The sequence below is a fragment of the Cydia pomonella genome, chromosome 23 (genome assembly GCF_033807575.1).
Source record: "Cydia pomonella isolate Wapato2018A chromosome 23, ilCydPomo1, whole genome shotgun sequence".
In the NCBI taxonomy this organism is placed as follows: domain Eukaryota; kingdom Metazoa; phylum Arthropoda; class Insecta; order Lepidoptera; family Tortricidae; genus Cydia; species Cydia pomonella.
The window spans coordinates 13577447-14139207 of NC_084725.1; the positions used below are offsets into that span (position 1 = coordinate 13577447).

Here is a 561761-nt window from a genome sequence, read left to right on the forward strand (position 1 = left end):
CCTCGAAATTACTAAGACCGATCCACATACGTTTTTAGTCCGTTTTAGATTTTTTTGAGAGCCTGAGGTAAGCAAGCAATGGGAATATAGTACCTGTCACTTGCGCAACCATAGACAAATGGCGTTGCTGCATAGTTAGCGTAGAGATGTGCCCTCCATACCCTGAAACCTAGCACGCAGCACTATTCTCAGTCTGCTAGTTCTACTTGCACTCACGCAAGAGCCAGCAGTACCTCTACCTTCCATAGCCAGCAGTGGCAGCACCTGTCTGCTAGATCGGCGATCAACAACCAATCATCTGGTATCGCTAAAAGGTTCTCATCTTTGTTCAACTGAAATTCTGAAGCAACTAGACCTAAAAATACGGTGTAGGTATTCCCATTTCCCATATGTTCTCACCCCAAATGACCGCCGCCATAGCCATACACGAGGCGGATTTTTTTTTGTAAAAATGACAACCTTTAGTGTTTGAAGTCTGCATGCACAAAAATCTTAAAAAGTGCTCTTCAATATCAGTGCGTTTTCGAGCCAACTATACAGATGCGAATTATTTTCCTTTCTCACTTATTTATGTCATATTTTTAGCCATCCCTAACACCTTTAGTTCTGTCCAAGAATAAGTACACTTCTATCTTACCATCGGTGTCCTTGTCGCCACGTGATGTGACCCCACTGCAACTATTGAGCAATTATTGTGCCCAATTTATAGCTGGGCTGCGATGTAGCAACTCTTCATTTACATATTGTCATAAAATTAATAAAAAAGCCAGCCAAGTGCGAGTCGGACTCGCTCACGAAGGATTCCGTACCATTATGCAAAAAAACGGCAAAAAATATATCGTTTGTTGTATGAAAGCCCCACTCAAATATTTATTTTATTTTTAGTATTTGTTATAGATAGCGGCAGCAGAAATGCAGCAGTGAAAATTTCAATTGTTTAGCTATCACGCTTCATGAAATACAGCCTGGTAACAGACAGACGGACAGTGGAGTCTTAGTAATAGGGTCCCGTTTTTATCCTTTGGGTACTGAACCCTAACAATAGATGATGACATTAATGATATACTGTTGCTTTTTGAAGACGTGTAGAAAAAATTGTGCCCTTGAGTTTGATAGCTGAACTAGATGCCGCTGTACGGTGGGTTTGTTGTTCAAAAGAAAGCTAAAAGCGTTAATGGAAAAATAAAAGATTTGTTAGACCTGTACCCCAAAAGCATAAAATTGTTGTAGTAATTCACCGAATCGCATTTCACCTTGAATGAAAAAGATATCACTGGATTTTTTTACTTGACGCACTTTTTCCCGTAGCCTTTGACATTAGTATAATTAATTTGTAGTATTTAATTTTTCGTGTAGTATGTTACCGAAGATTTAACTTGATACGTTAATTTGATGCTTGCACTAAAATTAAGTGTTTTTTTTAAACACGTTTTGTACTTGTAGGATTAAGCCTCAAGTGCTATCAAACTCATTAAAATTTTATCTATGTGACGTTGACGTTGCGTTGAATCACGTCGCCAATACAATATCGAGGTGAAATGCGACTAAAGTAATAAACGATTGAGTCACAACGCGATGTTTAAATGTACGGTCGAGGTGAAATGCGACTAAAACTTATAGCCACTAGAAAAGAAAACTATTGAGACACAATGCGAAAATTAAATATGAGATCGAGGTGAAATGCGATTCGGTGAATTACTACAACAATTTTATGCTTTTGGGGTACAGGTCTAACAAATCAAATAAAAGTGCAGTTATCTTTCTCCAAGAGTCCTTCGACATCCGACGTCAGATCTGACAATGTGAGAGACTTGTCGCGGGAAATGTGTCCCCTAATGTATCCCGATATATAACAGAGAACTGTGAGGAATTAATTTAAGAAGCGCGCTGTCTCGGGTTGCCACACGAAAAAATGGAATATCCGGACAAAAGCACGGAAATCACCCTAAAAATCCAAATATTCCCTGGACCCATTAAATCCCTTATACTAAAACATTTCGTTAGCCACTAGAGCCAAAAGCCTGACATATCAGGGGAAATCTAAACGTTTAGCAACCCTACGTCTGTCTCGGTTTATCGCTCATTTCTGATAGGTATGATAAATGAATAAAACAAACATTTTATCAATTTGTTTCTATTATTTTAATCTTATATAACACCTGCGGGTACTTAAGATACAATAGAAAAAGTACAGCCTGGTATAGAATGGTCGACTAAAGCTCAAGAACTTGCATACCTATGATAAATATTGTGTGCAAGTTCTTAAACCGTCTAAATGGGGCTTAAATTAGCTTATGAGGTATTAAATGATACTCTAAAAATAAAATAAAGAAATTACATTCTTCTCAAGTCAGTATGTTTTTTATTTTATTTCGTAGACTAAAATGACAACCACAAATGTCAAACGTAGAAATAATGTGACCAGCTTGAAACACATAGTGCTGATCTTTGATTCCGGTTTGTCGATAAATATTAAATTCGTTTTAGATTGAAAATAAACAATGAATGAAATCTATTCACTACATGACAGGAAGTAAACAATAAATAAAATCTACTCACTACTAATCCACTCAAACATTTAAAAATTGCATTATGAGCTTCGAGGTGACTGTTAATCTTACAATAAAATCGCTTTTAAATATTAAAAATATTGTGTTTAGACCTGGATCCAAACTTTCTAAATGCCTCAAAATGGTGTTACATAGGCATGTAACTCCCAATAGTTTATTTTCGGTTAGTACCGGTTGTAGCACATAACTATTTATCAGACGTAAAAAATCGTCACTTTAGTCTACGGGATAAAAAAATAGACTATAACTGGAATATTAACAATGCGTAAATTAGTCACGAGCTCCCGCCCCAACCTTTGTAGTTGTAATTGACTATCAAATGAACATAAAGCAGACATTGGGTTCTAGAGGGCAAAATTATTGATACTTTTCCCTAATACTAATGTTCTGAACATAACTTAGAGCATTTAACCAACCGGAGTCGCCTTTTAGAGCTTACCCTTCTGTCGAAAACCTCGGCCAATGGTCATACTCACGTCATACTTATTCTATTCACTGACATTGGTGGGAAATACGGAAGGTGGAGATAAGGAATGGAATCTCCATATACCAAAAAGTACTCCATATACCTTGAATACTTGAAAAAAAAATCAAATCATAGCCCGCACTTCACTCCGTCAATAACGCCTAGGTTTTTAGCTACTCTAGCGCTACTCTGGGGAGATTTGGAACTATTATTTATAGCTGACCACTGGACACTTTTGCATAAGTTCTGCCTATGGAGATTGCGTTCCTTAACTCTACCTTCCATAGGTGGGAAAATTTGCTGGCTATGAGGTCTTGGTGGCTGGTTGTTTGGTAATCTTTCCACTTTTCAATTTATTCTAAACTATTCATGTAACTAATGGTGGAATTTTGGAATTAGTGTTAATTTTACCGTACCAACAGCAAGTTCAAAAGCCAACTTGACCAAAGTTTCTTCAAGATCGTGCACTCAATCATATTCACTCATTCGTTAATTCATTACCTTTAGCACTTATGTAGCTGTGTGTGTAATCAAATACCTACCTACTATAATTGTATTACTACTAGCTATCTTGCTCCTCAAGTATATACACTTCTTCGAGCTCCTGTTCTCTCATTTCTTCACCGTTTGCCTCTCTCTTTACCCGTTTCGGTCTCGGCGTTGCTGACTCAGACTCCGCTGGCTCCTTTTCGTTATCATCATCCTCCTCTTTACTAACCGCAAAGCAATCTATAGGATTCCCATACGCATCACACTTTAAAAGGACATTAAAACCCGTTTCTGATGAGTCTAAAGCCATGTCTAATCCATGGCAAGATTTCCCGTTACAATTAATACACAGCACACAACAATCCAAACCTACTTGCTTGCAAAGACAGTAAACAGAGCACACACCATCACATTGACAACTAATTAACTCCAATAACCCCTTGGGAGCGACTTCAGCTAAAAATGTTATCGGTTCTAAGTGATTGCAGACTAACTTCCATCCCCATTCCGTTGGAGGCAAGTCATTTCCAAGCCATTTCTGTATCTGATGATAAGTTCTATACATATGCTGTCTTATTGCTTCTTTGGAAGGCGGTATACATGCCAGATCATATCTACTTCTAGTGACACTCTTAGAGAATCTGTTATACCTGAGAATATTTAAGTCATCATCGTTATTTTGATCGTCGTACAGACGTCGAATGAAATTTATCCCTGCGTCCGCTATAGCGTTTTTATCAGAAGTGGGATTTGCGAAAATGGTCATAAGGTTTTTAATGTCTTTCATATGCATTTTGGACAGCGCTGAGTATATCTGTGTTTTTCCTTGTTGGAAAATTGATGAGGTTGAATCGGAGCCGGATACAGCATGTAAAAAGAGCATGCTAAGCTTAATTTTGTTGCTGCTGAAGCTATCTACGTGGAAGTACGTGGGGTTTTTTGAAGGTTTCATGAAATATACATTGTCTTTGTTTGAAATAATACACATTTTAAGTAGCAAGTCTGCGTTGTCACTTACTATAAACGTTTTATCGTACGTGGAAGCATTGTCGATGGCTGTTTGAACGATATTAGAATGTAAATCATTGGTATTCAACTTGATTTTTATACCGGAGCGTGTGAAATCGATTATCAGATACTGTATAAATCTGTCTTTATTCTTTTCATTGACAAAAAAGTTATCTTTGTCAACCGTTAATACTGTATCTTTCTGGAATTCCACAATTGGACTTTTCTTGACTTTGCTACGCCTTGCAGTGTCTGATGCTTTGTTGCTACCAAATATGACAATGACATTTTTGAAATACGTTTTCACGTATTCGACATACGAGCAGGAGATATTTGATACAGTGGCGCCCTCTTTCCAAGTAACTTTGCGCAAGAGGAATTCGCCATCTAATACATAAAAGCGGTTGTCCCCATCTGTTATTTCCACTGGAAGAAACTGATCGAATAAGGAAGACTTATTCGATTCCGATATCCCTCGGTCATCAAACAACGACATAGGATACGGCGCCAACTCATATTCAAAGAAAGATTTAAGCTTTTCTTCGGAAGTTTTGTAAATACGTTTTAAAATAGTATCAGGCTCTATAGGTACGTGTAAGCCCTCGATTTCAATAGATTTGTCGACGGATAGAGGACGCACGCAATGAATTCTTTCATAACGGACATCTCTATACTTTTGACCAATTGTTTCTTTCATTATTTGCTTCCCAACCATTTCGGCCTCGTGACAGTTAAGATCCTTTCCTGTTGTGTCCATGCTGAGAGCAACGAGATTCCCAGTTTCAGCAAAGGGGTTGTGTTCTTCAAACCAACTCTGCAATTTTGCTGAGTCTTGTTTATCCATGGTATTTGGCTCAATTTCAGACGGTTTGCAGAAATTTTCGACTACTTGTGATACTATGCTCAGTGGAGGAGATGCAAAAAGCCAGTTTGCTAGAAAATCGTCAGTGACTTTTGTTCCATTCGTAACTCCTCCAGGCCTCTTCAACAATGTCATAGTCTTTTCCACTGCTCTGTCAGGCCATTCAAAATTCCCTGTCCATCTGACAGCAAAATATCCTTTTTTCGTAAATTTCTCAAACTCCTCCTCGTTCATCTTTGTTTCAAGCCCTTTCATGTCTTGTATATACAAGCTACACGATTTTGCGTACTCAAAGTATCCAGCAGCGTGGAAATATGGTAGCATCTTTTTTATTGATGACAGATGAAGATCCCAATTGGCAGCCCTTTCAGCCTCTATGAACTGAGCGACGAGGGTTGTCATACGGAAGTATTGGACCCACAGTTGGGCAGTCGGGCCTCGCTTTTCTAGCAGCTCCAGAGTTATCGCCAGTGGTTCCTGATAATTTTTCTCGTTTTCATATTCTGGCATGTAGTGTCCTTCTAAAATCCCTTCAATTTCCAATCTCTCTTCAGTTGTCAAGTCGAAATCTTTAGTTATAATATTGAAAAGAGCTGAGCGTGTCAAAAAATGTGCTCTCACAGCGCGAGGGAAAGCATGTCCTGTCATCATTTTCTCAATATGTTCTGGAGCGTAAATACTGCACCACAACTCTTTCAATCCACTCCCAGACATGATAAACCCTATAACACCAAGAAACGATTTTATCAAATCAAAACCCCCCAATTTCAAAACAACATCGAGCATTAAACTACTGGGATTTGTAACTATTTTCTGAGCTAATTGGTACATCGGTTGATCGAACGTCACTAAACATGTTCCTTTAGTTTTCTTCTGAGCTTCTTTAAGTGCTGTATAAATGGCGTCTCTTGACGGCGGGGTTTCTATCACTGGTAAAGGACGAATTTCTGATATTTGGTGTTCTTTTTCTGTTGGCATTTTGCTAATGAAATTTTCCCATCCAGGCATGTTGAGAGACGGTTCGCTCTTCCCAAACAACCATAGAGCATCACCTCTAGTTGGGAGTATCGCCGTGTCATCTCTATGGTCTTCTATTAGAACATTCATAAGGTTAGACTTGGGGCGGTATTTCTTCAATGTTGCTTTATATTTAACCTTGCTGAAATCAGAAATATTCTCTTGTAGTTTTATAGGTGTATCTTTGGTTTTTGGTGTGTTACACTGAACGCCCACAAGCAAAGGTCCTTTATCACTTTGAACACTATCAAAAACGAACTGGGTAAACTCTGGACGAGACTGTGAGACACTTTTGGAAGCCATTGCTACTTCTAACTGACGCACATCTTTATACGAAGCACAAAACCCTACAGACGATAACAGATCTATTAAACTCTTCGAGGCATATTTCTGATGTATTAAACTGCCGATCCCTAAAAGTAGAGGGCTTTTGAAAGTCCTCGGCCTCGCTGCCGTCATTATAGAATGACTTAAAGCCGTCACAGTACTCTTTAAAGGCTCTGGATTCTTTTGATACTTCGTGACGACGGTTTCTACAAAAGTCTTCAGAGTTTCTGGTATCACGGAGTTAACTTCGTCCAAGAACGAAGATGGAGGCGGATAGTTATTTGTATCAAAGAGGATAGATCTGATATCTTCTAAGATTATATTTGCAGCCGTTCTAACTATTCTCAATCGCTCGCTTCTTTCATCTTCAAGCTTCTCCTCGTGCCATTTTTCTTTCAATATTTCTTGAGCGGGCGGTACGACGACGAAATTATTCTTGCTCTTCAAAACGCCACCGTAACGATCTTCAATTTTTTGGACAAAAGTCCTAAGGGAACCGGTAAAGTTGAAGTCGGAAAGGTCGAACTGGGAGTCTTCCCAATTGTCGTGTATGTGGTTGTAGATGGATTCGAATTCCGCGCGCAGGTCCTCGTCGGGCGGCCGGCCGCGCCCGGCGCCGGCGCCGGCGCCGCGCGGCCGCCGCGGGAAGCGGAACCTGGTGGAGCAGTGCAGGTGGTAGCGGGCGCGGAGGGCGACCAAATCCTTGTCTTTTATTCTCTTCCGGAACTGGAATAATTTTTATGCATTACTCTAAGGGGGCTAATAATATTTGATCATGCGTTATAAGGCCGTGGTACAGTCACGGAATTACAACACACTTACACTCTCTAAGCGTAGCCTTATATATATATATATATATAAATCCTTACTCACAACCTGTCGGTTGTGTCATTAACGCCAAACTTCACATGGAGATCCTACCAGGAGGACGAGTCAGCCAGGCTAGGGTACAGTCAGCATCAAAAGTAGGGGATCAAATAACGTTTCATAAATTTCTACCATTCTGTAACAGCTTAACAAAAAGTGATGTATTTAATATAGAACAACTAAGACTGTAAAAGATATACTTTTGAGCGCGAATTTTTACAATTTATCTATATTTGGAAAAGTTATCCGGAATATCAGATACTTTTGGCGCGTTGTTTCATCCGCTACTTTTGATGCTGACTGTACATATGAGAGAGTGCGTGTCATCATACATGGTGCACACTACAGAATCGAAAAGTCACAGACCTTCAAATTCCTCTACTGCACATGACGAGCAAACTTTCGCCAATCTAAGAGTCATTGTTATCTCGTTCCACCGCATGGTTACATCTCTTACAATGGCCAAAGTATGAGTGCGATTGGCAATACTTCTTAGACACTTTCATCAGTAACTGATTTCAGAAATAACACACTAACGGGAGCTGTGGAGATCATGGGGAGTGATCTTCGCCCAGCAGTGGGACACTTTTTTTTATATACTACGTCGGTGGCAAACAAGCATACGGCCCGCCTGATGGTAAGCAGTCTCCGTAGCCTATGTACGCATGTACCTCCAGATAACAGCAACTATAACGGGCCAACTAAAAAAATGTTTTTATACATTACATACACATCATAAAGCTATGAATTATTAATCGTTTGTAAAGCCCAACCAGAAATATATGATCATTGTCATGAGGGCGCTGTTATTCTCACGTATAGGGCTTTATATATTATATAAATATTATTATATAAGCGGTGGGGGCCGTGTGGATATGACGTCCGACTTTCAATCCGGAGGTCGCGGGTTCAAATCCTGGCTCGTACCAATGAGTTTTTCAGGACTTATGTACGAAATATCATTTGATATTTACTACTAGCTTTTCGGTGAAGGAAAACATCGTGAGGAAATCTGCATACATCTGTGAAGAAATTTAAAGGTGTATGTGAAGTCACCAATCCGCATTGGGCTAGCGTGGGGACTATAGCCCGAGCCCTCTCACGCATGAGAGGAGGCCTGTGCCCAGCAGTGGGACGTGTATAGGCTGAATTTATTATTTATTTATTTATATAAATATCGTTGTCTAGGTACTCACAGCACGAACTTTACTCACCTCGCCAACCTCGGAGTCCGGGTAATCCAGCGAGGTCCAGTACAGATTGTCCGCCACGTGCGAGTGGCTGACCCTGGCCACGTAGTTCTGCCGTTTGGAGGCCGGCTGCTTGAGCACCTGCCGGGCGAACGTTTCGGACGCGTCGCCGCCGCAGAAAAAGCATTGCGTTAAATAGTCGAACTGGATGAAAAATAACTCTATTTTAGTCAATAGTGTGTTTTTGTAACTGTTTATTTTTTAATGTGTGCGATAAACAAGACTTGTTTTACTTACGCTGCGAGTTAAAAATCCAAATATCTAGAAACAACCTATGTGCTCGTGATATATATATGTGTGTGTAAAACGTTAAGAACGTGTGCTGTGTTATAGTGTTTAAATCCGATCACGAAATAGTAAGTTATAATAAAAACACTTGTGCCCAAGGCAGAGGAATCTTATCTACCGCGCGGCGCAATTATTAACACTGCCACTGGGCATTCTATTTTGGACCTTACGCCTTCAACAATAAAGTGCAACTAAATTCGAATAAAGCATCAATATGATTTGTTTAGGTTGTGAACGTGAAACAGACAGAACGGAGCGACTATTTTGTAGTCTTTGTCAAGGATGCTATCATTATACATGCGCAAATTACACATCTGCATTTTTTAGAGAGCACCAAAGCGAATTGCAAGTAAATTGGAAATGCCCTTCGTGTGAATTAGTCACGCGCCGCCCGCGAAACGACGACACCCCGGCATCGCCGGCTGCTAGGAGACAGCTTGAACAAGCCGCCCTAGAGGATACCAATATGTCTTATGATGACAGCAACATCACAAACATGATGGGCGATACTAAAATAATGTCACCATCGCAAAATTTAGAGCTCATTTCGTATAATAAATTCAGTCAATTAATAAAAACTGAGTTGGTAGCAATGGAACAGCGATTGATACACTCCGTTACGAATAATATCAAACAAGCGTTGGTTCTCGAGTTTAATGCAAAAATTACCAGCTTGGAGCAAAGTATATCGAGCAATTCGGCAAACTTGTTTCAAGAAAAAAACAAACTAGAGCAAAATATAAAAAACATAAACAAAAATATAAAAAATCTTGAGGCTGAAAATGCAAAACTACGTGCAGATCTAGAACAACTAAATAAAAGAATTACAGAAAAAATCCAACCAAACACCGAAGATGCTCGCCACGAAAACTGCATCGTTCTTTATGGGTTAAACGAATTCCACGACGAAAACGAATACAACATCATTGGACGCGTTAGTAGCATTTTTTACGACATATTAGGCACAGACACAAACGGATTTATCGAAAAAATAAACCGCATTGGAAAACGTGGCTACCGCAGGCCCCTAAAGATAGAATTACTTAGTAAAAGGATGAGAAGATACATACTAGATAATAAATATGCTTTCAAAAACACTGGGTTAGCAGTATCAGAATTCATGGACGCGTCAGCATTAAACCAAAGAAAACTCTTGAAGGACACCTTGGCACATGCAAGAAAGAGCGGACTCAATCCATTCATTAAGAATAATAAAGTGTTTGTAAATGGATATGAGTACACAATACCGACGGAAGAAAACGCAATAGCCCGCGCTAGCTCACATAACACATCTGAACCGACGGAAAAAAACCCAATCAACCAAGCAGAACCCCATTCCTTTCGAGAATAAATTTTTAATATATGTCCAAAATATGCAAAGCATAAAAAATAAAAGTCATATATTAGATTTATTTATAAATAGCAACAATATTCATGCAGCTTGCCTGTCCGAAACATGGATTTCTGAATCACAAAAAGATTTAATCCAAATCAGCGGATACAACTACGCGGCAGCTTACTATCGTAAACACAGACAAGGAGGCGGGGTGGCGATTCTGTTACAAAAACACATCAAGTATAAAGAACGGCCAGATATCGCAGATTTATCTCAAGAATATATTGTGGAATGCTGTGGAATAGAGATCCCAGAAGAAAAAATTATATTAGTTTGTATTTATAGACCCGATCGCGAAATAGACACATTTTTCTATTGCCTTGATAAATTATTAAATAAAATTCGATGTATTGAACAAAATAAAAATATAATTATAACTGGTGATTTCAACATTAATGTAAAATTAAATAACATGTATTCAAAAAAACTTATAGATATTATGATGTGCTATAACCTTAGACAAATAATAAATAAACCAACTCGAGAAGTAAATAATACAAGTACTTGTATAGATTTGATCTTTACCAACATGACAAACTATAATATCGATGTAAAAGACCAAGGCATATCGGATCATAAGGGCCTATTGTATGAAATTATAAGTAATAGTGCAAAGACAAAAACAAAAAACGGACAAGATCAATGGTTTACTTGGGGTAGAATCTTTAGTGAAACTAATATGTTGAAATTCAAAAATTCTCTAAATGACATTGAGTGGGCTAAAATAATAACTGAAAATAACGACACTAATACAAATTACAATGCATTCATAGGTAAAATAAAAGAATATTTAAATATATATATACCTAAAACTAAAATAAAATTACAACCATTCTATAAAAATTCAAACACGTGGGTAACAAAAGGATTAAAAAAATCATGCAAAAATAAACGGCTCCTAAAAATTTTCGTTAATAAATCAAAAAATGACATTATCAATAAATATTATAGAAAATACGAGAAAATTTTAAAAAAATGTATACACCAATCGAAAAAGAATTCATACGTTAAGTATATGGAAAAATCAAAGAACAAAACAAAGTCAATGTGGACTATCATAAAGCGCGTTACAAACAGAAATACCAAAGAATTAAACAAAAACATAACTTTAAAACTCGGGAGTAACATTTTAGAATCGCCCAAGAAAATAGCAGATGCATTCAATGAGCACTTCGCAGCCGTGGGTGAGTCATTGTCGCCACCGCCAGCGCACGCGCCGACCGCATCGGCCATGCCAACCGCGCGCCCCGACCCGCTGCTCGAGCGCTCGTCTGTTACCTCCGCGCTAAATTCCATATTTATAATACATACTACCGCTCGTGAAATATACCATATTATAAAAAACATGAAAAATAAAAAAAGCTACGGCACAGACGAAATCCCGCCGGCATTAATTAAACTTTGCGCTTCAGAACTAACCACTCCGATATCTTGGCTGGTAAATCAATCCTATGATGAAGGAACCTTTCCGGACGCTCTTAAAATATCTACAATAAACCCAGTTTTGAAACCGGGTGGCGATAAGTATGAAGTAAGTCAGTACAGACCTATATCCTTGCTCCCGGTCCTCTCGAAAATATATGAAAAAACAATGTCAAATCGTATTTATTCTTTTTTTGAAAAATACAATTTATTAGACACCAATCAATACGGATTCAGAAATAAACGTTCTACAGTCTTGGCTGTGTACACATTTATACAATCAGCTTTAAATATAATAGATAAAAAACAATACGCAGTAGGGCTACTATTGGATATGTCCAAGGCATACGATAGGGTGTCCCACCCCATCCTGCTTAAAAAATTATACGCTATGGGAATCAGGGGTACAGCTTATAAGTGGATAAAATCGTACTTGCATAACCGGTACCAACAAGTGCAGATCGAGCATTACCACAGAGAATCGAACGAAGTTAGGGCTATAAAATCAGAAATGCGTCCAACTACTTGTTCTGTCCCTCAAGGATCAGTAATTTCTTGTCTGTTATTTATTGCGTATATTAATGACCTGCCGAAAACAATAGATACAACATGTATTATGTTTGCCGATGACGTCTCACTGCTGTTAAATACTACAAGTAGCAAGGAATGTACCGACCGCCTACAGAAAACTCTTGAAGATGTCACAAATTGGCTTACAGACCACAACTTACAGATAAATCTTAATAAAACAAAAATCATCCAATTTAAACCAATTCAGAAACAACCCTTGGATATTAAACTGGAAATAAATGGACAGTCTATTGAAGAAGTTAGTGAGTTCAAACTCTTAGGGATAACAGTAGATACTAGTGTTAACTGGAAAAGCCATATTCAAAATGTAAAAACTAAACTATCACGGTTTGTCTATGCGCTAAATATTCTAAAAAGAAACACAAGTTTTGAAACTGCCCTAACAGCATATTATGCATATGCGTATGCGTGGCTCCGCTATGGTGTGGTTTTGTGGTGCTCTAGTACTGACGCCAATGATTTGTTTATAATGCAAAAGAAATGCGTCCGTATTCTGACAAACACACGAATACCAAACAGCTGTCGTCCGCATTTCGTAAAACATAGATTACTTACGTTACCATGTATATATATACTGGAATCTGCACTTTTTGTAAGAAACCATTCGAAATTGTTTAAAACCAAAGGAGAAGTATGCAAAACTAATAGTAGGTCTAAAAATCAGCTAGCCGTACCAAATACCAAGTTGGCTATGTGCAGAAAGGGGCCCTATTACCAATGTATTCAAATTACAAATAAACTCCCCGACAGTATAAAACGAGAACCGAATGACCTTAAATTTAAAAATATTCTTAAAAAGCTCCTTTTAGAGAAAGCATACTATACAATAGACGAATTTCTAAATGACCAAACACTGGAATAATGCTATGTACTTGCCATTAAATAAATAAATTTTATTATAATAGTATTGTTTTGTAAGTATTCATCGACATTCATGCAATATCTAAAATCACGCTGTAGTTAATTAATATTAACCATGTTGCTTATTATTTTAATATATTAATAAAATACTCATTACATTTAGTATTTACCATCATTATTTAATTAATTAATTAATTTATTTATTTATTAATTTCATAAACGAACTTGACATTTTATATCTTATATTGCATAAACGTCGATAAAATTTAACGTTATAAATATAGATCTCGTTGCCATAAGTATTAAATACCTAGACATAAGAAATATTGAGTGCCCTTACAGGGTGTCATGTACCTACCATCTTCAAACTGTAACACCTAATGTATAATGAGCATGACTGCAATACAATAAAGAATAAAGAAAGAATAAAGAATAAAGAGTATCCTTCGTATTTCTCTATCTTGTCAATGACGCTTGAAGTTTTGGTAAGCATTATATATAATTTATGGAAAGTAGTCATTTAAGAAAATAGTAGTCATTTTGAGAAAGAAGTCATTTTCGAGATATGTGAAGTAACTTAAAGAAACTTATTATTATAAAAAAGTATATATTTTTTTCTTTGAGTTTATATACAAGGTGGCTAAAAAATATGTGCATTCCCGGTGCCAGGGAAGTTACCTAAAAAATATGTGCATTCCCGGTGCCAGGGAAGTTACTGGGCTTATACTGAGCAACTTTTATTATGGGACCAACCCCGAAATCGCATAAAAAATTTCTGGCTGTTTCATACATTTTAGCTGGTCCATTTTCTAAGGGAGGGTAAAAAAAAAATTCGCGATTTCGGAGTTGGTCCCATAGTAAAAGTTACTCAGTATAATCCCAAAACCTCCCTGGCAACGGGAATGCACATAGTTTTTGGCCACCTTGTATTTATATTTTTGGGAAACTAGTCAGCTCTAAAAATTTGTAAAGTAGTCATTTTGGAAATTAGAAATTGAGTCATTCATGAATGTGATAATTCCTCTAAGCCTGTGTTAATCTCCTCACCTTATTACCGTCAAGCGTAGGCGCGTTCGCATCCATCTCTCTCTGCACCCTCATACAGATGCTCTTCCTAATCGATCCCTCCCGACTGTACTTCTTCCTGCACGCAGTATGCAGTGGCACTTCGATCAGCTCGTGCTCCGTGCCCGGAGGGAACCTGCCGTCCTGGCGCAGTTCGCTCGAGCGCTGGAGGGTCAGGTAGCCCTTGTATTTGACTATGGTTATGTCCTGGGTTAGGGCGCAGTTGCATATACGACACACCTGGAATAAGGTCATTTCGTAAAATATTTCTTACAAGATGAAGCACACAACAGCCGTTTTATTACATTCTTTGTATTCGTGATTTTATTTGAAGTTGTAGTTTAAGTGTTTAATAAGCATAAGGGGTCATCCATTAATTACATCACACGTTTAGGGGGAGGGAGGGGTTTTTTTTTTATACTACGTCGGTGGCAATCAAGCATACGGCCTGCCTGATGGTAAGCAGTATCCGCAGCCTATGTACGCCTGCAACTCCAGAGGAGTTACATGCGCGTTGCCGACCCTAACCCCCTCCCACCCTCGTTGAGCTCTGGCAACCTTACTCACCGGTAGGAACACAACACTATGAGTAGGGTCTAGTGTTATTTGGCTGCGATTTTCTGTAAGGTGGAGGTACTTCCCCAGTTGGGCTCTGCTCTAGATCTGGAATGACATCCGCTGTGCTGTGCCCTACCACCAGAGCGAGATGACATTCACAATGCCCATACCTCTCTTGTGGTCGTAGTTTAAGGACATACCCGGGTCCAAAAAGGGGGTCAAGAAAATGTGACAAAGGGGAGGGAGGAGTCACAAACTTTGTGACGTCACTTTAATTTAAGCATCAGTAACCGAAGATTTATTTAAAGATTTTTATTCACTGCACAGTTAAATAAGAACTTATTGGAACGATATTGTTTTTATTCGTTTAAATTTTCTTTCCTAATCAGTTTTGGGTTATAAAATTTCTAATATTTCTTTAATCAAAAATATTTTGATAAAATATTAATTCTATTTGCCGATTTCGTTGAAAACAAAATTGCCAAAAATGTGACGTCACACGAGGGGGGAGGGGTTTGCTAAATGTGACCATGTGTGACAAGGAGGGGGGGGGGGGGGGTTAAAAACCTAGAAAATCGTGTGTAATTAATGGATGACCCCTAATTGTGAATTAAAATATAATATTTTTGATTTTATCAAATAACCGGCCAAGAGCATGTCGGGCCACGCTCAGTGTAGGGTTCCGTAGTTACTCTTCCGTCACAATAAGCTAAACTGGAGCTTAAAGTATAGTAAATTGTTAACCAAGGGATGAAACGGTACCTTTCACCTGAGTTAAACAAATAGGCAAATTTGCATAATCAGTACCTAATTAAAATAAGTCTTTTTACTATGAAGGGAAAACTTTTTGCGATAACTCAAAAACAGCTAAACTGATCATGTCCGCTATAGTTTTCATTTAATGTCTTTCTTAAGCTCTACTTTCACGATTTTTTTCATATTTTTTGGACCTATGGTTCAAAAGTTAGAGGGGGGGGACACATTTTTTTTTCTTTCGGAGCGATTATCTCCGAATATATTCACTTTATCAAAAAATGTTTCTTGAAAACCCCTATTAGTTTTGAAAGACCTTTCTAACGATACCCCACACTATAGGGTTGAAACGAAAAAAAAAATTCACCCCCACTTTACGTGTAGGGGAGGTACCCTCCAAAAAAAAAAAAATTTTAGATTTTATTGTACGACTTTGTCGGCTTTATTGATTTATATATCCATGCCAAATTTCAGCTTTCTAGCACTAACGACCACGGAGCAAAGCCTCGGACAGACAGACAGACAGACAGACAAACAGACAGACAGACGGACATGGCGAAAGTATAAGGGTTCCGTTTTATGCCATTTGGCTACGGAACCCTAAAAATGATTGTTGAAGAACCTGACTCGTTTTGAAAGACCTATCCAACGATACCCAAATGCATAGTTTGTACCTGGTTTCTTAATGGTGTTACTGGTTCTGGTTTCGAAGAATCAGAAGTTCTTAAAGGGTCTGAAACTAAAACAATGAAACTGATTAAGGTCAGGCATATGCAATGTTTTTATTAACCTTGCCATATTTTAGGTAAGGTATTTAAGTATTATTTATTTTTGTTCAATTAATTTGTTATAAACTTTTTTTTCCAACTTTGCTTCCTTTCAATAGTCGCGTCTACTATTTTTTTTTACAATTGTAAATATATTTCTTCTTCTTTACCTACATTGGTGACATTCCATGACTTTCAGTGCCTGTAGGCAAAGAGGGGAAGGGAGGGGGGGGGGGCATACAAATGTATCGCCTCCCCCTGCCCTTTGTACTTAAATAGGTACAAATTTTATACTCTAGGGCAATCATTCTCAAAGTGTGCTCCGCGGAGCCTTAGGGCCGCAAAGGCTCTGTGGGGGCTCCACTGTATAGTAAGAAAAAAATAAAAACCAACTCTTATCTAATAGGTATGTCTGGTCCACAGTTCTACAGTGACGAACGCGAGACAACATTTGACGCGACGTTGCATTGTAACATGATTGTTAATTTTTAAATTTGGAGCTCCATCAAATATTTCGCTTTCCAAAAAGGATTCCGTCACCAAAAAAGTTTGAGAGCCACTGCTCTAGGGGGAGGCAGCTGACTCCTTGAGAAACCCCCTAGTATTGCCATTGCCAGCCCCTGGCAACGCCTTTGGTCTCCTTGCCAGTAAAATTTTTACTGCCTACTGGCTTGTATGTGACCTTGCTGAAACCATGTATGTGTATTATGATGATATTATTATTGTATAACTTACCTACAGCTTAAATTTGTATATACCTATTTAGTTATAGTACCTAGCTAATAAGAAAAATTTGCATGCTTCTTCAAGTAAAATGTACGCATTTCAAATTACTGTCCACCTATGTTCATCACTACATTTATGCAAATAAATATATCTTTATCTTTATCTTTATCTTTCCAAAAGTATACCAAATTTCAGCTAAATGAATTTAACTAAGTTTTTAGTAAAATTTTCCAACATACCATTGAGTGTATTCTGCGGGGCCTCCGGATCAGGTTCCTGCTTGACAGGATGCTCCAACTCTACGTTCACCTCATCAGGATCATCAGGCTCCATCTTAATGGAGTGGTCCGATGACTCCGTCATATTCAAGTCTGATTAAGGAATAAAGATAAAAATAGTTTATTTATCAAGTAGGTATATTACTGGTAGAGAATGCCTCATGGCATTAAGTCCGCCTTTTGTACTATGAGATTGTTTTTCTTTTGTGCAATAATGATTAAATAAATAAATACAATGCGCCTATGAACGTCAAATAAAGCTACGCCGGCTCTAACCTTACACCTCTGACCCAAGATGATTTAAATCCCTCCTAAATTGTAGGAAGGTATCCTAATCTGGGCCGGCAAGAAACTCGGTGGGCATTTTCAATAATACTGTGTAAGTTTAGTGTCAAGAAATAAATTTTTGATACCAGCTTTTATTGCTGACTGCACTTTTCTTTCCACGAGCAACTATAATACTTATCGAGACAGTTCAAAAACTTCCAAACACAATTAGGTTGCGTTGTTTTATCACAGAGTTCCTATGGCCACCTCCTGTGGCCATCGTCAGATCAGCTTGATTGTTACCATAATATTGCATTGTCGTGTGACAATGACGAATAATGTAAGTTACGTAGCTTACATTATGTATGCAAATTTAGAAATCAGGAGGTGGGAGGGTGGTAGGTCAAATTTAACTTGCAATATTTAATTGCAGACAGACAAACAATGGGGCAGGTGAAACTAAATAAATAAATAAATAAAAATAAAATAAAATAGCCTTTTATTTCTTGCGAAATTTTAACATTTTAACATTGTTGTTTAGAGTTAAGTTAAAATAATTTTAGAACCAACATCAAAAAACTATAAGCAAACTTAATTACTTATAGCTTCCCAATGGCAGCTCCAAAACTATTTCAAAATGAATTTTAATATGTAGCAAGAACCCTTCACAGGTGACGGCCTCCTCCAGAGTTTTCCACTCATCTCTATCTTGAGCTATTCACATCCAGTTTTGACCAGAGATATTTTTTATTTCTTATTTGAAACTAAATAAAAGCTTGTAAAAAGTGTACCATTTCCTTTTTTCGAAAAACCTTTTTTGGGGTTATTCTACTCAGGGCACAAGGACTAGCAATTAAAAAAGGGAATAACCTCGTAAGTCTCACCATAAATAGTTTCCCTGTTTTTAATTTGAACCTTGTTGTATAGTAGATTAGGGTGACTTTGTTTTGTTTTGAAAAACAATGAAACAACAGAAATGTTGAAAAGTTTTTGTAAGGTCAAAATAGATTGAAATTGAGTGTACATTCATACATAATTGTTGAATCAATTTAGATGAGACATAATATGGAGATAACATTGACATATGTCTGAGGATGGGCCTTACGGGCACAAGAATGGTGCTAGTTCAGCAGTGCCACTCATGAATACAAGCCAAACATGCAGTCTAGCGCAACTAGTTGCAACAAAGAATATGAATACTCACTCTACAAAGGAAACTCGGACAAATCCTCAACAGTTATCATAAGATATAACTACTGTTTAAGAATAAAGCGCACTTTTAGATGAGGTTGCGGTCAGGAGCTAGTTTGTAAGAAAGAATATTGACAGTCATTCTCATTACCTTGATCCATGGCAACTTCATTGCTTTCTGACTCATGGTGGCCTTGCTCAAGTCCAGGTGCTTGAAGAGCGTGACAAAATATATTGTAGCAATCATAGTGGTATCTAGCATTTTTTTCTAAAATATTTAATTGACCAATCCGTAAAAGAACCTGTAAAAAAAAAGAATATTTATAACCACATATCAAAACTCTTCAATGTGCAAGATATGACAGTCAAAGAATTTCAGACCATTGTTTGTAGGTGGTTAATCTCTCTCTCGTATCAGGCAACAGAAGATACATTGAAACCTTTACAGTAAACACCACATCTCTTTTTCACACAAACATATGCACACACACACACATTCACTCTCATGCTCGCACAGCTTGAGTTTAAAATAATAAGTTAGATTGTTTGTTAGTTTTAAAAAGTAGTTTAATTTAGATAAGCTCATTAATATTTGTACTCTTATTTTATCTGTATAGTTCACATCATCTTATTGATAAACCTCCTCACGACACAGGCTTGACCTAGTGTGAGGGCTACTGCTAATCCAAATTGTAATATTTGTAAGTGAAACCTACTCGTGTTTTATCCTATATTTGACCTATGCCTGGTAACGAAATAAATTTTGTATTGTATTTTGTATTTGTATATTTTGGTACACTTGCTTTTTTTTTCATAGAAATACACGAGTATAGTCTGGCAAAATTTCATACAAAACAGGCAAAATAGTTGTAGATTCTTAGCAAAGGTCCAGCTCAGCAGGTAGCTTTTATGGAATTTTCTATGTTAAATCTTGTGGAGTAAAATTAGTTCAAATGGCTGCCGTTAGCGTTGTGTTAGTAAGTTAGTTTTGCTAAGCATTTTCCGCAAATAGACTTCCATTGTGCCTATTCTGCGTGAAACGAGGTAGCGCTACTCTAACCACCCCAGCTCCTCCACGAAACCTAGCAGGCTTCAGGTTGCTAACTGCCTCCTTCAGTCTGCATGGATTCCCTAGATATTTGCTCCTGTTGTGTATGACTTTTCATAAGATTACGTGTTTGTGACAATTATAATCAGGGCTGGATTTAGGGGAGGGCAACCGGGGTTACAGCCCTGGGGCCTTCACAAAATAGGGGCCCCCACAATAGAGCTTCGGAAAATTTACCATTTTATTTGGAAAATTATTTAGGGCCAGGGGGCCTCCACTCCTTTATTGCCCGAGGATTCCAGACCTCTAAATCCGGCATTGATTATAATGTAATGTTAATGTAGTACTTACTAGTTGACTCCAATAATCAGCATTTATTGTGCATGCCTGAAGTATTGCATTTTGAGTTTCGAATGTCTCGACTTGTCCTACCGCAACTCGGTTGGACTCAGGATATCTCGCTTGCTGTTCTTCAAATAATATTGATGCATCCTTATCACAAAACAAACACTTATTTTGAAAGTCGAATTCGGTTGATTCAGATCTATTTTCTGATACCTTTTTGTTCCTTTTTATTGCAGCATCAATACACTTTTGATTATTGTATGAGTTTCGGCAGTTTTTGTGTATTTTTATTTCGGTGCGGTTTTTAAAATAGTCTTGTTTTCCATCACCCCTTGCGATGCTCGATTCGATGAATTTTAATAGTCCCCTCTCTTTTACAACGACTACGCCAATGTCCAAATATTGATCACATATTACACATAATCTATTGTTTTTCTCCTCCATTTTAACGCATGTTTAATGTTCATAACTTAAAATAGATTAAAATAATACACGAAGAAGTAGATACGTCTAAATCATAATGTTTTTTTTTTTTTTAATATGGCTTAGTGTTTATTGCCAATCAATCCAATCATAATGTTTTGTGTTGGTTGGTTTCGCGGTGATCAATGTTGCCAGCTGAGCGGAAGAAAATTATCGTATATGAGTCTCATATTAGTATCGTAACGTTGAAAAAATTATCGTACGCCTATTAAAAAAGCAGTACCCCAAAAAGCTCTTGAAAAATAACCTTAAATTTCTAATATATATTTAAAAAAAAACTTATTTTTCGACTAATTTGCGCAAAAATCAGTTTTACATTTGTGTATTTTTGTGACAGATCCAAAATGGTTTGTTAGGAAATTTATTTACTTAATTTTCCTTGCAAATTAGAAAACACACTGTTCAAAAGGCGAACTCAATGCCATAAGGCATTAAATTTCAACATTTTTGACTTACACCAAGGAGCCAAACACCCAAAAGGTGCTCATTTTAGCCTATTTCTGAGGAAATACTAGACTTTTTAGTTCGTATCGTCTAAGGGCTCGAATTATAGTACTTTTGCGAACGATAATGCTCTTTGGAACGTACATCATAACGGGGCCCAAATTATCGTCCATGTACGATAGTTATCGCACGCCTGGCGACACTAGCCGTGACAGATGACAGATTAGATGACAGACAGCCACTTTTTTAAATTATTTAATGCACTGCTAAATAATGCACGACCCAATATAATCAGCATTTAATTTTTGGTCAAAATTTATCTGTACAAAAATTGGCTTCGAATGTGGACCTAACTTGTTTGATTGGTAGGTACCACTATTTATAACCCAATTTTTAATGTCTGTCTGTGCCATCGTAGCGTTCAAACGGTTTTTTTTACGTCAAAGCAAGTTTCCTTGTGGTGGTTCTTAGCTATGTTCAATAAAAATCCAGCTGTTTGAAGAGTATCAGCTCTTTTCCAAAATTTTCCTTTATCCCAAATGTTCACAATTTTGAAAATTTTCAAAAAAATTAAACGACAAAAATTCTAAGTGCCGAAGCTGCTCACGAGAATTGCAGAGAACTTCCATACCTACATACGAAAGCATTAATGTCTATTCTGAAACTGAGACTCATTAACGCTCGGTCAATGAATCAATGATATCATGAAAGATGCAAGCTTAATATTTAGTAAAACGCGACACATTCGACCAAACAAGTGAATCTCACACGTTAATAATGTTAAAAAAAAAAAAAAACTCCATTATTATAAATATAATTTATTGTCATATCACAATTAGGTAAAAATCTACAAAATACTGAAGTTTCGGTTAGAAAATAGAGTTAGACCAAGCTAAGTTGGCAGCTATTTTGATATACCAGACTGTGCAAGTGTTATTATAAACGTCAAACTTCAATAAAATTATGAGGTTTAAATAACACTGCAGAGTCTGGGCTATCTTAATCGTTGCCAGCTTAGCTAGGTCTAACTCTAAGCCCCATTTAGACGGTACAGTTGCATGCGAATTTCGTTACATTGCGGTAATCGGTCGATCAACTGGGGGGCTACCACGACAAACGAAATTCGCAAATTGCGGGGATCTTTCTCTTTTACTCTCACTAACACGTAATTAGAGTGACAGAGAAAAATGCCCGCAATTGACGAACTTCGATTTTCGCGTTTATAGCCCAGCAGCAGTATCGACGTCGCATTTTTATCACCCGTCATGTCATGCGTCACTTTCGCACATACATACTTGTTAGAACGTGACAGGCATGGTGACAAATGATAAAGAGCCGACCATCTTAGCCCTACTGTAGGCCTAAGATGGTCGGCTCTTTATCATTTGTCAACATGCCTGTCACGTTCTAACAAGTATGTAAGCCTGAAAATGACAGGCATAGTGACAAGCGATAAAAATGGAACCATGCTGCCACTGCTGAATTCCTTCCTTTCTTTATTCCTTTTGAATTGACATATATCTATGGACGGGTCTTACGGGCAATAAGAATGGGGCCAGTACAGCGGTGTCACGCACACGAATTCGAGCCAATCGTGCAGTCTAACGCGACAACGTGATTGGTTGATGAGTTCGCATCACGCGCGCGATTGGCCGCAACTAGTTGCGTTAGACTGCACGATTGGCTCGAATTTGCGAGTGACACCACTGAACTAGCACCATTCTAAGTATCCATAAGGCCCGTCCTTAGATAATGTCAATGATTGTACTCTATAGTTAGCATGTTTCGGATAATATACCAGGTGTTTCCTGTAACAGGAGCAATAAATTAAACTGTAGACTGTACTCCTCAAACTGATCAACATTTGTTCAGTGACTTTTAAAAATAACTTATATTTTAATTTTTATTACACATTGAAGTTAATTCTAAGACGCAATGTATTGCGAATTTGGTTACGTTTAAAGCGTGACAAGCAACGTCAAACACACTGATGTCAGCGTACATTGAATATTATATTAAATTTGTATGAAAAAGATAAAATCTACACATTTCATAATTTTTAAAAGTTGTTAATCATAAGTTATATCATTTTAGGAGTACAATCTATGGTTTAATTATTTGCTCGTGTTACAGGAAACACCCGGTATACAAGTTCTTGAACCGTCTAAATCGGGCTTAATTTGCCTTTATGGGCCGTTTACACGAGTTGTACCTATAGTTGAAGTTACTTCTCTACTGTCATAACAAACATATACGGTCACGTCTGAAAATATCTATACGAAAAAGTGCCAAAAATATTTATACTCGACTTTATTGCCCATATATTAAGGTAGTGTATACATATTTTTGGCATATTTTTCGTACCGATATTTTCAGACGTGACTGTACAGTAAACACCCCTATAATGGAACAGGCAACAGTAATGCGATGGTATAGACAAATCCTGTAATATAAGTAATTATCATCAATTTTTAAACACTGGCAACATTTTACCACAAACAAAAGCCATAGAGCTGCTAAGTTTGATGTTTCAATTGATTTTTCTTTATTTAAAAATTAATGGCGCTATACATCCCAAGACTGGAGCAAAAAAACATAGTTTTAATTTGTTAATAATATTGAAACCAATTACAGTGTCTTTCATTAAATACATTGAAAACATAGTGATATAAATTTTACAGGTGTCGAGAAAATATAAAAATACTCCAAATTTTCTCTTAAAATCTCCCATGACTGGTGCCGTTAACATGGATCATGTCATTCACGAAGACGCGTGATTTGTTTCATATTATCATGTTATTAAAGGTTAGATTTGACAAATCCGCGCGTCATCGTGGATGACACGAACTATAAACTTATACGTAGTCTTTGTATTGATTCAATACCAAATTGTTGATAAGGGCGTATAAAGGGTTAACTTATTGCGTACTATGCGTAGATAAGTTGAACGGATTATTACGATAAAACAGTGGTGGACATAGTCATAAGGGATACTCCACAAAATACGTGCAATAGTACATTTCGATGCTAGTGCGGAAAGTATGTCATGTAATTTAAATATACGATACACAAATAATCGTAAATAACGATACTTAGGTAATAATAGTATAATATTTTATATATGCAATTGTTTCTGTCTTATAGAACATGCATAAAAAATACTTGTTGTTTTTCTTATTTTTTCGCAACTGTATTAAAAAAACGTCGTTCGCTACACGTGCGGAAATGTCATTCTTCACTCGTCCCGAGTCTTGCCAGTCGCCTACGGCTCGTGGCAAGATATCTCGGTACTTGTGAAGTAATGACATACTTTCCGCACTAGCATCGAAATGTACTATTCCATAAAACATTTGAAAATGAATAAGACCAAGTTCGATTAGGAATAAAAATTATTTTTCATTATAGAAACTAGTTATTTATCTGTACAGTGAATTACAAAAAATCGTTTACAGATGAAATAAAAAGTGACGTCACGTAGTTTGTGACCCCCCCCCCCCCTTATCGTTGTGATAGCATGTCACTTTTATTGAACCTTCCCACCCCCTAAGGTAAAGTAAGGTAAGGTAGGTAAGGTAAAGGTAATAGATGGCGACTACTTTCTTTATTTAATTAAAATTAAAAAGAAAGTAAGCATGTAAAATAGAAAATATATTAGTGTCTAAATTGCTTGAGTTAGATACTTATTTAATTATACTAAGATTAAAATAATATATTTTATAATAATTATCAAAAAAATAAATTAAAACTGTTAGCACACTACTTTTCATTTCAAATACGAGGAAAATGAAATACATGTGTTTTTTTTATCTTCTTTATAATTTTGATCTATCTTTATAATTTTCATGACGACCGGTTTGGCCTAGTGGGTAGTGACCCTGCCTACGAAGCTGATAGTCCCGGGTTCAAATCCTGGTAAGGACATTTATTGGTGTGATGAGCATGGATATTTGTTCCTGAGTCATGGGTGTTTTCTATGTATTTATATATTTATAAATATTTTGTATATTATATATATCGTTGTCTAAGTACCCTCAACACAAGCCTTGTTGAGCTTACTGTGGGACTTAGTCAATTTGTGTAATAATGTCCTATAATATTTCTTTTTTTTACGAGTAAGTATAAACTTTTATAGTATTTTTTGAACTTTCAATTAACAATAAGGTACAAAATATCGGTATTTATGGAATGGGGAGTTAAATCTTAGAATGGAAAATGTCCATTTCAAACAAAACTTTTATTGCACATCGTAAAAAAAATTACAAAAATCGTACTTTAAAAGTAAAATGCTCTAGTGCAGAAACGTACCACTTTCTGGCTTTCTGCACACTTTTTAGAAGAACAATGACCCTTTTTCAGAACATGAGAAATGAAAAATATTTGTACACTGTCACACATAAATAAATAAATATTATAGGACATTAGTACACAAATTGACTAAGTCCCACAGTAAGCTCAATAAGGCTTGTGTTGAGGGTACTTAGACAACGATATATATAATATATAAATATTTATAAATACTTAAATACATGGAAAACACCCATGACTCGGGAACAAATATCCATGCTCATCACACGAATAAATGCCCTTACCAGGATTTGAACCTGGGACAATCGGCTTCGTAGACTTCGTCACTACCCACTAGGCCAAACTGGTCGTCAAACACATAAAAAATCGTTACAATGTTCGCATTAACAATGTATTTAAGACACTTTATTTATCTAACTTTCATGATATGTAATTTCACTTTAGTATTTTTATGTAGTAGCTAACGTATTTACAATGTAGTATAAAATATACGAGTACTAGTTATTCGATAGCGTGACGTGAAGTACGTTACGTAAAGTCTCATTTTGTATGGGATTGAGTTTCCAAAACGTCCCGCTTGGCGCGCTGTTTCTAAATCCCATACAGAGACTTGACGCAAACGCGTACGTCACGTTAAGCTATCGAATAAATTTACACAGGGGGTTCTGATTTACACTTTCTCTACTTAACTTATGTCACATAATAAATATAAACTTAAAAGTCGAATTAAAACTGAGTTCATAAGAGTGTCATAATTAAAAATGTCATTTAATAAAATAAGATATTTATAACGGTTAAAACTAAGAGAAATGTCAATAATATTGAATGAATCTCAATCTGTAATAATATCATTTAGTCGCCTACAGATCAAAACTTGTCAAAAAAATAAAGGTTCAAAATCTATGAAATGACCTTTTTATATAGGTAGTATTATATAATATACACCGTGGGTTGGTAAAACTCGACAGGTTTGAAAGGTGTATTCTTGACCGCATTTAGAGACTAAAATGTCATACAAAATTTTCCGAAATCGGTCTTGTTTTAGATAGTGACAATTCTTGTGAATATTTGTTTCTGTAATAACTTAATGAAAAACACCTTTACAGTACATATGGGGCTACTTTATAGCACTAGTGCGAAAAGTAGCATATTACGTTACTGTGTCGAACATTTAAAGGGCCATATGTACTGTAAAACGTTGTACGATACATGTGCGAATAGGTAATTCGCAACTCGTGTCGATTTAAAACACTCCCTTCGGTCGTGTTTTAATTTATCGCCACTCGTTTCTTATTTCCTATTTTTCGCACTTGTATCGTAATGTACTATTTTGGCTGCGGCGCTGCCACTGTGTGACTTGATTTAAACATACTGACAGACAGTAAGATTTTGAAGGAAATTCGCAATCTTTACCTGTAAATAATAAAAAAACTTTACTTATTCGTTGCAATGCCTTTTTTGCGCCAAGATGCAAAAAGAAATAACGTGACGTTTGCAGAAAACGCAAAACAAAAATTTCGTCAAAAAATTGCCGACTCACCAAAACTCATATATATTTTTATGATCCTTATGACCTCAGGTATGCGTGGCTCAAATCTGTCGGATTTGATCCGCCCACGGTATATATGTGGGCAGCTAAAACATAAGTTATTAAAACTGAATACAGTTAATGTCAAAGCATAGGTTTATATATACTTCTTAATTCCCTTAATCTCGTTGGACCTGCGTTTCTACCCATTTGAATAATTAATTTCGCCTAAAGATGTGTCAAGTCTAAGAAAAAAATCTGTCCCCGACTTAGCATTGTCAGAACTAAATTGATCAGGCGTCTAATACCCAAAAGAATTACGAAATAATATTAGGATCCAAACAGCAGATGTAGATACATAAGTCAAATTCTAAGCATAAATTTGTCCTAGACAGTGTTGGCCGAATGTTATTTAGAATTGATCATATTGAAAATTAACCATTCCAAATTGAACTGTAAACGGTAACCGTCCGTTACGATTTATGGTTCAATATATAATGGTTTCTTTTCAATATGGTCAATTCTAATTAACGTTCAGCCAACACTGGTCCTAGATTTAACACATCTAAGGCAATCAATGATATTTGCCTAAGCTCTCGTTTCGATATGTAAAACTTATGTCCTATATTTACAGAGCCGTGGAGGTGACTGGCTTCAGTCCCCTCACCAGTATCGTCGGGGAGAGCTCTTTAGTGAATTCGTCTAGAACCTGCAAAAAGTATTATAAATTTAATTAAAAATAATCACAGTTTAAGACAGCAGAATAATTTTCATGTTTCTGCCCCATCATAGTAAATAAATAAATATTATAGGACATTATTACACAAATTGACTAAGTCCCACAGTAAGCTCAATAAGGCTTGTGTTGAGGGTACTTAGACAACGATATATATAATATATAAATATTTATAAATACTTAAATACATAGAAAACACCCATGACTCAGGAACAAATATCCATGCTCATCACACGAATAAATGCCCTTACCAGGATTTGAACCCGGGACCATCGGCTTCGTAGGCAGGGTCACTACCCACTAGGCCAAAGTGGTCGTCGAATTAATGAATTAGTAGAAACGAAATAATGAATTAGTTGTATTTTTTTGAGAAACTCTTAGTAGTTTTATTTTAATGTCTTTTGTACGTGTTCCCTTTAGATTTTAAGTTCTGACATATTTTAATTTAAAGATTATTGTATCTAATAGCGAAATAAATATTATTTTTGCAAATAAGGGTAAAAGGAATGCTAGTGTAATTCGCTACGCTCATGGTACAATTTTGGAATCCTTCGCGTGCTCGGGTGACAATATTAGCACGAGCGGTTAAACAACTTTGCCCCCTTGTAAAACAAATCAACTATTTTTCATCACACTTGCTCGAAAAAGATCTTATTTCATGCAGGTGTACCGAATGACAAAGGCTTATATTGTTCCCACGGGAGTTCTGAATTGTGAAAATAAAGCTATAACTTCCTAGGGAATTATTGCTTTTTTTTATTATGTCACTAATTCATACAAACTAAGTAGCGTTAACGAGTATTACTTTTAAAATACTGACGTTTATAATTTAATATTTTTGTTTATGTTTAAAATTACTTAATTTGATTTATTTAACAGCCGTTTAAAATATTTTTACACTATTTTCAATCGTGGCTGAATGCCGAATAGGTCTGTTCCTTCGATGCCTAACCTGTCGAGAAATTACAAAATGGCGGCCGAATGTTTGATATGTCACCGTATTTAAGAATTATTCCGCTTAAAATTTAGTTTTTTCTTCTAAAGTGTGATGACAAACATTGTGTGTAACTCCGGGGGTAAGAATATTGCAAACTCGGGTCTTTAATTACCACCCTACTGTCCAAAATTTCACTTACCCCCCTCGTTGCACAATGTAGTATTTAGTACGGCAATAATAAATAAATATCAATCATTTATTTATTTGCAAAAATACAGTAACATAAGGTGTTGGGACTATTCAGGTACAATGTGTATTTTGCTTGCAAGCAAGCATGCAAATATAATGTGTCAAATCTAAACATTGAAAAATAACAAAATTGAAATTAAGACATTAGCATAAATAGTTAGAGAATCAGAAAAATTAGGAATAAAGTCAGTCAGTCGCCATAGAATAATAAAAATAATCAGTAAAAATCAAGAGAAAATATATAATACCTGCAAATATTGTCCGCACACGGTTTGGTCGGCGTCGCCGAGGCGCGGCGGCGCGGGCAGCTGCAGGAACGTGACCGCCGTCTCGCCGCCGCTGCGGCTCCGGATTATACTGTTCACCCTGTTCATTATTCAAAAACAATGAAAAACCGGCTCGAACCGAGTCAGACTCGCGCACTGAGGGTTCCGTACAAACCTGTAGGTATATAAGTAAAAGTTCACCCATCACGACAACAGTCATATCAATTATTAGAAATATTTTTATTATATTATGTTATTAAATTTTACGGTTTTCGCAATTTTTCCTTTATCCGTGCTATAAGACGTTGCTTCGTACCAAATTTCAAGATTCTGAGTTCACGGGAAGTACCCTGTAGGTTTTGATTCCCTTGCGAGTGTCGAAAATTTGCGGCATAAACGGCTGTATCTTTTGATTTAGAAGTTTGATTTATTCACAGCTCCAAGGGATATAAATATATATATATATGGTTTGATATAAATTCCAGGTTAATACCTCCACGTGTTCCTGAGAAAAGGGATCTTGACAGACAGACAGACGAACGGACAACAAAGTGATCCTATAAGGGTTTCGTTTTTTCCTTTCGAGGTTCGGCGCTGGTGGCCTAGCGGTAAGAGCGTGCGACTTGCAATCCGGAAGTCATGGGTTCAAACCCCGGCTCGTACCAATGAGTTTTTCGGAACTTGTGTACAAAATATCATTTGATATTTACCAGTCGCTTTTCGGTGAAGGAAAACATCGTGAGGAAACCGGACTAATTCCAACAATGCCTAGTTTACCCTCTGGGTTGGAAGGTCAGATGGCAGTCGCTTTCGTAAAAACTAGAGCCTACGCCAAATCTTGGGATCAGTTGTCAAGCGGACCCCAGGCTCCCATTAGCCGTGGCAAAATGCCGGGACAACGCGAGGAAGAAGAAGAGTTGGGAACCCTAAAAATGGATCCGGATACGTCCTGGACCCGGGTATCCAAAAGAGAGGTATAGGCACTTTGAAAGTCATCTCGCTTTATGTGGTAGGGTACAGCTCAGCGGATGTCGTTCCAGATTCATACTCTGTATCTTTAGGTATTTAAATAAAAATAAACAAAATACTCCTCAAATGGCTCCTTAAGCCAGTTGGGAGTAGATTGAAACATTACATGATCAAATAATGTAGGTTGACGTCAGGTTCAGTGACAGATCCAGGCGGTTTTGTATTTGGTTGGTTAACCCATAAGTGTTATAATTACCTGAAAAATTTACAAATTATTTGTTTACTTTTATTTATAGACAATCGGTTTGGCCTAGTGGGTAGTGACCCTGCCTACGAAACTGATGGTCCCGGGTTCAAATCCTGGTAAGGGCATTTATTCGTGTGATGAGCATGGATATTTGTTCCCGAGTCATGGGTGTTTTCTATGTATTTAAGTATTTATAAATATTTATATATTATATATATCGTTGTCTAAGTACCCTCAACACAAGCCTTATTGAGCTTACTGTGGGACTTAGTCAGTTGTGTACTAATGTCCTATAATATTTATTTATTTATTATTATTTAAATACCTAAAGACACAGAGTATAGCACCAGTCTCATTTTTGTATCAGATGACGTAAATTTCACTTTTTTTGTAACCGGACTTGGTACTTTTTTTGTGCTATCGGCCAATTCTAATTTATTTAAAAAAAATTCCAAACTTAGCATCACTTTTATGAATTGTTGCCATGGGTCATGTAACTCCTCTGGAGTTGCAGGCGTACATAGGCTACGGCTACTGCTTACCATCAGGCGGGCCGTATGCTTGTTTGCCACCGACGTAGTATAAAAAAGAGATAAAGATAGTTTATTATTCAATTTAGTCAAATAAAGCTACACCGTCTCTAACCCTACACCTCTGATCCGAGAAGATTTAAATCCCCCCACAATTGGAGGAGGGTATCCCAATATGGACCGGCAAGAAACTCGGCGGGACACATCTTTTCAAAATCTTATCATTAACATGCATTAAATATGAAAACAAAAATACAATTTAGATTACTATAGAAATCATGCAATTACATACAGTAGCTACTTTTTTTTATAGAAATTCATATCAAATCATACAAATACGGAGCTCTTTCAGAAAACATTTTTTTTTTATACTACGTCGGTGGCAAACAAGCATACGGCCCGCCTGATGGTAAGCAGTATCCGTAGCCTATGTACGCCTGCAACTCCAGAGGAGTTACATGCGCGTTGCCGACCCTAACCCCCTCCCGCCCCTCGTTGAGCTCTACACATAAACATATCGAATTCATACAAAAGGAAAATAAAATTAATAAAGAAATGAAAATGAGAGAGAGTGTTAGCGACAGACTTACTTGTGCAGGTAAGTAAGAGGTACCCTCTGGTAGATGGAGTGGTCCGAGTTGTCGGACATCCAGCGGCTCGTCTCGTCCGGCGCCGGCCACTCCGATACCTGCAGACATGGTTCATTTTATAGGGACCGTGCGCGTTGGAGGGTCTGCCATCTTGTGGCCTGAATCGGAACCATAAACAGGCACATTTACACGTCAAGTGTTTTCTTGTGCATAGTAGGTTCTGCCATCTTGTGGGCTACATCGGAACAAAAAACATCACATTTACGCCTCGCGCCAAAAATCTGACGGCTCCTGTGCTGCCTCCTACAGTTCATGCACGCTCCCTATACGTCTACTGTTTAACTAAAGATAATTGATTGTGATAGAGAGGTAGTCTAAGAAATAAAACCGGACAAGTGCGAGTTCGTTTTACTCGCGCACCGAGGGTTCCGTACAAACTTTGAATGTTACTATAAGGTGATCCTAGGGGCTGGCTCATTTCTAGGCCAAAGAATAGCCATAGCTATTCAGCGTGGGAATGTGGGCAGCCTTATGGGCACCCTTCCGCAGGGGTCAGATCTAGGGGACCTAAGATAGGTGAATTTATATATTTATATATATATATTTAGTTCATAGTTAATTTTAGTAGTGTTTATTATATGTTTTGTTTTAGTACTTGTTAATAATAAATAGTTCAATTGTTTTTTAGGTAAATACAATTCTATAAAGATGAAAGAATATTGATCAGAAGTACCTATACTAAGTACAATGGTGTACAGCGCCATCTATCGGCAAATTGTCTAATTTACGCGATGTAATGCATAGGGTAATATTCAAAATTACAAAGTTAAGTTACGCATGCGCGCATGGGTGTGCGCCTGTGTGTTTGTCTGTGTGTGTCTGTCTGTGTGTGTGTGTGTGTGTTTGTGTGTGCGTATGTTTGTGTGTCTGTCTGTGTGTACTGACCACATGCGCCGTGGCGTTAATACGCAGCAGTCGCAGGAGATGCTGCAGGCGCTCCTGCACAGGCCTGCCCGGCGCCAGGTTCGCTATGCTGGGGTCCAGGGACGCGTCTTCGCTTACTGGTAACGTTCTACCCGCTTCTGAAACAATTATTATATACTGAAATAAATGTCATATACTAAGAAAAACTGACCAAGTGATAAGGTGGTAAGGTGGCCTTGGTTACTTTTTCTTAATATATGACATTTATTTCAGTTTATAATTTATATAGTAGTGTTTCTACTTGAAATAAAAATAAATTAAAATATTTTCTGAAAATAACTTAATTGGTTCTCATAATTCTAATAGTAAATATTATTAAGGACCCGGGTACGTCCTTGAACTACGTCCAAAAGAGAGGTATGGGTATTGTGAATGTCATCTCGCTTTGTGTGGTAGGGCACAGCCAGTGGATGCCATTCCAGATCTAGAGCGGAGCCCAACTGGGGAAGTACCTCCACCTTACAGAAAACCGCAGCCAAATAACACTTGACCCTACTCATAGTGTTGTGTTCCTGCCGGTGAGTAAGGTTGCCAGAGCTCAACGAGGGGGGGCGGGTTTAGGGTCGGCAACGCGCATGTAACTCCTCTGGAGTTGCAGGCGTACATAGGCTACGGAGGCCGCTTACCATCAGGCGGGCCGTATGCTTGCTTGCCACTGACGTAGTATAAAAAAAAAAAAAGTTAAAATAAGTTTATTTTGTTGACCGGTCCGGCCTTGCCTCTCGTTCCACATATGTTTCCGATGGGAGACACTCACCGAGCACGCCCTGCTCGGGCTCGGGCTTGGCGAACACGCGCAGCGCCAGGCGCCGCCAGCCGCGCGCCGAGCGCACGACGGCGCTGAGCTGCAGCGCGAACAGCGCGCGCACCGTGAAGCAGCCGTGCGCGGCCAGCGGCTCCACGAGCCACACGTCTATGTATTTCAGCGCGGCTGACTTCCTGTCCAAAATTATTTATTATTAATTAAGTGGCATTTATCTTTTAATTACGCTCGTTTTTAAGGTAACTATAATTTTTTTTTTCTATTTTTTTTTACTATGAATCATGATTTCATTGTTATTATGTCAATAATTATTAATTATTTATTATTCTTATTATGTTTGGATTTGATTTGATTTTATGTACTTACTAACCCGATGGTACTAACAATGTCTTATGGAATTCTGATGGTTCTGAAATATTTTCTTTTTTAAATAATATAACATGTGTATGTGTCGAAACACTGATTGTAGTAATTTGTGACTATAGGAACCGTGCGCGTTGGAGGGTCTACCATCTTGTGGCCTGAATCGGAATCATAAATATGTACATTTACACGTCACGTGTTTTCTTGTGCATAGTAGGTTCTGCCATCTTGTGGGCTACATCGGAACAATAAACATCACATTTACGCCTCGCGCCAGAAATCTGACGGCTCCTGTGCTGCCCTCCTACAGTTCATGCACGCTCCCTATAATATAAGTTAATTAAACAGTGACGTTTGTTAAGTGAAAATATTGACATATTACAGACACTAGATATATGAAGTGATTTGATTATTTTATTGACACTAAGTACACAAACACTTATTCAGAGGCGCTGAGTTTGTTGCTTATCGATCTTTTGATATTCCAATGTGTGAATTTGATTAACGTTTCGTTAAACAGAAGTTCTTGTTGACGCTCAGCACGTCAACGACGACCCTCACGTATTAATGAGCGCTGAGTTTGACAGCTTACCGTTCAACAGCCGCAATGTCTAGTTTATGGAAATGCCTGCACAGCCCGACGTTCTTGTTGACGCTGAGAGCGTCAGCGACGACCCTCACGCATTCATGAGCGCTGAGTTTGACAGCTTACCGTTCAACAGCCGCCATGTCCAGCTTATGGAAGTGCCTGCACAGCCCGACGTTCTTGTTGACGCTGAGAACGTCAGCGACGACCCTCACGTATTCATGAGCGCTGAGTTTCGAGTCAGCGCCGCGGAGGGGGAACACGTCGCCGGTTTCGGTGTCGAACTGCTCCGTCTTGTAGGGGGAGTTGGGACTGGAATAAAGAGATTACTTTTAATTTATAGTTGTAGAATAAAATATTTGTGATATAATCAGCAGATTAAAGGACCTTAATTACATTTAAATTTAGAAACGTCTCTGAGAAAGAAAGGCTTTATTTGGGGTTTATTCTAATATCAGTCGAGAAGACGTTTTATGCATTTATGAGTCATGGATGTTTTCTATGTATTTAAGTATTTGTATATTATATATATCGTTGTCTGAGTTTTTTTATGATAGAGGAGGCAAACGAGCAGACGGATCACCTGATGATAAGCGATTACCGCCGCCCATGGACACCTGCAACACCAGAGGGGTTGTAGTACCCACAACACAAGCCTTCTTGAGCTTACCGTAGGACTTAGTTCATTTTTTTAGTCAATTTGTGTAAGAATGTCCCTATAATATTTATTTGTAATTATGAATTTATTAGCACGTACTCCCTGAAGAAGTCCCTCGGCGGCGCCTGGTCGCGGAAGCCCAGCAGCACGGTGTCGGGCTTCATGGCGCCGAGCCCCGCCAGGCGCGCCAGCTGCGCGGCGCCGCTGCGCACGGACGGAGCCAGGCACAGCTCTACGAATGCTTTCACCTGGAACAAACAGTATTACTGCAGAGGTCGTGAAGTAACGGATTGCAGGACGAGATTGCGGTAGACGACCGAGTCGTAGACGAGGCCGGATAAAGCGAGTCCTGCAATCCCTGTTCCGGCCAAGGATTGTATAGTTCTTTTCTCAAATGAACTTGACATTTGAAAAAGCTATCCGAGCACCATGTTTAACCGGTTATAAATATAGTACAGTCAGCGTCAAATACTTCGTAGCAGTCAAAGTGGCCAAATAGTTCGGTACACCATACTAAATAGATAGATAGATAGATATATAAATCATTTATTTGGCAGCTGCAAAAACACACAATATATAGTTTAAATCATCATAAAGAACACAAATTATTACAGGAACAAAATAAAAATAGCACAAAAGAAAATTGAGACAACAAAATAGGCATAATTAATAAACAATAAAATAAAATAAAAGTACCTACCTACATACTGTGTGCGTTGCAGCAGGACAAAAGGGTCACGGCTCAGTGATACTCTTCACTCTTTCGAGTAAAGCACTGGTTTTCTGCCGGAACCCAGGTCACAGCAGATGTATAAAATGAGGGTATGTGTGTGTTACATGTTTATAATATATAAGTCGTATGTGATAATAAATAAGTCAGCAAGGGTGTGAACAGTGTGTACAGTGTGTCTGCCTGCCATCTCCACCATGTTAGATTCTGAAATCTGCGACCAAAAAGCCGTATGGAATACCAGCGGTTTGTTTATCGAGGAGGATCTTTCTAAAAAACTATGTTTAAATGATTTTTTGGTCTTCAGCTCTCTCAAAGGCGGGGGTATATCATTCCAGCATTTGGTCGCAAGATAACGGAAACAACCGGTAAAGGCAATTGTCCTATGAGGATGTACTTCTAAAAGGCAACGTCGAGTAGATCTTGTGCCGTGTCGAGTGTGAAAAGAAGAAATATTAATTTTCGAGTGAAGATACATGGGTGACTTGCAATTTATAACACCGAAGAGAAGACAGGCAAGGTGTAAATGTCTGCGTGATACCATATTCAAAGTCGAAGACTTGTTCAAAAACGGCGTGATATGGCTCCTTGGAGGAATTGTGTAGCAATATATATATGGTGTACGAATGTAATAAATATATGGTGTACCGAACTATTTGGCTACTTTGACTGCTACGAAGTATTTGACGCTGACTGTACCATAGGTTTTGTTTTTTTTTTTTAATTTTGCAAGTATGCTTACAGAGAGAATGGTCGCTGAATATTTCCTTTATCAGTCTAATCTTAGTGAGCAAATTTAAAAAGTTAGAGCAGCGTACAATAATGTTCGCTTCATACTAACTCCCTACATTACTTCTTGGCCTAGATCAAGAAGTAATGTAGAAAGCCATAAATGAACAACTTCATGTCTTCATTAACGCATACATTTTGGAGTATGTTTGAGAAAGAGTATTTTTTTATTCGTCAACTGTAATGATTGTATTAAGATTTCGTATACCGAACTATAATTGCGTACTTTTCATGTATGGGCTCCCAACTCAACTGTAATATTCATTTCGATACGCTGTAGTCAATTATATTAAAAAAAATGATCAATCACGTGCCGCCGCGCTCCCATAGAACGGTGTTTATGTTTTGTGTATTACATTTTTGTCTACTGAAATACTTACTAATTTTCATTATACATATATTAAAAAAGTATTATTTTAGTCGACTCGTAGAAAATACTAGTTTATGTAACTGCTACATAATGAAATGCATTAAAATACGCGTGTGGCATTATGTACCAGTCACATAAACTACTAGTGTATAATAGTGATATAATCAAGCTGTCCAAACTCGACTAAAATGCTCTCTATTATATCACGATTGTACAAAATATTGTTTATTTAGAATAGAATAGAATAGAAGAAGCTTTATTCAAAAACGTTTAATTTAAACTTAACTAATAGCACTGACATGGTATCGTATTATTGAGGACCGCTTTGGCCTAGTAGGTAGTGACCCTGCCTACGAAGCCGATGGTCCCGGGTTCAAATCCTGATAAGGGCATTTATTCGCGTGATGAGCATGGATATATGTTCCTGAGTCATGGGTGTTTTCTATGTATTTAAGTATTTATAAATATTTATATATTATATATATCGTTGTCTAAGTACCCTCAACACAAGCCTTATTGAGCTTACTGTGGGACTTAGTCAATTTGTGTAATAATGTCCTATAATATTTATTTATTATCATTAAAAGCGTCACTGAAGTGGTCTCGACTCAGCTTCATGTCAAGGAACCTTTGGGGACCCCGACGCTGGTCTTCCGTGGAAACCCTTCCGAGAGAGATTATTTCATATTATTGTAATGTAATTGTTAATAATTATCTAGTTTCGTTAGGCTGACTCTAGCCAATCGATAGATAGATTACCTTTTTTTTATCTTTATTTAACGAGCTTAGTCTAAAAGATGATGCCGCTCAATAGTACACATCGAGAAGTGTTCTTACATTAAAACATTTAAAACCTAAACAGATCATTATTTTCGTCTTCGGATGCCCACCATCACCATACTGAACAGAGCTCTAGCCTGCCTTGATTGAGGATAGATTACCTTAAGATGATCAATAAGCTGCAGCCAGTACTGGTGCTCCTCCGCCAAGGGGTCGCCGCTGCCGTCCAGCTCGCCCACCCGGACGTGCCCTAACACGAACAGGCCGCCCTGAAACAATATACGTTGTTATAGAGAGAATATTATAGTACATTACGATACAAGTGCGAAAAATAGGAAATTCGAAACGAGTGGCGATAAATTAAAACACGACCGAAGGGAGTGTTTTAAATCGACACGAGTTGCGAATTACCTATTCGCACATGTATCGTACAACGTTTTACAGTACATATGGCCCTTTAAATGTTCTACACAGTAACGTAATATGCTAATTTTCGCACTAGTGCTATAAAATAGCACCATATGTACTGTAAAATAAGTTTTTAACAATAATTTCATTTTTGGTACCAGCTTTTATCGCTGACTGTACTTTTCTTTCCACAGGCAACTAATACTCATCGAGACAATTCTAAAAACCCCAAACACAATTAGGTTACCTTGTTTTATCACAGAGTTCCTATGGCCACCTCGTGTCTCCATCATCAGATCATCTCGTTGGTGCGATAATATTGCATTGTCACCCGACTTACATATGTATGCAAATTTTCAGCTTCATCGGAAACCGGGAAGTGGGTCAGATTTAACTTGCAAGATTTGATTACAAACAGACAACGGTCAGGTGAAAGTAAATAAAAGCTTGTAACAATAAAACGTCAATATGACGGTTTTAAATGGGTACAATATTTCAAATATGTATATATTATATATGTGTGTGTATGTATGTATATATGGTATATGTATGTATTTATTATAATACTATGTATTTATGCATGTTTATTTACAATAGTAGTGTTTAGATAGTGACTTTTATCTCTATGTACTGATTTTCTTTTCCGCACCAATTGTAAGTTTCTGTTAGGCCCAATGGTTGACTGATAGAGAATGCTTTAAGGCATCAAGTCCGCAATTTGTATTTTTGTGTATTGTGCAATAAAGGTTAAATAAATAAATAAATATTATGTGGGGAATAGGCAATAGATAGATAGATTTATTGGTACTAATTATACATTGGTTAAAAATTACAATAAGGTTTAACCTTTTTCCAGGCATAGTACGATTTATCGACCACATACGCGCCAATAGAATTTCAACCTTTTCAGCCATCCGATTTAAGGTTCAAATTAGATTGCACTTTCGGAAAATGTGAGTAGTTTTCAAACGAATCATCAAAGCTGAATTTATTGGAATATATTTGATTTTTTTGAGAAAACCTTGTAGATTGGTGCGGCCTGGAAAAGAGTTAAGACCCCGTCAGATCAAGTCTTTCTTCGAACGCGTATGAACGTGCTCGGGATCGCGGATATTATTGTTTTTGAATTGTTATTTGTAACAAACAATAGTTCATTACTATAAACGCCTGGAAACGAAGGGTTGTAGGCCAAGTAGATACAGATGGCCGAGCGTAAGCGAGGTCGGCTAGGGATACGCGGCCGGCAACCCTTTTTATCGCCGAGATTTGTATAGTGCTTTTCTCAAACTTGCAATGAAATAATCAAAATTTGATGATAATGATTGTTTCATGTCCTAATGTCATAAGGTTATTCGGTGCGTGGGGTATTGATGGAGAACAAACATTTGAGAGATACAGCCCTATCAAGATCTCTGCATGGCTGAAAGAAATCTTCATAAGGCTGTATCTCCTAAACTGTGCGTCCTAGAGCAAAAATAATCAAATTTTCGTTCCCCGTTAGAAATAATAAAAAAACCAAAAAAGAAAAAAATATATATAGGCAAAATATTGCTTCTAGGTTTTTTATGCCAAAACGTATTCTTGAATGCCAAAACGTGACCAAAATTTGACTTGCAAAAACAAAAATTAGCAAAAAGTGCATATGTGGGGAACTGGACGTACCACAGGGGGAAGTATTCGCCAAGCTGTACCTTTTTCTGGTCATTAACGAAGGCTAAAACTGGAGCTTGTTGTCGCATTGAGTGAGAGCATCTGTGGGGAACTTGACGGGTCATGGGGGAGGTATTCGCCAAGCTGTACCTTTTTCTGGTCATTAACGAAGGCTAAAACTGGAGCTTGTTGTCGCATTGAGTGAGAGCATCTGTGGGGAACTTGACGGGTTATGGGGGAGGTATTCGCCAAGCTGTACCTTTTTCTGGTCATTAACGAAGGCTGAAACTGGAGCTTGTTGTCGCATTGAGTAAGAGCATCTGTGGGGAACTAGACTGGTCATGGGGGAGGTATTCGCCAAGCTGTACCTTTTTCTGGTCATTAACGAAGGCTTAGACTGGAGCTTGTTGTCGCATTGAGTAAGAGCATCTGTGGGGAACTTGACGGGTCATAGGGAGGTATTCGCCAAGCTGTACCTTTTTCTGGTCATTAACGAAGTCGATGAGCGGTGCCTGCTGGCGCGGCGACGCGATGAGCAGCAACATCTGCGGGCGCCAGAACTTGACGTGCTCGCGCCGCGGGTCCAGCAGCAGCAGGTACTTGCGGACCTGCGGACAACGGGACATATGTATTAGGTGATTCAAAAAACAAAGTTTTTTTTTAACTCTCTCTCCATAAGTTCATCCTACCAACTAATAGAACATTGTGCAACGAGGGGGGTAAGTGTTTCGGATTTGAGGGTGGTAAGACCCGAGTTTGCAATATTCTCACCCCCGGAGTTACACACAATGTTTTTCATCACACTTGCGAAGAAAAAACTAAATTTTAAGTGAGAGATTTAACATGGTGACATCAAATATTCGTCCGCCATTTTGTAATTTCTTGACAGGTTAAGCATCGAAGGCACAGACCTATTCGTTGGACACGGCGCGGATAGTCCGCCGGTTCCTCTCTCTGCGGCCCTGACCACCGGCAGCTTGGGCCCTGCCCCGCTACTGGCGGCACCCTAGGTTAGGTTTTTTATAATGTGTTTATATGTATTTTGTATTATTTGTTGTATTTTACTTTTATATTCATATTATAAAATGCCTAATCTAAGACACAAGATAATTTTTATTTTATTTTATTCAGAAACAAACAGTCATTCAATAACATTGAACAGTAGATTAAGCAGCAGTAAATTGACCTATAGTTTCCTTAATTTACATATCAAAATACGAAGCTAATGCACTTTTTAAATACAAAAATATCGTATATAAATGCAAACAATTTTTACAATACTTTAAACAAATATCTACAGCTTGCCTATATACAGTACAAGTTGATTAACACCTAAAAATAAAAGTGAACATCAAAGTCATGTGAAATTTAAGCTAAATAACAACCAAAGATGCATATATCTCAATTATTAGAAAAAATATGCTTATTTAGGTATTCTTAATACATATCATGTGAATGCTTTTTTCAGTAAAGTAGTTGTACAGTTAAATATATCCACATCTGTGAGTTTTTCATTATTATTAAACAGTTTACAAACACGCTTAATAAATGCATTACTAGCATAACGAGTCCGTAAATAAAGAGAATAATAATAAATTAATTTTAGATAGTTTAAATCTGAAAAGAAAAGAAAACGCTGAGAAGCTTCTCAGCGTTTTAATCAATTTGACATTGACAAGGATATAATTGAATTCCAATTCAGAATTAAGGTTAGTACGGTTATTTCAAGAAAAACGGTTACGGTTAAATTACGATTTACTGCAAAAAAATCCTATTTTTGATACTTACATGGCCGGTAATTTCCATATGTAACAAATACGGGGTTCTGTTTCAAAATATTGACAAATTTAGTTGGTTTTTTTTGGCCGATAATGTGCGTTCTGGGTGGACGTTTATAGTCCAGTGGGCACTTTACCGACGACCAGTCTGGCCTAGTGGGTAGTGACCCTGCCTATGAAGCTGATGGTCTCGGGTTCAAATCCTGGTCAGTGCATTTATTTGTGTGATGAACATAGATATTGGTTTCTGAGTTATGGGTGTTTTTTATGTATTTAAGTATTTATACATATTTATATATTATATATATCGTTGTCTAAGTACCCACAACACAAGCCTTATCGAGCTTCCTGTGGGACTTACTCAATTTGTATAAGAATGTCGTATAATATTTATTTACAGTACATATGGTGCTACTTTACCGCACTAGTGCGAAAACTAGCATATTACGTTACTGTGTCGAACATTGAAAGGGCCATATGTACTGTAAAACGTTGTACGATACATGTGCGAATAGGTAATTCGCAACTCATGTCGAATTTATCGCCACTCGTTTCGAATTTCCTATTTTTCTCACTAGTATCGTAATGTACTATTACTATTATTTATTGTTTATTCGCTTCAATTGTTGATTACTCTGAGAGTACGTCTGAATGTCTGTCAAGTTTGACCAGTTTGACAGCACCTACCTACCTACTTATGATTACCTGATGAAATATAAGGGCTTGGCTGAGGCTGCCCCAGGCCGGGGACGCCGCCGCGGGCGACAGCGCGTGCAGCGTCAGCACGAGCGCGGCGCACGCCAGCGCCGCGCCGCTCGCGTGCGCCGGCCGCAGCGCGAACATCACGCCCGCGCAGCCCAGCAGCCCCGCCAGGCACGTGTGCCACGAGAACTGCTTGAACGACGGCCTGCAAGTAAACTTTACATCATCATCATCATCATCATCAAATGTGTCTGCGGTATTGCGAGGTGATGGACGAAAGTTGATTGTGATCTGTTTTTCCTAGTATGTAATCCTATTATATAATCTGAACTGTACAGTGCTTTGGTCTCTACTGTAATGCTGTATATTATTATGTTTCAAAAAAATAATAATAATAATAAATCATTTTAAGCATTTAATAGTACATTATTGCAGAGGCTGGGTAAGGACAATTCGTTGATGAGTTTCGATCTCGAAGGGAGACGAATCCACAAATTGCTGTTCATGCCGAGGCATATATAGTGCTTTTCTCCAAACATGCGAGAAAAAAAAAACATAATTTAAGCATCAACCGGCACTCAAATCGAACGTTCACATCAAAACAATTTCCCTCTTTATTTATTTATTTTAAATTAAAGGCATAACTATTCTGCCATTCGGTACCATTCAATATTCGCTCATTCAATATAATTGTGAAATATAAGCTGTATTTGCACGCATGAGATCCTTAAAAAATTTGAAGGTTATGTTATAGTCTTTAATTTTATCAAGCAGTATTCGCACGATCTTACACGACTTTATCATATAGCTTGAAATAATGCTGATCGGGTCGTATAGACGCGTCCCGCGGTTATATTAATTGACTGTTTGCGTTTGTCTTAGTGGATACATGTTTTAAAAAAATAAAAAACAATACAGTAATAACTTTCCCGTCCGCTATAACACGACAATAATGGTTTGAATTTTTTTAATTTGAGTTTGACAATAACGAAAAACTTCCCGTACTATTTTTGCTACAATAAGGTGAACATTTCCGTGCATATTGGAGAAAATTTTTTTACGTATGTCCGGCTGTTCTCCCCTACAGTAGGCCTAAGATGGACGGCTCTTTATCATTTGTCACCATGCCTGTCACGTTCTAACAAGTATGTAAGTGCGAAAGTGACGGACATAGTGACAAGTGATAAAAAAAGAACCATGCTGCCACTGCAGGTTCCATTCTCAATTAACCGATTTTCGTGGAATTTTGTGAGCAGGTACGACAATTATTTGTATTAATTGTTGATTATTTTTTTACTAATACCTAACTAAAACTGACCTGAAGTTAGGAGCACCGGCTAAATCCAGTCCCAAACACGCCAAGTTAATAGCGAAGTAACTAATCATGAACAAGACGGAGTTGATCTCGGCTTTGAACCAGCCGGTCACTATGGCTATTTGTATGATTCACATAGTCTACACAAAAGTAGACCTTATCGCAAAAATAAAGTGTATCAACAGTCAAAGTTGCTTTTAGTAGACCAAAAGAGCGTTAAGCGCCCAACGTTTCGACTTGGGAAAGTTTTCTTCTGCAGGTCGCATTTTGAAATTCATGTAATTTTGAAAGAAAGTTCGTTAATACAGGAGCGACGACTCAACACTTTTCACGTGCGCTTCCTACGCAACATTTTAGGCAAAACTTGGCAGGACGAAGTGACAAATCAAAGTATCTAAAACCAACCTGAAGTTAGGAGCACCGGCTAAATCCAGTCCCAAACACGCCAAGTTAATAGCGAAGTAACTAGTCATGAACAAGACGGAGTTGATCTGGGCTATAGCGTTGAGCGAGCCGGTCACTATGGCGACCTGCACCAGCAGCCACGACGCGGCGACGGCCAGCACGGGGTTCCCGGAGTGGGACGCCATGGGCCGGAGGAGGAAACCTGGCAAAAACAAATTAAATTAAACTATCTTAAACTTATTTTTTTTTTTTTTTTATTTATTCATCCAAAAAAAGTTGGTACAATATACATTTACATAATATTTCGCCAAACATAACGTTTATCGGCGAATGTTGCACTCACTTACAGTTTTTGTGTACGCGATCTTATCTTATGAACTATTTATTTATCTAAGTATTTATGATTATGACTTATTCTAAGTATTATATGTATGTATGTAGGTGTGTATTGTTTTTCTTATCTGAAAAAACTAGTTGCCCAAGCTTGGGATCGTTCTATATATTTTATTTATTTATTTTTAAGTTGAGGCACGTTTTGAGGTGAGGTATTTAGTAGCAACTTTTTCAGTTTCGTTTTAAACACGTTTTTGCTGCTACACTCGTCTTCAAATGAAATTTTGTTAAAAATTCGCGGGATGAGATAGCTGCGCGTTCGTTCACCATAGTAGTTGTTGGCGGTGGGCTCCGCGTACCTACGGCGCTCTGACCCTCTTTGCGGTCGTGTGTACACTCGCAGCGTTTTAAACTCAGAATAATTAAACTGATCAGTTGCTAATAAATATCTAACCTTGTCATGCACTGGTAAGACGCTTAATGTTTTGTATAACGACCGGTTTGGCCTAGTGGGTAGTGACCCTGCCTACGAAGCTGATGGTCCCGGGTTCAAATCCTGGTAAGGGCATTTATTCGTGTGACGAGCATGGATATTTGTTCCTGAGCCATGGGTGTTTTCTATGTATTTAAGTATTTATAAATATTTATATATTATATATATCGTTGTCTAAGTACCCTCAACACAAGCCTTATTGAGCTTACTGTGGGACTTAGTCAATTTGTGTAATAATATCCTATAATATTTATTTATTTTATTTAAAATGAAGTGCAGTTCTTTCTAAGAACTCAATAAGGCTTGGAGCAAATGTTTATTAACTAATATGAAAAGAAAGTGTCAAAAGAGCCTCCACTTGTTGGCTTCGGCTCCGCGCACGCTCCAAATGTCCGGAACATTGGGCGTTTCGATACCGTCATATGAGCGTAAGGTAGAAAAAGTATTCACTGTTCATTACTTTTCTGTTATACAATAGTTCTTGTAGTAACGAAACGGCCAAGCCACATATTTTTAACTAAGGAGTAGAGTTTGTGAAGTTAGGGCTTGTAGAGTTAGAAGCTTGGCTTTACATGGGATCTGATTACTTTTTGACCGAGCCTTATAGTTTCGTCTTGGCAATATTTTACATGAAAATCTTTTCTTAAGTCCCCATACCAACTTCAACCCCTTTTCCCCCTAACGCACTTTTCCTCCTAACGCACTTTTCCTCCCCCTTTTCAGCCTTACGGGGTGATTTTGGCGTTGAAAATTATTCTATATCGTTCTCGATAACAAAAACTATCAACATACCAAATTTCAACTACATCGGTTCAGCGATTATTGATTCCCCATAAAAAAATCCCCCCCACCCCCCCCCCCCCCCCTTAGGGACTTAAAATTTCAAGCTTTTGAATTTTTTTATTGTTTGTGTACTAATACTATGCTACATACCAAATTTCAGCTTATAGGACTTATATGAAAAAATCATACTACAGAACTATGCAATTGAGTATTTATGGTTCATAATTCTGCTATTGACATTATATCCCGAGAATTTTGTTTATCTGGTATAATCAGAACCCAAGTTATGAGGGTTCAAAAAAACGACGAAGCGCTTCTAGGAAAGGTAGGTAGTAGTATTTTTTTTTTTATACTACGTCGGTGGCAAACAAGCATACGGCCCGCCTGATGGTAAGCAGTCTCCGTAGCCTATGTACGCCTGCAACTCCAGAGGAGTTACATGCGCGTTGCCGACCCTAAAGTAGTACCTTTGCCCTTCGCTTTGCTCGTCTTGGCGGGGGCACTGCCGTGCCCCCAGATAAGAATATTAATTTGATCGTATATTTACCATAAATATTGTCCTTAGCGAGCGCTTCCAGTACCCGTGACGCTCCGATCAGGTTAGACAGGCCAGCAGAGAAGGTCGCCATTAACATACCTGCAAACAATAGTTATTTGTGTCCCAAGGGAGGAAAAGTAGTAAATTGCGTGCCGCGTGTAAAATTGTTACCAGAGCCGAAGGCGAGGGTGGCAAACACGCGGGATGGAATGTCCTACGTTTCCTCCCGTGGTGCGCATACTATTTTTCTGCTCGACGGAGGCGGGAAGCGGCAACTTCGTTTAGCGCAGCGGGAGCAAAGTTGACGCTTTCCGCCCGGAGGGCAGAAAATAAATTAACTACACGCATATCATAAACAACAAATTTCTTATCAGTGAATATGTTATTCTTGCGTAATAATAACATCAAAATCTATTTTATTACGACATATAAATTTAGAACATCTCTCTGAAAAAAAAAAGCAATTTGATTTAGAATAGAATAGAAATCATTTATTCGGACAACACATCATAACAAGTAACACATATGGCAAATACAAGACAAAGATAAACAAAACAGTAGGAACAGAGATGTGAAGCTGAAATGGTCACCACTCAGGAATGCAGCAGGCACTAGCGTGGTCGACGGCGCTGGTGTTAAAAAAATAAATAAATCAAAAAGCATTTATTTCTTTAAATAGTATACAACATAACACATTCATGGTTGGGACTTCCTAGTAAGTATGTATAATACCTGTGACAGGAAGGCCCCGCTCTTCTACATTTGTCTAGGACATTTGTACACGGTTAACGACAATGAAGTCTAACATTGTGCAAACGGCTATTATTTTAAGCAAAATTATTGTTCTGTGGAGCCAGCGGGGTTGGGGTTTGACCTCTATTCTAATATCAGTCGAGATGAAATTTTATTCGATATGAAGTGTCAATTGCATACAATTTTTGACAAATCTCACATGTTACTTGGTAACGAACGATATGGCAGTCGACCGCCAACTTTAGTTTGTCTCTGAATTAAAAAAAAACGGATACGTGTCGTGCATAATAAATATTTCGTGTAAAATGAGAGATAAAAATATTTCGGAGATGCCACTTCATATCCGCGAGTTCCGTCAGAGAACAACGATGGTCTTAATGCCGGCTGCAACCTGCTATTAGTGAATAAATCATGGAGAGTTTATAATATGTGTGTAGATAAAATAGTGTATGTAACTGTACAACATTAGGCATTAAAACACTCGCGTGGTTCTTTTAAGAAACTCGCTTCGTTCGTTTCTTAAACGTACACTCGCATTTTAATGCCTTTCTATATTCTATTTTATAAATTCCTATTCCTCCTGAATCCTGGTCACGGCACCAAATTGTAACTCATCTACCGTTTCCATTTTCTTTCTATTTCGTTATTTTGTCATGGTGTTAGTTTGTATCTGTCCCACTTATTAGGAACACATAAGATAAGCAATCAAGCGCCTCACCTACAGCGATGAACGGCGGCCAGATGTTGACGGGCAGCAGTTACACGTAGGTGTTCTACAGCATCACGGATTTTTCATATACATTATTATTTTAATGGAAGACGGTATAATAGAAACCCAAAATTAAAATAAGCTTGAGGGTCTCATCTAGAATCATTATCGAATCATTATTTGATAAAATATTAATCCTGGTCACGGCACCAAATCGTAATGCAATTGTTTTTTGTTTCTTTCTATCTCGTAATATTACCATAACTTATGTTTCTTTCTGCCCAGTTGGTAAGAATATTTGTAAGTAAAGATAAGGTAAGGAATCATGTGACTTACCGACGGCAATGAACGGCGGCCAGATGTTGACGGGCAGCAGGTACACGTAGTTGTTCTGCAGCAGGTCGCGGCCGCAGGCGGCGGCCGACAGCACGGCCAGCGCGGCGTACGACAGCGCCGTGAACAGCAGCGCCGCCAGCGTGCCGCGCGGGATGCTGCTGGCCGGGTTCTTCAGCTCCCCTGGCGAACATTCACTCTTGTTATGTCATACTGGACCCGGGTACGTCCTTAAACTACGTCTAAAAGAGAGGTATGGGCATTGTGAATGTCATCTCGCTTTATGTGGTAGGGCACAGCGCAGCGGATATCATTCCAGATCTAAAGCGGAGTCTAACTGGGGAAGTACCTCCACCTTACAGAAAACAGCAGCCAAATAACACTAGACCCTACTCATAGTGTTGTGTTCCTGCCGGTGAGTAAGGTTGCCAGAGCTCAACGAGAGGGGGGGGGGGGGGAGGGGGGCGAATGCTAGGGTCGGCAACGCGCATGTGACTCCTCTGGAGTTGCAGGCGTACATAGGTTACGGAGACTGCTTACCATGAGGCGGGCCGTATGCTTGTTTGCCACCGACGAAATCATATTAATATTAAAATTTTCAACACAGGGACAGTTTCATGTCTATCTGTCTGTTGACTCTTCACCCTTGAACCGCTGAACCGATCTAGATGAAATTTCGTATGAAGGTATTCTGAATCTCGGGAAAAGACAGGATAATTTTCATCCCGGAAACCATCAATTAACGAGGTGAAAAGGGGGGCGGAATTTATTATGGAAGTGTTATAGGGATATACATTATCTTTCTACCTAGGAAGTAAAATTAGCATTGTAACTAACGGTCTGGAGTTTTAATCAATGAAAATTTAATTTCATAATATTGCTCGGTTAGTTGCCTCGTCAGCAAGCTTTTGGGGTTTTAAACGTTCAATACTCTTCGAAATAAATGGTAATCTAGCGATAAGGCGTCATTCAAACTGTACATTTACCCCCTTATTCATAAACGTCTACTAAAGTTGACAAGCCGCTAATAATCGTTTGTCCCTTTCCGACGTATTGGTATTATTAGAGCTTTTGAACTTTAGTAGACGTTTATGAATAAGGGGGTTAATGTTTATGGCATAAAAAACACATATATGGCATAACCCCAGTAACGCCAGTGAACAGTACACCAAACACAGAAGCAAACTCTCCGTCCGTACTTCGGGTGCAAGTTGAATTGTAAACTACGTAACCCTTTACCAATAAATAATAAATAAATAAATATTATAGGACATTATTACACAAATTGACTAAGTCCCACAGTAAGCTCAATAAAGCTTGTGTTGAGGGTACTTAGACAACGATATAAATAATATATAAATATTTATAAATACTTAAATACATAGAAAACACCCATGACTCAGGAACAAATATCCATGCTCATCACACGAATACATGCCCTTACCAGGATTTGAACCCGGGACCATCAGCTTCGTAGGCAGGGTCACTACCCACTAGGCCAAACCGGTCGTCAAAACCAAGCTAAGGGATATATATTTCCCGCATGAAGCACTTCAAACATGTGTTCTATTTTCGATGAGTAAGAATGACATTCCATTTTTGAACTGTCAGCCTGGTAAAGGGTTAATCACGTCACATGTCACTTATTTTTAAAGTCCTCATTTAATAATACTTACCACTCATGTTAGCCCCAGCCATAACTCCAGTGACCCCAGTGAACAGTACACCAAACACAGAAGCGAAGTCAGCAAACTCTCCGTCCGTGGTGGAATAATCCCGTCCGTAATTCGGGTACAAGTTGGACAGTAGAGTGGCGCTGCTCAGACCGCTGTAGTTGAAGTAGGTCACGTTGGACAGTTTGTTGGACTCGGGGCGCTCGATCTGAAAGGAATAAATTAATAGTTTAAAAAACACTAGAAAAACACGCTTATCATACGATATTCCATCATGGAATGCCAGTGCCTATCTCCCGGCTTCATCGTCAGACCTTGAAACCTAATCGTGGTTCAAAGTCAAAGTTCATTACAAGACTTTTCTAACAATACCAAACACAGTTATGATACGATATTCCATCATGAAGTTCCAGTTCATATCTTCCAGCTCCATCATCAGATCAGTTCGACAGTACCATATTATTGTATTGTCATCAAAACTACATACAGCTGCCAATTTTCATGACGCTACGATCCTTGGAAGATGGTTAAATTAGTTACCTTAAATTCCATTACATAGTTATATACAGGTCGACCTAATAAAAGCGTGTTAAAAAGAAATGCGTGTCGTGAAACACTCGGTTGGAACGAAGTAAAGAAACTTCGAGCAACACCGGGAAGGGAGACGGCATTGATACTATTTCCCCTCTGCCAAAGCATAGGTACAACTGTACCTGTGGCGTGTGGCATGTGTGTGGGTGGTGTGTGTGTACCTGTGGCGGTGCAAGTTGTGACTCGTCCGTACGCAAAAAGGGATTGAGGTGTGCAAGATTTGTCTTTGACGTGTGTCATTATCTATGTATTTGTGTCTTCAGTACAGATTGGATTTTGTATGTCGTGTGTGAGAAGTGCGACTGTGTGCACGGTTCCTCCCGAAAAAAAGCGGCCAAGTGCGAGTCGGACTCGCCCATGAAGGGTTCCGTACCATTTTAGACGTATTAAAAAAAACTACTTACTAGATCTCGTTCAAACCAATTTTCGGTGGAAGTTTGCATGGGAATGTATATCATATATTTTTTTAGATTTTTCATTCTGTTATTTTAGAAGTTACGGGGGGGGGGGGACACTTTTTACCACTTTGGAAGTGTCTCTCGCGCAAACTATTCAGTTTAGAAAAAAATGATATTAGAAACCTCAATATCATTTTTGAAGACCTATCCATAGATACCCCACACGTATGGGTTTGATGAAAAAAGATTTTTTGAGTTTCAGTTCTAAGTATGGGGAACCCCCAAAATTTATTGTTTTTTTTTTCTATTTTTGTGTAAACATCATAATGCGGTTCATAGAATACATCTACTTACCAAGTTTGAACAGTATAGCTTTTATAGTTTCGGAAAAAAGTGGCTGTGACAGAATCGGACAGACAGACGGACATGACGAATCTATAAGGGTTCCGTGTTTTGCCATTTGGCTACGGAACCCTAAAAATGGCAGAATGATTTGTTTGGTAAGATATCGCTTAGGCTCCTCGCTTCTGACGTGTCAGAAGTCGGTGTTGCTTGAAGTTAAGAAAGGATCGAGACGGATTCAAGTGTTAAAGCCAAAATTTTGCTACTGTGTGACATATACTGCTTTTCACATCACACATGAGGAAACCATGTTCATGTTCGTGTCCATGTTCCAAATGTAACTAAAGGGTCGTGACGGGTTTTCGTGACGGAAAAATCTTAACTTTTTTTTCGCCTAGCCCACATCCGCCAAGCCCGTACAGTCAGCCAAGAAAGTGGTTTACCACTTATTTCGACTCTATAACTTGACAAATGGAACCACTTTCTTGGCTGACTGTACCAAAGACACATTGATTGAGTAATGTGTATAATCTAAGCCAATTTCGTACTTCGAATTTGACAGGTAAACGAGATGGCACTGTAGGTACACAGCTCCATACATTTTGCGATAACTCTGATTGTCAAAAGTTGACATTTGACAATTCAGTGACCGCAAAACAATTTAATAGGGACCGTGCGCGTTGGAGGGTCTGCCATCTTGTGGCCTGAATCGGAACCATAAACATGCACATGTACACGTCACGTGTTTTCTTGTGCATAGTAGGTTCTGCCATCTTGTGGGCTACATCGGAACAATAAACATCACATTTACGCCTCGCGAAAAAATCTGACGGCTCCTGTGCTGCCTCCTACAGTTCATGCACGCTCCCTATTGAATGTAATGTTATTTATTTAGTTATTAATATTTAATTTTAATTTTTAAGTGAAGAGTTTTGAGTGAATTGTATTTAATTTCTATAATTGTTTGTGCTGGTGGCCTAGCGGTAAGAGCGTGCGACTTGCAATCCGGAGGTCGCGGGTTCAAACCCCGACTCCTACCAATGAGTTTTTCGTAACTTATGTACGAAATATCATTTGATATTTACCAGTCGCTTTTCGGTGAAGGAAAACATCGTGAGGAAACCAGACTAATCCTAACAAGGCCTAGTTTACCCCTCTGGGTTGGAAGGTCAGATGGCAGTCGCTTTCGTAAAAACTAGTGCCTACGTCAAATCTTGGGATTAGTTGTCAAGCGGACCCCAGGCTCTCATGAGCCGTGGCAAAATGCCGGGAAAACGCGAGGAAGAAGAATTGTTTGTTTTTAAATGTTATTTAATTTTCTAAAATATGGATTATGAAGTGTCTGAAATAAATGTTTCTTTTTAAACATACGGCGCAGTACAGCACTCTCTAAGATATATTTCCATCATCTAACATATAATCAACTACTATATTTCCACCATATGCGTCTTAGAGAAGCGCCATAGTGACATCTATATATGGGGCATATTTATTTATATTATATATTGAATATTTACTTATTTTTATTTATATATATAAAATAAAATACTAAAAATAAATAATAAAATGTTTATTGAGTTAGCACAAACAAACGTTATTTTGACTGGGCTGGTGCCTCTTTTTTTATATATATATATATGTATGCATTATTTTATGGTTATTTTTCTATCTATGTATATTTGTATCAATGTGTATTCAAAACGTGCATTTCATTAATTTCAGTGATTGTACACTTTTGTTTGTGTTTGTCATTCATTCACCGTTACTTCTGTTTTACTCATTTCCTCAAAGGTTAACTGGAAGAGATCCCATACAGGGATAAGTTCGCCTTTGTTGTATTTAATTTACTCTGTAACTGTGTTTTTCGTGTTTTTATTTCTATGTACAATAAAGTATATACATACAACTACCGTAAGTGTGCTCAGTTGACAGAGCATGGGCTAATGATCAAGTCTCCCCCGAGACAGAAATTTTTTCCAATTTACCACTTTGAATTTATTTCTGCGACGTATACATTACCTTTCCCGGTGCCGTTATAAAGAAGCTCAGCATAGCACTCCCCAAGCACACGACCGTGGTCAGCCATATGGCCAGGCTGGTGCGTGCGAAGAGCGCCGCCCCGGCGAGCGAGACGCACAGCCCTATGGCGTTGAGGATGGAGCGGTACAGGAACCGGTACCAGTCGCCGTCCGGTAGCGCGGGCTGGTTTACGGAGATCAGGTATCCTGGGAAAAATAGGGATTAGAATTTTTTCATCACACTTGCTCGAAAAATATCTCATTTCATGCAGGTGTGCTGAAGGACAAAGGCCTATTTTGTTCCCGCGGGAGTTATGGTTTATGAAAAAAAGCTATAACTCCCTAGGGAGTTATAGCTTTTTTTTATTATGTCAATTCTACATACAAACCACGTAGCATAAATGAGTTTTACTTTTAAAATACTGACGTTTATAATTTAGTATATGCTTAAGTTTATGATTTCATTATATTATATTAATTAGTAGGTATTTAATTTGTAAATAGTAGGTAGTGATATCGGTTAATTATTCTCAAGTACAAAGCCTGCACCTAACAAAAGTCTCTTTTTGACCCAGTGGTTGGCTGGTAGAGAATGCCTTAAGGCATTAAGTCCGCCATTTGTACTTTTGTGTATTATGCAATAAAGTAATAATATTTTTTTTATGTTTAAAATTATTTAATATGATTAATTTAACAGCCGTTTAAAATATTTTTACATAATATTCAATCGTGGCTGAATGCCGAATAGGTCTGTGCCTTCGATGCCTCACCTGTCAAGAAATTACAAAATGGCGGACGAATGTTTCACATGTTTGTTTGTTTAAATTTTATTGCACAAATTTACAAAAAGAGTACAAATGGCGGACTTAACGCCTTGAGACATTCTCTACCAGTCAACCATATTTATTTATTTATTAATTTATGTCACCGTATTTAAGAATTATTTCGCTTAAAATTTAATTTTTCTTCCCAAGTGTGATGAAAAACATTGTAACTCCGGGAGTAGCAATATTGCAAACCACCCTCGTGTCCAAAATTTCGCTTACCCCCCCTCGTTGCACAATGTACTATTGTAACGTCAAAAGTAGTGGTAATTGACTTTTTCTTCCGAAATGCTAGGGTTCCTATAATAAATAGGTCACTAGATAAGTTTTGCAAGACAAATATGAAACGATGAGGTGGCCTATCGCATTTATTTTATAAAACTATATTTCCATAGACAAAGTTTGGCCGGAAATAATTTACTTTATTTTTAACCTTTTGACCGCCAAAGACGTCATATGACGCGCGCGCCTACAGCCCAATATCAACTTTCATGCGTACCGACAAGGTTCACGATTACGCGCCGCGTACGATTGGCTTGGCGATCAAAAGGTTAAATTTACTTATTATGAGACGTTTGCGTTTTAGCGATGTAGGAAGGTCACCCTTCATGTATTACTTCATGGACCAATAGCTCTTCCAGGCATTTTCGGTACGTCTTGCGACCTCCTTGTCTTGTACAATAAATACATCCTTATATACACAGAAAAACATCCATGACTTAGGAACATCCAAAGTTCTCCGCCAGCCAGTGAAGCCGAGACAGAGCGTTTGCAAAAAATCTTTCGATGACACCTTTTAAGTCGTGACGCCGAGCATAAGATATGTCAAGGTGACGTATAATAAGATCCCTTAGTTCTCTATCACACGAACGAGGGCTTTTGGCAAGGTAAAATAAACCGTATCTACTCACCGTTGGGTCCAAAGTTCTCCACCAGCGCCTCAGTACAAGCTGAGATACAGAGGGCGCTAGACACGACGTTTGCGAAGAAGAATAGTGTGCCAATGGCGCCTCCGAACTCGGGGCCTAACGTGCGGCTTATCATGACTGGAGGACGCTAAGGAACACTTATAGGGACTGTGCGTGACCTGACATTTTGTGGCTTAAATCGGAAACTTAAGCTTAACATTGACACTTCACATTTTTATTAGATACGACAAGTTGCCAAATTCAACATAAGAAAATCTTCTGGGTCTTGGTCGTTAATTGGTTATATGTGTAATGATTGACAAACATGAGTAAGGTAGCATTTAATATGTTTTTAGGGTTCCGTAGCCAAATGGCATAAAACGGAACCCTTATAGTTTCGCCATGTCCGTCTGTCTGTCTGTCTGTCTGTCTGTCTGTCTGTCTGTCCGAGGCTTTGCTCCGTGGTCGTTAGTGCTAGAAAGCTAAAATTTGGACAGTCGTACAATAAAATCTAAAAATTTAATTTTTTTTAGGGTACCTCCCCTACACGTAAAGTGGGGGTGAATTTTTTTTTTCGCGTCAACCCTAAAGTGTGGGGTATTGTTGGAAAGGTCTTTCAAAACTAATAGGGGTTTTCAAGAAACATTTTTTGATAAAGTGAATATATTCGGAGATAATCGCTCCGAAAGAAAAAAAAAATGTGTCCCCCCCCCCTCTAACTTTTGAACCATAGGTCCAAAAAATATGAAAAAAATCGTGGAAGTAGAGCTTAAGAAAGACATTAAATGAAAACTATAGCGGACATGATCAGTATAGCTGTTTTTGAGTTATCGCAAAAAGTTTACCCTTCATAGTAAAAGACTTACTTTAATTAGGTACTGATTATGCAAATTTACCTATTTGTTTAACTCGGGTGAAAGGTACCATTTACTACACTTTAAGCTCCAGTTTAGCTTATTGTGACGGAAGAGTAACTACGGAACCCTACACTGAGCGTGGCCCGACATGCTCTTGGCCGGTTTTATTTTTTTTATATTATATATTAATAATAAAAAAAATAATTGTAAATCATTCATATGACAAAGACGTAAAATTTTATTAACCTTTTGACCGCCAAAGACGTCATATGACGCGCGCGGCTTCAGCCCAATATCAACCTTCATGCGTACCGAAAAGGTTCACGATTACGCGCCGCGTACGATAGGCGTGGCGTTCAAAGGGTTAAAAAAATAACTACTTTGACATTTTTTTTTTTAATAATACCATATAAGTATCGAACCGGCTTACAAAATTTAATGAGAATAGGCATTGAACTATTATTACTACGTATAGAACTGCCAAAGAAAACCAGCATTTCACGCCAAAATGGTTTGACAACAGACCATAGAAGCGGAGCGTGAATCTCGCGACCTAAACGCGTAAGCGCCATTAATTTTTTACGCCGCTTACGACGTTTTGGTCGCGTGATACAGCTTGCGATTGCGAAATTTTCATTATTCTGTATGGCTTCTCTATAGTAATAATAATACAATGAGAATAGGTTGAGAAATACGACCCGTAGCAACGAACAGCCGGACATACGAAAGCATTTATAGCCAAGCTGAAACGGAGGCAAGAAGTGGTCAAGTTTAGTGAAGGATACAGTAGACCCCTCCCCCCTCCACGGCGCCGTTGGTGGAGATGGCGCATATGGACGTCACGGTGAACACCACGATAAGGTAGGCGAGTAGAAACTGGGCCAAGGTCACTAGGAGACCTGCGTTGCCGACCAGGTACCCTGAAATTGAAGCCAGACATTATCAAATACTGTTATTAATATTATTCCCTTTATTTCATTTTTTCTCTCACGTTAGGTTTTTTACAATATGTATATAAAAGTAAATTATAAAAAACCTAACCTAGGGTGCCGCCAGCAGCGGGGCAGGGCCCAAGCTAAGAGAGGAACCGCCAGAATATCCGCGCCGTGTTCAAGATCACCGCCTTCTCCATCTGACCCTTGATCCAACCACCTAGCGAGTCTCTCTAGGTGTTGGTCGAGACTCTTCGCTATGAGACCGTTCGCTGAAACGACTATCGGGACAATGATCGTCGAATCGCGAGTTAGCGGCGCCGTGGTCAAACCGTGCTTCTACACGACGCGGTAAAACAACCGACGGCACAATGAATGTAGTAACTACTCAGTTATGAAGGTGTAAAACGTGATGATCTCCGGCGCCGTCTACGAGATCGTAGAGACTGCCATACAGTCGCCATCAGATATATCGGAGCGGCCAAGGCGCTCACAAATATCTGAACACACCTCTATTATCAAGGCGTTAGAGTGCATGTCCATAGGCGCTCCTCTTCGGCCCTACGCGGAACTCGGACTTCAGCCTTCGTAATAGCTGTGTCCCCATACAGCCTACCCGTATTTGTTTTCTTAAGTTCAACTCACGCTTGACTGCAGACGTCTTATAGGTTTTCCTGTAATCTATAGGTAAAGAACTATTTTGTGTATTTTTCTAAAATTTTAGACCCAGTAGTTCCGGAAATAAGGAAAGGGATAGGATCAATAAAATAACAGTTTACTTAATTCTTTTAATTTTAAATTTTCAGACGAATCGGACTTCACTTAAATGATCACGTCCGATATATCATATCAAATTAATAAATGACAACTAATTAAAGTTTTTGAAAATTAGTTATTCGAATAACATGTTGCTACATATCTCACTTTACTCTCCATTATTCATAAACAATACAGAGCACGAAAGACAACTGCCACTTGGACCTCGTGGCCTCAAATTAACTTTTCATCGTCGAAAAACCTGAGTTCTTCTCCCTCCGCTAGAGGTTCAAAGTACTTATCCACCATAGCATCTGTTACCTCCGCTAGTGTTCCTGGCTGCCAGTTCGGACGATCAGCTCTACCCACCAGGACTGATCTGAGCCCCTCCTGTGCGTTGTAGCTACCTATACAGTGGCACAAAACGCGGTGCACCATTCGGAGACCCTCCTTCAGGTCAAGGGTCTTCCCAAGTTGCAGCGTCCGAAGGCTAACCTTAAGCATGGTTGGGCATAATGGAGCCATCATCTCCAAAGTCTGTTTAGACCATTCACTGTCCACGTTTCTAAGTCTTTCGATGACTTCTTCAACGGTATCAGCAGAGAAGCAGTAGTCTATATCTTTTAAGAAAGGAGCTAAAGAGAATTCTCCCAGCGGCTCGCTGAACGCATTCAAACGAGCCTCTATATCCTCAACTTTACAGTGAAACAGCTCAAGTTCAAGCTCTCGTAAGCGGGAGCTTGGAACAAAGTGGGTAGCTATGCCAGACAATATTACGTCTTTACTTTTCAAGCGTTTGCCAGTCAATGACATGTAGAATCCTAAATGACTATTTAGTTTTGGTAAAAAGTTTGGAGCGCCTGCGCACCAACCAATGCGAGCTTCTGGCATGGCAACTACAGTTCGCTCCGTGGCAATTTTATACCTGCCATTGGCAACTAACATCAAACCGCCGCCTACCGCTGCGCCATCCATGAACGCTATGTAAGGAATCCTGTTTTGAGACACAAGATATTTGTTGTTGCATTCTGCGGATATCCAAGCGTATTTAGTAGGGTCGTGGTCAGAAGATAGGAGCCATTTGAGATCCGCTCCAGCGCTGAAGTTGTCTCCAGCTCCTTTGAAGAACACTCTTGAGCAGCTCTTTTCCCAGGATCGAAGGATAGGATGTAACTGCGCCGATATGCTGTAGTTCATAAGATTGAGTTTTGGTCGATTGAATGTTATAACGCCAGTGGTATCCAATTTCTCAAACAGTATTTTTGGTGTTTGGATATTTGTTTTTATTCCTTTTGCCTGGTATAAAATTGTGATCAACGGATTTTTGAATAAACTGTGTAGGTTTTTTGAATAGTATAAGATAGTCATGATGAACCAATTAGTTTTGAACACTTTACTATAAGCTTGACTAAAAACAGAGCGGTAACACAGTATACGGAGAGATACCAATTCTTGAATAATTATACACATTGGCAAGAAAACTACTAGGACTGACAAGAGTCGTGACTTAGCAGAACATTTCAAAGTCTATAATCAAAACACCATAAAAAAGACACCCACGTTTTGGCAATAAATAATTTACGATTTACCTGACACTACGAAATGCGTTGAACCAAGTTTTAAACATTGTGTTATGGCTCAGTAGCAAGGGCGTAGCCAGCCGGTGAACTAGGGGGAGGGGGGGGGGAGTAAATTTGACTAGGGGGGGCAGCTGCCCTTCCCTGCCTGTACCTGCCTACGCCCATGCTCAGTAGTAGTGTGTGACGCCAGGGAAACCACGACACAAACGTGTACCCATGTGTGTGAGTGTTACAAGTATGTTCGCAATGCTTGATTTGTCAAAGTCGGATTAAGATATTTGTTTTTTTTTATTTCAGATAATAATTATAAGACTTAGGAGCATTTAAGAGGCCGTTATCGATTTTAGTCGCAAAAATGTTAAATTGATAGATTTAGTACATGAAATTGTACACTTTTTGTTAACTATTAGAAATAACAAGTACTGGTTTCTATTAGCACGTCTTGTTATCTTTCATTTCAATAAATCATTTTTTTTAACAGATTCACTTAATTAGTAATGATTTTTTTCTGATGGACGTTTAAGTAAACGCGCGTAAAGCACTGATTTTAAAGCTCTTATTTGCAAATTTCGTAAAGTTTGGACTGCTAATAAAAGGTAATTTTGTATGACACACATCCTTTACTTCAACTTTAATAAACTACATTTTTGTTATTATTTTATGTTATTAGCGAAATCAATTTTCTCCAAAAACTACTTCAAAACAAGTGACAATTTCTCTGAAAATCGACTTAATTTCAAGGTAATTTTGATACTTAAACAATCTACAATATTTGTATAATTCACCACCATGATTTGTTGATGAATTTTTAAAAACTGTTCCTTTTCGTCACATATTACCGGGGACGCATGTTTGCGACCTCAGTATTAAATGGCAAGAACACGTGCTAATAGAAACCAATACTTGTTATTTACATATTACGTAACAAAAGGTAACATTTCAACGACTAAATCTATCAATTATACATTTTTGCTCTAAAATCGTTACCGGGCTCTTAAAAATTATATGGAATTTGATTATTGCTCCTAAAATATATAATAATCAAAAAAACTAAAAAGTCAAATGAATGGGTATTGCTATGATAAATATACAATAAATTGTACAAAAATATTTTCAAGTCAACCAGAGAGGAAAATGGGGACTACATTTGTAGAGTAGTCGTCCTCTTAAACGTACTCATAAACAGATTCCAATACAGTCATATTATTAAGATAAATGTACATAACCGCAGAATGTGTAACACTCCACACCACATGTCATGTGTCATTCCGATAAAGTCATGAATCATTTTAGAACATAACAATATGGGTGGTTATTTCATTAAACAATTTATAGCAACGGCCTATCGTTACTGTAAAATATGCCTACTTAAATAGGCCTGACCTGAACCCTTCAATGAATGAATCCCTAGTTTTTTTTGTATCTGTTTTTTTCTATTATTATTTTAGTTATTTTTTGTAATTGTATTTTATACTTAATTGTTGATGTGCTTGTTTTTGCTTGTATGTAAATTCCATGTTGACGTGTAAAAGTGCCCTTGTGGCCTATTTGCTGAATAAATGTTGAAGTTGAAGTTCAAACACTCCACACCCTGGAGACTCACCCATTCTGATGAAGACCAGAGCACTGAACATGGACAGCACGACGGGGCAGAAGACCCCGGCGAAGGTCCCCACCTTCTTGATGCCGGCCCGCTCTGACCGGAACTCTCCGAATTCCACATATCCTGGAAACAACAGGATTTTTTTATCATAGATCAATTATCGTCAGAAGCGCCGGTGGCCTAGCGGTAAGAGCATGCGACTTGCAATTTGGAGGTCGAGGGTTCAAACCCCGGCTGGTACCCATGAGTTTTTCGGAACTTATGTACGAAATATCATTTGATATTTAGCAGTCGCTTTTCGGTGAAGGAAAACATCGTGAGGAAACCGGACTAAATCCAATAAGGCCTAGTTTACCCACTGGGTTGGAAGGTCGAATGGCAATCGCGTTCGTAAAAACTAGTACCTACGCCAATTCTTGGGATTAGTTGCCAAGCGGACCCTAGACTCCCATGAGCCGTGGCAAAATGCCGGGATAACGCGAGGAAGATGAATTATCGTCAGGGATCAATCCAAAGGAACGGAAAAAAAACCATAATGATGTGTGGGTTGTTACCGTTCCTTAAGCCACCAACGGATCAACAGCTGACTTTAGCTTTCATTATACAATTCTCTTAATCACTTTATGAGTTATCGCCCGGGAAGAACTTGGTACATGGTATGAAAGTAAAAAATCTGTTGCTGACTTAGGTAAGGGGCCCACTGATTACAAGTTCACCTGACGCTATCGGCCTGTCAGTTATTCGCTTTTGCGAATATATGACAGGCCGATATCGTCCGGCGACCTGGTAATCAGTGGACGTCTTTACGGTCCAAAGTCCATTAGATCTAATCCAATGTTGTTTCCTGATGAAATGAAAATTAACAGATATCCTTCAGACCCCTAGGTCCTAACCCATAGCAGTAAAGAAAAGAGTCATAATATCATCATACAATTTAGCATTTTTAACCGACTTCAAAAAAGGAGGAGGTTCTCAATTCGACTGATTTTTTTTTTGTATGTTGTGTGAACCGATTTTCAAATTTTTTTTTAATCGAACGGGTATAACCCCGAGATGGTCCCGTTGGCACCAAGTCGGGGGTCTGATGATGGGATCTTGGAGAAATCGAGGGAACTCTTCAAATGTTATAGGTACATGTATGGCGCTTTTGGTAATTTCTGAAGTCGGTTATATTTTTTGTTGAAAAGTTTTTTCATTAAGCATTTTAAAATAGTGTCTAGATAACGATTGGTGCGTTATTACAAACATTTTCTCGGGCGCGCAGACAGACGGACATGTCGAATAAGGAACTACGGAACCTTAAAGAGAACTTGAAATAGACGTGTATAGTCAAAGAAAGTCACATTTAAGTACCATAAAATCAGTATTTCAATGAACTTTTGTCCCCTGGACAACTAATCGTAACCATGGCAACGAGTGACGCTAAAAAGATGATTCTCCCAAATATCAAAAAGTGGCGCCATCTTACCGGGCACAACCTAAAGATTATGGCGCTCGCTCGCATCGCTCGAAACGATGTCGCCATACCTTTGGCCTTTGATCTATTAGATGGCGCCACTTTTTGATATTTAACAAAGACACATATCATTAAAGAATAAGGATCAAAGTCAAATGGCGTTTTAACAGTTTTAATAATTTGTCGAAACATGGCAGTAAAGGAGAATGGGCAATTTGTCCCATGGACGTATACTGTTGAGACATATCTCGTTTGAAAGGGTTTACTCTTAGCATTATTTTATTGTATGACACCAACTTTGGATAACGTGCAGGGACTGAGCAATTAAAAAAAAAGAGTGGCGAATATAAACTGTTGTTTTACAAAGTACTTGTTACGTAGCCGGTTGTTAGGTGTTTTGTATGAAAGAATATGAGAAATTCTAGATTTCTGTTTACCACTACTTACGTTTAAGTACGTACAGGGCTGGAATTAGTTGATATAACATATGCTTGAATTAAAAATACTGCTATTAAACACTGAAACTTGCTTGTATACTCAAGCCATATATATCATTTAAAAGACATTTTTATAAGGTATTTTAATATATATATACTTGCACTCAAATGCTTGCAGGGGCGGTAATAAAACGAGTTTTTTTCGTTAATTAATTGTGGTAAATGCCGCTTTGTTTGTTCTACCTGGCACTAGATGGAGCCTTGGTAGCAGTTTGGGTAATTTTTACTATTGGTATATACAATTGAGTCATATCCTATTTGGAAGGTCTTCAATTAAGCATTAATTACTTATATGACACCAAAGACCGAAAGTGTCCAGGGAAGATGATATTAATAATTTTGATCATGTGGCTACAAAGTTTCCTTTGACAATTCACCTCTATTTCAAATTCTCTTTGCCTTAATGTGTGTTTTCGTTTCATTACGATTTCAATAATAGCACCAACCTGACCTCGGTGGTTGAGAAATGCCGATTTTTACACTCGACATCCGTTTATTGTTAGTCACGCTTTTTGCGCTAAACATCAAGGTGACGAAAAAAAAACTTATTGCTTTCATATTTACTAATTATTTTTCATTACATTTGCTCGAAAAAGGTCTTTTTTTTCATTTTTTTTTTTGACGATCATGATAGAATTTCTTATTTTTTTGACATCAATGCAAATTTATTATGTAATTGTCTTTCATGAAATAAATCATCTAATCTAATCTATTTCATGTGTGTACTAAAGGCCAAATGCCTATATTGTTCCCCCGGGAGTTATGGATTGTGAAAAAAAGATTTAAAAAAAAAGTTATAACTCTATACAATACTTGTTAAACGTCATGATATACACGGTGTAACAAGAGGAAACCGAAAGATTTTAACAGCGTATTCCTGATCACATTTAGACACTAAAAGGTCATATATACTTTTCTGGATTTCACCTAGTTTCAGAATAAGTACCAATAAATAAATAAAAATATCATATTGTAACTTAAGTGCAAAACGCCTCTTTGATGGCGATGATGCCATTATTTACTAAATATCCTTATTGATAGATGTCAGAAAGTGACAAGTGACCTTTGCAAAAAGTAGGTTTAACAAAAAATATCGTAAAAAAATATTTTCAGTGTCAATTTTACCATAAAATTACCTTTTTATGTACAAATACATTCAAAAATTTGAAAAAAAAAAACATTTTTTTGCGCGATTTACTTACTCTTATTTTTTTTCTTTCTTTTGCCATCTCGTGTGTGGTTAAAATCTTTGGGGTTCCTCGTGTTACACCGTGTATATGAGTTTTAAAAATATTTAATTTGATTAATTTAATAGCTAAGTAAGTAATTAAAATATTTTTACACTTAAAATATCACTGATATTTCTTACATATGCTAAGCTTCGAAAATTTCCAATGTGTACTACCTACCAATGTACGAGCGGGGATTTGAACTTGCAACCTCAGAATTGAGAGTAGCACGCCCTTACCACTAAGCTACCAACGTTTTTCCGAATTTATTCCATTCCTATGAATAAAGAACAATACTAGAATTAATACCTACCTTCATTTGAGCTCTTTTCAGACATTTCGCAACTCTGCGTCCACTTACAGCACATATTTATTATTTGTGCGTGTTTATAATTAATTATATTTCAATTTTTTGATAATTCACTCATGCACTGAAGAAACACATACAAAATTTAAAACTACCCATTGACATATATCTAAGGACGGGCCTTACGGGCAATAATAATGGGGGTCAGTACACAACTTCGAGCCAATCATGCAGTCTAACGCCAACGCGATTGGTTGATGAGTTCGCATCACGCGCTAGATTGGTCGCCACTATTTGCCGAGAGCCCTTGCCGCACTAACGCCGGCTATCGTAATCCGCTTCGCCGGCTCCTTGCTTCCTACAACCAAAACTTTACTGCGATAGATATATTCCACCTGCCCACCGCTAAATATAGAAAAGCCTTATCAGATTGTTTAATATATATTAATGTATACTAATTTAATTTATAATTGCCGTGTTTAGCCAGAGATACATTTAAACTATTATTAGCATAGTAAAATTGTATATCTGTCCTACCTTCTTCAACTTTATGTGTATAAGTAACTTGTGGATAACGTTGTTGGCTGTACATAAAAACAATACTTATAATGTAACACCATTTGTAGATTGTATTTGTATAGTTGTTTGTTATCCCTTAAAAACAATAAAATTAAAATTAAATTAAACTAGTTGAGTTAGTATATCTCCAACTTGCGCTACGCTGATGATACAGTTGTACTCACCACAAATATCGATGTCGTGAAGCTGATTCTAAGTAGACTAGAGGTAGAAACCAACAAGCTAGGGCTGGCAGTGAACAGGCAGAAGACCAAACTTATGGTGCTAGATCGCGCAGGCAAGCTAAAAGATGCTCATGATATTCAAGGCATAGATAGTGACCAGCTTTACACAAATTGTGACGTTTTCTATGAAAAGGGACCTTATTATCGATGGCGCTTCCGCCGTTATAAGCGATGCTCCGATACAAATACAACGCTGCGCGACGCAGTGCGGCGTAAGCGCCATCGACAAGAAGGTCCCTTTTCATAAATAATGCCACAGTTAACAGTGATGGAAGTTGTATCCCAGAGATCAAGCGCCGAATCGCCATGGCGAAAGATGCAAAGACCCACCGCCGCCGCCGCCTTCCAAACCGCCTGGAAGAATCGTGGCATCAGCTTCCATACTAAATCACGCCTAGTAAGAGCCATGGTTTTCCCAGTTTTCATGTACGACGCAGAAATGGACAGTACTCACTAGAGAGAGACAGAGGATAGACGTATTCGAAATGTGGTGCTGGAGGCGAATGCTTAGGATATCCTAGACGGCCCGGCGCACAAATGCGTCAATCCTCTCACAGCTGGGCATCAAAACACGTCTGTCCACCATATGCCAACATCGGTTGCTATCCTACTTTGGCCATGTTATGCGTAGAGGTGATGAAAGTTTGGAGAAGGTCGTCCTGTTCGGATAAGTGGAAGGCGAAAGACCGCAGGGCCCCCCACCCCACCAACTATATCGTCCGACCAAGTTAAGAAGGCCACCTCAGGCAAACTCCATCAAACAGTGAGGGCTACGGGAGATCGAGACCGATGGAGACAAATCATAGGAGCTGCAAAACCAAGAAGAAAGAAGAAATTGAGTTAGACTGCACGATTGGCTCGAATTTGTGAGTGACACCGCTGAACTAGTACCATTCTTAGTGCCCGTAGTAAGGCCCGTCCTTAAATATATGTCAATGAAACTACCTAATTATGTATCAACAATTTTAGTGTAATTTTAGTGCAGTCGTGTAAAAATATTAGATGGCGGCCGTTTTTTAAAATTTCGACTACCAATTTATGGGCGTTTCCGATCTATTCCACGCTATTTTCTGTATCAACACCACAAACAATGAAGTATGCGCGTGCGCGCCTTTACGTTGCGCCAGACACCGGTGCACTGATAATGTTTGTCTGTGGAGTGTGGACGGCGGTTATCGCGAGCGGTCAGCCGAATGCAGTAAATAATGTCAATTGTAACAGGTCAAGGTATTTTATTGTTTTAAATTATGCTCCATTGTTCATATTTCTGATTTATAAGAAAATAATTGTTACGATGGCTTTTGAAAATTAATTTAGAAGTGGTGAGCCCTACTTCTTTAAATACCGTAAAATGTGCCAACTTTGCTCCAAAATTACAGATAATAACAGATAATATTATGTACACATTGAAAACAGAAAATGTAAACAAAAAATAACAGATAATATTATGTACACATTGAAAACAGAAAATTACACACTTGGGTCCAGCACTGTGTGCAGTAGGGAAAAGACCCTGTCTCAGCATGTTGTTGCTATTCGCAAACAAGGCAAATCACAACGCTGTTATTCTGCCAAGGCCTTAGGGAGTGACATGTAATGTATTTGACATTATGTTTACTTTTTTGACAGATTTTGATATCCAATATTGCATCAAACAATGTGAAATCGCCTTAAATCAACATACCTTCTCCTGCAGGTCTAGGAGCGGGCGTGCGACCGAACCGCGCGCGAAGCGAGCCCATGAACCCACGGGGCCCGCGGTTTGTGCTGGGGGAGAGCGGGCTGAGAGTCTCCGCCATTGGTGGTTTTGTATCTGCAATTTAAATTTATGATATTATTGACTTGTAAAAGGTCTGTTGAGGACAACTTGCAGAATCATTTTTTTAAGGTTTTTATATGCCACCAGTCTTGCTTAAAATCAATTCCGGTGTCTAAGAAATTGATATTAAACAAAATAGAACATATGTATAAACTAATAAAATGATGTTTCACTAAATAAATGGTTTCTGTTATCCTAATTCTTTGTAACCTTTGTTTATTGTTCTTTCTCCCATAAAATATTTAAAAACTCTATTTTATTCAAGCAAATGGTTTGATCCAATATTCCGGTGTGACACATCACAAAATACCTACTCTTATAATTATTATTAACGTTTAAGCAGACCTTTAAGTGGATTTATAATCTTACAAGGTTGTTTTTGTTTGTAATTGTATTAGTTAATGAGATTAATATTAAATTGGCATACTTACTTAAATGTATGTCTTCCATTGCATCAAACTGATCACCCTAATTTCACTACAGTATTTTTCTATCAACATTCAGCCACAAAGTGACAAGGTACTACAGTACTTAATTATCCTTCAGACTTATAATTCAGTTACTTGGCATAGCTCTAACCTGATTAGTAAGCAGTAGTTATGTGAGCAATTGGCATAACAATGTACAATCAATGCCTATTGGAAACAGTTCCAAGTAAAAAAAACTTTGATCTGTGTTATTGTTGTGAGGAGTGAGCAAAGTACTCTTGCAATTTTTGCTGCCGCTTATCTGGTGTCTTTTGTGACCTAATTCTCTAGCTAACAGATGAAATCATAACTTTAAAACACTAGACTTTAAAACTCCTTATGAGCAATTTAAAAAAAAGTTTCTTAGTTCAAAGTTGTTAGATCTTATCACACACACGGATAACTAATTTAGCGTTAAATTAGAAAAAACTGCGTGAGACAACAGTTGTAAATCCGCTTTGTTAGAAGGAGAACAACTAAAAAATCTACTCACTGTTTCTTCAATAATGGGGCGTCAAATTATTGGTTCAGCTGTTGAGCATTGCTATAACGGCAGTCTGAAGTCATAGCTTTGTTTCGGAGTGTAAATATTGTTTGTTATCTTTTCGAGAACGATGAAACGCACGGAAATACGACTTCAATTCAATTGATAATACAATAATCAGAAATTTTGACAGCAAGTAAGTTAGTGACAAGTTCGAGCAAAACAAAACAAATCTTTATATTATTTTGTAACGATAATAAACCGCTCGTATATATATTAACTATAGATAAAAATGATCATAAAATTGAAATTTCTGTCATCTAGAAGTAATATTGTGTGTAATTGAATACTACATATTTTATTTTTATAATTCGGTAGTTCTAAATAAAAAGTCTACTCGAATGTCTGATTTTGACGGAACGACGGAACTGTCACTCTTTTTTTTACAATTGTGGCCTGGATGCGAGGTCTTTAAGCCAAAAGTGTCACTGCAAAGAGTAGTATATATGGAAGGTAGAGGTAAGGAACAGAAACTCCTTGAGGCAGAATAGGGTTGTTTCCATCTACAAATCTTAGGTGGGCAGAATTGTATCCCAATAAAGTCTTTTGGATTATAAGAACATGTTAAACGACTTTTAGGGGAAGTGTAATGACCATATTTTTGTAAATATTGAATTTAAAATATCTTTTGGCACACGTCACGTGACCAAACTCGAAACGTCATTGAAGATTCTGATGACGTCACAACTCTCGGATTGACACTGTTGACAGTTAGGCGATAAACAACAAATGACAAATGGTAGTTCGTATTTTCTACGTGTGTACGTAGTTATGTGTCAAACCGTAAACTGTGACGTCACACAATTTTCGAAGAACGTTTTGGGCGCGAAAGCATCTGTCAAAATATATTTTGTGATTTTAACATATTTAAAGCCGTTTTTAGTATAAATGTTGAATTTTAGGGCAACTTTTAGTTAATATAGAACGTAATACAAGCGTTTCAAAAAATTGGAGACAACCCTATTGTTGCAAGTGTCCAGCTGTCAGCTATAAATACTAGTTCCAAATCTCTCCAGCGGCGGTATCATGGTTCCATTTTTATCACTTGTCACTATGCCCGTCACTTTCGCGCTTACATATCAAATATCAAACATTTATTCAGCAAATAGGCCACAGGGGCACTTTTACATGTCCATTTTTACAAACAATAAATTAAAAAAAAAAAAACAATTACAAATATCGAATCTATGAAATAATAAATACTTTATTAGAGATGTATACTGTCTCTAAATGTCAAATTACACAAAAAAAACTATGATAAAAAAATAAAACCATAAAATACTAACTACATACTTGTTAGAACGTGACAGGCATGGTGACAAATGATAAAGAGCTGACCATCTTAGCCCTGCTGCAGCGGTATCATGGTCGTGTTTTTGTCACTTGTCATATCATGCGTCACGTTCGCACTTACGTATTTGTTAGAGCGTGACAGGTAGGGTGACAAATGATAGACAGCCGACCATCTTAGCCCAGCTGAGTAGCGGTTGAGTAGCTAAGAAGCTAGGCGTTATTGACGGAGTGAAGTGCGCTGTCTATGATTAGATTTTTTTCTCGGCTACTATGCCTATGACATAGCTTTATCTATATAGCTATTATCTATAATATATGATAAAGATATGACAGCAACTATGCCTATGGTATTTTCGTTGGAAGTTTGCATGTACATCATATATTTTTTTTAGGTTTATCATTCTCTTATTTTAGAAGTTCGCGCAAACTATTCAGTTTAGAAAAAAAATATATTAGAAACCTCAATATCATTGTTGAAGACCTATCCATAGATACCCCATTATGACGTATTAAAAAAAACTACTTACTAGATCTGATCTCGTTCAAACCAATTTTCGGCGGAAGTTTGCATAACGTAGTGATTATATGCTCTTTGGTTTGCATGGTAATGTAGATCATATATTTTTTTGTTTTATCATTCTCTTATTTTAGAAGTTACAGGGGGGGGGGGGGGGGGGGCACACATTTTACCATTTTGTAAGTGTCTCTCGCGCAAACCATTCAGCTTAGAAAAATTAAACCTTAATATCATTTTTTAAGACCTATCCATAGATAACCCACACGTATGGGTTTAATGAAAAAAAAAAACTTGAGTTTCAGTTCTAAGTATGGGGAATTTTTGTGTGGAAATCTTAATGCGGTTCACAGAATGACGAATCCATAAGGGTTCCGTAGCCAATGGCAGAAAACGGAACCCTTATAGATTCGTCACGTCCGACTGTCTGTCCGATTATGTCACAGCCACTTTTTTCCGAAACTACAAGAGCTATACTGTTCAAACTTGGTAAGTAGATGTATTCTATGAACCGCAGTAAGATTTTCACACAAAAATAGAAAAAAAAAACAATAAATTTTGGGGGTTCCCCATACTTAGAATAGAACTGAAACTCAAAAAATCTTTTTTCATCAAACCCATACGTGTGGGGTATCTATGGATAGGTCTTCAAAAATGATATTGAGGTTTATATTACCATTTTTTTCTAAACTGAATAGTTTTTGCGCGAGAGACACTTCCAAAGTGGTAAAATGTGCCCCCCCCCCTGTAACTTCTAAAATAAGAAAATGATAAACCTAAAAAATATATATGATGTACATTACCATGCAAACTTCCACCGAAAATTGGTTTGAACGAGATCTAGTAAGTAGTTTTTTTTTAATACGTCATAAATGGTACGGAACCCTTCATGGGCGAGTCCGACTCGCACTTGGCCGCTTTTTGCCATTTGGCTACGGACCCTAAAAAGGTATAAAATTGAAATAACACAAACATTGGTTTAAACTGGTATTGTTTCACCTTATTGCCTGAACATAAAATCACAAACTCATAGTCATTTGGAACAAAATTACAAACCAAAATGAATGTTTTGTTTGACTTAAAAATTAGCTTAAAATTAAAGATGCGGCATTAACTATATTCTGTCTAGAGACTCGAGCATGATGATGCTGTTTCCTCTGATTACCTGAAAAAAGGTACAGAGAAACTTAGAAACATTGAAATATAATACTTCCATAAACTCCTTTTTATTTGGAACTGTGGCTAGAGAGAAAGAGAAGTTCTATAATTCTGATATTTAACAGATATTATAACAAGAGGGAAAGTGCAACTTGAAAAAATAATTTTGTCATATATAATAAACAAAAAAATCATCTTAATTTTACTCTAATGAGGTAATGAGCTTAATTAGCAGTGTTCATTATACGTGATATTTTCAAAGGTAGGTACATAGTCATTATCACATGCAAAAAGTGCCAATTTCAATCCAATTCCAGCCCGAGAAAAGGAAGTGGAGGCCTGGCTCAGATTGAAACGTTTTAAGGCTCTCGAACTAGTGCCTTGTTGACAGTAAGTTACTCTACACATCAAAGACACATTTAATCTTTTGACCGCCAAAGACATCATATGACGCGCACAACTACAGCCCAATACCAACCTTCATGCGTACCGACAAGGTTCACGATTACGCGCCGCGTGCGATAGGCGTGGCGTTCAAAAGGTTAAGCTCTTTGCACATGTTATTTAATTCAGAATCTTAAATCAAAAAGATGTAACCTGGTTTAGGAAGTAGGAATCCTAAAAAGTAGCCTAGTAAAATTGGACTAACTAGGAACTAATTTTAAGGATCCTAGTTTGGATGATAGGATGACTAGATTAAGTAAGGTTTGAGAATTGTTTTACTTACCACCATGCCAATGTTGTTCCTCTGACCATCCTTGCACTCCTCCACTGACTCGTCAAGCACCAGGTTCATGAAGGGATCAAACCCTCGGAGTACCCCGGTGACTGCACGTCCTGCATTCAGCTTAATGGACAGCTTTTTGTCCATGAACCTGAGAAAGAACACCAATTGAGTAAACCGAAATAAATGTCATATACCTATGAAGAGATGTAGATGGAAGCAGGCGGGCTGTCGATCGCGTGTTGCGTTCATTCAGCCCACATATACCTATGAATGTAAACATGACCAAGACTCCATTGTCCAGATCTGACTTTTTCCTTTGTATATGACATTCAATTCAGTTTATATTTTAAATAGTTGTGTGTCTAATTGAAATGTAAATGTAATGTAATGTAATGAAATAGCCTTTATTACTGAAGTCTTCAGTTATCACAATTACATTAATTTGGTTTCACAACATTGACCTCAACTCGTCCTTTGACGTAGGCCTCCTCCATTTCTTTCCTTTGTTGTTTCCATCCGTCTAATTGAAATAAAATATTGAAATTGAAATCTAATTAAAATAAATAAAAATGTTATAGAAAGTAATTGGAGGAGGCCTTTGCCAATTGGCAACCAGATGCGCAACAGTGGAATAAGAACGAAATTTACGAGTATTGAACGGCATCTGTCAAAAAGGCTTATAATAAATAATAAATAGAAAGTAATTTAATTTGTTCTTTTTTTTTTGTTCTTAGAGGGCTAATTGAAGAACATCTCTTTTAATAAGAAATACTCCATAAAACATACTTGTAATTGGTATACCAAAACATCCCCAGGAATCATTATTAAAGGTTAAGAGATGACATAATATAACCCAGATCCCATTAGTCCCACTAGTTCATTGTAATATAACTATTCAAATTAACTAATTATAAAATAAAACCTCAAGTGCTGATACTGTTCAAACTGCTGGATCGATTTCTATCAAACATAGCTAAGAACCACCGCGAGGAAATTTGCTTTCATGCAAAAAACGAAATCGGGCCATCCGTTAGAGAGCTATGATGCCACACACAGACAGATATTGGCCATATAATATAACCATATAACACCCCTGTTTTAGCGTCAGGGGTTGAAAACAGGTAAGAAATGGTAAAGTTAGCTGTCGGGTAATAAGTATGTAGGTTTTGTAAAGAGATAGCGAAACTCATAAACTCCCGGAAGAATACTTTTCGATCGTAAGATTCATAAGGTAGGAATGGCATGTGTTATTTGCTGTCGAAAATCGAAATAAGGGAGTTTATCTATATTGTAAATATGTTACTAAATTATAAACTGCATTAAACAGTACAATAAAACCTAAAATGCAAAACACGGATGTTAGGTTACAATGGCGTGTAGGACGCCAACTTGAAATTAAGGAAAATACAAGTAGTTTACTTACTTCTTTAATTCCGGAGGATGTGCTTTTGACATTTTGCTATTTTTTTGGTTGTTAAAAGGATTAAAATACTAGTTTCTTTTTTAATTCGAGAGATAAGAAACGTTTTCGTCAAACAACGCAACCCGGGAAATTTAGTGTGACCATATGATGTGATGTGACAGAAATCACAGAAAAAGAAGTTGAAAAAAAACACGAATAAAAACAGAGACATGTCAGTCGCTAAATAACTAAGATTATTGACTGCTTTCATAAAACAGAAGGTTTTAACAATAATTTGTGCATTATCTCTAATATCAGTAATATCGTTAAAAAAAATTAAGATACATGTAAATTACGTCGAAATAAGGTTTTCAGTCTATTATAAGATTTAATAGCAATTGCAAAATAATGCTGCTTTTATCATTTAGCTGGTCACACTTAAATTGAAAGAAACGTTCAAATACCTTTATTCTTTGTTTTAAAATGTACAACGTTTTTCACTTGTAAATGAAGACAAAAAATATAATATATGCTTTTTTTTTCTCACAAATGATATTATAAGTTTTTTTATATGTCAAATACAAATATAAAATTTAATCCTTAGAGTCTAGTATTACAAGTCGACGAATAGAATAAAGATTCTGAATGTACCCCAATTCCCGTGCTTTCTTGGTATTGCTACTGCTAAAAAATTACAAAAATAAGTTGGTCTTTCGATAGCAAAAAATATTCCGGGAAAGTTTCTTATACCAACAAAATATTATGTATATTTCAAAATGTTAAAACCAATAAAACTTAACTGAACTGGAGTCAAAACATTTAGAAAGTGATATTGCCACTGATAAAAATATTTCTTATCGGTTACACAACTCAATTATAGAGATACGTCTTACATACACTTACGTTAGAAATTTGCTATGCTAAAATTGGTAGGATTTTAGTCACACGTCACAACACAAACCTAAAAACAAACCATGTGGTAGATGTATATAGCTATATCAACAAGTAGATACAATAGCAACAAGTCTACAGACAGCTGCTGGGAGGATGCTGATTGTGAGGTATCTCTGTAAACAGCGACTTTCTATTTCCTAAAAATGACTTTTAAGTGATTTTATGTAACATCAGTTCTTAGTGGAAGTTTGTGATTGTGTTTTCGCTCAAAAATGGATGAGTCTGGGATTGATATGGGATTCGATCTCGCCTCGCTTTTGACGAACGATTACGGCGGTGATCAGAAGATTTTGGAGGAGATGACTGCGGCGCAGCAGCAACAGGATTTTATGTTCTACGAACTCAAGTCGAAAGCCGTGCCGATCACAGAAAGGTAAGTGTTAGTCTAATAAGATCTTTTACTCATCTTATGAAGTTAATAAAGTTTGCTCAGGTGAATATTTTTGGCACTACGAATGAATGAGGAACAATTTCTCTAAAGTCAGCGCCCGCGACCCTGAAACCTGGTCTTGGCAAGCCCTCCGTTCCGTGCATTTGTTGATCTTCGCTATACATTATAGACAAGATGCGAGAGCCGACCGTCTCGAGTAGCTCGGAGATAATATCTTACTTAATTATTGCTTTACATATCGTCAAACGGGTCATTATAATTTAATTAGCGTAGTTCGCCGAGTTTGAACAAGCATTAGCAATGAGGATTGAGGTATTTTCGATTTAGGTCGGGTAACATTACCTATTTGTTTACTTTTTTACTCGAGTTTCCCGCCATTTTGGCAAATTAATTACGGGCGCTATTACGTAATTAAAATAGTTATAAAGGTTTAATTTATTTTTATAAGTATTACAATAGAATACGATTTTGACTGCTTGGGAAGCGACGTGAATTGTCTTTAGTGAAGCTTGGGGTCTATCATACTTTCAGAATTGACCTCCTTTGTTAGTTATTACTTCTAGTATCACGTGTTAAATATATTGTAGCGGGGGTCAGGCGGTTTTATAATACGTGTTATTAGTGTGAATTATGTATGGAAAAATTATTAGAGAATTAATACAGGTACCGACACCTAGTATAATCTGATTGTTTAAAAACTGGTGTGAAAGTGGCATTTTATCCACATGTGAGGCAAATCTGATGCAAATTTTAAGTTGTTTCTGACGTTCCTCAGTTTTTTAACTAAAATATGGACACTAGGCACAAAGAATTTCGTACACTGACCCAGCATTACCTATCTCTATTATAGAGTAGCCGGCGATAAATATTGCACATCGGTTTTTCGGCTTTGTAGTGCGTTGTCTCTTTCTCTCTCGTCTCCCATATTCTCTTTCTCAAGACCTATGTGCAATTTATCTCCGGGTACTATATATTGGTTCCCGCTCGCACAGTGGCATTGACCGCCGGCACAGGGCGGGACAGCAATATAATTACACACGTGCGATAGAGATGGGAACAAGACGGGCCAATGTACGAAATTCTTCGTGCTTAGCGTCCTTTACATTCCTGTTACTCCACTGTTATAACTATATCCCGAAAATCGAAGTTTCAATTGCGGGCATTTTTCTCTGTCACTTTAATTACGTCGCAGTGAGAGTAAAAGAGAAAGATCCCCGCAATTTGCGAATTTGGGTTTTCGCGGTAGGCGGCGGGAAGTTCACATTTCTCAAGCCAAGTAGAACATCGATTTTCTCACTCTTAGGATTTATACGAACCATGATTTTAAAATTTAGTTATTTAACTTCTAATTTCATAAATAACGATCCTTGTTCTTTTTCATCTCGTACTATTAGCGCTCTCTCATCGTTTCTAGCGCAAGTGTGCGCGCTTTTATTTATTTTTTAAACTTTATTGCACAGTATAACAACAGAACATGTAAGAGGTAGTTTCAAGGTAGCCCCAATACCTGAAAAAAATAACAGAAAGTCGGCTAAGATGGTACGGACACGTTATGCGAAGAGACGATGACAATGTGGTTCGTAAGGCGCTGGAATTGCCTGAAATAAAACGCGGTAGAGGGCGCCCGCCCGGCACCTGGTGGACAAATATGACCCAAACAATAAAGCATGCCAGGCTAGATATAAAGACCATCCAGGACAGAAGTGCCTGGCGTAAATTAATTAGGAGACCCGACCCCACCTAAAGTGGGAAAAGGAAAAGAAGATGAAGAAGATTGCACAGTATAACAAATAAAGTGGATACAATAAAGAGAATGGCGAACTTAATTCAATTTTTTTAAAGAAAAGTCTGAAAACTGATTCTGATCTTCTAGAAAAAGCCAAAAATATCGTGAGGAAACCGGAGTAATCCCAATAAGCCCAATAAGGCTTGGTTTACTTTACCCTCTGGGTTGGAAGGTCAGATGGCAGTCGCTTTCGTAAACACTAGTGCCTACGCCAATTCGAGGGATTAGTTTCCAAGCCTGGAGTCCGGCTTCATGGAGCCGTGGCAAAATACCATGTTTCTCTTTGCGGCCTAGTAAATTAGGCCGTTTTTACGAATATATGAAGTGCACTAAAAAACAAAAATATCAAAAAAGCAAAACAGTCCGACACAGATATTACTTAATAATAATAATCTGTGTTGAAAAAATCATTGCTCTAGCTTCAAAAACCCCGGAGAAAACAGTCGAGTACGTTTGAATTGAGAAATGACCACTCCTGTTGCCTCTTAAGAGGGAAGAACAGCTTTACGATCCTAGCGAAATAATGGTACTTTTTCTATGATATTCCATTTCGGGAGAAAACGTTTTCCACTAACTAAATCTTAACAATACCGCAAAGCTATTTACACGGATATAATTATTAATCATTAACAAATAAATACGTTAGTTACATTGAGCATTTCATATAGATTATAGATTTAAATTTGATCGAAACATGTTTAAAATGATTTTAATAGGTTCGAGTCTTACGGGAATAAAATGACAAAACCGGGTAAGTGCGAGTCGGACTCGCGCACGAAGGGTTCCGTACCATTATTTATAAAAAAGGCAAATAAATTATGTTTGTTGTATGGGAGCCCCCCTTAAATATTTATTTTATTCTGTTTTTAGTATTTGTTGTTATAGCGGCAACATAAATACATCATCTGTGAAAATTTCAACTGTCTAGCTATCACGGTTCTTGAGATACAGCCTGGTGACAGACGGACGGACGGACGGACGGACAGCGAAGTCTCAGTAATAGGGTCCCGTTTGACCCTTAGGGTACGGAACCCTAAAAACGTAACGAATAAACATTTTATCTAGGATATAGGTATATGTTGACACAGATTTAATGTTATTTCATGATATTTTTTTTTATTCCATATTAATTTAAATTGTATTTTGTATTTAATTTTTTTTTTTTATACTACGTCGGTGGCAAACAAGCATACGGCCCGCCTGATGGTAAGCAGTCTCCGTAGCCTATGTACGCCTGCAACTCCAGAGGAGTTACATGCGCGTTGCCGACTCTAAACACGCCCCCCCCCCCCCTCGTTGAGCTATGCATGTTATAAGATGTAATGTTTTGAAAAGATGTGTCCCGCCGAGTTTCTTGCCGGTCCCATATTGGTCAGAAGTGTAGCCGGCGTAGCTTTATTTGACGTTCATAAGCGCGCAAGGAGCTGGGGTGGTGGCAGGTACAGGCAAGGGGCAGCTGCCCCCCCTCCCCTAGAGCTCAAATTTTACATACAATGTATGCCCCTCCCCCCTCCCTAGGCCTCCGGCGACATCAACTTCCCCCCACCCTCCTAGTTCATTGGCTGGCTACGCCCTTGGGCGCAATGGTTGTTGATTTGCGGAAAATGCCCAGAAGCACTAACAAACCTATCACCACAAATTTATTTTTAAATAGGTTTTAAATTAAAAAAATTCCTTTCAATCGAAAAGCATACGATTGTTATGTGTGAAGGTTCCTCTATCAGATGAAATACCACACATTTACTAACCTTTAAAGGCTTCAGGCAATTAGGAAGTGCGTGAGAATCGTTTTCATGAGCGCAAATATGATTACAATTTACAACGTACATTAGAAAATAAACTAACACGTATTACTCTAAGATTAAAGGTCAAGTTGCCTTGTAGAGTCTGTAGTTTTGCGAAATTATAGCGATGCAAAATCTTAAACTTTAACTTGTTATCTTACTTTTTTTTTAACACTTCGACTAGCATCTAGTAATTAACTATGTGCAAATGTAAGTCATTGCCAGTCTTCTTAGTAGTCAGTCTCCCATACTAAATTAGCTGGACCGCCTATGTGGTGACTGCCAATTTTTTTTTGTGGCAAGGGAATAGACACTCATGTACACCGCGAGCCAGGAACAGATTTCCGTGACCAATCGCCTCCCGGGCGAAAACTCGTAGTGGTTAACGGCTATGTATGATGAACTCTCGTGGACGTCAGCTGCCGCTCCGTTGGTAGGTGAGGAATGGCAGCCACCGAATAACGTAAAAAATATATAATAGCGTAATTCATGATAGCATCTAAACTATCATCTGACAAAGTATCAGCCAGCGATCTAATGTATACGCAATGCGTAATCCAAATTACACCGCTCGCGCATTGATAACACAATCTGACATATGACATGTGGGGACTGACATTTAACTAGGGACGGGCCTTACCTGCACTTAGAATGGTGCTAGTTCAGCGGTGTCACTCACGAATTCGAGCCAATCATGCAATCTTTTTTTTTTTTTTTTTTTTTTTCTAGGGGGGAAAATGCATTCCGCATACCACCCGGGTGCGGGGGGTGAGGTGACCCGAGTGGTTATGTGGGACTCCCGTCTAGGCTAATGAGGCCCACGGTATACCCACTAAAAACCCCCCATATGCCACCTCGCCTCGTTACAGGAACGCTTGCGTACTCATCCGCGACCCCACCGGCGGCAGCCGCCCGCGAGCGGCTCCTTCGCGAATGCCCGAAGGCCCTTCACGCGAGGCGCGCCAGATGGTTCGACGCGCCTTCCTCCTCGGCCTCCGTCCTGCAGTGTAGCGGACCCCCCGAGCCCGCCACAAGGAGGCCACGGGCGCCAGAAAACTCCCCAGCGCCCGGCGGCAGATGAGGTCCATGGTTCTGCCGCAAACCACAACTCGGCTGCAGAGGACAGGGAGAACGGCACACCGTAACACCGACACTCCTCTTCCTCTGCAGCCCCACCAACGCCGCTACAGCGGAACGGCCCCGCCAAGGTCGCAGGGGATAGGGAGAGTGGCGCATCGTGATACCATCACGCCTCTTCCCCTGCGATCCCACCTCGGCCGTCGAGGATAGGGAGAACGGCTCACCGCAATACCGACACTCCTCTTCCTCGACGGTCCACCTCCAAACGCGTCACAAGCGGGCTTATCAAGCCCACTTGGAGCGTCCTCCTCGGGCCAGCCAGCACCTCAAACAGGCCGGCCCTGGTTGCCTCTTCGCTTCACCGTGGGAGACCAAGCCACGGCTACTAAGCCCCTCCACCACGACAAGGTGGGCAACCCTCGGGGGGCCAATCATGCAATCTAACGCAACTAGTTGCGATCAATCGCGCGCGTGATGCGAACTCATCAACCAATCGCGTTGTGGCGTTAGACGTCACGATTGGCTCGAATTCGTGTGCGTGACACCACTGTACTGGCCCCATTATTCTTATTGCCTGAAAGGCGCGTCCTTAAGTCCCGGATAGACGTGCGAGTAAGTTCGCGAACTTACAGCTCAACGACCTTTTTCGCTCGTGTGTCAGTCATCCTAAGTACGCGTACTTTACAAGCGAAAAAAGTCATCGAGCCATAAGTTCGCGAACTTACTCGCCCGTCTATCAGCCACTTTAGATATATGTCAATGAATTTGGGGCATTTAGTTATTTTCTTAAAACGAACATATTAACAAAAATATCCTTGGTTCGAGATTAAACATTAACGTTATAATTATATAGCTTTGCTCGGAAAACATATAAAAACTCAAAAATGCGCGTTTTCCTAGAGAAAAGATCTATCCAGGTCGATTTTTCGATTCCAAAACCCCCATAATACATATACAAAATTCATCGAAATCGTTAGAGCCGTTTCCGAGATCCCCGAAATATATAAATATATATACAAGAATTAATTTTTCAAGTATAAAGGTATAAGGTATATACAAGAATTACTCGTTTAAACTTTAGGTATAAGATAAGTGGGTCATATTACAGAAAACTTAGAGTCTTATACTACTATCACATGATGCAGATAGATTTCACATGTCAGCTCTTATCGTTATCACTGTCTGTCTGTTTGTCGTTATGTTAGTAACCGTTGTGTCGTTGTACTGCTGTTTATTATTTAAATTTGATATTGAAATCATTAAATTAACCGATGAAATTAAACGCGTTCTAGGGAAGACATTTATCTGAAACCAAGATAAGACATATGAGAAATAAAAAACTCAAATAAACTCACACAAGATGTTTTTTTAACTCCCTGTTTTTTATAAATTTCCGAGTTTAATAAATAAATATAGATCATGCTGAGCAAATTTTACTACGGGACCAACCCCGAAATCATGGAAAAAAACTGGCAGATTTTTTTTTAAGTGTATGGTAAAATAATTTTGGCTGGGACAAACAGGAACACTCCTAACTGTCCGTCGGTGGACCTTATGCCTTTTGTAATAAGGTCAACCGATGGACAGTTAACAGTGTGGGCGATGGAACGATGTTGATGGGGAGCTACGGGAGAGCCAAATTTTTGAAATTTTATTTCGGGGTTAGTTCTATGGTAAAAGTTGCTCAGTATGACCTATTTATTAACATTGCAAAATATTCCCGGTAGTAAAAAAAACATTGCTAAAAAACACCCTGTAATAATTGTGATCTAATAGACAAAGAACCCACTGTAAAATTTTGCCCCTGTCGATTAAACATTTCTATTAACTTTGCTTAACAATATCGCTGTAGGGCCTACCGCGAATATCGATGTTCGCAAATAGCGGGCATCTTTCTCTGTCACTCTAATTACTCCTTAATTGGAGTAAAAGAGAAAGGTGTCCGCAATTTGCGAATTTCGGTGTTCGCGGTAGGTCTTCTGATTCTATATTACTATTTGTAATTTAAATAACAACGCACCAGTCGCCAATAGTTTTCCGTTGTCCGGGGCCGTTTTGCCTCCTGAGCCTCCTGTCATCTTTATCTTATCTTATTTTTAACCAAATAGTAAACATATGTAAATAATTTTATCGAGAAGAAGCTGTTTATCTAGATCGATCGAGATAAGGAAAATACACGTTGTGCTACACGATGCTTATATATGCATAAAGTTGTGCGTTTTGATTGTCATTTATGACTTGATCTCTGGATTCGGAACAACAATAAGTAATCAAGGGTTAGAATGATACAAATTTGCCGCCTATTTACAATGCTTTCATTTTTTTGTTGTAAGCATTGTAAATAATTAGCGTGCAATGGTTAATTGTGACATTCCACGCTCCAATACTAATGTGGTGCTACGTAAGCGCCAACCGCCACAAAGTACCTTTTCCTTGGTGCGTAGGTATTCGTATATATATATGGCAAACTTATCAAAGTAATAATCAATTATTTATTGATTTAATTAAATATCACGCAGAATACCTGAAGAGTTTTGCATTCGTGAAAAAACAGTTATATATATATTTTTTTATAGTTTATAAAATAATAATACATTTTTCATATGATTTATAGTCAAAAATAACAACTTTGTCAGTAGTAAAAGGCGCGAATAAATTTTTCCTATGCAACGGTGGTTACCGTTTTTCTACTGATGGAAATGGCTTGACAGACTATATATTAAAAATACTTTTCACAACAATTACCTAATTAAAAACTTCTTCCAGATGGTGAGTTTATTATTGCACTTCACATTAAATTGTTATACCCTATCGATCCAAAATACCGACAATTTGACCTAAAATACAAAAACCTCTTTGAATTTAAGATTAGTAGTTAAGTTTAAGATTACGTAATGTGATTTTTTTATTGAAATAAACAGCTGAAATTATACATTTTTTTTTTTTTTCTCTAATACAACACGCTTTTGATTCCCAAAACTAAACATTCAATCAAAGTTCGATGTTAACATTAAATAAGTCACAAGACTCTGATTAATATGTCCATTATTTACTGTCCGTCTTCGGTCCAGCCAATTCAACTGATTCAGTTCAATCGATCGATTGAAGCATATAGCCGATAGCCATGTAAACATAGTCTGGTAGATGAACACGCGTGGCACACGCCACAAAACATCAAGAAAAACTTCTAAAATCTCATATCACTTGTTGGAATTAAGTCAGTGTCCTCTAAAGCTCCAAACGCTCCATATGTTTGAAAATTCTTAAAATTCATTAGTACAATCTAGAATATTAACAAACGAACTCCTAGATTAAACGTTGTGCATTATAGTAACATTTTACAAATGGTTACGTTCTGAACGTTGCGCGAGCGCCTTACTTTTGTGGATACATTTCCAATTATTTGGTACTCGTTCTTCTACATTTCTACAGAATTTACTGTTATATCCATATATCTGCTAAAGTGCTTCGTAACAGAGGGCCTACCGCGAATATCGAAGTTCGTAAATTTCGGGCATCTTTCTCTTTTACTCCAATTAAAGCGTAATTAGTGACAGAGATAGTTGCTCGAAATTTACCAACTTCGATTTTCGCGGTTACAGCCGAGACATCAATACTCGATGGCGTAGACAATATGCGCCCGTCGCATGGACTACAATAGCAGAACAGCAAACACGACAAATTGATATATTCTCAGCCGATGACGAAAGGTGACCTTATTTATCGCAGTTTAATTGAATACCACTTTGTTTACTTATTACTTAGTCTAAGTAAATAAATCAAGACTACTTTGTTTACAAATCAAGTTAATCAAGAGTAAGATAATGTACGTTTAATCCTTTTCCAGGCATAGTACGATTTATCGACCACATACGCGCCATTAGAATTTCAACTTTAGCATTCCGATTTAAGGTTCAAATTAGATTACACTTTCAGGAAATGTTACTTGTCTTCAAATGAATCAGCAAAGCTGGATTAATTGGAATATATTTGGATTTTTTGGGAAAACCTTGTAGATTGGTGCGGCCTTGAAAAGGGTTAAGGTCATGCGGCTAAACGATTGGGCGGAAACGGGAAAAACGCCAAAATAAAACACGGAGGAAACAGTCGAGTACGTTTGTGTGGAGAAATGACCAGTGCTGTTGGCTCTTAACATTTAAGTAAAACCGTCAAGTTTACATATTGCCTCAAGAACATTGCGCAAAAAATTTAAGACTAATTAAATAAGGGTTTAGACCCGCTACCCTGCCAGACCTGCAGTTCTAAGTTAGGATATCATAGGAGACGTATGAGAACATACTTCACATACATTACACACATACACACACACACGTACATTTTCAGCTTACCTCAAATCATCATCATCATACGGATACAGATTTTTATTGGTATAATAAAGGTACATTTTACAAGTCAAAATAAAATACAACTTTACAACTAATAATTATAGATTCAATAAAACAAATCAATAATAGAAAACAATAATAATATTTCGTTTCACAGTGTTGGGTCAATAATCTTTGGTTAAGGTGGTTTGGTTTGGTTAATCATCATCATATCAGCCTTTTATCGCCCACTGCTGAGCATAGGCCTCTCTTCCAGTACACCACTTATCCCTGTTCTGAGCCAATCTCATCCAGAAGTGACCCGCAAATCCCGCAATCTTCCGAATGTCGTTCACCCAATGAGCCAACGGACGCCAGGTACTCCTTTCCTCTGAAAGCGGCCACCATTCCGTTAACATTTTGGCCCACCTGCCATCACTCTGCCTTACCCTTCTTCTTCTAGCTAAAGAACCATCATTTGATGGTGTGCCTATAACAGTTCAACCATACTTCACAGAGTACATATATACATTTAGTGAAGACAAACTGTCATATATTATGGAAAGAGCATTTTGATCAAAGGTCGGTGGAAAGGGGAATATGGTATAAAACCATTCAACCCGAGCCATGGAAAACCCCGTGGTTTGATAGTAGTGACCTATGTAGATCTCAACTTGTAACTGCTTTCAGACTTCGCTCCGGGCACATACCACTCAATAAATTTGCATTTTTAATGAGAAAAGTCCAGTCACCGGAATGTTCAGAGTGTGGTAAATTAGAAGATGTCTATCATATCATGATGGAGTGTGTTCGGAACGAGGACAGAAGGAATGATCTTTTACTCCAAGGCATTAATATTAAGGAGTTGGACGGCTGTAACAGGATTTTAGCTTTCCCTCAATCAAGGGAGGCTAGAGCTCTGTTCAGTATGGTGATGGTGGGCATCCGATGACGAAAATAATGATCTGTTTAGGTTTTAAATATTTTAGTGTAAGAACACTTCTCGATGTGTAAATAAAGATAAAAAAACCCCTTTTTCTTCTTGCCTATACCTCAAATATCTACTCTTAAATGTCTACCAGCTGTAACATCGGTGGTGGGGCATCTCCTTTGTCACCCTATTACGAGTATGACTCCATCAAAGAGTACGGTATAAGAAGGGTATAAGTAAAGCAATTGATCAATGAAGACGTTAGATTTCCTCGTGACTCGAATGTCAATAAAAGTGAACTAGTAAATGGCTGGTGATCTTAAAAGTATTGTTAATTAATTCATTTATTTATTGTTACATACAAAATTTGTACAGCATTACAGTGAAAACTAAGGAACTATACAAATTAATTGATAAAAGACAAAGTATATACAAGAAATAACAGGAACATAATAATTTCAAGAGACATCCAGAGTTTCACAATAAAATAATTAATGTTTCAATGAACGGTTTTTTTCGTGTCTATAGAGCAATATTGATTTGCATCGGTTTATTGCTATTTATATAGTATAAATAAATAATAATAAATAAATAAATATTATAAGACATTATTACACAAATTGACTAAGTCCCACAGTAAGCTCAATAAGGCTTGTGTTGAGGGTACTTAGACAACGATATATATAATATATAAATACTTAAATACATAGAAAACACCCATGACTCAGGAACAAATATCCATGCTCATCACACAAATACATGCCCTTACCAGGATTTGAACCCGGGACCATCAGCTTCGTAGGCAGGGTCACTACCCACTAGGCCAAACTGGTCGTCAGTATTGATGCAGGTATTAGATATCTTTGTTAAGTTATTAACAATAAACGTTTTATTTTTACAAACCAAATTATCTACTTGTACTAGACTATCGCTCACCAAACCATTCAAGCGTAATCTTTGAACTTCTAAATTGCACTTTATTCATGCTCGTTCTTCCGTCTCCACGACCTTTATTGCCACGAGTTAAGGTTCTTTTTTGCACAGTTATATCATGTTCACGTGACTATCATTGTGTAACAAAGAATTACGCAGGAAGGAAAAGGTTGTATGTTGTTTGAGGTCTGTTAAGTCTTGTGAGGTTTTTATATCGGGCTGAAGGCTTCGTAAGATCTGAATGGAAGTTGTCTGAACGATGTATGTATAACAGTAACACTCTACTGGTCATTGGTGGACCTTATGCCTAATATATTTTTTAATAGAAATATTAATTTGGAAATAAGCACATTTGGTGATACAAGCTTTTATCGCTTATTGTACTATTACTGAGCGTAAGCAGATACCAATCATGTTTTTTTTTTCACAAAAAAATAATAATAATCGATGAGTTTGATAATAAATACAATTGCGTATTTAGAAGCAACTGGCATTTTTTGAATTTTGTACAATTTTCGAAAGCGAAAGTCAAGTGTCGTCAAGCTCACCATACTTATTAACCTATCGAATGAGCTAATGCTTTTACGGATACTGGAAAGCGATATGTAAACATACTACATACCTATACGAGGCCTGGACCTGGACGTTAGTGAGATGACGATATGAGTTGTGCTGGTGTCCGACTTTATTACCTACATATAACATGAGTTTCACATGATTATCCACCTGGTTTCTTGAGCTTAGGTAATAGTCGCCTCCAAACCTCCCCTTATAGCGACCCCATTCCTCACACAATTTACCTTAAGTCCATATTAGCCTCACTGGATCACTGTTCACTCTGAGTACTGCTAACGTTGGTCACAATCTACAAGATACACATCATCATTCTAATAACACCATAAGAACGTCCTTGACTTGATCTAAAAGCAAATATCACTCCCCGTCGATTTGTTCGCACACAATCTCCTTTTTCCTACTGTCGTTCTCATCTACCCTCTCAAACTTCAACCAAAAAATCCCAATAACCTAGAAGCGGTTATTTAACTTAAACGTGACTACTAGCGCCATCTACTCCATGACGTTGGCAAATATTAGCCGGTTCGCAATACGTTCGCGACATCAAGAAATCAGGTCTCGAATCAATGAAGTTATTAGAGAAAACATCAAGATTGTTAATTAATTAATATTTGTGATCTAAGAACACCCTACGCCGTAGGGCCTACGGTTTTTCAAAAATGCGGACTGAACCTACTGGCCCTATTACTGCACCTTAAATCTAGTTGAGAATAATAAAATTTAATGGCGGCTTCGTTTAAATAAGAGTTCGGGTACCAAAGCCTTGAGGGCCTCCGCTAGCTGGCGCGGGTGCACGGAGCGGACGAGCGGGTTAACGAAAAATAGTATGAGCAACGCTCTGAAGCGGACGCGTGCGGCGGATTTCACCTACAAATAGAACCCGCGTGCGTGCGCATGCGGCGGGCGTCCGCGTCAGCTAGCGTAGCGGAGGCACTGAGATGAGATGCGCGTGCGCTGGCATTTAGCGCACTCACGATCCCATTGTACTGTACTGCTACCATCGCTTGGGCGTCCGTAATTCCGTATCAGCTACCCGTAGATTATCGAACGCTAGATTGAACTATAGCTTGGCAAACCAATTATGTCAGTAGAATAAGTGTTTTGTCAAAATTTTCATTTCAATACAAGTTTTATCGCTGACTGTTCTCCAACTGGCAACTAATACACAATATTCTAACAAATGCGAAACACAATTAGGTTGCGTTGTTTTATCACAGATTTTCTATCGCCTCCTGCGTCCATCATCAGATCAGTGCGATGATTCCATAATATTGCATTGTCACCCAATAGTTATTTATGCAACAAGAGAGGAAAGTTAGTTTTTCTTGCGAGTGAAGATTCTAAGTTAGAATCACAACTTTTCACCTCTTTCTAGTGAGAACTATAAAAGGTTAAAAAAAATTCAACACCAAGTAAAGTTTTTATTCCTGTATTCATGGCCTAAATTAAAAAGCTACTTTGTCTCACTCCCTGGAGTGACGAAAGTAGGCTTGTTCGAGCTGCTGAGGTGAAAATTAACATACAATATATTATATATGTGAACTTTCAGCTCACCAAATAATATAAAACATCCATAACTACGGAACAAATATCTATGATAAACACACAAAATGTATGCAAGGGCATTCAAGCAATTAAATGTTGAACCTGGGACCTCCTGCGTTGTAGGTACCGTCACTACCGACCGACTAGGCTTAACACATACGTTAACGTTAAGACGAAATAGCATTACCATTATCCTCTCTGGATTTTAAGAGGAAAGGGGACGGCCGCTTCTCCATACAAACGTAGTCCCCATTTTCCTCTCTGAATATTGACATTATGCAAAATATTTTTACATAATTTGATGTATATTAACATTATTAACCATATAGATATGGGGATTGAATTTTTTAGATATTTTGATTATTGTAAAAATTAGGAGCGAAAAACAGATTTTTCACCTCAGCAGCTCGAACAAGCCTACTTTCGTCACTCCAGGAAGTGTGAAAAGTGCGACTTTCCTCACTCCAGGGAGTGAGATAAAGTAGCTTTTTTATTTAGTGAAGTCCTTGAATACAGGAATAAAAACTTTACTTGATGGTGAATTTGTTTTAACCTTTAATATGTTCTCAGTACTGAGGTAAAAAGTTGTATGTGTCACACGAGAGCAAAGTTATTTTACATCTCGCAAGAAAAACTAACTTTCCTCTCTTGTTACACAAATAAATATTATACAATTTTTTAAATGTATAATAATTCATAAATCGAAAGGGCATAGCTGTGGTTGATATGTATCAAATTGTGTCAAAATATTTTCAATAAATGAACAATAGAGGAAAATGAGGACTACATTAGTATGAAAAGGTGATATCGCACGGGTCCTCCATTCTCGTCTTAACGGCCTATAGGCGCTCAACAATGCTATATTAAAATTCCGTTAGCAAAACATTATTGTCTAGAGGTGTGTGGGCTAAACGTATCATGTTAAGTGTGTAACAAGAAAATAATTGATAATTTATATACCTTATTTCATTGATATAAGGTCTATATTTGTAAGATACGAAGTATATGCGCACGAGTTTAGACGGTGAGACAGTTGGCAGAGTGCCGTCTGAGACGTTCTGAGTATTCCGGCGTCGATATAAGTACAAAGAAAAACGTAATCTGGGTGCTTAGTCAACGTGCCAATCGGTAATGCTCTATAGCGTAACGTATTCATATCTCTCTATCACTCTTCTATGTTAGTGCGACAGTGACAACTGCGTTTCGTTCGCTACGGAGCGTAAATGATTGGTTCGTTTCCTACGCAGCCGGCTTCTCTATGGTACTTGCATATTCGAGCGATAGAGATACACACAACGATTTCACGTGGAAAACGAATTTATGATAACAAATATGCGTGGGTAAAGACAAGAAAACAAACATTTCCTGTTAGCCGGTAAAACATTGAAATAATATTTTTCACTTTTAGCGGGTTCAATCGAAACACTTTTGGTTTTCCTCCAAAGTAATCAGTACCCCTAGTGTAACTTTGATCGACATCATAACGTGACGAACGCGTTTGCGTTAAGTGTCATTTTGTATAGGATTTTGAGTTTCCAAAACGTCCCGCTTGGCGCGCTCTTTCGAAATTCAATACAAAATGAGACTAAACGCAAACGCGTACGTCACGTTTGGAAATCGAATTTATTTACACTAGGGGTACTGAATACAATACCAAAAGCAATACTAATAGGTTTCGTTTTGATACGTATAGTTATTTCACAATGCACAAGCAATGTCGAGCATTTAAAATTAGTCCAATAACTGTAAGATTAAACCAAAACTCTAGGTATACATACCTACATTACAAGTAAAATTAATAGTTGTGAAGAGGAACTACTTGCAAAGAGCATTGGCTCCTCTCCTGAATACCCGGTACCTACTATATTAGTACATTACGATACAAGTGCGAAAAATAGGAAATTCGAAACGAGTGGCGATAAATTAAAACACGACCGAAGGGAGTGTTTTAAATCGACACGAGTTGCGAATTACCTATTCGCACATGTATCGTACAACGTTTTACAGTACATATGGCCCTTTAAATGTTCGACACAGTAACATAATATGCTACTTCTCGCACTAGTGCTATAAAGTAGCCCCATATGTACTGTAAAGTATCTTTATGTAATGTTTTCATATATTACGCTTGTTTTGCTAACTTTTCTTGACCCTATTATTCGTGTTTTGCAAATTACTATGTTATACTTGCCTTAAATTATTTAGGCTTTCGTATCTTGACCCGTCACGTGCATCTCCTCTCCCAAAAACGGAATATATCTGTCTTTTTCCACTATAAATCATATTACATATAAAAGACAAAGATAGGAACAGTGGATTCTGTAGTTTCTTATTAGTTCGTTGACCTGTGTTTTATATGTCAAAAGTTGACAATTGGTATCGTAAACATATCTTTATGAGATTGGAGGGCTTGGCCTTGCTTATATACATGTATAGTGTGTAGTGTAAGAAAGCCAAACATATATTATCAGAATTATCACAGATAGATGCATATAAGTATGATGTAGTAATACAATGATTATTTAAGTACAATACAAGTGCGAAAAAGCAGGAAATTCGCAACGAGTGGTGATAAATTAAAACACGACAGAAGGGAGTGTTTTTAATCGACATGAGTTGCGAATTACCTATTCGCACGTGTATTGTACGTTTTACAGTAAATACTTATGGCCCTTTAAATTTTTGACATAGGCACGGATAAGCAACACAAGTAGTGGTAAACAACAGGCGCTTTTATCGCTAAAAAGCGATCTTTAGGAAGCTTGGCCTTAGATGAGCCGATTTCGATGCGGTTTTTTTTTACGTACAAGTGAGTTTCCTTGCGGTGGTTCTTAGCTTTGTTTCATAGAAATCGATCCAGCAGTTTGAAGAGTATCAGCTCTTTTACAAAATGATGTATCTAAGAAATTTTTGGCATATAATGGATTTTGTTGGAATGTAGCGTAAGGAGTTTTTAACTTTTTATAACTGTTCAATGTGACAATACATATCAAAATGGACCTTATGGCAGCGCCATGCGGTAATTACGGGACGGAAGCGTAATAGTTATTTCAAGTAACTAGGTATTATACTGAAATGTTCACACCGTTAAACACTAGGGTTTCACCTGGGTTTCACAGTCCAAGTCTTGGTTGTTCATTCATTAGATGGTCTACTGCCACCAGCTTAAGATCCAGCAGTCCACCTATTAAAGGAACAAGTCAGACATAGGACTGCGATATCCATTGTTATAACTCGAACAGTAATTTTCCTTGTTTTCCCTTGAACTTGTGCGCAGAAATAGCCGCACATAAATAAACATGGCCGCTGCCAAAACCATAATTTCTATCGCCTACCATATCGTATTATGACCAGTATTTTGTGATCCTTCATTACGCATAATCGTTATACAAGTATAGTCTGATTGGACCCGGATACGTCCTTAAACTACGTCCAAAAGAGAGGTATTGGTATTGTAAATGTCATCTTGCTTTGTGTGGTAGGGCACAGCGCGGTGGATCTCATTCCAGATCTAGAGCGGAGCCCAACTGGGGAAGTACCTCCACCTTACAGAAAACCGCAGCCAAATAACACTAGACTCTACTCATAGTGTTGTATTCCTGCCGGTGAGTAGGGTTGCCAGAGCTCGACGAGGGGGGGATGTTACGGTCGGCAACGCGCATGTAACTCCTCTGGGGTTGCAGGCGTACAGAGGCTACGGAGACTGCTTACCATCAGGCGGGCCGTATGCTTGTTTGCCACCGGCGTAGTATAAAAAAAATAGTTTGTCACGAGTTGTTTGTCTGTAGAGCATAGCCAGGGGGATTCATACAGTATTTTACTAGCTTTTATCTTACTTTAAGGTCCGGTTTCACAATGTCCAAGTAAAGTATTGGATGGGACCGTGCGGGTTGGAGGGTCTGCCATCTTGTGGCCTGAATCGGAACCATAAACATGCACATGTACACGTCACGTGTTTTCTTGTGCATAGTAGGTTCTGCCATCTTGTGGGCTACATCGGAACAAAAAATTGCGCCAAAAATCTGACGGCTACTGTGCTGCCTCCTACAGTTCATGCACGCTCCCTATAGCTAATTAACAAATAAGTTAACTGCCAGATGAAACTAAAGGTTTGCTGTTAAGGTCAGTCATCAGTTATGCGTATTTGAAGGTTGTGAAACTTGTGAAACGATGACTTATTCGTCAGATAAGAGTTAAGTGCTTTACTTGGACATTGTGAAACAGGCCCTTGCACTGTTTGTCATAATATGTTTGTTCGGGTCAAATCTTGCAAGTTAAATTAGACACAGTTCCCATTATTTTTTTTTTTTTATACTACGTCGGTGGCAAACAAGCATACGGCCCGCCTGATGGTGAGCAGTCTCCGTAGCCTATGTACGCCTGCAACTCCAGAGGAGCCCCTACGCCCCCCCCCTCGATGAGCTCTGGCAACCTTACTCACCGACAGGAACACAACACTATGAGTAGGGTCTAGTGTTATTTGGCTGCTGTTTTCTGTAAGGTGGAGGTACTTCCCCAGTTGGGCTCTGCTCTAGATCTGGAATGACATCCACTGGCTGTGCCCTACCACACAAAGCCCGATGACATTCACAATGCCCATACCTCTCTTTTGGACGTAGTTTAAGGACGTACCCAGGTCCATTATTCGTTTGAGCTAAAACTTCACATACATATGAGTTGGGTTACAATGCAATATTGTAGTTTCTAAAAACTCTGACACTTCCTGACCCCCCGCAATCCTGACAAAGAAAACAAAGAAACAAAAATCCTGACATGTCAAGAAGGAAAATACTTATTGGGAACCCTAAACTATTCAAATACCTTTCCCGCTAGGTATCCGATGAATTTAAACTTGGTAGGTTAGGTACAGTCAAGTGTAAAAATATGGGTGTACACATCTTACTCAAAGATATGTCCCATAGCATCTTATTCCAGTGTAATAAGAGCGTAGTACCATATACCTATATATATATTTTTTTTTATAAATATTGTAGGACATTATTACACAAATTGACTAAGTCCCACAGTAAGCTCAATAAGGCTTGTGTTAAGGGTACTTAGACAACGATATATATAATATATAAATATTTATATATACTTAAATACATAGAAAACACCCATGACTCAGGAACAAATATCCATGCTCATCACACGAATAAATGCCCTTACCAGGATTTGAACCCGGGACCATCAGCTTCGTAGGCAGGGTCACTACCCACTAGGCCAAACCGGTCGTCAAAATTATTATTATTTATGAGACGATTCTCTCGATACATATTTTTGCAGCTGGCTGTACGGTCAAGGAATTTAATTTCAGCACCATTTCGTACCTTGTCACAGTGACCATAGTATGAGGTCTCTAGCGACTGTCATGTCTTCGGACCCGGGTATGTCCTTAAACTACGTCCAAAAGAGAGGTATGGGCAATGTGAATGTCATCTCGCCTTGTGTGGTAGGGCACAGCACAGCAGATGTCATTCCAGATCTAGAGCAGAGCCCAACTGGGGAAGTACCTCCACCTTACAGAAAACTGCAGCCAAATAACACTTGACCCTACTCATAGTGTTGTGTTCCTGCCGGTGAGTAAGGTTGCCAGAGCTCAACGAGGGGGGTGGGGTTAGGGTCGGCAACGTGCATGTAACTCCTCTGGCGTTGCAGGTGTACATAGGCTACGGAGACTGCTTACCATCAGGCAGGCCGTATGCTTGTTTGCCACCGACGTAGTATAAAAAAAAAAATGTTGATTGTTACTGTGACAAGGTACCAAATGGTACGGAAATTAAGTTCTTTGTACAGTTTGTACTGTACAGCTGTGAATAATTTGTCTGTCTGTTTATTTATTTTAACGTGTTCACATAATCTACTAGTTTGTTTAAATATTAGCTCATTTTAATAATAATCCGTTAGACGTGATACTTCAAATATTAGTATAATGAGTAATACAGTGGGCAAGTCGCCAAGTAAATTGACTTTTCTAACGGGTTGAATGTTTACCTGTTAAATGGGTGCAAAACAGCAGTTTTAATTTTTTTTAAATACTACTTTGGTAGCAAACAAGCATACGCCTGATGGTAAGCAGTTATCGTAGCCTATGGACGCCTGCAACTCTAGAGGTGCTACATGCGCGTTGCCGACCCTAACACTCCGCACCCTCGTTGAGCTCTGGCAACCTTACTCACCGGAGGAACACAACACTATGAGTAGGGTCTAGTGTTATTTGGCTGCAGTTTTCTGTAAGGTGGAGGTTCTTCCCCCTTGGGCTCTGCTCTAGATCTGGAATGACATCCGCTATGCTGTGCCCTACCATACAAAGCGAGATGACATTCACAGTGCCCATATCTCTCTTTTAAACGTAGGTAGTTTAAGGACATACCCGGGTCCAGGACGTAGTATAAGAACATACCCGGGTTCATATGAGGTGTATTCGGGTAAATCTGAATACATGCTTCAGATTCTCGGGTGCATGACTTCGAAAATTAATGGATTCTAATAAATGATCTCATTTATAACTCAAGATGGGTCATGAATGAATGAATGAATCAAGATGGGTCATAGGCGTTCCAAAATTGAAGCGCTTTCCTTGTGACAAATTGTACAAGTTGCCTTTAGTCGCATTTAAGCAAGTGAGAGATGTGCACGTGGTAATGAGCTCCCGCGCACCGAAAGCGAAAGAGACAAGCTCATATTTAACAACGGGTATGACAAAGATGAATGGAATGCGAAAATTAATATAATCAAATATAACTGATTTCTTCGTAGGTACAGAAATAAATGTGGAAGTATTTTTTGTGCTCCTTATGTTTGAGTTAACCTATCTATAGACTCTATAGTTATATAATATCATTGATTCTAATGCATCTGAATTAAGTGTTCGGAAATAACAATATGTATAATTCGTTACAATGCTGGTAATTCGTGATTAATACGAGAATATTTAGAATTACTTCTTAGAGATAATCAAGTTCGTTGTCAAAGATATTAAGATAAAAGATAAAGTAAGACGTTATAACTATTTAACTATCACTGACTTCACTGAGTTGCGCAAAATTCCTGCTCATAAATATATACACAATTATGCACCTTATTAAGTTGCAATAAGCAAAGATATTTATGGATGGGAGGTAGAAAGTAGCGAATCAGTGAAAGTAATTAACATAAGCATGCATATTATGTGATACGCCCACTACATGTTTTACACGGTTTATGTTATGACTTCAGTAGACAGAAATGAAAATGCTGAGATCCACGCATGGGCAGAATACATAACGATTATGTCAGAGGATCTTTCAAAGTAGCGTCAGAAGATAAACTGAGAGAAAGTAGACTCCGCTGGTATGGTCACATTATGCTCAGAAATGATAGCTACTTCGTGAAAACTGTACTCAACATCAGTACACAATCTAGAGGAAGAGGCAGATGATCAGACACCTGGTGCTCGACCATGGAGAACGATTTAAAAGCCCGGAAACTTACTCCATCGACAACCCAGGATAGAAAATCCTGGCGCCTAAACTGGGATAAGGGCAGGAAGAAGAGGATATCATGACTTCTGTAAATTTTCTGTTTTAGCCTTAGGTTTACAGAACAAAAAATCTGCTTTTTCGAGCTATATGTACGTATTTAAGTATAACGAGCAACATAGCCATTTTTTGGCATATACTACAAGTTTTACCGACGGAGTTCAGGGAGGAGGGTGATAAATTGTACAAAATAAGTCAATTAGTATGGGATAAATACATCAAATATATACTCTACATTCTCTATTAGCGTGGGTAATATAGGAAGTGTAAGTACACCAACGAGTCTATAACGGCGAGGGGCCCGGCTGTTGACCTCTAACACATTGACACCTAGGGTCCGAGGGTCTCGCTAATGGCCTCTACAAACGTCACCGATGATCGCATACGATTTGATACATTGCGGCATGGATTGATCGATTGGATTCGTTGTTCCTACTTTAGCAAAGCAATTATCCATAGATGGTGGGATCAACTAGATGTGATACGCTTGCTCCCGTAAGGGACAGAACATACGCAATGCGCCAAACTAAAAGCACGTTTTAAAATTCATGACAACATACCCAAAACAACCTACGTAATTTGGTCGAGTTATTTGTTGCACACAAATCACACAATGAAACTATGACAAGAACAAACAATCATAACGCTTTCACTGTTACTCCTACTGAAAGTTCCATAAGAGCATCTCGGTCATCTGTCGGCTCTACCATTTCGTCTCTATACTTATACCTCTATGCGCTAAAAGCGCTGGTGGCCTAGCGGTAAGGACTTGCAATCCGGAGGTCGCGGGTTCGAACCCCGGCTCGTACCAATGAATTTTTCGGAACTTATGTATGAAATATCATTTGATATTATACCAGTCGCTTTTCGGTGAAGGAAAACATCGTGATGAAACCGGATTAATCCCAACAAGGCCTAGTTTACCCTCTGGGTTGGAAGGTCAGATGGCAGTCGCTTTCGTAAAAAACTAGTCCCTATGCCAAATCTTGGGATTAGTTGTCAAGCGGACCCCAGACTCCCATGAGCCGTGGCAAAATGCCGGGACAACGCGAGGAAGAAGAAGAAGACTTATACCTCTATGCAATTATCTAAAGTACGATTCCCACCGAACGGGTGGAGTTGAAGCGCATTTCACATTTGTATGGCCATAAGCCGGTCGGCTGCTCGCGGACGGCTCCAGACAGACTCCATCGCTTCTACCATAATTAATGTTTCAGGCATATTGAAAATGCGCTCCGGCGCGGCCCGACTCCAGCCGGACAAATCTGCGCATCATCGTGGAAGACATGAACTATAGCTTTACGTTTTGGTACATTCACGCGGCCGTCAGCGGCCGCTATGAAACACAAAAGTAGTCACGTTTTTAGGGTTCCGTACCTCGAAAGGAAAAAACGGAACTCTTATAGGATCACTTTGTCGTCCGTCCGTCCGTCTGACAAGACCCTTTTTCTCAGGAACGCGTGGAGGCATCAAGCTGGAATTTATATCAAATACTCAGGTCTACTGTCCCGTGGAGCTTTGAAAAAATCAAACTTCTAAGCCAACGCAATTCAAAGAATACAGCCGTTCTTGCCGCAAATTTTCGACACTCGCAAGGGAATCAAAACCTACAGGGTACTTCCCGTGAACTCAGAAACTTGAAATTTGGTACGAAGCAACGTCTTATAGCACAGATAAAGGAAAAATTGCGAAACTTTTAGTTACATCATATAATAATATATATACCTACAGGTTTGTACGGAACCCTCGGTGCGCGAGTCCGACTCGCACTTGTTTCATTTTCATCACACTTGCTCGAAAAAGATCTTATTTCATGCAGATGTCCTGAAGGACAAAGGCCTATATTGTTCCCGCGGGAGTTATGGACTGTGAAAAAACTATAACGCCCTAGGGAGTTATATATATTTTTTTATTAAGTCACTAATTCATACTGCCGTTAATGATTTAATATGTTTGTTTAAGTTTAAAAATATTTGATTAATTTAATAAAAGTTTAAATTTACGTGAGAGAGTGAGACTACGTGAACTTTTGATTTCCTGTTGGTCCGATTACCTAATCGGACTAGAAAATGTCGTTTTGTTAGACGACGTGGTCCCACTGGCACAGCGTTCTAGACATGAGTAACACGATCTGCATACTGCGTAGTAACTTTCTTAGGCAATAATATAAAGGCCGAAGTAGTCGTCCGCTAAACGGACGTGTAAAATAAATTAGTCGTCGCCACTCATGAAATATTCATATACGCGAGGGCTCGCCTTTCGCACACTTCAATTATCTTTAAGCGTAACAATAACAAGCGTCATTCTAGATCTGTGTCTGAGTCATACAGGCAAATTTTCCTCTAATCACACTCTCCTTGTTTAGGGCGCAGATATTTGCTCTCGCTGCGCCGAATCTGCGTCTGCGCTAAATTGGCATTGGCCAACACAAGATCAGAACGTGACAAACTAGTGTCCTTATTCGCAGTACATTGACTTGTCGCTCGAATGTTTGAAATACGTGAGTCAATATTGCGAGCATTTTGATCCCGAGGAATCGGTCTTTCTAACTCCGTCAGTCCGTCGTCGTGTGCGCGCCGCGCGTGAGAACGAGCTCCCAAACATCTACGAACACACCATACAGATGCCGCGGGCAACGGGCCGCTGCCCGTCGCGGGCGGCGGGTCTAACCCGTCTTACGACTTGGGCCTGATTGTGTCGTAGTCCTAAAACGTAGTAGTCTTAACATATAAATGTAAATATTGTTAATGTTATTATGCATTTATATTATGCAACGATATTAAAAAGTGACATAGGCAACAAATAGAAATAATAAGTTGGTCCATCCAATTTTTTACGTTTAATCTGTTAAAACCATAGCCTAAATTTTAACAGATTTATTTATTAAATCAATTATTACACATTTTACTAAATACCAAGAAAGCAAATGTCGTAGTTAATGCTTTTATTATAAGCAATGTCTCATTGTCAAGCTTCAGACACAGCAAAAAAATTGCTCAGTGTATTTCATTTGTAAAAAAAATATCATAATAATAGAATATACTGTTACAAAACATATTGTTACAATTATTAATACAAACATATTGTTATATTGTTACAATTGTATATACACAATAAGAACGTGCGTTTCGATTGAATCTATAAAACGACAATCGCAAAGTCGTACTACTGAGTCAATATACTGTTTACAATATTTGAATCTTACTTCAGAGGCCTTACGAGTATTATATGTAACTAAGCAATCTATAATGACCTCTAAGCACAGTTATAAAGGCACAAAATTCCGACACGTCGAGTCACGTGGTTGTTAATTTAAGGTCTGATAAAGTAGAACTTGAAAAACATACGATGGATGGACCTCGAATATCGAAACTTTAGTAATTTCACCGAGCTTTACGCTATCATGACCGTAACAGCACAAAGTGGAGCTGACTTTAATGCTGACATTACCACACTTTCTCATTGCAAATGCCATGCAGTCTTACCGTGGTCCGACTTTACTAGTGTTTAATTAACTAGTTATCGCCCCCAGCGTTCCCTGTAGACGCTACATTGTTAATTAGAAACGGCCATTACTGTTAATCGGTTGATTGTTCATACATACAGACACACATACATATTTCAGACGAGACGTTCCTTAACCCAGATGATTAATTATTCTTGAAGAGACGATGTTTCTAATTGAGCGGCGAAAGCGACACGACCCATACATTTTTACAATTTAACATATAACTGTAAAAAATATTATTGTAAAATGTGCCTACTTTGCTCCAAAAGATTACTATAGAATGTGCCTACTTTGCTCCAAAAGATTACCGTAAAATGTGCCTAATTTGCTCCAAAATATAACCGTAAAATGTGCTTACTTTGCTCCAAAATATAACCGTAAAATGTGCCTACTTTGCTCCAAAATATAACCGTAAAATGTGCCTACTTTGCTCCAAAAGTTTACCGTAAAATGTACCTACTTTTCTCCAAAACATTATTGTAAAATGTGCCTAGTTTGCTCTACAACTATTAGGTAAGAAAAATATCTATGGATTTCAATTCACGATTTATGTTTATGTTAATTGAAAGAAAAACTTATAGCAAAGTTATTTAGCTCTATATTTCGAGGTACTTACGTGCGAAATGTCTTTTGACATTTAGGCTGTGTTTCCATCAGAGATGTGAATTAAGAACCAACAGAATCACTGAATACCTTTGCTCGTGAAGTGATTCTAATAATAAATAAATAAATAAATATTGTAGGATATCCTTACTCAAATTGACAAAGGCCTCAAGAAGGCATATGTTGTCTATTGGTTATAATAAACAATCACATCCCTCGCTAGTCACTATGCATCCTCGCACATCTCTCGTGAAAACGCAGCCTTACTGGTTTCCCCGTAAAGAAAACTATAGGAAACCCGAACTAAAGAAAAATATTCTGCATAAAAAACAAATGTTTGATGTGTGAGATGTTCCCATTACGTTTTTTTTTTTTTTTTTTTTTTATGGAGGATAGGCAGGCGTTTGACCACGATCACACCTGATGGTAAGTGATGATGCGGTCTACGGTGGAGCACGCTTACCTATGAGATACCTATTTACTCTAGCCTTGAAGAGATTCAGATTGTACTCATACGGAAACACAGACTCGGGCAGGGCATTCCACTCCTTGGCAGTTGGCTTGGCTTGGAATGTTGAAGCGAAACGCTTCGTGCGTATTTGTGGAATACCTACCATGAAGCGATGCCGAAGTGCCGATTGTCTGGTAGTCCGATGGCGACGTCAGCTTGGGAACTTCCTTCTATAGTCCAGAGATAGTGCAGTGCCCAGACCATCTAATGGGAGAAGGCCTAACTGGGTCCTGCGAAATTTGAAAATTTAATTATCGTTATCGCTCAGATATTACGTAAAAGAGAGGAAGATAGATAGAAAGAGAGGTAGATGTTCGCGGTAGGCCCTCTGTGCACTGCAGTGTCGCAGTTTATCTCAATAAAAACCGTATAAAGCCATCTTGGCTTATAATAATATATTACATAACCCGTCGACAATATCTCATCTCTGTGCATTGTGCAAGACAACACTGAAAGAAATGGTTTGCATAACTGTAACAAAATTTTGGTTACTGTTTACACAAAAATTGGGACTTGCGAACTATGTGTTATATGTTACAAAACCGTGTTTGGCTATCAGTGTTCAGGTACTGGGTATACACTACAAAATAAGTTTGTAAATTTATGCAAAGTTTATTTTCTTATAACCGTAGTTTAGTTATTTAGTAAAGTTACAAAACCAGTTCGGCTATCTATTTTTTTCAGTGAATGCGCTTACGTGTATATTTAATATAAACCCGTTGTGACTAGGACCTGTGTGGACGTTTAGGCTGTTTTACAGCAAAAAACGTCACAAGCAATTTAGTATTGTACCGAGTGCCTTGGAAAAAATAATGTAAAAGAGAACTAAGTGAAATAGAAAAGAAAATTAACGCACAAGAGATATTTACTCAAACCGAATACTGCTGTTTAACACATCACCCGAAGCTTAATTAGATGAAATAAATGAAATTATATAAAAATAAACAAAATTCTAAAATGTATTCTGTAAGTAGGGCTCGAGAGCTCTCTCACAAGTCACGCTGTTACATACATATATAACAGCGTTGCTTTTTTGGAGAGCGCGTCAATCGAAACACATCACAATGATATACATATTGCTTATAATTGTGTGCATATTGGTTATAAAATTATAAACAAGGCTTTCCGTTTGTGTATCACAGCTAAAAGAAAATATTTAAAAAAGATAGTATTGTTTGTTTCAGCTATATGATTGTAAGTAGTTTTCATTTTTAATGACATTTTGTAAAAGACGTGTTACATTTCCTAAAATTTTTTCCAAAAAAATGCAGGACGGTCCAAATATATTTGGGGCACCGGCCACACTGTAACACATACTCACAACAAAAAAGTCAACACTTGAATATTTTGTGCATAATGCCATCCAGTTGTTATTGGTCTAATTTGCGGTCACGGCCGGCGTCTACGCGGTAGTGACGCGCTGTTATCGATGATTCTTTATCGATACGATAACTATAGTGACATGCTGACAGGTGAAACATATGAATAGGTTATACGTTTCATATGTAGATGATAATCTGTTATATGTAAATATATGTTCAAAATTGTTATCATACTCGTATACGGTAGTACCTGGATTGTTCCATGGCGAATTTTTAATGAACTTAATCTGGCCTTTTCTTAGTAGAACTATTAAAAAGTGCACTTGAGCAATCTTCAGTAAATTAACATACGATGGGACTTGTTGATAACTATTTTGCATCGTAAGATCTCTGTCATTTAAATACACGTGCCATCGCGCTTAGTTTTTATCTATTTGGATCACGGTCCTATTTTGATTCTCTTAGATTAGATATCGGCATCGATGATTGATTATATTACGTTGACTGTAAAGTGTCAGCTTAAAATACAAGCATTATGTAAGAAACAGTGAAGTGACTCTCTTCTTTTAGCTATATACTTTATCTTATCTTTACATAAATGCTGTCTATTTTGGTATTATTACAATATCCGTTTTTAATCAATAATGAAGATATTGGTACACTGAAAGCGTCAGTGGCCTAGCGGAAAGAGCGTGCGACTTTCAATCCGGAGGTCGCGAGTTCATCAAACCTGGGCTCGTACCAATGAGCTTTTCGGAATTTATGTATGAAATATCATTTGATATTTACCAGTCGCTTCTCGGTGAAGGAAAACATCGTGAGAAAACCGGACTAATCCCAAAAAGGTCTAGTTACCCTCTGGGTTGGAAGGCCAGGTGGGGGTCGCTTTCATAAGACTAGTGCCTACGCCAATTCTTGGGATTAGTTGCCAACGGACCCCAGGTTCTAATGAACCGTGGTAAAAGCCGGGATAACGCGAGAAAGATGATGATGACAGTCGTACACTAAGAATGTTTATCATGTTAGTGCTTTGCGTAGTACACTTCGATTCAATGGTTCTTAATTGCATGTATTTCAAAATTACAAGTACCGTCAAACGGGGTGAATAGGGACGGCTGGGGTGTATAGGGACAAAACTTAAAATGAGATTTACTTGACACTTTCTTAATATCTTTCCAGACAAATTATATCATACGAAATATACTATTTTTTTCAATCTAATGAAATGAATTTATGTGGTACATCTCATTTTTAGTTTTGTCCCTATTCACTCCGGTTGACGGTTTATTAAGAATTACAGAAGACAATTCCAAAAGAGCTTCATCGCTAGCATATAAGCTGTGCTGTCAACTTTAATAGGATAGATTAAACTTTGATTCGTTTACTATTTAATTGATTTCTTGGTGTAACGAAAGTAACCCATGTAAATGTATGACTATTTTTCGTGAAGTTGTAGATGCATTATGACCTTATTTACCCATTAATAAAATACATGTCACTTGCAACCAACACAGCGATTACAGCATATCTGTGCAGTGATGCATTTATCGATAGATTTCATCGATAACCGTACTAGTCTATCGTCCGCAATATGTATTCCTTGACACTGCCCGTTAACGAATGAGTTATATGAAACAGATAATGTCTCAAACACAGAACCTCGTTCTTGGAAGTTAGTTAAACTATGACATAAGGTTAGACGGGACAAGAGACATTTGTAGAGAATCCCACAGTATGAGGATTCTCTTGCGCTGAGCAAAATAATGAAATGAATGAAATGAAAGCATTTATTTCGGACAAAAACATCCATATATAAACTTTTCTTTTAGCCCTAATGACATCAAACGATATACTTTAAAAAAAAAACAACGGGTTGCACTCCGGGAGTGCCGGCAGAAGTGAATACTTGAATATTAAGGTTGTGCATTTTTGATATTTTGGAGAAATTGAGTAGCAGTTTTACAAAAAGAGATAATTCTCTATTATACCATAAATTTGAGTGTGGGAGATATTTTGAATAGCGAATTTTAGTGTTCTGATATCTAAATAATGTCATACAGATATCGTGCATTTCGCCCGTAGGTACGGCCACGTCTGAAAATATCGATACAAAAAAGTGCCAAAAATATGTATACACGACTTTATTGCCTATATATTAAGGTGGTTTATACATAAATTTGGCACATTTTTCGTATCGATATTTTCAGATGTGACTGTACTTGTCCGTATTCAATTCATATATAATTCATTCATTCAAATATCATTCTGATGTCAGTGTACGTTCGAATTGGCCTGTAAGACATAATTATTACTGCATTTAAAATTAATTTAGTTCAAGAGTTTCGTAAGTCAGTAGTGTGCATTTTAAAATTGGTTGCAGGTTTTCATTCATAAGGACACTAGCTCCTTCTGTTGACATTTACCAGTTAGCGCTATGTCCAAGTCAGTGAACTTAGTTCAGTTGTACGGAGTTCGCTGCTTCGCCGATAGATGGCGCTGATCGCTTGAGTTGAGGATGGCGGGAAAATTATTTTTGCGTACATTATTAAATCCTTAAAATATGAATCTAAGCTAAAAAAATTGAGGAAAAATAAAACCAACAACAACAGAATAATTCTTCATAAAAGTTTATTAGGTAATTTATGAATTGTTATCTTGGACGGGAAAACATAATCGTATCTTCACAACTGCGTTATATTTATCAGAAATTGGCATACAGGAGTTAAGTGCATCACAAAAAGTGCACAGCGCCCCTAAAGAAGTTTTCACTTCAAAAACCTTAGATGCATGAAGTAGGTATTAATATTGATACTACAACAACTACAACAAGACAAGCTCTCCTAAAATGAATTCTAAGTTAGTTCTGAGTGTTCTGGCTTAAGGGACGCAATCTCCATAGGCAGAACTTATGCAAAAGTGTCCAGTCAGCTATAAATAATAGTTCCAAATCTCCCCAGAGTAGCGCTAGAGTAGCTAAGAACCTAGGCGTTATTGACGGAGTGAAGTGCGCTGTCTATGATTTGATTTTCTTTTCAAGTATTCTAGGTATTGTAGCGCCACCTATTTAAGGTTTTTTGATGACACTTTTTGGTATATGGAGATTCCATTCCTTATCTCCACCTTCCGTAGTTCTGACAATATAAATTCTTAATTTAAATTGAATAGGGAGCGTGCATGAACTGTAGGAGGCAGCACAGGAGCCGTCAGATTTTTGGCGCGAGGCGTAAATGTGATGTTTATTGTTCCGATGTAGCCCACAAGATGGCAGCACTTACTATGCACAAGAAGACACGTGACTTGTAAATGTACATGCTCATGGTTCCGATTCAGGTCACAAGATGGCAGACCCTCCAACGCGCACGATCTCTATTCGGTTGTCACTTTGATTGTTTTAGTTTGAGTATTGATAGGGGCCGTGGGCGTTGGAGGGTCTGCCATCTTGTGGTCTGAATCGGAACCATAAACAGGCACATTTACACGTCAAGTGTTTTCTTGTGCATAGTAAGGTTCTGCCATCTTGTGGGCTACATCGGAACAATAAACATAGCATTTACGCTTCGCGCCAAAAATCTGACAGCTCCTGTGCTGCCTCCTACAGTTCATGCACGCTCCCTATACCTCATCTTAGGGTTAAGTTTCGATATAAACCACTTGCCACTTGCCCACTGAACGCAAAAACTATAACTGTAAATCACTCAAATAAATCTTAATAGAAATACCGACCTACCCATAAATAACATAAATAGTAATTGCTCCAACTAGTTCAATATCACAATCACACACAATCGGTCACACATTCCGCCATTACTACGACGATGCAGCCATCTTAGTTTGCGAGAGAGAATACGAGCACAAGCCTCGTTATTCTAATGCATAGTATAGTGAAAATGACAGTAGTATACTTTAGCTGTTTAGTGATAATAATAATAATTCCTAGCAAAATGCCGATTGGGGACTTCATATACACCTTTGAATTTCTTCGCAGTTGTATGCAGGATTGCTTACGATGTTTTCCTTCACCGAAAAACTGGTGGTAAATATCAAATGACATTACGTACATAAGTTCCGAAAAACTCATTGGTACGAGCAGGGATCGGAAACCGGTATTTTTTGTATGGGAACGAAAACGGTATTTTTTCGTTCTTTGTTAATTACTTCATTTCTAATTAGGCAATCTAATAATACGAAGTCGTTATCTGAAAAACACAACTGAGTCCTGCATTTAGGGTATAAAATAAACCGAAATATATGGTTATTTCGATGTTTTTGCAAAAAGCGGTTCCGATCCCTGGGTACGAGCCAGGATTTGAACCCGCGACCTTCGGATTGAAAGTCGAACATCATATCCACTCGGCCACCACCGCTTCGTTTAGAGATACGCGTTTTTTTTTAGTTTATTGCATACATGGTAATTTAGGTTACAATAGCAGGTACAAAAAAAAGGTAGAAAAGAGCGTACTCCCATCTTAAATGCCGGCAACGCACTTACTACCCCTCTGGTGTTGCAGGTGTCCATGGGCGGCGGTAATCGCTTACCATCAGGTGATCCATCTACTCGTTTGCCTCCTCTACTTAAAAAAAAAAAACAATTGCATATTAAAAAATAGTTCCACTGAACACTACCTTTACCTTCAGGTGTTGACTTGCATATACTTTGTACTAAGTATATTAATAAACCAAGACACGCAAGTATCGCGCACGCTTCTAAAATTTCCGGGACACTATAGCCCTTTACGGGAATGACATGATTACATTACTTACGACTATGTTCAAGTGTCTGACGGACTTGAAAAGAAAATTATATATAATTAAATGACACGTGTTAAATATCTATCTTGACCAAAAGATTTGCATGTCATATACATTATTCCTGTACCAACACCAACAGGAATAATGAATATGACATGTAAATTTTTAATATACTTAATTATTTATGTGAGCGGCGGTTGGCCTCCCGGACATTTTGCGCGTTGATTTCGTGTAGGCGCCCCATGACCCAGGTCATGCACCAGACCCGCTCATCCCGGTGACCAGACTCACTTGTCACTAGGGGTCACAAAACCGCTAGTATTTTTGAAAACCGGTTTTTCGGTTTTTGTACATTACAAAATCGGGTTTTCCGGTTTTTCGGTGCTTTTTCGGTTTTACATATAAAAAGTGAAAAAAACTGCATTTTATGAATTTAAACTTTAATATTCAGTCATTTAACAATGGATATAAAATCTTTTTTATATCTTATAATTATTAGGAACAAAAATTAAAAACAAAATAACTAAAATAATAACCTCCATGCACTTCTGGAACGCAAAATTAACTACAAATAGTTATCATTATAACACAAAACACAAAACATCGTATATTCCTTTTACGAAAGTAAATAGTTATTAAATACACTTAACATTTGAAATCAATATTAATTTCTTTCATAGGTTAAGTTACTAAATTGGAGATCAGTGAAAAAAATAATGTAATTATAATCCCTCTTCTCGCCTTCTTTCAGCCAGGCAATTAAGAATAAATCATTATAATAACCCACATATAGAGATATTCGTTGCAGGGATAAGTTCACATTTGTTTGCACACATATAATTTTCAATTTTTCATAGTTTGCATTTACCTTGTGGTTCGTACAATAAAAAGTTCGACTGCTAGTATTAGACTATTGCTAATAACTTTACTAATTGGTAGGCTAAATCAACTATCAAGGCAAGCGATTATTTTTGGTTTTTCTTTACGAATTGATAATGGGATCTTAGGATAGAGAGAATGTCTAATGTATTATCACTCAGCGATGTTCTTATCCAACGGAAGACCAGAGATGTTGTATTGAAAAACAAACTATACGTAGGGTAGGGCAATTAGCTAATTTTTATTAATTCAATTATATGTTCTATTCTATATTTACTGATAAACTAAAAAGTAGAAATTACAAATAGAAGAAGTTATAAGTAGTAATAAACTGATAATCAAAGTAATACTTACAACTATCAAGTATTTAAGTGTAAAACCGAAAAACTCGAAAAACCGTTTTTTTCAAATTTGAAAGCCGGTTTTCTCAATCGACAAAAAACCCGGTTTTTCCGGTTTTTTCGGTTTCGGTGAAACCGGTTTTGTGACCCCTACTTGTCACCGGGAGCGAACAAATCTTACTGACGGACCTGCGAACTAGTCATCATCCGGTCCTTATATCTGCCACTCTGATAATTCTGTCGCTTCTAGGGTGAAAAGCGATTCACAAAATTATCGTTTGTTTGCTAATAAATGTAAAAATTAGTGAGTTTGAATATCAGCATGATTCTCAACTGCGCTAAAACAGATGAAATGAGCAGGCAGGATTACTATAACTTCTATGTGGTAGTAGTATAAGTCTATACTATTTGATAAAGGTGTTTGCTTTTTAGGGTTCCGTAACTCGAAAGGAAAAAATGGAACCCTTATAGAATCACTTTGTTGTCCGTCCGTCCGTCCGTCTGTCTGTCTGTCAAGACCCTTTTTCTCAGGAACGCGTGGAGGTATCAAGCTTGAATTTATATTTACACAAAATACTCAGGTCTACTGTCCCTTGGAGCTGTGAAAAAATCAAACTTCTAAGCCAACGCAATCAAAAGATACAGCCGTTTATGCCGCAAATGTCCGCAAATTTTCGACACTCGCAAGGGAATCAAAACCTACAGGGTACTTCCCGTGAACTCAGAATCTTGAAATTTGGTACGAAGCAACATCTTATAGCACAGATAAAGGAAAAATTGCGAAAGCCGTAAATTAGTTACATCATATAATAATATATACCTACAGGTTTGTACGGAAGCCTCGGTGCGCGAGTCCGACTCGTACTTGGTCGGTTTTCTCTGATAAATTAAAACTCTTGGCTAGTGGCCTTTGTGATATATACACGCCTTTTTTCCATTACTTATACTTTTGTTTGAAGTTAGACTACTCCATATTAATCTACTCTGTGTACAGTGTGCATATGGAAAAGCCCGGTAAGGACACATTATTCGGGTCAAGAAAACTACCTCCATACTAATCGAGTCACGTGGATCTGCTTGCGATTTTGCTACAATGTTATGACTACAATTAGTACTCCATCTACAACCGTAAACTGGGGTACTTTGATTTGTTCTTTGATTCATTTTATTCTTTAACCTTTTAACTGCTTAGAATATTTCATCGAGCGTGTTTGTGTCGCCGCCGGTACGAAGTTACATGAAATTTTGTCTTATTTATTAGTTTACGGCGAAATGAGCTGGATATTGTATGTCTTACATATACATATACATAGGTTTTCCCGAGGGTCTACAGTATGAGGTTCTTCAAAAAAGGAGTGTACAGATTTTTAAAGGGTCGGCAACGCGCATGTAACACCTCTGGAGTTGCAGGCGTCCATAGGCTACGGTGACTGCTTACCATCAGACGGACCGTATGCTTGCTTGCCACCGTCGTGGTATAAAAAAAAACATATATCAGATTACGGCGGTTAAAAGGTTAATTCACAATTTTATTTCTAGTCAATATATTTGTTTAAGATATATGTAGTACGGCCAAGGAATCTAATTTCAGTACCATTTCGAACCTCGTCAGGTCGTCACTGTGTCAAGGTACGAAATGTTACAGAAATTATTTTTTTTTCACCGTACCTTATTTCTACAGGATGTTTATTCATGTGATATATGTACTTAGGGTAGACTCAACTACAACTAAGTTTAAGAGGCATGTAGATCAAATTAAAGCGCGACCAACAGTTTCAGCGTTGGCGTGGCCGGGTCCGATGGATGACCATTGTATTAAATAATAAGGGTAAATAAGTTTAGTACCTAGATATAGCATAATTTAAGTGTAAGGGTGTGATATATGTACTTAGAGTAGACTCAACTACTGTATGAAAATAACATGTGGGTAATTATGTAAAAATCAGTTCTGGAATAAACGCCGTATGAACAACGCTGTGTTCCGTTTCTTCTTACCTCAGCAACCACCGTATACTATAATTTAGTCACCTGCAATAATTTACGGCTGAATATATAGGTCATGCTGAGCAACTTTTACTATGGGAACAACCCCGAAATCACGAAAACATTTTTTACAGTACATATGGTGCTACTTTATAGCACTAGTACGAAAATTAGCATATTACGTTACTGTGTCGAACATTTAAAGGGCCATATGTACTGTAAAACGTTGTACGATACATGTGCGAATAGGTAATTCGCAACTCGTGTCGATGTAAAACACTCCCTTCGGTCGTGTTTTAATTTATCGCCCCTCGTTTCGAATTTCCTATTTTTCGCACTTGTATCGTAATGTACTATTTTACTCTCCTAGAAAATGTCAAGGTCAGACAGCCAAAATGTATATTTATTATTAATTTAAATATTTTAATTTTTTTGGTTACAGGTAAGGTTACGTTCATGATGTGAGAATAGTTTCTTCCGTCTCCAATTACGTCTTCATCTACTACAAGAAACATGCAGGTGAGTAAAGTATATGTACGGTCACGGAATTTAATTGTGGAGGCATTTAGGGTTTATTTTACATTTATTTAAACTTAATTGCACGAAATACAAAAAATAATGTATAAATGGCGGACTTAGAGTCTAATGGCATTCTCTACCAGTCAACCATCGGGCTAAACAGAGACATGGAAAAATGGTGCAAGGAGATGAAACATGATATTTATTAGAAAAACTTGGTACAATACATATAAAATACACAATTTGATCTCAAAGTGAGTAGTTTATTTGGGCACAAACGGTACAACAATTCTTATAAATAGTAATATTAATTAATACACTATAAAACTTAAAACCTAAATCTAAAAATAAATAATACTAAACTTAAAATAAAATACAAAAAAATATTTTTTTATTTTATCCAGAGGCCGTGAGTTCAAGTCTCACCGAAGACAGTATTTTTTCACTTTTAAATTTATTCTAAGCTTAATAGCATCGTTCGCAGACGTTCTGCTTGTTAAAAAATAATATATCACATATTTTATTTTTATTTTTGTATTTTTAACCGACTTCAAGATTTCAAAAGGAGGAGGTAGACTACGAAAATAATATTATTTTGGTAAAAAAACCATTATATGGCGTGAGCACTCTTGGTCTTCTTAATTCTCTTTGTCTATAGTAATGTACTATTACATGAGTGTAGTTAGACGTTACACATATTACTCAGAACATGACCTCAACAGATTGTTGACATCTCAAACCTATGAGCCCTCATTCATTCCCGTTCTTTCCCATTCACTCCGACCCGATCCGGTTGTGACCGGCGTGAATGAATGGTTAATGAGCGGAATTAAAAACTGGCATTAAGGATGTGGGTTCTGTTTGGTTCGGGCTAGGCAAACAGTTCTTGATGACCAAATTATTTGAACCTCGAAATACGTATTAATGGTTAGGAAAGTTAGGATAAATATTACGCATGACGCTCTCGCAAAATATCCTTTCGAGTTTGTTTCCATTAGCTAAAATCCCCATTCGCAAAATACTGAATGAAATTTATCTCCAGAACAGATCGACCGATTCAAGCTAGTGCGGTTTTCTGTATAGGACTGGGATGAGGTTTTAAGTCGTCAGATGGCGTAGTTATAATTTTATTTTATTTTTTAGGAAAACTTACAGCTCGAGTAACAAAATAGGTTGTGGAATAGAAACAGTAAGCCAATGACAAGTTTCCACAGGTAGGTAGGTTTTATCGGGGGTTTTTAATTTTAAGTTTTAGTAACAGGCATAAAGTTATTAGCAAAACACCCCTATTTTAAAAGTCTGTTTCGGACAAGGTCGTCAAATTTTCCGCCTGCGAATTAGTACATAAGGAATTACTGCTTACTTATTTACTTGGCTGGCGCGATGAACCAAAATGAGTCTTGGCCTCCAACAAATACAAATAATTTATTTATAACGCCAAGTTACATGTCATGTGCATGATGGTTTTCATATCATTAGGTAATTAGTTAATTTTATGACACAAGACCACGCCACTTCACACAAGGAAATTAACATTATACTTTCAATAAAATATACTTAAAACTACCCAGAGTGAGAAAGCTACTCTTAAGGTGTAGGTAGGTACTGCAAACAGGTCTTTGCAAATCAGAAGAAATTTTAAGCCTATGTTGCGGGTGAAACAATGCACCTTAATCGTAAAAACTGGGAAAACACACTTGTTCTGAGGGCCTACCGCGGACCACGTTCGACCTGTTGCCTCCCTGTCACACTTACGTACGAATTTACAAGTGCGACAGAGAAGCAACTCATCAAAGGCCCTCTGGTTGGTATTAGCCGTCGACTCTAGTGGTCATACATGTCTGGAATGACATGACCCTAGTGGATGTTCGTGGGAGATCTGTATGTAATCTTTAAACAAGGCGCTTTCATTAACAACTAAATGACACGGAGCCCTCTAAAGAATTAGTAGAAATTAAGAATGATGTTAGCGGTGAGAATGATTCGAAGGATAAGGAATGTTCGTTCGAATATACAAGAACTTTTATGCGATTTTCGTTGAATTACGGTATTTGATTTGGTCGATCGACTGAATTAATTGTAGCAATAATGTATCGAATATTGCATGCAAGTTCTTGAACCATGGGAAGTTTTTAGTATCGTGAAATCGTGGTACTGATTATCTAGAGGAATCAATCAGTTTAAAACACTCCTAACTTATTTGTAATCTGTTGATCTGAGTCCATTTTGTAATTTGCTACCATTTTGTAACTTATTGACTTTTTCTTCTGAGTGTTGTGTTTTTCTTATTGTTATAGTGCCAGTGTACTTGCGTTACGTATGAGCACGTATGAGTATAGATGGTGACCAACTATTAGACTTTTTACGCTTAAACACGTCATTGAGACGTAGTCATATTATTCTTAGCTTTTCAAACGTCACACCCTATTCTCCAGTGGACGTAAGTTTAATGAGAAAATTATGAGAGTTGTGATGTGTGAAATATTACTCATTGTCGGGTTTTATGGCCTATTTGTGGTTTACTCATTGTTAGCTGGTTATTAGGAGTGGGATATTTAGCTTGAAATTGGGACTTAATAGCCGCCGCTGGAGTTACATTCGAAGTTACTCTCTCGCAAACGAGATGATGATGTTATATTTGGTTATATGTTATATGCAACTTGGCATGAACATTTACTTAAGTAGTTGTAAAGAAAGTACCTAAAATTGATCTAAAGTGAAGTTCAATAGAATTGGCAAACAATAAATTTAAATTTATTTGTGTGATGTGGAGTTATTGTTCTGGTGAACGGGTGCTGTTTGTGGAGACCGGTCTGTTTAAGCTTACGCGATCCAAACAAACATTCATTAAAATAAAAGTTAATAATAAATAAACTAGACAAACCAATTTACTCTCATTTATTTCGTACTCGTATACTTTTTATTAACTTTTAGGTGAAATATATGTTAATTATAAATATTTCAGTGAATACAACTTTCGTAAAAATATAACGCTAGTACAACTTTCGTAATAAAACTGATTTAACCCCCGCCGCAAAAAGAGGGGCCGTGTGACGCCAGTTTCTGTCTGTCTATCTGTGACATCGTAGCTTTCCAACGGATGAACCGATTTTGATGCGGTTTTTACATGAAAGCGAGTTTCCTTGCGGTGGTTTTTAGCTGTTTGATAAAAATCGATCCAGCAATTTGAAGAGCATCAGCTTTGATCTAAAATGAGGTTAAGGCATTTTTGGCATAAACAATGGCTTTTTTTGGCACAGGGAGTTTCTTTTTTCAATTTTTAATTTAATAGTTATATTTTACATTATTTGCAATTTCTATTAACCTTCACTTTACATCTGGTATTATTTTACAAGCTTTGTGTGTTCGAGTTAAATCTTGCGAACTAAATTAGACCCTCTTCCAATTATTTCCTTGAGCTGAAACGTTTGATACATATGTAAGTTGAGTAACCGAATTATGTATGTTTTTTTGGGAATCAACAGCTTATTCTTAAATACAAGCAAATCACAATTAAGCAGGTGCTACCCACAGTTATGACGCAACTACGTTATTGATCGATATTACGAAACTCACTTTAGGCGTTTCACAACATGTCTGGACGCGGCACACCGCCAGCTGTTCTGACATTCGCAAAACAACCGACTGTTGACACTTTTAAATGACCAGTATAATGTTCTACCGAATTACATGTCATGTCAATATATCAACAGATCAATTTATATTGGGAAAATGTCGATGGACGTGTAAAGTCGTTGAAGAATAATTGCTGGAGCGACTGCAGCAGAGATGACGTATAAAGACGTCAGACGTAGGCCTACGCTAAAATTATGCGTGTACGCACCGCGCCGTCAATGGCGTCTATATGCGCGCTGATTCATGAGTAGGAGAGCAATCGAAATGGGTCACTTTGTATGGAAACTTTTGCTGACGGCGGCCCGAAGATAAATAAATTGAGCTAGGTATATATCCGTCAAGGATAGCCAATCTCTGTTCTTAATGGGTTTTACTTCTATTTGGTGTTTTATATGATAGCCAAGCCCTATTGCGCATTAAAAGAGGGTTGTGCCCAGCAATGGGACGTATATGTATAGGCTAAATTATTGTATTTATATGTATATACATATTACATATTATATCTTTACTTAACACTTATTGAATATATTCATAAGCACACAGATCGGCTTTTAGTATTAGACTTACTCCGAAATCGCGATAAATAGACAGTTTGACATAATTTGGACCTAATAGATCGTGAAGATTTTTTTTATGACAACGCCAATATGGGTGCTACGTACACCTCAGTGGCGTTCGACGCAGTTCCGCGAAGGCGTCATAGAGCACGCCGTCAAAATAATTGAAATCGAGAACAATTGAAGGTATGCTGTCAATCAACCTCCAGACGAGAACGGGAGAAGATGACGTCGGTGGCGGTTCCTGGGTCAAATCCATTGGCTTGCTTACGATAAGATATGTAACGTGTGGTATGATTTTATATCAGTCTTGTCCAGTGAAGACTGTAAGTTGAACATCGTATTTCATTGAAAGCCCTCGTCATCCACTAATTCAATTCAATTCAATTTATTTTTATTTCGGACCATGTCCATAGTGTTAGTATACATTCCCTTAATCCTATGTTAGTTAACTACTATACTAGCTCATAATAACTTATACACTAAGCCTCTGGATCCCATATGTACTCCCTCCCAGTGTTTCCAGAAGGCGCAAGCAGGCGATTCTAACACTAGGCGCAAGAGGCTGTTGGAACTGTCCCGCACGCGACGCATCAGGGAGGCAGTCCTTTTGCGTATTATTGCACCAAAGCAATCAGTGCGCGCCTCCGCGAACATACCTGACGCGCTGCAAAAGCGAGGCAGTCCCAACAACATCCTGAACCCATTGTTGTACTGTTGTAATGAAGTTTCTGATATGCTGTCTCTAGTATGATACGCCCACGATTCCCGACAAGTATTTAAGCGTCAGTCTGTCTGACTGTAAAATATTGTTATTAGCTATACTTTGTAATTAAACATTTACGATGTTTTGTTCGTATTATGTAAACGCTGACATTGTTTACTATTTCATTGATATTACGTTATTGTTTACAGGTTTACTACTCTGTTGAGCTACTCCATTGATGGCACAGTTAATTGACTTTTCGAAAACCTTACTGCTTTGACATAAGGTTCACAGTTAGTCATTTAATTGTTTAGGAGATAATTAGTTACTGCTTAGCTATGTTAACGGGAAATAACTAAGATGAAAATGAGAGGTAGGTATAAATACATATCCTACTTACAACGTTTGTAGTGTTTTTTTGCGGAATGTATTTCTAGCAACATTAAAATTAATATTTTTTAAGTATTGAAATTGACTCGTTACTCTTAAGGCTAAAAATTGTAATTTGGTCTCATAAAATTACTTTGTATGTCTCAAAAATGGTCTTCAAATAACAATTTTCCTTGCTGGGGCCCGTTTGTAACATATTTAGTTTTAAAGTGTAAATTCATTGATGAAAATAAATTCTACACAACGCCGATCCATGAACTAAATTTGAGACAGTTAAGTACCAGCTTTAATAAAAGCTTCTACTGTACCTCTATATTTCAGTGATTATTCTTAATTAAACGTACGTACGTCCTTAAACTACGTCCAAAAGAGAGGTTTGGGCATTGTGAATGTCATCTCGCTTTGTGTGGTAGGGCACAGCACAGCGGATGTCATTCCAGATCTAGAGCAGAGCCCAACTGGGGAAGTACCTCCAACTTACAGAAAACAGCAGCCTAATAACACTAGACCCTACTCATAGTGTTGTGTTCCCGCCGGTGAGTAAGGTTGCCAGAGCTCAACGAGGGGGCGAGTTTAGGGTCGGCAACGCGCATGTAACTCCTCTGGAGTTGCAGGCGTGCATAGGCTACAGAGACTGCTTACCATCAGGCGGGCCGTATGCTTGTTTGCCACCGACGTAGTATAAAAAAAAAAATGTTATAGGTCATTATTACACAAATTGACTAAGTCCTATAGTAAGCTCAAGAAGGCTTGTGTTGTGGGTACTTATAGACAACGATATAATTATATAATATATAATTCACTCAGGACTCGGGAAGAAATATCCGTGCTCATCACACAAATGCCCGTACCAGGATTTGAACCCAGAACCATCGGCTTCATAGGCAGGGTCAATACCCAACTAGGCCAGAGAGCGGTCGTCATATTTACAGTCAAGGAATTTTATTTAAATAGGTACCATTTCGTACCTTGTCCCAGTGACAATGACAAGTGAGGACCTTATCGACTTTTATACTCTGTATTCAATTTTATTTGACCCAGCTGCACCCAGTTATCTCAGGTCTAAATTTGATTTTATAACAGCCCGTCCTGGTTATGTTCTTCGTGCTTCTCGAACTCTGAAGCTGGCTGTCCTCCCTCATCTGACTGGATTCTTGTCCAACTCATTCACTTGCCAAGCAATACGTCTGTGGAATGCTCTCCCTCTGCCTATCAGACAAGCTCAGAGCAAGCTTACATTCAACAGCAAGTTGCGTAAGCACTTATTTGAAAACATTCGTGACTAAATAAATGTCTGCGTGATATCTCACACTAATAGGTACATAATTATTATATATATGTATGTTTATTTATATATAGTGAATATGTATATATGTAGGTATATTGAAAATATATATTAGTGTAAGTATAGTATCATAGTAGTCTCGACTTGTATTTCCATATCAACTCTTGACAATCCTGCACTATTTCTGTTTAGCCCAATGGTTGACTGGTAGAGAATGCCTCAAGGCGTTAAGTCCGCCATTTGTACTCTTTTTGTAAATTTGTGCAATAAAGTTTAAACAAACAAACAAGCAAACAGACAAACATACTTTTGAAATATTTTTGCGCTCCAGACTTGTGTATATTCGCGCAATCATTAACACCTGATCCTCACATCCCAAACGCATCCTTTTCTCTTGTAATGCGCCGTCTCCGTCGCATGTAGGTCACGGGATGTCATTCCGTGCACATGCGCTAAACACGTGGCGAGTACAGCTCAAGCTCATAAACAACCGTTTAGAACTCGAGTTCCACCGGCTTTTTATGTATGTAGTACGTTGTTCATCGGCAAACCTATGCTGTATTACATCCGTATTCTAGATTGTCTTCTATTTTTTTTTGTTGGGAAGACCGTAAGAACTTTCGTATTTGAATCAGGGATCGTTACCGGTATTCTTACTACCGGTTTTAAATTAGGTATAACCGGTTATAGTTGTATTTCGCTATTTATATCACTAAAGCTTTGATTACCGGTATTCATGTCTATTAGCGTGTTCCCATTAGAAAACAATACCTGTATTTGACATGTTACCCTTAAAAATCATTACCGGTAATACATGTCAATGTCAATACACTCCTTTATTTGTTTCTTCGAATATGTTGTGGTTTGCCGTACCTGTACCTGTGCTCTACCGACCGAGTATGAAATGAAGTGCAGTATATGTACGTTCGGTCACGGACTTTAATTGTTGAGCCGCTTAGGGTTTACTTTACATTGGAGATATCATAGAATTAGTATTGATTACCAAATTAGTTTGGACCGTAGATGGGTCAGCAATTAAAGTGTCTAACCCTACAAGCGCAAGATCATTGATCTTATGATAAATCGACGATAGGGTCGGCAACGCGCATGTAACTCCTCTGGAGTGGCAGGTGTACATAGGCTACGGAGACTGCTTACCATCAGGCAGGCCGTATGCTTGTTTGCCACCAACGTAGTATAAAAAAAAATGATAAAAACTATCCTATGTCGCCCAAAATTTCGATGCGATTCTTGTGCGATCTTGAATTTTCTGTAAATGATTGTGCGTGAACACCGTAAACAATTGAATGAGTTTTGCAGTGGCAGCTACGGTTATTTTGCTTCACTACGTGGACATGGTCAATAGTTTTTTTTCTAAGCTTTCAATCGATACATTTCCCACGCATAATGGATACGGCGAATGCAATCGCAACGTGCCTTCGGCGCTATTATCTATATTTAGCCTATACAGAATGTTTTTAAAGTCAATAATTTACGCGGTAAATGTATACGTCATACTGAGCAACTTTTACTATTATAGTGCTTCTTCTCGCATGGTTACTCTAAACGATTACTACTACTCTAACCTAACCAGTTCATTACGATGCGTCCTCTTTGACGGCCTCAACCCAAGTGAACGAGCATGTCTAACATTTTCCGTGTCCCCACCACTTGCCAAAACTACCGTGTTGCCAACAGTATAATGTTATTTTCCCAACTACCCCTGTATTAATCGGGGTAACATACTAATGTTGTCACAGTATAATTATTATTTAACTGCTATCTTAAATGTAAACATAAATAAATCATGACACTATCGGACCACCCCCTAAATCCCAGAAAAAAAATTGACACTCCCTTACAAAATATCAGACCAGCCAAAATGTACGAAACAGCCAATTTTTGTGGCTGGTCCTTTAGTAAAGGTTGCTCAGTATGTGCTATTCACCCCGTAAATTATTGCGGGTGACTACAAAAACATCCTGTATTTGCTTGTTTGTAATTAGTTCGAGCAAAAAAACATATCGTAAAATGTGCCTACTTGGCTGCTGCTGGGTAATGGACTAATGGTGCTCCAACAGTTTTTACTTACGATAACTATACCACAACCTCATTTAATGTGGTAGTTGTCATGGTCTACTTTAATTCGGCGTATATTTTACATTTTTCTCTTAGTGTAGATCTAAATCTGTAATCTGGAAGAGCGAGGTCTCCTGACACAGGTACTTCATACCTAAAAGGAGGACTCGACCACTGTGTATTTACCAACTAAGATTGAAATGAAATAAATGATTATCTTATCTTATATAGTATATCTCCCACCATGGGGCTTCAAATGCAGGGCTCGATTCTACTAGCTAAATCGAGCTACTATTACTATTTGACCAACCCCGATTTTTTTTGGCTTTTTCAAAAAAAAACATCGAGAATTGATCAGCCAAAATGTATGAATAAGCCAATCAATTTTTCGCGATTTTGGGGTTGGGCTTTATATCAACATATATACTGCAATATAATAATTTTCAATTTGAATTGAAATCTTGAATTTTGGAGCAAGCTAGCAAAGTAAGCACATTTTACGTTACTTGTTTATAAGAAGTTATATATTCAATTTAAATAAACAAAGACACGACGCTGTGCCGGCCAAAATAGTAAATACGAACAGCTGCCAAAATGCTAAAACGGGTCATCATGCACTCTAAAGAAAAAAAAATACTTGTCAAACCCTGTATCTAAAGAATAAATTGCATTTTGAGACATTGTCTGCGCCTTTATTTTTCTAAAAAAGATATCAAAGCAAAGCTATAATTGCAATAACACAAATTTGTTTAGAAACAACGCCACAGAAATTAGGATTCTCCAAACTGTCGCATATATTTATAGGGCTGACGCTTACCTTGAGTACTCGTTTAGACGTAAATCTCAAATCTAAGTAGTAATTTTAGACCAAACTAACCGTCTGGCGTCTACAACGCGTCTATTTTAGACCACGGGACGGTGGCGCGCGAATCGCTCGCGTCTGCTTTTAAAAAGATATATCATAAACAATAAAAAACAAACATGGCGTGTTTCCCCGCGTTTTCGAGTGTCTTAGTGTGTTAAGTGTGTTATGGTGTGACTGTGTTAGTGTTGTTATGATGCTGAGTTTGTTTATTTTGGTCGCTCAGGGCGAGTGCGTTCGTAATCGTATGTATTGTGTCTCGCAAGTAAATTAATTTCTTCTACGTTATTTCTCCCTTATATTTACACACAAATGATATGATTGATGCTAGAGGAAGTTTATTTTACTACTACTTGTAGTTTTGGAGGTATATCTATGCCTGTCATTAGTTTATCTAGCTTCAGATAGGTAGTTAAAAAATACAGCAAATTTAATTTTTTGTTACAGAACTTGTTCTTGTCTCTTTCGTTTGTTTTATAAAGCTGGAGCTATATAAACTAATTACAAGCATAGATATACCTCATGTTATTGATGTGCAAAGATTGATTATAAACCAACACATAGTTTTATAATGAGAACGAAACTTCGTGTGTATGGGAAGGTGAAATTCGGTCGAGCTTGCTGGGGACGTAAAAACTCAACTTAGGGTCAGTTGCACCAAACCGCCTGTCACCGTTAAAGTGTTCGCTAACTTTTATTGCATGGACAGTTTTATAATTTGCTGCTCAGTGACGTTGATCAGTCCGTGAATTGGGGTCGGTGCAACTGGTATGGTATAGTTGGGAGACCTTAAAGTGCGTTGTTTATGGCTCCTCTACACGATGGGCCATCATATTGGCCCATTAAGATGGACCAGCGTGTAGAGAGGATAGTGGTGTCGGATGCCTTATGGCGCGGCGGGATGGCGATGGAATGGCCACGGTGTCGGCAATGGTGCGTACACATCTATACGTGGCCCATTCCATAGTGCGTGCACTCAACCATCGCGTGGCTATCTGGCTGGTCCAGCGCTGGGCCATCGTGTAGAGGAGCCCTTAGCCATTGTGATAAACGCAGCGTTGAACGTATGCGATCACGGAATAGGGAAAATGATACTGCTGCTTTTCCGCGTAAAACAATACGGTCATTAGATTATCTGATTTAAAATGGATGTGCGTCAAACGCATCGTGTTTGACGCTGCGATTATCGCATAAAACAACTGCCCGTTTAGAGTTATCACGTACCAGTCACATGCAGAAGTAGACATGAAAAAGTATTCGACACACGAATTAAAACACTGCATATCACGCATGGCTATGTACGATGATAATACCTGCATTATCTGGTTGCCTGACATAAATGAAGGTGTATAGGTATATTATGCGGTTGCGTTGGTCTTATCGAAGCGATATGATAGCATATGTAACTTGCATTTTGTATGTATCACTTGTAACGTATCCGTAAAGTATGACGATAGCGATTAGGTGCATCTCGCCTCTATTTAAATAGTTATTTACGATACAAGTGCGAAAAAGCTTTTGGCAAAATATCATTTTTGGTACAAGCTTTTATCGCTGACTGTACTTTTCTTTCCACAGGCAACTAATACTCATCGAGCAAATTCTAAAAACCCCAAACACAATTAGGTTGCGTTGTTTTATCACAGAGTTCCTATGTCCACCTCTTGTCTCCATCATCAGATCAGCTCGATGGTACCATAATATTGCATTGTCACCCGACTTACATATGTATGCAAATTTTCAGCTCAATCGAAAACCGGGAAGTGGATCAAATTTAACTTGCAAGATTTGATTACAAACAGACAACGGTCTGGTGAAAGTAAATAAAAGCTTGTAAACATAGGAAATTCGTAACGAGTGGCGATAAATTAAATTAAATTAATTAATGTCATTATTATTAAATTTAAAATCGAAGCCATGTGTCCAAGAACAGATGTGGCTATCTCTCATAGTTTCTCACTTCTCCATTCTGACCGTTTTGGATTGATCACCCTGTATATAGTGATCTTAGTATTTTCATCATCAAATCAAGTATTTACATTTGTAGAAGTGACATTTGATGACGCGGAACTGCTGATGATGAACAGAATGGCACTCTTCAACGCCGCATAGTTCACGTTTGACAATTTGTTCTCTTCGCATGTTTGTGAAGCAGTTAGGTTTTCAAGGTACATTTTTGTCAAGCTTGAGTTTTGATGATGGATTCCATGAGGAATTGAGGGTACTTCTCAACTCTTTTAAGCAAACTTATAGCGATTTTTAATATTATTTCATTCATGGTGGGAAATAGTTTATTTTAAATATAGTCGAATACCCTATTGCGGGTATTTTACCAGTCTTTTTCATTTCATTGTATGAAATCCAAAATCAACAATAATTTTTCTTTCACCGGTCTCCCTCATTGAAGTCGGTTTTTTTTCTTAAAACAAATTTCTTTATTACTGTATGTATCTGTTCAACATTGCCTATCATGCAAATCATTATGAGGTTTAATTTTTTTTCTATAAAACATGTAAAAGAAGTTTACTATATTTTCATACAAATATGATATGAGAATCAGCGCAAAAACCAGCGGGCTAATAACGGTCGCATTTTTATCAGTGTCACCATGGCTGTCACGTTCTAACAAGTTTGTATAGTCGTTCGATTTGAAGCTGGCCCGGAGCGGCTGATCTTTTGTCTATTGTTAACTAAACCCGCACGTGCCACCACCTGCAAAAAAGGATCGTATAATTCTAATAGGACATGAGCACGGGCTAGTCCAACGTTCAAAAAACCAGTGTAGGTGCGCTCTCCGATAACGCGCCTTTGTTGCGCATATCGAGGACACATTTTAGACTGGTTCGGTAGCGTTCGACTCGCCGGCACCCAGTAACCGTATAGGGACCACACAAGAAGTCACGAATTATTTTCCATTTGTTCATTTTGAATCTTATTTCAATTACCATAGGAGTAGTTATTAAATAACCGATTAAAGTTATACCGGGCCCTTTTTTAGGGTTCCGTAGCCAAATGGCATAAAACGGAACCCTTATAGTTTCGCCATGTCCGTCTGTCTGTCTGTCTGTCTGTCTGTCTGCCTGTCTGTCTGTCTGTCTGTCTGTCTGTCTGTCCGAGGTTTTGCTCCGTGGTCGTTAGTGCTAGAAAGCTGAAATTTGGCATGGATATATAAATCAATAAAGCCGACAAAGTCGTGCAATAAAATCAAAAAAATTTTTTTTTAGGGTACCTCCCCTACACGTAAAGTGGGGGTGAATTTTTTTTTCGGTTCAACCCTAGAGTGTGGGATATCGTTGGAAAGATCTTTCAAAACTACTAGGGGTTTTCAAGAAACATTTTTTGATAAAGTGAATATATTCGGAGATAATCGCTCCGAAAGAAAAAAAAAAATGTGTCCCCCCCCTCTAACTTTTGAACCATAATAGGTCCAAATAATATGAAAAAAATCGTGAAAGTAGAGCTTAAGAAAGACATTAAATGAAAACTATAGCGGACATGATCAGTTTAGCTGTTTTTGAGTTATCGCAAAAAGTTTTCCCTTCATAGTAAAAAGACTTACTTTAATTAGGTACTGATTATGCAAATTTGCCTATTTGTTTAACTCGGGTGAAAGGTACCATTTACTACACTTTAAGCTCCAGTTTAGCTTATTGTGACGGAAGAGTAACTACGGAACCCTACACTGAGCGTGGCCCGACATGCTCTTGGCCGGTTATTTGCAGGTAGTGGCAAGCGCAGTTTCAGTTAATAATAGACAAAGGATAATCCGTTGGGGGCCAGCTACAAAGCTAACAACTATAAGTGCGGAAGTGACAGGTGATAAAAATGAAACCATGCTGCCACTGCAGGCCACTGACACCTACTTTTGCCACGAGAAAATAAGAAAATCTTTACAAAAATAACGTTAAAAATCGCACCAGCAAAATAATCTTAGCAAATAATCCTGCACACAACATGTCACTGTTATCACCGCGTGATAACAGGGATTTTATCACCGCGATAACAGGGATTTGCGGCTTGCGCCGGCGCCGACAGCTGTGTCACGATAAAAGTATCAACTGTCATTCCCGGTTTATTCGTACTTGTTTATCTATTTTTATAACGGTTACAATGCATTTACTTTTTTATTTTTGGAAAACTTTGTGACTGATGGTGTCTTTCACCCGAGTTAAATACTCTACTTTTCATTTCGAATACGAGAAAAGTAGTTTTTTAAAAACGGCTAAGTATTAAACTTTAGTAGTGTTTCTTCAGGGTACTATCAATTGAAAATATAGGTAAAAATATCGTTATTTATGGACTGGGGAGTTAATTATCAGAATGGAATTTGAACAACAAGAGAAAAACACGTACTTAGAAAGTACAGAGTTCTAGAGCAGAAACGAATCATTTTCTGTACACTTTTTACAACAACTACGACTCACTTTCAGATCTTGTGAAATGAAAAATAAAATAACGATGGGCCTTCTTTGGGGCCTTAACTCAAATAATGCCTAGTTTCTCCGTTGGGTGGGACGCTTTAGTAAAAACCAGTGTTTACACCAATTCTTGAGATTAATTTCCAAGTGGACTTCAAGCTCCCATGAGCCGTGGCGGAAAGTCGGGACAAGAAGGTAAGTTGGCAGCAAAACACACTGTTTAATTTTTAGTGTTCCGTACAAAACTTTGTTCAAGGAACACTTATACATAGAATCACTTCGGTCTTACAAATCGGCAAATGCGTTTTTTAAAAGTGATTAGGTTATAGATAGGTATATTCTACTAGCTGCACAGTTAAAAGATTGAATATGTGACCCAGTTCGTACCTTGTCACAGTGACAAACAAGGGCTTGTGCACAAATCACGCGAGGTTCGATTGAGGGGGAGGGGGGTCACGATAAAATCACGTTGGGGGAGGGGGGTGGGAGCCCCAGCATGAAAGTCGCTAGAGACCTCATGCTATTGTCACAGTGACATGGTACGAAATGGGTCACAAATTAAATCTTTTGACTGTACAAGTTTATTTTTGTAGGAAATAAATGTAGGCATGTCTTTACTACCTCGGGCATGTGTTGTTAGAAATAGCCCTCATATCAAGATTGAATGGTTTCCAACACTATGAAGTACACACCAGGCCAAAACTATGGAAACAGGTTTAGGTATGTATAAATATTTAACTGTAACTAAATACCTCAAACAGGGGTTGTATACCCATATCCTTGCCTTAGTCCATATAATTTATTTATTTATTTAAACTTTATTGCACAATATAACAAATAAAGTACAAATGGCGAACTTAATGCCTAAAGGCATTCTCTACCAGTCAACCATCAGGCTAAACTGAAACAGTAGTACGTGCAGGCATTAAACAAAAAAAAACAGAATAAGTAACTTAAACCAAGCAAAATAGCGATAAATAATATATACTAACGGTAATAAACTTACATAAATATACTATAATTAAATATACATACATATATATTAATTTATGTACCCAGTGCAAAAAATACTATGACTACGAAGGACAATTAACCAGAGAGCTGGTCGAAAAAGTATAATCTTAAATATAATCTTAAAAATATAAGATTAGTTCTAAGTGAATGGAATGAAATTGTTTTTCCTATAACAATAAACAGTTTAAATTTTAATTTTTTAGGTATAAGGCTATAAAAGCGGTCATCCGATGGATTTTTATACTAGTTACTCATTGGCAATAAAAATACACACACACAACGGGTTGCACTCCGGGAGTGCCGGCAGAAGTGTAAACTTGAATATTAACGCGTTTGAAATTTTGGAATGGTTAGGGACTAATTTTGCTCGAATTGCTCTAATTATCAGTATAAAAGCACTATCGTTTATGTGGTAAAATACAATATTTATTTATTGTGCTATCGTACACAAACATGACAATTTATATTACATAAAAAATTTAACACTTCAGAACTATTACAATTAATTAACATTAAAAAGTTTATCCCTCAGGAAAATCAACTTCCTTCCATAACTTCAACGACCCTTAAATCATCATCATTACAGAACCATCATGGAGGTTTTCGATCAGGCCACGTGTCCGTCTTACGAATTTTTAATCTGACGAATCTGTCGGTCACGTGACCTGCCGCTAGTTTAACATTTTTTCCCCGTCACAAAAAGTGCACAGCGCCGCTAAAGAAATGTTCACTTCAAAAATATCATGATAAAACGTTTTAAAAGTAAGATAATAACTCAAATTCTGGTAATGATAATTGCCAGTTATGGTGATAAGAGCCTTATCACACTTGCGATTTTTGAGCGAGTTGTAACTCTAAGTTAAGTACGTAACTCTTCCAAATTTCTATTTTTCATTACTTTAATTTTTTTGTATGTAGTTTTACCTGTCACCTATCCTGTTGTCCCGTGTGTACCAGATGGCATGCAGTTATCTTGGTCCGACTCTACAACGTGGCCCGTTTTCACTGCCATGAAGTGTAGGTATTTGTGCGTTAAATATTTACCCGAGAACGCTTTGCATCACTTTTAGCTTCGTATCAGCTCTGAATCAGACTAAACATTGCAGATTACCTAGGTATGGTACGTCGTTATTTTTAGTAGATCGCAAGGCCAATTCAACCTTACAGTTTGACATCAAAATCTACTTATTAAGTTACATTTTGTAACCGGGTCTGTAGCGAATTTATTGTATTACCTGTATTTACAGTACATATGGTGCTACTTTACAGCACTAGTGCAAAAATTAGCATATTACGTTACTGTGTCGAACATTTAAAGGGTAAAAAAAAAAAACATAAACACCGAATTGATAACCTCCTCCTTTTGAAATCTTGAAGTCGTTTAAAAAAATCTTTTCACGCTTCAACCGCTAAACTTCTTCACACACCTCTCGGTATTTCGATGTTTTAACACATTGAGTGCCGGGAACCCGCTTGGCGGGCGCTCTGTTCGTAGTCGCTTTCCTCTACAAAGCGGGAAAACGCTAGAATTGGCTACGCGTGTAGCGCTACGAAAACGTTGGCAGTGAATGCGTTAAAGCTGACTATCAGAGGACAGTTATAAGGATAACCACTAAAGTAAATTGGTTCTAATTTAAATGAAATTGGGTAAACGTGTAGTTGAGGGCATTATATTTTAGTAATTAAATTATGAGCAGGCTCGATCAAGTGGTTATGGAGCTGAAAGAGCCTAGAAGGCCAAAAAGCTATTTGCTATTCTGGTCATTTTATTTGCAAGAAGTATAGTCGAGTTTGGTTTCAAATGAAAGTGCTTGGTTTACTAATTTTTATTTTGTTTTATGAATTTGCGATTAAAAAAAATTGCATGGTAGAAACGAAATAAAAGAAACATAATATAGATATTTGACATTTGACAAGAAAGGACTTACCACAGATACAGTTTATTTTAATCTCCATGGTGACTTAGATCTATCAGTTAAGGACTCCACACACCGTGCAATAAATTGCACGTGGTTTTCGATCCTTTGCCGACTAAGTAGGTGAAATCAATTGATCTATCTTTTTGGCGAACCGCGAGTTCTTAGTTCGGAGTGAACTACTAGTTTTAATTATGGTAGTATATATCAAACATCATCATTCCACGAAGTCGCTAATAAGTACTAAATCATTAAAATACTCAACTTGAGTACTCTATGTCCTGTTTATTATGACTCGAATAGCGTACACGCAATCCAAGCCTATATACAATTTCTAACTCTATATCCATGCAGAAAAGATACAAAATAACTTTGAGATGGTTACGGTGTAAAGTTTCATGTCATCTTGGGAGGCATGTCACGCAACTTTACTGTGATAAAATTAAAAAGTTGTAAGTGTATGCGAGTGTTATAGCGGTTTCAGCCTTTTGAGTATTTGTATAAGTTTATGTTGGAAGTTAATGAAAAATTAAATTTAATGATAAGGAATATGACGTGCCGCTGCCGAGTGGTTTTGGCGTGCAAATTCATATAATAAATTTGCAAATAAATTAATCCCAGTGCTTTTTGTTCCTTTTTGTTCTACCAATGAAAATATTTAAAGGGATCGGCCCCAGACGCCAAATTGATTGTTGTTTTGCTGATTTATTTTCCCAAGGATAAGATGCTATTTCACCAAATATTGAGCCTAAATTGCCACAGGTTTTCGAGGAAAAAAAAAGCGGTTTTTATTTATTTTTATCTAAACTACTACCGATTTTTTACCGTCTTCAAGATTTCAAAAGGAGGAGGTTCTCAATTCGGTTGGAATGTTTGTTTTTTTTTTTTATGTTTGTTACTTCATAACTCCGATCCGAATTTCTGAACCGATCTTGAAAATTATATAGAGATTGGTCCCTTTTTTTTTAAAGCTCAGTTATGATGATGAGATCCATGAGAAATCGAGGGAACTCTTCAAATGTGAAGAGCATACATATAGTGATTTTTGTATTTTCATCAACAATTCAAGCATTTAAATTAAAAAAAGTGACATTTGATGAAGTGGAACTGAACTGAATTTTGGATATTTTATGTATAAACTAATATTCTATAACATATATATATTTTTAAATATTTACTTGGTTTGGTATTCATATCTTTTGAAAACCGTATTTTGACCTAAAAAAGGACTACGATTTTTCAAATACCATGCCAGCTGAACTCACTGCATCCACTGCACCTTAAGGAGCCCACTGATTACTATTTCGCCGGACGATATCGGGGTGTCAGTTTTTGCGAATAACTCACAGGCCGATATCGTCGGGCGAACATTTTGCTAGGTCTTCATTTATTCAAGGTAGCGGGTTCAAACCCCGGCTCGTACCAATGACTTTTCGGAACTTATGTTCGAGATATCGGTGAAGGAAAACATCGTGAGGAAACCGAACTAATTCCAATAAGGGCTAGTTTACCCGCTGGGTTGGAAGGTCAGATAGCATTCGCTTTTGTAAAACTAGTGCCTACGCCAATTCTCGGGATTAGTTGCCAAGCGAACCCCAGGCTCCCATGAGCCGTGGTAAAATTCCGGGACAACGCAAGGAAGAAGTTTTGCTGTTATTCAAAAAATAGTTTATAGGGAACTTACCTACTTATACTATATTTATTTACAATAACAATATACATCTTTAATGAAAATGAAAATGAAAAATATCTTTATTATCTATTTACAAACATATAGTAAGCATTTGCTGGGGCCTCTCTTTAGGCTTACAAAGCCTGTGCATACATAATGGATATATACAGATGATTACTATAACTAGCTTATATCTAAAATAGGCCCTTGAGGCATCGTACCAAGGATGCTGGCGGCATTTCCTCGTTGTATCGCAATACTGATACGTTGTGCGAGGAAGCCGCCAGCTCTTCGGTACATATACTTATACTTGAACATGAATGAAGGAAGGGCAATGCACTTAGCCTATTTATGTTTCCAGTGTGTTCCTGCGTAGTTGTTAAACTGGAGCGATTTTATTAGCTAATGAGCAGTGCGCAATTTACCGAGTCATACAATTTTAAGTGCAATCTGTTTATTCGCTACTAAATACAAAAATAGCTCGTAAAAAAAGTAACGCGGCAGAAGTGAAAACTTCAATGTTAACGTTGTACTTTTTTGATATTTTGGAATGGCTAGGGAATATTTTTGCACGAATTGCTTTAATTATCAGTATAAAAGTACTATCATATATGTGGTAAAATACAATATTCATTTATTGCTCTATCGTACACAAACATGACAATTTATATTTCATTAAAAAATTAACTACTGGCTTCAATGACATTGTAACAGTTTTTCGATCAGGTCACGTGTCCGTCTTACGAATTTTCAATCTGTCGAATCTGTCGGTCACGTGACCTGTCGCGAGTTTAACATTTTTTTCCCATCACAAAAAGTGCACAGCGCCGCTAAAGAAGTGTTCGTTTCAAAAATACAGTGAATTGAATTTTTTCATACAGACAGACATATATATTTCTCATGTTTCATTATAATCCAACGCGTAGTTTTAAAATGAGAACGAAACTACGTTTGTGTTAGAAGGTGAAATTCGGCTGAGCTAGCTGCGGACTCTTAAATAAATAGAAGGCCAATTACTATAATAACTCAGTATTATAAAATAATTATAATAATAATTCCGCCTATATACGTCCCACTGCTGGGCACAGGCCTCCTCTCATGCGCGAGAGGGCTCGGGCTATAGTCCCCACGCTAGCCCAATGCGGATTGGGGACTTCACATACACCTTTGAATTTCTTCGCAGATGTATGCAGGTTTCCTCACGATGTTTTCCTTCACCGAAAAGCTGGTGGTAAATATCAAATGATATTTCGTACATAAGTAAAAAAAAAAAGTCTTTTATTTCTTGCATAAATTTTACAAAAAGTATTGAAATTTAAAATCTAGGTAAATACTTACTTTCTTCTTTCTTTCTTCCTAGCGTTGTCCCGGCATATTGCCACGGCTCAAGGGAGCTTGGGGTCCGCTTTGACAACTAATCCCAAGATTTGGCGTAGGCACTAGTTTTTACGAAAGCGACTGCCATCTGACCTTCCAACCCAGAGGGTAAAATTAGGCCTTGTTGGGATTAGTCCGGTTTCCTCACGATGTTTTCCTTCACCGAAAAGCGACTGTAGGTAAATACTTACTTTATTTATATATATCTATGTATATGATTTTTCTAGGTTTTTTACAATTATTAGAATAAAATGAAGATGAATTATTTAAGACTGTATATCTTATTTTAAGTTTTCCACTTTGCATTATGCAAGAATCCCTCTGTAGGTAAAGGCCTCGTCCAAAGTTAGCCAATCTTCCCTTGATTGAGCTGTTTGTATCCAGTTTTTCTGATCTCGTCTTCCCATCTTGCGTAAGGTCGCGCCTGCACTGAAAGAAATGTTTGCATAACTGTAACAAACATTTTGGTTACTGTTTACACAAAAATTGGGACTTGCGAACTATGTGTTATATGTTACAAAACCGTGTTTGGCTATCAGTGTTCAGGTATTTATTATACACTACAAAATAAGTTTTGTAAATTTATGCAAAGTTTATTTTCTTATAACCGTAGTTTAGTTATTTAGTAAAGTTACAAAACCAGTTCGGCTATTTATTTTTTTCAGTGTGTTTCCTTTTCCCTACTGGACCTTTCCATGTTGTCATAATTTTTGTCCACCCTCTAACTCAGTATTACCTACATACATATATATGATTTCTGCTACATAAACAGGTTAGTATTTATTCATCATGCACAAAAGGAAAGATATATTTGAGGAAAACCACGGGATTTGTAGCCATGTTTTACCTAGAATTAAGAATGAAGTATAATGAGAATTAGGAGATTCCTACATTACTCAATCACTGTTTTTTTTTCTACTGGTAGACTGACATGGTTGAATTAAGGTTTCGTATAGCAAACTATAATTGCGTACTTTTTGTGTATAGGCTGCCAACTTAGTAGTCAAGAATAAATAAGTTTTTGGCAAATCTTTCATTTTGGTACAAGCTTTTATCGTGTACTTCTCTTTCCACAGGCAACTAATACTCATATACAATATACAATTCTAAAAACCCCAAACACAATTAGGTTGCGTTGTTTTATCACAGAGTTCCTGTGGCTACCTCCTGCCTCTATTATCAGATCAGCTCGATGGTACAATCAAGGTATTTAATATCGACACGGACAAAGTGCCAAAAATATGTACACACTGCTTTAAAGTATGGGCAATAAGGTAGTGTATACATATTTTGGGCACTTTGTCCGTGTTGATATTTAATACCTTGACTGTACCATAATATTGCATTGTCACCCGACTTACATATGTATGCAAATTTTCAGTTTCATCGGAAACCGGGAAGTGGGTCAAATTTAACTTGCAAGATTTGACCCGTATATACATAGGTAAAATGCAAGTTAAATAAAAGCTTGTAAAAAATACCAATCACGTGCCGCCGCACTCCCATAGAAAAGACTAATATTACACACGGTTGCGTCGCCCGTTCCTTTTTCTTTGAACTTGGCTGGACACGCTACCGCGTGTGTAGAACGGATGGACTTCGCGCGTTTATGTCTTTTGTACTACATTTTTGTGTACTGAAATACTTGCCAATTTTCATTAATTATTTAGGTTTTATAGTAAAAACAGTAATACTTTAGAGGGCTCGTAGAAAAAGTAATGTATGATATAGTCAAGCTTTTCATTCACGTACCTTACCTAGGCAACTCAGCAAGCTTTGTTGCCTAAACACGGTACTCGACTGGAAAGCTCTCTTTTATATCACGAATTTATAAAATACTATTGTTATACATAATCGATTATAAATAAGGATTAAAAATCGGGCTCCCGTCTGGGGTGCGTTCGTCCGATATTTTATGCACTCGAAGAAATCTGGATGAACAAGAAATAATTGTCAATCTCTGATACTTATTTCATGATATAGGACAACCGACCAGATGAATCGCCCATGGATACCTGAAAAACCAGAGGGGTTGCAAGTGCTTTGCCGGTATTTAAGATGGGAGTAGGTAGACTCTTTTTCTAGAATGTTTGGAGTACGTATCGGTCCGGAAATACCGCGGGCGACAACTCATTCCACAGTTTAGCTGTGCGAGGCAGGAAGTTTCTGGAGAAACGCACAGTTGAGCAATGCTAACCATCTAAGTGGTGAAGATGGAAATGCTGCCAGATACTATAATGATAGTTCTATCTTTTTTTGTTCCAATTGGTGGTGAAATTGGTACAAAAGCTGAAAGACGATAAATATTTAAAGTGATTAATTAAACTATCATTTTAGTATTATTTTAGTATTGTATTAACAATTATGGACAAGGGTAACAATAGTAGATAGTTAACCAAGGCAACAAAGACTTAAATGGTGCCTTTCACCCGAGTTAAACACTCTACTTTTCATTTCGAATACGAGGAAAGTAAAATTATTATTATTATTATATAATTATAGGCGAGCAGCTATTTAGCTGATGAGCCTATGTCACACAGTGTCCTGTATTATACAGTTCAAAGTTTGTAAAGTCGTATCACATCACTAAGTAACATCAGTCTAACTTATTGTTTAAAAGCCACTTGTCCAATCTGTTTTTAAAAACATTGACCGAGGGAGCAGTACATAATGCATGTTCATAAAAAGAATATTTCTTGAGGTTAATTTCAATTAACAATTTAGGTAAAAAAAAATATATCTATGGAATGGGAAGTTAATTATTAGAATGAAATTGTACAAGAAATCATTTAAAACCAAAATTGTAATTGCTTATCGTAAAAAAACACGTACTGAGAAAGTACACTGCTCCAGCAGAAACGGTTCTGCATACTTTTTAGAACAAAAACGACCCACTTTCAGAACATGAGAAATGAAGGATATAATAAGAATTAAAACTAAAAGTAAACTGAATCTGTGTTACCGTATAAGGCCTTAATATATCTAACTACTAACATTTTCAAAACGGACCTTAATGAGAGCATGGTAACAAAACAAAAATGTAAATACGCGAAATTCGGCCACAATCAGTATGTTAAGGACATGCGCAACGACTCAGTGTCACCAAGCATGCGCGTGCGCGTAGACGTCCGCGAAGTGCCCACTGTGCCCAGTGTACGCTGACCTGTGTTGTGTTGTGTTGTACTTGGAGATTTGGACGTGTTTCTGTGCTTGGATATACTCACGGTTTGCTTTTATTTCAACATTTTATTAAGTAATTTCAAGATGTTAATAAGAGTTACTTTAATAAAATCCTGCTTTGATATCTCAGCATACTCAAATGACAGTTTTGGTACGAAATTGGTACAGGATGATTGGGTTAATCGCATTGCATTGTCATTTTATGTTGGAAATAAAAAACACAAATTGACGTTTAGTTGTTTGTCAAACAATAAATGTTTTCAAGAGGTTTTTGATGTACGGTTAAAAAATACAGGTTTGATGAATGGTAGTGGTGTATTCCTATTTGTCTCCGCCGGGCACAGATGGGAATAGGTAGGTGCTTTTGTCTCCGCCTCATGAATGGAGCGGGAACCAACGAAAATACAGCCAAGTGGTGCCTAATATAAGTGGTGCCTAAAATATCCAATATTGGATGGACGCTAAGGTTTAATTGCAATTGTTATCAGTACATCAAACAGTTCGAGACTTCGTTTATTATTATGCATTTTATAGTTATAGTTTTTGATGCACGTTATTAAATAAATACAATTGTTTGTATTAGTCGTCATCTATTGGTTATCTGTTTCGGTTTCAGTCGAAGATATTGTTAGAAAGTATTTTTAAACGGATTTTTATCGTCCTTTAATTAAACTTGAGATATGTCATAATATTGTGCCAATGTTTGACATTGGTTTCCTATCTTAATTTAGTGAAAGAGTGTTTCCATAATTTTTGTTATTGTTCTGATTAATTAGTTGTGCTCAAAGTAATCGAAATTTAGCGTTTAATTTGAAAGTATTTAAGTATTGTTTGTTTAGTTTTTGTTACAAATTCCATTTCACAGTAAATACGACGCATATTTTTTTAAATTCTTGTCGTCAAAGGATCGATCAATTGAGTTCAATTACATTGCATTGCACGCCATCATGCTCTGAGGTCGTGGGTTCAAACCCCGACTCATAACAATAACTTTGTCAAATATCATTTGATACCAGTTGCTATTGGATGATCGGGTGTGAACGTCCCAATCTAAATACTAGTTCTTTCATGAGCTATGTGTCCAGCAGTGGGAAGTAGGTATAAACTGGTGATAATGAATGATAGTGGTGATCAAACTTATTTGACAGCCTCATAGCATAGTGGTCCTGCCTACGAAGCTGGTGGTCCTGGGATCGAATCCCGGTAAAGTCATTTATTTGTTTGTTTTGTAACTGCGTTATAGTTTTTTTTATGTATTTATACGCATTCTATTAATTAATTATTATATATATCGTCGTCAAATTCCCACAACACAAGCCTCCTTGAGCTTACTGTGAAACTAGTTCGATTTGTGATTTGGTATCCTTTAATATTGATTTTATTAATTAATTTATTTATTCTTACATAGTTTAATCAAACTTTTATTTCCATTAATATGTAGGTATATTATGGAAATTGGATTAAATGCGCACCTTATTGATTAATTAAATTTAATAATGTATAAATCAAATAGATTTTAAATATCGTAATCGTAAAGTACTCGTACATTGAACTAAGTATTCATAAAGAATAAGTCTGATCTGATAACAATACTACCTATACGGTATAATAGAAAAATATTACTGATTTCATGGCCAATGGTTAGGAATGTTGATATGACTGTTAAATAGGTCTTTTTTGTTTATGATCAATAGAGCAAGTACCATATCGGCGTCATAATAGAAATATAGGTTATTTACGCTCGAGTCTTTTCCTGATATTATCGAACGGAGAGCGAAGCAAAGCGAAGTTCTTACATTCAACTTGGAACACACGGCTGGCTAGAGGCGCGCTTCGTCCCGGATTTCTAAGTTTTTTAACTGGGGTTACTAGAGGATAGTTTGTTACGCAATAACTTTAGTAATTTTCTTCTAATTTAAATGAAATTAGGCGAACGGGCAGATGAGGGTATTATATTATATTCATTAAATTTTGAGCAGGCTCGATCAAGGGGTTATGGAGCTACAAGAGCCTAGAAGGCCAAAAGCTATTTGTGGGGGGTCTTGATATTCTGGTCATCTTGTTTACAAGGAATTATGGTCGAGTTTGGTATCAAATGAATGTACTCGGTTTACACATGTTTATTGTTTTTATTAATTACCATTTTGAAATATTTAGCGAGATAAAAGCGAAATAAAATAAAGTGTACGGCAAAGTTATCGGTAAACAGTCACCGTAGTTTATGGACTCTCTCAACTAGCAAATTTTTTTATTATTAACTTATAGCCTATAAAATATTTCTTAATCCAATGACAACCCAACTAAAGAGTAAAGTATTACAGCATACGTAGAATTAAATTTCCGTAGAATTAAATACGTAGAGTTAATTTTTAAACAACATAGATAAATTATGCTGATTGTCTACGTACACAATTAGTCTGGCTACTGAAATATTACACAATATTTTGGCGGGAAATTAAAAAAATCTTGGGCTGGTCACACTTTGTGTAGTAGGTATTACAGTTTTGATACTAGAAAATATTTTTGATTTTCTGTGCACACGTAAGGTACCTAAGCAAATAAGTTAATATATATTGACGTGCACTCAAAGTCAGCTCATGTAATTTCTACCTCTATGTGAAGTACAAAGATATATTATATAGACATGTTCCGCCAAGATATTTTTATATATTTTATATTTTTATAACAATTTACTACTGACCCGTCATTTCACAGATTTCTTCTATATTTAAATTAGTTTTCAGTAACTCGTTACGTTCCTTGTCCTGTTCATGAGATTCAGGTATTAATAAATTCACGTACTTAATCAGATATACTTAGGTAAATGTTAGAACTAGTACTTAAAGTATCAAAATATTAATAGAGCACCAACCTACTAAATTGTTTACGACTTGTAAACGTTGCAGTCTTTCGTTATACAACGCTTCACGTCGACTTCGCACATTATCGTAATTATTTATGAGCTTAAATAATAGTTTGCGGACCTCACTCGGTATAGTAATTATTAATATTGAGCACAGATATTTGTTCCTGAGTCATGGGTGTTTTCTATGTATTTAAGTATTTATAAATATTTATATATTATATATATCGTTGTCTAAGTACCCACAACACAAGCCTTCTTGAGCTTACTGTGGGACTTAGTCAATTTGTGTAATAATGTCCTATAATATTTATATTTTTTATTTATAAAATTTTTTTTTATTTTATTTGACAGGCTAAAAAATACAAAAAAGAATATAACTAAAGTAAAGAAACATATCTAAATACATATATTTACAAATAAAAAATGGGGGCTAGCTCGTCACCCGATGGTAGGGTGCCCAGAAGGCTGGTGGCATTACCGCGATGCCAATTCGCTGGGCAAGGAAAGAACCAGCCCTCTGGTCACCCGTAGCATCAATGAGACGCTTCGCCAGCTCTCTGAAAATACAATGGGCTCCGGGTCCCCAGGGTCCGAGGGTCTCCACCCCAAACGGCTCAAACATACAACCGGAATCAATGGATGCATATTTGCGCCGTTTGAGGCGCTCGGCTGCTTCGGCGGCCGTTCCGGCCTTGGTCGAGGTCCCTGGGAGGTGGGACGGCGCAAGGGTATCCACACATGTGGCGTCCCAAACTAAAGGCCGTCCCAGCTTCCAAGGAACCAGAGTCATGCCGTCCGGCCGCTTGCCATCGTCCCTGTCTAAGCCTGTGGGCTCTAGGACGGCTGGTGCCCCGGCACTGGTAAACGCCCGGCGCAGAATGTCATTGATACTGGCATGGCGTGGGATGCGGCCTGCGCTCCTGCTGCAGGACAGACCATGAAGGCCCCTACCAGTAACATTGGCACCACAGTGACATTTGTGCGGGGCAACACAGACCGCACCGAGTCTTAATATTATTTAAAATAAACCCCTTATAAACCGCGAACAATTTGAATGAATGACATAAATTGACAACAGACTTTTAGTTTTTTTTTTAAATCATAGACAATTGGTGATACATCATGAAAATATCTGTCAACAATATTTGGCTAGCCAGACTCTAGCTTATGTTGATATAACTACATTGAATTTGTCCTAAATACAGGTGTTTATTTAATCACCTGCAATAATCTACTCTGCCATAGAAAATGTCAAGGTCAGACAGCCAAAATGTATGAAACAGTAAATATTTTTTTCGCGATTTCGGGGTTGGTCCCATAGTAAAAGTTACTCAGTATGACCTATATATTCACCCCATAAATTATTGCAGGTGACTAAATAAACACCCTTTATAGGTCATACTGAGCAACTTTTACTATGGGCCCAACCCCGATCTCGCGAAAAAAATATTGGTTGTTTCATACATTTTAGCTGTCTGACCTTGACATTTTCTATGAAAGAATAACTTTTTTTCTAGGCATTGGTGCCATAATAAAAATTGCTAAGTATGACCTATATATTCACCCCGTAAAATATTGCGGGTGGCTAAATAAACAGCCTGTATCAACCTAGGTCATGGATGACATATAACTAGGGGAAAAAGAGAAATATAAAAACATTAGTATGTTTTTTCCTACATGTTGTAAATAAATAATGGGAGATTATTTTTATACGAGTATGTTATTCTAATAATTAATATTTATTACGGTATAACCACTCATAAGTTTAAGCTCGGGTATATGGATAAAAAATTATTACAAACTACTCTTAGGTAGGTACATGACATGTACGTACCCCTTAATTTTAAAATGCATAACTCCCATACATACCTAACCTTAGAATAATCAGTTTTAGCATGTAAGTACTTTAGAGTATATTTTACAATTGTATTTGCATGTATTTATACGTGAAAGCAAATAAATGTTCTGATTCTGATTCTGATTCATGTAATATATAAAAAAAACCGACTAATAAAGAAAAAAAAATTGATAAACTTCTAGTGAAATAATCAATCAAGCAGGATTTAAACTACGAATTTTGAAAAGCTATCACAATTATTCTGCTATGATTTAAAAGGTCAGAAATATATACATAAGTATATATAATACTCTTTATAGACACATCTCAGTAAAAGATACAACTAAGTGCGTATATATAGTCCACCATGTTGTGTCCTATATCGGCGACCTCTGATGAGCACCGAACTTTGTCTTAAATATTCGGTCGCACTGTGCACAAAGCTGTCTTCGCTAGTTATATGTGTATGCGTATACACATATACACACATACACATAAAGTATTAAATGTGTAAACTGCATTTAAGTTATTCCCTGTAGAAACACAATGAATAATTAAAATTATCGTCATGACGACGGAAACCAGTGAATTCCCGACACTCGTCATAATTATTATGTTTACGATTATTGTGTTATGACTCAAACCATGATAGTCTGCCCACCCTTGTGTAACTGACACCAGACCAATGTTCCTATGTCATTTATTAATATACACATATATTACTTTAACCGAAGTTAGATAAAGAGTGTTTTTGTTGTGTCTGACCATTATCTGAGGGGTAAATATGAAGGTCATACTGAATAATTTTCACTATGGGGTCACACGTCACATTTAGACGAATCATATGGTTTTCTATGGAACAGCATATTTCTTTCGCGATTTCGTATTGACAATATGACCTACTTCACCCCTCATTATATTGTAATATCTGGGAGACGATATAAAAACTCAAAAATGCAGCATCAACCACATCATTCTGGAGTGCCCCCTTACTAGATACACAGGCCATGCAGATGATTTTAAGATCCTAAGGGCGAAATTCTAATTATAAGTATATCTATGTAATCCAGTGACATACGTATGCCATACGATAAATAAATAACTCAAATATGCGCATTTTTCCAGAGATAAGACCTAGCTAGATCGATTTTTCGCCCCCGAAAACCCCCTCATAGCAAATTTATAAATGATATTTATAAACATATATACAAGAATTGCTCGTAAAGGTATAAGATTATATTAGCTGAAGCCCGCAACTTCGTCTTCGTGGAAGGATGATAACGATGATTTATAAAAACTACCCTGTCCTTCCCTGGGCCTCAAGCTATCTCCATAGACGAGGCCAGGAGGCCGTCTACAGTGTGTAAATCCAATACGGGCAATAAATCGAAACAGACATAGAATATGTCCGTGTAATCATACATACATATACATATAATACACACATATAATCACGCCTATTTCCCGAAGGGGTAGGCAGAGACCACGGCTTTCCACTTGCTACGATCCTCACATGCCTCTTTCGCTTCCTTCACTTTCATGACATTCCTCATACACGCTCGTCGGTTTAGGGTGCTCTTGACCATGAGTAATCATGGTGTAATCATGAATTAAAAAGTTTTTTTAAGTCACACTTTTTATGACCCTGTGATTAATTTTTGAAAATTTACCGAGTAGCAATGTACTGAAAATATTATGAGACATTACAAGATATCTAGTAACTTGTGTGTTGCGTGCCATGTAACTTGCGTGCCATGTAACATTTAACCACATTAAAGAATAAATTAACCATACATGTACATGTATGGTTAATTTTTTCGTTGTATTTCTAAGCAAAAGTTATCTATGATATAATTATATAACAAGCATTACTGGTTCACTTTCGCAGTACACCGATATTGAATTGATGTTAAGTGGTCATTGAGGTATCATCGTTTTGATTCGATACAATCACTGCCTGATCGGGAAATCATTAAAAACATATCAACTTTTGCGTTTTATAAACACTTAATGATTGTTTGTGAGTTTAGCAATTAAGAGGCATGATGCAGTTGAAGTTTCCTATCCGTAATTTTTATTTAGCGGTCTGGAGGCCTCGGGAAATAAAGGAGTCGAGGCCCCTGGCCCCAAAATTATTTTCCAAATAAAATGGTAAATTTTCCGAAGTCTCTATTGTGGGGGCACCTCTTTTGTGAAGGCCCCGGGGCTGTAGCCCCGGTTGCCCTCCCCTAAATCCGGCCCTGGTAATCCCTACGCTATGTGGGATCAAAGTGATACCTTTCTTTTCTAGGACACTAGTTTTTTTTACTTTTTTGCATACATCTTTTTTACCTTAAAGAATATTTCGAAATATTAATAATTTGTGACGTGAAAAGCAGTTTGTTAGGGAAATAATTACGTAACTTTTCGTAGCATCATCCCAATACTTTTGTTTTGTTTGGCGTTTGTCGATGTACGATTTTCATCATTATATTCTGTTATGTTTTTTTTTAAATTCCATATTAATTTAAATTGTATTTTTTTTATTTAATACATGTGTCCCGCCGAGTTTGTTACCGGTCCCATATTGGGATACCCTCCTACGAATTAGGAGGGATTTAAATCTCGGGTCAGAGGTGTGGGGTTAGAGCCAGAGTAGTTTTATTTGACGTTCATAAGCGCATTGTAATATGCCTGCTTGGAAAATGAACTATGTGTCTTTATCATCTTGGCTAGGTCCCCTGCAGGCCTAGCCGAGGTGACAATCGCTATCCCTTCGATAGCGAAACGCTTTGTGTCTCTCTATCACTCTTCCATATTAGTGCGACAGTGACAGTTGCGTTTCGATCGCTACGGAGCGTAAGCGATTTGCACGTTGGCTACGCGGCCTGATCTGATAACTACTTAGAGATATCATGTATTATTTCATTAAAAGTATTTGTTTCTTTTCTAGAGCGAATGTTGTTCAATCAAGTTACGAAACGATGAAGTTACTAGAGGGAGGCCTCAAAATTGCTATTCATATTTTTTGGCAACCAAATTATGATCTAAAAACACCCTACGATTATTCAAAAACTCTGCTGAGAACCAACTGCACCATAAGTTCTTCTATCATAAGCCTTTGTTTGCTCCTTACTGAGAGCAAAAACAGTGGGTTAGGGCATGCGTTATAGTTTTAGTGTGGAATTAGCGCTGATGGGCGGAACGAGGCGTACAATTTAGAGCAATCATCGGCGCGCGCGCCGGCCGCCGTTCATGACTAACTTCGCGTTGTGTCGCTGTCACCATTGTTTTATTTATACATGCCCAAAAATACGTCGATAAATAATTTACAGAAATGTTTTTCTTACTTACAAAACTTATGTCTTTTACAAAATTTAATTTAAAATTAAAACTACAATCGTTTAAAAAATGAAAAATGTACCGCCAGCTTCGTCTAACCTTCATAGAACCTTTACAAATTATATACCTAGACCTTCCTCAAGAATAATCCTATTGATAAATGAAAACCGCATGAAAATCCGTTCAGTAGTTTTTGAGTTTATCGCGAACATGCAGTCGGGGCGCGGCGGAGGACCTTGTTTTATAAGGTGTAGTGATATTCCTTCGATACTTTCGGTCTTTCCATCCATACCTCCCTTGTAAGCATTAATTTACCAAGCTACAACATATTAGGGTTAAAACTTGAAGTCCGTATAATGTTCTTAAGAAAGATTCTGCACACATTCTATTACATGGTACTCAAGACTTATTACAAAAAACTTGCAAGTGTAACGTGCAAATCTGCCCCGCATTCTAAACGAGTCCACTTCAGATCACTGTCTTGAAACAAGCCCATCCAACAACCTGTTCAAAGACTTCTCAATCTTCTCATAATCACGATGAAATACCACCATACGGTCGCGCTTCGAGCATTTTCGAGCTGAGAAAGCAGGATGGTGTGAGACGCCTTGTACATTTAGCGTGAGGGAGTTTTGTTAGTTTTTATTTTATTTACAGCTTTATGTACCAGAGATTATTAAGTAATTTTTGAATATTTTTCGAGCGGAGATGTATTTCGTACATCATGGATGGTCACTTGTGACAGTTGTGACGGCGCGTCATTAAATGCGACGTTTTGAGTTAAAACAAAGTATAGGTAAAAAACTTAAGTAACTCACCTGTTGTATGTATGTAGTTGTGACGTGTTCGAATAGACAATACATGTTTAAAAGACACACACAAACAAAACAAATGTCTATTTCGAACACGTCACAACTACATACAACAGGTGACTTACTTAAGTTTTTTACCTAATTATAGTGTAGTGGTACATTTCTTGTTAAATTATATTATATGGCAAAATAAAGGTCGTACTTAATTTTTTCATAATACCTTTGAAAGCATATTCATCACAGCCTAAACTAACTACCCTTTGATTATGTGGTCGTATCAAAAATACACGCCGCAACTGAAACTTCGTTTTTTGCTCTAGTTTCGGTCGAAATCGTAACTTTGTCCGGAACATAAACCGTAACCGAAACTTCGGTCGTACACTAGCGAAAAAATGTTCGGTAGTTTTTTTGGCCAAAACCGAACCTTCGGCCGAAACATGATTTTCATGGCGAAACCTGTCGAAACCGAAACGAAAACTGTGTTCCTCTTGACCCAATTTTCCTCTACACCACCATGATTAATAAGTGCACGTACACCAGTTTATCCGACATTTCGACTTATAGCAATTGAAATAACAATCCTGTTTTTCGATTCATAAAAAACCAGGCGAATTTGAACCTTAACCTGACCTGAATAGAGGTTATAGTTACCGGTGTGAAGGTGACCGCCTGGCATTGACCGCAGAACTAGATCTGTCAAGAAAGCCAGACTTGCGTAAGACTGCCAAGGATTTGTTGATTGTCATCACTTTTCATTTAGTTATTGTTTGCGAAAAACTAATGCTTGAGTTGAGCTGCCATTTTGTGACATTTTGTGCAGAAATACAATAGGATGACGACGGTACTAGTAACGATTATATCCAATGTCATTAGCAGTGATCGGAATAGGTAGTGCCATTTCGGGTGAATGACCTTAAATATTGTACATAACATGCATAAGACTTGAGATTCTCCGACTCAAAACTAAAAAATTGACATTATAAATACATCATTTAAATAATAATAAAAAATATTCCTGTAAAACTCCTTTCGTTTAACAGTCACAATTAACAATAATACAATCATAAAATAAAATACGAATCATCATTATCATCACTATATTAAATGAACATTATTAAATAAAATGCTAATGACTCATTAGGTAGCTTTATGTAAATTGTTTCAGGTTCACTTATTCGTTTAATAATAATAAATAAATAAACAAAATCATTTATTTCCACTAATTTTCACAGACTCATAAGAATGTTACTATCCACTTATAGCTATGTTAATCTACATCATCTGTTGTCGATGCTTGTTGCAGCTCTTGTGGGTTTATGGGGCTGGGCATCGCCGTTGGTGGCTATAAAGTCCTATAGCAGCGCGAAATTTCTTCCCACATTGATCGCTATGTTAATATGTACAGACTTATCACTAAATAATTACTAGGGCAGCTATATTTCTAGAAGAACCTAAATAGTGGTTAGATATAATAAGTACTTCTAGAAACATGCAATGCCTCAAATGCGGACAGTCAATCTTCTCGGCTGTCGAACGCAGGATTGGGTTGGGGCTGGCCCGCACCCGGCGCACCAGGGATGTGCATCGTTTGGAGGATAGGCAGGCGTTTGACCACGATCACACCTGATGGTAAGTGATGATGCGGTCTACGGTGGAGCACGCTTACCTATGAGATACATATTTACTCTAGCCTTGAAGAGATTCAGATTGTACTCACTACTACTACTTTACCGCTCTAGTGCGAAAATTAGCATATTACGTTACTGTGTCGAACATTTAAAGGGCCATATGTACTGTAAAACGTTGTACGATACATGTGCGAATAGGTAATTCGCAACTCGTGTCGATTTAAAACACTCCCTTGTACTATTGTCATCTTAGCTAAAAACTCACACTCGTAATTGGTTGCGTTCTATTCTCACTTGATTTTTCACACTTCCCCAAATAGAACACTGACAACTTACAGCCGTATTCCAATATGAATTATAGGATATGAATTGTATCTGTCAGTGTCAAAAGTCACATTTCTTCAACCAAAAACGTTACTTTTAACACTGACAGATCCGATCCACACCTAATTCAGATCAAATTCATATCCTGTAATTACAATTAGAATACGCCTGTTAATGTAGATTGTTATTAATCAAACAAACATAAATTAAAAAATAGTCGACACAGTCAAGAATAGAACCCGCATTACATTTCGTTCTTTCTCCATTTTTTTTTTTAGTTTCAATATATTTATTGAGATCACAATATACATAATGGATATATACAGATGATTACTATAACTAGCTTATATCTAAAATAGGCCTTTGAGGCATTGTACCAAGGATGCTGGCGGCATTTCCTCGTTGTATCGCAATACTGATAATCTTTCTCCATTAAGTATGGTTATACTGTTCCACTTCCCACGATGGCAGACGACGCCGCGGGCACAACGAAGCAACCTTGACTATGTGGAGTAACTACATTCATACATCATCCATACAGAACATTACGGTGGTATTCGTAGGAAACCCTGAGCTAATGTTGCTTTCCTTTTCTCCATTTTATCGCATCGCATTATTTTGACGCATAAACGACGCACATATGTCTGGCACTAGTATTCGTTGCTATAAATTGTTATACAATTTCTAAATTGTTATACAGTTTATAGAATTTCAAAGCATGCTACCTCCTGGTACTAGAGTAAAACCGTCGTATCTGTAGTGGTCGAAATCGTTCTTATGCGCCGTTCAACTTTGTTAATCTCGGTACTTACTTATAGTAAAATTATTACATTCATGTTATTTATTTCCTCAATATATACTTTATTACCCAACGTATTTATTTAGCCTAAACATTAAACCTACTATCACATATGTCATAGTATCATACAGTATAATCTTATAAATATATCCATAAACATAAACATATATTTGCATACCTATATTATTTTCTACACAAACTAAAACAGTCTTAGCCATACAGTTTCCGACAAGCAGCAAGTAAATTCGTATTGTACGAAGGGTCGGCCTAAAAACCAGCGTTGTAGTAGGTAAGCCTGCTGCAACACATGCTGAGGTTCGCTCCTTTTTAGCATCATAATTTTAAAAGTTTTTTATATCTACATGTAAACATAAATTTGTGCCTAATTAAGTTTCATTTTAAGGCTTGTAATGTTTTGTAGCATTGCCTGTAAACATGTTTCAATGTGGTGTTAAATAAAAAAATGCTATGTCTATGTCTATACAAAGATAAAAGATATCAATTGTGACGTTCCACTGCTAAAGGTACGTTATGGCGGTTGGCGCTTACGCTCTTACAAGCTTTTAATTAGTTTCACCTGTTCCGTTGTCTGTCTGTCTGTCTGTAATCAAATCTTGCAAATTAAATTTGATCCATTTCCCGGTTTCCGATTAAGTTGAAAATTTGCATATGTAAGTCGGGTGACAATGCAATATTATGGTACCATCGAGCTGATCTGATGATGGAGACAAGAGGTGAACATAGGAACTCTGTCATAAAACAACGCAACCTAATTTTGTTTGGGGTTTTTAGAATTGGCTCGATGAGTAACGTATTAGTTGCCTGTGGAAAGAATAGTACAGTCAACGATAAAAGCTTGTACCAAAATGAAATTTTTGCCAGAAAATTATTTTTAATAACGTTCTAATACTATAAACGCGATGCTGCGCGTAAGCACCGACCGCCATAAGGTAGTTTTACCTGTTCAACGTCACAATTATTATGTATGTACATGATTATTGAGTTCAGGATTTAATTAGAAAACACTCGGATAGCAACGTAACGGTCATGATTTTACGTCAAACTTTACGAGCTATCTATATTTCAAAAGACTATAATAATAAATAAATAAATATTATAGGACATTATTACACAAATTGACTAAGTCCCACAGTAAGCTCAATAAGGCTTGTGTTGAGGGTACTTAGACAACGATATATATAATATATAAATATTTATAAATACTTAAATACATATAGAAAACACCCATGACTCAGGAACAAATATCCATGCTCATCACACGAATAAATGCCCTTACCAGGATTTGAACCTGGGACCATCAGCTTCGTAGGCAGGACCCACTAGGCCAAACCGGTCGTCGACTACAACGATACATTTTATTACATTATTCTTGAGCAGCCACTTTACGCACCTGTCGATCAATTGTTATAATTAGTAACTCGTTGACAAAGTGGTGAGTGAAATTCATTAGATCACTGTCAGCATATAATTAAGAAGGTCAATGACCTAGACAATGTTAGTAAACAAAGATATGACGCAATACGCGCGTGCTTGTTTTTGAAACTGAACCTTTAGCCGATTTGGAAAATGATGATTCGAAGTTTCATGAAAGTGGTGTCATTGCGAACATTATGGCGATTGATATTTATAACCGTTCCTAATAGAGTTTGCTTGTTTATATATGTGGATCATCATATCTTCTTCCTCGCCACGGCTCATAGGAGCCTGGGATCCGCTTAACAACTAATCACAAGATTTGGCGTAGACACTAGTTTTTACGAAAGCGACTGCCATCTGATCTGACCTTCCAACCCAGAGGGTAAACTAGGCCTTGTTGGGATTAATCCGGTGTCCTCACGATCAAATGATATTTCGTACATTAAGTTCCGAAAAACTCATTGGTACGAGCTGGGGTTTGAACCCGCGACCTTCGGATTGCAAGTCGCACGCTCTTACCGCTAGGCCACCAGCGCTTCTAATGTGGATCATCATTTGTGCTATGTAGTGGCCTAGGAAAGAAATTTATAAGTGCCTGTTATTTTTTGTTGTGGAAAAGTTAATTTTAGGGTCTTGACGTATCAACAATAAATAATATTAGATTTATACGTACCGTATAATGTGCCTACTTTGTTCCTCAATGTGCTCCAACAGTTTTTATATGTGAGCGTTTCTTTTTTCAGTCAATATCGCAAGCCATTTTCGTCCTTATAAGAGAAAAAAAATGTCCTGAAATTTCCATACATTTTAAGGATTATTCGACGCTCATGCCATTATTGTTTCTTACTAGTCGCGATTCTGCACAACATGGATTCCACACATTTGTTTTTGATCACATTCTTTATTCTTCGCAGTCATTAGTTTTATACAATCCGGTTTCTTCCTAGTCGCGATTCTGCACAATATGGATTCCACACATTTGCTTTTGATCACATTCCTTATTCTTCGCAGTCAGTAGTTTTATACAATCCGGTTTCTTCCTAGTCGAGATTCTGCACAATATGGATTCCACACATTTGCTTTTGATCACATTCCTTATTTTTCGCAGTCAGTAGTTTTATACAATCCGGTTTCTTCCTAGTCGCGATTCTGCACAATATGGATTGCACACAGTTGCTTTTGATCACATTCATTATTCTTCGCAGGCAGTAGTTTGATGTAGCTCGACGAAAATCAGTTAAAAAGCTATCAATTTATTTCCCATGTAGGTACATTGTATAGTCAGCGTTAGAGATATGTGATCCCCCCCCCCCCCTGCGTACAACCAATCTATGTAGGGGGGGCCACATATCTCTGACGCTGACTGTACATACCTATTCAGCGAGTTTTACTAGTTTTTTCGTAGATATTGATCATATTAGTGGGAATGGCGTTTCTTACTATTTTAACTATTAGCACGACGTACCCAGACTTTTCTATTATATATGTATAGAAACTGTTTCTTTATCAAAAATGAATCACTTCACTGGCCACTTGACGGAGCCATTGTCACAATTGACATAATCAGAATTGTTATATGGTTTCAATGTCTCAGTACAATAATTATATGTTTATACAATTTTGAGTGCTCAAAGTGATAATAAACTGAAAGATGGAGGAAAACGACGATAGAGACGATTTTCTGTGTCCTTAAGACGACGTTCATCTAAAAAAAAAAATATGCACCTCTTCGAAAAACTTTACCTAGTCAATTATACGCAAATTGATATAATTATAATCCGACGTATGTATGGTAATGAAACATGGAAAATGGTTATGACATTATATTTATGGTAATGAAAATATGGTGATGGTAATGAAAATACCACTACCATCACTGTATTTTACCATAAATATCATTACCATTTTCCATATTTCATCAAGTAGCATTAAAGCTAGTCGACTGTACATATATGAAGGATTTAAGTGAAAACCCAAAATCAGATTTTTGTATTGTGAGTGCACAGATAACAGAAATAAACGAGAACAATTCTTCAGTCTTAAATAGTAGTTCCACTCTTTTAAAAGTAAACTAAAGTCTTGATTTTCTTCTTTCGTTTCGTTTTAATTGTTTTTTCTTCTTAATTTTGCTTCATGTAACTTTTCCTCTTGAGTTTTCTTTTGTTTAGGCATGTTGATATCTGTAAATGAGGCAAAGGGTGCCAAGTGTAGCAGAATTGGTAAGATTTTATGATAATAACCCATGGTTAATTTAATCACACGGAAAAAACATAGATTAATATTTAATAATGGTAATGAAATATTTAATAACCATTCTTTAATATTCATTACCGTTTATGCTAGAGTGAATGTGGTAAATGACTGTAATGACGAGAATGGTGATACATTTTCATTACTCATTAATTGTACCTTTACTCCTCAAAAGCAAACGTAATCTTAATTATAATTATTCAGTTACCCAGAAAAAATGGTAATAAAAAAAATGCGTACCATATTAAAGAATAATGAATGTGATCAAAAGCAACTGTGTGCAATCCATATTATGCAGAATCGTGACTAGGAAGAAACCGGATTGTATAAAACTACTGACTGCGAAGAATAAGGAATGTGATCAAAAGCAAATGTGTGGAATCCATATTGTGCAGAATCTCGACTAGGAAGAAACCGGATTGTATAAAACTACTGACTGCGAAGAATAAGGAATGTGATCAAAAGCAAATGTGTGGAATCCATATTGTGCAGAATCTCGACTAGGAAGAAACCGGATTGTATAAAACTACTGACTGCGAAGAATAAGGAATGTGATCAATAGCAACTGTGTGGAATCCATATTGTGCAGAATCGCGACTAGGAAGAAACCGGATTGTATAAAACTAATGACTGCGAAGAATAAAGAATGTGATCAAAAACAAATGTGTGGAATCCATATTGTGCAGAATCGCGACTAGGAAGAAAGAATAATGGCATGATTTTAAACTTTCCTTTTTGTTACCGCCATACAAAATATATGGGTCATTTTCTATCCCATTAGGATCCAAGAAAAACACAAAATTTATAAAAAAAATACAAAATGAATGAAAGTGCAATTTTTTAGGAAAGGCTCGTATGAAAACTGTATCGAATATAATAATTTTAAAAATAACTTTAAATTTGGAATTTTATATCAAATTTTGGACTATCTACTTATAAGGGCTCCGTTTTTTCCCGTTTGGCGGACAGCGGAACCCTAAAACAAGAGCCTAAAGCTCGGGTTTCCCAGGATAGCATCTCCATACAACTACTCCATCCATATATTTTTTATGGAGACATCCTAAGAAACTACAGCTTAATGGTATCAAGAACAAGTAGTAGTATTTAAAAATTCATGACGTACGTACTCTGAAGATACTTATGAAGAATCTAAAGCAAACAAAAAAGGAGTGTACAGATTTTTAAAGGGTCGGAAACGCGCATGTAACACCTCTGGAGTTGCAGGCGTCCATAGGCTACGGTGACTGCTTACCATCAGGCGGGCCGTATGCTTGCTTGACACCGTCGTGGTATTAAAAAAAAACAAATACCTGTAAGAGGGAAAGAGATTTACTCTTAAGTGTTTACCTAACGTGCTTGTACATAATATATCGTTTTACTGTTGTATGTATGTGTTATATGATACATACGAGTGTTACGTAGAAATGAGTGTTATTTTACACTTCGAACCCGAGTGGCACAATTGATATGAATCTTTGCATTGGTCATATTTATATTTAGTTATAACAGCTAGGTATTATGTCTAGAGTCTGCGGAATGAGAAGAGTCATAGAGAGCAAGCACTACACACATCGGACACAGCCTCACCAGCACGCCGCACACGTCAGGTAAGCTACCGGTCGCCTTCACCGCGGCCCCGAAACCTGGTTCGCTCAAACGGTATCACCAGGTTAGGGGTCGTGGAGTTGGATAACGATCGGTAGCAAAGAGCTGGCCCACACCAGCTACACACACCGTCCCCCAAATGACGGCCATTTGACCTCCTCACCGTGGGGGGCGACCCGCGACAGCCGCCGCAGCCGGAAGGCGGTAGCGGCCCCTCATACCCCCCTGACGGGGGGTATCGTCAGACATCCAGTCCAGTCCAGAAGAGTCATAGAATGTATTGGTTCACTTATATTCCACGACTCTTCTCTTTCCGCACAGACTATATTATACATTCGAGGACATAATTATTTAGCAGTCACTTTACATTGGGCATTCTTGGCATAATATACTTACTTACTTAATAGCGCAGCGCAGAGTACACGCCTGTTGTTGCGATTCTATGCCATTTCCCATTAGATATCGACTTGGAGATCGCGCAAACAGCAGCGCCCCAGCGTATGTGCAACTAAATTTACTTGAACCGCAAAATGCTAAAGAATCAATTTCCTGGACCGTACATACATGCAAATTAAATTAAAAGGAATGTAAGTAAACACTTTATTGTACGAGAAAAATAAATATTAATTACATTAGATCGAAAATAATTGGGTAGTACAAAGGCGAACTTAGCCCTAAGAGGGATCTCTTTCAGTTAACCTATACCTAAAAGAGTAATTAAATACTTAGTCATACTTACATACCAAAAAGAGGGTCAAAGGTTATGCCCAGTATTTGGACATTTTAGAATTAGGGTAAAAACTGATGGTATATACTTATTATACAGGATTTGTGGTTTAAATTATTGGTACATTTGGTGCCATTATAAGAGTGTTTGCTATGTTCTAGAAATTTTGTAGAGCTAAATTTAAATTCAACCCCAAGAAGGTGAAATATGATGTTAAAAGTTTATAACTGGAAGCGAAAGTCACGGGCGGGGGTTAGTACTTAGGTACTTAGTACATGGTGTTATAGTTTGTAACCTTGTCAAAGTATTAGTATTATTTATTGTACAAATGGCGAACTTAATGCCTAAAGGCTTTCTCTACCAGTCAACCACCAGGCTAAACAGAAAAAGTAGTATACTCTGTATCTTTAGGTATTTAAATAAAAGTAAACAAATAATTTGTACATTTTCGGGTAGTTACAATATTTATTGGTTAACCAACCAAATACATAACTGGCTGGATCTGTGGCTTAAGGAGCCATTTAATTTTGAGGGCAGGTTTTGTTTGTTTTTAAATACCTAAAGATACAGAGTGTAATAGGCGCAGGCAGTAAACAAAAAAAAACAGAATAAGTCACTTAAAACAAGAAATATAGCGATAAACAATATGTATATATGCAATAATTTACTAAATAAAACTCTTCATTCAACAATATACCACGCATGAACTCATTTAGATAAAAGTAATCTTAAAATATAATGACATGAATTACGTTCACGTTAGAATATTGCGTCATAATGTGGTATTATGTATCTACTTTCCTGTTGACAAGTTACAGTCAAGGACTTAAGAGGAAATACCAACTGAGCCCTTTCTCAGATTCGATCTTAGGTAAATATCTCCGTCTCTGACGGGGTGGCTCCTAAAATGAGTGCGATAAAGATAACTGCAGCTTAGGCGAAAAACCCTGCATAAAAATCTCAGAAATCGAGGTTTCTTTCTCGACATTTTCCTCCTCCAAAACTTAACCAATCGTAATGAAATTTTGGGAGCAGAATGAAAAATAAATTATCTATGTCTTACCGTTTTGGTTTTTGCGTTTATTGTTGTCAATTTTGTATGCTAGGCGTCTGTTTATGGCGCGAATTTTTTTGCGCTGTTTGAAGTAGCCTAGTTCTTATGAAAACCAGGATATCAAAAAAAAAACAACGGGTTGCACTCCGTTTTTTCGATCAGGACACATGTCCGTCTTACGAATTTTCAATCTGACGAATCTGTCGGTCACGTGACCTGCCGCGAGTTTAACATTTTTTCCCCATCACAAAAAGTGCACAGCGCCGCTAAAGAAGTTTTCACTTCTAAAAAACATACAGACACAAGTAATTGTGTGTGTTGAAAAATTACCACTAATGTTTCCCTTTAATGCAGAAATAACCATAAGTATAAACATTTTCCATTGTAAATTGCTCTTGAGGTACAATTTAAATAATAAAATTGCAGGAAACAGTACCAACTGATTTGCATTTTCGTCATCATTATTTGTGTTTTTTTAATAAGAATACACAGAGCAGTAAAGCATATAATGTTAATGTGAAGTAACGTATTATACTTAAGAACTGCTAATTATGGACTATTTACGCGAAATTGGTTGGTTGGTTATTTTATTACAGGGGTTCATTTCTCGAACTGTATTAGTATTAGACTAATACTGGAGGAGGCCTTCACCTTCACAGGAGGGGTTCTTGCAGAATAAAAATAAATAAATAGAAAAAAGAAAAAAAGCTAAACGAAATTTTAATTGCTTGATATTATAACATTGTAACTAAATACTAAACCTAGAGTTAATTCAAGTGTATTGCTTTCGCTAATTATGTTTGTTAATTAAGTACCTGCGAGAAATAAAAGGCTTTATATTTTTATTTATTTATTTATTTATTTATTAGACTAATATTATTAGACCGCAAACTATCAAATCGTATGGATTACCGTGGCAACAAACTAATTATTTTAGAGTAATACCGTGTTACTACTTAAAACACGTTCAAAAATGTTTAGTTAATTTTATTTGTTCCCCGGTTGTGGAAATGTTCTATTTAAAGTTTTACAGTACATATGGTGCGAAAATTAGCATATTACGTTACTGTGTCAAACATTTAAAGGGCCATATGTACTGTAAAACGTTGTACGATACATGTGCGAATAGGTAATTCGCAACTCGTGTCGATTTAAAACATTCCCTTCGGTCGTGTTTTAATTTATCGCTACTCGTTTCGAATTTCCTGTTTTTCGCACTTGTATCGTAATGTACTATTAAAAAAGTATATTATCAGACACTACCACATAAATATATTAGCACCTTTTGGGTGTTCGGCTCCTTGGCGTAAGTCAAAAATGTCGATATTTCCTGTAAACCGTTTGAATCTCTATCAAAAATACACCAGTATAAAACTGATTTTTGCGCAATTTACATAAAAAAATGTGCTTTTTTCGATTATAAATTGAAGCTTATTTTGCAAGAAACTTTTGGGGTACTGCCTTTTTGATAGTCGAACGATAATTTTAACACTCAAATACGATAATTCTCTTCCGCTCACCTGGCAACACTGATCAGACGCTTCACATTCGCATTATGCGTAAAAGAAACCAACATAGTTTGATTTATTACGTAAACCTGCGGTAAACCTAGATTATCTAGATTATGTCCTTCACGAAGACATGTGCCCTGACTCGTATTGTAATGTCATTAAAGGTTAGATTTGACAAATCTGCACGTCATCATGGATGACGAACTATATAGGTAGTTAGTAAAATAAGACCTCTATTTCCAAAAAGAGTGTGTTTTCTGTGAGTTAACGACGCAGACCGGTTCCGTACAGGAAAGTCTGCTACGAACGGGCTCTGGGAATACCCTAAAGGATCTCTCGGCTCTAACGTATGCAAACGGCTTGAATTGAGGAATATATTCATTAAAAATATTTCATTATAAAATACATCGCTTGTCTGCCGACAATTCTAGAAGGTACACTGAAAGAAATGTTTGCATAACTGTAACAAAATTTTGGTTACTGTTTACACAAAAATTGGGACTTGCGAACTATGTGTTATATGTTACAAAACCGTGTTTGGCTATCAGTGTTCAGGTACTGGGTATACACTACAAAATAAGTTTGTAAATTTATGCAAAGTTTATTTTCTTATAACCGTAGTTTAGTTATTTAGTAAAGTTACAAAACCAGTTCGGCTATCTATTTTTTTCAGTGTACTAACTCGGTGTCGATGTAACTTTTCCCACTTATTGATGAAACTTTACAAACCTAAATTAGTTGAGGGTTTCTTTTTAGGGTTCCGTACCCAAAGGATCAAACCCTATTACTGAGACTCCGCTGTCCGTCCGTCTGTCACCATGCTGTATCTCAAGAACCGTGATAGTTAGCCAGTTGAAATTTCTACAGATTATGTATTTCTGTTGCCGCTATAACAACAAATACTAAAAGCAGAATAAAATAAATATTTCGTTCCAATCTCGAGGTTCTCATCCAATCACCGAAGTTAAGCAACGTCGGGCGGGGTCGGTACTTGGATGGGTGACCGTTTTTAAAGATAATGGTAGGTACGGAACCCTTCCTGTGCGATCCGACTCGTACTTGGCCGGTTTAATTACACTTTTGTGTTAGTTCTAGTCAGGATGGCGAGCCCTTTTCAGGAAAAAAAGTGTCGCAAAATTTCCATACATTTTTCAAACTTTCCTTTTTGTTACCTACCACCATACAAAATATATGGGGAAATGTAACACAATAGGAAAAAACTCTGGGACATTACAATTGAAAGAGCTCGTGATTCTGAGTAGAAAAAGTTTAGCCACAATAAAATGGTCAATTTTTTTTTCGTGTATATAAAATTTCTATTGAGTAATGAAATGATTCTAAAAAGTGGTCCCGTTGTTATTACTTTATTACGTCATACGAAAACTCACGGTCGCATTTCATTCGTATTCACCTCAGGCAAAGACGCGGGAAAAACTAATGACATAATAACAGCAGCTGTTTTCCTCTTCATAACGTGTTTACATTCATGGCATTTCAAACAATAAGTACATAATACAGACTACCTTCGGTAGATTCGGTATTATAAAGCATTACAAGTATTTTGAGGCTTGCGCTAATTTCTAATTTTAATGTCCAAGTAAGCAAATCAATAAAAAAAAATTACGAATATTTTGTTTGTTTTATTAAGAGTTATTTGTTCCTGAGTCATATATTTGGGTGATGTTTATGTAAATATTTATAAATATTTTATATGTTAAATATACTGTGACGGAAACAGGCAAAACGTCCCACTTTGTAGCTTGTCATAAGGGCGAGATTTGCTAGTATGTTTATACGAATAACCTGTCAAGGCGTCCTCAAGTATGTTTTATCTTATGTGGATTCGAGTTTGACACATGCATGTATATGAAAATTAATAGTAGTTCAGCACATTAATGAAATACGTTCACATTTCAGTACATGAATTTATATTTTATATTACATTAATTTGTTTTTTTTACATACCTTTAAATTTTACATTTCATTAGACGACATGTACAAAAAAAAAGTTCTTTTAAATGGTTATTGAACTGGTGCTATTTAATGGTAAAGTACTATCTAAGCAAATTGTAAAAGTTTGGACCTGCATCCGACGCCAGTTTATACTTCAATAACTCTTACCTCTGAAAACTTTACTTATTGATATAATTTTGCTTTCTTTTCGACATGACTTGTAATAGTGCATCTTGCTCGTAATTACATATTGCTGGGAACGAGATGTGGTGCGAGTAATTCTTTTTTTTTTTTTTATTCCGAAAAGGTAAGCATTTGACCACAATCTCACCTGATGGAGAGTGCCGATGTAGTCTAGGATGGAACATGCTTACCTAAAAGATGTCTATTCACTCTCGATTTAAAAAGGTCCAAGTTATAGTGGACTGGGAATAGATTTGCAGGAAGTGAATTCCACTCCTTAGCCGTACGCATGATAAAGCTGGATGCGTAGCGTTTAGTGCGGATCAGTGGTAAAGTAACGACGTAAGGGTGAAACGCAAGTCCGCGTCTAGTCCCACGGTGGCAGAACGGAGATGGGGGGATAAGATTATGTAATCCCATCGCACACTCCCCGAAATGTATCCTGTAGAATACCGATAAACAGGCTACCTTTCTACGGTGTTCTAGGCTCTGCAGTCTAGCCTCTACCAATCTCGCATCCCCAATAAGCTTCCTAGCGCGTTTGTCTATAGAATCTAGGGTGGCTAGCTGATACTTGGCGGATCCATCCCAAAGGTGACTGCAATACTCCATACACGACCGGACTTGAGCTATGTAAAGCTGAAGAAGCTGCTCCGGTGTGAAGTACTGCTTGACCTTAGAAAGTACGCCTAATCGTCTAGCTGCAGATTTAGCCAGAGATTCAATATACGCCCCGAAGCTCAGGTTAGATGAGATACTTGTGCCAAGTAGCTGGAGATGGTTGGATATCGGTACGGATACATCCCGGAAAGTCGGAGTCAGGTCGAAAGGACTCCGTTTCGCAGAGAACAGACACGCCTGTGTTTTGGTAGCGTTGAATTTGACCAGGTTTGCGTCGCCCCAATCGGATACTACCTTAAGTGTCAAATTCAGACGGTCTAAACTGGTGCACTCAAATAGATACCTCAGTAAAAGATACGACTTAAGGAAAAAACAACTGATCAAAGATAGAGGCAGACTACAGGCGGTCTTATTGCTAAAGAGCTCTTCCAGACAACCTTTGAGACATACCTTTAGGCTTTAACCCCTTAACCCCGCATGTAATGAAATATTTGTTGAAATTTGAACTTAAATAGCTGTCAATAGAGTTGAATATCATATCCGCCATATATGGCTTTGTATGTGGTAAAGGGTAAAAGCGCCCTCTAATGGGAAGTGATCTGTGACACATACAGACGTACTATCACTGTGACCTAGATAAGGGACAGTCATTGTCATTGGATTACGATTTGTATGATTCAAATACTGACAGCTTTTGTTCCATTTTACAGTTATGTATACACATGAAAACACACTAAAAGCAAAGGGATTTACACTGAACCTTATAGCCAGTTCTTAAGGTCTAAACTTTGGGAACCATTGGTCAGTCCAGTGGTTTTCAAACTATAGTAAATTTCTGGTTTCTATTGTCAAACCAGCTGGAACTAGGGAATAATTAGGGTGAATGAATGGTTCGTTTAGGTAATATTCTTTTGAAAAATGCATTGTGGAACTATTACTAAAATTACCAGGTAATGACGAATTATCAGATCCAAAACTACAGTTAGTAATGGGAGCGTGACAACAAGAGAAATTAATTGATGCTGTTATTTTGGGACATTTAATGACATTACGGTTCCTGTGTGGCAACTTGTCAAGAAACGCCGGAAGCATTTGTTTTTCTGTCTAACGCTATTGAGGGTTTTCCATTATCACAAGATACAAGTAAATACATATCTATATGGATGTTTTCTATGTATTTAATTATTTATCGACCGAGCGTTAGCGAAGGTCTCCTTTTTAGCTTGGACAAAAATGTTTTTGTATGTCCGGATGTTCTCCTCTGCAGGTCGCATTTCTCAACCGATTCCCGTAAAATTTTGTGAGCAGGTTCGATAGTTAGATAGGATTGTTCTGTCGTTTCATTTTTTGGAAAAAGTTAAAAATGGAGGAACAAAGAAACAAAGAACTTAAGCCCTAGTCTATGGCACCTCAGATCATTGTGAGTTTGCTTTGATAATGACTCAATGAAGTAAATATTGTGGTCAGAGCCGCAGGGAGAGGAACCCCCGGACTATCCGCGCCGTGTCCAAGATCCCCGCCTTCTGCCTGACCCTTGATCCAACCACCTAGCGAGAGTCTCTCAAGGTGTTGGTCGAGACTCTTCGCTATCAGACCGATCGCTGAAACGACTAACGGGACAATGATCGTCGAATCAACATCCCACATGGCGGTTATCTCGTGAGCCAAGTCTAGGTACTTACTGGACTTGTCCTTCTCGGCTTTCACGAGATTCTCATCATGGGGGATGGTGATGTCGATGAGCACGGCCCCGCGTTGCGATCGATCTATTATCACGATGTCACTTTTATTTATTTATTATTACGTATAGGTGATCTAAATGCTCGAGTGCGCGACCTTGGTGCGCTTTCGCGCATGCGCGAGGTTGTATTTATGAAACGGACCAATCATGATATGTCACGTTACATAGCGATATGTTTGTGAAACCGATCTGTTGCTTACATGACACTTATCTGTCCACTTTTAAGAAGTTTATTTGGTAAAATTAAATGATTGACTAACTTTTTAACAATTTTACGCATTTTTAATCCCATTAAAATTGATTCTCGTGAACTTTAGTGGAAGGGCCATCGAATATCTGGAGAGATGAATGTTTGCATTAATTTCTAGATTCATATTTAATTTAATTTAAATCTAGTAACTAAAATGCCATAACATTTTGATTTTGTTGTCAATCACTTCAGCATAATATATTCTTTTATAATATTCTGGGTTTCGTTTAAAAAAAATGTTTAAGAAATTTTGATAAATAAAAAGGAATACCTACCTATATAACTAGTTCCTAATTGTGTCAATAACATACTAAATAAAAACCGGCCAAGAGCATGTCGGGCCACGCTCAGTGTAGGGTTCCGTAGTTACTCTTCCGTCACAATAAGCTAAACTGGAGCTTAAAGTACATATAGTAAATTGTTAACCAAGGGATGAAACAGTACCTTTCACCCGAGTTAAACAAATAGGCAAATTTGCATAATCAGTACCTAATTAGGTAAAGTAAGTCTTTTTACTATGAAGGGGGAACTTTTTGCGATAACTCAAAAAGAGCTAAACTGATCATGTCCGCTACAGTTTTCATTTAATGTCTTTCTTAAGCTCTACTTCCACGATTTTTTTCATAATTTTTGGACCTATGGTTCAAAAGTTAGAGGGGGGGGACACAATTTTTTTTCTTTCGGATCGATTATCTCCGAATATATTCACTTTATCAAAAAATGTTTGTCGAAGACCCCTATTAGTTTCGAAAGACCTTTCCAATGATACCCCACACTGTAGGGTTGGAGCAAAAAAAAAAACACCCCCACTTTACGTGTAGGGGAGGTTCCCTCAAAAAATTAAATTTTTAGATTTTATTGTACGACTTTGTCGGCTTTATTGATTTATATATCCATGCCGAATTTCAGCTTTCTAGCACTAACGACCACGGAGCAAAGCCTCGGATAGACAGACAGACAGACAGACAGGCGGACATGGCGAAACTATAAGGGTTCCTAGTTGACTACGGAACCCTAAAAATCACGAAGAATGGAAAATATTTAGTGGAATTGTCATCGTCTCTTTTTTTATGGGCGAGGACGTGGTATACTTCCCTCTTAAGTTACCAGAAATTAGATTCGAGTATTTTCGGAACGGAACTTTCGGATACAGGAGGTATTTTTTTTAGTTTTTCTGCCTGAGCATGACCCAAATGCGGACTCTATTAATGGCAGTCTGTGAAACTATAATAACACGTGTTCGATAATTCACAGAAGCGATACCAATACCATTGAAGTGCCACTATATGCAGTCTGCAGCCACTTGATATTTTGAACCCTATCGCCTAGGCAATAAGGGTGACAGCTGGTAGAGTTACCAAATGAAAACAATATTTAAATATGACGAAGCAATTGCACAATATACATAATGAATATCAACAGTATCAACACCTATGTATCTATCGACAGTGTTCATTAAAGTGATAGTGGACGACTGTTACATTCGCTTCAATTCAATTGTTGTTTACTCTGAGAGTACGTCTGAATGTCTGTCAAGTTTGACCAGTTTGACAGCACTGGCTCCCCTCGAACAGGCTGACGCAGCTAGGAAGAAAAAAGTTTTGTATGGAATTTGTTTCGCAAATCATTGCCAACGAAGAAAAAGAAAACGTCAGTGCTATTTATTCTGTCAAGTTTACATCAAGTCTACTGTCAGCCTAATTGCTTTGTTTGTTTTGAAGGCTTCAATGTTTTGTTCGGGTATTTCGTGTAATTTCTTTATTATTTAGTGAAAAAATCGAAAATAGTCAACCGTGATCAGAGTAAAGAGCGAGTTTGTTACAATGCCAGCGAGAAAACGGTTTACTAAGTGTGAAATATGTGGCAAGCGAGCCACTCGAGAAAATCACGAAAAAAGGGATTTTATGGCGAAATTTCCCTTGGATGAAGACTGGTAAGTATTGCTTTAGATACTTTTGACCTTATTTTGGGTCAGCAGGCTATAAACACATCGAAAATTAGATATTTTTACATTATTTTTCGTTGTGAACTAGGGATGTACTATAACTATCGATAACTGAAGTTTTATTTGTATATCAGTGTAAATAATTAAATTAAATATGTGAAATTTCCTTAGAACTAGCATGCAATATGACCATAATTAATTCGTCGAAGATTAATAATGCATAAATTATCTATTACTTATGCATTAATGGTCATTAGTTAACATATTTTTTTTATTTAGTGATTATTTAATATATTAACCTAAAATGTAAGAAAATTAATCTCTGTTTTTATGATAAATAAAGAAATATTATAGGACATTATTACACAAACTGACTTAGTACTAAAGTATGAATGGCATGTGTTGTGGGTACTTAGACAACAATATATATATATACCCACAACACATGCCATTCATACTTTAGTACTAAGTCAGTTTGTGTAATAATGTATATATATATATGTACATAGACCTAATTTATAAGTATTTATAAATACATAGGAAATACCCATGTCTCAGGAACAAATATTCATGCTCATCACACTAATAAATGCCCGTTCCAGGATTTGAACCTGGGACCATCGGCTTCATAGGCAGGGTCGCTGCCAACAAGGCCAGACCCGTTCTCATGATTAACAGACATATAAATACATAAAAAGTTAAAGCATTGATAAAGGGTTGTTGATAACTGGATGCCGAAAAACATGATTTATAAATGCATATTAGCGCGAAATAATCAGTTGATCATCTCATTAGCAAACACATGGAATATAAACTGTAGATAAAGTCATGTTTTTCCAAGGCTGTATGTTTTCAGATGCAGGCAGTGGGCCAAATTTGTTGGGAACGAAGACCTGATACATCTTCCCATAGAAAAGTTACATTTATTCAAACATGTATGTGCACATCATTATGAAAATCAAGCATTTAATAAAATAAAAAACACGACTTAAAAACTGTATTAAAATAATTCGGGTCCACATTAAGCCCGACCAGATAGTAGTCCAATTAAGAACTATCCACTATATAACATACAACTTAAATGTGGACTCGATGCTAACCTGATTTCGAGTACAAAATTTGTAGACAGGAGCCTATGTTTCAACCCTCCCCATTTTATCGATATCGATAAGAATCGTAAGCGTGTAGCGTACTACACTATTTAAATCGCTTATGTTGGTACTATGGTTCTTTGACAGTTCTTTGTCGTACATTTTGGTAATGATTTGCGAAACAAACTGATTCCACTCGCTAGTATGGAAGTCCCGTCTCTTAAAACGTAGTGATTATATGCTCTTTGCCCTCGAATGCGGCTGACCCAAACGTAGTCCCCATTTTCGTGAGAGTCAGAATCGCGGGTGTACCTAAATAAAATCAAATGAAAAGCATACCATATTTTTGTAAGGTCCGACCGAGATCTCGGTCTCGGTCTCGGTCTCGGCATTCTCGGCCAAAAATCGGGCCGAGATCTCGGTCTCGGCTCTCGGCCAAAATGGGCCGAGATTCTTGCCGAGACCGAGACTAGGCAATAAGTTATCATTGGTGGATTTTGAATTTACCGCGCACGAGCGCCCGTTTCTAAGCCACCCGTTGGTTGCTTCGCCCGCTTGGTGTGACGTTTTTGTGATTTTGATTGGTTTCGTACCCACATTTTAAGCCAATTATCAAATACGACGTTGGGATCGGATAGGCTCGGTTGCCAGTAATGACTTGTTCTTTGGTTCTTTTCGTTTTGTGGTCGTTGTTATTGCGGAAGAGTTAATAAATGAGTGTATATTGTTATTGACATGTAACTTAAATTAACTTGATGTGGGTGTAAGATGACACTGGACATTTTGATACTTAATATATTTTTGTTTACGGAAAAGGTAAAGCAGTAGGTAAGTACAAAACAATACCTGTGGCGGATTACTGTTGTGGAATATTGGACATAATTTCATGCTAACTTTGCGGATGCTTCTATGCAATTTTGACGAAACTCGCGGTGTGGTTTTTGAGACATAGGTTGATTTTCATTTAATATGGCTTAGCTTAGTAGCAGGTCTCTAACTGACCAGTTAAACGACGAGCATTGTCACAATTTAACGGACCATAACGCTGAAAAATTACGTTTTTTGGGTAACAATATATAACTTTTTTAATTTTGATTATTGTTACTGTACCTCTTTTTGTGCACATCCGTACTAGAAAAACCGGCCAAGTGTCGGGCAATGCATAATGGAGGGTTCCGTACCTTCATATAATACAAAAAGCCAGACAAGCAAAAGAGCCAATGTTCGTGGCACTTCCTTCATTTTAATAAGAAGATACTTATTCAAAATCATTTTCCTGAAAAAGTATTTATTACAGCTTAATTATTTACCTTACTAAGATGCGACTTACATAATACACCTTCGTTCCATATATCATTATAAAATATATCGTATAGTTTTCGAGTAAAATGGTTGTGACATACGGACAGACACAGACAGACGGCCATGGCGAAACTATAAGGGTTTTTGCCATTTTGGTTACGGAACCCTAAAAATACTATTTATTTAATAGCGCTAAGAAGTGGCCATGAAAACTTTTTTTTATAAATCATCGAATTTCGACTATTAAAACATTTTGATTGAAAAAATCGTGTTTTTTTCTTCTATTTTATAAATTCTCGGTCTCGGTCTCGGTCTCGGCCGAGAATACCATTGAATCTCGGTCTCGGTCTCGTTCTCGGCCGAGACAGAAAAAGCGTTCTCGGTCGGACCTTATAATTTTTGTACCTAATTTGTACTATTTAGTACCTCGTTTAAAAAAATTTGTACCTCACGGTACGTAAAGTTATGATCAAAAAACAGGTCACCCGCCATCCTGACAGTCAGAATGGCGGGTGTACTTTATTACGCTATGTTCCCGTGGTTATTGATAAATTCTATAAAAGTCAAATTTTTGTACCTTTTTTGTACCTTCATATTCAATTATAATATGAGTCATTTTATTTGTGCTTTCCAAGTTTTACTCATTTTATATTTTGCTTGCTATTACAATTTTGCAGGCGTTATAATTTTTCAAGTTATCGATTTAATTTTTAAGAAAAAACGCTAAGGTACAATTATTTTTATTACGCCAGGATTTAGTACCTTTAATGTTTAATCTGTTAAGTTCAAATAACTCAGAAAATCATGTCTTAAAAATGATTTTTCTTAGGAAGATTTCTTTGAATTAGCGCCTAGCCTTTTTTAACGCTAAGGTACAATTATTTTTATTATGCCAGGATTTAGTACCTTTAATGTTTAATTTGTTAAGTTCTAATAGCTCAGAAAATCATGTCTTAAAAATGATTTTTCTTAGGAAGATTTCTTTGAATTGGCGCCTAGCCTTTTTTAAGACATGATTTACTGAGTTATTTGAACTTAACAGATTAAACATTAAAGGTACTAAATCCTGGCGTAATAAAAATAATTGTACCTTAGCGTTTTTTCTTAAAAATGAAATCGATAATTTGAAAAATTATAACGCCTGCAAAATTGTAATAGCAAGCAAAATATAAAATGAGTAAAACTTGGAAACCAAAAATAAAATGACTCGTATTATAATTGAATATGAAGGTACAAAAAAGGTACAAAAATTTGGCTTTTATAGAATTTATCAATAACCACGGGAACATAGCGTAATAAAGTACACCCGCCATTCTGACTGTCAGGATGGCGGGTGACCTGTTTTTTGGTGATAACTTTAAGTACCGTGAGGTACAATTTTTTTTAAAGGTACTAAATAAGTACAAATTAGGTACAAAAATATGGTATGGTTTTCATTTAATTTTATTTAGGTACACCCGCCATTCTGACTCTCACCCATTTTCCTCCGCGGATATTGACACCATGAACAATACTTTTACACAATATAAAGTATATTGACCATAGTTATGCCCCTTCGTTTAACTTTTTTAAGATTTTTTGATTATTCTAAGTTTTGGGAGCGAAAATCTAATTCCATATAAGGGACGTTGGAGGTTTTGCCATCTTGTGGCCAGAATCGGAAACATAAACATAAAAAAAAAATTAATGTATATGGAAATAATTTTCTGGATTAAATTAATTTCATTCATTCATTCATTTCATTCATAAACATGTACATTGACACTTCAAGCCAAAGCAAGTGCTGTCATCTACCGTTCTCGCACGTTTTTCTTGTGCATGGTAGGTTCTGCCAGTTTATGCACGCTCCTTGTAATTTGTTAAAAGCTCCTAGATCTTATAATTATAAAAAAAATTGTAAAATATTGTTGTAATCTTAATATGGGCACTACGCTTGTATTGAGATTTGCAGATAACTTCAACGGTACTCATAAAAATGTTACCTATGCGTCAGAAAGAGTGACCAATATGTTATGGGTTTTTATTTCTGAGGACCTACCGCGAACCACATTCGACTGGTTGCCTCTCTGTCGCACTTGTAAATTCGTACGTAAGTATAACAGGAAGGCAACACGTCGAACGTGATTCGCAGTAGGCCCTCTGAACTCCGCTTTCCGTAAGATTTTTTGCAATATGTTGTTTAGTTTCTATGGTAATACACCTTTTAATTTTCTCACGTATTTTTAATACTTAATTGAACTAGATAGTCTAAATAAATAATTTTAATTTAAGATTAGTAGTTAAGTTAGAAAAATGCATGTTTTTTTTGACATGAAATAAACAGATTAAATTTTAATTTTTTTTTTTTTTTTTTTAATGTGTTATAAAGATTAATTGTTTTTCCTAACATGTCTTACTCCATTTTTGGCTTTTTTGTTCAAACCTGTTCGTAAAGTAGATCTTACTCGTACCATAATAAGCCGTCCATAGACAATATCCAAACACCTTTCATTATATGGAATTTATATAAAATATGTTATTAAAATAACAATGATAAAATACTACATTGTGCAAAGGGGTAAGTGAAATATTTGACACGATGGTAATAATTAAAGACCTGAGTTTGCAATATTCTTAAGAACCCTTGGAGTTACACACAATATTTTTCATCACACTTCCGAAGAAAAAACTAAATTTTAAGCGAAATCTTAAATACGGTGACATATCAAGGCATCGAAGGCACAGACCTATCTGGCATTCAGCCACAATTGAAAATTGTGTAATAGTAGATTGTTAACCAAGGGTGAGATGGTTACTTTTACCCGAATTAAACACTCTACTTTTCATTTCGACTATCATCATCATCATCATCATATCAGCCTTTTATCGCCCACTGCTGAGCATAGGCCTCTCTTCCAGTACGCCACTTGTCCCGATCCTGAGCTACCTAATCGCATCCAGAAGTGTCCCGCAATTTTCCGAATGTCGTCCACCCAACGAGCCAACGGACGCCAGGGGTTTCTTTCATCTATGAGGAAACTCAACACAATTTTTTTTAGGTTTATTATAGATATATTTCTTTAGAACAAATTATTAACAGATACATACCTACTTACAGCGGTAGGTAAATGACATAATAACAATGAAATTAAATTAGTTAAAGAAATTTGAACAATTCCAAAAAGACAAATAAATAGGACATTATGAGCGTCGTTTAAAAATCTCTCAACCTCTTCAGCAGTGAAAATCTTTAATGTCTTGCTTTTAAAATTTTCCGATCGTCTTTTTAAAAATGCTAACAAGTTCGTAAAATTCTTCAAATCAACTTGATGCTTGTTATGAATAGTTGATTTAAGCATTGTATACGTGCTCCAAAGTGTAGATAGTTTTAATGTCTTCGATATTTCTGCGAAATATGCCAGAAACACGGTTTCCGACAGCGGCTTTACTTTTTTAGCGCTTCTCCAGTTTATAAAGTGGGCGTATGCCTTCATGTATCTCTCCTTAGAACATTCCGGTAACAAACTATCGATTGCCGTTTTCGCCTCTACTTTTATCGATTCGGGAGTTGAAATAATTTCTTCGTCGCTGGAATCGCACAATAAATCCATTTTTATTCAGAACCGAACAATTTTCTTGTTTTATCCGTTATTCCCGCCTTTTCTATGATTTTGTTTCTAATTAAAAAGTTTCAGTGTAGGCCTAATGGGCTCTACTCTATAGATAACAAAGAAAACACATGCAACAAATCGCAAACGATTTTTGATACAATCCCGATAAATTGGGTACGAATTCAGTCTATAAAAGACATAAGTCAATCATTTCATTCATTCAATGGCTAGATTGTCTATGGTTTCAGACATTTTAATACCTATTTTTAAGAGATAGGACGAAATAGCCATATGTGTCTGTATCACCATGAATGAGTGGAATAGTAGAATGATTTGAATAGCTTTTTTCAAGAGACAGAAAGAGATAGCAATAGGTGTCTGTACCGCTTTAAATGAATGGAGGTACAGACACTGGGTCTATTTTATATAGCATAAGCTTGCTCATCATAACTTTAAAAAAAATTACTTTCCACCCGGCTATCTGCTCATGAAAATCACATTTTCCGAACAGCAGAGATGAAAACAATTTTAAACGGCTATTAAATTAATAAAATTAAATATTTGTATACATAAACAAAAATACTAAATTAGAAACGTCAGTATTTTAAAAGTAAACCTACATGGTTCGTATGGATTAGTGACAGAATAAATAACTCCCGCGGGTGCTATATTGGCGTTTGACCTTTAGTACACCTGCATGAAATAAGATCTTTTTCGAGCAAGTGAGATGAAAACTTAAGAAGGTTAATTGGATAAAAACTTAATTTAGTAATACTACCCGGTACGTCCTTGGACCCGGGTACGTCCTTAAACTACGTCCAAAAGAGAGGCATGGGCATTGTAAATGTCATCTCGCTTTGTGCGGTAGGACACAGCACAGCGGATGTTATTCCAGATTTAGAGCAGTGCCCAACTGGGGAAGTACCTCCACCTTACAGAAAACCGCAGCCAAATAACACTAGACCCTACTCATAGTGTTGTGTTCCTGAGTAAGGTTGCCAGAGCTCAACGAGGGGGAGGGGGGTTTAGGGTCGGCAACGCGCATGTAACTCCTCTGGAGTTGCAGGCGTACATAGGCTACGGAAACTGCTTACCATCAGGCGGGCCGTATGCTTGTTTGCCACTGACGTAGTATAAAAAAAAAAAAACTAACTCGAACTGTTATTGTTATTGGCTATTTGCGCATAATCGGACGGACAGACGTGTGCACTGATTCGGATTAACACTAATTACTTATCAAATGCCGAAGCTATTAACGGTACTTATCCGTTATGTCAATTATTATTGCAATTTAAACCCTATTCCGTCGCAATAAAGTACATTTATGCTATGCTCTATGCGTATATTTGTCATGTGACAATCTTTAAAAAAACAGTAGACACGTTATTCGGATATTTTAATAATAACAACGTAGTTAAATTACGAGTATCTTCTTTATAATCTTAATTATTTTTTTCTTTGGTAAATAAGAAATACTTAGTTACGTTAAGCGCTGGTGGCCTAGCAGTAAGAGCGTGCGACTTGCAATCCGGAGGTCGCGGGTTCAAACCCCGGCTCGTACCAATGAGTTTTTCGGAACTTATGTACGAAATATCATTCGATATTTACCAGTCGCTTTTCGGTGAAGGAAAACATCGTGAGGAAACCGGACTAATCCCAACAAGGCCTAGTTTACCCTCTGGGTTGGAAGGTCAGATGGCAGTAAAAACTAGTGCCTACGCCAAATCTTGGGATTAGCTGTCAAGCGGACCCCAGGCTCCCATGAGCCGTGGCAAAATGCCGGGACAACGCGAGGAAGAAGACTTAGTTACGATATTTGGAAATAATTGACTTTCTATATGTAAAGAGGCAATGTGGATTGGGGTAATTAGTCATTATGGTTAATTTTTGAACCATAATTCCATCATATCATACCTCATTTTTGAAATTACCTGAATACACTTTTCTACTTCAGTAAGTTAATGCAAAACGATTAGGGAATGTGATTAAAATGCCTATTTTTACAAGATTTTTAACTTGCAATGTTTGAAGAGTAAGACCAATATAAGTTGGCAGCGATTTTGACAGCCCAGACTGTGCAAGTGTTATTTTAAACATCAAACTTAACTCTATGTATGTTTGTTCGGGTCAAATCTTGCAAACAAAATCAGCTCTCATTTCCCATCGATTGAGCTGAAATTTCACATACATATCTAAGTTAGGTGACAATATTATGGTACCGATGAGCCGATCTGATGATGGACGCAGAAACTCTGTGATAAAACAACGCAACCTCATTGTCCTCAGTCCCAATTACACACACTGTAGCACATAAAAACTCGCCTGCTGTGCGGGCTCTAAGGCTGCTGAACTCCCTTCTGTCGTGGGCACCAGATTGTGATATGTTTGCAAGTCGATGGACGGCTGTCTATCAGATGTGTCAGCGGTATTGCGAGGTGATGGACGAAAGTTGATTGTGATCTGTTTTTCCTAGTATGTAATCCTATTATATAATCTGAATTGTACAGTGCTTTGGTCTCGACTGTAATGCTGTATATTATTATGTTTCAAAATAAAATAAAATAAATTGTGTTTGGGTTTGTTAATATTGTTTCGATGAGTATTAGATGTCTGTTGAAAGAAAAGTATAGTTGGCGATAAAAGCTTGTATTAAAATATTTTATTCAACAAAAAAAAAAAAAAAATTAAAGTTTAGGGTCTGTTTCACAATGTCCACGTAAAGTCCTGAATAAGCTACTCGCCACGTATTTGATGGATAAAGTCATCGTTTTCGTTTCACAAATAGCTATGTTTTGCAGGAAGTTTTATCTGATAGTCAATTTATTTGTTAATTAGCTATCCAATACTTTACTCAGACCGTGTGAAACAGACGTTAAGTGTAAATAAATTTCAGAAAATAAACCAAGAAAACATATAGAAAAATATGTCATTTTTCCCACTTGATTCTTTTTTATATCGTCTTCAATAAAAGAGTCGTAATGCCCATTTAATAAGTAAAATATCACAATAGCCATAATATTTACTTTTGTACAACAAGGCAATAAAAACCAATTGATAATGTTAATATATTACGATAATTGCACGTCAAGGCGACGCTTCATGCAACAGTCACGACTTTCATAGGGCCGCGTTCTTAATATAATGTGAACGACTTTGTTTTTGATGTTACTATCGTTATAGTAACGCTAAAAGTTCACGTTTTTATTTTTGAAGTGAAAATTTCTTTAGCGGCGCTGTGCACTGATGGGGAAAAATTTTTAAACTCGCGATAGATCACGTGACCGACAGATTATACACATTGAAAATTCGTAAGACGGACACGTGACGTCGTCGTTGAAATTATGGATGGAAGTTGAGTTTTCAGAGAGATAAACTTTTTAATGTTAAATAATTGTAATAGTTCTGAAGTGTTAAATTTTTAATGTATGCACGAGTGAGTAGCTTTTTTTTTATTATGTCTCAAATTCATATGAATCAAGTAGGTATAAATGAAATTTATTTTTAAAATACTGACGTTCATTTTTTTTCAAAGAGAAATATGTTTCCAAATCGTTTCAGAAAATGACGGAGTTCTTAGGTAAGATTTTAGATAACTACATGCAAAAAATATACGGGCTTATTAATAACCTCCTCCTTCTATTGAAGTCGGTTACTAAGTTTCCAACCTCTAGTTGTGTTTGTCGAACATTTGGTATAAGTCTCAGTTAGTAGTCGAAGATCTGCAAACGAACAGGGGTCACATACCACTGGAATAGTTCGCGGAAATTGCGGGTCAAACTGTCAAAAAAAACATACAAAAACCCATTGAAGAATGCAATAAAACTTCGTCCATCGTCGTCTAGCCGGTTCGACTTAACGCGCCGTAGTTCAGGGGATCTAACCAAGACGACAATCGTTTATAGAAAATGCTAATCGAAACTTAAATAATGTATAGAAATAATCACGTAGCTTTTCGTAGCATCTGTCATCCTGATCCTGATACATTTTTCTTTTCGTTTAGCGTTTGTCTTGTCTAGCCCATGTCCTTCTCCGAACGCAGGTCCCTGAGCACTGAGCGGACGACCGTGCGTGCCCAGGGTCTCGGATATAATGCTATTGAATAATTGTTATTTTCAGTTGGTTTTAAAACGATGAGTTTGATCACAAATATTAAATTACTCTTTTTTAGAAAACAAATTTCATGGCTTTTGGGCACTCATTGTAATGGTGCGTTTTATAACTACGTTCGTGTTTTTTTCTATTAGGCGAAAGTTGTTTAATCAGGTTTCATATCAATGAAGTTACTAGAGAAAGGCTTCAAGTTTGCCATTCATATGTCTGGCAACCGTATTATGATCTCAGTAAAAAGCACTATGGTTTTTCAAAAACTTTACTGGCTGTACCCACTGTACCTTAAAGTGCCGTAGGTTCAAAGAGCCGAGTTTTTGAAAAATCGTACCGCATTCTAGATAGCAATGCTGTTGCCACAAATTTAATTAGCAATCTTGAGGCTTTCAGCGATTCGAATCCTGATTTTTCGACTTATGCTCGATAGAAAAAAAAATCAGGAACATAGGTCTAAAACGCACTTAAACAATTTGTAACAATTTATGCACAAAAGCTTAAAGCATAAAAATTGCATCTAGAAATGCGCATATTTATTTTTGAAGGAACACAGCGACAACTTTTTTCTTTTTTAAAACGTGCAACAAATTAAAATTTAAAAATATGATATCCGCGGTCCCGAGCACGCACGTTCTTCTCGCTCCCGCTTACGCTCAGAGAGAGTGAGAGAAGATCACGGACCTACGGAGCCTTAATACTTATTATACCCCATATTGCTACTCTTTCGAATAGACTGAGTTCTGCAGCTTTTGCAGTAAGCAAAATCCGTCAGTTAACTGATGTCAAAACAGCTCGATTAGTATATTTTATTTACTTCCATAGCATTATGTCATATGGTATTTTACTGTGGGGTGGTGCTTCAAAGATAAATACCATTTTTGTTCTGCAGAAGATGGCTATTCGATTCGAGCAATATATAAAATTAACCATAGAGACTCACTGAGAGATAAATTTAAGGAAATTGATATAATGACAGTGCACTGTCAATACATTTATGAGAATATTCTTTATGTACACTTTATGACATTTGTAATATTAATACTAGAAATAAACATAAGCTCGCGGGTTATCCGCCTCTGGTCAAACGAGTGATTAGTCAAAATACGCTTTTTGTCAAAGGCTCGTTTGGTACTGAATTATCAATTAATAAATTTACAAATCATGTAAAGCGTAAACTTATCTCTGAGGCTTATTATACCACACAAGTTTACATGAATGATAAAACAACGTGGGATTAATTGTGATTCGAAATGATTCATTATTTCCTATATTTAAATAATGATGATCATTTCGCGATTCCCGATTTTCGGGTAGGTCGCATAGTTTAAGTTGCTCAGTATGACTTTTATATTCACCCCGTAAATTATTGCCGGTGACTAAATAAACACCCTGTATATAGGGTTCCTAGTTGACTATGGAACCCTAAAGACCTGTAAATACATAAGTACAAAAACATTTTGTGGATGAGATATATTATGTATGCGAATGTTAGCCGTTGGTAATAAGCTGCTTACGTTTCGTTCCACCCACTAACAACATTTCTGACTCGTGTTTATCTCCACTGCTTACACTGCTGCGTCTGCGCTGTGTCATGACAGCTAATTTGGTTCTTTGCGATACTTCTAATTTACGGGATGCATTCAAAAATGTTTTAAAAGTACACGGTGAAATTTAATCAGTGATCAGGCTTTGAAAAATATTCATTACCAACCTAAAATAATTTAATACGCGAGATTTCGCGCAATTTAGTTCACTATCTAATGAATTATAGTTAAGAGGGAAGAATAGCTTTTCGAATCTAACGAAGTAACGAACTAAATCTTAACAAATCACTTTGATTTTGATGGCGATCGCTTCGCATATATATATACTAGGTTTATAGTTTTTTTTTTGTTTTGCAAAAAAAAGGAAAACCTATAAACCTAGTTTTTTATTGTGTCAATAACATGGACAATGGAAAATATTTAGAAGTGGAAAGACGTTTTCCTATTTTTGTACGATCACTAGGTAACTATACTTTCCTCTTAATGATATTGTTAAAATTAATAAACACGTGATACATGGACACCCTACTTTTATTGAAGGGAAGTAGGTGTAAGTCAAGTGTCATCGCTTAATATGAATTTGACAATGATAAATTGACAGCTTATTGCTCAACAAGGCTTTAGTTTTTTACGGCTGATACTTTGGAAAGAGGTTTTTAAACTCTTTAGAATTAACTATTGGTAGGGTGACAATAAATTCTAATTAAAATAAAATTTAAACTTAAAAATTTTGGTATCATAAAAAAGTAACTTAATTGTGTTAGTGCTACATAAATGTGAACGCCATATCTTACTGAATAAAAAAAAAATCCTGATCACCGATTAAATTTCATCGCATATATTTTATATTGATATTTCTCATTAGTAAAATGGCCATCATATATTCAGTTAACTTAAAATACCTCCGTAAAATCAAATTTCCAGGTTCCCTAGATTCATGTTGCGCCTATTTTGGGGCCGATGGATATGAGCTTATTAGTAAAAATTCGTATATGTTAAAAAAACATCATTAATAGTAGCTGAATCGAATGCAGCATGCCGCCGTGCGAAAATTTGCTAGACAATTTCCCTATCTTAAGAGTGTTTCAAGTTTTAATAATTTGAGTTCATTTTTTAACAAAACTTGATTAGGAATTCCTGTTACCCGAAAGTCTGTCACGACAACCTTCACGCTTGGTGACAGATGTAACTGGTGAATAGAATCAGGCATTGCTTTGCCATATTAATTAAAACAAAAAATATTACTTTGCTTATCCACGAAAAGATAACGTGTTAGTCAATCAGTCGTCGGACTTCGGATCGTCAACATCTCCTGAGGATGCCTCGTAGAGAGGCGAAACACGTGTCGAATTTTGTACTTTTGGTGGTGGGTTGTTATATTTATTTGCGTATTTATTTTTGCGGTGGGAGTGGGAGGGTGGGAACATAATTTGCATGTAAAAATACGCAAGTATGTATAACGGGTTAGTACTGATTGACTAACACGTTATTTTTTCGCGGATTAGCAAAGTAATATTTTTTGTTTTAATTGTAACTGATTTCTAACGTGTTTCTGCAAATATAATTTTTAATTTATTTACCATTGACGCTAGACGATTAGATAAAAATAACACAATACGGGTTGCATTAAACCAGTTGTCGCTCGTGTGAACGCATATGTTTTGTATTGGACAAGTTACCACTGTGGAGTAAATGCAGCGTAAAGGTTAGTGCATACTTATTCATTAAAGCACGTCACTACAGAAATGATTAATATTCGTGCTCGCTGTCCGCGCATGCGATAGTTGACATTTTTTAATAATTGTCTTAACGGTTTAAGCGTATTGAATTGCCGATATGATACAAAATATACATACATACTCGTAGATACAATATAATCACGCCTAATTCCCGGAGGTGTAGGCACAGACCACGATTTTACACTTGCTACGATCCTGGCATACCTCGATTGCTACCTTGGTTTAAAAAATATCACTTTTTTGCTCATGCAGAATGTTCAGGACTTATTCTATTGTTTTATTGTTCATTTATGTTCTTTATGGCGCGACTCTGTCTATCCGTCTGTCTGTCACATCGCTAAATATCTCGAGAACCACTTAAGCTATCGATTTGAAATTTGGAATGGTTATGAACAACGCTAACCTAGACACATTGAAAGTATTTTTTTATTAACTATGCCATTTAGTTTCCTTAAACGTACTTACCCATACCCCGGAGTCAACGGAATTCAATAAAAACACAGTGTATAGTTCTCGCACCACGCACTTCGCACATATCAAACTGCTTGTATTTAGACAACGCGCGCGTCGTATTCTTGCCGCGTTGCCGCCACATTGCCGCGTTGACAAGTACTCTCGCACCATAAGCCTACACATGGACCGCATTATACCAAGGGCCGCACGCGTGGCCCGGTTACCGTAAGGTGAAGGTTACTGGAATACCGACCGGCGTTACGTCACTTTTGCGACAATTAATGGCTGCAAGTAAATAGAATACATTCCCAGAAGGTCGGCGTGAACTCTTTTTACAGTTCATATTGTGCTAATTTACCGCAATAGTGCGATAATTACCACATTATTTTTATACTACGTCGGTGGCAAACAAGCATACGGCCCGCCTGATGGTAAGCAGTCTCCGTAGCCTATGTACGCCTGCTGCTTCAGAGGAGTTACATGCGCGTTGCAGACCCTAATAACCCTCCCTCCCCTCGTTGAGCTCTGGCAACCTTACTCACCGGCAGGAACACGACACTATGAGTAGGGTCTAGTGTTATTTGGTTGCGGTTTTCTGTAAGGTGGAGGTACTTCCCCAGTTGCAGTTGTCCCAGTTGGGACATTATGCAACTATGTCGAAAATTTAGAGGGCCATATGTACTGTAAAACGTTGTACGGTACATGTGCGAATAGATAATTCGCCACTCGTGTTGATTTAAAACCCTTCGGTCGTGTTTTAATTTATTACTCTTTGCGAAATTCCTATTTTTCGCACTTGTATCGTAATTATGGTTCTATTACATTTTATATGGCAAAAACCACCCTATATTATCTTAATTTTGTGTTTTTTGGTTATGCAGATATTTCAGGTCTTATACTATTGGCTTATTGTTAGTTTATATTATTTTTTACATTCTGTCAGTGCATTCTTCTCGTTTCCCAGTTAATAGCCGTATTGCGCGGTGATTATTATTACTGTTATTAATAATTAACAAATAATAGATTATTTATATTAAACCGGGTCACTCACGTCAGGCATTCATGGCAGGAAACCGCGCTGGATCGGGACAGGTGGCGTTCTCTCGTTTCGGAGGCCAAGATTCTTTTTGGATCGCTGAGCCAAAGCAGTTAGTTAGTTAGTTGGGTCACTCACGTATTTAAAGTCGAAAACGCTCGACGTATTTAATATGTCTGTGTCTCACGGAAGTGTTGTTATTAAAATTATAGATTGATAATTCGTAAATTAAATAGAGCGATAATCTATTACCATTATCGATCTATTATCAGTATAGTGGTGATCTTTGATGAGACTAATGATAACTGGCGGAAACCACGAATTAGTTACCGTCGATCGTGATTTTTGTGATAATTTATTTATAGTAACGGCACCAATCATGAGACATTTACGAGAATATTTGGAATTGAAATTATAATGCAATTGATTTCAACATAAGTAACAAATTCAAACTATTTTTTTTTCTCCAGTCATGGGCACTATTTATTTTAAAACAAACAGAAATCAATAAAACGTTAAACTTAAGCAGCACTATGATTCCTGTTTAAAGAAGGAAGAATAGCTTTTCGAATCTAACGAAATAACGGTATTTTTTCTATGAAATTCCATTCCGGGAGAAAACGGTGTCCACTAAGTAAATCTTCAAAAATCACTTTGATTTTGATGTCGATCGCTTCAGCATAATATATTCTAGGTTTATAGGTTTCACTTTAAAAAAAATTTTTTTTTTTTGCAAATAAAAAAAGGAGAACCTTCTATACCTAGTTTTTCATTGTGTCAATAACATGCTAAAAATCATGGAGAAGGGAAAATATTTAAAAGCTGAACAACATTTTGTCTTTTAGTATGGACGGCACGTGGTGTAATTCCCTCTTAATTTTGCCAGTGTTTTAAAACAGATGTTAAATGAATGAATGAATGAAATTTATTCCAGAAAATTATTTCCATATACATTATACATTTACACATAATTACATTACATAAAGAATTAAATTAAATTAAAATAAAATTAAATCAAATTAAATAACATCCTAAAATTTAAATAACAATATATCATACTTAAAAATACTTGCCCCCTTATTCATAAACGTGTACTAAAGTTACCATGCCGCTAATCATCGTTTGTCCCTTTCCGACGTATTGGTATGATGGAAAGGGACAAACGATGATTAGCGACATCGTAACTTTAGTACACGTTTATGAATAAGGGGGTTATTATACAGGATTTGTGGTATACGTCTCATTATTTTCAATTCATTATAAAAAACATTATTTAAAGCAAGTAGTTTAAAACGGGCATACACACATATTATTGGTGTTACGTCCACGTCTATTATAGGAGTATTTACTATAGACCATATAATTATAAAATTCACACTTATTCCCCTTTTACACCATTTCGTATACATAGTATCGCATTCGTAGTCCAGTCCACAATACGAATACTCTATTCGTATTCATTTTAAAATAAGTTTTACTCCTATTTAATTCCATTCACACGTGAAACTTCAATTGACCATACAAATCATACAATCGACTTTCTACAGCCTTGGCAGCTATTGAAATTTACATAAACAACCGATTGCGACAGTAAATGTCAATAATGTTTTGCGGTGCACTTGTTACATGTATTGTGTATCGTAGGCATTAGGTATAAGTACAGTCAGCATCAATAGTAGCGGATGAAACAACGCGCCACAAGTATCTGATATTCCGGATAACTTTTGCAACTATAGATAATTCTCTAAAATTCACCTTCTAAAGTATAACTTATACAGTTTTAATTGTTCTACATATAGAACCATCAACTTTCGTTAAGCAGTTACAGATGTTACTTTTGAAACCTTGTATGATCTGCTACTTTTGGTGCTGACTGTACTAGAGTTGTGCGTGCTCGTTCGCTGAAAAGATCGCTACAATCTCACATATAGGTACACCTCTTCAATCAGCATGGGCCTTACCAATATAATATCTTATCTATAAGCCCTTTGTGGCAGAGGCGAAAGAAGAATAGAGAGCGGGAGGAGCTGGTTGCGGTGTATAATTGGCGAGAACAAAGCCACACGACGAGCCGACACGACATGGTGGCCCATGAGGGGAAATAAAGAAGAATCCGCGAAATAATCAATAAAATGTACAATTATTAAATACGACATCGGCCGACGCGACGAGTAACGGATCTTCAACATCGCAATTCAAGCCTAGAAGATTGCTGTGTTATTCTGGAGCTACTAGGGGATGTCTAAAGTCACCAGGCTTCAAGAAGTGAAGATCTCCAACCCAGGGTTCGACCAGTGAAACCGCTAAAGTTCACATCGAGCAGTTACATTCGTACGCCGCCAACCACGCCAACCACGCTGGCTCGGTCATCTGAAGAGGATGGGAGAGGATCGCTGTGAGAAGAGCGTATGTGGGGCATTTGGGTGGAAGACGCCGTCCCAGATACCGGTGGAGTGACGAAGCTATAAAATACCTGTACGCCCTTGGAATATCCAGCTGGCGTGAAGTGGCGCAGGATAGGGCATCGGACTTCTGCTCGTTTGCTACCTATATCATAAAAAAATTATTAACACAGGTATTACCTAAACACAAATGTGTATATGAAAGATTTGCACAGATATCTACCAGACAGATCTGCTAAGGGCCTGTTTCACAATGTCCAAGTAAAGTCCATAAAAAGCTTACACACTTACTTATCTGACCAATAGTCGACGTTGGTGTTACACAATTTTCAGCTAACTGGTAGATAAGATTATTGAAGATATTTTATCACAATTTATTGTATATCAGCTATGCCCCTATGTATTTTTTTTCGAAATTAGGAATTAGAAGCATTTACAATTTGGTATAAAATCTGTTTTTCGCCCCTAATTTTTGTAATAATACAAAAATTCGGAAAAACTCAAACATAGCTGTGATTATATACATCAAATTGTGATAAAGTATTTTCAAAAATGTTAATATCCAGAGCGGACGTTTGTATGAAAAGGTGATTTCGCGCGTACGTCGCTGACATAGTCAGAAAAAATAACTTCCCAGCTTCTACTCTACCGACCTTCCGTAAGTGATGTGTGAGTACAAAACGACGAAATGACTTGATAGATGGTCTTCCCCACATTGTCCTTACTTTCAATACTGTGCGTTGTGCGTTTCAAGAGGAAATACCAGCTGGGCCCCTTCTCAGATTTGAGAATTTTAGGTAAATATCTCCGTCGTACACGGGGGTGGCTTCTACAATCAGTGCGATAAGAACAACTGCAGCTTCTCAGATTTGAGAATTTTAGGTAAATATCTCCGTCGTAGACGGGGGTGACTCCTACAATCAGTGCGATAAGGACAACTGCAGCTTGAGGCGAAAAATCCTACTACCAGATACCAGAAATCGAGGTTTCGTTCTGGACAAGTTCCTCCTTCAAAACTTAACCAATTGTAACGAAATTTTGGGACGGAATGAGAAATAAGAAATAAATGACCGATTTGATTTTTGCGTTTCAATACACGATGCCGATTTTGTAGGCGTCTGTTTACGGCGAATTTTTCGGCCGTTTTTAGCGCTGTTTTAATTAACCAAGCTCTTATAAAATCCAGAATATCAAAAAAGCAAAACGTACAGACACAGGTATTGGTAATATTGAAGTCATATAAAAAAAAAATCATCTAGGGCCAAAATCCAGACAGGAAAATGTCGAGAAAGTTTGTACGGAAAAATTACCACTAATGTTTTCTCTTAAGAACTCTCGTATTTGTACACGTACAAAAACAGTACTAAGCTCAAAAACAGTAAGAAAAAGCGGCCAAGTGCGAGTCGGACTCGCCCATGAAGGGTTCCGTACCATTTATGACGAATTAAAAAAAAACTACTTACTAGATCTCGTTCAAAACCAATTTTCGGTGGAAGTTTGCATAAGAATGTATATCATATATTTTTTTTAGATTTTTCATTCTGTTATTTTAGAAGTTACGGGGGGGGGGGGGGGGGGGGGGGGACACACATTTTTTTATTCGCGCAAACTATTCAGTTTAGAAAAAAATGATATTAGAAACCTAAATATCATTTTTGAAGACCTATCCATAGATATCCCACACGTATGGATTTGATGAAAAAAGATTTTTTGAGTTTCAGTTCTAAGTATGGGGAACCCCCAAAATTTATTTATTTTTTTCTATTTTTGTGTAAACATCTTAATGCGGTTCATAGAATACTTACTAGGTTTGAACAGTATAGCTCTTATAGTTTCGGAAAAAAGTGGCTGTGACATAATCGGACAGACAGACAGACATGACGAATCTAGAAGGGTTCCGTTTTTTGCCATTTGGCTACGGAACCCTAAAAACTAGCTTCTGCTCTACCGACATTCCGTCAGTATGTGTACAAACTTAAGAGTTAGAACCGACGAAATACCTTGTAGATGGTCTTCCCCATTGTCCATACTTTCAGTATTGCGTATGCGTCTTAACGCTAATTTTATCCGCGCTTATCAGCCAAGAGCTGGGAAATAACAAGACATCTTCACAATGACACCTTAAAGGAACTAGCCATTCGAACAATAACAAATAACAATAAAATACAAATGGAGCGCGAAGCGAGGCCGCGTCCTCTGTTCGCGGTTTTTTCTGTTGCACTATTGTTTTTGTTTACTTTAACAAGTATTACTTTAAAATAGAACGGAATTATACAATAGATTAATATCCATTCAGGCAAATAACATCCTCACACTACCATCACAATACATTTTTAATATAGCCAAAAACGTACACACACATTTAATATAAGTAAGCTCACCCGTACCCGTTTAGGAAGCAAAGAACGACTACTCCCCGCCAGTTATCGACTGACTAAGTTCTCCGAGACCATGCAGGTACTGGGCCCCAAAGTTTTTATCAAATTGCCCAAATATATTGCCACGATAGAATCGTCCAACTCATTTACGCGGAAATTAAAAAAATGGCTCCTCTCCAACCTTTATACCCTGAATGAATTCTACAATATATTAATATGATTTCATTGACATTCAACAAAACAAATTATTTAATGTATCAAATTTAATTCTTCTTCTTCCTTGCGTTGTCCCGGCATTTGCCACGGCTCATGGGAGCCTGGGGTCCGCTTGACAACTAATCCCAAGATTTGGCGTAGGCACTAGTTTTTACGAAAGCGACTGCCATCAGACCTTCCAACCCAGAGGATAAACTAGGCCTTGTTGGGATTAGTCCGGTTTCCTCACGATGTTTTCCTTCACCGAAAAGCGACTGGTAAATATCAAATGATATTTCGTACATAAGTTCCGAATGTATCAAATTTAATTAATATTATATAATGCTCACTATTGAAAAATTAATTGACATATACAACTATTGATACCTATTACCCGAAACTGTAATAATTACGTAATCTAATCTGTAACTATAAACTGTAATAATAACTGCAGATTACTGCATATCTTATGTTAATCAAATTGTGACGTTTAATATAAATATAAATATTATAGGACATTATTACACAAATTGACTAAGTCCCACAGTAAGCTCAATAAGGCTTGTGTTGAGGGTACTTAGACAACGATACCTATATATAATATAAATATGTATGTATAAATACTTAAATACATAGAAAACACCCATGACTCAGGAACAAATCTCCATGCTCATCACACGAATAAATGCCCTTACCAGGATTTGAACCCGGGACCATCAGCATCGTAGGCAGGGTCGCTACCCACTAGGCCAAACCGGTCGCCAATATGTAATAATATTATAAATAAATGAGTATGAGTATGAGTAATGCATCATTACATTATAAATAACTATTAAATGAAAAACTTTACAAAGCCCCCTCGCTATATGTCCATACCTCTCCAATTAGCTGACCAAGGGCGGGTTTAAATATACATAATCTCATTACTAAGTCGTGTGAGATGTAGTCCCAACAGCATTCTAAAGGAAATTGCTAATAGGTTCGATTGTCCGATGTTAAAGCACTGGACCGAGCTATTAAAAGTGTTGCGCAATTATATTATATTATATTATATATTATATTATATATGATGTATCAATGTAGGTATATATATATTGTAAATTGGCTCATCTTATTTAAATTATATTTAAGTATAAATACTAATACTAGGTTAAGATATTTTCTTGTTGTACTAACACTCTATGGATACATTGTTCGTCCGAAATAAAGAAATTTATTATTTATTATTATTAAATCCAGCAAGCTGTACCCGCACCTTTTTCATTACTTACACAATCAATTTGTTGCACATTGTTGAGATAAATATTCTGCAGTTTATACCTAAGATGCTACCTCACATTTATACCTATGAACTGGTGTAAAAAGTAATGAAATAAACGTATTTGTATATGCCAACAAAATCCATTTTATGACAAATATGTCTTACATCATTTTGAAAAAGTGCTGAAGCTTTTCAAACTGCTGGATAGATTTCCATGAAACATAGCTAAGAAACACCGCAGGAAAACCCGCTTGCATGTAAAAAACCTGCATAGAAATCGGCCCATCCGTTGGAGTTGGAGAGCTACGATGCCACAGACAGACATAGGCTTCAAAAAAGTAACACCCCTCTTTTTACGTGGGGGGTTAAAATACAGTAGCAAAAGTAAAAATCTGAAAGAAGAAGAACACAAAACAAATAGATAAAGATGTGAGATTGAAATGGTCTCCCCTCAGCAATGCACTTTATTATTATATGTACTTATTTTTTCTTTGTACGTTTTATTTATATAATTCACGCAATATTAAATAATTACATTTAAGTACCTATGGTGTTACCTAAGTGTTGACAACTTGTACGAAATAACTACAATATATATTATTGCCCATGTTTTTATATACATAAACTAGGTTACTTCAAACATCGCGAATAACGGCCAAAAAATGCGCCGTAAACAGACGCCTAGTAAAAAAATCAGCAACAATAATCCCAAAAATCAAAACAGTCAGAGACAGATAATTTCTTTCTCATTCCGTTCCCAAAATTTCGTTACAATTGATTAAGTTAAGGAGGAAAATGTTGAGAACAAAACCTTGATTTCTGAGGTTTTTATGCAGGGTTTTCGCTTAAGCTGCAGTTGTCATTATCGCACTAATTGTAGGAGACGGCCCTATCCGCTCGACGCGAGATATTTACGTAAAATTCTCAAATTTGAGAAGGAGTCCAGCTGGTATTTCCTCTAAAACTAGATTTTAGTCGTCGCCGTGAAGATTTAAAAATAAAGGAAAGATTTTAGTCATAAAAATTTAACGATTAACGGTGTTAACCAGTATTTGTGCACAGCTGAAGGTCCTATGAACAATTAGATGACCTTGTGTGACTGCATCTAATCGCGGAATGGACAGTTTTTGCCTCGCTTTTTACCATCGGGCGTGAAAATTACCGTTCATTTAAATAATTGTAAAGAGAAATAACAGCCAAAGATATTCATACACTAAACAGTCTTTTTAGTTTTGAGTTGTAGTGTTACTGAGTTACGATTAATGGAGTTGAGAATTGTAACCTACCTCTCGCGTCGAATGATGGTTCCTTGATGATCCTTATGACAGTTCCTTGAAGTCTGTTTTGGTTGCGCTTATTTTTTTTTACATGACGAAATATGTTTTTATCGTATTATATTACTCAAATTTTAGTGTTTTAAAGCGTGCGGTTATTTTATGCGATACACGCAGCGTCAAACGCGATCGCGATACGTTTACCGCACATCCACTCTAAATTAGATAATTTACTAACCGTATATTGTTTTACGCGGTAAGGGCATTGTCATCGCATGAGTTCAACGCTGCTTCTATCTCAAAACCTAATTACCTGTTCGTGCGAGAAAAAAGAAAAAAGTGCAGCCATCATATCCTTACTAGATTTTTCATATACATATATACGCAGTTTTTATCAATGGGTTTATAATTAAAATTTTATTTGGACGGCGATGAGTAATGAATAGAATCAGGCGTTACTTTGCGGAAATCTATAGTAATTAATACAAAAAATACTTTGCTAAACGACGTTCAGTACCCCTAGTGTAATTTTAGTCGATAGCGAAACGTGACGTACGCGTTTGCGTTAAGTCTCATTTTGTATGCGTTTTTGAACAGCGCGCCAAGCGGGACGTTTTGGAAAGTCAAAAATCTCATACAAAATGACACTTAACGCAAACGCGTACGTCACGTTTCGCTGTCGAAAATATTTACACTAGGGGTACAATTGTCGGACGTCAGACCGTCAACATCTCCTGAGGATGCCTCGTAGAGGCGAAACACGTGTCGAGTTTTGTACTTTTGGTGGTGAGTTGTTATATTTATTTGCGTATTTATTTTTGCGGTGGGAACATTAATTGCATGTAAATACGCAAGTAAGTATAACGGGTTGGCACTGATTGACTAGCACATCTTTTCGCGGATTAGCAACGTAATATTTTTGTTTTAATCGGTAATGAATACATTGAAAACTGCTTACAGATTTATTTATTTAAAGTTAGCTCTAGCTGGCTTTAACTGCGCATTGTGAAGCGGCCTTCGCGAAATTACGAACGCTATATTGGCCGCCGGGAGGAAAAACAAATCCGATTCACTAACGGGTGATGTTTCAAGTTAGCTTACAGATCATCTGAAATTCAAGATAGTATATATGTGGCTTTCCTTTCCATTATAGAAGGGACCTTATGCATATGGAAAGCCACATATACTGGGCGGACACGCCATACTACGGAAATCGTATATAACTTGTATACCTACGCGTTAATATGTGTGTAAAAGCTCTTTAAGTAAGTGACAAAAATATGTACACACTACCTTAATATATAGGCTAGTATTGTATACATATTTTTGGCACTTTGTCCGTATCGATATTTAAGACCGTGACTGTACTTACAAGAAAACCATACTTGACACGATACACTGGCATTTTGAACTTTCCGCCTCGCATTCGCATTGCTAACCGAACATGAGTTCATGGAATTGACATTTTGATACAGAAATTGTTTTATATTTATTGTCTTTTATTGACATTGTTGTCTTTATCATACAGATGATCCTTATTGGGAGATACTATTTCATTGTTTTTTATTTTGTTGTCTGTTGACGATTCTTATTGGGAGATATTATTTGTGTTCTTTTATTAATTTATCGTTTTTATTTTTATTGTTCTTGTATTTTCGTAAGTTTTGACATTTTAAATTTATATTTTGGATTTTGTATTTGCCTACTTACTATTATTCTAATTTTATGGACAAACCTTGTATAGAGCTATAATTTTATTTTATTAGTATTGTTATTATTTTCATTTTTATTTTATTTTGACGATCACGTTAGAAATTTTTATATTTTTGACATCAATGCAAATTTATTATGTAATTGTCTTTCATGAAATAAATAATCTAATCTAATCGAATATATCAAAAGACTAGTGCACAGTCAGTGACGGCCAGGACCAGGACCAGGCAAGGGCAATTGAAGCCGATGGTCCCGGGTTCAAATCCCGGTGAGGGCAATATTTGTGTGATTGCATGCAAGTTCTGAAACCGTCTAAATGGGGTTTAATACGAGTACTATTAGGAACTTATTTTGTGATAACGCGCTGTGCAGTCAGTGGTTTAATATAAAACGTACGAAAAGCTGCATATCGCCCTTTTGAGATATTTCCTGTAGCCAGTCTGACTGAATGACAAATCACGCAGACATGATAACGTTCGTCACTTTATTTATAGGTATATGACGACCGGTTTGGCCTAGTGGGTAGTGACCCTGCCTACGAAGCTGATGGTTCCGGGTTTAAATCCTGGTAAGGGCATTTATTCGTGTGATGAGCATGGATATTTGTTCCTGAGTCATGGGTGTTTTCTATGTTTTTAAGTATTTATAAATATTTATATATTATATATATCGTTGTATAAGTACCCTCAACACAGGCCTTATTGAGCCTACTGTGGGACTTAGTCAATTTGTGTAATAATGTCCTATAATATTTATTTATTCATTATTTATTTTATTTATAGGTACAATGGAGTAAGACCTAACGGTTTTACTGATAACATAAGCTTCACATCCAAAGGTTTTTTTAATACGTCGGTGGCAAACAAGCATATGGCCCGCCTGATGGCAAGCAGTCTCCGTAGCCAATGTACGCCTGCAACTCCAGAGGAGCCACATGCGCGCTGCCGACCCCAACTCTGCACCCTTGTTGAACTCTGGCAAGCTTACTCACTAGAATATGTTTATTATTACTTTTATCTACACAACATACATTAATTATGAGATATTACGTGTAATCACTGACCTTGACGGAGTATTAGAGTGTTACGTGATGTTTCTTATATACCTACTGTAATATATAAGGAGTAAATAGCTGTAGCACTATCGCCGGCGCCTGGAGTATCGTCATACATACGTCGGCAACCTGTGCGTCTCCTTTATATTATTTATTTATATAAAACTTTATTGCACAAAATTCATCACCTTCACCGCGACTTTAGTCTATGTATAAATTAATAAATTATTATTACACTAATTGACTAAGACCCACAGTAAGTTCTAGAAAGCTTGTATTGTGGGTACTCAGACAATTATATATATATTATCAATCTTCGCCTACACAAGCCTTTTTGAGCTATAATATTTATTTATTTATTATTTATTTGTCTGTTTAATCTCGCTTAAATAAACTTGTAAACATCGTTACGGTATGTGTTATAAAAATAAAAGTTTATTTGTTATTCCAACTGGCAAACATTCTATGTGCATAACTTATGGTTATGGAAGAGCGGGGTCTTCTGTCACAGGTATTTTATACTTACTAGAAGACTCCAACCTTTACAATTGAACCCTGTATTGTTAACAAATAAAACATTTTCATTTTCAAATAAAACATTTTCATTTTCATAACTACATACAAATCTGATTAGTCGTTTATGCATGAAAGTAACAAGCACCCACCCAACACTATTACCCTATTTCACCAACACATTCCTGGCTAATACGATATATTATCCGTTATATAGTACATTTTCTTGCTGTTATTGGATATTAGTACCTGGGCTACCGAGCTTTGCTCGGTTATAACTATTTATTGTAATATGGTGGTGTATAGGTGATAATCTTAACTACATTTTTACTAAATTAAACTTGTCTAAAACAATAATAAATAAAAAATTATATATAAACTTGAACATATAAAAAAAAAACAAGTTAGTCACCGGGCGAGATTCGAACCCGTAACACTCGTTTCTAGCAGTCCGCGTCTTAACCCGCTGGACCAGACGGACAGTGGCCGGCAACACGAAATTAGCGACCATATTCTGCGTCGAAAGAAAAACGCATGAAAACTCGAAAACACGCGTTTTCTCAAACATATGTTAGAAATACAAAGCTTTGTTTTCAATAGACTTCGATGCCTACTTAATATTTACAACCATAACGCAGGTAACCTGCACCTGCTTTACATACACTTGACATATATGTGTGGTTACAATGACAAAGTTCACCGTTAATGTCAAATTTCTTTCAAAATATGACATCTTTTTACAATTTAAATCCGTGCAAAGTTAGTTCAGATTGACTCTAACTTTTCTAATATAGTCAGCCATAAAGTAGGTTGCCTACACCTGTCTTATCAACACATCTACACTTGACATATATACATGTATGTGTGGTTACATTATATGCCAGCTATCGTGACAGGCTGGTTTGCGGATCGTGACTGTGGCCAATCAGAGCCGTTTGTTATGTCACCTGTAGCGTACAAGGATTTCAGTATTTCTTAGTGTGCACTTGGTTATTTTCTACAATAACATATCGCAAACATGATCGGTGAAAAACTATAGCTAACATGATCGGTCTAGCTATTGCAAAAATCGTCTCTTAGTAAAAACCTTCGTTTGGCCTGTTCTGGCAGAATGGTAACTATGAAAGCCTACACTGAGCACGGCCCGACATGCTGTTGCCCGATTTATTAGGTTTAGTTTAGTTTAGTCTTGTTTTATTTTAGTATACTTAGTCTGTATTTATCATAATGAATAGATATAAGAATTATAAAATTTAAATTAAATTTCGAATTTTTGAGCAAAGTATGCACATTATTGTTAGTAAAACTTGTATTTTTTTTGGGTCTCCGTTTAACACGATTCATTCGAATGCCAATTGATTATTATACCTTTAATGAGTCGTTTTTTCACTCAATCTGACTGGAAGGCAGCGTAGCGGCCGGAATGTAAAAAACATCGAGTCGCCAATTTTAAAGCTGTACCTATGTCGCAGCGAACTCCGAAGAAAAATAATGAGGCTCGATCGTGCATGAAGCTGTTTATGTATTATGTTAAATGCTATAATATTTCATAGAAGATATTTATCAAAGTGGTAATTATCACGAAATTAACTAACAATAGTTTTTTTAACAAACAAGTGTTAAATTATTATAAATATTGGGTATACTCCTGTGCCATCACTATGCCATGTACTAGAACGAACGCCTACCCTATAATTTATTTCGCCTTGTATGACGACTGACTGACTGTTTAGGTACCGATAATTTAAATAATTTATTTGTTATTGTAGTTTTTAATTGAATAATAATTATAGCCTTAAATATATAAAATTTTGTACTTTAGCGTGTAGCTGTGCTCTCTCGGAAAGGTTTCCACGGAAGACCAGCGTCGAGATCCTTAGGTGGTATCTTGACATTAAGCTGAGTGGAGACCTTTTCAGTGACGCTTAATAATAAATTGATTCTGTCGTCTCATGTATTACTTAAACTTAAGCGTTTTCTGAATAAATTTCTTCTATTCTATTCTATTCTAAATTATAATTGCCTCTTTTATTACCTACCGTAATAAATATTAAATTACCTGTTTATTATTCATTAACAACAAGTGCAAATAGGAACTATTACAACGGATCCTGCAGTCAATCCGTTGCAAAAGCTGGAACCTAAATAAACGTAATATTATAAATAGATTAAATAATTTAACACAGCATGAGATTTCGTCAAATTACGTCATGTATTTACGTATGCCAAAGTAAATACGAGAACTTTTAATTAATTTTGAAGACCACAAGCTATAAATTATTTTCAGAATTCAGGAGCGTGATAACACTCTTCCTTCATCTTACCTAATAAATAAATAAATAAATAAATAAATAAATATTATAGGACATTATTACACAAATTGACTAAGTCCCACAATAAGCTCAATAAGGCCTGTGTTGAGGGTACTTAGACAACGATATATATAATATATAAATATTTATAAATACTTAAATACATAGAAAACACCCATGACTCAGGAACAAATATCCATGCTCATCACACGAATAATGCCCTTACCAGGATTTGAACCCGGGACCATCAGCTTCATAGGCAGGGTCACTACCCACTAGGCCAAACCGGTCGTCAAATACCTATTCAATTGAAATAACAAGAAAGTGTGTCAAAATAATGAAAAACACTGAAAAACGTGACATTTTATCACATTTTCCAAATTCAGGGACTTTGTATTCACGACGCACAAATTGGTCGCGCACGCGAAAGCCTCCTTGCGACATTTGACCACATTACATGCTGAAACTGGGGATACTTAGGTACTGTAACGGCGAGTAAATTTCGAATTGTTTGTACGACAATATTTGTTGAGTCGTATCGAAAAAGTGTACTGAATCTTTCTTGTAGCCAATTTTATATAGATTATTTGTGTGAAAGAATATTATTTGCTATGGGCCATCGTTTACGAAAAAAAACTAAAAAAAGGGCGCGGGCCGTACTTTGCCCACCACTGCCCTAAAGAAACACGAGCTGCAGAGGAGAACATCCGGACATACGAAAGCATTTTTGTCTAAGGGCAACCTCCCCCTAGCGTCTCCCGAGTGTCGGCGTCTACTCAACTCTATGGCTGCTGCTGGGCGCAACGTTCCATAGCGTTGACTAGACGCCGGCGCTCAAAAGACGCTAGTGGGGTGGTCCTGAACTGCTTCGCTTACGCTTCGGTCAATGAAACCAGGGACCCGTCCACCCCTTCCCAGAAAAAAGCCTTTAAATGGCTTAGTCGTTCATCGAATAGCCCCAACCATTGGATTTCCCTTTGAACTGCTTACCCCTTCATTTGACTTAGCTCTAGAAAGGGGTTTCTCTTTCAGAGATATTTCTAAAATGAAAGGGTATCCCCTTCCTAATTCAAAAAAATATAAATCTGTACTATCAACGCGCTAGATACCGAGTCATTCACTTTAAACATAAACAAGCAATATTTAATTCAATTTTTACGAAGACAAAGTTGAACATGGCATAAGCGTTATAATTTATAAACGATACCCCTTCAAGAGGTTAGCGCTTAGGAACGAGTATCAGCTTAGCTTACCCGTATTTTGAAGCGCTTAAAAAATCAAATGAAAGGGTTTTAGTCAGCAACCCCTTCCAAAACCCTCGAAGGGATACCGGACCGGTTGAATGAAACTATGTGGTCCTTGTAGAGTACGGAACCCCAAAAAACGTAATACTGACCGATAAATTCTGAAGCAAATTACAATATGACGATGAACACCGTGCCGCAGCACTTAGTAAGATTTCCCTCACGACGCGACGGTTTGATTTTATTTGCAAACTGACGTACTAAGAGATAAAAGGTATATACTGTTAAAGTGTCATTTTAACTTAGTAAACTGTTAATCGCGTATAAAGATGTATACTAGACGAGTCATACTTTTTACTAGCGTTTGTTTAGTATTGTGTGTTTGTTTGTCTTTTAATTAAATCTTACGCATTTCATGATGTTTGATCAAGCTTTAATTTGCGTGGAAAGTCAGATGTATATGTTATCTTTCATAGAATTCCTCACGAACGTACGTAATGATGATCGTATTTGTCTACGTGACAGCGTGACAGTTACAGAGTCCGTCTCTTTCAGTTGCATGGTGTTCAAAAGTGACACTTATTTTATGACGTGACTAATTGGGCTTAATTAAAAAAAAAAAACTGTAAAATATTGCCGTCAAGCGGGCCGTTTGCTTGTTTGATACCGACGTAGCAAAAAATATATAAGCGTGGTAGTAATATTATAAAAATGTGAACCGTAGGCACTCATACACATATCAGAGCAAACATCACTCATGAGATTGCAAAATCAGTATCTTGTCAAGAATGCTGTATGTTTTATCATATTATCTTGCTAAAAGATAACTAAGAATATGGCATAAATGTTAACCTAGATTGAGGTTATAAAAATATTTCGTGTATTTTGCCACGTTTTTTATTATTTTGTGTTTTTTTATGATCTCATTGCGTTTGAGGAAGTTGATATGATAGTAAACAAGGTTTTTAATATCATAAGTTCCTTATAGAGTAAGAACGTACTCTTAGTCTAAATATCAAGTATTATTTCGGAATTTTTTGTACATGTTGGCAGCTCGTCATTCGTTTACAACATATTACATAGGTACTTAACTAAAATGTGGAATAGTACTTTACGATACTAGTGCGAAAAATAGGTAATTCGCAACGAGTGCGATAAATTAAAACACAACAGAAGGGAGTGTTTTAAATCGACACGAGTTGCGAATTACCTATTCGCACATGTAACGTACAACGTTTTACAGTACATATGGCCCTTTAAATATTCGACACAGTAACGTAATATGCTAATTTTCGCACTAGTGCGGTAAAGTAGCACCATATGTACTGTAAAAATAAAAGGAAAAGACATACCTGTAGACAGCTGATGTGTGCGTGCGACCAAGAACGTCATGTCACGTTCGAAACGTCAGGATAAATAATTTAAGTACGTGCACGCGATATCACGATAAAGTCCCATTTTAAATAAATAATAGCTGTTGTTAATTGAATGATAAAAAAAAAACATAATGACTTTTTGCAGAGAAGAAAAGGGTGACGAACGTTACTGCATTTAGCAAAGTCGAATCGGCTTGAGCTGGCTACGTTTCATACTTTATGTAACTACCGTGATTAGAACGTTCAATCCTCCTCTCTTTTTCTTAAGTAATCGAAATTTACACTCTAATTATTTGTGATGCCTGCAAAAATGCCGCGGTAGTAATGCCGCAATAGTAATGCAGTCGCAGTTCCCTTCCAAATGTCACCTTTAGCCCATTCAGCGCTAATCACGACACGATCTCGTCTTGCCTCTAGTATTTTCGCTACCGGGAAACCCATGTTATCACGAGGTAGCGCTACGACCGTAGCTCAGCGGTGAATGTGTTAAGGTGCAGTGAGTGCTGGTCCTTCTCCGAACGCAGCTCGCTGAGCTCTATGCGGACGGCCGTGCGTAGCCGGAATCATAGATATCATTGTTATTGATTTGTTCATTTTATCAAAAAATAAAGTTATCGATAATTTCTATCAAAAATAACATTATGCATTTTTAGAAGTAATTTTCATGTTAATATAGCTCTTAAGAAAAAATAGCTACAACATTTTGATGTTGCGTTTTAGACCGATGTTTGTGATTTTTGTCAATCGAGCGAATGTTGTTTAATCAGGTTTCGTATCGATGAAGTTACTAGAGGTTTTGGCAACCGTATTATAATCTAAAAAATGCGCTACGGTTTTTCACAAACTTACCGCCCGTTAATCGGCTTAAGCCGATGCGGCCTCAACAAACGCACTAACAACGAAAATCGTGACTATACGGGCAATTCTCAACTGAATCATGAATATTGAGCAAGCGGTTGTTCAGTGGCGTGCGCCGCGACAATAATTGTCGTGTCGTATACTCGGAATTATGGTATTTATTATTATTCATTACTAATTAAGTTATCCCCTTCTTCGCCCGCGTTGAAGTGCATAAAGTGATTCAAGATGAAACATTCAGTTAATAAGTTTTTGTCAAAATGTTTATTTTTAGGGTTCCGTAGCCAACTAGGAAGAAAAAAAAGGATAAAAAGAAAAAAGAAGGAAAGAAAAGAAAAGAAGAAAAGCAAAATGAGAAAAATCTTCTCTTCTTAGTGAAAAGACGTACAAAGCCCGGGAAGGGATCGGGGTGACCCGGGACGGAGGCCCTTATTTGAATTTAAATTTAATATAATAGGTTATTTAAATTTTATGATGCTATTTAATTGTGTTTTATTTTATTATGTAATGTTACTGTATGATGTATAAATGTATATGGACGACATTTTCTGGATTAAATTAATTTCATTCATTCATTCATTCATTTAAAGCGCTGCGAAGATACTGCATTATGCTTGTAAATTTTGTAATGTAAGTACATGATACTTAACTAAAATAGCCCCCGTTTAGTCTATTCTGACAGAATGGTAACTACGGAACCCTACACTGAGCATGGCCCGACAATGCTCTTATCTGATTTTTTGATCCTATAGTAAAAGTTGTTCAATATGTCCTATATTTTCAGCCCGTAAATTATTGCTGGTGACTAAATAAACAATGTATGATCAGGAATACACTCTTAAAAATGTATTTTTACAGTACATATGGTTCTACTTTACCGCCCTAGTGCGGTAACTCGCACTATACGTGCGTATGTCGAAAATTTTAAGGGCCTATATGTACTGTAAAACGTTGCAAAAAGGTAATTCGCAACTCCGATTTAAAACACTCCCTTGGATCGTGTTTTAATTTATCGCCGCTCGCTGCAATTTTCCTGTTTTTCTATCTTGTATCGTAATGTACTATTATGGTGTAGTAACACGAGTAGCAATACTGTAACAGATTAATGATCGTATCGTAAAATACTTAGTTAATCCGTAACGTGCGTGCGGAGATGACACGTTCCGCTGTCAAGGCTGTCATATCCGTAACGCAATTAATTGTCAACTACTCGCTTAATGATCTCTTGGAAAGAGATGCCTCATCTGTTGGCTATAGCCATCGCTTCTTAGAACTCCGATTCAATTTATTGGTAAAAAAAATGGTTGTCTGTAAAGTCGGTTTACGGAAGATAATTTTGCGAGATAACGTCATAAGAAAACATTGATAAACAATTGCATACTTTTATTTATGAATTGAATTGAATTATTATTACTGAAGTGACTATATTTAAATAATAACAAACTTAGTATAAAATGTAACCTAAAATTAAAACTACCTACAAAACTAAAATTAAAACCTAAAAAAAAAGGGTAACATGAGTGACCTAGCCCAATATGTTTATATTAAGCTAGATCACCCAGGTCAGAACCCTGTGGAAGGGTTCCCATAAGGCTGGCTGCATTCCCCCTTTGGATCGCTATGCCGATCCGTTGGGCAAGGAAGGAGCCAGCCCTACGGTCCCCCGTGACATCAATAATTTTTGTTGAAAGTTGCCGAATTAATTTATGAGCGCTTGGGCACCACGGTCCTAGAGTTTCGACTGCAAAAGCCACAAATATATGCCGGTCAGTGAGAGCTATATATTTGCGGCATTTTGCAGCCTCGGCAGCTATGGCCGCCCCGCCCGCTCTCAATGATGTTGAGCCGAGATGAGACGGTGCCAGGGTGTCCACACACGTTGCGTCCCAAATAAGGGGCCGTCCAACACTCCAGGGCACAAGAGTCATTCCGTCGGGCCTCTTACCATCGTCACGTGCGAGGCCAGGTGGCTCGAGAATGGCTGGGACGTTGGCACTGACAAAGGCACGACGGAGGATGTCATTGAGGCAGGCGTGGCGTGATAGGCGGCCGGCACTCTTAGAACACGACAGCCCGTGGTGTCCAAGGCTGTCCACAGAAGTTCCGCAGGGGCAACGATGGGGTGTGACTATATTGGATCCCAAGCGAAGACCGACAGCCAGCCTGAGGGTATTGTTGTCTAGCAATGTTCCAAAGTTTGATGAGGGGAGAGCGTGCAACCAGGAGCCAGATTCTCTTTCCGCCACAGCCAGGATGCGTGCTTTTTCCTGGCTGGTGGAGCAAGAATTTAAGAGGTGTGTATGTACTTGTGAACAGATGGGTTGATCCCAGATTCTCTGGATGGATTTGTTAATGGGTAGATCTCTTCCTGGGCAAGCCATTTTCCATGCGTCTTCAGCCTCAGACATGTACGCTGAATAATGTTACCATGGAGTTCCGTCCACAACGTGACACTTTTTCGTGTATGCTGCCGATGTTCATCAATTTATAAGACGTTATCACGTCAAAAAATACAAAGTTTTACACGTCATAAAATTAGGCAGGTACATAGCAGCTTACATGTTAATAATGGTGGTTATTAATGTAAAATAATTCTACAGTAAACTGATACTAAAGTCTGTAGTGTAGTGATAGTGTGTAAATGCCATCATTTTCATAATGGCCTTTCCAAACGTCACCGACAGTCGCATCTAGGGAATGCAATCTTGGGCCAAGATTGACCATTCAAGATCTTGGAGTCTCTTTTCGGAATCAAGATTGGTCAGTTCAAGATCTTGTCAAGATTCGGGTCAAGATCTTGGTCTCGAATCAAGATTATCGGGATTATTCCAGATTGAGCAGAATAATTAAAAAAGGCGTTATTTTTGAGTCAAATTCTGTAAATTGAGAGTAACCAGTATTTTTGGATTATTTTATATAATTGAGTATACTTTTCAAAGTAAACAACTTTCCATGAACACAATAATCAACGTTTATTTCAAAAATTAACAAGAAACAATCAAGATTTTAGTGACTATAATAATAAATGCAATACATTATTGCATTTATTTTATTTTAATCATTAAAATGTTGATTGTTTCTTGCCAACAATGCAATGAGATCATAATTTATTATTTAGTCGCAAAGTTGTCAAATTGCGACTAAATAATAAACAAATTCGGCGCACCGCGCGATTGTAGAACGTGATTGGTCGATTCATTCCTCGTCCCGCGACCCCACGCCTCACACACACACACCCCGCTCCGTTGCTAGTCGCCAGTCAGACGGTCGGCCGAGCGCGGCGCGGCGCGTGAGACGGCTCAGGCGAGCCGCGAGACAGTTCGCGCGTTGCCGCGCAGGTATGAACACGTATGACGTTTCACGCGCGATCTGTCTGAAAATCTTGTTACAATCTTGGTCTATTTTGCCAAGATCGCGAAAGGGATTTCAAAATTCAAGATTGATGGCCTTCAAGATTGAATCTTGGAAAATCACTCAAGATCTTGGTGGAATCTTGATCTTGCAAGATCAAGATTGCATTCCCTAGTCGCATCCGATTTGCAGAATATTATAATTTTATTTGGTCGATCGATTGAGTCCGTTGATACAACTTAGCCAGCAATGATTTAAAGTCGCATGCCGTTTGTTACATCGTCTGTATAAGCTTTAAGAATTTGACTTTTATGGTGCGCGGTAAGCGATAGATTATGGTAGTGATACTCTGTCGCTTACCAAGTCTCTGAATATTTGATCTGAGAAATGGCTGATACATGACTTTGACTAATTTCTTAGTTAAGTAAGATCATGATTTTTAAAGAACTAAAATTCAATCTTTTAAATTACGTTTTTATTAACCGGTGTCTATGTGGCATCGCCTAAAAGTTTAAATCAGGGTCAATCCAAGCTGCATTGACCTGGCAAGCAACAAAGTTCTAAAGTGCCAGTATAAATGACAAAATCCTATGATAATATGACGTTTCTAGTGGCATTTCCACATCGTCTCACTGCAATGTCGATTCAGCGTAGACTACGCTCATTTCGTATCACAAACATTCCATTATTCGGCCACCAAAGAAGTATTTTGTTTTGAATTCCGTCTGACCCACGACCGACCGGCGCGCGCGGCGACCGCTATCTGTCAGTCTGTCACTATCAGCGATTGTATGATAAAATAAGCCTCCGCAGTACCGCGTCGTGCCCCGTCGCAGCCTGACGTATCACATTACCCCACGTTACCGTGCGTTAACCGCAAACACTTTAACCATACGCGAAAGTTTAACTAAAAGTTCCAAGTGTATTTGTAAGTGATTGATGCTGGTGACGTTTTAAGGAGTGATGTGATTTATTTAGGGGTTTTTATTCATTAAAGGTTTGATTATTTAGTTAGATTACTCGAAACATGTTCATTACGTGTTTTATGCATTTGTGTTTTTCCGGATGAGTATGATCAAAGCTAATATTTGATATAGAAGCTGTCAATATATTTTTAAACACTGTTCCACAGATAATTACAAATTAAGAGACATACAGGCAGTTTAAGAGCTAAATGAATAACTTTTTGATTGATCAAGTCTGTTTTCATTGACTTGTAAATTCCATTCTTAACCCTTTTCCAGACCGCACCAATCTACAAGGTTTTCCCAAAAAATCCAAATATATTCCAATTAATCCAGCTTTGACGATTCATTTGAAGACAAGTCACATTTCCAGAAACTGCAATCTAATTTGAACCTTAAATCGCAATGCTAAAGTTGAAATTGTAATGGCGCATATGTGGTCGATAAATCGTACTATGCCTCGAAAAGGGTTAAATGTGATATTCTCAGGTAAAAGATATCTCGTTGTCGATTGTCTATAAATACTATTTCTAATTTAATGTTACTGCATCCAAACTAACAAGTAAGTTTTTGCTGGCAATGACACAAATCACCTGTCATTCAATTTTTCATTCAATGATAAACAATTTAATGATTAAACTTCATTAACCATTCATAAAAAAATATTTAATGATTTATATATGAGGGTGTGATTCTCAAATCAAGTTTCTTACTGGTGTTACCGGTATATAGTAAATAGTAAATGGGTATTCAACTATTCACTGTTCAAACTTTCATTTGCATATGAATTAGAGGTACGTTTGACCTTCACAGTTATAATTACACTTATAAAGAACATGTAAACCAGAGTATATTTAAAACCAATATTATAATTTATTAGTTTCATAAATAACCAAGTAGATATAAATATAACACAACGCTAGAATTTATTAAAAGTGACAGTCGAGATATTACCTTCTGTTCAGTCTCCTCTAGTAACATATAAGTCATATATTTACCTTTGTGTGTCTTTCCCATCACGGAACAATTGTGTTCCGGGCATTTGGGGGGCGTGCGCGGAGCCAAAGCCAACGTATAGGCCCTTTTGACACTTTAATGAAATGTAAGGGGTCATTATTTATTTATTTATCGTATGGCGTTTACACACTGGTTACATACATATAAAAAAGTTAATTTAAAATTTACATTTCTGCAGATAAATACTCGCATCTTTCTTTTGTTAGGGGTAGGTACACCGAGCGGATGCTGCCCTTGCCCGTGTTAAGCGACGCACGCAGAGGCAGCACCCGCCAGGGTGTAAGGACATTTAGAGTTGATGGAATCTAAAATAAGCTAGGTTATTGGGTGAAAGCGATGGACTAAGTACTGAGCTATGGGATAAAAGAACCGGACGCCTGTCTAAGAAAATGGTATGTAATTTTATTTCTGGCAGACGGTGACGCGCTCTCACAAGATGGGCCCCAACTGAAAGCGACATCTAGGATGGCTCATAACCCTGTTATTAAAGAATATTTTCAATCTTTTTTGAAACTCCTTTCATCATGTGAACCACGTTGAACCTAATGAATAACCAATGCATTGTAATCTGATTGCTTCTCTATATTTATGCAAATAGGTTATAAGCAGACATTGTGTTTTAAGCCTCACTAATGGTTTATCAGTTTAATGAAACAGTACATTCAATTCAAGGTGTAAAACATTTGTTTTGGGCACTGAAAAACATTATTACTACTTGGTAATTTTGTACTACGAGTCAGGCGCGCTTAGACTTCCTCATCCCGGTTGCTATGCATCTTAAAGAATATATGTACTTCACTCCACTTGTATATCTATGAATAATTTCCTAAAAACTGTCAGGAGGTAAGTTAAGCAAATCGATAAATTGTGTCGTGATCATAAACATAATGGAAGCTTATTCTTTATACATATATCGATATTTTTTGTAATTCTACGTGGTGGCAAACAAGCTTACGGCTCGCTTGATGGTAAGTAGTCTCCGTAGACTATGGACAACTGCAACTCCAGAGGTGTCAAATGCGCGCTGCCGACCCTAACACTCCGCACCATTTTACAATATTTTGATTTGATAGAATTACTAAAAATACTAAATACAACAACAACAAATAAACTTTCCGCTTCCAAAGATCACTTGAATGTCAATGAATATAGACAATTGTAAAAAGACTAGTTTTTACATCGGAGACCATGATTGTTGGTAATTTTATGACCGAGTAAACACTAATTGTTCGTTAATATTATAAATAGCTTCCGCCCGAGACTGTCCGCGTAGAAGTTGTTGAATTTTCGTTTTTAGTTTTCGAATATTCACTTTCGGGTCAATGCGTTGAGCCGGGAGCCGACGGTCCAAGTTAAATGTTTATTTATTTAGTTACACAGCTTTACCCGTAAAACAAAGGCACTGCGAAACTACAAAATAAAAGAAAATACAGGGAAACAAAAAACAATACACATAAAAACAAAACACAAATGGAACACTAGATTTCGGCGACGACGTAACAGCGTGGCTCCGTTGCATTAAAGCAACAACTTGGAAGAATGACCGTTCAGCAGGCCTACACCGAACACCGAAGTTCGCGAATTGCGGGAATCTTTCTCTGTCACTCTAATTACGCCTTAATCCAAGTTAAAGAGAAAGATGCCCACAATTTGCGAACTTCGGTGTTCGCGGTAGGCCTTCAGATAATGCTTTAAAATTGAGTTATGCCCATGGGTCCTAGCCTAGTCGATAGTGACCCTGCCCACGAAGCAGCAGGACCCGGGTTAGAATCGTGGTAAGAGCATTTATTTGTGTTTAACACAAATATTTGTTCCTAAATTGTGGATAGTAACATATAATCACATACACACACATGAATTATGACAGTAATATAAATAAAACTTACATCTTAAAGTAGAATAGTAACAGAGATAAGTAAACATGGTCTTCTCAAATAGTGTTGCGATTTTCAACATTCCGCCCGATTCGAAGAATGAGATACGATAACGATAAGTTCTGGTTTAGATAAGTTCTCATTTAGATATCGTTTATATGTCGTATAATTGACAGAAGCAGCTCGATTCGGGCAAGAAATATCGTAGATAGATATTATTGGGATCACAGCGAATCGAAATAAACGTCAACTTTAACATGTCGTTTGGTTATCGATCTTTTAAACATCTTTCCAAGATCTTAAACGTGTATTAATCATTCTTCGAATCGGGCCGATTGTCTGCTTCCAGACCATCTAATGAACGCAACTATGTATGTATAATTATCAATCTTCATTAACTTGTCTCGCTAAGCAGTGAAGAGCTCGCATTGTTTATATGCAACGTGTAGTGCAGGTGCACTGGAGTTTACGCTACCAATCGAGAGATGTCGTGCGTCATCGCTCGCGATTGGCTCTCGACGCTGATTGGTTGAATTAGTTTACGTTATGTCATTTTAAACTACTTTACAAACAATGTCCATTCATTTTTACTGGCGACCTTGTCGAGGTTTACATTTGTTACAATTTTCTATTGTCTATGGTTGTTCTATATTGTTTATTATGTCTAACTCTTTCGTTACTGCTTACCGTACTAGTTTTATGTCTAACTCTTTCGCCGTTGAGGCAATTCTTCTCTGGAATTCTTCCCTCTCTTTATTCGACAAGCCCCAAGCAAACCCGTTTTCAAACGCCTACTTCGCAAGCATCTTCTGTCAGAAGAACTTAAATAAGGTTCACCATCATGTATATGTACATAGTTATATGTATTAGTCTGTCTTTTATACAACTATTTATATATTTTTAATATTATTTGACTTCAAGTTTAAATTTTTCCTTATTAAGTATTTGTTATTAAGTTTTCCTGCAGCAACATATACAAATGTCTCTGTTTGACCCAATGGTTGCCTGGTAGAGAATGACTTTTGGCATTAAGTTCGCCATTTGTAAATTTTTCTTTATGTGTGCAATAAAGTTTAAATATTTTTTCTACACCGACTTCGAAATTTTAAAAGGTTTTATATTTTTAATTAGGTTGTATGTTTTTTTGTAATGTTTGTTACCTCAGAACTCCGTCATATCTCAACCGATTTTGAAAATTCTATTTTACAAATAAACATAACATTTAATTTCGTTCGAGCCTCTCTTTGGCAAAATTACTTTAGCGATTTGGTTTTACTAGATGCCAACATTTTGCGCTGAAAGGTCAGCTGGTTTTTTGCTCTCAAAGCTATCAAATCCCATATATAATTTAGAAGATTTCTCGGACACAGCGCGTACACTATTCGAGCCCGAATACACAGGTAATTCTCTTAAGTTATTTTTACATCCTGCGTTAATACATAAAATTATACACAAAATTGTGTAAATTATTTACCTATTAACTTACTTTGCTTATATGTTATAAAATACATGTATGCTATGTCATGGTTATTAAAAAGCCATCAACAATGTAGGAAGATTTTTTATGGGCTTGTCCTAAGACAATACAGGCTCTTTTAAAGAATCATAACTTTTTATTTAGCCTTGTCATATCGCTAGTCAGATTTTTTACTAATTTCTGAGAATTGATTTAAGGTCGCATTATGTTTGTGCGTAGATACCTACTTGCCTGCGCATGACACCTTTTAGCTTAACTTAGACTTCTTCTTCTTTAAGTGCCTTCTCCATCCCGGAGGTTGGCGACCTTATGTCTATATGCCATTCTATCTGAAGTCATGCGAATTAGTTTCTCTGTACTGCCCACGTCCAACCAGTCTCTTCTATTCCTTGTCCATGATATTCTCCTTCTCCCACTTAGACTTAGACAAACATTAAATTGGAAGGCATTATTAATTTTCTTACTACGAGTATATTCCTATTTTGTTACTAATATTTTTTTAGAAGGTATTTAATCTTTTTATTTATTTAGACATATTTAGGATATAATTTTTTATACGTAAACACATTAACAGTCAATAGACATACATAAAAGGGAACATAGTGAGAATAAAGTGTCACGAATTTAGTTGTACCACGTTTCCTATGGCATAAGATGAACCCTAAATGTGGTAAGGCATTTATAAAATGTATTTTTTAGCATTACAGTGAAGAGGGTTTTAATTTTTTTTATAATTTAATAGTTCTTGCATAAAGACTTGCATACCTTTGTGAATTACTTACCAAAGTTACACTGAAAATCAAAGTCAACACGAAGTTAGCACAACATAGAGCTTCACAAAAAATATTTCAGACTGAACTCTTTTAGAAAGTTGTTCTTTTTGAAACCAACGTCATTCTCCAAACCAAACCTATTCAGGCCGAACATTTAAAAATGTCAACCGCGTAATCTAAAGAATCCTGTATCAAACATAACCTTATTCCAACTGATTAGTGGCTATTTTCGCATGACTATACTATTTGTTCAGGGGTTAACTAATTACCGACATACTGTTGTCCACAAATCACACCAATTTTGGGACAATTGCGTTCGAGGCCGACGATGTAACCACACTGAACGATAATGCCGGACAGTTAGTTGTACTAGGTTATGCCCTTGAACCGCTTTTAACTTCATTTTACGCTTTTTAAATATTGACAAATAGCCATTAGCTATTGTTTGTTTAAAATCCTCGCACATTAACGTTAGGTTCCTAAATTATAAGTATTTTAAGTGCAAGTAAGCTTCCTAATTCTTATGTACTTTGGTTTGTTGGTTGGTAGAAAGATTTTATATAAATGCATCATGTAGAAATTAAAATAAATAGAAAAGAACTCAGAATAAAATTTGAAGTTAGACCACAGCTCTGCAGTCGATAGTTTACCAAGAAAATGTCTTAGAAATGTCAAATATACCTCTTAACATAGCAAAGTAAACGCACGATAACTGAAATAATTTGAAACTGGTGGAGTTCCCCAGGGTTCTATAATAGGCCCTGTGTTTATCATCATGTTAAAAATATTGTACTAGTTATCTTGTAGGAGACATTGTAATTTCAAGGATAGAACCAACTTTAGATAATCTGGGTTACCCAAACTGAAAACAATCAATCATTCTTATCGCCAAGATCGTAGGATGGAAAACTTGAGATTCCACAAGAGTTAAACCAAAAAGTCGGCCTAAAGTAAAGATAAGTTTAAGTTTTAATTCCGCTGGCAAAAAGATTGATTAGAACACGGAATATCTTGGTGTAGTGTAGCATAAAGATATACATATTATTTTTCAAGTAGACATATTACAATGCGCTTATGAACGTCAAATAGCTATGCTGCCTCTAACCCTATAGGGTATACCTCTGCCTCGAGAAGATTAAAAACCCTTCTAAATTATAGGAGGGTATCCCAATATGGGACCGGCAAGAAACTCGGTGGGCCATATCTTTTCAAAACATGACATCTTATAATTAACATTAAAATCATACATAAACGGAAGGATTCGATTTTAGTATTTTACTAATGGATAAAAAGAACCTCGCCGACCTTGATCTCGAAGAAATGCTGAGATGAAAGAGATTGTCTGGTCTAGCGGTCTCTAAACTACAGCCTGCAGGCCAGATCCAGTACGCGAACCTGTCAATTCGGCCTGCGAAAATAGCTTCGTTCCGGCTTGAGAAAAGGAAGACGTGGCCCTAACGTCTAAAAGTTTGGAGACCCTGGTCAATAAGGCGATAGTGTCGAAAATTTACTCAAATATTGACCATATCCACCGATTCGACCGACTTTTGAGCATCAACTGCTGAAAAGAACGAAACCAAAAACTGTTAAATTCTAGCAACCCGCCCGGATTCGCAAGAGTTACACAAAACATTAACGAATTATGCAGCTAAACCTTCCTCACTCTATTAATAGATGAAAACCGCATGAAAACCTATTCAGTAGTTTTTGAGTTTACCGCGAACATGCAGACAGACGCGGCAAGCGACTTGGTTTTATAAAGTGTGATATTGCTGTAAAGCTCAAAAATCCCAAAATTTCGCAAGTTCGGGCGTCGCCCGAGACAGTGAATTTTCCTACTTTTAATTTTAATTTATTTGTAAGTTCCATGACATCGTCTGCAAACATCTAGCTGCTTAATACAACATTAATTTCTAAAATAAACTACTACTTACTAATTATTTTATATCTCTATAGTTAAATATTTGCTATGAAACACTACATATTTTTTAAGATATTAGGAATGTTTCCAAACTTTTGGTTATAAGATTACAAAAGGCGCTAATCTAGGTTTATCATTCTGACGATAAGTGCAAATCTGACGAGCGATAATATTTCAGTGATTGTGAGATATAATGATAAATTGTCGACCTTGAAACGTCAACGCGTGAATATCTTGAGTTTTGTTATAATAACGAGTACGGAGTAGTATATGGACATTACTTAGGTAAAACTCTCGTAAAACTCATTTATATTAAAGTTACCGTAAAATGCACTTTACTTACTTTGCTCCCTACTTATAATTGGGATAATTGTACTCTAACTACACACCACATGCATTGCATTTTACCACGGCTCATGGGAGCGTGGGGTCGGCTTGGCAACTAATCCCAAGAAATGGCGTAATAAGCACTAGTTTTTACGAAAGCGACTGCCATCTGACCTTCCAACCCAGATAAACTAGGTCTTATTGGGATTAGTCCGGTTTCCTCATGATGTTTTCCTTCACTGAAAAGGGACTGGTAAATATCAAATGATATTTCGTACATAAGTTCCGAAAAACTCATTGGTACGAGCCGGGGTTTGAACCCGTGACCTCCGTTGTCTTTGTTTTTAGTCCAGCCTGCGCTCGCGCACCCATGAAAATAAGAGCTGTAGCTCAAATTCGAGTATTTAGAGTATATATTAAGGTGCAGTAGGTTCAGCCAGAAGTTTTTGAAAAATTGAATAGCTTTTTTAGATTATATTTATAATACGGTTGAAAAAAATATGACTAGTATTCTTGAGGCCTGTTTCTAGTAATTTTATCGATTTAAACCCTGATTAAACAACTTTCGCTCCGTTATAAAAAAATACGAACAAAGGTCTAAAACGGACCATTAAACATTTTTTAACTATTGATTAGAAAATTGCTACTAAAAATGCGATATTTTATTTGTGATTGAACTCATCGGTTTAAAATAACTATAAAATAACAATGATACCGCGGTCCCGGGCACGCACGGCCGCCCGCTCAGTGCTCACTTGCTTAGCGAGTGCGTTCTGAGAAGCACCTTAACCCACTGCACCTTAAGTCAGAGTTAGTAAGTAATCGGGCCGTGGTCACGTTTCGGCACTTCACTCGTGGATCATTACGTATGAAACTTGCAACTAAATAACATACCTAACCAATTGACACTCTAGGACTTAGGTATAGAATATATTGAGTTGAGAAGTAGCCGGGTATTTACGTATGTTCGTACCATACATAATTATGTGAATTATTCAAAAGAAAAGAAAAATAAATATATTTTTACGAAAAGGTGTCACAAACTTATGTACAACGAAAAGTACAATGGCCGGTTTAATCAGAGGACCTACCGCGAACCACGTTCGACGTGTTGCCTCCCTGTCACACTTACGTACGAATTTATAGGTGCGACAGAGAGGCAACACGTCGAACGTGGTTTGCGGTAGGCCCTCAGGTTACTAGAGGAAGCCCTCAAGATAGCTATTCATGTTTTTGGGAATAGTTTTATGATCTAAAATAAGTTTTTGGCAAAAATTTCATTTCTGGTACAAGCTTTTATGGCTGACTGTTTTTTTTTCCACAGGCAACTAATACTCATTGAGACAATTCTAAAAACCACAAAACACAATTAGGATACGTTGTTATATCACAGAGTTCCTATGGATACCTCCTGTCTTCATCATCAGATCAGCTTGATGGTACCATAATATTGCATTGTCACCCGACTTACATATGTATGCAAATTTTCAGCTTCATCGGAAACCGGGAAGTGGGTCAAATTAAACTTGCAAGATTTGTCCCATACATAACAGGGCAAGTTAAATAAAAGCTTGTAAAAACGATCTTCAAACACTCTGCTGACTGAACCCATTGCAACTTAACTACGCTCCGTTTTCGCGAACATACTATAAAATAAGCGATTATATCATGGATAGAAATGTTTGGCATTGATAAGGTCCTGCATTAACAATCTAATGCAACACATTTCTATAAGAAAGTACCTACTGGATTTACTGTGTAATGAATGGGGAATGGTTCGTTTATGATTTTTTTAATTTTTTCGGTACAACAATTTACTCGGTACAAACACAACAATATAATACATATAAAACTTAAAATCTAAATCTAAAAATAAATAAAACTAATCTTAAAATAAAAAATTAAAAACTATACCCCTGCGGCATGGTGCCGTAGATGCTGGCAGCATTTCCTCGTTGTATCGCAATACTTATTCTCTGTGCGAGGAAGCTGCCAGCTCTACGATCACCGGTAGCGTCTGCTATTTTTTTGGCTAAATCCTTGAATAGTGTAGACATATTCGGACCCCAAGGGCCAAGGGTCTCGACGCCAAAAGGTACGAAATCGTATTCGGGGCCGAGACCCCTATATTTGATCTTCTTTAATTTTTCGGCCGCCTCTGCCGCCGCGCCGGCTTTTGCAGTTGTGCCGTGGAGATGAGACGGGACTAGGGTGTCTACACATTTAAATTATATTTTTAGATGTAATGTTTTGAACGGATGTGTCCCGCCGGATATTAGGATACCCTTCTACAATTTAGAAGAGATTTAAATCTTCTCGGGTCAGAGGTAGGGTTAGAACCGGCGTAGCTTTATTTTACGTTCATAATCGCATTGTAATATGCCTACTTGATAATGAACATGAGCTATCTTTATATAATAAGCAAATAAATAAGATATAAATCTATTCGTTTGACTATTAATAACTGGAACAATAAGGAGTAGGTCAAGTCACATTAGCTTGCTCCCATGTTTGCTTGTTATCTGACAGGTGATGTTTGTTATCGTGTGCAGCACTTGACCGTGTGTAGACCTTAATGTCATTGCACTAAGGTTGAAGATCAGTCAGTTAAATGTGCGGATGGTATCACGAAGGCGCCGCGCGACCATATCTCTACTCTTGGTGTTTTCTAAACTTGTACACTGTACCGATACGATGGATGTATTTGTCAGATTTGTCTACGTGACGTGATAATTACAGTATCTGTTTCTTTCTATTGCTTGGTGTTAAAAATTACATTTGTTTTATCACATGGATAAAGCAATCCTTAGCGATGTTAGTCGCATCAGTTAGTAGCAGTTGAACCTACTTGTCAAAAATATCTCTTTTCCAAACAAAACTAAATGTCTATATGCGAAACAATTACAGTGTTTCAGATACTTTTAAGATCTTTCTGTATTTGTAAAACGATTAGTGGTTGGCATATAGGTACATGGTACATGGTTATATTAAATCGGGTCACTCACGTTTTTAAAACGTTTTTCACAGGGAAGCGTTTTGGGTCCCATCCTGTTCCTACTCTACATCAATGACATCACTGATATAACTAACCACAGATGTATATTGTTCGCTGACGACATTTCAATCATTGTAACATCCGATAGAAACATTTATACAATTGCAGATCATGAACGAGTTATAAATAATACGATTAATAAAGTAAAAAATTGGCTCTACTCTAACAATTTAATAATCAACTTGGACAAATCCAAATATATTCAATTTAATACATCATTAAATCCTAACTTAATTATTAACCTGAATATCTCAAGTATAAAACAAGTTAATCAAACCAAATTCCTGGGTATATTAATAGATGAGAATCTTGACTGGAAGCCGCAATTAGATAATATTGCAAAGCGGATTAATAAATATGTGTATGCTCTGAAAGAACTCCGTAAAGTCACTAATATAAAAACTGCAATTTCCTGCTATCATGCTTATGTAGAATCGGTACTACGCTACGGTTTAATTATATGGGGTAATAGTACTGACCGAGAAAGAGCATTCATTGCACAAAAAAAGTGCATTCGGGCTATGCACGGAATGCGGTCAGACGAAACTTGCAAACCTCTATTTAAAAAACTAGGTTTACTACCACTTCCTTCTTTATACATTTACGAAGTGTGTATGTTTGTTCAAAAAAATAAACATATATTTAAGAAAGCCTGTGACAGTCATCCACGCGCCTGCCGAAACCCGGATAGGTTGATCCCCGATACACATCCAAGATTGGCAAAGCATAAAAAAAGCTGCTTGATTATGACTATAGAAATTTACAATAAATTGCCTGCTGACATGAAGGACATGAATATTGAAATGTTTAAAGTAAAATTATATCAATGGCTCAATAATAATAATTTCTATAGCATAAACGAATACCTTGATTTGAAATAATATATTATACGTATGATAATTTATGTGAATAATTGTGTAAGACATTAACTTTAATTGTAAATAATAATGGGCAAACACTTGCAATTTATTAACATTGTACATATTTTATTTTTAATTATTATAGCTTTAAGTTTTTGTGTATATTTGCATACCAGCTATGGTTAAACATAGAAACCTACCGCCTTTTGTAACACCTATGTAATGATGCATGCATGTTATGTATGGTAATGTTTAAAGCAAATAAAATATTCTTATTCTTATTCTTATTCTTATTCTTAAAAGTCGAAAATTGTTAGACATGTCATCGCTCAGCCAACGCGTATGAATCCTGCTGAAATTCCTCGTTATAGAGCGAAACATTTCGAGCAAATTTCGACTTGATAAACGTGAGTGACCCGATTTAGTATAAGTATATTTAATTTGTCGGGAAGAAATATATAAAATTTACTCTCACCGAGGATGACTTCAGGTACTTATTAAATGACTCAATTCATGCATACGGTCTGTAAAAATCCCATGAACACGTCAAACTAATGACGACTTTGAAATTTACAATTACTATACCCTTACGAGTATTAATATATTCTCCAGTTTTGTGGCTGTACATAGATAGATAGATATAATAGTATTTATTGGCACACCACAGTGAAAAGATACACGAAAATAAAAGAAACAATTACTACATTAACGGTGTTTAACCTCAAAGCTGCAACGTATACGTATATATGTATAAATGTGATATGATAGTTTAGGTATATAGCTGACGTGTTTAGTCAACTTTATTATTTTATTTGTTTAACTCATTAGTCAGAAAAATTTTTTTCTCGTAATGACGGGAAGTCCATTGAAGATTTAGGTTTCTTAAGTTTCCTTAACTTCAATCGGTTTTTAATATAGTTATCCTGTTATGCAAGCTTAAGTTTCTGAGGTAAAGGCCAAAGGCTCAAAGCATCCCAAATTGGAGCTCTTTTCTGCAAGGCCGAAGGTTAAAATAGGAAAAGAATTATGTATTTGTAGTGTGTCAAAACAAAGGCGGACCAATTCCGGGACCTTGCAGGAATTCAGAAATTTCAAAAAAAACAGACACTGAGTAAAGCGGGTACAAGACGTTTCAGATACTCTATTTAGGCTGAGTTTCTTCTACAACCTACACGTTTTTTTTCCTGTATTGCCAATTTCCTAGTTACAGATTCCTGTCTAATAATTCCCAAGTTTCTAACCCACTCAATACCAGTCCATTGTTACATAAATTAACTAAACTGTGCCCACAAAAGCGTTGTGATAAATCTTTTAAAGAACAATGGTGTTCAGAAAAACATGGCCGAAGATAATGAAGTAAACAATGTTTCTAATGATGCCAGTTGCGACGGTAATGTACATAATTCCTTGTGACAAGACTGGCATTGTGCCACGTATGAGGATGTACTAAATATAATGTGGCAGATATTCAAAAGGAGGTAAACCGTGTTCTATTTCGCTAAAAGGTATTAGTTGAGATATTCATGGAATTGATTTGAAGTGTTTGATGATGTTTTAGTGTAGATAATTGGTGGTTAAAGATATATCTCTCGAATCTCGTGGCGGGTGTATCAAAATCCAATGTCCTTGTAAGTTTAACTTGTATTTATTTTATCGAAAACTATCATTTCGTACCTTGTCACAGTGACCATAGTATGAGGTCTCTTGCAACTTTTATGTTGATTGTCACTGTGACAAGGTACGAAATGGTACGGAAATTCAATTCTTTGACAGTAACACTTAACGTTAACTATAGACTAACCTATAGGGACCGTGTGCGTTGGAGGGTCTGCCATCTTGTGGCCTGAATCGGAACCATAAATATGTACATTTACACGTCACGTGTTTTCTTGTGCATAGTAGGTTCTGCCATCTTGTGGGCTACATCGGAACAATAAACATCACATTTACGCCTCGCGCCAAAAATCTGACGGCTCCTGTGCTGCCTCCTACAGTTCATGTTCATGCACGCTCCCTATATATCTGACAAAAATAGTTTTTCTATAGAAAAGATTAAGTATACATATGATTTGCCGAAATGAATATAGAACAGTAGATTTATTTCGCGAAAAAAAGACACGTTAACACCAAACATAACTTTGGGTAACTTATCAATAAGTACCGTATCTTAGAAGGTTGGTCACGATAACAGAATCCTATCGCTTTGATTGATTCAAAAGATTATTAAATCATAAAAAACTACGCATTTTGGTAATCGTAATTAATGGTGACGTTGTGCCCAATATATCACACGATCGACCTAAAAACCATATACTTGATTATGGCTGACAATTTGGAATATAATGTCGTTATTGATGATAATCTTAAAGATTAAGATCTCTCCACCACCTGGTATCGATTTTCGATCATACAACAATATAATTATATAAAATAGTTTAAAGGAATGATATACATACATACATCAATCATGGCGACCAAACGGTAAAAAAATACCTACCTACTAAAAAAAATGTTTATTCATTTTATACTGTAACTATGGTTTTGGGTCTCCAACGACAATTTTTTGATAAAATTAATGTTTTTGGAAATAATCGCTTCGAAAGAAAAAAAAACTCTACCTAACTTTTGAACCATGGGTCAAAAAATATACATGCTCTTGGCGGGTTTTATTTTTAGACCCGACGCAAAAAGAGAGGTGATACTCGTATACGTTTGACGCCAATGTCTGTCTGTCTGTCTGTGGACTCGTAACTCTCCAACAGATGGACTGATTTCGATACACTTCTTTTAAGTGAAAGCGAGTTTCTTTGCGGTGTTTCTTAGCTATTTTTGATAAAAAAGTGGCTGACATAATCGGACAGACAGACGGACATGACGAATCTATAAGGGTTCCGTTTTTTGCCATTTGGCTACGGAACCCTAAAAATCGATCTAGCAGTTTGAAGAGTATTAGGTCTGTTCCAAACTAATGTAAGGCATTTTTAGCATAACAATGCTTTTTTACACGACTGCCCAAAAAAAGGAGTGTATTGTTTTCAGAGTTCATGTTTGTATGTATGTAAGTTTCGTTATTCCACCATAACTTCTGAATGCCTTATCCGATTTAGATGTATGATATGTCATTAGAATCCTTACGTCATCCCGGGTGACATAGGCTGTGACGTCATTATTAACATAATGCGTAGGGTGTTTTTAATTTAATAGTTCTTCTTCTTCTTCGCATTGTCCCGACATTGTGCCACGGCTCATTGGAGCCTGGGGTCCGCTTGACATCTAATCCCCAGAATTGGCGTAGGCACTAGTTGTTACGAAAGCGACTGCCATCTGAACTTCCAAACCAAAGGGTAAACTAGGCCTTATTGGGATTAGTCCGGTTTCCTCACGATCTTTTCCTTCACCGAAAACCGACTGGTAAATATCAAACGATATTTCGTACATAAGTTCCGAAAAACTCATTGGTACAAGTCGGGCTTTGAACCCACGACCTCCGGATTGAAAGTCGCATGCTCGTACCGCTAGGCCACAAGCGCTCCTTTTCTAAATTTAATAGTTAATTATATTTTATTAACATCACACCGATTTTATGTTTGTTGGTTTGTTACGTGTTCTATTAGCAGTGGTCCACCAAGTGTAAAGCAAACAAAGATTACTTTATTACTTACTCGCGGTTACTAACAAAGTTCTACGTCGTCGTACCTTTAAAATCGAAGGTTTTGTCACGGCGCCCTAATTTGGTTATTTTATCAGGTTATACTGAGATTTATGCGTGTTTGGACTATAAGGAAATATGGCGATGTACGAGTATACAAATGTTCACTTGAATAATTTCGTCCCTGTATAATTTTGACAAAGTATAAAAATGTCCACATGTGAAAGGCATTCGATACGGTTTATACATAAGCTGGAAAAAAATGGTATAAGAGGATCCCCACTGGAAATGCTGAGTGACTACTTACAAGGTAGAACACAAAAAGTAAAAATTGGTAATTACACAAGCCAGGAAACAGACGTCACCTTCGGTGTGCCTCAGGGAAGCGTCTTAGGCCCGACGCTTTTTCTGTTATACATTAATGACTTGACCAACCTCCAAATAGAAAATGGCCAAGTATTTTCTTATGCTGATGATACTGTCCTTGTTTTCGAAAGCAAATCTTGGAAGACAGTGTATGAACTAGCTGAGTCTGGTCTAAATAAGGTATCATCTTGGCTAAGAAATAATCTCCTTACACTCAATACAGCAAAAACCTGTTACATGTGTTTCTCCAAGTATAAAAGCACACAACCAAGTTGTAATTTAAAACTAAAGATTCACAACTGCACAAGTGTCCCTGAAATAAATAAAGATTGTAACTGCACACAGATAATGAAAGCTGAAACAACAAAATACTTGGGTGTCATAATTGACCAGCGCAGGGGTTCCCAAAGTGTGCGCCGCGGCGCCCTGGTGCGCCGTAGAAAGTAAAGAGGGGCGCCGTGAGTTCTATCATTATCCGAAACCACAAATATTCGCGGGTACCTATTTGAGCGCTCGCATCGGTAAATAATATAGCGTCGTGTCACTCTTTTTCGACCGTGATTATAAATTTACAAGGGCGCCGTTGCAAAATACTAAACTTGTAACTGCGCCGCATGTTGAAAAAGATTGGGAACCCCTGGACCAGCGTTTGTCTTGGCATCCACAAATTGAGTATGTCGGTAACAGAATAAGAAAACTGGTGTGGATTTTCAAGAAACTTAGGTATATCACTACTAAATCGCTCTTGTCACAAATCTACGTAGCTCTAGCACAGTCAGTCATGAATTACTGTATTACTGTATGGGGTGGTGCAAGTAAGAGTAAATTTTTAGAAGTGGAACGAAGTCAGAGATGTCTGCTAAAAGTTATGCACCAAAAACCATATCGCTATCCAACACAAGAACTTTATAAAATTAGTGAACAGCTTACTATGAGAAAATTATATATTACAGCGGCGGTATTACGAGTACATAGAACTGTAAAGTTTGATACAACGATCTTATCACGTAGACGTAAAAAATCTGTTATCCCTCCAGTGAACTGTAAATCTAAATTTGGAAGAAGACAATATCAGGCATTATCAATACACCTTTATAATATGATAAACGAAAAAAATAATATCTACTGTTTGCCTTGGTATGAATGTAAAATAGCCCTAATAAATTGGCTAAAAAATATTACATACGACGAAACAGAAATTCTATTAGGATGACGAGTACGATAGTAACTGAAACATACACATACACACACACACACACACACACACGAATTGTAAGCTAATCACTTCTTTCTTTCTTTTTGAATATAAGCAGAATTTAAAATGTTAATAATTATACAAATATTGAAATAGTAATAATAGTATTATGTAAGTTATTATTTTCTTTTGCTTAAAATAATAGCCGTTTGCACAATGTTAGACTTCATTGTCGTTAACCGTGTACAAATGTACTAGACAAATGTAGAAGAGCGGGGCTTCCTGTCACAGGTATTATACATACTTACTAGGAAGTCCCAACCATGAATGTGTTATGTTGTATACTATTTAACGAAATAAATGCTTTTTGATTTTGATTTTGATTTGATGTATATTAGACGAAATATAAAGATGTAGTAATGATGCATTTCGGATAAAAACAGCTTACGTTGGCAGATAAAAAAATTACAAAAAAACATTTAAAAAAAATCACAACTTAAGAAAAAAATTGGGATATAAATCTATACAATGAAAAAACTATAAACAATATAAAATAAAAATATAATCAAATATTAAACATCTTCGACCTCGACATACACCTCGTTATTTTATGTTAAACTTAGTTAACTTCAACCCTAATTGAAAGCTCCTTAAAAATAACAAACAGTTTCGATTGATTTTTTTTATTTGAGTTCTCAAGTTCATCCTTACAAGGCCTTGATCAAGTAACACTTCGTCTCTAACAAGTATTTCGAGAGTAACTAATCTAAATAGATTAAATATTTCCTTATTTACGTTATCATTTATCACGTTCAAATCGAAATGCGTACCGTCTGTGGTTTCTTTGGATATGTTCTTAACTTTAGCCTTGGGAGTTACTTTTCTCACTTCGTTTTTAATTTAAGTAAATAAAACAGCACTGGTTTGCGTAATATCTTTAGTAGGATTATGGTTTTATATCTTATATTCTTTAGTGTAAAGCATTTTCAATGTCACACCGGTGATATTTTTATTTTTCATAAAAGACGTTTTTTCTGACCACCTCTGCTTTTAATAGAGGGCGCTGTTGTCTCAGTTTCCCGTGTTATGGAATAATCTATACGGGAGTTTATATAGAATTCTTAAACGCGCTATATACGTGTCTATTCTTAGTTCGAATACAATATCCAATTAACTCTTATTGGATTTTGGTCCATAGACACTATCACACTACACTACACCCACGAGACAGTATTTAGATAAAGGCTTCTTTTGTCTTTCCCTTCTGTCGATTTTTAGTTTGTGTTGGATGATGAAACAAAAAACGGAATACCTACAAATCATGATAGAGATTGTAACATTGTTGAAATTGAAAACGGTAACACTGTTGCCACGTGCTAATAAAATAGGTACGTACTTTAAAGTGATTATAAAAATTCTACAGATATGACGAATAATTACATACCTACTTTGGATGAGTATATTAATTTATACCATATTAATAGCAAACTAATTAACATTGTTACAATGACAAAGAATCACGTCACATTATGTTACATAATGTACATTATCTATGAAAGGGTTCCTCGAGAAAGTAATGGCCAAGAAATATTACTTAAATAATGCTAATATTACAAAAGTGATTAATTAGAAGACAGTAAATACAAGTACCAAAAAAGCCAAAAACAAATGAATGACGTAGTTATTAAAAAGGGACAAAATTAGAAAAACTTTTAACAGCAAGAATCCCAAAACTGACGTTACCTAAATATTTGATATTTGAAATTGTGTTGATAGCGTTATCATCACATCGGGGCCGCGTCGCCATGTATCATCATTCATCATCCGTGATCTCGACGTGATTGTAGACATCTGGGATTTTGATAACGTTTGTTACTACGTCTTCTACACATCCTTACGCAAAAACTTATGTAACATCATATTTATTGCCATTCTTATGTAGATCTTCACGATTTGCAGTTCCATCTTTAGTCACGTCACAAATCAGAACACATTCACGTGTAACATCAATAACTGTTATCTCTTAATTAAAAGCTTAAAACGTCACTACTGCATCAATCATATCATAATCTATTATTATGTCTTGAAATTACTTAATACCTTTATCATGAACTTTTTTCTTTAGCGTGTCGACGAAATCAAACAGTATTATACAAGTGATTAGTGTGTGAGAATAACCAGTGTTTAGAACATGTGTGTGCGAAGACTGTGAATTAGTGAAGATGATAGTGAGGTAGCAGTACGCCCTCTGGCGGAGGATCGTCGGAAACATTCCACTTTTAAAAATAGTTACCCAGGGCCCGGAGCAGCGCAGAGACTTCTGCAAAATGACCAAGGGCCCTAGGAAAGTCAAGCTAGTCATTGTAGTCAACAATAAGAAAGAGTGAGTATACATATTTTTAATTTCCTTATAGATAGTAAGTAGCTTAACAAGGATCGTTATTATTAATGTGCGCTTAACGAAATCCTAATTAAAAACGGTATTTAGCTATACTCAAATGGAGCATTTATAAGGGAGAAAATTCTGTGATTTTTTTTCCTTTTTGCTTTCTTCTTTCCATCCTGTTCCCCTGCTGGGGCTCGGACCACTTTCTTCCACTGACTCCGGTCCTGGGCAGCCTTTTTTACAAAACATAATTTTATACGACTAATAATAGTAACATAACTAGTTAGGTGTATAGTAGAGCTTTTCGGCTTGGGCTGGTGGAGAGAAAAAGTACAACTAACATTAGCTCAACGAAATTGTTCACAGATCTTAATCAAATTTCTATCATTATAGTTTTTTTTCAAAGAAGCATGTGTCTATTTCCTTTGGTTTACATGTACCTTTGTCTAATCGTTACATTAATGCCGAGATAATCGTTGCAATAATATTGCTTTCTATATAATATGTACATAATTATGTACTCATTAACTTACTGCACTCGAATATAGTGCACAGTTTTGTACTATTTAAGAATTTAAGAGAGATTTTATTGTACTCGGCTTAGTCAACTTAGGCTCACCGTCACGGAGAAGGAACACTCAATGAAACAGAAATGAAGGTCAGACTGATTGATTACCGGAAAAACGGAAGATTTTACGATACAAATGAAGTAAATAAACCAATACGGATATGATGGTTACAATTTTATCGTCTATCATGTGTCTGCGAGATTTTTTTTCTATCTAGCCAATTTTAATCTGTTAAGGTTTAGGTTGGAGTCTGTGCTTAGTTTCCGTCTGAATTTTGTCATGACATTTCCCCTTTATGGAAACATGTAAAAACTAAAAAAAAAATGCGTTTGTTTTGGCGTTACGTAACTCTTACGGCCCAATTTTAACATTAAGATACGTTAAATATAATGTCTAGATACGATATGTATCAGATATGTTGTTATGTTCTTAAAAATAATGTGTCAACGAAGATTGATGAGACTGATCATTTGTAACTTTGTTATTTGATATACTTAATTCGAGAATTTACACGAATTTTCAAAATACACATAGACATAATCAAACACGTACTTGTCTTTAAGAATTGCATAATCAAGCGTGTTTTTATTTGTCACTAAGCCACTAAAGTTATTATCAGCCGAAACAGTTAATTAACCTTAGTGATAAGTAGAAGTACATATAATTAATTACACGGAATTATTTCACTACTATTATAATTGTCGGGTTTTCCTCCGCGACAGAAGTGACTTAAACGAAAAACTAATTAACCGTTGATTTAATTTAGAATCATATCGTTGAGGAAATATTTCGTTAATAATTGTTTGGTAATTAGGTCTGATTAGGTGAATCCTCATGTTTATTTTTTTTTTGTCGAAATAATTGCTTTTCAAAGCAAAGATTATACTTTGCTTTCCTGAAAAAAGAACAAGAATAATCTTATTGACTATTGCAGCTCATTCATTCTGAGTGTTGTCAATGGGTCGAGTCTTCTATATTGCACTCGTAAAGTGATAATATAAATAAATACTTAATAAATATTATAGCGACATTGTTACACAAATTGACTAAGTCCCACGGTAAGCCAAGAAGGCTTTTGTTGTGGGTACTTAGACAACGATATATATAATATACAAGTACTTAAATACATAGAAAACATCCATGACTCAGGAACAAATATCGGTGTTCATCACACAAATAAATGCCCTTACCGGGATTCGAACCCAGGACCACCGGCTCATAGGCAGGAGCACTACCCACTAGTTCTAGTCACTAGACCGGTCGACAACAAGTGATAAGTTGATAACATTGTATTAATAAAACCTAATGTTTTTTTTTATATGTGTATATCTATCTTCAAACTTGATCCATCTGGGAGTAAATATTATTAAATTGTTTAGAAACAATACATTTTATCATAAGCTATATGGTAAAGCGTACTACCATAAGATATGATCATATACCTATTTTAAAATGTCTGATAGTTTTTTGGAAATAATGTCCATCGATCTATGATATGATATATATATATAGGACTCATGGCATTTATGTAACACAAAGGCCAGAAATGAGAGTTAAGGTCTGATGCTGGCACTCGACGATTGAAACGCCTCTAACAAAATGACGTAATGTAATGTGACGTCAAATTACATTAGTCTGTCCTAAATGTATGGAAAATCAAGAAAATTGCTAGTTTGACCCTGAAATATTCCGTTTATGTATATAGTTGTCATTTAATTAATTTTTCAATGAAATGTAAGGAATCGAATGGTACCATTTTCTTTTTCTTATTGAAAAAATAAAAAGTTTTTTTTTTTTCTTGAGAATTTGCAATCTTGTATTTTATTATAATCTCAATAGGTATGTCTTTTTAAATTCCACTTTTTTATAATGGATGGCTCATTTTCTATCCATTTAGCTAAATTTTGTTATAATACTCAACTTGTGTCAAGTACCCAATTTACTTCTGAAAGTTAGTAGGCATACCTATTAGTTGCTAGATAAGTTTATTATTTCCGAGAATGAGTACCTACAAACAACCGGGCGACCTGATAAAAAAAATGCAGTTATTTATTGATTTTTCGATATTTAAAATCCCGCGATATTTTCCGCCCTCTATGTTATCTGATGGTGACATAATTTTGCAGCATGCGCATGATTAGCATGTTCATCGCTGACGATCTTGAGTCCATCCGGTGCGCGAGGCTACGTAATCATTAGCGCTCATGCTAGGCCTGATTGATACGCGATTATACCCTATGGCTGTCATGTTTTTCTTATTTACTAGAAGTGGTTGTTCTTACTTATTTACTCGTCTGGCGCAGCGACCCAAAGTCTATCTTAGCCTCCAACATGACTGCAAGCCACTGATCCCGGTCCTGTGCAGCCTCTCGCCAGTCTTCAACCTGGAGCTCGCGCAGATCCGTGTCCACCACATCCGCCCATCGATACCTAGGTCGACCGGCCGGGCGGCGTGCTGTCGGTTTTCCCTCAAACGCTTTTTTATCACATTATTTACTTGAAAACGAGGTGAAAAGGTAGGTAAACGTAAACTAATGTTTAAATATGCTCCCTGCCAAAGAATCTATGCATGAAAAAACGCAGCTTTACAATAGTAGATTGTTAACCAAGGGATGAAAGACACCTATTACTGTCGAGGTAATAGTTTAGAGTAGTGCTCGAACACAGTGCGAGCGCCAATAGTCCGAGACTGAAATCGTGCCTTTAACCCGAGTTAAACACTCTACATTTAATTTCGAATACGAGGATTATAACATATATGTGTTTTTTTAAACATGACTAAGTAGCTAAATTTTACAGAATTTCTTGAAGGTACTTTCAATTAACAATTTAGGTAAAAGTATCGTTATTTATGGAATATGGAACAAATACATTTAAAACCAAATTTCAATTGTTTATCGTATAAAATAAAAATAAAAAATCAAAGGGCAGAAACATATTGCAACAATGACCCTCTTTCAGAGCATGACAAATGAAAAAGTATTTTAAGATATACGTGTACCTCTGTATTCATAACGATTATTCTAATAAACAAAGTGAATAAGTTTTGGCAAAAATTTCATTTTTGGTCAAACTTTTATCACTGACTGTACTTCTCTTTCCACACGCAACTAATACTCATCGACACAATTCTGAAAAGCCCAAACACAATTAGGTTGCGTTGTTTTATCACAGAGTTCTTATGGCTACCTCCTGTCTCCATCATCAGATCAGCTTGATGGTACCATAATATTGCATTGTCACCCGACTTACATATGTATGCAAATTTTCAGCGTCATCGGAAACCGGGGAAAGAGTCACATTTAACTTGGAAGATTTGACCCGTACATACATAGGTACATTGCAAGTTAAATAAAAGCTTGTAAAAATGCAGAATACTTTTAAATGATGAAAAGGGTTATTATCTAAAAGAAATAATAAAGAATGTCGTGTTATGGTATAATTTGGCGACTTCCTAATTGAGAACGACCATTGATTAGTTCCCAAGGAGATGTTACAGTAAACTTTAAATTGGCTCCGAGTACGTTCTGATGAACGTTGAGTAATGCCCAAAGTATACAGGGTAGACTAACCTAATGGAGGAGGAGAAAATACATTAGAAACTTAGAAATTGAGAAAAAACTTTACAAAAGATAGTCTCAAAATTGACAGTAAACAAATTTAACAATTTAATATGATATAAAAATATTTCTAGATTATTAAAAAAATACATCATTTCAAACTAAAAATTAATAACATTAATAACAACTTAAACTAACAGAAAAATAGGAATGATAGTAAAGTTAAAAACTGTTATAAAAAAAATACCTGTTCAGTTTTTTGTGATAATTGTAAATACATAAATTCAGTTGGTGTTTTTTTTTGCTTAAAAAAACATTCTAAACTCTCATGTTTAACACCAAACGCACTCACAACTCCTCTGGTGTTGCGGGTGTTCATGGGCGACAACAATCGCTTACCATCAGGCAGTTTGTCTGCTCGTTTGCCTTCTATATTATAAAACAACTACTCAGTAAGTCAGATAACAGAATACCGGATAAGTTACACTTCTTAAACGAAATTAAATTAATTAATTTAGTATGGAATAGCGCATTCGTTAATGGTGAATTTCCAATATGACTTGGAACTCCGGTGGCCGCGGTGGCCGTTTAAGAAGTAACACTCTTACGTTACGATAGATGTCGCTATAGCCTCCCTATGGATCGTATGTGGTGGAAATATTCGCTTTATTGGGTACAGCCTTGGTAGCACACATGACAGAGCACTGTACTAGTGATCCAGTGGTCGTGGGTTCAAGTTTCTGCTTGAGACAAAATTAAAATTAATGTAGGTATATTTATTTGAAAAACCTCTATGGTCAGCTACTACAAGTGTATAAATTATTTCGCAACGCATACTACAATCATGAATGGCAGTCTTATGAATGGATGCATTATATGCAAATCTGTTATCGCATAATCGCCTTAATTGCCTTCGGTAATAGGTACAAGATCGCTGCATCCGCCTCGGAGGTGTCTTAGATCGTCCTTTAATTAACGCACTGTGTAAATATCGGAAAAAATGGGGTTTGAGTTTGCTGTTGGATTTGGAACCTTTTTGTATACAGAATTAAGTAGATTTTAAGACACAGAATTGTTTTATCTGCAGGCAGATCGTTTCTGAGATGTTGAAACTGATTATACATTTTAATTGAAGGTAGTTAGTATTACTTATAATAGTTAATTGATGGAAAAAATACGTGAGTGTCAAGGAACAATCGGTTGGAACGAAGTTAAGAAAGGAAGTTGACATATTCATGTTCATGGAACACTCGGTTGAAAGGAAGTTAAGAAAGGAAGTTGATATGTTTATGTTCATGGAACAATCGGTTGGAACGAAGTTAAGAAAGGAAGTTGACATATTCATGTTCATGGAACACTCGGTTGAAAGGAAGTTAAGAAAGGAAGTTGACATGTTCATGATCATGGAACAATCGGTTGAAAGGAAGTTAAGAAAGGAAGTTGACATGTTCATGTTCATGGAACAGTCGGTTGAAACGAAGTTAAGAAAGCAAGTTGACATATTCATGTTCATGGAACACTCGGTTGAAAGGAAGTTAAGAAAGGGTCGTGACGGAAAACTTACACTTTTTTTCGCCTATCCTCCATCCGCGAAGTCCATACCGTGCGTTAAGGAACTTCGCTCCAAAAACTTACTTACTTGGATGGCGCGATGACCCAAAATGAGTCTTGACTTGCACGCCATTTTGCTCGGTCCATAAACTGGGGAAAAAAAATACCGAATGTGTTTTTTAGTGCAATACTTCATGAAATCTAAAGGAAATATTGATCTACCAAAGACTACGTACAGTATACAATTAATCATGGTCAATTGTTTGATAACTAAACTGTTCCATTAAAGTTTTTTTTAAACACTAAATCTATTTAAAGACTGAATCGCCGTTATAAAAATAATGTGATACAATAACCGCGGCCTTGAACGTAGACAATGCCACTATAATGTTTTATTGTTTAGTTATGAATATTATGATCGTCAAATTCGGTTAGGTCCTTTAATAACACCACAAATATAATCGATTTTTAGGAGGTCCGTAACTCCGTATATTATCAACAACTTTAAGATGCAGCCAGGAGAGTTTTTGAAAAATTGTGGCGCTTTTTAGAATATAATACGGTTGCCAAAAAAAGGATGGGATGAAAATTGATAATTGTAAACCACAGGTTAGAAAACTGTAGATTATAGCATTTTTTGCAGTCACCGTAGCGAAATTACACAGCTAACTGGACGACACGGAAGCGTTCACGGTAATGAGCTCTCACAGCGACCTTGTGCGTCGTGATTTGACGACGAAGGTTGTGATCTGTCACACCATGCAATGTGCACGTTGCAAAACATTCTCAGTTTCCGAAAAGTCAAAAAACTTTCTTGAGAAAATTCTCATCTAAATTTCCACCTAGAAAGTTCCCGTTCAGATTAGAGATTATTACTCAATGTTCTTAAATACTGTTTCTCCTTCTTCCTCGCGTTGTCCGCAGCTCATAGGAGCCTGGGGTCCGCTTCGACACTAATTCCTAGAAGGTGCGAAGGCTCTAGTTTTTACGAAAGCAACTGCCCATCTGACCTTCCAACCCAGAGGGTAAACTAAGCCTTATTGGGATTAGTCCGGTCTCACGATGTTTTCCTTCACTGAAAAGCGACTGGTAAATATCAAATGATATTTCGTACATAAGTTCCGAAAAACTCATTTGAACCCGCGACCTCCGGATTGAATATCACACACTCTTACCACTAGACCACCAACGCTTTTTAAAAACTGTGTCTTAAAAACAGTTTTATTTAACATTTACGTTATTCATTGCCGTTTATTTCAATCGTCACAGAAATCGATACTATTTGTAAGAAGGTTTGGTAATAAATGTACCTACAGAAGAAAATAAGGAGGACATTTTAGAAAATTCTACCTACTATGGGGAGTTACTAAGCGGTCACGGAAAATACATTTTTTTAATGGAGTTACTAAATAGTACAAATTAGGTACTAAATAGTACAAATATGGTATGCTTTTCATTTATTTTTATTTAGGTACACCCGCCATTCTGACTCTCACAAATATAAGGGTCAGTTATAACAAACCACCTTCTCATCTGGCCACCGTTAAAACGTTCGTAATTTTTTTATTGTTTGGGAATTTTCATAGTTCTCTGCTTTTGTATTTTTTTTGTCCACGGTATACATGGACCCTTGCAACATCAGAGGGGGTCATCGCCATTTAAGATACGCTCCTTTCTTGAAATATTGTTAGGTGGACAATTGGGTAACTGCCATGCCTAGACGGCATTCTGTACCTTCAATATATGTATCACCATTGAAGATGCTATCGGAAATCATAAATAGGTGTAACAATCAGATCTTTACGCCAAAACTGATGTCATCCTCCATTGACAACTGCCTACAAGCGTTTGGTTATCAAGGCGCCATTAATGATAAAATCATCATCGTTTCACTCCTGAAATATAAACATTTACTTGACATATTTTTGCGAGTCGAATATCATAACCCAGGAAAACGTATCTATTTATTAGCCTGTTATGTCCTTTATGTCCTATTGCTGAAAAAAGTCATTTTATAGAAACAGAGGTCTATGCCAATATTAAAACAATGTTTTCGGACCATCAAGATCGCGCCGCCATCTCCATCGAGGGCTCCTTTGACACCGCACTATGTCTGGTGCCCATTCGGTAATTTTCTCGGCCTATGAGTCTCCTGAGTCTATCAAAAATAAAGACAGGATAAAGAGATAAATGTGTCATATATTTAGCATCAACGATTTTCCTGACACGCAATAACTTATTTTTTTTTTTTTTTTTTTTTGTAGGATCAACAGACAATACATCAGAGAAAAAATAATCTGTAGCTTACATAACATTAAGGGTAGATGGTTGTCCAATTATAGGTAACCACAGCTTATTCTAATATCTTAGGATAAACAATATAAGTACAGTAAGACATTTAGACTTAAGCTATTAATAAATAAAATTTAACTAAAATTTAACAAACTTCAAAAGAATACTTAGCAGGAAATTATGTTAATTGAATTAATTAATCTGCATTTTGCTTATAATGATTAATACAGTCAAATAATATAATTTCCATACCATTTCGTACCTTCTCGCAGTGACAATCAATATGGAAGTCGTTAGGGACCTCATACTTCATCTGTATTGTCACTGCGACAAGGCACGATATGGTACTAAAATTAAATTCCCTAACCGTACGTCGGCAACAATAGTTGTCCCAATATTCCGTCCTTGGCCAACATCTGGGATTGAGATTCCTTCGCGTGTCTCCGTTCATATCGCTAATTAAGAGCCAAATAGAGGGAGCTTTAATTGAAGATAGCTACGGATTTAGATCATTATGCTTCTGTTATATGTATAGGATGTAATATGATCGCGTATCTACACGGAGTTTTTATAAAGGCCTTAAATTTCAAAGGTGCATTCCTGAGCTTAAATTATTTAACTTTCTCAAAGACCGGTATTCTAAGTAACTCCATTATTGAGAGAATTAATCATTTACTTTTTTCTAATAAGGCCCTTACGAGCTTACATTTGTCTTGGGGCCTGTTTGCATATTGATTAGTGTTTAGTATGAGTTCATACATTTGCCAATCGCAAGTACCTATCATGTCGGAGGACGATCGATTTTCGAAATGTCATTGATATGTAATAGTTTTCAATTGTTTGGTGTATTTAATCATAATGTCCGTGTTACAATGAAATGAAAAATACAGAAAAAACAACTATGCCATTCAGTTTCCTTAAATGTAATTAGCCATACCCCGAAATTAACGGCGTAACGAAAAAAGAAACACCGTGTTTAAGTTTTTAACCGAGTACTTAACGTCTGAGATAGAGTCTGTGCGGAAAGAGAAGAGTTTGTCTGTCTTCTCTTTCCGAACAGACTCTACTTATTTAACAACATGTTTATAAAAAATGCTTCGTTTTTGAGTTCAATTATTAAAAATTTAAAATCTGTATTTAGATTTTACAGTAGAATAATATTATTCTCATTTTCCCAATTAAATTAATAATAAAATCTTGTTTTTATGGTGGTATTGATATTTTTAGCGGTTATTAAAAAATTTGGATCTAATTCCAAAATTTATGCAGTTTTCTAGTTATTTCTTCGATAAAGTCAATTTGTGCAGACACATAAAAAAGATGGGTCATATCAAGTATCATGTTCATAAGATCAACCTTACTACTATCTAAAATAGAAGATCTCCAAACGAACAAACCTAATGACATTACAGGGTTCTTACTATTCTGGTTGAATCATAGTTCAGCTAATTAGCGGTGTGTGTGGGAACTGGATCAGCATGCCCGCATGGAATTATAGTGATACCAGGGTAACGATGGTTATGGCCATAGCGTGGCATTGTTACAGTAATGTCCTATATTTATGCCACCGTTTCATTTAATTTTACTTTATTTGCGGTTGAACAAATAGTACGTGTGTACTTTCAATTATGTCATAAAATTTTGGATTATTACATTATCTTTCGGATGCTTTTCCATATGCATTTTAAATGGAAAGTAACGAGAAAAGCACAGTGATACATATAAGTAATTTAACAATATAGAGACACTTTTTTTAAAGTTGCTGGCTAGTTCTTCACTTAAAGTTATCGGTAAAAAAAAAAAAAAACATTTTTGATACAACGACTGTAATTTTGTTTCAACAGGCAACTAATACTCATCGATACAATTCTAGCAAACTCAAACAGAAAGAAAACCAGTCAAAAAACTTACCCTCTTAGATACCCTCCTCCAATTGAGGGTGGATTTAAATCTTCTCGGGTCAAAGGTGTAGGGTTAGAGCCGGTGTAGCTTTATTTGACGTTCATAAGCGCATTGTTATTACCTATGCCTACTTGAATAATAAACTATCTTTATCTTTATCTTAATTGAAGCATATACAGAAAATCAAGAGATATAAAAACCATATGGCCATTGCTTCCTTAACTGTCTTAATACATAGTCTAACACAGCTCACATTTCTATATTTTGTTCGACTAAAATTACGCCAGCTTACAAGGTGTAAGCTGGCTTAATCACACATAAGTATGTAAGTTGGATGACAGTGCAATATTAGTGTACCATCAAGCTGATCTGATGATGGACGTAAGAGATAGTCATAGGAATTCTGTTTTTTTTTTATACAAACAAGCATACGGCCCGCTTGATGTTAAGCAGTCACCGTAGCCTATGGACGCCTGCAACACCAGATATATTACATGCGCGTTGCCGACCCTTTAAAAACTGTACACTCCTTTTTTGAAGAACGCCATACTGTAGCCCCTCGGGAAAACCTCAGCAGGGAGCTTATTTCACAGCCAAAGCGTCTGCGGCAGAAATTCCTCTTAACCCGGACAGTACGTGACCATTTAGGTTCTAGGGTGTGAGAATGGACATCTGGGATCTGCGATAAAACAATGCAACCTAATTGTGTTGGTTTTTTTAGAATTGATTGAGTATTAGTTGATGTTGAAAGAACAGTCAGTTCAGCTATTGACAAAATTTATTTTTGTATATTTGTAATTGCGTTTTTAACTTGTTTACTCTTTTTTCCGTCATCTCTGTGTCACCATTGTCACCAATAATACTCCGATGATAGATCATGGCGCTTGACGATCCAAAGGCCACGCGTGATTACCGTAATGACGGGAAGCGTTGTTTCCGCGTGCGATGACCATCATTATGCCATCTGCATCAGTGCATGAGAACTCTTACGTCATACAAGGTCACGCACGCTTTTGGTCCTTGTGGGGACATGGCTTTTTTTTTATGTGAATTCAATGGATATCTACTCCTTGGCAGAATTATTGACCGAAGCGAAGATCTCCGGACTCGGGCCAACTGTTTTCGTATGTCCGGAGGTTCTCCTCTATTGGTCGTTATTTTCAACCGATTCTCGTAAAATGTTGTGACCAGATTCCATGATTAAATAGATCTTTTTGCCGATCCAGTTTCTGGTTTTTTTTTTTAATGCGGAAATCTCTACATCAAAAAAACAATCTAGTATTGTCCGATTTAAACCGTATCTGAACAACACCAATTATTAACCATGCGCGTGTAAACACGTCATCAAAAAGTTCACACGCATCAACCTCGACAATAGATGTCGCTGCCGTCGTGACGTCACAAGGCTGTCTGTTATATTGAATGGAGCTTTACTTCAACTTACAAATTTACTTATCTGCTATCGTATACAACGAGATTTCTACCTTATTTCAATGTAATTAGATCTATTATTAGTATTTGTATTGAATGCATGGATATTTTCTCAGCACGCGTTGACGCACTATGGAGATTATCTTTTCTTCGGAAACGTGACAGTGGCAATTATACTAATAAGGCTATTAGACACAACAGGACGTCTGGTTATTTTAAATTTTATGGTTATAACGATTGTGTTTAGCGCCATCTGTTTTGGGAAAAGTTGCTTTATTGTAATGTCATAATAATGTACTCCACATTTAGCATATATTAACCTTTCGCCTATCAAACTGTCGAAAAGCACCCCTCTATCTACCGAAGCCGTAGATTACCGGCCAGTACTTTATACCCAGTATTTGTTACGTACGAAGGTTACCGGTCATTTTACCCGCAGAAAGCAGTTTTATTTAAAATCAAAATGAAATTACTAATAATAATGGCTTATCCAACAAGTCTCCATCGCCATACAGCGTGGTAACGCTGCGAGTGTGATGGGGACTTCTGAATCGGGCATGGTACAGAACGAGTTTTAGGTGAAATAGTTGTAAATACCTATTTATGCATTTAGAATCATTTTTATTTGTTTTTGATTTTATTTTCTCGTCAGATTCAAAGGTGAATAGATTGAGTTGTACAATATTCGCTCAATTTCACCATATATCCTAAACATCTGTACGAATACGTATTGTATTATTCGGGATACGCTTAAAATTACATACAAATCTTTTCCGCATTTCGTAGGTATTAATTCCGCCTAGAATTAGAGGCTCTTCAAACTTGCCAAATTTTATCAAAATCTGACCAAAAAATCGACAAGTAAGAGTAAGCCTTAAAATTAATTTATTTGCATGATTTGTTTTGTAAATAAATTAATAAATATCTTACACACTTACCTTGCCTCAAACTAAGCAAAGCTTATATACATAGAAAACACCCATGACTCAAGAACAAATATCCGTGTTCATCACACATATAAATGCCCTTACTGGGATTCGAATCCAGAACCATAGGCTTCATAGGCAGAATCCCTACCCATTAGCCCAGTGAGGTCGTCAATATGTTGCCGTCTTGCAACTTTTTTGAAGTTTAATTGATCAAAAAGCTATGAGTTATCGCATTAACAATAGATTGTTTTTAATTAAATTATCAAACAAATTACTTAACAATAATCAATTATTGCAAATCTGACACTTTAGCACCATTGTTCTACAATAATCTATCTCAAGTCATCTACGGATTCGTACTGAATAATAATTACTTTCGTAATACTAGTTTGTTTACTGTCAATCATTTATATGGACGGGTACACACCTACCACACATGTAGCTGTCACACATAAAAACACTCAGCCGATTCTTGTGCAGTCACTATCAGATATATCGTAACACTAAGGTGCTTAGAAATATCTGAAAAAGTACGTTCGTTAATACAATATTTATCGACACTGCATGGTGCAATTTTCAAAATACTTGGAACTAATAATTGCTATAAAGTGACTGAAATCTGCAATGTTATCTTAATATTGTTGCAATACTCCGTAGTGGCGGTGCGTCAATCAATTATACCTGTTCGGCATGCCGGAGTTAATGAGACCTACTTTTTGAGGCCTTTAAATAAATAAAATAAATAAATATATCTTTATTTCAGACCCAGAAGTCCATATATGGTTAGTAAAATAAGGCTCAATTATCTTTAAACAAGCCGGTAGGAATCGAGTTTTGCGGCCGGTTGCACGCCTCGCCATTGATACCGATACCGCCTAACAGCTAAAATGTTGTACTAAAGTAAGGACACTATGTACGAAGAATTTCGCCTGTTCCTATCTCTATCGCATATCGCACGCGCATAATTATAACTATTGCTATCCCACCGATAATGCCGGCGGTCAATGACACTGTGAGAGCGGGACAGCAATATAATTATGCGCGTGGCACAGAGATGGGAACAGGCAGGTCAATGTACGAAATTCTTCGTGGTTAGCGTCCTTACTTTACTTGCGCATGCATGCGGTAGGCGCGGACCCGGCAATCTCGTTTGACCAGGCGTCACCCATGACAGGTAATCGCGCATTCAGCATACAATGTACTTAGCGGGCAATCGTGCGCACGCGCTGGGGTAAAAACGGCGTAACCGACTGTCCTTGTAAACGTTTATGTAGTTGCACCTTATTGAAATACTGTAAGGTCGAAATTAGTATACATCTATCATATTAAAGGCCAACTTTTGATAAAAGTATTTGTAGAAATATCGACTTCACAGTCTAATTTACTAGAAGATTCAAATTATTCGGACAGTTTCTGGAAGTAGTCGAACAACAATAATTGCAAATTAAATCTTAATCTAATTGAATAAGTGCTATATTTACAAATAATACATTGTTTGTGTCGTCTGTTAGTGCGTTTCTCTCTTGAATGGCGGTTTGGCCGTTAGATCGAAATTTAAATTGACGACGATAGTTGTATGACAAATGGTTGATACAAGTATCAAGTTTATAGTGAGACCACTTACTATGTGCCAATTTATTTGCTATAACGTTGCAATGCTTTTTGATTTAATTACACTTGAGCTATGTTTTGACGTCTAAATAATTAAATATATTGTAGTATGACAGTTTATTCCAGTGTGATCTAAAGAATTTAAGCTTATAAATACTATTTATAGAGAAAAATATATAATAAGCGTACAATTTTTGCCTAGCTCAGAATTCAGGGACTACAACATTACACTTATCTATACTTGCTTTTTGCCTGTATTTTTTTTTAATTATTTTATTAATCGAATAGAAAAACTGACATGGGATATTTGTCATAAATATTTGTAGTATTTCTACATATACTCTCTTCTTCTTCCTCGCGTTGTCCCGGCATTTTGCCACGGCTCATGGGAGCTTGGGGTCCGCTTGACAACTAATCCCAAGATTTGCAGTTCGCAGTATATGTAGTATATGTAGAAATACTACTAAGACAAATCTAATACATATAGAATACTAGACTTAAATCGACCGGGATATGAACCGTGATTACATTTTTTATTGTTTATGAGCGTGTGAACTGCGTCTAAATATCGGGAGCTCATAAACAATAAAAAAGGTAATCACGGTTCATATCCCGGTAGATTTAAGTCTAGTGAAACTAACTTGAATCATTCAAAACTGTTAATATAGAAAATGTCAATTTCGAAAGCTAAGAACCATAATTCAAACGTGGTTATAATATTTTTTGGTTTGTCACATTATAAGAAATGATGTGGGTTAAAATTATTTTTTTACTGGATCTTGTAAAAAACCTGCTTACATAACTATATAAACAAATCATACAAAAAACCTGATAGCATATAAAACAATACAAAGAAATTATAGCAAGTAGAAATTTTACACAGATAACTTCTACTCGCTCTATGTTCTTTATTTAGGAATGGAAATTAGTGCCAGACATAGATATATGTTATGTAACTGTTCATGCAAAGTTTCATGTAATTTAAGCATTATTATAATTTTAAACCTGATGGTGTGCTCAAATCACTGCACCTATGCAATTAAAACTGCACGAGGCCATGCGCTTGGCGAGGAATAGAAGCCTATGGAGGAATCTGGTCTTCAACAGAAGGACATGATGTCACGATCCTCAGCATTGAGGGACTCAATACTCAATACTCAATACGTTTATTGCACCGACTGAAGAAGAAGATCGTTTTAAAACGAGCGCACCTATCTTCCATTTTATGGGAGCATAAAAATCAGTGGTTTCGTATGTTAAAGAATACGTTTAATAAATATATGTATTGCAACTTTCACCACACCATATTACAGCACTTTACTCGCACACATCATAACAGCCGTATGTTGATATCGCTCTGAATCAGCGGTCAAGGGCGACGCGTACGCACCTTGTATGAGCGTGCAAGTCGGGCCAGTCATACAACATACATGAAGGAAGGTTATGTGAAATGTCGCTAACTTCTAAACTAGATGGAGGAAGGAATATAAAAGTTTCGATCCACTAGGTACTAAAAATGAGTCGATTAACTTCAAATTTCGATAAACCCGACTCTTCACCATTCTTCTTCACCATTGTGGTTATCTATCTTTCTTCGCTGTCCAGACTATCCGTCTCTGGAATGCACTTCGCTGACGATAAGACAAGCCGCAAGCAAAATAACTTTCAAACGCTTAACTTTATAAGCACCTGCTAGAACAGGCCTAGAAGGAATTATTATCAAGCAGTCCGCCAGTTGTACCTTTTTTTGATGCGTAATAAAGTGTAAAATAAAGAAATAAATCCAACGGTCAGATTTTGAGATTTTTTATAAGATAAAAGAGGGTAGTAGAGTGGATTTATCCGAGTTTGTAGTTAAGCGATTCAAATACTGACTGTAACATTAATATGTAGTAGTGGATCTAAAAAAGTTTCCAAAAGTATCGGCCGAATAGTTGTACAAATGTTGTTTGTTCCTGAGCGATGGGTGTTTTATATGTATTTATTAGTATGTATACATATATATCGTTGTCTAAGTATCCACAACGCAAGCCTTATGGAGCTTACTCAATTTGTGTAATAATGTCCTATTATATTTGTTTATTTTAAATAGAGATATTTCTACAGTTTTCGTTCTAAAGTATCTGCCTCAGATTATTGTTAGTGTTTTATGATAAAAATAATAAACAAATTTTGACCCGTAGTATCTTCTGCTAATATTGATGTGAATTTTATTGAAAAAACCATAAAAGGACCTTATGAATTCATGTTGATGTCTTGGGTATTACAAATAGACCCGATTGAGTTCAATAGACTCGTCGTTTATTTTTAAGTACAAATAGTAATGAATTTTATGCATATTAACTTACGATTACATAATACTTTTAGTATTTTGGTAAATGGATTAAAATACTTTTGTCCTTTTTCAAATTGAAATCAATTTCTAACTCAAATATAAAGCTTGAAATTATTTAAGTACACGCAGTTATATCGTATATGTTCTAGGGTTTTACATTATTTTATCACTTACTACGTATTTAGATTAAATTTAAGATTGCCCCAGTTTTTATCTTCAGGTTGTCAAAAGTATTATAGTACAAGTAGTAGTACAAGATTAGCTTTAATCTTAAATTTACTAATATGGAGGTATTTCCTAGTAATTTCATGTCTGAATATTAATTCCACTATTCCTGTACAGCATGTTTTTGACCGATTGAATTTTGCTTTTTGCAATGGATGTTTCATATTGTTCATCATCATTCGCTTGCCCTTATCCCATTCATTTGGGGTCGGCGCAGCATGTCTTTCCTCCCATATCTTTCTGTCACCCGTCATCTCATCGTTCACTCGCGTTCGTTTCATGTCATCTCTCACACAATCCATCCACCGTTGGACCGAGGGTCCATATTTCATATTGTTAACCGATATAATTTATAATTCTACTTCTGTTTTTCTATAATATTATTTAACCTGTAACTACACTTATAAATCATTAGTTACCTAGAGGTATACAATTTATAACGTTTACATTTTGATAATTTTTCTTGCGCATACATTTTGCGTCAGTGTTTGTAAATAATTGGTACCTACAACTTATCCTTTTGACAACTGATCTGGCCAAGTCGGTAGTCCTGCCTATGAAGTCGATGGTTCTGGGTTCGAATCCTGGTAAGCTATTTATTTGTGTGAGCGCAGACGTTCTTGAGACACATGTGTTTTGTATTTGTACATTACACAAGCGTTTTTGAGCTGTAGGGCTTAGTCAATTTGTGTAAGAATGTCCTTAAAATTTAATTTAATTAAAATTTCTCTTCTGCATCAGTTTAACGTAAGCAGCAGCAGTCTTACCCCTGTCTCGTAACTAGTTCAAATTCCACTTGTACTAGACTCGTGTTTGATATCAATCGAGGCACTGATAACAATAGATCAGCGTTATCATTTATCGGGGATGTAGCCGTCATCCGGTTGACATTGGATTTTAACTATATCTAGTTTATGGATATATAGATTGTCGGTTTGGGATTGTTTGATGATTTTCCTATGAAAAATAATACATAATTTATTAAAGATTCCACAAATGCAAATGTTTTAGATAAATGTGTCGTTTTCAAGTAAAGGGTACCATACTGTCGCTTGCGATAAGGAAGCTCTGACAGGTTATTCGTATAAAGATACGAGCAAATTTCATCCTTATGGTAAGCGACAATGTTGTACTTTTTGATTGTGAACGTCGCAAATAAGTTTAAACTAAGTATATTCTAAACAAAGACACGATATACAGAAACATGGAAATGCTAAAAAGTATATAAAAAATACTGCTGCCTTCAGTAATGGGATGTGAAGAGATAGTAGAAGAGAAGAGTGTTCCAATGAAATGTATGGTTGTCAATTATACAAGGTGTAACAATAATAGTGGGGATGACTTAACTTATTTATAAGATTTTCGGGTACTTTAACGCTACCCACTCGTACTATCTAAAATAAAAATAAAACAAGATTCTTTTATACAAGTTACCGTACACCAAAATGTGCAAACATACTCTCCTTGCCCCGCTTAACCACGATTTGCATGCCGTAAACGTTATCACTAACAGTACAATAAAGTACCTCTACAGTTATTTAGCGAAAGTCAACTCGCATTTTTGGCAATATTATATGTATTTTGAAATTAGCCTCCGTCTGAAACCTCCGTCCTCATACATAAGGGGTAAAATCTCAAATATCCTTTCTTAGTGCTCCTACATTGTGCTTAAAGAGAATAATGTAGATGCAGTGGCAACACAAAATAGATTGTTGTGGCGAAAACGTACAAGGAGGGCTGACCCCAAGTGATATGGGAACCAGGAGAAAGAAGAAAGAAGAAGGTGAAGAAGAAGTGCTCCTACACTGTAACAGAATTTGTGTGACATATTACACTATGTAGACATATTCAATACTAATATCTCTGTAAGCTGTAGACCTCACGATCAACTGCATAAGCTTGAAAAATGTAAAAAAACAGCCACAGTTGTACTTCTGCTTGGTTTCGCACTCTCTCGGCCTTCACCTCGCGTGATTGGGCGATCCTGTGGGAAAAACAGTCACAGCCAACTTACAATGGTCTTAACTTAAGTGCCGTAGACCCTACTGGTACTTAGGACCTTTATGGCAATTTTCGCCATTTTTAACTTTTTACAAAAAACGGAACGTTAGGTAAATTCTGTCTTCCTACTGAATCTGCTCAAAAAAATTCGCAGGATTAGTTTGAGAAATGCGACCTGCAGAGATTATCCGGAAAGGAAAGCATTTTTGCACAAGCTGAAACGGAGACCTTCGCTAATGCTCGGTCAATTTTATTATAATTTTAAAGTAAAAACGGCTGTGCGTCGGTCTGTCAACGCATGTGCTGTTGAATCTCCTCGTTATGGAACGAAACATGTCTAGCACATTTCGACTTAATGCAACTCGACACACTTCAACGGTTTAGGTTGTGCGTTACTGGTGTCTTTCAATATATAAATATAAATAATATCCGAGTACAAAATATGGAAAGATTAGAATTGTACAGATTCCTCTTGATGTGTTTATATATCTTACTTATAGTACATACAACTTTTGAAGGTAATGAATACGAAGTCTTATTGATTCTTAAAATTAAATAACACGCTTGTAAAAACGAAACGTTTAATAATTGATGGTCTAAGAATACGAGTAGATTATGTATGAATATTATTCATGTATATTAATAATGCTACATTATGTATATGTTTATAGAATCCTATTGTTTGTTTTCTTTAAAAAGCACGGGTTGAAATCATGACTTGCTTTAAGTATTTTTTCGATGTGATTGTCATTGAAGGTGACCCATTTTTAAATTCGCAAGACATCAGTAGAAGCCCTGTGTCGTCACATTGTTAACATTTCGGGTGCGTACGCGCATACGCGTACGCATGGAATTATAATCGAAGGAGTGTTCCAAACGCATGCCGCACCAAACCAGTAAAAAAATAGCCATGTGCATAGAGGTTCTAATAGACTTATTATACTAGGCCAATAATTATGACAATCCACAGAACTAACCCAAATAGACTGTTTTGCTTAATGCGAGCGTCTTCACCTGGTTATTACATACATACATATACTCACGCCTATTTCCCGGAGGGGTAGGCAAACACCTCGGATTTTACTTGCTACGATCCTGACATACTTCTTTCGCTTCTGAACAACCATTACGTTTACCTTAACACTATTGAGCACACTAACAATTTGCATTCGGCAATTTGCAAACGTGAAAACGTTTGTAAATTGACGACGCCATTTGAAAAGGGCGGATTTTTTACAATTTGACTGCAAAATGGCTATGGTGCGCCACGATTTCAGCTGGTTGATCAGCAGACCACGCATGTTTATTGCAGCTTTTAGGATTACATTTAAACTGGCTAACAAGTGCATTTAAGCTCGGTAAGCCATCAGAGTATGACAAGGACGTGCAAATTGCGAAATGCCTGACTTCGCCATTGTGCAGATTTAGGGGACGCTTTCTAAAGACGCATACGGGAAAGCGTTTTAAGAGGACAGTAGGCGACTATTACTAAAGTATTCCTCATTTCCTAAACAATGATATGATAGATAGATAAACCATTTATTTGCTTGCCACAATACAGACATATCAACAAAAAATAATAGAAACAATAGCAACACCAAAATAAAAATGAAATAATGAACAAAAAACATCAATAAAAGGTAGGTAGATAGTGATATGGACAATATTTTAACACCGTTTAATTTATCCATCACAACTTTTTTTATATATCTGCGTCTGGGTTTTGTAAGGTCCAAAAAATACTAGACCGCCTAAATAAGCCTTAAAGTTTCCTTAAGGAAACTTATTAATGTAAAAACAAGATGCATACGTCATTATAAAGTAGATTTTGCACATTGTTTTTCTTCCTTTTCCTTGGCATTATTTTATTTTGCCATTTTCAAACATTCGCGTTGTCGCGGCATCTTCAGTTGCAAGCGACCATTTACCAGGGTACTTACATTTTGGCATCAGAATTGTACGCTAGCTTGCCACTACCTTCGCAAAAACTTGGATTTTCCCCACGAGTCATGCAAAACTCGCGCTTAAGGCCACAGCTGTACATACGTATGTCGGATATCTCATTGATGGGCTGTCACTTGCAAATAAACAATCACAAGGTTTCAAGGCCACCGTTTTATTTATGATGGCGCCTACGCCCATTAATAACCAAACACCTGTACATACATTTCCCAACCACGCAGAACTAATTTCATATAAACGAGGCGAGTTATCGTGTTCTTATTGCGCGAATGTCAAGTCGAGCTCCTAAACCAACCACCGTAATGTGACAGAGAAATCCTATTATACTTAAATGGTAATTTATTATTTGCTGTCATTATTATTGTTTATTATTGTGTTATTGTCATCGTACGAGTGTGACATATATATTGTTGCAATTTTTTTATTTCTCGCATACATGTTACTTTAGTAAATACGATAAGATCATACGAATTTTACTCCAAATCGTGCAAGCTGTACCATGTGATGATTATACTGGTCCATCTCCTCCATCGACTCAACCATGCTTGTTTTACAATTTGAAACACTTGAGAGGTCCATAGGACGTAAATCGCAATGCAGCTTGCGTACATACGACCTTTTCAATCTAGTTCACATAAATGTAGTATTTTTCCTTGTACCTTACTTTGGTTGAGTAATCGTATGATAAGATAGTGTATTTTTATTTTTACTCTACTAGTAGTACGCTGCAGTGTAAATAGTTGTTTTATGAGGAATGTAACTTTGATAGTAGAGACAAAATCTGTATGATTCGTTTTTATGTTATTCGGCAAATTCTAATGAGTGATGAATAAACTGCCTTCTTTTTCTTTTTAAAAGTCTTGATTTACAAATGATTTCCCAAGTCGCCAAATTAGCGTACAAACATATCTTCAACAACAATGTCCATATTAACCCACACTGGCGTCTTTTGTCTTACGAGCGTCGGCGTCTAGTCATGCATCACTTTGGAAAATGGCGTCGCAGCATCGTTGTGCCAACCTTGCGTCGAGCAGTCGAGAGTTGAACAGACGCCGACGCTCAGAAGACGCTATTGTGGGGAGGCCCTAAATCTGACACCAACGATTTTTGTGCCCCAATTCTCCCAAATGACTGCGAAAGATGTATGATGAAAAAGTACCATTATAATATGAATAATTGATAGGAGATATAAACGATGACATCTAATCGTAAATTTCCCTTGTTTCAGCCCGCCGACATTCAAGACGCTAACGCCGACGTCGCGCACGCACCTGAAGCAGCAGTTGATGCGCGAGCATGCTCAGGAGCAGCGTCGCAGGGAATCTTTACAGGTATGCCTCTGTCCTTGCACGCCATTTAGCATGCTAACGCCGACATTTAAGACGCCAACGCCGACGTCGCGCACGCAGCTGAAGCAGCAATTGATGATGCAAGATACAAGATGTTCCAGGTATATGCTGTTGTTAAGGTGCAGTGGGTTCATTCAGTAGAGTTTTTGAAAAATCGTAGCGCTTTAAATCATAATACGGGTGCCAAAAAATATGAATAGCAATCGTGGGGCTTTTCTCGAGTAACTTCATCGATTCGAAAACTGATTCAACTTGTACTTTCCTTCGATAGAAAACACGAACATTATATCTGTTTTGTGTACTCTTAAGACATTATTTTTAACTGCAGGCACAGCAAGCGGGCCAGTCCAAGGACAATGTGGACGAGAAGAAGAAGTCAGTACCGGCGGACGTGCCGCGGGTCGTGCCTCACGTTGAGCTGCCGCCACAGGTTCTGCAGGTGAGTCTTTTTCACCTTCAAGTAGACCCGTTAGGTGCTGAGGGTGTTCCAGCTGAGATCGTGCCATTACTTGCGCTTCAGCTCGTTGAAAACCAACGCGAGTGGCCGATGGGTGTGGTATTTTGGCGGTTCCGTGAACGTTTGCCGAATGAGTTTTTGTTGTCACTTGACTAGGCCACCAGGTTCTGCAGCTGCAGAGCCTTCTTTATTTTAGATTGTTCCCGATTGCGTCCTAAAGAAACTCGACGACCGCTTTTCTGATAAAAGAGTGATCCTGAGAATTTAATATGTTATGTTATACTCCTTAATTAATAAACAATTGTTTGATGATGCTTCAGGTGCGGACAGTTCTGGAGAACCCCACCCGGTATCACGTGATCCAGAAGCAGAAGAGCCAGGTGCGACAGTATCTCAGTGAATCCTTCCAACCCAATACACAGGTTAGTATCCCTGACACTACTTTTAGTCATATTGCCTCCACACATCTAGAGCTGTGATTTGACACCTTCAATTACTTTTAAAATTATTTGCGCGATGGTCAGAGAGTCTACGGAGAGAGTCCAACAATTAACTCTTTTCAAAGGGTTGTGTCCTTCCTGCTCAAAGCAATACCCTTTTACATCATGAAACTACGCAATGGAGCATTTCACCACACTGTTGCTTACTAACTCTACTCTTTCGATTCTTCTGAAAATGCTAGGAAGGCGATTTTTGATTAGATGATATTCCTTAGTTTCGTTTAAAAATGAAGTGTCAAACCAAAACCTAATTTCTCTCAAGTTAGGGTTGTTGCGTAGCGTCTTCAGCTACTGCTTCGAAACCAAAGGTCCACTTGGCTCACAATCAGACCAAAAGTCGGCATCCTATAAAAGATATTCTAATGAAATGAGCCGAACACATTTAAAAATGATGACAAATTTTCCCAACACAGTTATAACCCTTATTGCTCTTGCTAAATTTCCAGCCATTATGTTCTAGGTTTCGGTGGTCCCACGAGGCGCACCGGTACAGTCGGCGCCAGAATTGGGCACCAAACCACCGCCATCACCTGACCATGGATCCTCGTCCAGCTTGCTCAGTCCTGGACTCTGTTCCGTGGGCACCACCAACTCAGAGGTACGTTTTATCTTTTTAGGACATTATTCAGTACACTCTTAGCCTTCAGACATCTCTGAGCTCACGAAATAAATCAAACGGTCCATCTGATTATCCGTTTCCCAAGCCCTCTTGGTGGGACGGTGCAGCCTGATGCCAGTGTTGGAAAGAGTGAGGAGCTCAGGAGTAGCTTATACCTAACTTCAATATCAAATAGTCTAAAGGTAATGGTTTTACATGACCAATATTATATTAGACGACCATTTTTTACCTACTTACTTTAGACGTGACACACAATTTGGTTTTCCAATTTTTGGTACTAGGTGCCATACTTCTCATATTTGATATAACCGTGAAAACATTCTCTATGTAAGACTCCTTACCTCCTGATGCCTTGAATTTCGATTTTACGAGTAACTACCCACAGTTGTTATTTACTATTTTGGCTTCGTTTTTAAATGACATATTTATTTTCAATGTCCCATGTTCCAGGCTGATGAGTTCCTAGAAGACATCCTATCATTAGATAGTGGGGCAGGCCCCCTGTCTTCGTCAGGGCCGCCTTCAGCCGCCAGTTCGGTCGCTGGTGACTGCGGGCTGCTTTCAGATGCTGATATGCACGCATTGGCTAAAGATCGGCAGAAGAAAGACAACCATAACATGAGTGAGTAGAGTGCAAATTTAGATGATCATCTTCTTATTTGTCGTATACCCATGCCTATGACTGAAGTATGTGAAACTGTAAGACCAGACGCATTCTGTTCAGCATCAGGTTGATAGACATTAGAGACGACGGTGGATCTCTGTCATCATCTAACCCCGTTATCATTTTTGCAGTTGATTGAAAATAAGGGTTGGCAAAAATATCCTAAATTCGCCTTTAGTATTAGCTTCGCATAGCATTAGTTATAATTCCGCTATGAAATTTATCATAGGATTCATGAGCGTATTCAACAATTAGGATTTGTAATAAATTTTGGTATAATTTTCATAATAAGAAAATGACAAGGTGAAGTTAGGGTTGGGTGGCGATGATAGGTTATTTGAGATTTTTTCACTTTTGGACTATTCTTACGGAGCTCATTTATTGTGAATTCAATGGAAATCTTAGGATTCTTAGGATTCCCTTCGGTAGATACTTTTGCCAACTGTGATTTTCAATGAATCGCAAGATTGATAACGGGGTTTGGTCATCATCAGGAACGTCTTCAGCCACCAGTTCCCTAGCTGGTGACTGCGCGCTGCTGTCAGACGCTGACATGCACGCACTGGTCAAGGATCGGCAGAAGAAAGACAACCATAATATAAGTGAGTGCAGTTCGAATTAATATGACGATAGTTACTGTCTAAAGTGTCTAAGTTACATGCTATTGGCATTTTTAATTTTTATTAAATAGCTGCCTAAGGTTACTTATGCAAGCCTATGCTGCACCTGGCTAGAATTTCATTGCAATTAAAGCAAAAAGACAGGAAATATTAAATCACACACTTCTGCTTACGGCAACAATACAAAAATATATAGATTATCGGGTATTCATTCTCTTGTATAGGTGTAATGGCTGCCGCCAAAAAACGACTTTGAGATTTTAAAAGAATACAATTTTGTACCTCATGGGAGACTACAGGACTGACTATATTAAGTAATACCTACTTTGAGCACGGTCAAGGAATCAGAAGCTGAAAATAAACGTAGCTGAATTACTTAAAAATAATTTCATACCATTATCTCATTCCAGTCGAACGCCGTCGTCGCTTTAACATCAACGACCGCATCAAAGAACTCGGGACGCTGCTCCCGAAAACCAACGACCCATTCTACGAGGTCATCCGCGACGTGCGCCCCAATAAGGGCACCATCCTCAAGTCCAGCGTGGACTACATCAAGTGTCTGAGGGATGAAGTCAACCGGCTCAAGCAGAGCGAGCAGCGGAGGAAGCAGATCGAGCTGCATAACAGGAAACTTACGCTTAGGATACAGGTAGGTAATTCATGGATTTCTGTCATATCGGTTTCGTTTTAATCTTAGCGCTTCTTAAAGGAACCAGAATTTGCTATTGTCGGCCTAATCGCTGAACTTTGCGACAGCAACCGCCGTCTGACCTTCCAATCATACAGGCCTTGCTGGAATTAGTTCGGTTCTTTCCACTTTTGATTATCATAGTCGATAATGAAACTGCTAACTATCAACTTGTCATACCTATATGAATATGAAATTCTCAATCAACACATTTGTACAAATAGGGGGTCACACGATCTCCACATTCAAAGCCGCACGGGTCATTGCTACTTGTTTCTTTAGGACTTCACATCTTACTTAAAACTGGATTTTTTTTATGTTTTCTAGGAATTAGAGCGTATAGCACGACTACACGGCTTACCGCTAACAGCAGCTGAAAACGGTGCCTCCCCCTCACCGGCTGAAGAGACACCGCCCCCTCCAGCCCCGGTAAGATACCACTTTCCCGATTTTTAGAACATTTTTTTTTCGGAGCACTTTGTTTGGCCAGTGATGATTTCTACCCAGTGTTTTGTCATGGCAGTACTATAGAGGTCGGGAAATGAAGGGTTGCAGGCCAAATATACATAGACGGCCGAGCGTAGCGAGCGTTTCTCGCCAAGATTTGCTTGTGGAATGTGGAGACTGTGGAAAACTGATAACAAAAAGCTTTATGTACTGTACATGAGCCCCGTACAAGCTCCTGTTTTAACGTGCTTCTTGGGAATTTGTCTATAACTCTTATTATTCCAGGAGGTGATCCTCCCGAAGACGGAGCCATCCCCGTTGATGGAGCTGGGCTCGCACTCGCACGCGGACGGGCCCGGGCCCGGGCCGGGCGGCGCGCAGCCCCCCGACCTGCTGCGCGACATGCCCGGCGCCGCCGACTGCCTCTCCGTGCCCGACGCTTTAGGTAATGCCAGTCTACACGCACACGTGGAAAACGGAGCCATCCCCGCTGATGGAGCTGGCCTACCTCTACTTCTACTAATAAGCAGCGATTTGATAACTATAGCACTAATCATTTATTGTTTTCTCACGAATTATGAGCACTTCAAGGTCTAGAAGGAAAATATAGGATGAACTACTTTCCTGTATAATTGCGATGACGATCACTGGATGCAGGTGCAATTGTTGCAATGCGTATGGAATATTCCGCTCGCCCGTCTTCCGTTAGATTGGAATGTGGACTTTGGTACAATCCTGTCACGGTCGCCACTTGTCGGGGCTGTTATTAATGAACAGCTCAGTTATTATCTCTTCAAGAAAACTCCTGCTTCACGTTAACTTTTTTGAATTCCGTATTTTACAACAATATATAGGTATCAAGTAGGTATGTAATATATGAGACGGTAGTCGAGAGCGTGTGTGTGGTATGCGCGGTGAGTGGTCGCCGCGCTCGTGACGCCATGCTCGGCAGCCCTCACCCCTACAGAACTGGTTTGACCGCTGGTGCCTTAACACACACATGTACCTACGTGTACGTATATATGTACGGTGACAACTGACAATGCCGTATTATGTTACCATTGAGCTGATCTGATGATGGAGACAGGTGTAGCCATAGGAACTCTGTGATAAAACAACGCATTCTAATTGAGTTTGTGTTTTCAGAATTATTTCGGTGTGTATTAGTTGCCAGCAATAAAAGCTTGTACTAAAAAAATATTTTTGCCTAAAACTTATTTAGTTTAAATTTGATTCTTCAATAACAACAGCACTAATAGAATGTAAGCTTGTATTTCAGATGGTCTAAAGCTGGGCTCGTGCTCCCCGCTGCGCGGCGAGGAGGGCCTGTCGCTGGGCTGCCTGGAGCCCGACCTGTGCCTGGAGCAGGAGCCCGACCACTTCCTCAACCACAAACACATAAAGGTACGGATATATTGCAGTTTTATATTATGACAATCTAATAAATATCTAAAGCTATCTCAATCTAGATGTATGAAAAAATACTGAATAAATTAGCAAACAGATTAAGATGTGTTATAAGGTTTGGTATGGTCTGGTAGTTAGTCTAAATGGAGTAAGTTTCTACCATCACACAGTGATGATTCGTGTCTTCCAGATGAGGATGTCGCCATCGCCCGGGCTGCTGGGCGACGGCGCCGTGCTCAACCTGGCGCAGATCGAGGACCTCATGGACGATGACTCACATAACCCCGTCACCACAGGTAACTGATATACTTCATTCGAAGCTCCTAGAGTGCATTTAAACTAGGTTTAGTTCGATATGGTTCGGTACGGTACGATTCGGTAAGGTTAGTTTGGGTTGGGTACAGTTCGGTTCGGTTTGGTTAAGTACGATTCAGTTTGAAAAACAGTACGGTTAGGTACCGTACTGTTTTTCGGTTCCGTACGGTTTAAATGGTTTGGTAGGATTCGGTTTGGTACGGTACGATTCGGTAAGGTTTGGTTGGGTTCGGGACGGTTCGATACAGTTCGTTTCGGTTCGGTTTGGTACGGTAGAAACGGTACGGTCCGGTTCGGAATGGTTCGGTTCGGTATGGTATGGTTTGATTCGGTTCGATTAATATTCACGTATTTATGAGAAGATTATTTCTACTGTATAAAAATAACAGCAGCAGGTATAACTTACTATATGCTAGAGCTCTGGTAAATATAAATGCGTGTGAAAATAGTTCAAAATATAACTAAATGCAAATATAACTAAGAAGTGTACTGTAAGTCTCATCGTTCAAGGTGAGGTGGGCTCAAACAATAATAGGGCTCAAGTACGACTCCTTATACTAAAGGATTCGAACGCTGAAAAATGACAAGTGTTGAAATGACAAATGACAAGACTCGAGTCTTATGCGACAGTTGCTTCGTTCGCGAAACTTGCTAGGTTGGTAGTTCAACAATTACGAATTGAATTTTGAAAGGGTGTCCTATGTACTGAGCCGCGTCTCGTCATTTGAGTTCCGAGTCGTAATAAAGAGGACTTCCAGAATTCGAGTCCTTTACAACACGAGGTGAAAACGCCAACTACATACAATTGCAATCTCGCCTCGTTTGCCTCTAGTGTTGCATTGTTTCCATTAGACATTGGTTTTGTTTGACTTCAGCTTTCTCTCTTATTTCTTAATTAAATTAATGCAAACTTTTCCAGGAGACCCGATGTTATGTTCGTCGCCAACATCGCAGCTATGCAGCTTATCCGACGTAGTCAGTGACGCAACGGAGCGGAGCATCGCCAACATGCTTCACGATGCTGCGCAGTATTCTCCGCACAGTGCAGGTCTGTGTTTTACCTTCAGGATCAGCAGCAAACTCTTTTAAAAGATTGGCCATTGATATGCTCAATGTAAGGTTCTATAGTTTTCATTCTGTCATGTGCATTACAAGCACAAGGGAGTACCTTCGCAGCGCTTTGTACGTCTTATTTTTATTAAGAAGAGAAGAGTTTTTGCAATAACTCAAAAACGGCTAGATTGATCATGTCCTAAAAGGGGTGAGGGGGGGACACAAATGTTTTTTTTTCTTTAGGAGCGTTTATTTCTAAAATGTTCACTATATCCAAAAATGATCGTTGGAGATGCTTATTCGTATTAAAAAAACCTATCCAACAATTCCCGACACTATTGGGTTAAGGAGTATAATTTTTGTATGGGGGATTGGGAAGCAGCCAAAAAAAAAAAAATTTTTTAGGCTTTATTTTACCGTTTTGTGGGCATGCATGATTTATGTATCAATGCCAAATCGCAGCTTTTAGTACTAATGATCATGGAGCAAAGCTGCGGACGAAAGATGGATATTTTTTTTTTTTTTTTTTTTTTTTTTTTTTTTTTTTTTTTTTTTTTTTTTTAATAAATATTATAGGACATTATTACACAAATTGACTAAGTCCCACAGTAAGCTCAATAAGGCTTGTGTTGAGGGTACTTAGACAACGATATATATAATATATAAATATTTATAAATACTTAAATACATAGAAAACACCCATGACTCAGGAACAAATATCCATGCTCATCACACGAATAAATTGCCCTTACCAGGATTTGAACCCGGGACCATCAGCTTCATAGGCAGGGTCACTACCCACTAGGCCAAACCGGTCGTCGGTCGGATATAGCCGAACTATAAGGGTTTCTAGTTGCCTACGGAACCCTAAAAGGGATGTTGTTCTTTAAAGAATAAGGAATTAATCATAAATAGATATAACGAAAAAATTTAAATATTCCAAAGGCACATTGATTTTTTAAGGATTTTATCATTCCGAGGATAGGTCGGTCGTGTTCACCGATGCCTATTGTAGCTAATTAGGCGCAGTATTGTACAAAAGCGATGTCCGCTCTCTAGGTATGAGGTATAATTTGAGGTATATGTGGTAACATATGACATAAAGTAACGCGAACGTTCACACCGTCTTCTTGTTAATTTGAAGTCGTAGCGGTGGGTTTAATCAGAAGTAATATTTCCAGGCACGTCCGGGCTGATGGGCGAGGGCGCGCTGGGGCTGGGCGGGCTGGCGGCGCTGGGCGAGGGCTGCCTGCCCGCCCTCCTGCTCGGCGGCCCGCACCACCACGCGCCGCACTCGCCGCACAGCCACCCGCGCAACCACTGCTTCGACATGGACCTCGGGGCTTAGCCCCACACTCAAGCGAGAGGTTCGAAGGTCCGTTCATCTCTTTACACACCGGCGATCCGCGAAGGACCGCCGATCGAGGTCCACGTCGATGATTCCTTATGAATACGCGCGGCCGAAGGACCTATAATCTGATTCTGAGGGCCAAAGATCTAGTTCGAAGGACCACTAATCCGACTTAAAGGACCGCTGACCGGATTCGAAAGACGACTAATACGGTTCAAAGGACCACTGACTGGATTCGAAAGACGACTAATCCGGTTCAAAGGACCACTGACCGGATTAGAAAGACCACTAATCCGGTTCAAAGTACCACTGACCGGATTCGAAAGACCACTAATCCAGTTCAAAGGACCACTGACCGGATTCGAAAGACCACTAATCTGGTTCAAAGGACCATTGATCCGGTTTGGAGAATCGACCCGAACGACCAGCTGATTGTAAGTGCTCGAAGACGTCAATGATAAAATAACTCCTGAATGTGTTGGTGAGAGAACTTGGACTCTTGAAGAGTTGTCATGAATTTGACAGTGAGATTATGTCAGTTTACAAAGATGTCTGACAATAATGAACTACAGGTTTACATTGATAATTAGGAGAATCGAACTTTAGTCTTGTAGATTGGTTTTATCATCAACGCCCGTCTTAGTAGTTTTTAATTTCGTACCAGTATTTTTGGAGATTATTTTACTCTTCCATGTAGATGGCGTTGCTTCCTTCGAATTGCTAAATAGTGTTCAAATAATGTTCTTAAATAATAATCTAGTTATAATGTGTTCATTATTTGACTATCGGCACGATTGGTAAAATTAGAATATTTTTGATTGTTTTTAATGTATGCCATTTATGGATTTTACTAAATTACATTAAATTTTATAGACGATTTGAGTCCCAGTTAATTTTAGAGAAACCAAAGAGATCATTAACATTTGGGTAGAAAAGAAAACATTTTTTATAAAAAATGTTACTCCACTAAAAGTAGATATTTTATATTAGTAAAATCCTTCCTAAGTAGCTTAGATATTTAAGCGTTGTAGTTTTCGTGATACACTAGTTACCAGCTCATTTTATTATTATTTTAAAAGCTATATTTTTAGAATATTTTGTTTGGCTGGATACAGTTTTCACAGTTTTGATTCTTTTTAATTACTTAAATAGATTAGAAAAATGCTTGTTTATTGTTAAATAAATGTATGTAACTTTTGATGTTTTAAACATTGCGTATTATATGCTAGCAAATTCTGTTCATACAAAGTATTATGAAATTTTGACAATACTATATTTTTAATAAAACATATATTTTTATGGTGCTCTTTTGGATATAATATATGAAATAATCTTATAATTAAATTATATAAATACACTGGGATATTACCTAACTGACGGACCACAATATTTTATACAGAAAAAATGTGATACATTATATTTTAGATAATTAATCAATAAATAAAAATAAAATATTTTTGTACATAGACTATTTCAACATCTTTAATGTGTATGAAACAAAGTGCCTTGATTGTAGTATTTATGAAGTTTTTGACTTCGTGTAAATAAAATTATTAGAATTGTTGGAAACACACTGGTTTTGTAGATCACATTATTTATTAAGTTTTATTTTGTGATGATTTTATTGTTAATTGTTACTGTTAGAAGCCTATGCAGTATAACAACGTTTGTCGAACAAAAATTTAATAGATATATTAAATACGGTTCCCACCAAACGGAGTCGAAGCGCATTTCACATTAGTACGGCCGCAAGCCGGTCGGCTGCTCGTCGCTCCTGCATAGGCCCATTGAAAATGCGCTCCGCCGCGGCCCGACTCCAACTGGTCGGGGAGAATTGTACATTAAGGAGAAAATTACTACAAATTCGATACCACTTTTCAAATAAATATGACAACTTGTGTGTCACTGGTACATTTAAATTGGAACCATACAACAGCTAAAAGAAGCAAATTGATAAACTTAACCTACTTTTGATGGTCGTAAGTACTAGACTTAGAACTTTGAAGTTCTTTTATAAATTATGGTACTGAAACATGATATTGAGGTTTAGTAAAGTTAAGGAAATTAGTATAATCTTTGAGAACGAAGAACGAAAAAATCATTTAAAATTGTATTCCACATAGGAAGAATTTAATATATTTTTCCTACGGGAAGTGCATATTATGTATCATGATATTGGAGCCTGGCTCTAGACTAATGTGAATATGTGGAATTATGTGAGGTAGGTGTTATCGCTCGGAGCTAAATTTATAAAATAAATATTATTAAGACTATAAGTGACACCCCGTCTAATGTGAAATGAGTTAACACAGAACCTCGATTATCCGAACTCATCGGGATCGAGATTAGTTCGGATAGCCAAATGTTCGGAAAAACGATGGTTTTATAGAACTAGCGAGAGTTTACATAAAAAACTGTATATCAAAAAAATACATATTATCGTCGAAACACAAGACACCTGAAAAAAGTCGAATACTTTGTTTATAATAAAATACAATAAAATCGTAATATCTTAATTGACGAACGGCTGAATAATTGAGTGTTCGGATAAACTAAGTCAGCGTCCGAATAATTGAGTGTTCGGATAATCGAGGTTCTATTGGAATTACTAAACATGTAAAACAGTGTTTTAAGATGGTAAAGTACATATATAAATATTAAGAAACATACCTACAATACTTACACTATGAGGACTTTATTCATAAAAAGTAAATTAAGTACGTACAGCAATCTTATAAATAAATAATAATAAATAAATATTATAGGACATCATTACACAAATTGACTAAGTCCCACAGTAAGCTCAATAAGGCTTGTGTTATATCTTATGACCTTGCAGATCATTTCATAAACCAATGTACATAGTTACAAATGTTATACTTTTTATATTAAAAAATTACCTAGTTATTGTACACATAACTAAACTGTTCCATCATATTTTTCTATTTTATCCATAAGATTCCTGTTAATGCCAAGCTGCTGAACTAATTGAGGATTTTCTAATTAATCATAAAATTATCTCATTCTCAGCTTTTTCTTGAATAAGGTCCTTAATGTTTTGCGCATCATGTATGACTGTATGTATTTAAATTCATACATTTATACACCATGAGCCTGGTTAGTCAAAATTTGACTTTCGAGTATGTTGTAAATGACTGCTGTCAACCCAAAATATATTATGTTTATTTATATATAGGTATGTCGTGCAATAAGAAACGTCGGTGCCAGTTTGCGCTCAAAATAATGTAAGCAATATTACTGTTCGTTTTAAGTGCTTTGACTTAGTAAAATATAAAATATTTTCAATTCTGCGTAATCAATATTAAAATCACCCTCATTTTAATTAAAATGTTTCAATTAACTTCTTAATATCTAAAATGTTGACTAATGGTTGTTAGACATTTTAGCTATATTAATATAAAAAGTAATCCAGTCAAGTTAATATGATATCAAACCAAGCAGGCAAAAAATAAGCAAATACAATTTTGCAATCACATTGAGGACTTTTTGTGGTCTAAAGTTTAGACCCTAAAGCTTTATTAGGTACTAGATTGTAATGTTATTACTTACAGGCAGCTATTCATATATTGACCTTGTTAAGATAATACAATATTTTTTTTATTGATAAAAACCTTTATTTAACTATAAAGGGCAAGCCACTGGGCCATATTATAACGTTTAATGAAAAAATATTAAGGCCGGGAAATATCGAATTACTGGCCGATATACCCTAAACCGCTTAAGAATTGTATTTTATCGAGTTCCGTGTTTAGGCCACGAGGCTGGCTGAGTGGCCTAAGTAAGGTACGAAATTGAAAAGCTTTATTATATCGCTAATGTATACAATCATTTTTAACTCTTTAAATGCTTAGAACGCCTTTAACGGTTATAAGTGCTATGGCGTATTTTCAACGAAACCTTCAACGTTTCCAGAGTTATTGACGTGTCAATAACATTCTTAGGATTGACAGATGCAGAGGCGTATTTTAATATTTGGCGCCCTGGGCGTGGGCTGCCCCATGTAATAAAAACAAAAGCATTTTTTTCTCGGCGCCTTCTGGAAACGTGAGGCCTGCGCCTTTGCAGCCTACCGCTCCGGGCCATGGCCCCCTTGGCCCTAGGGTAAATACGCCCCCGGACAGATGTAGATTCAAAAGGTTACTATTTTGAGAATCAAATTAAGCAATTGAATTTTTCGACATTAAATTGAATGGATTATGAAAGATATTACAAACGATAAGTTAAAATTTTACTACTGATGATATTTTGCTATGTTAGACATAACTCGAAGGTGATATTAAAACTACAGTGCCTTTATTACGTATTTGAAGACATTATTATAGATAAATATTTCTATTTATATTATTATATTAAAGTAATTCGGGCGAAACACAAACAAATGTATGAATTGTATGTTATTTAATATTGTATGAGATTAAAAATATTGTTGAAGTACAAAACGTAAATAAAACACAATTTACTAGATTATTCGTGTTTCAATTTAATTAAACCTTATCCGGATGTTTTGCTAAAACATTATTCCAACAGTCAAAAGTAAAAGAAACCCACAGCAGGTTTTTAAAGGGAGTTGCAGGCGTCCATGGGCTACGGTGACTGCTTAACATCAGCTGGGCCGTATGCTAGTTGGTGGTATATAAAAATAATGTTGATTGTACGATCAGTGTATCATATCCAAATTGGTGATCTTCTACATGTTCCTACTTTACAAAACTTTTTTATATTTTATCTACACACATATCATTAACCCCTTAGCATGCGTTGAAAAACCGCAAATTACGACCAGTTTATCTATATGATAAACTGTTTTGCTGTAAGTAACTATACATAATAAGGCATTATAACACTCGTCTGATGTTTTTTATGGAACCTACAGTCATGTTTAAATGCCATTATGTAGTCACATAAACTACTATTATAATGAAAATAATAAGATAATAGTAGTGTGAAAATAATAATGTAATAGAAATTTGATTTTAACGCCATCTGTATTTTAGAGCACGCAGTTTTCTCTTTGCAAGACTTCGTTGTTCACGGTGTTAACTGAGCATCCACGTCCAAACACGATGTCGACGTAGTGGCTGTAACGGGAACCAGATGGCACAAATATCTAGAAATTATTTCGAGTTGAGAGAGTCCAAATGGTGTAAGTACAGTCCGCATTAATCAGCGGATCATACTTACGCTTCAAGATTATCTAATTAACTTAACAAAAAGAGATGTCTCTATAATGTAGGACAATAGGGTTGTTTCCATCTACAAATCTTAGGGCAGAATTGTATCCCAATAAACTCTTTTGGGTTATAAGAACATGTTAAACTACTTTTGGGGACCTGTAATGACCATATTTTTGTAAATATTGAATTTAAAATATCTTTTGGCACACGTCACGTGACCAAACTCAAACGTCATTGAAGATTCTGATGACGTCACAACTCTCGGATTGACACTGTTAACAGTTAGGCGATAAACATCGAATGACAAATGTCAGTTGACAGTTCGTATCTTCTACGTATGTATGTAGTTGTGTTCAACCATAAACTGTGACGTCACACAATTTTCAAAGAGCGCTTTCGCGTCCGCGCCCAAGCATCTGTCAAAACAAATTTTGTTAATTTAACATATTTAAAGCCGTTTTTAGTATAAAAGTTGAATTTTAGGGCAACTTTTAGTTAATATAGAACGTAATACAAGCGTTTCAAAAAATTGGAAACAACCCTATTGTCCTAATTCGATTGTGACATAATTTTGAACGGGAACTGTAGAGATATAGGTAACTCGAGTCGTTTGAGTCTTTTGTTTTAAGTTTAAGACTCGACTTAATTTTTCAGACTCTTGTAATTAAGTCGAAAGTCGAGTTCCTTTCAACCTGTTGTAGACCCGAGACACCTGAACAAGCTCCACACCACAGAGATGCGCATGTCACGCTGGTCAGCGGGTGTCACCATGATGGACATGATTAGAAACGTGTATATCCGGGTAGTTTCAGAGTAGCTCCAATAACAGAAAAGCTGACGGAAAAACGTCTGAGGTGATACGGTCATGTACAGAGGCGTCCAGAAGACTACATGGTTAAGGTAGCCCTCGAGATTCCAACGACGAAGCGAGGAAATGGAAGACGGCCTGCCACCTGGCTGACGACGGTGAGACCTGAAAGATCTCAATATAGACGCCGACCTTGCACTCAATCGTGCAGAATGGAAGACAAGAACAGGGAAGGCCCAAGTAAATGGGAGCAAGGCCTAGCAAGATGATGATGATGAGACCTGAGCCTTTTGTAGACTTGAATCCTTTTTAGAGAATTGTTTCACAAAATTTACAAAACAAAGGAAAAAATGACCACTTGAACAAGGCCTCCATCTTCACTAGCCCGGAATCACCTGAGATGACTCGGTTAGGGGATCGAACCATACTGTTCTGCCTTAAAGATGGCCAGGGGGCGCCACAAGCCTACGGATATTGTCATATACTTGGAAGTTTCGACCGAGGTGCCTTAGCGGTTCAGGCATCTATCACGTGTTTAGGTATGCGAAGCAGCGTTACGCGAACTGTTATTTAGAAAAAGACTCCAAAATTGTTGACGGATTTATTCGGAGGCTCAAGTTTACATAGAGGTACAATAATATAGAGATGAAATGAGGGAGGGGCCAGATGACCGAACGAGATGCATTTCATTTCATTTCCATTAATTTCTTGCTACCATGGTATTTACAGGATATTCATTTAATTATAATTTATCTTCCTCCTTTCTGAGTCCTTTTGAGTTGGGTTTAAAAAAGACTCAAAAAAGGACTCAACTCGGGACTTAAAAGACGAGCCGAGTCCTTCAAATTCAGACTAGCAACTTGAGTTCCTACCGACACTAGATATAATCCTATATTTGAAAAATTATTATTTTTTATTTAAACTTTATTTCACAAATAAAGGAGAGAGGTACCGACGTTACTATACGCGCCGTGTCCAAGATTACCGCCTTAATTACCGTAATCTATCGCAATTATTCCAATATTTCTACTTTTAATACTTAATAAATTCTGTACATAAGGTTTATGTGCGATTTAGGTACTTAGCATACTCGTATACCTAAATGTTGTTTCTTTTCCCAAGAACATCCAGAAATATTCGGGAGTAATTTTCACACGTCACCTTTGACACAACATATTTCTCTTCAACGTGTTTTTCAAATATGAACTCTATTACAACCCCCGAGAGATTACTTTTTGGTAAATTTGAAGGGTGAGATATGAGGGTGCTAAAGCAAGAGTTGGCAGGGGCAGGGTGAATGCCCTCACCCTCATTTATTGAATATAAAACCTCGAACTCGAAATACGATGTTATTATTTTTATTCTAGGCGGAGAATTGTAAGGGCTAGTGATACAAATCAAACGAAGTGGCATAGGTACCCAGCTGTGGTTAATTATACATCAAATTTCAAAGAAAGAGTGGTCAAAGCGTGGAACAAACTACCACAAGACGTGGTCTCAGCACTGAATGACACTCAGTTTAAGAACAGACTAGACTGAACAGTACCCCTAGTGTAATTTTAGTCGATAGCGAAACGTGACGTACGCGTTTGCGTTAAGTCTCATTTTGTATGGGTTTTTGAACAGCGCGCCAAGCGGGACGTTTTGGAAAGTCAAAAATCTCTTACAAAATGACACTTAACGCAAACGCGTACGTCACGTTTCGCTGTCGAAAATATTTACACTAGGGGTACAGAACAGACTAGACAAATAATACACTTTAAATGAAGATCACTCAGATACAGGCAACTATCAGTTGTTTCAACTGCTTGCCTGATTAATAAATAATAATAATAAATTTCGTAAAAATATTTTCTAAAATGAAGTTAAAGAGTTCGCAGCAAGCTCGGCCAAATTTCACCTCCCCATACAAACGAGTTGCGTTCTCATTTTAAAACTACATGTTGGATTGTAATGAAACTTTGCACGTACGATGACATGAGGTGTATATAGGACTGTAATTAGCTTTTGATTTTAATTTATAATGCTCCTCCTTATAAAACAAATGAAATAAAGCAATAATAAGTATTGTATACAAATCTTAAGAGGAAAGCATACCACGTGATCGCCATTCAAAAAAAGAAAACGTTTTTCCACTTCTAAATATTTTCATTCTCCGTGATTTTTTGTATGTTGTATTGATACAATGACATCCCATTTTTTTTTAAAGCGAAACCTATAAATCTAGAATATATTATGCTGAAACGATCGACATCAAAATCATAGTGATATGTCGATCAAATTTACACTAGGGGTAATGTTTAGATTTAGTTGGTGGAGACCGTTTTCTCCCGAAATGGAATTTCATAGAAAAAAATCCGTTATTTCGTTAGTTCGAAAAGCTATTCTTCCCTTTTAAAGTCGCTGTATTTTTTATGGTATCTGAGGCTATATATACTAATTACCTTATACAGCTTATACTGTCGTAAGTACAGAGTTTCAGAGCAATCTAGTTAGTCGTTTTAAAATGAGAGTGTAACTACGTTTGTATGGAGAACCCGGGACCCGGGTACGTCCTTAAACTACGTCCATAAGAGAGGTATGGGCATTGTGAATGTCATCTCCCTTAGTGTGGTAGGGCACAGCCAGTGGATGTCATTCCAGATCTAGAGCAGAGCCCAACTGGGGAAGTACCTCCACCTTACAGAAAACAGCAGCCAAATAACACTAGACCCTACTCATAGTGTTGTGTTTCTGCCGGTGAGTAAGGTTGCCAGAGCTCAACGAGGGGGGTGGGTTTAGGGTCGGCAACGCGCATGTAACTCCTCTGGAGTTGCAGGCGTACATAGGCTACGGAGACTGCTTACCATCAGGCGGGCCGTATGCTTGTTTGCCACCGACGTAGTATTAAAAAAAAAAGAACCGATCTTGCTGGGGACCCTTAATGTCCTGAGAGAAAAATGTAATCTACGTAAACTACGGGAACTACGTAATCTCTTCTTCTTCCTCGCGTTGTCCCGGCATTTTTGCCACAGCTCATGAGACCTGGGGTCCGCTTGGTAACTAATCCCTAGAATTGGCGTAGGCACTTTACGAAAGCAACTGCCATCTGACCTTTCAACCCAGAGGGTAAACTAGGTCTTATTGGGATTAGCCCGGTTTCCTCATGATGTTTTCCTTCACCGAAAAGCGACTGGTAAATATCAAATGATATTTCGTACATAAGTGCCAAAAAACTCATTGGTACGAGCCAGGGTTTGAACCCGCGACCTCCGGATTGCAAGTCGCACGCTCTTACCGCTAGGCCACTAACGCTCTTTTTATTTTTTTTATTTACTTACTAATAAGAATAATCCTTTTGTGTGTTTTGAACTTTGTATGTAACATTTATTATATACACATGAAAATACAATATTGAATAAATGAATGAAGTGAATTAAATTCATTACCGTTTCGTTCGTAAATAAGGCATCTGGGGTCTAGCCAAGTGACATTCATTTATTAACAATGTGACAACATAACTTCATTGAGTATGAGCTCCATTTGTTGAGTAGCCAGGTAGACAGATAAAACGTTTATTTGGATGACTGGGTCATACACATAAATTAGGTTCACGTCTCTTCTGTGGACATACCCAAAGTTCAATGGCGTATTCATAAACGCTAGTCAAGTCTCAAGCCCTTGATGATCGCTCGTCCCTACCCATTATTTTGACGTTTCTGTTTGAGTGAAGTAGGTGAAGATATATATATATATATATATATATATATATATATATATATATATATTTTATGGTAGAGGAGGCAAACGAGCAGACGGATCACCTGATGGTAAGCGATTACCGCCGCCCATGGACACCTGCAACACCAGAGGGGTTGTTAGTGCGTTGCCGGCCTTTAAGATGGGAGTACGCTCTTTTCTTGAAGGTTTGAAGGTCGTATCGGTCCGGAAATACCGCAGGCGACAGTTCATTCCACAGTTTAGCTGTGCGAGGCAGAAAGTTCCTGGAAAAACGCACAGTTGAGGACTGCCAACCATCTAAGTGGTGAGGATGGAAATGTTGTCGCGTAGGGCGATGGCGAAAAGAAGCGGCAGGGATTAATCCGAACAATTCCTCGGAGCACTTCCCGTTGTACATGCGATAGAAAATGCAGAGCGAGGCCACATCTCTACGCAGCGCCAAGGAGTCAAGCCGATCCGAAATGCACTGGCAGTCGACAATTCGAGTCGCTCTTCGTTGGATGCGGTCCAGAGGGAGAAGCTGGTACTGGGGTGCCCCTGCCCATAGATGAGAACAGTATTCCAAGATATAATAAAGGTATGTAAGAAATAGCTAATTTTTATGCGTAAGGGGGTGGCCAACCTAATTTTTCCCCTCTTTTCAATTTTCAATTTCAATTTTCAATTTTTTATTCATAAAATATTCATTTTACACGTCAAATTTATAACAAACAACATACGTAGTTAAATAGGTACATATATATATTATTAAGTCAATAAGTAGTGTAGGTACATTTTGTTCACAATCATTCAGATTACAATATTATTATTTTTTATTACCTGATTACATGTGCATTTATTATTAATTCATTGAGTACTACCAAAAAACTCATCGATCGAGTACAAAGCGTCAATTTCAAGTTTTGCTTTTATTTGACGTACAAAAGAATTATAGCTTGAAGCCTGCTTAATTGCTGGAGGGATTGCATTATAAACCTTAGTACCAATGTAGTTAGGACATTTTTTTGCTTTAACGAGTCGTGTGTGCGGCAAGCTCAGCTCATGTCGCCGTCGGGTAATGGAACCGTGCGCATCAGCGTTGGTACGGAATAGATGAATGTGTTTTCTGACGTACTTAGCCAGTTCTAAGATATAGAGACTGGGTACAGTTAAGATTTTGTGGTTTCTGAACAGGTCTTTTGCAGGATGATCCCAACTCACACCTGCGATAATGCGCACTGCTCTTTTTTGGAGCCTGAATACTCGCTCGCGTTCAGCAGCCGAGCCCCAAAGGTCAATTCCATATATTAAAATAGAGTTAAAATAACCGTAATAGGCCTTTTTTACGTTAGTAGAACTGAGGCACGGGCGCAGTCTGCTAAGAGCAAAGCAAGCAGAGGACAGTCGTTGACATACGGTGTCAATATGGGATGCCCATTTCAATCCAGCATCAATGGTTAGCCCCAGATACTTTACATGGTCGACTTGAGGTACAGGTTGTCCATTGCACATAATATTTAATGCGAAATCACTTGAGCAACGCAAACTAAAGTGAATAATGTGTGTTTTCTCCACATTTAGTACCAAGCCATTAGCAGAAAACCAGGATGATATTTGATCCATTACTTCTTGTAATTTCGCTTTTAATAGAGTGTACGTCTCAGCCGCGACAATGACGCACCCATCATCAGCAAATAGAACAACTTCCGCCAAGTCTGAGGCTGAGGTAAAGTCATTCATGAGCAAAATGAACAGGTTGTTTCCCATTATAGATCCTTGAGGGACAGCGCAGGGGCCTAGTTCTAGTAGGTCAGATTTTGCTCCCTGTACCGACGTGAGTTGTGTGCGCGCCTCAAGGAATGATTCGATTACTCGGTGGAAGTTACCAGTAATTCCATAGTGGTAAAGCTTTGCTAATATGAGCGGATGACTTACGAGTTCAAAGGCGCGTGACAGATCGCAAAAAATCGCTGCCACCTGGCGTCGTCCGTCTAGGTGACCCATTACTCTGGCTATTACATCACGCGCCGCGTCTATTGTTGACCGGCCAGGTTGATAAGCGTATTGTTGTTTATTTAACAATTCGTTATTATTGAAAAAAGACATCAGCTCATCGCTTAGTAGTCGCTCAAAAACTTTTGAAAATATGGGAATCAATGAAATTGGTCTATAATTTTTTAACTCATCTTTATCTCCTCTACCTTTGTACACTGGCTGGACTTTGACCCTTTTAAAGTTGGAGGGATAAATGCCATCTGCTACGCAATAATTGAATAGTTTAGTGAAAATATCTATAATGAATGATGGAAGTATATCAAATAACCGTGTCGACATGTCGTTGATATCTGTTGAGCTTTTACGTTTAATATTTTGGACAACTTTTGCTACTTGTTGGCGGGAAAAGCCCTTGAAGTGAAATTCGCGTGCATGCCGCTTAACGTGCTTGTTAAGATATTGAAACGCTAAGAGGATATCAGTCTCCTCTCTTTGATTAATCTATTAACTATAGTTTTACTACGTCGGTGGCAAACAAGGATACGGCCACCCTGATGGTAAGCAATTTTCGTAGCCTATGTACGGCAACAACTTCAGAGGAGTTTAATGTGCGTTGCCTAGCCTACACTCCGCACCCTCGTTGAGCTCTGGCAACCTTACTCACCGACAGGAAGACAACACTATGAGTAGGGTCTAGTGTTATTTGGCTACAACTCTCTGTAAGGTGGAAATAGATCTGGAATATGATCCGCTGCGCTGTGCCCTACCACACTAAACGAGGCCATACCCGGGTTCAACAAGAGGCACAACTGTTTTCAAATCTGTGTAGGACCCGTCGGTCTAAGTCTTCAATAAAAACATGCATCGTAAATGTGTTTGTCGAAAACGTATTTATCGTACACAACGTTCTCCGGGCGTATTTAGAAATAAATTTTAATTCACATCAAGCCGTACTAATCCCACCATTATATTTCTGCGTAGCTAAAAGAAAAATAATACATCCCATCTTATTACGAAAAAATCTTTAATTGACTCTCCTCCCCACACACACACGCTTCAGAGACAAACAGGGTATATAAATAGTTATACGGGTGTATAGTAATAAAGTATAAATGATGGAACTAGCATATAGGAAAATATAATATATTTGCTCGCATAGCTACGGCGTGCTATATATATTGTTGGTGATGGAATAGGGAAGGTGAGGATGCGACTTGTGTATTTTTAAATTTGTTTTCTTTTTTAAGTGATCGGTAAATAATCCGTATTTTCATTATATTTTTATTATTTTAATTTACTTTATGTAAATTTTATTGCAAAAATACAAAATAAAATGTACAAATGGCGGACTTAATGCATAAAGGCATTCTCTACCCGTCAACCTTAGGCCTAAACACAAATGTAATGTGTATGTGTAGTAATAATTGAAATAATAAATTGAAAAATGGTGCAAGAAGAAAAGTAAGATAATTTAATTTAAATCTATTGCAAACAACTGAAAAATACAATAAACTACATATACAATACACAAATAAAAATATTATAATATATATATGCATAATTAATAAACTACTACATATTTGTCACATAGGTACATTAATATATAACGATATGACGATATGCTTCACCATTTCATAATTGTCTAGCTCAATGTACTACGTAAACGCTAGAGTTGAAGGGCAATAAGGGTTTAACCCTTGAATGAAGTATCAATACCCATACTAAAACAACCAAATTCACTTTATTTTAAGATTTTATTTAGTCATAACTCATAACAGTCTTAATTTCAGATAACTTGGTTGGCACTTGTCTTGCTTCAGTGTTAAATTAATTCATGCATCTTAGGGTTAAACATTTAATTGGGAGTCGATTAAAATGAAATCTATGTCGCCCGAGACTTGACATGATAGGTGGGTTGAGATATTATGAGTCAAAAATTATCCATACACATACATAGACTCAGCTTATCACTACTCCTTTGGCTTTCATACATTAGTTACATAAAATACAGACTGATGGAATAACTCAGATAATTAGCTTAATGCATGTATTTTTTGAAAGGTATCAATCCATTGTACTTTCCGTGAAATTTAACTGTTTCTAATAAACCTGCTATCTATTAGTAATCCTACTAACATCCAAATTGCGAAAATAAACGTGGTGCGTGCACCGCACGTAAAAACGCCTTAACAAAAGCTCGCGCCCTGTGATGTCATATAGAATTAAGAATTATAATTAAGATTTAACATGTATACGACTTGGTGACTGAACTGTAAATTTATTAAGTGTCTAAATAAGTAAATTGAATCGAATGAAATATTACACACGGCTGCGCCAACATGTATACACATGCAAAATAATTATGAGTATTTAATTTTTCGTTGTTTACGCCGCAAAAAATATTTAGGTAACATATGCTTGCCATCTGTGTTTAACTATACACTCGTTATAGATAACACAAGGAATCTGTTAAAAGTGTTTAATATACATTAGGGCAATATTGTTTTTAATCGTGCGCATTTAAACTCAAATATCTTTACAAAAACGTAAAATTTCGGAATTTACATTTTCGAATTCATTTTGTGTTGTTAAACGTGTTTATTGAATAAACATTATTAAAAAAATACACGTTAAATAATAACCAACAATGAGGATGCGTCTGCTGACATGTCTTAAAAAATGTGACAATCCATATCAAAAGGGACCTTATGGCGGTCGGCGCTTACGTCGCACATTAGTATTAGTGCGCCGCTATTAATGGCGTAACGGCCGACCACCGTAAGGTCCCTTTTGATTTGGATTGTCACAAATACCTATGCCGTAGATATACCATCTTTATCAAGATAAAGAGTGCTACAACTGAAGAAACCTGTACTTACACCAGTTCTTTGACGTCACGATCGTTCAGAGCCCATTCCTCGATTAAATTTAATCAGTCAACTGGAGGACAGACTTAAAGAGGATGGTGATACATGAAATGTACAACGTTATAAAAATAATTATCTATTTCGTACCTATTGGATGTACTTCGTAGGCGTCTCACGATATCTTGTACTAATAGTACTTATTGCAAATGAGTGCAATATCCAAAGCTTCATATTCGATTCGGACGTTTATACAAAACTATACAGTTTAAGTTTAAAGTTCAGTGCTATTCTATAGAGCAACCAGTTAAATGAATTGAATAATTTAAAATGAAACGCAATGACAACTTTTGACTTGTTTCATTTATAAAAATGTTATTGAAAAAAATATACAAACCGCGACTCCACCGCCCCTATGTCCGGAACACACATACGAAGCGCGGCGCGCTCCGTCTTAAGGACGACATATGAAGTAATTTTTTTTCCAACCCCCGCCCACTCAAAATTGGACCTTACAACATACTACATAAAGTTGAAACTTACCAAACTCGCGAAATATTTTTTCCATTTCATATTTACGAATATGCCCCAAATTCCCCAAAAATTAGAACCGTGAAAGCGGAGTGTGCGTGTGTGTGTGAGAGTACGGAGGCGCACACATCGGCGAGGGGGTGGGTGGGGGGAGTGAGATAGTAGATAGTTTTAGAGTAAGAGAAATATATGTGGCGTTCCGTGGAGATCCGTCAGCGCGTTTTTAATTTTCGAGACGTTTTGAGTGACGTCACGACTTTCGCCCCGAAAAAGAAGCTTCAAATGTAATCTTGTTCACAACACGTTCGTTCTATTGGTGAATATGCTAGGAAATAAGCCAAATATCTTTAAGGTATTGGTTGGTTTACTCACATTCGAACAGACCGGCTCCAGGCCGAGGCGATCGTAATTATAACTGGTAACTGGTGTCTGCCCGCGACTTTGTCTGCATGTCATCCCCTAAAATCGGGACTCCCTCTGGTCGCATAACAACTTTTGTCATATTTTTAATTGTCATAACACTTTAAGCATATAAATCTTTAGTGGCATAACACTTTAAGCATATAAATCTTTAGTAAGTCATAAAAATCTTTAGTCAGAAATATTCCTGAGCATAATCGGGTTTTTGTCATAAATGAGTTATGTCATAATTTTTATAGTCATTATAATTTAATTCGCATAAAATTTTAGGTTAGGTTCGTTAGGTATGCACAAAAAATATATGACAACTGCTATATATGTCATCAAATATTATGGCTAAAAATGTATGACACAATATAATATGACTTTTCATTTGTATACGTAATGATGATTATGACGCAGGTTGTTATGCGTATCAAAGCTATGACTTAAACTTGTATGCAACCCAGTATGGACCCCCTAAAGACCGATATCTGCTGATGATGTTGTGATCGACCGGGACAGTGCTTAGAGGAGATAATATCCAAATATGTTGTAAACTACGTCAAAAAAGAGGTTTGGGCACTGTGAATTTCACAGAACGGCGGATGTCATTCCAGATCTAGAGCAGAGCCCAAATGAGGAAGTACCTCCTTACAGAAAACCGCAGCCAAATAACACTAGACCCTACTCACAGTGTTGTGTTATTGCCGCTGAGGTTGCCAGAGCTCAACGAGGGTGCGGAGTGTTCGGGTCGGCAACGCGCATGTAACTCCTCTGGAGTTGCAGGCGTACATAGCCCACGGAGACTGCTTACCATCAGACTAGCCGAATACCTGTTAGCCACCGACGTAGTATAAAATAATGTTCAGTCACTTTACCGACCGGTTTGGCCTAGTGGGTAGTAACCCTGCCTACGAAGCTGATGGTCCCGGGTTCAAATCCTGGTAAGGGCATTTACCTATTCGTGTGATGAGCATGGATATTTGTTCCTGAGTCATGGGTGTTTTCTATGTATTTAAGTATTTATAAATATTTATATATTATATATATCGTTGTCTAAGTACCCTCAACACAAGCCTTATTGAGCTTACTGTGGGACTTAGTCAATTTGTGTAATAATATCCTATAATATTTTTTTTTTGTTTAATAAGCATAATTTCTTGTAACGTTACATTGGAGATATTTAACAGAGTCGTTCTAAAGCGTATGTAGACTTGTACTCGTATCGATCGTGTATGAGTACTTTGAAAACAGCATTAAATTTGGAAAAATCAAAAGCTAAATTCGGTCGTTCAGTACAAGCCAAAAAAGACTTTATGCTGTATAAGTCGGGGTCCAAAATCGAATAACGAAACAGAAACAAGGGGGAAGACTCGGTAATTTTTGCGACAGTCAGCGGAGAAATAAATCGTGAACATTTTGTGATGTTTGTTTCGTCATAAATAGGAAATCACTAAATATAATAACTGTACTAGAATTGTTTTTTTTTTTAATTTCAGCTTTGGATTTTTCCTCCTACGTTATACGAGTAATTATACTTCGTATCCAAATCCAAGACAACAAATATAATTTACTAGCAGCAGTACACGTTATCGTGCAGTCCAAGTCACACATTTTAGAGATTATAGTATTTAAAAAACAAGTTCGCGCTGTCCCTCTCACTCGCTACGCTGCGTTCCTGCTTCGACATCGCTCCTCCAGTACTCATTACATGTTTTTGTGTTAGTCCGAGTCACACGTATTTTCGCCAAAATAGTGTTCCTCTAAATATGTGTACCTAATTGTGTTTCGATTAATGTTTATTGTGCGCTGAATAAGAAGTATAGAATCAAAACATTATTTGAACTGCCGACCGCCGTACCCTCGAACGAAAAATTGATGTTTATTCAGCTCGGCAAGTCTAGTCTCGTTTGCCATACTTACATGGCAGTTAAACTTTCAATTTGAAATTGTAGGTATATTCGTTTAGCGTAATAAACTTATTACGTAAGAAATCAAGTAAAAAATTTTTACGTTCATACGAAATCACTTACTACAACTACCTTCTTTTTTGAATAAATAAATCACGGAAAAAATAAGTATGGGGCTACAAATAGATTACAATTTGAACTTTAAATAATTGTAATACGTACTATTATAGTATTATTTACTAATATAATATTATTTAGATTTCATTTTATGATTGCATAAAATGCAATGTTCACTCACAATTTTTTTTTACGAGATGCTTTCGCGTACAGATTTAAATATACAAACCATATCTGAATAAAGTTAATATATACTAGGTAATCGTTTCACGAAAGCGGCTTTTACCATGTCCGATCTACCCTACCATACAATAAAACAGATAACAATGGTAATCCTTGCCGATTGGTAATAAGTGCCTATGAATGATAATAAAACGCGTCTTTATGCAAATGTACATACACAGTACCAACAAGTTTAATGAGCGTCTTATGAGGATACCTATAGGTATAAATATACAGGAGTAATGTCAATCAATACACAATCTATAAGACATTGGAAGACTATTTAGTCTGACTGACAGTTTAAAGTGTTTAATGCCATTAATCGACGTATACAAACGGGACGTGCTATGCGTGCTCCGATACCGTGCGCCCCATGCCCCATATGAGGGCCATAGTGAATCTATCGTATGGATCATGACGGATTAGGTAGTAGGCTTTAATCGGACATCGCGGTATCGTCGAGTATTGGGTCCAATCGATGTGGTCGCCTCCTAAATTTGAACATCAGTTAGTTACCCGCTTTGTTATTATTAGACAGCTTTGATTAACATAATATAATATAATTTTAAAATGAAATATATTATGGAAAGATATACTTGATTTGTGTAATATTGTGGACTCCGTCTAATAATAATTCTCCTTTCCGTGAGTACTTAGAAGCTTAGGTTTACTGTGCAACAAGATATTCATCAAACAGAAAATCGGTATTAACTGTGTTGATTAAAGTTTTAATGTAATTTTATAATGCACATTAATTAATAGTTCAAAATTAAAACACATATTAAATAAATATTTTCTTATAAATGAGATATCGACATGGTACTATATTTGCCCCACTTTAATAGTGAAGAGGCTATCATTACTCCACAACCATTGTGTCGAGGGCTCCGCTTTCACAGCGTCGAAGCTATATTTGCCCCACTTTAATAGTGATGAGGCTATCATTACTCCACAATCATTGTGTCGAGGGCTCCGCTTTAACAGCGTTGAAGCTATATTTGCCCCACTTTAATAGTGATGAGGCTATCATTACTCCACAATCATTGTGTCGAGGGCTCCGCTTTAACAGCGTCGAAGCTATATTTGCCCCACTTTAATAGTGATGAGGCTATCATTACTCCACAACCATTGTGTCGAGGGCTCCGCTTTAACAGCGTCGAAGCTATATTTGCCCCACTTTAATAGTGAAGAGGCTATCATTTCTCCACAATCATTGTGTCGAGGGCTCCGCTTTAACAGCGTTGAAGCTATATTTGCCCCACTTTAATAGTGATGAGGCTATCATTACTCCACAACCATTGTGTCGAGGGCTCCGCTTTAACAGCGTCGAAGCTATATTTGCCCCACTTTAATAGTGATGAGGCTATCATTACTCCACAATTACTGTGTCGAGGGCTCCGCTTTAACAGCGTTGAAGCTATATTTGCCCCACTTTAATAGTGATGAGGCTATCATTACTCCACAATCATTGTGTCGAGGGCTCCGCTTTCACAGCGTCGAAGCTATATTTGCCCCACTTTAATAGTGAAGAGGCTATCATTACTCCACAGTCATTGTGTCGAGGGCTCCGCTTTCACAGCGTTGAAGCCATATTTGCCCCACTTTAATAGTGAAGAAGCTATCATTACTCCACAATATTGTGTCGAGGGCTCCGCTTTCACAGCGTCGAGGCTATATGTACCCCACTTTAATAGTGAGGAGGCTATCATTACTCCACAATCATTGTGTCGAGGGCTCTGCTGTCGTAGTGTTGAGGCTAGTTTGCCCCACGTCATAGTGAGGATGCTATCATTACTCCACAATAATTGTGTCAAGGGGTCCGCTGTCGCAGCTGTCGCAGTGACGAAGATATATGCCGCACTTTAAGTTATATGTACTATACAATTCCACAATAATCGTATCGAGGCCTCCATTTCCGCAGCGTCGAGGCTATATGTGCTTCATTTTAAGTGTCGAGGTTATAATGCTTCGGTCATTTGGTTCTTCGGTTGCTTTGCTCCTTTTGGTCGCTTCGCTCTTCGGTCGCTTCGCACTTCGGTCGCTACGCTCTTCGGTCACTTCGCTCTTCGGTCTACAGTCGGTCATTATACATATCTCAAAATGATATCTGTAACAGTGTTGATGCCAATGTAATGATTGAAGACTTTAATAGTATTGGAAGTAGCTTTACGCATGTAAATATAAGGGACTAAAGAGCAAAAATATTTAAGGTTGAGCTAAAGTTTACAGGACTTGTAAAAATAATGAAATATAAAGGAGGTTCTTGTTACGCTGAGGTAATTTAATAGGTGTTAATGCGGCCTAAAATACCTTAAACAAAATGTACGCAATGTCATTGCCCTTACAGACAAAGAAATGCGGTATGTAAACAACATATAGGAAAAAATATATCTGTAAACCCTTTAACCCAAATTTATGATTCGTACTCATATCACGCTGTTATATACTCCTAATAACTTCAAACGTCAGCTTTGATGTGCTGTCAAGAATATACCATATCAACGAGCCTAATGTAATAAATCCGGTACAATTTACTTACGGATTCTCAGCTCCAAACTTCAGGGGAACATCGCCGCATCAAACAAGAGGTGAACCGCCGTTGATGCACTATCCCGCGACGCGAAATAAGTGCTGTAAATTGTGCAACCATGCAACTAGAGTTATGCTGCCACGTGTTGCAGTCGCTTGCGCTAAGTAGCTAGATTAATAATCGCAATAAAGGGTTGAAATCCTTTAACAATAACATTATTATTGTCTGAAATGTAAATGCTCGGGTTGTCATATTGTCTTGCTGTAAAAGAAAGCTTAAATAGTTTACATTTTTCGTCGCAATGCACACTGTACAGTTTTATTGTAGGTAACGTTAAAAAATGTTACTCCTTAAAATGAAGTACAAGTTACAAGTCATGCCAGATATTTTGTTCACAAATATATCATAACTCAACACATAATCTACCTAAGTTCCTTGCCACTTGTTAGCGTAGTAGCCATCATCGTTCAGATACGCATAAGCAGATGAGATTAGCTATTTAGTTATAAATAATATCATATTACTATTTCTTGATCTGTGGTAATAACTAAAATTAGTCCATCTATATTTTCAAAGTGATAAGTTTCAAATACTTAATACCTACAGGATACTCTACTAGTAATTGTCCAGACTTAGTTTTAAAGTACTTACATATAGCCTTGATATTTATGGTAGCTTTACAATGAAGAAAATTCTCCTTTATCTACCTCACTCAAAGGCTATTTACCGAGGAAAGTATTGATTGCTGTATTCAAAATTAACTTTAAAGTGTCGTAACATAAAATTAGATTATATTTTAGGGTCAGTAACGCGCATGTAATATACCTCTGCAGTAGCGGGCATTCATAGGCTACGGTGATTGTTTACCATCAGGCAGGCCGTATGCTTGTTTGTCTCCGTTGTAATTACATCCAGAGAATGGTTGGTAAATTCTAAATTATACAAAATGGTTTGTTTATATGGTTACAGACAGAAAATGCCCATCTAAAACTTATTTAGAGCCAACTAAAGCTTGAAAACACATTTACACTTAATGGCGTCCTGGCTTGTAAATGACATAAAAATAGTTGTACCTTGTGAATATTAAGATATATACAACTTTATCAATATACTACAGTGAAATCAAAGAAAGTTTTATACTTTTTTAATATTAACGAAATGAAATACCAAGAGCAATTTCACTCCTTAATTTTATTATGCTATACATACATTTTACATTTATACTATGTGGATACATAAATAATTATTTAAATTGGATATAAATTAATAACTTCTAGGTGGTACGTTGTTCTCTTTAGTCAAAATCAATAATATCAGTATGTTCGTAACATACTGATTTGATATCGATATTTTATTTTATTTTCGCATTCAGGATTTGAATTTAAATACAAAGCTCTGAACATCTGCTAGTAAATTATATTTGTTGTCTTGGATTTGGATACGAAGTATAATTAATAATCAAACGAACTTACCTGTGAAGTTTGATTACAATTATGCGAGTATCCAAATCCAAGACAACAAAGACCCGCCCCCCATCCCCAAAAATGAAAATAAAATAGTCTCTGTTAATAACACAAAAATAACTCTGAAATAATGAGTACTGGAGGAGCGATGTCGAAGCAGGAACGCAGCGTAGCGAGTGAGAGGGACAGCGCGAACTTGTTTTTTAAATACTATAATCTCTAAAATGTGTGACTTGGACTGCACGATAACGTGTACTGCTGCTAGTAAATTATATTTGTTGTCTTGGATTTGGATACTCGCATAATTGTAATCAAACTTCACAGGTAAGTTCGTTTGATTATTAATCATCGATCGATATTTTAAGTTTGTCTTTTCTTCGTCTTTTTAACGGCCTCGTAGCCTATTTAGTCGGTACTCGGTAGCTTTAGTAATAGGAACCTATTACTCTGTCTACGAAGCTGAATGTCCCGGGTTCGAACTCCGGTACTTAACTGCATTATAAATTTGTGTGTTCATCACAAATATTTCTTCCTGATTTATGGATGTTTTCTATATATTTTAGTAGGTATTTAATATCTGGGAGCTTAGCTCGGAAAACTCAAAAATACGCGTTTCCCCGGAGATCAGACATAGCCAGATAAATTTTTCGCCCCCGAAAACCCCCATATAGCAAATTTCATCGTTAGAGCCGTTTCCGAGATCCCCGAAATATATAAATATAACTATGTACACATACAAGAATTGCTCGTTTAAATATATTCTATATGTATCTATTATATATATCGACGTTTAGTACCCACTACCCACAATAGAAGCCTTATTGAGCGTTTTTCAGGGCATGGGAGATTAGTATAACATTGTGCTATAAGTATTTATTTGTTTTTTTTTATGATACATTTTGGATATATTTTCAGGAACAGAAGAGAAAACTTCTTTTTTTATATTAACATTTGACCTAAGTAGCTGAAAAACGTTTCCCAAATAACTATCTATGGAAAAACAGCCAGGATTCAAACCAATGATCTAGGGCTGCGAATTTTCGCAGTGATTTAGTAGCGAGATAGTAGCGATGCAGAATCGTGTTTATGTGTGCGAGGGTATACGACATATGCGTGTGCGCGTGCGTGCGTGCGTGCATGCATGCGTGCATGCGTGCATGCGTGCATGCGTGCGTGCGTGTGTGTGTATGTGTGTGTATGTGTGTGTGTATGACCAGAGACAGCATCGCGACTGTATCGATACTGTATCGCTGCAAAAAGTCGTCGTGTGTTACCTCCCTTTGATATATCGATTAACTGATTTAAAGACCAATTAGGGTTGGGAGCAGTCTATCGATTGAATTAAAGGTCATCGACGAGGGGTATGTTTAATTCTCAGTAAGGCACATATGAAAGTTAGTAACATGTAGTAACAAAATTTCACTTTAGTGTGGCTTCCAAACTGAAGGTCGTGGGTTCGAATCCTGAATCCTCGAAAGCAAAAAGATTTTAAGTTGTTTTCGGGGAAAAATGGAAATATTAAAACAAAAATATTACTTTGCTAATCTGCGAAAAGATAACGTGCTAGTGCATTAATTGCATGTAACAAAACGCAAGTAGGTAATCATAAGTGTACCTGGTCTACGGCTGCCGCGAACTTGACACTGACATATTCGCAAACGTGTGCGTACGAGTAACTTACATGTGCACGCTCTTACTGGCATATTTGTGCGAGCGACATGTATAGAAAGTAAGTTAGGCAGACGTTAGCGAATATGTCGGTGTCAAGGTCGTAGCAGCCGCACAGCATACTGCGAAGAATAAGAATAAGAAAGTTTTTATTGTCCTCTCTGTAGGTATACATACACATGATCTGTACAAAAAATGGTATCAACAGCTGCCCTTTTTGAACATATAATTCTTAAAACTACTAATAAACTAAATATACACTACATTAACCTAAACTTTTCAATTTGTATATCGATGCCTTGATCGGCGAGCTCAGCAGTACACATGTCGGCTGTCATATAGATAGAGTTTGTTTCAATAACATAAGCTATGCAGATGACATGGTACTGTTGAGCCCGTCAGTTGGTGGTTTGAGATTGCTTATTGAGAAGTGTGAGTCATATGCCCTAACGCATAACCTTAAATATAACGTAAAGAAGAGCGAGTACATGGTCTTCAAAGCGGGAAGCAAGTGCCCATCACACATCCCACCTATTCATTTGAATGGCATGCAACTAAAAAGGGTTTCCTCATTTAAATACCTTGGGCACTTGGTAACCGACGATTTCCGTGATGACCCTGATATTGAGAGGGAGCGGAGGGCCTTGGCCGTCAGGGCCAATATGATAGCTCGCAGGTTCAGCCGGTGTACAGCGCCAGTTAAAATAACATTATTTCGAGCATTCTGTACATCGCTGTACACCTGCAGCCTGTGGACTCGGTACACGCAAAAGGCTTTTAGCGCCATGCGCGTACAATATAATGACGCGTTCAGGGTACTGTTGCCCCTGCCTCGGTACTGCAGTGCGTCGGGCATGTTCGCGGATGCACATGTGGACGGATTCCACGCGACGCTCCGCAGGGTGCGCGACAGCCGCCACAGTCTCCTGACCGTCGTGGCTGACAGATGGGACAGTGGCCTGATAAGGCACTGGTCCTCTCTGCATTTATCTCTAGTACCTAAGATAGTTATTTAAGTTTATTTTTTAAGTTAACCTTAATCATAACCTTTAATTCTTAAGATGTACTAACAAAATATGGACTATGTTTGTCTGAAATAAATGCATTTTATTTTATTATTTATGTTGAGACATGCATCGTCAAAAAAAAAAAACAGTTTTGGACAGAGAAGTATGGCGGTCTTTGGTGTCGGAGGCCAAGATCCTCTTCGGGTCGCTACGCCACGGCAGTAAGTATGCATCGTCAAAAAATTCTTCTCAATCAGCCATTTATTTCACCTACACTTAAAAATATTTCTTTGCAAAAAATTTAATTCGTTAGGTAGTTGTAGTTCATTGCGACGACCGGTTTGGCCTAGTGGGTAGTGACCCTGCCTACGAAGCTGATGGTCCCGGGTTCAAATCCTGGTAAGGGCATTTATTCGTGTGATGAGCATGGATGTGTTCATGGGTGTTTTCTATGTCTATAAGTATGTATTTGTCTATATATATATATATATATATATGTATATCGTCGCCTAGTACCCATAGTACAAGCTTTGCTTAGTTTGGAGCTAAGTCGATTTGTGTAAGATTTTTTTTATTTTTTTTTAATGGCATCGCGCTCCTGGCGCATTCTTGTGTAAGATTGTCCCCAAATATGGATTTATTCTTTGGTGATGACTGTACATAGTACTGTACTTTTTTCGATATTTCAATATTTCCAGCTTATTAAGTTATTATTATCCCTGAAACACGAAACTTAAGGTGCCGTATGTTCAAAGAGCGGAGTTTAAAATAAAACGTACCGCTTTTTAGGGTTCCGTACCCAAAGGGTAAAACGGGACTCCGCTGTCCGTCCGTCCGTCCGTCTGTCACCAGGCTGTATCTCATGAACCGTGATAGCTAGACAGTTGAAATTTTCACAGATGATGTATTTCTGTTGCCGCTATAACAACAAATACTAAAAAATACGGAACCCTCGGTGGGCGAGTCCGACTCGCACTTGTCCGATTTTTTTTTTGAGAACAACACAGTTGTCAAACATGTAATTAGCAATCTAAAGAATTTTCTCTAGGGTCTTCAGAGATTCGAATCCAGATTTTTTATCACTAAGACTCCGCTGTCCGTCCGTCCGGCCGTCCGTCTGTCACCAGGCTGTATTTCATGAACCGTGATAGTTAGACAGTAGAAATTTTCACAGAGTGTATATTTCTGTTGCCGCTATGTCAACAAATATTAAGAAATAGAATAAAATAAATATTAATGGGGGATCCCATACAACAAACGCGATTTTTTTGCGTAATGGTACGGAACCCTTCGTGCGCGACTCCGAATCGCACTTGGCCGGTTTTTTTGACTTTCGCTCGATAGTGATTATTACTAACATAAGTCAACGCAAAAAATATGAAAATTGCTTCTAAATATGAGCAATTTTATTTATGAAAGGACTCGGCTATTACTTTTTTTAAACGTACAACAAATTAAATTTCAACATGATATCCGCGATCCCGAGCACGCACATCCTTCTCGGTCACACTTACGGTCAGTGAAAGTGAGAGAAGAACATGAACCTACAGGGCCTTAACATAATCCCATTTATTTATCAAATTGCTTCAAAAATTGTATCACCAACCCTTCACTGTACCATTGCAATCTGAACCTTAACCCCTTCGAATAAAGTCCTCCTGAACCGTAGTGACCTTACCTAATTTCCATACGGTCAGCCCATAGTGTATGGCAAGCAGTTTTATACCTTAAATGTATGAGGGTCAAGATTAAAATGACTTGGGGTTGAAGTTCTATTTTTAGATGTTTGAGGCTTGAATGGTTCATTTGTGTGGAGGTCAGTCACTGCCGTGATCCTAGTACAGTCAACACACACAACAACATAGGTACACTGGTTTTAGGGTTCCGTAGCCAAATGGCAAAAAACGGAACCCTTATAGATTCGTCATGTCCGTCTGTCTGTCCGATTATGTCACCGCCACTTTTTGCCGAAACTAATTTTTACACAAACAGAAAAAAAAACAATAAATTTTGGGGGTTCCCCATACTTAGAACTGAAACTCGAAAAATCTTTTTTCATCAAACCCATACGTGTGGGATATCTATGGATAGGTCTTCAAAAATGATATTTAGGTTTCTAATATCATTTTTTTCTAAACTGAATAGTTTACGTGAGAGACACTTCCAAAGTGAAAAAAATTGTGTCCCCCCCCCCCCTCTAACTTCTAAAATAGCAGAATGAAAAATCAAAAAAATATATATGATATACATTACCATGGAAACTTCCACTCAAAATTGGTTTGAACGAGATCTAGTAAGTAGTTTTTTTTTTAATACGTCATAAAAATTAAAAAAAAATATTTTTTTCATCAAACCCATACGTTTGGGGTATCTATGGATAGGTCTTCAAAAATGATATGTAGGTTCCTAATATCATTTTTGTCTAAACTGAATAGTTTGCGCGAGAGACACTTCCAAAGTGAAAAAAAGTGTGTCCCCCCCCCCCCCCCTGTAACTTCTAAAATAACAGAATGAAAAATCTAAAAAAATATATGATATACATTACCATGCAAACTTCCACCGAAAATTGGTTTGAACGAGATCTAGTAAGTAGTTTTTTTTAATACGTCATAAATGGTACGAAACCCTTCATGGGCGAGTCCGACTCGCACTTGGCCGCTTTTTTTTCTTAATTTGAAGGGTATATTTCTGAGCTTCAATGAAATGACTTTCACAAAGACACCGGTATTCTGATTAACTCCATTTTGAACATATTTTTTTTCTCAACTGAAATAAATGTCATATACTAAGAAAAAGTGACCAAGGTTAGGGGTGGCTAGGGGGCGCCATCAGCCTTCAGTAAGAAATGCATATACTTGAAAAATTCGATGAATGCTACCGTGACCCCGGTGGCCGAGTGGCTCAGGCACCTGCCGCGATAGCAGGGGACGCCTGGTTCGATTCCAGCCTGGGGCACTGGAGGCCTTGGTCACTTTTTCTTAGTATATGACATTTACTTCAGTTTATAATTTATATAGTTGTGTTTCAACTCAAATATAAACAAATTAAAATATTTTCTGAAAATAATTTGATTTGTTCTAATAGTATTTTTTTTCTGTTAGGATCCAGTACGAGCGTGTACACTTGTCTTAGTAGTAGTAGTCATGCATGAAAGTGGGTCTATGCGGTGAGCATTTTATTTCCAAGTATGAAATTTTTCATTTTCTACGATAAGCAATTGAAATTTTGCTTTAAATGGATTTGTTATACAATTTCCTTTCTGTATTTAACTGCCTAATTTATAAATAACGATAGTTTAGGTAAATTGTTAATTGAAAGTACCCTCAAGATATGAAAGTTTATACTCGGTCATGTTTTTTTAACATGCATTTTACATTCCTCGTATTCGAAATGAAAAGTAGAGTATTTGACTCGGATGAAAGACATCATTTCAGCTACGGACTATTGGCATTCTCACTGCGTTCGAGCGCGAAACTACCTCGACAGAAATGAGTGCCTTTCATCCCTTGGTGAAATCTACTATCAGTGTTTAGTGCGAGTTAATACATTTGCTACAAAACGCAACTAAATACTATCTCAGACGATCGATGTTGGAAATAATATTGATTTGCCAAAGTTCAATTGTTTGGTTGAGTTAAAAGGCAATACTTACATGGTGAAATTCAATGTGATGTGATGAGGTGATCAGTAACCATTTTTTCTAATTCAGTCATCGACGGCGATAATATTTATATAGCACTAAGACAATTCTAATTTACTTTTTTTTTATACTACGCCGGTAGCAAACAAGCACGCTGATGATAAGCAGTCTCCGTAGCCTATGTACGCCTGCAACTCCAGAGGAGTTACATGCGCGTTGCCGACCCTAGCCCCCCCCCCCCCCCCTCCCCCTCGTTGAGCTCTGGCAAACTTACTCACCGGCTGGAACACAACACTATGAGTAGGGTTTAGTGTTATTTGGCTGCGGTTTTCTGTAAGGTGGAGGTACTTCCCCAGTTGGGCTCTGCTCTAGATCTGGAATGACATCTACTGGCTGTGCCCTACCACACAAAGCGAGATGATACTCACAATGCCCATACCTCTCTTTTGGACGTAGTTTAAGGATGTACCCGGGTCCAAAACTTTTTCTTATACCAAATTTTTAAGTGGAAATTAAGTTTTAATTGAAATTTATTGTCACTCTACCAATGGTTCAGTATGTAGCTATGAGCAGTAAAGAACTAGACCCTTATGAGCTGTCAATTAGTGCACCTACTGCCCTTCAATAAAAGTAGGGTGTCCATGTATCCAGTGGTTATTAATTTTAACGTTATCATTAACCGTAATTAATTAGACGGTGAAGCTTGCATGATCTTACGTATTAAATTTTATTTAGGTTAATTATTAAGCGCTGGTGGCCTAGCGTTAAGAGCGTGCGACTTACAATTCGGACGTCGCGAGTTCAAACTCCGGCTCGTACCAATGAGTTTTTCGGAACTTATGTACGAAATATCATTTGATATTTACCAGTCGCTTTTCGGTGAAGGAAAACATCGTGAGGAAACTGGACTAATCCCAAGAAGGCCTAGTTTACCCTCTCGGTTGGAAGGTCAGATGGCAGTCGCTTTCGTAAAACCTAGTGCCTACGCCAAATCTTGGGATTAGTTGTCAAGCGGACAGGCTCCCAAGAGCCGTGGCAAAATGCCGGGACAACGCGAGGAAGATGGAGGAGTTATTAATTTTGTACTCTAGATAAATTTGTGATATACATCGTCTTAAATATGTATAACACCATCAGTACCCCACCCGTTACCCGGGTACGTCCTTAAACTACGTCCACAAGAGAGGTATGGGCATTGTGAATGTCATCTTGCTTTGTGTGGTAGGGCACAGCACAGCGGATGTCATTCCAGATCTAGAGCAGAGCCCAACTGGGGAAGTACCTCCACCTTACAGAAAACCGCAGCCAAATAACACTAGATGATGACTAGACCCTACTCATAGTGTTGTGTTCCTGCCGGTGAGTAAGGTTGCAAGAGCTCAACGAGGGGGGGGGGGGAGGGGTGTTAGGGTCGGCAACGCGCATGTAACTCCTATGGAGTTGCAGGTGTACATAGGCTACGGAGACTGCTTACCATCAGGCGGGCCGTATGCTTGCTTGCCACCGACGTAGTATAAAAAAAAAGTACGTAGTAAGGTTGTAGCCAAGCGAATATTGGCATTATCATACCAACTTACAAAGGTACAAACAAATTCATATATTAAATTTGTTGTAGAGTTTTTAGGTCGCACCACCCCACCCCGTCATGTCAATTTTCTTGAAAGTTATTTCAAATCCTCCCCGGCTGGCGCCGTTTTTCTTAAAGGGCGCGTATGTAGGGCACTGGCTTTTGGGGTGGCGGGGGTAGGGGCATAGGTTCGGTTCTGGACTGGGCTTCAAGTTTTAGAGAGCGATAGAGGTCATTTTAAAATTCTAACATCATACTGCGGTGGCAGCATGGTTCCATTTTTATCACTTGTCACTATGCCCGTCACTTTCGCGCTTACATACTTGATAGAACGTGACAGGCATGGTGACAAATGATAAAAAGCCGACCATCTTAGCCCTACTGGATTTCTGGTCAAAAGACGTTATATTGCTGGGCCTTGGCCTCTTTCTATATACAAGAGTCTGGGATATACCTAGTTCCCACGTCAGCTCAATGTTAAATTCTAGCCACGTGAAGCTAAAAGAACCCTACTTTTTACAAGCTTTTATTTAACTTACCCTGTTAGTAAGTTTGTTGGTTTGTTAGTTAGTGTGGGTCAAATCTGGGAAGCAAAATTTGACCGATTCCCAACTGAGCTGATTTTTTGCATACATATGTAAATCTGATGACAATGCAATATTATGATGACATGGACCTGATCTGATGATGGAGACAGGAGGTGGCCATGGGAATTCTGTGATAAAACAACGCAAACGAATTGTGTTTGAGGTTTTTAGAATTCTCTCGATGTTAGATTAGCCTCAATAGTAAATTGTTAACCAAGGGATGAAATGGTGCCTTTCACCCGAGTTAAACTCTCTACTTTTCATAACGAATACGAGGAAAGTAAAATACATGTACATTTTAAAAAATACGACTAAGTATAAAATACAGTAGCATTTCTTGAGGGTACTTTTAATCAACAATTTAGGTAAAAATATCGTTATTTATGGAATGGAGAGTTAATTATGAAAATTGTACAACAAATTCATTTAAAACCAAAATTTCAATTGCTTAAAGAAAAATAGTACTGGGAAAATAAAGTGCTCTAGTCTAGAAACGTATCATTTTCTACCCACTTTATAGAACAACAACGACCCACATTCAGTATATACACTGGCACATCTGCAAAAAAGAAACTTAACTATTATAAAGTTCCTTTAAAAAAGGGCGGGTATGAAAATTTTCCCTCCGTGACCCCGTTTCAGAAATGTGATTTCTTATTTTTTATTGCTTCTTGGGGAGGTTTATTTTGGCCATTGTACGTTCACTTTGGTTTATATGTATTTGTTTATGAAAGTACGGTACTTAGACACTACGCTGCGTATAGCGTCACATTGTATAAAAAGAAAAAGGCAGAAATTTTGATATAGTGTTAACTGAAGGCCTTAAGTGTAAGGCCTGAGTGGACGCTCGAAGCGGAGCGTTCGGTGGGGCGTGTAGCGTGGCGTCGGGCTCACAAGTGATATGAGTAGCGTGCACTATGGCCGCTCCTATACGTTTGCATTTGTTTAACATGCACGCCGCACGCCGCTCCGCTGCACGCCCGACTCGAACGTCCACTCGGGTCTTACACTAAGGCGACAAACCAAGCGTATAGGTTACTATCCTGTCCTGGCCAGTGCCGGCCACGGCTGGGTTTGTACTAGCTATTGAGAGCGACGATCGTGAGCTCTCAGGTGGCTGACGTAGCCTAGTTTTGCAGTAAATGTACGACCAGACTCACCACAGGTCATCCCACAAACAAAATTGTAGTTGATGCTGTTGATGACCACAGATGGTCGAGAATTTATCTTGTCACGCTTCCCAATTATATTCATTGCCCGCCAGAATCATGGACGGGACAGCCATTGTTAAGTACTAGCTGTTGCCCACGACTTCGTCCGCGTTGATTTATTTCCCGAAACACACATTCAACACCTTTTTTACCCTAATAGGGGATGGGTTTTGAAAAACGCTGAAATTACTTTTCTTGTATTTGTATGTGTTATTACAAAGTTTCAAGTTCCTAACTAAATATAAAACATGATCCCCATACTAACTTTTTAGTACCCCGTTAGGGGATGAATTTCCTAGAACGCTGAAATAACTTTTCTTCTATTATAATTACCTTTTAACAAAGCTTCAAGTTCCTGGCTTAAAATAAAACCTGAAAGCCTTACAAACGTTCATCCCCTTTTTAACCCGCTTAGGGGATGAATTTTCAAATACGCTAAAGGTACTTTTCTTTTAGTTTAATTTAAATAACTTTTCACGAAGTTTCAATTTTTCAAAATCGCTCTTATCTCTTGTACATTTTATAAATGTAACTTAATTCATAATTCATAATTATAATAATTCATAATTTTTTATTGGATGAAAGTGAGTACAAAAGGTGTTAGTATATACAAAAGTTCATCACAATCTGCCGAGATCCAGCACGCAATATATATCTTATTGTACTAGTACCTATATCTAAGACTACGAACTAAATTAATTTAGCTATATCTAGTCATTAAATTATTAAAAACATGCTACTACAAACCTTTATACGACAAATATTCTTGTAGGGAGTAAAATTGCTTGTTCAAGAGCCACTTAGTGTGTATATTTCTTCTAGTTTTTGTAGTTTTCGTTCTGCGTTGATGAATCAGTCAGTCAGTCAGTCAGGGGACGCGCCTTTATATATTATATATAAGGTAACACACACACAAACACACATAAAAACACAGTAAGTAGGTAAGGATACACAGTTATAATTTTTTAAATAGTATTTTATACAATCGTAATATAATATAGTACATTACGATACAAGTGCGAAAAATAGGAAATTCGAATCGAGTGGCGATAAATTAAAACACGACCGAAGGGAGTGTTTTAAATCGACACGAGTTGCGAATTACCTATTCGCACATGTATCGTACAACGTTTTACAGTACATATGGCCCTTTAAATGTTCGACACAGTAACGTAATATGCTACTTCTCGCACTAGTGCTAAAAAGTAGCCCCATATGTACTGTAAAAGTAGCCCCATATGTACTGTAAAAGTAGCCCCATATGTACTGTAAAAGTAGCCCCATATGTACTGTAAAAGTAGCCCCATATGTACTGTAAAAGTAGCCCCATATGTACTGTAAAAGTAGCCCCATATGTACTGTAAAAGTAGCCCCATATGTACTGTAAAAGTAGCCCCATATGTACTGTAAAAGTAGCCCCATATGTACTGTAAAAGAGCTTTTCAGTCGAGTACCGTGTGCAACGAACCTTGCCGAGTTAACGATAACGAAATAAAGATAACTGAAGTGACCTATCCGAAGAACTTCTCAATAAGTTGGATTGCCTTCTCAACAATTGCATTCGTTTAATTTTTTGCCTTCGCAAATATGACCATATCGCTCTCGGCTTGGCTGGCTTCCCATCCGTCAACGACGCAATGTTCACATGCTTTGCTCCACACTCTCCTGTATACCTCAAGTCCCTTTTTAGGGGTTCCGTAGTCAACTAGGAACCCTTATAGTTTCATCATGTCCGTTTGTCTGTCCGGCCGCGGTTTTGCTCCGTAATCGTGAGTGCTAGAAAGCTGCAATTTGGCATGGATACATAAATCATGCATGGCGACAGAACGGTAAAAAAATACAATAAGTTGTTTAGGGTACCAAAATGTTTTTTTTTTCGCTTTTACTCAGTGGTGTGGGGTATCGTTGGATAGGTCTTTCAAAATAAATACGGTCTCCAAAAACAATTTTTGATAAAGTGAATATTTTCAGAAATAGTCGCTCCGGAATGAAAATATATATGTTCCTCTAACTTTTGAACCAAAAATATACTAAAAATAAAAATATAATTTTGGTCCAAAAATATAAAAGAAATCATAAAACAAAAGCTCGATAAATACTTTCAATAAAAACTATAGTAAACGTGATCAGTGTATCCATTTTTGTCTTTTCTTAGTAAAAAGACGCCCAAAGCGCTGCGAAGTACTTACCTCCGTATAAATAAATAATATTAAATAAATATTTAGGAAGAATCTTACACAAATCGACCTAGCCCAAACTACGCAAAGCTTGTACTATGGGTACTAGGCGACGATATACATACGTATATAGATAGAAACATCTTTACATACAAAATACCCATGGCTCGGGAACAAATATCTCTTTTAATTTGACAAATAAATGCCCTTACCGGGATTCGAACCCGGGACCCTCGGCTTCATAGACAGGGTTACTACCCACTAGGCCAGACCGGTCGTCAAAAATATAATACAGTGAAATCTGGATAAGTGGGACATCAAAGGACGAGCGAATTCGTCTTACTTAAAGAGGTATTCCACTTACCCAGGGTCTCGATCGCCAAGTGTAAATAAATTTGTCTCATTTACAGAGGGTTCCATGAATAGAGGTGAGAATAGATGATAATTCAGGTAGAGAGGTGGTTAATACGGTACATTATGTATTTTGTAAACATTATGTATGAGTTGTAATCTAAAAAAAAGTAAAACCATCTTTATCCTTACTTAAAAAAAATATTCCAATTTATTTTGAATGATTCTACAAAGGATAGATTTTGTTAAATTTTCGTTACGGACTTCATTAGGTCTTAGAACTTAAAATAAATTAAATAAAATAAATTTGGTCTTAGAACTTAGAATAAATGTAAATATTTTTTATTACAAGCTTTTATTTAACTTGCAATGCACCTATGTATGTTTGTGCGGGTTAAATCTTGCAAGTTAAATTTGATCTACTTCCAGGTTTCTGATGAAGCTGGAAATTTGCATGCATATGTAAGCCGGGTGACAATGCAATATTATGATATCATAGAGCTGATCTGATGATGGAGACATGAACTCTGTGATAAAACAACGCAGCCTAATTGAGTTTGGGGTTGTTAGAATTGTGTTAGAAAATGTAATTTTTGCCAAAAACTTCTTTTTATTGTTTTTCGTGTTCATCAAGATCTTAGCTTTCATTTTGATTGGTAGTTTTAACTACTTAAACTGACAAAATAAAACTTAAGTCGCATAGACACATTCACCAAATGCGGTATTTATGGATAGTTTAAGAGTTAGTAAAAATACGTAAATTCATCTGCAATAAAGATTAGTTAGAGAGGTCATAGATTGACGTGATCTCAGATACAAAGGTCAATTCCTATACTATTCTAAGAAATAATTAAATGAATATAACCTTTCAAATACAGTCTCTGTAAAAGAGGTAAAATACACTCTCTGTCTCAATAATACAGGTAAATGTGACTATAAAATCGAAACAACTAATCCCAGTTATAGAGGTTCGTTTTGTCTCACTAACAGAGGTAATTCAGTGCTAGTGTCGGGACCGCACCATGAGTCCCAGCTATAGAGGCTTCCCACTTATCCAGGTCCCACTTAACCAAGTTTCACTTCATTTAATAAATATTTATTAGTGACGGACCCGGGTACGTCCTTAAACTACTTCTAAAAGAGAGGTATGGGCATTGTGAATAAATAAACAAACAAATAAACAAATAAATAAACAAATATTATAGGACATTCTTACACAAATTGACTAAGTCCCACAGTAAGCTCAATAAGGCTTGTGTTGAGGGTACTTAGACAACGATATATATAATATATAAATATTTATAAATACTTAAATACATAGAAAACATCCATGACTCAGGAACAAATATCCATGCTCATCACACGAATAAATGCCCTTACCAGGATTTGAACCCGGGACCATCAGCTTCGTAGGCAGGGTCACTACCCACTAGGCCAAACCGGTCGTCAAAATTGTGAATGTCATCTCGCTTTGTGTGGTAGGGCACAGCGCCAGTGGATGTCATTCCAGATCTAGAGCAGAGCCCAACTGGGGCAGTACCTCCACCTTACAGAAAACCGCAGCCAAATAACACTAGACTCTACTCATAGTGTTGTGTTCCTGCCGGTGAGTAGGGTTGCCAGAGCTCGACGAGGGGGGGATGTTAGGGTCGGCAACGCGCATGTAACTCCTCTGGGGTTGCAGGCGTACAGAGGCTACGGAGACTGCTTACCATCAGGCGGGCCGTATGTATGTTTGCCACCGGCGTAGTATAAAAAAAAAGTTTGTCACGAGTTGTTTGTCTGTAGAGCATAGCCAGGGGGATTCATACAGTATTTTACTAGCTTTTATCTTACTTTAAGTTCCGGTTTCACAATGTCCAAGTAAAGTATTGGATAGGGACCGTGCTGGTTGGAGGGTCTGCCATCTTGTGGCCTGAATCGGAACCATAAACATGCACATGTACACGTCACGTGTTTTCTTGTGCATAGTAGGTTCTGCCATCTTGTGGGCTACATCGGAACAAAAAATTGGTAGCCTTTCGAAGTAAGTATTTGTTTGCAAGGATTAAGTACTATAAGTAGGTGCAATAGTATATTTAGTGACAATTAGTTGATTATTCGGCTATTTGTACTATACAGGCAACGTGCAAATCGCTTAAGCTCCGTAGCGATCGAAACGCATCTGTCACTGTCGCACTAATATGGAAGAGCGATAGAGAAACACAAAGTATTTCGCTCTCGAAGCGATAGCGATTGTCACCTTGGCTAGGCCAGCACGTTGTACTAGCATGCAAAAATCTCAAAACGAATACAAATCGTCACAGAGGGAATCGTTTAAGCCCGTCACAGACGGAGCGATAATATGTAACATACCGTAAGATACCAACATATAGCTAAGCACCACACACGCCAACCATACCAAAATATATATCGCTGCCTGTCTAGAACCTACATTGTTAGATAGACGAAATATACCCAAATATATCGTAATATACCAACCTTTATATAGCATCTTAAGATATCTTGCTATATTGTCGCTCCGTCTGTGACGGGCTACTGTATTAGCTTTTTCAATTCAAAATTCAAAAAAGGCCTCGAGGGCTCTTTTACTTTTACCTTTTTCAGGCAGTAGCTTCATTATTTTATTTCTAAATCTATTAATAGGTAGTTCTCTTTTACGTTTTGGTTAATTTTTAAAAATGTTTCATTCACATGACAAAACAGTAATTAATAAAATATAATGCCGTCCTGCGAATGATCTCAAGAGCGTCCGTTCGCGCGCGCAATTTTAAAACCTCCGTTTCGTTCCACTTTTCTAAATTCAAATTTCAACAAACATGTAAAAAAGAGCGGAGGCTTTAAAAATCGAATCAGGGGCCGTCCTTGAGGAGGAGGCGTTTTTGCCGTCAACACATAAATCATATTTCTGGAGAATTTTTAAAAGTCCTATTGCTTTCGCGTATTTGCGATGTACTCCCCCTGGGGTGGTGTGTACTTACCCCCTCGCTTCCTAGTTCTGGGGGCTACAGGGGGCTTGGAAACGGACGGCCTTGGACGGAATAAGTTTTGGAGGGGAATGTTTGTTCCTGAAATTCTGGTGAATTCTTGAGGTTTAAATAAATATATCTTACAGAGATCGACCTAGTCCCAAACTAAGCGGAGCATGTACTATGGGTACTAAGCGGTGATATACATACAAATACATACTTAGATAAATCATAGATTGCTATTTGAAAAAAAAAATAATGATGATTCTCCCGACCAATATGGGTCACAGCGAATGTGTGCTTTGGAATAGATTTTTAAATTAAGCCTTCTAAAGGATGATTCACGTTAGAACTGTCTGGGTCCGGGCCGGGGCGTCCGATGAACGAAGCGGGCGTACCGAAGTGTCAGGCGCTCCGGCCCGGGCTCGGGCCGTTCTAACGCGAGTCATCTTTAAATTGTAGATATAATGAGAATGCCCCGGGGTTTTTGGTGCGGGAATGATTTCGTGTATTTATAACTACGTTTATTGTAAAACAGTTACTTAACTATGAATCAAATAGGTATAGCCTTCTTGAGCTTACGGTGGAGCTTAGTCAATTTGTGTGATGATTGAATAAAAGCATTTTATTTCGGACAAAAATACATCCATATTATGTTAGTGTTACCACTTATATTAGGTGTGTTAGTAGAAAATATAATTACAATTAGACTGCACATGTAAAGACATCCAGTGAGCGAGGATAGGGCTGTCCATCCTCTCAGCGATCACCTTCAGGAGAGTGTTGGTGCTGCCCCGCGCGCACTCGCCCAGGGACGCCAGCCGCTTGTGCAGCACGGCTTGGAAGCAGTCTGTTCTCCACGCGGCGAATATTCCCGACGCCCTGCAGCGCCAGGGCAGCCCCAACAACCCCCTGAAGGCGTTATTGTACTGTACGCGCAGAGCACTATATGATTTTTTGGTGTAATCACTCCACAGGTTGCACGTGTATAGGGTTTGACTATACGTTTTGAACAGGGTTATTTTCACCTCCGTAGAACCACGCGCAATTTAATTTACCTATACCCCATATTTCTTAAGTTTGACAATGGTTGCTTGACCAAACAACTTTATCCATGAGTCAGTAGCCCAGTTTGAACAGGCTGTTTACCCGCTAGGCGCCCGGAAGAGTGAGCCAATGTAGTCAAGTCCTATATTGCCCAACAGTGGGACTCTAACATGGAAATGTGGGTTTATAACAAGTTGGCATACGCTATGTATATTAAGCTAGACGCTCATTGCTCAATCACCTATGTGCACAATCGTTAGTATCCCAACAGTGGGCACCTAAGACGGAAAAGTGGGCTCATCACAAGTCGGAACATGCTGTATACCCGCTAGGCGCCGCGGAGGAGCGAGGGCGGGCGCCGCCGCACGCAGCGCGCAGTATACGAAAACAACACACATAAAACACATATTTGTAATGTTTATTAGTGCCCGTTTATTTAACTATGAAGCACCTCTCCATAGCATTGGAAATAGTATCGTTAATTTTGTTTCATGAGTAGAAAATGTAAGTATGCCGTAGTGCTAAAAAGTAAAAAAAATACGCTTGGATTTTTAAGTTTTAAACTTAATTGCAGTTTTTTTCCAAAGGTGAACTTAATGTCAGAATAAGGAATTCATCGGGGTAAACACATGTTTGTAATGTTTTTACAATATGAATAATTTAAATAGATGATATACTTATTTAGTCCACTGCAGCAGAAATTAAAATATATATGCTAAAAGTGGAATTATTGCCAAAAAGATTCTGCTACCATTCAACTACAGGGAACACGGAGATTAAAATTGTTGGTGCTAGAAAGGCATAAGATAAAACACATGGCAAAATCAAACGTATAAGGCACTTTATACAAATTTAAACACTGAAATCAGTACTTGCGAAAATTGTGAGTACATAATTAAAGTCTTTATTAAGCACAAATGTAAACAGATTACCTACTCATTTTCATAAACCAACTATTTCTAATAAAATTTTGTTAATTATGTTAAATAATGTGAAAAAAAAAGTTTCATAGCAATATGTGGCCCACGTGGATATTATATATTTAGACTCTGGACACAACAGGAAATCAATAGGTGTGTAAGTACACGATTTTTTTAAAGATGATTTTCCCGCTTTCTTACTTAGAAGTAGACTCGTGTGACACTATTAAATTGAGTACAAATATTTTACTTATACTTTTAAAACTGAAAGGTGTACACTTACGTTTATTATTTGGCTTGACGTTTCGAACGTGACGTAACGTAAACGTGATTAAGTCCCATTTCAGTTTCAAACTTATGTTTTTATACCTATCAAATAAATCTAAGTTAAACAACTGTAAATGTTAATTATAAGTGTTATAAAGCCTTTATTCGAACATCAAACGCTATAAAACAATACGAAGCGGAAAACAGCTGAAACCGGAAACGACTCATCTGCTTCCGTCGCATATACTGCGCGGCACACATGTGGTGGGGCACTAGGAAGAAAGCGGGCGAAGAAAAAACGAGGGAGACGAAAAACTAGAGCGGGACGGAAAAGTGGGCGAAAAACGAAAAATTTCACCCGCGGCCCCCACCCGCACGCACACACGCGTAGCCTACCGCGCCTCAGCTTGCTTGATACTTGACCAATATTTACGTGGCTAGAAATATGGGTAGCCTCTCTGTAAATTCATGAAACTAAGTATTCATGAATAGTGGGTACTCACACATACACACACACACACATACACACACACATATGTCTAAGCTGTAAGATTTCATTTTTATTGTTAGCATAGACTAAGTACTCCTTTTTATTTTATTTTTGTTCATACCTGTATTTACAGCTCTCAACCTTATAATGTAAAATGTAATTTACTCTAACCAACCTTATAATGTAAAATGTAATATTGATAATTTGTTATACATCCTAGTATATAATTGGGTAAAATGTTTATGTAGAACCGGCTCAGTTGGTCCCAAGATACAGGCTCAGCCTAGTTTGGGACACACAGGACAGTATTTGTGCAACTTTTACCATGTATTATTTTAAGATAATAAATTATTCTTAGATTCTATTCTTACATTCTTAGATGAAGATGAACTCTATTACTTGAAGATTAAACTTTTCCGTGGAATAAATGAGAAGTATCTTAAAACGTTGGTACTTACAAGTTATAATCGTTTGTGTTTACACTCACAAAATACTTGAAAAAAATGAATTAACTCGATTTTCAATAATAATTTGTCAATAAATATTCAACAACACAATGTTATACGTACCTGAAAATATTCCATAAACTTAGTTATATGTACATTATTTTCATAATATTTTAAATATTAAAATTTACGTAGGAAATAGTAGTATGATTATTCCTCACTTTTAAAATATACATACTAAACATTAAAATATATAAACAATTCGAAAATAAATGAAATACTTCAATTACCTTCCTACTTCAAACCTAGATATGAAAACTTTGTCTAGAGTACCTAAGCAAGTTTTCGTGGATTTTTTTTTAATTTAGTTCTATTGATTTTAAGCTCTAACTTGCTGAATATGTTTTTTATTTGTCTATGTACGAAAAAAATCCCCTTTTATTTTTTTTCGCCTAAATTGACTTTGTATTGGATATTTTAAATAAATATCTTGGCCATGAGTATGGATTAAACCTGGTATTGTAATCGGATAATTAATTAAATATATTGCGCATTATTAAAGATTGTTCAGTTTCAGTCAAGTTAAGGTAGTCAAGAATTACTTGTCAAGTTATTTCAGCTCATATAAACCTAAAAATAAGTATAACTACGTAGTATGAAAAGAAAACCATGTCGGAAATGTAAAGAAATAGGTTTTCGAAAGACGTTCCTGTAATTTACAACTAGAATTGTTATTGTGGATCATGAATTGAAGTGAAAAGCTAATTTTGTTTCGAACTGAATTGAGCTTTGAGTCGCTAGTGTTAGGGGTGGTTTAGGCTCGACGGGATCCCGGAAAGGGCTCGGGCCGAGTTTCCCGCGCAAGTATCAAGGAGGTTCTCGCCTCGGGAGGCCATTGTAGCATGTTTTTATACCCAAAAATTTTAAGTCAGTAGGCGCTCGAACTCTGAGCGGCAAGAACGTTTTTATTATTATTAATATATATTTATATTTCGTTTTCATTTACAAGTTTTTCCATCGTTCATAATTTTAATATTTTTATACCGTTTTATACAATCAAGTGTTTATAGCTAGGCGTAATACAACAAACTTTAAAAAAAGGAATACAACGAGAGATTTACCAAAAAGTTTCCAAGTTGCGGAGTTTGACAGTTGGCAATTCGGAATTTGAAAAATTGACGTTTCAACTGAAAGATGGCGCGTCGGTGTGGGGTCAGTGCCCCCTGCTAGCATGCTGAACTACCAGAACATTTGACGGCTGCTATATCCGTGAGTACCATCACAATCAACATTTCATACTACCATAGAACCATGTCACAATGACATTGATAATTTTATTCATAACCTCTCAAAGACATAGTTCTATATAACGGTTTTCGCTTGCACGGATTCGAAATTCGAATCAATCGCGTTCTTAAATTATTGATGGCATTACATAAAGGCGCGTTCATCGAAAATACTAGCTAATATGATACACCCACACAACGGTTGTTTTTATCGTATCGTAAATTAGAGGGGCGATAGTGGACGGACTAGTGGTATTGATTTTTTTCCCTCATTCTGTTAAATTTTATTTATTGTGGGGCGGCCGCTGATGACGCGCGGGGCGATAAGTAAAGAAATTGGTTGGCCATGTTCCATTTTCGAAGTTTCGGTTTTCAAATTTGACGGTTGGAATGTCAACGTGGTCGTGTGGTAACTTTCATTGCGGCTTTTTAAATTAAAGTTCTAATTGGTTATTTTACACCCTTATTTAGCTTCACCGCGTATATTTGTAAATATATGTATCAGTATATATGTGCTTCAAATCTTGCATTTAAATATGAATCCCGGTGTTTGATTGAGCTGAAATTTTGCATACTTCCGTGTTTCCGATGACAATCCAATAACATGCTAACATGGAACTGATCTCATGATGCACTCGGAAGGTAGCCAAAGGAACTCCTCGATGGAAAAACATAAACATATTGAGTTTAGGCTCGTTAGAAAGATCTCGAGAAGTACTTGATATACATGTAAAGGAGAGAAATTACAGTTCGCAATAAAAGAATGTATCATAAAAAAAAATTGACGGCATAGATCGTATTATCATATCGTTAGAGGTTAGATTTGACAGATCTGCGCGTCATCGTGGATGACACGAACTATAACTTATTAATCTTTTAAGACCTTAGAAAATAATGTTACACATCATGTTAGGTAAGTAATGTTAAAAATATACGGAAATTGTAATATTTTGTTCTGACCTATACATAAGATTAAGAGCGCCGGTCGCGCGCGCTCACGCACTGCTCAACTCCCTGCTCGAGGCGCAGCCACAGTGCGATTTGTTTGTGAGTGCGATGGGGCGAGTGATAATGGAATGCAAGAGGATATTAGAAAGAGAGATGCCTGAGAGTACTATACCGTTATGAATTCCTGTGTCTTAGCTGCTCATGTGTTATTGCTTTATAATGTTAATGCTTTATGTTGTTAATGTATTCCAATTTGTGCCGCTTTGGCATTAGCTGTAAGGTGCAATTTGTTATTTGAAATAAATAAATAATAATAATAATAATAATAAGAAATGACACATATTTTGATCTGTTTTCGCATGATATCAACATACCTACCGCAATTTATAAATTTGAAAATTAAATTACATTTCGAATTTGGGAGCAAGCAGACATATTTTACGGTAAACATTTTTGTATTTGTATATTTTATGAAAAAAGTAGGTATGAGAAACGAAGCGACGTGACGTGTGACGTCATAAATTTATTGCGATGCTCGAATTTCTTTTTAACCGACTTCAATTTCATAGAAGGAGGAGGTTCTGTATTCGGTTGTGGCAATTTTTTTATTTTTATGTACGTTCACCGATTACTCCGACACCCGTTATCCGATTTTAGTAATTCTTTTTTTGTTTGAATGGAGTTACCTCTAAGGTAACACCTCTAATAACACTAGACCCTACTCATTGTGTTGTGTTCCTGCTGGTAAGTAAGGTTGCCAGAGCTCAACGAGGGGGGGCGGGTTTAGGGTCGGCAACGCGCATGTAACTCCTCTGGAGTTGCAGACGTACATAAGCTACGGAGATTGCTTACCATCAGGCGGGACGTATGCTTGTTTGACACCGTGAGTGCCGGCAGAAGTGAAAAGTTGAATATTAACGTTGTGCATTTTTGATATTTTGGAGAAATTGAGTAGCAGTTTTATAAAAAGAGATAATTCTCTATTATACCTATGTAAATAAATTTGAGTGTGGAAGATATTTTGAAATGCGAATTTTAGTGTTAATATATAACATATACAGAGTAATTCATGAGACGTGAGCAGGACTACAGCCTACACAATCAGTAAATGTTAATGAATCGTTCACCATCATATTAAGTAAAACAATCACGCTGCTTTTCTGTTTTTAACTTTTCGGTAAGGAAAAATTTGAGTATCTACAATCATGGACACCCAACAACACAAAGATACAATACAACACAATTAACAAAGATAAAACCTCTTTAAACGTTATGACAGCACTTTGATTATGGAGAAAATAAAATGTTACACTTGAATGAGATACGATTTTTCAAAAGTACGTAAAGTATCGATGACATTCAATTTGCACGTCACAATGAATAGATGTCACGTGTCCGTCTTACGAATTTTCAATCTGACGGTCACGTGACCCTGACGCGAGTTAACATTTTTTCCCCATCACAAAGTGCACAGCGCCGCTAAAGAAGTTTTCACTTCAGAAAGAAAGTTGGTGGTGTGGTTCATGGAATACATGAGGAATTGAGGGCACTCCTCAATTTTTAAAATCCCATGTATAGTGACTTGACTGTATTCTTAAGCAACTCAAGCATTTCCTCTCGAAAACTACCAATTTGGTGTACTGCAACTGTAGGCTTACCAAATACTCGTCAAAAATAATCAGCTTTATGTCTATGAATCACATTACAACTGTAGTAACAGGTAATAAACGTGGATTTAATTCTGTCTGTCTCTTTGTTACCTTTTCACGGCTAAACATCTGAACCGATTTAGGTGAAATTTGGCATGAAGGTAAAAAGTTTAAGCCCTGAAGACGTTCCTTGAATTGTTTTATATTATGAAATGAAGTTCTCTGGATATTAAGGAACTGGAAATATCTCGGTCTCAATTCCACACTTGTGTGCTATGAATAGTTCTAAAATTAGTAAAATAGCTCTTTAAAAATTACGACGGCAAATAAACGTATTGGATTTATACTAATATACCGACAAACATGGTACGGACTGCGCTAAGAAGATTTGACCGTGTCTTCTTATACCTACAGAAAGTATGTTCATTGCTGTCGTGTAAGACAATGTATTGTACATACTTATATAGCCACATCCTTATCAAATCGCACCAAAACCATGGTATGCTTCAAAATTTGGCTTAGCACCGACTTCAAACATATCAGTTGGTAACGCATATACTTATAAAAGGATAATTTCTTTCATTCTTTTTGAAGTCGGTTTACTTTTTTTTGTAAAAAGTTTTTATCACAAACTGTTATTCACTCACTGCGTTCGAGCGCCTAACTCCCTCGACTGAAATGAATACCTTTCATCCCTTGATTAACAATCTACTATTGACGATTTGAGTTCTGGTCGGTCTTAAATTATGATTATTTTTCCTTATTTCCTCGCATGTTTAGAGAAAGCACTGTATATGCTCGGCAGGAACAGCAATTAAAACTCATCCACGAATGGCCCTTTCCCGGCCTCTGCACGAGGAGTTAATGCACTATTCCAAGGAATCTGCATTTTACATTTTATTTTAATGAATTACTACGCATAAGTATGGGGACCCCAGTGTTAAAGAGTAATAAAATGAATCATAAATATTCATCTTCGAGTGATTCAGTCATGAAACTCGACACTGAAACTGAAACAGAGCTATTGAATGATCCCATGAAATATGAATCATGTACACTACTGTTGAAACCATCATAATCTTTTAACATAACAAAAAAATACAGACTCGTCCTTTTTACAAGCAATTATTTAACTTGCCCTGTTAGTATGTCAGTTAGTGTGGGTCAAATTTTGCAAGTTAAAGACGCACTTCCCGATTTCCGATTGAGCTGAAAATTTGCATAAATTACTAAGTCCATTGACATATAGTGCCAATGCACTATTATGGTACCATCGAGCTGATCTGATGATGCAGACAGGAGGTAGCCATAGGAACTCTGTGATGAAACAACGTAACCGGATTTTGTTTGAGGTTTTTGGAATTGTCTCGATGAGTATTAGTTGCCTGTGGTTAAAAAGTACAGTCAGCGATAAAATCTTGTACCAAAAACTATATTTTTGGCAAAAACTTATTTTAAATTTGATTACTTTACATACTTACTTGAACTTTGAAATAAGAGGTTCGTTGGTTATCAAGAATGTTTTTTTTTTACTGTTATTTTTTACAAGCTTGTATTTAGTTTCACTTTTCCCGTTGTGTCGGTCTGTAATCAAATCTTTCAAGTTAAATTTGATCCGAAATTTGAGCTGAAGATTTTCATACACATGTTAGTCGGATGCCAATGCAATATTATGGTAAAAACGACCTGATCTGATGATGGAGACAGGAGGTGGCCATATGAACTCTGTGATGAAACAACGCAACCTAATTGTGTTTGGGGTTTTTAGAATTGGCTCGATGAGTAAATTAAAAGAATGTATTCCAGAGGCTACCCCCAAATAAAATAAAAACTTTTTAGCTAATTTTAGGTTATGTGTTTACCAATACAAATTACGCTTTATGTACAGGAGTGTTCAAAAAACAGAAAAAAAAAGTTTTTTTGTCGAATTTCACAAAAAGTCATATAATATTGTTTGCTTCTGTTGCCATCAAGAATGCACCGTTAAAATCTCTCGCAATGCTCACGGGCACCTTGTACGTATGTACCTATATATCGTCCCCTATTGTTCAAGCTCATTTTGAATGAATACTCAGAATCATTTTGCACGAATTGCTTTAATTATCAGTATAAAAGTATTATCATTTATGTGGTAAAATACAATACTTCCTCTCCTACGCCGTGCCGGCGGTCTACTGGCTTCACTGACATTGTAACAGTTTTCCGATCAGGTCACGTGTCCGTCTTACGAATTTTCAATATGTCGAATCTGTCTGTCACGTGTCCTGTAGCGAGTTTAACATTTTTTCTTCATCACAAAAAGTGCACAGCGCCGCTATAGAAGTTTTCACTTCAATAAAAATTCCCACGAGATTGAAAACACAGATAAATGCTCTTACCATAACAGTGTATCAAAGGTTGTTTGGCGGAAATAACTCGAACATGTGTCATATAGTTCAGCCTCCTCGCTGCATTCTTGTGACGTCCCATCCGGAGGTCAACGATCTAATTCATAATACATTTTATCTCAATCTCAGCATAGATAAATAATTAAATTTAGAGTACTTCACTCCACACGCCAGTCTGTTTAAGCTTACACGGGTTATATGTTATGTTATAAGTATGTAACTTTACTTTTGAGTGGCGTTAACGGAGACGCTTCATTTGGTTCTTGTCTGTTTGTCTTATTTAATTTCTTGTCTTTTAATTATTTATTTAAGTATTCAAGTCTTGGAAACCCTTTCAATCTCTAGGGATAATTTAATTATCTTTTTTTATCGCTGACACTTAGAGACTCTCTAAAGGATATGATAAAATTGAGAATTTTGTATTAGTTGTTTTTTTTTTTTCAGTTTTTTTATTGTGTTATTCGACATTTAGAGACTATACGTCTCTAATTAAGTATCTTATATTTTATTGATTCCATATTTATAATTGAATTTTGTTTTTTTTATTGATTGTAAAAAAATTACATGAAAAAGGACTCCTGTGGCCTATTTGCTGAATAAATGTTTGATTTGATTTGACATACATCCCCCATCATCATCGATGGTCCCGGGTTCAAATCCTGGTAAGGGCATTTATTCGTGTGATGAGCAAGGATATTTGTTCCTGAGTCATGAGTTTTCTATGTATTTAAGTATTTATAAATATTTATAAATTATATATATCGTTGTCTAAGTACCCTCAACACAAGCCTTATTGAGCTTACTGTGGGACTTAGTCAATTTGTGTAATAATGTATAAATATTTATTTATTTATACATAGATAAAAACTCATTTGTAGAGGTAATAAGTTTAAAGAGAGCTCCATAGCTCCTGGTGTGGGTTCGAATCCCGTGACGCATCGGGCCTGCAGGCACGCAGAGATCTAGGATAAGCGCGTTATGCATTCTAATATATGACGAATCTAAGTTTACTCAGGTACGGAAATAGTACTAACGTACTAACGTTTAGAAAAAAAAACCGGCCAAGTGCGAGTCGGACTCGCGCACGAAGGATTCCGTACCATTATCTATAAAAACGGCAAAAAAAGTACGTTTGTTGTATGGGAGGCCCCTTAAATATTTATTTTATTCTGTTTTTTAGTAGGTATTTGTTGTTATAGCGGCAACAGAAATCTGTGAAAATTTTAACTGTCTAACTATCACTTTTCATGAGATACAGCCTGGTGACAGACGGACGGACAGCGGAGTCTTAGTAATAGGATCCCGTTTTACCTTTTGGGTACGGAACCCTAAAAAGATTTAGAGTGAATATACAATATTGGAATTCCTATACCTGTGCCACTTCTTACCGCCTCGGAGCGTTTTCACATAGACGGATGGAAATAAAATGTAAGATAGGTACCTATATGTGTTTTTCGGTATTGAAGGTTAAATATTTTATTTACAATAACAATATACATAATTAATATATACAGAGGATTACTATAGCTAGATTAAATATAAAATAGGCCCTTGAGGCATTGTACCAAGTAGTGCTGATACGTTGTGCGAGGTAGTCGCCAGCTCCTCGGTCACCAGTTACGTCAAGACCTATTTATTCATTTATTCATTTAATAAATAATTATTATATACTTAAAAACGACACATAATGCAAAAAAGCGGACTTTATGCCATAGCTTTCTGTCGGGCCTCGGTGAAAACTAGTTTAACTAGCTAACCAGAATATTATTACGTGATCAACTGATCACAATAAATATTACGCATGGTAGAGAACCGCCAAGTTCTAGATTTCATCTTTGACGTCGCTGGCGCCATATTAAATTATTACTCAGCACCGGTTTAAAATTAGACCTATATATTGGCTCACTCGGTTTTAATCATATTATTGTGACGTACAACTTGATATACGTATTTACCTAAATACAACTGGATACTTCGTAGTTAAGGAAACTTCTTTGTTGAAACGCGGTTGGAAATCGTCGCAGGCTTCCTTACAAATATAAAACAGTGAACCATTATTTTTTTTTTCAAGTTACGAATATATTCCCTATTATTTAGGTAAAATAACGATATAAATATTATAATCATGATTGCCAAGTATTAATGGCATCTACAGAATTTACCCTATCTGCGCAAATACGGCTTTTCGGTTTTGGATTTCCGTCCTTAAATTTATAAAACAGGGAACTCCCTTTAAAATTTCGCTATATAAATCTAATGTCAAGAGCATTTAAATACTAAAAATTATCTATTTTATGATGTCCGACACGCACTTGATCGGTTCTTATTCGGTACCATTTACCATCACATGTACTTGTTTGACACCAAGTGCGTATATAAATCATATTTTTATGTTGTCATCCTGATTTGTCACAAAAATTAGAAATTCATTTCGCTAAAGTAAGCTAATTGAGTAGCTAAGTAGCTAGACTCACAGGGAAGCCGTTTGTATGCATAGATAATTCTTAGTTGTTATTCTGATTAGTCAAACAGCCTAGTCCATCGAGTTGGGCTTACATGCTAGCAATCGTATATTTACAAACTTACAAATGTCATCCCTGTGATACAAGTATGTATTAATAATTCTTGGTTGTTTCTCCGATTTGTCAAAAACACAAGACTATATTTACCAAAATACAGCCAATTGAGTTGGTCTCAGAGGGAAGCCTTTTGTATGTCCACCGCGCCCGCGAGTAAACCAATTGGCGTTGCGTCATTGTAAAAGATATTTTAATTAACGGTCTGCCCAGGCCCGTGTCGTGACGTCATCCAGGGCTGCCCCTGTACGACGAACACTGTAGAAATATGTTTTTATTGCTCCTCATTCAAAGATAACACAGGACACTTACAGTAATAAAAAATATCATTTAGCATATAAATTTCCATACACAGTGAACTGTTTTAAAACTAACAGGTCAATTCGAAAGTACACTGACATCAGAATGATATTCAAATGATAACATTTAGTTTTATAAAAAAAAATCTAAATTTGCACAGGTTATTAGGCACATACATAATAATGCTTACAAACTAATTGACAAATTCAAATTAAAATCCGCAGCGTAGGTTTTGTCAGGAGGGGGGTTTAGTTAAAATGTCAGTTACAGCTCGCGGAGGTCTATTAGATTACTTATTCTAAATTAATTAACTTATTCGAAGTTTATTTAGATACATTTCAGTTATCGTTTTGTGTGTAATTTTTCCTAATTTTATTTTATTTTTAATGTGTGTTTGTGTGTATTAAAATAATGGAAATGTTATAAATAAAGCATGTTATAAATGCAAAAATAAAATTATCTTGAAAATACTTACATACAGGACGTTCCTCATACGATTTCTCTTACCCCGAGCAAAATAAACTATGTTTCTATTTCCTAACTGACCTTATACTTATAATTAAAATGTGTAAGGGTGACCCCAGCTATATTTTTAAGAATAACAGGTTTCAATCTACGATTCATTAATCAGTCACTGTGGCAACCCTAAAACAATCCTCATTGTTCGTTTAAAAACGCAAAATTGCTACCGAGTGGGTTTCCCCGAATTTACTTCTCATTCGGCGTTAAAAAAAATAAGGCGTAGATAAACCACCTACACTTTCCCTTAGTTATTTCTAATACTATTTTTTTTTAATAAATAAATATTAAGGGATAATTTTCCACATATCGACCTAGTATCGCAGTAAGCTCAATAAGGCTTGTGTTGTAGGTACTAGTAGCCAGAAATACATATAATATAGCTTTAAATTAATACTTATATATATCGGGAATTGTGGGCGTATCATACTAGAGACAGCACATCAGATCCTTCAATAGTAGATGACGAGAGGGTTTCAATGAAATACGATGTTCAACTCACAGTCCTTACTGGACAATACTGATTACAAATCGCAGCATACGTTAGATTTCTTATCTTAAACAAGCCAGTGGGTTTGACCCACGAACCGCCACCGACGTCATCTTTTTCCCGCTCTCGTCTGAAGACCGATTGTTCAACTTCAATTGTTCTCGATTTCAATTGTTTTAACAGCGCACTCTATGTCGCCTTGGCGGAACTGCGTCGAACGCCACTCAAGTGTAACGTACGAGTACCTAACACACTAGCTTGCTCTATTTGTCAAATATGGCGTTATGAAACGCCTCTTAAAGGCTATAAGATGGCACGATTCAGTCGTTCTCCGACATATACATAGATAACACCCATTACTCACAGTATAACAAGTATCTGTGCTCATTGACATCTGTTACCAACAACAGAAGCCTTATTGAGCTCCCTGTGGGACAGGTCGATGGGTGTCAAATATTCCCATAATATGTATTATTGCATTTTTTCCAAACTTGGCCACGCACTACTGTGCACAAAACAAATCGTACGATGAACTCTACATTTGACAAGAATGCTCGCAGCAGAACCATTTGTGCTGACATCAAAATGATATCATTTCTTTCCCGTTCGCCCGTGCGTCTCGCTCGCGCTAATACATGTACGAACAAGTCCGAGCGAAATGAACGCGCGAATTATAAATAAATAACATCATTTAGATATCGTTTTGATGTCGAGTGTACGTTCGAAGCTCGAATTGACCTCGTTATCGGCGCGTGCGACGCAGAGACAGATACCCTCTCATAGACTCCGCAATGAGCGTTTACGAAAACGCCCGATTGCCTTACATAGCCAATATGCCATTCGTAAGAATGCTGCAATACCTACCTATAAAAATGTGTATCAAGTGGCAACGGTAGTAATGCGGTAGTAGCATGTCGGGCCATGCTCATACTCTAGTTACCGGTCCGTCACAATGGGCTGCCTTGAACGGGGGCTATTAGTAAGTATAAGTACTTATCATATACGAGTATCATAACAAGCAAAATAAAGTACCTACCTTCGCAGCGCATTGTACGTACTTTTTACTAAGAAGGGATCTTGCGATAACTCAGAAACGGCTTAGTTAAAATTTTGTAATTAAAATGAACATTAGCCGTTAATGAAACAAAATACATACTTTATTTATTCAACAACGAAAAAAAACCTGCACAATACAAAAATTAAATTGAAGTTAAAAAAAATACCGCGATCGCTGTAAAGTAGACAACGCTTTCAAACACTAGAACAGGCACCTATATTAAAGGTAACCGCGGGTCTTATATGTTCCATCTAATAAGTGATCTGTGCGAGGGAATCCCCGCCGGCGGCGCGTGCGCACCCGCATAATGAACCGTTTGAGAAATCCCGCGAGTTGTCTGACGTTTGCGATATTAAACCGCCACGTCATTTAATGATATGCCCCTGAGGCTAGAGTTGGACAAAACAAAGATAAACATAAAAATAGTTTACTTTCCAAGTAGGCATATCACAATGCGCTTATGAACGTCAAATAAAGCTACACCGGCTCTAACCCTCTGACCCGAGAAGATTTAAATCCCTCCTAAATTGTAGGAGCGTATCCCAATATGGGACCGGCAAGAAACTCGACGGGACACATCTTTTCAAAACATTACATCTTAATTAACATGCATTAAATAAAAAAATACAACTTAAATTAATATGGAATAAAAAAAAACATAATATAACATAGGTATCGGCATACACTTTGCAGTCATAAATGTACCTAATTTGGATAATTAGTGACGTGTTTAATGGAACCTTCACACTTTGTCACGTCAAAGTCGGTGCACATATAGTTTAGACGGACTCTAAACTCTAATTTTCATCTTCGTTTTTTTTTAATGATATAGGAGGCAAACGAGCAGACGGATCACCTGATGGAAAGCGATTACCGCCGCCCATGGACACCTGCAACAGCAGAGGAGTTGTAAGTGCGTTGCCGGCCTTTAAGTGAGTACGGTCTTGTCTTGAAGATTTGAAGGCCGTATCGGTCCGGAAATACCGCAGGCGAAAGGTCATTCCACAGTTTAGCTGTGCGAGGCAGAAAGTTCCTGGAGAAACGCACAGTTGAGGACTGCCAACCATGATGTGTGTGCTATCAAAATCGTCGCAGACTTATCTTGGTCTAACTCTAGTTATCTGAGGCCCTCAGAGGGCCTACCGCGAACCACGTTCGACGTGTTGCCTCCCTATCACACTTACGTACGAATTTACAAGAGCGACAGAGAGGCAACTCGTCGAACGTGGTTCGCGGTAGGTACTCTGGACTCCAAGGATGTCCGCAAAAGACCGGGCCCGGTCCGCTCTCATTCATATATCGTCGGTCCGCTTTGTTTGGGGCCTTCCATACAGCAAAGCGTTATAATAATAAATAAATCTTTATTGTTCAAAATTTTCAATTTCAAAAGTGCCAAAAATATGTATACACGCCCTTATTGTCAATACATTAAGGTGGTGTGTACATATTTTTGGCACTTTGTCCGTATCGATATTTAATACCTTGACTGGACATATGCAGTTGGAGCCGTGGAGACTGCGTTAGTTCATACTCTGTTGCAGCCGCAGTGGTTGCCCGTTAATTAATCAGCTCTTTAATAATTAACAAAGTAATTAATTATATGTACTTATGTACATCATCTAATGGGGTCTCTATTGTTTCACATAAAGTTTTGAGTCATAATGTATTGTGTGTCCACATTTTCGTTAGCCATATTTTGGTTTTTCTCAGAAACGCGTAACTTTTCAGGATTGTTATAAAACAAACCTAACCCAACCTAACCTATCTATAGGATAACCTAAGGAAATGCCTGAAAAGTTAACGGTTTCAGAGTTATGACTAATGATAACATGACTATCACTACATTATGACTTTCAATAATTATGCGAAACAACGGGGTCCGCATCTAATGACTTCGATACGTAATCTGCGGCGGTATCATGGTCGCATTTTTATCACTTGTCATGTCATGCGTCACTTTCGCACTTACATACTTGTTAGAACGTGACAGGCATGATGACAGATGATAAAACACCGACCATATTAGCCTTACTGGTGTAGTTGTAATTAGTTAACTTATACATTAAAATAGCTAGTTTCGAAGTTAATTATGTGTTAGAAAAAAGTTATATTAACTTTTAAGTTTTACAAAGTTTATCGCTTCCTTGACATTTATAAACTGTTACTAAGTATTTCTCAACATGGAAAATCAAATTCATTTCCTCATGGATTTTTATCCATTCAGATGACTAACTAGATCTGTATTTTTTACGAGTAACAGCCACGATAAATCTTCTGTCTACCATAAAGATATGTCATTGCGTCACGATAGTACTTAAACTAGTACCAATTTACATATACACTTCAACGCGGCGCCACCGGCAATGAAAAACGTAAATTCAGTATGCAAAATCATTAGTTTCATATTTATCCGCACGCAAATAAAACTTTGCTCTGAAGATTGTATGGAAAAACCGCAATGATAATTTAAAAATTGAATCTGTAGCCAGTCTTTTTGCAACATGAGTTTCGATTAGATTTTTCCCGGTTTAATAACTGGATTTTAGTGATGTAATTTTGGGAACTTGGCTGAATGTAGGGATTTTAATTACATAGGGTTACAGAAGAAAAACTATGATAAGTAAGATGATTTGGATAATATTTTCCCTGTACGAATGCATGTTATTTTAGTTTAATATTCTACAACAGAGGATAATAATAAATATTTCTATTTTATCTATTAATTTTTCTAAAAAAAATTCTAACGCCAATGTTTGTCTATCTAATATCTATGGCATCATAGCTCTCCAACGAATGGACCGATTTCGATGCATTTTTTTACGTGCAAGCGAGTGTCCATCCATCCAGCAGCTTGAAGAGTATCCGCTCTTTACCAAAATGATGTAAGGCATTTTTAGCATAATAGTACATTACGATACAAGTGCGAAAAACAGGAAATCCGAAACGAGTGGCGATAAATTAAAACACGACCGAAGGGAGTGTTTTAAATCGACACGAGTTGCGAATTACCTATTCGCACATGTATCGTACAACGTTTTACAGTACATTGGCCCTTTAAATGTTCGACACAGTAACGTAATATGCTACTTCTCGCACTAGTGCTATAAAGTAGCCCCATATGTACTGTAAAATTGTTTTTAAATGTTTAATTACTTCTATGAAGCTGTAATTTATACCACGATGGTGACAAACAAGTATCTCAGTAACTCAGACTTTTTTCTACGACAATTTTTGTTGTCAGATTATACCCCCCTGTTTGTGCCCCACTATAACTAACTAACTATTGTGGCGCAGTGATCCAAAGAGGGTCTTGGCCTCCAAAACGAGAGAACGCCACCTGTCCCGATCCTGTGCCACTTCCTGCCAGTTATCGGCTTTGAGTTGGCACAGATCCGCCTACACTGTCGCTCCGCGGTATCTGGCTGGGCCGACCCATTGGACAGCGACCAGTCGGTCGTCCCAAATAAGCTCTCTTAACACCCCGATCCTCACCCATCCTCAGTAAATGGCCGAACCAGCGAAGTCTGTGACATTTCGTTTCGCCGATGATATTGGGTTCGGCCACTAACTCCTCGATTTCGGTATTCTTACGGATCCTCCAGGTGCCGTCATCTCTCTTGATAGGTCCCAGGATCTTCCGTAACACCTTGCTTTCCGCTACCAGGAGCTGACTCTCTTCTTTCAGTGTTAGTGTCCAAGCCTCACTATGCAAATACAAAAAGAACCGCTTATGTTTTTACCACCTTATTCATGAAAAATTATAAGCCTTGATTAGGTAACTTATTATGTTTTATCACTTTCATACAAATACATAAATCAAAATGACAGATTAGGACAAACGATACCATATACATTTATTTATATACAGAGCTACCTAACTGTACAAATTGGCCCTTTAGTTATTGTACCAAGGATGTCGGCGGCATGGACCCAGTGTTTCAACGCCAAATGGTACAAAATGGTATTCTCTAACGAGGCTCTTAATTTTATTACGCTTCGAACGAACTATTAATAATTAATTGAGCGAGACATATGAATAACGCGTTTATGAATAACACCATTAGAGTCAAACTACCAAGCTAATTTTGACGAAGATGTTTCAATCTAATCGGATTTTTGAAGTGAAAACTTCTTTAGCGGCGCTGTGCACTTTTTGTGATGGGGAAAAAATGTTAAATTCGCGTCAGGTGTCACGTGACCGTCAGATTGAAAATTCGTAAGACGGACACGTGACATCATGGTGCATGGTGACGCGCAAATTGAATGTCATCGAAGCCTGGTTACTTTTGAAAAATCGTATCTCATTCAAGTGTGACATTTTATTTTTTTATAATCAAAGTGCTGTCATAACGTTTAAAGAGGTTTAATCTTTGTTAATTGTGTTTTATTGTATATTTGAGTTGTTGGGTGTCCGTGATTGTAGAAACTCAAATTTTTCCTTACCAAAAAGTTTAATAACAGAAAAGAAGCGTGATTGTTTTACTTAATATGATGGTGAACGATTTATTAACATTTACTGATTGTGTAGGCTGTAGTCCTGCTCACGTCTCATGAATTACTCTGTGTACCTATGTTATATATTAACACTAAAATTCGCATTTCAAAATATCTTCCACACTCAAATTTATTTACGTAGGTATAATAGAGAATTATCTCTTTTTATAAAACTGCTACTCAATGTCACCAAAATATCAAATTAGCACAACATTCATATTCAAGTTTTCACTTCTGCCGGCACTCCCGGAGTGCAACCCATTTTTTTTTCGTGTGTCAATATTCCAGCAGGAACGCTGTTGCAGTCGCCATTCGAATGTAACCTTAACGTGCTTGAGATATGATACGAATGATCGCTTGTACCGGGATTCAAACCCATAATTTAACTTACCCACAAAGGATAATAGTACATTACGATACAAGTGCGAAAAATAGTACCGCTACCACCAGTTTTCACATTGACATATTCGCTCACGTCTACGTAAATTACTTTCTATACATCTCGCTTGCACTATTATTCGAGTGCGAGCGAGATGCATACAAAGTAAGTACTGTAATGTCAAAACTGATGGTAGCCGTATAGGAAATTTGAAATGACTGGCGATAAATTAAAACACGACGGTAGTGTTTTAACAGTACATGTCTCTTTAAATTTTCGACAAAGTTACGTAATGTGCTAATTATCGCACTAGTGCGGTAAAGTAGTGCCATATGTACTGTAATAGTACATTACGATACAAGTGCGAAAAATAGTAAATTCGAAACGAGTATAAATTAAAACACGACCAAAGGGAGTGTTTTAAATCGACACGAGTTGCGAATTACCTATTCTCACATGTATCGTACGTTTTACAGTACATATGGCCCTTTAAATGTTCGACACAGTAACGTAATATGCTAATTTTCGCACTAGTGCGATAAAGTAGCACCATGTTGTCTGTAAAAAAATATTAAGATGTATTCGGGTATCAACGAGGGTGCCAACTACCGTAAAATGTGTCTACCTTATTCCAAAATTTTCTCTAAAATTCGTAATTTAATTTAAATTTTAAAATGATAATTGTGGTAGGCATATTGATATATGCCGATTTATAATAGATGATAGTATTATCATGATGTAGCACTTATCTAAACGAAGTTGTGATATATTTTTTTATATATAAAAACTGTCGGAGCAAAATTACAATTAGGTAAGACACACTTTACGGTACTTTAAAATGTCGGCTAATTCCGAAAATCACCCATACTTCCAACATATTAGAGTCCATTTTTGGAATTATTCGTCATTCTAAACTTTTCATAAGTAACTGCTTTGACTGCGGTTAAAATTACCGGTAATCTTCGTACGTAATCAATACGGGGCACAAATTACTGGCTGGCAATCTCCTCAGTAGATAGAGGGGTGCTTTTTGACAGTTTGGTAGACGACAGGTTAAGGAACATAACAAGTTAAGTCACATGTTGTATGAATAAACGATAAAACACTAAACAAATACCTGATTGACTCTTTTTCTTATAGATAGTTTCTTGCTACATTAATTTTAATGATACCGGTTAGACCGCATACATGCTTAATTATTATGTATGTATAGGTAGATAATGACTTTGTGGATATGTTTTACTTTACTCGTTGTTATGTTTTATGAAACGAGTTTATGCTATATTTAATTAAATAATATTACGATTTAGTATATCGCAATTAAAATTGAAATTCGTAATATCAAAAACTCGTCTTAAAAAAATCATGTTTGAATATATTGATTTCATTATCATTAGTGAAGATTTAGGAACGAAATTAATAAAATACAAAAATATACAATAATGAATGTAGTTTTATTAAAATTAATAAATGCATTCCTTAAAATTACAATTAAAGCTTTCGTTCAACTAAATGTATTTCGTCTAAAATTAATCACAATAATACTTCTCGTACTTTTCACCTACGGCATTTATTTTATACCTACATAAATTTGGTATTCACGACAAATAACGAATAATTCGCTTGTCAAAACTATATTACATAAATTATATTTATATATATAAAAACTTACATATGAACACTAAGGGCTTGTTTCACAATGTTCAAGTAAATTCCTGAATAAGCTACTTGCCACTTATCTGACGAATAAAGTTCGCGTTGGCATTTCAGTTTCACAATCTTCAAATAAACATAACAGGAAGTATTATCTGGTGGTTAATTTATTTATTAAATAGCTATCCAATACTTTACTTGGCCATTATGAAATAGGCCCGTAAAATTCCATTTTCAAAACAAAAACTAAGTACACTCGAATATTCATTATCAAATCACATCAAAAATCACTGGCGATACACATTTCACTTCTTTCTTCCTTATTTTTTGTACAGATCTTCTTCTTTCATGCAGGCGCGCTCCACCCACACACTGCCGACAGGACAGTTCCTCTTAGCGAAGCGCGGCGGAATGGCCCTCTCCTGACTTTCCACCGGGATGCCCTCATCTGGGAAAATCTTCCTCTTCCTCCTTAAATTCTCGCATTGACACCCCAACGCTCCCGTCACTAAACCAGGAGGAACGACTGGATACTTCTCATCTTCAGTTTCTCCTTCATCTTCCAATTTATTTAAGAAACCGACGATATCGTTGCTCTCTTTAATGGACTGCTCTAGCGTTAACTCTGAACAGTCGCAGTTGTCCTCGGCGAGAACGAGAATAGAATTAACGACGAGTAAAATAGCGATTTTAGAATACATGTTGTCGCTGCGAGTGGAGCCGTTTGAATGAAGTGGTCTTGTTAGGCGCGCGCTTTATAGGGGGGCTTGACTCAGACGTGACTCAGTAGGTATTTCTTGTATTTCTTATAAGTTGTTTACTTCTGATTATGGTTAATGAGTACTTTAATTACGCATTAATGGGTCTTAGACATTAAGTAAATAGGTTGTTTACATTGCAAATATAAATCTATTTATTTAAGCTTATTACATAAATTGTATACAATATTTGTTCCTTTATACTAATATTTTACGTAGATGTTTTTTTTAATGGGCTGTGAAAAGGGGACCTAGATAAATAAGGTGCCTGACAGTTTTATTTTTAACAATGGTTGTTTTTACCGTTTTTATAAATATTACCGAGCCGATCCCAGTCAACTTTAATTCACCTATATTTAGATGTGTATGTTTTAGTTATCTATTCTATACAAACTTTACTACTAATATATTAAGCGCCACTTGCACCAAACTTAGTTACTCAGTTACTCAACATTACCCAACATGCCAAACTTTGCCTGAGTTAAACAGACAGTTATTTTCTACCAAACAGCTAGCAGCTAGCATATCTAATCCCTACTAATAATATGACACAGTAATAGTAATATACTTTCTTCTCTTTATTTCAATCCTTAGAAACACCGACTTCCGACACGTCGGAACTGAGGAGCCCAAGCGATATCTTACCGTACAAATCATTTTGCCATTTTTTGTGGAGGAAAACATGCACACAGTCGCACTTCTTAATCACTACATATAAAATCCAATCTGTAATGACACACGTCAAGGAAAAATCTTGCGCACCTCGATCTCTTTTTGTGAACGGGCGAGTCAGAACACGCACCGCGCTATGCCCAGTAGGGCATGTGCTTCGGCAGAGGGGAAATAGTGCGAATGCCTTTCCCGGTGTTGCTCGAAGTTACAAACCCTCTGTGATGCATTTAAAAACCGTAAATTACGGCCAGCATAAAGATATTACTTACTCCGTTGGCGTACACAAGACAGCGCCACCTTTTTCGGTCCTGTGCGACTTCTGACCAATTGTTAACTCGAAATTCGCGCAGATCCGCCTCCACCATTCCTATCGCTCCAGCGACACCTGGGGCGTCCGATAGTACGTCCTCCTGCTAGGCGACCCAGTTAAGCTCTTTTTACGTTCCGATCTTCATCCATTCTCTCAAGATGGCCCAACCAACGGAGTCTGTAAGCTTTGCATAAATATATTTAAAGAATAAAGATAGCTAAACTATTTTGTTAGAAGTGTTACAACAAAATGTTATTATTGCGTAATAATAACGTCGATATTGGCATCATTTCTAATATTATCCCATATGAGGTTTTATTCGAAATGAAATGCCAGTTGCAAACAGTGTGATTAAATTTAATGTCGGTCGTAACTTGCGGTTCCTGAACTGATATCATAGAGAGCTTATAATGTGTGTAGATGTAGTAGATTGTTAACCGAGGGATGAAAGGCACCCATTTCTGTCGAGGTAGAGACTGAAATGGTGCCTTTCATCCGAGTTAAAGACTCTACTTTTCATTTCGAATACGAGGAAAAGAGAGAGAGGAGGAGAGGATGTGCATTTAAAAATAAAAAACCGGCAAGAGCGAGTCGGACTCGCCCACCGAGGGTTCCGTACTTTTTAGTATTTTTTGTTATAGCGGCAACAGAAATACATCATCTGTGAAAATTTCAACTGTCTAGCTATCACGGATCATGAGATACAGCCTGGTGGCAGACGGACGGACGGACAGCGAAGTCTTGGTAATAGGTCCCGTTTTACCCTTTGAGTACGGAACCCTAAAACACGGCTAAGTATAAACTTCAGTAGTATTTCTTGAGGGTACTTTCAACTAACAATTTAGTTAAAAATATCGTTATTTATGGAATGAGGAGTTAATTATCAGAATGGATAGTGTACAACAAATCCAATTAAAACCAAAATTGTAATTGCTTATCCTAAAAAAAAGAAAAAAAAACGTACCCAGAAAGTACAGTCCTCTAGAGCAGAAATGTATCATTTTCTGCACACCTTTTAGAACAATAACAACCTACTTTCACAGCATGAGAAATGAAAAAGCAGTCTATGTAAGTGTAGATACATAATTATGCATCATGCGGCAGTCACATAAAGTACTACAATATTAAATCTAGAATTCTACTAAGAAGGATTACTGAAAATTCACCCTTACTAGGTTAAGTTACCAGCCTAACGATCTTTTATAGGATACATGTCGGAGAGTGTGCCAAGGAATTGCACAACCTTATTCCTCCGTCCCCATTTCACCATCGGACTACCAGACAATCGGCACTCCGGCATCGCTTCATGGTAGGTATTCCACAAATACGCACGAAGCGTTTCGCTTCAACATTCCTTATGCGAACTGCCAAGGAGTGGAATGCCCTGCCCGCGTCTGTGTTTCCGCATGAGTACAATCTGAATCTCTTCAAGGCTAGAGTAAATAGGTATCTCATACGTACGCGTGCTCCACCGTAGACCGCATCATCACTTACCACCAGGTGTGATCGTGGTCAAACGCCTGCCTATCCTTCATAAAAAGAAAACTAATTCGCGGGCGGACGCTAGCTTAATAGCCATTTTTTCTATAAATTAACTCGAAGTCTTCAACAAAGTATTTTTACAACAAACGACAGTGAAGGGTCGATTACCTCCACCAGGAAAAGCCACTGCTTTTGAAACATCGGAATAAAACATTTTCACATATAATCGTCCATTGCCCCGCCATTTTGAGCAATCAGCCAATCACAGACGCCAAACAACTACTTAAAATCATACCCCCTGCTGTTATAATGTCTGATTTTCTTTATATTATAGCTATTTTGTTTAGTTTATATTATTTACTTAAGGCATTAAGTTCATTAAAGGTAATCTTGTCTCAAATTGGATCTGACCGGAAAATACGAAATGGACAAGAATGTTTTCAAAATATGATAAGTTATACTAGTGGTTCCTTTTTCTGCCGCTAGATTCCCTGTATATATACGAAAATAGGTACATACTCGTAGACACATAGATAGGTAGTTACGATGATATAGCAATTACATAAATGTACTTATTAAAAAAAAACAACAGACTGCACTCCGGGAGTGCCGGCAGAAGTGAAAACTTGAATATTAGCGTTGTGCATTTTTGATATTTTGGAATGGTTTTGCACGAATTGCTTTAATTATCAGTGTAAAAGCAATATCATTTATGTGGTGAAATACAATATTCATTTATTGCGCTATCGTACATTGACATGACAATTTATATTACATTAAAAATTTAACACTTCAGAACTATTACAATTATTTAACATTAAAAATGCACAACGTTAATATTCAAGTCGCACCGGCGCTCTACTGGCTTCAATAACATTGTAACAGTTTTTCGATAAGGTCACGTCTCCGTCTTACGAATTTTCAATCTGTCGAATTTGTCGGTCACGTGACCTGTCGCGAGTTTAACATTTTTTCCCCATCACAAAAAGTGCACAGCGCCGCTAACGAAGTTTTCACTTCAAAAATGCGTGATTGTCGTGGAACACTCGGTTGGAACGAAGTTAAAAAAAGTCGTGACGGATTAAGTGATAACACCCAGGATGGAAATAATTTTGCTACCATGTGACACATACTGCTTTTCACAACACATATGATATGAGGAAATCATCTTTCATTGCTCATGCTCTGAAAGTGGGTGTGTTCCTACACTAGAGCATTTTACTTTCCCAGTACGTTTTTCTTTTTTATATTTCTCTTTTAGATTTGTTGTACAATTTACATTCTTATATTTAACTCCCCATTCCATAAATCACAACAATTTTACCTAAGTTGTTAATTGAAAGTACCCTCAATAAATAGGTACTATAACAGCTTATATACTATGACTAACATGTTTTTTCATTTAATATTGCACATAAAAAAGTGTACAACAGGCGGACTTAATGCCAATAGGCATTCTCTACCAGTCAACCATAAGGCAAAACAGAAAAACTTCAAGGTCAATTTTACTTTCCTCGTATTCGAAATAAATAGTAGAGTGCTTAACTCAGGTGAAAGACTCCATTTCAGTCTAGGATTATTGCCACTCTCACTGCGTTCGAGCGCCAAACTACCTCGACAAAAACAGTTTTTTTTTCATCAGTTAGTTCCATTTTACTATTCATGTTCATGGAACACTCGGTTGGAACAAAGTTTAGAAAAGGTCGTGACGGAAACATGTGACGGAAAATTGTTCCACTTTTCGCCTAGCCCCCATCCGCCAAGTCCGTACAGTGCGATAAGGAACTTCATTCCAAAATATCAAGTTTAGTGTCCCATAGTGGAAATAGGGCAATAGGTTGACAAGGGCTTGTCTGATCAACACTAATAAACTAATAAAAAGACAATTCTGCTTTACTACACTCATAAACCGTCTGACGTCTCTCAAAATAATAGTTTTTACATTAGAAAAGATAAATAAGGAAACCGGGTATGTTGATACAATTCTTCGCCATTCTGCCTGTGACCAGAAACGTAATATCACATTCGAAACGTCAGGGCAAATAATAAAAGTGCACGCGATTATTCAAGTCCCGTACAGTTTTAAAATTTTGAAATTAGGAGTTTTCATCTGGGCGCTACGCCGATTATTCTCATCATACAGAAAAGTAGGCTACGTGGTACGGGCGTAGCATTCGTTGTTTCGTATGTACAAGGATTTAAACAGGGTTTTTAAATACACATTGATTGGCACCAGGAATAATCTTTACCGACTACAATTGCTTGAAGCTTGAACAAATTAATAAATTAATAATAAATAAATATTAAAGGACACGCATACATGCACACGCAGTATATTATAACACTCGTGCTTTTTCATTATACTATCCGACTGAGTTAAGAAGGTAACTGATTGCTAATAATATGCATGGAAACGGAGCCTTCTTAATTTGGTCGAGTATTTTTTTTTTTAACCAATTCAAATGTTAGTTCAAAGAGGTTTTATCACACCAAACATAATTTATAGATTAAATTCTGTGGCCCTAGTGAAAGAGGGTACAAGTCTCTGGCAGCGCAGGTGTAAAGGGGTGTAAGTTCCACGTAACACTTATGCCCTTATACACCTAAACTGCTAGAGACTTGTACCCTTTTTCACTAGGGCCACAGAATTATCTCGGAAATTACATTAATTAATAAACATAACATTATATCGATTTGATCTCCAGCCGTCGAATAGAAATACGAAAATATTAGCTTTATTACATTTTTTTAATTGGCAGTTGGTGGATTTCGTTCGCGCCTTTGCCTTGCGCGCGCATTGGAATCGTGCGTAAAAAAATAACGCACCAGCCATTTTCCGTATTTGTCATAATATTGGAATAGTACTGCACGTTTTTAGTTTATATATTGACGAAAATGTCATTTTAAAGCATTGAAAATGAAGAACACAGAAAATTTACGCAGCCAATAATACTAATACAGGCAAGAGCTGAGAAAGTTAGCCTTTTACCATCAAAATCGAGTGAAAAATAATTGGCGGCATATGAAACTTTTATTCAATGGAAAATCAGCAAAAACGCCCAATCTTTCTTGAAAAACGTGTTGGTAGCTTACTTCAATGAACTGGCGAATAAGTGCCTCCAAGTCCAGCACGCTTTGGTGCAATTATTCGATGTTAAAACTGTAAGCCACCATTTTGAAAATTGTACTGTTACTGTTTTGACAAAAAAAAAGTTTTGTTTTTTCCTCGCAAGTGTGTTGAAAAAGTCGTATGAAACGCGTGTGCATTGGTCATTACCCACATCGGCTTTCTTATTGCGCGCTCGCTTACAGCTCGCGCGCACAATATCGCCTCGTGTGTAATGACCAACTTAGCACACTTGTATCATAATGTACTAATACATTATTCAATCACTAACTTTTTAATATCAAATGAAAGAAAGAAATCCTTATATTACAAGTGCTTTGCCCGTACGCAGCATACTTATACTCGTAGGGACTCACGTTTTTTTATACTACGTCGGTGGCAAACAAGCATACAGCCCGCCTGATGGTAAGCAGTCTCCGTAGCCTCTGTTCCGTGTTCGTGTACCGTTTATGCCCCTTAAAATGACACATATTCTTGAATGACGTACTCTGGTCATATGTTACATATTGTAGACTGAATCATTATAATAGAAACGTAAACATCGTCCTACAAAACCCTGTTATCGTATTGGCACCCGACTGGAGCAATCCACGTCAGACCGTCGGGTTTTCCTTATGTCTTGAGGAAATTATCTTGAAAGAACATTAACAGGAATATACAATGGTTAAACATACACATAATGATTGTACATAATGGCGTGGTAGATGAAAAAACTTAGAAAAAAATGAAAAAAAATGAAAATGAAAATATTTATTTCAGACACCACGTATCCATATTTTTGTCTACAAGACTATATTAGCAGCTAACAAAGAAAAACAAAACTATAAAACTAAAACGTTAATGTTAGTAGAACATATAATGCTCATTGGATCGAACATGCATTGGCATCCAGTGAGCTATAAGAGGGCTGTCGACCCTTTCCGCAATCACCTTCAGGAGAGTGTTGGTGCTGCTCCGCACGCGTTGCCACAGGGACGTCACCCGCTTACGAAGCACTGCGTGAAAGCCGTCTATTTATTGTATTTTTTTGTAATTATAAATAAATAATTAAATATTTGGGGACAATATAACACAGATCGACCTAGCCCCAAACTAAGCAAAGCTTGTACTATGGGTACTAGGCGACGATATAATGAAAATTAAAATGAAACACTCATGACTCAGGAACGAATATCTGTGTTCATCACACAAATAAATGCCCTTACCGGGGATCGAACCCGGGGTCATCGGCTTCATAACCAGGGCCATACCGTTCGCCAATGAATGTAGACATAAAGTTAAGATTTTTAAATTGCTTAAGTAAAAAAAACGTAATCTAAAAATTGCATTTTTGTCATGTCTGTACGCGCGATTACATTTTTGACTAAATTATGTTCTTATTTAAATATACTCTTAAGTCATTTTGAAAGCACTGTGTTTTTTATTCGGCTACTCATATTGGAATATTAAGATCGAAGCTTGAATAGGAAGACGAAACCACGAGCAAGTTATAAGCAGGTAATAAATAAATAAATAAATATTATAGGACATTATTACACAAATTGACTAAGTCCCACATTAAGCTCAATAAGGCTTGTGTTGAGGGTACTTAGACAACGATATATATAAGTTCCCAATCCGCATCGGGCTAGCGTGGGGACTATAGCCCAAGCCCTCTAGCGCATGAGAGGAGGCCTGTGCCCAGCAGTGGGACGTATATAGGCTAAATTATTATTATTATCGAAAGGGTTGGTTTTCTCAGCTCTAGGCTGGTAATCAGCTACATTTACGGGTTATTTACCAAGTAAATGCAGCGGGGGTTGTTAAATTTAAGTTGTTTCCGGGGTATTATTTTCTGTGTCAAGTTGCATAAATTTTCTCACAATTCGGCATGTATTTAATACAGCGGCTTTTTGTAGAATAGTGTAGATATATGATTTTAGATCTAGTAATTTTAAACTATGGTGAAGGTGTTTTGGGATGACGCCTGTTGTGGATAAAACTATTGGAACTACGTACACTTTCTCTTGTCTCCATATCCTAGTAACTTCGTCTTTTAGTTCTGCGTATTTTGTTATTTTCTTTGTGATGGTCTTTTGTATATTGTGTGTGTTAGGGACTGAGATGTCTATGAGATAAGTGGTCTTCTTTATTTTGTCTATTAAAGTGATGTCTGGTCTATTATAGTGGATGGTGCGATCTGTCAGTATAGCGCGGTCGAAGTATAATTTGTGCGTTGTGTTCTCTAGAACTACCTGTGGGTTGTATTTGTAGTATGGTGTATGGTTGTTTTGAATAAGATTTTGTTTGTGTGCTAGATTTTGATGAATGATGTTTGCAATTTGATTGTGTCTGTGTGTGTAGTCTGTCTGTGTAAGTGTTGTACATGCTCCGGTTATGTGTTGTATGGTTTCCGGTTGGGTGTGACATCTACGGCATTTGTCATTTGTAACTGTTGGGTCTTTTATGATATATTTTCGGTAGTTTTTTGTGTTAACTATTTGGTCCTGAATTGCGATAATTTATTATTATTATTATTATTTGTATGTCTCTTACAAATTCTCGGGACCATGGGGTCCCGGGCATTTTGAAGGCGTGCGTGGGGCCGAAGCCAACACGTAGAGGCCCCTTGTAATAAGACAATTTACTCTAAAAGTAATGTGACACCAACCGACGATTATCCCTGTTCACACTATAGCAGTGCACCCAAGGACAAGCCCAGGTTAGTGTAGGACTATTGTAAGAAAAACGTACAAAAAGAAACCGGGCTATTGGGTTGAGTTGCTAGTGGACTGGTAACCGAGACTATAGAGGTGACTATGGCACCTGCCCTGATCATATGTTATAAAAACACGAAAAAATGGACAGGTGGTGACTCGCCAACTCACAATATGGGTCCCCGAAAACGGCCGCTCGCACAGAGCGACAAGGGGACAACATTGCGTGAGCGGCTCAGGGTGTGGAGAGGTGTGCGCCGCTTTCTACCCAGTGGCTGTCAGCAGCCACTGTGCCAACTCGCGTCTTATGCATATTTCACTTCCACCCTGCGAGCATATAGCTCTGACACCCCACTCTCGACGGCCGGTAAAGGCAAGCCAGAGGTGAGAGTCCTGCGGCCCCTGCTCAGTGTTCACTCCAGCCGGCCAATCAAGGCAAGCCGGAGAGAGGGGCCTGTCCGAATCTCGGGGGCATGGGACCCAAGGGACGTCACTTCCCATTCAGCTCGCCACAAGCTGCCCTGGGGGCTTATTATTATTATTATTATTATATATAATATATAAATATCTATAAATACTTAAATACATAGAAAAACGTCCATGACTCAGGAACAAATATCCATGCTCATCACACGAATAAATGCCCTTACCAGGATTTGAACCCGGAACCATCGGCTTCATAGGCAGGGTCACTGCCCACTAGGCCAGACCGGTCGTCAAAAGACAAAGGATAAGCTGTTGCGGGCCAGCTACAGAGCTAACAACTATATACGCAGCAACTAAATGGAAAAGCAAATGTCCTGTCTTTAAAGGGACCTAACGAACTTGGCCGTGGACCACGAAAACTGGCATCTACCCATGACGAGAGCCATGCTCTTAAATGATAATGATGACTCATATTTGTTTCTGTCATTACTTTCGAATTCAAAAACGTTTTTCTAGCTAAAAAAAACCTCGCAAGGTCGAGGCATTTTTAATTAGTAGTTAATTCTGCCTAAAACCACGAAGTATCCGTAAGATGTTGACCCTAATCTTTATACGCCAATCTGACCCTAACTCACTCTCATTCATTGTCTTACACATTACCCGCACTAGAATACGGGAGGGAACTGTACCACTCCCTAGGGGGTTATAGATTTTTTTTTAATTATGTCACTTATTCATACAAACCAAGTGGCATAAATGATTTTTACTTTTAAAATACTGACGATTATAATTTAATATTTTTGTTTATGTTTAAAATTATTTAATTTGATTAATTTAACAGCCGTTTAAAATATTTTTACATAATTTTCAATCGAAGCCTTTGTGCCTTCGATGCCTAATATATCTGTCCTACCTTTATGAACTTTATAAGTAACTTGTGGATAACGTTGTTGGCTGTACATAAAAACAACACTTATAATGTAACACCATTTGTAGATTGTATTTTGTATAGTTGTTTGTTATCTCTTAAAAAACAATAAAATAAAAGAAAATAAAAAGTTATCTAACACCATATTTTCCTAGATAACGTAGATTTTGAGTAAAATGCGAATTTCTCAAGGATGGTACACATTTTCCAAGATGGCTGCGATTCCTCGAGGTCCCTAAATGTCAAATGGTATGGACGTGAATAAGGGGCCTTTAATTTACATACATACCAAATTACAGGACTGTCCAAGAACGTTTCGACGTTTACCAGTAAAACTTTAAAAACCTGATTAAATTTGTAATTTAGGTTTTTCTACTCATGTTTAGATAGTTACATATATTTTTACACCAATTATAATACTCAATAAAAAAAGCATTAAAACTTCTCAAAAGTAACGATAAAATCTTTTGAGCGCCGAAACGCAATATAAGTATAAAAGAGTCTTAATACGAATTGCCTACTTTCCCCCCATTTCCCCAAATTTTTGCCGATAGTTAGCACACACACACGCGCCCGTGTGTGCGTGGGGTGGGTGGGGGTAACTCTGTTAAACTAATTATTGCACGAGGGGGCGCCTAAGATTTTTCTACAGAGTGTCTTTATAATATGTGGGTATAGATCTTTATTTAATTCGGGTATGGATCAATATATGCGCGTACAGTGATTGTTGTGTGCGTGTGTAAATAGTAAGGCATGACAAATTTTTATTACTCGTAATTATGACGACCTAGTGGGCAGTGACCCTGCCTATGAAGCCGATGGTCCCGGGTTCAAATCCTGGTAAGGGCATTTATTCGTGTGATGAGGATATTTTTTAATGAGTCTTTGATGTTTTCTATGTATATAAATATGTATATATTATATATATCGTTGTCTAAGTACCCGCAACACAAGCCTTATTGAGCTTACCGTGGGACTTAGTCAATTTGTGTAATAATGTCCAATAATATTTATTTACGAATTAATAGTATCAGTCAATCAGGTTTGATTTCAGGATCAAATGTCTATATGGGACCCATTTCATTAAAGCAATATAAAATTTAGAAACGACAGTCAAAGTCCGACAGACGTACTTCACTCGCGAAGCGCTTCTAACAAAACGATAAGTGATCGTGACGTCACGGTCACTGAGATGGAAAACAAGAAAATTGCAATTTTGTCGGTGAAATATTGCGTTTATGTATATAGTTTCCATACAATCTTTTTTTGATAAAATGTATGAAATCGAATGGCACCATTACTTTTAACCTTTTTGAAAGTTAACTTAAATTTTGAAACTTTCAGGTCCTGTATTTTAATATACACATTATTATGATAAATTACTGATTTGATATCTATTTTACTAGATTCTGTTATAAAATAACATATGTACCTAATCATTCCTATTTGTGTACTCGTAGTAGAAATATTTCATTATTATAGTTTTAAAGAATCGTTAATAATGTTATTGGGAAACTTGTTTATGATTCTTTCTGACTTGTTGACTATGGGTACTAGCCGACGATATATATACTTATAGATATAAATATACATACGTATAGACTAATACATACCTAGGTACTAAGATAACATCAATCAGGAAAAATATTCGTGATGAAGAAACAATTGCTCTTAAGTCTTACCGGTATTCGAACCCAGAACCTCTTGCTGCGTAGCCAGGGTCACTACCGACTGGTCTATAGGAGGCCGTTAATTACTAAAGGGGGAAGAATAGCTTTGCGATTCTAACGAAATAACGGTACTTTTTAGGGTTCCGTAGTCAACTAGGATCCCTTATAGTTTCGCCATGTCCGTCTGTCTGTCTGTCTGTCTGTCTGTCCGAGTCTTTGCTCCGTGGTCGTTAGTGCTAGAAAGCTGAAATTTGGCATGGATATATAAATCAATAAAGCCGACAAAGTCGTACAATAAAATCTAAAAATTTCATTTTTTTTTAGGGTACCTCCCTTACACGTAAAGTGGGGGTGAAATTTTTTTTTTGCTTCAACCCTACAGTGTGGAATATCGTTGGAAAGGTCTTTCAAAACTTATAGGGGTCTTCAACAAACATTTCTTGATAAAGTGAATATATTCGGAGATAATTGCTCCGAAAGAAAAAAAAATGTGTCCCCCCCCCTCTAACTTTTGAACCATAGGTCCAAAAAATATGAAAAAAATCTTGGAAGTAGAGCTTAAGAAAGACATTAAATGAAAACTATAGCGGATATGACCAGTTTAGCTATTTTTGAGTTATCGCTTAAAGTTTCCCCTTCATAGTAAAAAGACGTACACCCACAGTTCATCCCTTGGTTAACAATCTACCATACTTTAAGCTCCAGTTTAGCTTATTGTGACGGAAGAGTAACTACGGAACCCTACTCTGAGCATGGCCCGACATGCTCTTGGCCGGTTTTTTTAGTTAAGAATCATCACACCTATAAACCTAGTTTGTCATTGTGTCAATAACATACTAAAAAATCACGGAGAATGGAAAATATTTAGAAGTGGAAAAACATGGGCGATTACGTGGTGTACTACCCTCTTAATTATTTGCTGCTTTACGCTACGTCTTTCAAAGTAATTACCATAATTACCTATTTAGTTACCTTGATTCATGTTCTATATAACATGTGTAAGTAATTGTGCAACAAAGCCAGCTGGCTTGCGTCCAACATCTGATAACCATCGTTTAATACTAGATTTCAGTTTCAATAAACATAACCTTGCGATTCCTTTTTTTGCGTGTTTCACGCAGTAACTTAACGTTGATTTCTTCCGAAATAAATTTCTAAATTGTTTGGCCCTTTGGTGGACGTCATTATTTGGGTCAATGTATGTATCCTCTGACCGCCCAGGGACCTATAAAAAGGTCTCCCGTTCCATTCTATTTTGAATCTTCATCTTGACAAATAAAGGTTGCATTTGTCTTGACAAGTTTTGATGTCTAGACGGCTTTAGGTCAACACTTAAATTGCTAATAATTCAGAGTCTGACGAGTCTAGAAACCCTCCATTCAGAGTATTCTGACGGCCTGATTTGAACTTTCAGATTTGTCAAAGATTTCCTAGAGATACGATATGGATTAGATATGTTAGTGTCAAAAGTTCGAATCGCACCGTATTTTTTAAGAGATTTTAGTCGCGAATAAGATTTATTTTTGAGTCTATTTTTATGTTTTTAAGTCTTATGCGTGATTCAAATACACTCCAATATTATTAAACAAACGACTTTGACATACATTTCGTAGATTCGTGTAAACAAATGAATAGAAACACATCGCTGTGTGAAAAAAAAACTGACCAGAAGAGTTAAGAAACTAATTCAAATAAAAACATGTTGGGGCCGAAAGCAAACCTTTGTTGAAACATGATTTTTATGCCGAAACCTAGTGAAACCGAAACTTCGCCCGAACTCTACCAAAAATACAGTTTCAGCGCGGCCGTAAGGTTAGGCACTTTTTTGACCGAAACCGAACCTTCGGGTGAAACATGATTTCATGCCGAAACCTACCGAAACTTCGGCCGAACTCTACCTAAAATACAGTTTCAGTGCGGCCGAAAGGTTCAGCAGTTTTAGCGAAAAGCGAAACTTCGACCGAAACATGATTACTATGCCAAAAACAAAACCGAAACTTTGGTCGGACACTAACACTAACCACACACACACACACGCACGCACACACACACACACAGACACACAGACACACACACACACACACACACACACGCACGCACACACACACACACACACACACACACACACACACACACACACACACACACACACACATACACACACACACACACACACACACACACACATATACTTACTAGTAGGATTGATTATTGTCAAGGCGCTAGTGTATTCAAATATATTTGACCGCCCTGGCCGCTCCGATGTATCTTATTACAACTGTACACGAGCTGATATTCTGAAGTTCCAACTTATTGAAATTTTATCACTCAGAACCGTTAATTTAATTACAATTTCTACGTTACGACACATTTATTAAGGTGAAATAAAATTCTAGTGATTAGTGTCATTATTTTTACTGCCATCGCCACAATTTATATTTAATTGCCATTGTTATAAAGCGACAATGACTGAGAGCCATATTGAGTTAATGACAGAATGCCTAAACTACATTTTTTTAACCTTAAGGCCCACCACACACAGAACTGACTGTAACAAGTATAAAAAGTTGGGTAAAATGTACAATAGAGTTGATAAAACCTTCAATCTAATGAGGCTTTTTACAGAAATTATTTATGAGGTAAACGGTTCTTTTCTCAGATTTTTTTTTTATACTACGTCGGTGGCAAACAAGCATACGGCCCGCCTGATGGTAAGAAGTCTCGGTAGCTTATGTACGCCTGCAACTGCAGAGGAGTTACATGCGCGTTGCCGACCCTAACCTCCGCACCCTCTTTGATGTTTACGTTTGCGTCTAAATTCCTCAACCTATCACACATTTCTGAAAAAAAGCGGCCAAGTGCGAGTCGGACTCGCCCTTGAAGGGTTCCGTACCATTTATGACGCATAAAAAAAAATACTTACTAGATCTCATTCAAACCAATTTTCGGTGGAAGTTGGCATGGTAATGTACATCATATATTTTTTTTAGTTTTATCATTCTCTTATTTTAGAAGTTACAGGGGGGGGGGGGACACATTTAACCACTTTGGAAGTGTCTCTCGCTCAAACTATTCAGTTTAGAAAAATATGAGATGAAAAACCTCAATATCATTTTTGAAGACCTATAAAATTTATTGTTTTTTTTTTTCTATGTGTGAAAATCTCAATGCTGTTCACAGAATATATCTACTTACCAAGTTTCAACACTATAGTTCCAATAGTTTCGGAAAAAGTGGCTGTGACATACGGACGGACAGACAGACATGACGAATCCATAAGGGTTCCGTTTTTTGCCATTTGGCTACGGAACACTAAAAATAGGCCAAAATGGTTACTGCGTGGGACCCACCAGAACACCATAGATGGTGCGGGATGCAGGCGGACCGAAAAGGAGATGGCGGGACGACTTGGACGCATTTTACCCGAAATGGTTGGAAAATCACCTGCGACAGTATCGAGTGGAGAAAACTAAGGGAAGGTGTTTGCTCGGCAGTCTAACTTAGTGTGTTAGATTAATTAATAAGTTTTTGGCACAAAAAAATTTTTTTGGTACAAGCTTTTATCGCTGACTGTACTTATTTTCCACGGGCAACTAATACTCATCGAGACAATTCTAAAAACCCCAAACACAATTATGTTGCGTTGTTTTATCACAGAGTTCCTATGGCTGCCTCCTGTCTCCATCATCAGATCAGCTTGATGGTACCATAATATTGCATTGTCACCCGTCTTACATATGTATGCAAATTTTCAGCTTCATCGGAAATCGGGAAGGGGGTCAAATTTAACTTGCAAGATTTGTCCCATACGTACTAACAGGGCAAGTTAAATAAAAGCTTGTAAAAAACACACATTTCACTTGGAGTAGTTGTATCTTATCTTATCTTATGAATTTCGGGGCCCTTGTGGTTACTTTTCAACCCATAGAGATCTTTTGTGTAGTTGCCCCCTAAGGAAAGATCCATCAGCCACTCAAGAGCTTTTTTGACCATCTCCATGTGCCGGATGATGGAGCTCATGGGTAGCATTTTGAATTCCTTTGGTTCCAGATAGCCTGCCACAAAGTCCTTCATTATTTATCTGGCGAGGGCGTGACAATCACACATTACGTTTTTACGGAGTATGTGTATTTGTTAGAGTTGTTTTAACTATAACAGACATTTTTTACAGGATGTCCTCAATAAGAATTTAAAAAAACACTATTATATAACAACTAAACTGCAACGGTTCATGACCCACAAATAATAAAAATAAAAACTTTCCTTATTAGTAATTATTGCTATAACTAACTCTAAATATGCCGTGATTTATTTATATGCAATTAATGGCAAAATAAGATTGTATTAAAAAAAACTAACAGGCCCATTCGAACGTACACTGACCTCAGAATCGTATTTTAAACATGTTATTTCGCTATCGTGCGTTCGTATCGCGGGCGAGATGTACGATAAATAGATAACGGAATTAAAATATAATTCTGATGTAAGTGTACGTTCGAATTGGCCTGTATGTATATTTTATATTTTGTTGTAATACTAGAAAATTTTAATCAAAAATAAGTTTTGCAAACATTTCATTTTGATACAAGCTTTTATCTCTGACTGTACCTACTTTTCTTCCTACAGTCAACGAATACAAGACAAGACTCATCAAGACGATTCTAACAACTCCAAACACAATTAGTTTGCGTTGTTTCATCACCAGTTCCCATGGCCACCTCCTGTCTCCATCATCAACATCATATCAGCTTCTTGTTATTATAATATTGCATAGTCATCCGATTAATATGGATGCAAAATTTCAGCTCAAACGTAAATCGAAAAGTGGGTCAAATTTAGCTATCAAGATTTGACCCACACTAACTAACAAACAATAAAAGGACAATTTAAATAAAGCTTTTAAAAAGAAAGTATGTCTTAACAGTGATCAAAAATAAAGTAACCTTATTGTAAAGGGTACCTAGTTGGTGTTTCGAACCGGATCAACCAGCTAACCATGGGTCAGGATTCAGGAGTTCCTATCTACAAAGAAAACTTCTTTAATATTGAAATAACATTAAATATCTTCCAGTCCCATTAGCTACAGCTACCAGTTAATATTGAATAACTATAGCCATTTTTGTAATTAGGATGACGAAAATACATTTGCCTCATTTGAATCATTTGTTATCAAGTATTTACTCACAACAAGCGTTAGTGGCCTTACTGTAGCGCTAAGACAATTTGCGTAAGAATATTTTTGTAATATTTATTAATTTATTATTTATTTGAGTGCGTCTTAAACAGAATGAAGTTTTCCTTGAAACCAACACGCAGCGTCATTCGCAAACCACAGAGGAATACCTACAATGGCTTACAAAATATATCACAATAATTTGTTTTGCCGTAATATTAAACTGCATAATACATATGTAATCTATGACGTACATACATACAAGTCATAAGCTGATATTGAATTTACGTCCAACTAATTAAATATAATTGAAAAAATTAATTTATAATAGAACAGATATGTAAATTGTATTTTCGGTAGTATTCGACCGAAGTTTCGGTTTCGACACAAAAATCATGTTCGACCAAACGTTCGATTTCGGTCGAAACTAGAGCAAAACCAAACCTTCAGATTCGGTAAATTTGTTTCCGGACGGACAGTAACTACATCTTAACAGAAAGTAAAAGCCTGTTCGAGATTTCTTTTAAACTTTATAATATGTATTAGGAAATATTAATAATGTAACAAACTGCGGTCACACTGGGACGAGTTACCGAAAACTGAGTCAGCTTTTGCAACGACAAGTTTTAGGTGTGCGTCATATACAGCATATTAATGTGTTCAGGGAAAATCAAAACCTCACTCTAAACCAGCCATTCATAAACTAAATTTCTACACTACCTAGAGGCAGGCTAAAACGGATGCATGCATCAGTTAATGCTGCCTATGATCTGAGGCTGCAAGTTTAGCGCGGACGTGGCAGGCCCAGACGGAGATGGCGGGGCGACCTAGACACCATCATCAGTAACTGGCTAGAAATATCACAACAAAGGGAGCTGTGGAGATCACGGAGAGAGGAATTCGCCCAGCAGTGGGACACTATACGGGCTAAATAAAATAGTACATTGTGCAACGAGGGGGGTTAGTGAAATTTTGGATACGAGGGTGGTAATTCCCGACAGCCGCAAAAGACCCGAGTTTACAATATTATTACCCCCGGAGTTACACAAAATATTTTTCATCACACTTGCGGAGAAAAAATCAATTTTAAGCGAAATAATTCTTAAATACGGTGACATATCAAAGATTCGTCCGCCATTTTGTAATTTCTTGGCAGGTGAGGCATCGAAGGCACAGACCTATTCGGCATTCAGCCACGATTGAAAATTATGTAAAATATTTTAAACGGCTGTTAAATTAATCAAATTAAATAATTTTAAACATACACAATAATATTAAATTATAAACGTCAGTATTTTAAAAGTAAAACTCTTTTATGCTACTTGGTTTGTATGAATAAGTGACATAATTTTTAAAAAAATCTATAACTCCCTAGGGAGTTAAAGCTTTCTTTTTCACAATCCATAACTCCCACGGGAATAAAATAGGCCTTTGTCCTTCAGCACACCTGCATAAAATAAGATCTTTTTCGAGCAGGTGTGATGAAAAATATATTGATATTATGTTAATGCATCTCGGCCTCTGTGTGGATATAAGTATAATAAGTTTTGACGAAAAATTTATTATAGAAATTATATTCATAAACGGGTCATTTTCTGCCATTTTTTCAAGTGCGTACTTGAAACTTTTGTGTCCAGTGACGGAATTTGATTTCCACTTCTAAGACACTGGGAATCTCATTTTTGTGACGGAGTACAGTCAAGGTATTACTAAGTTTTTGGCAAAAATTTCATTATTGGTACAAGTTTTTATCGCTGGCTGTACTTTTCTTCCTACAGGCAACTAATACTCATCCAGATAATTCTAAAAAACTCCAAACCAACTAGGTTGTGCTGTTTTATCACAGAGTTCCTATGGCTACCTCCTGTCCCCATCATCAGATCAGCTCGATGGTACCATAATATTGCTTTGTCACCCGATTTACAAACAAAACAAACTTACAAACAAACAAACTATGCAAATTTTCAGCTTCATTGGATGGGAACTGGGTCCTTATCTTGCAAGATTTGACCCGTACAAACATACACAGTTACATTACAAGTTAAATAAAAGCTTATAATAAAACCGGCCAAGAGCATGTCGGGCCACGCTCAGTGTAGAGTTCCGTAGTTACTCTTCCGTCACAATAAGCTAAACTGGAGCTTAAAGTATAGTAAATTGTTAACCAAGGGATGAAACGGTACCTTTCACCCGAGTTAAACAAATAGGCAAATTTGCATAATCAGTACCTAATTAAAGTAAGTCTTTTTACTATGAAGGGAAAACTTTTTGCGATAACTCAAAAGCAGCTAAACTGATCATGTCCGCTATAGTTTTAATTTAATGTCTTTCTTAAGCTCTACTTCCACGATTTTTTTCATATTTTTTGGACTTATGGTTCAAAAGTTAGAGGGGGGGACACAATTTTTTTTTCTTTCGGAGCGATTATCTCCGAATATATTCACTTTATCAAAAAATGTTTCTTGAAAACCCCTATTAGTTTTGAAAGACCTTTTCAACGATACCCCACACTCAAAGGTTGAAGCGAAAAAAAATTTCACCAACACTTTACGTGTAGGGGAAATACCCTAAAAAAAAAATATTTTTTTAGATTTTATTGTACGACTTTGTCGGCTTTATTGATTTATATATCCATGCCAAATTTCAGCTTTCTAGCACTAACGACCACGGAGCAAAGCCTCGGACAGACAGACAGACAGACAGACAGACGGACATGGCGAAACTATAAGGGTTCCTAGTTGACTACGGAACCCTAAAAAATGAAACCGGGTAAAGTACCAAAAACATTAAGAGGAAAGTAGACGATCGATTCTCCATACAATGTAGTCCTCATTTCCCCCCCTGGATATTGACATTATGGAAATGTTTTTACAAAATTGTATGTATTTTAGTCATAGCTATATTGCCTAGTTTGATTTTTTAATTATTATATAATTTTTAAGAAAAAAAAACCGACTTCAATAAGGCAGACTAGTGAAAGAAAAATTATTGTTGATTTTGGATTTCATACAATGCAATTAAAAAGACTGGTAAAATACCCGCAATAAGGTATTCGAGTAAGTATATTTAAAATAAATTATTTCACATCATGCATGAAATAATATTAAAATTCGGCCAAGAGCATGTCGGGCCACGCTCAGTGTAGGTTTCCGTAGTTACTCTTCCGTCACAATAAGCTAAACTGGAGCTTAAAGTATAGTAAATTGTTAACCAAGGGATGACACGGTACCTTTCACGCGAGTTAAACAAATAGGCAAATTTGCATAATCAGTACCTAATTAAAGTAAGTCTTTTTACTATGAAGGGGAAACTTTTTGCGATAACTCAAAAACAGCTAAACTGATCATGTCCGCTATAGTTTTCATTTAATGTATTTCTTAAGCTCTACTTCCACGATTTCTTTCATATTTTTTGGACCTATGGTTCACAAGTTAGGGGGGGGGACACATTTTTTTTTCTTTCGGGGCGATTATCTCCGAATATATTCACTTTATCAAAAAATGAAAACCCCTATTAGTTTTGAAAGACCTTTCCAACGATACCCCACACTCTAGGGTTGAAGCGAAAAAAAAATTTCACCGCCACTTTACGTGTAGGGGAGGTACCCTAAAAAAATTTATATATCCATGCCAAATTTCAGCTTTCTAGCACTAAACGACCACGGAGCAAAGCCTCGGACAGACAAACAGACAGACGGACATAGCGAAACTATAAGGGTTCCTAGTTGACTACGGAACCCTAAAAACGGCAAAAAAATTATGTTTGTTGTATGGGAACCCCCCTTATATATTTATTTTATTCTGTTTTAGTATTTATTGTTATAGCGGCAATAGAAATACATCAGCTGTGAAAATTTCAACTGTCTAGCTATCACGGTTCATGAGATACAGCCTGGTGACAGACGGACGGACGGACGGAAGGACGGACAGCGAAGTCTCAGTAATAGGGTCTCGTTTGACCCTTTGGGTACGGAACCCTAAAAACACGGTGTAAAGGCTGAATTGTTATTAAACGAAGTGGCGCAGTAATCAATATTCCTAGTCCGTACCAAAATTCAGTTTTAAATATGCACCCTTAACTAGAACCCGGCCTCATAATCACCCCCACTCACTGCAACACCTGTAAACCGAACCTCGAATAACCGCATATCCCTATTCCCGAGGTTTTACTGTCCATGAATATGTACATCCGGGGCTATTCATTTGGCTCAGGTTTATGGGGTCCGGTTGCAGGAATTTGTAATGAGTAAGGTTACCATGAGTTGACATTTGACATAATAATAATAAATAAATAATTAAGCTCAAGAATGCTCCCTTAAAATTAGCAGCTTTTACCGTATAAATGCGAATATAAATGACATGACACAAAAATACAAATCTGCAAAAGTACTACCTAATTGAAATGCTAACTTGTTATGTAAAACCCACATTGCCCAAAAAATATAGCTAGTTCCTATCACAACCGAAAAATAATGATATATAAAAACGATTTCAACGCTTTGTTTACTTTATTTCAGCGACTGATTACTTTGTCCCGGATAACAGCCTCATTTGCTTTTGACTTTTTTTTTTATACTACGTCGGTGGCAAACAAGAATACGGCCCGCCTGATGGTAAGCAGCCTCCGTAGCCTATGTACGCCTGCAACTCCAGAGGAGTTACATGCGCGTTGCCGACCCTAAACCCGCCCCCCTCGTTGAGCTCTGGCAACCTTACTCACCGGCAGGAACACAACACTATGAGTAGGGTAGGGTAGGGGTAGGAACACAACACTCTAACTAAAACAGACGTCATTACGAAAAAGACAATAAACAAGGATTTCTTAACGCACATATTCGTACCACATATCGATCGTTGTCGCGAAATTATCGAAATCCAACAAAAGCAAAGGAAACTCGCAAGAAAACTAATAACCGGACTTACGCCGCCCCGCACGCACACACACAACACACTCCCACAAGTAACAGTACGCACACACACGCGTCCACTCTAATTATATACGTCTACGGCCGAAAGAAAATAAAGATCGGGGAAAAATTTTACAAGAAACAAGTGTGGGGGGAGGGGGGCGCTGACCGCTCCGTCATTAGACCCCTGGGGGGGCCGCCACCCTTGGATGTTTAATAATATGAAGAATTGGAGATAATTTGCGAGAAACTAAATAAGAAACGTTGGCCGAAAACTAAAAGGTCGGCGAGCGAGATAGCCGCCGCTGTCTCTGTCTAGGAAATGATATCCCCGGGGTCGGACACTTCAAAAGAACGTAATAATGGTAACTAGATTAGGAATACCTTGTAGTTTGAGATATTAATCATGGTAGTTGGCATTGTTAATGGATCTTATAAGTGTTCTTATACTATAAGTTGTTAATATAATAATGAATATATATGTGTGTCTACTGTACCTCAATTAGGATGGGTTTATACTTTACAAGCTTTTATTTTACTTGGCCTGTTAGTATGTACGGGACAAATCTAGCAAGTTAAATTTGACCCACTTCCGGGTTTCCGATGAAGCTGAAAATTTGCATACATATGTAAGTCGGGTGACAATGCAATATTATGGTACAATCTAGCAGATCTGATGAGGGAGACAGGAGGTAGCCATAGGAACTCTGTGATAAAACAACGCAACCTAATTGTGTTTGGGGTTTTTAGAATTGTCTCGATGGGTATTAGTTGCCTGTGGAAAAAAAATACAGTCAGCGATAAAAGCTTGTACCAAAAATGAAATTTTTACCAAAAACGTATTCAATGTGCATGTTCGTATTTTTAGATTTCAGTTGTTTTGTTATTAGTTGTGTATGTTTCTTGTATTTAAGTCATATACCGTGAAGACCGGTCTGGCCTAGTGTCCCGGGTTCGAATTCCGATAAGGGCATTTATTTGTGTAATGAGCACGGATCATTTGTTCGTGAGTCATGAATGTTTTCTATGTATATATGTATGTATTTATTCATATACGTACGTATATCGTTACCTAGTATCCATAGTACATGTTTTGCTTAGTTTGGGGCTAGGTCGATCTGTATAAGGTTTTCCCAAATATTCATTTATTTTTTTTATTTAAGTATATCGTAACTGAGCTCGATTTATTTAAATAAGAATAGGGATGTTGAGATTCTCTCTATATCATTAACTTAAACGTTTATTTTTAATCCATTCGCTAGTCACGACACGTTGTCGTTTTGCCTCTACGAAGCATTTCGCTACATACCGGGGAACCCATGTAATCGGCTATAGTAGCGCTACGACCGTAGCTCAGCGGTGAATGTGTTAAAAATGTAACTTTTAAAAATTTCAAAGCGTTAATATTATTTACAATATGTAACGTAGTTAACTCTCCCCACGCATGACAGCCGTAGAGATCCAGAGAGGAAAATAGGGGCTACGTTTGTATGGAGAAGCGATCACGTCCCTTTTCCTCTTAAAATGTTATTCTACGGCTGTTACGTGTCTTAAGCGTAGTAGATCAGTTATCTAAGTCAACAATCTGATTACATATAATAAGATGATGTGAGTGTAGAGGGTGTTAGCGAGCCTAATGAGATAGCTGATTTATTTCAGAAATATTTCAAGGTTGAGTCTCCTAAGGGGCCCTGCCGGGTACCATCTCCAACGAGGTGTGTGCCGGCGGGACCGCTGGTGAGAATTACCGCTAAGGAGGTGGCATCGGTGGTGAGGAACATGACGCGAGGAAAGTCGCCAGGTCATGACTCCCTTAGCATTGAGCACCTGCAGCATGCAGGGCTACACTTACCTAGAGTACTCGCCATGTTCTTCACCTTCTGTGTCAGCCATACTTATATACCGAGCGATATGATGAGAACTGTGGTAGTACCAATTATAAAAAACCGTACAGGAGACACCGCGGACATAAAAAATTATAGGCCCATTTCGTTGGCTACGATTGTAGCAAAGGTGTTGGACAGTGTGCTGGACAAACAGTTGGATAAGCACATGGGGCTTCATGACGCACAATTTGGATTTCGGTCGGGCTTGTCCACCGAGACGGCAGTCCTTTGTCTTAAGCACACTGTCCGATACTACACAGACAGGAAAACACCAGTTTTTGCGTGTTTTCTTGATCTATCTAAAGCCTTCGATTTGGTGTCCTATAACAAACTTTGGCAAAAACTGTACGATGAGACGTCTCTACCCGGGGAATTGGTGGAACTGTTCAGGTTTTGGTACGGCCACCAAACTAATGTCGTAAAGTGGGCAGGTTCGCTATCCGATGAGTATAGGCTGGAGTGCGGGGTCAGGCAGGGGGGGCTTACGTCGCCTAGACTCTTCAGCCTATATGTCAATCGCCTGATTGAGGAGCTCAGCAACACTAAGGTCGGATGTTCAATAGATGGGACGTTCGTAAATAACATCAGTTACGCAGACGACATGGTGTTGCTGAGCCCGTCGATCGACGCCCTGAGGACGCTGGTTAGTGTTTGTGAGCGGTATGCGGAAGCCCATGGTCTCAAGTACAATGTCTCTAAAAGTGAGTTGCTGGTCTTCAGGGGAAGAACTGTAAAATTAGACGACCAAATGTTACCTCCAGTGAGACTGAATGGCACTCCTCTTAAAGTAGTAAGAGAATTTAAGTACTTGGGACACTGGGTAACCGCATCGCTAAAAGATGATGTAGATGTAGAAAGGGAGCGTAGGGCGCTGGCAGTAAGAAGTAATATGTTGATTCGTAGGTTCGCAAGGTGTACTAGCAACGTTAAAATCACCCTTTTTAAGGCGTACTGTCAGTCATTTTACACCTGCAGCCTATGGATCAACTTTACTCAAAAAACTTACAGCGCCCTGCGCGTGCAATATAATAATGCTTTTAGGATGCTGTTGGGGCTGCCGCGTTATTGCAGCGCTAGCGGTATGTTTGCGGAGGCGCGCACCGACGGCTTCCACGCCATCATGCGCAAGCGGGTGGCGTCGCTGGTGCGGCGCGTGCGCGGCAGCGCCAACAGTCTCCTTGCCACAGTCGCGGACAGGGTAGATGGCGCTTTCTGGGAGTACTGGAGTAGCCTACATGCCCATAATAATCAAGCTAGTCTTCTACATTATAAAATAAAATAGTTATTAATATAGGTTTAGTATATTAGGTAATAAGTTACTAATATAATATAATATAATATGGAAATTTAATTCTGAAATAAATGTTTATTTAATTTAATTTAATTTAATAAAACTTTTTAACAAAAAATAAAACCGACTTCAAATATTACAAAAGCGCCATACATGTACGTATAACATTTGAAGAGTTCCCTCGATTTCTCCAAGATCCCATCATCAGACCCCGACTTGGTGCCAACGGGACCAACTCGGGGTTATACCCGTTCGATTAAAAAAAAAATTGAAAATCGGTTCACGATATCACGATTCTTGGAGATATCGAGTAACATACATACAAAAAAAAAAAAAAAAAAAATCAGTCGAATTGAGAACCTCCTTCTTTTTTGAAGTCGGTTAATAAATAAATAGTATAGGACATAATTATACAAATTGAGTAAGCCCCACATTAAGTTCAAGAAGGCTTGTGTTGTAGGGTAAATCTTGCAAGTTAAATTTGACCCACTTCCCGGTTTCCGATGAACCTGAAAATTTTCATACATATGTAAGTCGGGTGAAGATGCAATATTATGGTACCATCGAGCTGATCTGATGATGGAGACAGGAGGTGGCCACAGGAACTCTGTGATAAAACAACGCAACTTAAGAGTTGTCTCGATGAGTATTAGTTGCCTGTGGAAAGAAAAGTACAGTCAGCGATAAAAGCTTGTACAGTCACGTCTGAAAATATCGATATGAAAAAAGTGCCAAAAATATGTATACACTACCTTAATATATGGGCAATAAAATCGTGTATACATATTTTGGCACTTTTTTCGTATCGATATTTTCAGACGTGACCGTACTCGTACCAAAAATGTTTTTTTTTTTTGCCAAAAACTTACTATATATATATAACTATAAGATAGATATGATCTACTTTAAATCGGCATATAATATCAACACATTTACAACAATATGTATAATCATATTAAAATTTAAATGTTCCAATTTTGGAGGAAAGTAGTTTTAGCATGTAACATCTCTGGTGTTGCAGGCGTCCATAGGTTACGGTGACTGCTTACCATCAGGCGGGCCATATGCTTGTTTGTCACCGACGTGCAAGTAAATTAAAAATATGTTTAATGATGGTGCCCTAAGGGCCGGTACAGGCTGGAACCGGACTGCAACTTGTATGGGAACTGCACGCCGACGTTGCAGTTGGCGTGCTGTTCCCATACAAATTGCAGTCGGGTTGCAGCCCGTCTGCATCGGGCCTAACTCTTGATTTGTGACGTTTTCAACTAAAAGGTACCACATTGGCCGTTGTCGATGAAGTTGATGTCATGTTGAAGCTATATGAAAATAACGCCTTATTAACCACAGACAATAAGTACCCTTTTGGTTCAGAACGGCACATTTATTTAATTTAAAGAAATTAATCTAAAAACAAAATAAAGAAATGTCCGAAAACGTCCGGTTCATTTTCACTCCATTCATTTCGTGAGCATCTGCGGCTCTTTTTAAAAATATCCATCTCTTTCTACCATCAAGAGAGTGAGCAAGACGAATGGTCTGCCCTTTGGCTCTGTGACAATAACATCCACTATCTTGTACTTTTTAGGAATAGGCCGGGAGCTAGCAGCATGTTTAACGGCAAAATAGGTTCTCAAGTTAAGTAAAGAAAAATAAATGAAAATGAAGTCATATTATAGGCACGCCACTAACAAAAAGTAAATAATTTAATTGTAAATACACATTAGATATGTAGAGATTCTTTTATAAAGATAATGAAGATGAGATCGTCGACGACCGGTTTTGTCTAGTGGGTAGTGACCCTGCCTACGAAGCTGATGGTCCCGAGTTCAAATCCTGGTAAGGGCATTTATTCGTGTGTTGAGCATGGATATTTGTTCCTGAGTCATAGGTGTTTTCTATGTATTTAAGTATTTATACCACCCATGACTCAGGAACATTTATCTGTGTTCATCATACAAATAAATGCCCTTTCCGAAATTCGAACCCGGGACCATCTGCTTCATAGGCAGAGTCACTACCGACTAGGCCGAACTGGTCATCAAAAACCCAAGGACACTTTTTTTCTTATTTATTTATTGTTTATTTAAATAAAAATAAAAGTCTAGTGTTCAAGTTTAAATAAAATTGCCCACTTAGCTATTGTCAACTCCTTAAGAGTCTTTGGACATATAAATAAAAACTCGAGGCTTCTCACGAAACATCAAAACATACAAACCTTAATCTAGGCCAAATTTCCGTCTTCATATGTTGATATAGCGAACGTTTATATATTATATTACTTTAATGTTTGCCTGAGTCTTGGGGAGGGATGCAAATATCAATAAAAGTACTGATTCGATTTCGAGCGGCCCATATTTGTTGGCATCGTAGACATTATAATGTAGCTTATAAATGGTAGGTATATGAAAATAATTTTTCTACACACATATCATAAACCTTCAAAAAACACTGGTTTAAAAACCGCTAACGTTTGTCCTACACTGTCAATTTTATTTTGACACTTGGAGAGCCTTTACACCTCCAAACCTTATTAGTATTAGTACTCGGACATTGGGGACCTTTTACATCTCCTGATTTAATGTATTTTTAACCATAGAGACTATTATACATCTCTATTGTATTGTAGTAATTATTTATTTTATGATTATTATAATGTAATGTTTACTCAGGTATTGGCTGTTGTATTTATAAATATTTTTATGTATTTTTCATGTCACTATATGATGTTACTATAATGTTGTACTGACTTGTAAAAGAGCCCTTGAGGCCTACTTGCAGAATATTTTTTTTATTTTGAATACAGTGAGTGACCCGAATGTATACTGACAACTAGATATTGCGTGAGCGACTTAAATAGTGACGATTCTTATAAGATGATTAGGTAGAGCCTCCTTACTTTACACAATCGGACGTTAGCCAATAGATGGAAAGTAGTTAACAATTTGCGATGTATACACACAAAATAAAATAGTAAATAAGAATTATAAGTTAATTCCAAAAAAGCTTATTATAAATAGGCTGCAAATAATCTATGCATATATTACTTATAATTGTTTGTCTTATTTTTTACATGTAAAATGTACTTACTCGTAATGTTATTGGTGCACTAAAGTATGTTTTCTAAATTACTTTTGGGGTAAAAAACTTCTTTAGGCCCGTTGGGCATTTTTTGAGATGGGAACAAACCATTGAACTCGCGACAATGTTACCGTTACCGTAACCGACACCTCTGTATATAAGTATGTGCATATATTGTGTATGTACATAGAGATTCATGCGTGTTGGCATTTTTTGAGATGGGATTCAAGTTTTCACTTCTGTCGGCACTCCCGCCGGAGTGTCACTGTTTTTTGTTATCTTTAACTTCTCGTATCGAATGATGGTCCCTTTGATAGTTTCTTTAAGAAATAATTGAAGAATTATGTTTTACCGAATGTTTATTATTAAAATGTTACATATTAACTATGTTAAAATGGGTCACTCACGTTTTTTAAGTCGAAAACGCTTAACATGTTTCACTCCGTGTCGAGCGTTTTCGAATTAAAAATGCGTGAGTGACCCGTTTTAACATATTTAATATGTCTGTGTCTCACGGAAGTTATCTTATTAAATGTTACATTTCTAAATAAATTATGAATGTGCTAAACTTTCAAAAATGCCTACAAAAATGTTACGGGATAGCTACTCCATAAAAAAATTAACTGTCAGACGGACCATCATTCGACTCGAGAGTATAATAAGAAGGTTTAAGACATGTATCCAAAATTTTACAAGACGTTTTACATAAAAACAGCAACAATGTTAACTGTCCATCAGTGGACCTTACGCCTTTTGGAATAAGGTCCACAGATGGACAGTTAACAGTGTGGGCGATGGGCGATGGTACTTACATTTTTATGAGATATATATACCTACGAAGCAGAAGGTCCCTGGTTCAAATCTTGGTAAGGATATTTATTTGTCTGTTTATCGTTAATATTTGTTTCAGAGTAATGTTTTCTATGTATTTAAGTATTTATCTATATGATTTGTGTAAGATTGTCTCATAGTATTTATTGTTTATTTATCACCTTCGACACCTTTTTACGAGTTTGTATTTAACTTGCCCTGTTAGTATGTTAGTTGGTTCCATAGAGGAACAATTTGACAGAGGCCGCGCCACTGACGATCAGCTGTGACACTGCAATGGCGGACGGTTTCAATGTGTGCGTGTCACGAATGTATATCTAGACGTATTGAGTCCATTTTCTCTAGTTTGGTACGAACACCTTTCTAGCTCGGTGATAAGATTCAATATAGTATGGCAAAAAAAATGGTAGCACCCTCCACTTTAGGTACAACTTCATGGATTAATATCGTATTTTACGAAAGATAACGTGATAATTAAACACTAACTAACTTAACTAACTTATGTATGAAAATTTATCATGTCTCTTTTTTTCAATCGGTATAATTTTTGCAACATTTGACCACGCATGCAGTATTTAATATTTTTCTTCGAACAATTAATGCACTGACGTCTCAATTTGACTGACGGCAGATTGGTGGATGAAGCCATAGAGATAACTGTCAATGTTTGTGTGTCACGCGTAAATACTAGGAAATTGGTGGATGATGGAGTCCTAGTTCTGTTTATCGAAACTACGTCCTTAGTATTCTAGGTCCATGGTTGGTTTGTTAGTGTGGGCCAAATCTTGGAAGCAACATTATTTGTATTAAAGCTTTTTATATCGATAAGACCGCCTGTTGTTTACCTCTACTTCTGTTGCTGTTTTCTTTCTGTATTGATTTTTTATTGAGGTGTGCAATAATAGTACATTGTGCAACGAGGGGGTTAAGATAAATTTTGGGAGCGAGGGCAGAATTAAAGACCCGAATTTGCAATATCCTTAGCCCCGGAACACACAATGTTTTTCATTACACTTGCGAAGAAAAAATTAAATTTTACGCGAAGTAATACGATGACATATCAAAAATTCGTCCGTCATTTTTGACAGGTTAGGCATCTAAGGTACAGACCTATTCGGCATTCAGCCATTATTGAAAATTTTTTAAAAATATTTTAAACGGCTATTAAATTAATCAATTAAATATTTTGATACATAAACAAATATATTAAATTACAAACATCGGTATTTTAAAAGTAAAACTCAATACTTAGTTTGTATTGTAATTGACTTTTACTTTTAAAATCCCTAGGGAGTTATAGTTTTTTTTTCACAAACCATAACTCGTCCTAGTTCTTCAGTTCACCTGCATAAAATAAGGTATTTTCGAGCAAATGTGATGAAGAGAGAATTTGTATTGTAAATTGGCGGCACTTATTTGTCTACCCGTGCCTAGACGTCTTGTTTTTCGCAAATAGTTGAGTTTGTTCGGCCTCCCCCGTCACTCATCCTTTGTGCTAAGACATTTACGGACGTACTGGTAGGCGTCAGTTACCGCGGTAACCAGACGGATGATATCCGTTCAAATGTGTATTAGCACAGAGAAACAAGTATGCTTGCTCGCACCTCACTTAGATAAAACCCCATTTATAAAAAAAATACAATACAATACTCTTTACAGTACATATGGTGCTACTTTTCCGCACTAGTGCGTAAATTAGCATATTATGTAACTATAATGAAAATTTAAAGGGTCATATGTACTGTAAAATGTTGTTCTCTCCTACTCCCTTCGGTCGTGTTTTAATTTATCGCCACTAGTTACGAATTTCCTATTTTCCGCACTTGTATCGAAAATAACTATTATTGCACACCTCACACAGTTGACAATAACTAAAAAGCGGTTAAAAAGGGGTTAAGCGGGCTTTGCGAAAACTTATTTGTACTTAATAAGATTTAAGGTTATTAAGTATTACTCGTAATCTTTAAGCGATTTTAAATTTTATATATATTAAGTAGGGCTACCTAGTGGATATGACGACCGACTTTCAATCCGGAGGTCGCGGGTTGAAATCCTGACTCGTATTAATGAGTTATTCGGAACATACCACTAGCTATTCGGTGAAGGAAAAAATCGTGAGGAAACCTGCGTACATCCGCGAAAAATTCAAAGGTGTATGTGACGTCCCCAACCCGCATTGAGCCAGCGTGGGGACTATAGTACAAGCCCTCTCGAACATGAGACGAGGCCTGGGCCCAGCAGTGGGATGTATATAGGCTGAATTATTATACATATTCTATAAAATTATGACGTTTACTTAATACTTGTACAGGCTGGGCTACCAAAATCACTGCCATCTTAGCTTGGTCTGACTAGTAGCTTGAGTCTTATTTTCCTTCTGATTACTCGATTGTAATTATTTACACGTACCGTTAAATTTGCCTTTATACTTTGCTTCAAAATTTGCACTAAGTCTCTAAATTTAATTTAAAATTATTATTATGGTAGTATATTGATACGAATGCCAATTTAAAATTAAACATCACTAAATACTGTCATCCACGATGACGCGCAGACTGATCAAATCTAACCCTTAATAACATGTCAATACAAGTCAAGGCTAGCGTCGTCGTGGATGACACGATCTAGAACACTTAAGTAAGGATTTTATATAGTTTTCATATATAAAAAGCGGCCAAGTGCGAGTCGGACTCGCCCATGAAGGGTTCCGTACCATTTATGACGTATTAAAAAAACTACTTACTAGATCTCGTTCAAACCAATTTTCGGTGGAAGTTTGCATGGTAATGTATATCATATATTTTTTTTAGATTTTTCATTCTGTTATTTTAGAAGTTAGAGGGGGGGGACACAATTTTTTTCACTTTGGAAGTATCTCTCGCGCAAACTATTCAGTTTAGAAAAAAATGATATTAGAAACCTAAATATCATTTTTGAAGACCTATCCATAGATAGGCACGTATAGGTTTGATGAAAACAATTTTTTTTTTAATTTTATGACATATTAAAAAAAAACTACTTACTAGATCTCGTTCAAACCAATTTTCGGTGGAAGTTTGCATGGCAATGTATATCATATATTTTTTTTAGATTTTTCATTCTGTTATTTTAGAGGTTGCGGGGGGGGGAAACATTTTACCACTTTGGAAGTGTCTCTCGCGCAAACTATTCAGTTTAGAAAAAAATGATATTAGAAACCTCAATATCATTTTTAAAGACCTATCCATAGATACCCCACACGTATGGGTTTGATGAAAAAAGATTTTTCGAGTTTCAGTTCTAAGTATGGGGAACCCCCAAAATTTATTGTTTTTTTTCTATGTTTGTGTAAAAATCCTAATGCGGTTCATAGAATACATCTACTTACCAAGTTTGAACAGTATAGCTCTTATAGTTTTGGAAAAAAGTGGCGGTGACATAATCGGACAGACAGACGGACATGACGAATCTATAAGGGTTCCGTTTTTTGCCATTTGGCTACGGAACCCTAAAAACTGTTTGAACACAATTACCCAGTGAAGAGGAAAGTCGGCACATTTTACGGTAATCAAAACCTATTTTGAATTCCAGCGCCAGACATTCAACTAATCAAAGATCAAAAACCGTAACGAAAACTAATCGAGCTCATCACTAGCCACAAAAGACCAAACGCGGCCCCGAACCGACGAAAAACTGAAAATAGTACGAAATAAAATAAAGTAAAATGAAATAAAAAGCCATGCGAGCAAAATACGTCCCCGTCTACACACACACTCTCCCTCCAATTTATAATATTGTTTTTCCTTAGGATATATTTTTTCACTAGTGTGGGGTAGGGGGCGCCACCCCCCGGTTATTATTAAAGACGGAGAACTCACACATTCTTGCCGAAACCCGAGTGTGATTAGATTAATATAGCTCTGTTTGTACGTAAGAGTAGTGATGGGACTGGGAATGTTCATGGGAATGTTCCGCTTTATAATTTTAAATACCTGTAAACGCGGGTCACTCACGCGAAGTAAAAGTCGAGCGTGAGTGACTCGTTCTATTATATCCTTGTCTCATAGGATAACTTTATTATACTAATCACTATGTTAGATTATCCAAACTGAAAATTATATTAGATTATATTAAAATTATCAATTCATCGTTAAACACTATACATATTATTTTATTTATTTATACTTTATTGCACGATATACAATTGTACAAATGGCGGACTTAATACCTTAAGGCATTCCTACCAGTCAACCATTGGGTCAAACAGAAATTTATAGTTATACATATATAATAGCCTAGTCCGTTACACAAGGGACTGGCGCATGCAGACAAAGCCAGTGTCTCATTAGGAGGCTGTCCCACGTTTCTGAAACAACGCTCAAGATTCTATTGGGGCTGTCCCGTATCCTGCTCAAGGTTGAAGCACACCTCTTTTGCATGATGGCATGGACTCCGTCTATTCCGGCATCGGCAAACATCCCCGAGGCGCTACAGAAACGAGGCAACCCCATCAGAACCCTGTAAGCATTGTTATATTGCACGCGTAGAGCGTTGTAAGCTCGTGTAGTTGACCCATTTGGCTGCAGGTGAAAACAAAATTGGCAGTATGTCGTGAACAGCGTCGCCTTGACTTGTTTCGTACACCGTGCAAACCTACGCGCCAACATGTTGCATCTGACTGACAAAGCTCTACGCTCACGTTCCATGTCCAAGTTACCACTCAAATCTTCCGTAACCCAGTGAACCAGATACTTAAATTTGACGACTTTATTTAGAGAAGTCCCGCATAGTCTTAAGTGTGGTACGTTAGGATAAAATTTGGACCCAGCCTTAAACATAAGCCACTCACTCTTCTTTACGTTGTATCTGAGTCCATGCGTCTTTGTGAGAAATATGCCGATATTTCTCACAAATACGGAGAAGCTTCATCATAGCGTTGATTGATGGAGTGGGTACAGGTATTACAGTACTGTAATTTACAGGTTCTCTATACTTGTACTCGAAAACTAGGAAACCTAAATTCCCGAGAAGGGAATATTGTCGGTAATGTCACATCACCAGTCACGACGTACAAATATACATTTTTCAACTTTATCCGAACGCAATAAGACGCATTTTGTATATATTTGTGTGAGTCGGTACTCGCGTGCTCGGAGATCGTTGGAGATACGATTTTCAAATCTTATTGTGTTCTATTTTCAAAAGATGGCGAAATATGAGTGACGTGTATGTTTGATCGTGTGATGATAATGTTGATGGTTTTTGTCTGGATTATAAAACCTACTTTTTAATCGACTTAAAAAAATATATATTTATTCATCGGCATTTTTAACCCTGAATCAAGTATACATATTACAATGCGCTTATGAACGTCAAATAAAGCTACGCCGGCTCTAACCTCGGACCCAAGAATATTTAAATCCCTCCTAAATTGTAGAAGGGTATCCTAATATGGGACCGGCAAGAAACTCAAATTTAACATGTGTATCAGTGTATGCCTATCGTATCGTAACTCCCACCAAACCCACAACCATAAACCGATTATGAGTGTGGTTTACGGTTTAGATTTGTGATGGCTCATAGACATTGTACATGTGAGGCTGTCTTGCTACTCAGGCAGAGATGAGAGGACCAATATTTCAACCAATAGGTAGTATTGGTTGTAATTCAGCGAAGCGGAAAAGAGTTGATTTAGGGTTCAGCCAATTTAGCTGTCAATACTAACGGTATGAAATGTCCTATGTAAAATAAACCCTGCTCAACAATTAAAGTCAAACTATATAGGTAGAACAAATCCTAAGCAACAAATATCTGTGATGAACATACAAATAAAGGAACACACAAATATCTGTGATGAACACACTAATAAAGGAACACACAAATATCTGTGATGAACACACTAATAAAGGAACACACAAATATCTGTGATGAACACACTAATAAAGGAACACACAAATATCTGTGATGAACACACAAAGGCCCTTATCAGGATTTGAACAGGAGACCTCCTGCTTCATAGGCGGGGTCACTACGACTATGCTAGGAGGCCGTTAAAGTATGTCAAGGACACAATGGATAGGTCGTCTGTCAATCCATAATGAAATGAATAGCGGAAAACTAGACCTTTCACAAAGATCGCTGACATCACACGCTATCCATTAATTTTATTTACGCTCAGTTAACATACATATCGTCACAACTTCGAATAACGTCTTGTCGGTCTGCTTCGCACAGCTAAACTGTGCCTGCGGTATTTGCAGACTGATACGACCTTCAAGAAAAGAGCGTACTCCTATGTTAAAGGCCAGCAACTTACATGCAGCCCCTCTTCCTCTGCAGGTGTCCATGGGTGACGGTAATCGCTTACCATCGGGGGATCCGTCTGCTCATTTGCCTCCTATATCATGTCAAGTTATTCTGCAAATTTGTCATGTTTTTCTTTTGGTTACTAATTTCTTTGGTTACTAGAGCAAGATACGAGGTTTTTTCAAAGTATATGGTGATATGGGTACATTACAATACAATACAAATCCTCTTTATTGAACAACCTCAAAATACATATACAAGGAAACACATAATACATAAAGACAGATGTATACAACAAGCGGCCTTATCATTAAAGAGCGATCTCTTCCAGACAACCTTTAGGTGGTGGAGAAACGAAACTCACTTAACTAATTAGGAGGTGCAATAAAACTAAATTAAAATTAAATAGCAGTAAATAAAATACCTTTAAAATTGAAATCCACAACAATAAGGCAAAACATATACATACTACTTACATTTACAATATACATATATACAATACTGCAATTCATGCCAAAAGTGATAACCACGCAGATATAATAATGGCCCTTACCGGGATTCGAATTTCGAACCCGGGTCCTCCTGCTTCTTTCGTTTGCTGGATCATTACCGACTATACCTAGTTCGTTTTTTTGCATTAGAAGAAGGTAAGCGATCTTGACGTGTATTTTTATTAAAAATTTTGAAAAATAAGTCACAGAAATGGTACATTACGATACAAGTGCAAAAAATAGAAAATTCGAAACGAGTGGCGATAAATTAAAACACGACCGAAGGGAGTGTTTTAAATCGACACGAGTTGCGAATTACCTATTCGCACGTGTATCGTACAACGTTTTACAGTACATATGGGCATTTAAATGTTCGACACAGTAACGTAATATGGTAATTTTCGCATTTCGGTAAAGTAGCATAATATGTACTGTAAAATATGTTATAATTATAAATCATATACGTTTTTTTTTCTGCTTTCACAAGTAACATAAACTAATTTATTTAAAGCGGTTTTCAATAATTTTCAATATAAAGATACGTCAAGATTGTTTACCTTTTTTCTAATTTAATGCTAAAAAAAACGATGGGTTAAGAGGCTGTTTATTCGAAGAAATATCTAATAATAAAAAGCGGTGGTGGCCGAGTGGATATGACGTCCGACTTTCAATCCGGAGGTCGCGGGTTCAAACCCCGGCTCGTACCAATGAGTATTTTCGGAACTTATGTACGAAATATCATTTGATATTTACCACTAGCTTTTCGGTGAAGGAAAACATCGTGAGGAAACCTGCATACATCTGCGAGGAAATTCAAAGGTGTATGTGAAGTCCCCAATCCGCATTGGGCTAGCGTGGGGACTATAGCCCGAGCCCTCTCGCGCATGAGAGGAGGCCTGTGCCCAGCTGTGGGACGTATTTAGGCTCAATTATTATTATTATTAGAAATATCTAAGAACATTTGAAACTCTGACCTTGACCCTGAACCGAAGACTGCTATAGACCTTGTAGATACCACCACCATTTTACCAATGATCTTAACTATGCGATATTTGAATTGTATTACCCGTTTTCAAACAAAAATTATTATAAATAATAAATAAATTAAAAAAAAAAATTATTTACCAAAAATTTTACAAGATTTCCTTAACCTATGACTGCCACACTAGGCTACGCCTGTGTTGTGGAGTCGGATTGAAAACAATACTAATTTAATTTATTTTGGTTTTCTAATAGGTTACTAATACTAAAACATTTTTGATAATAATAACAGGCTTAAACTAAATAGGAACAATCACAATTTAGGTAGAGTAAAATTATTACACGAATTTATATTATTAACCGTTGTAGACAGCAATTGTGTGTGTGGTGTGTTTGTGGTGTGTGTGTGTAAGTTATAAAAACACAATCCTCATATTAACCTTATAACCAGGAAAACATGAGTAATAAAGATTACAGTTTTTCAGCTCGCAGATCTCACACGTACACAACATACATATACCTATGTAACATAAGTCCGCCCGCCGCGTATTGATTTTGCGTCGAAACATTTTTCATTTTATCTACGTCGCTTTAAAGATAATGTCGGGCGATAAGCCAAATTAAAAATATAGTTTCCATCGATTGGTGTTATCCTATGCCCCGAAAACCACAACGATATGAGTTACACGCCAATTCGAACGTACACTGACATTAGAATGATATTTGAATGTTATTTCGTTATCGTATTTCTCGCCCGCGTCAATAAAAGTACGAGCGAAATGCACGATATTTAGATGTCATTCCGATATCAGTGTACGGTCGGTACCCCAACTTAAGTAACCAGGTAGCCATATTAGTTGTACCTATAGAAAAGCGGATACTTATGTTAAGAAACCGTCTGTAAAAAAGAATTTGAAATAGAGGTGGATTGTCAAAGAAAACTTTGTAGCAACAGTAAATTTACTGCCATCTTTCGACACATGATTAAAACTTTTAGAACGCCATTTGACTTTGATCCTTATTCTTTCACTGATATGATGTGTTAAATTTATTAATTATAAAAAAAGTGGCGCCGAGAGATAGGGTTGCAGGCGTCCATAGGCTACGGTGACTGCTTACCATCAGGCGGACCGTATGCTTGTTTGCCACCGACGTGTGGTTAAAAATTATTCAATTTAAAAATGGATTTGAACTCAATTATTTTGGACGGTCAGTGTCAATTAGAAATTATAAAATGTAAATCCGACACCTGGGCCCGGTGGTTCCGATACCGATGGTAAACACACAGGAACACGGGAGGGGAGGAGTCGGGCTGTAAATAAATAAATATTATTAAATATCTTACACAAATCGACAAAAAGCCCTGGTGGCCTAGTAAGAGCGTGCGACTTGCAATCCAGAGGTCGCGGGTTCGAACCCCAAACTTATGTACGAAATATCATTTGATATTGGTAAAGACCGGTAAGTCGATTTACGGTGAAGGAAAACATTGTGAAGAAATCAGACTAATCCCGATAAGCCCTACCTGATATTTTACCCTCTGGGTTGGACGGTCAGATGGCAGTCGCTTTCGTAAAAAGTAGTGTTTACGCCAATTCTTGGGGTTAGTTGCCAAGCGGACCCCAGGCTCCCATGAGCCGTGGCAAAATGTCGGGACAACGCGAAGATGATGATAAATCTTATACAAATCGACCTAGCCCCACAATAAGCTCAATAAGGCTTGTGTTGCGGGTAATTAACGAAGATGTATATAATATATAGATAAATACTTAAATACATAAAATATATAACTCAGGAAATATCTGGTAATAACACACAAATAAATACCCTTACCAGGGACCTTCTGCTTCGGTACAGGGTCACTAGGTACTACGCTATGAATGAGGCCATCGAAGGTTATATTCATAATGAAAACATTTAAGGACATTACGAATTACATTTCTAAGGCCTGCGTGGACGCTCGAGTTGGGCGTGCAGCGGGCGGGGCGTGCGGCGTGCATGTTAAACAAATACCACCGTATAGGAGCGGCCTTAGTGCACGCTGCTCAAGTCACTTGTGAGCCCGACGCCACGCTGCACGCCCCGCCGACCGCTCCGCTTCGAGCGTCCACTCAGGCCTTACACTAAACTATATTTGTTTATATCGTATGCTCTTTATTTCTAGTCAGGTTCACGAGCTCTTATTATCCTAAAATGAAAATTAAATAAATTTTTCATACATTTTTTGTACATTTACATTATTATAGCTCTCGCGTCGAATATGTGTTGTTTCAAGTTCTCTTGATTTGGCTTGAGAGGAAAGAGGACAGTCGAATTTCCATACAAATGTCGTCCTCATTTGGCTCCCTGGATATTGACATTATGGAAAATACTTTTACAGGATTTTATGTATTTTGATCATAGCTATGACCTATACCCGACGGTTTGATGTTTTCGTTTTTTTTTTAATTATTGTAGTAGTTAGGAGCAAAATACAGGGCGGCTACCGGGAAAATCGAAATTCGTCAATTGCGGGCATTTTTCTCTGTCACTCTAATTACGTGTTAGTGAGAGTAAAAGAGAAAGATCCCCGCAAATTGCGAATTTCGGTTTTTGCGGTAGGCCCCCAGGTTTCAAACAAATTTTTAAATGCTCCTAATTCTTATAATATTGAAAAAAATCGGAAAAATCAATCGGTGTATGATTAAAACAAATTGTGTAAAAAAAATCCAATAATGTTATTATCTAGAGAGGAAAATGGGGACTACGTTTGTATGGAAAGGCGGTTTCAGGGCAGTCGTCCTCTTTTGTCTTAATTTAAAAAGTAATTCATTATCGTACGTATAATTTATTAATTCATTTCAATTTTATTTTGTTTTATTTATTGCAATTAATGGCTTCATTCGTCTTTTTAATTATTGTTTTTTTTTTCTATTTAAAAGTGATTAATGCATGTTTGACACTAACATAATATAACGCACATTAGCACGTCAGGTTTAGCTGTTAGGGTTGATTGATTGAAATAAATAAATAAATAAAATTACATAAATTGAAGATATTTCTTTTTTAGCGTATTTTAATTACCAAACTTAAAAGATCCATTTCTCAGTGCTAAACTTCCAAAAAATGTCTACAAAAATGTTATGTGATAGCTACTCCATATTAAAATCAACTGTCATAAAGACCATCATTGGACGCGAGAGGTATAATACGTGTCATTCTGTCATTCATACAACGTAAGCAATTTATTTACATGAACACAATTTATTTTACATATTCATGTATTATTTCGGTTTTTTACGCACTATACTATTTTATTTATATATGTATGACCTCTGTAGCAAACCAAACTTCTGCAACAACTGTAAATATTACTATAACAATTTTTCAACTTAAAAATGCACTTTACTAATCAATTACTTCAAAAATGTTAGATCTGGCAAAAGTATTTAAATTAAAAAAAATGCAAATCGTTGTTTCGTATCTTCCAAACTACCAACATAACTTGAGCTCCAGAGTAATAGCAACCACCCGTAAACGTGGACCCCATTACACTGGTTAATTCGCATTTCTCACCTGAAAAGACACCCTTGTTGTTTTTATTCAAGTTTATTCATATTTCATGCCAGCATAATTTTTTCAAATACGTTTTGCGTCTTTGTCCTTAATATGGCAAATGAAAGTGACGCCTTGATAGCAAACCACGAAGGCTATTTTTATTTACGATTATATATACTTCATACAGTCGTATTCGATACGATAGGAAACGATCAGGATGCATATCCAACGTGCTCCGTAGCGTAGCGTAGTCATAACAATTGGCAAGTTGTCTACGCACCCAGGGGGTCTAGCGAATATGACAGTCCAACAGCATACAAAATAGATTTTAAAAAATTGGGAATTATAAATCTTGTTTAGACTTTGAGAAATGAAAACACATGGATATTGAGTCAATCAAACAAAAATGGACACTGTCAATGTTGTCAATTAAATATAAAGTCCACCTGGAGGGGTGCGGTCGCCGCGATTGAAAATAAATAAACGGACAGGGGCGGGGCGGAGTCGTATTGATGGTGCAAATATTTGGGTGGGGTATTCGTTTTTAGCAAATGTTTTTCTCGTCACGCGGGACGGCAATTTTATTTATTTTTAGAGCTTAATACACGGTAAATATAAGTATTTATCTACAAATGACAGCATATTTAACCCTTTAAGAGTGTCAAGAATTATGCAAAATTGAACCCTATCACTTTGAAATAATGTTTATAATCAGGTGGGAAATATATTCCCTATGCCTTAAAGGCTTACAGTAACATAAAGATGCATAAATAAACAAAATTAACATGTTCTTTACGTTTTGAACAAAATTAACATGTTCATTATACTTAAAACAACCAGTTTTATTTTTATTCAATTAATTCAATAAAAAATAACTTTAAAATCTTGGTCTCATTTTAATTGTGTACATATTTTGTTTGCTAAATCCCTCTCTCGTAGGACTGTGATTACTTACTAAATTTTACATTTGAATTCAAATTGAATGAAATCGTTTTAGTTAATAGCTAGTGCGATTTAATTTACAGAGTTTCAAACGAGTTCGGGCACGGCACAGGCGGAGTCGGCTTTACTGTATAATAAATGTCCAGCATTTCAAAATGGCCGAAACTAGGCTAATTTGAGTTATGTGGATATTAGCGACACTTTTTTATATCTAATAGAGTTCTTCAAATATGTCTTTATTTTCTGATAAATTTGGATAGTAAAAACTAATCTAATTAACTTGTTAAGTATAATATAATACCTATCTAAAATGAGGTTCGTTATTTATTAGCAACTATTAATATTTATTTATGTAGTCGTATGGCTGTTGTATTTATAAATGTTGTTATGTATTTTTTCATGTCACTATATGATGTTACTATAAATGTTGTATTGACTTGTAAAAGAGCCCTTGAGGCCTAGTTGCAGAATAAATTTTTGAATTTTGTATTTGATAATAAGTAAGGTCCCCACTGGAAACCAGCGCCACAGATTGCCGCGGCACTATGCTGAGTCGGTATCCTTCTTAAGCGTTCAATGTTTATTTTATGTTTGCATGCCTTCTTTTTCCTGATGTACAGGCGTCAGATACATAAATTATATTGAAGCAGCACCTTGGCTGCTCATAAATATCTGAACACGCCTCTATTGTCAAGGCGTTTCAGGCGTGTTCAGACATTTTTGAGCACCTCGGACGCTCCGGGTTATCTGATGGCGACTGCACTATGTTGAAGCGTTAAATGAATGTTTTCTTTCTGTTTAACACATTAAAAATAACAACTTAAGCAGTGAGTTCTTATCTTATGATCGGGGGCCATATCGACACATAGGGATCTTCTGTGTAATTATCCGCATAGGCAAGATCCGTTAACTACTCAAGAGCTTAAAAATAATATTATAATTTTGCATATTTTAAATTGTTTGTCTATCTATACATAATTTATTAAAATACCTTGTCACTCATTGCAATCTAAAAATGCACGTCATAATTCCCGTTCACAAAACTTTAACCCAATTTCAAAAAGCCAAGCTGACATTTCGTCTCCACGCCTCCCCTGCGCGCCGCGGCGGCGCCCGCATGTCATTTCGGCGTCCATTATAAAATGTCGGCTGTAATCGCCCTTTATTTTTATTTTATTTGCCGACCCCCCCACCCCACTGCGGGTGGGGGGTCGATATTTCAAAGTTAACGACTACCATAAAAACAGGGCTCTTGAAAACTGAATGAGGATGGAGTGGGTGCGTCTAGGTTTCGGACAAATATTTGGATTGTTTGTTATTGTTTATTAATATTTAGGTTATGATGTTTAGGCAGTACAGCCAGAGAATTAATGAATTTACAGATAAAATGAAAAATTATGATTTTATTATGTAAAATAATTCTAAGCGTAGGTACTTTTATACTGTATTATATTGATGTATTTGATTATTTACCATTGAATATATTTTGATTTATATAATTTTGTCTACCTATATACCTAATAAGACATTGCAAAATGAAATGAAATGAAATGAAATGGGTCTCAGATTCAGGGTCACAAAGGTCCGAGATCGACCTTGCACGGTCGGCTGCTCGTAAAAAAATACATCAGGGGTCACGAAATAAAGAATCACGCCGAAATATTGTCCAAATCGTTACATTACAACAATAAGAAAATACTAAGGGGATTGCGGAATACTTTTTTTGTCAATTAAAGACAGTTTTGAACTCTTTTATCGGCTGTACTTTTGGTTTAAGAAAAGGGGGCCTAGCCAACAAAGTCGTTGATAGAAAACGCGTATTGAAACTTGAATATTGTATGGAAATAGTCACGTGACTTTTCGTAATTTTTGTCATCGTGATACATTTTTTGTTCGTCCGGAGTTGATATTCAAGCGGTTAGGACACTTAACCCGGATGCGGCGCCTGTGTAATAGCCGCTTAATGCAGTCGACTTTACTAACATTTTCTTCGTTAAGATAAATATAAACCTTATTCCTTGTATTGTCTGTTTTATTTCTTAGGAACTGAAACCTTGACATATAATAAAATTACAGTAATTAATTTGTAAAGCAATGATTTTTCTTAATTAATTCTTGAAGTGGTAGCAAGTGATTCATTTAGGCTCACAACTCATTAGTAGGTGACGAAGAAATCTTATGTACTAGATGGAAAACAAATTCCTACCTATGAATCTGGGGGCACGGTAGTGCCCCCACCGAGACGTGCCAAGCGGTGCGCAATGGCACTACCTACACTACCTACTATTTACCTTTTTTGTCGTTTTTTTAATCAGATAAACATTCTCGGTATATGATATATGTTACTACTGGACATATTAAACATATATTATATAGTGGCAATCGCATAGCTCTTATTATCTTATACATTAAATTTGATTGATATCTACCAAAAAACATTTCGTTACTCACTGATGATCATCAAAAATGACTCTACAAGACCTGACTCCACAAACTCTACACTTTAGTCAAAATATGTTGCTTGGCCGTTTCGTTACCACAAGAACTATAATATAACCATGTGACGCCAGGGAAACGGCCAAGCCACATATTTTGACTAAGGTGGATTGTAGTTTGTGAAGTTAGGGCTAGAGTTAGAAGCTTGGCTCTACATGAGATCTGATAACTTTTAGACAGTGCGAGAGATATGGTATCGTCTTGGCAATATTTTACATGAAAATGTTTTTGGTGGGATAATATCTACGAGATGGTTAGGTAAGTCATAGAGTAATTACTTAGTCTATAATTAATACCAACATAAAATTCAAAAATTCAAAAAATATTCTGTAAGTAGGCAGCAAGGGCTCTTCTACGAGTCAATACAACATTTATATTAACATCATATATTGACATGAAAAATACATAACAACATTTATAAATCCAACAGCCAATATCTGGGTAAACAATACATTATACTCGTAATAATCTTAAAATAAATAATTACTACAATACAATAGAGATGTCTTTATGGTTAAAAATACATTAAATCTGGAGATGTAAAAGGTCCCCAATGTCAGAGTACTAATACTAATAAGATTTGGAGGTGTAAAATGTCACCAAGTGTCAAAATAAAATTTATACTAAATAAATAAATCGCGTCTGGAATGTTAAGCTATAGTCTATAGATTCTGATTAATATTCACACAATTTTTCAGAACATTTTTCAGAACGAATGTTATTTGGTTTACTTGAAATTATTATTTTTTTGGCGATTTTGAATTTGTAACATACTTAAGAGATATTCGGTTTGATTTACCTGATCCTCGTGATATTGCTAAGGGTTGAAAAAACACCCTGTATGGTAAATGCAAATCGACTAACGCCAAACGAAAAGTCCAAATGTATCGAAATGACAGATGCTGCTAAAAGTCACGTCACTATTTCCACACACTATTGAACTTTTCAGTCAACAATTGGCATCTTGGCTAGGAACCCAGAAGTAAAAAAAACTGCGTACCATAATATTAATATAAAAAAACCGACAAGATCTTTCTCTCAGAGAACAAAATACGCTTTTTATATTTTAAAATTAAGTATACTTTGAAAGCAGGTAATTCATGACCGACCTCAATTTAATTAAACTGTATTTTAATATAAAACTTTTAAAGAACTTCGCCTCATAAACATAAAAAATAAAAACCCAAGTTTTTGCAAAGCGAATTTCTTAAAAACAAAATTTATGGATTATGACGTCATACTGGTGAAATATCGCAGTACGATTAATCTTAATCATTAGGGTGCGAGAGAGAGCGTGTATCGTGCGCGGGGGACGGACATATGATATCGCCCTTTCGATAGTGTTTCCAAAATTTCGGAAAGCACCACTTGTTTGAGTTAGGGTAGGTTTACATGATGCTGCGATTGCTGTGATGGTGTGTATAAATTAAAAACATTGCTTTATTGTGTTTTGCAGTTTGCAGTTTTATATTTTGTAGTAGTTAATTAAAGGTTTTTAGTAGTTGGAAATATAAATAAAAATGGAATTTAGTTAACAATAAAAAAAACAACATATTTTATTTACAATAACAGTAAAAAATTAAATAAAAAAAGTAAATAGGCGCTTAAGGCATTACCAAAGATGCTGGCGGCATTTCCTCGTTGTATCGCAATGCTGATACGTTGTGCAAAGAAGCCACCAGCTTTTAGGTCATCAGTTTAGTCAACTAAGCTTCGCGATCTCTGCAAAAAAAATGTGTGCGCTGGGACCCCATGCATGCACCTAGAGCACCGAGTTTACAATTATTGACACTTTAACAATTATCTTTAGATCTTTACTATCAACAAAATTGTTAGATATCGAAATATTCTGGGAACATTAATATCTACAAAACCTTGTTGGTATGGTTTCATAAATCTTGCAAAATTAGATTTGGTTTTGAAGAATATATCAAATATCAAATATCAAACATTTATTCAGCAAATAGGCCACAGGGGCACTTTTACATGTCCATTTTTACAAACAATAAATTAAAAAAAAAACAATTACAAATATCGAATCTATGAAATAATAAATACTTTATTAGAGATGTATACTGTCTCTAAATGTCAAATTACACAAAAAAAAACTATGATAAAAAAATAAAACCATAAAATACTAAAATTCTTTAGAGATGTATAAGTCTCTAAGTGTCAGAGATAAAATATAAAAAAAATATTAAATTATCCTTAGAGATGTAGAGGGTCGCCAAGGCTTGAATTCTTATATAAATAATTAAAAGACAAAAAAAATAAAACAGACAAGAATCATTACATACGTCATTAGCAAGCCATACAAACTACTAATCAAGGGTAATTCGTCAGCTAATCCAATCCAGTGCATCTATTTTACCCACGAACATTTTCAAAACACTACACATATAAATTCAAATAAATTGAAAATGAGAAAATAAAATTATCTACTATTACAAGATAAATTAATAATACAAGATAAAAATAATATGATATTAATATTATATCTTGTCTCCATGTAAACCCCTCGCAACCATAATGCACCGGCCCCTTTACTAGGGGTGCGACTCGGGTGGGGAACAATTTTTGCCATTTTCTACAAAAAAAAAACACTCCGCACGCGTTTTTACTTAAAACACCAAAATTCAGTCGCGCGCGCACCTCGGCACGCGCCGTTCCATTTTCAAATCTTTGATCGTCAACTGTTTTTTTAGTTCGATTGTCAATTGTTTTGGATTGTTTAAAATTCGAATGAGTGAACGGTTTATTGGAATAATAACGGTTTTTTACGTTAAACGACTTATTAGTGAAGTGTAGTGTTGTGGGTATGATTATTAGGACTAGTGACAGATGAAGGAAGATATTGAGTTGAGGAACGAAAGGTGAGTTTCTTATTGGAATCGGGTTAGATTAGGATTAATAATTTGTGTTGAAAGAGATGAAGGTCCTGAACAATGTTTTGCTACGATTATTAAAAGTAATATTTAGAACAAGAAAGACTAAACTGATTGCAGTTTGAGAACAGGATTTTGACTCTTGGAGACCCTATATATCTTAAAGGATAATTTGATAAACTATACATACAATCTTTTAGTACCGACACTTAGATATTTAATATTTACACCTCTAAATAATTTTAGATTTTTTTGACGTGTATGTTTGTGTTTTTTATTTTAATATTATTATTATAGTTTTTCTTTGTAAATCGACATTAAGAGACTTTATACATCTTGAAGTAATTATAATACTTTGGTTAGAATTAGCGCTGAAACGATACCGATTTATCGCCCGATATAATCTTGTACGTAATGTACAAATAGCCATGTCAGATAAACGTCAGTCCATACAAAAGTGTGACGCGAGTATGATCATTGGCCGAGGTTTTGGCGACTCCGGTTGGTTAAATGCTCTAAGCTGTAAATAGGTTCTTTGTTCAATATTTGGTGCAGTTAGAAGCAGTAGCTCAGGCGTTCAAAATTATCGTACTTACTAAATAAATAAATATATAAATAGGTATTATAGGGACATTCTTACACAAATTGACTAAGTCCCACGGTAAGCTTAAGAAGGCTTGTGTTGTGGGCCCCCAGACAACGATATATATAAAATACAAATACTTAAATACATAGAAAACATCCATGATTATGCTCATCACACAAATAAATGCCCTTACCGGGATTCGAACCCAGGACCATCGGCTTCATAGGCAGGGTCACTACTCACTAGGCCAGACTGGTCGTCACTACTTACTTGCTACTTATAACAAAATGATAATTCAAGTGCATTTAATGTAGGAATACAATACAATCCCCATGTGTTCCGTGACATTAGTATTAGTACTCTGACATTGGGGACCTTTTACATCTCTAGATTTAATGTATTTTTAACCATAGAGATTATAATGTAATGTTTACCCAGGTATTGGCTGTTGTATTTATAAATGTTGTTATGTATTTTTCATGTCACTATATGATGTTACTATAAATGTTGTATTGACTTGTAAAAGAGCCCTTGAGGCCTACTTGCAGAATAAATTTTTGAATTTTGAATTTTTTGACAATCCCCTCACAAAGCGGTCATATTTATATTGCTCCTTCGAACAATAATTAGTATTTTTTTTTTCAAAAGATGGGATACAATTTGACTTGAATTTTTTCAGGCAAACATTAGTTTTATAAGACTTGATAACAATATTTAGTTTTTTTTTATCTCTTCATTTTTTTGTATAAAACGTCATTGAAATGGAACCGTGGATACAAAATGAGAACCATTTTAAACAATCATCTATTTATTTATTTAATCTTTATTGCACATAAGAAAACACACTGTACAATAGGCGAACTTAATGCCGTAAGGCATTCTCTACCAGTCAACCTTTAGGCAAAGCAGATAAGTTGTAGGCGGTGCAAAAACATAGGTATAGGTGATACAATTGATACATGTACGAACACAATACATTCATAAAAAATACACATACATAAACATACATATATCATATTCTATGTTGTTATCACAACCACCTGTGTCTATCGTACAAGTACTTAGGTGATAGAAGGGTGGCACAAATAATAATAAAAATTCAGCCTATATACGTCCCACTGCTGGGCACAGACCTCCACTCATGCGCGAGATGGCTAGGGCTACCACGCCCCCACGCTAGCCCAATGCGGATTGGGGACTTCACGTACACCTTTAAATTTCTTCGCAGATGTATGTAGGTTTCCTCACGATGTTTTCCTTCACCGAAAAGCTAGTGGTAAATATCAAATTATATTTCGTACATAAGTCCAGAAAAACTCTTTGGTACGATACCCTACTAAATTAACAGAAGTTTCAGTCTTGTTTTTGAACTTGAAACCTTGCCTTGTTTAATAAAAGTTAAAAATAAATGCTGTAATTTGTCCTTTAGAAAGGCCTCTGGGATTCGGGAGGGTACAAAAGTCAAGAACAATGAAAACAGGTCAATTTTTTAGGTATGTCCATTGTCCCTAATTGAGTGTGATCAATTAGCCCTATATCGATGAAGCTACATTTCATATAACTAGTTGATTGATTCGTTCATATTTAAAACCAGATTTTGTTTTACATTAGTCTCATTCCTTTTTAGGGTTCCGTACCAAAAAGGTACAAAAGTAATCCTTATGGTGCGACTTTGTCCGTCCGTCCGTCTGTCACATCGCTAAATATCTCAAGAACCACTTAAGCTATTGATTTGAAATTTGGAATAGTTATGAACAACGCTAACCCAGAAACATTGAAAGTATTATTTTGTTATTTTATTTTTATCTACTATGGAAAATGCCCAATATGAAGAGGGGGCAAAATTTCAAAGTCTAGTGACTAGGTCAAGTGGGGTATCATTTGAAAGAGCTCACATTATAAATTCCAAAACATTTTTTTTCATAGAGAAAAAAAAAATTATGAAGAAAAATGTGAAAAAATACCGTTTCCCCCTCCCCCCCTTATCTCCGAAGTTTGCCGACGAACAATTATGAAATTTTTACATGATAATCACATTACTATAAATTTTATCTACACACATGTCATAAACCCTCTTTTATGCTTGCAAAATCCGTAAATAATGGCCAAGGCCTGTCGACTTCCTTAGAAAGATATGACGCTTCATAATTGCGCATGTGTGGTCTGACGCTCTGGAAATAGATACCAGTTATTAATATAAAAATATTTTGCTACAGCAACATTGCTCCTATCTGACTTTGTCTATTCAACTTTGGGAACAAATAAAATCATTTTTTATCAAATATTTTGATTTATGTCACACTACCATATGTAAATTATTATTATTTTATATAAATTATTACCTATTTCAGTTTGTCTTTGTCTATGTTCATAAAATCTATGGAGGTCAGAGGCACATATACCCTCCATAAAGCCTTGCACTTGGGTCTGGCCGGTTAGAACATAGACAAAAGTCTGCAATGTCAATGCTGTCAAAGTCATTGACGCAAAACTATTTTCATTTTCAAAACTATCAGTTTTCATATAAAATGATTAAATAACGATTTATGTTGTTGAAATAGATTTATTGATTAATTTTTAAAATTAAAAATCCACCGCACAGTATCTCCGCTCAAACTCGGTTAAAGTTTAATCCATTGTACTAAACTAAGAAACAACAATTATTTCAAGGTAAGAAATATTTTAATCTATAAATAAAATAAGTGTACTATTGCCAAATTCAAATATATAAATTTAATCTTACCACCCTCTTAAGTCGCACGGCCGCCCTATCGCGTCCAAAATTACAATCTAAATTCATCATAGATGTAAATTCTAACATTGTTTTAGCTGGCAATTTAGAACTCTGGTAGCTATTAGCAAGGTTAGTAATTAGGGACATAGGTTATAGTATTGTTTAAAATGTGACTGTTTTGTTTTAGAGGATGAACGTGAGCAAAAAATCCTTGGGCGTCATATCATTTCCTTGGAAAGGCTCAAAATCAAAAGGCACGGATCCGCCACATAATTGTGACTAGTTGTAGTTTCCCGGTGACCATCAACAAGACCGCTGCACTGAGCTGTGGAGCAGAAAGTGTCCGACAGTCGGATAGATGTAATAACAACTTTGTCTGTCATATATTCATGTAATTTTTAGTTTTTTGGGCTGATATATGTGATATGATTGCAATGGTGGAGTAAAATCAGATGTGCCAAAGATCATGTTTTAGATATATAAAAATCTATATTAAATGCAATAAATAGTATATGTATATATATAAAATTGTTTTTATCATGAAAATTTTAATGACTTCTATTTATTGTTATGAAGGTGATCTGGGAATTAAAATATGCGCTAAAAATAGACGACCTAAACAAAAATAACTCCTTAAAAAAATCAAAAGATAATCACACGCACAGGATAGGATTTGGTACCCACATCAATAATGAACCGAAATTACCGACCTGTGGTCTCATTGAATAAAATTCATATAGGTATGTAGATATTATATGGAAGTGTCACAGTTAGTTCAACAAGCCCCGTCCGATACATAAATTTGTATAAAAAATGACTTTTTTCCTGCCTATTGTATGTTTTTCGAACGAATTAAGCTCTTTTGATCCTAATATATAGGAATAAAAATATTTATAACTTGATAATAAACTGTATTGTTACCTTTTATATTGAATAAACTTTAAAATATAGATATCATTATCTCTTAGGACAAAAGATGCCTGTGATTTTGATTAATATGTAACATAATATTTTTTTATTTGATAAATACTAATTTAAAAACCTCACCCCAACAAAAACAAAAAATGAAAAAATACAAAAAGAAATTCCGTCGCCGGGATTCGAACCCAGAACCACTAGCTAGAACTGGATCACTACCTACCAAAACCCGCCAGGCTAAACCGGTTGTCAATTTTAGTACTGAGATACAAAGAGAGCGCCACTAGTATAAACGAACTTTTGAAGGGGGCATTTTTTTGTATGGAGTTAGCGTTCTTCTCCTAGTGAGTATTATATTCTTTGATAATGGCCAACATTACGATAAACTGTTTTGTTACAACAAATTTCTTATCTGTGATATGTTGTTATTGCTTCATAACTACATCGAAATCGATTTGGTTATACATTCAAATTTGGAACATCTCTGAAAAAAGCAATTCGTTCTGACCTCTATTCTAAAATCAGTCGAGATGCCTTTTTGTGAGAAATGAAATGTCACTTGCATACAATTTTGACAAATCTCGCATGTTAGTTTGTATCCAATGATACGGAAATAGACCCCCGACTCTAGTTTATCTCTGAATTAAAAAAAACTACGGATGCGTGAAATGCGTGAAAAAAGTTTTCATTTGCCGCCATTTGACGTACAGTTTACCTTTTAATTTATTTTAAGTATAAAATGAATTTGTTTTGTTGTTTTCAAAGTAACTATAGCAAAAGTTTCGTGTAAAATGATCATGATTTCATTTTCTTTATGCTGTTAGTATGTATGTTAACATTATGTACTTAATAATGAACCTCCAGGTCTATGATTCTTAAGTATGTTAAGTATTCTACATTGTACTTCAAATCCATTTGTATATGTGACTGTTTGTGTTCTAAAAAAAAATGAGCGATAGAAATATTTCTGTGACGCCACCACATATCCGCGAGTTCCGCCAAGAGAGCAACGTTGGCTCTGTAATTTGGGTTAGTGAATATATCATAGAATGTTTATAATATGTGTGTAGATAAAATAGTGTATGTAACTGAACATAATCAGGCATTAAAACACTCGTGTGATCCTATTAAGAAACTCACTTCGTTCGTTTCTTAAACCCACACTCGTGTATTTTAATGCCTTTTATTATGTAGCAATCACATAAACTACTATTACAGGAAAAATATAATTAGACCTCTATCTTGCTATTTTTTGTTTTCAATTAACAAAAAACTTTCTGAATTCAGTTTGCAATTTAATCAACTTGACGTGTGTTTATTACACTTAAAATATCTAGGGATTACATTAAATACACCCTTTTTCGAAATCGGTTTACATGATAGAGAATTATCCTTGAAAAACCAACATACGTGCATTACATTACGCAAATAAGTTAGACAATTTGCCGATAGATGGCGCTGTACACAATTGTACTTAGTATAGGGACCGTGCGCGTTGGAGGGTCTGCCATCTTGTGGCCTGAATCGGAAACATAAACATGCACATGTACATGTCACGTGTTTTCTTGTGCATAGTAGGTTCTGCCATCTTGTGGGCTACATCGGAACAAAAAACACCACATTTACGCCTCGCGCCAAAAATCTGACGGCTCCTGTGCTGCCTCCTAAAGTTCATGCACGCTCCCTATAGGTACTTCTGTTCAAAAGTCTTTCGCCTTAATAGTTACACGAGATAATCAAAGTTTGTACGGAACCCTCGGTACGCGAGTAAAACGAACTCGCGCTTGGCCGCTTTTTTTACAAAATATCAAAAAGAAAAATATTACGGCCAAGAATAAAAACTATATACAGGGCGGAAAAATCGAATGCCACATGGATGGCAACTACCTTAAATATTGTAAATAGCACATTTTGTGTAAGGGAGACTTTCCTTTGTTTTTAAAAACAATAAATACTGCATTTAAGGATTTATGAAAAATCGCTTGCCTCAGTCGGGACTCGAACCGGTCAAATAATGTAAAAGCACTTGCAAGTCACAATTTCAATTTATCTACGTAAAATAGTAGCTCTAATATTTGAAAATGGAATAAACACAATTCGAAAAAAAAGAAAAGAATGCGTTCAACAAGTCGGGCATTATTTGTTTTAAATTAAAAAGATTGCACTTAAAAAACAAAAACGGTTCGTTAAAATGTTCCATTTTTAAAAATTTACCTATCCTAGCTACTATGATGACTAGAGAATAATTGATGCAATTTTCCTATCAAAGGAAGTAGGTAGGTTACTAAAGTGGCATTAGTAATCGCAACTAAAGTGATAAGTAAACATAAGTGTAGCTCATCATTATCATGTCATTTAAACGTCTTTATTTTCCTTGTATTCCAAGGATTACGTCTTAATTCACGTGACGGGTGAAATCAAATTTCAAAGGTAATTGTTAATTTTCATGGCCTTCCGTTATTCTGATTGTATTTGTTATTTAGAGAAAAATGAACCTTATCAGTAACCCTTTCAATCTGCATCATAAAATACAGCACATTATTTTTTGTCACATTTGACCGGTTCGAGTCCCGACTGAGGCAAGCGATTTTTCATAAATCCTTAAATGCAGTATTTATTGTTTTTAAAAACAAAGGAAAGTCTCCCTTACACAAAATGTGCTATTTACAATATTTAAGGTAGTTGCCATCCATGTGGCATTCGATTTTTCCGCCCTGTATACTTCATTTTTTTCTTTAATTGACTCGTTTCGAAAAATATTTTTATTGAGATCATGTACCTCTATCTTTTATGACAATTTTTTAAATCTGTTTTTACTCGGAATAAGAAGTACTAAATAGTATGTAGTTCTAGTTTGTCAGTTTTGTGGCCTTTTTCATATGGTGTCGTAAACTGAATTTCGAATTTGTTGAAACACATAATAATGTCCAACTTGTGTTTGGAAACCAGACACATTTTCGATACTCAGTCATCTTCCTGCCGTCGTCCCGGCATTTTTGCCACGGCTCATGGGAGCCTGGCGCCCGCTTGGCAACTAATCCCAAGATGTGGCGTAGGCACTAGTTTTTTTCGATACTACTATTAGATACGACCTTCAAACCTTCAAGAAATGAGCGTACTCCCATCGTAAAGGCCGGCAACGCACTTACAACCCCTCTGGTGTTGCAGGTGTCCATGGGCGGCGGTAATCGCTTACCATCAGGTGATCCGTCTGCTCGTTTGACTCCTCTACCATAATAAAAAAAATAGATATTTTAATATTACCTTTTGTATGCTCATTCAAACCCGATGGTCATAATTTAGCTTTAAATTCCACGATATATATATAATCCTCTGGAGTTGCAGGCGTACATAGGCTACGGAGACTGCTTACCATCAGGCGGGCCGTATGCTTGTTTGCCACAGACGTAGTATAAATGAAAATAAATACAGACGGCAGATTTTTAACGTAGCGCATCACGTATGATGTCCTCGACAAAGTAGACATATTTTTGTAATTCCCTCCGAACTTTAAACTATTTTACCGTTATATTGTATTAACCATGGAATTTTACATTTTCCAGATGCGGCGGTGACGCGATGTCGGTCGCGCCGGCGGTCAAGCGCGAGCTGGACCTGGAGAGCGGCGGCACCAGCCCCGGCCGCAAGCGGCGCAAGCAGGTCTGTGTACTGCACTCTGAGCACGCCAACTTTGCACATACTTGGCAGTAATAATGCATACATATTCCTAAAACTTACGTGGTCCACCTCTAAATTAATAAGAAAAAATCTGTGGAAATTAATTTCATTGTTCTATTGTAAATAATTATGTTGTATATTTAAAAATCTGATGTCTTTACGTGCCCATATTGTTTTTTTACCTAGTGTAAAACCAATTTTAAATTCTCATATGTAACCAGCATGTCCTTGGCAATCATAAATAATTTCAATTTCAATTTCAGGCCGCGCCGACCCGCGCGCCGCAGCTGCCCCCGCCGCTCGACCTGCACGCCAAGATGCAGGACATCTACAAGTCAGCGCTCGCCTTCGGGGAGCTCACTCTCCCCGCCTTCGACCCTCTGGCCGCCTTCCGACTCCTACCTCGGCACGATCCACCGCGCATCTTCAACCCGGAAGCCTACTGTGACCTGTGCTGCAAGGAATTCTGCAACAAATATTTCCTCAAAACACACAGGGCAAACAAACATGGGATTTATGATGGAGGAGAACCGCAACCGCAACCACCGCCACAGCCGTCCCCGCCGCGGCGAGCGTCCGACGAAGAATCCAACGGCACGCCGAGAAGACTGTCTCCAGATTCAGCGAGACGGGCGCGAGACGCCGGATTTCAACCTGATGCGCTCCGACGTTTAGGCGTCGTCAATCCTGAAGCATTCTGCGAGATTTGTTGCAAGGAATATTGTAACAAGTATTTCTTACGAACGCATCGGGAGCGGCGACATGGCGTGCCAGCGCACCGGTCGCCCGGAGCGGAGCGGTCCCCGCAATCGATGACGCCGCCTATGATGAATTTCAGCACGCCGGTCAGCACGCCGCTCACGACCCCGTTAACTACACCACCAGCGCCTCTAGCCCCTCCACCAGACACCCCACCGCGTTCACACTCGCTTCCACCACCACTAGATCCGGAAGAAATGGCTGAAGTCAAGCGTGAGTGCGAAGAGGAGCTGGAAGCGGCTCTGCGCGACGGGCAGACGAGTCCGCTGAATTTAATCGTTGAAGAACGCGGGGCTGCCTCACCAGGGTCCGCGAGCGAGGAGCTCCGGAAGCTGCAGACGATGATATCGCAGCTGAACGAGCTAGCGGCGGAGCGACTAGCGGAAGAACCCTCCTCACCTGCACCACGAGCGCCATCTTCGTCACCCCCCGCCCAGGATGAACGTCGAGCTTCATCATCCGGCTCGAGCTTTTGTGAGATCTGCAACAAGGAGTTGTGCAACAAATACTTCATGCGAACACACATGCAGCGGATGCACGGGATTTCTCTAGAGAGCGGCACGCAGTTAGGAGGAGTGACTTGCGATATTTGCCACAAGGAGTTGTGCAGCAAGTACTTCTTGCGCGTGCATAAGCATAACACGCACGGGATCCCGGCGCCGCCCGCGCCGGCTAACACTGCGCCTGCAGAGCCTTGTCCACTTTGCGCACGACGATTCCGAGGACCTAGAGCTCTGCGCGCGCATTTATTGGCTGAGCATGCTCCGCCTGCGCGTCCGCCGCCACCTCCACCGAGACCTTTAGATCTGCTGACGCGAGACAAGCCTTACGCATGCTCCTACTGTCCCTTCACAACGGACGTGCTAGCGTTTCTATTCGCGCACGAGCGCGCGCATGTACAACAGCAGAGCGAGCCTCAGGAAAACGCGAACGAGATAAATGCGTCAGGGCCGGCGACGGACGGCGAGAGCGAGGGAGTGGAGGGTGACGAGGCTGACGAGGGCGTGTACTCTTGCTCGCGCTGTGAGTTCCGCGCGGAGGGCTTCGCGGCGCTGGAGGCGCACCTGCGGGCGGCGCACTCGGGCGCAGGCGCACTGCTGGCGGTCCCGCGGGCGCCCCAGGCGCCGCTCACCATGCAGCCCTTCGTGGTGGAGGAGGCGGGCGGCGCGCTGAGCCTGGTGCCGGCGCTGGTGTTCCTGCCCGTGCGGCGCCGCGCCACGCGCCGCGCCACCGTGACGCTGACGCTCACGCCGGCCTAGCCGCCCCCGCCGCCGCCCGTCGCCCGCGCGACCGCAGCCGCGACTCCACCGCCGCGGTCGCGCGCTTCGATCGCTGAACTGTACTAACTACATTTAACGCTGTGTGCCTTCAAGCGATTGCTAAAAAATATTATGAGACGTAATTATAAATGGGAGAAGCTGCCCCCCGGGCTCCGGCTTATGTTGAAAGTCTAACTTCATATATTGAGAATTATATAACGGGTGATATATGAAACGTTGCTTATATTTAATTATTTATTATCTCCTCGATGTTCCTTTGGCCGAGACGAGTTTTTGAAACGTTCATTTCGATCGGGAGAAGAAATACAACCTAGGCATAATTATTATTTAAATGTATTTATCGGTGAGTGTCGCTCACGATAGTGTCGTAGTACTGAGTGTGATGTTGATCACTGTTGGCGCGGGCGCGGTCGCGGGGGGGTGTGGAGGGACAGGTGGGGGGGCGGTCGCGGTCGCCCGCTCCCACGGTACCGCTGTCAGCGTACTACGACGCGGGCCGCGCTGGTGCGGGGGTGCAGGGGTCACTTGCGGGGCGGGAAGAACAAAATTAAGACGCTGCTTCTACGGTTGTACATGACTTAAAATTGGGACGTCCCTAAAATGTTGGGACTACTCCACCCTCAGTGGATGCATTATTGAAGCGTAGAAAAACAAAAGCACAGCGCACTCCACTGCGCCCGCTCTTCCAGTTGTATGGTTCCCCGCCGCACCACCGCGGCGCCGCTTACCGCTCTAGGTACCTCACTAGGTTTATTAGCGTTGTTGTAAAAATATATTTTGGAGTTACAGTACAAATAGTTATACACGGACGGAAGCCGGCATGTTAGCTTAACTTTATTGTTGTCTAAGGTGACTAAAAGCACAAAGATACGTACTATTGGGCAGTGATCAACATTAACGTAATTTTAGTATTAATGTGTAGCCGGGGCCGTTTTTCGGCCGAAAGGCATACGGGTAGCTTGTTACACGGGGCGCAGCCCCTCGGCCCCGGTTCGTATTTACTTATTTCTATTGTAATCGATAACATAATATGTTACTGCAGTTTCAGGTCTTGCGCAACCCTGGCGTGCTAGTCTAGATCATCTTACATCGGACGTTTCAAAACGAATCCTACAAAACACGTAAAAATTGACACAAGTTAAAATCCGTTAAACGATTGTATCAAATTGTTCAAAATTAAAGTTATTTGCCAACATATTTTGAAAAGAGACAGGAACTATAGCCACTTAAGTTCTAATGTCCTTTTAAAAGGACAAATTCAAATCAAATCTTGTACTACTTATAATAGAATAAAAGTAGGTTCCAAATTCAAAAATGACTCTGGAACTTGGATGTATAATGTGTAAAACATCTATGAACGTAACCCTTTCAATGCGGATGCCTTTTTCATTTAAAAATGTAACCACAGTGTTATGCTGTCTACCTCAAGAGGTACAATCAATCGTGAACTTATTATACACGTTAATATACAAAACTACAATGTGATTGTAACCGATTTTAGCTGTGCTAAACCGGTTAGCCTGAAAACGTTTCCAAAAATCGTTTTTAAATAACTACTATTGGAACAAAACCGAAATAAAAGGTTTAACGACAAAATCAAAATAACAATTTGACTGATAAATAAGCTTGACTGACTAAAATCCTACAGCAGATTTAAAAACAAACGACAATAAAAGTCGAGCACTCCAAGGCTGCGCAAGAGTCATCAATGTTACCTCGAAAGACTTATTTGATGGTAACAGATTCGTCGGTAGATCAGTGTGAAGGTTAGCTTGTACAAAACATGCAGCTTCTAAACAAAGTTCCTATGTATCTACGTAAGTTGTAATTATAGTGAAACTAGAGGCGGCGGCGGGACGGCTCGCGAGGGGGCAAGTTGCCGCACGACACGCTACGCGGGGTGCTTGCACACATCCTTACATGCATTCCTATTTAACCTATTTGAATTAGTAAATGCTTGATTTTATAGCAAATCTAAATCAGGGTAAAACTTGTGGAACTTTAATTTCACGTTTTGTAGCAAAACTATGATAAATGTTGGTGCAAAACGTATAAAATTATAAAAGTTATAAACAAAGTTCGTTCCTATGTATTTTTTGAAGGTACACATTATTTTGTACCACAAACACAAGATACCTATATGACAGGGTAAATAACCTAAAACTTCACTTGTTAAAAAATATATTTCCTGTTAATAAACGTGAATAATTTAAAATTGTAAACTTCTGAAAATTACTTATATAACACATGCAAAAGTTTTATTAATGGCTAAATATAGTACTAAATTCACTTAAAAATTCAGGGATTAAATAAATCCCTTTCTGAAGTAATGAAGATTAACACAATAAGAGGTAAAAGCTATTAATAAAAATATCAGGGTAAGGCAAACTAAAGGTCCTTTCTATACCTACCTCATTATATTGTTCTGAAGCAATTATTGTACAATTTTGTCGACGATGTACAAATTAAGTACAAATTTCAAACCGAGGATATATTGTTATTTTGAAGAATCGTAAAGAATGTGATAATGGTAATATGTATATGTTTGGAGTCTGATTATAAAAATAACATGATTAAAACCTAGAAATCGCTTACTTTTGAAAACAGAACAGTACTAAGACAATCAAGATGTCTTCGATTTAATCTGCTTTCATTACATGTAAATTAACCCTTTATTTGCCAATGTGTACCAGGGTACCCTTTGTACTTTTTATAGGCAAAAACGCTTAGACTGTTACTACCTCAGATTTTTTCAAATAAAACATAGTAATTTATATTAAATAGAAGCTAACTTCACGTCAAATAGTTCCTTATAACCAGAAGCTAACTTCCGACCAGTCTTCCTCGAAGCCAAACACCCCGAGCGGAGCCGAAACGTCGCCGCGCGTTACAACAAATTATATTATTAATAAAGTTTTAAATAATAACAAATTAATAAAAAATGTACGCGTGTCGCCGACTTTACAATGTTCGTCTATATTCCTGGGTTTCAAGTTATATGAATTGGCAACGCAGATTTTTTTACTTATGTCCAATTTGTGCTTGTAATAACAGTCAAGGAATTTAATTCCCTATCCATTTCTTTGAAATGTTGTTTGACTTTCGCAATGCATTAAGGTCGAAAGTTGCGACATGCTCATAGCTCTTATGGTGACAGTTTGCTGCACGATATTTAACCATAGCTGGGTTGGAAATTATATATCCGTGACTGTACATAGGATAAGTCAGCGCAAGTTCTGCCGAGTGAGGAAAAAAGGAGTAAATTAATATTAATGGTATGAGAAATCACCTCACTAAATTCTATTAGCCTTACTTAGGTGTTTAAACACGAGCACTACTGCTTGTTTTTGTCTCAGATATTCTCTTTTTAGACTACAATGGGGGAAAAACATGAGTTGCGCGACAAAATTTGCAGACGGTGGTAACCCACAATTTATAAAATATTTACAGTACATATGGTGCTACTTTCCCGCACTTATGCGGGAATAAGCACTTTCCCTACCTATGTCGTAAATTTAAAGGGCCATTTGTACTGTAAAAAGTTCTACGATACACGTGCGAATAGGTAATTCGCAACTCGTGTCTAATTAAAATACTGCCTTCGGCCGTTCTGCGAATGTCCTACTTTCCGAACTTGTTTCGTAAATAACTATTTTACCTTCTAAGGCCCACCATAAAGAAAAGTTGAGTTTAAATAAAACATAAAATGCAACTCTGTTCAAATTTAAAATGGTTTAAATTACATTAAAGTATTTAGTAGATAACTAAACTTTTAGATTAAACTTTTTAAATGGTTATGAGCCTCAGAAATCACACATTAATATTGAATCTTTGCCGCCAGTTCATATATCTTTGCAAAACGCAGGATTTTTACTACAAACGGAATGTAGGCGTATATTAAAAGTCGGTGCCATTGGATGTAGTGAAATGTATTGAATTGTGTTCAAAATAATTTTCGAGCGCGTTGTACCTCAGTGGAAACTGACCAAATCTAAACAAATAGTACAAAATATACCACGTAATGTATCGGTGTTTTGGTAAATAAAGGCAGTACAAATTAATGTTAAGCGTAGCTGGAGTTTACACATATAGAAATAGGAAGTACACTCGGGTACAATGCTTATAAACAGGTAAGTACAGTCGCACGCTAGTCGTTGTTGTGATATGTTTCGGTCTGTTTAGAGTCGCTTCCAAAAATGTTTTGTAAATTTTTACCACTTTAGCTGGTCAATGTAATACAAATGTCGTTCAATTTTATGAAATAATAAATGGCATAATACTTTACACTATACCTATTATAAAATCTTTGAATTGTGCAATAAAATATACGAAAATATATTACATTTCGCTCTCTTTCTATAGGTGTGAAAGAGGCGAAAATCGAGACGTAATACTTTATTGTACGATTTGTTCAAGGAAAACTCACAGAACTAACTACCTCATAAGAAAGGTATTTTTTATAAATAAAATGGAAGGACTCTTGTACTAAGATAATTTGTATGTATGAAGTTGTTTATAAAATGGTTTATGTTTAGATCTCTTATTGTACATTTATATATAAAAAGTATTAGTACCGTTATTAAGTTGAGTATTATTCTTTTGTGAAAACTCAATGACGGTACAAATACTTTTATAACTATTTTGTATAATAATTAAGCACATAGTAGATAAGAAAACAAAAGTTCCTTTAAGTCATTCCAAAACATTCCAAATATTAGAATTAATTTTATTTCTAGTCATTTTAGACTAAGTCGGTTTATTTTGCAATATTCAGTGCGACTGTACCAAATAATACAGGGCTATGACCGCGGAAAAGGAAGTTCGTAAATTTCGAGCAATTATCTCTGCTACTCTAATTACGCCTTAATTGGAGTAAAAGAGAAAGATGCCCGAAATTTGCGAACTTCGGTGATCGCGGTAGGCTCTCTGGTCATGATTTTGTCATGTTAATGTTATTTCTAGTCAAATTATTTTATGTATTTACCAATGAGGCGGCAGACTGTCATTATTCACAAAAAAAATGTCTAGTTTTATACATCTCATGTTTCATCACAAAAAATACGGGACTCCATTTTTTTCAAAATCCGTACCAAACGAATGTTTCTAATCTTATTATAACGTGTTATTTTGGTCCTAATTCGTGCACTAAATTAAAAATATAAACATATAATTGTTTAAAAAAAATCTAGACACAAATAAGTCTAAATATATTCAAAGGTTTTTTTCAGAGATGGCGTCTGTTCTTCATTGGTATAAATGTATCTATTTTAAATATAAAAGAGAATTATATTCTGGCTTAAGGAGAAGCCAAATCTTTTGCCGTGGGCAATGGGTAGCACTTTCAATACTTATAAACAGTAAAAAAAAAATACTACATTATAAAATTTTGTTACAACGCTTCTTATCCCACTTTCTCTTTAATATGTGAATAAAAATATATCATGAGCAAAATTATTAGTATTACATTTGTGTGAAGATGTAGATGAGAAGATACACAAACCAATCGAAGGCACAATTTTTAAGTTGGCAAATTATACAATAGCATTGCAAGGGTTAAACGCCACACGAGATAGATGGTATCTTCAAATATGGTTGTTTTAACACGTACAATTTAAGTGTACCTATAAATGTTTTTTTTATTTAAGCCCGACTTAAAATACGACATATTTAGTACCCATAACAATCCAATCGAGTATATTTTTAATATACGTATTTTTTTTCGAAAAAACTTGTTATTCCAGTACAAACGTCAAGTTCTTCATAATAAAAGGAGTTAAAAATATACAAACTTCTGTAAAACGAGCCCGTGGATTAGTATTTGTGTTTTTTTTTATTTATTAAAAAGCCTTAAATCGAGATAGGTTTTATGCAGAGGATTAAATAACATCTTTTTAATAATATAAATTGAATTAAAAGTGCTACCCGCCGTCGCGGTGGGTATATGTTCCTAGATCCGTCGGTTTGTTATTTGTTTTCCATTAATACGAGCATTTCTACCGTAATCAATAAATTAAATATACAAGTAATCGTGTTTTACTTCACTCTGTCTTACCTCTACCTGTCACTTAGTCGGATGCCCACTGTCCTCTAGAAAGGACAAAAAATCGAAGTCCAAGTTTAGGCTATTAAATTTGATAAGTTTATCATATTAATAATGCTTAAGTAATTATTATGTCAGATACTTTCATTTTCAAAATGACAGATTAAACTAGGGTTGCCATCCGTCCGGGTTTCCCCGGATTTGTCCTAGTCTAGAGGGCATCCGGGGAGCGTACGGGGGGGCTTCATTTGTGATCCGGGTTTGAAAATTAAAAGTCTTAGGCCGCCCGCGAAACACGCACAACCTGTTTAAAAAAACCTGTTGACATGTCCGGGTTCTGGACTCTAAAATCCAGGGTTTTCACGCGTCTTGTCCTGTTTTTGCTCAATTTTAGTCATGGCAACCCTAGATTAAACTGACAACTGCTTGCAAATATATTCTGTTATTCACTGTTCAATAGTTTTCACTGTTAATAAAATGTACACACTTAAAACAATATTTATGAATACCTATAACAAAACTAAACTACGACGAAATAAGAAGTTTACTCCTTAACTCCTTGAAATATCAAATATCAAATCATTTATTCCTTTCCTTACTTTTATAGATTAAATAGAAAAACACAATTTTGAGTAAAAACCTTCTTAAGTTTCTATTTAGCGTTTTCTAGGAGTATCAACGATTGTTCCACGGCCAGGCCCCGACAGACACGAATTAAAGAGTGAACAATTCTACTTCCAAATTTTTTAATGCAAATGCTTGCTCCAAGATTGTATGATGAAATTGATGAAAATCTAAAATACTCGTCTACAAAATTATAGATCATCCGAGCTGAAATTTGGATGATTAATCACACAGATTAGAAAATTGAACCGAAACTAGTATTTTCTAACGCGTGGCGATCCCGGGTTAAGCTCGGTTAACACTGTGACGTATTTGATAAAAACAAACCATCTTTCAAACGAGCAATAATAGACCTTAAGGTGACATGCATAAAGTTGTTAATAACGGCAAAGTTTACGTGGTTTTCGTGTCTATTTCAATGTTTTGCCATTCTTTTTTTAACATTTAACCCATTTTTCAACAATTTCCCTTCCCCTAGCGCGTTTGACAACAATACAACCCTCCCGATTTTAATGGATGTCGCTTTTCATCAAAAAAGCGTTTTTTTTGAAGTTTTTTTTTTAATCCAAAGCCGACAGTTGACGCAGACGTAATCTTTTAAAGAGTAGTTTTTGGGAGTTTTTGTGTAATTTATTTATTGATAATTTTACGGATTGGCAGGGGGGTGCTGCGTGTTGTGTACATTTAATTAAGTTTTATTTGTGATATTTTCGGTTCGTTAAGGTTCAATCTGTAATGCGTATGTCAAATGATTTTAACGAATACTTGTATATAGTATTTTATGCAACCGTTGTAATTAAGAAGGGTTAAAAAAGGCGAGTGGCGTGGGTTACGTGAGCCGCAGGCGTAGGCGAACATTGTAAAGGAACACGCCACGAGCATTTTTTGACCTACTTATACAACGTTGCATACAATACTTTTTCAACGACTATTTATAAATAAAAAGCAATTATTATTTTTTTACTTTGTAAGCGTTAACATTAAAATGAAAAACAAAGGTTTCTTCTTCTACGGTACGGTACAAAAAAAATAACACTTGAGAACTCTTAGACAACTGAAAACAACATTTGTGGCTCTTTGACCTACATATTATTGGTAGTTTTTGCTGTGTTTAGGTTTTTTTCTAAAAAGTTGGACAATCCCTGGTCTAGGCCTTAATAAGGCTTGTGTTGTGGGTACTAGACGACGATATATTTAGTATATAGTTATATATAAATACTTACATATATAGAAAACCTATATTTTTACTTACTGGTCTCGTGTTTGCCAATTCAGGCCAATTGAATAGGATGGTGGGTCTCGGCATTGACGTCAAGCTCCACGTATTTGGATATCAAAACCGCACTTCCAATACTTGGTCGTACCAGGGGCCATTAAATAACTAAGACTGACAACTCAAATACAACGCCGCGACATCAACATCAGCATCAACATTTATTCATCAAATAGACCACAAGGGCACTTTTACACGTCAATATGGAATTTAAATACAATAAAAAACACATCAACAATTATAAAATACAATTAACTAAATATATGAATGCAAACTAAAGTCTTATTATTACTTAGAGGTGTATAAAATCTCTTAATGTCGAATTACAAAAAAGAACAATAATAATATTAAAAAACAAGTGCGAGTCGGACTCGCCCAAGAAGGGTTCCTTTATGACGTATTAAAAAAAACTACTTAAACTACTAGATCTCGTTCAACATTTTACCACTTTGGACACACATTTTACCACTTTGGTAGTGTCTCTCGCGCAAACTATTCACTTTAGAAAAAAATTATATTAGGAACCTAAATATCATTTTTGAAGACCTATCCATAGATACCCCACTCGAATGGGTTTGACGAAAAAAAAATTTTTTTTAATTTTATGACGTATTAAAAAAAACTACTCACTAGATCTCGTTCAAACCAATTTTCGTTAGAAGTTTGCATCGTAATGTATATCATATATTTTTTTTAGATTTTTCATTCTGTTATTTTAGAAGTTACAGGGGGGGGGACACACTTTTTTTCACTTTGGGAGGTTCTCTCGCGCAAACTATTCAGTTTAGAAAAAAATGTTATTAGAAACCTTAATATCATTTTTGAAGACCTATCCATAGATACCCCACATGTATGGGTATGTTGAAAAAAAAAAAAATTTTTTAATTTCATGACGTATTAAAAAAAAACTACTCACTAGATCTCGTTCAAACCAATTTTCGGTGGAAGTTTACATGGCAATGTATATCATATATTTTTTTTAGATTTTTCATTCTGTTATTTTAGAAGTTACGGGGGGGGGGGACACACTTTTTTTCACTTTGGAAGGTTCTCTCGCGCAAACTATTCAGTTTAGAAAAAAATGATATTAGAAACCTTAATATCATTTTTGAAGACCTATCCATAGATACCCCACATGTATGGGTATGTTGAAAAAAAAAAATTTTTTTTAATTTCATGACGTATTAAAAAAAAACTACTCACTAGATCTCGTTCAAACCAATTTTCGGTGGAAGTTTACATGGCAATTTATATCATATATTTTTTATAGATTTTTCATTCTGTTATTTTAGAAGTTACAGGGGGGGGGACACACATTTTACCACTTTGGAAGTGTCTCTCGCGCAAACTATTTATTTTAGAAAAAAATGATATTAGAAACCTTAATATCATTTTTGAAGACCTATCCATAGATACCCCACACGTATGGGTTTGATGAAAAAAGATTTTTTGAGTTTCAGTTCTAAGTATGGGGAACCCCCAAAATTTATTGTTTTTTTTCTATTTTTGTGTGAAAATCTTAATGCGGTTCATAGAATACATCCACTTACTAAGTTTGAACAGTACAGCTCTTATAGTTTCGGAAAAAAGTGGCTGTGACAGAATCGGACAGACAGACGGACATGACGAATCTATAAGGGTTCCGTTTTTTGCCATTTGGCTACGGAACCCTAAAAACACAGATACAAAAACACAGATACAATAAGAAATCTTCAATTATTGAGAGGTGTAAATGTCTCTAAGTGTCAGAACTAAAAGTTTATATAGTTTGAAGACCGGTCTGGCCTAGTGGGTACTGCCCTGCCTATGAAGCGGATGAAGCCGATGGTCCCGGGTTCAAATCCTGGTAAGGGCATTTATTAGTGTAATGAGCACGGATATTTGTTCCTGAGTCATGGGTGTTTTCTATGTATTTATAAATAATTATATATATCGTTATCTAAGTACCCTCAACACACGCCTTATTGAAGCTTACTGTGGGACTTAGTCAATTTGTGTAATGATGTCCTATAATATTATTTATTTATCAAATTATCGTTTGAGATGTATAGAGTCTCCAACGAGAATCGATGTTGTAAATGACATTAAATATATTTTTTTTTATTTTAGTTATTTGCGTATAAAAACTGCCACCGAACGTCAATTTACAATTTCGGAACGTTTTGTTGTAAAAGTAGATTTAAAGCATAAATAAATCATTCAAATGGACCCTTTAAAACTAGCGAAACCTATTAAATAAGAATATACATAAAATATGTGCTTTAATTTTCTGTGCATATGACATGACAGCGGCCAGGAAAGCCGAATTTTACGTTTAAAAGTCTTAAAAGTAGTAGGTAACAGATATTATACGCATAAAGCTAATAGTTATACGGCTAAACTGAAAACATTTTTAAAAAGCGCGAGGAACTCGGTGTTTTATGAAGGTTGTACGTCTTTAATATTTTCTAATCTCTGGTCGTATGAACCATTTCTCGAGTTTGGTTGACCACGAAGACGCTGCCAACTTTTTAATGTAGTGTAGGCAGAGCTTGATCAAAAGTGGACTTTATTAACAAAGGTATAAGGCTTAATTAAAAAATAAAAACAAAACAATTGTTTGTGGTCATGACAATAGCTTATTCAATGAAATAAATGAATTAATTATATTTTAAAACCAAAGTGACCACTTAACCACGATCCGGTTAATGAAGGCTATTTAGTTTTCCCTTCTATCTATGAGGACCAATATTTCTTCTTTTTAACCGACTTCAAGATTTCAAAAGAGGAGGTTATCAATTCGGTTGTGTTTTTTTTATGTTTGTTATTCCATAACTCCGTCATTTCTGAACCGATTTTGAGAATTATTTTTTTGATGAAGTGGAACTGCTGATGATGAACAGAACGGAACTCTTCAAGGATACATACCTAGTTCACATTTGGCAATTTGTTCTCTTTGCATGTTAAGCAGTAAGGTTTTCAAGGCACATTTTTATATTTCTATCCTATTTAGTTTTTTTAATAATTATCTGGTACCGTAAAACCACCCAACTATAGTCCAATACTGCAACTATGGTCCACAAGATCAAAAGGAAATTAAGTATCTATACCAATGTTCCTTGTGGTTTACTCTTAGTTTTGCCTTCCATTTATAAACATACTTTGCCTTAGAACTACAAAAATATAGTAAAATACACACCTGAACGAGAAAAAATTAGTTTATTTGTGGACCATAGTTGGGAGCTTTGGACTATAGTTGGGTGGTTTTACGGTACTTCATTTCATGCATGGTGTGAAATAATTTATCTTAAATACAGTCGAATACCCTATTGCGGGTATCTTTACCAGTCAACCATAGGGCAAGTTCCTTGTATGAAATTCAAAATCAACAATAATCGTTCTTCATCGGTCTCCCTCATTGAAGTCGGTTTTTTTTCTTAAAAATTATTTATGCAGGATAGGCAGGCGTTTGACCACGATCTCACCTGATGGTAAGTGATGATGCGGTCTACGGTGGAGCACGCTTACCCACAAGATACCTCTTTACTCTAGCCTTGAAGAGACCCAGATTACATGTCTGATCTGACAGAGTCTGTGTCCCGCATGAGTACATGCGGAACACAGACTCGGGCAGGGCATTCCACTCTTTGGCAGTTTGCATAAGGAATGTTGAAACAAAACGCTTTGTGCGTATTTGTGGAATACCTACCATGAAGCGATGCCGGAGTGTGATTGTCTGGTAGTCTGATGGTGAAATGGAGGAGGAATAAGGTTGTGCAGTTCCTCGGCACACTATCTTAAATGTAATTTAAACTTGCTTTTAGAGGAATTCAGCAAAATTTCTTACATATTATGGTAAGTAAGCCTTTTAAGCAATAGTTAAATAATAATTCCTACATTATATGAAAAAAATAACACAATACGCGATCAATCATTTTATAATTTCGTGCTCTTGACACCTACCCTTCGATCTTATTCAACTAAATAAAAGAAATTCCTTTAAAAATGTTATTTTCCCCAAAAAAGCAAATCCGTTATGCTATTAAAAAAACTCTAAATCATTTCCTAAAAAGCTATTGTTGTTTTTAAACCCTTGCTTTTCCAAACACGTGACATACGCGCGCCGACATTTAATAAAAAAGAAAAAAAACGAAAAAACTTTTAATTCGCCTGCACCCACTGACCTACATGCTCCTAAGCCCCTGTATTTCCAAAAATCTGGAAAAAAACACCCCTTTTATTAGATTTTTTCGTCGCAAATCGCGTAATTGAATTCAATCCTTTAGAAAAGGGTTCAATAAAGTACCTAATATTACTTTTTTGCGCGCGTTCTCCGGCACAAGTCATTTGATTGTTGCGACAAAAATTACACGTTCTGTCAAAATTTCGCGCCATTTACCACGACCATCTGCCGGGAAAGAAAAAAGTTTAAACACAATGCAAATAGGGGTGGAGCGGGACATAAATTTTTAGGGAGAAATCGACATTTTTGGGTGTAAAAAAGAATGCATTTAAAGTATAACGAACGATCATGTCCCCTCATTTCAATATTAATGTCCGAGACATTGTATTTTAAGCTAATATAGTCCATATTTTGAGGGATTTAGATGTGAAATGGCGTGATGGGAAAAGTAATTGTTTTGCATTTTATCGGCGACTTTGAGTTTTATTATTTCTCGACATTTGAGGCCATTATTCAAAATTATTGTTACATTTTATGTCCGTTCATTATCGACATGCATTTCATATTCATAAAAATAATAATCCCGGATACAGATTATTATTTATAAACTTTGTGCTTTATTTTTATTGGGTAACTAATATTTCATTGCAAAATTTATATCATTCATATTTTGGTAATTCTCAAAAAAGTTGAAAAATAGGTAAGTTTTTTTTTGTATTCTTAAGTTATACATGTTCTTTTTAAGATGCCGTAGATTCACCCCGCAGAGATGTAAAAAAATAGTTGTTTTTTTAAATCATTCATAATTCAAACAAATATGTACCTACGGTTGCCAAAAAATTAAGAATAGCAATCTTGTAACTTTATTTGTAACTTCATCGATTTAAATTTGAAACCTGATCGTTTGATCAGGTTTTAAACAGGGGGTTTCAGGGTTCATGTTTTAGAACTTTCACTCGATAGAAAAAAAACACGAGGTATAAAACGCATCATAAAAAAATAGTAACAATGTTTGCACAAAAGCTAGTCAAAATATGTGGCTTGGCCTTTTCGTTACTACAAGAACTATTGTACTTAATTCATCATACATAATTCATTTATTGCACAATATCATATCAAAAAAGATGAATTTTTGTCATTTTTCACGTTAAGTCTATGTGAGTGACGGAAGCGAAACGACCAAATCACATATTTTGGCTACGGTTTAGAGTGTGTGAAGTTAGGGCTCTTAGAGTTAGAAACTTGGCTCTAAAACTTGGTTAGAAACTTTTTGACAGTGGACCTTATGGTCGTCTTGTCACCATTTTATATGAAATGTTTTTTGTCGATAACCCTGCACGCCTACATTTTTTAAATTTGCTGCTTTTTAGGGTTCCGTACCAAAACGGGACCCTATTACTAAGACTCCGCTGTCCGTCCGTCCGTCCGTCCGTCCGTCTGTCATCAGGCTGTATCTCATGAACCGTGATAGCTAGACAGTTGAAATTTTCACAGACGATGTATTTATGTTGCCGCTATAAAAACAAATACTAAACAGTACGGAACCCTCGGTGTGCGAGTCCGACTCGCACTTGTCCGGCTTTTTTTCTTACTGACGGAAATGGCTTGACCGACTATAATAAGACCCCTGCCGAGGTTTTCTTGAGGGGTTACACTTACAATATGGGGTTCTTCAAAATATGAGTGTGCAGGTTACTAGTTTAAAGGTGCCAACATGCCAATCGTTAACGCTACTTAGCGAACGAAACGCAACTGTCACTCTCACACTAATATGGAAGAGTGATAGAGAGATGACTTCGCTACGGAGCGTAAACGATTGGCATGTTGGCTACGTGGGCTGGAGTTGCATGATTCTTATGATATATTACGGCAACCGCTTACAATCAGGCGGGCCGTATGCATATTTGCCACGAACGTGGTACTAAAAAAATATGAAAGGAAAATTATTTGACCTAATTAGACATGCCGACTACGAAAAAACTATCGTGCGACTGACCGCCCCTAACTTTCCTAGTTGACGTGCCGTATGCACATGCACATGCATTTCCCCCGGCGACTGAAAAACCGTCCTTTGTTCCAGTGCAACAATAGCCGTTTCAAATTTCTACCAAATTTGCGTTTTTGCATAAAACGACGCGTGCGCGCATTAAAAAGATACGGTGACCACGGCGGGGTGCGGCGCGGGAACAGTCCCGAGATCAGTAAAATGTGTACACTTGTTTTTTTTTATACCACGTACAACAAGCGTCGGACACGTCATTACCAAATTAAAATGGAGCTGGGTGGGACATGTTGCCAGGCAGAGTGATGGCAGGTGGGCCAAAATGCTAACGGAATGGTGGCCGCTTTCAGACGAAAGGAGTGCCTGGCGTCCGTTGGCTCGTTGGGTGGACGACATTCGGAAAACTGCGGGTCACTTCTGGATGAGATTGGCTCGGGACCGGGATAAGTGGCGTACTAGAAGAGAGGCCTATGCTCAGCAGTGGGCGATAAAAGGCTGATATGATGATGATGACAACAAGCAAGCAACTCTCTGCATCTCCAGGGGTCTTACATGCGCGTTACCGACCTTTTAAAATCCTGTACAGTGTACACTCCTTTTTTGAAGAACCCCATACTTGTAGCCCCTCAAGATAACCTCGGCAGGCTCAGTCCACAGCCGGAGCGTCCGCGGGAGGAAATTGGGTACTTGACACATGTTGAATATTATAACAAAATTAAGTTAATTGAATAGAAAATAAGCCATCTATTATAAACAAAAGTGGAATTCAAAAAATTATATTGAGATTATAAAAAAACACAAGGCTCCAAACAATTTTTTTTTTTGCCTATCGAAAATAGTAATGAAAATGGTACCATTAAATTCCTTACATTTTATTGAAAAATCAATTGTATGAGAACTATACACATAAACGCAATATTTCAGGGTCAAAATGGCAATTTCCTTGATCTTCCATACATTTAGGACAGACTTATATTATCATTTTGTTAGAGGCGTTTCAATTGTCGAGTGCGAGCGTCAGACTTTAACTCTCATTTCTGACCTTTGTGTTGCTTAAATGCCATAAGTCCTATAAAGACATTTGATCCTTAAGAAAATCAAGATCGTTTGACATTATTTACAAAAAAAAACGGCCTAAGTCAGATGTGGTCATGTGGTATATACGAATGTATACACCTGAAGGATGGTACGAAGGATCCATATAAGGTTCAAGCGAATTTGGCTGTAATAGTAACGATATGAAAATTTCATTTGATAACCCAAAAAATGGCTCAACAATTAAAGTCCGTGACTGTACTAAATATTATCAAAAAAGATCACCTCATGGTCACCCCACATCAATTGTATTTGGGCCACATTGTATCAGAGATTAATAAAAGCGATACAGTTTCTTTCCACAAATTTAAATGATCCCCCTGGTAATAGGAATAATGTATTTGCATGAACATTGATTATCGATTATTTGGTGTTGGGGACTCGGACTTGACAAAAAAAACTAAAAACGGTCAAGAGTAAGTCGTGACATTGACAATGGCCTTTTTGAGACAATTTACGAAAATTAGTACACGTAATTTCATTTTTAAATAAGAAAGTATTAGGTATGTGCAGAATTGTTCCAAAAATAGTGGATCCTGGTAAAAAAAGTTTCAATGCATTTTCCGTAGGTACAATCACGCACAAAGATTTTTGAGTAATTTAGGGTTCTAGCTAAATTGGACGTTTCATAAGCTAGGTTTAGTCGAAGCTACTAACGCTGGCGCCAGTCCTCCGACAAGCCATAATGGCTCCTCTACACGATGGCCCAGCGCGATAGCCATGCGATGGTTATGGCTCCTCTACACGATAGCCCAACGCTGGACCAGCGAGATAGCCATGCGATGGTTGAGAGCACGCATTATGGAATGGACCACGTGTAGATGCACGCACCATCGCTGGCCCACTTCCTTTGATGTGCGGACGAAAAACCGACACCGCGGCCATCCCATCGCCATCCCGCCGCGCCATAAGCCATCCGACACCACTACCCTCTCTGCATGCTGGCCCATCTTTGTAAGCCAGTATGATGGCCCATCGTGTAGAGAAGCCGTAAAATTGTTTGTCTATTCCCGCCAGACCAATAACAAACCAGCACTGGCTTCGTCTAGACCTAGCTATGTGTAAGTAAGGACCCTAAATGAATCAACAAAAGCGGTACGTGATCGTATAGTCACGTCTTAAAATATCCATACGGACAAAGTGCCAAAAATATATATACACGACCTCAATATATGGGCAATATGGTCGTGTATACATAATTTTGACACTGTCTGTATCGATATTTTCAGACGTGACTGTACCATGCATGCCTTTATCGTAAAACCGAGGACTAGGAATTTTCTGATACTTTGGTTTTACATACCTATGAAGATTTATATTTGGGTAAAAACATTTTTACTATGCATTAGGCTGCGCTTCCACCAGAGATGTGCGAGGATACATAGCGAAGGATGTGTTTGTTAAGTGCTTCTGTGAACCACTAAACCACTTCATTTGTTTTCCTCGCTCAGCGTTTAGTAACTCTATTGGTTTTTATCTCTCTGGTGGAAACGCAGCCTTAAGGTTAGATATCCAATCCCATCAAATAATTATTAATCTATATTCTCCTACGCTGTATGCCAACAAAATCCATTTTATCCCAAAAATTCCTGTCTTCCTTTTGGAAAAGAGCTGTTACTCTTCAAACTGCAAGATCGATTTCTATGAAACATAGCCAAGAAAACTCGCTATCACGTAAAAAAAAACCGCATCGAAATCGGCCCATCCTTTGGAGAGCTACGATGCCACAGACAGACAAACACATAACATGTGTCGTCGTTGTGCCCACTGATGAGGCGTTGGATCCAACTATATGAACCCAACGCATCATCGAAATAGATATAAATTAATAGTTTAAAAAACACTAGAAAAAACACGCTAACCTTGAAACCTGATCTCGTTCAAAGTCCATTACGTGACCTTTCTCACAAGTGCAAACACGACTATGATACGATATTCCGTCATGGAATGCCAGTGCTTATCTTCCGGCTTCATCATCAGACCTTGAAACCTAATCGTGGTCAAAGTTCATTACAAGACTTGTCTAACAAATCCAAACACAGCTCTGATACGATGTTCCATTATGAAGTTCCAGTTCACATCTTCCGGCTCCATCATCAGATCAGTTCGACAGTACCATATTATTGTATTAATTGTCATCAGAACTACATACAGCTGTCAATTTTCATGACGCTACGATCCTTGGAAGATGGTTAAATTAGTTACCTTAGATTCCATTACATAGTTACATACAGGTCGACCTAATAAGTTTTTGGCAAAAAATTCATTTTTAGTATAAGCTTTTATCGCTGACTGTACTTTTCTTTCCACAGGCAACTAATACTCATCGAGCAAATTCTAAAAACAATTAGGTTGCGTTGTTATATCCTCGTAAGGCCCAAGGTCCTACCAATAGGACTTATTCAGTTCGATGAAATTTAAATCATATTCAATTGGAACAGAGTTGCATTGGCTTTGTTTCATTCAATTTTCAAACAAAATAAAATCAACTGTATTCCCTGCACTATAGGTTCAAATTCTAGTGGCAAATTTAGGATTTTTCATTTCTATGGCTGGGCCTTAGGAGGTTATCACAGAGTTCCTATATCCACCTCTTGCCTCCATCATCAGATCAGCTCGATGGTACCATAATATTGTATTGTCACCCGACTTACATATGTATGCAAATTTTCAGCTCAATCGGAAACCGGGAAGTGGATCTAATTTAACTTGCAAGATTTGATTACAAACAGACAACGGTCAGGTGAAAGTCAATAAAAGCTTGTAATAAAAGCGGGTTAAAATGAATTGTACTTTTATGTATTTATTGTTTTTATATTGTACACCATAGATATAGATAGCTAAATAATATTTTTTGTATCGAATTGGATTGGGCTACTATATGGAATTTGTGCCTGAATTAAATGATTTCAATTCAATAACACATTATTGCGTCAGGGGTATGATGAAGTTGCTTGATACCGGTTGTTTTTTGACGGTGATACGGAACCCTAATAATTTGACTACCGATTAGTGCCACTTACGCACGTGTCAGATAATGTTCGGACCCTTGGGAACGGACCTTATCACCCGCTATCACTTACTGTACAAATGTCCAAATTGTGCAACAGAATTAGACAAAGGTTGTGTTAAGGCCCCTACCTACCCACCTACCTACGTTCCTAGGTTCCTACCTACGTTCGTGTCCTTCTCTCACTCTCTCTGAGCGCAAGCGAGAGCGAGATGGACGTGCGTGCTCGCGACCGCGGATATCATGTTTTTGTATTTTAATTTGTTGTAAGTTATAGCAAAAAAACATTGTCGATGAGTTCCCTCAGAAATAAAATTGCGCAGTTTTAACCAACCTTTTGTGCATAAATTGTTACAAATGGCGAAACTATAAGGGTTCCTAGTTGACTACGGAACCCTAAAAATCAAGATTCGAATCGATGGAGTCACTAGATAAATACTCAAGATTGCAAATTATTTTTTTTGCAACCGTATTGCGATCTAAAAAGACGGTTTGATTTTTCAAAAACTCCGCACTTTGAACCTACGGCACCGAAAGGTTTGCGATAATAAGTACCCGGGCAATAACCGCGAAAATCGAAGTTTGTTAATTGCGGGCATTTCTCTCTGTCACTCCAAAGAGAGAGTAAATGAGAAAGATACCCACAATTTGCGAATTTCGATTTTCGCGGTGGGCCCCCTGGTTTGCCATATTAACTGACAAAAGACGATAGAAAGGCCTTTCAGCAACATTTGTTGCAAACTTCGCTTGTCAGAGCTGCGGAAGACCATGTTGGTGTCGCATCGGTCTATTGCGTTACTAAATACGGCTTTTCCTCAGTGTTACACCACAAAGTCTGCAATAGACGAAAGGGTCAATGCTGATGATGATTTCTAGAAAATAACTATTAAAACTTGTTAGTTCGCCCCGAACTTAAAACTCGCGGTTCGCCAAAAGATAGGTCAATTGAATGCAATACTTTAATAGTCGGCAATTTGAAATCGAGCATTTTCTCTCAAAAACCATCAATTTGATGAAGTTGATCTGATGATGATGATATTTTTTTTTTATGATAATGATGATGATTTTTTTTAATGTAGTATGTTCACCGATTACTCCGACACCCGTGGTCCGATTTGAGTAATTATTTTTTTGTTTGAAAGGAGTTACCTCCAAGGTGGTCCCATAATATTTTTGGTTCTAATCTAATGATGGAATCCACAAGGAATTGAGGGAACTCCTCAATTTTTAAAGGCACATGTTTGGTGATTTGACTGTATTCTTAAGCAACTCAAGCATTTCCTCTCGAAAACTACCAATTTGATGTACTGCAACTGTAGCCTTACCACGAGTTTGACTCTACATATTAGCTGACGTGTTCGTAACTTGCTTTCTATACATCTCACTCGCACTAATAGGATGCCAGTTTGAGCGAGACGCATAGAAAGTAAGTTACGCAATCGAATATGTCAGTGTGAAACTCGTGGTAAGGCTAATTGGTAACTCCGCAATCCGCAATAATATATTCTTGGCAAGAGGATAAAGTCCTATTTTCTCGTCAGTTACAACCTCTTCAAATTCTCTATTGTTCTCTATTAAACAACTTCAACCACCAATGACAAACGTCAACATTGTCAACCATTTTGGAGAACCGTTTATCAAATTCCAAAGAAACTTATCGTAATGCTTGTGGCTCCAGCACCGGGGCCTCCCGAAACGGAAGAGCCTGAGAAAAATGATGAGGACCTGGAGCCTTTACAGACCTTGCAACCCCAGCTGTTGCAGCCTTTGGAAGATCAGACAGTATGTAGAAGAAATAAATAAATATTGGACATTCGTACACAAATTTACTAAGCTCCTAAGGTGACAGAGAACAACATGAGGAAGTTTTAATCACACTTTTAATCTTCTTTTATCCATCTTATGTAAGACAAAGTAGCAATTATGTCCATTTATTGTAAGACCAAATATCGAAACCAAGATTAAATTTTGTTATAATTAGTTGGAATATAAATTGTGAAAAACCTCTTTAATCCAGAAGTCTACAGAAACCATAGAACTCTCCGAAGCAGCATCCGACTCCGGTCTCCAAGACTTAGTTACTGTGGAGAGACTGACGATCACCAAGAAGGTGGCCATGAAGCAGCTCCTGTCGCTGCAGAGTCAGCGGAGCCGGTACATCATCAAGGCGGCTGACAGCGCGCTAGCCTACTCCGTTCTGGAGGAAAACACGTCAGTACCTTCTCTTAATCCTCCTCTCTTGATAACCAGACGGTGGCATGAAGCAGTTTGCAGCTGGAGATGATACATCATCAGCATATATGATGTTCGTTGTCAACTAGTACGTCTAAAATGGTTGGTTTTGCCTCAAGCCAGGAGTCAGCAAACCGGAGCTTCAAGCTAAGCCGGCTAAGTGGTAGCTGTAGCCTATAAACGCCTGTTACTGTTACTGATACATGCGCCCTTTAAAAACCGTATACTCCTTTTTAGGGTTCCGTACCCAAAGGGTAAAACGGGACCCTATTACTAAGACTCCGCTGTCCGTCCGTCCGTCCGTCTGTCCGTCTGTCTGTCACCAGGCTGTATCTCATGAACCGTGATAGCTAGATAGTTGAAATTTTCACAGATGATGTATTTCTGTTGCCGCTATAACAACAAATACTAAAAAGTACGGAACCCTCGGTGGGCGAGTCCGACTCGCACTTGTCCGGTTTTTTAAGAACCCTATACTATAGTCTCTCGAGAAAACCACTGCAGGAAGCTGAATCCACAGCCGCAGAGTCCGCGGGAGGAAATTCCTCTTAAGCAGTCTATCGGGGATTTATTTTTTTACCTTTATAATCGACGTCTCGACGCAGGTTTCGTTGGTCGTGGCCAAAAATATAGGTATAAATTCGAGATAGACCCGTTCATTAATATGTCTTAAAATTATATTCGTTTTCCAGCTGGTGGCTGGGCTTCCTCTGCTACGGCCTGCGCCCCTGCCAGCTCAAGATCATGAACAAGGCCGGAGACGAGATCATCAGGATCCTGCGGCCCTTCGCCTTCACCACGAGGGTCACGCCGTGCCAGCTGCAGCGGATGGAGGTGACCATGCTGGTTTTTTAACGCCGCCGTTCACGCCAGGGTTTTGAAAAGCCCTGGCATGAACGGTGGGATTATAAATCTGAAGGAATTTCCGGTTATTGTGTATGATTCCTAATCCGACGGTTTGCGCTGCTGTATTGCAATAAAAATTAATAATTGCGTTGCTGTTGCATTGGTATTGTGGAGGGGAGAGGGCTATGTGACCAAGCCTGGTTTAATGCGTTAGATAGCAGAAGGTGTCGCAGAAAGCAAACCGGGACTGGAACCCCAGGTGGCATGAGCTTCCTCTACCAAAAATATGGGAGGACGTGCCGCTCACGCATCAGCCTCCACAGTCATCAAACCCGTTGTCTAAACAGCAATGCTTAAATCGTCTGCAATAGACGCAAAGGCCTGTGATGATGATGATGATTGCAAGCAGGTTGAGTGGTCACGAAGCAGACCCATCTGACCATGTTTTGTTTACAAAGGCCAACCTGAGACCTTAGCCTGTTCATCGTGGCCGGGTGGCAATTGCACAGTAGTCCGATACTGGCACAGTCACGGACAATAATTGTTGGGCCATTAGACATAATAGGTAGGTACATTTTTTTTTGTTTTGTCTGTTTTATGTTAACTTGTTACATTAAGATTCTTCAACCTAATTTGGCAGTAAATACTAACGGTAAAATAAACCCTAGATGGTTTACCAATTAAAGTCCGCTACTGTACATAGTTTCTGGCGGTTATAGTTACAATTTAATTTTAGTTAGCTTTATTTTAATATACTGTTTCCGTGAAATGATTTTGCCATTAAAAAGATCACAATTATATTTTTATTATACTAAATAAGCGTTATTGCAACTGATATTATTCTAAAAATATTATAGCTTTCGCTACGCTCCCAGTTTCAATACTGTTATTATTTAAATTTGCATGTACTTACATACAACACGTCGATCAAAAGTTTTATCGCCAGCTACACACTAGTTTGCAGTTAGTAACACGAAATTCCGGATCATCATCATCCTGGACCTTTATCCCTATTTGGGGTCGGCCTTCCTTGTCCTAAGCCTCCAGGTGGCACGATTCCTGGTTAGGTTCTTGTCGATTTTTTGTACTATAAGGTCTTTTTGGACCGTCGTCAACCAAGTGGCGGGGGGCCTTCCGCTTCCACGCTTCGTCGTCAGCAAGTTTAAGGCTGTTTTGACGATATGGTCTTCGGGTCGTCTTTGTATATGTCCGTACCATCTAAGGCGTTTTTCAATAACTTTCTCGTTAATAGGAGCGACTTTAAAGCTGCCTCTGACATATTCGTTCCTTACTTTATCCATTAGAGTGACGCCCGCCGACCATCTTAGCATGCGCATTTCTGCAGAATGGAGTTTGTTTAGTTGTTGTTTAGTAGTGGCCCAGCATTCTGAACCATGGAGTATGGCGGGTCTAATCGCGGTCTTATATAGTTTTCCTTTTACCCTCAGTGGCATTTACACGAAATACCACAAACACGAAATTCCGGATGTTTTTGCGTTATTGTAGATTTGTCGATACATGTAGTATTGTAGATGTCTATCACCAATAAAACTTCAGTTAATTTATTCTTAATAATTACAATTCCAAAACATATTTAATTAATTTTATAAATAAATAAATGTGTTCCGTCGTCAGGTATACTCTCCCCCGGACAAATTGATCGGCACCATTGAGCAGATTTGGACCCCCATGAAGCCGTGCTACTCCATCAAGGGTCCTGATGGAGAAGAACTCTTCTCCGTGCAAGGTATGGTCAAGAAATACCATATGTAGCCGCCGTGCAGGTCAGGATCTCGACGACTCAAATAAAAGTTCGATTCGTAGTGAACTGATATACTACATAAGTAAATGCTTTTATTTGTAAATATAGGTATTAGGTAAGATAACAGAAGAAGTTAATTTATGATGATTTCTCAATATTTTTCCAATCGGCGTACATTGTGCAACAAGGGGGTGTGTGCAACATTGTGAAATTTTGAATACGAGGTTATTTAAGTAAATAATTTGATAGCCATTTAAAATATTTTTACAGAATTTTCAATCGTGGCTGAATGCCAGATAGGTCTGTGCCTTCAATGCCTAACCGGTCAAAGAAAGACACTATGACGAAAGAATGTGTGAAATGTCACTATATTTAAGAACCATTTCGCTTAAAATTTAGTTTTTTCATCGCAAGTGTGATGAAAAAGCATTGTGTGTAATTCCGGGGGTAAGACGATTGCAAACTCGAGCCCTTAATGCGCTCCAGCCTGCGGCTGTCTTGCATCTAAAGACCTCGTTTGCAGAATGTCACTTACCCCCTTGTTGCACAATGTACTATTTCAGATTTTAAATTAATTTACCAAACTTCTCATCGCAACTTTTTTATTTAGGTCCTGCGAACACCCTGGGCATCTACCGCGACCTGCACTTCGACATCGTGCGGCCCGCGGGCGACCGGGTTGGTAGCACCTGGAAGCGGTGGAGGGGGCTCGCGCATGCGCTGTTCCGGTCCCCCACGCTGGACAAGTACGTGTTCGAGCAGGACGGCATGAGGCAGTTGAACCGATTTTTTTGTTCAGTTTGTCAGAATACATACCTACATATCTCTATAAGATCCATACATGAGGCTACTTGGCATGTTTTTGCATAAAATGGTTTAAAATCGTATGATTAGCGTACGCGGCTTTTAATATTTTTTAGGATTCCATACCCAAAGGGGTAGAACGGGACCCTATTCGTAAAATACCACTGTATGTCTGTCTGTCTGTCACCAGGCTATGTCTCATGAACCCTGATAGCTAGACAGTTGAAATTTTTAGAGATGATTTATTTATGTCACCGCTATAACAACAAATAAGGTAACAACTAAAAACAGAATAAAATAAATATATAAGTGGAGCTCCCATACAACAAACGTGATTTTTTTGCCGTTTTTTGCGTAATGGCACGGAACCCTTTGTGCGCGAGTCCGCGTCGCACCTGGCCGATTGTTTATTTAAGTATTCATGTTTAATTTTCCATCAGGTTTGGCCTAGCGTTCCAACGAGACCTGTCGGTAGAAGAGAAGACGCTACTCCTGGCCAGTTCGCTACTCATCGACTACATGTACTACGACACATAGACACACTCACTGTAGAGGATACACCGCTACTCCATACTAACCTAGTCCCCATTTTCCTCTCTGCATATTAAGAGGAAAGGGGACGACCGATTACCTATACAATCGTAGTCCCCATTTACCTCTCTGGATATTAACACTATGGAAATCTTTTTACACAATTTGATGTATATGAACCATAGCTAAGCCCCATCGTATGACTTTTTTCGATTTTTTGGTTATTATGAGAATTAGGAGCGAAAAACTTATTCCAGACAAATATTTAAGTGCACTTTATTCTTATAATAATTAAAAATTTGAAAATAATCAAACGCATAGCTGTGGTTGATATACAACAAATTATGTCGAAATATTTTCAATAATATTAAAATAATTCTAAGGATTACACTCACGCATTTTTAGTCACTCGCGCGACATGTGACTAAAAATACGTGAGTGTAATCCTTAGAATTATTTTAATGTTAGTATGTCGCACGACAGTTTAAATTCGATTTTCAATAATGTCAGTTAATCAGTGAGGTAAATGCGGACTACGTTTGTAAAGGCAATTTCGCCGCCTTTTGTCTTAACATTATGTAAAATATTTTTAAAGATTCACCAAGCTAACAAAGTGTGGTGATGTCATGATTCATGACAAATTTCTATGAAAATATGACGCTTATAATGGCACTCCTCACTTGTTCTATTCAAATCAGAGCCAAATCTGCTCAGATTGACTCTACACAATTTCATGAACATTTACCATAATTATGCGCTTGACTTTTTTGCGTAATGATAGTAGTCATTAATAAACATTTAATTTTATAAAAAAATACTTTCCTAATAATTTAAATATTCAGAGAGGAAAATGGGGATAACATTTATATGGAGGATTGGTCATCCCCTTCCCTCTTAAGAGTGACACTAGTTTCCACACACAACCAAAGCTGTAAAAATGTAAAAATACTGGTGCATTTATATGTGTTTGACAGTTTTGTCCTGTGTTGTTCTGTGCTTGACTTTTGCCAGATCATGAATTTGAGCAATATTACGGTAATTATAAAATAACTACATGCTATGTTTTATTGTAGATTAATGAATACATGTGCACTTTAACACAAGCCTCAGAAACCGGTTAAATTTCCAAACCGCTATCATGTACTTGGCGAAAAACCTTTTAGTTTCGGTTTCGCTCAAAACAGTTATTTTTAAACCGGTTTTTATGAGAACAGTTCTTGTCAAATTAAGCAATAAAAACGGCGTTTCCAATGTCGGCGTCTATGTTTATGTGGCACGCCACCAGGCTGACCAGCTGTTTCATCGCTCGTCGAATAAACCATTTTTTCAGGTTACAGAAAAGTTCGCTTTCTTATAAAAGTTCGGAGGAAAACCGAAGCAAACCGGTATTAGCCGTTATCCTATAAACCGGTTCCGAGCTTTACTATAACGCGCTCATGATTCAATGCCAGCGCGAGCTACAGCCGATAATTTGGGAAAAACCGTATGTAGCGAGAAGCGACCACGAACAGAAAACCTGCCTAGCGGGTCGCTGGCAGTGAATGCGTTAAACCATAAGTGACTATGTATAAGTTTTATATAAAAGTTTGTTTCGTATATTTTGACGAAGATCACAAACTTTTCAAAGGACAGGTACTTACTAATGTTTCCATAACCACATTTATTTTCCTTTGTTCTCTGTGAAAATTTTCTAACCGGGAACTTCTTGAACTTTTTGGGAACTTTGCCCAGCCTTGTGCAAGTGTTAATGTAAACGTAAGAATTTCATAGAACTTTTGCCGTTTAAAATAACACTTGCACTGTACAAGCAACTTGCAACTATGGAGTGTTGAATTAAGAGGAGTGACATCTCTTATGGTAGAACTGTTGCAAAAGTGTCCAGCTGTTAGCTATAAATAATAGTTCAAAATCTCTCCAGAGTAGCGCTAGAGTAGCTAAGAACCTAGGCGATATTGAAGGAGTGAAGTGCGCTGTCTATGATTTGATTTTTTTGTTCAAGTATTCTAGGTTATGGAGTGTGGAATTATTCTAGGTATTGTAGCGCCACCTATTTAAGGTTTTTTGATGACACTTTTTGGTACTTACATGGAGATTTATTTCCTTACCTCCACCTTCCGTACTTGCAACTCCACAAGAGACTACAAGCCCTAACTTCACAAACTCTACACCTTAGTCAAAATATGTGATAAAATATGCCGTTATACAATATTATTAGAGAAGCTATTTATTTAAATATTTTTCTGTTATACAATAGTTCTTGTAGTAACGAAACGGCCAAGCCACATATTTTGACTAAGTTGTAGAGTTTGTAAAGTTAGAGTTAGGGCTTGTAGAGTTAGAAGCTTGGCTCTACAAGAGATCTGATAACTTTTTGACAGTGCGAGCCTTATGGTTTCGTCTTGGCAACATTTTGCATGAAAATGTTTTTGGTGGGAATAATAATTCCTTAATTATCAAAAAAGAACATCATCATCATCATAACACGTATCATATGGAAATTATGCTTTGTTATAAATCTCCTTACTTCTTATATCTATGCCTCAGATCATAAAATGCGTATCATCATTGCCTGAAATCTAAAGAGAATATAACCACTACGTTTTGTGAAATCCACCCTGGGCAAATGCTGTTTTAATTTGTGCCGGTTTTTAGAAAAAGGTACCACATTGTCGCTTGCCATAAAAACGGTCTAACAGGTTATTCGTATAAAGTTGGTATAAAGATACAAGCAAATGTCATTCTTTATGGCAACCAATGTGGGACCTTATACGTCACATTTTTAATATTCTCTAAAGAAGTTTCATATAAGCTATTATGTCGTTAACCCTTTACCAGGCCCCGAACAACCAGCGTGTCTTAATACGTACTTTATATGCTGTTGCAACCGTATTGAACGCCTTGTAAAAAAATGTATTTATGAAAGTCGGAGATCTTCTTTTAAACCAGAAATAAAAATGTGGATTACGGTTATCCCGTCGCCTGTCTAAGTAATGAACTGTCATACTAGATTTTGTCTTATTATATTCTTGATCAGGCCAAGGGATATATTCCACCCACATCTTATATCGGTTATAATAGTCAAGGTTTAACTCCAAATCTCCTACGAAACATTATATCAATCACTACTTACTTACGTGAGTTTTTATGACATGACAAGACAATTTACCGGGCCATGGGAAAAATAGCTCCCACACAGTTAAACTCTAATAAGGCCATGGGATAATGTCAACCCACATCCTAATTCTGGTCATACACAATAATGCATGAATATTTAGCAATGTTTACGATTACATTAGCTTTCAACACTCAAAATCTACAAAATATCAAAAAATTGTTCGACCTATGTACTTCTGTTTCATAGAAATTATGGAAAGTGTTCGAATTTCTCCGTAGTTTACTGAAATTAGCGTTCAAGTGAATTTAAACGGCTGCCAAAGATATATTCGCAATTTAGAAGCGTGTTGTGAATGAAGATCATAAAATAATATTTTCAGGGATTGACAAAATATTTTGTAGGTGGTTTGGAGTTAAAACCTGACTACGGTAACCGATATAAGGGGGCGTCCATTAATCGCGTCATATTGTATAAGGGGGGGAGGGGGTCAGCAAAAAATCACCAATGATCACCACAGGGGACGGGGGGGTATGGACACGTATCACGTGTATTTTTTTTTTCATCTGTGCTATACTGTATTATAGTCAATAAAATAAAAATAATAGTTTTCCGCCCTTATTATCCTTCACGTGTACTCAGGTTGTTAGAAAACTGTTCTTTAGTTATCGAAAAAATACACGTCATATTGGATGGGGGGGGGGGGGGTTCTGAAAATATCACCAAAGATCACCATGGGGGAGGGGGGGGGGGGGTCTAAAACAAGCCAAAAACGTATGACGCGATTAATGGACGCCCCCTAAGATGTGGGTGGAATATATCCCTTGGCCTGGTAAAGGGTTAAGAAATGATATATACAAAATTTGAAGTAAAATAACTATTTGACTGCCACTGGCTGCAACGATACCTACAACAACGAAAATTACTGTGAAGAGTTGGAACTGGAACATTTTATCAGCAATATCTCCAAAGGTTTATAATAGCGCCATCTATCCCTTCCTGATATTAACAATTTTGCCATGACCGTCGCGCAAAACGTCCTCAGCGGCGTTACTTGTTCCCATCTTTAACAAAATAGTAATCATTAGAATGTGTAGATGGCGCTGTTATTAAAATTTTTGTGCATTTTGTTTCAACAATAAAATTTAACTGTTCATTTGTTTATAAATAACAGTGTCCCGTAAATGTAATAAAGATATAAAAAAACAATGACTTCAAAATATTTTTAATTTCCATATGGAAAATTTCGTCCACTACAATCTGCTTCTTTTTTATCCGTCAAACACAAAGGTCAAGCATTTAAATTGTCAACGTCAGAAACAATCTGTCAGGCCGACAAGCCCACAACCACCCCGGAGCAATGGACTTATAAACAAAATTTTCAACAAAAGTTTCCCAGAAATCTCGCAACATGTCGAAAACGAAACGTAAATGATACTTTCAAGAAACTCCAGCCTGCAATTATCAGAAACATGGATGACTTGTCCCAGCAACGTTTTCGAGTTTCCTGGTCTAGCTTACATCTATGATCTAAATCAGCTGATTGTCGTTAAAAAACTAGACAAACTACATGACCTAATTGAAAAGCACGATGTCAGTTACACTATTTACAACAATCTAGGCGAAAAAATATTCATAGGCGTGCAAAAAAACCAGGCTAGTCAATTTCAAATTAAGCTGTTCAATTTATATGGGAACGAAGTCGTACATATAACGAAGTATTACAAGTGTTTCGTAAATAAGGTCTTCGTTTGGGCACCTGCCAGGAATTTCGTTGGATCCATTCAACATTCACGTTTTACTGACAAATATGAAGTGAAGAACCGCGAAGGTGAAGTGATTTATCTCATAAAGAAGTTGTATACAAATGACACTATTTATAGCGTGTTAAGGGAGGGGGAGGAGGTGGGGGCGGTTATGAAGGGGTGGGGGGTGCCGTATGACAACTTCGTGGTCAGCTTCCCGGCGAACTTGGGGGTGGGGATGAAAGCCGTGATGCTGGGAGCTTGCTTATTGATGATGCAACAGGGCTGCTTGAAATAAAAATCGGTAATTATTTTGTGTTTTCATTTCTAATGCTTTCAAAGTGCGTCATTGTTGTTCTATGAAGTGTGGAGAAAGTGATACGTTTCTGCTTTAGAGCATTTTACTTTTCAAGTACGATTATTTGAATTTTTTTACGAGAATCAATTAAAATTTGGTTTTAAATGGATTTGTTGTACAATTTCAATTCTGATATTTACCTGCTAATTCCATAAAATTAACCAAAATTTTTAATTGAAAGTACCCTCAAGAAATACTTTAAAAGTTTTATACTTACATAAGTAATGTACTTTTAAAACACATGTATTTATTTTACTTTCCTCGTATAGTGTTTAACTCGGATGAAAAGCATAATTTCAGTCGAGGTACTTAGTTTGACGCTCTAACGCAGTTTCATCCCTTAGGTAACAATCTACCATTTTCTAACTACCCTATGTGCCCGGGATTTTAGTTTCGGCTTATACCCATTTTCACTGAGACCGCGGGCCAGGAGCATATTTCGTCAGCCGTCGCCTCCCGGCTGACACTTTGTTAGATGATAGTTTTGATGCTGTTTTAAATTTAAAAAAAACCGTCAGCCGGTTCTATCGCGGTGGAATGACCGTCAGCTGTAAAATGAACATGTAAAAAATATGTGCCTTACCACTTTATGTGCGGCAAAGTATGCGTAATGTGTACTTCGCTTAATCCGTTGATAGCTTTTCAGGCGACCAGCTGATGTTCTTACCACCGCGATATAACCGGCTAACGATTTTTTAAATTAACAATAGCATCTGAACTATCATTTGACAAAGTATCAAACGGGAGGCGATGACAATTTTTTTTTCGTTTACGTGTTTCGGTGGCTGCCATTCCTCAACCCACCAACGGAGCGGCAGCTGACGTCCACAAGGGTTCATCATACCTAGCCGTTAACCACTACACGAGTTTTCGGCCGGCAGAAATGTGTTCCTGGCTCGCGGTCTATAAATATTCATTGATACAACCAATCCTTAAACCTGGAAGCATATATAGTGCCTGGAAGTGGGTCAAATTTAACTTGCAAGATTTGTCCCGTACAAACATACCTACATAGTTACATAGGTACATTGCAAGTTAAAAATAAAAAACATGAATTTGTCATTATTCGTAGGTTCGACTGGTAAAACCTATGCTGGCGCCATCTGTGAAATACTCCGTCCGGCCAACCCCATTCCAATAATTTCCAATATACTTTTACTCAACAATTTTGTGTCTTCAAACTTTACGAACTGAACTGAAGGCTTTGATATGAATAAAAATAGAATTGTGGTGTCTAAAAATAGATATCAGTACTTTGTTATTTTGTGGCCATGTCGTTAAATATATTATATATTTTTCAAATTTATTTTCGTTTTAAGGTATTATATTGGAAAAGGGACCTGTCACAGTACCCAAGCTAATTAAAAAAAGCGGCTAAGTGCGAGTCGGACTCGCCCATGAAGGGTTCCGTACCATTTGTGACGTATTAAAAAAAACTACTCACTAGATCTAGTTCAAACCAATTTTCGGTGGAAGTTTGCATGGTAATGTATATTATTATGATATATATTTTTTTTATTTTATCATTCTGTTATTTTAGAAGTTACAGGGGGGGGGGGGGGGGGAGAGTGTCTCTGTCTCTCGCGCAAACTATTCAGTTTGGAAAAAAATTATATTAGAAACCTCAATATCATTTTTGAAGACCTATCCATAGATACCTCACACGTATATGGGTTTGATTTTTTTTTTTAACTTTATGACGTACTTATTTAAAAAAAACTACTTATGATGGAAAAAATAAATTTTGAGTTTCAGTTCTAAGTATGTGGAACCCCCAAAATTTATTGTTTTTTTTCTATTTTTGAGTGAAAATCTTAATGCGGTTCATAGAATACATCTACTTACCAAGTTTGAACAGTATAGTTCTTATAGTTTCGGAAAAAAGTGGCCGGACAGACAGACGGACATGACGAATCCATAAGGGTTCCGTTTTTTGCCATTTGGCTACGGAACCCTAACAAGTACGAGTCGGACTCGCGCGCAAAGGGTTCCGTACCATTATCTATAAAAAGGGCGAAAAAAAAAACACGTTTGTTGTATGGGAGCCCCCTTAAATATTTATTTTATTGGTTTTTTTAGTATTTATTGTTATACATCTTCTGTGAAAATTTCAACTGCCTATCACGGTTTATGAGATATATACAGCCTGGTGACAGACGGACGGACGAACAGCTAGTGGAGTATCACTAGTAGCCTTCTATATGCACATGTAAAAAGATTATTAATATTTATTATTTTGCTAACTTGTACAGACGTCTAAAAATATCGGTACAAAAAATGTGCCAAAAATTATTTACACTACCTAAATATAAGGGCAATAAAGTCGTGTATACATATTTTTGGCAATTTTTTCGTATCGATATTTTCGGACGTGACTTTTCTGTAAGTAAAGCCCGACCAGAAATATAAGATCATAGTCAAGACGGCGCTGTTATTCCTTTCAGTTTAGTATATGAAAAATGTAGTTCAAATGAAATTCCGCAAAATGGCACGCGCATATTACTGGTCAGACTTTATATTACTATTTGATGGTTAAAATCAAAAAAAGGTAAAAGTAAAGGGCCAGTTCAAATAAAACAAATAATTAATTTGAACGGAACATTTATTAGAAAAATCAGTCTTCAAAATACTGGAATGGATTAACCTAAGCAAAACTTAACCTAGCATCTAGCGTCGTCTCTTTTTCTGCGGCGACTTTTCCTCTTCTCCATTCTCCAAGTTCTCCAGCTTCTTCCCTTCTCCATCTTCTTCGTCATGGTGCTTCCTCCGTACCGGCCCAGTGTGGGTGATAGGGACCGCCCTTTCGCCTTTACTCTCCGACGCTCTAGGCGCTACCACTGTTAGGACTCCGTCTGATGATAGTCTGGACTCCACAGTGTCAGGATTGCAGTCCTCGGGCAGAGTATATCTTCGTTTGAACTGCCTGGAGATGTATCCATGTTCATCCTTCCTCTCTTCGTGTTTTCCTTCGATGACCACGCAGCCGTCCGCAGTTTTCACAGAAATCTCCTCAGGAGCGAAATGTTGGACGTCCATGTTGACTTGGAACTTGTCTTTGTCGGTTTTGATGGTGGATCCCACATCCCGAGCCGCCAAAGCCAAATTTCGCCAAGGACGAGAGTACCGACGCTGCAGGGATGGACGGTCGAAAATGTCCATTAGAAAATCGTCCGGCGATAAATCGAGGCCAAAAAGTTGATCCCGAAGACGACGGGGGCGTAATTCGTCGAGTAATAAGAGCGCCATTGCAGATTGATGACTTATTGAGTCGCTTGAGATTAGCTTGAATCGCTTGGTTCGCTTGCTTACAATCGAATGATGCCGATCGCTGTTGCCGTCATGTTTATATGGATAGGAAAATGCATTCGAGAAAATACAAGAATGTTCTTGGCACCTAGCGGGAAATAGCGGAACTATTGCGGACGTTCAGGAAAAGTCGAGACTCTATACCCTACTATAGTGACTACAAGCTGCAACTATCTGCCGGTAGATGGCGACTAAAATCAAACTTGTAAAAAAAATCATAGTATTTATTAGTAACTAACTTATTTCTTTTTATTGTCTAAATTACATTCATAACTTACTTGGATAGTCTTTTCTATTCAATTTATAAGGCTTTAGAACTGATAAACCAGATATACATCTTATTTACTTTTAACAAAGTTCTACTATTCGCCAATAGATGTCACTATAGAACACAATCCTATTTTATGTATGAAGCGAGACACGAGATATTTCGCGAATATTCCCACGGTATGTGGGTTGAGGGGTTGGGGACGTTTGTGCCGCACACAGCACAATGGTAGAAATATCTAGAAGGAGTTATTCTTAAAAAAAAAAAAACAATGTTTACGCACGTGTTCATGTTTAAATGTCACGTGTAGTGTGTAGCACAAGGTCTAAAAAACGTAAAAACAAATGACAACCGGCCGGCGCAATTACGGATTCATGTTTTAACAAAAGAATTGTATAAATTAAACAATTACCACATAAAAATGATGGATGGATATCTCCGTAATGCCCATTCGCTTACGGAATCTAAAATTAGGATAACATGAGGATAACCTAGTAAAAACGTGGACACAATTAGGTAGGTAATTAGATATATGTATACACATTCTACCAGTCAACCATAGGGCCATACGGAAACATGTTCCTAGTTGGTCACATTGATAAGAGCGTCCTTGGTTTTGTCCTGTTCGCACTTGACCGTTACATTGACCCCAGTTACTAGGCAAAGGTAATAAATAAGCAACATCCCGTAGTTTCCGAATGGCCATAGGTTGTACACAATAGAAATGAGTACTTATGTGTTCGCGTAATATGACTATGACACAGATAAACCTAGGTACAGTTAAAGAAAATAATGCAATGGGGTACATACTACTGTGTTACTCATAATTTTTAGGAAAATATATTATTTTATATTTTCCTGCTTTCTTTACGAATTTTGTACTAACCTACCTAGCTGAACATATGAATCTAACGGGACTGTCATTTTAGTAATACTTATCTGAGGTATAAAAACAAGGCCTATTTTTAAAATGGAGCATTAGCTAGAAATTTCCTGGATTCAGTCAGAACATACCTCCCTCATCTCCCTCATATTCCCTGTATATACTTATATAGGTACTTTCTAAAATTAAAACATAAAGGAGTGATTAATTATCAATATAATTCATGCCTTTTCTCTGGATTCTAGATATTGTTTACTGAAACATTTAAGTAAGTTTTATATTTAGGCTGTTTTGATTTTTTCAAAGTCATTCCCTGCTGAAAAAAAAAATTAAGTTTCGAAAATGCATTTAATCAATACAGTACATTTCAAAGAATGCACCAGAAATTACGAACCCGGATGCCACTAGCGCAGACTGCGGCGAGAAGTCAAACTACACGCCGGATATGGCTGGAATATTCGAGACCATTGTTTTGTTATGGCAAAATCACCACATTATGAATGGAACTTGATCTAGTCTTATCAAAAAAATCTTTATTTAATTATTTATGATTTATTTCAATAGTTTGTTGGTATATTTTCATTTACAAATTTAAAGATTTTAACATTTTTCCAGAAATATCTGGAACATTCTAGAATCTTTCTTAAGAATGCTAATGATTGCTATGTGCGCCATCTCTCGGCAAGTAGATGTACAGATGAAAGAAGCTGTGGTGCCGTCAACCTTTTTTTGTTGTTTCTTAAACAAAAATGGTTATTGACCGAGCGAAAGCGAAGATGTCCAATTTAGCTTCTTAGGCAAAAATTCTTTCGTATGTCCGGATGTTCTTCTCTAAAGGTTTCTTAAACGATTTTCGTGAAATTCTGTGAGCAGATTCGATAATTACGTTGATTTTTTGGTAGATTCAGATTTTGAAAATATTTCAAATTTGCGGAGCCATGGGGATTCGTGAGGTCGACAGCTCACAGAGCCACTATAGTTATTTGCCTATTCGTTATGAGTGCTATTTCTATGTGAGGCGATGTTTGTGTCCCGTGTATCGCCTCGGCGTAAAACTTCTAAACTGTTGACAAAAGAGAAATAAAGGTGTCCTAAAATTACTCAGCTTGTTTGCAGATTTGAGCTTCCTAAATAAAATAGTGCTAAATAAAAGAATGTATTTTATTCTACTGTAACATTTTATAATAATACGAACACTGCATGGCATATTGGTATGACTATGTTTTTGTAAAGTGAGAAAGATACATAAAAAAAACTCATTGTTATTTGATAAACAGTTAAATATTTTTCTCCTGTAGATTTAGCAAAATTATTAGGTATGAAGAAACGCTTTATAAATGCAGCAAATGTAAAAAAATTGTTTTCAAGCGTTACCTTAAAGCATTATTATTGTATTTTCAGAGTTTTAAACCTGTGTACTCTTGTATAATATTGGTCTAGAATTGTAACATATAATTATTACCATAATATATGTTTCTTATTCTGCTCTAATTCTTAAAAAAATCGAAAGCATGTATAAACATAAACTCATGATTAGTATGAGGAGAAACCGAGGGCAATTAAAAACGTATACCTATACTTTTATATTATATCTACACGGTGTAACACGAGGAACCCGAAAGATTTTAACAGTGTATTCCTGATCACACGTAAATAATAAATTGTCATATATTGTTTTCAGAGTTAATACCAATTAATAAAAACCATATCTTTGTGTTGTTACTTAGTGCAAAACGCCTTTTTTATGGCGATGATACCACTAGGTTATAAGAAAAAGAAAAGCATAAATTCATTTCAAGTAAGTTGTAAGACAACATTTTAGGTAAGTACAATAAAAAAAAAATCAAACTAAAAAGTTTTTTTGCCAAAATTTACATAAACTCATATATATTTTTTTCCTTCTTATAGCCGTAGAAATGCGTGGTTAAAATGTTTCGGGTTCCTCGTATGACATATACAAAAATGCAATAATCAACATCTTAAAACTAATCAGTCATCACCACGTGTACGATTGCATCATTTTTTATAAATGCGAACCAAAGGTTGCAAATCCCCAGCGAATTCTCTAGAATTTTCTACTCGTACACAGATGGCTCTTGCGAGCGCTGTCTATATAAGCCGGTTGACGTTTCCCGCGCCGTCATTGAATCAAATACAAGCGAGACTGAAACTGCGAATCAACGCGCGATCTAACACGTGTTCTATTATAAGTGAAAACCGGGCGAATTAACGTTATTCTGTATAGAAAAGTTTCCTGAGTATATATTTTGAAGAATCTCTGTGAAAACTACGAAAATGCCTGAAGATATGCAGACATCGGGGGAGGTGGAGACCTTCGCCTTCCAGGCGGAGATCGCCCAGCTCATGTCACTCATCATCAACACATTCTACTCGAACAAAGAAATCTTCCTTCGTGAGTTAATTTCAAATTCCTCCGACGCCTTGGACAAGATCCGTTATGAGTCGCTCACCGACCCGTCGAAGCTGGATAGCGGCAAGGAGCTGTACATCAAGATCGTGCCCAACAAGAGCGAGGGCACGCTCACCCTCATTGACACCGGTATCGGAATGACCAAGGCCGATTTGGTGAACAACTTGGGCACTATCGCGAAGTCGGGAACAAAGGCTTTCATGGAAGCGCTGCAAGCCGGCGCCGACATCAGCATGATCGGTCAGTTCGGCGTGGGTTTCTACTCGTGCTACCTCGTGGCCGACCGCGTCACCGTCCACTCCAAGCACAACGACGACGAGCAGTACGTCTGGGAGTCCGCTGCGGGAGGCTCCTTCACCGTCCGCCCCGACACGGGCGAGCCCCTAGGCCGCGGCACAAAGATCGTCCTCCACATCAAGGAAGACCTGTCGGAGTACTTGGAGGAGTCAAAGATCAAGGAGATCGTCAAGAAGCACTCGCAGTTCATTGGATACCCGATCAAACTCGTGGTTGAGAAAGAACGCGAGAAGGAGCTCTCCGACGACGAGGCCGAGGAGGAGAAGAAAGAGGAGACCGAGGACGACAAGCCCAAGATCGAGGACGTCGGGGAGGACGAGGAGGAAGACGGCAAGGACAAAAAGAAGAAAAAGAAGACCATCAAAGAAAAATACACAGAGGACGAGGAGCTCAACAAGACCAAGCCCATCTGGACCCGCAACGCTGACGACATCACCCAGGAGGAGTATGGTGACTTCTACAAATCGCTCACCAATGACTGGGAAGACCACCTCGCCGTCAAGCACTTCTCCGTGGAGGGCCAACTAGAGTTCCGCGCCCTCCTGTTCATCCCCCGCAGAGCCCCATTCGATCTGTTTGAGAACAAGAAGCGCAAGAACAACATCAAACTGTACGTCCGCCGAGTATTCATCATGGACAACTGCGAAGACCTCATCCCTGAGTACCTGAACTTCGTCAAGGGTGTGGTCGACAGTGAGGACTTGCCCCTGAACATCTCTCGTGAGATGCTCCAGCAAAACAAAATCCTTAAAGTAATTAGGAAAAACTTAGTTAAGAAATGCTTGGAGCTCTTCGAGGAGCTGGCGGAGGACAAGGAGAACTACAAGAAGTATTACGAACAGTTCAGCAAGAACCTGAAACTGGGTATCCATGAGGACACACAGAACCGCTCAAAGCTCGCTGACTTGCTGCGCTACCACACCTCTGCCTCTGGTGATGAGGCATGCTCCCTCAAGGAGTATGTCTCCCGCATGAAGGAAAACCAGAAACACATCTACTACATCACCGGTGAGAACCGCGACCAAGTTGCCAACTCATCCTTTGTAGAGCGAGTCAAGAAGCGCGGCTATGAAGTTGTCTACATGACTGAGCCCATCGATGAGTATGTAGTCCAACAGATGAGGGAGTATGACGGAAAGTCCCTAGTTTCCGTCACCAAGGAAGGCTTGGAGCTGCCTGAAGATGAGGAAGAGAAGAAGAAACGTGAGGAGGACAAAGTCAAGTTCGAAGGCCTCTGCAAGGTCATGAAGAACATCCTGGACAACAAAGTTGAAAAGGTTGTTGTCTCTAACAGGCTGGTAGAGTCCCCATGCTGTATTGTCACTGCTCAGTATGGCTGGTCGGCCAACATGGAACGCATCATGAAGGCCCAAGCTCTCCGCGACACTTCCACCATGGGCTACATGGCTGCTAAGAAGCATTTAGAAATCAACCCTGACCATTCCATTGTTGAGACGCTTAGACAGAAGGCTGATGCTGACAAGAATGACAAAGCTGTGAAGGACTTGGTCATCCTGCTGTACGAGACTGCTCTGCTGTCATCTGGCTTCGCTCTGGATGAGCCTCAGGTGCACGCCTCCCGCATCTACAGAATGATCAAGCTTGGTCTTGGCATTGATGAGGACGAGCCTATCCAAGTTGAAGAGGCCAGTGCTGGAGACGTTCCCCCGCTGGAAGGAGATGCTGATGATGCGTCCCGCATGGAGGAGGTCGATTAAACCACCCGCCTATTTTAGTTCTTGGTTTAATTGATTTGTGCACTGGTGTACAACCAAAGACTGATTTAGTTCAAACAATTCCAAACCATTAATAATGGTAACAACTTTTTTGTTTTCACTGTTTTAAGTGCTCAGTTGTCTTCGAATAAAACAAATTTTATAATTATTTTTGTCTTTTTATTCAAATAAATACCTTGTCTATGTAACCCAATAATAGCTAATATTCTCGACTCTAGACTACAGAAATAGTTATTCAAAATAATTATTGCACTGTATTGTGCGTAGCTATTTTCGGATTACACTAATTGTTAGCAAAGAGAATTGATTGTAATCAATGCATCTTTGTTGACTACTGCCAAAGAGATACATTGATTAGATATTTCGGGCTTCGAATTTGGCAGGTAAACGAGATGGCGCTGTACAGCTCCATACATTTTTGCAGTAACTTACGAATGTCAAAAGTTGACGTTTGACAGTTCAGTGACCGCGAAACATGGCGCAGTACAGCGCCAGCTGTTTTGGATGTCAAAATAGGAAATTCTCTTAATTGTGGGACCGTGCGAAGTGCATGGTGGGGGTAAGTAAATAATAAAAAATATTATAGGACATTATTACACAAATTGACTTAAGTCCCACAGTAAGCTCAATAAGGCTTGTGTTGAGGGTACTTGGACAACGATATATATAATATATAAATATTTATAAATACTTAGAAAACACCCATTACTCGGGAACAAACATCCATGCTCATCACACGAATAAATGCCCTTACCAGGATTTGAACCCGGGACCATCAGCTTCGTAGGCAGGGTCACTACCCACTAGGCCAAACCCGGTCACCGAGTAAGTAAAGCGATCCCAGCGCATAAGGTGGTAAAAATTAGAAAACTGCGGATAGCGTCTTAAACATTTCGTACAAGCTATATGGCTCGAAATGAAACATTGATTTACGATTTCTCCTGAAATATTCATTTAAATTGGATGGTGTAAGGGACCATACGTCTCTGCCCTACCAGATACTATGAACAAACACAATCAAATTTTAGTCATTTAATTGTAAGTGTTGTAACGCTATCCACCACTGGCTTAGTCTAGGTAATCTAGAGAATTTGCTCATATAAAGAAGTTTAGTCATACAACATAACTCATACAGGAAGCTGACTCACGAGATAACAAAGCTGTTTCAGTGTGCCAAATCATTACGCCTTACTTACACGAAACGATAGCTGAATTACTGAACTGATTTTAATGAATGCACCCACAAGGCTTGATTTTCTAGTCGAAGCAAATAAATGAATGTTTATTTCTTTGTCACAATACATCTACAAAATTAAATTTTCTAAAACAGCAATAGAATAGTTCTTTCATCAAATTTATGTGACCCACATTCAGGCAGATCAATAGCGTAGCATCGAAGCTTCTAGAAAACTAGACTATGCTGCAATTGCATCTATCTTTGGCACTTAAATTACAGTTAGTTCAGCAACAGTCAAAGCAAACATTTCGTTCAAAAGTTTTGCTCATTGAATAGTGTCAGGCGCTAATGTGCACTTGAAATACGTTGCGCGTTATTTCTTAATGAATTTACTTATTTCAGGAAAAATACTCGACTAAAATATAATGCGCCGTGAACCATTTTACATTCGTGTGTATTTCAAATATCTGAGTAATTGACCTAGAGAATTCTTGGCAGACGAAGACAGTTCATTGCACCGTAGTTCGGTGGTTTGGTGTTTAATGTTTTACCAAGATGTAGGTAAATAGGTAATATTAAAATGATCAGTTGCCCGTACATCTCGCTCGCGCCAATACATGTACGGACAAGTACGAGCAAAATGCACGCGTGGTTTTAGAGCCGCCTATAGTTCTCTCGTTCTCGAGAATGTTCTCCGTTTATTATAGGGAATGTTCTTGCAAGAGAACATTCCCCATACAAAACTGAGAACGTTCTCGAGAACGGCACAACTATAGCCGCCATACACGGACTGCTCGAGCAGTTACCCAGTGATCAACATACACGGACCGCTCTTGCAGTCAGAGTAAAACGAGAACGAGAGCTCGATCAGAGGACGACCGCTCCGAAACCGTCTTTCTATACAAACGTAGTCCCCATTTTCCTCTCTGGATATTAATATTATTGAAAATATTTTTACACAATTTGATGTGTTGACCGTTTGATTTTTATAGATTTTCTCAAAATTAAAAAAATTGTATGAAACATATTTTTCGCTTTTAACTTTAATAGTCATTAAAAAAAGCGGCCAAGTGCGAGTCGGACTTGCCCATGAAGGGTTCCGTACCATTTATGAAGTATTAAAAAAAATACTAACATACATTAAGGCCAGGCCTATCCCGAACATCGGAAACCTAAATCATTTCATCATTAAGTAATTATTTAGATTTTCGATGGAATTGAATATACATCTGCCCGAATATGGAAGAGCCAAAAGAGGGAGGTAACGAAATTTAATAGATCATTGCGACCAGATTCCTAGTTTTGGTCTTAGGGTTTTGGCTGGTCGTGTTCCATTCCTGAGCAACCTACCTATTCCGGATCTGCTTAACACAGCCGTGTTAAATGTGTTGGGAGAAAATATGGTCAAATAATTCAATGACTTCTCTAATGTGTAGTGGGGCAGAGTATGTCGTATCGTATGTTGGTTCGTTGACAAATAAATACATAAATATTATAGGACATTATTACACAAATTGACTAAGTTCCACAGTAAGCTCAATAAGGCTTGTGTTGAGGGTACTTAGGCAACGATATATATAATATATAAATATTTATAAATACTTAAATACATAGAAAACACCCATGACGCAGGAACAAATATCCATGCTCATCACACAAATAAATGCCCTTACCAGGATTTGAACCCGGGACCATCAGCTTCGTAGGCAGGGTCACTACCCACTAGGCTAAACCGGTCGGCAAGCATTACCCATTGAGCAGGCGTGGGGCAGAGTTTATTTTGTATGTTGGCTCGTTGGAATTATTACCTGTTGAGCGAACACAGCAACAAAACAGTGTTGTCGTGGGAACGGCGCTTGCGCAGAAGGGGAAGGGGGAAGAGGGGGCATTCATGCTCAAACGGCCGTCACCTATTCATCCCACTATCATTATTTGCATCTATAATACAACTATTGCAGTTGTCCGTGAGTTAGTAACTTGTAATTTGAGCGTATACAATACTTAGGTACTAGACTTTGCCTGCGACATTTTGCCTTGTAACCCCGGGCCGCAAGGTGAATTTTCATTATGTAAATATCTACCAGGATTACCTGACGGGCCACCTAAGAAGCCAGTCGGGCCGCAGGTTGAGTACCTACTGAATTTGTGGATGAAATAAAATAAAATAAAATTGAAAGGTATTTAAACATTGGAATTTCATTTCGGCTGTGAGTTGTGTCGTCAGTATATTATAGATCGTGTCATTCACGAAGACACGTGCCTTGAATTGTAATATCATGTTATTATAGGTTAGATTTGACAAATCCGCGCGTCATCGTGTGTGACACGAACTATACTCGTAGAGTAAGTATTAGAGCGTTATCACCATAGATTTATAACTAGCCTAGATGCCTAGTCTGTACATCCCTAGTGAAGCCATTTCGAGTACGACATTATGTCGCCCTCGTGTCATCGTATCCGAACGGCCCTCGCAGTACTCAAGGTCGAGTTGGTTTGTGTACACCTCCCGGTTATAAATTAAAAAATACAAGAAAGATGGTTGTTTGTGCGGTGAATTGGTGTCACAACACATCAGTGAATAAAAACAAACCGCCTGATATAACATTTCACGCGTAAGTATCCAGTTTAATGTGATATTTTTACGTAATTGTAAATACAAAAATCCAAATTTTCGTCAGCCGCCATTACTTATAAATGTTGCCAGGTGATATGAATCTTTTTTCCTCCAAATGAGGCATGACGATTACATTGATAAAATGAATATGCTTACTTTAAGTTCCTTGTATGACTAGAAAATATTCTTTTTTAGTTTTTCATTCTTTTATTTCAAATAATGTTTTGTCTTTTATAAAATTACAGTTTAAATTCATATTTTTATTTTGTGTGATATTCGTTTTAGATTTCCGACTGATCCGCTTCTGTCTGCGAGATGGACGGAAAAAATTAGATTAAATAGGAACGATGCAATATGGAAACCGACTAAACATAGTCGAATATGCTCTCGCCATTTTGATGAGCAAGTAAAGTAAATTTTATTTGTGGAACACAGGTGTTACAGTTAAGGTCTGTAAAAACGAAACGCAACTGTCACTGTCGCACTTATATGGAAGACTGATAGAGAGACACAAAGCGTTTCGTTGTTCGAAGCAATAGCGATTGCCACCTTGGCTAGGCCTGCAGGTACAATTACTAGTACTGACGATAAATAGTTATTTGTTTTACAAGTGGAAAAGTTGTTGTTTAACCGCTCGTGCTAATATCGCTACTCGAGCTAAATAAAGATCCAAAATGTCGAAAAATGGAATCTTGAGCGTTGCGAGGGTTTCAAGTTACGAGAGTTAAACAAATTTTGCCACAAGTGAAACACAAAACTTTTCACCACACCAACCCGAAGAAAATATTAGTCAAATTAATGTTAATTGTTAGGATATCTTAAGAAAACATGAGTGAAATAGTGATAAAGACGGATTACATACGTAAGTTGTATTAGTCAAATAAAATCAAACCAAATCAAATCCAAATGATCGTCATTAAATATTTATCATTTAAAATCATTATTCCAAAGTCAATTCTACCAGCTATTATCTGTGCACATTTGTAAAATAAAAAAATAAACGTTTTTTTATTTAAACATTATTTCACAAAGTACAGAAATGCAAAGTCCTTAAAAGAAACCTTGAAAGCTTTTGCTACAAATTTAATATCTACATACACACTCCCAAATGATTGATAGCCCATCCCGAAGGATGTGGTTAAAAATGTTAAAATCCATCTACTTTAAGGGGAATAAATGAACTCTGGCAACCCATTTTTGTATATATGTGTGTGTCGCTGAGCGTAAGACACGAGCGTCGCACGCACACATCGATCGAGTTTCGGCTTCACTTTTGGCAGATTAGCCTTATGAGGACAAACTGTCTATGTGTGATAGGTCAGTGGTTATCACATTGTCCGACCCGATATCGAACCTATTGAATACCTAGTGGTGGATTGTAAAAGAAAACTTTGTAGCCACAGTAAATTTACTGCCATCTTTCGACACATGATTAAAGCTTCTAGAACGACATTTGTCTTGGATCTTTATTCTTTCACTGATATGTGTTTTTGTTAAATATCAAAAAATGCGAGTCGGACTCGCCCATGAAGGGTTCCGTACCATTTATGACGTATTGAAATGAAATGAAATGAAAATCATTTATTTCGAGCTAAAAACTCATATAGTGTTAGTACATACAACAATTATTATTTATCTACCTATATATCTAAGTTAGTACAATATAAACAAAACAATAAATACCTAAAACTACTTAACATAATCTATTTCGATGATGCGTTGGTCCGTTGGGTTCATGCAGTATTAAAAAATACTACTTACTAGATCTCGTTCAAACCAATTTTCGGTGGAAGTTTGCATGGTAATGTATATCATATATTTTTTTTAGATTTTTCATTCTGTTATTTTAGAAGTTACAGGGGGGGGGGCACACAATTTTTTTCACTTTGGAAGTGTCTCTCGCGCAAACTATTCAGTTTAGAAAAAAATGATGTTAGGAACCTAAATATCATTTTTGAAGACCTATCCATAGATACCCCACGCGTATGGGTTTGATGAAAAAAGATTTTTTTAATTTCAGTTCTAAGTATGGGGAACCCCCAAAAAATTTTGTTTTTTTTTCTATTTTTGTGTAAAAATCTTAATGCGGTTCATAGAATACATCTACTTACCAAGTTTGAACAGTATAGCTCTTATAGTTTCGGAAAAAAGTGGCTGTGACATAATCGGGCAGACAGACGGACATGACGAATCTATAAGGGTTCCGTTTTTTGCCATTTGGCTACGGAACCCTAAAAAGGGCGCCATCTAATAGATCAAAGGCCAAAGGTATGGCGGCACCGTTTAGAGCGATGGCGCCACAACCTTTAGCAAATGCCCGGTAAGATGGCGCCACTTTTTAACACATATCAGTGAAAAAATAAGGATCAAAGTCAAATGGCGTTCTAAATCATGTGTCGAAACGTGGCAGTAAATTTACTGTGGCTACAAAGTTTTCTTTGACAATCCACCTCTATTTCAAATTCCCTTTGCCTATATGCCATGGGACACCCTCTAACAGCTGCTTTTCCCCAAGGGTCGCCCGATATCGGATCGGGCAATGTGATAACACTATAAGTTAGAGAAGATAAAACGCGATATTATTCACTCAAGGTCATGAAGATGAGTCACGTTGTATAGTTTGTATAACACCCACATAGAGTGAGCACCGGAGTGCGACTGGATTTGGTGGCTGGAATTCTTTAGAGATGTATAAGTCTCTACTGGTATATGTATAAGTCTCTCTCTCTTCTCATAGATTCTACCGGTGACCAGAGAGCTGTCAGCTTTCTCTCGCAGCGCATAAGTATTGCCATTCAGCGAGGGAATGCTGCCAGCATGTTTGGCACAATGCCGCGGGGGCCTTATTTAGATATATTTTAATTTAGATTAGTTATTAATTTTAATATAAGTAGCTATTTTATTTGATTGTATGTACCATTAATTTTACTTGTTCCTTAAATAAACTAATTTAGTCTCTAAGTGTCAGAGATAAAAAAAAAACATTAAATTATCCTTAGAGATGTAGAGGGTCTCCAAGACTTGAATTCTTATATAAATAATTAAGAGACAAGAAATTAAATCAGACAGGAACCGAATGAAGTGTCTCACATTAATGCCACTCAAAAGTAAAGTTACATACTTATAACATAACATGTAGCCCGTGTTAACTCAAACAGACCGGTCTCCACAAACAGCACCCGTTCACGAGTATGACGCGTATCTCAGCCATCGCCTCCCTCAACCAACCTTCATTCGGGATGCATGCGGCGCGTTCGCTGCGCTCAGCATGCGCGGTAGCACCCGCACTCTCGCCGACACGGATGTAAAAACTAGTAAAAACAACCGGAATACATTAGACACCATTTCACTCGGTATGTTCGCCCATGGTTCGCCCTAGAACTATTGGTAGATAGCGAGTGACAAAAAAAATCGGGTTGCACTCCGGGAGTGCTGGCAGAAGTGAAAACTTGAATATTAACGTTGTGCATTTTTAGGATTCCGTAGTCAACTAATAGGAACCCTTATAGTTTCGCCATGCCCGTCTGTCTGTCTGTCTGTCTGTCTGTCTGTCCGAGGCTTTGCTCCGTGGTCCTTAGTGCTAGAAAGCTGAAATTCGGCATGGATATATAAATCAATAACACCGAAAAAGTCGTACAATAAAATCTAAAAATTTTTTTTTTTAGGGTGCCTCCCCTACACGTAAAGTGGGGGGTGATGTTTTTTTTTGTTTCAACGCTGCAGTGTGGGGTATCGTTGGAAAGATCTTTCAAATAATAACTACTAGGGGTCTTCAAGAAACATTTTTTGATAAAGTGAATATATTCGGAGATAATCGCTCCGAAAGAAAAAAAAAATGTGTCCCCCCCCCTCTAACTTTTAAACCATAGGTCTAAAAAATATGAAAAAAATCGTAGAAGTAGAACTTAAGAGAGACATTAAATGAAAACTATAGCGGACATGATCAGTTTAGCTGTTTTTGAGTTATCGCAAAAAGTTTTCCCTTCATAGTAAAAGACTTACTTTAATTAGGTACTTATTATGCAAATTTGCCTATTTGTTTAACTCGGGTGAAAGGTACCGTTTCATACCTTGGTTAACAATTTACTATACTTTAAGCTCCAGTTTAGCTTAGTGTGACGGAAGAGCAACTACGGAACCCTACACTGAGCGTGGCCCGACATGCTCTTGGCCGGTTTTAATTTAAGTATATGCGTTAACAACTAATATGTTTGAAGTCGGTGCCAAGCCAAATAGTAACAATACCGGTCAAAAATAATCAGCTTTATGTCTATAAATCACATTACAATTGTAGTAATAGGTATTATAAACGTGGTATAAATTATATCTGTCTCTTTGTTACCTTTTCACGGCTAAGTATCTGAATCGATTTAGGTGAAATTTGGCATGAAGGTAAAAAGTTTCGCCCTGAAGACGGTCCTTGAATTGTTTTATAATTTGAAATGAAGTTCTCTGGATAAGGGTCTGGAAATAACTCAGTCTCAATTCCACACTTGCGTGCTATGGATAGTTCGAAAATAGCTCTTTAAAAATTGCGACGGCAAATAAACGATTATACTGTATTATACTAATATACAGACAAACATGGTACGGACTGCGCAAAAAGGTTCGACCGTGTGTTCTTAGGTAAGTAAGTAAGTAAGTAAATATTCTTTATTGCACCAACAATTATACAGTTTACATACTTGTAAAACTACAAATGAATTTTAATGGAAAATAGAACCAGGTAACAACAGGCGGTCTTATCGCTAAAAAGCGATCTCTTCCAGACAACCTTTAGGTAGCGGTAGGTACCTACCTACAGAAAGTATGTTCATTGCTGTCGTTGTAATAGGCAATCCGACGTATTGTACATACTTATATAGTCGCATCTTTATCGAATAGCACCAAAATCATGGTATGCTTCTAAATTTGGCTTGGCACCGACTTCAAACATATTAGTTGGTAACGCATATACTGAAAAAAGGATAATATTTTATCCTTTTTGAAGTCGGTTTACTTTTTTTTGGAAAAAGTTGTTATTATTTGCCTGCTTATTACTTTTATTAGTATTACTAGTTATTACATTCTATTGCTATAACGTGACGTGACATGATAGTTAGCTTCAGTAAAGGACAATAATAACTGGCTATCTACTCGCCGATGGTATTTGTACATACCTACTATTTGCAAACTTGTACTTACAAGTACTACTAATGTCTTACATGTTATATTAATGTACTTACATTGGGACATCCTGAAAGTTTTTGGAATGGACTACTTGGAGATGCAATAAAAAAGAGCATTTGCTAAGATAACTTTATTTTTAGAGGTGCATAAGAAAACCGTCATCTCGATGGATAAGTTTTTATTTAAAACTAGCTGACCCGGTGAGCTTCGCATCACCTACCTATTATTAATATATACCGGGTGTTTCCTGTAACACGAGAATATAATTAAACCATATATTGTACTCCTAAAACGATATAACTTTAGATTAACAATTTTTAAAAATTATTAAATCTTTAGATTTTATGTTTTTCATACAAATTTAATATTATTTTCAATGTACGCTGACATCAGTGTGTTTGACGTTGCTTGTCAAGCTTTAAACGTAACAAAATTCGCAATACATTGCGTCTTAGAATTAACTTTAATGTGTAGTAAAAATTAAAACATAAGTTATTTTCAAAAGTTGCTGAACAAATGTTGGTGAGTTGAGGACTACAGCCTACAGTTTAATTTATTGCTCCTGTTACAGGAAACGCCCGGCATAATGTATAGTCATTGTCGTCTTTTAGCACGTCACCCTACGTAGGTACAATTGTCATTGTGGACGGCCAATGAAAGAAAGCCAGAGCTGAGAGTCCTACGGGGTCCCCTTGGGGTCCACTACTCCACTAAGACCGACGAAGACACACCGGAGACGGAGATCCTGACCGACTCTCGGGAGAACTCGGGTCCGTGGCGTCGTCGTTACTCCTCAACAGCTCGCCACAAGCTGCCCTGCGGGCTTATTATTAAGCTTGATTATTGTCTGCAATAAATGATTTATTTTATTTATTTGTGGAAAATTAGTCAAACGACAAAATCTATATTTATTATTAAGTATGAACTAATACCGATTGGATCCATTGTTGTCTTAAATAAATAATCGAAAATCAGCAGTTTTTGATATTCTAAAAACTTTTAGTGCTATTTTCTTGCGTGTTGCGTAGAACAATGATTTCCGATACGTTATTTGTTATTACTCTATCATTGTTACGATAGCATGCCTCGATAATGATAGTTAGCGTCGATCGAGGACAATGATAACTGCCTATATACAGTATCTAGTCGCTAAACGGTTTGTAAGCGACTGGATATTATATATGCTATAAGTACTTAAAAGAATGGAGAAAAAGTTGGAGGTTTTGGTTACGGTGAAAAAAAGGAAAATATCTTATTTTGGACATATATACAAAAATGGTTTGGGCATGTGCAGCGTAGACATGATGACCATATTGTTAAAAAGTGCCTTTCCATGACTACATAAAAGAGAGGGAAGGGCAGGCCACATGCCACCTGGATGACTAACGGCCAGAAGGACATGAAAGAATGTGGCCTGTCTGTCGATGATGCAAAACAGCGGAATAGATGGCGCCTCAAAATCAAGAAAGCCGACCCCGCGTAACGGGATAAGGCGAGGACCAAGAAGAAGGACATATATACAGAAATGACAAATATAATATACTACAACTAATATTGGAAGGAAAAATTGATGGCAAGAGGGGAAGGGGAAGAAGGAGGTTCATCTGGCTTGACAACATTAAGAAATGGACGAACGTGAATAACGCAGCCATACTGGCAAGAATGGCCAAGAGCAGAAGAGAGATGGCAAAGGTGGTCGCCGACGTCCGTTAGGGCATGGCAAATAAAGAAGAATATAAGTATAATGTATGAGTAGTTTTTCCACACAAAATACGAAGCTCCTTACCCTCAATACTTTTTAGGGTTCCGTACCTCGAAAGGAAAAAACGGAACCCTTATAGGATCACTTTGTTGTCCGTCCGTCCGTCCGTCTATCTATCTGTTAAGACCCTTTTTCTCAGGAACGCGTGGAGGTATCAAGCTGCAATTTATATCAAATACTCAGGGTCTACTGTCCCTTGAAGCTGTGAAAAAATCAAATTTCTAAGCCAACGCAATCAAAAGATACAGCCGTTTATGCCGCAAATTTTCGCAAATTTTTGACACTCGCAAGTAGTTTAGTGCATTTTGTACGAAGCAACGTCTTATAGCACAGATAAATGAAAACTTGCGAAAACCGTATTTTTTTACTAATATATACCTACAGGTTTGTACGGAACCCTCGGTGCGCAAGTCCGACTCGCACTTGGCCGGTTTTCAAAGGTTGACTGGAAGAGATCCCTTATAGGGCTAAGTTCTCCTTTGTACTTTGCAAACAATCTGTTTTATTGTATCTTAGTCTGTCTTATGTACAATAAAGTGTTTACATACATACATACCCTTCTAACTTCAGACAAAATCCTTGCAAAAAGGGCTCCATTAAATCGCATGCATGTTCGATACATTCTGACTAAAGTAAAAGTAAGTAGGTAAAGTAAAAAAAATATTGCCAAAACTAGAATTCTTACCTTCTTTAAACGTTACAAATTATTAGAAAGAGAAAAAAGCGGCCAAGTGCGAGTCGGACTCGCCCATGAAGGGTTCCGTACCATTTATGACGTATTAAAAAAACTACTTACTAGATCTCGTTCAAACCAATTTTCGGTGGAAGTTTGCATGGTAATGTACATCATATATTTTTTTTAGTTTTATCATTCTGTTATTTTAGAAGTTAAAGTGGGGGGGGGGGGGGGGGCACACAAATTTTACAACTTTGGAAGTGTCTTTCGCGCAAACCATTCTGTTTAGAAATAAATGATATTAGAAACATCAATATTATTTTTGAAGACTTATCCATAGATACCCCACACGTACCTAAGGGTTTAATAAAAAAAAAAAATTGAGTGTCAGTTCTAAGTAGTACCCCCAAAGTTTATTGTTTTTTTTTCTATTTTTGGTCGAAACTCTTAATGCGGTTCACAGAATACATCTACTTACTAAGTTTCAACAGTATAGTTCTTATAGTTTTGGGAAAAAGTGGCTATGACATATACGGATGGACAGACAGACAGACATGAAGAATCCATAAGGATTCCGTTTTTTGCCAATTGGCTACGGAACCCTAAAAACTAGACATTAAACATAACCTAATAGGTACCGACATAACTATGTGGTATATATCTAGCGTTGATTTTCATCTAAATAGATCCAACGAATTTAATAGATCGCATACGATATTTTTATACAACGTGTCGTGTAATTTGGATTTTTTATATGACCTGCCGGGCTAGCACATGATTGGCGCGACAGTATCTCGCGGCGAGATAGACTACCTGTCCCACTTTAATTATTAACATAGTTAAAAAAGGACGGGTAGTCTATCTCGCCGCGAGATACTGTCGCGCCAATCATGTGCTAGGCCTACTGTAAATGATCAAAGGTTATGCTAATAAAAGTGGCGAAACCGTGTATATTAAATTATAAATTATTTTGTATCAAGCAGAAACGACTGCGAGCGATGCTCGCTCACCCACCCAAGACTGTGAATTTTTCCACTTTTTATTTAAATTAAATTATATTAGGAAAACCCCTGTGACTCGTTCAACGAGCGGGAATTCTGTTTTGAGTAGCCTACGTGTATTTTAAACGATGTGACGTGCGTTCGCGGAAACAAAACACGATCGGAATGTCCACAGAAATACTTTTTCAATTCAATTCAAAATGTTTAATAGGCAAGACCCGAAACAATTTTGCAGACAGGAGGTTCTAAACAGACCACTTTTTGTGGTAAATGACTTACGGCCCGATTCGAAGAATGATTAAGACACGTTTAAGATCTTTAAAAGATCGATAACTAAACAACATGTCAAAATTGACGTTTATTTCGATTCCGCTGTGATCTCAGTAAGATCTATCTACGATATTTATAACGTCTAAGTGACATTGGTTGCCCGAATCGAGCTGCTTCTGTTAACTTTACGACATACAAACGATATCTAAATGAGAACTTATCTAAACCAGAACTTATCGTTATCGTATCTCATTCTTCGAATCGGGCCGCAACTATCATATCTATAAGTAAAATCCCCGACATTTGTTGTGTGTATCATCTCTCTACAGTACAATAGGTACGTTTTATCCACAGTTAAAACCTGATCAAATTACCATAGTATTGACTCAGCAGGGCGCGTCTAACCCCCCTTCCCCCCACTATAACCACTCCCCTCCCCCTCAGTCGCGTGTCAAGGTCGCCGCGCCCGCGCAGCCTCCACGCCGATTCTTCATCTCGGTCTAATGTTAGCTTAGGTATATTATTCAGGTAAAGATTACTCATCACTCTCATCAGTCATCAATACTTTAGAATATTGTTTTAGGGTTCTGTGAATGTCTGTCATATTGCTATGGCCTAAACTTAAACTTTATCGAGTCGAATGCTTCAAAATAATTCACTCCGGACCGTACACATTTTTCCCCACACGCTTCATACATTTTTCGTGATTAACTACATTGCCGCCGTCTACCCGAAATACTTACATTCTGTGCTGCCAAAATCATGAGCAAAGTGCTTCTAACCACACAAAGTGTGACAATGCAACCATATACATCAATATCCTACCAAAATACGACGTTTGTAGTGCCACTTCCACACTTTCTCACGTCAAAGTTGTTGCACGGTGAGTCTATGAAACACCCTTCCCTGTTTCACGTTCGCGATCCCGTTGATGTCTTGTGTTCCAGAAAATCTACTTAGATTGAGTCAAAGATTTACTGTTCAAAATAGACCGACAGTGAGGTCGATTATTTTATTTCCCACATTAGTATATTATCCGTAATGATGTATTGCGAAACATTGTTAGTTATATTTACAAGGAAAAGTCCATTTATGCGTCGATTGTGTAGGCATTGATAAGGTTTGCAATTCACGAAGCGTACTCACGGACTTTCATTATAGTTAACTTTACATTGGACATGTCATACCGTTTGTATTGCCAACCAAATTAGTTTGGGGCCTAAAGGTGGATCAACAATTAAAGGCCGTGCCCCAATATATTATGAGGCCAAATTTATTATTTAAATTGTGACATCGTAATGCCCTCACATCGGCACCGATTATAATTTTATTCCATTCGGTGTCGAGAGCCTTGGTCCGTGGGGCCCTGGCGCTCTCAGTCTCTTCAAAGACCTGTCGAAGAGACTCAGAGACGCCACAGGAGATCGAAGAGCTGGCAGCTTCCTCGCTCAACGCATCAGTCTAACGATCAAGCGAGGATATGCTGCCAGCGTCTTCGGTTATGCCGCAGGGGCCATTTTTAGATTTATTTTATTTTTATTTTACTTATAGTTTTTATTATTAAGTCTTTGATTTGATTTTTAAAATGTACTTCAATAAAATGATGTCAGTCGCACATGAATTTTGCTCGTTCTTGTACGTAGTCCGTACATGTATTGGCGCGAGTGAGATGCTCATTTTGATGTCATAATGTAAGTTAGAATGGCCTCTGTCTGATTCATAATTATTTAGGTCTAGTCAATTAGTGATTAGTCTTAAACACATAAACTTATAAGTGTTATGTATAAGGAAATAAAATACTGATTCGTTAACTAATATTGTATGGAGCACTAAAAAGCGATAACATTATGTTTTAATTGTATTCAAGCTATTTTCCTAATTCTGTGCCTTATAGTATTTTTCAAACTCGATGTTTAGGGTGACATCTCCATATATACATATAATTTATAACCTAAAAACGTCAAATCTCGCAAAACTATATTGATTTGACACCTGTCAGCGTATCAATCATTTTTGAAAAATACTATAATAATGTTTATATCTGTGCCTGTGAGTAATGCGTAGTCGTCGAGTGGTTTTGTATGAATGGGAAGATAAATGAAGGGCCGATTGACTTGCTATTGTGAGTTCTCACTTGCCGCTATTGTCGCTTGACTCACTCGGCGGAAAACCGCAAGGTTAAACGTCTATAGTGATTATCGTACTTAATTGTATTGGCTATCCGTCACTTTGCTCTGAGCTGAGTTTTTATGTCCTAGATACTAAAATTTCAATTAGATTGGCTAATTTACTACCCAATCATCCTGGTTTTATACCAATTAGGTACTACCTAAATCCAATTTGGCAATATAGAACTGTCATTTTAGTGTGGGATATAAAACAAAGTTTAGACGGTATAGGTACATACATCTAGGAAAAATAGAAAGGGTAATAGTTAGATATTTGGTAGATATTCTACAACACACTATTGACAAATAAAAATGCAATTCTACTCTGAAGAATCACACAATTTTTGACTGCATTAACCACATCACTATCAAATAATTTTTAAACTTAAAAAATAATACCGAAATATTTTATATATAAAGTTTATCGATAAAGGTGTTGATTCTATAATCGAATGTCAAAGGGGCGTATTCAGAAACCAAGAATATTATACTTATTTTAATATCAACATGTCATGTTGCGCCAGCAATATTATAAGCGCGACGGTTTGATATTGAAATTAAATTGTAAAATGCCCGAACATCACCCATTAGGTTGGGCCGGGTTTTTTTGTGGTGGGCCTATTAGATTTATTAAATTATTAGGGAGGCGGGCGATGTCACGGCATTTTACCTGTTTGTGAAGTTGAATAGGCCCGTCGGAGGCTCGGGTTGCGCAACATAGCGTGCAATCAGTGACCGCCGATTATCTACCTGTTTGATTAATTCATGTTATCGCAACATTCCGACTATTCCGACCCCGACACCGACAAACAGACAAATCCGGCGCTTTCACTTTACCCAATATACCAGTAAAACGTCCACATACTTCACAACTGTTATATTTATTCAACAATAAATTGCACTTAAATAAATTATATTAACTACACATTTAGGTAATCAAGTCAAAATCCAATCAATGCACCGCATCATATAAAATAAGTGCAAAATGTTGCACCGGCACTTTACAGGAATTATACTAGAGGCTATGTATGTACATGCAACCTTATCATGACCATGGCAATTTGTGGGGGCGAGCTGGCAACGTCGCGCGGCGATGACACCATTATGCGCTCACAGCTTTTTCACGAGGTCGAATTTGTCCTTTAAATCCATTGGCACTTTTTTAGGGTCGAACTTTTTTTTGTTGGCGAGGTGGGCGCGCATCTCCGCGGCTGTCATGTGCAGGTTCAGGGGCGCGGGCGCGCTGTCCGCGGGGGTGGGGGAGGGGGTCTTGGCCGCGGGGGCGGAAGGGGGCGCGTCCAGGTCTGGGAGCGAGTCCCCCGGAGCCGGGGCGGCCACTAGGAGCTCGGCGTCATCGGGGCGCTCCTTAATGCGCTGGACGACCTGCTTGTGGCTCTCGCCCGCGATGCTGTTTCCATTAACTTCAAGGATCCTATCGCCGCGCTTCAGGCCCGCGGCCTCCGCCGGGGATCCTTCGTCGACCTTGCCGATGTACTGGCCAGGTTTTCCTTTTTCTGCGTGTAGATTGAAACCGTAGCCGTCGAAATCGGGGACTTTCCGCACGTGGCAGAGCCGGGGCTCCGTCTGTGCAGAGCCGTTGGTGGCCATGTTCGCGTGCAGGCTGGCGCGCGCGCTGGGGGCGACTGGCGCGGGGCTCCGGCGCGGGCGCGGGGCGCGGGCCGCGCGGGCGCGGCTCAGTCCAGTCCCCGCGTCGGATCCGCACGCAGCCCGCGAGTGTATATTTGACAGTGACAGTGATTCGTGGCAAGCCTTTTGGAAACTTCATCTTACCAACCATGTAAGTGGCTCTCTATGTGTTTTTCAGCGTTTAAGCCCTCGTTTGTTGAAAGCGGTGAAGTGGCCGGTAGCCTGCATACCTGAGATGCGGGGGTCGTTGCCCCGGGTCGCAGGTAGTGTAATGAATGGAACGTTACACTTCGCACGGCTGGAGGATGCGACCTGCACACCTGACCCCCGTGTGTCAACATGTCTAATAAGAAAACATACATAAGTGTCCTTTATTATGTGATTATGTCAGTTAACCGTCTGTAATACATAAGGTGCGACGATAACACAAAAGTGATATTAAAACAAGGTATCACCTGTGAAACAAAGCAGTACTTACGTATGGGTGATCTTTATTCTTCATTCTTATTCGTTAACTCAAGGCACAAAACATGATGTTTTCAGGCAAAGATACCAATAAGAACTACCTGACGACTAAAATAGTCTTTTGAATGAAAACAACAGTTCAGTGGTTACATTCCACAGTACACCGGGAGTCCGGAAGCCTTGTTCCATCCACTGATAGGTCATAGCCCCTATTGCTACGACATTAAGGTTTACAAACGGTCAATGTTGTCACTTCATCATCATGCGCGGCGCGGCGCGGGCGCACGCCCTCCCCCCCCACTTCCACATGGGAAAACATTACCAACCTGTGCTGTGAACTGTGAGCAAGAAATATGTGTGATCTGCCAGAGATATTTGGGCAAAGAATCTTAAAGAAGTAACTGGATATTATAAAGTTGACCTTAATAATCATTGGCTTTGAAACAGCATCAAATATGTGATGCACAATTTTGGGCAGTAACTTAGCCTGTAAGCTTAAGAAGGCATGAGTTGTGGATACTAAATAAACACGAAATTCCATTTTGATATGTTGCAAAATCCTATCGTACACATTCATAACTATCTGTTAATCAATAGAGGTCAGCAAGGTGTACCGGAAGCTTACGACTTGTGGTTGACAGCTATCGATCCACGATGTTGACTTCCCGTTTGACAGCTTAGCTGTGATTTTCCCAGATACCTACGAAAAAGACAGTTCGATTGACCAATATTACCCCATCTTTCTGGTTTTGTGCATGAATGAAGAGATTTTGAGCAGGGTAAGAGAGAAAGAAGTCTGTTAAAAACAATACAAAATAGATATTTTGGTGTTCATGCACAGTAAAGCAAACACGTACTCACGCAAGTGAAACAGAAATTACCGGTCGCGTCCTATCAGAAAGTCAAGGGACTCGAGAATAGAAAGGAGAGGCAGTTACTCCACCGATAAGAGTACCTATAATATTGATGATGATGACGATATCATCGACATAGATATATTAGTTATGCCAATCACTAGACATGACCATTTGACCAAGGCTTACCGGAAGATGACAGGAAGCTTACTACCTGGTACCTAGCGGTTGACCGTTAGCTTTTGGCTCACCGGGTGACTGCTAATTTTAAGTCTGTGGGGAATCTTTAGTTTAAGAAGAAAGGGCACAAGATATTGGGAAACCATACTTGAGTTGCTGGCCTATTCCCGTCAATATCCACCCATTTGTCTCTCGGAACAAATAGGACCAAAATCCCACCTGCTATAAGTTTCTAGTTATTTAGATAGGGTTCGGTCTCGGTCACGCACACAACAATATGTCGGTACATACGTATTTGTAATTCCGCCACTGTTCTTGAAATGAAAACTACCTGGGGACAATTGGAAAGGCATCCATTCCAGTTGTTACCTCTGGGGAATATTGGCACCTGACTTTGTCCTAATGCTTACCATCTTATGTTTTCAGGCCATGCATAGTCGCAGTTTCTAAATATCAACATATCTTGTTCTTCTTCTATACATAAAAGCATAGAGAAACAAGTAAGCATAGAGTGGTCACCTGCTCACTCCATACAACGATAAAAACCTATTTATAAGCAGCTTTTACTGAGGTTTGGGAAACTTATTTATATTAAGTTTTAAGAAAACTAAGATACAAAATGAAAATCTTAAAAATCTTAACCTAAATTTAAAACTAACAAACACAAAAACTATTACCGAAATTCGCCCCGCGTCCCTCCAGATGCAAAGGACGCTCGCCACGTTGCCACGTTGAACCGCGATGGACAACCTTTGCATAAAGAACTACCCGGAGCGAGGGTCATGACCACTCTCTCTCAAACGTCTGCCCACTTCCCCAATAAACGTTTTGGCCTCAGAACTTATTAGCAATACGTTTTACCATACCTCCCATACAACCTAATATTATTAAGTAAGAAAACCCATGATTTTCTCTATTAATCTTTTCTCTATTTCGATTTTCTCTATTATAAAAAGATCATATAACTATAGCATGACTTCACGTATAAACTTACTACACATACTTAGGCAAAAGATTCGAAAGAATCTCTCAATTGTCTTCAAACACAGCAATTGATCTTAATGTCCGTGATTCAGAAATAATGTCAGTCATTTACTATATTCGTAATACTCGTATAGGCAGTAATCAGAGCCTATAGACATCTGAATTTATTCATGATCGTGAATCATATACATTAAAACGAAATAGGATGAAAATCGGTTGCCATTCGGAAGAAAACGTTGCTATTGCTAGACATTAGAATTACACACATACATGCATGGCTGCATCATATGCGATCATAACTCCGATAAGAATGCAGTGATGCGTGGTAGGGGGGAGGGGGAGGGTTGCGCAAGAGTGACGTCACGCGCGACATTTCATAAGCTAGTTTCTTAATCGGGACGTAGAATAAAATAATGTAACATAATATTTGAATAAAAAAGGAAAAAAAAATATTTAGAAAAAAAAAACACTGATTTTTTTAGGATTTTTAAAGTCTAAAAATGTTGTGTTCCTGCCGGTGAGTAAGGTTGCCAGAGCTCAACGAGGGGGGGCGGGTTTAGGGTCGGCATGTAACGCGCATGTAACTCCTTTAGAGTTGCAGGCGTACATAGGCTACGGAGACTGGTTACCATCAGGCGGGCGGTATGCTTGTTTCCTACCGACGTAGTATAAAAAAAAATGTCGGCGTCCTCGCGAAAAATAATTTTGCCGTCTCATACATTTCGGTGATTCAGTCATGTTTTCTATAGAACAGCTGTATTTTTCCCGCGATTTCGGGGTTGGTCGCGTAGTAAAAGTTGCTCAGTATGACCAACTAAGTATATTAACCAATAAATAAATAAATAAAAAAATTAAAAAAATTAAGCAATGAACAGACCTTCTATTCAATAAATGAATATCTGGATAAGTGAACTGCTACAGCTCAATTTATTTGTATTATACGATATAATTAGTCTTTAATATTTGTTATTTTGTATGTTAATATTGCTATGTAAATACACATGAATTAATTTTAGTAATTATTTAAATGCATGTTTAGTATTAGGTAAAAACTTTATAATTTGCATGTCACTGTGTGACAAGGTAGCTTGGCTCAGTTAACTATAAACTGCAACATCCTATGTATACCCTATCTTTCGCAAATAAATAACTTATGACTAGGTCATACCTATATTACCCCGCAAATGGCAGGTGACTAAATAAACATCCTGTAAGTGTAAGTATAGCTGCAGGTGCCGTCCGATAACAACCAACGCTACTTACCAGTGCGTGTCAAAGATGGTGTCACTTTCAAATTACTTGTAATCCTTGAAAAATTAATAAATATTTGTATTTCGATGAAGTTTAAATATCTAGAAGGTGAGGAGGGTTTTATAACCAGCATATATTCAATATATTACATATATAAGCAAGTTATGCATGCTTGTAAAAACAACTTATAAATAAAAATCTCGTAAAACTCATAACTAGTTAAATATTTATTTATAACAAATTAATTCACGAGCCGTGAAATTAATTCTGGCTCCATCAGAGAAGGGTCCTTATGCTTCACGTGCAATACTTTTTATTAGAATTTCTGTTGGAATTTGAGATGGAACGGACTTTATTACACTTGACTTGAGTCGTGACATGGTCGTATCAATCTTAAATCTTTAACGAATTGTAAAATGTAAATACAGCTTTATGACTTTCTTTGCCCAAAGAAGACCTCACGCAGAACAAAAGGCAGTTGAATTGCCTGGGTAGTTATGATTCACGCACGTGGGTTTCTAAGATTGATTGGTTATTGCTGATTAATTACCTACATAGGTGAGTAATTAATTATTATTTATAGGCAATAAGTCAGCAAATCTCCTACTTATTAGTCAATAAAAGCTAAGGATATACTCGTACGTATGTAATACAGATATGGCAATTGGTCCATCAGATCTGTCTGGAGCGTGCATGAAATGTAGGGGGTACCTCAGGACTCTCAGGAGCCCCCTTTTCCTTGGCGCGAAGTGTAAATGTTAAGTTTTAGCTTCCAATGTAGCCCACAAGATGGCAGAGCCTACAATCAAAACTGGGCGTGGAAAACAAGAAAATTGCGATTTTTCCGGTGAAATATTGCGTTTAGATTCTGTGCGGAAAGAGAAAAGTCGTGGAATGTATAGGGCCCAATACATTCCGGGACTCTTCTATGTATATATTTAGTTGCTGTACAATATTTTTTTTAATAAAACGTAAGGAATCGATTGGTACCATTGTTATTTTCCGATATTTAAGTTTAAAAAAAACTTAAATCTTCAAACTTTGAGGTCTTGTTTTTTTTAACATTTTCATAATTTTTGCGGTGAAAACTTCTTAAGCGGCTCTGTGCACTTTTTGTGATGGGAAAAAAATGTTAAACGACAGGTCACGTGACCGACAGATTCGTCAGATTCATGGGATCAGATTGAAAATTCGTAAGACGGACACGTGACCTGATCGAAAAACTATTACAATGTCATTGAAGCCAGTGGTAAAATTTTTAATAATATAAATAAAATAATATGTATATATAAAAATAAATCATAATTGTAATTTACCACATAAATGATAGTACTTTTATACTGATAATTAAAGCAATTCGTGCAAAATAATTCCTTAACCATTCCAAAATATCAAAAATGCACAACGTTAATATTTTAGTTTTCACTTCTGCCGGCACTCCCGGAGTGCAACCCGTAATTTTTTTTAAGCGTCCGATTTATTGTGATAAATTACTATTTTTTTTACTACACATTGTTTTAAAATTCAACATGTGTCAACATCCCTATTAGCAATTAGCCCAAGCACAAATGAGTCAAATGTCTCGCGACCACTCCTCGCGGTTGCGACGGAAACATTCTGCCAACACCAACGAAAGCTAATTATAATCAATATTAATTCGTAATGATGATACGATGCCAGATCGGCATTTGGAATTGATTAATCAATCTGCCAAACCGGAATTTGATACCGATCGGCTGCTTTTGGCAAGAAGCTGGAACGTAGCGTTGCCTCCTTGCAGCGGTTTCATCACTGAGGGTCGTGACCACTTCTACTTAGAATCGGGAACTTCTCTTTGACAATCTCTTTCTATCTGTCGCTGAATGGGCATCGTGGAATGTTGTTTCAAGAGCTGCTTAGCCAAGGTGACAATCGCTTCGACAACGAAACGCTCTGTGTCTCTCTATCACTCTTGCATATTAGTGCGACAGTGACAGTTGCGTTAATCTATAATGTATATGTATACCTCTGACGTGTATTGTACCAGAATCATTCGCGTCCCGGACCTGCCGATAACATTCCGAAGCAGATAATCGACTCGCACGAATCTCTGATTACAGACCCCTTATCAGTCCACACTGTATATTATGATACTTCTGTACATTCCTTGCTTAAATACTGGAAGTGGAAATTAGATTTTTTACTACAGAATACTTCAAATAGCTGGGGTACGGTGAAAGGTATCAACTCCACAAAAATAACCTTAAAACATCACATCTGTTACAGTACCCGTTTGAATAATTTATAATTTATAAGGTATTTTAAGTAAAACATTTATTAAACTATACGAGTACTATCTATTAATTGATAACCTGTCAAATATTAGTAAATCTAGATATTATATCTGCATATCGCGAAAATGATGATTTGATTTCTATATTTTATTAATATTATATGCTAATTTTACGTTTAGAAGTAAATCAATAAATAAATAAACATAAATCAATTTTATAGGACATTATTACACAGACTAAGTCCCACAGTAAGCTCAATAAGTTTTGTGTTGTGGGTATTTAACGATATATATGATATAAATATTTATAAATACTATTTAGAAAACACCGATGACTCAAGAACAAATATCCATGCTCATTACACGAATAAATGCCCTTACCAGGATTTGAACCCGCCATCGGCTTCATAGGCAGGGTCACTACACCCACTAGGCCCGACCGGTCGTAAAAATTACCTAATTAAAAATGAGTAAACGGGCTTTATCACGATATCATTTGTAAGTATATAAGTAATCGGCAAACGCACATTACCTAGATATGCGGATTAAAAACCAGTAGTTAAAGACTTTGCCCATCACTTAACAGCCTATTTTACGTACCTAGATATAATTAAAGTGAGTCACGTGACTATTTTCATACATAACGATCGATTAAGTATAGATGAAGTGTCTAGGTTACTAAGTCGCAGACCCAAGAAAATAATAAATACGTTCAATAAAACCTATATACGTTTGAACATATATAAGTTTTGAACATATATAGCGGGCACATAAATTCATCATCTTATAATTTTTAAGAAAAAAAAAACCGACTTCATTGAGGGAGACCGGTGAAAGAACGATTATTGTTGATTCTGGATTTCATACAATGAAATTAAAAAGACAGCGTCCTACGCCTAATTATGTAGAAAAGGAGGTAACATGTTTTTTTTTTGTCACTGCACCCATCTTGACACATTTCAGATTTGCCCTATGGTTGACTGGTAAGATACCCGCAATAGGGCATTCGACAAGTCGGTTTTTTTTCTTAAAAATCATGTTACCTTTATTTTTGACGTTCACTGGTGATCGCGGATAATGGATGTCCCAGCAAAATGTCAAAACAGAGATTTTTGTAACTACCGGACGTAAAGTCTATGAAAAAGTTTGGGGTAGGCATCACAATTTCAAACCGCCCACCACACGTGTGTTAATTACCTAAAGTCAATAGTTCGACACGAAACACTCACTATGGCCACACACATCATTGACAACAACTAACACTTGTGTGGTGGCACGTGGCACTGGTGGATCAACCTTCATTCGAGAAAGTGGCGACGTTGTGATGTTAAAATGTACCATCAGGTACAAATTTGCCCTTAGGTTGCGTGGTCCGATCGACTAGTCCGATCAATCGGAATACGAAGTTTTTTTTTTCCTGTTGGCTCGATTGATCGGACTATAAAGACTTAGAAAATCCTGTCAGTCCTACTATCGGTGTAATGGGATTTTAAAAGTTCGTCTAGTTCGATCGATCGAACCACGAGACCTTGAAAAATCCTCTTAATCCGATCACACAATTTTTATTTTTCCTTTTTGTCCGACCGGTACTTTCATGGTTACTTTTGTAATCTACCAACATCTCAAAAGTGTTTTCTCACTTTAATTAGCCATACACGAACGGTTTTAAATTAAATTAAATTAAATTAAATATCATTTATTTTCAGGCAACTATGGCCCATATATACCTTACAGACTAACATACATACAATAATAAAAATCTTAAAATATAAATATCATTTTGACGACGCAAAATATCATTATCATCATTATTTATCATTTTGGCGGTTTTGCCCGTCGGATCGGGCACATCCGTGGCTATATCTCACCACACACCGACGGATTTGCCTGCGGACGGGTGCCCGGCGGGCAGATCCGTATCTATATTTCTCGACACACACGCACGGATGTGCCCGCTGGCGGTACATCTGGTATATATAGTTATGTCCGATCAATCGATCCAATAGGAAAAAAAAATGACCTCGTGGTTCGATTCATCGAACTAGACGAACTTTTAAAATCCCGTTACTCCGATAGTAGGACTACGAGAATCACAGAAGTCCTTATATTCCGATCAATCGAGCCAGCGGGAAAGAAAAATATTCGTATTCCGATTGATCGGACTAGTCAGTCGGACCATGCGACCTAAGGGCAAATTTGCATGGACATTTTATGAATGATTTCACTCATAATTTTTCAATATTTGGATAAGTTATCCGGAATATCAGATACTTTTGGGGCGTTGTTTCATCCGCTACTATTGATGCTGACCCCGACAAACTCGGCCGAATTTCACCTTCCCATACAAACGGAATTTCGTTCTCATTTTAAAACTACGAGTTGGATTGTAATGAAACTTTGCACATACAATGACATGAGGTATATCTAGTCCTGTTATTAGTTTATATAGCTCTAATTTATAAAACAAACGAAATAGAGCAAAAACAAGTTTTGTATGGAAAATGCAAATTCGCTGTATATTTTTAACTATATCTGAAGCTACATAAACATTTTTTAATGACAGATTATAATTCAATAATATATATAGATATTAATTAAACTATAAAACTTAAAACCTAAATCTAAAAATAAATAATACTAAACTTAAAATAAAATACTAAAAAATATTCCCCTACGGCATGGTGCCGTAGATACTGGCAGCATTTCCTCGCTGTATTGCAAGACTAATTCTTTGAGCGAGGAAGCTGCCAGCTCTGCGGTCGCCGGTGACCTCTGCTAACCTTTTTGAAAGGTCCTTAAAGAGCTTAAGGGCACTTGGACCCCACGGGCCAAGGGTCTCGACGCCAAAAGGTATGAAATTGTATTCGGCGCCGAGACCCCTATATTTGGTCATTTTTAAATTTTCGGCCGCTTCTGCCGCCGCGCCGACCTTAGCAGATGTGCCGTGGAGATGAGACGGGGCTAGGGTGTCTACACAAGTGGCGTCCCATACCAGCACCCGTCCCATCTTCCACGGAATTAGTGTCATTCCGTCCGGTCTCTTACCATCGTCTCTTAAAATGCCGGCGGGCTCAAGTAGAGCTGGCGGTTGCCGCTGGCGAGAGACCGGCGGAGAATATCGTTGAGCTACATAAACTAATTACAGCCATATACCTCATCTTATTGTAAGCACAAAGTTTCAGAGCAATCTAGCAAGTCGTTTAAAATGAGAGCGTAACTACATTTGCATCGAGAACCGAGCTTGTTGAGGACCCTTAAGAGGCAACAGGAGTGGTCATTACTCCATAAAAACGTAGTCGACTGTTTCCTCCGTGGTTTTTGAAGCTGCAGCAATGAGTTTTCCAACACAGACTATTATCATTAATATCTGTGTCGGACTGTTTTGTTTTTTTTTTATATATATTTGTTTTTTAAGGCGCTAGTGCACTTCAAATATTCGCAAAAACGTTCTAATTTACTAGACCGCAAAGAGGAGCATCGTATTCAAAACTGACATCAATTAGCCTAAAACACAAAACAGTCCGACACAGATAATTTCATTACCATTTAGATCTCAAAATTTCGTTACATTTGGTTAAGTTTTGGAGGAGGAAACAGTCGAGTACGAAACATCGTTTTTTGAGATTTTTACGCAGGATTTTTCGCCTAACCTGGCGTTGTCCTTATCGCACTAGTTTTGGAGCCACTTCCGTTAGCGAGACGGATATATTCACTTTAAATATTTAAACCTCAGCTCCCGTATCTTCTTAAGTCGGAGTCCCTCAGGAGCGCACTTAGTAAAGACATCAACGCGCCGCAGCGCCGATTTCTAATAAAATAACTAATCATTAAAATGCTAATTAATGGCGTATTTGTGTGTGTGTATGTGTGTGTGAAGGCGGGCGACATTCCATTACTAATGACTAACTAACCAGTTTAGAAAGGCCTCGGATTATCTGTAGTTATTAGAGTTTTGGAGGTGATGTTATATTGGGCTTAGTAAAGTTTTGTGGCAAGGTCGTCTGCGCCTGCGATGCATATAAGTATATGTGCAAATACAAGAATGTGTACATAGTATTTGCGTCAGTGTATATGTATTCTATGTAGGTAATCTGCGTTAAAAAATACGTATTTTATTTTACTAGCGGTCGACTCAATGAATGAAAGTTATCTTAATTATTTTATTATCGTGTAGTATGAAGCTATTGCTTATATACGCATTAAATATATACTCACTTAGATTCACTATCGTAAAACGTGCCTATTTTGCTCCCACTGGGTAATTTTGCTCCGACAGTTTTTGTATTTGAAAACTAAGTGTTGTACGGAATAGGTATTTGAACCCATTCACTGGTAAGCTTAAGATTCTTAAGAACCGGGCTTTTGGCACAGGTACCTTACTGTTCCCGAGGGCCTACCACAAACACCGAAGTTCGCAAATTGCTGGCATCCTTCTCTTTCATTCCAATTAAGGGCGTGATTAAAGTGACAGAGAAAGATGCCCGTAATATGAAAACGTCGGTGTTCGCAGTAGGCCCACTGGAGCATTTGGTCTCTTACTGGGCAATGACATCACCTGGGCATATCACTCAGTGGAATGCATTGCATTAACGATGTGTCACCACACTAAGTCTATTCAAAATTAAATCTTATCTCAATCTAATAAGGTCTGATATCATTCGATGACTCATCTCACGCAGCCAATCCATGCAAAACTGAACCTTCGCATGTATATAATAGGGACTGTTATAAAGATATTTATTTTGTTGATGTTTATCTGAAAAAGTATGTATTGGTCATAGAGCAAACTTTGATTATGAGCACATTGTGTGCTCGCCGTAAACCTTAGATTTATAGTTTCATGTTTTATTTGATGTGGTTACGAAGTTTACATCGGACCGGGGCCTACCGCGAAAATCGAAATTCGCAAATTGCGGGATCTTTCTCTTTTACTCTCACTAAGACGTAATTAGGGTGACAGAGAAAAATGCCCGCAATTGACGAACTTCGATTTTCGCGGTTATAGCCCTGATAACAGCAAACATTAACCTCGTAACGCGTAAGGATGACTCCCGGTAGAATAGCCCGGGCCAAGGCGTCCACTTTGTTTTCTATAGATAGCCTCGGTGATCACGTGATGATTACCGTAACAACTAGGGAATTAAAACCGATTTTTAATTGTTTGAAATAACCGGTTAATAACCGAAATAATAACCCGTTTACATATGTTTGCTTGGCGAACGCTTACAAAATTTCACGAGAATCAGTTGAGAAACGCGACCTGCACAGAAGAACATCCGGACATACGAAGCATTTTTGCCCGAGTCGCAATGGAGACGCTAACGCTCGGTCAATTAAAGGTATGGATGTGCTTCCCAGTCATTCCCACGCAGCGCAGTGCTAGACGCAGAAAAACGCTGCGCGTGCGTGGAATTACCGCGAGAAATTGCACATCGAATTGCTTTTTGTAGTTTTTGTCTTAAAAAGTAGCACCTGATGGATTCTACGTATGTGACAATGAGTTTTATCTAGAGAAACTATTCGTGCTATATCACTTGTCGGTTTCTAACACATGATACGATATTGTAAGCTGTGTTTTTAAATCCCATACACTATAAAATGACAGTTCGATTGCCCCGATTTGTCCGATTTACCTCTCATTTTAGGATCTTTGGTTCAAATCCAGTCTCGTACCATTGGGTTTCTCAGGAGTTGTGTACGAAAGGGTGTTTATTTAGTCACCTGCAATAATTTACGGGGTGAATATATATATTCGTTTCCTAAAATATTAAATAATTTGCCAGAAGATGTTCGTGTAAAGCACTTAAATAGTAAACATATAAAAAAAGTTATTAAAATGCGCTTATTAAAATCTAACGACACAAGCTACTTATACTAAGAATCCTACAATGTTTTTTTTCTTATTAGATATAAGATATTGTCTTTTTTTTCTCTGAACTCCCCATCTAGTGTAGGAAATAAAGGTAGTGGACCCCGCAGTAATTCCTCTGCCACAAAAAACTTTACAGTATGATAAAGTATCAATAAATAAAAAGTATTGTCTTAATTTCCAAAGAATAATAATAATAGGATTTAAGTAAATACCTAAAGTATTAAATCGTTAATATCTTTTTACGGAAAAATGCTCCGTTCAAACTTTCTTCACCAGACATATTCATGTAACGTATTACAACAATATATGAAATATCCAAAAAAATATCCCAGTAGAAATACCAATATTAATAAAATATAATTTTTGGACGTGTCTTGGACCGGAAAATTACTCCGTCTAATTTTTTCACTGGAATGCCATTTTATTGCCGTTTTATAGCTACAAAATGAAAATCTAAAAAAAAATCCATGTAACTATACTATTTTCAGAAATTGCCTTTTTACTCGCTGTGAAAAATTTCTCTATCCATTTTATTTATTGAATTAAAATCACAGTTTTATTTCCATCCAACTATAAAAACATCCAAAAAAATAACGAGCGTATTAAAAACTTAACATATCGGGAGCAGTGTGTAGGGAGCGGGGTGTACAAGCGGGGTGCGGGAGCGGTACCGGCCGCCGCAAGCGCGCGCGCCGCGCCTGCCCGGCGGTGGCAGCTTGCTACTTCTCTATTCATTCGCGTATCGCCTAGGTGCATAGGTTACTGTTGTTAAAAATATTTCTACTTGTTTCTTTTTTGACCTGCCTAATGCCTGCCTGTCTGTGTAGTACCTACCGTAAGTATAGTCTCTACCGTACCTACAAATGAAGTAGGTAGGTTATGCGATGTGTCTAATTTAAATATTTATATTCTTAAATTCAATTTATTCAATTCGAGTCGTACGTATTAGGCCATCAAACGAAGGAAAAAACGGGGAAATAATTCGTGTATAAGCGAATTTTGGCATAGTTGTTAATAAAGGTACCTTACATAACATACTGAAAGTACTGATAGAGGGGGGTGGCGCTATTGTGTACGGGGGAGGGAGGGTTTAAATGTCCCTTTTTTAGTTTATCTTAAATAACTCGTGAACGGAGGCCCATATCAAAAAATGATCTATCACGCAAATCATCTATGTAACATTTCCTACAAGAAAAGTACACTTTTTACTAGGATCAATATTTAAAAAGATATTAAAGCGGGAAAATTAATTAAAATTAATTTTCTGGTCCATTTTTCTATATTTTCGTAAACGGTGGCAATTAGCAAAAAACGCTGTAAAATGTAAATAATCTACACAAAACTTCTACAAAAAAGATTCAGTACCCTTTGTGAAAGGATCAATATTTAAAAAGATATTAAAGAGGGAAAGTTAATAAAACCAATTCTAAGGTTAATTTTCTTTATTTTCGTAAATAATTTGTAAAGTATGACCCATAGCAAAAAAAAAATGTCTTATACATAAAATTTTCTATAAGAAATATCTAGCACACTTTTCGCTAGGATGAATATTTAAAAATATACTAAAGCGGGAATGTTAATAATAATCAATTTTAAAAACCATTTTTAGTTTTCATAAGTAACTCGTAAACGGTAGCCCGTAGAAAAACACGTTCTTATACATAAAGAATGCACATAATATTTCCTAAAAAAAATAATTCGATCACTTTTCTCTAGGATCAATATTTAAGAAGATATTATAGGGGGTAAATCAATTCATAGGTACTTTTTTTAGTTGTTCGTAAATAACTATTAAACGGTGCTCCAGTGCAATAAGAATGTTAAACATAAATACTTAACATAAAATTTTCTGGAAAAAAGATTTATTACACTTTTTCTTTAGGATCAATATTATTGAGATATTAAACGGCGAAAGTTAATTTTAATCAATTCTGCACATTATTTGTGTTTCTCGCTTTAAAAGCTTAATAAATATTGATCTTAGGGAAAAGTGTTCCGCATGTCTTTTGTAAAAAAAATATTATAATTGTTTATATACACATTTATTTTTTGCTATAGGTCATACTTTACAAATTATTTACGAAAAACTAAAAAAAGAGACCTGAGGATTCATTGTAAGTAACTTTGCTCCTCTTTGACTAAAAAACCGGACAAGTGCGAGTCGGACTCGCCCACTGAGGGTTCCGTACTTTTTAGTATTTGTTGTTATAGCGGCAACAGAAATACATATAAATATAAATATTTCTGTCATAGCATGCCAAACTATAATTCTAAACGTAACCAGCGACAATGATATCGCTCGGAGCGCACGTGAGACAATTGCATCGACGCGGCTGCTAGCTCTAAATGGCCCTTTTTTTAGTTTATCTTAAATAACTCTTAAACGGTGGCCCATATCAAAAAATGTTCTTTCACGCAAATCATCTAAATAAAATTTCGAACAAGAAAAATTCAGTCCACTTTGTTATTTAAAGATTAGGCGGGAAAGTTAAATAAAATCAATTTTATGGTCCATTTTTCTATATTTTCGTAAACGGTGGCAATTAGCAAAAAACGCTGTAAAATGTAAATGATCTACATAAAACTTTCTACAAAAAAGATTCAGTACCCTTTGTGAAAGGATCAATATTTAAAAGAATATTTACTTACTTACTTACTTATTTAAAAAGATATTAAAGAGGGAAAGTTAATAAAACCAATTCTAAGGTTCCTTTTCTTTAGTTTTCGTAAATAATTTCTAAAGTATTACCCATAGCAAAAAAATGTCTCTTACATAAATAAGTAACATAAAATTTTCTATAAGAAATATGTAGCACACTTTTCGCTAGGATGAATATTTAAAAAGATACTAAAGCGGGAATGTTAATAATAATCAATTTTAAAAACCCTTTTTAGTTTTCGTAAGTAACTCGTAAACGGTAGCCCGTAGCAAAACACGTTCAAACATAAATACTTAACATAAAATTTTCTAGAAAAAAGATTTCTATTCTTTTTCTTTAGGATCAATATTATTGAGATATTAAACCGCGAAAGTTAATTTTAATCAATTCTGCACATTATTTGTGTTTCTCGCTTTAAACCCTTAATAAATATTGATCTTAGGGAAAAATGTTCCGCATGTCTTTTGTAAAAAAAATTATTATAATTGTTTATATATATATATATTTTGCTATAGGTCATAATACTTTACAAATTATTTACGAAAAACTAAAAAAGAGATCTGAGGATTCATTGTAAGTAACTTTGCCCCTCAGACTAAAAAAAAACCAACAAGTGCGAGTCAGACTCGCCCACCGACGGTTCCGTACTTTTTAGTATTTGTTGTTATAGCGGCAATAGAAATACATCATCTTTGAAAATTTCAACTGTATATCACGGTTCATGAGATACAGCCTGGTGACAGACGGACGGACGGACAGCGGAGTATTATTAATAGGGTCCCGTTTTAGCCTTTGGGTACGGAACCCTAAAAAGGACCTGGAAACTGATAATGAATTTTAATATCTCATTAAATATTGATCCTAGCGAAAAAAATTACGGAACTTTTGTTGTACAAAATTACATTTCTATTATTAATGTATAAAGAACTTTTTTGCATTGGGCCACTGTTTACGAGATATTTACGAAAAACAAAAAAATTAGGGACTTGTAAATTGTTTGTGATTTACTATCCCCCTTTAATATTGTTTTAAATATTGATCCTGGAGAAAAGTGGTCTGTATGTTTTTTGTAGGAAATATTATGTTAATTATTTATGTATAAGAACCTGTTTTGTTATGAGCTGCCGTTTAAGAGTTATTTACGAAAAATTAAGAAGTGACTTTAAAATTGATTAGTATTAATATTCCCGCTTTAGTATCTTTTTAAATGTTGATCCTAGCGAAAAGTTTCATATATCTTTCTTGTAGTAAAAATTATGGTTAATATTTATGTATGAGAGATTTTTTGCTATGGATCATACTTTACAAATTATTTACGAAAAACGAAAGAAAAGGAACCTTAGAATTGATTTTAATTGACTTTCCCCCTTTAATATCTTTTTAAATATTGATACTCTCAAAAAGTTTACTGAATCTTTTTTGTAAAAAAAATGTGTAAATTATTTACGTTTAACAAGGTTTTTGCTATTTACGGGTTATTCACGAAAATATAGTAAAATGGACCATAAAATTGATTTTAATTAACTTTCCCGCTTTAATATTTCTTAAATGTTGATCCTAGCGAAAAAGTGCACTGAATCTTTCGATTCGGCAATTTTATATATATTATTTACGTTAAAGAACATTTTTTGCTATGGGCCACCGTTTACGAGTTATTTAAGAAAAACTGAAAAAAGGGACCTTTAAACTCAGTCAGTCTATGTGGGCGTCTAAAGAAGGTAGCTGGCAGGGACTGGATGCAGAAAACGGGAAAACGTGCTTTGTGGCGCATCTGGGGGAGGCCTATGTCCAGCAGTGGACTGCAACAGGCTGACGATAATGATGATGAAGTATCTTTCAGCTTATAGTACAAGTTTCATCAAAACTGGTTCAGTAGTTTTAAAGATCTCGATGGTTAAGTTTTAAGATATCGCAATTTATTAACGATAAGCATACAATAAGTAAATAGGTAATCTTTATTACGTGGCAAAAATTCTAGAACCTAGTTGTTTTTGACGTCGGTTGTTATTAACGTCTTTAGCGTGATATTATTCTAATCAATGTTATATAAAACTGCGTAAGTATATATTATTCGGTACAAAGAAAACGCAAAAATAACTAAATGTAGTGTAAAGACTCACACATCAGTGACAACGACAACTCCCTTCTTAAGTGTGGACTGCGGGTCACGCGGTCGGGTCGTACAAGTAGCACAAGGACACTAATCTGCACTTAACTGCTAAAGGAAGACGGTACATTATTGCGTAACCGCGGGATGGATTTATCTTCGCTTCAAAAATTTCGGTGTTCTGGATGATATTTCTTTTGGATATTTTGAATTTAAGTATATACGTATATATTTAGTATATATTTAAAAGAATACAGGCTGAGAAATTTTCCACTCTCAGTTTTTAATAGTTGTAAAATACATACATTTGGGTATGTATTTTTTTTGGATATTCTTACCCACTACGCCAAATTATATTCTAAGATCATATAAGAAGAAAAAAATGACAGAGCAATTTTCCGATGAAAATGAGCGTCAAAAAAGGAATTATCATTTAAAAAAATCTCATGTTTGACAAAATTTTTAGATTTTTTTCTAGTATTACATACTGATACAAATAACTTATTTGGTAAAATAATTTTGGACAGAGGAATTACTCGGTTAAACATATAAACAGATTTATATTTTTACGTATAAATACCTAACTTAGGTTTTTTTTTTTTTTGGATATTTATATGTTAGTTTCGGCTCATACTATACAATAACCAAGCAAAATTTCATGGACTGAGAAATTATTGCATGGGTCTCCATACAACAACTTGCTAGATTTACTACACTAATCGGCACACAAGCCTCCTTAAGGTTTTGCCTACGATGGGTCTTGTATTAGATTCTAGACTGCAACTTGTTTGTTTATTAAATTTAAAAAAAAGATCATTCTAAGCAACTTATAGTATGGGACCATCCCCAAATCCCTAGAAAAAATTTTTACTCTCCTATAGAAAATGTCAAGGCCAGACAAAATGTATGAGACAGCCAATTTTTTTTCGCGATTTTTTTTTTCACCCGTATACATTGTAAATCGGTATCTGTTAGTGAACACCACGCTTATCGTGTGCGGAGCGCCATCGCCATTCTGAACCTTGTCTGAGGGCCTATCGCGAACCACGTTCGACGTGTTGCCTCTCTGTCGCACTTGTAAATTCGTACGTAAGCGTGACAGGGAGGCAATACGTCGAACGTGGTTCGCGGTAAGCCCTCTGAATTCACGAAAGTTAATATTGGGTTGTCGTAGTTGACATTTTTGGCGGTCAAACGGTTAAGACCTACTCTGCTCAACCCAACTATCATTTCAGTACAATACCAGATTTTATATAAACAATAGACCTTAACACATGATTTTGCTCTTTTCAGAATAAGCCAGCATTGGGTAGCGGAAAGTTGGAGAAGTTCCTGTGATGTCCCGCTCATAAGCGGCAGGAGTGAGCGAGAGGGATGGCGTCGCGCGCGGGCACGCGCGGGTCGCGGGGGGAGGCGCAGCGCGCGCTCGACGAGTTTGATGAGCTGGCAGGTGTGTTTCCGGCTTTAATAAAAACTAGTGCCTTTGCAAAGTATAGCGTTTATGGTCCTCATCAGCTTTACTATTACACCATGTGGTGCTTTCTAAGTTCACTCTACTTCATCAAATATTAATGCCTAAATCACTAATAGGTAATTAGGCATGCTTATTAATAGTTATACTATTTGATAAGTTCCCTCGATTTCTCCTAGAATTTCCTAGATATGATGATATGAGATATTCCATCTTCTAAAAATCAGGACACGTGAGGAAAAAAAGCAAAAATACAACGAAAAAAGATCCCAAATATGTTTAAAAAAAGAAACATTCCGATTAAAGAAACGAAAAAATTTAGAACTAGGGTCGATTCGTGTAAGAATATCCTGTAATATTTATTATTCAACTATATCATCTCATTTTCCAGGGCTACGGGGCGCGGGTGGGGCTTCCCAGGGGGGCGGGGGGGCGTACACCCTGGAACACCTGGCCACCTTCACCGTCACGAGAGAGACGGGGATAGTGTACCCTGCCGACGGAATGAGACGGCTGCTACAGCTAGAAAAGACTAACGGTATTGTATGTTATACTGCATGGGAAGAGCCCACGAGGGGAGCATGGGGCGTACACCCTGGAACACCTGGCCACCTTCACATTTAACAATTTACCTCTCGTAATAAGACAACAACCATCGATAACCCAGTTTAGGCGGCATCTATTTACATGGTTAAAAGAAAAATGTTTTTATACAATGAATGAATTTTTAGAATCTGATAACGAAGAATAAAATGTAATCCTTATTTACTTATGATATTTAACATGAACAATATGATTGAAATTTGTAGTATAATGTTGTATTAATTTTTAAATTATTTCATGTTTGTAAGTACTTATACTAAATATAGTTGTTAGTGTGTATAAAAAAATTTTGCTTGCTTATTATTAGCTAAGTGTGTGATCTAATTTTACATATGTAAAGATGACCATTAATGTTTACCACACTTAATGCAAATAAATGTATTTAATTTAATTTTAATTTAATTTCACCGTCACGAGGGAGACGGGGATAGTGTACTCTGCTAATGGAATGAGACGGCTGCTGCAGCTCGAAAAGTCGGATGACAATGCAATATTATGGTACCGTCGCACTGATCTGGAGACAGGAGGTGGCCATTGGAACTCTTTGATGAAACAACGCAATCTAATTGTGTTCGGGGTTGTTAGAATTATCTCATTGAGTATTAGTTACCTGTGGAAAGAAAAGTACAGTCAGCGATAGAAGCTTGTACCAAAATTGATTAGCTTTTTTGGATTTTTGATTTTTTCATATCACGATGGAGTGTATTCGGAACGAGGACAGAAGGAATTTTAGGCATTAATATTACGGAGTTGGATGGATGTAGGATTGCCATCCGTCCGGGTTTCCCCGGATTTGTCCTAGTTTAAAGGGCGTCCGGGGAGCGTCCGGGGATGGACTTTCAATCGTAGTCCGGGTTTAAAAATTTAAAGTCTTAGGCCGCCCGCGACATTCGCACAACCTGTTTAAAAAAACCTGTTGACATGTCCGGGTTCTGGACTCTAAAATCTGGGGGTTTCACGCGTCTTGTCCGGGTTCTGTTCAGTATGGTGATGGTGGGCATCCGAAGACGAAAATAATGAACTGTTTAGCTTTTAAATGTATTAGTGTAAGAACACTTCTCGATGTGTACTATTGAGCGGCATCGACTTTTAGACTAAGCTCGTTACATAAAGATAAAAAAAGTTAGAGGGGGGGGGGACATATTTTTTTTTTCTTTCGGAGCGATTATCTCTGAATATATTCACTTTATCAAAAAATATTTCTTGAAAACCCCTATTAGTTTTGAAATACATTTCCAACGATACCCCACACTGTAAGGTTGAAGCAAAAAAAAAATTCACCCCCACTTTACGTCCCCTACACGTACCCTCAAAAAAAAAAAAATTTTATATTTTATTGTACGACTTTGTCGGCTTTATTGATTTATATATCCATGCCAAATTTCAGCTTTCTAGCACTAACGACCACGGAGCAAAGAGACAGACAGACAGACAGACGGACATGGCGAAACTATAAGGGTTCCTAGTTGACTACGGAACCCTAAAAAGGTTACTAATTACACACGTATGAGTCAACGAGAGAATTACTCTTATCTTGTTTAAATGCAATTTAAAGCGTTTTCCGCGAAATGTACCTATTACCATAATGCAACACTATCTTGAAGTGTACACTTAGCAAGTACTTTGCCTGGCATGTCTTGAAGTGATTCTCTTTGTAATCATGTCCAGCTAATGCGTAGATAATATGTTGATAACGACAATTGATATGAATAGAACTACATTAATAATACTTCTTAAGTGCGTGCTCGGACTAAATAGCCGTAAAGAGTTATAATAATAGAGTAGAGAAAATAAATATATAAATAAATAAATAATATTATAGGACATTATTACACAAATTGACTAAGTCCCACAGTAAGCTCAATAAGGCTTGTGTTGAGGCTTGTTGATTTATAAATACTTAAATACATAGAAAACACCCATGACTCAGGAACAAATATCCATGCTCATCACACGAATAAATGCCCTTACCAGGAAAAGGCATAAAATATCATTAAAAATGTGCCGTAAACAGCTAAAGTATGTAAATATCGCTGAGAAAATTACATATCGTATTCGTATACCTATGTACTAATTTCACATAACTGTCATACCTAAGTTATCTATCAAATTCTGGTTGCCACCAACATCTAGCGCGCACGATGAGGCGCAGATTTGTCAAATCTAACCTTTAATAACATGTCAATACGCATCAAGGCGCGCGTCTTCCTGAATGGCACGATCTATAGCACCGTAGGTCGTATTTTGGTCTTTATACCTCTTCTACAAATAATAATTCTATGGTGTAGATAGTAATACATAGAGTCAGAGCAAGCTAAGTTGGGAGCGATGTTGATAGCCAAGCCTGTGCAAGTGTTAAGTAAACGTCATCATTTCATAGAAGTTTACGTTTAAATTAACTCTTGCACTGTCTGGGCTGCCAAAATCGCTGCCAACTTAGCTTGGTCTGACTCTAGTAACCATGTACTTAGGGAATGCTAACCGGTTAACCGGTTAACCGGTTACCCGGTAATTTGACCAATATTACAGTCGGTAAAATACCGGTAATATCCAGCCGTAACCGGGAATTTACCGAACGTTGTATAGGCAAATAAAAATGTAAAAACCTGTTGAATTAGCCCATCTATGTCTTCGTACTTACAAAAAAAAAACAATTACTACGGTTTACGATTACGAAGAGACACTTAAAATACTTACTTTTCTGCATCTTATGATTTCGTCGGAGTAGGAACTATTTAGGAAGCAATGTTTTTGAGTGGTCGCTAATCCCTCGCCCTTTCCCTTCTCGCCACCCCTACCCGACCCGCCTTACTATGTTCAGTGTCCTTTGTTTTAGTCTGTAGTGTCCGACAAGTGTAGAATGCGAAAGAACATTTTCTACCGCTGGTTACTTGTGTTCAAGATATCGTTCACGAATGTCTAAGCAACATTCTAATTAATCGCCTAGATATTAAACAAACGCAATTATTTTATATATGTATAATTAACAGAATGATCTGATGATGACATGTTCCTGATTCCAACTCCTATCTTAATTAAATTAAATTAAATTAAAAATATTTATTTCGGACTCTGGTTCCATAATTTGTTAGTATAATACACACAATACACTTACGACTACAACACTGTACAATTTACTTTACAACTAGTGTTAGTGACATACATTACTTAAACCTAAACCTAATATCTCCGGGGAGAGGCGCGCACTGGGGCATGCATCTTATCCCAATAACGCATTATCGGGCAATCTACCCGTTCAGCAAGTGAGCTCAAAATGCTGTTGGTGCTACCCAGAACTCTTCGCATCAAAGATGATATTCTGGTGCGTAAAATTGCGTGGAACCCCGGCACGCCCGCCGCCGCGAACATGCCGGACGCACTGCAATAGCGAGGGTGCCCCATCAGCATCCTGAACGCATTGTTGTATTGAACTTTCAATACATTGACGGCCCTCTGAGAATAGCTAATCCACAGTGCACACGAGTAGAAGGATTGGCAGAATGCCTTAAACAAGGTAACTTTTACACTGTCACTACATCGTGCGAACCTACGACTCAGCATATTACAACGGACCGCCAAAGCTCGACGTTCCCTGTCTATGTCCTGATCATCACATAGCGTGTCCGATACCCAGTGCCCCAAGTACTTAAATTTAGAGACTCTGTTTAGTGGTGTGCCATCAAGTACAACAGGCGGGACAATGTTGTATGTTTTATTGCCAGCCTTAAACAGCAACAACTCACTCTTCGTCGCATTGTACTTAAGGCCATGGGCAGCAGCGTAGCGCTCGCATATGCATAGCAACTTTCTCAATGCACTGATGCATGGACTCAGTAACACCATATCATCGGCATAGCTGATGTTGTTTATAACTTTTCCGCCCACGGAGCAACCTATAGAAGTGTTACTGAGTTCATTGATCAGCCCATTCATATAGAGATTGAAGAGCTTCGGAGACGTCAACCCACCCTGTCTCACTCCGCACTTCAACCTATACTCGTCAGAAACCGATCCAGCCCACCTTACAACATTTGTTTGATGCTTGTACCAATACTTAAATATAGACACAATCTCCCCCGGCATGCCTGCCTCTTCAGATAATTTTGACCACAAGATATCGTACGACACTAAGTCGAAGGCCTTAGAAAGGTCCAAGAAACAAGCATACACAGGGGTTCGCTCATTAGCATAGTACTGGACAGTCCGCTTGAGACAGTAAATAGCTGATTCAGTAGATAACCCAGCTCGGAATCCAAACTGGGCGTCATTCAACTTAATATGAGTATTTAGCTGTTGATCAAGCAGGCTATCCAGCACCTTTGCTATTACAGTCGCTAAAGAGATGGGCCTATAGTTGTTTGTATCCGACACGTCACTCGTTTTACTCTTAATGATCGGGACTACAATAGTTTTCATTAGGTCATCAGGAAGGTAAGAGTGAACGATGGATAAAGCAAAAAACATAGCTAGAACTCTCGGCAGATGGGGACCAGCGTACTTCAGATGTTCTACACTGAGGCTATCATGCCCCGGCGACCTACCACGCGACATGTTCCCAATGACAGTAGCTATCTCTATAGCGGAAAAATAAATAGGTCGGTGACAAGCGCCGGCACATGCCCTACCAACAGTGGTCAGCGTCTCGCTCAGTAAGTTACGCTGCGGTTCAACTGTAAAATGCGTTTTAAAAAGATTTGCAATGTCCGCCGGCTCACACGCGCCCCCGACGCTCACAGGTAGGCTCGGTTTGGTGTTAAGGCTATTAGTGTGTTTCCAGAAGGACCCAAACCTCTTAGCATCGTGATGCGATGCCAGAATATCCAATTTGATTTGGTTTTCATGGTTTTGGCACCATTTAAGTTTCATTTTAAAATGTTTCCGAGTCGAACACATAGCCGTATAAGTAGGACCGAGCCGAGGCCTACCACTACTAACCCACTCACGAAAAGCAAGCCGAGCCTCTCTATGAGCATCTTTGACATGTTTATTCCAACCCGTGATATACCGACCTTTATGGGGTTTTTTCATGTCGTAGCTAAGTATAGCCGCCTCACTAAGAGCCTTAACTATTTTAGTATATAGGTCACTGATATAAACCCTGTGGTTGTCATTGCTACACATTGTATCACAACATTCTCTTAGTTCAGGTGGAAAATCTACTTTTGAAAGTAAGCTGTTACATATCTCTGTATACTTTGAGATTTGAGGCGGCTCTCTTGTTCCCCAGATTACTTTATTTTTAAGAGCCCGGTAACGATTTTAGAGCAAACATTTTAAATTGATAGATTTAGTCGTTGGAATTGTACACCGTCCGTGCGTCCCCGGTAATAGGTAACGAGAAGGGATAGTTTTTAAAAATTCATATAAATTATGGTAGTAAATTATACAAAATGATGTATAAGAACAGTTTCAGCAAATGTTGTAGATTGTTTAAGTATCAAAATTACGTTGAAATTAAGTCAATTTTCAGAGAAATTGTCACTTGTTTTGAAGTTATTTCTGGAGAAAATTGATTTCGTCTAACTTTCATTTACACTACTTCAAATTTATAGTAACAAAAATGTAGTTTATTAAAGTTGAAGTACAGGATATGTGTAATACAAAATTACCATTTTTAGCAGTCCAAACTTAACGAAATTTACAAATAAGATCGACAAAATCACTGCTTTTCGCGCGTTTACCTAAACGTTCATCAGAAAAAAAAAAACATTATTAATTACGTGAGTCTGTTTAAAAAAATATATTTATTATAATGAAAGATAACAAGACGTGCTAAAAGAAACCAATACTTGTCATTTTTAATAGTTAACAAAAGGTGTACAATTTCATGCGCTTAATCTATCAATTTGACATTTTTGCGACTAAAATCGATAACGGCCTCTTAAAGTGCAATTTTAAAGTAAATTCTTGCTGTTAAATTTTTTTTTCTTATATTTACTAGATTTTAATGAATGTTGATTACGGTTTCAGTTACTTTAATAACAATATTATATTGATAGATGTGTAAATGCAAACTTGTATGACATTTAAATGACGACTGTCACTCTTTAGTTATAATTTTTGTTACCCTTTGATTACTGCGATTTTTAAAGAATTAAAAAAGTTTGATGTTGCTTATTTAATGTACAAGTTCATTTCGCTTTGAAATGATACATGTTTGATTTTTTATTTAATATGATTAGTAAATATATCTTGTTTAATGTTTATGGTTTATTTTCATTATTTTGTTTTCTCGATGTTTCTATAACGTGCTGTTGATTACTTTTAAAGGTTACTGACGAAAATAATGCAAAATCAATGTTTTTTATTTCATAAACGTATAACCGGTAATTTACCGGTTAACCGGTTAGTGGGACCTCGCATCGGTAAATTACCGGTAATGAAAAACGCCCGGTTATTGCATTCCCTATGTACTACAATGAGGACTATAAACAATATCTAAATATCTGGCATAGACAATATCTAAATTTAATCTTTCACCATAGAGATGCCGGAGCTTTTCAGCCACCCACCGCTCATTTCTGCCTCACGGCCCGATTCGAAGAATGAATATAACACGTTTAAGATCTTGGAAACATCTTTAAAATATCAATAACTAAACGACATATCATAATTGACGTTTATTTCGATTCCGCTGTGATCCCAATAAGAGCTATCTACGATATTTCTAACGTCAAAGTGACATTGGTTGCCAGATGCGAGCTGCTTCTGTCAATTATACGACTTCTAAATGATAACTTATCTAAACCAGAACTTATCGTTATCGTATCTCTTTCTTCGAATCGGGCCGTTAGTGAGAAGGCAGCCTAAAGCCTGTTTCGTTTGCGTGCTGTGCTAACTGCCTGCTTATTGTGTTGCAGGAATATGGAGCCAGAAGATGCAGCTATGTTTAGACGGACAATGGGTACTTGTTATGGACTACGAAACGGGGGTGAGTGCCGCCGTCATTTATATGTAGGCTAGGTAACGTCAGTGGGGCGAAACTGATCCTTTTGGGCATTCTCGGCTCAGTTCGGCTCAGCATTGCTACGAGCAATTACTATGGTTGGCATATCTTGACGTCCCTTTGCGTGCAAAACCATAGATAAGATAATGACTTGAATGTTGACAACCCTAACTAGCCGAACGGGCGAGTGCCATACATAAGGGGCTCCCCGCGGTTTTCATCGATTTTTGACTAGTTTTGAGTCGTTACTCCTACATTTGCACTATAGATAGAATTATAAAATAAACGGCTATCAGTTCTTCAATATCTTATCTTCATTCTGGTCTGCCGGATTTTGAAATAAATGAACATTTATTTGATTTTTATTTTTTAAAACAATGTCTAAAAAACACTTTCTTCGTTACTAGATTGCTGTGAAGGATTTTACATGTACGAAATCTACACATTTGGATTCGTCTTTGACGTCTCTAAAACTGGTCAGAGATTTTAATTTTAAACTAATTAACACAAACGTTATGGCCAGTAAACCAGTTTTTTGGCCTAAATGTTCAACTTTGATGCCAAATATCTCGAAGACAGTGAACTTTGGAGTAAATATGGTTTACTATATTGCTTACAGCCGTTGCTGTTAATATGATAAGTTATAAAAAAACATTATAAAACTAAGGGATTCAGATTGAACCTCATTGGCGTCAGGGACCCCCTTAGTAAGGGACAGCATGAATTTACTGTAAGGTACTATTACTTATTCTGTGGTAACGTTAATGTCCCGGTACTGGACACTGTCCCAATAGTTGTCACCTTCCTATCCCTAAAGACATTTATTTGTGCAATTATCACAAATATTTGTTCCGGAGTTGTCGATGTTTTCTATGTTTATAAGTAGTTATACATAACTATATTGTATATATATATCTCGTCTAGTACCCACGACACAACCCTTACTGAACTTACTATTTTTTTTTTAATTGATTGTTTACCGTGCAGTCACGAATCATGTTGTCTGACTTAATTTACGACTGCTTTACTTATTGTAGTGTTAATGGCTATTGAGTGCCACATCGGCCGGCAGCATGGTTCCATTTTTATCAGATCAATACCTGTAGGGCTAATATGGTCGGCTCTTTATCATTTGTCACTACGCCCGTCACGTTCGCACTTACATACTCGTAAGAACGTGACAGGCATGGTGACAAATGATAAAGAGCCGACCATCTTAGCCCTACAGGTATTGATGTATTGTAGCGATCTATTAAAGTTAAATTTTAAACTAATGCTCGTTGAATCTAGGAAATTCCAAAGGGACCGTAATGCTCTGTACCTCATAAGGTTGTAATACGTGCCGCCCTACGTAGGTACTTCTTTTTGAAATTAGTGGTCCGTAGGACCAGAGAATGTGCATTGTAGTCTCCTCTGATCCCTGACAGAGCCTGCACGTTGCGTCTTGTTTCTTCCCAATTTAAACATGTGTTTCTTGTACGACTGCTTAATTGACATTTAAATTTTCTGACCCCATAATTTTATTGGTTCTTTACTTTTTCATTGAAACGAGGAATACGCTAATAGTTTATTTTTTTCACTACGTGTTGTATTTAATTTATTAGTACCAGGGCGACCGAGCTTTGCTCGGTTATAACTATTTATAGTGTAGTAAATCTAGCAAGTTGTTGTATGGAGACCCATGCAATAATTTCTCAGTCCATGAAATTTTGCTTGGTTATTGTATAGTATGAGCCGAAACTAACATATAAATATCCAAAAAAAAAAAAAAACCTAAGTTAGGTATTTATACGTAAAAATATAAATCTGTTTATATGTTTAACCGAGTAATTCCTCTGTCCAAAATTATTTTACCAAATAAGTTATTTGTATCAGTATGTAATACTAGAAAAAAATCTAAAAATTTTGTCAAACATGAGATTTTTTTAAATGATAATTCCTTTTTTGACGCTCATTTTCATCGGAAAATTGCTCTGTCATTTTTTTCTTCTTATATGATCTTAGAATATAATTTGGCGTAGTGGGTAAGAATATCCAAAAAAAATACATACCCAAATGTATGTATTTTACAACTATTAAAAACTGAGAGTGGAAAATTTCTCAGCCTGTATTCTTTTAAATATATACTAAATATATACGTATATACTTAAATTCAAAATATCCAAAAGAAATATCATCCAGAACACCGAAATTTTTGAAGCGAAGATAAATCCATCCCGCGGTTACGCAATAATGTACCGTCTTCCTTTAGCAGTTAAGTGCAGATTAGTGTCCTTGTGCTACTTGTACGACCCGACCGCGTGACCCGCAGTCCACACTTAAGAAGGGAGTTGTCGTTGTCACTGATGTGTGAGTCTTTACACTACATTTAGTTATTTTTGCGTTTTCTTTGTACCGAATAATATATACTTACGCAGTTTTATATAACATTGATTAGAATAATATCACGCTAAAGACGTTAATAACAACCGACGTCAAAAACAACTAGGTTCTAGAATTTTTGCCACGTAATAAAGATTACCTATTTACTTATTGTATGCTTATCGTTAATAAATTGCGATATCTTAAAACTTAACCATCGAGATCTTTAAAACTACTGAACCAGTTTTGATGAAACTTGTACTATAAGCTGAAAGATACTTCATCATCATTATCGTCAGCCTGTTGCAGTCCACTGCTGGACATAGGCCTCCCCCAGATGCGCCACAAAGCACGTTTTCCCGTTTTCTGCATCCAGTCCCTGCCAGCTACCTTCTTTAGACGCCCACATAGACTGACTGAGTTTAAAGGTCCCTTTTTTCAGTTTTTCTTAAATAACTCGTAAACGGTGGCCCATAGCAAAAAATGTTCTTTAACGTAAATAATATATATAAAATTGCCGAATCGAAAGATTCAGTGCACTTTTTCGCTAGGATCAACATTTAAGAAATATTAAAGCGGGAAAGTTAATTAAAATCAATTTTATGGTCCATTTTACTATATTTTCGTGAATAACCCGTAAATAGCAAAAACCTTGTTAAACGTAAATAATTTACACATTTTTTTACAAAAAAGATTCAGTAAACTTTTTGAGAGTATCAATATTTAAAAAGATATTAAAGGGGGAAAGTCAATTAAAATCAATTCTAAGGTTCCTTTTCTTTCGTTTTTCGTAAATAATTTGTAAAGTATGATCCATAGCAAAAAATCTCTCATACATAAATATTAACCATAATTTTTACTACAAGAAAGATATATGAAACTTTTCGCTAGGATCAACATTTAAAAAGATACTAAAGCGGGAATATTAATACTAATCAATTTTAAAGTCACTTCTTAATTTTTCGTAAATAACTCTTAAACGGCAGCTCATAACAAAACAGGTTCTTATACATAAATAATTAACATAATATTTCCTACAAAAAACATACAGACCACTTTTCTCCAGGATCAATATTTAAAACAATATTAAAGGGGGATAGTAAATCACAAACAATTTACAAGTCCCTAATTTTTTTGTTTTTCGTAAATAACTCGTAAACAGTGGCCCAATGCAAAAAAGTTCTTTATACATTAATAATAGAAATGTAATTTTGTACAACAAAAGTTCCGTAATTTTTTTCGCTAGGATCAATATTTAATGAGATATTAAAATTCATTATCAGTTTCCAGGTCCTTTTTAGGGTTCCGTACCCAAAGGCTAAAACGGGACCCTATTAATAATACTCCGCTGTCCGTCCGTCCGTCTGTCACCAGGCTGTATCTCATGAACCGTGATATACAGTTGAAATTTTCAAAGATGATGTATTTCTATTGCCGCTATAACAACAAATACTAAAAAGTACGGAACCGTCGGTGGGCGAGTCTGACTCGCACTTGTTGGTTTTTTTTTAGTCTGAGGGGCAAAGTTACTTACAATGAATCCTCAGATCTCTTTTTTAGTTTTTCGTAAATAATTTGTAAAGTATTATGACCTATAGCAAAATATATATATATATAAACAATTATAATAATTTTTTTTACAAAAGACATGCGGAACATTTTTCCCTAAGATCAATATTTATTAAGGGTTTAAAGCGAGAAACACAAATAATGTGCAGAATTGATTAAAATTAACTTTCGCGGTTTAATATCTCAATAATATTGATCCTAAAGAAAAAGAATAGAAATCTTTTTTCTAGAAAATTTTATGTTAAGTATTTATGTTTGAACGTGTTTTGCTACGGGCTACCGTTTACGAGTTACTTACGAAAACTAAAAAGGGTTTTTAAAATTGATTATTATTAACATTCCCGCTTTAGTATCTTTTTAAATATTCATCCTAGCGAAAAGTGTGCTACATATTTCTTATAGAAAATTTTATGTTACTTATTTATGTAAGAGACATTTTTTTGCTATGGGTAATACTTTAGAAATTATTTACGAAAACTAAAGAAAAGGAACCTTAGAATTGGTTTTATTAACTTTCCCTCTTTAATATCTTTTTAAATAAGTAAGTAAGTAAGTAAATATTCTTTTAAATATTGATCCTTTCACAAAGGGTACTGAATCTTTTTTGTAGAAAGTTTTATGTAGATCATTTACATTTTACAGCGTTTTTTGCTAATTGCCACCGTTTACGAAAATATAGAAAAATGGACCATAAAATTGATTTTATTTAACTTTCCCGCCTAATCTTTAAATAACAAAGTGGACTGAATTTTTCTTGTTCGAAATTTTATTTAGATGATTTGCGTGAAAGAACATTTTTTGATATGGGCCACCGTTTAAGAGTTATTTAAGATAAACTAAAAAAAGGGCCATTTAGAGCTAGCAGCCGCGTCGATGCAATTGTCTCACGTGCGCTCCGAGCGATATCATTGTCGCTGGTTACGTTTAGAATTATAGTTTGGCATGCTATGACAGAAATATTTATATTTATATGTATTTCTGTTGCCGCTATAACAACAAATACTAAAAAGTACGGAACCCTCAGTGGGCGAGTCCGACTCGCACTTGTCCGGTTTTTTAGTCAAAGAGGAGCAAAGTTACTTACAATGAATCCTCAGGTCTCTTTTTTTAGTTTTTCGTAAATAATTTGTAAAGTATGACCTATAGCAAAAAATAAATGTGTATATAAACAATTATAATATTTTTTTTACAAAAGACATGCGGAACACTTTTCCCTAAGATCAATATTTATTAAGCTTTTAAAGCGAGAAACACAAATAATGTGCAGAATTGATTAAAATTAACTTTCGCCGTTTAATATCTCAATAATATTGATCCTAAAGAAAAAGTGTAATAAATCTTTTTTCCAGAAAATTTTATGTTAAGTATTTATGTTTAACATTCTTATTGCACTGGAGCACCGTTTAATAGTTATTTACGAACAACTAAAAAAAGTACCTATGAATTGATTTACCCCCTATAATATCTTCTTAAATATTGATCCTAGAGAAAAGTGATCGAATTATTTTTTTTAGGAAATATTATGTGCATTCTTTATGTATAAGAACGTGTTTTTCTACGGGCTACCGTTTACGAGTTACTTATGAAAACTAAAAATGGTTTTTAAAATTGATTATTATTAACATTCCCGCTTTAGTATATTTTTAAATATTCATCCTAGCGAAAAGTGTGCTAGATATTTCTTATAGAAAATTTTATGTATAAGACATTTTTTTTTTGCTATGGGTCATACTTTACAAATTATTTACGAAAATAAAGAAAATTAACCTTAGAATTGGTTTTATTAACTTTCCCTCTTTAATATCTTTTTAAATATTGATCCTTTCACAAAGGGTACTGAATCTTTTTTGTAGAAGTTTTGTGTAGATTATTTACATTTTACAGCGTTTTTTGCTAATTGCCACCGTTTACGAAAATATAGAAAAATGGACCAGAAAATTAATTTTAATTAATTTTCCCGCTTTAATATCTTTTTAAATATTGATCCTAGTAAAAAGTGTACTTTTCTTGTAGGAAATGTTACATAGATGATTTGCGTGATAGATCATTTTTTGATATGGGCCTCCGTTCACGAGTTATTTAAGATAAACTAAAAAAGGGACATTTAAACCCTCCCTCCCCCGTACACAATAGCGCCACCCCCCTCTATCAGTACTTTCAGTATGTTATGTAAGGTACCTTTATTAACAACTATGCCAAAATTCGCTTATACACGAATTATTTCCCCGTTTTTTCCTTCGTTTGATGGCCTAATACGTACGACTCGAATTGAATAAATTGAATTTAAGAATATAAATATTTAAATTAGACACATCGCATAACCTACCTACTTCATTTGTAGGTACGGTAGAGACTATACTTACGGTAGGTACTACACAGACAGGCAGGCATTAGGCAGGTCAAAAAAGAAACAAGTAGAAATATTTTTAACAACAGTAACCTATGCACCTAGGCGATACGCGAATGAATAGAGAAGTAGCAAGCTGCCACCGCCGGGCAGGCGCGGCGCGCGCGCTTGCGGCGGCCGGTACCGCTCCCGCACCCCGCTTGTACACCCCGCTCCCTACACACTGCTCCCGATATGTTAAGTTTTTAATACGCTCGTTATTTTTTTGGATGTTTTTATAGTTGGATGGAAATAAAACTGTGATTTTAATTCAATAAATAAAATGGATAGAGAAATTTTTCACAGCGAGTAAAAAGGCAATTTCTGAAAATAGTATAGTTACATGGATTTTTTTTTAGATTTTCATTTTGTAGCTATAAAACGGCAATAAAATGGCATTCCAGTGAAAAAATTAGACGGAGTAATTTTCCGGTCCAAGACACGTCCAAAAATTATATTTTATTAATATTGGTATTTCTACTGGGATATTTTTTTGGATATTTCATATATTGTTGTAATACGTTACATGAATATGTCTGGTGAAGAAAGTTTGAACGGAGCATTTTTCCGTAAAAAGATATTAACGATTTAATACTTTAGGTATTTACTTAAATCCTATTATTATTATTCTTTGGAAATTAAGACAATACTTTTTATTTATTGATACTTTATCATACTGTAAAGTTTTTTGTGGCAGAGGAATTACTGCGGGGTCCACTACCTTTATTTCCTACACTATTATTGTAATATGGTGGTGTATAGGTGATAATCTACATAAACTTAAAAAGTAAAATGTGAACTGACAATTATTATTATTTACAATCGATTTTAACCTTACAGCACTTGTCACAGAGTAACGCCATCTATTGTCAATTTCTCTTATTACATAGGTCATTTTTTTACTAAACAAAACTTGTCTAAAACAATAAAAATTAAAAAATTATATATAATATTGTACATGTAAAAAAAATACTCACCGGGCGAGATTCGAACCCGTAACACTCGTTTAGCAGTCCGCGTCTTAATCCGCTGGACCAGACAGACAGTGGCCGGCAATACGAAATTAGCGACCATATTCTGCGTCGAAAGAAAAACACATGAAAATTCGAAAACACGCGTTTTCCCAAACATAAGACTAATCTAGATAGATTGTATACCCCCAAAAACCCCCATATACCAAATTTCAGCGAAATCGTTAGAGCCGTTTCCGAGATCACAGAAATATATATATATATATATATATACAAGAATTGCTCGTTTAAAGGTATAAGATACATTTTTAGGGTTCCGTAGCCAAATGGCAAAAAACGGAACCCTTATAGATTCGTCATGTCCGTCTGTCTGTCCGATTATGTCACAGCCACTTTTTTTCGAAACTATAAGAGCTATACTGTTCAAACTTAGTAAGTGGATGTATTCTATGAACCGCATTAAGATGTTGACACAAAAATAGAAAAAAAACAATAAATTTTTGGGGGTTCTCCATACTTAGAACTGAAACTCAAAAAATCTTTTTTCATCAAACCCATACGTGTGGGGTATCTATGGATAGGTCTTCAAAAATGATATTGAGGTTTCTAATATCATTTTTTTCTAAAATGAATAGTTTGCGCGAGAGACACTTCCAAAGTGGTAAAATGTGTGTGTCCCCCCCCCCCCCCCGTAACTTCTAAAATAAGAGAATGAAAAAACTAAAAAAAATATATGATATACATTGTCATGCAAACTTCCAGCGAAAATTGGTTTGAACGAGATCTAGTAAGTAGTTTTTTTTAATACGTCATAAAAATAAAAATATTTTTTATTATTGAATACTTTGCGCGAGAGACACTTCCTAATGTAAAATAACAGAATGAAAAATCTAAAAAAAATATATGATATACATTACCATGCAAACTTCCACCGAAAATTGGTTTGCACGAGATCTAGTAAGTAGTTTTTTTAATAAGTCATAAAATAAAAATATTTTTTTTTCATCAAACCCATACGTGTGGGATATCTACGGATAGGTCTTCAAAAATGATATTGAGGTTTCTAATATCATTTTTTTCTAAACTGAATAGTTTGCGCGAGAGACACTTCCAAAGTGGTAAAATGTGTGTCCAAAGTGGTAAAATGTTGAACAAGATCTATTAAGTAGATTTTTTTTTAATACGTCATAAATGGTACGGAACCCTTCATGCGCGAGTCCGACTCGCACTTGGCCGCTTTTTTAATGTGTACTTATTCTAAAATGGCGTAACTCCAGTTCTACGCTAGAAGCTAGGTCTTATCTCGATAGAAAAAAAAAACATGATTTAATTAATCTGACGTTGTCTGTCATTGTCAATGTTTTTAACTGGTCCGTTGTTGTTTTAAAACAATTTTGATAAAATATCAGATTTCTACGACGATTTAGATATTATAACGTTAACGGATACTGATACATGAATACGCCACCAGGCTTTCACACGGATACGACGGATCGACGGATAAACACTAGTTAACGAATGTAAAGTAATTAAATGTTTGTACCGATATCTTCGACGAATCATTTTTGCTATTTTTGCAGTAGGTAAGGGACGAAACAGTATTTGGTATACTTTGGATCCATATGGCTTTGGCCATTTTAAAAACTAGATAGATAGTAACTTAATTATGTAATATTTTTTTCTTTGTTTTGTAATTCAATCAATACGTCGTATTTAATTGACAATGTCAAATCCAATATTATGACAGGTAATTTTTTTCGTGATGAATGGCAATGGCATTTTACCTATTGTGCCGTAGAATTGTTAAAATCAGAACATTTTTTTTAATTATTTTGTATTTTTTGTAATAAGCCATATTATATTTATATTAATATATTCCATTGTTCAGGAAACAAAATACTTTCAAACCGTATGTAAAATTTCAGGTTTTATGAAAAGGAAATGTTGTCAATTGATTAATTTATTTATCCATCAATATTTTTATGTAGGTAATTAGGTATACCTATTACTACCTATTGGCCAGGGCCAGTTGTACCAACTACATTTAGCGGACTGATCAATGACGGTTTGGTACAACGGTCTCTAAGTTTAATTTGAAGGCGTAAGGATTTGACTAACGTTATGTGGTGTTGTTCCAGTCTGTGATGGAGCGCTTCCCCGCGGCCTGGGTGCACTCCCCCACCGCCTTCACCTCCCCGGAGCCCGCGGAGCTGTACAACAACGTGCTGGCGTTCGTCGTCGGCCCCCCCACCACCCCCTCCCCTGCCAACTCCCCCGCGCCGGGGGAGGCGCCAAGAAAAGAACTACACATCTTCCAGTGTCATGACGTTGGAGCACAGGCGCTGGTTGAAGAGCTGAATGCGCTCAAGTAAGTATGAGCTATCTTAAGGGTATAGTTGTAAAACCAAGGACCTCAAACGGTTGTAGCTATGACCATAATGTTTATGAAGGGTTTCATGAAGATAAATTTATCTATATTTTTCATTTCAAGGATGAATCTTACGGTCAAAAAGATATAGAGCTAAAAAGATGCCAGTTTTCGAAAATCAACTGTGTGTTCCCCGTACAATACTGGCCTTTCTCGTCAATTGTGTATTTAATTTGCTACCCTGGAAATGGTATTCAATGGAACATAATGCAATATTCCTTCAAGGGTTTTCGGCATAGAATTTGGAGAATAGTTGATTCAAGTGTCTCTCTGAGATAAAACGCTCAGCATTTCAAGGTGAAATATATTTGTCTATACTACACTGGCTGTTTATTTATCTGAAGATATCCATCAAAACACAAGTATTTACGGTCAAAAAGCCAGTCAGAGATTAACCTAATCTGATAAGATAGGGAGACGTGAGATGAGAGGTGACGAGTCCTCAGTGAGATGTACAACCAACGACCAGTGCGTACACGCCGCGCTAAATACCGGTACGCGATTTAAAACCTTCTTCATATATGTCCAGGGGTCTAACGGGGTCTATCGTGTTCGTATTCACCAGATGGTCTGTGAGGGTACGCCGAATGTCGAAAGCTGAGTGTTGTTTAGTTCGTCGACAAGAGTGACGTATCCATATCAGTAGCCTGGGACATAGTCTCTCCAGGGACTCGATGGGGTTATCGTGCTCGGGCTCACTAGGCCCTTCACCACACTGACAATTGTCACCTGATATTGGCAATTCAATGTACATTGCTGGTCCAGAAAGAAAACACCCGGGTATGTCCTTAAACTACGTCCAAAAGAGAGGTATGGGCATTGTGAATGTCATCTCGCCTTGTGTGGTAGGGCACAGCACAGCAGATGTCATTCCAGATCTTGAGCAGAGCCCAACTGGGGAAGTACCTCCACCTTACAGAAAACCGCAGCCAAATAACACTTGACCCTACTTATAGTGTTGTGTTCCTGCCGGTGAGTAAGGTTGCCAGAGCTCAAAGAGGGGGGTGGGGTTAGGGTCGGCAACGCGCATGTAACTCCTCTGGAGTTGCAGGTGTACATAGGCTACGGAGACTGCATGCTTACCATCAGACAGGCCGTATGCTTGTTTGCCACCGACGTAGTATAAAAAAAAAAAAAACTTTGCTGCTTTGTACCATCGTTACTTATCGATCTAGAAATATATTGGTGAAATAGGCTTCCTTGGCGCGTGAGGTCACAAGTGTCGAAAGCTGGTTGTTGTTTACTTCACCGACAATCGATGAATAACATATCACTGGCTTAGGACATCGTGCCGACATTATCGGGATATGGATTTATTAGCAATTCGCAACAGGGGCCCATAGTGTTCTAGTGTTTTTAAACGAGCAGGCGAATCGCCTGATGGTAAGCGATCACCGCACCGTCGCCCATGGGCACCCGCAACATCTGACGGGTTGTAAATACGTTGCCGGTACTTGAGATGGGAGTACGCTCTTTTTTTGAAGGTTTAAAGGTCGTATCGGTCCGGGAATTCATTCCACAGTTTAGCTGTGCGAGGCAGGAAGTTTCTGGAGAAACGCACAGTTGAGGAATGCCAACCATCTTTAAGTGGTGAAGAGAGATATGTACCCTACCCCTGGTGTTTGTGTTGATTGTTGTAGTTGCAATATCAAGTTTTAATAAAAAAGAAAACCAGACCGCCCATCATAGCCCGGTTTTCCTTCTAGGAAAATCTAAGAATAAACTGGCCTACAATTTTACAGATGATGCTGTACTGTAGATTTTGCAACTTTTTGTGTAATTGGAATATGTCACACTCACACTGTAGCAATTTTCTGTAGTATTTAACACTTTGAACACTACGCCTATTGTGCGGTGCGTGATCGATACGAATGCGAAAATGTTGATATTGGTCAGTGATAACGCGCGTCAGTTGAGGTTCTTGGCGATCAAAAGGGTTAAAGCCAATATGTTAGTACAAAAAATGTAAGCGTGAAGTAATTTTGAATCTAGCGCCTTCTCTACTAATAAATGAATATTAGCTTTAGTAAAATTGTACGGACTGCGTTAATAGTGTGTGTTGTTCCAGGGGCGGCGGGGGAGGTGCGGGGGACGCGGGGCGGGAGCGGGACTTCGTGATTGAAAGAGAGAGGGAGAGGGACGACATCGAGCGGCCTCGTCGGCAGGTGAGAAGTGGAATCATGATATCCTTGGGACAAATGCGAATGAATAGTGCCATTTCATACCAATGACTCAGTCGTTTGTAGCTCTTCATACACTGGATACACGTCGATCCGATGTGCCGTTGTCTCGCTCTGGGAGGGACGTGCTATTTTTTTATACTACGTCGGTGGCAAACAAGAGTACGGCCCGCCTGATGGTAAGCAGTCTCCGTAGCCTATGTACGTCTGCAACTCCAGAGGAGTTACATGCGTGTTGCCGACCCTAAACCCGACCCCCCCTCGTTGAGCTCTGGCAACCTTACTCACCGGCAGGAACACAACACTATGAGTAGGGTCTAGCGTTATTTGGCTGCTGTTTTCTGTAAGGTGGAGGTACTTCCCCAGTTGGGCTCCGCTCTAGATCTACCACACGAAGGGAGATGACATTCACAATGCCCATACCTCTCTTTTGGACGTAGTTTAAGGACGTACCTGGGTCCAGTGCTAATGCATCCAGTGTGACAACCGCCTTACTGGGCTGATACGTAATTATATGCGTGTATGGAGGATGGATAATATTTTTTTACTCTTATTCTAATTGTATTGACAATCCTTATTGGAGCTATAATTTTATTTTAATTAGTATTGTTATTATTTCCGTTTTTTTTACGATCATAACAGAAATTCTTATATTTTTGACATAAGAGCAAATTTATTATGTAATTGTCTTTCATGAAATAAATCATCTAAAATTAAAAATGTATCATGTCATGACAGAGGCTACGAAAAGTCTGGCGACTATTTCCACACATTGTTTAAGCTTCGATTGGCATTTTGGCATCAACGATTGTCATCTTGGCTAGGCTCCCTGGGATAAGGTGGATATAGTGGATTGTTGACCAAGGGATGAAAGGCACCCATTTCTGCCGAGGTAGTTTAATAGTCCGAGGTAGTTTAATGGTACCTTTCACCCGAGTTAAATACTCTACTTTTCATTTAGAATACGAGAAAAAAAACATGTGCATTTAAAAAACCAGGCCTTTTTGAGGGTACTTTCAATTCACAATTTAGGTAAAAATATTGTTATTTATGTAATGGGGAGTTAATTGTTAGAATGGAAACTGTACAACAAATCTATTATAGCCAAAATTTTAATTGCTTATCGTAAAAAAAAAAGAAAAAAAAAACGTATTTAGAAATGAGAAATGTTTCATGCTCTGAAAGTGGGTCATTGTTGTTCTAAAAAGTTTGGAGAAAATTATACGTTTCTGCTCTAGATAACTTTACTTTATACATATTTAGTATACCTTTTGATACCAACCAGTTAGTTGTTCGTAGCTCTTACTTTCCTGCTGCATATTCTTGGGGCTGTATTTAGCAAAAGCCTTTCTGGTCTACCCCGTCTACCCTTAAAGATAGAAGCATTACGTGATCAGTTTTCTGTGGAAGCATTACAACTGTATCGGTTGATGTCATGCCAGATCTAGAGCAGAGCCCAACTGGGGAAGTACCTCCACCTTACAGAAAACCGCAGCCAAATAACAATAGACCCTAAACATAGTGTCGTGTTCCTGCCTGAGCTCAACGAGGGTGCGGAGTGTTAAGGTCGGCAACGCGCATGTAACTCCTCTGGAATTGCATGCGTCCATAAGCTACGGAGACTACTTACCATCAGGCGGGCCGTATGCTTGTTTGCCACCGATGTAGTATTAAAAAAGTGTGTGGCGCCTGAGCCCGGACCATTCTAACATGAGTCCCATGACCATTGGACATTCTTACACATTGACTAAGACCCACTGTAAGCTCAAAGAAGGCTTGTATTGTGGGCACTACAACGATATACATATATAATATACAAACATTTAAGAGAAAAATTTGGGTATTTTTGATATTTCACCGACATCTGTAAAATTTCTACCGCTTTATGCTTTAAAAGTTGAATGTCCAATTCGTCCTTTATGTTTTCTATGTATTTAATGAAAGCTACTGCAATTGGTTTCAACATTAGTAACCAATTAAAACTATGGTTTTGTTGCTCCAGTCATGGAATGTATGGCGTCATTAATTTTCAAACTAACAAATATCAATAAAAAATTAAACGTAAGCACCTCTTTGGCTCTTGTTTATGGTAAAATGTTGTCAGCGTTTAAAAACTGATGGTAAATACTTGTTTTACCATTACTGGTGCCAGTTGCACTTTAGGGGTGTTTACTATACATAGAAAACACCCAAGACTCAAGTACAAATATCTGTGCTCACCACACCGACAAACTCCCTTACCTGGATTCGATCCCAGGACCATCGGCTTCATAGACAGGGTCACTACCCACTAGGCCAGACCGGTCGTCAAAGTGCAAGGCCCCGCAAATCAAATATCTTTCTGAAAGCAGAGTTGATATAAGTTCCATGACGCCACATCAAAAGGCTACCGTGTTTCAAAGATTTTATCACAAATATCAAGCAGTAGCGATCTCGATAAAAATGCAAATTAGCATAGTTAGATGCTCCGATAATTATTGTTTCATTTCATACGGCTTCTCGAAGTAATCGATACAATCGGTACCGATAAGCTATCGAGGTTTAATTTTTGTGATAATGGCTCAGTTGACGCCGCAAACAGCGCGGGCTCGCACTATGGGCAACAACATAAGCTCATCTTATATGTAAAGTGTTCGGAACCCGTAATATTACTTAGCTAGGAATTCAATGTCAAGCAATTTGTAATATGTTTTTGTAAACGGTGCATTGTACCAAGGGTGTGTTGGCAATATGGCACGGATGTACCATACGTTGACGCGTCAGCAATGGGAGGCGGTCATGATGGTAAGTTTCTTGAAAATATAGGGAGTATTCTGATGAATTTTTTTACGAGTTTCACTCAATATTATTTACTAAAACAACCACGAAAACAACGCCGTTTTCAAACCGCCGGAGATTATTTTAAAACTTTTTTATTTATTCGCTATTTAGAGGAAAGGGGACGCCCGTTTCTCCATACAAACGTAGTCCCCATTTACTTCTCTGGATATTGACATTATGAAAAATATTTTTATATAATTTGATATATATTAATAGCTATGCCCCTACGTTTAATTTTTTTAGATTTTTTGATTATTGTAAAAATTAGGAGCAAAAACAGATTTCATTTTTTTTAATGCTACTAACTCGTATAATAATTAAAAATTCGATAAAATCAAACGTTGGGACACAGCTATGGTTGATATACAACAAATTGTGACTAAATATTTTCAATAATGTTAATATCCAGAGAGGAAAATGAAAACTACCTTTGTATGAAAAGGTGACGTGCACTTTTGTCTTAAAGGATGACGTGCAGAACAGTCCGGGTCCGAGATGAGATGTCCTACACTTTGTTTTCGCGATCACTGATCTAAACGAAGGACCCCTCGGCCCGACGATATCGGCCTGTCAGTTACTCGCAAAAGCTGACAATTCCGAACAACTGACAGGCCGATATCGCGCGGCAAACTGATAGTCAGTGGGTGCCTTTAGTCTCGTTTTAGTGAACAAAAATATAGCTACATATTATTACTCACATGTTAGAGTTTATCCCGGTTGCTTCCTCAGCTCTGAAGCCCAAGGTCTTTCCAACATTTTTCTTCACTTTGCTTATTTGCCACCCTCTTTTGTGAGGTTACTGACGCGCCTGAGCTTGCAACGCCAAGCCAGCACTTATAGGGTCTACTGCTTTAGAGACTTTTCACATTATCCCATTCGATATGGGATATTGGATGACCCTTGGAAAAAACTGCTGCTAGAAAGTGCCCCGCGTTCTTTTCTACTATATGAATGGTTATCATTAATTATGTGTTCATATACTTTTGCATGTCGTTGTAGGTACATGTTAATGCATTAATTAACATTTGAAGTTGGATCCGGAATCGGATAGGACACTGCGAAATTTTGAAACTGAATTCAACTTCTTAGTCACAATTTCAATAGCATATAAAACAGTGGTTATATATATATCTTTAAAGAAAACACTGTTGTTCATTGCAGCAAATGTCAGCACAGCTCGGCCGCGAGCGCGAGCGCGACGACGCCTCGTCCACCGGCTCGGAGCGCCTCTACGAGCAGGACATCGCCATCCTCAACCGCTGCTTCGACGACATCGAGAAGTTCATCGCTCGCCTCCAGCACGCCGCCGCCGCCGGCAGAGAGCTAGAAAGAAGGAGAAGAGCGAGAGGAAAAAGACAGGCCGGCGCTGGCGATGGAATGCTAGCGCTACGTACGCGGCCGCCGCATGAGAGGGATTTTGTTGATGTGCTGCAGAAGTTCAAGCTATCGTTCAACCTTTTGGCGCGTCTTCGTGCACACATCCACGACCCGAACGCACCGGAGCTAGTTCATTTTCTGTTTACACCGTTGGCGTTGATAGTGGACGCGGCACAAGATGCAGAAGGCGGAGCGGCGGGGCCACTACCGGCGAGAGTTGTGCAGCCCTTGCTGACGAGGGATGCGTTGAATCTGCTGGCGAACTGTGTCACTAGTAAAGAGACAGAGTTGTGGCACTCGCTCGGTGATGCTTGGCTTATACCTAGGTGAGTTCTCTACTCGTCCCCACAAGTTACAGTAGTTAATAGAGGAACACAAGACGCAGGAGCGGCGGGACCCCTACCGGTGCAGCCCTTGCCAACGAGGGATGCACTAAATCTGCTGGCGAATTGTCACTAGTACTCCTGATGTGATAGCAACCTGGATGTCGTTCGATACACGGCAGTAGCGGGTCGCTCCCCACCGATGTGGGGAGGTCATTCCACGTCTTTGTGTGGACGTGTGTGCTGCTGGTAAAGGCCAGCTCTTCCCTGCCGATCGTTATCCCGACCCACGACCCCTTGCCTGGTGATACCGTTTGAGCGGGGCCAGGTTTCGGGGCCGCGGTGAAGGCGACCGGTAGCTTAGCTGGCGTGTGCAGCATGCTGGTGAGTGTGTGTGTGTTGTGCTTGCTGATGCTCTGCTACTGGTGTAGGAGGCCTCGGGGCCAGTCCCGAGCCTACCTCTCCGGAGGTCTGGTGTTGTGGTGGCGCGATGTCCCGTAGATTGTCAAGTGTACTTAAAGAGACAGAACAGGGCAAATAACGGGGAATTTTCTCTTTTACTCCAATGAAGGCGTAATTAGAATGACAGAAAAAGATGTCCGCAATTTACGTACTTCGATTTTCGCGGGTATAGTCCGGTGGCACTCGGTCGGCGACCCTTGGCTCATACCCAAGTACAACACAATAGTTATTACCTAATATATGGACGTCCGTATAGCGAAAAGGATCCGTTTAAAAATTCAGAAGTCGCCATAAAATGATAATGGTTGCGTCAACCACAACTATTTTTGTGGCGCGATTATTTGTATTTAAACTAATCCCCTGATAAAAACACATTAGCATTAACATAACTGAACAAGATAAACTTCGACGATAAGCTCGGGACATACCGGATAATCCTTATTTACATGGATTTGCTTTTAGACCAGAAATAAATGAATATAAGTAAAGTTGGAACTTATTTTTTAAAGAAACAATAAAACACAACAATAGTAGATTGTGTTTCTAGGGAGCAAAGTGACATATTTACGGCGAGGGCGTACATTGAATACTGAATGAAGCCATGGATTATAAAATAGAACCCTGAGCGTAGGAGGATGAGGGATTCAAGTAATTTATTAACAAGCAGATACGTCTGCGTCTTACCTGCCGGAAGCGTAATTTTTTTCCATTTTTTCCTTTAATATAAAATAGGGATTCAAGTGTTAACGCTCAAGGTGGAAATAATTTTGCTACCATGTGACACATATTTACTGCTGCTGAAATAATTATGTCTCAAAAATTATTTTACGCATAAATAAATATAGTATACCAAAAAATAGTGTCCTAGAATAGAAAAGTGCCACTTTGATCCCTCCTAGCTGGCAAGAAAAAGCCCTTTTCCGAATAGGTGATATGAAAAGGGATATTCAAATTTCAACAATTCAAAAAAAAAATCTGCAAATAGGCCTCAAGGGCTCTTTTACAAGTCAATACAACATTTATCGTAACATTATATAGTAACATGAAAAATACATAAAAGCATTTATAAATACAACAGCCAATACCTGGGTAAACATTACATTATAATAATCTTAAAATAAATAATTACTATAACAGAGATGTATAGTCTCTATGGTTTAAAAATACATTAAATCTGGGGATGTAACAAAGGAATGGAGAAGGAAGAGAAAGAGAAGGAAAGGATATGGTACAAAGGTATCGAATTTAAACTGTCGGAAAGTTATACTCACGTTAAGTACCTATATATTTATATTCGAATGCTTTTACTTTTCTTTTTCGTCTATACTTCGGAGCTTCGGTCCCCATGCACACACCCTGGAAAGATATCTCTCTATTACCCTTGGTTTCTAATATGTTTGTATTCGTTGTCAGTAAAAATGTTGTTTTGCAGAGAGCAATGGAAGACGAGCATCCCGCCGTATCAGCCCGTGTTCATGGATGGATGGTCGCCAGACTACCAGGTGGACGACCAGCCCCTACGCAGGTACAAACCCACTTCATTTATTGACAGTTGAGATCAGTACTCTTGACCAATCCGTTATCTTCTGATCAGCTTCATCTCCACAATAGCCTGGTCATTTGTGACAACAAAGCACGCCTCACCTTCACGTCTTCCAAAGGTTAACTGGAATAGATCCCTGAAAGGGGTAAGTTTGCCCTTGTACAAATGATGTGTGTGTTTTCCTGTTTTATGTTTCTTTTTGTGCAATAAAGTGTTTTACTACTACTTACTACTCACGCTAGAACGCTCTGGGTCGATGCCCGACACTTCGTTTTCATAAAAACCACGAACATTTGTGTGGTAGAACACAGCACAGCAGATGTCATTTCAAATCTAGAGCGGAGGCCAACTGGGGAAGTACCTCCACCTTACAGAAAACCACAGCCAAATAACACTTCCTGCCGGTGAGTGAGGTTGCCAGAACTGTGCGAGTGTGCGGAGTGTTAGTTACACCTCTGGAGTTGAAGGCGTCCATAGGGGCGGGCCGTATGCTTGTTTCTCACCGACTTAGTATAATAAAAAAACCTGGTCATCGAAACCCGTCCTGGAAAACGAAGTGTCGGAAGCCACGGCCAGGACCTGATCGTTCAAACCTTATCACATTTAATGTTGTGTTTGTACAAATGCAATCACTTCCACCCCTATCATTGTGTCTGTGTTATCATTGTGTCGCCTTACATGTATGTGTGTTAGATCATCCCCCCGTCGGGTGTCAGCGGCGGGCGAGCCGCCAGCGGAGCCCTACTATGAACGCGAGGAGCCCTCGCTGTATGGGGAGCAGCAGTACCCGCCCTACGATAGGTAAAGCTTATGTGATGCCCTACACATTTCCGTAGCCATTTTTGTGATTGTGTTGGTATCTTATTTAATGCCTACATATTGATTGAGCAACCTATAGTATACCGGTTTTACCTCAGTAAATTATACGATATAATGTAACGGCTCCCCAACTCTAACATCACATGACACGTCCGCTCTCCTTCTCGTTATGACATCGACGGACTCACAACGTAGTGATTATATGCTCTTTAGGACTCACTATGAATGACTCGGTGACATCACCAAGACGTGTCTCGAGATGTCAATACACATCATAATTATATTAGTGACGCTAAAAGCACAGATCGTCGCCGTGTCCAATGTTCTCAATAAATAACACTTCACTTTTCACTTCTCATGCTCGTACGCATGTAAGCGACATATAATTTCTAATTATGTACCAGAGCATAAAGAAAAATCATCTATTACGACCTTTATTAGCTATAACGTCCAAAATCTGCAATATTGCCTGCCCCCGCCCCTGCCCCGCGAACGGCCTGTGAGTACGATTTTCTTTAGTCTTGAAAAATTACGGCAAATTAACCTAAAATATTGGATATATAACCAATAGATACATATGTAATAAGGCTCGATTATACCTACTTTATACAGCCTAGAAAGTAGTAAGTAGTGGTTAACAGGTGTTCCGTGTCGCAGGTCGCCCGCGCCGCGCGCGCACGACTCCGGCTCGGCGGCGTCGTCGCCAGAACGCGAGCCGTATCGACAGGACGACGAGGGTCAGTATTACTATAGTACATTATGCAACGAGGGGGGTAAGTGAAACATTGGACGCGAGGGGCCCGACAGCCGCAGGCTGGAGGGAATTAAAGACCCCAGCTTACTAATATACTGATCAATTAACTTTACATTACATACAGATGACCTCGGCGAGGCGTGGGCTCGAGGCGTAGCGGCCCGCGGCGGTCGTGTCGTGCGCGTCACGTACCCGCGTACTGCCAACAACGACAAAGAACTCAGTGTCGTCAGAGGAGAATACCTAGAGGTAAGTTTGATAAAAAAAATATGTGTACAGTTATCTGGATGTACAGAACCGTTGTCGTAGTTATTAATAAAATAAGCAACTACGACATTTTATGCTCTAGCCCAGAGGTCGACAAACCGAGGCTAGCGAGCTGCATGCGAATCTTCGAAACGCCAATTGCAGCTCTTCAAGACACCCAAACAATTATACTAGTGGACTTAGGCCAGTCAAATAATGCTATTGTTGCTCTTTGACATTTCTAAAACCGATGCTTCCTATTGTGGTTAGCTGTTCTCTTCAAAAGTTTGCCGAATCTTGCTCTAGCTAATTCGTCGAAATTGGCCACCAAACCACTCGAAACTGAGGTGCTTGAAATTCTTAAATATTGAATTTGCTAAAGGGAGCAGATTGAATTCATGGCGGGAAATAGGCACACAGCCCACACAGGGCGAAAATGTGTTTGTCGTAGATCTGTCCGTGATCTGTCCGCAGATACATTACGCCTAATTTTCGCCATACATTGACAGATTTACCTGTCAAATCTGAATCTGACATCTGAATGTCAGATTCGTTTGTTCAGTTTGATTCGTGTAGTTTGACATAATTGTAACTAAACTAAACTATAATTGGTTCCCCGTGATACAGGCATTACCTGGTGCGGAGACCCCTGGTATGTTTGTAAACAGAAAACTGAAATAAAAGATTTTTACTCTTTACCTGCAATTTATAATGTAATCTGTTTTATGAAATAAATAAATTTAAATGTTTTTAAACAGGTGCTAGACGATTCGCGCAAATGGTGGCGCGCGCGCAACCGTCGCGGCGTCACGGCGCACGTGCCGCACACCATCGTGGCGCCGGCCGCGGAGCCCGACCCCAACCTCTACCCCAACCCCATCTACACGCACTATCAGGTAACGTCTTCATCATATACTACCCCAACCCCATCTACACGCACTATCAGGTAACGTCTTCATCATATACTACCCCAACCCCATCTACACGCACTATCAGGTAACGTCTTCATCATATACTACCCCAACCCCATCTACACGCACTATCAGGTAACGTCTTCATCATATACTACCCCAACCCCATCTACACGCACTATCAGGTAACGTCTTCATCATATACTACCCCAACTCCATCTACACGCACTATCAGGTAACGTCTTCATCATATACTACCCCAACTCCATCTACACGCACTATCAGGTAACGTCTTCATCATAAACCAAAACATTAATGCATTTGGACATTGTGGTGTAATTTTGACGAAATCATTACGCAGGAGCCTTTCTCCCGTAATACTGTTTTCTCGGTAATTCAATAAGACACTTTGCGGCACGGTCATATAATAGATCTAGAATATCCAACCTAATAAGAGGGCCAAAGACAGCTCTTCAGAGTACCTACTTTATTTTATCCTAAAATCCTAAGTACCTATGGCGGTCAGTGTGAACGTCGAATGTGTACGCTCGGAGCGTGCATTTCATAGACGATGTGTTAATGTTGGGTTATTCCTGCAGGAGAGCGGCGGTCGCGGGTCGGGAGGCAGCAGCCCGACGGGCGCGGGCGCGGGCGCGGGCGCGGGAGCGGGCGCGGGTAGGGCTCGCGAGGCGCGCGACGCCAACGCCGACTGGGTGCGCCGCGAGCGCCTCGGCAAGAAGGGCGAGTTCCGATATTTCTAGCCGAGACTGTCCGCTCCTTCCTCTTTAACGATTTATTTGTTGTACTAGATTTGTAAAGTCAAACGCCGCGGGCGGAACGCCTAAGGGCAGCTGGGTACCTACAGATCGAGCTTAAAGCCATATTTAGACGGTTCAAGAATTTGCGTGCAATATTCGATACATTGCTAACTACAGAGTATAATGAAATCAGTCGATTGACCAAATACCGCAATGTAACTCTTGACCGCAATGTATCGCATGCAAGCTCTTGACTTTAACCGTCTAAATGGGGCTTATAATTTATGATCGGCTTTGAACGGACGCTTGTCGCTCCGCTACCCATAAACGCTGCGGCCTAAAAATATCGTGACTCCGAGTTGAAGAAGATAACGCTGTATGCTTTGTGGTACTGAGTAGTCAAACGTCAACTTTTGACAGCAGCTACCGCATAATGTATTTACAGCAACATTGGCTGTCAAATTCGAAACATGTATTTATCATACTAACCTACACATCTAGTACAATGAACGAATCTTTACTCTTTAATCATGTATGCCATGACCTATGCCTGTGCTAGGTTTGCGACGTATTAACGTAAGAGTTAAAGCTGAGCATTTAGAGAAAGATCTTTCGTAGAGGCATATTTTTTTATACCAAACAATACTTAGATTTCAATTATTTATACAAACCTTTTATGGCTTCTCTACACGATGGCCCAGCGCTGGACCAGCATAGTGCGTGCTCTCAGCCATGCGATGGTTGAGAGCACGCACGTGCACACAAGTGAGCCCAAATGTAGGTGCGTACGCACCTTTGATGAGCGGACCGCGAACCGACATCGTGGCCATCCCTTCGCGCCATAAGCCATCCGACATCACTACCCTCTCTACACGCTGGCCCATCTTAGTGGGCCAGTACGATGGCCCATCGTATAGAGGAGCCATTAAAATGCCTGTCAAAGACAGAGTATTAATTTACATCTACTAGAAAAGCGATCACGTCGATACCTATTTTTTTATCGATTTTTATTCATTCTTACGTGGATTAGGCATAGGTTTTGGCTTAAAAGATTGTGCAGCGCAATAAGCGCCCCCGAACCAAAGTGGCCCGCGCTCAGACTTATTTTACGCATAATCCATTATAAATAACATATCAGTAGTTTATCGTCGGCTAGTATCGGAGCCCGCGTGTGTGCTTCTGTCCGTGTGTGTGCTAATGTATGTCCTTGCACAGAGCCAGAGAGAGGGAGGGTCGCTAAAACAAAACTGTAGCTTCATGGCAAGCCCATTTTGCACGCACACAAACTTAAACAAAAGTTAAGAGTCTTTAGCCAGCTCGGTTCCCCATACAAACGTAGTTGCGCTCTTATTTTAAAACGACTAGCTAGATTGCTCTGGAACTTTGTACTTACAATAGGATAAGGTATAAAGTTAAAGAAATACAGCAAATATAAGTTCATAGAATCTGTGCGGAAAGAGAAGAGTCGTGAAATGTAAGGGAGCCCATACATTCTACGACTCTTCTGTTTCCGCACAGACTCTACAAAACTTGTTTTTGCTCTATTTCGTTTGTTTTGTAAGCTGGAGCTATATAAACTAATTTCAGTCACTATATACGTCATGTAGAAAGTTTTTTTTTTTATATAACGCTTTATTTATTAACAATAACAATATACATAATGGATATATACAGCTGATTACTATAACTAGCTTATATCTAAAATAGGCCCTTGAGGCATTGTACCAAGGATGCTGGCGGCATTTCCTCGTTGTATCGCAATACTGATACGTTGTGCGAGGAAGACGCCAGCTCTTCGGTCACCAGTTACGTTAACCAGACGTTTCGCGATTTCTCCAAAAAGTTTAATTACAATCCAAAACATAGTTTTAAAATGAGAACAAATAAACTCCGTTTGTATGGGAAGGTGATCATTAGTGAACCTTATGTGTTTGCAACTTGACGACTTGTCATTTGAGGAAATCAGCGTGTTATGACATCACAGTTATGTCTTGAAGACTCCACCTCTTATTATCTTTCAACTCTGTGTCTTACAAATATAAACTTGTGGAGATTTAAGGCACTGGATGCGTTACAGAATACCCTCTGAATTCTCGTTTTGCATGCATAATATAGTGGGTAGACAATAGATTAGTGATAAACAGAGGGTACACATTCAGATCAATATTCACTAGGGTTTCACTTAACCCGACATCACTAAAGACAAAATATATCGTTTGTCATTTTTCTTACATCCAGTGCCAGAAATCATGTAGTCCCAATACTTGCAGAACGAACTCAATCGCTAAAAATTAATGAAAAAGAAAAGCGAAAACAACAGATGCTAATAACGTTTGAATCGTTCTGCCTGCAAGACTGCCGTCGGCTCACATCGACACGACACAACTTACATCAGGGAGTGGCTTCTTGAGATGCTACATTTACACGCTTGGCAAGTCTCGACAAGCATTTACAATCACAAGCGTGTGAGGGGGTGTTTGGCTTGACTTGCGTGAGCTTATTGCCGGCCAGAGTCGCTTTTTGAATGCAGATCAAAGGAATACAATAACGTATTTGCTAACTTGTAAATGGCATTCAAGCATTTGTACAGACTTCGAGCTTGTAGACGTTTGCCAAGTCTCGGCAAGCATTATGAAATTCTTCAAACCTTTTGTCAATTTTTGTCATTTGATAAAGCAGTTGTTTCGATGTGAGCCGGTGCGAGTGCCGTGTTTTGGTGTGAAGCTTACATTTCTACAAATTAGTATACGTATCGTTAGATTATTGTTTTTATATTTCAAGTCAGATTCTATAGGCAGCTATATATTTATTGTACGAGATACAAATTGTAAGGCTATAAATGTTAACTAATATATTGTCGGAGCGGCTAGCTGCTCAGTCCTTGTTTGTATACATTTTTTACATTAAATTTTTTATTGAAACTTGTGTGTGTCTATTTGTGCTTCGCTCCTCCCCTGTGTCCTTCCCTCCCTGAGGAAACTCGCGCAAAGGCACTCTCTTACATTTGAACTTTGTGATTTCATAATTGTGGCTTTACGTAAGTGCCGTGAAGCTTGGCGTTAACGCTAATAACTACAGGCATGTTATGGCTACCTTCATAACGGTTTACCCAAAGATTGTTTACAACTAATCAAAAAGGACGATCATCATATGCCTGCCGATTTGCCTTAGTCATTCTAACGCCCGTTTGTCTGACAAGGTAGAAATAATTTCAACGAGTAAACTAAAATATCACTACAATAACGCACAAGGAAAATTGATGTCGGACGAAAACTCCTTTTAAATTGAAAAATCAAAGAAATTTTAAATTAAATAATTTGTGATTACGCAAAAGGGAACTTAATAAGTCCCACAAAAGTTAGCAGATTTCGTGGTAGTTTAACTTTCGTAAGTCAGACCTGTACATTAATTCAGACGGCCATCACATGCCACAGATGTGTCTACTAGAGATCTGTTCGCGGACATCTGCCAGAAAAATCTGTCTGACTCCCTAGCTAATTGCGAGATGGTTGAAATCTTCAAATCAACTCATAAGATTGCTTACGCGTGGTGCTTTGTCTCTCTAAGACTCGTGCAAAATTCTTTGCTATTTGTGTCGTTGCAAACTTGTGCTGTTGGTGTAGCTGTGTGCCTGTAAATTACGGTGAGTGTGTTTGTCATCATTGTCATCAATGCTAGTGTGGTTGATCGTAGCGAGTACAGAAGTGTGTGTTGCAGACAAGGCGCCTCCGCCTCCGCCACCGCCGCCGCCGCCGCCCCCGCCTCCACCCGCACCTGTCACCACTGACACAATCAAGTGTGAGTAGTCTAATACTAACTGCTACTATAGTAAAAAAAATCTACATGATTACTTTTAATTACACAGTGTGCAAATTTCTACCACAGTTTTGTTACACATCTGCAACTTATCTGCTTTGCCCGACGGTTGATTGGTAGAGAAGGCCTTGTAGCATTAAGGCCACCTTTTGTACTATTTTTTGTACATTAAAGCTCTAAGGATCGATATCGAGGAACAGTTCTACTCCTTTACCTAGTAACGCCAAATAATCACTAACAATGCACATACTGGTTGCAATTAAAATAATTACGATAAGATAAGATTAAGTGGTCCATTTACAGAGATAAGTTCTTATGTGTGTTATTACCTATTCTATAAGCAGGTGTAACATTTTGTGACCATTGTTTTTTGTTTGGAGCAAGTAGTAGTAAATAATACCTAAGTATTTATCTATTTATTTATTTTAAAGTTCAGGTAATGTACAAAGCGGTCTTGATATAAAATACTATTTTTTACCAGTCTCAATTAACTGTAGGACCAAACAGAGACTAAGCAACTAACAACCCAGTTACCTACCTGACTATTGATTCCAGCGACGAAGTCGGCAGTGAGCACGGCGACCAGCGGTGGAGACCTCGCAGACGAGCTACGGGAAGTGTTGCCCCAAATCCAACAGCGGAGGAAACTTCTTGAGTTCAAGAAAACGCCTGAAGTGTTTATTCACCAGGTAACACTGCTAACTTCATTTTAACGACTTGCATGCAATATTCGATAATTACATTGCTCACAGAGTAAAATGAATTCAGTCGGTCTAACGAACCAAACATCGCAAATTGCGATTCGCAATGTAACGAATATTGCATGCAAGTTCTTGAACCGCCTAAATTAGACTTTAACGAGGCGATTTACTGGTTGAAATTTACCAAATTCTTTCTATTCTGACAAATTTTCTATTACCTATTTGTATTGCAAACACCGGCTTAGGCTAGTTTGGGACACACAGTACAGTATTTTTAATCACCGACGCAAAAGGGGGTGTTATATATTTAACGCCAATGTCTGTCTGTGGCATCGTAGCTCTCAAACGGATGGACCGATTTCGATGCGATTTTCGTTACGTGAGAGCGAGTTTCCTTGCGGTGGTTCTTAGCTATATTTGATAGAAATCGATCAAGTGTTTGAACAGTATCAGCTCTTTTCCAAATGAAGGCATTATTGAAATAAAATTTATTTTTTTGACATAATGCGTAGGGATTTTTTTTATTTTAATTTAATAGTCATGCTATCTTGTTATCCACGTAATCTATTGAACTGTTTCTTTCTGTCCTACACACGGTTGTCTACGACAATGAACGAATACTCTCCTTTTCAGAAATCCAACCCCGAAGAGGTCGCCGAATGGTTAGAAGCCAAGGGCTTCTCAGCCACCGCCGTGCGCGCGCTGCGCGTGCCCGGGCACTCGCTGTTCAGCACGCCGCGCGCGCAGCTCGAGCATCTGCTCGGGCCCGACGAGGGCAAGCGCCTCTACAGCCAGATCCTCGTGCAGAGGAACGTGTCTGGGGTACGACTAGCTTTACCACGCCAATCTGCCTGTTGATGTAATTCAGTATTTTTCTTCTATAAAGTCCTACTTGCTTATAATAATTATAAATACGAAAGTAACTCTGACGGTCTGTCTGTCTATCTGTTTATTACTAAATTCTAAAAAGCACAGTTTTAAAAAATTTACAGTCGGCATCAAAAGTAGCTGGGTGCGTATTAGCCAATCTGCCAATAGTTAACGCTCCGTAGCTAACTGTCACTGTCGCACTAATATGGCTGTATGATAGAGAGAGATGACTACGATACGCTACGGAGCGTCAACGATTGGCACGTTGGGTACGCGGCCGCGGAGACAGCATGGCTCCATTTTTATCACCTGTCACTATGAGAGCCCCACTGATCAGACTACGCGTCAAAAGTATCTGCCATTCTCCAATCGCAAAAAAAAGATATGTCGCTATTTGGAGAATTATTCCATTCGGAGACAGTTTTGGTGCCTTCTTTCATCTGCTGCTGTTTAAGCTACCTTTGTATTGTATGACTTTTGGAGCCATTTCTGATCTATACTTTACTTATTTTAAAATTTTGGTTATTTTCTGTTACATCAGTACAAGACGACATCAGCGTCAGAGCTGCAGAGCATCCTACGCAAGGTCCGCGAGAAGGTGGAGGTCTCCTGAGACCCCCTCCGACCACCAAACCTCCTTGGACCCCTTCGAGCTCCCATCCGCCTCAAGAGATCCCTTAACAAACGCGGGAGTTGACTTTCTGGGCGCCTACTCAAATGACAATCTTTTAAAAACGCCAGTTGATAGAAAAGTAACAATGTATGGAATGTCAGGAAAGGCACAATATCATTTCCCTCGAGTATAGATCGTGTCATTCACGAAGACGCGCGCCTTGACTCGCATTTTCACGTTATTAAAGATTTGACAAATCTGCGGGTCATCGTGGATACATGAATGTATATAATGTGTTATGTAATGTATATACATTATTAAGTTTATATATGCGTTTACTGTACCTAAACCATTATCACTTCTTAGGCCTGCCATCTCTCGACACCCGCTGTAAGTACCCGAATGTTTGCGAAGGGGATAGCCATTTATACCAGTTATTATAAATTATTTTGATAACTAAGACAATAAATACATCATGTTATTTTATAATTACCGTGTGTTGTTTTTATACGTCCCAACGGAACTGATAACAGGACGGAGCTGATAAGGAGCTCGCTAGATTAGTTCTCAACGTGTTGAGTCACGATGATATTGTTGAATGTGTAAACGTATACCTACAGCTTTATAACGCGCAGGTTCGCCCACACAAGGAATACTGTTCTTATCTGTGTGCAGGGGCACCCAAGTAACAGCTTCTCCCTCTGAATCGCATCCAACGAGATAGACTCGAATTGTCAGCTGCCAGCGTATTTCAGATCCTCCTCTGCATTTTCTATCGCATGTATAACGGGGAGTTCTTCGAGAACTTGCTCGGATTAATCCCTGCCGCTTTTTTTCGCCATCGCCCTACGCGATAACACTTCCATTTCCACCAAACTAGCAGTCCTCAACTGTATGTTTCTCCACAAACTAGAAAAATATTTATTGACAATAACAATATACATAATGGATATATACAGATGATTACTATAACTAGCTTATATCTCTCCACAAACTTCCTTCCTCGCTGAACTAAACTGAAGAATGAACTGTCACCTGCGATATTTCCGGACCGATACGTCCTTGAAAACTTTAAGAATTGAACGTACTCCTATCCTAAATCCGGCATCGCACCAACCTCTCTTTTTTTTCAATTTTTTTTGACAATAGCATAGACTAGCACACCGCATAGCTATCGGAGTCGCCCTCTCTACGGTCTACCGTGTTAAGGTACTACTGCTACTACTATTACTACTAATGCGAGTGAAATAAGCAATTTAAAATCAAAAATGACGGTCAAATACACAGACATTTGTAGCAATTTTTAATTCAGCATAGATAGTTGAATTAAGGGAATAGGTAAAAAAAGTTCTAGAGAGACATGACAGGTTACCGACCCTAAAAGTTAAAGCAAAGTCCGTGTTCAAGAACAAAGTTCGGCAAATTTTGTTTTCTAGAAATTGATCAATTTGGTTCCAGTCATATTTTTTATAGTTTTGTATGCTTTCTTACGTTACTTGCATGTAGTACACAACTAAACCGGTAATTTATAATTGCGTAATTTACATTTCTATGTAATAGTTTTCTTAGTAATGTAGGAAACTTTAGGCCTATTTTTAGTTCATTTACTTTAAATATATTTGTAAAAGGCTGTTTGTTTTCTAAATAAATTATTATATATATTTAAATTACCATCAGATTTAAGGAGTTCCCTTAAACTGAAATTATAGGCAGAGAAGCAATAAACAGGAAACAATTGTATAAAATTGTATATTCATTTAAAATAAAACAACAATAGTCGTCAAATACGCATATCGCGTAGCTGCACTATTCTAAATATGTTATAAAACAAATATCTAACAAAATATTCTCTGTAAAATAAGTATGTAATATTATATTACATTACTGAGGTTTAACTTACAAACTAAATACAATAACAACTTTATATCAAGGGAGATGTCGCTCACTTGCATATTAAACTTATTAAATTATATAACAATATATTTAAGCCCTTCCCTGGTTATCCCAAAACAACAAACTATGAGCAAGCCAGGCTTGCGTACCCTGCAATAGACAAAGGAATAATAAAAGACGCGTAAAGTGGTTCGGCGCTGAGCCAGCGAGATGGACATGCGATGGTTGAGAGCACGCACTATGGAATGGGCCAAGTGAGCCCAAGTGTACACTATCTTTGATGTGCGGACGAAAAACCGACACCCTCTCTACACGCAGGCCCATCTTAGCGGGCCAGTATGATGGCCCATCATGTAGAGGAGCCATTATAGATAACGCCAATCAAAGAAGCACATGCACTAACATTTGGGTATTCTGTAGACTTTGTGCGTCTTATTATTCTTGTCTATATTACAGGCCTGGTGCAGACATCGTAATCAAATTTTTACGTATAAAATTACAACTTGTACTGAGGATGGATGATCTAAAGCACCAAGCTAAAACATAAACATAAAGAGCTTACATAGTATAGTCGGCAGCAAAGATTTAACTTTAGTATTCTGTAGTAAAGTTGAAATACCAAGGGCCTGTTTCACATTGTCCAAATAAAGTCCTGAATAAGCTACTTGCCACTTATCTGACGAATAAATTCATCGTCGGCGTTTCACAATCTTCAAATAAGCTTAACTGGTAGATAAAGTGCTAAGTTTTGAATGAAGTTTTATCTGGCAGTTAATTTATTTCTTAATTAGCTTTCCAATACTTTACTTGGACATTGAGAAACAGGCCTAAGTTGTGGTTTTTTTTAATTTGATGTTGACTATACCTACTCTTTTACAGGCACCAACAGTTATATTTACACAAAATAACAACGAGCCCGGGGGGAAATAGGGCCGCCAAATGATTCCTCGAAGCTCGTGCTCGAGTGCTGTATTTATGTAGATTTATGTATATACTTCTGCTGATCACTGTTAGCAATTGAGAATCGTAAGGTGCCTACTTTGCTCCAAAATTCGAAAATAATTTATATATTAAAACTATTATGTTGTGGTAGGTATGTTGGTATAATACAACAAATTAAAACAATGCGGTATTATGATTAAATACCTACCAGGTTACAAATATATGTTGTTGTGACAAATCTGACAACTCGAATATTTATTAATTTATTTGCAAACGTTACTGACTGACGTGCCCGCAAAATGCCTCCTCGAGTGCGGTGTATGTTGATATATATGCCGTTTCAAAGTAGACAATCACTACTATCATATTTTTATCACTTAAAAGAGGTTGTGATATAGTTTTCATATATAAAAACTGTCGGAGCACAATTACCCAGTTGGAGCAAAGTTGGCACATTTTACGTTATGTAGATATTTCCGTGGGCCGCTTTCAGCAATTGAGCTATTAGAATGTATGTGTTACCTAAAGTAATCCTAATGAGTATGGCACAACGCTGTAACAACTATGCAAAATATTCAGCGTGTATATTTAATACAACCGCACATTATAACGAGAGGTTTCAGTGCTATGAAATTATTATGAAATATATTTTTAATTTAGCCTTAACTAAGAGAGTGCAATACATTTTTGAAATATTTTTCGAGAGGCAATGTATTGTGTACATATACTAGTCATTACTTGTGCCAGTTGTAACGTCGCATATCTGTAAGTGTGACGTTTCGAATAAAAACAAAGTAATGAAACATTGCGCGCTGAATTATTTTATATGGAAAAATAAATATGGTATAATTTTTATGAATTTGGGTGTATAATAACAACCTTTAGAATATGTGGTAGTATCAAAAATACACGCTGTACGAGTCACACTCTCACACTATACCTAAAAGTCAAGTTCCACCGTGGACCTGTACCCTATGGAAACATATGAAACTTGTCACACACACACACTCGACCCGCGAGCGATCACACAATATCACAATCATCTTGTTACTAAAACTAAAGTTTTCCGGAGAACAATCACAAGTTATTGATAGATACGAGTATGAAATGCTTGAACCCTACATTGCTACATGAATGCTCCACCATAACAACCGTAAGCAACGTTTGAAACTCATTCAATTGTTTTCTGTATAGCGCAATAAATTCTATTATTGATAAATATTGATTTTCCAATGTCACTTATTAAATTTATTACGGTAACTATGAGTAGTAGGGCAGAATAGTACATTTATTTTCTAGATTTTTCTGCAAAGACATAGGTTTTATGGAAAAGATCGCTCTTTAGCGATAATACCGCCTGTTGTCTGCTTTCATCATTAATCATTTGTTTTTTAAGTGGTATAATTTACTGAGGTGTGCTAATAAAGATAATTCTATCTTTCTATCATCTGTCTACCACGGCGATTTTTCATTTCACGGTCATTGGTTCCGTAAGTTTACGCTTAAGAACGCCCTTACATTACAGCAACATAATTTTTAGATAAATATAATAGTAAGGTAAGTCAGTCGCAAAAAAATGTAGAAGAAATCAAGTACTTGTCTACAGAAAATTTTGTTAGAATGAGCCATAACCAGGCCCTTGGAACTTTTAGCGTATCTTACTTTTAAGTTAGGGACAAAGAAGGTCACTCTCCTACCTCCTTCCAATAATGATTTGAGAGATTCATTAGAATCTATGGAAATACAATGCCACTGTTGGATGCTGCTCGCTATTTAGGTGTAAAGTGCCTATTCTAATATATATTGTCCAATTCATCTAAATAATTATAAAAAATCTATGTCGTGCATTCCGGGGGCTACAACCCTTGTCGCCGGTTGACAGTGTACGCTGCATAACTACAGTACTCACAGCGTCACGATTTAAAACTGAAATAAAGTAGCTATCTTCCCATAGGTAGGTATGTACCTAGCATATATATACGCAACGTACGTCAACCGAAGACCGAGGCCTAAGTTTCAGTCTCGCATGGCGCTCTTGGCTTCTGTCCAAGATGGCGGCCGGCGCTGGCATATAGGGATAGCTGCGCACGCCGCTCCGAACAAAAACAAAACCGAGGTCATATCACTATCTATATCACTCGTGCCATGGCCACGTAAGCGTGAAAGAGAAGGTTTACGACCCGGTCGTCAGTTTGGTTTGTATTATAAGCCTAGTTGTCCTGCGCGGCGATGCGCGCGGCGATGGCGGCGGTGAGCGCGGAGCCCTTGCCGCTGCCGTCCTCGGCGCCCATCAGAGAGAACTGGAAATTTGGAATCATCGGTCAGTTTAACATCTTTGCAAACGCAATCGCGGATACTGGCTAGTGTGTGACTTAAGTATATTAAGATTCTCGATTCGAACCGAATAAGCTAAACTTTCAAATCTGATGTGTACAGTCTTGAAAATGTACTACATATAACTGACCAATTTCATCGATCACAGGAATTCTAGAATCGGTCAAAACTACTTGCCAGGTCACAAGGATGTCAAGAATTTTTGAGATATAAGTAGGCCAGAATGTAACATTACCTCGTAAGGTTGTAACAAGGCGATGTACTTCTCCATGAGGCCTCGGATCCTCGGATGTCTTTTGAACACGGAGCCGTCCACGGCCACCACCACGTGGGGCCGCGCCATGCGCTGCACTAACACAGCGACGCCTGGAAATTATAATTAATTTGACTAAATATATTTGTTGGCACGTGGGCGGATAGTGGAGGATTCTGAGGGAGTCGGAGACAAAGTGCGTGTATATTATGGAATATATTGGTTTGATTACAGCGCCACCCATGGACTGCCTATGGAATTACGTAGTTACGTACCCTTATTGGATGCGTATAATATCGATTATCGATAAGCCATCAAGGGTTCGGTAAAATAAAAAAAAAGGTCAGATAGATGGCGCTGTTAACTTCACTAGTTAACAATATTGATTATTTAAACAAGAATAATTCTTGCCGTAAATCTCTAATTTACCGACAGTGCACTTCTTATTGTGTTGCAAATTTTAAGAACTTTGAGCTGAGAACGCGAGACTGTGTGCGACGCGACGAGCACTCTACGTGAAAGAACGACACATGTAGTGTGTGCTACTTACTCTCACGCATGTATTGTATAGCGCTATAACTCTTGCACATGTTATTATAGACCTTTACTCCAACCAACACTACATGACGACCCTGCCAAGATCCATGTAGTGTTAGTTTGTTAGTGAAACGACTTGGTCGGTGTATAGATCTATGTATAATGTATTAAATAACATGTGCAATAGCTTATAGTATAACGCTATACACTCGTGAGGTTAAGGCGTAGTACACACTGCACACAATTTGCGCGGCACGGTTGGACCACATTCTAGCCACTCGTATCGACCACCTCGCTGCCGTACCAAAGCTCGCGCTGCCTTTGAATATGCTAGTCAAGACAGTACTCACAGACGGAGACGAGCTGCGCGGCGCGGTTGGAGCACATCCTGGCGGCGTGCTGCGCGACGAGCGCGTCGGCGTCCCGCCACGCCGCCGCCGTGTCGGGGCACGCCGCGCGCAGCGCCGCCAGCGTTCGCGTCGTTGACCCGTTCTCATTGTCCCTGCACAAAAACGTCGGTTTACATGCTTGTGGTTTTACCCCCTTATTCATAAACGTCTACTAAAGTTGACAAGCCGCTAATAATCGTTTATCCTTTTCCGACGTATCGGTATGATGGAAAGGGACAAATGATTATTAGCGGCTTGTCAACTTTAGTAGACGTTTATGAATAGGGGGGTTAATCTTTATTTGAAAGTTGTAATTTATCTGTACAGGTATGCATTTTAAATCAGGAGGAGCGACGAATTGAGTATTCTGCTTATTGCTAGGCCTACTTGAATAAATAATATTTTCAATATTCCAACTCACTCCTCAAAGAAGCTGACGTGTTCCGAGGAGATGGTGCCGGGCGGCGGCGCGGCGGGCAGCAGCCCCGCGCCGGCCAGGCGGGCCAGGGCCGCCCGCAGCAAGTCGCCGAGGTATTTGCCGCCAATGTACTTCTCGAATCTGTACAAAAACAATGTAATTATTACAAATCACTATGCCGATTCAGTTTATGTCGTTCTAACAAACATACACTAATGTCAAAATGACGTAGGAACCTGAGACGGGACAAACTATGGACAATTATTATGGATTATCAACGGCTGGTTAGATTTGACAGACACTTATAAATGCTATTAACTTTACAAGTAAATACTAGCCCAGGGTCTTCTCTACAATTGTCTGCATTTTCGTGCCACCTCTTACGAAGTAATTTAAGTAAATGCTTAATCATTGTAAAATTCCACAAGTAAAACTACATGCAGACTCCATGACCAAACGCGCGCTATTCGATATCAACGCAACCGACGAAGACGCGCCCGTGCCGTGTCAGTGCGTCAACGCCGACATCGACACCATATAACACCCATCTAAGTGTACTCACGTGAAAGAGCCGGCTAGCAGCGAGCGCGCGTCCACCTCTCTATCCAAGTCCGTCTTCAAGAAGTCCAGACAGCCGTTGTCCCCGAACGCGCCCCACTCGATGTCCACGCAGACGGCGGAGCCGCGCCCGCGCCGCGCCGCCTCCCAGTGCGTCACCGCCGCCGCCGACTCCATGTAACAGCCGTTGGAGCCCGTGCCCATTATCACGCCGATCTGGCGACAAACACAAACAAATCTCATGTCCACCTACTAAAGTATTTTTCCTACTCCTCTACTGTTATCTGTCATTTATGCATTCATTAACACGAATATAAGAACATACATAAAAGATTTCAAGAAAAGTCTATATTGTCTATTCCTCATAAAAGCTCTTGTGCTTTTATAAGCTATAATGTTACTGCGATTAATGGCTACCAACCTAACAAAACCAAAACGAATACAGTTTTAAACTAAGTGCATTGCTGGCATTGCTGCCAACTTACAAAATATTCATTTGGTTGCATAGTAAAAATAATTACTTCATAAGTCAGAAACACGCATGTGACACCCGTAATATAGCAACACCCATAGACTACGAAGACCGCTTAGCGTTGCTTGTTAGTCTCCGTAGGCTACGGTGGCCAAAATTGAGAAAAAACTGTCCAAAAAATTAATTTAGCAAGTAGCAAGTACCAGGGCCTCATGAGTTACGAGGAGGTGTCGCCGACCGGCCGGCCGCGGCCCGGGGCGGGCCGGGCGCGTAACAAGGTATGCTCGCGCGTCTTGGCTATATACTTTTGCTGTAATTTGTTTACCTAAATTAAGATTTATTTCATTTATTTTTGTTGACTCGTAGGAAAAATATTGTATGCAACGTTGTATAAGTAGGTCAAAAAATTCTCGTGGCGTATTCCTTTACAATGTTCGCCTACGCCTTCGGCTCCGGCTCACATTGTAACTCACGCCACTCGCCTTTTTTGACCCTTCTTATACAACTGTTGCATAAAATACTATATTGTAACACCTGTATTTTTTGAACATAAATAGCAATAAATAATATGAATAAGTAGGTAACTAGGTAATATCGTCATGACGTATATTTATTTATACGACTAAAAGTCACGTCTTTATTTCCATGCATTATTTAAGTTTCATTGTCCCTTAGCTAGGCCCAGAACATCTTATTTTTTGTCTCAATTCCTCAGACAGCGCTTATGCTTCCGGAGTGAAATGAAATAACCATAGGTACATTTCTCCTTATGAGTTGGATCATCGTAGGTGGGTCTTAGTTGGTAACCAACCATCAACGTGAGGCGAACGTAGTGTCCCGCTACTGACCTCCACGCGGCGGTCCTGCTGCGCGCCGGCCACCAGCGTGCCGGTGGTGTCGTTGAGCAGCACGCGCACGGTGACCTTGAGCCGCCGCGCGTGCAGGCAGCGCTGCAGCAGCGCCGCCACGTCCACGCCGCCCATGCCGCCGCACTTGAAGCTCTTGGTCCAGGTGATCAGCTCGCCGGAAGAGATGGAATGTTGCTTCATCGGGAATGAGAATGTGAAACCTGGAATTACAAAGAAGCATATTATTTCATTCGTTTTATAGGCAAATTAGTTACCTATCATGAAATGTGCCTACTTTGCTCCAAAATTCGAAATTTAATTTAAATGTTAAAACTAATAAGTCGATTTAAAGTAGACTATCACTATTATCATGTTGTAACACATAAATGAGGTTGGGATAAAGTTTTCGTATATAAATCTGTTGGAGCACAATTACCCAGTGGGAGCAAAGTAGGCATGCACATTTTACGATAGGTTATTAGGTTTTCATTCTTGTCGGTCACATCATTTTGTCTGAGGGACGTGAGTATAGGCACATATAATAGGTGACCACTGGCCTCTAGGCCATACGATTTTAAGCCATGGTCTTCTGGCAACATTTTAGATCGGATCATATATTCAGATTCAGATAAGTCCTATATAAATATATTCGATGGGTCGAATAGAGCAAGGTAGCTGATATTGAAAATACATTTATATCTTAAGGTACGATTAGGCTATACCCCCCCCCCCCCCCCCCTTTCCATCTTCCTCTGGCTCAAAATTTTCGGAGCTGATACGTGGACGGTGGGCACAGAATTAAGTAACGAAGAGTAGGGGATACAAACCTAGTGACATCTCCTGGTCCTCCATGCCCTCGGAGCGCACAAAGTCCTGCACGCAGTCAGCGAGGAAGTTGAACAAGTCCTCGCCTGGACCCAGTCGGAGTTCGTCGCTGAAACACGTAAAACATGGTTGTTTGGAGACTAGAACTAAGTCTAAGGGCGTCCGCTAGCCTGGCACGGGTGCATGGAACAGGTGAACGGGTTAACGGAAAATAGTATGAGCGTTGATAACTGGCGCGGACGCGTGCGATTGACTTTACCTACAATGACTCCAGCTGGCGGACGCCTTAACCTTGACATATTACATTGTCCCACAAAATTGTAAGAACAGTTCGATGACAGCATTAAATCATCATATTTATCTGGAAGTATCACTTACATTTTAAATGATATTATACTTATTTGAGATACTAAATTTAATGTTCGGTTGTCCCAAATAAAAAATCGGCCAAGTGCGAGTCGGACTCGCCAATGAAGGGTTCCGTACCATTTATAACGTATTAAAAAAAACTACTTACTAGATCTCGTTCAACATTTTACCACTTTGGACACACATTTTACCACTTTGGTAGTGTCTCTCGCGCAAACTATTCAGTTTAGAAAAAAATTATATTAGAAACCTAAATATCATTTTTGAAGACACTATCCATAGATACCCCACACGTATGGGTTTGACGAAAAAAAAAAATTATTTTATTTTATGACGTATTAAAAAAAACTACTCACTAGATCTCGTTCAAACCAATTTTCGGTGGAAGTTTGCATTGTAATGTATCTCATATATTTTTTTTAGATTTTTCATTCTGTTATTTTAGACTTTACAGGGGGGGGGGGGGGACACACTTTTTTTCACTTTGGAAGGTTCTCTCGCGCAAACTATTCATTTTAGAAAAAAAATGATATTAGAAACCTCAATATCATTTTTGAAGACCTATCCATAGATACCCCACACGTATGGGTTTGATGAAAAAAGATTTTTTGAGTTTCAGTTCTAAGTATGGGGAACCCCCAAAATGTATTGTTTTTTTTTTCTATTTTTGTGTGAAATTCTTAATGCGGTTCATAGAATACATCCACTTACTAAGTTTGAACAGTACAGCTCTTATAGTTTCGGAAAAAAGTGGCTGTGACAGAATCGGACAGACAGACGAACATGACGAATCTATAAGGGTTCCGTTTTTTGCCATTTGGCTACGGAACCCTAAAAGGTACAAAACCTGTATGATTAGCTAGCCCTGTGAGTAGTACCGAGCTACTAACAACGGCAATGTATGCAGCTCGGGTCCGCGCGACCCGCCCCTCGTCCCTCGCACTCCGCACGATTTCCCTGTCTAGTTAGACGGCTTCGTCGAATGACTGTATTGTTTTTAGACTGTGTTTTAGTTTTCTCCATGTCCACGCATTTTTTCCGTAAACTCACGAATAAATGGATCACCCCTCGTAAGAAATGCTATTCAATTTATACGAACAAGAATACTCCAGAAGCCCTACTATTTTAAGTAATTTAATTACTTAAGAAGTCCTCGCTTGGAGGATAATGACTCTTTTTGATTCAATAGGTACTAGAAATTATGATGAATTTGTTTCTCCCCAATTTCTCCGAAACTGCTGAGAAAGCGATATTGGGTCTGGTAATATTTTATGACTTGGCTAGCAAATTGGCAGTATATTTTTGAGCTTTACGGATTTGATTGAGGTAGCGTTACGTAAACGACATTCTCGTGGAATGCCCCTACATACCAAATCAAACTTCTCTCATTTAACCTCCAGAAGCGGATTCATTAGCCCAATTAAAGCTCAGACATTCCAGCAGCGTGAGCTTGTTTACGATGTGTATTTGCAAGCATCATATTATTGTAACGTTATCGTCAAGGAATTTCATTTCTTTATCGTTTCGAAAATTCATGTACTTAGTAGATTATCGTACTAAAGGTGAATTATTGTCGAAAGCATTACGCGAAGATAAGTGGTAATAGGGCATTCTACGAGAATATCGCTTACGAAATGCCATTCTTCATATAATAATAATAAATAAATAATAAATATTATAGGACATTATTACACAAATTGACTAAGTCCCACAGTAAGCTCAATAAGGCTTGTGTTGAGGGTACTTAGACAACGATATATATAATATTTAAATATTTATAAATACTTAAATACATAGAAAATACCCATGACTCGGGAACAAATATCCATCTCATCACACGAATAAATGCCCTTACCGGGATTTGAACCCGGGACCATCAGCTTCGTAGGCAGGGTCACTACCCACTAGGCCAAACCGGTCGTCAAATGTACTTATACTTCTGAAAATGCTGAGAAAACTACATTTGGTCTGGTTTTCTCGGATCTCGGAAATTATGACAACCTTCATTTCATTTACCGGTCCTTTTTCGTAGAACTTCTAAGACTCATACGTATTTATTTACCACTAAATGCTGCTGTGTGAGTTGCTTACCTGATGTGGTACTGCTTGACGTCCTCCCGCACCATCTGCCCATCTCGCAGCTCCACCAGCAGCACTCTGAAGTTGGTGCCGCCCAGGTCCAGCGCGAGGAACACGCCTTCCTCTGCAAAACATGACATCGAATGTTGTTAAAGACGGATTTTTCCAAAAGACTTTTAAATTTTTACCCATCACTGAACGACCTTGTTCTGGACATTTGGGAGCGGCGCGGAGCCGAAGCCAAAACGTAAAGGCCCTTTTGACACTTTAATGATATGTAATGAGTACACCTTCCCCGTGTCATGGGACGCACGCAGAGGAGGCCCCGATAGGTTTTGAAGACTATTGAGAGCCGACGGAATCTAAAATTAATTCGATTATTGGTTGAAACCGATGGATTGGGCTATGGAATAAACAGCCGAACGCCTGCCTAATAAAACGGAATGCAATTTTGTTTTTGGCAGACCGTGACTCGCCCCCAGCACCCGCGAGATGGGTCCCTCATAAAAAGCGACATCTAGGATCGCTCAAGGGCAACACTGGTGTAGTGTGCGTGATGGAGTACCTAGTGTGAGGGCTGAGAGTAAAGAGGTGTCACTGTACTTTAAACATATGACCATCATGTCCAATATTGTTACGTAAAGTAGGGTACTTGCATTACGTATTTAAGGTTTCTTTTTTAAGTTCGGACAGGAGAAGGAATCCTCATAATTTCGCTGTCTGTAGTCCGCGTAAATACAATAAGTTAAATAACGCCAAAAAAGTCGCAAACAAATGATGAAAAGTTTAGTTCGGAGGAAAAAGTACGGATAGCGATGATAGCTAATATACATAGTTAATGATATTTTTCTTACATAAAGTATTGCAGAATAACATTAACTGCACTTGATAGAAAATTTGAATATCGGGTTCGCTTTCTACATTTTGTCTCTCAAATCGCATGATTCTTGGCACTGTCATATGTTACTGTGTACATACTATCAACTATGTTGTAGATACATGATTCCAATATTTCCAATTAATAAATATTATGATTATGATTATAATGTTCTTTTATTAAATCATTTGCAAACTTGTTTTTCCTGATTAGTGATCTCAAACTTCTACTTTTTGCCGCTACTTCTTTAGTTGCTTCTTTGGTGGCGACGTCATGATTATTGAACAAATTATAGTCTGGCAAACCATTTCACTACACAAGTCGCCAAATTCTAAAATTTCATACGCAAGATTTTCCATAAGTTTAGCACATTATTTTATTTTAAATATTAGATTTAAGAAATTAAAGACGCGAGAGGTCATACCTAGTCACAAAAATACTTTGTTTGCTTCAAAACGGTTCTCACTGCACCCACCTTGATATTTCTCTGTTTGGCCCTATGGTTGACTGGTAGAGAGGGAATGCCATTAAGCATTAAGTCCGCCATTTGTACCTTTTTATGTGCAATAAAGTTTAAAATAAATAAACAAATACTTAATTAGCCAGAAATTCGGTTCCTGTTCCATCCGGCAGCTCGGGAACATATTAGTTCCCCATCTGCAACGAAGACGGCTGCTGTCTCACATACACACACACACACACTCACGTACCTGTGCCATCCGGCAGCTCGGGCACGTATGTGTTTTCCAACTGTAACGAGGACGGCTGCTACCTCAGCCCCCTCGTGAGCTCCCGTTCGAACACGTTGGCTACGCGACGCAGAGCGCCGCCACACACACACACTCACGTACCTGTGCTGTCCGGCAGCTCGGGCACGTATGTGTTTTCCAACTGTAACGACGAGGGCTGCTACCGCAGCCCCCTTGTCAGCTCCCGTTCGAACACGTTAGCCACACGACGCAGAGCGCCGCCACACACACACACTCACGTACCTGTGCCGTCCGGCAGCTCGGGCACGTATGTGTTTTCTATCTGTAACGACGACGGCGCTGTTGCCGCAGCCTCCTTTTCAGCTCTCGTTCTAACACGTTGGCCTCGCGAAGCAGAGCGCCGCCACACACACTCACGTACCTGTGCCATCCGGCAGCTCGGGCACGTATGTGTTTTCCATCTGTAACGACGACGGCTGCTGTTTTAGTCCCCTCATGAGCTCCCGTTCGAACACGTTGGCCACGCGACGCAGGGTGGCGCCGCACAGGTTCAGCTCTGCCAGGCATGTCTCTATCTGTAAACAATCATAAGTTAACATTAATTGAAGGTTTAATTCATGTATCGCTACTTTTGGTGGATCAATATCCGGAGCTGTGCACGCCAGCAACGCCAGGATAAGCACACCATGATCGATTCTCTCTCTGCGCGCCCAGCGGGCCGCGCGTCGCGTGGCGAGCGTCAGTTAAGTAGGTACACTGTAAGCTACGCGAACCTGTCCACGACACAATTATAAAAGCTTTCAAACATCCCCGACTGCGAATATTTTTCTCAAATTACATTTTATATATAAGTGGTAGTTATACACGGGGGCCAAAAAATATGTGCATTCCCGTTGCCATGGAGGTATTGGGCTTATATTGAGCAACTTTTACTATGGAACCAACCCCGAAACCGCGAAAAAAATTTGTGGCTGTTTCATACATTTTAGCTGGTCTATTCTCTATGGGAGGATAAAAAATTTTTTCGCGTATTTGGGGTTGGTCCCATAGTAAAAGTTGCTCAGAATCATAATCCCAAAACCTCCCTGGCAACGGGAATGCATATATTTTTTGGCCACCTTGTATATAATCCCTTAATTTCATCCCAAAATTTTATTTTTTTTATGTATAGAAAAACCCACTTGCGCAATAAATACCGATCTAACTACATGTCATTTTTAAGTTAAAAGCTTCGCTGCAAACGTTTAAAACTTACCTTTCTCACATCACACGAAATAAACGAATCTTTATTTCATAACATCTCACAACTCGGCACTCCATCATACGAGACGACTAAACGCGCAATAAGGGTGGGAACTAAACAACCCACTTTTTTATCGATTACGATAAGTTTAGTCGATTAAAAGATAAATGTTATCTTCCACGAGGCGGTGATGGATGTGTCTGGGGACATCGATCACAGATAATCGAGTTGGTCTTACAAACTAATTACAATTAAAGGCTATTGCCAACTGCGGGCTGTATCGATAACTTAAGCAGAACTTTACAACTCAATAGTCGATAAAACTAGAGGTTATGTTAGCTGTAGAGCTCGCGATAAACTTTTTAATAATAGGAAAAATAGGAAATTAAAAACGAGTGGCGATAAATCAAAACACGACCGAAGGAAGTGTTTTAAATCGACACGAGTTGTGAATTACCTATTCGCACATATATCGTACAATCTTTTACAGTACATATGGCCCTTTAAATGTTCGACACAGTAACATAATATGCTAATTTTCGCACTAGTGCTATAAAGTAGCACCATATGTACTGTAAAAAAATTAAAATACTTTTGACGACCGGTCTGGCCTAGTGGGTAGTGACCCTGCCTATAAAGCCGATGGTCCTGGGTTCGAATTCCGGTAAGAAGCATTTATTTGTGTGATGAGCACAGATATTTGTTCCTGAGTCATGGGTGTTTTCTTTGTATTTGTATATTATATATTTCGTTGGCCGAGTACCCACAAAAAGGTAAATAAAGTATTTTCTTAGAAAATGAAAAGGGATCATGGCATCGCATTCATTACTTGTGCCAAAGGGACTCCATAGATTTTTGGTTGTGCTCATGAAGAGCCTACTAAAAGTTTTGACTAAAACTATCAATTTATTCGTTATATTTTTAACCTTCAATGACGTTCACGGTTCAAGGTGAACGTCACAAACAGCTGTGTATGCGTAAATACACGCATGTAAATTTGTATGTGTGCGTGCGATAGCATCAGCGAAAGCCTCCAACTGCTAACAAGCGAACACAGACGTAATGAGGTCCGGGCCACTCCAATTTCGCCTTCAATCAAGTCTGAACGAACACATGCATAACCTAACATATGCGTTCATTGACCGGCAGGCATTATGATTTAGGCCGTCCGCTACTGGGCGCGGGTGCACGGGGCGGGCGCTCATACTGTTTTTCGTTAAACCGCTCACACGCTTCGTGCAACCGCGCCATAACAAGGCCCTTAAGAGTTCGCAGCGAACTCGGCTCTCCATACAATAGTAGCTTGTTAACCAAGGGATGACATACTCTACTTTTCATTTCGAATACGCAGAAAGTAAAATACATGTGTATTCAAAAATATGACAGAGTATAAACTTACATAGTACTTTTTAATAACTTACATCTTCTTTCAATTTTAATTAAGGTAAAAGTGTCGTTATTTATGGAATGGGGAGTAAAGTATTAGAATGGAAATTGGCCAACAAATCTATTTAAAACCAAATTTGAATTGCTTATCTTAAAAAACGTACTCTAGAACAGAAACGTATCACTTTCTGCACACTTATTAGAACAACAATGACCGATTTTTAGAGCACAAGAACTTTTAGATAAATTCGTTGTTAAGCCAGTCGGTTTGCCATAAAAATTACTTGTTTTTCATTTTGTCGACTTTTTTACTGATAAAATTAACTTGCCAGATTATATTTTAAATTGCTTTTCTGAACTTGGGGGCCTCCTCTATCTTTACGAGGAAGGCCTCGATAACCCGAGATTACAATTGTTATGACACAAACTGCCACTTATTAGCGTCGTGGCGATAAACGACTAATTTATCACTTATCAGTGCACACACTTTCCTCATCACGCATTTTTGGCGACCTCTCGTGATCTCGAGCTGCGCAAAAAGGTACCATTCCAATTAAGACTGCACCCGCATTACTGCCCCAGTACTGCAGCGCGACGTTATTGAGGGCTGCAGCGCTGCAGGAAATATCAAAAAGTTCATTTTATCGAGAATTTTATGCGAGATGCTGCTGCCGCACTAATGCTTGTGTAGTCTGAATTCAAACGGTACCTTAATGACTACATGTTACAAGTTCACTAGGGTCTAGTGTTATTTGGCTGCGCTTTTCTATAAGGAGGTACTTCCCCAGTTGGGCTCTGCTCTAGATCTGGAATGACATCCGCTGTGCTGTGTCCTACCGCACAAAGCGAGATGATATTCACAGTGCCCATACCTCTCTTTTGGACGTAGTTTAAGGACATACCCGGGTCCAAATTTAAGACGAAAGTCAATGCTCCACGCCTAAAACGGCTGCTCGTATTTAGATGACATTTTTCTTTTACAAGTAGGCCTCAAGGCCTCTTTTACAAATCAATACAACATTTAGGTATAGTAACATCATATAATGACATGAAAAATACATAACAACATTTATAAATACAACAGCCAATATCTGAATATAAACATTACATTATAATTATCTTAAATAGTATTGTATACAATCGTGATATAATAGAGAGCTTTTCAGTCGAGTACCGTGTTTTGGCAACGAAGCTTGCTGAGTTGCCAAAGTGAGGTACGAGATTGAAAAGCTTGATTATATCACTATTGTGTACAATACTTTTTCTACGAGTCAATAAAAATAATACTTTAAACTAATAAAATCATACAGGTAAACAAGCCAAAAGTATACAGCTATTTAAGATACGCGAGCAGCCGCAATACCTTCATACTCGTACGCGCCCCGGCCGCCGCCGCCGGGACCCACGGCCACGGGTCACGGGAGTCGGCGGGGTGGATAACGACACCTTCTCGTAACTCATGAGGCCCTGGTACTTGCTCTGCGCTAAATTCAATTTTTAGACAGTTTTTTCTCGATTTAGGCCACCGTAGCCTATGGAGACTAACTAGCAATGGTAAGCGGTTTTCGTAGTCTATGGATGTTGCTATATTAAGGATGTCACATGTGCGTTTATAACTTATGAAGCAATTATTTCTACTATACAACCTAAAATAAATAATTAATTTGAGCTATCGTTTTCTTTCGTCCACTTGACCGCGGCGAGCTGTGATTGGTCCATTTCATTATAGTTGACTAAGCCGTTTCGAAATGAATATTATAGTTGAGTTGGGAGCGCATACATCAAAAGTAGCCAATTACAGTTTGGTATACGAAACCTTAATTTAACCATTACAGTCGACAATTAAAAACAAATGAAACAAAATCTCTGCGATTACGGGAAACATCCGGTTAAGTAATTTTTTGAAATTTAATGTATCGACAAAAACTTATCAACGCGCATGTATCTTTGATGTTGCAGGCATCCATACGTTACGGTGACTGCTTACCATCAGGCGGGCCGTATGCTAGTTTGCCACCAACGAAAAAACACATCAACAGCTCCAAAATGATACCATTTATTTAATTTACTCGGTTTATAAATGTTCAAAGGAACTCTGAAATTAATTAATCTAGTTTTTGCGAGCCTAGACATGCGATAATTTATCAAAAGATTGCTAATCGCTTTGTTTGTGGGCTTGATAACACAAGAGCGCAACGTGCCTTCCTACTAATTAGGGGGCCTACCCAAGACGATAATCCTTTATGGAAAACGCCAGTCGAAACTTAAATAAAATGCCCACTGATATCGACCTGTCAGTTGTTTGCAATTGTCAGCTTTTGCAAATAACTGACAGGCCGATATCGTCCGGCAAACTGGTAATCAGTGGGCGCCTTTATGTATAGAAATAATCGCGTGACTTTTCGTAGCATGTAGATGGCCCATTATGGAAAGGGCTGATAACTGCTATAAAAATATTATTTTAAATACCAAATAACTATTCAATTAAAAACTTCCTACGCTATATGCCAAAAAATCCATTTATGACAAAAATGCCTTACATAATTTGGGAATAGAGCTGATATTCTTCAAACTGCTGCTGCATCGAAAAAACCGCATCAAAAACGGTCCAACCGTTGGCGAGCTATCATGCTACAGACAGACACAAACAGGCAGACATTGGCTTGAAACATATAACACCTCTCTTTTCGCGCCGGGGGTTAAAAACCAGGGATTATGAGTGACCCAGGCGACCGTTACCATATGACGAGAAAAACTAGAATAACCCGTATACCAAAACTCAAATTTATTTGGTTTTTTTACGGTGAGAATACTCTTATTCACATACTTACAGCAATCTCTGAGGATCTTCCGCGGACTCCGGGGAATTTATATTTGTCTATAGACATCACCCGAGAGATAGAGATGAGATCCGACTTTTAAATCTTTAAATCTCTCCCTGACTAAAAAGCAGTTTTTTTCATGAGGCGTTTGAGCAACGGTTGACCCCTTAGTGCGCCGCAACAGATCAATGGTCACCGTGGTCAGCGTCATCACTATCGCGCGGGTCGCGCGCGCACGCGGCGCAACACGAGCGCCTGCCATACTTGTTTCTTATACAGGCTGACTTTGTTATCTTACCATATTCTTATAATCATGACAAAGTGTTATTACCTCTAATTAATAATAAATAAATATTAAAGAACATATTTTAAACGATTGCAGCGCCGCGCCGTCTGTGCGAATTTATCCTCAATCCCGTATCATTTGTAACACACGGACGTCCTGATTGATAAACCGACCTCGTGCCCGTATTTTTCAAATTTCTGTTTTAAACTTGCAATTACATTCAAAGTCAGCTTGTTTGTGTCGGTAATTCCTCTATCTCCGCCATAAAAGTAATCCGTGCAAGAGTCGCAGAAACTGCCACCACGACTATTACCACCCTGCCTATATAAAAATAGACGTAAGTTCCTTTGAAGGCTTGTATAATTTCCAACGTTTTATCGTAAAGTCTCGATATCTTTATAGTTGAGATTAGTCGCAGCACTTGTGGTTTAAAGCGTCATATCGCCGGATTATTAATATTAAGCGGTTATTAAAATGCGATATGATCGCTGCATGTGATGAGACATTTGTTTAATTGCAGTTTCGTATTGTCAATAGTAATATGGACCCATAAACTGTTATCTGAATAATAAACGAGTACTTAGAAACGCATCATCCGATGTGCGGCAAATCGTTTTATAAATTATAATCCAAGCTTTCTAAAACAACTATTCTGCGATTTTATAGTAGATGAAGTAACTTCGGTGACAATATAATGTTTATGAATGTGAGAAGTTTCTTTTTATGTTCGACCCTTTCAAAAAAAATAAGATCCTTCCAAATCGTCCCAGCCGTCTCCGAGAATCATCGATGATCATACATATAAATAAAAACAAATATCCCAACGAATTCCGAGCCACCTCGAAATCTTGAAGTTAAAAATAACACAGATTCGTTTGATATTGACGCACGGTGGTGACTCGTTGATTATAAGAATGAGTCGCGATTGCGGCGAGCCGTTCATACAGCCTCCATATATTTCAATCACAGGCGACAGCTGACCGCAATCGCTCATTGGGATAATTAAACCATACACCAACTCGATACACATCAACTATGCCAGCAAAAAATGTATAAATGGATGCCTGCATCCTCCCCCTCGTATTCGCTTCCCGTGTGTATCCCTAAGAATTGACACAGTCACTATATAAGATTCTTATAACCCGTATCAACACTATCAACCCAGAGGGAAAAACTAGGCTTTGGAATAAGTTTCTTGCCGTTCCCATATTGGGATACCCTTCTACAATTTAGGAGAGTTTTAAATCTTCTCGGGTCAGAAGCTAACCTCTAGAGGCTCTAAATCCGGCGTAGCTTTATTTGACGTAAGCGCATGCCTAATTGGAAAATAAACTATATTAATCTTTAAGTCCGGTCTCCTTATAGCTGGGGAGCCGACGATGCTAAATGTGTAGTTACTCAAGCGTCGTAGAGACCTATTGGATTTAAAAGATTAGATGATAGGAAGAGAATAAGCTTTTATAATATTTACTCTTTTAGCGAGCAGGAAAGCGACTACAGTTTTCTTTTTGGACGTCAAGTTCGAAATAAATATTTCAATTTCAATTTAACGTAAAAAAATCACCTTGTGGAGTTACTCCAGCCCGTCAGTTATTGGTGGTGTCAGTCGAGCAGCATGTCTCTGATAACAAGGATGTTTACAGCATAGTTAGGGTGGTCACACGGAAGGGTAGAAAATAAGATTCACTCGAGCGCCAGCTATTCAAAGGGATGTAAAGTGGACCCCACAAAAGTATTTAAATAATGTGACGATTTCAGCGATCCGTGAGCGATGCGTTTTTAGGGTCACAAAGGTTCAGATTGAGGTCTCAGTTGCGTGAAACCTTAATCTGAGGATAATTATTTTTTTAAATTAATGTGCAGTAGGTAAAAAAAACAGATTTAAAAAAGTCGTAGCGCTTTTTTAGTAGCGGAGGCCCGTAGATTATTTCAATGATGATTACATTATTGCAATAATCTACGGGCCTTTCTAATTATTCTATTATTGCAAAGTCCTACGAAAGTGGTAGTCCTCATTTTCCAATATTTAGTCAAAAAAATTATCGGATATTTTTTTTACCACAATCGCACGCAGTCTAGGACAGAGCATGATGTTTATTCACTCTCGATTTATAAAGATCTAAGTATGTATATCAACCACAGCTATGCCTCTTCGTTACATTTTTGATTTTTTATTTGAGTTAGGAGCAATGAAAAATTTGTGTAAAATTTGTTTTTAGCTTCTAATGTCAAACGACGGGACATAGCCCAGAGAAGAAAATGGGGACTACGTTTGTAACGTTTTCATGCAGCGGTCGCCCCCTTTCCTCTATTCCTCTTAACATTGAAATCAGACGGCGCTGTACCGCGCCAAGCTCCGCACACGAACGCAGGTACGGGCTACGTATCATGGCGTGTCACGGCGTGTCACGTGAATCCGGACGCGAACGCAGGTACGAGGTACGTACCTTGCCGTGATCGTGAAATTCGTGATCTTAGTACCGCCGGGCTTAAGAACCCGTAGCTACGGATCGGCGTGTATCACGGATATCAGGAGCTCTAATATGAAGACGCGCGAGCAGCGTGGTCAGGTCGCATCTCGATAAGCGACCTCCGCGAGTCGTCAACATTCAACATCGTACGATACTCAATTGTTTTGACACCACAGATAACTAACTACAGATAGTCAATAGAGAACGTCAGGTATTTAAGGTTGTCAACTCTCCTCCACGAGACAGACTTGGGAAGTCAGTAAAAACTGTATCCATGTGAATAATTTTCAGAAATAAACAGTTTTAATTAATTTTTAATAGGTACCTTTAAGCGATCAAGTGAAAAGGGACCTATCCGCAACCAACTTTCACTCGGTCGACAGACGCGATGAACAGGCACCGGTGGAGGCAGATCATAAAACCTAGGTAAGGTTAGGATCCACGGATGATCACGATCCTCAGTCATGAGGGAGCGACTACAGAGAGAGAGGTACCTTCAAGGCACGAGCACTATCACCCAGCCTCAGCGGCGGCGGCAGGAACTGCCCGGCCCACTCGGCATCTTCCGCGTAGCCGTTAGTCCCGTCGGTCCCGTTGGTCCCGCAATAGTCCCCGTTCAGCTTGGCGTGTCCGTTGACGCACCAGTTCAACACCGTCGACATGGCGGAATCTCTGGAAATGTGGAAACAAACTTTATAAATACGTAAGTATTGAGAAGATAAATCTTTAGAGTCCGTCTAAGCAAAGCTGCATCATATGAAAATATGACGTTTATATTAGAGGTATTAAGAGTTTAATCAGGGACCATAATTTTATATCCACAACGCAGGCTTTGTCAGGTGAACACAAACTCATAATCATCTACAGGCTTCGTCAACTTACTCTAAAAGTATACAATAAAAAAACCCTACAAATAAAAAGCACCCTCTAACTCGCCGCCAGCAGGCAGTGGGCCCAGCAGGCTGGCCGCATTTCCCCGTTGAATTGCAATGCTAATTCTTTGAGCCAAGTACTGACCAGCCCTTTGGTCACCCGTGGCATCCACCAAACGCGACCTAAATCCTTATAAAAACACCGGGCGCTAGGCCCCCATTGCCCTAACGTTTCCATCCCAAAAGGCTCAAACACGTAGCCCATGCCGAGTGTATTGTATTAAGTGTTTGTTTCACAATGTCTAAGTAAAGTCCTGAATAAGCTACTCATCTGACGAAGGTCATCGTTGGTGTTTCACAATCTTCAAATAAGCTAACTGGTGGATAAAGTGCTAGCCATCGGAGTCTATCGGCTTTCGTCTCTCCAATTATATTTGGCTCAGACACGAGATTGTACCACAGATCTACAATGTATAAGATTGCTTTTGAACTTTCAGTAGTGCGACAAAAATAAGGTCATTGGAAGTATTGCATTCTGAAAATAATATTAAAATAAAGTTGCAGTTTTCATGAGTTTAAACGTCGTGAACGCTGCTCGCACTGTGAGTGCTAGGCTCTCCGAAACATGTCGCGCGAGTGACTAAAAACACGTGAGTTTAAACCGTAAAATTAGTTTCAAAAATTAAATTAATTTAATTTAATTTGTGTAATAATGTCCTATAAATATATAATATAAATATATGTTAGTATGTCGCACGACAGTTTAAATTATAATTCAGAAATAATATGTGATTGCGTAAATTATTTGGTTTTGTAACAGTACATATATTCCAAGATAGCGTCATTCTAGATGTCTAGGTATAACGTATAAACAACTAAATTGAAAAGTTAAGCACTAATTGCTTATTAGCGATTTCTTCCTACTTTAAGTAAAGATTGAAGGTCAGAACTCAGTTCACTCATTACCAGAGCCACTAATTAAACTCATTGACCGTGACCTGTTATCAGACTCTCAAAATAATTCGGAAAACATTTTAACTTCCTTATCAAATAAAGCAATAATGGAATTATTCGTGAAGATGTTTTTTATAATTATAATTAATTGGTATGGATATTGTTTTACTGGCTTGGTTATCAAAGGTGTGAGTTGACGGGCGAGTCACGGCGCCGCACCGCGGCGTCAGGTGTGAAATGCTACTTGTAAATCACGTAATAAAGTATACTTGTATACACATATATCAATTATAATAATCTTAATAATTTATTTATTTATAGACAAAAATGGTCCACACAATACACATTATATTAAATACACACATACACATCAAGGAGTGATGCAATTATCAGTTTAAAGACAGGAATCGAAAGCAAACTATACGCTTATGTTTTTTTTTTTTAAAGGTATCGACTTTTCGATTAATCGAATCAGTTTTTTCAATTTTTCATACAGTATTTTTTCGATTATGTACTTGTCGATTTTTTCGAAGTGTTTCGATTTTTTTCAATGTGGTGTCTGTAGTAAGTCTAAAATTTAAGCGCGAAGGTACATATAATTATGTCAACACCTATTGGCATTTGAATAAATAGTATCTAGTGATATTCGTAACGAATTTTGATTGATTGATGTGATGATTCCTAAATTCCCTTGTATAATCGCTCTCTAATACACTTCAACGCAACGAGCAATAACAATTTAAAAAGTAGGCAAATTATAATAATTTCTGGGAGTAATAATAATAGCCAGTAGCTTTATTAAATGATAACAATGTCTCATTGCCATAGCCAAATAATGAGATAAAGCGTCGTGGTTGGACCGATACGACTGATATCATGCGATTTTAATATTTTTTGCACTTGTTCAATGACAGCTGTAAAAAATAACAAGTACAGTTAACTTGAACAGTAGCGGAGACAACGAAACATAACAAAAACAAAGACAAAAGTATCTAAACATTCTCCATAGCTTTACAAAAAGAGATATGTCTCTATATGTAAATCGATTAGAATGTAGATATCTACTTTGAACGCAAATATTATAGGCTGGCAGATACTTTTAGTGCGTTTATTTATTTATTTAAACTTTATTGTGAAATAACAATAAGTACAAATGGCGGACTTAATGCTTTAAGGCATTATATTGTTGATACACAACAAAAAATAGTTCTAGGAGGGTCAAGGGTATTGTTTCCCATAAAGTTTTAAGTCATAATGTATTGTTTGTCCGCATTTTCGTTAATCATAATTTGGTTTTCCTCAGAAACGCGTAACTTTCCAGGATTGGCATGAAACAAACCTAACCTAACCTATCTAAGGTTAACCTTACGAAAATCCTGAAAACTTAACGGTTTCAGAATTATGACTAATGATAATCTGACTATCATTACATTATGACTCTCAATAATTATGTCAATTATGGCGCGCGCATTTTTGAGTTTTTACATGTTTTCCGAGCAAAGCTCTGTCTTTCAGATATTTTATTTAATTCAAGCAACATATATGGCCCTCACAAAAGCTTAGAAAATATACAAATAAGATTTTTTTTGCCAAAAATGAATTGAAATTACCGATAATATTCAACAACATGGTCGTATATGTAGACTTGTTTATTCGACATGTGGACGTCAATAGCGTTGGCTTATCTCAAACATATGTCAGTCACGCTCAGCAAACTAACGATCAATATATTTATACATAAATTATTTCAATGTCGCCTGCTTTTTCACTTTAGTACATTCTGAAACCGATTGAATTTGGTGTTGTAAAAATTCTAATTATACTAAGGTAAAAAAACTCTAGTAAAGCCCCTCTTGTGTGTACTGTTTACATAAACAAATAAAATAAATTACTTAGCATTGATAACTATTTATACTTTGATAAATAAATTGTAATTGGACAGAAATAATAACGAACTTTACGTTATTAAAAAAAAAAACAACGGGTTGCCGGCAGAAGTAAAAACTTGAATATTAACGTTGTGCATTTTTGATATTTTGGAGAAATTGAGTAGCAATTAGTTTTATAAAAATAGATAATTCTCTATTATACCTACGTAAAGAAATTTGAGTGTGGGAGATATTTTGAAATGCGAATTTTAATTTTAAGTCATATTATAACATATACAGAGTAATTCATGAGACGTGAGCAGGACTACAGCCTACACAATCAGTAAATGTTAATGAATCGTTCACCATCATATTAAGTAAAACAATCACGCTTCTTTTTTGTTATTTAACTTTTTGGTAAGGAAAAATTTGAGTATCTACAATCATGGACACCCAAGAACACAAAGATACAATACCACACAATTAACAACGATTAAACTTCTTTAACCATTATGACAGCACTTTGATTATGAAGAAAATAAAATGTCACACTTGAATGAGATACGATTTTTCAAAAGTAATCAGGCTTTGATGACATTCAATTTGCACGTCACCATGACGTCACGTGTCCGTCTTACGAATTTTCAATCTGACGGTCACGTGACACCTGACGCGAGTTTAACATTTTTTCCACAACACAAAAAGTGCACAGCGCCGCTAAAGAAGTTACTAGTTATTTTAGGCGGTTTTTTTTTTTAAGGTAGCTCGACAGATTATGATACAAATTGATAAGATTAGGTTATCAATATTCTTACATGCTGTTGGCATGCGCTGACGCCAAATGAAATTGCAAATTAAAATGATTAGCGTAATCCGCAATGATAGTCTGGTATCTGAAACATTTAAGTAATAAAAATACGGTAAAAACATATTCCAATATTTATTTTATTAAGTCCAACCAAAAGGGTCTTGAAGGAACTTTAATAGGTATAAGAATTCCATGCGCGAGGTATTTTAACTTCGTAACGCCCAATGTGCATTACAATGTACACTCCGTTTCAATCCAATTAGAACCCTTCATAAACCAAATACAGTGGCATTTTATTTCTTTCATTACTTTCTCAAACGAAATTAATCGGAAGTTACTATACGACAAGCTTCAAATGTATGGTAGGCCTCACGACGTTAAACCTTATTGCAAAGACTTAAGGTCTACCAGTGATCAATTAAAGTATCGCTTTTAGATGATACTGAGAATGCCGGCTTATATAACCCCAATTCACGTTTGTCGTCAAGATTTCCACAAAACATTCGTGTTGCATTTTTTTTCTGCATATGGGAAAATTTTCCAAAATCCAAACCATCGTGTTTAACACTGTCAAGAACACGCTAGGCGTGTTCATTTTCTATTGGGGCGCTTCGTTTAGCACTGTCAAATTTGGAAACCAGCCAGGTCACCTTGGCCGGAAGCTTTGATGGCAATAATGAATCCTGTAAGATGCCCAAGAGGCGTGCCGGCGCGCGTGAATTCACCCGCATACACATGCACAAGTATTTAAGTATAGCGCGCATTAATCAAATACATACATCACATATACACATGTGTGATTGTGGATGTAGCGTGGCGCGGGCGCGGTGCTGACGCGCGGCGCGCCTCCCGCCTCTCAACTCTCAAGCAAATGCAGCGATTAGTTTAATACAAGACTAGCATATATTAGTCTCTGATCGCGCAAGGTTGCTACTGACGTAAGGCTCAATTTATACTGGATATTCAACTAGACTAATGTTAGTGCTACACGCGTATCCTAACAGTGTAGGTAGCAGGTATATGTAAATACATATCAATAAAGTGATCAATTTACTCCACACGAGATCCTCATTAAGTTCAGAATAGATATACAATTTTAATAAAAATGTAGACTCGACAAAAGTCTTGCTCAGTTTTTAATGAAGATCACATACAGTTCAAACACAAAGTTTTGCAGATTTCCTGCTATTTTATATTGCCTTAAAGTTTTCAACCAATCTGGATTTTATTTATAGAAATTCGCTGCAGATTGGTCCTGTTAATTAAAATCCAAATCTTTTCACTGTCGTGGCCAGATCTTAGAATTGATCATGTCATGATGTGACAATCATTTAGTGAAATGATCGGTTGGCGACATCATGAAAAAGTCAAACCTAACTTAACCATATCGTGAAGTGATCAGTTTTAAAATGGTATACCTTACGTGGATGAATACGGCGAGCAATCGGGAAACTTGGAAATCACTAGAGGAGGCCTTCACCTTCGGGTAGCGAGGGGTTCTTACTTTAAAATAATTTATATAAATATATTATAAATCTTAATGTAAGCTTTGTTAAAATTCAGTCAGTTATTTATAAACCTAAAATTGTGTTGTTATATTTGTAATGTTTTAGTAAGAAATATAAGGCTTTTTTATTTTTTATTTTATTTATACCTTACGTCAGTTACGGACATCATTGTTATCGTAGTCTAACTTTTATTCTGTGATAGAGTTGGTACCTACCTAGACTTTCCTTTATGTTAATACTGATCTCAAACATATCAAAGCGAATGTATGATAGGAACCACTTGTTTACACAAGTGAATAAAGATAAAGCCAAATTTCGCAAGTGTGTAAAATGTGTGTAAATGTGTGTAATAGATACATAACAACGATTTCGCTTTGCAAATACGGATGTGATGATATGGAAGCGTTATGGGTTCCGTAGTGAACTACGAACCTTATAATTTCGCGATGTCCGTGGTCAAGGCCGCATAGAAATGAACTGCCTTCTTCATCTGACCCTTGATCCAACCACCTAGCGGGAATCTCTCAAAGTGTTGGTCGAGACTCTTCGCTATAAGACCCTTCGCTAAAACGACTATCGGAACCATTGGGACAATTATCGTCGAATCAACATCCCACATGGCGGTTATCTCGTGAGCCAAGTCTAAGTACTTACTGGACTTGTCCTTCTCGGCTTTCATGAGGGATGATGATGTAGTACAGGTTGGGCAAATAAGAAGTATACCTACATTTTGTTTTAAAATGTTAACTATGTTAAGGTCAAAGATTATTAAGTATTTTGGAAAGTAAGTTGGCAAATACATGCGGAACATAATGTCTGACCACCACTAGAACTTGTGTCGGAATAAATTTGTGTCGGATGGTCGGTTTTAACTGTTTAAATTTCATCAGTTTGTTAGCATAGAAACGTTATTTTAGATAGCCCCATAGAAATAAGTAAGGAACTGCAAAATTTTGGGGAATTTGGGTGCCAATCACTGTCACTTTTTCACGAAATTAATCGAGCAAACAACGTTTTAAACAACACAAATATTTGAGAAAAAATTGCTTGCCGCTAGTGATAGACATTTGGCAGAAATTATCTTCCGTATACAATTGCTAACCCTGAATAATATATGTATGAAAAAATATTCAATTGCACCATATATAATTAAAATTTAAAAACAAAGTGTATCATCACTCTTATTTGCCCACTCTGTATTATTGAAATCTGTAGCCCCATAATAGGCGCGCACATTCTGAGACCAACTCATGCGTCGTACTATGATGGATTATTATTATTACTATTTATGAACTCGACGTATAGCAGTATAAAGTGATCTTATTTTACGCAAGAACACTTAAGGATTAAAGGTCAAGCTATACATGAGAATCTGTAGTCGAGTCAGGATGTTTAGTGAACGAGACGGTAGTTAAATCGCGAGTTTTATGACGGCGAGTTGCGCGCGAGTCGATTTGTAAAAATAACCGCGCGGTGGGCTTCGTGCGTCGGTGGCGGGTTAAATTAAAATGAATTCGTGACCTAAAGCTGACCTGAACGAGAGCTACCGATTTTGTGCTCAACAGTTGGCGCCACTGTCGAGTAAGGTCCGAAGTACAGCTGCCTAAGTCATTGTTATTATGAGCGCGACAATTTATTTTATTTCAAATCATATTGAATACATACCATAAAACCTGTTTTTTTTTTATATAAAAATTAAAACTTATATATAATACATATTTATTCCCACCAAACTGTAACGTTTATTGGCGAGAGGCGCAAGAGACGTTTATTGGAGAGGTTTATTGTTAAGTTGCTCCTTCGACCCATTTAATTTTGCACCTCTTTTTCTGCTTTTAAAGTACTGACGCTCATTGAGCCGTAAGCCAATATTTCTTTTAGCTCATATTTTCAATAAATAATCCGAAATATTAAACAACATCACTAAATAATTATAATTGTATTAAACGCGCTTAACCCACCCAGACAGTTTCAATTGACATTTCGAAGACCCACGCTACATTAGCGCCTATATCGGCGAATTCATACGTAAAAATTCAACCAGTAAACTAGCAACATTGATGCGTGAGAAGACGAAAGTATTACTAACTAATTGGTATTCGTTCTATGCTTTCTAACGGAAGATGACGTTGGCACTGCGCAGCTATTCCGGCGCTACTACCGCCGCCGCCGCGCAACATATCAACATATCGCCGCGCGATATCAACATATCGCCGCGATGTCAACATATCGCCGCGATGTCAACATTGACGTGACTCTGTCAACCGGAGATAGGGGGGCCGACTGACCCGCGATAAACAGGCCGCTCATTTATCGAGTTGAGAGCTTTGTTTGTCTCAAATTACCGACGTAACTTGTCCACGTTGTTAGCTTAAATCAATAATATAAGATCCATCGATAGGAAGGGGTCTACCGCGATATAATTTCATTATTTATACCTTAAATCCGAATATGTGTACAAAACCTCGCGTTAAAGTATGACTAAGGTGTACAGTTTGTGAAGTTAGGGCTTGTAGAATTAGAAGCTTGGCTCTACAAGAGATCTGATAACTTTTTGACAGCGCGAGCCTTATGGTCTCGTATTGGCAACATTTTACATGAAAATGTTTTTGATGGGATTAATATTACACTTTAAACAACATTAATGCGCAAAACCAAAAAAATCTCGAGACGAAACCAGTACCCCTAGTGTAACTTTGATCGACATCATAACGTGACGAACGCGTTTGCGTTAAGTCTCATTTTGTATAGGATTTTGAGTTTCCAAAACGTCCCGCTTGGCGCGCTCTTTCGAAATCCAATACAAAATGAGACTAAACGCGTCACGTTTGGAAATCGAATTTATTTACACTAGGGGTACTGAAATCCTACTCTAAGTTACCCTTTAATTCGCCAACTTCCAAAATTCTGTATGTCATCTCTGACGCTAACCTGGCCAGAATCATTTAGATTATCGGTAAGGTTTAATTTCAATTCACATTTTCCATTTTTATGTCGAATTGAGGGAGCGCCATTACTCTAACCTTTAAATGGCTTACGCTCAGTCTATACTGAGCATATAAATAATATACGTCTATAGGTAGCATATACATAAAAAATCCGATGAATTGAAAACCTCTTTTTTGAAGTCGGTTGAAAAACAAAGTCAACTGCATTCATAAATGTAAACAAACAATAAGTCTGTAAAAATAAGAGTGACTGGCCGAATTAAGCGCGTGATCTGCAATTTGATCAGGTCATCAGTCAAGAACGTTACGAGAAACGGGCGGCTTTCCTGTGGTGTGTGTGGTGTTGGCTGTGGTACAATCGGGTACCTATATTTTAATTTAATCGGGTATGTATTGTAATTTTAATTTAATTTAATTAATAAAGACTATAAATATATAAGAGAATATAAATCAATAAAGACGACAAAGTTGTACAATAAAATCTAAAAATTTTTTTTTTTTGAGGGTACCTCCCCTACACGTAAAGTGGGGGTGAATTTTTTTTTTTTTGCTTCAACCCTACAATGTGGGGTATCGTTGGAAAGGTCTTTCAATAGGGGTCTTCAACAAACATTTTTTGATAAAGTGAATATATTCGGAGATAATCGCTCCGAAAGAAAAAAAAATGTGTCCCCCCCCCCTCTAACTTTTGAACCCTAGGTCCAAAAAATATGAAAAAAATCGTGGAAGTAGAGCTTAAGAAAGACATTAAATGAAAACTATAGCGGACATGATCAGTTTAGCTGTTTTTGAGTTATCGCAAAAAGTTTCCCCTTCATAGTAAAAAGACTTACTTTAATTAGGTACTGATTATGCAAATTTGCCTATTTGTTTAACTCGCGTGAAAGGTACCGTTTCATCCCTCAGTTAACAATTTACTATACTTTAAGCTCCAGTTTAGCTTATTGTGACATGCTCTTGGCCGGTTTTTATTTTTTTTATATGGATCTTGTCCGAAATAAAGGTTTGTTTTTATACAGCAAACGATTTGTCGAAAATGGCTGTATTTTACTAAGGGCCCTGTTTCACAGTGTCCAAGTAAAGTCCTGAATAAGCTACTTGCCACTTATCTGACGAATAAACGGTTTGATCTATGAATGAAACGTAAAATCACATTAGATAATAAGATAATAATAGACGTACATATTAGTAAGATTGTTGTTTTGTCATTTCTGTATTTAGCAGCATCTTATTGAATGAATGCGTCAGCCAACGGGCATACGCTGGTCCCGGTTTCATCGTCTGTCATAGTAAGCTTCACGTTCCAACGAGAGTGACTTAACACGATAGACGATAGAAGCGCAACCATCATATCGCCACCGGAATCGAGGACAGGCGTCGTCAATTGACAATCAGGACCAATGAAACATGACACACGCGATCAATGCACTGATAACTATACCAAAACAAACATCCACTTGAGTACAGTTGCAGTCAGATATGTCGGAGCGACCAAGGCGCTCAAAAATATCTGACTATGCGTTTTATTAATGGAGGCTTCATTCAGATATGTGCTGTGTACACCTTGGCCGCTCCGATAATTCTGATGGCGACTGTATCTTGGAAGCAAGCGTCACACTCACTATTGAATATTATGATGAGGGTCAAAAGTTAAGGATGGTTATGACTTATACCAAATATTATAGAGCAAAAAGTTTTTATGTTTTTTTTTACAAATAAGGCAAAAACATCCGAATGCTTACAAATGGAGAACTACAATAAAAATAGCGAAGCATGTGAGTATTGGCGGATTACCTAATACTCCACCAACTCAAACTTGCATCGAACTATGGAACGCGGCCAAGAATCTAAGATAGTACTTATACAAATCAAGACGCAATTAGGTAGATGATACGATGCTCATTGTTATGAGGAATACACTATTCTATCTCTATCTTCCAAAGAAGCATAATTATGACTCCATCAATTATTCTGGAATGATTTTAATTAGCTTGTGGTCAAAAATAATCACTTGAAATAATACTAGATAGTATCTTGCACAACACAGGGTGTAAAAATACACATGTTCAGGCTCCACCTACAAATACTCTTTTGTTTAGTTAGCCCGTTTTAGTGTCCCATTGCTGAGCGAAGGCCTCTTCTACCGTCGTTGTGCTATTTCTGGCCAGTTACTGATGAAGGTGTCTAGGTCGTCTCGCCATCTCCGTTTGGACCTGCCTCGTCCGCGCTTAACTTGCGGCATCCACTTGGTGGTTATACTAGCCCACCTATCCGGATGCATGCGGACGTGACCCCCCAATCGCACTTCAACCTGGCGGTCTTCGCCCCTACGTCAGCTATGTGTGTTTTGGTATGTAAGATATTATTGCAGGAACAGCCTGCCCGGATCGAACATCGAACGTCGGACATAGAAATCGGTAGATGTAATATAAGCACAGTTAATAAATACGGTCATGTGGGAGAAGAACATAGTTTATTTTGTTTGGAGTTGGAGCAAATTAAATAGTAGAAGGATTCCCTGCAAATGTTTCTGTCGGTGTTTCTTTTATCCCATCTAAACCAATATATAACCATAAATGTTATTTTATTCGCAAACGTTTCAAACTGTGATATAAAACTAAAAGCTGAAGGGAAGTCGCAAATTATGTTTTCAATCGTCACTACGATTATTATTATTTAAGTGAGCTGACGTTCCACTGGATGCTTCGAATAAGTGATGGTTACAGTACCGAAGAGTGAATAGAATATATGCTACACATTTCTGCTCACTCTACATTTCTGCAACATCAGCCTAAACTAAATATGTCCCACTACTATTTTAAGGAGGGACCCCGAGGTCCGCTTTGACAATCTAATTCCTTGAAATTAGATTCGTCATCTGATTTTTCCACCCAAAGTGGAAACTATAAGGCACTCTTCTTCTTCTCAGCATATTCGCGTCTACTGTTGAACATATGCCTCATTCATGGATTTCCATGTTGTTCTGTACGTGGCGGTTTTAAGCCAGGTCGACCCTGCCGTTCCCGTGCCCAGGTCGATTCTATCGTTCGACACTCTGGCTCGTGGTTTCCGTCACCTCAGCTACAGACCACTATAGACAAGGGCTATAGGGCACTATAGACCTTGTAATGAATAGTCTGATCTTCTCGCTAAGTTTTAATTTACCGAAAGGTAACCATTTATAATAAACTTAAGGATAGTGCATGCAAGCTAGTGTTCGGATCTACGACCTTCTGTGATACAATGCTATAAAGATTAATAAAGAAAGTAACCCGAGGCCACTAGGGCGATCCTGCAGGCATGTTTACTTTATGGTATGGTTGAAGGTCTAAGTAAGATAATATGATTTATAACTTACGACGACTTGGACGTATTCTACCCGAAATGGTGGGAACCTACCAGCGAGAGGGTCGAGTGGAGGAAACGAGGGGAGGCCTTTACCCGGCACTGGGAAACTATGCTAAAAAAATTGGCCAAGTGCATGTCGGTCAGAACAGGCCAAACCGGGGCTATTGTTAAGTATCATGTACATTACAAGCATAAGGAAATAAGAGAGGTACGTCTTTTTACTAAGAAGAGAAGATTTCTGCAATAACTCAAAAACGGCTGGACCGATCATGTTCGCTAAGAGGTATAGTTTTAATTTAAAGTTTTTTAAAGCTTTTGTTTCACGATTTTTTTCGTATTTTTTAACCCATGATTCAAAAGTTAGAGGGTGGGAGGCACATATTTTTTTCCTTCGGAGCAATTATATCCGAAAATCTTAACTTTATCAAAAATTGGTTTATGGAGATCCTTATTCGTATTTAAAGACCTATCCAATGCCCATCCAATGATACCCCACATTATTGGGTCAAAGCAAAAAAAAATAAAAAAATCATTTTGTATGGGAAGTGGGAGGAGGATTTTATTTTGTAGTTTTTATTTTACCATTCCGTCGCCATGCGTGATTAATGCACTCATGCCAAATTGCAGCTTTCTAGCACTAACGATCACGCAGCAAAGCCGAGGACCGACGACAGACGGACATGGCGAAACTATAAGGGTGTCTAGGTGACTATTAAACCCTAAAAAGGTAATTAACTGTCCGTGATTACCACAGTTATTTATAACGCATAAGGAACCCAATTAGGTACTTAAATATTATGGTATAAATAACAAAGTAACAACATATTTACACAATCATCAGTGAACCGGTTTGAAACGTAAATTAGTATTCTATTTGCTTAATGTATTCAGTAAAAGCGAATCAAATAGAAGAACTGGCAGGAAACACATTTTATGTGACATTTTGCTCAGAATTTTAACGACATTCCACAGCCAATAAGCAAGATCTAACATGAGCTGAGCTCGTCAAGAGAGAGGTAAACAAAAACTCTAAATTCAACATTTTAAAACCTGATCTCAGACAACATTATTACAGCCCCTTTGTTAAGTTAAATTACATATATAAAAAGTCTTAAAACCATAGCTATGATAAAATATAATCCTTTACAAAAAACCACAACCCGATCGATCTCTTTTGGAAACAATAGGAGGAAACATCGATATGTGTACACAAACAGACAAACAATCAGCCTTTCACCCTAAATGCGTTTCCGCTGTGTTGGGGATGGGGATAAAATAGAGCAATCGTAACTCTCAGTCTAATTCATAAGATTTTTATCTACAAAATGTTCTCTCTCTTTTGAAATTCATATTCATACTTAAAGTGACTTTAGTAAAGATTTTGTTACATTGTATTGTAAATCCACTTAACCTTACTCTACCCAACTAACCAGCTCCAACCCGACTCCCAAATCCTCAACCCCCTTATCCGAGGGTTTGGTTTGTCATTTGGAGACTCAGACATTGACATATATCTAAGGGCGGGCACTAAGAATGGTGCTAGTTCAGTGGTGTCACTCACGAATTCGAGCCAATCGTGCAGTCTAACGCAACTAGTTGCGACCAATCGCGCGCGTGATGCGAACTCATCAACCATTCGCGTTATGCACGATTGGCTCGAATTATTAAGTACTAACTATATGTCATAGAAAAGTATGTACTGATTTGTAATCGATTTGCAGTCTTGAAATTTCTCGGTAATTTACAGCAACTAGAAGTTAGATATTTTAATTATTAATCTATGACTAATCAATCGCGCGCGTGATGCGAACTCATCAACCATTCGCGTTAGACTGCACGATTGGCTCGAATTCGTGTGCGTAACACCGCTGTACAGGCCCAATTCTTATTGCCCATAAGGCCTGTCCTAGGTATATGTCAATGCTCTCAGAGCATCCCATATTGGGACGAAGACATCTAGCTAGCGAAATGCAATCCAAGAATTTAAAGGCATATCCTTCGCTAATCGATGCGAACATGCTATTCTACGGGCTAACGCTATTTCTCCTCTACTCAATAGAGTAACCAAGAGAAAACTCTTGGACCATTTCAAGATTTCACAACCTGAAGAGCTTAAGTACGCGCCCGTGCTCGGGGGTAAACACTTCTGTGTTGACAGATGGCGGCACGCCCGCTCTGACGTCACACATAAACACACTGCGTACGCTTATCTTGCTTACTGTTCTGGAACAATCAACAATCAAGACTATTTGTCTCAATTGGCTGATATACATATAATCAGTCTCATTCACCAAGCTCTAATGTGTGCTCCAGCTGTGACTTCAGGCAAACTGTCCGTTACTACGGGGATGGAAGCCTAGGGGCCCTGTTTCACAATGTCCAAGTAAAGTCCTGAATAAGCTACTTGCCACTTATCTGACGAATAAAGTCATCGTTGGCGTTTCACAATCTTCTTATAAGCTTAACTGGTAGATAATGTGCTAAGATTTGTATAAGGCTAGGAAGTTTTATCTGGCAGTTAATTTATTTGTTAATTAGCTATCCAATACTTTACTTGGACATTGTGGAACAGGCCCTTAGGAAAAGAATTCGATACTTAATAATTTTCCTGAAGCCATAAGACGTGAAACTAATAAGACTAAATTTAATTTATGTATTCTTTATTCATAAAATTACAAATTTTATATGCCAAAAGGGTAATTAATATACCAATAATTAGTCGATGTCAATCTCTTATTTTTAGATTAGTAGAGATATCATCCACAGCGCAGGCTTCGTCAAATTTAAATCTATGTTAAAAAAAAAACATTTTCAGTAATTAATTACCTACTATAAGTTATTTTATTTTTTAGTTACGTAATTAGATACTGACGACCCCACAGTCAAACTCATTGTTGAGTTTTGTGGGGCTACGACTATTTATAAGAATACCACTGTATTTTAATTAATAAATAAAATAAAAATAATTACTCAGCAGAGAACTATGAAACTGCAAACTTCTCATAAAATGTTTGGTGCAACTCGTCTTAAGGTATTTTATACCACGTTCTACCTTGTTTAAGCGAAATATCAATCTGGGGGCACGGCAGTGCCCCCACCAAGTCGAGCAAAAAAGCACGGCCGTACCATCCTTTTCTCGAAGCATTTCAGACCATTTTCGACCCCCTGTAACTTCGTTGTGGATAAAACTAGAAGACTGAAATTTTCAGTAACCATGCAGGCATTGTAAAGACACGGTATATTTCAAATTTCATTCAATTAGAACCAGTATTTTAAGAATTATAACGGGACAAATTTCTTAATTTTATTGTCACTCACTGACTCACCGATCATCAAAATTCTAAGGCACTTCTAGCAGACCTAGAAGCTTCAAATTTGGAATATAAGTAGTGTTTGGTGTATGAATCAAGGAAAAACTAAAAAATCTAGAAAAGACCGCAAAGAAAATTAAGCCCATACAGCCAAGTCTTCAGTTATTAAATTTTTCAATATTGGCTTTATTCGTAACGATGTTTTATGTTTTATTTATACATATATACAATAAGTAGAAGGTACCGGAAAGGAAAAAAGTAGAACTGTCTACAAAATACAAAAAGAAATGAGATCCCATCAAAAACAATACTTGTCAAAAAAACCAAGTCTCGCAACTCAGTTGTTCTGCGGTAAAAAGTTGTGAGATCCATGTAATACCAAGTCGGTTATTAATTTATTCAGTCTCTACTTAAGCGACTTTCTGTCTTAATACGTACAGTCTCTAAGACCACGATCGTGGTCCATAACAATTGAAAATCAATTGTGTCTGGAATCTCCGTACTCGAAGCATTAAGTTCTTACGTAATAATTAACAGCATCTTATAGTGACGCATATCAATATTAAAATTCTTTAATGTTTTATATAAATATATTGAGACTTGGCCATCGCACTAAATAATTGAATTTACATGTGTTTTCAGGCGATTGAATTTACACGTGTTTTCAGGCGAATTAATAACCATACTGTATAAATATAAATACGTGGGTATATAATATATGTTATGCACAGTATGAGATATTACGAAATAGCAATTGTTCAAAAGCATTCTATGTTTCAATATCCTATTACAGCAATTTTATAGCATTAAATGGCGCGCTACGAGGAGATGGTAAATATAAGACATATAAGTTTTTGTGGCAAAATAAATTGATCGACAAAATGAAGTATCGACATGTCTGTTGTCGATGTTACCTTTACGTTATAGATATTTTTTTTAAGTTGTTTAAGAAGATAGCTACCGCGGAATACAAAACACGTTCAATATCTTCTTTGATATATTGGTAGTTTTCTATTATTTTCGGCACTGTATACTATAGTTTACGTTAATTATTAAGTACTAACTATATGTCATAGAAAAAGTATGTACTGATTTGTAATTGATGTGCAGTCTTGAAATTTCTCGGTAATTTACAGCAAGTAGAAGTTAGATATTTTAATTATTAATCTATGACTGACTTATCGATAACTGATTTATCGATGTTTCATTTTCTGAAACACTCGTTTGTGCCACAAAAACTTCTATGTCTCTAATTATAGAATCACCTCTTTAGGTCTCCCATTTGTCTATCGTGAAAACCTTCCACAACTCGATGTCATAATATTTGTCTTAAAATAGAAGCTTTCTAATTATTCCAGTTCAGTGTAATCTGAATGATTGATCGTTCTACAAGTTAGTCGACCATCTCCAAATGAAGACATTTTGTTTTTAGGGTTCTGTACTAAAAGATACAAAAGGAACCCTTATACTCTGTCCGTCCGTCTGTCTGTCACATCATTAAATATCTCGAGAACCACTTAAGCTGTCGATTTGAAATTTGGAATAGTTATGTACAACGCTAATCCAGATACATTGAAAGTAAAATAAATTAATAGTTTAAAAAACACTAGAATAAGACGCTTTTATAAATGCGCGTAAAAAGTGCAAACACGACTATGATACGATTTTCCATCATGGAATGCCAGTGTCAGACCTTGAAACCTAATCGTGGTCAAAGTTCATTACAAGACTTTTCTAACAAATCCAAACACAGCTATGATACGATGTTCCATCATGAAGTTCCAGTTCATATCTTCCGGCTCCATCATCAGATCAGTTCGACAGTACCATATTATTGTACTGTCATCAGAACTACATACAGCTGCCAATTTTCATGATGCTACGATCTTTGGAAGATGGTTAAATTAGTTACCTTAGATTCCATTACATAGTTACATACAGGTCGACCTAATAAAAGCGTGTTAAAAAAATAGAAAATATTTTTAGTATTTATTAACTATGGCAAATGCCCAATATGAAGAGGGGGCAAAATTTCAAAGTCTAGTGACTAGGTCAAGCGGGGTATCATTTGAAATAGCTCAAATTGTACATTCCAAACCATTATGTTTTTTTTTTGGAGAACGAAAATGTGAAAAAAAAATTACAGGAATAATATAATCAGACCTCTACCTTGGTAACTTTTTTAATTACAAAAAAACATTTCCGAATTCAAATGAAAAATCTGGAAGACCGAGTAGGGTTGGAGCTCGATTTTCACCCCCAAAAACCCCGATATAGCAAATTTTATCAAAATCGTTAGAGCTGTTTCCGAGATCCCCGAAATATATATATATACAAGAATTACTCGTTTAAAGGTATACGATAAGGGTCCGTAAAAACAATTTTTTATTAAAGTTAATATTTTCGAAAATAATCTTCCCGAAAGAAAATGAGTGTCCCCCCCTTTAAGTTTAGAACCTCCTCCCTCCAAATCCTCTGCCTCCAAAAAATATGAAACAAAAGCTTAATAAATACTTTCAATGAAAACTATACCGAACACGATCGGTGCAGCCGTTTTTGAGTTATTGCAAAAAATCTTCCCTCTTAGTAAAAGGACGAATGCGTTGCGGAGGTACTCCCTTAGTCCATTATGCTTGTAATGTAATGTACATGATACTTAATAATAGCCTCCGTTTGGCCTGTTTTGACAGAATGGTAACTACGAAACCCTACACCTGTGCCTACACTGAGCATGGCCCGACATGCTCTTGGCCGATCTTTATTATTATTTTATGTAAAAGTTACTGATTTTTGAAACGCGTTTTGCAATAAAAAGACATGTCAAGATTGTTTATCTTATTTTCCTTATTATAAATCGTAAGTAGCACAAAAACTTTGTATCCAAACAAGTTGTCAGTAAGTACAATGAATCGTAGCAACAGGCCATAATCATAAATCTGCGCCACACCCGCCGCCGGCACCTTGCCTCTCACATCTATACATATACAATGTATAGAGTGTACAGACTGAAGAATAAGACGTGAAATGTAGTGCAAAATATTAATGTCACAATTTTGAGAAATGAAGTACCTACATAGGCGACGATTTACGCTGCTCCCGCCCCCATGGCACAGCCGAAAACGGACAATTATTATGCGTGGTCATACATAAAAAATATATAAGTATATACGCGAGAACCTCCTCCGTTTTTTCGTCGGTTAAAAAGCATAGGAACATAAATATTTCGCGTCATCCACGAAGACGCGTAGATTTGCAAATCTAATCCTTAATAACGTGACAATACGATTCAAGGCTCGTGTCTTCGTATGACACGAACTATAAAGAAAAGAAAGCCCCATTTAGACGGTTCAAGAGCTTGCATGCAATATTCGATACATTCATAACTACAGAGTACGATCACTTCGAAAAATATCGATACGGACAAAGTGGCAGAAAAAAAAATACACTAACTTAATATATGGGCAATAAGGTCGTCAATATTTTTGTCACTTTTTTCGTACCGTTATTTTCAGACGTGGCTGTACAATGAATTCAGTCCGTCGACTAAATACCGCAATGTAACGAAAATCGCATGCTCGTTGTTTAACCGTCTAGTTTATACCGGCTTTATTTATTTATTTAAACTTTATTGCACACACTACAAGTAATAAAAAAGCGGCCAAGTGCGAGTCGGACTCGCGCATGAAGGGTTCCGTACCATTTATGACGTATTAAAAAAATCTACTTACTAGATCTCGTTCAACATTTTACCACTTAGGACACACATTTTACCACTTTGGAAGTGTCTCTCGCGCAAACTATTCAGCTTAGAAAAAAATGATATTAGAAACCTCAATATCATTTTTAAAGACCTATCCCTAAGATACCCCACACGTATGGGTTTGATGAAAAAAGATTTTTTGAGTTTCAGTTCTAAGTATGGGGAGCCCCCAAATTTTTTTTTTTTTTTTTCTATTTTTGTGTAAAAATCTTAATGCGGTTCATAGAATACATCTACTCACCAAGTTTGAATGGTATACCTCTTATAGTTTCGGAAAAAAGTGGCTGTGACATAATCGGACAGACAGACGGACATGACGAATCTATAAGGGTTCCGTTTTTTGCCATTTGGCTACGGAACCCTAAAAACCGGCCAAGAGCATATCGGGCCATGCTCAGCGTAGGGTTCCGTAGTTACTCTTCCGTCACAAAAAGCTAAACTGGAGCTTAAAGTATGGTAGATTGTTAACCAAGGGATGAACGGGTGTACGTCTTTTTACTATTCATATTTTTTGGACCTATGGTTCAAAAGTTAGAGGGGGGGCACATTTTTTTTTCTTTCGGAGCGATTATCTCCGAAAATATTCACTTTATCAAAAAATGTTTGTTGAAGACCCCTATTAGTTTCCAACGATATCCCACACTGTAGGGTTGAAGCAGAAAAAAAAAGTTGACCCCCACTTTACGTGTAGGGGAGGTACCATAAAAAAAATTAAATTTTTAGATTTTATTGTACGACTTTGTCGGCTTTATTGATATATATATCCATGCCAAATTTCAGCTTTCTAGCACTAACGACCACGGAGCAAAGCCTCGGACAGACAGACAGACAGACAGACGGACATGGCGAAACTATAAGGGTTCCTGACCAGACCAGAAGTTGACTACGGAACCCTAAAAAGTACAATAGGCGGACTTTAATGCCTTGAGGTATTCTCTACCAGTCAACCACTGGGCCAAACAGAAATTTAATTAATGAATTTCAGTTTGAATATTAAATTTATTTACCTTAGGTAAACAATATATTAAGTTTTCGAAATGATTGTTACTGCTGATAAGCATTACGGCCTTATATTCAGCAATTCATAGTTTTCTTTATTAATAAGCTTTTGTTTCATATTTTTTGGACCCATGTTTCAAAATTTAGGGTTAGAGAGAAACAATTTTTTTTTCTTTCGGTGCGATTATTTCCGAAAATATTAACTTTATCAAAAATGTTTTTTGGAGAGCCTTATTCGTTTTGAAAGACCTATCCAACAATACCCCACACTATTGGGTCAAAGGAAAAAAAACAATCATTTAGTGCCCTAAGAAAACACGTAAAGATTTTTTAAATGCATACTTATTTTGACGGGCCGCCTGCACGGAAAAAGAATTCGACATGAACCCAGTGCGGTGCGGTGTGGATCGTTTAACACAGAAAAAAGAGTACACAACATGCGAACATTGCATCGTTGACGGATGGGGAGCCAGCCAAGCTGGGAATTAATTTATTCCTAAGGAAAAAAATTAACGTTTTTTATCCATCCTGTCAAACACAAGTCAGCTACGTGATGCGCCATTTACTTAAAATTGCGGCTTCCTCATTTTGAACTTTAACTCTTTAACGGACCCTATTAAAAAATACATGATTAAAGCGTCATCGCCTCTTTTCCTGAAAAAATTTCATAAAAAAACCAAAAAGATGATGTTATAGGGTGATATATTTTGCCGTATATCTAAATGTGCCCTATAAAAAGTTAAGCGTCTTAGTTTTCCTTCGTCTCTGATATTACCCCTATAGTGTAAATATTTTCGTCAGCGAAACGTTACGTACGCGTTTGCGTTAAGTGTCATTTTGTATGAGATTTTTGACTTTTCAAAACGTCCCGCTTGGCGCACTGTTCAAAAACCTATACAAAATGAGACTTAACGCAAACGCGTACGTCACGTTTCGCTATCGACTAAATTTACACTAGGGGCACTGGTTACGTGTATCGTCAGTGTATATTATACTTTTACGTGTATTTAAATACTAAACAGCGTAATGGCGTAATTAGTAAACACTGAGAGTAGATTGAGACCACGTGTTGAATGAAGGCCTGTATGATTCATGGCTATATCTTTTGAAACATTCACAGATTGAGTACACACAGTCAGGTCAGTGGAGTTTGCAGAATTTATTCGGTACATCTATATCATTCTAATAAACCATTTAAACCGCTTCAATTGCGTTAGAAGCTGAAGATGAATTGCTTCCTATACGATTCCCTATGAACAAACAGTTTAACTACAAAGTGAGTCGCAGATAATTCTCTACATCCTCCAATAGTTGTGTAACGAGAGGGGTAAGTGAAATTTTGCAAACGAGCTTGCAATATTCTTACCCCCGGAGTTACACAGAAACAGACATCAGAAACTCCGACAACACCGATTGTCGAATGTATGGCGAAGAGGAAAAGACAGTAATACACCTAATGTGTGAATGTCACGCCCTCGCCAGACAAATAATGAAGGACTTTGGAGCAGGCTATCTGGAACCATAGGATTTCAAAATGCTACCCATGAGCTCCATCATCCGGCACATGGAGATGGTCAAAAAAAACTCTTGATTAGCTGACGGATCTTTCCTTAGGGGGCAGCTACACAAAAGACCCTATGGGTCGAAGTGTATCCGCAAGGGCCCCCGGAAATCATAAGATAAGATACACAGATACAGATATTTAAGTCCAACCAAAAGAGACTTGTAGGAACTGTGATAGGGTGGTCCCTAATGATGGTTCCTTCAACGCGTGAGGTATCAAGAGCGGATATGTGTCTTTATTTGTTTGACAGGTTTAGGTATTCCCTGATTGGTCAGCTAAACATTTGGTGACCTCAGGGCTCAGGTTATCTAGACGTGGACATTAAGCCTGCCGCCCCGAGATTGTTGCCGATAAGACTTTTTACGCAATAACGCAAAAATGTTCACGTAACTCTGAGATAACACTTCATATGAATAAACATTGCTTGGCTGACAGGCCGATTCGAACGGACACTGACATCAGTTTGAATAATGTTATTTACATAGTTATCATGCATTTCGATTGTACTTGTTCGTATTGTATTGGCCAGGGAGAGACGCTCGATAAGTAAATACCTAACGTGATTCAAATATCTTTTTGATGTCAGTGTGTACATTCGAATTGGCCTGTCAGTAGGTAATGAACAAGTGTGTACTGTATACGCATGTTTAACCTATGAGACCGGTTTTGCTTAAACGAAGCCTACACGATTTATGTATATACAAATATAGTGAGATGTACTCGTTTACGGAAACTGGGCGCTAACAAGGAAAACTTGGTAGTGAAAGTCACAAAACCAGGGTTATTGCTGAACTGATTCATTATCAATCATTTTATTTATTTATATATTTATACAGACAATATAGTCCATGCACATACTGTTAGTTTTCCTGTTTCTTTTCTCTGCCTTTTCTTAAGTCTTTTTCACGTACCTAGAGCAAAAGGCAGGAAGTTCATGATCATGAGCATAAGCAAAACTTAAACAGGCAGGTAGGTTCATAATCACGAATAAACGCTAATGCTATACTTTATAAATAGTAAGTTTTTGGCAAAAATTTCAATTTTGTTACAAGCTTTTCTCGCTGACTGTACTTTTCTTTTCACGGGCAGCTAATACTCATCGAGACAATTCTAAAAACCCCAAACACAATTAGGTTACGTTGTTTTATCATAGAGTTTCTATGGCCACCTCCTGTCTCCATCATCAGATCAGCTCGATGGTACCATAATATTGCATTATCACTCGACTTACATATGTATGGAAATTGTCAGCTTCATCGAAAACCAAGTGGAAGTGGGTCAAATTTAACTTTCAAGATTTGACCCGTGCATACATAGGTACATTGCAAGTTAAATAAAAGCTTGTAAATACTTCGTACGTTACTTAAAGTAAAATGATTCCAATCCGCAGATGTACGCGCGAGGATGCAAGTCATAGAAACATGCAACTATCCATTAAGATTGTTGATAATATTATAATGTCCAGCTCCAGCGTTCTGAAAGGTCTAGCTAGCCCATGGATGTATTTACAGAATGATTCTTTAATTCCTCTGCATCGGTCCGCATCCGCGACTGTAACGAATTGTATTTATGGATGTATGATGTATAAGACAGAACGCCCCCTAGGTAAGAATCAAGGTCGTGTCGTAGAAAAACAAGGTTTTCCTAGCTGATTAGACAGAACACGCGATTTACAAACCAAGTACCCAGTTTGTTTTTCCTGCAGTGCAAAAACGAAAGCTCCATTCGACACGCGCTTTGCGCAAAAACAATGAAAACACCGTGTATAATCTATGAATTAACTATGACTGTAATTTTAAATCTCTTGAAATGTAGATGATTTATTTGAGAAAAACAGAAGCTGGTCGCCGGCGCCCGCGCGCAAATAGAATGGATCTATTTTCTATTTACGCCACACGCCCACGAATTAAATGATAAAGATAACGAATTCTACGCGTATCTGTGTTTTATGAGAGTGGTATCAGAAATTAGAGCTAAGCTTTTTTGACAAGCGAAGGTGATTTACGGAAAATTTCCGGGTCGATAGCACCTGAATAGGTCACCTGAATTTAAGCTATTCTAGGCCTAGCGAAGGCTTACTGCGATTAATTTCTGCGTTTTCAGAACCGCAAAAAACTGTAACGTACTTGCAACTGAAACCGCAAGAAATTAGACTGAAACCGGAAGAAATTAATAGCAGTGCGTGTTACGCCTTCGGAATTTTATTATGATTGAAAATCGCTGTGTGATACTCCGTAACTGCGCGAGATCATAATAAACGTGTTTGCACTCGAGATTCCTATTTCCTACCTATCATTACCTCGGTTTGACTGACAACATTCTCAATTCCCGCGTTTTCATTAACCATCTCATCAATATTAATCAGCAATCATCGCGGACCGGATTACCATCAATGACATCATTAAAATAAACTCGACACACTAGTTAAACATAAACAATTGTTTCGCGTAAATTAACCTCAAGATTTTCGGCGGCAAAAAACTTCCAAAGCTACATTTGTTTTTTGCGCACTTTGTTTTCTTCATCCTAGACCATCGTTTATTCATAGTTTCATACTAAGAGTACTCACATGTTTGTGTTGTGGTCGTGAGGTTTTGTGTCGCACCGGATCAAACGCTACGTGCGTATTCGGAGACGTCGCGGCGCACACTGCCGCCGGCGGCGCCCGACACTGACCCCAGGCCTTCACGAGGACACTGATAGCGCAAAACAATCTACTCTATCTAGTCAAACTTGACCTGGACCTCTGTAAGTAATGCGCGCAACCTGAGATTACATTATACTGGTTTATTCTGCGTTTCTGAATAACATACCATAGTTTATGCCCCGTTCACATCTATTCCAGTAACATTCCAGTCCAGTGGTCGAATCCAGTGCTGGACTGGATCATATAGTTTACATTATCGCAGTCGTTTAAGAGTTGTTAAAGCGGTAACACTATAGTGACAATAATTTCAAGAAAGTGGCTCAGAGATTATTTAAAAACTGTTTATTTACTTACTACTGTTAGAAGAAGTAAAATACTTAGTGGAAAAGAGGAAAACGGGTTTGGATGAGAAATTGGATAAGCGAAAGAAACGTACTCGTAAAAGGAAGCTCAACAATGCTTTTGCGATAGCCGACGTCAGAAGTCAGAATATCCCTTTGTTTTTCTTTAGAGGGTTGATTTTGAGCCCCGAGTAAGCGAAAGATTCTATAATTGATCCTAAGTTAGAATCTTGAGCGTAGCGAGGGACTCAAAAACACGAGATGTAAAATAACTTTGCTCTCACGCGCCACATACAACTTTTCACCTCAGCAGCTCGAACAATACAGAGAGTGAGACAAAGTTGCTTTTTAATTTAGTGAAGGCGATGAATACAGGAATATTTCTAGAAGCTTTCGTCATAATAATGATGCCTTTCATTCATGAATGTAAATAAATGTGGTTTACTTTATGTTGAATTTTTTTACCTTCAATATGTTCTCACTACTGAGGTGAAAAGTTGTATGTGTCACACGAGAGCACAGTTATTTTACATCTCGTGTTTTTGAGTCTCTCGCTACGCTCAAGATTCTAACTTGGGATCAATAATAGAATCTTTCGCTTACTCGGGGCTCAAAATCAACACTCTCAAGAAAAACCAACTTTCCTCCCTTGTTGCACAAATAACTATTGACGAGTTTGGTCGCCGTTCCATTTCATCTTTTTTTTTATGGTAGAGGAGGCAAACGAACAGACATGATGGTAAGCGATTACCGCCACCCATGGCCACCTGCATCACCAGAGGGGTTGTAAGTGCGTTGCCGGCCTTTAAGATGGGAGTACGCTCTTTTCTTGAAGGTCGTATCGGTCCGGAAATACCGCAGGCGACAGTTCATTCCACAGTTTAGCTGTGCGAGGCAGAAAATTCCTGGAGAAACGCACAGTTGAGGACTGCCAACCATCTAAGTGGTGAGGATGAAAATGTTGTCGCGTAGGGCGATGGCGAAAAGCAGCGGCAGGATTAATCCGAACAATTCCTCGGAGCACTCCCCGTTGTACATGCAATAGAAAATGCAGAGTGAGGCCACATCTCTACGCAGCGCCAAGGAGTCAAGCCGATCCGAAATACGCTGGCAGTCGACAATTCGAGTCGCTCTTCGTTGGATGCGGTCCAGAGGGAGAAGCTGGTACTGGGGTGCCCCTGCCCATAGATGAGAACAGTATTCCATGTGCGGGCGCACCTGCGCCTTATAAAGCTGTAGGCGTTGGGCCGGTGTGAAATACTGTCTCGATCTGTTGAGCACACCGAGCTTTTTTAAGGCTAATTTAGCCTTACCCTCTATATGGCCGCGGAACTGGACTTCACTCGAGATGTCGACGCCAAGGATTCCGATACCGGCTGTGGCAATCAGGGGAGTGCTCTCAAAACAAGGTGATACGACAGACTAACTTTTTTGCGGTAAACGCGCAAACTTGTGTCTTGGTAGGGTTGAAACGGACTAACTTAAGTCGACCCCATTCAGAGACTTCTTTTAGGGAAGTCTCAATTTCAGACACAAGTTTGTTCCGGCTCTCGGTGACGGTTTCCCGAGAGATATTGGAGCGGCCGGTGTAAGAGGCATCACCCGTACTATCATCAGCATAACAATGAATGCCGCTGATTTGCTGCATGTCATTGTTCATTTTGAAAAGTCAATTCTGGAGACTGTTACCGATGGTGGTTTTAAATCCAGCACTGGGTTGACAGTCTACATTACTCCAGTGGTGATGGAAAAATAGACCGTCATTCCAGTCACAGGACTGGAATGCTTACTGGAATGATCACATTCCAGTGCCGGTTCACATGATTCCAGGTGCATTCCAGCGCTGGATTCGATCATTGGACTGGAATGCCACTGGAATAGATGTGAACCGGGCATTACACATAAAAGATGACGTAGTATCTCTATAGAGTTTGTATGGGAAAATCTACGGTAGAAACTTGGGAGATATTCTTAACTTTGCGACAATAACGGTACATTTTCTATGAAATTTCATTTCGGGAGAAAACGGTTTCCACTAACTAAATCTTAACAAATCACTTAGATTTTGATGTCGATCGCTTCAGCAAAATATTATCATAGATATATAGATTTCGCTTTAAAAAAAAAAACTTTTTGGTCAGAAACTTTTGAAAAAAAAGGAAAACCTATAATTCTAGTTTTTTATTGTGTCGTACTAAAATATCATGAAGAATGGAAAATATTTAGAAGTGGAAACACATTTTCTAGTTTTGTATGGACGATTATTCCCTCTTAACTATAACGATAGGTCACGGTTATGTGTCTCTTTAACTGGAGTAAAAGGAAATCTGTGTTATAAAACTCCAGGAAAACTTGGCGCCCTGATGAAGGGCGATGACGAACCATTGAAATCCACCCTTGCAGTTGATACCTTTTAGTAAACAGTGGATTGTATGCTTAGTTAGGGCGTAATTTAGAGTAAAGAACACAATGCACAAAAATGTGTCAAAAAAAAGTCAATTAATTTAAATGAAAAACTTTAGATGATGGATCCTTCGCGCCAAACTACGTCCTTATTTTATAGTGAGCAGAAAAATGTAGACGAGGTACGAGAGAACAGTCACAAGACAAGAAACGAGTAATTCTAAATTTTCTGTACACCTCCGTGCGCAGACCTGAGCATCGAAACAAAAACTGTAGATCTATGACCTACCAGTTGCGAGAAATTGCCAAAAAGTTTAAAAGTTCTCGAAAAAAATCTGCAAAATGTCATAAGGAATATCGAAAGTTTTCATATATTAACAAAAGTATTGTGAAATTATAAAATTTCGTTCCCCATAAAAGAATTGGATAAAAGTCCGAAATATTCCCATAAGGAAATTATCGGTCGGCACACCAAGTAACACAGGTAAACACTGGGTCCAACTAGGCGCTGGTAGGGCAAGGGCATTCATAATTACATGGCTTTCCATCAGAGAAGAGTCCTTATGATTCATGTGCATAAAGACCGTTCTTTGATGGGAAGCCACATATATTTAGGTTCCTGTTTATTCTTCTCTAAGATTGCCAGTGACATCGCGCTAAATAAATATATAGGCAACCCAAAGGTAATTTTCCATCCTTTTTTGGATTAAATAAAGGGCTGAAAGCAAGACGATGAGAATAAACTGAATAGAGTTTGATTAGATTACGCTGTCTTCTAATAATTTAACCGAATTAGAGGAAAGTTATCCGGGCGAATGAACTTTCAAACCGACAGTAATCTGTCCACGACTGTAAACTTCAATCGAAAATTTAGCTTACAAATAATGTATATTTTTTATATAATTTTATGTCGATCGTTATTAAAACCAGCTATTTGCTCTCTGGCCGGCTAGCATGAGTTGCGTTACTTACGTTCTCGCGCGCGACTCCATAACCTACATCTTGCGCAACTTCGAGAATGAACTAGCGCGCGAAAACACAACTCATGCTAGACGGTCTGATAGACCTAAAATTTAGACATATATATTAAATTGGAAACGTGATTTCTTGGTAACTCCAGAGACATTTTTGGTAACGCCAGAGACATTTTTGGTAACGCCAGAGAGGTGAGAAGTGTTGGTACTAAAAGTTGATTCGCCCAGCCATCATTTGAGTTAGGGTTAGGGATGCTAATTTTGTAGACTCCGTCTAAACTAACTCTACATCGACTTTGACAGAACAAATCGTAGAACTGAAAAGTCAGTGCAAAATGAGTGAGTCAATGCTCACTTTAGGTCCATGGGGTCCCAGCGCGCACAAGTTTTTTTGCAGAAATCGCGAAGCGTCTGGTTGACGTAACTGGTGACCGAAGAGCTGGCGGCTTCCTCGCACAACGTATCAGCATTGCGATACAACGAGGAAATGCCGCCAGCATCCTTGATACAATGCCTCAAGGGCCTATTTTAGATTTAAGCTAGTTATAGTAACACCACTCTACAGGGCGTCCCAAGACTATGGGACATCAAGGGAAAGTACCTTAAATATCGTAGATAGGATATTTTGCTGAAAGAAGACTTTATTTTATTTTTAAAAGTAAGTAATATTGCATTCAAAGAATTTCTAAAAAGCAATTTGAAAATTGCTTACATTTTCTGGAGTTTAAACCAAATCTTAAAATTTTAATCAACAATTCTAATCTATTCATTTCTTTTGTATATATCCATTATGCATGCTTCATGTTATTGTAAATAAAATATTTCATACAATAAAACTTTGCAGGAGTAATTTGATTTTACTTCTTGGCGAGTATACATATTTGTGTAGCCACGCGATTAGGTATATAGAATTTGTCAATATTTTATATATGCAAATTGTTTATTATCTACTATTTAATTATATTTGCTTAATTAGTTAACGTCATATATAGAAAAACGTAATCGCCGGCAAAATCTAGCAGTTTCGCTGCAAAGAAATAAGTTATTGAACTTTGACTCGTTTATCTGAAGTTGTTTTGTACATAACAGAGTAATAATTATTGATAACGAGAAGATACCTACTGGAGCTGGGGTGCTGCTCTCAAGATCTGATACAGTTAAATTCACGGACTAGCTTCTGCCCGTGATTTCGTCTGCGAGGGATGATGATGATGATTGATATATACTACCCTATATCCTTCCCGGGGCCTCAAACTATCTACGCACCAAATTTCATCTATATCGGTTCAGCGGTTTAAGCGTGAAGAGGTTACAGACAGACACGTAGGGATTAATTACCGAAGAGTTGGACGCAACACCGTAAGCCTCGTCATTGCTTTACTATTATTCTATTACTTATAAAAATATTTGACTTCTATTATTTGGACGCGTTCTCAGTACATACTGAGGAAAAAGTACGTTACCCATACCTAATATTTTATTTAATACTCACAAGACAATTTTAACAAACCAAGCCTTAAGGTTGCGTTGTTTTACCGTAGAGTTCCTATGGCCACCTCCTGTGTCCATCATCGTCAGATCAGATCAGAATGTTGCATTATCAGATCACCCAACTTACAAAAGTCTAATTTTTTAAGTCCGACCAGAAATATATGATCATTGTCAAGAGGGCGCTGTTATTCTCATGTATAGCGGTACAGTTCCGTTTAGTGTAAAATTTTTAGTTTCAATGAAATTCCGCAATATGGTGCGTGATCGTGATGATATATTACTGGTCAGGGTTTAAGTCTATTTAATTTAGCTTGCAAGATTTGACCCGAACATATATACAAACATTGCAAGTTAAATGAAAGCTTGTAAAACATATTAACTGGCTATTTTCTTTTACTTTCTTTCTGGGTCCAAGGAATGTATACAAAGGTCAGAAATTCACCTTGTCATACAATTAGGCAATTTTTGGCATACAATAATCAAGTATTTTTAGTATTTTTCTCTTTATTTCAAGAGGATGCAAAGTTGTGTGAAGATTCACAATTTACCATTTACTGGTCTCTTCAGATTAGTAAATAAAACACACATTTGTCAGTGAAAGTTATATTTACGTGATAAACATATCACAACATGAGGCACTTGACGGTATTCACACGGCCCGTATTTACAGACACACTATTCGGGCCATTTTTTTTTGTCCGATTTTGATAAAATTTGGTGGGTTTTACGAGCTCTTCATCTTGATCGGAACAATCACGAAATCCCATTTTGAGCCAAAACAATATTTACATTTGCATAGAGCACGAAAATTTCATGTGTTCGTAACGTAACTCAGTGGAAGATTTTGTAGGACACGCGGTAAAATTGCGCTTATGCTGTACAGTATAGACAACATCTATCCACCAAGTTTTATCAAATTCTGACAAAAATTAAAAAAAAACTACAAAATGAAAATCGGCCCAATGAATAAATACGGAACCCCCTAAAAATAACAAACTTAAATCAGCTTTTAACCCTTTGAACGCCTTATATCATAAAGACAAACATCACTCAAACGCCGAGCTCCCGGCCGCAAGGGAGCTAACGTAAACCTTACTCGAAAGTGTGAAGGTTACTTCAGCGTCCGCCATGACCATAACACCTAAAGTTGTCCTTGGCGCGTGGGCACGACTAGTAACCACACCTTTAGGTGTTCTTGGCGTTCAAAAGGTTGTATCTAATTCTAAAGTGATGTAAGAACTTATTATTTACTTCAAACAACTGAAAGTGAGCTATATTTCTCAGCTACTGAAATTGAAACGTAACGAAAATTGAATTACCGAATTACGTAACAATTAATATTACGAGTTTTTCCATAGTAGTGATATAGATTTTGATTTTGTCAGGCTCTTGTTTTTTCCAAAAAATCTAGTCATTGTGGGAAAAGACCGGCAATTAATTTGATGGCTGGGAAGACCGTGATAGGGCAAGAGCTCTCGCATTAGTACTCAGACACAGTCAGAAAGGAAGAGGTTGGCTCCATCTATTCTATCAACCTTTTGTAGGTGGAGTAAAGGAGCAAGTATGTGTAAAAAGGCAAGAGTTAGAAGCAACTAAAGATCTTGTAGCCGGTGTTACCCGATAGACGTTCTTCTCAGTGTTAACTTTAATCATAGCCTTTTTATCCCAGCGCGTCGTAAACTATTTACACATAAATTATATCTGTATTTACATTGTGTTGATTACAATTCGATAACGACGGTATACATTGTTCAATAGCGGACCTTATCCAGTTGCAATAAGGTCGACTTTTCACTGAAGTGGTGTAGTAATAAGGTACACATACGCATCTTAAACTTGTGGAGGTGGCTGCGATTATAACTTACATAACTTGACAGGCTTTTGTGCGTTTATTGTGTCTAAAATACGAGCTACTCACATTTGGGCCGATATTTAAACTGTAGACTTTTCGTCAGATTTAGATAAAATTTGGAGGTTAGATAGAGTTCCCTTCTACTGTATAAGAGAAAATCGTCCTCTGAATTACGAAATCGTATGGCGTTTTCGTAACTCAATGAATGTAAGTAGGTCATTAAATTTTTTACAGAACGAGTTTTGATTTTGTATTTATGCCGCCCAAAATTAGGATTTTTTCATACCAGCCAAATTGTATCCAAATCTTACGTAAATCTAACGTAAATCTAACAATAAGAAACTTAAACATTTTTACCCGACTCCGGTATTTTTCTCATAGAATTTAGAAGTTGGTCAAAAAGTGTAGCCTATGTCACCCGGGCCATAAAAACATATAGATTCATCTTATTCATCAAAATCAGCTCAGTAGTTTCAACACTACGGTGGAACACGGAACACAAATATACGCAGTAGGTATAGGTAGTACACACAACAAAATTCATACACTAAATAAAAGCCCTCTGGTACATGGGTCAAAACTGGTTTCGTTTCTTGTTTTTTGACCCTAAATAATGTGACGGATTGCAGCTTTTTGTGTGAGATGGGTTTTTAATTTTAATCATTTTTTTATTTATTTATGTGATAGTAGACTCAAATACAAACGTGACAGAGTGGTCAAAACAAGACAACGGAAATAATGTTGACCTTCATTTAAAATGATTACATTTAAAACCAAACGTAGCTTAATATAAAATCACAATTCATTTTTCATTTATCTTGTTGGAACAAAAAAAAAGATAAATCAATCATGAACAAAAACAATATAAAGTCATAATTAAAATTAAAATTTCATGAACTTAAAAAAAGAAGTGAAACATCACTTGGTGGTAAATATTTCATAAGGCTCTCTCCTGACTTGTCAGCAGGTAAAACTCGGGAGAGTATGCTCATGTAGCAGTTCTATATCAATGATATTATAACTATAGAAGAGATAGGTTACACAACTACAAAATTGGAGTAAAGTAGCGGCAAAAATCTATCACATTGCTATTTTTAACCGACTTCAAAAAAGGAGGAGGTTCTCAATTCGACTGTTTTTTAGGGTTCCGTAGCCAAATGGCAAAAAACGGAACCCTTATAGATTCGTCATGTCCGTCTGTCTGTCCGATTCTGTCACAGCCACTTTTTTCCGAAACTATAAAAGCTATACTGTTCAAACTTGGTAAGTAGATGTATTCTATGAACCGCATTATGATGTTTACACAAAAATAGAAAAAAAAACAATAAATTTTGGGGGTTCCCCATACTTAGAACTGAACCTCAAAAAATCTTTTTTCATCAAACCCATACGTGTGGGGTATCTATGGATAGGTCTTTAAAAATGATATTGAGGTTTCTAATATCATTTTTTTCTAAACTGAATAGTTTGCGCGAGAGACACTTCCAAAGTGGTAAAAAGTGTGTCCCCCCCCCCCCCCCGTAACTTCTAAAATAACAGAATGAAAAATCTAAAAAAAATATATGATATACATTGCCATGCAAACTTCCACCGAAAATTGGTTCGAACGAGATCTAGTAAGTAGTTATTTTTTAATACGTCATAAAAATTAAAAAAAAAATTTTTTTTCATCAAACCCATACGTGTGGGGTATCTAAGGATATGTCTTCAAAAATGATATTTAGGTTTCTAATATCATTTTTTTCTAAACTGAATAGTTTGCGCGAGAGACACTTCCAAAGTGAAAAAAAGTGTGTCCCCCCCCCCCCCCCCCTGTAACTTCTAAAATAACGGAATGAAAAATCTAAAAAAAATATATGATATACATTACCATGCAAACTTCCAACGAAAATTGGTTTGAACCAGATCTAGTAAGTAGTTTTTTTAATACGTCATAAATGGTACGGAACCCTTCATGGGCGAGTCCGACTCGCACTTGGCCGCTTTTTTTTTTGTATGTATGTTACTCGATATCTCCGAGAATCGTGAACCGATTTTCAATTTCTTTTTAATCGAACGGGTATAACCCCGAGATGGTCCCGTTGGCACCAAGTCGGGGTCTGATCTTGGAGAAATCGAGGGAACTCTTCTTGCAATTTATTATTATAAAATAAATAAATTTAAATCTACAGTTAGTAACCCTTAGGTTGGGAAATGATATGAATTTTTGGGTTAAATTGCCACATGGTCATTCGGCGAAATGAAATGATGAGAAAATGTAGTTGCGAATTGCGAAACGTTCGGCAAATTAATTTCCGCCAAAAAATATTCGGCCTACAAACATATATGCAACTTGCAAGTATGTAAAACTTTTATATGCCATACGATTTCATGCTTGTAGTACTTTATGCTTAATATAATAGATAGCGAATTATGCAAAAATAAATTATTACAAATAAAATTATGCGAAATGAAACAGATATCATTAGCAGGTCTCGATTCGGACATCAATTTCATGCCACAAGATACTTCGATCAATAAAAAATATGCGTAGAGTACGTATGCGCAACTATCCAGTACCAAGTGAATTTATGTTAACAGTATATTATACATAAATAAATATTATAGGATATTAATACACAAATTATTATGCCTAAAGTTATTATGCAGAATAGAATTATGACAAAAAAATATGCCAAAGATAGGGGAGCCCAATGTTCCATATGGCCAAATCAGGAAATGCCTTAAACACCACTTAGTAACAAAATTCTTACAATAACTTAAATTTGTATTTAGCTGCTCCTCGAGTGAGCCTCGTGTGATATCACACACGTCAAAATCATAATATCACATTATTTTTTTACACTATATACAAAACGATATTCAACTTTAGTTTTATTATCATTCATTTATCAATACGAATTCAAGCGTGTAATTAAACGTACAATCACCATCAGATATATTGGAGCGGCCAAGGTGCTCATAAATATCTGAACACACCTCTATTTTCGAAGCGTTAGAGTGCGTGTTCAGATATTTTTGAGCACATCGGCCGCCGTTTGCGATATAACTGATGGTGACTGTACCTAGTGTACCTGGTTTTCTTTATCGTGAAAGTAATCGCAAACGGAAAACCAGACTAAGTGACTTTTGGACCGTTAACTATATTTTACATTATCTATAGTATATCTAACAAACGGTTGCAATATTAAAGGAACCTACAGACACAACAATTTGAGTTGAACCATAGGCGTAAAATAAACAACGGGTTGCACTCCGGGAGTGTCGGCAGAAGTGAAAACGTTGTGCATTTTTGATATTTTGGAATGGTTAGGGAATAATTTTGCACGAATTGCTTTATCAGTATAAGAGTACTATTATTTATGCATACATTTTCGCCGCGCGGTAGAAAGAGAGGGGGATACTTCCTGTTCTACGCCGCGCCGGCGGTCTACTGGCTTCAATGACATTGTAACCGTTTTTCGATCAGGTCACGTGTCCGTCTTATGAATTTTCAATCTGACGAGTCTGTTGGTCACGTGACCTGTCGCGAGTTTAACATTTCCCCATTCCCCATCACAAAAAGTGGACAGCTCCGCTAAAGAAGTTTTCACTTCAAAAAAATGTTTTTCAATAAAAAGACGTGTCAAGATTGTTTACCTTTTTTCTAATGCAAAAAAAAACGAACTATAGTTATGCCAACAAATTACTGCGTCTGTAGATTCCATAATATATATGTACTTTTATCTAAGTACCGCCAGGAACATTCACAGAATTGCATCGACACATATCGAAACTCCTATTCTGTTAAAATTTGGTATATACATTTGACTTCCATTACGTGTAAAAATAATTCACTAATTTTATTATAATTATAGCGTGCAGTTAAATTAATACAAGATTGATATGCATCGACACAGTTACGGCGTTATTCATAAACGCTCTATACAAGCCTCAAGGAGCTATTAGGTAATCGTTTATCTGTCATTTTGACGGTAACATTATATATCTCAACTTCGAAATATGTTTGCCCGATGTTTCATTTGACGAATTTTCATTTGTCCGAACACATTTGTTTTTAAGTTAAAACTAGCGGCGCTGTGCACTTTTTGTGATGGGAAAAAATATTAAACTCGCGACAGGTCACGTGACCGACAGATTCAAAAACTCCATGATGGTTCCAGTAATGATGATCGTGTAAGAGTCGTTGAAATTATGGATGGAAGTTGATTTTACTGAGACATAAACTTTTTAATGTTAAATAATTGTAATAGTTCTGAAGTGTTACATTTTTAATGCAATATAAATTGTTATGTTTGTGTACGATAGCGCAATAAATGAATATTGTATTTTACTCCATAAATTATAGTAGTTTTATACTGTTAATTAAAGCAATTCGTGCAAAATTATTCCCAAATATCAAAAATGCACAACGTTAATATTCAAGTTTTCACTTCTGCTGGCACTCCCGGAGTGCAACCCATTGTTTTTTTTTTTTTTCAGAAACCGTTAAATTTAAGGCATCCTGGAGAAGCCATTGGGTTAGGTTAGGCTAAATTGGTAACCCTCTTAAAAATTCAACGGTTTTCATAAAAAACGCGTTCGGTCAAATGAAATATCGGGCAAACATATTTCGAAGTTGAGATAGGTAACCCATTTTGACTGACGTATTGGTGAGAAAGGGATAAAACATAAATCTAATTGAGGCTTGTAAAGTGTTATGGATAAGGGCCTATCACATCACTGTTAATACAATATTAAAATATAATATCAACCACAGCCGCGGAACCATCGTGCTAAATTACCACGATAATATTCTGTAATCGGAGTCAGTTAAGGAGCCATTCTTGGACAAATCACCTTCTAGATGTCACGAATGAGATGGCGTGTGGCGTGTGAGGGAGGGCTAGATGCAGGTGGTCTTGAGATGCATGGAGAGCAGGCCTTTGGCCACGAAGCCGCGCCCGCACAGCGCGCACACGTAGGGCCGCGCGCCGCTGTACACACGGACATACATTCATTACGTCACCAGTTGACGGGGAGTACGTACAAAATGTGACATGTTGTGACAAAGGAATTTCAACTCCTACACTTACTCTGGTTATAATAGTAGCTGAAAATCGTTGAGCATTAGACTTTTTGTTTGCCGCGATATCTATTGTCGATTAGCAGTACTGAGAGTTCCGCTACTCGATGTTAGATGTCAACTGCGAATATAATAACCATTTTGGTACCAAAACTGAAGTATGGAGTGAGCACTCTATTACTTTTTATTAATCTATGATCGCACACACAATGGTTTTCGTCACACTTGTAAGGAGAAAGGAGAATAAATAAAACTTCTGCCTAATTTCGCACGTACATTACACGTCGAAATTTAGGATTTACGGGCCGCATCATTTAGTAAGTGTGATAAAAAACTACATTACAGCCCTAGGTCGAAATTTAGGATTTACAGACCGCATCGTCTACATGTGATAACATATTTTACGAGCAAGTGTGAAGCGTGGCGTTACCTGTGGTACCGTTCGTGTATGACGAGCGTGGAGCGCTGGCTGAAGGCCTTCCCGCAGTGGCTGCACACGTGGGGCTTCTCGCCGGAGTGCACGCGCTCGTGCAGGGTCAAGTTGCACTTCTTCACGAAACCCTGCGAGGACAAATAATACACTTTACTGCTGTTGCGGGCAAATTGTTAAGTTTCTGAATAAGGTGGCTATGTAATTGTATGTATTGTGCAACGAGGGGGGTTAAGTGAAATTTTGCGGACTAGGTCTTTAATCTTTTATTTATGCATGAATCCTCAGATGATTTCTCGACGATAAAAAGCGGCCAAGTGCGAGTCGGACTCGCCCTTGAAGGGTCCCGTACCATTTATGACGTATTAAAAAAAAACTACTTACTAGATCTCGTTCAAACCAATTTTCGGTGGAAGTTTGCAAAGTAATGTATATCATATATTTTTTTTTAGATTATTCATTCTGTTATTTTAGAAGTTACAGGGGGGGGGGGGGGGACACATTTTACCACTTTGGAAGTCTCTCGCGCAAACTATTCAGTTTAGAAAAAAGTGATATTAGAAACCTAAATATAATTTTTAAAGACCTATATAGATACCCCACACGTATGGGATTGAAGAAAAAAAATTTTTTTTAAATTTTATGACGTATTAAAAAAAAACTACTGACTAGATCTCGTTCAAACCAATTTTCGGTGGAAGTTTGCATGGTAATGTACAACATCTTTTTTTTAGGTTTATCATTCTGTTATTTTAGAAGTTACAGGGGGGGGGGGACACATTTTACCACTTTGGAAGTGTCTCTCGCGCAAACTATTCAGTTTAGAAAAAAGTATAGTAGAAACCTCAATATCATTTTTGAAGACCTATCCATACATACCCCACACGTATGGGTTTGATGAAAAAAGATTTTTTGAGTTTCAGTTCTAAGTAAGGGGAACCCCAAAAATGTATTGTGGTTTTTTTTTCTATTTTTGTGTAAAAATCTTAATGCGGTTCATAGAATACATCTACTTACCGAGTTTGAACAGTATAGCTCTTATAGTTTCGGAAAAAAGTGGCTGTGACATAAACGGACAGACGGACATGACGAATCTATAAGGGTTCCGTTTTTTGCCATTTGGCTACGGAACCCTAAAAAAACAGCACAGAGAGTTCCGTTCCCCATTATGCGTTCGCAGTGCCTACGTGGGTAGTCAATACTAATGTGCGGATTGTTATTTATGATTACACGATATGTATGATTTATAGATAGCACTTACTTCATAACGTTTCAGATGCTCTTCTGAAGACAGTGCTATTTTACAGATAGAACAAAGTTCCGTTCGCCGCAGTGCACAGTGGGCTCGCAAATGTCTGCGTAAAGAGTTGAGTTGCGCAGGTGGCGCAATTAACTTCAACTTCAACATTTATTCAGCAAATAGGCCACAAGGGCACTTTTACACGTCAACATGGAATTTACATACAAGCAAAAACAAGCACATCAACTATTATAAAATACTATTCATTGAAAATATTAATGCAAACTACTTAAAAGTATTATTGTTTAAAGAAAACGTAAATACACACTTTATTGTTATTAAGAGGAAAGAAGACGATCGATTCTTCATACACACATAGCCCTCATTTTCCTCCCTGGATATTGACATGATGGAAAATATTTTTACAGAATTTTATGTATTTTAGTCATAGCTATGCCCGATCGTTTGATTTTTAATTATTTTATCTACACACATATCATAAATCCTCTATGATGCCTTCAAAATCCGTAAATAATGGCCAACTGTTTTGTTACAAAAAAATTCTTATCTGTGATAATGTAGTTATAGCTTCATAACTACATCAAAATCGATTTGGTTATGCATTCAAATGTGGAACATCTCTGAATAAAAAAGCAATTCGATTTGACCTCTATTCTAATATCAGTCGAGATGCCTTTTTGTTTGAAATGAAAATTCAATTGCATACAATTTTGACATATCCCGACTCTAGTTTTTCCCTGAATTAAAAAACTACATGCGTGAAAAAAATTCTATTACCGCCATTTGAGGTACAGTTATTTTTTAATTAGTTTTAAGTATAAAATGAATATGTTTTGTTGTTTATTTTGTGTAATGTAGTTAAATATTTGTCCGATATCTTCGACGAATTATTTTTGCAGTAGGTAACAGACGAGACAATATTTAATATACTTTGGAGGAGTGTATATGAGTACCTCATCGAATCATACGCGGCTTTGTCCATTTTAATAATGATTAGTGGATCGTAACTTAATTATGTAAATAAATTTCTCTTTGTTTTGAATTTAAATCAGTTCGTCGCATTTAATTCACAATGTCAAATCCAATATTATGACAGCTATTTTTTTCTTTTGGCGAATGGCAATGGCATTTCACCTATTGTGCAGTAGAATTGGTAAAATTACAACTTTATGTTTATTATTTTGTATTTCTTGTAATAAGCGATATTAAATTTATATCAATATATTGCAGTGTTCAGGAAGAAAAATTCTTCGAAATCATATGTAAAATTTCAGGTGTTATAAAAATGAAATGTTGTCAATTATGGCGGCCATTTGTATTTTTTCAGTTTTTGTGGCATGAGGTGTCATTGATCGCCTGTAAGGGTTTACTTTGATCACTGATCAATGACAACCCGCGGAATATAGTTTTTGAAGCGAAAACTTCTTTAGCGCCGCTGTGTACTTTTTGTGATGGGGAAAAATGTTAAACTCGCGTCTAGGGGCAGTGACCGTCAGATTGAAAATTCGTAAGACGGACACGTGACATCATGGTGACGTGCAAATTGAATGTCTTCGAAGCCTGGTTACTTTTGAAAAATCGTATCTCATTCAAGTGTAACATTTTATTTTCTTCATAATCAAAGTGCGGTCATAACGGTTAAAGAGATTTAACCGTTGTTAATTGCGTTGTATTGTATCTTTGTGTTGTTGGGTGTCCATGATTGTAGATACTCAAATTTTTCCTTACCAAAAAGTTAAATAACAGAAAATAAGCGTGATTGTTTTACTTAATATGATGGTGAACGATTCATTAACATTTACTGATTGTGTAGGTTGTAGTCCTGCTCACATCTCATGAATTACTCTGTATATGTTATATATTAACACTAAAATTCACACTCAAATTTATTTACGTAGGTATAATAGAGAATCATCTCTTTTTATAAAACTGCTACTCAATTTCTGCAAAATATCAAAAATTCACAACGTTAATATTCAAGTTTTCACTTCTGTCGGCACTCCCGGAGTGCAACCCGATTTTTTTTAGATTATTTAGATAGTTAATGGTTTCTTAACTGCTTTTTGATTTATTATTTTAGAATAATGCTTCGACCATATAAAAAACGATTAGGTTCCCGAGCATATCGGAACTGCTCCGAAAAAGTATTCAACTGGGCTGTGACAGAAGTGGTCGAAGGCAGGCTGTCGATACGCCAAACATCTGAACATCATGGTATTGTTGGTAAAGTTTGATAGCTTTTTATTGTTCAATTATGCTTCTAAACATAAATAACTAAAATATGAGACTGTTTTGAAATAAAGTTGATTTTTATTTAACTATCTTTGTTTTTCTTTGTTAAAGTAACCCCAAAAGCAGAAAAATCCTTATAAATCCTAAACCTGCGAACGGATTTTTTTTTTAATGTTTTGAAGTTTGACTCTCTATAGGGGTTACTATCGAATTCCGGGTATCGAAGTAACCCCAAGTTCAGTTTAAAGTTGATCACCACCTTTTTATTTTATTCCAGGAGATACATAACAAATATAAAATATATTATTAGTGAAATCGATAGAGCAAAAACCCGATATTGTATTTTATTTTCTTTTTTGGATTCCATATTCGGGGAGATAAATATATATACATTTTGAAATTGATCAAAGTAACTCCAATCCACGGTAATGAATGTTTTCTTGAATACTTACTTTGCCACACGTTCTACAAACATTACGCTCATATCTCGCATGTATCCTCAAATGAAACTTCAGAGGCTCCCTCGACGAGAGTCCCAAGAAAAAAATTCCCACACACCGAATAGAGAAAGTTCATCTCCCCACCGTAAGCTCCCAGGTGCCTCCGTAAAAAGTGGAGATGGGCGATCTCACACACAGCAGTTTCGACTCACCTTTCCACACGTCCCGCAAACATTAGGTTTATACCCCGCGTGTATCCGCAAGTGAAACTTGAGATGCTCCCTGGACGAGAGCGCCTTGCCGCACACGGAGCAGAGGAAGTTGCGCTCGCCGCTGTGCGCGCGCAGGTGGCGGCGCAGCGAGTTGAGGTGCGCGAACTGGCGCGCGCAGGTCGCGCAGCGCAGCGCCAGCGCGCGCGCCGCCGCCTCCGGGTGCGCGCGCGTGCGGTGCGCCAGCAGGTACCTGCGGCACGCCATGTTCCTCTTTTTAGGGTTCCGTAGTCAACTAGGAACCCTTATAGTTTCGCCATGTCCGTCTGTCTGTCTGTCCGAGGCTTTGCTCCGTGGTCGTTAGTGCTAGAAAGTTGAAATTTGGCATGGATATATAAATCAATAAAGCTGACAAAGTCGTACAATAAAATCTAAAAATTTTTTTTTTAGGGTACCTCCCCTACACGTAAATTGGGGTGTTTTTTTTTTTTGCTTTAACAAAAAAAAATTAATCAAGTGTGGGGTATCGTTGGAAAGGTCTTTCAAACTAATAGAGGTCTTCAACAAACATTTTTTGATAAAGTGAATATATTCGGAGATAATCGCTCCGAAAGAAAAAAAAATGAGTCCCCCTCCCCTCTAACTTTTGAACCATAGGACCAAAAAATACGAAAAAAATCGTGGAAGTAGTAAGAAATGAAAACTATAGCGGACATGATCAGTTTAGCTGTTTTTGAGTTATCGTAAAAAGTTTCCCCTTCATAGTAAAAAGACTTACTTTAATTAGGTACTAATTATGCAAAGGTACCGTTTCATCCCTTGGTTAACAATTTACAATACTTTAAGCTCCAGTTTAGCTTATTGTGACGGAAGAGTAACTACGGAACCCTATACTGAGCGTAGCCCGACATGCTCTTGGCCGGTTTTTTATTTAAAGTGAAAACATCTTAGCGGCGCTGTGCACTTTTTGTGATGGGGAAAAAATGTTAAGCTCGCGACAGGTCACGTGACCGACAGATTTGTCAGATTGAAAATTCGTAAGACGGACACGTGACCTGATCGAAAAACTGTTACAATGTCATTGAAGCCAGTAGTTAAATTGTAAATGTAATATAAATTGTCAGGTTTGTGTACGATAGCGCAATAAATGAATATTGTATTTTACCACATAAATGATAGTACTATTTATACTGATAATTAAAGCAATTCGTGCAAAATTATTCCCTAACCATTCCAAAATATCAAAAATGCACAACGTTAAGAGGAATTCCTAGTTGTGATTTTCCCATACAAACGCTCTCGACTGTTTCCTCCCTGGATTTTTAACCTAGAGCAATGATTTTTTCAAATAAGATCAATATCATCAATATCTGTGCCGCTATGTTTTGCTTTTTTGGATTATTTTATTTTGAAGAAAATTACAGCGCCTCGAAAATCGCAAAAACGGCTTAATTGAATTGGCTGTAAAAAAAGGCACAGTATACAAATATGACAACAAATATCCAAAAAATCAAAACATAGCGGCATAGATTATTTCTTCCTCTTGCAATTTCCAAAATTTCATAATGATTGGTTGTGATTTGGAGGAGGAAACAGTCGAGAGCGAAACCTCGATTTTTGAGTTTTTTGCGTGTGAATTTCGGTCCGAGCTGCAGTTGTCCTTATCGCACGAATTGGAGGCGGAGACAGTTTCTAAATATACGTACACAGAAGGAATAGTGATGGGCATAACATCCTTATTAGGGATTGCAGAACCGGTACTGTTTTAAAGAACCGGGATTTCCCGGTACTTTCGGAACTGGTCTAATTATTTCATTATTTTAAATAAAACGACAGCATTTTGCGATTTGACCACCTTTCGTATTATAATTTAATAATCACATTTTCTTTTACTACGTATAATCACAATAAACAAGTAAATTTTTTTTAGAAATATAGTATTTTACATTGCTCATACTTGTGCGTCACAAGTAAAAGATAACTACATTGATGTTTGCCACTAGATAGCAAATTAAATGAAATTACATTGACAAGGGGATTTATATACATATAAGTATCGCAGTCGTATTGTATAATCCGCCGTATTACATTACGGCTAGCCGATATCAAAATAAGGGCCATTTTGAAATGCGGCGGTTCAACGATTAAGGTATGTTGGGTAAATACCGGATGCGGGTGAAGAACGTAGGACATTCATTTCTCCCTAATTTGGCTTTATTTTTTAATATTGGCAACATTGTATAAGACGCCATTTCATTGCGCCTCGACTGCCAGTGTTCCCGCGTCGCTCAGGGAGTCGAGCTTGTGCTATGCGCAATCACAGAGAGCAAGGTAAATTTCGCTAATTCTTTCTTCTATCCGATCTTCGACCTGTAATTTATTTTGCGTATTGTGATGAAACTGTGTTTGTTTTTGTAATTGTGTTAACAGACCTAGCACTGCTGTAGGCCGCTATCCGATCTTGACCCTTCCAGGTAAAGATCGGAAAGAAACAATCCGATCTTTACCTAATTCAAAAACAGCAGTGATTGTCAAACTTTAAATTTTCTTCAATTTACCTACTGACCTACTTAATTATCACATTTATTGTTTTCTTGATCACACTTTCGTACCACTATTTTTATCCAGTACCACTACCAGCGCGACGGTAAATCAAAAGGAAGAGATTTTGACAGTCTATTTTGTATGTTTGTATATTGTATGTGTATGTACACCTACTTACTGACAATGTAATTTTTTTAATTTCCGCAACCCAAAGGTTGCTTGGAAGAGATCGCTTTTTAGCGATAAGACCGCATGTTGTTTACCTGTGCTTATGTTTCTGTTTTCTTTTATTGAGGTGTGCAATAAAGAGTATTTATATTGTATAGGGATGATGATACATGTTGAATTGTATAACAGAATCGAGTAAAATAGATAGCAAATGAGCAATTTTTCGCAATAAAGTACCTACACATACGGATGCATATGTAGATGTGCACGCATACATACATAGCTAGTTTAGGATACAAAATAGAGATAGGGCTTCGAAATTAGTTTCCTTAAAATGCTTCAAGAGGGCTCTCTTTTCCTATATATTTACTTTACTCTTTACATACGATCCTTACATTTTATAAAAAAAGGATTGTATATCAACTATTTAATATATACATAATTGCAAAATTATACCAACAAAATCGCAATTTTACTTATTTTCTATACTTCAAGATGGGCTCTCAGTGAGCTCAACGAGGGGTGGGAGGGGGTTAGGGTCGGCAACGCGCATGTAACTCCTCTGGAGTTGCAGGCGTACATAGGCTACGGATACTGCTTACCATCAGGCGGGCCGTATGCTTGTTTGCCACCGACGTAGTATAAAAAAAAACCTTGACCTTTTTAAAGAACTACTTAATCTTTTTGATTTCTAAGTTTGATTCTTATTTTTTTGGCGACCTTCATTAAAAATGACTGGGCACGATTATTTTTTATTTTGATTTTTGTCCCTCCTACTTAAGTACTTAATATCTTCCAGTACATTCCTTTCAATAAACAATACATTTACACTTTCACTAAACCTGTACAGTTCACGAGATCTTAAATTGTCAAAACTTCGAAACCTATCTATTATTTTAGTGGTTTTTCTTACTTTATTACTTCGGGTAAACCTTACAATAAGAGGTTTCTTAGCACATTGTTTACTTATCAAATTGCCTTATGATATAGGTATCAAAGTTTGAGAGCCACAATTTTACCAATTTTTGTATCAGGGTTAAGATCGGATACAAAAATACGAAAAAAAAACTTTCGTTGACAACTTTTAAGTTTGTAATTATTGGTGGCTGTAATGTAATTTATATACATTGGAGAAGGGTAGACACCGGACCTACGAATACGAACGAATCTACGGTTATTATTTAACGATTCGCTCCGTACTTCAAGAATCTGTCACGTGCTGAGATCTCGAAAAAACGTTTTCTCACGAGTTCTCTCAATTGGTCCCAAAATTGTCCGGCATTATCCCAACATACTTTACCCAGATTGTCATTGCGATACGTTCTTCAATCAGGCGGCCCAAGTTTAGCCCCATCGTATTACAAGTTAAATAGATTGTAGCTTAGCCATATATTTATACCTACTTACCAAAACGGATAGGGACAGTCAAGTGTAAAAATATGGGTGTACTGTACACATCTTACTCAAAAATATGTCCCAGCATCTTATTCCAGTGTAGTAAGAGCGTAGTACCATATTTATGAGACGATTCTTTCGATACATATTTTTGCACTTGACTGTACGACGACGACCGAAGCAGGGACATCATTCTTTTTTGCAGTTTTTACCTATATGGTAATTAATAGATACAGTATAATATAAAAATGAAAAACAATATTAATTTATGTGATAACAACAAAAACAACTTGCATCGGGCAGCGCAGGATAAATTCCGTTCGGCTCGCGGGCGATGTCGACGGATCGGCGCGCAATGAGCGGGCACTGGAGTCTCGCATCTGTGTGCGCGCACTCACACTTAGATAGCTCCCGCTCCCGCCCACCGCAGCGCGACAGAAACATAGCTTCAAAAATTCGAGATTTGAAAAGTTGCTCAGCTAGGAATTGCTCTTAATATTTAAGTTTTCACTTCTGCCGGCACTCCCGGAGTGCGACCCGTTGTTTTTTTATACTGCGTCGGTGGCAAACAAGCATACGGCCCGCCTGATGGTAAGCAATCTCCGTAGTCTATGGGCGCCTGCAACTCCTGAGGAGTTACATGCGCGTTACCGATCCTAACACTCCGCACCCTCGTTGAGCTCTGGCAACCTTACTCACCGGCAGGAACACAACACTGAGTAGGGTCTAGTGTTATTCGGCTGCGGTTTTCTGTAAGGTGAAGGTACCTCCCCAGTTGAGCTCTGCTCTAGATCTGGAATGACATCCCGTGATGTGCCCTACCAGACAAAACGAGATGACATTCACAGTGCCCATACCTCTCTTTTGGACGTACTTGAAGGACATACCCGGGTCCGGGTAGTGTTCCCCGAGGGCCCCGTGCTCGCGTGCACGCTCGCCGCCGACCACAGTACGAGGGTCAGCGTCGAGCGTGCACGCGAGCGAGCGCGCGGCGCGCGACATCGTAACCGGAGCGGAAGTGTGCCACTAATTTTCAAACTGTTCGCGCCCCCTATATCTCTGTTAAACTTAACGGTCTAGACGCGATTTATTTATTTAATATAAATTTCATTTTGACATTTGGAAAGATTTTACAGCTCCAATAGTACATTGTAGGCGAGGCCGGAAAACCGCTCAAAGATGGACGAGTGACTCAAATAATAAGAGTCCCACTTGTTCTCCGTACATAACCAGCCCTGGGAGAGGACAAATTTTTCCTATTCCAAAACCGGGTTTTGTAAAAGGTTTTTTTTTTCCTTATACATAACCAACGTCACAACGTCGTAACTTACATACAAGATTGCAATACCTAGTTAGGAAAACGATACACATATTATATATTAGGTAAAGTTAAAAATAAGCGAGTCGAGTAAGCATGAAAATTCATACTATAATTTCTAAAGATCAGTGACATACTTTTACGTAGTTACATAACATAGAAGATAACTGTACCCCTAGTGTAAATTTATTCGATAGCGAAACGTGACGTACGTGTTTGCGTTAAGTCTCATTTTGTACGGGATTTAGAAACAGCGCGCCAAGCGGGACGTTTTGGAAACTCAAACTCATGCTTTTCATACACCGAAAATATTACAATCCTTCCATCCGTTGGAGAACTACGATGCAACAGACAAACAGAGATTGGTATCAAACATACATATAACACCCCTCTTTTTAAGTCCGGTGTTAAAAAGAAATGATTAATAATTCAAAAATGATCAATATAAACACTACTTTTCACTTCAAAAAAAAAACTTTAAATTAAAATTCTGAAAATATTAATTTCATAAAACATTTCAAATATGTATATGCATGAACATACCTCATATAAACGAAGCCTTCAGGACACAAATCGCACACGAAGCGCTTGCCCGGCGCCGCGCCCTCCGCCTCGCCCTTGTGTGTGAGTCCTGCAATCACACAACGACTTTACCACGGCTATACTCTATATCTTAAATAAAAGTAAACACACAATTTATACTTTTTCGGGTAGTTATAACATTTATTGGTTAACCAACCAAATAATAATAAAAAAAACGCCTGAATCTGTCACAGAACGACCTGACTTTAACCTACATTATTTGATCATGTAATGTTATCATCTACCCTCAGGAGCCATTTGAGGGTAGATTTTGTTTACTTTTATTTAAATACCTAAAGATACGTATAGTTATTGCATTAAACTGACAATAATATAAGATTAAGAGCGGTTTTCTTAATGATCTCTGTCACAAGAAACGAAATGGATTATTAATCAAATTCCTTGACTGTACATCGCTATCCCTTTCAGCAACCTCGGGGGCACAATTTCTTCTCATAATTTATGTCCTATAGATTGTATATCAATGAATCTTTGTATTTACTAAGCCACTTTTTTCGAGCTTAGTGAAATTTTAGATACTACAAGATTGTGGTTTTGCCATAGAATAAATCTTGGTGAAATGTTACCATGTTTGAGTATCTGATGGTGGTCGCGGAAGGTCTTCTCACAGCGCGCACAGCGGTAGGGCCGGCGGTCTCTGTCCCAGTGCCGGAGCCAGTGGGCCGCCCACGCGTCTGCCTCCATTATCTGCTCATTCGGAGTATAAATAAATAAAAACAACGGGTTGCACTCCGGGAGTGCCGGCAGAAGTGAAAACTTCAATATTAACGTTGTGCATTTTTGATATTTTGGAGAAATTGAATAGCAGTTTTATATAAAGAGATAATTCTCTATTATACCTACGTAAATAAATTTTAGTGTTAATATATAACATATACAGAGTAATTCATGAGACGTGAGCAGGACTACAGCCTACACATATATTTCTGTGATCTCGAAAACGGCTCTAACGATTTCGCTGAAATTTGGTATATGGGGGTATTTGGGGGTATACAATCGATCTAGATTAGTCTTATGTTTGGGAAAACGCGTGTTTTCGAGTTTTCATGCGTTTTTCTTTCGACGCAGAATATGGTCGCTAATTTCGTGTTGCCGGCCACTGTCCGTCTGGTCCAGCGGGTTAAGACGCGGACGGCTAGAAACGAGTGTTACGGGTTCGAATCTCGCCCAGCGACTAACTTTTTTTTTTATATATGTTCAAGCTTATATATTTTTTTTTTAATTTTTATTGTTTTAGACAAGTTTAATTTAGTAAAAAAATGTAGTTAAGATTATCACCTGTACACCACCATATTACAATAAATAGTTATAACCGAGTATATATATATATATATATATATATACAAGAATTGCTCGTTTAAATGATGGCTACTATTACGATAAACTATTTTGGTACAACAAATTTCTTATCTGTGAAAAGCTTGACGATTTTCTTTTTTTTTTTTTTTTTTTTTTTTTTTTTTATTGGTATTCAGGACAACAACAGCCGTAGATATACAATTTACATAGGTGTTTTTACATAGTATTAGGCCAATAACAGTTATCCGTTGGGTGCAAAATAATATACAAATATAATTAGTTAAACAAAGTAATAATCCAAGTGAAACTGTGCAAACCCACGCACAGTAACAGTAACAGTAGGTGATAATCAACATGAAAATTGAAGTTAGAGGTAGGTACACATGCTTGCATAAAGTTGATAGGTGTGCATTAACGTTAATAGTTGATTTAATTTATTTATATTGCTCTTGTAAATAATTTAAGTGATCACGCTTTTACCCAAAGATCACTATTTAGCGCTCCTGTAAAGTAACTGTTTTACCTACTACATGGGACCATCCCTTGCATAAGATACCAAAATTTGTATTATGCCAAGACGCCAATGATGAGTACTCCTACAGTATAATATAGGATTAACATTTACAACAGTATTTGGTTAATCTTTAGAACCTATTAAAACCCAAAATAATTATTATATTCATCTTTTTTTGTTAAGTAATATATCTAATACGTCATTTTTAAACTTATTTTTAGGGCCATTAAAAGGATCCGTTGAGTCAAATTCTTGATTGTAAAGATGGGGAATGCGAGATAGTACGGCATTTGCGCCGTAGTTAGTGGAGTGTAGTGGGACTTGAAAGAGGGTGGTATACCTGGTGCGACGTTTAGGAACCCGAAATAATATGCAAGACAGTAGCTCAGGGCAATCAAGACGGCTTCGAACGATATCAAAAAGGAGGTTCATGTCTGCCAACTTGCGTCTATTTTCGAGTGTAAGAAGATTGTATTCATGGCAGCTGTCAGAGTAAGAAGCAAATGAATTATTAAATTTGTAATTTAAATGGTTAATAAACTTTTTCTGGATTCGTTCGATGCGGTCTTTGTGGGTGGAATAGCAGACTGACCAAACAGGGGAAGCGTACTCAAGAACGCAGCGTACGTATGCATAATAAATAATTTTTAAACTTAGTAAACTACGAAATGGTTTGCAGGTTCTCATTAAAAATCCAAGGTTACGATAGGATTTATTTACTATTAGGTCAACGTGGTTTCTCATAGTCATTTTGGTGTCAAGCATCACCCCCAGATCCCGCACTACATCGACTCTCTGGACTGTGATGCCGTTAAAATGATAGGAAAAATTTATAGGTTTTTTTTTGCGAGTAAAACTAATGCATTGACATTTATTGATGCTGATTGTAATCCTGTTTTCTAGGTAATATTTCATAAGATTAGTAAGGTCACTTTGCAAGAGCTCACAATCAGCTAATGATTTAACACGCATGTAAACTTTTTTGTCATCAGCGTACAATAGATGGTGAGCATTTGTGAAACATTTGTCTATATCAAATATGTACGCGTTATAAAAGAGAGGGCCAAGATGAGAGCCCTGGGGCACGCCAGATGATATTGCAATATAGTCAGATCTGAAACCCCCCAGAACAACAGCTTGTGAACGATTTCTGAGGTATGATTGAATCCACCGGAGTAAGTCACCATGTATTCCAAGCGTCTGTAGTTTTGAGAGCAGGATGGCGTGATCTACACGGTCGAAAGCTTTTTCGAAGTCCGTGTATATCACGTCAACCTGACCACCTCCTTCCATTTCAGTAAGAACAAAATTTGTGAAACAGGCTAGGTTAGAGACAGTGGAGCGACCTTTAAGGAATCCGTGCTGCCTGCCGGAGATACCGCGACTTATTAGGGGATAAATATGATTAAAAATAATTAACTCGAATAGTTTACCAATGGTGTTGAGAATAGAAATGGGTCGGTAGTTATCAATTTTAGACTTAGAACCTTTTTTATGAATGGGAATAATGTGGGCTTTTTTCCAAATAGTAGGGAAAATGCAGCTCTTTAGCGAGTTTTGAAACAAGATTGATAAAGGAAATGCAAGTGATTCGGCACAAGAATATAAGAAAATTGGCGGGACGCCATCACAGCCAGGTCCTTTGGATTTATCAAGTGCTTTTAAGTGTTTGAACACAGACTCACCCGTTATGATAACTGCTGATCGAACGGAACTGTATTGAGGATTATTCTCGGGATTAAATGAAGAGGCTGCGGGGACGAAGACACTTTCAAAGAAGGCATTAAAAGCATTACATATCTCTTTACCCCCACTATAATGATTATTATCGAGTTGGAAACAATTTGGGTAGTGCGAGCCTCCTCGCTTAGATTTTACGTACCTCCAAAAAACTTTAGGAGACTGCCTTATGTAGGATTCCGTATTGTGGGTAAAACGTTGAAAACACTCATGTTGTACGCGTTTTTGCCTAGCTCTGAGCAAGGAAAATTCCTCGTAATCGCGTGGGTTTGCCAATCTTTTCCATCTACGATGTAATTTTGTTTTTTCACGCAATATTTTAATAAGAGCAGAACTATACCATATTGGATAAGATTCTTTGCTTGGATATGATACAGGGACAAACAACGAGAAGCATTCTTGGAGTTTGTTATAAAAAATATTAACTGCTAAGTCTATGTCATTTGTGTTTAAAATGTTCACCCAATCTATGTTTTTTAAATAGTCGTTAATTTTTCCGTAATCGCATTTAAAGAAGTTGAAACGACGATTTTTATTAACCTTGAGCGGTTTAATGTATAAATCTAATATATCGACAGTGAATGACGGATGGTATTTATCTAACTTAGATATAGGCAGACTTTGTGTAACGCATAGCGGTAGGTTGCTAAAACACAGATCTAAAATATTACTACAAGAGTACGCAATAAAATTTTGTTGAGTCAGCCCTAGATATTGCATGTCTTCTACGAATGCCAACGCAGCGTTTTGATAGTCAGTCTTTCCTTGATTTATCAAGCTAAACCCCAATTCATTGTTCCATGTGATACACGGCAGATTAAAGTCCCCTAATAATAAATAATTACATGTCGGGTGCATGCCAACCATTCGCGATATATTCGATTTTACTGTATCTAAATTAAGCGGCAACTTATCCTCATCCGGCGCCAGGTATACCACCGCCGTAATTAGGTCAACTGATGTTCCGAGAGCGCGGGCAGGGATAATGATGCACAGCGATTCGAATTCGGCGCATAACCACTCGCGATGCACCGTGGCACAGAGGCTACGGCGAGCGCACACCATTACCCCACCGCCGGTGCTTTTGTTCGTTAGTTGAAGGTTCCTGTCACAGCGAAAAACATCATATCTAAAATCGCATAATTCAGTGTCAAAAATATCATTCTGTAGCCAGGTTTCGGTCAGGAATATTAAATCATAATCATTTTGTAAAATATTGTTATAAATCTCAAGACATTTTGTTCTAAGCCCACGAACATTTTGGTAATATATGTTTAATTTGTTTTGCGTATTAGGTGTGTTAGCCATCTTTGCATGTAGCGTTAATTAAAACCATGATTATTATCTTATAAATATAAATCGTTCGATAGCCTGGCATAATAGGGAGCGAATTAGTAAATGGCATATATATGTTATGGTTAATTTTCTTACGGTATATTATGTATATAATTAATTGTTTGAGAGAATAATAACTACGACAATAAGTGGGCCGAACTTCAATATTTTTAATCGATTTTGTAGGAGATATGGTATCGTTGTATAAATTACGGATTACGAAGTATGCAAGTATTGCAAGTATAGTCTTAATTGTAAGGGCGGCGTTAGGGTAATAAATCTTACGGTTTAATAACAGGGAAAACGGAGTTAGTGCAAAAGGCAAACGAGCGTATGACAGAAAAGTGTAGTTAAAAATATGTAAGTGAGATTTGTTACATTCATAGACATCATTGGCTTGGAAAGTTATGAAAAATGATATTATTTTAGGTAGCAAAGTATAATAGGCTTTGGGTTTAAGTGCGATCATTACAAAAATAAAGCTTAAATTTGTTCTTGAGTAAGTTGTAAACGTGTACAGGTTATATTGTGTTTTATGTATGCTAGTACTTACATTATTTATCTTTTATTTCCAAAATTATCTTTAGGGACTTCAGCGATTAGAATCCTGATTGTTCGACTTTCTCTAGATAGAAAAAAATCACGAACATAGGTCTAAAAATATAAAAGTTGCTATTAAAAATGCTCAACATTATTTTGGAGGGAACCAACGATAACTTTTTTTTAACTTGCAACTAATTAAAATTCAAAATAATGAAGTCCGCGGTCCCGAGCATGCACACCCATGTCGCTCACGCTTACACTCAGTAAGAGTACTGCATGTAATAAAAAATATTAGTGAAATTTGAACTTTAATAGTTGTCAATAGAGTTGAATATCATGTCCGCCGCTTCATATGCTGGAAAAGGTAATGAAGTCAGTTAGCGGTACCTTGGAGCAGCGCGGGCAGCGCAGCGGGCGCGCGGGCGGCGCGGGCGGCGGCGCGGGCGGCGCGGGGGGCGGCGCCTCGCGCCCCGCCTGCGCGCCGTGCTGCCTGCCGGGAACGGAACATGTATTGTATCGTATTGTAATACGGGTGAATTTTATTCTGCATGACAGGGGGAGGGGGGGTGTAGTTTCCCTGTTCGTGCCAGCAGCATTATGTAGTATATAATTATGTAAGTAGTATGTATGTATATATATATATTGTCTTACTGTTGTAGATTTAAATTTTAAAGGTATTTTCTCTACTGTTATTTAGTTTTAATTTAGTTTCATTTCTCCACTACCTAAACGTTGTCTGGAAGAGATCGCTCTGTAGCGATAAGGCCGCCTGTTGTTTACCTCTATATTCATGTATTATATGTGTTTCCATGTATATTTATTCTGAGGTTGTGCAATAAAGAGGATTTTCATTATTGTATTGTAAAATAAAATAAAAATAAAAACTTAGAGATGTATAAGGTCTCCAAGTTTCCAAAACAAAAATTAAATTAAACAAAAATAAAGCGAGAACATGATGTTCTCATGTATCAAATCTACTGGACACTTTGTGTTGTCGATAATTTCTACGAGACAGCCTTAATTCCTTAAGCGATATTAATTAATTAAATTGGTTCCACAATAAAAGTTGTTCAATTATTGATTTAGAGTAAAGTAAGTAAAGTAAAGTATTTATTCATTGTTAACTGTGTGCATTAGGTGTCATATACAGGAGATATCGAACCAACACTTGCCCGTTTCGAGCATACACTATGTGATCTTAAAACTACTAACTATACTAGCTTACTAACTAACTTATTATTATCAAACTGGCAATTCCAGAAAAAACTCATTAAGGTTGTAATAGTACATTACGATACAAGTGCGAAAAATAGGAAATTCGAAACGAGTGGCGATAAATTAAAACACGACCGAAGGGAGTGTTTTAAATCGACACGAGTTGCGAATTACCTATTCGCACATGTATCGTACAACGTTTTACAGTAGGGGGAGTCCGGGAGGTATGACCAGGTGGGAGAGTTGAACCACGACAAATATTTCAATTCAAATTTCGCGCCACCGACGCCGTTTACAGCTCATGCCGTACTTTAACAGAAGGCGCAACTTTTGGCGACGCCATATTGGCCGCAATTAGTCTGGTTTGGAAATGACTGGAGTAAACGTGGTTTCGCTGTCGCGAAGTGAAAAAAATTACAATTTTATATTTTTACACTATTTTGACAATTAAACAGGTGAGTAGTATTATTTTATCTTATTGTACTTGTTGGTTAATGTAGTTTTACTAACAGTGATCATTTGGAATGTTTATTGTAAGAGTATAAAGAAAACATAATCTATATAAAGTAAAGGGGGGTGCGGGAGAGTTGAGCCGCATGGTGGTAGGGAGACATGATCAGTGGTTCAATTCTCCCACACTGTGCTTAAATAAGGGTTTGCTTTATTTTTATGCAGGCCAAACGTCAAAGGAGGTAAGAGGAAGGTGTTGCAAGATAGCGACAAGAGAAAAAAATCCAAAAATAAAATAAAAAACAAGTGTTGTGTTCCTACCGGTGAGTAAGGTTGCCAGAGCTCAACGAGGGTACGGAGTGCGGAGTGTTAGGGTCGGCAACGCGTATAAAACACCTCTAGAGTTGCAGGCGTCCATAGGCTACGGTCACTGCTTACTATCAGACGGGCCGTATGCTTGTTTGCCACCGACGTAAGTTGCATAAAAATGTTCGACTGTGTGGTTCCTGCAAAGGATAGGTATATTCACGAAGTTTGCGATGGGTTAACTGACAAAGATGTGGACAACTTTATTTGACATGAAGAATTATGTTATGTAAAATGAAAAGGACCTTGCATGTGCCTTTGATAATTTGTTGACTGAATTGATCTGATAGAAATAATTCATAATAATAATAATTTAAAGATAATTGATCTCTTGAATTTTATGTTAAGGTTGCCGATTTTAAATTTTATAAAGTTTATTAAGTTTTAACATTTTGTTTTATGGGTAAAAATACTTTGTTACAACTACTTTCCTTTTTAGGGTTCCGTAGCCAAAAGGCATAAAACGGAACCCTTATAGTTTCGCCATGTCCGTCTGTCTGTCTGTCTGTCTGTCTGTCTGTCCGAGGCTTTGCTCCGTGGTCGTTAGTGCTAGAAAGCTGAAATTTGGCATGGATATATAAATCAATAAAGCCGACAAAGTCGTACAATAAAATCTAAAAATTTAATTTTTTTAGGGTACCTCCCCTACACGTAAAGTGGGGGTGATTTTTTTTTTTCGCTTCAACCCTAGAGTGTGGGGTATCGTTGGAAAGGTCTTTCAAAACTAATAGGGGTTTTCAAGAAACATTTTTTGATAAAGTGAATATATTCGGAGATAATCGCTCCGAAAGAAAAAAAAATGTGTCCCCCCCCTCTAACTTTTGAACCATAGGTCCAAAAAATATGGAAAAAATCGTGGAAGTAGAGCTTAAGAAAGACATTAAATGAAAACTATAGCGTTTTAGTTTAGCTGTTTTTGAGTTATCGCAAAAAGTTTTCCCTTCATAGTAAAAAGACTTACTTTAATTAGGTACCAATTAGGTACTGATTATGCAAATTTGCCTATTTGTTTAACTCGGGTGAAAGGTACCGTGTCATCCCTTGGTTAACAATTTACTATACTTTAAGCTCCAGTTTAGCTTATTGTGACGGAAGAGTAACTACGGAACCCTACACTGAGCGTGGCCCGACATGCTCTTGGCCGGTTATTTAATAAATATATTGGATTAAACAGCACTCTTTTCACTGTTTTTCCTACCTAACATATGTATAGTCATATCTCCCACACCCCCTGGTCAACTCTCCCATAGGTTGGGGAGACTTGAGCCAATACCCCGTTTAAGAAAAATATTTTTGCAGAACTTACATTTTGTACTTTATCAGCACTTTGCTATGCTCTAAAGATACCTATTTAGATATGTCATCTATACACGAAATATCGAGTTGCTAACACTTTCGGATAAATCTCTAGTGGCTTCTGAGTAAAAAGAGGTTCAAGTCTCCCGGACTCCCCCTACATATGGCCCTTTAAATGTTCGACACAGTAACATAATATGCTACTTCTCGCACTAGTGCTATAAAGTAGCCCCATATGTACTGTAAAATACATTTTCAATCAACCAGTTTTTTAACCTAAATTTAAAACGATTCCCCTCTAACATTTTTATTTCAACTGGCAGGGCGTTAAAAACACGTATTGCAGTATAGAATGTACTTCTGTAAAACATTGAGTCATTTGATTTTGGAAATACAAGATTAAATTTGTACTGCTCTCTAAAAATTATCTCTCTGCGAGGATTTTTTTCTAAAATAGGCGTCATTATTTTTTAGAGGCAAAGTTCTAGAATGTATATTCCAGTAAGAGTAAGAAATCGCTTTTCTCTAAACACATTACGTAAGGATTGTTCAGTATGCATGCGGTATATTGTACGCAAACATCATTTTTGGAGGATAAATGTACTGTAAATGTCTACCGAGGTTCCCCAGAAAATAACACCGTATGTTAGCAGCGGAAACACATTTCCATAATATGACTTTTTGGCAAGGTGTTATATTGAACTTCTAAATCAGTCAAACAGAGCAAGGCTAAAGAAATTGTATATTATACAATCGTGATATAATAGAGAGCTTTTCAGTCGAGTATCGTGTTTAGACAACGAAGCTTGCTGAGTTGCCTAAGTAAGGTACGAGATTAAAAAGCTTTTTCTACGGATCATCTAAAATAATACTTTTTTAAATATTAAACTCGACGCGCGACTCCCGCCCCGCGCCCGTTTAGTCTTTTCTATGGGAGCGCGGCGGCACGTGATTGGTGTTTTTTTTTTTTACTTTATTGGGTACACTTAACAGAAATCGTACAATATCATGAAACATACATCACTCATGACTTAGAAACTAGCACGAGATCCAAAAAAAGTGTACACAGCATGCTTTACAAGTAATAGTCCATTGAATAAAAAGTTCTAGAGTGCGTGAGTTAGTAACGTAAGATGTTTCTTCGGAAACATGTCAAGAGTCCCTAGGTAATAAACATACTAAAACCCCGGGACACTAGGAGGAGCCCCGGAGTGGGGGAAGGGGGGGGAAAGGGTCCATTTTTTCATTTTTCGCTTAAATCTCAAAAACGGTACATGTTAGAGAAAAACTTTCAAGGAAAAGTTGAAAGGCCATAAAATTATCTACAAGTTGTACCTAAATCATTTTTTTCTATTCCCAGCCGTTTCTGAGTTACACGCAGTAAAAAATGATTTTAGCTCAAACAATTTCCCCATACTACATACCCATGTTTATCACATCAATCGATCAAAAAATATTTCTTTCTTCCAAAAAACTCAAATGTGCAACTTGTGACCGGTACTGATAGATTGCTCTTAATTAGGTCTATAATTGGTAAAATAAACACATTCCTCCATGGAAGCATTTAGGAGGAATCGATTGTCAAAACTTATATTAGGGTAGTTACGCAACTTGACCTTTTTATTTTTTTTCTTCCAAAAAGCTCAAAAGTGCAATTTGTGACCGGTACCAATAGATTGCTCATAATTAGGTCTATCATTGATAAAAAAACCAGATTCCAACATGGAGGCGTTTAGGAGGAATTGAATTTTATTAGGGTAGTTACGATAACCCTAAGTTGGTAAAATAAAGTTTTCGAATTTTTCACCTTTCATGGGATGTAGCTCGAAAACGGCTGGGAATAGAAAAAAATGATTTAGGTACAACTTGTAGATAATTTTATGGCCTTTCAACTTTTCCTTGAAAGTTTTTCTCTAACATGTACCGTTTTTGAGATTTAAGCGAAAAATGAAAAAATGGACCCTTTCCCCCCCCCTCCCCCCACTCCGGGGCTCCTAGTGTCCCGGGGTTTTAGTATGTTTATTACCTAGGGACTCTTGACATGTTTCCGAAGAAACATCTTACGTTACTAACTCACGCACTCTAGACCCCCCTTGGAAGGACTCATTCAATGGACTATAAGCACAAATGTTACAAATCAATTTAACACCATATCAAGAAATAACTATCTAAACAATATTTACAATTGAAATGAATCTTATAGTTGAGTGGGAGCCCATACATAAAAAGTACACAATTATAGTTTGGTATACAGAATCAGAATCAGAATCAGAAATATTTATTGTGCAAACTGTGTAGGTACAAGAATATGACTTAGGTACATTTTTTGATGAGTATCAACAGTTTTACCCTTCTCGGGTATACAATTATTTTTAACTTAAACTAGGTTTTAATATTTTATCTTAAACTATACTTTAATATACATTTAGGTTTACATAGTTATAAAATTCTTTTAAATTATTGAAAACTTTGTCTATTAAAAAGTTTTTTAAGCATCTTTTAAAAGTATTTCCTTCGAGGCTTTTTATTTCGTTTGGCAGATGGTTGAAGACATTAATAGCAGATATGAACGTACTTTTTTTATATATTGAGGTGCTAGTTCTCGGAAGTACCATATTGTACTTATATTGTGATCTGATATTTTCTTTGCATGAACGCTTTGTGAAATATTCAGGGTGTTTTTTTACAAATAGGCTTAATTCTAATATATAAGTACCGGTAAGGGTCAAAAAGCGCTTCTCTCTAAACACTTCACGTAGCGATTCATCCATGTACATTCTAAAAACAGTTTTTAAGCATCTTTTCTGCAATATAAATGTTTTATCAACATCAACAGAATTTCCCCAAAAAATTACTCCGTACGTCAGTAATGGGTAGACTGTTCCATAATATGCACTGATAACAATTTTTTCGGAGCAAGTTTCTGACAATATCGATAAAGCATAGCATCTACTAGATTTTTTTTTATTTAGCTCATTTATATGTGCCTTCCAATTTAAATGTGTATCTATTTCAACGCCGAGAAAACTAACATTGCTTACGTCATCTACTGACGTATTTGCATTTGACGCTACAATAGATTCAGGCACAGTTTTATAATTTCTAAATTGTATAAGTTTAGTTTTATCTAGGTTGACATGGAGGTTAAGACTGTTTAGCCATTTTAAAATGTTTGTTAGTACACTGTTTATATGTTCTTGCATGTTTTCATATGTATTTTCATTTGAGAACAAAAGAGTAACGTCATCTGCATATAAAGTACACGGTACGATACGAAATCTTAATTAAAACACCTATTAGGTATAATGCAGATTATGAAGCGGCATCCAACGAACCTGTAATGCTGCAGCATCTCCCCGCGGCTGCAGCACTGCGCGAAGCAGATGCAGCAGTCGAACTTGTCCTCGTCCGGCTCGCGCTTGACCAGCACGTCGGCCGGCAGCTCCTCCGGCTCCCGCTTCACCGGCACCGGCGGCAGCGGCAGCTCGCCCGGCAGCTGCCCCATCAGCAGGTTCCACTCCTGGGTGACGTACATTATTGTATTACAAGCAAAGAGTTATTGATTGAGGTAAAGCCCAAGATAATAACTTTTAGGCAATAATATTTTTTTTTTGTGGCTCTGTAAATGAGTACAGTCACGTCTGAAAATATGAGTACGAAAAATATGCCAAATATATAGATACACTATTATATTTTTGGCACTTTTTTCGTATCGATATTTTCAGACGTGACCGTACATGGAATTGAATTTATAACGACATACGTAATTTTATTTATTATATTGTTTTCTTTGTATTTTAAACACGACATATTGTTGTATGGTGATATTTTTGTTTTTATCTGACATATTTGAATTGACATCAACTTTAATGTTAAGTTGGTTTGTACGAGTATGACGATCCTTATTGGGAGACACGAGTAATTTCATTATTTAAAATTTATAGTGTAATGTTTGACGACCATGATGAGAAGATAAACATACTGAACTGTCGTTCCGTTGTCACTATGAGCATATGGTGTCAAAATGTAATCGCATGCTTGGTTTTATCAAGCGAACTGCTAAACCTTTCAAAGGGCCAAATAGCCTAATTGTTCTATACTCCTCATTAGTACGAACTACGCTCGAATACTGCTCGTCGGTTTGGCAACCAATTTATAAGACACACTCTGATAGATTGGAATCAATACAGGCAAAGTTTTTACGATATCTTTCCACTAAAACTAAAGCACGCCAAACGCTTCCTGAGTATTCAGATAGACTCTTAGCATATAATTTACAATCACTATCGTCCCGACGCGATGTCGTTGATATGGTTACACTTCATAAAATTGTGCAAGGTGGTCTCGACAGTAACCTCATGGATTATGTTTCACTTAGAGCCAACAATAAGAGAACACGGAATCTAGAATTGTTTGCCTTGCCTATGGTTTCTAATAACAATGTATCCAATAATGGGCCTGTCTTTAGAATGTGTCGTGTATATAATAACTTAGATATTGATTTAGATATTTTGAACGTGTCTTTACCTAAGTTCAGTGTTTTGCTGTCCCAAAATTGTAAGTAAATATCTTATCGTACTAACAGTTTGTTATATTTTACTATATTCTTTACTGCCTTTAATAACAAGATTTTATAGTGAAAAATTGTATTTAGCTTAATAATTGTTCCGTGGTTGTGTTGTGTACAATTGTAATCGTGGTGTGGGTAGTGTATAAGATACTTATATATGGAATATTTTAAAATGTTGTTGCCTGCATTGTGTTATTGTACCGATCAAAATAAAATAAAATAAAATACTTTTGACGAATGTAGCCAATTTATAGTGTAATTTTCATCGTGAAATAAATAAGTCTAAATCTAAATCATGCTTTTATCGCAGACTGTACTTTTCCTTCAACAGGCAACTAATACTCATGGAGAGAATTCTAACAATCCCAAACACAATTCGTTTGCGTTGTTTTACCACATAATCCCGTGGCCACCTCCTGTTCCTATCATCTTATGGCCTAAGTATACCTTAAGTTGTTTCTTCCTCTTCCTCCCCCGCTTCTCCGTGCCCTGGATCTCCTGCTTGACTTTTTTTTTCTTCTTTAAGCTAACGAGTGACAAGTCGTCACTGTTGTCGGATGGCACATGCGCGTCGTCGTATACGGAGTCATCTACTTCTACTTTGACATGCGTTTCGAGCTCTGGCTCCTGTAAGAAAATAAAATTCAAATTCAAAATGTTAGTCTGTAAGTAAACCTCAAGGGCTGTTCCACAAGTCCCAGGCTAAGGTTAACAAAAATGATACATTATAAATTCTTTAGTTGGACCTATAATCAGCATCAAAGCATCTACACTTACATAAATTCCCGCGGCAAAACCACAAGAATTAGTTTCCTTTACTTTGTAGGTCTTTGGCCATGTATCCAGATATTTGGAACCATTGGAAAGGCAGTACAGTGCCAGATCAAAGGGAAAAGATCCAGAGGACCATCTCCTACGCGGTTGATAAACTGTCAGAAATGGAGAGACATCGTAAGGGAAAGTTTGACGTCCAATGGCAAAACCGGAAATGAAGACCAGCCGTGTGCGTCACCCAAAACAGCCACGACCACTCACAAGAGTGTACGACTGAGAAGTTTGTAATTTGGGTCGTAAGGTCAGATGCCAGCAGTCTGTTCCAGGCAATTTCCATAAAGGGCATTTGAGCGTCAGGTCACTATCATCCACCGGCAAAATTATGACTAAAAGCGGTCTCATACCTTTTTGACAGGGGGATCGGGGGATATTTGCGGCGGCGTTGGGAGGGGCTCGATCTGCGTGGATGCCTCGCAGAGGGAGCTAGCCTTGACCATCAATGTCCACCGGTAGACTTTTCGCTAAAGGCGGTCTTTTACCTTTTTGACAGGGGGATCGGGGGGTATTTGTGGCAGCGGAGGGAGGGGCTCGGTCTGCGTTGATGCCTCGCAGCGAGAGCTGCCATTGACGAGCGTCAGGTCGATGTCCACCGGTAGACTTATCGCTAAAGGCGGTCCCTCACCTTTTTGACAGGCGGATCGGGGGGTATTTGTGGCGGTGGAGGGAGAGGCTCGGTCTGTGTGGATGCCTCGCAGCGAGAGCTGTCCTTGACGAGCGTCAGGTCGATGTCATCCACTGGTAGACCAGAGGTCTGCAAGATGGCGCGTAGCCTGAAATACGATTTATTAAAACTTTTATTTATGTAACTTGCATTCGTTTAAAACTATTTATTGTAAGTTATTCATTTATATATTTTAAACTTTATGCACAACCAAAAAGGTACAAATAGCGGACTTACTGCCTCATTCATGGCATTCTCTACCAATCAACCATAGGGTTAAACAGAAAAATGTCAGAAAAAGTAATCATCATTTGCAAACTATTCTTCGACCGCTTGTTGGTAATGGTATCCGATTGTCCGGAAATTCGGCGTACAGTCAAGGAGTTTGATTTATATACAACTTCGTATTCATACCTTGTCACAGAGACAATAAACGAAAGCCTCTAGAGAATCTCATATTTTCACCGTGAAAAGGTACAAAATGACACAGAAATGCAATTCCTAGACCGTACGTTTCTTCAACATTTTTTTGATTGAGCTGAAATACGACGTACTTATGTAGGACCCGTGAGAATGCACAAGATACCATCAAACGAAAATGATGATGGAGATCTTAAATAAATGAAACTATAGTTCTAAATCGAGCTCGCTATTGAACTATGTATTGACTTTCGGTTGATTAGGCATTATAAATACAGACAATATACATCCAGACAGTTACGAGTACTGGCTAGCTAATACTCATTCTAAATTATACAATTATTCAGACTGTCTGGTTGACTAGAATCAAGAACTATTTGTTGAAGACTTGTAGTTGGTGTATCGAGTAGGTATAATGACCAAAGTACTGACTAGGTATTACTGTGTAAAATATTTCCCCTCTGAAGATATGCAGATTTGTATTCGTCTGTGAGATATTGCATGCTAGTACAACCTGTATAGTACAAATAGCAGAATGAGCAACCAATTCACTTACCACTTAAAGACACTATTGTACATTACATACCTACTTATTCTTTTCAAATAAATACTTCGTTTTAATAATAATTTGAGAAATAAATACTTCGTTTTAATAAGAATTTGATTTAGATATGCGGCCGGCGGATAATTTCCGTTCATATAAACAGAAATAAAAAAATATTTAAAAAGATTAGCAATGTTATTATAGGTTAAATTCGACATTAATACATTTACAAATTTTCAGTGTGGTAGCGACCCCAAAAATGTATTAAGGAATTCTGAAAAACAAAAGGTTTTTTAGTGGTAGATTTTATATTAAGCGGGTGCCCCATAGAACAATATAAGTTCGGTCTTCGTCGAGATAAGGACCACACTAGCGAACACACATAGTGACACACACGTAGTGATAAGTTTTCCTTTAATTCTCATCACCGCAATGTGGATGTTAATGTTTGTTTCTTTAACATGCAATAACAACGAAACAAATTTGGCTGAAATATTCGCATACAAACAGCTTATGACATGCATCTTTTTATCCCGGCCAAACATTAATTTCAATTGACTATTAACGATTACAAATTGAACCATAAACCGTAACGGACGGTTACAGTTTGCGGTTCAATTTGTAATGGTTAATGTTCAATTGCATTAATGTTTCGGCCAACACTGCAGCGAGTAGAATATCGTACATTAACCCGCTTGTTCCTATCTCTATCGCACGCGCATAATTAAATTGCTGTCCCGATCGCACAGCGTCATTGAGGGCGGGACAGTGATAAAATTACTCGGGAGCAATAGAGAACGGAACACGCAGGTCAATGTACGAAATTCCTTATGCGAAGCGTCTTTTCTTTACGTGCATAAATGACATATGTTTATTAATAGAATATGAAACCGTGAGAACATTCAGAACTATAAAAAAAATTAAATGAAATAAAGTGTGGTACTGAGGCCAAAAGGTTAATCATTTGAATGACTAACTTTCTGCATACACAATATAGGAGCGGAGTCGGCGATAAATATTTATATATTATAATTATCGTTGCCCAGAAGTCTTATTGAGCTTACTGTGGGACTTAGTCAATTTGTGGAATTATTTATTTATTTGTTATTTACAATTGGTGAAAAATAGACGATTGTGTGGCAGTATGCGGGAGGAACTATATATACAAGAAGATGTGATATGCCAGGATGCAGGTCTTGGTGTAAGTTTAGCCATGTATGAGCGTAGACGTCAGGGCGCGCTGGTGCGTAGGTAGCAGCAGCACCAGAAGTGGACGCCACTGTCGTCGTCGATCATCGTCGTCATCGTCAGTTTCTAGGCAGGTTACCACACTAAGACATAACAAGCACATTCAAACAGTTGAAGGATGTGCATCCATCCTCGCACAGAACCTCAACAATTCATCTCACACTTCGCTCCACCTGCCAGCAAATAAATCACACTCGGGCGCTGATGCTAAGAGCGCATTCAGGAGGGGTAAAGGGCGAACAAGTGGGGATTTTCTGTGAGACATGGTTCACGAAATCGGGCCTACAAGTAGACCACGGTCACGAGGCCGGAAATTGTGTCTATTTACTTGTATATATAGTTCCTCCCGCATACTGCCAGAATTGTAAAGAAAAGTTCAATTGATAATGAAAGCATGTTGTTTGTGTTCAGCCAAATAATTGTTTTTAGATAATTTGGAATGGTGATAATTCAGCTTTTAATTATACATGAACAGTTAAAGGCACTATTGAGAGCTGTAAGGTGACATATTACATGCTTCACAGTAACATGTTATGAATTGTCATAATGTAATGAGAATGAGAACAGTATTATTAATATAATGGCAAGATCAATAACTATAAATAATGAGATGTACAGACCAAAACATTAACATAGGCAAAAACGAATAAGTTCAAATTTAAATATACATGTAACCCAACAGACAATAAAATTTTAGCCAGGGAGTCCCAAAGGAGATAAAGTTGATATCACAGTACATAACAACCTGGTGTGCTTCATTCTACAAGGGAGAAACAATGAGAGAAGTAAAAGAAACAAAAAAAATATTGAGAAACCCTGGGAAGCTATGAATGGGGTACTTTCAGTCTTAGCCTTTTGTCAATTTCAAATCTTCTACTTCTTCAACCTAGCGTTATGCAGGCCTAGCGACAGGATCTGCTTTCCTTCTTAATCTTCTCCATTATGTCTGGTCTTCAGCATCCACAGATGTGAGATTTGTCAATTTCAAATGTTACAAAAAAAATATGGAACAATATTTTACTAACCAGTATTGCCATGGTTAGCTCAATAAGGCTTGTGTTAGTACATCATTTATAGAACTCAACTATAAGTCAGGTACAAATATACAAATAAATTATTTTACCAAAATTCAGACCACCAGCTTACGCAGCTATGCTTAATAGTTAAAATAATATTTTTAGGTTTCATGCAATAAATTAGTATCGTTAATGCCTGAGAGCTTTAAAATTAATAAAGCTCAATGGCTTCGTTGCAGAAAGCCATATACTCTACAAAAAATATAAGGTATTTGGTTCTGTCAGTTAAGAAATTTACCAAACATTAAGTTACTAGTTCCTGACGAGGAAGAGGAGGAGGAGGAGAACGCCAGGAATAAAACACAAGCGTTTGTGCAGAACAATTGAACTTACCTATGCTGCACCTCGATTGTCTCATTGCAGAACTGGTATAGGTCGTTGACCCTGCAGCTGCAGCGGTCGCACACACGCTGCGGCAGCCGGTCGCTCCGCACCACCTGCACATCACAACTCGCAGGTTAAACATTAACATCCACATAAAAACAACACGAACCGACCAAAACTTTTTACCTTTATCGGCAAGAAAAGAGACATTTTTAAGTACAAAGCGTTCTCTTCGTCAAATAAATTATTGTTAACGAATTTTGTAGAGCAGCATAATCTACATATTTCATCCATTGTTTGATATAAAAATATAAACGGCTCGCAATGTTTATTCCTTCGAAAAGAAAGTGACAGATTGTCTTGCACGGCCATTTGTCAAATATTGACCTTCAAAGACCGATGTTGCCAGCGTACGTAGCAGTATTAATCGAGACCCACACTTCTATTACGAGCGTACCTATTCATATGACGTTATAGTTAGAGATATAAAGTAGGAGGAGATGGCGGCGCGATGATGGGACGCTGCGCCAAACTTTTGATTAATGAACAGAATGTTTGTGAAGTTCAACTTGGATAACAAAATATTCAAGATAATGTTTCTGTTTTCGCTTATAAATCTAATACAAAATCACATGAATTATCTTCTGAGGTTGGTTGTCAGCAGGGTGACCCTCTCGGGCCAGCAATTTTTAGTTTGGCTATAAATCCAATTATTAAAAATTTAAAATCAAAATTCAACGTCTGGTACTTAGACGACGGAACCCTAGGAGGCGACGTGAATACTGTGCTCTCTGATTTGTCTTTTGTTAGGAGCAGTTTCGAAAATATTGGTTTAGATTTGAATTTCAGCAAATGCGAACTCTTTATTCACAAATCTTCTTGTACTTTGACCGACTTAAAACCCAAATTTGACGATCTGGCTCCTAATATAAAATTGGTAGACAAGGATTCTCTTTGCCTCCTGGGTTCTCCTATATTTGAAGAATCTTTTCCTGATTATGTTTCTAACTCTATATCTAAATTCAAAAGTCACACGAATAGTTTACTCGAAATTAGCCCTCATTATGCTCTTGTGATTCTGAAATTCTGTCTTTTTGTCCCTAAATTTACATATGTGCTCCGCTGCTGTCCTTTTTGGAAACATCAAAATTTATTGTCGCCTATAGACGATTTGATCAAAATTAGTTTAGAGATGATTCTAAACATTCAGCTGAGTGAGCCTTCCTGGTCTCAAGCGTCCCTCCCTATTCGGTTCGGAGGTTTAGGAATTCGCAAAATTTCCAGTGTGGCTTCCCCAGCCTTTTTGGCATCCATTAATAGCACGTCTGGTCTCATAGGAAATATCTTAAGGGCTTTGCCCACAAACTATGAGATTACGGGCTTTGAGGATGCTAAAAATGCTTTTAAAATTGCTTGCCCGGGCAAACAATTTCCAGACAACCCAAAATCACAAAGGAGCTGGGATAATATTTACTGTGATTTAACTTACAATACTCTTCTAAACAACTGTACAGGTCCAGATCACGCGAGACTTTTGGCGGTCGGAGCCCGGGAAGCCGGCTACTTTCTTGGATCCGACCTCCCTAAGACTGGCGACTGGTTTGCGACTCGGGGTTTCGGTATGTATGCCACATATATGCTCTTGTGGCACGGACGTGGACCGACTGGGACACCACGGATTATCTTGTCAAAAAAGTGCAGGTCGTTTTTCAAGACATGCGTCGCTTAATGACATAATTCGTCGATCTCTTGCCACCATCAATGTGCCTGCTCTTCTTGAGCCAACTGGCATTATCAGGGATGATGGCAAGAGGCCTGATGGGGTGTCCTTGGTTCCTTGGAGCTTGGGACGGATGTTAGTGTGGGATGCTACCTGCGTAGACACACTGGCACCGTCCCACCTCCAACGGACTAATGTAAAAGCGGGCGCAGCGGCGGAAAGCGCCGAAATTTTGAAACGTAATAAATATAAGAGCCTCGGTAGAGAGTACCATTTTGTACCTTTTGGCGTTGAAACCCTAGGTCCATGGGGTCCCAGCGCGCACAAGTTTTTTGGAGAAATCGCGAAACGTCTGGTTGACGTAACTGGTGACCGAAGAGCTGGCGGCTTCCTCGCACAACGTATCAGTATTGCGATACAACGAGGAAATGCCGCCAGCATCCTTGGTACAATGCCTCAAGGGCCTATTTTAGATATAAGCTAGTTATAGTAATCATCTGTATATATCCATTATGTATATTGTTCTTGTCAATAAAAAAATTTCATATGTATACAAAATATATTTCATACTTTTCTGAAATCTGTTCCAATAGTTTTCAATGCTACTTAATTTCGTAACGATGTATGATATATGTGGAGTGGACATATCGAACAAGAGATATACCAATTAAATTAGAGGTATTAAATAGAGTTATAACACGTTTGTCAGTTCCGCAATAATTTTGTTTTTATTAAGCCGAAATATTGATTTCAATTTTTTAAATAATGTTCCCATAGTTTCCAATGCTACTTATTTAGAACACAACATACAATTTGTACATTTTCGGGTAGTTTTAATATTTTTTGGTTAACCAACCAAATACAAAAGCGCCTGGATCTGTCACTGAACGACCTGACTTTAAACCCTACATTATTCGATCATGTAATGTTTTCATCTAACCTCAATTGGCTTAAAGAGCCATTTGAGGGTAGATTTTGCTTACCTTTTATTAAATACCTAAAGATATAGAGTATAAGTAATGTTGTACATAAATAAATAATGTTTTTTTTTAGAACATACGGTTACAATAACGTTATCATTTGATATTTACCAGTCGCTTTTCGGTGAAGTGAAACATCATGAGGACACCGCGAACTAATCCCAATAAGGTTTACATTCTGGGTTTGAAGGTCAGATGGCTGTTGCTTTCATAAAAACTAGTGCCAAGCCAATTCTTGAGATTAGTTGTCAAGGGGACCCCAGGCTCCAATGAGCCGTGACAAAATGCCGGGATAACGCGAAGAAGATGACGATGGTTACCATTGCGTTAAACATCTTTTTTTTATACATTTTATTTAATATGTTCCTTTTCGCATCAAACTGAGTACTATAAAGGTAGATTAGATAAGATTATTTTTTTATCATCTGTATTACAATACAGAAATATTCCTAAGCGTAATATACGTTTATTAACTAAAAAATTGAACTTAAGTTTTTTGCTGTCTAAAATTTACAAATGCAATTACTTAGATGGTTAATTTCTTAGAGCGTCATAAAAGTTATAATTTTATTTCAAAGCACCAGAGTAACTACAGAACTGTAATCAACGTTTACAGCTTAAATTTGGTAAAAACAAACCTATAAATTAACTTATAATTTTATCACCATCATCGTGAGCTTGCGTTTAGCCTTCATATGGGCCTGTGCTATCATTATTAGAACAAAGTAGCTATGGTGTAAGTTCTTGAAGCAAGCATTTTGCACGATAGTCGGCGATAAAGGCGTCGACTACCACTTATCTTTATCTTTATCGTGCGCCTTCAACAAATAAAGTGTAAAACGAGATAAGGGCAAGGTACCTCTGTGACTGATGTGATACCAACGCTCGATTCTCACAAGTCTAGCCACCTACATATTCGAAATATAATAAATACTTATCAATAAAATCGTAGAGATTTAAATAATTTATTTGTAATTTAGTTTTTAATTGAATAATAATTATAGCCTTATGATATTTACTTGAAACTTTTGTACTTAAATATATAAAATTTTGTACTTTAGCGTGTAGCTGCGCTCTCTCGGAAAGGTTTCCACGGAAGACCAGCGTCAAGATCCTCAGGTGGTATCTTGACATTAAGTTGAGTGGAGACCTTTTCAGTGACGCTTAATAATAAATTGGTTCTGTCGTCTCATGTATTACCTAAACTTAAGCGTTTTATGAATAAATTTCTTTTATTCTATTCTATTCTAATATATAAAATTTAAATATGGAAAAATTATTTTTGTTTTCAAAGTTAGACGTATTTTTAGAAAATTTGTAATCGTTATGATTACGTATTTACCCAACTGATTTCTAACTGATTGATTACAAATGTGTAAAACTTAATTAAAACATGGAAACGACTAGGACAACATTTTATATGTGTATTACCATTTACTTATATATGTAACATAACATACTTAGATTACTAAGTGCACAGTGCACAAACGTAGTTGCGTCGGCTGTTTTATTTGCTTTTATGGAACTGCTTATCTAATAAGACAGCAGGTGGTAAATAATTTAGAAATAACATAGGTAGGTATACGTATACAATGCATACATAACACAAAGATTTGTTTTAGTATTATTTCATAAATTGTATATGAAAGCAATGACTCGTATCCAAAATTACAAACAGTGACAGTTGCAGGCGTGTATTCATGAGATTACTCAGTTATACTAATAACTAAGATAAAAGTTACATTTATTTACGCGCCATCATTCCCCTCGATCACATTTTGCACATTGATTCGGCTAAATTAAATAAATATGGAAATGTCGCCAGCATCCTTGGTACCATGCCTCAAGGGCCTATTTTAGCTGATATAAGCTAGTTATAGTAATCATCTGTATATATCCATTATGTATATTGTTATTGCAAATAAAGATTTTATTAATAAATATTTAATTCTAACGACGAAGGGCCAGCTAGAGTCAAACCAAGTTAACTGGGCAGCAATTTTGATAGCACAGACAGTACTATGATATTATGACGTTTCAAATAACACTAGCAAAGTCTGCGCTATTAAAATCGCTGCCGAACTTGTTCCGACTCTATAACGTATTTCGGTTTATCTATTTTGGCGGTAGTATGCCCTTTTAGTGTCGGTTTATTCTTCCTTATTCAGGATATCACTGATATCAGTAAGTTCGGACTGGGTGAATTTCAATAATAATGAAAACAGAGATATTTGTGTTGGACTGTAGGTATCATTTATAACCCCCTCGCAAAAAGAGGGGTGTTATATGTTTGACGCCAATGTCTGTCTGTGTGGCATCGTAGCTCTCCAACGGTTGGGCCGATTTCGATGCCGTTTTTAGGGTTCCGTACCAAAAAGATTCAAAAATTCATAATTCATTTATTGCAAAATATCATGAGGTACAAAATAGGTTAAGTTCACACGTGAACCCTGTTAGGGCACACCAAGTATTTCTTAAAACTAACTTAGAACTAGGAGGAGGAGGATCATATAATACACATACAGTCTTATTAATAAAAATCGCTTATTTAAAAGTTAATCTACCGATTCTACCGTTACACTTGGACTTGTTACTACGAGAGTAATTAAGTATTAACTTTGTTAATAAATTAAGGTATATAAGCGCATTTTGCAAATGTTCAAATTTTGCATGTTCCAGGCATAACATTACGAGCTTATTCATTAATCATGTATAATTATTCGATAACTTGTTATTATTTACATTTATGTATCTTTCGTTTATATTTTATTTATATATATTTAAGTGCTTCCCTAGGGTTGCTTTACTAATATAGCATTAAGTATAGTTAATTATTATTTAGGTAAAGATTCATCGTTCAGGTACTCGTCTATGCAGTAATACAATACAATACAAATCCTCTTTATTGCACAACCTCTGAAAATAATGTACATGGAAATACATAAAAAACATGAAGATAGAGGTAAACAACAGGCGGCCTTATCGCTACAGAGCGATCTCTTCCAGACAACCTTTAGGTAGTGGAGAACTGAAACTTAAATTAACTAATTAGGAGGTGCAAAAAAACTAAATAGCAAACTAAAATACCCTTAAAATTTAAGTCTACAACAGTAAGACAATATATATACATATACACACTACTTACATAATTATATACCTACATATATAATACAATACTATATAATTCTTGCCAATAGTGATAACCAGTAACGCGGACAGAAACACTAAGGAAGGGACAGATAATAGTCTCTAAGATGAGATTTGAAAACAGCAAGGGATTGAGCGCGTCTTAGTTCGACAGGGAGAGAGTTCCATAACCGAACAGCCCGAAAAGTGAATGAGCAATTATAAAATTTTGTGGAGGAAGGAGGGACAGAAAGAAGCAAATTTTGTGCGGATCTAGTGGAATTTAAATAACTAAAGCGTTCTTTTAGGTAACGGGGAGTGGTGGGATTAAAGAGTATACTATAAAGAAGACAAAGAATATGAACATTACGACGATAACGGATTGGGAGCCACTTGAGTTTCACGCGAAAATGAGAAACGTGGTCAAATTTACGCAATCCAAATATAAACCATATATACCAGTAATAACATTTTTTAAGTAGCAATTATCATTTATAATTTTTTCGGGTAATTTATTTGCTAAAAGCATCCATCGTTTAGTACGGGCCTTTCATAATAAACATTTCTAATTTTGATGGAGGTAGTTGTATTAGAATTTTATCTATTTTACAAGCTTTTATTTAACTTGCCCTGTTAGTACTTATGTATGGGACAAATCTTGCAAGTTAAATTTGACCCACTTCCCGGTTTTCGATGAAGCTGAAAATTTGCATGTATATGTAAGTCAGTGACAATGAAATATTATGGTATTTGTCAAAACTCAGTTTTGATGATGGAATCCATGAGAAATCGAGCTCACTCTTCAAATGTGAAAGGCATACATATAGTGATTTTTGTATTTTCATCAACCAATCAAGCAAAAAAAGTGACATCTGATGTAGTGGAACTGCTGATTCTGATCCGTATGCTGATCAGAATGGAACTGTTCAACGACGCATAAGTTCCCGCTTGGCGATTTGTCATCTTCGTTATGTTTGTTAGGCAAATTAGATTTTCAAGACACACTTATGTCAAGTTCGAGTTCTGACGCTGGATGGGAACTCATCAAATGTTAAAAGCATATATACAATAGTGATCTTAGTATTTTCAGCAAAAATGTTGAAGTGACATTTTTATATTTTCTATCCTATTTATTAAATATAAGATGTGTTCAAATTAAAAATGACTACTATCTATGTTTTTCTAATAATTATATGGTCCTTTTTTTCATGCATGGTGTGAAATAATTTATTTTAAATACAGTCGAATACTCTATTACGGGTATCGTTCCAGTCAACCATAGGGCAAATTCAAAAAATTCATACATTCCAAATCCATTTGCCAAAAAAAAAAACCCTTCTGAAAGTGCCTATGTTCTTTTCTTTAAATACACTTTTAATACTTTTTGAAATGAAAACTTCTTTAGCGGCGCTGTGCCCTTTTTGTGATGGGGAAAAAATGTTAAACTCGCGTCAGGGCGTCAGGTGTCACGTGACCGTCAGATTGCAAATTTGTAAGACGGACACGTGACATGGTGACGTGCAAATTGAATGTCATCGAAGCCTGGTTACTTATGAAAAATCGTATCTCATTCAAGTGTGACATTTCATTTTCGTCATAATCAAAGTGCTGTCATGTTGGGTGTCCATGATTGTAGATACTCAAATGTTTCCTTACCAAAAAGTAAAATAACAGAAAAGAAGCGTGATTGTTTAATAGAGAATTATCTTTTTTTATAAAAATCTCCTACTCAATTTCTCCAAAATATCAAAAATGTACGACGTTAATATTCAAGTTTTCACTTCTGCCGGCACTCCCGGAATGCCACCGGTTGTTTTTTTTTAATGTCATATCGTATGTAAGAACTTGATATGTAGTGTATATTGCATATATGTTACTCGAAAACATTACATCATTGCTAAAATTTTAAAGAGCAAGTAAAGTATGCCACTGCAAAGGCCTCCCCCATCCAGACTTCCAAAC

The 561761-nt window shown here is 37.5% G+C and overlaps 13 protein-coding genes across 23 annotated transcripts; 5 read left to right on the plus strand and 8 right to left on the minus strand.

Moving 5' to 3' along the window:
* Positions 1 to 2118: 2118 nt before the first annotated feature.
* LOC133530806 (uncharacterized) lies at positions 2119 to 11836 on the minus strand. The gene is made up of 3 exons (XM_061868871.1): positions 11762 to 11836; positions 8821 to 9000; positions 2119 to 7465 (listed from the first exon to the last, which is right to left on the minus strand). Exons 1-3 carry the CDS (start codon positions 11834 to 11836, stop codon positions 3599 to 3601), a joined length of 4122 nt encoding a protein of 1373 aa, XP_061724855.1. The 3' UTR covers positions 2119 to 3598.
* A 2369-nt stretch (positions 11837 to 14205) lies between these two features.
* Positions 14206 to 20959, minus strand: LOC133530635 (uncharacterized). The gene is made up of 5 exons (XM_061868643.1): positions 20419 to 20959; positions 19171 to 19321; positions 17523 to 17654; positions 16465 to 16529; positions 14206 to 14719 (listed from the first exon to the last, which is right to left on the minus strand). The coding sequence occupies exons 1-5, from the start codon at positions 20854 to 20856 to the stop codon at positions 14438 to 14440; spliced, it is 1068 nt and encodes a 355-aa protein (XP_061724627.1). The 5' UTR covers positions 20857 to 20959; the 3' UTR covers positions 14206 to 14437.
* A 6604-nt stretch (positions 20960 to 27563) lies between these two features.
* Positions 27564 to 67452, minus strand: LOC133530607 (solute carrier family 12 member 9). Its single transcript, XM_061868592.1, has 20 exons — positions 66944 to 67452; positions 66378 to 66506; positions 60402 to 60524; positions 56316 to 56450; positions 54677 to 54811; positions 52943 to 53148; positions 49596 to 49800; positions 47923 to 48102; positions 46134 to 46223; positions 43978 to 44179; positions 42261 to 42462; positions 40254 to 40385; positions 37881 to 37988; positions 35150 to 35298; positions 34519 to 34704; positions 33438 to 33619; positions 32642 to 32778; positions 31697 to 31794; positions 29343 to 29460; positions 27564 to 27881 (listed from the first exon to the last, which is right to left on the minus strand). The coding sequence occupies exons 1-20, from the start codon at positions 66960 to 66962 to the stop codon at positions 27801 to 27803; spliced, it is 2817 nt and encodes a 938-aa protein (XP_061724576.1). The 5' UTR covers positions 66963 to 67452; the 3' UTR covers positions 27564 to 27800.
* Positions 67453 to 70304: 2852 nt separating this feature from the next.
* LOC133530644 (probable small nuclear ribonucleoprotein G) lies at positions 70305 to 72824 on the minus strand. The gene is made up of 3 exons (XM_061868662.1): positions 72639 to 72824; positions 71216 to 71363; positions 70305 to 70495 (listed from the first exon to the last, which is right to left on the minus strand). The coding sequence occupies exons 1-3, from the start codon at positions 72668 to 72670 to the stop codon at positions 70445 to 70447; spliced, it is 231 nt and encodes a 76-aa protein (XP_061724646.1). The 5' UTR covers positions 72671 to 72824; the 3' UTR covers positions 70305 to 70444.
* Positions 72825 to 73163: 339 nt separating this feature from the next.
* Positions 73164 to 247794, plus strand: LOC133530614 (transcription factor EB). Of its 9 annotated transcripts, none has more exons than XM_061868613.1 (15): positions 118040 to 118637; positions 213208 to 213465; positions 235065 to 235167; positions 235514 to 235624; positions 235963 to 236064; positions 236603 to 236740; positions 237212 to 237383; positions 237920 to 238027; positions 238456 to 238697; positions 239064 to 239165; positions 239469 to 239628; positions 240463 to 240587; positions 240781 to 240886; positions 241825 to 241953; positions 243140 to 247794. In XM_061868613.1, exons 2-15 carry the CDS (start codon positions 213410 to 213412, stop codon positions 243304 to 243306), a joined length of 1821 nt encoding a protein of 606 aa, XP_061724597.1. In that variant the 5' UTR covers positions 118040 to 118637; positions 213208 to 213409; the 3' UTR covers positions 243307 to 247794. The 9 variants fall into 9 exon arrangements, with proteins under 9 accessions (XP_061724600.1, XP_061724590.1, XP_061724597.1 ...); XM_061868611.1 differs by having other exon boundaries at positions 118040 to 118617; XM_061868615.1 differs by lacking the exon at positions 118040 to 118637 and adding an exon at positions 131480 to 132022.
* Positions 247795 to 355747: 107953 nt separating this feature from the next.
* LOC133530683 (zinc finger protein 628-like) lies at positions 355748 to 358337 on the plus strand. The gene is made up of 2 exons (XM_061868701.1): positions 355748 to 355882; positions 356164 to 358337. Exons 1-2 carry the CDS (start codon positions 355802 to 355804, stop codon positions 357916 to 357918), a joined length of 1836 nt encoding a protein of 611 aa, XP_061724685.1. The 5' UTR covers positions 355748 to 355801; the 3' UTR covers positions 357919 to 358337.
* A 17371-nt stretch (positions 358338 to 375708) lies between these two features.
* On the plus strand, positions 375709 to 382787 carry LOC133530684 (phospholipid scramblase 3-like). The gene is made up of 6 exons (XM_061868702.1): positions 375709 to 377927; positions 378163 to 378356; positions 379070 to 379211; positions 380859 to 380970; positions 381596 to 381731; positions 382230 to 382787. Exons 1-6 carry the CDS (start codon positions 377808 to 377810, stop codon positions 382324 to 382326), a joined length of 801 nt encoding a protein of 266 aa, XP_061724686.1. The 5' UTR covers positions 375709 to 377807; the 3' UTR covers positions 382327 to 382787.
* A 7332-nt stretch (positions 382788 to 390119) lies between these two features.
* On the minus strand, positions 390120 to 390981 carry LOC133530685 (protein lethal(2)essential for life-like). Its single transcript, XM_061868703.1, has one exon. The coding sequence runs from the start codon at positions 390779 to 390781 to the stop codon at positions 390203 to 390205; it is 579 nt and encodes a 192-aa protein (XP_061724687.1). The 5' UTR covers positions 390782 to 390981; the 3' UTR covers positions 390120 to 390202.
* A 3144-nt stretch (positions 390982 to 394125) lies between these two features.
* On the plus strand, positions 394126 to 396604 carry LOC133530681 (heat shock protein 83). The gene has a single exon (XM_061868700.1). The coding sequence runs from the start codon at positions 394288 to 394290 to the stop codon at positions 396436 to 396438; it is 2151 nt and encodes a 716-aa protein (XP_061724684.1). The 5' UTR covers positions 394126 to 394287; the 3' UTR covers positions 396439 to 396604.
* A 15551-nt stretch (positions 396605 to 412155) lies between these two features.
* LOC133530643 (Na(+)/H(+) exchange regulatory cofactor NHE-RF1) lies at positions 412156 to 412949 on the minus strand. Its single transcript, XM_061868661.1, has one exon. It carries the CDS (start codon positions 412899 to 412901, stop codon positions 412404 to 412406), a length of 498 nt encoding a protein of 165 aa, XP_061724645.1. The 5' UTR covers positions 412902 to 412949; the 3' UTR covers positions 412156 to 412403.
* LOC133530609 (epidermal growth factor receptor kinase substrate 8-like) lies at positions 412939 to 467006 on the plus strand. Of its 3 annotated transcripts, none has more exons than XM_061868596.1 (17): positions 412939 to 413091; positions 430879 to 431035; positions 431448 to 431594; positions 438520 to 438590; positions 448031 to 448260; positions 450389 to 450485; positions 454482 to 455023; positions 456915 to 457007; positions 457719 to 457826; positions 458502 to 458581; positions 458723 to 458847; positions 459603 to 459740; positions 460355 to 460430; positions 464231 to 464311; positions 464885 to 465018; positions 465664 to 465889; positions 466442 to 467006. In XM_061868596.1, the coding sequence occupies exons 2-16, from the start codon at positions 430960 to 430962 to the stop codon at positions 465886 to 465888; spliced, it is 2223 nt and encodes a 740-aa protein (XP_061724580.1). In that variant the 5' UTR covers positions 412939 to 413091; positions 430879 to 430959; the 3' UTR covers position 465889; positions 466442 to 467006. The 3 variants fall into 3 exon arrangements, with proteins under 3 accessions (XP_061724580.1, XP_061724579.1, XP_061724581.1); XM_061868595.1 differs by having other exon boundaries at positions 465664 to 465852; XM_061868597.1 differs by lacking the exon at positions 457719 to 457826 and having other exon boundaries at positions 465664 to 465852.
* Positions 467007 to 470731: 3725 nt separating this feature from the next.
* LOC133530623 (hexokinase-2-like) lies at positions 470732 to 512970 on the minus strand. Its single transcript, XM_061868626.1, has 11 exons — positions 512735 to 512970; positions 488720 to 488897; positions 480439 to 480592; positions 478443 to 478554; positions 475985 to 476091; positions 475158 to 475378; positions 473842 to 474053; positions 473283 to 473420; positions 472823 to 472974; positions 471918 to 472048; positions 470732 to 471648 (listed from the first exon to the last, which is right to left on the minus strand). The coding sequence occupies exons 2-11, from the start codon at positions 488885 to 488887 to the stop codon at positions 471559 to 471561; spliced, it is 1485 nt and encodes a 494-aa protein (XP_061724610.1). The 5' UTR covers positions 488888 to 488897; positions 512735 to 512970; the 3' UTR covers positions 470732 to 471558.
* A 9964-nt stretch (positions 512971 to 522934) lies between these two features.
* LOC133530780 (histone-lysine N-methyltransferase PRDM9-like) lies at positions 522935 to 554420 on the minus strand. Its single transcript, XM_061868848.1, has 11 exons — positions 554160 to 554420; positions 553983 to 554086; positions 550323 to 550470; positions 549314 to 549493; positions 547590 to 547816; positions 541357 to 541459; positions 536105 to 536225; positions 535479 to 535566; positions 529514 to 529763; positions 525369 to 525499; positions 522935 to 524849 (listed from the first exon to the last, which is right to left on the minus strand). The coding sequence occupies exons 1-11, from the start codon at positions 554343 to 554345 to the stop codon at positions 524759 to 524761; spliced, it is 1629 nt and encodes a 542-aa protein (XP_061724832.1). The 5' UTR covers positions 554346 to 554420; the 3' UTR covers positions 522935 to 524758.
* Positions 554421 to 561761: the final 7341 nt, after the last annotated feature.

Coding starts and splice junctions, on each gene's coding strand:
- LOC133530806 (XM_061868871.1), bottom strand. CDS start 11,836: ATGGAATTTAGCGCGGAGGTAACAGACGAGCGCTCGAGCAGCGGGTCG. Junction 9,001..11,761: donor CGGTTGGCATGGCCGATGCG/GTCGGCGCGTGC, acceptor TTTTTCATCCAG/TTCGACTATTTAACGCAATG. Junction 7,466..8,820: donor CGGACTCCGAGGTTGGCGAG/GTGAGTAAAGTT, acceptor AAATTATTCCAG/TTCCGGAAGAGAATAAAAGA.
- LOC133530635 (XM_061868643.1), bottom strand. CDS start 20,856: ATGGAGGAGAAAAACAATAGATTATGTGTAATATGTGATCAATATTTG. Junction 17,655..19,170: donor TGAAGTTGCCATGGATCAAG/GTAATGAGAATG, acceptor TTCCTTAATCAG/ACTTGAATATGACGGAGTCA. Junction 14,720..16,464: donor TAACACCATTAAGAAACCAG/GTACAAACTATG, acceptor ACCTTATTCCAG/GTGTGTCGTATATGCAACTG.
- LOC133530607 (XM_061868592.1), bottom strand. Junction 48,103..49,595: donor GGCTGGGGCTAACATGAGTG/GTAAGTATTATT, acceptor AATGTTCGCCAG/GGGAGCTGAAGAACCCGGCC. Junction 29,461..31,696: donor CCTCTTACTTACCTGCACAA/GTAAGTCTGTCG, acceptor AATAATGAACAG/GGTGAACAGTATAATCCGGA.
- LOC133530644 (XM_061868662.1), bottom strand. CDS start 72,670: ATGTCAAAAGCACATCCTCCGGAATTAAAGAA. Junction 71,364..72,638: donor CATCCTCCGGAATTAAAGAA/GTAAGTAAACTA, acceptor GTTCTTTCTCAG/GTTCATGGACAAAAAGCTGT. Junction 70,496..71,215: donor GGAACAACATTGGCATGGTG/GTAAGTAAAACA, acceptor ACCTTTTTTCAG/GTAATCAGAGGAAACAGCAT.
- LOC133530614 (XM_061868606.1), top strand. CDS start 73,784: ATGGATGAGTCTGGGATTGATATGGGATTCGATCTCGCCTCGCTTTTG. Junction 238,028..238,455: donor GAAAGACAACCATAATATAA/GTGAGTGCAGTT, acceptor ATCTCATTCCAG/TCGAACGCCGTCGTCGCTTT. Junction 241,954..243,139: donor GTATTCTCCGCACAGTGCAG/GTCTGTGTTTTA, acceptor TAATATTTCCAG/GCACGTCCGGGCTGATGGGC.
- LOC133530683 (XM_061868701.1), top strand. CDS start 355,802: ATGTCGGTCGCGCCGGCGGTCAAGCGCGAGCTGGACCTGGAGAGCGGC. Junction 355,883..356,163: donor GCCGCAAGCGGCGCAAGCAG/GTCTGTGTACTG, acceptor TTTCAATTTCAG/GCCGCGCCGACCCGCGCGCC.
- LOC133530684 (XM_061868702.1), top strand. CDS start 377,808: ATGCTTGTGGCTCCAGCACCGGGGCCTCCCGAAACGGAAGAGCCTGAG. Junction 377,928..378,162: donor AGCCTTTGGAAGATCAGACA/GTATGTAGAAGA, acceptor TCTTTAATCCAG/AAGTCTACAGAAACCATAGA. Junction 378,357..379,069: donor TCCGTTCTGGAGGAAAACAC/GTCAGTACCTTC, acceptor TTCGTTTTCCAG/CTGGTGGCTGGGCTTCCTCT.
- LOC133530685 (XM_061868703.1), bottom strand. CDS start 390,781: ATGGCGCTCTTATTACTCGACGAATTACGCCCCCGTCGTCTTCGGGAT.
- LOC133530681 (XM_061868700.1), top strand. CDS start 394,288: ATGCCTGAAGATATGCAGACATCGGGGGAGGTGGAGACCTTCGCCTTC.
- LOC133530643 (XM_061868661.1), bottom strand. CDS start 412,901: ATGGCCACCAACGGCTCTGCACAGACGGAGCCCCGGCTCTGCCACGTG.
- LOC133530609 (XM_061868595.1), top strand. CDS start 430,960: ATGGCGTCGCGCGCGGGCACGCGCGGGTCGCGGGGGGAGGCGCAGCGC. Junction 450,486..454,481: donor TCGAGCGGCCTCGTCGGCAG/GTGAGAAGTGGA, acceptor TGTTCATTGCAG/CAAATGTCAGCACAGCTCGG. Junction 457,008..457,718: donor GACGACCAGCCCCTACGCAG/GTACAAACCCAC, acceptor TATGTGTGTTAG/ATCATCCCCCCGTCGGGTGT.
- LOC133530623 (XM_061868626.1), bottom strand. CDS start 488,887: ATGTCGACGGTGTTGAACTGGTGCGTCAACGGACACGCCAAGCTGAAC. Junction 475,379..475,984: donor GGACCAGGAGATGTCACTAG/GTTTGTATCCCC, acceptor TTGTAATTCCAG/GTTTCACATTCTCATTCCCG. Junction 473,421..473,841: donor CTGCTAGCCGGCTCTTTCAC/GTGAGTACACTT, acceptor GTTTTTGTACAG/ATTCGAGAAGTACATTGGCG.
- LOC133530780 (XM_061868848.1), bottom strand. CDS start 554,345: ATGGCCGTGCAAGACAATCTGTCACTTTCTTTTCGAAGGAATAAACAT. Junction 536,226..541,356: donor GCTGCCCGCGCTGCTCCAAG/GTACCGCTAACT, acceptor CCGAATGAGCAG/ATAATGGAGGCAGACGCGTG. Junction 525,500..529,513: donor TTTGCGGGACGTGTGGAAAG/GTGAGTCGAAAC, acceptor TTGTCCTCGCAG/GGTTTCGTGAAGAAGTGCAA.